Below are 576,716 nucleotides of genomic sequence, written 5' to 3' on the forward strand. Positions count from 1 at the left end.
CGGGGAGCAGCAATCCCACAGATAAACAGGCCCAGCTCTGGATGTTGCTCAGTAGACAGCAGTCACAGGCTGAGCTGGCCTCCACACTGGCCTCTTAATCTCACCGTTACCATTCCATACCCTTATTATACCCTTACTGCCTTTAGGGATTTCTAGCAAAGACCTCAGGCCCCACACAGATCTGCCAACAAGGGTTTTCGTGCTCACTTCAGCACCTTCACACTATATGTCCAAGAGGACTTCTACCTCAACTTGAGGAGGCTTGATGCACTTTGGAAAACATGTGGGGCGAAGAATAACAGAGAGACTTTCTGTGCCCAGTGCCCCCAGTGCGGGGTGAAGGCCTACGCAAAGCCCGGTGGGCTCTGGGGACCTGCTCTGGGGACACGCAGCCGCCCTCAGATCAGGATGCCCACAGCCCACAGGAATGTGCCCTGAGGGCACCCCAGATGCTCCACACCCACTCTGGTGCCACCATCTACCACATCTGCCCATGAGGTCCCACAGCCAGCACTAGGCCGAGAGCCTGAGGCCCTCAGGGTCTGGAGATGGCCTAGAATTGCCCTTGTGTAAAAGGACCGCACGAACGCGACACACCAAGCTCTTACCTGGTAAAACTAGATGAGGCAGCTCTTCAAGTCACCAGCTGTCAGGCTGCCTACACTTCCCTCAAGCAAATCTGCGATGAATTATCAGGATTTTAGGCCTCTGAGTAGCGATCTAGTACACACCCAGTTGGGAAACTGGAAGTAACCGGTGCTCTGTGAGATTCAGCTCTGTGTTTGGTCTTCCAGAACTCCACACGTAGCTGTGAGCAGCAGGGGAAGCAACAGGAAGGTAGTACAACTGCAGGTTTTTAATGAGGACGTGAGAAAATTGCCCCTGGAACAAGGTAGTGCTGCTGCTTTGTGCTCTTTGGACTTGCTTCAAAGCCACCACACTAGTTTGGGTTGAAAGCCAAACCCCTGCTATTCGCGGTCCCTGGAAAGATGAGCTGCCGAAACCTCCCAAATGAAATTGGGCAGCTTGTTAATGGCTCGTATTATCAACAAGCTACAGCAGAAAGGAAGACAGAAAAGCATCATTATCCAGGAGGAGCTGCCAGGGCACCCTACAAACCCAAGTGCTCTGCTAGAAAAAAGCTCAGAAAAACCTTTCTGAGTGCAAGCTCAGATATAGCATCTCCTATTACACTGCATCTAACCCTACTATTTTGTAACCGATACAAGAACCCCTTTTCCAATGCAATCATTAGAAATTTCTAACGACGATGCTCAGTAATTGGTGCTGGCTGGATGCCAAAGGCACCTGGCTGGGCACAGAGATGCCTACTGCAAAGCGAGACAGACCACATGCATCATTTTAACAGCAGATCGATCATCTGCTAGCTAGCTCCAATCCTTTTTCTCAGAAAAACAGAGATGTAACACAACCCAACCTTTTTTTTTTTTTTTTTTTTTTTTTTTCTTTCCAAAGAGGGGTCATTCCCCTAAGGAGCCTATTCACAGAAATCCCAATTACTCCCTCCATTTAGGAGAGTGCTGTAGTTGATCCCCCAGAAGGCAGAGCCCTGGGGAGCAGCAGGTTATGGCTGGCAGCAGGACCCCACGTCCAAGTATTGCCTGCAGCAACGTTTTTGTCTCACCACGGCCAATGCTCTCCTCCTTTGGGCAATGTCTCAGTTCTTCCTCCAGCATCACTGGGGTATTTCTGGCTATTCAGGGTCCAGAAAAGCTTTCTAAGGTCCCTGTGTTGTCAGGACTGCTCGTCCTGCTGCGGAGGACTTTTTGCCACAACCCACATGTGGCAATAAGTACCCAAAGGGAAAAGCACTCAAACAGACCGACAGCCTCAGCATGGCACTGCATTATTTCAGAGGGAAAAGCTGAAGTCACAGCTTATGCTCTTTATTAAGGGCTATCCTTCAAGCACTTCTTACCTTGGCTGGGAACACACTCCAAAATGCTTGTTTCTCCATGTCCTAAGGTCTGTTTTGTGGAATAGGACAGAAATATAGATAGAAATAGGAGAATATAGAATATGGACCAGGTAACATAGACAATGAATGAAAGTGGCTCTTGAAACCAGTGCCAGCAGCTGTTCTAAGGGGGGCCTGACTGCATTTTGTGCTGGCACCCAGCCCACACACCAGAGTGCTTTATCACGGGCAGAGGGCAAATCACAAGTGCAGCACCCCACTGGGACGCTGCCCTGCAAAGCACCTCAACACACAGAAACCCCTCTGCAGTCTGGAAATGCCCCAACCTCTCCAGTACTGCCTATGTTAGGGCAGCAACGAGCACAAGCGGCTCCCTACGACACCGTCCTTGGGTAAGCCGTCGTCTTCCAGCTCCGGCTCTGCCTCCCACAGCATCCCCGACTCACCGGGTCAGTGAAAGTTTCCTTCAAAGAAAGCACAAAGCACGCAGCTAAAAGATAGTCACTTACAGTTTATTTTTGCCTGAAATTATTTCACATCTCTTTGTACACAGCTACAGAACAGTAGTAGTAAACCATTGGTAAAAGCAACAGTGCTAAGGAAAATGTTGGCATAATTTTTCTTCCTTTTTATTTTTTTTTTCTTCTTTCTTCCCATACTGTATCTGCATACAGTTTGGGATTTGAAGGGGAAAAAAAACCTGGCACACTACATGAGTTAAGACTCAATTTCCATTTTATTTATTTAAAAAATGAAAAAAAGAAAAAAAGAAAAAAGAACATGATTTGGGTAGGGGTTGTCTACATAGCAACAAAGTTTAAAAACAAAAAACAAAAAAAAGCTTGGCTTCCATTGAATAAGATTAAATATATATATATTTATATATAAAAAATTACATTGGCTGTATGTGAAACCTTGAGGTGCTGAAGAATAAAATAAAGGTGTTAAAACAGAGGAAAAACTTGTTTTTGTTTTTTTCTTTTTAAATAAGCAGCTCTGTACAATGAAGGCTCATTATGAAAAAACAAAAGTCAACAGCATAGTTATAAAAGAAAACACAATTTAAAAAAAAAATCATCTTCTAAGCAATTGTGGAAGAAAATTTGAAAAAACGTAGCAGTCACATTTACAGACAGGTCAGAGCTATCAGATCAGCAGCGAGGCTATGTTTGCAGCCTCCCCAGAGGAACATGCAGAACAATGCGTGCACAGAACAGGTAGGGGGAGGGAGGGAAGGGCGGAGAAGAGGAAAAGGCAAAAAAAAAAAAAAGGCAAAAAAAAAAAGCGTACACACAAAATGGAGGGAGAGCTTTTTTTTTTCACTTTTTGAAATATCGGACGTAAACAGAAAACAACAGAGGCAATTTGTAAAATTGACAGAGTTTTGTTATTACCCCATCGGCAAAATAAGTGACAAATTTTCCCTATCACCCATGTTTAAATCTGATGTGGTTTAAAAGACTTAAAGAAAGTTTTCCAGACGTCGGAAGGAAATCTCATTTTTATTAATCCCTGCAACCCCTCCCCCAACAACCATACCTATGATAGATATTTTCCTTCCTATTTAATAACATGAGGCATTTTGAAATCAAAAAGACAAGCGATGAATGTGGTGACAGAGGGAGTATAATACAGTCTGCATTACTAAAAGGCAATTCTTCGAGGACATTTCCTTTAAAAAAAATAATAATAACAACAAGACAGCAAACTAGTTTATACAGTACTATACGCAAAAAAGGGTAAAAGAATTAACAATTCATAAATAAAAGACAGGTCCCAGACCTGTTATTTGTGAACAATTTTCTTAAATAGGTGCATTATGTAAATCTTATGTACAACAAAATTACTTTGCATAACAACTGAGAGGACACAGGGTGAGGGGGGATGAAAATCAGATTGCTTTTGGTTTTCTTCTCTTGAGATTTTTGTAAGTTTGATTTTCTGGAGCAAAACTGGTCAAAGAGGAGTTCGGACTGTGCCAGCCAAGGAAACCCAGGTAAATAATGACAAATGAATATTTTTTTTTCTCCACACGGCATAAAACACAAAGGCAAATAAAATCCACAAAGGTGTTTTTTTTCCTCTTTATATTCCTCTTGCTGCTACAAAGTCCTCTTTTTTCCTCTTTTTTTTTTTTTTTAAATTCTCTCCTTTTCAATTTAAATTATGTTGATTCCGAAATCACAAAGCTGCAAGAATTCGGCCAGGTCCAGGCCTTCCCTGTCCCCTGACACACACAATTCCTCCACCTCATACCACGACTCCTACCACCAAGTCCCAGCACTCACTGCTCTACAGATATTAGCCAAAAGTTATTTTTTTTCCGGTTTGTTTTTCTTTGTTTGTTTTAAAACTCTTTTCCTTCCTGTCAGAAGCAAAAGAGAGAGTTGGAGGCAGGGAGAGTTCACCACGCTTCGGTGTAGCGAACATCCACTTCTTTCAGGTTGGGCAGTTTAGCCTGCGTGGGGAAGGAGAAAAAAGAATTAATTGCGTGCTTTCAGGACTTAGGCTCTGTTACAACCGACAGCAACTGTGATCAGATCCCAGTCTTTATTTTTTCTACAAACGCTTATCGAAATGTGTTTGTCAACCTGCAGCCGTGACAGCAGCGGACTCAAACTGCAGCAGCCTCCACGCTATGGCATTGCCTGATTTCTCCCTCCATTTATTAAACAAGTTTAGGGAGTGCCAGCAACTTCTGGTGTCTTTGTGGTCTCAATTCCACAGCTCCAATGCATTTGGACTCATTGTTCCCAAATCACCCCGCGCGAGGCAGGTGGCAATCAACTTTTTGCTCTCTTCCTATTTGTCGGTCCCATTTCCACGCTCTCTGACCGTAATCGTACAGCTAATTCTCCAAACCCGAACACATTTAATTAGGCTAGGGCACAACTGAGAAGTTGAAAGTTTCTAGGAGTCGTTATTACCTCACTCCTTGATTTATGTGCGCGCATATTTTGATAAGAGCTAGTCATAATCCTACAGACACTGCCAGCAAATAATTTTTCAGTTAGGCAATAATGACTTCAGTAGTGGGTGTTTATTTATTGTCTGGTTCAGCCCGCCTGGTACATATGTGGGCGTCTGTGTGTGTGCGAGCGTGTTTGGTGGGGCGGGAGCAGGAGTGAGGAGGAAATGGCATCACTGCCTTGTGCCCCGAATGCTCCTGCAGACCAAGGGGAGAAGAAGGGGAGATTTGTATCAAAAATAAATTCTTTGAAGGCTGAGCTGTTCTCAACAGACCTATAACCACGCGCCCCAGGGTGAGAAACTACTCCCCTCCCTTTGAACGTACACGCTGCTCTAAAAAATGGCCACTACGATTCATCTCGATGAAAGAGGTGAGAAGGGAAAATGTGACGTGTGCCTGCTTTCTCAGCTTTTTTAATCCTGTGCAATCAACACGACTTCGCTTGTCGCCAGTTCTGCTGTCTGCCCTGGTAAGTCACTCCCTTGTGTTGCTGCTGAGGACTGTTCATGCAACACCAGAGCAGAGGGAACCGGTTTGGAAAATGTGAGCTTCAGCCTCAAGTTAGTGGCAAAAGGGCTCAGAAGCAGGCGTAGGACTGGAGGATCCTTTCAATAGACTCGATTTCAGAGCCCTGGGCCAAATGCAGCATTGACCTTGATTGTCTGTGAATGCTTGGGGCCTGATACAAGCTCCATTGTGTGAACCCATCTGCAAGCCAGCTGTTAATTCCAAGGACGACTTCTTTGCATATACAATTGTGACACAAGTTTTGAAAACTTGATCTTGAAAAATCTGTGCTAGCAGCATTGCAACTGAGTCCCTGGGGGAGCCCTGGCTCCACAGCCAGAACTGAAGATATACGTTTGCAGTGAATTTTGAAAGCAGAGCAGTTTCAGGACTTGCCACGAGTTTGAAACTCAACCCAAGGTTGTGACCTTTTTGAGTAAACCTGGCACAATCTAAGGTTTCAACACACGACAACATAACGTGGAGTTTCATCTTGAGCACTTAGGTTTATAAGGTAAGACTCTGGGGGGAGATGTGACTCACGCAACACCAGAGTGAAGAAAAAGTCCACGTGAAATCGCACAAGCCAACACATCTCAGTCGGTCTTTGTCTGAAACCACCTGGGGCCATTCCCCTCCCACAGCTCCGCTCTCATTCTTTACCATTTTGCTGAAGTGGCTATAAATTCACAGTACAAATGGCAACACCAGGCATCTTACATATCAAGCTCAAGGGAACTGGGCATTTGTGCAGGTGTTTCTGTTTAAAGCACAGTTCTAGTCCAAGAGGTGTCAAGATAAACTTGCACCTTCCTCAACGCCCTTAATTCTCCCTTTGCACTGTGAACCAAAGCTCTGTAATGCTGTTCATCCACATTACTTTTGGTCCTGCTAACAGTACAAGACATGGCTTTGGAGGTGTGCTCTAGATTTTCCCTGTTTGTGCGTCCTCACGGGTAGCAACCACTATGCTCCTGTTCATGAAACCTTCACTGCTGATAGCTCCGGCAAAAAAGGACTTGACTTCATTTCTGATTCCACCTCACACTCATCCACTCAACAGACTAAACACTTACTGAGTCCATCAAAGCCAACAACCTCAGAAAGCTGCTTCAGCCATTATCCTCCCAAAATAATCCACACCACTTCAGGTGACTGTCATGTTACCCACTCCACAGGGCCAGTACTCTCTGCACTGGGCACTACCATGCATTTGCTAAATCTGCAAACCCTCTTAGGCCAGCTAGTTTTATCATCTTTAGCAGGTGTAACTCAGAAGTACCTTGAGATCTTCGTAGGTATCTGCTGAAAGTTTGGTGCTGTTCATATTTAAACTACACAGGCTCTTCATGGCTAGAAGAGAAAACACACACACATATTTAGGATCATGCTGCATTTTCTTGAAACACCAGGCTTATAGTAGGCCAAAGCATAAACAAGACATGACTATGTGCAGCAGTCTCAGGAAAAAGCTGAATAGTGTAAAATATAGAGCTACAAATGCATAAACAGCTGTTTGGGCCCTCATCCAGGAAAAAGTCCCTATTTAGGAAGGGCCATTAAGCATATGCTTAAGTCCACTGACTTCAAAGGAGTTCAGGCAACTTCTCATAATCAGTTTCCTGCACATTATTCTGAGCAGTGCTTGTTCTCAGTGCTTTGCTTGTTGTATGCAGGGGGCACGCTGAACCAGCAGCCCTTCTCCCCCTGACCTATTTCCATTTTGGGCTCCGGCACTTAGCAGAATAGTTTCCTAAGAGGAGCTGTAACTACTGGTCTGTCTGGCATGTCTGTGTAAGATCAAGCCTGTTAAAGGAGTCCTTTAAACCCAACAGGCGAGGTTTATAATACACTGTTGGACGTAGGGAAGAGTCTCATTGTGGCACGTCACGCAGCGCTCAGTGCAGAGGGGAATCCTGAATGCTGCTTACATGGCCCTGCTCTGCCTTGCCCTACTTAGCTCTGATATTAAACCAGATGAGAACGGCCAGCGTTTAACCTCCCCAAAAAGAGGGAGCAAGACACGCCAGAAAATATGGAACCTGCTGCACACAGTTGCTTATCTCACTAAAAAGCTGCTATGTGGCTCTGCAATCTTCCCCTCCGTCACCACAAGCGCAGGCTCCTGCGCAGAGCAGGGAGTGTGAAAAAGGCTGGGAAGTCCCAGGGTGATGGGTCACGATGTGAGATTGAGACAAATGACACCAGTACGGTTAGAGGCAAGAGTGAGAGTACAGTCTGGGACAAAACATCAATAAAAAAAATGAACCCTTGAAGCATTACTGCAGGCTCAGGTGGCAGTCCTGCTTCCCCTGCCCGCAGCCAGACTCGAGCCAGACTCGAGCAGGCAAGGAGGAGGACGGTTTAAATCTCAGCACGACTATGGCCTGTCCTACGTCACTGTGGTGGCCAAGAACGAAATCTTCTGTGTGAATCACGTGAATTCCTCCAAACCCACACCGTTTCCCTCCGTAGCTCGAGTTGGTCACTTACAACTAAGCGCCAGCAGCCCGGCGTCCGTGACGGGCGTCTCGCACAGGTTGAGCACTTGCAGCATCGTGAGGTGTTCCGACAGAAGCCGCAGCCCCGCATCCCCGAACTGTGGGGGCAAGAAAAGCTGCGTTCAGGAAAGTGCACAAACAGCGCTGTGCAAACAGCGCACGTTTAGGACAGGGCTTGCAGGTTGTAAATCATTTTGTGGGTTTGAGTACAGGTCTCCTTACTCACTACCCAGTGCTTATCCACAGGCCACCAGTTAATGAGAAGAGCGCCTTTGAAGTCTGCACTGTGTTTGAGGGCTCCCACCCAGGCTATGCAAGATGGCTATGGCAGTCTCAGCCAGCTCCCAACCACATCACAAAAAGCACACAATGCAAGTGGTATTAATTAGCTATTTTGGTCGCAAGAACAATGTACTATTGATTGGTAATTGTTCTATTGACCCACTTCATTTCTGCTGTTTCTAAATTCTGGATTAATGGAAACCAGGATATCACAAAATAAAATGGAATCTAAACTTTTTTCTCTCTTTTTTTTTTTTAATCATACAAAAAGCAGTCTCTTTGTCTAGTGAAAATAAATTGATTTTGATCGAAAAGCATCCAAGTTTTCAGATCCAGAAGTTAACACTGTTAGGACAAACCCAGAGGAGATAGAATCTGCTTGCTAGTTTTCAGACTATCTTATATCTACTTCTTACTACCCAAACAAAAAGAGGAAAATTTCTGGGATACAAAAATAGTTGGGAAAAAAACAAGACAAGATATTTACATGACATTTTAGTGAAAAAAAGTCCTGCTTCTTGTGGTTGTGCTGGGAACTAACATATTTTTAGTGAGCGCTACGAATAGGTGCTAACAGAAAATAGGGAAAAAACTCTTCAGTGGAGAACCTCAGAGACCAAAAACAGCAGGAAAACGTAGAAGAAAAAATTTACTTTAAAAGCTCTTTCAATTAACTGCTGAATGATTTATTCAGTTAAGTTGGCGTCATTTTGCTTACAAAATAACTGCATTCTCATTATAGTTTCCTTATATGTATTCATTATTTTAGTTTATTTTGCTGCTGTTTTTAAAGAAATTCTGGTTGATGAGCACGCAGAGCAATTCACTACCTACATACGCTGCATAGACTGTGTGTTTTGCTTGACCAGTTAAGCAGCACAGTGTCTTTTTCTTTGTCCTAAATGGGTGAAAGCATAAGCTCTTCTCAGATGAACAGTGGCACATGTACTGTAAAGTACACAGCATCAACAATGCCTAACTGGAACTTCCAACCCAAGATAAATGCCATCCTTCTTAAAGTAAAATTAAAAAAGAAAATCAGTTCCCAAGATGAGCCAGACCATAGAAAGGCCCTGTAAAAATAGCATGCAGACAAGCTCATTCTATGCAAGCCTTTTCACACATTCTTCTCATGCTGACGTAACGTGAAATTTCAGAATTAGTCAGCATGGGTTCCTGCTCTGAGTTTCAGTCTGCAAAGCACTTACCTGAGTTGACCACAGGTTCAGCTGCTTGAGTGAAGGCAGTTTAATGAGGTGCTCGGCACAAGCACTTGTTACATTGGTAAAGGCCAGGCTGAGATTTTCCAAATTTCCAAAAGATCCCGAGCTTAGCAAGCGGGCCAGGTCTGCATCCTGAAAGCAAACACAAACCAGATTGATAAGCAAGATTATCAACTCCCCAGCCTGCAATCATCTGCAGTGGTGTCACTGATACTGCTAACCAGCAAGGGTTGCACAATTCTACCACTTGTTTACAGTAACAGAGAACCACACAGAGAAGTTTCTGTTTGCTGGCAAGCAGCTGAGCTCTTGTGGCAGCATTGCTTCACACACCCTGGGAAAAATGCATCCAGACAGTAGAACTCAAATTTTCTTTCCTTGTGTATCCTTATGAGGCACCAAGGCTTCAGTTTCAAAACTCATGGTGAAGATGGGCCGTTTAACTTAATGCAGATTTCACAGCAAATTCTAGATCCAAACGGTGCTCAGACCTGCTACCCGTTTCAGTGAATTTACTCTGGGTTTCCAATGCTCTTATCTGCAACAGTGACGGGTCTCTTTCAGACATCAGTGTGTAAGATCTAGAACTGCACATTGTCAAGTCTGCTTTTTTTAATGCAAAATCTGGTCCCTGAATCTATGTTCAGATTCAACTGTGCATTCCAAATCTGTGCACCAGTGTAGATCTGACGGCCTGCTGCTTGCACTGGGGTTGGAAACTGGCGTGCAGACCCAAGAGCAGAAATGTGCCCTTGCTTGAGTAAACTCCAGTCATGTTGACAGAGTGAGTGGAAGGGCTCCCCTCTTGACCGACCAAAATCACTGTGCTACGTGGTAAACATTTATCAAGTGTTTAAAGACTTAAAGTGTTCAATATGGAAAGACAAAGCTTGTTTTTCTATTAACGAGATTAACTTACTGTGGACTTGGATGGCAGTGTTAACCTTGTGGGACCACCTTTTCTTTGCTGTAAGAGAGAAGATACTTTGGTCAAAGAGGTTGCCATTCTACATTTCAGACCAACTGAAGTAGAGAGAGCTTTTCACCAGAACAAACCCTGCTCCAATTTCAAAGCTCCCAGCCAGCCCTTCCACCTCTTCCCTGCTTTTTCTGCATTGACTGATTATTTTCTGAGCGTGCTAGATGCAGGCCTGTTGCTACCCAGGGGACTGCCACTAACCACAGCTAGCAGTCTCCGTGCCATGGGTCAGCATTTTGTCTGACTCGACCGGCCTTTATTCCCTTACTTTCACTTTAAAGGAAGCAGCCTTAAAATGCTGGACTCTGAGAGCAAAGGGGGATGTGACTGTGCAGCTGATAAAATCATTTGCTTGACTTTAAAAAGGCATATTCTCTTCAGACAGAGAAAGGGGATTATAGAAGAGAAATGTAAATGTGAAAAGGGGAAGAGGAAGACTGTAGGTATGTCTGCAGAGGTGAAAAAGTGCTAATGAGAGCAGATTTATCTTCAATCTGTAGACCCTGTCAATAAAATCAGGAAAAATTCATTTTCTCATAGGCTCTAGCTCTGCAATTCAGACCTAAAGAACACCTCGGTGAAATGTGTATGTCAAAGCATTAAGAAACGCTGGCCAGTCCCAGAACCATTTGCTACTCATATGTCAAAAGGTGGCAGAATTTGACAAGCTGACTTACAAGATTTTAGGGCAGCAAGATTTCACCTTTATTCTTCCATGCAGGTTCTAAGCAGGTTATTGAATATCATTCAGAAACATAGTATGGGATTAGACACATCAGTAAATATCACGCAGCATATACATTCACAGCAAGATCCTTTAAATACTGCTCCCATCCTGTTGTTAGCCAGGAATTTCACACCCTGCTTGTCTTTCTTTTGTACCTCCATTTCTGGAGAGTACAGACCACAATGTGCTATGGCAATACCGCATGCAGGGTGACATACCAGCTCTTTTAACTCCCTCTGCCTGTCACACAGCTGTTCATACATTCTCTTTCCCACGTCTGTGCTTTCCAGGGTAGAGATGATCTGGAGCTGCGTGTCATTATTATCGATGATGTTGTATTCCAGCATCAAACACAAAATCTATCAGCAGAATGAAAGAAGAGTGGTCACTGCAGTCCTTAAATTCATTTTTTTTCCAAATATCCTAATTATCATGGGCATGCTAGTTTAAATCACTGGGTAAGTTTTTAGAGCATGCATTATATAGGCTAGATTAGAGGATCTTAGCAACATTTACTGACTTTCCAACACAAGAAACACATTTTTTATTGGTAAAGAATGAACTCTAATCTCTGAAAGTCACCCTATCTATCCTGTCTTCCATTAGCGCTCATTCCTTCTGACTGAGAGGTGCAATTACTTTGCATCAGTCCTGGAAGATGGCTTCATGCCACAGCCCTCATCAGAGCAGGTACAATCGATCCAGTATTTCCCAGGTACCGGCGGGACTGCAGAGTGGCAGGCTCGGGGTATTATGCATGAGCAGCAGAGCCAGCCAAGTGCTGCGTTTTCCATCCCTAAGTGCTGGGCTTTCTGTGCAAGCAGAATGCAAGTGAGGTGCACCCGGTCTATGAGGCAGATGGGGAAAGGTCTGAGGGGAAGCTGATGCTGGGAGATGGCTGCTGTGGCCAGGACACCCTCCAGCTCATGGGGAACACACCTGACTCGCCCCAGGAGCAAGGCAGACCCCGGGGAGACAACTCCAGTGGGACACAACCTGCCCCCTCCGTGCTGTCCTTCATTTTCAGCTACACATCATATCAATGAAATTATGGAGGGAATAAAAACTTTGCATTTTCATTTTATTTTATAATGAAAAAAATCACGTAACATTATATTGCAAAAATTGCAACTCCTTCCACCTTTTTTATCACCCTCTGTTTCTCTTTAAAATGTAAGATGGCATTTATCAAGAAACTTCTCTGAAGAAACCCAGAAAAATAATATTTGCTATTAATGCAAGAAAAATAACCTATACTAAGCACTAAAAAAATGCATTTTAATACAAGCAAATATTTTTTATAAATGCACTTTCACGGCACTGCTGATTTTGCAAGTGGCAAGGCAAGCATTAGGCATTGAGTCATGGAAAGGTCTCGTTGCCTTGCACCCTGACCCCTCGGTACAGCCTGTACATTCATTGCCATTTATTTCCCACCACAGTCTCTCCAACTGAATTACAGCAAACAATCTCTCGGTCCAAAAATTCTTGCAGCCACCTCTCATGTAATTCACACTCTCGTCTGCAGAGCAACAATATTTCATTCCAGTTAATCAAGGGGAACACAACTACCCGCTACTGGTGTTTGATACGACGCAGACCTGAACTCGGCTTCTCTGGTTCCACTAGATCTAATTCTGGGAAAGGCAGTGTGAAACTGAATCTGAGTGCTGCTCGTAAACCCGTACAACTATGTATGCTTAGGGCTTACCTCTACCATCGTCTGGTTACCCCTCAAAGCCAGTAGCATGCAAGGTCCTAATTTATTTTCAGCCAGTGAAAGCAGGAACTTCTTTGTTTTATAGCAGGATCCCATTAAAATATGAACCTATTTGAGAGACAGAAAGCTGAAATTAGAGATGTGAGCCTAAGAAAAACATGCATTTAGAAGAGAAAATGTTACGCAGTCAAATCTAAGTATTTGCAACAAACCTAAAGAAAAGGAGGCCTTCGTTACTATTATGGCTGCAGTCTCTTGGTGGTTTTATTGCTGATTGGAAGTGACTTTTTGAACAAGGTCAAAACGCATGTCTTTCACTTTGCCGTGAAAGGAAAGACGTGCTCCTCTTAAAACTCCCTTGAGTCCTCTAGCTGACAAAAGCGTCCTGCAGACGCTCTCCTAGCTCCAGAAAGCACTGGATGATATCACACAACGACACCTATGGCAGGAATGCAAAACTACTTGTACAAATCAAATACGAGAGTCTCCTCTCACAAAAAAGGTTGGCAATATCATTTCCCATTTAAATGCCCTAAATATTAACTGCAGAGAATTTCGGGTTCCTAGCTGAAAGTCTTATTTTATGGCCCAGGCTGATTCACCAGCTTGCTGGCAGAGCACTATGTGAGAATTTGTAGTTTTCAGGCACCTGCGCAGTCAGAAGTCCACCATGTAGACTCCAAACCAGTATCACCCTGCAATGAGCTTGTAAATGTGTTCCTTGGTCCATGGTATTTCCTGGGCTATGTTCAATAGTGCCAAAAATATCATACCCATTCCATGACGAGGTCAGTTCTATAGAGAACACGTGCTACCATGCAATTCTTTTTCCTTGTAGCTTTGCTGCCAGCAAGGCCTTTAGAACACAAAATCTTTGTTTCTTAAGTATCCACCTGCTCAGATGACCTTTAAAAAAGGTGAGTTTCAAGCCAAATGAGATTTTATTTCATACAGTTATCATCATTAAGCTTTTTTGGAGGTTTTCTTGAAAGATGGAAAATACTCATGCTAAAAGTAATGTAAGACCCATCTTGGAACAAGATGTTTTTCAAACTTTATGGTTAGTCGTTAGCAGCTCTTTAAGTATTTATGGACATCCCTGCAAAGGGCACAATAGTACTGCATATTCATGTATGTTAGCACTATGCTTTCTCATGCACACCATCTCCTGATGCTCATAAATATCATGGACCACAAAAGCTCTTGGGAGAAAGTATTTAGTTTTGTAGGCATTTTCTTTCCAAATACAAAAAGACACAAGACACATGAACCCTTTTGTGAACAGTCTTTGTCCATTCTATTTCACAGATATTGGATCAATCTCAATTTAAGTTAAGAGTACAGACAGACAGACATGTTCTACATGTCCCAAAATGTTCAGCATATGGGAGATGCATGAAGCGTATATCCCCCTGAAAGCCACTTCACTGTATGCCAACAACCGACATCAACAGATGTTTTTCCCCTAACTAAGGGAAGAAAGTAGAAAGTTCCATTTTATTTGATACATGGAGAATTAAGACACAGTGAGACCTATGTGACTTGATCCAGGTGGTACAGAAAAACAGTGCCAGCATCAGGGATTCAAATCTGTTATTTTCTTTCCAGTCCTCCTACGAGTTAAAAGCCAAAGTTCAAGAAAGGAAAGTTAACCAAATTCTGACTGCAAGCAATGGATTTGACACCGTAAAGATTTAGGTTTCCCAGTGAATACTTGTGGCTTACAGAACCATGAATTAGATATTTTTTTGAAGAAAAAAAAAAGAAAAAAAAAAAAACCACGTAAAGCTTCTTATCTCCAGCTACGCATTACCTACTTACTGAAGAGAAGTTACTAAACTCACATCATTGCAGACACGTACCATACTGGCAAACAGCTCTCCATCATCATCACACGCCACTCCTCCAGGGCTGTAGAGCTGGAACCAGCCGTCTTTGCCAGCCCGCACACTCAGCAAACATGAGTGGACCTGCCAAAAGAGAAGACATTGGGAAGGTTACAGTTTCTGCCAATAACCACCAGTGTCTCCCACGCTGGACGTACAGAGGTAACTGCAAAACTGGGGGCTGCTGGAAGTTTCATGGTTAATACCCCAATTTAGACGTCAGCAAGTCTTTACTCACAAAATCCATTTTTTGTGTTATAAAGGAGGGGGGAAATTATATCACCACTAACTGCATGTCATTTTTCATTCCCTGTACAGAAATCAAACACAAAATGGCTCTAATCTAGAACAGTTCTTTTCACTTGAGGAGGGAAAAAAAAAAAAGAAAGAAAACAACAACAAAAGAAGAAAAAGAAAAACTCAAATTTCAAAGCTTCTGCTGTTTTCCCCCTGTCCTCCCAGCATGTGTCTATACTTCTGACATGATCTGAATATGAAATGCAGAGGCTGATGGCTTGCTCATTCCGATCATGAAAAACTCTTAGTCTTGCTGTAACAAGACTTCACCAGAGTCTGGGTGAAAGAAGCCAACACAGAAAATGCAACAGGGACACATAAGGTAGAAGATGCACAGAAGAACTGGTACCACTGTAGAGATAACTATATCTAGTCCTACATCTTAACAGAGGAGTCATCATCAAGCTTTTTTTTTCCTCCTTTTTTTTTTTTCCTCCCTGAAGAGAGACAGACATTCTAATTTAATTTTTGAGGAGGTCAGAGGGAAAGAAAAGTCCATGCCCCCTTACTTGGGGACATAACGATAGTGACAGATGAAATCTTGGTGCCATTCTAAAAAATAAAGACTTTCTTATTCAGCAAGGGTGACTATTGCTTACAAAGGCTGAAACAATGAAAACCATGAGCTCCGGGCAATGATGACAACACTGGCTCCTCACCGACAGTTCGGGGGAGCTTTCTTCTCCTTATGCTGGCACAAAAATATGAATGTGGATGAGAGGTCCCCTCTGACTCAGCCAGAGCTGATTATGTTAAACACGTTACATGTGCAGCTATGAAGCAGTCAGCCACCGTGAGGCTATGCTACAGCTATGCACTCATTCCAGTAACGTACCTCCTACCCCCTTTCTCCTGCTAATTTATGAGAATTACGGTCATTTGCACACAATGTAACTGAAACACAGCTAAATAAACCCTGCTTTTTTGCAAACTGTATGGATCCATGGATTTTGCTTCCCTTTTTTTTCATATGGAACACAAAAAGCTGGGAGAGAATCAAGAAACTGGGGAAGTCTTGCTGGTTGCAGTTTACTGAAGAGCAAGGACATCAACTGAGCTCAGACAAGGAGGTCACAACACATAATGCAAGAAACCATTGATACTAAAACAGTATATCCTGAGTGGCTACTAATCCCTCAGAGACTCAAGAGCAGCAAAACTACACCATGTTTTGAAGCAAACTGCTTCAGGAAGGATCCTCTGAACAAGCATACTCGCAATCCCTCCAATTAATGCTCTGTGAAAATGGTCACTGAACTCACTTCTTGTCTTGGGTCTTCTGCAAATCTCTGAATCACGTATTTCAGCTCCCTAAAACAAAAAAAAAAAAAGAAAGAAAAAAAAAAGAAATTTAAAAGGACAAGAAAAAGCAGCTGCTGGTTGCAGTATTCACACAAGTGTCACAGTTCTCTTGGATTACACTTTAAACGATGTGCTCTAAAGAGAAACAAGTTGAACTGCTTCCACAGGAAGGAAATAGGAGGTCTAAAAGTGATTACCAAGGACACAGTCTATTCAAAACAGTCTAGAAAAGCTTTCAGAGATGTGCAGTGACAAACTGGTTTGTAAATTCTATCAGCATCCAGTGCCTTTGGTCCTTGGGCTCCTGCTGTCGCAGTAAATTACAAAGAAAACTACAACTTTATATTGCTAACAGAACATGCTCACAGCCCCATACAGATAAAAAACCTTAGAGACACAATATTGAATAATGCATCACTGCTGTTATTGACTAGTACAAGTACTTTAAGTAATCACTCCCCTTAACGAAACAAACAAGCTCCAACTTACTTTGTGAATTTCTCATGTGCAAGCGCCCTGAAATTCAAAACAGAATAGCATGAGGATTTGGGAGGAGGAAAGGGAAAAAAGAAAGAAAGAAAAAAAAAACACTTTTCATTTCTTTTCAGATAATAAGAGGATTTGCTAAGCAACTGCAGCACACAAGACAAAAAGAATAATCTTTCCAGAAAAGATCACGTAAAGTCTCCTTCGTTAATCTAGGGGGAAAAAAATGAAGAAAAAATAGCACTTGGATTGAATCTTGTGGTTCTTCCTGCATTCTGTCTTAAACAAGCATCCAAGGCTAATGTCAGTGGGAGCTTAGGGGTCAGACGAAACCAAGTGAAAGACTTACAATACAGCTATATAATTATGAACAGAATTTTGGCTACCTCCAACAGCCAGGTGAATTCTTTAATTGCAACGCAATCAAAGTATGCTCACAACTAATTAATATCATACATCAGTAAAGCAATTAATGGTCATTCTGTGAAGTGCCTTGCATCACGGTACGGCTTACACCTCCCCCAGGACTCGAGTTTGACTTAGGTAAATGATGCCTCTGTTGCCTATTTCCAAGCTCTTGCTGTAGCCCAGGTAACCTGGCACAGAGGATTAGACCTCCCTGATTCAAGACACCAGGTCATTAGGGGATGTGATAAGCTAGCAAATTGTACAATTATAGGTTGTAATGTTTGTCCGTGGAGGTCTGCATTTTATAAACACTACTGCTCATTAATAGGTTTCCGAGGGAGCCTGGCTGATCCGTAGGGTAGCTTCTTCATTTAATGCAAAATACAAACGATACGAGTCTCTGTGACGCCAGTGAAGCATCCTCCTCCACTAAATCTCTCACTTTACTCTCCTCCTCACCAGCTTCCCTTCCTTTCTCGTCTGCCTGTCTCTAGTTAACCACTTTTCTCTTTAAGATCATCTTAGAGAAGTGGGGAAGGAAGATGAAGGTGAGGAAGACTTTGGGTGCCTCTATCTGCAAAAATCAACTCTGAATCCCACCTCAGTAACTGGGGGCACAAAGCCCCTGTTGCAGTCAGGTTTTACCTGACGTTGTTTCACCATAAAACAACATTAACAAGAATTACCCAGTAAATACTAAGACAGGGCAAACTTACTCCTTGGGAAACGGGATAGGCTGAAGCAAGCTGGCCAGGGCTGGTCTCCAGTCATCATAGTCTGACCTGAAAGAGGAACATTTTTATTACCAGGATAGCATGCATGGAATATGGTTTGTCAACAGCTAGTTTGAGGAGTCAAAAGCTTTTTACTGCAGGCATCAACAACTCTTTTGCTTTATTGAGATACTCCAAAGAGCTACGGTGACATTTCCCGTTCCATTTTCAGCACATTCTCCACAGGGACACAATAAATCTGGTATTTACAATGAGAGGCCTTCTTTATGTCAACTTAAAGACATTTGCTGTTTATGAAACCTGTTGACATTTAATCACTAAGTAATACTTTCATCTAGGTTGGTACAGCAATTACCAGGCCATTGCTATTTACAGCTCTATTCTGCATTTAATTGGAATTTATTTTCCTTTGCTAGAAGGCATCGGTCTAGTTGTAGGAAGAAAGGTAAGCCCCCATTTTTGACCCACACATAACAAATACAATTCCAACGGCTGATTTAGAAAATAATTGTGTGGCATTCATCTGACACTTTTTTTTTGTACACCTTACTTAACTTTTCCAAAGATTGCCGTGCACATTCGCAATTCATTCGAAAATCCCCAAATTAAGAGTGAAAGAGGACAGATGAGGATACGACTGCAGAGAGCTCAGCGTACCCTGTAAGAGGTGGCTCCTCTCAGTTGTGTTTGCTGCCAGCTGATGCCCTGTTCTATTCTCTGCTGTCAATATACGGCGCTGCCCTCCTAGGAGGAGCCACCAGAAGGGGATGTTCACATGAACTAGGGTAAAGAGAACATCCTTTCGCAGCTTTGCAGCCTGCACGGGTCGGCGCAAAGCACCCTGGCAGTGTGTTGTCTCGATCTGCCTGCATGTCGTGGCTGCTCCAGCGCCTGCAGCGCGGCCAGCACGGCTCCTCACGTAGGAACAGCACCTCCCATGCAGCCACCCGTCTCCTTCAAGTGAGCTCGGACAGCCAGCAATCAGTTACCACTAATTAATTGCAGTAACAACACACTGCACAGCAGGCACGACCACCGTAGGTTGAACGAAGCAAAGAACAGAGAGGAGAAGTGAATCTGGCGAGTCAGCACCAGAACCGGGAACGGAACCCAGCAAGATGGTGCAAAACACTTTGGGGTGTCTGTACAAGACAACGTAGAAGATCCCACAGTCTCCTTTTACCACTGTTACCCTTTGGATTTCAGTTTCAAAAGCTGGATTATTGGCTGCAGCTTACTGCAAACTTGGCACACAAGTCCGATGTTTCGTTAGGAAGGAACGAAGCGTAATGTTCCCAAACGGACAGCACCACTGATAGCATTAGAAACAGGCAACATATGCACAGGAACTGTTCCAAAATGATGCATTTTTTGCAAAGACAAGGTTCTAAATGGATGCATTTCCAGAAGTCTCACCCACTTTTTGAACCACATAAGAGAGTGCTTTCCATAAACTAAGAGAGGTTAATACCCACGATGTGGGACAGTTCACCAAGGCATGCTCATGGACACAACGAAACTAGGTGTGCCTGAGCAGGGTACTCTTAAGAAGCAACGTAAAAAAATTTTAATTGAAAGAATAATTATCATTTAACAATCCGTCAGAGAAGCAATCATCACTTGCCGAAAAGCGGTATGACTCCAGATTAAAAAAACATGTAATATCTCAATAACCAATATAACTCGATATAACGTCTCAAAGTAACCAACCCACAAGAACTAGGATCTCGCAGTAGCTTAGGATATTAAAAAGCAGATGAATGCTGTACAAAAACCCGTGGGATGGGTCAGTACTGTGCAGAAGTCCCAAGTTCAATACACTTTTATTTCCCATGCCATATGCAACTACGTGCCTTTCGGTAGGTACTTCGGCAAACAGCCCTGCCCTTTTCACAGGTGTGTTACCAGACAATCCTAGCATGTACTTTCCCAGCTGTTTCCTTCCTGAAACTCCTCTGCCAACAGGCCAAGAACCACAACACCGTGTTGAGTTCAGGGAGACGTCTCTTCCCCTACCCGTGCTGGTTAAATAACCACAAATGAGCTTAGTCAGGTACGAGGTTGGAGCTAAAAGGCAGGCAGGCCGGCAATGGGGGATGCACTGACCAGGCAAAAACCTCAGCGTTGGTTCTCCCCAGAACACTGAGCAAATAACATTTGAGAGTCTTGGCTATGTCCCCTGATGATTACATCTTGTTGGTTTTCCTCTCCTTTTCTTTAGCATTTGAGGCACAAAGCATATCACATGTCAAACTACAGTTACCCAGAAAAGAAACTTCATGCCCATGCCATTCACTTTAAAAGCCATTGAGCCTAATTTTTGCCTCCATCAAAAATTGTGTTCTGTTTGGTAAGTGCAAGAACATAGTCCGTAGTTCGTGCAAGTGGCCTCTGGGTGCAGCTCAACACTGTGTTCACGCACAGACCTCAGCGCCTGCCTCCATGTCCTCAAAGAGCCGAGGAGCCAAATGAGCACAATCTTTGTTATTATTATTATTATGCACATACTTTGGAAATTCCTCCTAAACCAGCGACTGATTTTACTCTAAAAATGACAGTTTTTTGTTGCTCGATGCAGCGGAAATAACTTCAAGAGCAGAATTTAGAGCAGAGAGACCCAAATGTCAAAAGGCTGAGTGGGAAAACTGAAAGGTGCTCAAGGTATTTCACATCACGTGAGATAAAGCAGCCACAAATCCTCCCTAGCAGAGCCTTAAAAGCTGAAACCCGCTTCGAGGCTTAGTTCCCGTGACATCTCACGTTAAGTGTTACACCACCAAAATTCCTCCTTGAGCAATCTGGAGAGTTGTGATTAGTAATAATGTGAACCAATCAATTTTTCATGGCTGCTCTTCAAAGGAAATTGCAATGGGAACTAAAAAAAAGCTGCTTTGTAATAGCCCAACACCAAGCAAAACACTGCAGAGAGAATTGGACTGATGAAAGCTGGGGGTTATGTGCTGCATCCATTTGTGGAGCAAGGTCTGCGAGAGGGCAGTGAAAACACGCCATCGCCTCCTTTCCTGGGAGAAGAAAGGAAGAAAACTGTCTCCTATGAAATATATAGAGCTCGGTCACATGAGTGGGACCTGAACATAAGATCTATGCAACCTGTAATCCCTTCAATCTGCGCTAGGAAACATGAAACAAACATAGCCCAAGAATAAAACTAAACTACTTATTAAAAGCCTACGGTGTTTCTCCTCCTCCCACCTCTTCCCTTTTCAAAAACACTTTCTTTCTGTCTGCACTCATCTCATCTCCGCTCTTCTTTCATTTCAGACGGCTGCCTTTTTTTTTTTTTTTTCGCTCCGTTCGGAGCTCGTGCACAAGCTGGGAGCGTTTGAAGCAGGCAGAGAGAGGCAGAGGGATCAGCTCTGGCTGCAGGTAACGACCTGCACCAGGAGCCCGACGGAGCGGCCGTGCTCGTCGTGGCCACCACCTCAGCCGGCCGCAGTATTGCAAAAATAATCCCCCCGCCGCAGCGGATTTGCCTTTGGGCCACGGTTGCCATTGGCCCGTCCACATAATACATTTTCCTTCCCAAGGATCACCTTTCACCAAAATGAAAACCTGCCCATATGTCATGTGCGGCACAAACAATCCAAAACATATTAGCAGCCCAGGGCAACCCTGATAAACACGACACAAGAGAATCCACTGGGGATATGCAGAGCATGCCCCTGACCTATTGGGGAATGCAGAGAAGGCAGGGGAAGCTCCGGCAGACGCTGGCGTTTGGAAAGCTGTTGGTCTTATCGCCGAGAGACCACGAGCCCCAAAACCTCTTTGTTTTTAGAGCATAATAAAGACGTGGTGAGCAACCGCTCAGAAATAGCTCATTTCTCCAGACCAAGCAGCTTGACAAGATCAAACATCTTTTAGGCAACTCCGCCAGATAATACAAAGACGACCAAGTCCCCCGACTTGGGGTTTTGAAAGAAGCAAATTTAGCACCACCGATTCCCTGATGCATGGCAACATTAACATGCAAGTAAGGAGCTCGACAGTGCTGAGCAGCTCACAGATCCTCTAAGTCAATCTGATGAACAGAAAGATTTCAATTAATGTAGTGCATTTTCTACGCACCAATTTCAGCCTTGTCGCATTCAGGAGGCGCTGGCTGGCATGAATAGCCCTAACAGAGTCCAGGATGCATTAGGGAATATTGACACAGAAGTTTGATCCACTTCTGAGCACAGGACAAAAATACCATGTTCTGCTAGAGACTCTCTCTCCTCTCAAATCTGCCCAGACATCTTAAAATGGTCATCTGCCAACATCTTAAAATCTATGACTTTATGTTTTCCTTTCGTATGCAATAGTTGTGTTTTGTTGCTCAACTACATTAGAAAAAGGGTCAGAGATATTCTTGGTGCTTTGGAAATGGCCACACAGCTGAATTTTCTATCCTGCACATTTAGCCTTCTGTGCAAAGAGGGAGATCTTACAGTGATCATTAAATAACCGCTGCTACGTTTTAATCAATATTAGAAGCTTTTTATTCACAAGTATGTATTGTGTAGGAGTTAGGTGAACAATAAAATGTCCTCTGCTGAAGATAACTGTTAAGAACTCTTATTTGTTAGACTTTCAATAATTAAAATCTGCCTAAATAAATTACTCCCCGCTGCCCTAAGTTAATTATGTAAAAAAGATATCATTGTTGGTGACTCTTGTTTTGATGATGATATTGAGTCAGACACCTAAAAGAACAATTAAATTCAATGCTAAGCAACTTACTTATGTTTGGCTTACCACTGATATTAATAAGAACATTATTTTAGTGACTGCATGCTGAGAGCTCAGCTCCTGGATAGCTGTTGTTTTTATAATGAATGTTTTCTTCCTATTGGCATGAACTCCAATTCTGTTTATTCACGTTCTCCATTTTTCAAAGTACAGTAACAGTATTTAGAGCATCAGAAAGACTGTTCAAGAAGAGCTTAAGCATGCTAACAGTCAGCATCACAACAGGATTCTCTGGCATTTTTGTCAGTAACTACTGGCCCTTCTACAGTGCTTTTCCAACACTGGTTGTTTATTAAAACATCCTTCAACATCTTTACCTACATTTACAAGTAAGGGAAATGAGGCACAAAAAGAAGCAGCTCATCTTAAGATCTCCCAGTATGCCAGTGGCAGAATCAGGAGCAGAACTAGTTTCTGCAGCAATGCTTTTGGGAGCCAAAAAATAAAAAATAAAAAACCAGGGAGTGAACACGAAAAGAAGTGAACCCAATTCACTGGAGCTACAACAATATATACCAGCTATGGCTCTGCCTTAGAAACTGCCCTATATTTTCATAGGTTGTGATTTCTAAAGTTGGGTGTGGACTTTGGCAAAGCAATCCAAGGGAAGTTGCACCAATTGTGTAGTATCACTGCTCCTGCACTATACGAGTCTTGTGGGCTTTGCCCTTCAGAATTACCGGTGTGCAATCTGAAAAAGGGCACAAAGCTGCTCTACCCTACAACCTGTGCAATGGCAGTAAGAGATTACCATTTTCACTGTTGCTGTTGAAGAACTTGATTAAAAATTAAAAAAAGAAAGCACACATCAAAAAAAGTGATTTTAAGGTATGGAGTGAACTAAGAAATAATTTCTTTGTGCAAGAAATAATACGGGAATGGAGACCTGGCATATCAAATTTTAAAGTTTAGGGAGACCGCGAGGAAGAACATGCCCGTTTGTGAATTTGTTTATAAGTGTGTGTCAGCTGCATGATGAAACCAAAACCGTCAATGCTTAATGAGTCAGCACCCAAGCCAGCATCGGGACTGAGCGAGTTCATAGTGTTTATGGAAAACATCTAGAGTCAAGGGGACAGGGATAAATACACCACATGTTTAATGCAGCACCTGGGTGCATGAAGACTTAGAAGCCATCAGATGAAGCAAGGCCAGATACTGTGCTATTCTAATGCAAACATTTTTTTAAGGGGAGAGGAGGCTAGGCAAGGGGAAAAAAATCATCCTTCAGCAACTTCCCACTCAAGAATGTAATAGGAACAGTATCTTGGATTCATTTATCCTGCCTCCAATTCTGGGTGTGTGCTTACGAATGCATTTGCAAGACAGCACAGGAGTGAGTGAAGGCATTATGTTGAAATTGGCATAATATATTCTGAAAACACTGAAAACGCGGGGAAAAACTTTCACAAAATCCTCCATCATGGCACTTCAAGCAGTTCCTAGAGAGTGAATACCCATGCTGGCATTTGACTTCAGTGTAGCCAAATGCTCACAGTTTACAGAGGAGGCCAAATTTAACCCACTATCATGTAATCTTAAAAAAATCAACTATCACTTCATTAAGCCTTACATTGTTTAATAGTCATTAAAGTTTGCCCACAGACATATGCAACCCAGTAACAGAGCTGGCTGTCAAAGCCCACAAAACTGTTTTGGGTTGGTTTACTACACTTCATCAACACATGGTTTTATTACAAGCTTCTATCCTGCAGTCTACCTTTTGTGTTACTCCTTCACTTCATTTATTTATCCAGGAGACAAAGAAGCTTTCCCTAAAGAATTTCTTATTCTACATTCCTCTTCAAGATATTCAGAGGATCTGCCTCCCAGGAAACCACAGAGCCATCATATACTAAAGGTTATCTGAGCACTGGTTCATTAATACAGGTTTGCTGTATGAAAGCAATCAGTCAACAAGCAGAGGATCCATTGTAACAGAAGTAAATCTGAGCAAGTCCTAAAACTTCTACATAGACGCGCAGGGAGAACACCTAAGCGAAAGCCACTGGCCTCATCTACCTCCTTCTGAAGCCAGGGGAGCAGTGTTGCCTACCACTGCACCAGCAATGGACCTGTCTTTTCTAGCTTTGTCTCAGGCAATCCCCAGAGCCCTGCAGGAGACAAATAGATCCTTTTTTTTTTTTTTTTCAGTGGCTAAGAACAAAAGAGAAACCACTGGCAACAATATCCTGTCTTCTGTAATATGCCTGAGGCTCACTGTACAAATCAGCTTTCCCTTTTCATCTTCTAATGCTATTTTTAGTACATATTGGCAGTGCCAGATGTCTCTTTCAGACGCTGGCCTCCAGTGTTGGGGATGGATTTATAACCGTGTGCTTGCTGGTCACAGATGTTGACAACACCAGGCCCGTGGGAAAAGCCCCCCCACTGTTAGGATGACATTGTTCAAAGACCTTCTTTAACACAGTTACTCACAGCATCTTGAGTATTTCGACATAGCAGCCGAGGATCCTGTCTGCCTGGGCGCTGAGCTCAATGCTCATGGTGCTGCAGGTGGGACTGACCATCAAGCAGTCGATCAGGTTGGGCTCGCTGTCGTTGCCCACGTTGGCTGTCATCTTCTGGTTAGCCGTGTTGTTGCGCTCCACTTCCACGTGGATCTCGTTCGAAGTGACGATGACTGGCTTGAGCCGCGATTCAGTCAAGGTGGCCTCTTGAGAGACCAGGTCAGGGCTCGTGTGAAGAAGGCGGAGGGGGAGATTAGGCTTTCGGTCGCACTGCTGCTGGCAGCCATTCCGAATTTCCTTCAGGCTCGGCGAATTGTCTCGGCTGAATTTTAAAAATAAACAAACAATTTCAATAACCAGACATAACAGCAGAAAGCAGGAGGGAGAGGGCAACACTGAGAAACCAACATCTTTTGCAATTTCCCACTGCGTTTCACCCCAGCCCACCGGATTGCTTTCTCCCGGGTAATCAGATTATTGAAATCAATTAAAAATATTAAAAGGCTCCGATAGGACTGTTTTGCAGCCCCTACTCTGCAAACATTTCAGCTTTTCATTAGTCTAATTGACATGCCAGTTTAGTACAAAGGTGAACTTTCCCATCCAAGTTGTGCAAAGCTGTAACAGGATCCATGTCCAAGTATGTATCTGGCTACAGTACATGCCCAGACATTTGTCTGCAGCCCTTGCGTCTGGAATTTCTGTTGGACACTAAGCAGCCCCTGTCCGTGCTCTACCATGAGGAAAGTCAGATAGCCATAAACAAACAGGAAACATAGCAGAGGGGAACCCTCGGTGTCTACTGGAAACTGGCTCGTGTGTCAGGAACTGCAGCATCTATTTTGTGGTAAGTCGGGAATCAGATTTTCCACGATAATGGAGACAGCATCATGAAACCAGCTCCGGTTCGAAGCTATAGATACCCTGGGATTTCCACACAACCCCCTTCTGCAGGATCTTACCCTTCCCTTTGCTTTAGGTGTAACACCCACTTCATGTGCCAGAAAGGGAGTAAAACTGAGGCTGCTCTGGGTAGTGCTCAAATCCCAGAGACTGTTGTGGAGCACTCTCATCTTCTGCTATTCGAAACAGCAAAACTCTCATCTTCTGCTATTCTAAAGGCCAATTCCAGCTGCTGCCTGCCTCAGAGGAACATCTCAATGGTGGCCAATGTCAGCACGCAGCTGGCTGCTGCGCTGCATCCCCGAAGTTACTGCAGTTCACAGCACTTGAGTTCTGGAAGCGCTGAGCTCCCCAGCTCCTGTCACACCAGCACTGCTCTCTGGTGCAAGCACAGGAGCCAAAGCTGCGCAGTGATGACATGGCAGCCTCACTGCCACGTAGCATGCCACAGTGAGTACAAGTGAATGGAGATTCGGTATCTTCTTGTCTTCAGACTTTCAAACATGCAAAGCATAACAAATACAGTCACATACCTACAAAAACACGCATGTGACCATACAGAACACCTACATGTAACACAAGCAATGGGTGGAGCAAGAATGAAGGCACGCTCTTGCATACCCACACCCATGCTCATGCCGATCTTGTTTACAGCCTGAATGAAAACTCTTTGACGCCACAAGTTTGGGAGTAACATGTGGTGAACTGAGAATTCATACTGACCTGTTGATAAATTCCTCATAACATGAATAAATGGCTGCTAAGCAGACAGCCACGAGATTTGGCAGGACCCTGGGATGGGGACATTGTCCAGTCGGACCATGCATGCTGAAAAACAAAAGCCAAGACAACGTCACTGCAATGAAAACTTCTGTGGGCAAAAACAGACAGAACAGGGTGCCAGAACTGGATAGACAGCCTCGGGGAATCTTCAGACAGGCCATAACAGAGCGTTTTAACCCTGCAAATCCCCACCAAATAGTCCTACTTCAGAAGAAGGCTGAGCTGTGTCCTCGGTTTACTTGATGTAGTACCCCTGAAAGCTCACACGTGATCATTGCGGGGTCTAAAGTTGATGGGAATCTCTCTGTAAAGGCTCTGAGTCTCAGCGTATAAAAGGAATATCCATTCACCTCCAGTGTTAAAGGCAGAAAACCCTAGCCATACTTAAGAATAAGCTAAAAAAAACCCTTCAGCAACATCTCCTCATGGGCACCTCTCACTTATTTGCTGTTTGCCAGTACCAAAGAGCACCAGCTACTGTAACAGCTAACTACAGAGGTTAGCAGGGCTGGGAGAAGTAATGTAAGGGTGTGTGCACACAGGACTGGAAAACACACTGTAAAATTGCATGTGACTAACCTGTGAATAAACTTCTTCACCACCTCCATTCCAGCATTCAGCTCATTCAAAGCCAGAATGTACTCCTGAGTAAACAGACGCAACCGAGGGCATTTCCCAAAATCCTGTCCAAAAAGGAGAGACTCAGTGAAGACGGTGAAATATGCCTGCAATGTACATTGAAACTGTGGGTTTTCAAAAGAAATCAATTCAAACACAGCTGAATTCACTCTCTTGTTATGCTGACAGCTTCAGGAGCACAATACCACTGCATGCTGAAGTAATGTGCTACTCACTACTAATGGCATGCTTTACAATCTCCTCTTTCCCCCCAGACCCATTCCAAAACAAAAGGCATGTTCAACGTTCATACGTGCAGTTATTTTTCTTTCATACGTTTAATTTTGTACCTTTATTTTGAAATGCATTTTTTATTGTTGTTCATTTTTGCTTCCACTCGTAACTACACTTAGAAGAGTAACTCAAACATGAACTTACACTTCAATATTTCACATGGTACCTATTCTGCTTTTAGAGAAAATCTTTTTTGACACATGACCATTAAATGATCAGTTATAAAACCACAGGTCAGTTCTTTCTCTGTTGTGCTCCAGGTACAATATGAATTTGACTGGTGAGCTCGACAGTTGCTTCCAGTCAGGAAGGCACTTGCTCACTGAAATCCAGCATCTCCTCGCCTTACCTGCTATTTTGAGATGTGGAAGGAATACAATCTGCTATCTGGTGAATGTTATTCCGCAGCACATTCCTGCTAACTTACACAGGTGTAACCTTATTATGCAGGTGTTACAGAGCTACAAAACTAAATTTCCAAGTGGTGAACAAGGCCCGCTGAGTACAGCAAGCCCTCCCCGTTATCCCTCAAGCAGCTGTCTGGGGAAGAGGAGTCATCCTGAAGAAATAAATGGCAACCGAAATCTTAAAGAAATGCTGCAAGTGGTAACAAACCAGGGGACTATGAAAGGGAAGACACATTCCCAAAGTGCTGAATCCTTCCTTGCTTATTTTGGTTTCAGGCACTTCTATAGCACAACCTATATTAACATCTCATTGGCTGTAAAACTAGGGAAGATCACCAAAAATATGAATATAGCCCTAGACAGAACAATGTTCCCTTCAAGTCTAGTGTCATTCCTTGCCAGTATGACCCAAGAAAAAGACTGTCAGCAATTCCATTACAATTCACATCACCGAACATCTAACAGTTCCTTCCAGCAGGTGCAAATACACTTGGTCCAACAGCATGAGACCGCACATGCTTCATATATCTTCTGGTGCCCCTTAACTTCATGGGAACTCCTTGCAAAACAGCTTGTGCAGTTACAATTCATTATTTTTTTCAACCTGTGTAAGTGTCCTAACCAAAATTAGAACAAAAGCCCAACATAAAGAGCACGTCACTGCTGACAGCTTTAAAATAAAATACCTCCAAAAATAATCTGATGACCTGTCACCATAACACGTACAAAACAAGGCACACTATCAGTATTGTTTACTCCTAAAGAATAAAGCAATAGTGCTTGGACTCAAACATTTGGGCTGAGCCCACAACCAGCTGCGATCAAAAGGCAGGGAGAGGCTGCCGAGTGCTCCCAGCACACTCAGCACGTGATAATCTCCAGTCCTGCACGTACTCGGTGCTATCAGCAACACAACGGGCTATCCTCGATCATTTGAAACTTCAGAATAGATAAATGAAGCACTCTTTCTCCGTTTGGTAAGTGGGAAACTGTGGAACAGAACTTGCCATGAACTTATCAAAGACCACAGAGGAAATTAGTGGCAAAGGTTGGAACAGACAGCTAGGTTTCCTGCTCTAAGCACACTAAATTGCACGTGGCCTCCTAAGGTTATGAAGTTTACTGCCAACGGCACTGTCCCCCTGAAGGATTACTTTATTTACATGCACACACACACATTTTCTAAAAGACTATTCAGTACAGAAATCCCCGTGGAGCAGTAAAGTGCCCAAATCCACTCCAATTAATATATGACACCGTAAATTCTCTGACTACACACTGCGGTACAGACATGTTGATTTTCAATCTGCAAATGTTAAGTACAGTAAATATACCCAATTCTCTGAAGCTAACCAAATACAAGCATTACACTATGCATTTAGATTTTACTTGAGACCCCTCAAGAGCTCTGGATTCTTTAAGAAAAAAATCACCCTGAACTCCAAGAATAACATTTACAGAATATTTCATTGAACACTACAGAATATTCAAAAATGTTTACATGTCTGGAGAGCACGGGCACGGAGCCAGGAATACGACCTTTTCGCCATCTTAGGCTTTCCAGCTAGTTCTGTAAACTCGAGGAGTTAAATAATAATAACGTTATAAAAATAAGAAATAAGAACTGTTTTCTACTGGATTCATGCTGTACACAGGAGGACAGTGGATGGTAAAATTATACCAGTTAGTGAAAAGAAGCTGCTTGTGTAGCTATAGAGGGATGAGACTCATCCTTGAGATCACAGTTAAGTTAACTGCCTTAAATATTTTATTTATTTGTTACTCTTTGCCACAGCTTTGTGATGTAAAGTTTGTTTCACTCACCATGTTGTGTTTGAGAATCCTCTGTACCACTGGCGTGAACACTTCTATCACAACCATCGACCGCGGGCGCTCTCGGCAGTGCTGTAAGGAGCAACAAGTCACTTTGTGAGCGGCAGGATTATCAAAATGGGTCTCCCCTGGATTCAAACCTTGTGCACAATTACCCCTAGCTTAATAAAATCCAAGGGCTAATTAATCTTTCCTGGGAATTGGATACTTGTAACACTGTTCTCTCCTACAGATTTGCTGGTATCTAATAAAAAATTACAACGGGAGCTCATGAACTGTGCAAATTGCTTTCCCTACCGCTTATTCTTCACGAAACTCACTGGAATTTAATAGCTTTTGGGATATATCCCAATATATCAGTCAGAGTAATTCAAGTAGGAAAGGACTTTTGGAGCTCATCTGGCCCAACCCCTGCTCAAGGCAGGGCCAGTTGTGAAGACACTTTAGCCTACTCACTAGCCTTGCCCACTCAAGTTCTGAGTATTGCTGAGGAGGGAGAGTTCATAACCTATAAAAACAACTTCCCTTGCTGCAACTATACACAGCCCATCCCACACCTTTAGAGATAAGTAAGTAGCTATCTCTGATAGAGACCAAAAGCATAAAAAAATATAAGTGCCCATATAGCTTGGAGGATGAGAGACTGGTGGGGTAACACGGAGTCTTGGAGGTATTGGAGTCTGAGACTAGGAATGGCCCTAAGGCTGGCTTATCAAAGTGAAACAAAGTCAGAGTTTTTTCTTGAAACTTGACGATTTCTGCAGGAGTAACTGCTGACAAGTAACTCTGGGTGGGAATTTTAAGCAACATCCAGATTGTTTTACAAGTGTACATCCAGTCTCCAGTAAGCAGATTAAAGCAGACTTGAAACTGAAATGCAAAGAGACCTAGAGAAAAAGTAGTATTTTCAAATCCAGAAGTTTTTCCTCCAAACCGCACAGAAAAGATGCAAAATGCAGCAGAAGCCTGGATTTTCCAGGAAAGAGGATGGGTCCACATGATCTTTCCACTACCATTACCCCACGACATAAAACCATTACGGCTGAGTTATGCATCGCATTACCAACACATCTGAACCCAGTGACTCCAACGATTTTTGCATTAGCTAAATAGAACATACAGTAGGGCATCTCATGTACCCAGACTGGGGTGGGGTAGCCTGAAGATCTTAACTCTCATGGATTATCAATACTGTGCAGTCTGGTGTGTGAAGAGTATGTATCTATTCATCATAATGGTGCTGTCAACTATTCCATTATCACCGGTTGTTGACCAAAAGATGAAATCAATTTGGGCATGAGGCAAGGAGTTAAAGAAAAAAGCAACAATCCCCTCAAAGAACTACCCTCATATACAACTATTAGATTTCAGAAAGCTGCTCTAGTACCTTGCAGAAGAATTCACAGAGGTCAGGAGGAGGATGGTTGTTTTCCAGCAAAGGTGCAATTGCCTTTAAAAAAATTAAAGAGAGAGAAAAAAAATCATTAGAAGGCTGCAACTGGAGTAAGAGTTCTGCAGGGGAACATTTTTCTTGCAAAAAGAAAGGTCACTTTCCTTTTAAAAAAGGACAAAAGTATCAGTATAGAAATTAGAGGTGGGATGTGTGTTTTACACATAAGCTTAAGCACACCCTTGCTGTGAATCCTCTGGAAAGTTTTGCTTTTAACTACATCAGTGTAAATTCATAAAACACAGCAAAGGAGTAACATTTTTATACTGGTTTCAATGAAAACAGGAGCTGCAAATCAGTTATTTAGTATGTAATATAGCAAGGACAAATCTGCTTCACTGTTTCGGTAATAACATCTCTCTAAAAGAAAAAAAAAAAAACACCAGACAAATACATGTCTTATATAAAAGAGTTCAAGCTCACATACAGCTGATAATTCATGAAAAGAAATACAGCACTGTTCCTACCTGGAAGGCCTCTATTTATCAAAATCAAGAATATAACTTTTTGCAAGTTGAGATCAACAATTCCTTCCTTGCTGCTACGCCAGCTGATGTGGTTATGCTCAGTAAATACATTAGAGGTCATACCTGCCGCTGAGAGTGTAATGAACTTATGTTGTTGTTACTTCCTTTGTAATTTAGGAAATGGTACTAGAACAATGTATTCTCTCTACGTGATGGTGCCTTCGGGCTTTTCCAATCTCGAGCTGAAGGGATTCCCAGTACCCATTTAAAAGTAAGGCTGTAAGCAGCGGCTAGGACATTTTGTATTAAGCAACCGAACACCAGATATTTTATCTGGATGGCATCTGGAGCTTTACTAAGGCAGCCTCTTCTGATTTTTGCTCTCCCTCTCATCTCCTTAACGCCTTTAGCCACAGCGAGTCTGCTCAAAATGAGCTTGTTTCACAACAGCTGCTTTCACACGCGAGCAGGTTAAGGTTAATGTGAACTTTAACAACGAAACCCAGCATATCTGCAAAGATCTGTTTGGGTTACAGGTAACACTTGTGAAGTTTCTGTTCATTCTTGTATGCCATCCTTCTGCAACTATTCACTCTGCCTCTGGCGGTGGCCCAGAGGGGATGGAGAAGGCAACACGATTTTGGTAGGCCTAGAGGGTCCTCGCTGCCCACCCACCACCCGAGCTAAACATCTCCCTGGAATCCACCTTTCGAAGTGTCAGCCACGGCACCAGCCAAACCACAGCAGGCAGGCGTTGCAAAATCACCACGTGCTGATACCTGTCCGGCCACTGCCGTCACTGCAGCAGAGATGGGGCTTGGCTGGCTGTCAGCCTAGGAAAAATGGGCTTTTTTGTTCAGCCTCGTTCCTGCTGAATGCAGGGAATAACCGCAGCAGTCACTGTCAAGAGGGTCGCAGCTCCGCCTGTACGGTCTGTATGGAGAAGAGGCAGCACAAAGAAGCCTGTGTTTGCCTTCTGTGAAACCTGCTGCCGCGCATCACCCAGTGACGGGCGACTGATCCCCTACCAGGAAGGGACGAGTCGTAATATTGATCTGTTCCAGCAACATCTAGATAGGAAAGGCGGTTTGGTCTGCACAGCAAATCACTGTGTGCTTCTGCAACATGACACAAGTGCACAGCAACAGCAGTACCTCCTAATAGCACAGGTTGGCTGTATAATGGCAGTGAGCTCTAACAGACCGAAACCTCCGACTCCTTAACGGCTGGGGCACAACCTGCAGAAGCGCAGGACTGACCCAAAGCAGCCTTCACTCAGGATCACTGAATAATTTAGGCTGAAGGGACCTTTGGAGGCCACCTGGTCCAACCTTCCTGCTCACAGCAGGGCTACCTGACATCTTTTATTAAAAAATCCTTCCCCAAAACAACCAGTTTTCACTGGAAGCCTGAACTTTCCTTGGCACTGGAGGAAAATGAAAGCTACAGCAGATCTCAAAGAAAAGTAAATGCCATTTCAGAAACTTATCTCCAGCTAAAATGGTATCTTAAGCAGCAGCTACACACAATTCACACCTACTGGCAGCTACACGCTGCCTTGTTTTGCAGAAGGATTCACAGGGACGTGATACGATCAGGTGGTGGTGAAGTTCTAGGTCTGACTGCTGGGAAAATCTCCTGGAAATTGCCAGCGACTGAAATTAAATTACAGTGATGGGGTAGCAATTTCCACCTCTCTGATAAATTGTTGAGATTTTGTGTTTTCGTGCACAAGGAAGAAGGTAGCTATTTGACATACTTATTTCTATGTCTAAATAAATGCAACCTGCGGAAGAGAAACAAGTTGAGGGGCGTATTTCTACAAACCAAGTAAGCAGGGGGTTAAACTGCAGTGACACATACACATATCCGTACTTACAAAAACAATCACTTGCTCACATACCATCAGAGATGGAGACATTCTGTATATGGCAGCATTAGCCCCTCAGGAAACTACTAAGCCTAAGGGTTTTATAGGGCACATCTGGAAATGATGTTTTTTGACTATTTAAAGTACATATATAACATTGCACTGTGTAGCCCAGTAAGGAGGCCATTTTGGAAGCAGATTAACCCTACATATGCTGTATAACTTGAAGAGGAAAATATCATTATTCATCTGTGAAGCAAGAAAAGAGGAACACTAAACCATGCAAAAGCCTATAGGCCAAATTGGTTTGATCCAGTTCAAATTCATCAGCACTGATACAAGTGTTTTCATATCTGCCCAACTTCAGTAGGGCAGAGGCTTAAGCACTGAGAGAAGTGTTACTGAACCATACGGATTTGTTCCCGGATTTTGACAGAAAGTTACTCACCACAATAATGCTCTCATGGTCTTGAGTGGTTAAGTTGTTGTTCTGCAAGAGTCAAACAGAAGAAATGAATGAGCAAACAGTTCTGAGCTGGCACAGCAGCATACACTGTACTCTCAGCTACCATCAGACACTCACAGAAAGCCTCAAGACTGCCTTTATTTATTTTTAGAATAAAATTAATCAAATTAAAATCATTCTCTTAAAGAAGGTCTTACACAATCTGCTATGAGGGGTTGTGGAAGCTTCCATTTCTTCCTCAGCACCTTCAGGTTCAAGTCACCCCAGCCATGAAAGCTAAGCACACAAACACCAGGATGCCAAAGCAGGATTCAATTAACTGGAAAACTAAAGCTAGTGATAGAGTTCTTAAACTTGTTTTCTGTAGCCAGGCTGGATGTTTCTAAGAAAATTAATAAAAGAATTGTTGCATTGTTGTATACCATTTTTGGTAGTAAAACAGCTGCTGCAGTTTTCCTTAAGTTCCTTCTTCTAAAATGGAATCAGTAAAAGCCTACTGGAAGTCACTGGTTTTCAACAGCAAAGTGCTTTTGGCTTTCTCAGCAGCATGATCCATTCAGAGGTTACAGAGCCTGCTGCAAGACAAACAGCTGGCAACTTCTTTGGTTATCCCAAATCTTTGCACTTCAGAACCTGGACATCAAAAACCTGCTTGGCATTAAATTTCCTGTCCACAAAAAGTTAACTATTTGAAATAGATGTAAAAAAGGATAGATATCTCTGAAGAAGGAGACTATTTTTCTTTGCCAGAACTGGCAATAATAAAAAGCTGCGCTATGAATTTATTGGTAGATACATTTGCTGGCCTTGTGGAAGGATGATCAGTCTTGCAAACAAAGCCAGTGGAACAGAAGTCAAGGGAAGTTTTACTACTGACTCGAAATAAGACTTGAGTCAGACCCATAACAAATTTACCATGAATAACCGAACAAAACCCCATAGCCTCAAGAGAAATGTTTTTTTGTTTTGTTTCCAGACATCTACCTAACATGGGTCAAATTCTTCTTTTCCCTAAAAAGTACAAATTCCACTCAAGTCAGCAGAAGTCATGAGCAGATTTAAAGAAAAAATTTTGAAAGCCTAAGTTGAAATAAAACCCACCCACAAACTTTTAACTGTTTGTCTCTCATCAAAAGGTGACAGTGTCTTGCATGAGCACGGCTGAGATCATACCTCTGAGAGCAGTTTTGAGACAATCTCCAGTGGGGCTTGGTGAATGGAATCGTCCTGAAGCGGAGACGTCAGCGCCATGTCCACCAGCGTCCTGATCTCCTTCAACACCACCTCCCAGCGGCTGGGGTTACTGAGCACCTTCTTGTACTTGTAAATCTTTTTCTGCAAGGAAAATGGAAGGGTCACGTTGACAGCACCGTATGCCCCTTGAAAAACTGACTTAGACACGTGCCTCCGACAGGCAATCAGCAAGTGGGTTGCTTTGTACTTTGGGTCTTGCCTTTTCTGTTTGCTAAAAAGCTGTACTTAACACATTGCAATGGAAAATAAAACCTCGTATGTGTAAATCAACTATTTCCGCGAATGCAGTGAAAAAACATAGTTCCTTTTTATCTTGAAAAGAAGTTTTTTTAACTCCAGAGCACCTTTCTTTCCATCACCTCCTCCTGCAAACACCTTCCTCCTCAGGCAAATAACAGATACTCGCTATTGCACTGTTTCCAGAGCCGTAGGACTTTTTAAAGAGAGTTAGTCACAGGGGTTGGAGGGATCAAAACATCATTCCGCAGATGTTGCACTCCCCAGTGCCGATTGGTGAACTCACGTTCAGAATGAATTACAATTAACAGTAAAAAAAATCCAACTGATCCACAGGCAGTTTGGGCTTTTCCCCCCCCGTTCTTGAAGGATGCTGAGAAGTTGTCGTGACTCCCCAGCTGTGACAGAAACACGCCTGCTGAGTCTCTAGATCTCCCTCGCAGCAGTGTTTCAGTGCTCGGCTGAGCACTGCTCGCTGCCCAACGCCACCGCCCTCACCCCTGCTGCTTCCCCCACCGGCGCTGCCCGCAGCAGCTGGGGAGCAGAAGGCACCTCTTACCTCCTCGGCAGCCACGTCGCCGAACGGCTGGCACACAGGCTGCTCGCCAGTATAAATAGCAGTCCCTAGAGGAAAGCCACCCCCCCCTAAATTCCCAGAGGTGGCCTGTTGAAACTCTAGAAGTCCAAGGAAGCGACGAGGGGAGTTACAGCACCAACACGAAGTGCTGAGAGCGGCTTGCCAAAGCCACGTCCTCCAGGCACCACGCCGGGAGGGAGCTGCAGGGTTTTGGCTAGCTGATGGGTCCCTTCACTCATCTCTGCCTGCCCAACTCGCCCCCTGATGAACGGGGTGACAAGAAGTCTGGGTACCTCTCAGGTTTATTGAACAACACCAGCCGGGCACTAAAACACGGCTGCTTTGCACTAAATATGGATTTGCATTTCCAGAGAAATCCCAGAAACCGCCTATTTCATGCAGCTTGCAGATTCAGCTGCACCGTCTGAGCTTAATGCCATGAGTGCAATAAAGGCAGGGGACTTTGCAAAGGGTTACTCTGCTTTGTTTTGGTGTGGGTTTTTTTGCTTTGTTTAATTCTGTTTTGGAGCTTTGCTGCTCCACGCGCTTCCCCTTTCACTCGCGCAGGGCAGCTGCCACCAGGCAGGCAGGCTCACTGCTTCCCCTGCAGATCTCATGCTCAACAAAAAACACAGTCACCTCCGTACCCTATCTGAAATATTGAGAACAATACAGAAAACACAGATTCTGGATGCTCTGGGTTTTTCTGTGCTGCTGGGGAGGGAGACGAGGGTAGCACTGGGCTGACATGTAAAGGGCAGGGCGGGCACAGTGGTGATTTTAAGCTACCAGCACTACTTCCATTACCATCGCAGATTTCTTGGAGCCTTGAATCACGGAGAAGCTTGATTCACAGAGAGTTTAACTTTTGTCTGTTTGCACAGTGCATCTTTTTAGGGTCTTTTTCTTAGACCGACTCCGGCACGAAGCAAAGTCCATGTTTCAAAGCCAAGCAGCCTGCTCTGTCACCTGAAGCAGCTCCTCTCTGAGTAAGGACATTAAACAACAACGCCAGCTCCATAGATCTGTTTTCCATGCGGAAATGTCCTCCTTGGTCCCGTACTAGGAAAAAATCAAGCTCAAAGCAGAATTCAAAGCTAGACGAGAAGTGGGGCAGGGGGGCAGTGGTTACTGTGCATCACCTGCTGTGTGCTGCCCCGCTCCCAGGTGTGACGGCGTGGTTGGAGACAGCAGCTCCTTCAGCCAAAGGGACGGCTGCTGAAAGCAAGCTGCCGGCCCCACAGCAGGACCTGAGCACAAATCTCTTCCCTCCGCTGCCAAATCCCCCCTTGCATGGGGGTGGGAGGAGCGAGGGAGGCCTCCTTTCCCTTTTAGAGGCGACCATGAAAAATTAAAGCTCTGTTGATGCTGACGCACGTAAGAGGAAAGCCAGAAGGAGCTGTGCTGCGCCAGGGAGACCTCCAAAAGCTCAGAGCAGCAGACAGCAGCTCAAAGGCAGCACCCAGGGAAGCCACCTTTGCACGCACTGTGCCTATTGCTGCCAAAAAAAGGCAGACTTAGCAGTCCCTGCTTCCACCTTTCAGCACAACGGGGTGTGCTGTGCTGGTGCACCGAGCTGCAGCCTTCCAGGGACGTCGCCCAAGTTTGGAGTGATGGTGGGAAAGCCGCTGGAAATAAATAAATAAGTTGGGACGCCGTCCCCAGGAGGGCTGAACTCTGCTGTCCTGAACCTTTGCCCATGGTTACTGTGCTGTTTTCCTCGGCAGAACGTTTTTCACTGTTGAGCGCCTTGCTGAAAGCCTCAATTAAAGCCTGAACCCTATCAGTCGGATACAGAAGCAATTTGCTTTGTATCAGCAAGCCCTTGGCCAGCACCGAGCCATCTGCTCCATTCTACCTGCGCCGGCTCCGGAGCGAGCAGAAACGATCCCTTAGGAGCCTAAAACAAAGCTGCCCGGTGAAGACCCACAGTGGAGAATGGGCTCATGGACACGTGCAAGGAGCTTGTTCCCCCGAAAACGGGTGTAAAAGATGCTTTCAGTTGTGTACAAGAAAAATGCTGGGCTGGGAATCCAGCCTTGTGCAGATTTCGCTAACAGCAGCGGCTCCCGAGACCATTCCTGCGAGTGACAATACCACGTGCCAGCGTGGAGTTTGACCCTTCTGGTTACTGACCAGCCAGAACCACACAGCTAACGTCATCCCAGAAATCTCGCTATGCTGACTCTTAAAACAAAACCAGCTGAGTTTAATAAGTACCGAGAAGCATCAAGGGGAATAAGCGACACCAACAGGGCATCCTTCGTTCTCAAGTCACTCTCATTAATTAAGTCTTGCAGAAACCCAAAGATCTAAGTCTTGGTCCTCTTTCAGGGGAGGAGGAATTAAAGCCTACGTGAGAAAAATTACTTTTCCAGGGTTATTAAGCAAGCATGTGACAAAAATCTGTAGGCAGTGGCTTTTGCCATCAGTGTTCAGAAGCTTGTGAACATTGCTGTGAACAGAAAGTTCAGACGGGTCTATGGTAGAGGAAACTTTCAGCTTTTTTTAAATGACATCTCTGTGTGTTACTCTATCCCATAATGGCTTCATCTGGTAGCTCTTGGCTCATTCAGCACCTCTCTGGACAAGAATGGAAATACTGATAGAGCTGACATCTAAAAAAATGGTCTCTAATGCACAGAAATGGAAGGCATGGCACGACTGCCTTTCTTGACCCTAACAAGACCTTGCCTGTAAAGAACATCTTAGAGCAGCCTGTGCGCTTGATCCAAAATAGGCGAGATGAAGTTGGCCTTCTCCTTCACCAAATTTCACCCCTGCTTTGCCATCAGTGGCCAGCAAACATTCTGTATTCTTGAGAACCAGTCTTCCCCTCAGCTACTACTGCCATCGTAACACTAAAATAAATCGCCAGCCCGAACCCAGAGCAGCCAGTTAAATTCTGTGCTCTTTGGTCCTTTTCCTCCCAATATCGTTTCTTTTGTGGCCAAGCTCAAGCTACTGCAGGAACATGCATGACTTGGAGGGCTGCGTGTGCCAGCGGCTGTTTATTCCTCGCCGAGCACCGAGGGCAGCTCCAGCAGAAGGGCAAGGTCGCCCTCCTGCCCAGCGGTCCTCCCCAGCTCAGCGAGGGGATGCCCGAGCCAAGCTGGTGCTACGGTTTGGTTTTGATGGAGCTTCAGTAAAATGGAGGTAGCTCTTGCTAGACGTAAGTAGACAAAGGAAAAAAGCACAGAGCAGCCACTGGAACTGTTTTCCCCACCGTTGCAGAACTTTCTGTTAAAATGCTACGTACCAAGAAACAGGAAAGTTGCTTGCAATGTCCAGTACACGTCTGGCATGTCCTACACAAGTCAGGAGCTGTACCATGTATTCTTGAGCACCACCTGCTGGCATCTCGTCTATTCAATCACTGCCTTCGTGACAACAAAGATGGCATCCCCAGGACTCAGCTAGGTCCCTGTTCTAACACAGGCAGTGCTCAAGGTATTCTGAAAAACAGGTGAGAATAACTTGCTGCTAACAGATAGCTTCCCTGTTAGCCAGGGATAGGCTTGCATCACCAGGTGGATCCACTGAAAGCCTTTCAGCGTTTACCAATATAAAGATAAAAAGCAACTTGACTAAGTCTACAAGTGCCATTCCAGGCAAAGGGCTGGGGCCAGAACCGGTGTATATAAATGCTGGCAAAGCGGGGACGTGGGACTGCTCATGCCGCAGCAAACTCCTCCTGACCTTCAGAAGGTTTTGCTAGGAAAATTCCTGATCCTCCCTTGGTGAAGGTCTACGTAAAACTTCATTTCCTGACAATTCGTATTAAAAAATTCCAAAGAAATCGACGATATTTACGGCACTGAGACCAGCACCCATGAGCGTAGGCCCTGACTAAATACACCAAGTGACAGTCCCTGCCCCTAGCAGCTCACGGTCTCGATGACTGCAGGCAGGAAGGAGAAGCAGAGCAAGAAAGCTGAGGTGATTTCCTTGAGGTACATGGCAGGTCAGGACCAGAGCAAGACTGAGGCCCCCTGACTCTCAGGCCTCGGCCCAGTTGCTAGCTGAGGGCACATCTAAATAAACGCACCGCCAACGTGCACAGGGCAAGCAGGCCGAATGCTGACACCCCATCGCTGTGCTTCCCACTCATCTGCCCGCAAGCCTTTTTTCGGCCTACATTCATTAACCTTTCTGTTTTCCACTGGTGTCTAGCACCTCGCTCCAGGTCTCGGTTAATCCAAGCAAGAACCTTGGCCGCCCAAGCCGGCGCTATGTCGAAGCCGCCGGAGTTCAGCGGGTTCAGGAGCAGTGACGTGGGTTGAGCTGTTACTAATACACAGGCTGGAACAACTGAACAGGCACTTCCCACGGGCACAAAGCTTGTCCTTTGCTCAGATACCACTGGGACAACACCGCTGCAGGACTGAAAGAATGCTGAAATAAACAAAACTTGAAAGGGACGCGCCATGGGTTGCATTTCTGCTTAGGCCAAGAGAGGTGCAATGTGGCCAGGAGACCTGGGGGCTCACAGGGCAGCCCCTCACTCTCAACACTGGGCACCTGTGACAGTAACGCACTGGAGAACTTGCTCCCAAAGCATGCTGTATTTATATTACATGTACATCCCCTCCTTTGCCCACAGCTGTCCCCTGGCTGGCTGTCCTTCTGGGTTTGTGCTCTACGGTGTGTTCTAGACCACTGCAAAGCCACCCTTCAGCAAAGGTGGGTGAAAGGATGAGAAGGAAAGGATATTCTATGCAAGGGAAGAGAAAAAATGAAATGAAATAAAATAAAATAACATAACATAACATAAAATAACATACAATAACATAACATAAAAACACCATGCAAGCAGGTCTTAAATTTATAGACTCCACTGAAGACAAACCTGCATGCAAATATAGTGTATGTGCCTCCAAAAATCGAAGGCAACTCAAAAATTGTGGCCTCCTTCTATCCCCCAGGTGGGGAAGGAAGGGGTTCTCTGGTGGACTCACCGCCAAGCAGAGAGACCAGGCTTTGCTTTTGCCCATCTCTCGCCTTTTTCTCCAGTCCCTGCCCTTCGGTCACCAAGATCCAGGAGCGCAGCTGGCGGATCCAAACCCAGATCTCCCTTAGCTGTGCGTTCGAGATGCCGTTTCCCAGCTAGAAAACGCAAAAGGCCAACTGCAGCTCCAGCTGCACTGAGCATGGGCTAATGCGGTTACTCTCGTAATCAGACCTGTCCACAGGGGAGACGTTTTTTGGCAGGGCTGACTCCGATGCATTCCCCGAAACCCTCCATCCCTGCTTCCATTTCCTTTTGGCAAACGCTCCCATTCTTCAGGCCCCGGTTCCAGCATCAGCTTTACACTTCAGGTTGGCAAAACATCAGCTCTCATCCTGCACACAGCAACTGCTGTTCCGTATTTTCCATATCAGAGCCAAGCTGGGGTTTGTTTTTAATGTTGCTTTGGCTATGCGGAATTTCACTATGACTGCAGATACGCTTCGAGCAGAAGCACAAGCCACACCTCGCTTGTGAAAAACATTGGTAGAGCCACAGCTGCGGTCTTGGGTTGCAAATCCCATGCAACGTCTCCCCAGAAGAAGAAATGTTTTAAAACACATTGACCATGTGGGGTTTGGGGTGGTGTTTCTTTTGGTTTTAAGCTTAAGTCGCACAACACCTTTTTCTCCTGATGCTGGGCAGGAGGAAAATCTTTGTTGCAGTTGATAACCACAGGTACTGGAAAGCTCTGCCCTAGGTGCATGCTGGTGGGGTTACAAACCCCTCTGGGGCTGTCTCAAACCATTCTGCAGAATGAGTAAGAAAACCTCCACGGAGAGGTTGCCGGAGTCGCAGAATCAGGGCAGGAGCCAGACACCCTGCTTCATTTACAGCACTCTGACAGCCTCTGAGTCACCGTCAGAGAAGGTTTCAGACATGCTCAGGCACAACTCTCTCCTCCTGCAGGGCCTCGCCGCTGCCTGCTGCAGCACTTTTGGCCCTTTTTGCCAGCGCAGCAACTGCTTAGCACGGACACTGCCTGGGCATCGGCACCTCTGGGCGCTGCTGCCACGACCCACGGTTTCCAGAGGGGGTGCAAGCCTGACATGCATGAGCTGGAGTCAGCAAAATCACGTTCCATTAAAAAAATAATAATAAAATAACAGACTACTGGATGAAAAGCAGGAATATGTGTGCACCATTCAGTTCCACACTCTCCAAAACCTTCAGTGGACTAACCGCATTGCAGTGCGTGGGAAAAAAACAGCATTAAACTCCAGCAGGAACTGTATGACTGTGGAGTTCAGCATTGAATCAGAGAAAGCAGAAGCCACAAAGCACCGTGACATGAACTGGTATGTAGGTGCAGTCCTGGCTGCGTACAGACCTAGCATTACTGGCTGCATTACAGGATGCACCTGACACCAAGGTGAAGTGCTCCGGGTTTCCCGTACCTACATATCTGTGCGCTTTATAACCCACACATGACGGCTGCGGCTGTGGAGCCCGGTCCTTGACATCCACCGGCTCTCAGGCTGCAGCGGGAATAAATGACTTTGCCACTGCAGAGACGAGATAGTGCGTAGGGGGAAAAAAAAAAAAAAGAAAAAGAAAAAAAAAGAACACGCACAATCTTATCGTCACTGCACTTTGACCAGGTCTGCCAGAGGAAAAGCCGTGCACAAGGCCACCGTGGAGAACAGGCAGGCAGCATACCTGCTGTGCAGAAAGCCACCCCACCGACAGTACTGATCCCACTCAGGCACGAGAGCTGTTCATCACCAGGAAAAGGGGACGCTGCCTCATCTGCAAGGCTGCAGAACATATGCCAGTCCTTTCAGGCACGAAGGGACTCTGATGGGAAGGACTTGCCACCCGAGAAACCGCCTCGAATTAGGATTAAGCAGCTGGCTAATGGTAGGAGCTGTTAACAAAAGATAACCTCTGAAAGAGAATCCGGTCCAATTCTGTTTTCTGGGAAACGCCAGTCAGCTTAGGTAGCACCGAGTGGCGTACAGAGCAATTATTTCTTCCCAGATATGCAAACCAGATTAAAAAGCCACGTCATCCCTTTTCCTTAGTACTCTGCTGCTAGCAGTGGGCACCCTCGCCTTCTCCTGCCCTCCTCCCCGCTCGCCAGCCAGCAAAACCTTCTAAATGGACGTTTACCCACCTGCTTCACTCTCTCCTCCTTGGCAAATGCATTATTTTGCTGAGTTTCCAGCACTTCAGAGCCATAAATGGCTTTGAGATTGACTTCTCTCTCATGTGCACCTGCATCATCAATGTCGTCAGCAAGAGAGATGTGCAGGGCTCGAGGAGCGTGTTTGTGTCAGAGAGCTGCTGCAGAGCCGTGGGGAGAGCACAGGCACTGGGTACTGATGTGAGGCTTGCAAGCGTCTTAAAAGGGACTTTGGGAAAGCAGGGTGTTTCTGCCTGCAGATCGCAGGGCTTTGGAGCTCTGAATTTCCCAGTTTCTCACAGGGAGATACCAGATTTTAGAGCGGCATCTGCATCTCAGACAGTGCCATCGCTCTGTTCCACATTTTTACGTCCCATCTCACTGCACCCAGTCAGCACAGAACGCCAAAGCCACTGCAGCTTTTTAGCCCACCGAAACACCACCAGATCTCTGCGATTTGCTCGTCTTCTTTCCCCCTCGTACAAACGCTGCACGACGTGCAAATCCAACCGAGACCCGCAGCGTTCAGCTCTCTGACCCCACGGCCGACATCCTCGCAGAGCATCCCGCATTGCTGGGGTGACACTAACACCGCCGTGCTCTGGGGACAGGCTGATGCAAGCAAGGCGCTGACAATCGCCCCGCTGCCCTCGGTGCATCTTGCCTCTGGCCTCACAGCCCGAGGGAGCGTTCCCATCTCAAATCCTACAGCAAAGAGCGGTGAGGCAGTGGCTTCTGAATGAAGACAGGGGAACAAAAGGAGTACTTTTACTAGCATTGTTTTCTGCTGCTTTTTTTTTTCTAATTTTGAAACAATCGCTATTTCTGGGGGGGAAAAAATAAGGAAGTGTGACAGACATGCTGGGCATGTGACTCGTAGCAGATGATACAGGCTGTGACACTTGCAACTTTCAGAGTTTTTTGTGGATATTAGCAGCAATTTTATAATCCTCTAACAACGAATTACGCATACTCTGATGCTCTGGACGCACAGTAATTATACTGGAATAAATAAACAAGAAAAAAAAAACACATGCAAGGCAGGAAAGAGAAATCTAAAACAACACCTCCATCTCCTTTGCTCCTTCAGGCTCCTGTAAGTCTTCTCCAGACACCCATGAAGTAATTGGCAAGAGTCCTCATAACATCAATAATGCAGAACTGGGTCCCAGCACAGCAGCTTAACAAGGCACTTAGTACGTGCCAACTCCCCGAGTTAGGCTTTCACACCCAATGCGTCGTGCAAGAAGGATAATTACACTCCTGGGAAAGACTACCAGCGCTGTGCTCATACGAGATCTCCGAAACACCACATTTCTACCTCGCCTCTGCACCTTACCGAGAGATCAATTTTGGTGCAGCCCTGTATTAGAGCAGCTACAGAGGAGAAGTTGTAATTTGGTGAACCTAGTGGTCACCGTGACCTGGAAGTCTTGAATTGCAAAAGATTAGTCATATGGTCGGCCCTGGAATAATGCTGAAGAGCAATTTGTCAGGACGAAAAATGAGGATTCCTCTTGGCCAGTGGTGCAGCATTCCTGAGAAGCAACATACTCCAGCAATTGTAGTTACTCCTCCTCGGAGCCGAGACCTAGGCACACAATAACACCCTGACCTGTTTATTCAGCTGTTTTTGACACCCCTCTATCTTCAGACCTAATATTAGTTTGAATAGGATAGCATCCAAGTCTAGCAGGGAAAATTTAGAGCTGGTCCTGACTTAGCTAAGGCAAGAAAATAACTATCTAGTTTCTACTCAGATTTCACCACTGGCCGATTAATTGGCCGGAGTCCCGCCGCCCTAAAAAAGCCTCTTTTGGCAATGCAGGAGGCAGCTGGGGGTACACAAGCGGGTGCGTAGGGCTGGGCGAGGGCAGAGCAGCAGCTCGGATCCAGGCTGGCATCTCAGCACGGTGCCGAGAGCCTCTTTTGGCCGGACAAAGTGCGGTGCCGCCGTGTTCAAAATGCTCAAAACGATAAACTGCTCTACCTTCTTAAAACACTTGTAATGATTTATAATGAGAAGAAACGTCTAGATCCAATTCTGTCAGCATCCTGTCTGGTTTTCACCCATCCGTTTTCCCTTCCCCGAGCGAGAGCCGTGCCTTTCTGCTGCTGACAGCACGGTTACCTCCCGCAGACTGTGGTCCCAGAAACAAGAGGCAAGGCCAAGATTTTTTCGAGTGACGCCTGATAACACATGGCCTGAGGCTGATCGAACGTGCATGGGAAAACGAGGGGGCCAACGGACTTCATGTGCTCGTGGAAACGTCCTAAGCCAAAAGTAGTGGGGGAGGATAGTTAACAGCAAAAAATCAACGTGATTTAACTAAAAAGCTGCATGGATGATGAGATTTCCATGGGTAGCTCCTGACTTGGCAGCGAGGTTCTTCAGCCCACAGACCAACCATTCCCCAAAGGGCGAGGGGACGGCACCGGAGAGTCCCATGCAAGGCAGCAGGCTGCACCTCACCTCGCTTTTCCATGGGAAGTGTAAGGCAACAGCCAAGCACTTGTGGCCTGCCTTTTGTTTGTCAGGAGCTTGTTCCTTTAAAGCTCATGAGTAGTCAAAGCCCACAATGCTTTTAAAGCCCCGAGGCTTTGAAAGGCAAACCTTAATTCCACAGCTTAGGTTCCCATCAATGTATGATTGACTCATACACAGACACAAAAGGGGAAAAAAAAAAGCAGTCATCAGCCTAATTGTATATGAACTATTTGTTGCTTCACCTCAAAATAACAGAAAATGTGAAGTTCTGTGTTCTGCTAAAATACTTGGGGTTTTTAGCTAAAGAAAGCAAAGAAATAGCCAAGACAATTACAGTTGTGTGCGCGCTCCCTAACCACCAAAGAGAGGGTCTGAAGTCCAGCAGACACCACCCCAAAGAGCTGCTGAGTGTGTCGGTGAATAATATTTTCGCTATGAAGCACAGCACAGGGCTCCTGAGTTGTCACAGGGTACCAAAGCTTCCTCTCTCAGATCGTAAATCAGGTGATTAAACACAAATGACAGACGTGGGCATTTTCAGCCATAACTGATGTGATTTTTTTCCCGATCTCATAGTTTTAAGGCATGATTTACCGACATTTAAGGCTCTAAATTTTAATGCCATCATTTAGATTCTATATAAGCCCCACTCCTGTATCAGCACTATTTTTAATCATTACCATGGTGACAAAACCGTAAAGGTGCTTTTACACAAGGAAAGCTTCGCCACACTTTTGAGAACAGTTTCCCTTAACTTAATTTTGTGTAGTTCTATAGCACAGAAAAATACCCCCCTCTGAACTTTCCCTGTTAGATACAGGTACAGACACACACAGCTGGGCAAATCATCTACTGTATAAAAATATTCTGTGTTAATGGACAGGGAATTCATAACCTGGACACGGTACAAACCAGAGAGGGCCTCATTATTCAGGTCAAGTGTGACTTTACATGACAAGCAATCCCTTTGCAATTAACAGGGCCGCTTGTGCATTGAAGTAACTATTTCCCGAAGACACAGATCAAGCAATCCCTAAGGGAACCAGAGAAATATTAATTCAAAATTAAAGTTATTGAACGAGGGCCAACAATTCTTGTTTTAGCATTCACTGCAAAATGTTTGCAAATCCCAAATGACAGCATTGTTCCAGTTCCCAATTCATGGGAATCAAAACACGGAGTCTGTGTAGAAAATGAATGTGAAAACAAGGGTAATGTGTTTGTTGATGGCGAGTGCATACACGCACGGGGCTGCACAAGCAAGGGCACAAGCAGGCGGTGGAGGGAGGTGGCTGTTCCCCTCCGCTCAGCACTTGGGAGACCACACATGAGCTCTGTGGTCAGTCTGCGGCCTCTCAGCTGGGCTGTCCACGCTCTGAGCAACCTCATTCAACTCCAAAGTACACCCTGCGATGAGTGGGAAGGAAGGGGATGTGGGTGGTGAGAGGACCAGACGATGTTCAGTGGTCCCTTCCAAGCTGAACTACTCTACAATTAACATGTTTTCCCTGTCCCTGTTAGCAGATGGGTAAAATCCCTGATCAGGCAGCATTACTCATGAGAGGACAACCAAAAAGTGGTTAATAGCATCAGTAGGAAAGACAAGATATAGGCAAGCCTTTCGAGAAGATCCAGGTCATGGGCACACAAAGCTCCCAGCCTGAGTCATACTTCACGCTTTACTGCAGCCCTAGGTCTATTCTCTCTGCCCTGGGTCGATTCAGGACATTCCCCCAAAGCCTTCAGCTGCCATGTTTCATTGCTGCATCATTCAGCTAACCAGAAAACGCAAGCAATCCACATCTCATAATGCAGGCGGTGTTCAGAGTTTACTATCAAGCACGCTAAAAAAGCCCTGTGTAACCTTTAGGTTACAGGCAAAAGGTTTGCGTTTCCCCCAGCAAATGCCAACCTCTACTTGTAGGGCCCATCACCGGAGAAGACCCCAGGACCCCCTGGGAAGACCTCAAGGAGGTTGAATTCCAAAGCAGGGTGGTACTAACCTAGTCAAGTGGTCTTTCCATGACCCACACTTAGAGCACGTGCTGTAGTAGGGCTCAACGTTGGCTAAAGGGGATGGTACCTCTGCGTGCCACGTGTCATACAAGCACACAGAAACAGGCCTTACCCCAAAGACAGAGACAGATAAAAGGGCAACGAAGCAGACGGATACTGTCAGGGGTACGTAGATGGGTATTTGCATGTGTCCCAAAATTACAAGGTCCAGTACCCATCAAAGCCAAGCTTAGCTGTAGTTATCCCCTACAGAAACGGCTGGTTATCACCGTATCTAGCCTAGATCCAGAACGGGCAATGAACTGCACGTGTTATCATCTTTTGTGTGTCCACAGAAAGTGTTGTTATCTTTATTGATACGCTGCTACGACTTATCAGCTCCCAAGTACCAAAGATTATGTATCATGGTTTCAAACCAACCTCCCTGGTTGAAAGGAATGCTTCTTACCCGATGGATTAATGATTTGTTTATGTACGAGGATTTGGACGGTTGTTAACATGTTCTGTTTATTCTCTGAACAACGACAGTTTGGCTTAGCCATAACCCAAAGGAAATCGGGATTTCTAAAAATAGGCTGAGGTGGCCAATAATCTTTTAGGAGTTGCTGATAGCCAGATTAAACAAGAAATTACGCATAACCCTTAGTGGGAGGGTTTCAAATGGAAAACCCCAAGAGAAAATGAGTACATAAGGAACAGACTGCCCCAACATCCAGACTGCCTTCAATAAGCACAGTATTCAAGGAGAAAGTCACACCTAAAAAGCTGTGTAAGCATCTTGACAGCTAGTTAGCTGGATGACACATAAAACCTCTTGGAACTGGATCTAAAACATGGATAATTACATGTTGGGTTTTCTCTCAGTTCTGTTTATCTGTAGCATCTCTTTTATTATTCTCTGGGCTGCAGAAAGAAATTATTTTTGATTTTTATTTCAATGTTTGTCTCTTGGAACAAAAATTATTTCCAGGGTGCTGGCTGGCAAATTGAATTCCCACAGCGTGTTAATCCTTAAAACTGCGCCACATAAAAGCTCTCACAGACCTCAGCACCTTCGTACAAGGCCAAAGGATACCCGGTAAGCGCCCAAACCGAAGGAGCTTCCCCAGATGTTTAACAATACAACAATTCACTAGAGCCAGCCATTTTCCTGGTAGCTCAGACAACAGGCAGGCCACAACCGAGTCCAACAGCTTGAAGCATACGAAAAGGAGGCAGAAAGGTATAAACAGAGCCCAGATCTGCTCCACAGCTGTACTGCACGTATTCCTGTTTTAAGATCAAGGAGGCTGAGGCTAATCCCCACTGCTGGGAATCAGTTTGCTGGCTCTCAGTTTGCCGGCTATCAGTTTGCCATCTGCAAAAAGGGGCTGGGGAAGCGAAGTTCTCCTGCTCCATCCACATGCAGAGCCTCGTATGGGGAGGCTCTGGGTTCAGCTGGACCCCCCAGACACTTCCACCCCAGGAATACAAACAACAGCAAGCTCGTCTCCGTGGAGTAGCTGTTCTCCCCCGAGTAACTACTTCAGCTATCTGCACCACTTTGCATCTGTGCTCCGCATCCCCGCAGAAATGTTTTGACCTATTATTTGCAAGACCACTGGACAAATATATCATTCATCAGCACAACCACCCAATTATAATACAGCTGCGGCGATCGCGCTGCCAGCTGGTGCTTTGTGTAAATGACCCATTCCAGAAGAATAGACTTCGTGGGGTTTTGTGGGTTCCCTCACTAACTGCTTAATCATCAAACCATGCAAATTTCGGAGCAAGATGAACATCGGCACCTGGCTGTTAAAGTCACAGGCTGCAGTGCTAGGGAAGTGGTAAAAGCTTCAGCAGGGTACACCGTGCTCCTCCGGTCTCTAGAGATATACTGCTTGTCCTGCCTCTTAGTTCTGGTGTGGTTTCACTCAAACCTGCCAAATATCCTCCAAAGCAAAGAGCAGAAAGTTACCAGGTGTTCTTCCTCTCTGCTAAGCAATAAAACCCATCAAAACTACCTCCGTGTTAGCAAAGAGGAATTTGTTAGTGTAAAGTACCTGGGCAGTGACTAAACCCTGCCACTGTTCTTATGGGAAAAAGCTACTTGCTATTCTTGGTAAAGGGAAGGCCTTTCGAATCAAGATAATGTTTCACTTGTTTTTCAAAAGTCAACTTAATGGGGGTGGGGAGGGAAGCAAGGAAGCAAAAAATAAAATCCACTTTGCAACAAGTTAAATTACTCAGAGTTTCCCAAAATGAGAGGCTTGGTCAGAAGCGTTGGAAAGTTTAAGAAATACTCCTTTAAAAACAACTCCCACAGAGCAAAGCTCCCTCTCCATGACCGAAAGGCATGTGAGCAAGCCAGGTCATTCTGCCCAGGCTTTTTCTTCATCGTTAAATTGATGGGGTGGGAGGGGGTGGGACCAGGTTGCATCTTTATACTCTCTTCACATTTTTCAGAGCTGCATCTCCAGCCCCGATCTTGGCCTCACTGCAGGAGGGAAGTGGGCACATGCCACCAGCACGGTGTTGCCTCAAACATCCTGCCCGGGGACTAGGTTCTGCCTTTCTCTGATCGTCCTCGCCTGCCAGCGCAGGAGGGAATTAACAGCCAGACGGAGATAGTGTCTCTGCATGCTTTAAGCTTCAATGCCTCTTTGTTATCCTCAGGAGTTGCGAAGAAATCAAGGCCAGCTAGGCATTGTGTTAATGAGACTGTCAAGAGGCCAAAATAAAGTGCCACACCAGGGCCCTGCCTTCTGCTATCAGCACCGCTGTCCCACGCTGATTTGGGCAGCCGGGGGAACAGGCTGGAGAATATGCCAGTGGTCTGGAAAAGGAGATGTCGACACTTGGCTCCTACTGATAAGAACCTGGACCCACTCGGCACACAATGCTGCCAGCCGCTGGTGGCTATACAAAGCCCACAAACCCTGCGGTTTTGTCACACAACTATTTTCCAACAGCAGTGCTATCAGAAACACCTACGGCCAAACCAGTTTGGTGGGAGGGACTTGCTTATATTTTCACATGCGGTTGCTGTCAGCAGGCTGAAATCTTGATAAGCTACGCAGCCAACCTGGCTGGCTTTACTGAAACCCTGCCGAAGAGAAATCCCGAGCTGCAAAGCCGCCGTTTTGTTTCACACCACCAGGCAGAGGACAACCGCACTCAGCATCTGGCCCAAACTTATTTCCAACTGCATCTCGGATCCATACGGATTCCATCCAAAGGTCAGCAGCTACAGTTTGTGATGAGGAATGTTCTGCTTTGGAGACACAATGTTGTCACTGTGATCCGCTTCCCCTGCCCAGAGCAAGCGGTCCACTGTTCCCACTGAATGCGAGAAGGGGCTCGAAATCTTTGAAATGGACACTGCCTTTAAATCCAAATCATTCAAAGCATGGACACAGACTGATGCTACTTACAGTAAGTGACTCTGAAAGACACTCTTTCTCCATAGTTTCACCAAAAAAAAAGAAAAAAAGAAAAAGAAAAGCAACCCAAGTATCCCAAGAGCCCAGAACATGTGATTGGGCTGCAGTCATTCCATAATGTACTGCACTTCATGGTACAAACCCCCAAACCATCCAATCTCTGTACTGCTTCTATATGAATTCACTTGCTATCTATCTGCTTTTTTTGAAATCATCAGATGTTAATAACAATAGGCTACGTAACAAGTGAATGAGTCCAGTCCACTTCATTCACTATATGAACATGTTGGAACCGCACAAACGTTCTGATTTAGAGTTTGTGGAAGCAAAGAGCCATTCGGGGCTCTCACAACGGAGGAACAGGGAATGTTAAAAAGTAGTGTAAGAGACATACAAGGAAACTGTAAAGTGCAGGACTTACCTTCCACTGCAAAGAATGGAACCACTGATCCCTCAGGTAACTGTTTGCAGCCTGTAATAAAAAAAGTTGCAAATAGAATCATTAGTTTCTATCAGTGTTTCAGACCAGTGAGCCAAAACTAAGCAAGTCACCCATGTGTGCCCTAAAAGCGGCAAGGCTGCACTCGCTGTATTCTTCGAACTTTATGACCTTGGCTAACTTCAACCCCAGCCTCACCAGAGTGAGGGCAACTCTTCGCTCAGAGCTACAATTTGACATTACAACCGATTTATTTTCATGGGAAGCAATGACACAGAGACCTTGCTGCAGATGTAAAATACTGAACCAAAAACCTACAAAACATGAACCTCCTAGGAAATGGTGTCCAGCCCAAAGACTGTGAAAAATCCTCACTGACTTCAATCAGGGTTTGATCAGATCTTTGATGGCTGTAGGACATTTGCTTTTCCCATTAATCGCAGCAAGCAGGGCAAGAAGATGGGCTGACATTTCACTCAGAGGGGTGGTTTTTTTCCATGCGCCAGCCTCCCTTGTCCTGTTCCTCAGCTGGCCACAAGGCAATTCAAATAACGCCGCGGCTCCGTCAGCGATATTAAAACAGAAGGAAAAGCACAGCACAGACGTGCACATACATGCACGGACCGCAGCAACTGCATAAATGTTGCAATAACTGCTCCCAGGGATCTCCCCTTTTTGTCCGTATTAAGCAGAGCTGCCAGAAATTCTCAGTGTGGAGCCAGGTTCGTAGCCAATGAAGGAATAGTTCAGCGCTCCCAAAGGTCAAAAGGCTCGGTATCAAAAAATATAAAAGCATCCACAGTGACGTAAATACGCATGCCTTAACAAGGTGACATAAGTTTGAAATATTTGAGTGGGTAGAGATGCCCTTTGGCTTTTCCAGCTCTATCTCGTCCCTGCCAGTTTTACTCACGATGCAAAATGTTTTACACAATCAGTGAAAATTATAGGATAGCCCATCTAGCCACATTAAAAAACGGTGAGGTTTCTTCACTAGAGAAAAAACCACTCGTTTCCTGCAAATTAAAGCATCCCTTCAACAATTTTTACTCTCCAACACCTTTTTAGATAAGTATGCACTGAATTTCACTTCCTGGCAAAGTTCACTGATAACGTCAAGAATACTCGAAGTAAAAATATTGCATGCAGTCCAAAACTGTGTTTAATCTCAGGGTCAGATACTCATCTCACAGAGAAACAAATTTGGACTGATTTCTCTGAACTAAATGGAGTAAATGCTCTTTTGCATATGTATTACGTGTTATTTGGTTTTATACAGAGATGAGAATCAACTGCTCCTCCAGCAGATCTCTAGGCAGTAAAGCAGAATAAATCTATCACAAAAAGTCTTGACTGACCACAACGTTTATCAGAAACAAACTTTCCATCTCAAAAAGTACGCTGACTTATCAGAATACGAATTTGCTACAAACTGAAATAAAAAACATTATTTCCTTCCTTTTTTATGCAATGGAAAATTTTAAAAACATTTAACACTTAGAGTGGGGTTCTTTGGGATATTTTGGTTTGCCAATATTTAACAACTTTCTTTCTGCTATTTACCTAGTATTTTGTATACACATGTATGTTAAAATATGTAAGGCAGACCTTTTACCTATGTATGCTAAAGAACTGAATTTCATTTAATATTGTTTATACTGTATTTTAATATAATACGAAGGTCAAAAAGAAGTTGACACAATAGGACATGAAGAACATTTTTGCCATAATTAAAAAGGCAGAAAGTAAATATGCTTAGGTACTTTCTTTCTCCACCTCTCTCTCTTCCTGCTCCCCCTCCCTTCCCCTCCCTTCCTCTCTCACTCAAAAACATTTCATGGAGGGGAACAAAAACTCTAGCAGTGCTTTTTGGATAAATATTCCTGTAGAAGTGAGTGCTCACGATGACTCTAGCTGGAGTTTCATATCTTGTTACTCATGGGAAAAACCTCTGCCAGTGCACAGGGAAAAGACCAGAAGCAGAAGTGGCTGCTGCTGAAGGACAAGACTGTCAGTAGGAACAATCGTCAGTGCCAGTAAAACTCAAAAACTGCAGCAGCTGATATTTGGAGTACTCTATCAGGAACTTCAAGTCCATTAACAACTTTGTCAGAAGAATATATGGAGATATTTTTAAACACAGTAACCAAAGTGGGGCCATAAGCCCACAAGCCTGAACATCCAGTCACTTGCCTTTTAAGAAGGGCTGAAAATATTTGTAGGCTTGAGCCCATATATTATGCAACAGCACCATTAACAAGTTACACATCCATTACTTTCTTAGAAAAAAAAAATCATATGCAGATTGAGCATACAGGAGCTATGCTAACCTACTACGACGCTGATATTTAAGTTGATAAAACCCAAAATATTCTAGGGATATGAAGTACTTCTCTCAAACATGCAAAACACCAACCTGACTTAATCTCTGGTCTGATCATAACGTGGCTTGAGCCAACATCCACATGAGGCTAAAGAAAGAGCAAGCACTACAGCACTACGTGGGAACTGCTGAGAACCATTAGTAACTGTCCTGTTTTTGTGATGTCAGCAACTACAGGTTGTAAGAACTCCACAAATAAATAGCAAATACTACATATAGATAGATTTTGCAGCCAACTGGAGCCTTACATAAATTGGATGACAGAAACTATTAATGAGGACAACAGCGTCAGGCAGAGGTAGAGACATCAGGGGACTGCAAATACTGGAGGAGAAAACAAAGAAAGAATGATATAAAAGGCAAAAACAAACCAGCAAAGACTTGTTTCACTTGAAAGCAGTGACCTACAAAAAGCATTTAAGAAGTAAAATCAGCAAAGTGAGGCCGCTGCAAGCACAGGACCAAGCACTGTCTATGCACAGACAGCTGGCTACTGGAAAGGAGAAGGAATCAAGAAAACTTGCACCTGGATCTAGGTTGTGAGCTTGAATGCTCTAAAGCTAGAACCTGTCTGAGCTCAAGCTTTCTTTCAAGATCACTTCCAAGGAAAACGAAGACAAAGAAGACCAAGTGAACGCAAAACTGGGAAAACAAACCTTCAGGGAATCCCCACGCTTCTATTAGCGATCAGGAGCCAGCGGTAAGAAGAACGTAGAAAGCCAGCGGTCATTTCAGCAGCTCCCCACACAGTGTTCAGCGCAGATAGGCTGGGCTCGCGTAACCGGGGCACGGTTATCTCAGGGGAGCTGCCTGCCAGCGGCTCTCCCCCTGGCCGGCAGCAGAGGCTAATCCTGCCAGCGCACCCTTCCGCCCGCTAACCCCGGCCAGCTGCAAAACCACAGCCGTCTGCAGGAAGCACCGGCCCTTGGCAGAGGCCAAGAAGCATCCCGCGTTCCTCCCTCTCATCATCCAGGCTTGCACTGAGAAAGGCAGCCCTCAGAAGCATTTCTTTCTTATGGGAAGAAGGGGGGAGTTTTGCAGCTGGGGTGACAGACGCCCAGCCGCCTGCCTCCATGGCCGCCCCGATGTACTCAGGGCACTGCACGTTTCTGAGGTTTGGGGCAACCAGCACCGAAGTTACACTTTGTAACCGTGGAGGGAACTGCAATCCACTGACAGGAGCTGCCCACACATTTATGGTCTGGTCTGATGTGTGCTCCTGGAGGCCAGCACCTCCACACCACCACCTGCCTCTGCGTACTGCAGCTGAGGGCTTAGCCAGTACAACAAAGAGGAGAGAAAGAGACACAAAAGACCTTCAGAGTGTTTTTTTTTCCCATTTAATTAAGTTTTTCTTACTCTCAGCCTTGCCCGCAGAGCACACCGGGTTCTCCGCCACCACCTCCGACAGCTCCAAAGCCCTGCAAGTGCTCCGCCTGCCGCTGCCCCCGGCAGTCAGCGATGAAGCTAGGAAATGTCCGACGTGCTTCACCCCCATCTATCTGCATAACCACCACTTCGGGCCCCTGGGGGTTCGCCGTGTTCAGCCCCAGCTGTGCTACAAATTCTGCTCCCAGGCAGAAGGGCTTTAGCAGGTATGGCACAAGGTTTGGGGCTTTTTGCGCAATCAGGGCCTCCCGTTGTTTTCACAACGCAGGAGAAAAGCACTTTAGAGAACAGGGAAGTGTGGCAGTAACAGCTGTAGAAGACGCAGGAAGATTAGAACTTGTTGTAGCTTATTTCTTTGTTACTCCAATGAGCAGGAAGAATAGCTACTTGAAGAATGCCTGCTGTAGGTGGTACTTCTGTGCGGTTCTGGGTTTGGTTTGGTTTTGCTTTTAAAGATGCCTTGACCCTGGTACTGTGTTCTGAGGGACCTTATATCCGAATCTGGGGATGCAAATATTCCCTCAGAAAGGAAAAGCCAACCAGGGTCATCTACAGTACCAACTTTACTCACAGGATTCATTTCGACAGTTTCAAAAGGACTGCTCACAGGAGGAAAATTGTACAAGAGATTAAATGCCTGCATATACACAGCTTCGGTCAACGTCAGTGTAAAGTAATGTACAAATACACAGCAAGGGAATTATTTTTTTCTGCACCCAAACTACTTCATTTCTTAGCCAAGAGTAGGAAGACGGTTTGTCATTAAAAAACAGTGAATTTCTAAAAACTAGTGGTTTTTTTTTCTAGGAAAAATAGGAAATCCAACACTTGTTGCATGCCAGTATCACAGCTAACATAAATATTCACGGCTCCACTGATACCAACATGCCTACAGCAACCAGCAACTACAGAAAATTTGTCATTTTCATCACACCATGCGTGCCATGCCACCGAGTTTCTCTAACAGTAAGCTAGCAGCTCAGCATCCCTCGTTACTGCCATGTACGTCACTCAGAAGAATACAAGAACAGGCTTGTCCACGTGGAAAAAATTCCCAGATTTCTCCTTACACCAGCATCTTTCACACATGGGATTCTGCCATCTGAAAAGATGTTGCAATAAGTGGGATTTAAAGATCCAGATTCTGCTTTTAACTCTTCCTGGGTTTACTACGTGTTTCTCTCTCTTTCCCTTGCTTGCTCTCTGGTCAGCAGAAAGTGGTTTTGTTTTGCTTTCCTCCAGCTGATACCCATTACGGGGGCTCCTTCCCAGATTTGCTGCTTGTGAAATTACACTCTGATTTTTCCCAATTACCTTCGATAGGTTATTCCAGCTATTTTACTATGAGTAGCAGAACGCCCTTGAACAACATGCACGCAGCACCCTAAACGCACATCGTGCTTTACAAACTCAAAGCAGGAAGACAACAGCACAAAGAGGCCGGTCTATTACTGATACTGAGGAGCTCACACTTCTTCAAAGGCTAAATTTAGTTTATATTTCCCTGGCCTATAGAGCTCGTGTCCAGCGAAACAGCTCCAGCAACACCCCCTCTTGCACCTGCTAGCCTAACTGCAGGAAAGGAAGAAGAAAAAATCCACAAGAGCTGAGTGCTTCGCATCGGAAGGACCAGGGACTGGATCAGCTGGCGAGAGGCAGGAGAACATCGCGCTGCATCGCACACGGAGATGGCTTCTCCATGCGATCCCAGCCCAGATGAAGCCCTTTGCTGCCTGAGAACCAAATAATCCTCCTCTGAAACCCAGGTAGCTGCATCCTGTTATCATGATCGGATTTCCTAAGAGGAGCTGCATCACCTCCGGCACTTTGTCAGTTCTCATGTGTTAAAATAGGCTGGGATGGGTCAGTGCTGCTATGGGAGGACATTAGGATGATGTAAGGAAAGGTAATGGCACTCTTCCTTCTCTGACTCATCCCTGTGCAGTAACAAGCCAGAAATAGACCTTGGTCACAGCAGACGGGGGGGATGAGAGCTTGAACATGGACTTGAACTCTCTCGTGGCATTTATCACGCGTGGCACAGACAAACACACGGAGGATGTCTTAACACGACGCTCCGACATCCCCTTACGGGACTGCTGGGAGCAAATTTCCATTCTAAGGGAAATTCCCGTTGTCCAAAGTTTTCTTCTGCTTCAAATCAGTGAAAAAGAAATGAAATTTTAAACTTCTCTGCAAAATGAAAGATCTGGAAAACCTGTAATTCATTAACCACTACAATGCTTCATTTTATGTCAAACCATGTCAATAGTATCCCATGGTTTTAAAGAATTCAGAAAAATAGCACATACAAAAACAAATAAAACTGAAAGTAATCAGAAATATAAATTGGGGGGAAAGTCAAAAGAGTTCATTTGAACATTTTCTTGTATTTAAAACTCATTTAGATCGACTCTTTGGGGGTGGGGGAGGAGAACAAAACCACAAACAGATTTCACCACAAGTGCACTTCAGAAGAAACATTATTGGGAACGTGTTTTGGACTAGTTTTACTTGTTCCGCTATCACACGCTTCCTGATAGCAGAGTCTGACATTACACCAGAGCGTGCTGCTGCTTAGACTAGCACGGCAGAATGATTTTATAGAAGATTTGAAGTCCCGATTTCTCATGAATATATTGAAGTCTCTTGGAAATCTGAAAATAACTGAAGCATGCAAGGGCTAATTTCTCAGCATCTCAGTTTCCCAGTACCTCGGTGAATAAATCTTTTGGATACTTAAGAGTATTTGTCACATATAACAGAGAATTTCTGCTGAACGCAGTTACTAGGTAAATCCATTTCTTGCATCTTGATTTCTTAAGTATACTTAACTTTCGGTAAACTTTTGGATCTGTGAATACACATTACAGCCGTATATGGGGAATCTATTTTTATACTTCCTCTGATCTGGCCACATTTGATGAATCCAGACACTACTAGGGACTAAATCATACTAAAAACATTTTCAATGTTTGTATTTTCAATTATGTTGAAATATCCATAGAGTTATACTGTAATGCGATCCAGTCTGCACAGACGGTCAACAGTAAACAGAAGAACAGCTCATTCCGTTTATCAGTTCCTAGGAGGTTACACAAAGACACCAAGCTTTTAGAAGAAAATACCAAAACATCCACACTAAGATGCTAATTTCTTACAAATGTAATTATTTGTGGGTTTTGTCTGTTTGTTTTAAAGAAACACGTGGCAGGCTGCTCCAGATTCAGCTGTGCATGCCCTACCAAATTCCCTTTAAACTCAGCAGGGAGCTGTGGGTTCAAGTTATCTTCTTTCCTATGAAGGAGGCCAGTAGAGGCAGCCACCAGAAGCTACGGCACAAAGACTTAAAAACCGAATTTTGAAAGTCAGATGCAACTATTCTAGCTGTTGAAACAGACAGAAACATAATCGCTAGCACCGCTAAGCAAATTTATGGAAAAGCAGAGTCAAAATTATCTCAAGAAAAAATCACAATCATCCACCTTGACAAATGAGTTTCTCTCTAATTAATTCAATTAATGGATTAGGCAAGGAAGATTTCATCAATAATGAAGACCCTAATCTAGCTGTTGGGAAACCGTGGTTTGTCTGCCTGCCTTCCCTGGTGTCACGCACTGGAGAGGCTTTTCAAACCACAGAATCAGGACTCTGGTGGACTTGCAGCAGCCTGTCTGACATTCAGACTCCCTATGCTCCCTGGAAACGCCTAAAATCAGTAAGACATTTTGAGCCACAGAAATGTGCTAGGCGCCAAGCACAGGCATGTGCATATGCATTGTGTGCAACAGGCCACGCATCTGTGCTCCAAGGACATGTGAAAAAATGCACAACTGCTACCTATGCACCAGCAGAGCCCATGTCCATGAGGTTACATGTCCTCAGGTCGTCCCAAACTTACTTGAGCTGCACTGGGGGAATGGCTGCAGCCTCCATCTGCAGGGCTGCAAAACGCCAGATTACATCAGTGAGGTAAATGAAAAAGAGCTCCAGAAATATACTCCACAAAGGATGTGGCCATGAATATTTCCACATACACCTCTACCCATTCCTGAGTGACGGTGTATTTGCTATGTTGAAAATCACCAAAACCTCATGATATTTTTATGACATTCCAAAGCTGTTCCAAACCCCAAGCACAGGAACCACGTGAAGGGCTGAAGTCAGGTTCTGTGCTCTCTGAGCCACTGGTAAACAGCTCTGCACACAAATGGGCCCATCAGCCTGTCTGAAATGAAGGCAAAGGAGAGCTGGAGTAATAATAGCACGACGCAGTCTTCCTCGTATTGGTTTCCCAACTCAGAGACAATTTTGTTTCATGCTCCTACAGACATCTGTGCTATGCAGAACACAGGTCAGCTCAGCACCTAGCCCCAGGCTGCTAAATGATGCCACTCGGGTTATTTCCTCATTAACTGCAGATCCAGCCAGTTCAGAAGAGCTTTGTCGAAGCCCTCCCTGGATACAGATGGTGCCATGTGCTCTGTGGCCCTATAGGGCCTCCTGCCACCCATTCACCGATGAAACATAATGAAATGCTGGCCTATGTACCATGGTTCTCGCAGACAAACCATCCAGTAGACATGGTCATCACAGTCATTGACTATGCTATCACGTATCATTCATTGCATTCCCATTTTTTTAACCCATTGAACTATATTTCCTGCAAAAGTGGTACAGTGAAAGTGTCCACACCCAAACACCCAAGATCCATTACGATCAATCTTTTGAAGTTGTTCAGAGCTTTCCAAGAAAAATATCCTATGCAACTTTTCATGAGTTACCACAGTTTAAACTGATCTTTCCTTCACAGTTTCTGCAGGAATCGCTCACCCAGTCTGTTCACAATCCCAGTTATGCAAAGTGCATATACACAACCATAACTGTATTCAACTGACAAAAAAACAAATTCCCAAAGGATAACAGCTATCAGTTTGTCTTTGTGACAATGCTGAGAACCCTATATGAGCTAAGCTGGAGTCAATTTAGTCTTTTTCAAGTTACGAATGGGGGCAATCAGCTTGGTTTTCAGTTATTTTTCTTTTCCTACTCCAAACTAGCTTCAGAGGTCAGGGCTGTGGAGTGTACTTCTGTCACTAATGACCTACAAAGTCCCACAAAGCCTCACAAGTGGATGAAAAAATCTGGAATAGTGTAAACGCAGCATCTTCTGTTGGAAAACAGCACTTAGAGAACTACCAGATGTAGACAACCATACAAATATACACCCTCAATTGAAACCTTTCAGTGAAGGCCAGATATCTTTTAAAAAATACCTGTTAGTTCCAGTGCCAGCTATGGTTTTCCTGTACAAATTGGAGGATGATCTTTTTGATTTGTTTCACTCAGGAATAAATGTATAAATAGACTTGTTCCAGGCCCAAATTAATGCGCCTTTCCACAGAGCACTATTTTGATGCATAAAACCATCAAGAGGATTAAATCATTGTGCCCCACAGTTCTCATTCTGACTGTCAAGTAACCTGGAGAGTTTCAGAGGTATCACTCTGAGCAAATTTGCTGGCAGGTAGATAACTTGACAGCACTATGTTCTCTGCCTTTTCTGAGTCCAGCTAATTAGGACTAGATTTCCTGAACAGAAAATAAAAATTCAAGGAGATTCATAGTTAGAAAATGAGATTTGTAGTTCTGTGTTTACTGTACCTGCAGTAAGACAGTACCCCCCGGGATTGTGAGCTGTAAACAGTACTTAGGGGCGTTCTCCCAGGACAGCAGTTGAACATCTTCAATAGCACTGTAGGAAATGGAGTTTTCCATGTACCCAGTTGGCTGCAGAAAAACAAGAGAGAGGAAAAAAATGTTTACTTAGTCATCAGAAGTTTCACAATTTCAAAGTAAGAACAGCACTATCAAAATTACTCTTGATGTTGAAAGTATCTGCAATATATCTAATTGTAGAACAAAATACCCACACTAGCAATTCAGCAGCGAGATCAGTCCAGCCACTGTCATCCAACTTGTTTGTGTGTTAAGAACACCCACATAAAAACAAACCCAGGCCAGACACAGGTGCATGAAACACCAAAATGCCAAACTGAATTTGTTTTGGATCCAAAATCAATGAAACCTAATTTCAAGTTGAGCTGAGCTATGAAGGTGCCCTGGCCATACGCTTGCAATCAATGTGAAAAGAAGCGTCTCAATCCTACAGACAGAACAGAAGTATACTGTATTTAGGTGGCTTTATTCCGCATTCTTCTTCATCTCTCTGGCTGCCCTCACCTCTTAAACTCATAAGCAGAAGCAGAGCAACCGGACCTACTCATCGCAGCCCATACACAAGTACCAGTCTCCTGCAGAGACTGCTGATGGCCAGTTTCAAGCGAAAGTTACAATTAAAACATAAATAACTAACTGCGCATTGCAATTACATGTACAACGTAAATTGATAGTAGCAAAGAAACCAAGCTAAACACGAAACTCCTCATTAGCATCCCCGTAACTCGCAGGCATTACAGAAGTACAATTATATCTGAAGTGGAGATAAGCTGAAATAACACATATACACGAGCAAACATAAAATTATGTCCTAAACATGAATAAATACACAGATACAGGTGTGTACCTATTGAGAATGCATATATACACTATACTTTATGCAAGCCTTCATGTATTTGAAGTAGCTGCAGTATTTAACAGATGTCACTTATTTTGCTGTGCTATCGTGTAAGCCAACCGATTGGTATTGCTGTGGCAGAGTAACTGTTTTTCTCTACAAACGCTGATTAATCCCACCACGTGGATAAGCCCTCGCGTTGGCCACATCTTGAGAGAATGGAGCTCGTTACGCTTGTGAATAATTTTCTTACCATTACTGGTTTGCATCTAACTGAAACTTCTCAAACTTACTCCCACTGTGCTCAGTACATAAGTTATTTTTAGTTGCCAGTCTTGAAATAAAGAAAGCAAGGGAGGAACCACATCTACTTCGGGGCAAACAGGGCCACCTCCGAACATCACAACATGGGATTCCTGGGGGCGAGTGTGAAATAAGCAAATGGCATTTGGAAGGTCTCTGCTTTTTATTGGTACGGCTTTCTTCCATAAGTTAAGTGGGTGGTGCATCTGGAAGTCCTACCTTTACGTTACACACTTCATGTGTGTCCCTAAGGGCGTAAGGAGCATCGGCCTAAACGCAACGGGGCCCTGTCATGCGGCCTTGATGCTTCAAAGAGCTGGTCGCCTTTTCAGCCAGAATATTCAGCAAGCCTACGAACTACAGAAAGGTTTATTTTACACGAGGCCTCACTGAAAACAAATTTCAGTGTCTCCTTAACGAAACCCTTGTTATGCAGGAAGCATGATAAACTTCTGCTTATTCATTTACCCACAATATTGTTCTACACTAGTGACTGGAATCCCAGTGGCTTAATGCTGATACTGTACGTCACGCGTTGCCTACTGGAGAGTAATTATCTTGTTCTCACAGGAAGCTGAAGGCCCAGGATCCTTCAGTAATAAGCATTACAACACTCAGGGAAAAATATGAAAACAGCCAGCATAAAATCTAGTATGCTCAGGAGGCACAGTTATCAAAAACATGCTCTGAAAGACTGGAGAGGGGAGAAATCCAGGACTAGTAAATGCAAATATAAAATTAAGTGAATCAAAGCAATTTAAATGTCTCTCTCAGGAAGGTGCTGACTGCCCTTAATACCCTCCATTAACTTCAAAGAGGACGTGAAGAACTCTCACAGGACCTGTTCCCAAGAGAAGCCTCCTCTACACCTTAAAGTGTCCATTCAAACAACAGCGAAGACAACCGATCCCGTTCAACTGCAGCTCTTACAAATGACTTCATCCCACACATAAATCCTGCATAAACTTTTCTTTAAGGAGAAGGGAGTAACACTGAGCTCTGCAGTCTGCAAAGGATGAGAAGACTGCCTAACCTATAAGGTGAATTACAGAGGTGGCTAATTCCTCCAGATGAAAGCGTTAGGCCACTGGGGTGGTTTACACAGCACTCTGTACGATCCCACCTCCAAACTTTCTACCCAGCCACACCTCACACAAAGCCTCACTACAATTGTTGCCCATCCTATTCAAAAACCCAACAGCCCAAACCTCCTTTAATCCCCGTAAGCACTGCCATATGCATTGTTTCTGTTTACCTTTCAAACACCACGCTCTAGAAAGTGAGGTATTTTCAGAGCTGGTGTTTTTGGAGTTAAAACACGCTATAGACAGTTTCACCTCTGTTTTGCAACAGAAAGTCTAGAGCTAACGATTTGTTACTGCACAGAGCTCCTGAAACGGTGCTTGCAGATGCTGTTGAACACAGAGGATCACTCTCCCACATTAGGGCCGTGCAGAAATGCCCTAAAAGAGAAACCGAAATAGGACAGGAGGCCTCCCAGCGCTGCCAGGGGCTCGGCTGAGATGCTCGATGCAGAGACCAGTGCAGCAGCTCCATGGAGGCCAGCCCCAATGTCAGTGTCCTTTCCCTAATCCCTGGGCACACACAGATGCAGGACAGTGGTGTTCCCTCATTGTGTTTTCACAAGACCAAGCACGGTTCAGCCGTTTATCAGGAAATGTCCCGAGGTAAAACCACAGCCTGAGTCACTGGTTCCTCTTAAAACACAGGCGATTTTGACATTCAGGTATGTGAATGTCAATCACCGTGAATCATTGTGGTTGATAAATAAGCACTGCAAGCCTCGAAGCCTCTCATTTTCCAGCAGGTCTTGCTTGCACAACCCCCCAGAAGCTGCATCCTCACCCACGGCTCGCTCCATGGGGAATTCAACTCATACATGCAAGACCAGAAATGCGTATTCACGCATTTGAGAATACCTAAAAAAGAAGTGAGACCGACCCTCGGTGGATCACCATGAAGCATCTGGCATCCATCCTGGTTTTATGCAACATCCTCACCTCCACACGCCTGCTTTGCCTCTGCCCGTACAAATACTTGTTTGGCTGTGGTGTCAGGCCGATCAGGGCACTGATCCTGCTTTTGCCAAAATACCTTTTATCTGGTTCAGTCCCATTTGTAACATGAAACAGAAACTGGCATGTTAACATAACGTAGGGGGCAGCACATCATGGGGCAGGGAGCGAGCAGTGAGGACCAGAGTATTGCAGTCTAATTATTGGCATGAGACATTTCACAGTCCAAAACCACAGCATCTTTGAGGAGTAATATATCACACTCAGTTGAAAACGCCTTTAGTCAAGAAAATAATAATTCTTAATATTATAGCTGTCATTTTTGAAGGGAGATTTATATTTCTTGGCAAAGCCTGAAATCTATCACATGAGGCAAGATAATGCACTCTTCTCATTCACTCTACAAAATTAATCCTGACTTAGGAAACTTTGGCCTGAGAATCTACGTGTGTCGGTTTACAGATTTACAGTCACAGCTTTAACTTCTGGCTAACTATTTGCTGTTGAAAATGCTCTGGAAAACTGTAAGAGACTCATAAATGAAAAAGAAATGTATTACAACAAACAAAAACCCTAAGTCAAGGAAACATTTTCTCTTCACATTAGCCTTTAGCCTGCTAACGAAATATGCAACTTTTCCGTTGGGAAATCAGGTATGTTTTAAACTCAGTGAGAACTTTGCCTTTTTTTCAGTTCCGCAAAGATTTATTAATCATACAGCTTTGAAACAACTTGGGTCCAGAATAGCCACACACCAAAACCTACTATAAATCAAATCGTGGGGGAATCCAGCACTCCCAAAACTGGAAGAACATTTAGGCTCGTGTAAGGCTAGTTTTCTCTTAGCATTTCTGGGAAAAGTCAGCAGCAGAAGACTGCTCAATAATGCAAAAATCTGCCCACTTGTTTCCATGGGAAATTCTAAAAGGGAAAGAATAAACATGACGTCCATTGTTAATATGAGGCTTGTAGGCACTTACTCATATAATAACGTACTAAACCTTCAGCTGCATATTTTCCAAAGAAAGCATCTAGAAAAGATGAATTCTACAAATATAGATGGTTATTTGCATTAAAACATATTTGGACTGACAACTCCCACCGACATAACAACAATAAAGAATGATTTTCCCAATTAAATACTCTAGCTGGTGGGAGGAAATGGGGCTGTTCCAGCCCCTTGCTCTTCCACTCTCAGGTGCTTATTTCTCTCTTGGCTGCTTTTAGGAAGAAGCATGTTGCTGTGTCCCAGGACAATGAGCACACTGTACTGCATGTAAGTTTGCCATACCCAAACAAGACTAGGTCTTGAACAACATGTAGGAAGAGTTGATTGCTCTCAAAACTTTGATGGGGGTGGAGACTCTTCACTCTGCACAGTGAAGGGTAATGGACTCTGAAACTGCTGAAAACAATGGATGACTTGAAATAAATCTCTGTTAAGAGACATCCACGGCTCCAGAGAACACCCCTGCAAATGTAGCTATTTCAGATAAGAGCAATTAACATCTTTGTTCATTAACTATATAACCTATCCGAAGACATTCATCAAGTTAAGCAATTAGTAGTACTACGCCACAATATGCAGCACAGTACGATTTGTCTCACTCTTGATTTGGAAGAATTTACTGCCATGTACACTTGTCAGAATGACTTGCAAGAACTAAAAGTCACTGTTAACCTCGTGAAGATGAATGTAATAGGAAAACAGAAAGGCTACCAGCGGTGAGACACCCAGCTCTGTCCCAAAGCTGCACAAAGGAATTTTGGAGCTTCCTTGGAACAACTTTCTTACCTACCATACTTCCCTGCCCCCTGGCCTGCCTCCATCATCACCATTCCCCTTCTAGCCTCACTGACAAGCTGGAGGTTTCATGTGTTACACCATAAAAAGAGATCTCGCTTGTTCCACGCATCGGGAGTAGGAACGCACTGGGGACAAGGGTGGCCAATCCAGGGGCGCCTGTGGAAGCCTCTCCTTGGGGTGAATCTCCATTCTTTCTGCTTGGAGTCCCTTTTTTCCCTACCTGTCTAAAAGTGCAGTAGGGATGCTTGTTGGGGTTTTGGATGGTTGGTTTTGGAGCTTTTTCATACATGGAAACCCATGTGAACACAGTCGTCCAAACCCTCAGGGCACAGTGGTCCAAATCCTCTACCCATCTATGTCAGCTGAAGCCAAGGGTACACTAGCACAAAATTAATTACAGGAGGAAGAGGAAGGGTTCTTCCTACCACGTTTATTTTTGTGTGGGTGACTGTGTGTATAAACACCCATGCGTGTATGTGTGTGTGTAAATGTACACACATACACCTGTCTTTTGTATAGCTACAGAGATAATAAAACACAGTAAAAACACATCCTATCTGTGTTTCTCTGGACAAAAACACAGCAGGAATTGTCATATATCCACTGCAAACTAGCTCAATGTTAGTGATAACATTTAACTGAGAGAGGCCACATCCTCAACTGAGCCGATCACCCAAAAGACTTTAGTGGAACTTCACAGATTTATACCAGCTGGGAAGCTGAGTCACAAATTCAACAGAAATTCAACCAAATCAAGCTTTGCAGCTATTTTTTTGCAGCTTCTTTCCTCTAAATATTTAAGACAACCGGGACCGAAGGCTGTTGCATTAATTAACCTTACAAAACTTATAAAAATGTAAGAGCTGCCAGGAAGAAACAGATTATCCCAGGCTGTGCAGAAAAAAAAATAAATAAATTCCAATCTGCAGTGGGTCTGCAGTCTCCATCCTATGGAGCTACAGAAAATGGACAGGACAGAACTGCTCATTTTAGAGCTGAGAAGAAAAAATAAAAATGGTGTTGTCCATGCTAAGAAATATGATCAAGAAAATCACAGAAATCAGAGCAGCTGGCAAAGGGAAGAACTTCAAATTAATTCAGATCTGAAGCAAGTTTAAAGTACAGAACAGAAGTTCATCATTAAGAAGGGAAAATAAGGTCATATTATGGGATATGTACCATGACAGGTGAGTCAAACAAGCAGGAAAAAAGCATTAATTATGTTAACTGAAATGCATATGGAGTTTTTTTAATGAGAAGATTCTTCTCTTTTACTGTCAAAACCAGCTGAAGAACCACTTTTAAGTGCTCAGTTTATTTTACCAACAGAACTATTTGAATTTCTGGGAGGCAAATAAGACGTGTATCTTGAAGACTTTCTGAAGACACCCATCATCACGATGGCCCTAGCCAAGAGTCCATAACAAAAATCAACCGTTTGTCTTTGTGGCAAGCTTAGCATGGCAAAGGGAACACCACCGACACTTCTAGTAATACTGAATGCTTCTTATTTTCGGTGCTGGAGTCTGAAAATCTCTCAGTGTCCTGCTAAGAGGGATGAGAGCCTGCTGTAAGCTGTAGCTGACCCATTGTGGGGCTGGAGGCTGACTGCAGCTTGTCACCGGGATGGCCAGATCCTGGCACGGCTGCCCCAGGCCTGTGAGCAGGAGCCGTGTTTGATGCAACCTCCCAGGCTCAGCAGGACTTTGACAGTCATGAGCTGGACTCGCTGGCCACGTGGAGCACCTCTGTTCTTCAGGCATGTGCTGCAGCCTCCAAAGCCCCGCTGGTTTCAGTGGGGGCAGAGCAGTTTGCAGCTCAGAGAAGGCTCAGAGAGGGCACAGTGACAAAAAGGGATTGCTCATCACCTAGGAATGTATTCCTATATTGCACAGGCTGCCTGGACTGCATTTCTGAAATGCTTTGCAGTTACATAGTATCCCCAATCAAAGGAAAGCAAAGCACTAATAACTGCAAATATTAGCCTCGCAGTGAACTTAGGAAAATTGAGAAGAGGAATCATTATCCCCCGCTTACCAACGTGGAAGAAAATCTCCGCTAAGGTTGCAGCTGCACCATGTTCTCGATCATGCCCTAGGTGACATGAGAACTCTGCAATGTGGGAAAAGAGCTCAGACTTCCTGAGTCCGACCATGTGAACTGGCTCCGAAGGCATCCTCCTCCTTCTCCTCCTCCAAAATTGCACAACCGACCCGTGAGAAGCGCCATTCTTTAACAGGATCACATTTGCTAACCCTCAGCATTAATCACAGCTATTTCACCCTCCCGAGGAGGAAACGCTCAGCAATTTTGACAGGATGGATGGGTTCTTTTTCTACCTTCCTTGAAATTGCTTCAGGGAGGAGGGGACAGGACCAGCCACCACGCGGCAGGGACGTACCTTTCCAGAGTTGCATGGACTTATTGCAGAAGACTGTACGCACACGTTCTTCTGCAGAACAAATGTTAGAGAAATATGGGAAAATCCCTGATTTTTGCCCAGAACACGAAGCATCTAGTGACTGCTAAGCAGATCTTTGCTAAGTCACCATAGCAACTATGATGTGACAGAAAACAAAACTGCATCCACAAACTGCTCTCAAGTCAAGGCTGCTCTCTGTTCTCAGTTCTCTTTCAAGAAGTCAGCCTTGTCACACGCTATGAAACGTTTCAAACGCTGACAAACCAGAGAGAGGAAAAGCACTGGGTGTAAGGACTTCAGGCCAAGCCAGCCATGATCAGTGCTAAACAAAAACGCCACCTTTTGATGATTGTTTCAACCAGAGACAACCCTGAGAGCTGGAAATGAAAGTTCATCAGCTGATTTCAAACACAAAGTTGGTCCCTGGGAAAAAAATCAGTCTGTTAGGTAACTGGAAACGTGGCCATACTGACCTGTACTATGAACAGAAAATCTCTGCTCAGTTGTGTTTTTCAGAACTGGCCTCACCGTTCAGAAATCACCGGTCTAGGTAACGGCAGTCGCACGTTTCTGTTGCATATTGTGCTTGCACACACAGTGGTTTTTGCTTTTGGTTTGCAGATCTCCAAGGGCCTGTTGTTCATTATCTCTACTAGGTCAACAAAAGGTGAAGAAGGAAACCACATCTGCTATCAGCAGGGTCACGTCCGCTGCGCAAGGATCTGCACCTCCCATGGAAAATTTTAGCTGAAAACTGGAAAAGCCTCAGGCAGCTGCAAGGGAAGCAAGGCACTCGTCTGTATTGCCTGCAAGTACAAGGTCCAACCTGGAAGGTGTTCCCAGTCTGAAACGCTCAACTGGTGGAGAAGGTGAGTTACCAGGATCCCACACCCCATCAGAAATGGGGAATTTGACTCCTGGGCTCTGCCGTCCTGACAGCTCTCACCACCATCCTAGTGCACATCCTAGCTCATTTATTACTAAATTTTTTTACAAGATCTAGAAATTAAACCCTTGCAAAACTAAACATAGCATAAATGTGCCATATATTAAGTTCTTGCTCACTTCAACAAGCATTCACCAACACCACTTACCACATCCATGCCTTTCACCTGCAGCCACATGAAAGCGTTAAGACACCAGAGTTGAAAGATTTCCAGTAGCATTTTCCATTTCTTTTTAACACACCTTTAACCCCACAGCTCCCGGGACACCACATCCAACCTCAACCTGATGGACAAGGGTAAGACAGGGATTGCAGTAACCCAGCTGCGCTTCTGAATTCCCGACAGGGGATGCCCAGTACAGAGGAAGGATGAGCAGACCTAGGGTTCCCAGCAAAATAACAGCACAGCTGCCTGCTCTGTGTTAGATAAGAGAAAGCACACATAATGGAGAGATACAAATATTCTGTTATGGCTGGTCTCACTAAACCCTCTGCTGCTAGGGGGAAAAAAGTGAGGACCTCCTGAGGACAAGCAATGGCCACTTGAAATCACCTTCTCCTCCCCTTGCTCCAGGAGGTAAGAAAACACGGCAAAACTTCCAGCACTTTGCTTCGCATCTCATCATTAACAGTAACTCAGACACCTCTGCGTAATTTTAAGCGATACCCAGCTGTCGTGTCTGCAGCAGTGATTTTGGGTCTCTCCCAGAATGACACCCAGGCATGAAGGGAAAGCAAAGCACCGTCTCCGCTCCTCTGCATGAAGCCTCTTGCAAAGCTGTGCCCCACCCGCAGCCTCCTCCACCTTCATCTTCCTCATTGTTTAACGACCGGCCCGGCTGTTTGCTCTGCAAGGGAGTGCTGCTGTTCAAACAGAGGGTGACTGAAGTATGTGCGGCACCTCCGTGGAAGGGAGATGGCGAGGGAACGGAGAGGGAGAGGGCGACTGCAGGGAAATATCAGAGCAAATATTTGAGGAAAGTGTCGGTTGGCTGGTAAACATGCAATGGAGAGAACCTAAATCACCTCCCTGAGCTCCTTTGCAATGCAAAAGGCTACGCTGAAGTATTTAAAGTGACGCTTTCTCTTTAGTTTAAAAATAACTAAATAAATTAAATATTTAGCTAAAATCCTAAAGATGTTGTGCTCACGAAGGATGGAGCAGTATGAAACCGGCGTACCCAACTGGCAAATGTTTTGTTTCAATACAATATTTACTAGCCTAGCACATTGTTTCTCAAGATAATTAAGGAAGAGAGCCTAAAGTGAAGCATGAGTACCTGTTATCAGCATCTCAGCAGACAGACTTTGAGCGGAAAAACTAAGAGCAACACTACCATCACGCTCTGTGAAACGGCAAACCCGCTCATCCGGGCCGCTCGTTACAGGCAGGAGAATTCCAAGGAACTGCAATAGTCCCCCAAGGGATCGTGATGAGCACGGCTCCAAAGAGACACATTTCCAGAGAAGCCTTGTTTATTAGAAACTAATTCATCATGCGCTGTTCTCTCCTATGCTGTTTTTTGGATGACTAAACTGCCTTAGTCCTCCAATAGCATTTTCTGCCCAAATTAAACGGTTCAGCCCTCAACAAGACGCACTCACGTATTTCCTCTGCATCCCTTTATAAGGGACTCAGATGTGGGCAATGGAACAGGACCTTGTCCTCCCTGCCCCTGCTTCAGGAGCCCAGGGGCTCCCCACCTCACCAGCCATGCAGATGCATCCCTGGGTGATGGAGTTTTGGAAGCTCCTTGCCCAGCCACCAGCTACCGATGCACATCTGAAGGCGAGAAGCAACACAAGAGTTTTCTGGGCTGCAGGACAAATCAGACAACTTTCTGGTTTTCCTCTCTGTATTTACGTGGCCTTGCTTATATCCTCAGCCTATAATGATTACCACAATGCCACTTCTTAAAAGGGAAATTATGTGGCACCCTACCTATCAGCACGGAGATGGCTTATACAACACCACTCCGGAGTGTTACGTGATCACTGAAAAAAACACCCTCCCAGCAAAACAGCTTGGGGTACTAGACTAGGCTGATTTCCCCCCTTCCCATTTCACATCAAAATTTGCTTTAAAATAATTCCAACCTTTGAAACAAGCTAGATCGCCAGGTTGTGTTGGCCTAATGGCTGCAGATTTCCCACCCTTGGCAATTAATTTTTGGTTTTCAAGTTCAAATACACTGTCAAGTCAGCCTTCCTGTACCCAGTTCTGCAGCAACATCCTTGCCCTCTGTCAAGATTACTTTATTCATTTATTTGCTGTCTCTAAAGGAAATAGCTCATTTTTATAAAGCCTTAAATATTGCGACCACAACTTTGTAGATTGAGTTTTCCACCCAGGGAGGATCAGGCAAGAGAAGCATGCCATTGCCGAGCTTTGACCTCAGCAACCAAACAGTTGTTATTATTAGTCCAAGAAACTTCAACCAAGGAAATCTGAATGGCCCTCAGTGAACCGTCTGCCCAAAGTTAAACGAGCTGCAGATTTTCCAGCAGAAAGCCAACGCTACCAAAGTACTTGAACGTGTGTTGGTGAATCTGAATCCAAACCACCGCGGACTTGCAGCCACCGCTGAGTATTACGACTTGGGCTCCAACCCTTGATGACAGTATGACTCGCTGCTTCTCTCTGGCATTTTGGTTTCAGCGGAACACAACAGCTTCCAAATTAGAGGTGCGTTTGAACTCTGTACCTGAACACACATCAAGGCTGTTGACCACTTCTGCTTGCATCAGCTTTACCCAAGGCAGGAATGGAAAAAAGGATAACCATTCCTGCCCTCCCCTCTGTAATTAAAATCCACAAATACGCTGTGTCACTGGATGGCATCGCCGCTGCACAGCCACGGGCATAACGGCGACGGAGGAGAAGTCCTGCTGCCGGGAACCCCCGCCGGGTCCTCCCCGGCTCAGAGCAGCCCTGGGTCACACACTTTGCTGCCTCTGCAAGTAGAAGACCGAGGACACAACAGACCTGCCCTAAAACTAGCCACCAGTATAGGTTTGTTTCTCAGTTTTCATTTTCTTAACATTTTATTTGATAAACTCAACTGTAACTAAACATGGCTGAACAAAACCCTTTGTGAACTTAGTGTTGATATCGGCTTTCTTCCCTCTAATTGCTTTGGCTACCTGGTACTACAGCATTAACACAATGTCACGGCACTATTTTGTTTGCAACTATGGAGAAAAATCTGGCTTATCAGAAAAAACACCAGAGCAGAACTAGTGGGAAGGGCTGACCACTGAAACTGCATTAGCTTCATTTTCCTACCTACACCTTCCCGGGTAACATTTACAGAAGAATGCTTAATATAGAGATTGTTTATCAATTGTTTCCTCAGAGATAAAGGAACAGGTTAAATATAAAGCATCTTAAAATAAGGTACAGCACCAATGTTACCCTTTGAAAAAGGCCCAAGTGACCAGCAAGCTCCAACTAGAGGTTATCAAGGCATTTTAGGAAGTAGTACTACTGGAAAGAAAACATAAAGCTTGCGTAATAAAGTAACCTCTCCCTTTTTCTCTGGCCTTCATCCTGCTGAGAAAGACCTTTTTTCTTTTTGTTTCTGAAAAATGTACGATTTTTAAAATATATAACTTTGAATTCCAAAACTAACTCTTTCTTGTTTCCCTGGAAAAAAAAAACAACAGACCAACTCTTCCTGGAAATGAATAAAGCAGACACCAAAATCAAATTCAACATTTGGAATATGAATGCTGCAGCACACTATTTCCAAATACTCCAACATTTTGCAAGATTTTGTATCACTGAACCCAAATCAAAAACTCAGAGAACAACCGGGGAACGTGCCTCTCTGGTGCAGAGTTAAGTTCAGAACCTGAACTGCAAATTCTGCTCGTTGCACAGCAAAAAGTTCAGACTCTCCTCCGGGGTACCGATATAAAGTTTCAGTGCGACCCATATCCCAACACCTCTGCAGCCAGTCCTGAAAGCTCCTGCCAATACCTCTCTCAAAGCGCAGATCAAAGGCTTTACTGTACGTCCAGAGTCACTCCCGTGATGCAAGGATTAGGCATGAAGAAAGAGAGCGTCATATTTTCAAAGGCGCAACTGCCTAGAAGTGTATCTCGTGCATATCAGAGCACGAGGAGCACAGCCACAAAAGCCAGTGCCAGACACGCCACACCTCTAAAATTCTTGTCCTGTCTCCCATTTTCTTTTTTATCTCATCTCTCTGAACACGCTGCCTCTACATGCCCAGTTACGAGGAAGACATACCTAGTCATCACCCCCTCGGTTCTTTTATTTGCATTAGTCTTTTCATCAATATTTTCAGTTCCTTTCCAGCATATCATTCATTCGGGAGGTTATTACGGGGAGCTGAAAACACAATGTTCCAGCCCGCTGCTGTGACCTCTGCAGGAGCCAGCGATGCAGCAGTAATGCCTCAGTGGCAGCAGCTGTACTGTAGATGTCACTGAATTCTAACAGCACTCCTTGAAACGCGGCCTGCCCGGGTAATCCTGGCAGTAATCTAGCATTAGATTAAATGCATTGTTGTCAGATGAGAAGTATTACGGGCCTCTAAATATACAGCTGGATATGCACACGATATTAAATAGCATTGCACATAGAGCACTGTCTTCAGGATGAATAGGAGCCCCGGTGTTTTCAACAACAAAGGCTGCATCGTGAAGCACCAAATTGGTTATTTCGGTGGCCACGCTAGGCTTCACTGATGTCAGCGAAGTCAGACTTAACTCTGCCCTTCAACAGCCCGAGCAAGTTATTAAGAAAATTGTGGGTGCACCTCCTTTAGAAGGCCAGGTCCTGCAGAATCGTTTTGAGTCAAGCAACCAGTGGTTGCAACAGCCTTCGTCATACGAGTACAGAACTGAGATTCGGCCCCTGCACTTGTCATCTGGTCCCTCACACTTTCTGGAGCAGAATGAAGAGCTAGTGAGTTGTGAATTATGAGTCAATGCAAAACTCACTGGATGAGGTTTGAAGACCTCAGACTAGACAATCACAACGTTTCTTCTCAGGCGTTAAAAACCGTGGTCTTTGACTAAATGCGGTATCCGTTCTGTTCTAGAAGGCAAAAAAATCACACTAGGACAAAAGAGGATGGCAGCTGTACCATCCTTCGTAAAAGCTAAGAGCTGCAGGCTCTCACCACCACCACGACAAATACGCAGAGATACTGACAAGGCACGGTATGGGAACCGTCCGTCTGCCCTACAAGGCACAGAAGTGATAACAGCCATGTCAGTCCACTAAAGTGTTGGATGAGAAGAGCTCAAGATGACACTTCTGCCGCCAAAAACCTGCGTTTAAGGCACACACACAAAAAAGAATCAAATCACACATTTCCCCATTTGCTGGAGGATGAACCTTGACTTGGTTGGGGCCCCTTAACAGCACTGAAACCTGTTTGGAATATTCTGATCCAGTTCACGTTTGCTGAGGGTCTAGGAAATAAATAAATAAATAAATAAAGCCCACAATGATTGAAGCTTTTGGGAATTTATTTTTCCGTGACACTCTGCATCACACAACTGCTCACTGCAGCACCTCATTAGGAGGCCTCGGAGATGACAATCCTGCAGCAATCTCTGATGCCTTATCAGACTTTTCCCAGGCAGGGATGACTCCAGCTGCTCCCCAAGTCAGACACAGAAGATCAGCAGTTTCCAAGCCATTAGTCGAGGTTCTGCCTCCTTCCTCAAGATCTTAGTCGTCTCCTGAACCATTTTAATCAATTTATGACTCTGCTTAATATGCACTGACATCATTTGGGGACAGAAATCCGCAGCCCAGTCGCCAACACATCTTTAAGATGGCACAGACTGAACCAGGCCGGGGAAGGAGATCTCTCTGGTGGTGCCGTATGTGACTAATCTGAGGCTGACACTGTTGCCTTGAGCTGTTACCAGGCCTAATGCTCTCTACAAAGCAAAGCATCAAACGTGTGAGTTCAGACTACAGACGGGATTCAAGAGGCTAAAAGACGTCCCCCTGAGTTATGTAAATACAGAAGTAGAGTGATGCCAGTAGGGCCGCATGCAACTGTATTATGGAAAACAAGCACACAATCTGCATCCTCCTTTTCTCCTGAATGGCCCCAAAACGCTCTAGGGATGTCGTTTAAACTGTACGTGAAACCTGAGAGTTCAGTGCGATGAACTGAGTCCTCACTTCCACAACTCCCATAAGCGATCCAATCAAGCCCAGGAAAATCCAGCCTACAGTGAATCAGACGCCGAGACCTGAAATCAGGTGCCCCGGTTTCTGTACAATGTTCCAGTCCCTGTGTCTCACCCCGCTGCCCAGGAACCAAGCCCAGCCAGATGACTGCCCAAAAAAAAGGACTTTCCGGTGGGAAAAGCCCTTCTGACCGAACTGGCTCAGCTGGCCAGGCTTGCGCACACCCTGCTGACAGACGGTGCTACCCAAGCGCAGATCCTGCTGTGCTCACGCTTTGAGCCTCACAGGAAAAATTTGACAGATCGCAGGAGCTCTGAGTTTTCAGATCAAGGGGCTTCTAGCGAAATTTAAATGGGGTTTTGCAGAATGAGCAAACAGCAGCAGCAGCAGCCAGCCACACAGTGCAAACAGGCATCCCACCTTCTCCCTAGTACCCAGACACACTGCAAAGCCTTACACAAAACTTCAACCCCATGCCTTATGAAACTCCTAAAATTCACTGTGAAATGTTACAGATTTTTCTTTTTTTTTAAATATTAATTAGTGCTGTCTAATGCACTGGAGACTCAAAGCTAATAGTAATCACAGCTGAGGACTTGCACTCGCTTGGCTGCTCTCACCGAGGTTCTGCAGTTCACAAAACACAAAACCTCGCCAAGTCAACCTGTCAGTTTTTACAAGTTTCTTCTTTCACTATATTTATGTAAAAAGATATTGAGAGATGAGTCCGGCACCACCCAACAGAAATGGTAAAGCAGAGACCAAAAAAAAAAAAAAAAAAAAAAAAAACCACCCAAACAAACAAACAAACAAAAAAAAGCAAATTAAAAAATCTCTGCTGGTTTTTTTTTTTTTTTCCTAGCAACATACATTGCCAGCAAACAGAAGAGTAAATTTAAAAATCCAATGGGACCGATCAGAAATTACACCTTCTCAGACGCTGGCAGGAATTCATCAGAAAGTTGCAACAATCTCTCTTCTATCAGAAGAAGGTAATCTAGGACAACTTTCTACTGCCGCTGTTCAAATACAAGCCTTAAATTCCTGAACAGGGCAAGAACACTAAAAAACTGAAATCACTGATCTGGCAAACGTAACAGCAGGTCTTTTGTGCTCTCATTCAACAGCGCTGCACCCGAGTTCCTCACTCGTATCTGCAGAAACTGAAAAATCACTGCACGGTGTAGAGGAGCAGCCCTGAAAATAGCCCCCTGCTTATTGCTTGAATCCTCTTCTCTCAAAAGCGTGTTTGTATTATGTTAAATAACGAATTCTGTGTCTGCAGAATCAGGCTCCCTGTTCAATTAGGAGCTAATTATTTCAATACTGCAAAGCAGAAAACCGAGTCGCCTTTCCAGCTCTACTCAACTTCTTTATAAATTATTCTCAAAGAGCAAATGAGATTTCTCATTCCAGTTGTACTCCAACACGACCAAAACTTACTCCTTCCAGCTCAGAGCCTTTAACACTCTTTCATTTTAGGCACCATTAGGAATAAAAGGACGCCACTACTTCATCCGGCAGTCAAGCAAGCTTTTGAAGCTGCATGTCCACAATGTCAGAAGACAAGTAAGAGCAGAACTTAATTTGTGCAGCCGAGCAACTCCTTAAAATCAGCAGGGAGAACTTCAGCAACACCCAGGCGGGATCTCAGTTCTCTGAATTACATTCCAGAAAATAATCCTGCTTCTAACCAGAACGTGCCTGTTCACAGGGGCGAGAGCCTGAGACAGCGACCTTAAACACACAAGAGGGGACTTTAACAGCCACTCTCCACATGCTTAAAAAGAATAGGAAAAGAAGTGCCGCGTGCTTTTCAGATTTCACTGTACTTTTTTGGACGGTCTTTCTGAACGCTCGCTTCTTAGGCTCGGGTTTGCTGTGCTTGGCAGTGTCTTTTGTGTCTTTTGCAACACTGCACACACACAAATGTCCTGTGGTTTCATGCTTTGCTTCCCATTTAAAACTAACACTTTAACAGTAGCTTTATTTTTGTTAAATAAAAGATTTTTTTTTCCTGAATTCTGACATCTATTTCTCTAACTTCTTAAAACTGACACCCATCATCTTTAGAAGTAGCGTTTTGTCTTTGCCACTTTGATTCACCAACCCTCACTTGTGCTCTTCCTCATCTTTCTGTGCTGTGCTCACCAGAAGCAGCGAGAGCAGGATTTCACTTTGGGCCAGTCAGCTTTGGTGCCAGATATATTTTGTTTTGGAGACCCCAAACTGCAAAGAAACGAACTTAAATAAAGAATACGTGAACACACGGAGACACCACTGCAAAACGTTTATGCTTTTGCCCAGTACTTCGTGTAACTGCAATCCATCCTCCCCATGCAGGCAATGTGGGGAGGATGGAATTTCCCAACCAGGGCTACTCCAGCAAATGCAACGAATGTACTGCAGCACTACTGCAATCTCACAAACACCTATCTGATGCCGGGGAGAGGAAGACTTTTGAAACCACCATACCTGAAAAATCAGCAGCTCTCTAACTGCACACCAATGCAGAGGAGCTGATCAGCTGCTACACCGGACCAGCATGGTTCTGCCTTTTTGGCAGCTTTGCCCCAGCTTCCAGCAAGCTGTCCTGCTGATTTTAACAGGTTGCTTTGACCTTTGAGGCTCTGGACGGTTTCTAGGTTGCGTACGCCTTCCGTCAGGCCGTGCCGTAGCCTACACCACTGGCTACCCGCAGGCTTTCTTGCTTAGCTCATTTGGAAATGTTTCCGACGCAGAATCTGCCCTCTCTCTTCAGAGAGTTTCTTTTATTCTTGGCCAAAGGAAACCAAGTACGTCAAATACAAAAAATAAAAGCAGACGACCCAAACCCATTTGCTGTCACCCAGAGACACCTGCTCTGCTGTTGTTTTGTATCAAACATTGAAAAGAGCACAGCCGCCAACTTGAAGAATTGGTGAAAACAAAAACATTTCACCCATCAGATGCTCTATCACAAAGTAGCACGCAACAGCTGAGTTTAGTTTGTTTTCTAAAGCGGCCCTATTAACTCGGTAGAAGTAAGGCCAGCACCACTCCTACGCGGTGCGGCACGGGGTTACGCCACCCGTCATTTTTAGAAAGCAGCCAGCCAGCCTGCAAGCTCGCCAAGCTAACAGGCACAGCTAACCTGAGCGTCTTCACTAAATCTGCCCCGGCACGCAGCAAGAGCACGGAGGACGTTTCACTGTGTGCTGGAGGAATAAGGGGGAAAACACATCCCCTGGGACAGGGGCACCAAGCTCCTGTTGCAAACGCAGCAGCACGGCTTTGCAAAGCGACAGCTGGCTACCAGCGAGCAGAAGGAAAGCCGCGTTGCTCAGCCTCAGACTCTCCGTGTCCATCCCACTTCGTTTCTTTGTGCTAAAGTCCCGGAACACGGCAAATACAAAGCCACCACATATTAGCCTTTGTAGGAAAGAGACTGGTAAGAGCTACTCTCCAGCACAACTGCAGTTGGCATGGGCTGTCGGTTACTAGCAAAGGCATTACGAAGGCCAAAAAAAATTGGGTCAGGAGTGTTAAAGCTCCTCTGACCTTGCCTGCTGCCCCCAGCGAGCAAGGGACGGGATACGCTGCGGTGGGAGACCTCACTGTTGATATCCAGTTCCGCAGATAAACAAAGATTTGCTCCTAGAAGCAGATAAACAAACTAAACCAGACACATTTCAGAGCAACGTGCAAACGGTGCTGATCCCCACCCAAAAGTCCCCTTTTGATTTCAATTTCAGAGAAAGATCAGCTTACACACTGCAAAATTGTGTTGCAGCTAAAAACCACTCTCCACTTAGACAAGCAAAGCCTTGCCTCACCATATGTGGGATTATCTACCTACGTCACATAGCTGTAGGTCAGAGAAGCCACTATTTCGCCAGCCACTTTCTGAAAAAAGGTGTAAGAAAGAAGCTGCTGCTGCAGAAACTGAAATGCAACGTGACTGCCTTTGCTCCCTCAACTATCCTGCTGCCAACTCGAGATGGAAATGTTACAGGCAGCCGAGGAAGCAAATTCCTACAGAAAATATACAAATAATTTACATATAGCCATAACTTCCAGAACCTTACACTTTTTTTTTTTCTTTTTTGAGAAACTTAGAAAGGAATTGCATACAGCATTCAGTCAGTTAGGAGAAGAAACGTGAGACAAATCTTCTTGAAAAATTTGGGCATGCAGCTATGCTGCATGCGGTGTTTGAGTACTAAGTAATCCCTAACTGTGGCCACCTGCGCAAAGAGCAAGTGCCACTTCGCGTGCAGGGCCACGGGAGACCTCGCTCCCCCTCGAGGCTCAGTCCCCATCAGGCTGGAGAGTCGCTTGCTGCTCTACGCCCCAGGTTCCCCATCTTCAAATAGGAAGGAATTTTCTTTGTGAGGCACTTTGAGATCCACAGATGAAAGGCATGACAGCAGAACTAGGTCAGACAATTATGATGTGTACAATTATCTCTGCAATTTACATGGCTGGAAAGTGTAATTAAAAATCTAGCTTGCTTTTCTCAAAGATTCTGTTCAAAATCAGGCAGCGTGGTTTTGATTCCAAAACGTAAGATGTACATTTACACTTTGATTCACAGTCACACAACAACGTTTAAAGTAAATGCTGCAGTTTAGAAGAAAGCAGAGAACAAATCTAGGGATTAGCTAGCAGTTGCGTCATTTCCTATGACCTATCTATTACTTTACCAAAACCCTTTAAAGAAAAAAAAAAAAAAAAAAAACAACCAACACCGACACAAACTTCCTGTACTCTAACCACTGAATGAGCAAGCACGGTTACACTTCAAGAGATCCTCTAAGTAGCTGTACTATTGCACAAGCCGCTGCATACAACACCTAAAAACCAAGTCCCAAGCTGCCGGTTTCTTTCAGCGTTGCCTCACCATAAATCTAAAAATACGGCTGCACGTACCAGGCGGGCTGCTCCGAACGGTTTCCCTTGAAAAACGTAAGCAAGCCTGCTGGCTTTGCAGTGGAATGCAGTGATAATGCAGAATGCACATTTCTGCCTTTCTCTTCTCATGGAACTGAATCCCACGTTTTTTCCCCCCCCCCCCCCCCCCCCCCCGATTTCAATTACCAGTCGACACAGCGCAAAAACTGCCACCCCGTTTGGCAGCAGCTGGCACCCTTTCAAAGAGCATCAGTGGAGAAGCTCAGAAACGAGCGGCACGGGACCGCTTCGAGGTGGTCCTGCCACTGCGGGGAAACTCAGCTTTCCACCCCTCTGCCCTCGCTGAGCGCAGATGACATCAGTCTGCGAGGCTGGCCGTGCAGCTCCTTCCCCAGCCCTAATTTCAGCCTTAGGAACATACCAGCCACTCGTAACCAAAATTATCGGGCTCCATCTCCAACACGGCAGCCAACACTGCCTTTGAAGTGGAAACTGAAGCCCAGGGCTCTTTCGCTGTGTAAGTATAGTGCAGATAAACACAGGCAACCTCGGCTCCTGGAAGAGGGGAAAGGAGCGAGGGAAGCAATACGCGGCTGACATCTGAGTCGTCTCGGCACTTGGTCTCTCCTCCTCGCATACCTTCGCGCAGGACGGATCTGGAGGAGTGCTGGTATGTTTGCAAAGGGCTCTGGTTGCTCACTGGAGGTATGACGGATGGAGACTGGCAGCTTCTTCTCAGGAAGTGACCAAGAAATGCAGATGCCATCAGAGCAAATGTCGCTTTGCCTGCGCTGCTGTGGATGGGGTCCCTTCTGGCTGCTCCTAATCCCCTGCTCCCCAAATTGCAGAAGGACAAAACACAACGAATGGCACAAAGACTGATGTCACTATCCTCTTTTTTTTTTTTCAATCTTATCTTAGCAGTCGCAGCATGGTACAAAGCATGTTTCTAGACAACAGGAAAAAAAAGAAATAAGTAAATCTCATTGAATTCTCCCAGAAGTTATTCATTTCAGTGGGCTGAACTTACCAGAAAAAGAAAAAAAAATTAAAAAAACCACTTGTAACATTCACCCAGACCTCTTTTTCTTGTCTGTTCTATAGGCAAAAGCTAATGCAGGGACATTTTACAGGCTAGTTATATGCTGAAAATGTGGGAAAGTGGACACAGATAACTGCCCAATCTGCACTGCTACCAGGGTTAATGCTGGTCTGGACGATCTCCAACTGCATCAACATGATACACTCAAAATGTTAAGGCTACGCAAAAGTCGTTGTTGGAGCCCTCAATGCTAAGGGTTTTTTTCTCCTCTATCTCAACTATGTCAGCTGTTACTGGAATTTATCGGTTAAATGGCTGCAGAAGACCATTTAAGTAAAAAGGAGCAACATACCCACAAGGGAATTTATTTTATGATTTGCAACGAGGTGCAAATCCTGGCAACCACTTTAAACAATCAGAGCAAACCTAATTTCCTTTCACTGCAAGGACAGAGAGTATATAAATTCATAAACGGAAAAAGGTCTGTCTTCTGATCTACATGAACTTTCCTGGTAGCAACTGATGAGTTACGCTACAATCCCTGCCTTTTTGACAGGGGAACTAAGGCACAGAACTGCAACCTCTGTTCTTACACAGCAAACCACGAGAAAGGCTTAAAGGATGCTTTACCCATAGGTGCCCAAGATGCTGCAATTTCTGCCACTGAGCTTTATATAAATGGGCTTTTATAACATATAAATGGCCCTACACTGTTACGTGCAGGTAACCGAACCACATCCACTGACTACTGTTCCACAAGAAGTTATACGGCTCTGTAAGACTCTGTCTCCTCTTTTGTCCTCCCTATCTGAACTCCACTAGACTCTAACTAACATTAAACCAAAATGAAGTTGACAGAACAAGGCTTTCCTCAAAGGCCTGGCACAGAAGAAAGGAAAAATAACCTGTTAGAGATGCACAAATATCCACCGACTGCACAAACTATCACTGCAATCCTCTTCGTGCATTTGGCTTCCATCAGAGAACAGAATAGGGCAAATAGAAAAGCAGGCTCTCTAGAAGGCTGAGCACTCTCCCAATACTGTTTATGGAGCGCCTCTTGTTTAAATGTTTATTTGCATTGATAAATTTAGATGGGTTTTAAACGCAAATGCTCCCTTACTCATGTTGATCTTTCATGGAGACCACTGGTTACATCTGTTAGTGTTTAGACAAGAAACAACAACAAAAAATTTGCAGCTCTTGCAAACATGGGTAACCAACACATTATCATGTGTGTGACTGTGGTGAACTGATGCATTCCTTGCGGAGGAGATGAAAAGGCAGCAGGCAGCAACCCGAAAGCGCCACGCGAGACCAGCTGCTCCAACGTCACCGCGTCTCCGCTGTCTCAGGGGAGCTCGGCAGCTTCCCTGTGTGGCACGGCCCAGTCAGCAGGCAATAAAGGTGATCCTCTGCTTCGTACGCAGCCCAGAAAGCGCTCTCTGAACATCTCCTTCTGACTCAGGGCAGGCACAGGGACATTGGTCTCCTGGCACTTACGCCAGTGGCTGGCTGGCCAAGGCGGAGGCACGGCATCAGCAGGCCTTATCGGGGAAGTTTGCAGGAACACTGCTGTCACACCCTGGCGAGTTACTCAGAAAGCTACCCAAAGCCATAAACATTGATTTTAATTCAAGGAAAAGGATGGATCAGAAAGGACTTCTTGTGCTGAAGGAAATCATCACAGCAGTGCCTACAGCCAGGACTCCAGCCTCTGCTGGAGCTTTACTCCTGTACCAAAAAGACCAGTCTGAAAAGCAAAACTGGGAAGGACCAGCACCCACCAAGCCCAGAGGTGCAGTGAGGAACCAAACACAATCATCTCCATGCACATCTGAGCTGGTGGATTCAATGGTGTAACCCACAAGGATGGGGCACAGCCCCACCATCCCACTGAGGCCTACAAAGACCAGCCACCAGCAAACTGTCCCAGACGTGCCTCTGAGGAAAGAGAGAACTAAATGATTTTAAAAAGAGAAAAATAAGGAAAGAATAAATGAGGACAGAAGCCTGTCATCCTCCACCCATTGTTAAGAAGCCGAGGCAGAGGACGGCCTGCGAACAGGCCCGAAGGCAGACATCCCGAGATGGTTGCTGAGGAACACAGGCATCATTCATAAACACGGCTGTTCCAATAAAGGGCCTCAAAAGTGTGGCCACTGTATATTTACACAGTTGCTTTATCTACTGTAGTTAACACGGCATGTTTGCCTCGGTTTTTAAAAGGACAAAGTACCCGTAGGTAGGAGCACTACAGTGAAGATTAAATAAATAAATAGAAACCCCAAGCAAAGCTCACGAAGAACAGGTCTTCCCCACCTAATGGAGGAAAACAGACCTGCAGAACAAGCGGAGCTGGGGTCCGCAGGTCTAACCATGTGCCAGATCCCACCCATCCGTCCTGAGAAATGACCCCGCTTCCTGCAAAGGTTCGGGCCCGAAACACCAGCGATACACATTTATGTCTAGCTCAACATTTTTGGGATGCTTCTATCATGAACCGCTGCCGTCCTAAGAGTTCAACGTCAAGAGGGGAGAAATTATCTGAAGGTCAGCACCGCCCGTAAGTAAACAACGGAAGAGAGACCCGCACCGGGAGGCACAGACACGTATGAGGGTTCCCGCTTGCACGCAGCTGCTGCCTCTAACAAAAATCGATTGCTGCTTGATGGGAAATGGCTGTGTCGCTGGTCTGAGGGCTAGTCGGTAAATGCACAGCATGGGTGTTGCTTCCTGCTCAACTCGTCGTAAAAGTTGTTGATTGGAGATTATTTTTGTTGTTGTCCTTGCTGTCAACCTCTAGCAAAATGTTAACTAAGTTTTCTGTGCGAAAGATAAAAGGGTTCAAATTCCATATGTTAAAAATCCCAGTAGGAACTGCAAGGCATGGACAAAGAACAATCGAATGAGCAACAAGTGTGACGGAGAGAGAGATTACACAACTCAGGACATCAGCTTTCTAGGCCTGCAGTTAACCAAAACCTCATCACAACTCTTAGAATTAACTTCAGTAAGAGAAACTATCATTAACCTGTTAAAAAAGAAAAAGAAGACGATGAAGGAAAAAAAATGGAAGTAGAGTGTGTGTGCATATGAAGAAGAAACTAGAAAACAGGGTAAACAGCCAGCTACTTTGTTCATTCAGTCTTCTAAAACAAAGATGAAAAACTCAAACAGAAAGCTGAAAGACTCATTTGTATTTCGTGCACAGAGCTGTGTTCCACTCTCTGATCTATCAAATACTTAAGATATGACCAAGTTTCTTACAATCAAACATTTCTGGAATTTCCCATTAATTCTCGGTGACATCTGTGCTCATTTCAACCTAAAGAACTAGCCATGTAGGAACCAGATGCCTGCAGTCCCCATCACAATGAATTTAGCAGCAGATACACGGCTCATCTGAAAAAGGCTCATGAGTTATCTTAACCCAGTCACCCAAAACTGGAGGCACCCAACCAACCAGCCACTTCCAGAGCTTATCTTTCCACATATCAGTTTCCCCTCAATTAGGCCAGCCTATTAAAACTAAACTGTGAAAGGAGCTATTCATTAAAGTTTTGTCACATCCTTGGATGAAAATGCCCAAAGCAGATGTGAGGAGTTACAAGAGTTGCACTCACAACCCAACGCGAATATAAACAATCAGGGTACATTTGCACATAGCCGGGGAGATTCCCCCTCCTACCTCCCTTCATGCTCCGCCGCTCCCTTTACAGAGGACGGCAGCTGTTAGCAAAACAATGAAGGAAACTAGAGTACAAGAATATTTACACCAAGAACGCAAGATTAGATCTCAGCAAGCAACTTTCCCTCTTACTTATACAGGCCAAGTATTCATGCATATATACACACACATGCTCAAAGGATTCTGAAGGAAGAGAGGATCTTCAGCGTAATTTCCATCCTTACAGTCATAAAAGCACAGATCACTCTCAGTCAAGTATTATTAGAAATGACTAGATGTTCAAGTTCTGCTTGTAATAACTATTTATACACCAAACAGTAAAATGATGATAGGCTCCACCCCACTCCCGTACCAGTAGCACGTGATAATGGAGGCCACACACCCCGTGTGAGCAAAATACTGAGTAATTCTTCCTAAAGTTATTTCTAATGCACTTTGTCCAGAGTTAACGTTCTGACCCTGATAAGTCAGAGGAAACGGTATAAACATTTGTTGGAATCACGAGTGTACTTTAATAAGTATATTTTACCTTAGGATGTATTGTACCACCATACTTGCTCGAAAACATGCCTAAAACACTAACATGCTCCTAAAACACTAACCCTTTAAGTGGAAAAAATTACAGTCACCAAATCTCCTGACAGACTCGAGCAAATGATGTTTTCAGCAATCACAGAGTATTTTCTGCTCACTCTCTTCCACGTTCCCCTTGCTTGCTACCTCGCAGGTAGTTGGGCTCTGAACTCACAGCGTGTACAAGATGGCAAACTGCTCCAAAGGGCTGACAGTCCTGGCAAAAGCTCCTTTTTTCCTCCTCCAGCTCCAGCGACTTACTCACCCCACACTGCCACTCTTGGTAAATGCTCTCCATTAAACACAGCTGTCTGAACAAAGACCACACGTCAAGGAGCTGGCAGACCTAATAACACACTATAGAAGAAATACAGTGATGATCAAGAAAAACAAGATAGGTCCCCGCAATACGTCCAAGGGCGTTCTGTAGGGAACAGACAAGGCGTTCAGTCATTGAGTAGCTCCTACCACAAAGGCACAGAACGCTGCCTCTCCCTCCAAATTCTCCAAGATGATTTTTTTTTCCTTTCCATGGGTAACCCACATGCAAAGTCATCATTAAAGAGAGTTTCTTTTGAAACAGAAGCTGCTCTTGGAAGGAAGTGTCAGCCAGATAATGAGAATAGCTGTACTTGGTGCATATAGCACAACCAGAGGCTTTCTCACCTTGGGTGCACATCCAACCTTTCCCATTCCTTCCCCTGAGAAGTAGGGTGGTTCACATTTGTGTTGGGCTGGAGTAGAACACTGTCCATATGCTAAAAGAGAAGTTCCATCCCTGAAAAAGGCATGGTTCACTGTCCATAAACAACCTCCATGAGAATCAGAGCCCTCCCTACACATGGGCAGACACGCTGCAGTGGCCAAATTCATCTCCCCTGCCATGAACTCATTAATGGCATGTGACATAAAGAAAACGGAGCAGGAGAAATTAACTTCATAGGAAGTGATGCAGAGTGATATTTTGAATGTAACTGATGGAGGAGTTTAATAGTCCCGGTACATGAGTTTGCTGGCAGATCAATTGCGCAGCTTGTGACCTTCATCAGCCCAGACTTTTATCAAAATCCATTTTATGAGAATGTCAGAATGCCATACCACATTGCAGCATTCACATCATTTCTCTTTGCTTCTGTCTCAAAAAAAAAAAATAGAAAACTTCATACAGTGCTGAAAAGACTCAATGGAGTTGGACTCGATCTTCGTGAGTCCCTTCCAACTCGGGATATTTTGTAATTCCAAGACTGTGAATACTTCTACAGTCCAGCAGATACTCAAATATGAAAAACTAATTTTCTGCTTATATTCCAATGGAAAGGTTCCTCAGAGTTCCCAAGAGATGAATCAGACATACGCAGCAGTATATCAAAGAAGCCTGAGAAGTTTGTTCACTTGCTTAGATAGGGTCAAAGGCACAATGAAACATTCCCTGCCTGAGCCTCTCTCTACTAGTGTGCTTAGGCCACGGGTGGTCCTTCAGAAGCTGATTTGTCTATCTGCAGCAATTAACAGCTCTAGTCTGCATCTTCGGTTTTCCGCTCATCAGAGAGCCCTACCCAGTGAGGCAGCTGTTCCTGGCAGCAGATACTGGCACTGAAAGCAAAAATACAGATGCCAATTTCTCAGCTCAGTGAAAGACTGTATGAGTAAAGCCAAATAAACTGAGCTGTCTCTCTCTGAACGTTCCAGTGTGAGGTCTCTTCCCACCACGGGTCTATTGCCACCAAGCAAACCTTAGCAAAGTACTTGTAGAAAATAAGTAAAGTCATTTTGTCACGGACCAAACTTACAATATTGTCTCATGACAGACAGTGGACAAGGGACTGAGATCTACCAATATTCCCTTTTTATGAGGGCCAACAAAGGACACTTTGTGGTTGCGGCCTACTACAGGCTGCCTGATCAAGGGGAGCCTGCTGGCGAGGCCTTCTTGCTTCACCTGCAAGCTGAAATCCCTGATGGGGGACTTCAACCACATAGATGTCTGCTGGGAAAGCTGCATGCAAGGAACATGCAAAACAAGGAGGTGATCTGAGACAGCCTGCATGGCTTCACCAACGGCAAATCATGCCTGAGCAGCCTGGTGGCCCTGATCAGAGGACTGGAGCACCTCTCCTAAGAAGAAAGGCTGAGAGAGCTAGGGATCTTCAGCCTGGAGAAGAGAAGGCTCTGGGGAGACCTTACAGTAGCCTTCCAGTACCTTAAGGGGGCTCACAAAACAGATGGAGAACAACTTTTTACAGAGGCAGGTAGTGATAGGACAAGGGGGAACAGTTTTAAACTAAAAGAGGGGAGATTTAGGTTACATATAAGAGTATAAGTACTTCTCATATCCTTATTTCTTATTTAATAATATATTAAATTCAGAGAGTGATCTAGAGGGTGGTACCCTGGCCTAAGGCAGGGGGGTTGGAGCTAGATGACCTTTAAGATCCCTTCCAATCCAAACCGTTCTATGATTCCATATGACTTGCAGTAATTGATACTGATTGATGAAGTTAGTTTGGGTCCCCAGCTCAAAACATCTGCAGATCCTATCTACCTAGCACAGAACAACGATTTGGGGAAACATGGCCAGAAGAAAAGTCTTCCTTCCCAACTTGTGCTTACTGGCCAACCATTTACCTACTTATGGTAAAAACTCCCTAACCCTTGTGCAGTACATGACCCTAGGCTTAGAAAGGTAATACAGTATCTGTGTTGGCAAGTCAATGAGCTCGAACATCATCGTGTTTGTGTTAGACTTGCATATTAGTGAAACTTTGCTGGTCCCAGTCTAAGTACTCTCAGTGGAATTCGCGATGACGAGCAATTGGTTACCAAATGATGCACGGGGGAAAGCAATACCTCTTGATAAAGTAGTATCTCCTGGTTCTGTAATGGTTACTGCCACTCTAGAAACTGGAAGCACACTCCTCTTTTGAAGAAGAAATAGACCGGGTTAGCAGTGTCCATCAATATACTTGTTAAGGGAATTTGAGATTTTAATACTAAAATTTTAGCTTTTTTAATGACAGGCTAGTACAATATGTCAGCTCTCAGGCATTACATAGGGTATTTTAGGATAAATCTATGACTGGTGCTGTGATTCATAACTACAGATGCAGGCAGAATCTGATTTTCTCCTCTGCAGTCCTCAGTTCTTGGCCTGATATGAGCTCAGCTTTAGCAGGCAAGACTTTCCCTAGGATACAAGGTCACTGACCCACCTTTACATTTTACTTTCATAACTCAAGACCTGGCAAAATTCCAACTCAGAAAGCCGAACTAACATCAACAAGTTAATCTTCTATAATTGCAGTGTTGCCTCCAAAATTAGTATATTACCTGATGAAGGAATAAAAAAAAAAAACTTCTCACACGCACACAGATTGTACCACGCCTTTCCCAGCAGCAGGGTTTGGGGAGGAGATGTCCATTTTAATGTACTTGGAATTTCAGCATGCAATTGAAGAGGCATGCCTTTCTGCAGCAGACTGGTAGGTGGCTTGCCAGTTCCACATCCCTCCTTGCCATGTGTGTCTCAATGGCAAATGGCTGAAGCAAGAGAGCAGTGAGCAGAAATTCCCCACTTCAGTTTTCAGTCACCCCTGCTTAGATGATTTTTTTTTTTTTTAATTGGGAGAATTCAAGTTTTCGTTCCCAAAATCCCCAATAATAAAACTGTAGTTATCACAGAACACTAGTTAATCTATAATCTTTACAGGAACAGCGTGGCAAGAATGTACACCTATACTGAAGTTCCTAAGGTTGAATTTGTCCAAACACAGCCAGAATGGGATGACTGCAAGGGTAATCAAAGCCCTGTCCCTGCTGAAAGGCTTAGGGCTGGAATTCACTGGGCTGATTAAATTGGTTTTATTTTGAAAGAGAGTTCGGTGCTTGGAAAACGAACATGATAGAGCTGCTTCTCCAGATTACATGAGCCAGCACAACATTAAAATAAAGCCCTGGCTCAGAAGCCAACCTTGAAGTTCTTTATTTAACCTACAATCAGTGAAGATGGGCTATTTCTCCCAGGCAGAGTCGTGACCTAACGCCTTCCCTCCTCCCCCATCCCATTTCTGCTTTACCACTGCCCCCTCAGCCGGGCTAGTTCAATCCGTTGCAAGCCTGGAAAGTAGATGGGATTAGGGAACTGAGCCAGGCCAAAAATAATCCCCCTCCTTTTTTCTCAGCTCTGATGAATTTCTTCATCTTGCTCACCAGGCTGCCTGTAAACAGCTGGACCACCCAAGCAAAGGATAGCGTGGGGGCGGGAATGACCGGACAGGAGGACCAAAGAGCTCAAGCCGGCGCTCACAGGGACAACACGTTAGCTTTTGCCGGTGCAGTGCTGGAACAGCTCTGCACCAGCTCAAAAGCACCCTGCTCCTACCACACTGCCCTCCTCTAGGGAGGACGAGACCCTCCCGGACTCACACATGTCCTCTTCTAAAAGCTTATTCCGCTTTACTTTTAAACTCAATCTCACTTCTTTGCACACACTGACACTAGAGAAGATTTGTTTCTATTTATAGTCCAGTATTCTTTTTACCAAGCACGTTATTTTCAAGCATTTGATTTGGCTTCACAAGACATGCTCAGCTGGTTAGCCAAGAAAGAGCAGAAGGGCTGTGACCTGCATCCTCCATCCCTGCACTGCGTTGAGAATGGCCAGGGGTATTTTCCCCCAAGCAGATTCAGAGAAGAACGTATTGCCAAATACATACGCACTGGATTTCTCTAGGTACAAGCCCAGCTATGCAAAACTGCTGAGCAGCTACCAGCTCCCAGTGGCAGCATTACAGACACTGGTTCCCACTAATGGCTCAGCTACCCTGAACAGACACAAATTAAAACAAGCACTTTGTGGCAACGTTTGTTACAAACAACTTCATATCTTACAGCTTCCATCGAAAGCTGGTTGAAAGTTAACTAAGGATTTCACCACTTACTCGAACTGACCAATCCGACACAATAAGGTCAATGAATAATTTCAGCTGCGCTTTCACACTATCCAAAATATGGAATAATTCCCCAATTCTGCAGACTCCCTCTCCTCCTTCCATTTTGTCTCTTTTAAAGAAGGCCAACTGAAAAACAGAGAAGAAATGCAAAGGCACCATGCCCAGCTGTGCGCAGAGGCCCGGGCAGGAAGCAGTGTCAGGGCACCCTGCGCCACTTCGTGCCTGCAGCCTGCTGCTGCTCGCAGCCCTGACGAGCTCTGCTTAGGTAAATGATGAAAAGCAAGTCAAAGCCAAGACCAGAGCCTTGAGTCTGTACAAAACGATCTTTGTGAGGAGGCTGTGGAAGCCACGTGGAAAAGCAGTTGTTTTCCTCCATGGCCAGGCCCGGTTGTGGAAGAATTTCAAGCAGTCACAATCTGTTTCTGAATTTTATCCTTTCTAAGCCCAACAAAAGCCGAGTACACAGGACCTGTGCTACTCCAGTGATAAAGACAAGTACAAACTCTGCCCAAGTATCTCTGGGTTAGTCAACACAGCTGAAACCCCGAGCAGCACGGTGAGGGGCAAGGTCCCGTTTCATGGCTGCCGGAGCAGGTACTTGCGAAAACAAAAACTACGGAGGAACCTCAGCCTGTACCTGTCCAAGACAGACCTGCCCTGGCTCCCTGCAGCCAGGTACCTGCGTATATTACTCGCTGGTATTTCGTGAGGACTGCTCAAACACAGTTTCAAGCGTAGCAAAGGAAACCGCTCTCCTCACGCTGCCGATGCTTATCTCTGTCCAAACCAAAAACACAACGTTAAATATAACTGTTGTTCAAAGGCCCATTTTAGCATCCAACAATCGGAACAGTTTTAAAACACTTGTCTTACATCAAACTATTTTAGCCAAGAGCAGCTCTCAAACTTTAGCAGCACGAATTACAGTTTCGTGAATAGCTGAGAGTTCTTGCAGATGCACATACATGCCTCTCTGTTCACAGCTAGATGGCCAAGTTTAAAAAGTGCAAAAAGAAGAGCACATCCAGCAATTGTTTCCATTCAGAATGCCTTTTGTGATCCAAAAGGGGGAGGGAGGATGGAAGAGATGGGGTTTCCAAATAAGGATGCTGATCTGGAGGCCAAATTTCAGAAACACTGAGCAATCTGTAGTGTTCCTCACCAGCACCTCCAACGGGCTCCGCGCTACTGAAAAAAAAAAAAGGACATTTGTACAAAACTAACTTCAGATTTTGGCAAAGATTAACTAGCTTTAGGGACACTCAAACCATGACCTAGGACACTTTATCTGCCATCCTATATTAGCATATTGAGACACGTTTGGTTTCAAAAGTCACTGCACTTGTGTATTTGTATAGAAGCCTTTGCATTATTAAGCAGAGAACCCTGAATGCATACACGCAACTGTTGCCTGCTGACCTACAATGAACTTGTAGACATGTTGATTTTATCTGTTTAACAGATTAGGTTTGCACTGACAGATGGACAATGCTACTGTTAAATTAATTAAAAATGAATACCATTAATGCTGGATGAGCATGAAACAAATTACCTTTGAGGTAAAACACTTCCAAATAGGGGGAAAGGGAAAGCAGTTAATAAGGGCAGACAATAATAGCTCCTTGTTCACCTTTAAAGATACTTATTTGTAAGTTCTACCTTTTTCCTTCTGTTTTTCCTGTTGGTTCTTTACTTTTACTAGTAAATCAATTTATTTACTTACAGTAATTTTATGTAAGTTTATTTATCGATAATCAATACATTTACTAATGCTTTTACTAGCCTATACTCCTGTATTATCAATTTTATTTGGGTTAGCTAAATGCTAGCTAACTTACATTTATAGAATGTAATGGCAAGCCAAATCATTTTGAATGTACCTTTCATTGAATCTAATCTACTGGTCAAGATTTAGAGAACTATTAAAAATACAACCAATCACTCCATTTTCTACCATTAGCTTTCTGTTAGCCAAAAAAAATTAAATTACTATCTCTTTCGTTTTTTCCTAACTGGCATTCTTACAAAGCCCATAGATCACTTAAATTCTCATTCCCATTCTCCCTACATTTGAGGCAGAAGATTTAGGCTTCTGGGTAACATGCAGCTGGTAAATTTTTCTGACATCACTACCCACACAATTTTGTGAGCGTGCCCACTGAACCATTGTTTGCAAGCAAGCCTTCAAAATTACTAACCAGGGTATAAATTCTGAAGTGCCAGGAAGTCAAACTGAGCTACTCATTTCTTACTATCCACAATTCAATTAGTTGCAAATACCACACCAGCAGCAAACAGCAGTTCAATTTCTGCTGGCATATAACTCTACAAACTCGTTATAGTGTTCGGATTTTTAAAAAGTAACCTCTCCACTGCATAAGTCAGGTATTAATATTTTATCCAACAAAAAAGCTGGGAGGTGGAGGGAATGAAAAGATTAAGAGTATTTTACGATCTGTTATTTTAAATCTCAACTGTAAGATCAATTGCTGCTGCATTTATCAGTTTTGAATTTTTACATCCAACAACAAAAGATTAAATATGTAGTGACAGAAGAAAACTGTATCTCCACAAAGATAACGAAACACTAGAAACCTCATCCGCACCCCAAGCCTACAATGTAAAGAAACTAAAGAACAAAACTTTCCAGAGGCCATGGAGGAAAAAAAAAAAAAAAAAGGATCATTAGAGAAAACCTAAACAAATCTACTCCAAGAAACAAGGACCCAAGTTATTAAAAAGGCCCCACATGGATATTCTTACTGACTTCAGTGGCAGCACTTACATGCATAAACTTTGGCCGAACGTATAAAGGGCCGTCAGAGGGCAGATGCATTTTACTGTTTATGATGATCAAGATAAACTGGCAATGGATTCAGAGTTCTGTGTATTTTGGCTCCAGCTGTAAAATTAGCTGGAATATAAGGTTTCGGGTTCAAGGTGGTAAAAGACCTTATAGCCCACAAGCTGCAAGAGGAGGTAGTGGGGAGGCAGAGAATAGCAAGCAGAATGTGGGTAACAGCATGAAGCGTAGCAGTTTGGACAGCTCAAACTTTCTCTATTGGGATGTTCATTGAAATCTAAAGGCACACTCAATTTCCACAGCAGCACAAGTGATAGACTGCCAGGCTCTGGCATCACCTGAATAGCTACAACACAACCAGCTCTTAATAGGTCCACGTATGATACTGGTATTCTGGGTTTCTGCTCAAAATGGCTCAAATTTAGCACACGAGGCAGCACAGCATTTAATTAAATGCATTTAAATTACTGACAGGGCTTTTTTTTAATTGCAATTCAAGTAATTATTTTGCCTGGAGTTTGCATAAAATCCTTCTTTTACTTCTCTGCTGGGAGGGCAGGGGAGGTGGAGGAAAGGTGAGATCTCTCATCTTGCCTCTTTCTGGAATACTTCTTTTCCAGGCTGCCGTTTTTCATTCAATTTGTTTGACTTGCAGTGCCACTTCCCCACTTTGTGGGCACAGCCCCTGAGCTCTTGGCCCAAGTGTTGGCCCATGCAGCCCAAGGCAAAATGTTGGAACTCTCTCCATGGGACAGGCTCTGCTGGCACCAGCGGGCTGGGAAGGCACCTAAAGCACTTGTCACGTAGGCTCTTCCTCTGTCCCCTGCAGCTGCCGAGCTACTTATGAACTTCGTTGTGACACACTTTGAAAACGTAAGAGAGAAACCATTAAACAACCACTTTGAACGTGAAAAAGCCATCCGGCATTGCTGCTGAACACAGCTTAGTAACAAAGCCCGCTTGCAGCCCGGTTGTCACAACAGGATTTAGACTAGCAACTGGGTTTCAAAGGTGAACTTGAACAGCAGATATGAGCAGGTGAAAGGCGTCACAGTGATGTCACCACCCTATTTCACCACACACCGGGCCCAACGAAATAACAATGCGGCTCACGTCCTTCAGTCACGGCTGGACCAAGTCTTGCATCCAAGGATACGTTGTTCTTTGGCCTCTGATCTAAGTCCTCCGATGAGAATATCGATAGTTGCTGTGAAACCACGGTTATCTGGCATTTTGTTTGAATTTTTAGACAGCACAAATACCTGGGGACAGGTGCACAAAGAGTCAGAGCTGGTGTGACTGCGGCGCCTAGTTTCCAGCTCTAACCAAAAGGTGCCTGTGTGCAGAAAAGGCATTCCTGGAGAGAACAAACCCTGCATCAGGTGTGACCTGACGCGCACAGACACAAAACCACAATGATATCCCAACTGCGAAATCAGTTAATTCACTTGCACCCGTGATGCTTTAACATCTTCTGGGTAGTTACAAGAAGAAAGCTTAAAAAAAAAAAAGAAAAAAAAATCCCAAACATGTAATTCAGTCTTAAATATAACACCAACTTCCCTGGATCCTGAGACACACTAGAAGCCAGACAGGCAGTATCAATGCCAGTAGAGATCAATACTCCCACAAAATAGTGTTATGCTGTGCCTAGAAAGCAGAGGGAGCAGTAATAGATATCTAACACAAAAACACCCAACCCTTCAAGAATAGCTGTGCGAGTAGTAGCAATGATTGTACCATACGTACAAGTAATTACTGTCAGGACTCCATCTGGATCCGAAGTTTGGCGACTGTTTTACTAGCAGAAGAATCCCCAAGTTAAAACTGAATTTTGAGCTATGAGCCAGCGCCTCCCTGAAATTCTCTTTTCTCCTTCCTGTACAGCCACAGCACCGACCTAAGGATGTTTTTTTGGTTCCACATTCTCATACAGCAGGAGAATTCTGATTCACCCAAGAAATTTTAATTCAGAGGTACAAGCAGTATTATTTTTAGCACAAACAATGCCACTTTTCAGTTCTGAACTGTTCTATAGCAGCCTTTTTTTATTCACAATAAATATAAGAAGATAAAAATAAAAGCAAATAAACATGAGATCTAGGCTTTGCTCTCTCAGACCCTGACAAAAAAAAAGCAGAAGCAAGCCCCACACAGCTTTAAAGCCAGGGCTTTCAGGTGAAAACATGGAGATTCAGGTTCAAGCTTTGTTCTGTCCAATTTCCTGTCTTTTATAAAGGCCTTATTAGTGCACAAATGAGATCATGCAGGAGGAGCTAATTAACTGTCCTTTCCCACTGCCGCTCACCCTGCAGTCACTTACCTATGTAGAAATGTCCTCAGAACAGAGGATCAAACCCAGGCTCCTTCAATCAGCAAATTACCCTGCCCAAACTATAGCCTCTTCTTTTAGAGGGCATTCTTTCCCACTACCAACTGCTAGTACTGCTCCTCATTAGTCACTGGCTGAAGGGGAACATAAGAAAGCCCTACCCAACTGAAGTAAAAAAAAAAAAAAAAAAAAAAAAAAAAAAAAAAAAAAGTGGCAATAGAAATCAAGGTCCAAAAAATAAGTTTTCAGGTCCGAATAGACTTCTATCCCACTCCAGTTGTAAGGTGCTTATTCCACCTTTGGCAGCAAAACCATCATCAAGGCCAGCATTACAATTCCCCTGCCATAACCTGGAAATTGTGCGGCATGGAGGCAAAGGAGCAGTCCAAACCTAATGGAAGGATTTAAAAAGCAAAAGAAAATTTATCATTTTTCTTTGATACTTCTACTCCCAGCGTGGAGCTTGTCATTTGGAGTGGCAGGTTTCAAGCAAATATAGCAAGGTTGACCAAGAGAAGCTGTTTCTAATACAAATTATTATTAATTGCTGCTTTTTTTTTTTCTTTTTTAATTGCCTTTTCCTCCCTGAAATTAGCTTGGGAACAGCTGACTACATTATTACATTTAGGCTAGGACTCTGCTTCTGAAGGCAGGAACACGCCACGGTCTGTAAAGCAAACAGAAACGAAGCTACAGTTCCACCTGCGCCGACTTTGTCATACTCGTGAGCTCAAGACGTAACTCAAGTTTCGTCTTAAGCCCGTACCGCTGGTAACTCATCAACCACTTCCTGCTGAGCCAGCCTCTCTGCTCGGCCAGCTCCCGGCCCGGCTCCCGATGTTTCACGCTGCAGTCACTCCTTGCTCCGCTCCAGCACTACGGCAGCAGCACCGACGTGACGACCGCACCGACGACAAGCCCAAAAAGGCACCGGATGATTAATGCTTTCATAACCTCTTGTGCAAAGAGCTGACGGCGTTTTACGAGGAAAAACTCAGGTAGAAAGAGAAAATAAATGCGTTTCTGAAGACTGCTCATGGGGTCAGCTACGAAGCAAAAATTTCTCATTTATCAGTCAGCAAAAGAGAAACTTGTTATCATCCGACATCTGAAGGTTACTCATGTCGCCGGAGATCTACTGCAAGTGACCAAAAGTAAACACTCAAAGGTTTCATGCTCAAGCAGAACCGATAACTGATTAACTTGAAATTGATTAATTAGAAAGGTGAACAGAGCTCTGCCTATTTTTGAGGAACTGTGATTAATTCTTCTCATGTACTGAGGGTTTGATACAAAATTATTTTTCTTCATGCATCTCAACAATTCTTTCTTTACCCCTCCGGCACTGTTCTTCATTGAAATCATACCCAATTTCTGCTTCATCTAAAATTAAATCAAACAGGAAATAATGTACATGTGTGTCCGTTATAGACCCTTCAGCGCCTGAGGAGTACGAGCTGGAGTTAAACGCAGTCAGCAAGGCTGGAGCTTGTCGGGACCAGATTCCCTCCGCCTGAGCATTGCTCGGACAAAAGGTTTGGTTAGGAGGAGACCACCCTGCCCGGGGAGCTCCAGCTCCATGAAGTCAGGATTTGGATGGTGGAGGGACAAATCCGGGACTGCAGGGGCAGGGGGGCCAGGGCAATGCTGTTTGTTTGGTTTTCAGCCACCTGCCAAGTTACCGTGCAGGTCAATACCTATGAATCACATTCTGAGACGTCACACAAAACCTGCTCAGAAATCAATACCACACAGGGATACGGTACCCCTGAGAAGGATTTAGCAGTCTTGTGTTTACTCCTCATCCGAAAAAGTTGCTCTGTTTTTATTCAAAGGTTGGTTTACTAACTATAACCGTGTCCTGCAGCGGTGAAAGACGGTGTGGCTTTTCCAGTAAAAATAGGGATAACTGGGACTATCTTCTGTTCTCATCAGAGAATTATCCTAGAAGTTGAAACGCTTGCTTATTTATTTGGCACGAACAGCCTTATCCAAGGACACATATTCTTCTACAAGGAAACAACCAACCTCAAAACACGACTGGAAAAATGCAATGTCAACACCATATTGTTTCCTGGACTGTTCTATATTAGGTAATACACTATTTTCATCTAGGATACACCTAAATTGTGTAATTACCACAGTACCTCGCCTAAAAACGGGAAGACGCCCACCCAAGGTCTATTGCTGTTCCAAGATGAAGGAAAGAAAAGGGCAAGCGTATTTGGCCAACACTGCTACCATCTTCATGGCTTTTTCATGACATAAATATAGCACAGAAGCAAACGGCAAGCACTCAGACTAGAGCCTGGAAGTGAACGTGAAAGAAAAGCTATATTTGATGGCATCAAAAAAGCATACCGTGGAGGAGAACGGAGATGAAAATAAAAGGGAAATACTACACGAGGCCATTGGATCAGACGGATCCATCACACAGGGCTAGGAAAAAAATGCTCCATGTGACCCGCTGCCTACACTGACCAAGAGATCACTGATTACTCTGACCACAAAGCTTCTGACAGAGGCCACCCTTGTGCTCTGCATCTGCACAGCCAAGAGTGCACAAGAGAACTACTCCAAGACGGGGCTCACCGACACACCATGGCGTAGGGAACACAAACACGACCCGATGAAACATTCCCACTGACAGTTCTGCACTGAAAACAAGTAGCCCTATCTCAGAAGCGTATGAAAATCTCAAGGGCTTCAGAGACAACTAAATGAGTTATTTCTAGCATGCAGGTCTGCCTCACATTAATCTGTTGTTGCATTAGTTGAACAACAAAAGCACTCCAGAGCTGCCAAATCTGAAAAACACACGCTACGGAAAGCCAAAGTCTTAGCAGAATGATTTTGTGGGAGGCCGAGGGATTATGAAACAATTCCAGTTTTGAGATCTTCCCAACAGCCCCAAAACCATTTAACAAACAAGTTAGATTTTTAACTTGTCTGCAAAAGGAGATTGCCCACCGTACAGAACGTACCTAAATGCATTATGTATGTAGAGTGTCTATGTAAACAGAAGCGTGTCATTTACAAGCAGCTAAAAAGAGGTTTTTATTTTAAAAAGTCCTGTCTCCCTGTCATTGCAACTTGCGCGCTAGAAATCCCATCTGCATGGCTTCCATGGTAACTCTGCAGCACTGCTCATTTTTACATATAATGATCCAGTCACAAAAAGAGCAGCCACTCAAAGCTTAGTCTAAGGCCAGTCTCAAAAGCTATGGGGTGGATTAAAAAAAAAAAAAGCTAAAACCCAGAACGAGACAACTTAATATTGGTCTTTATATTGTTCAGCATTATCGGTTAGAACTGTAATGCTCCTTCAAAACAAAACAACAGCAAACAAGCTCACGGAGTTAATTATCTCTTCTCTTCTGCCTGTCAATACAGACCAATACAGCATGCTGCTAAGGTCCTCGGTCACCTGCCACACGTGGAGGACAGCAGCAGCAGGATGGCTGTACCATGCAACGCGCAGGACTTCATCCTTTCGCCCCTCCAGTCCGAATCCTCCTGTACCGAAGGCTCTTAGTTTCGGGTCGTGCAATAGGCATTTCAGGACAGGCAGCACCTGGCTGAACCCAGCGCAACTTCCACGATACTTCGTTTACGGCTTGCAGAAAGGTGAAATGGCCTTGGGCACAGGTAAACTACAAAAGGAGTTACGCTTCTGCTGCTGTTTATGTCTCCCCATTTGAAATACATAATTGTTTTAAATGGCCTCTTGGTTGCACGCTGGGTTCAAACTCTGGTCATTATACTCAGGTAATGAATCAAATTCCCAAACCACGTTGTTCTTGGCATGTGTTTCTGCATAATTATTTCTTTTGTAAAGAGTACGCTACCCCACGGAGCCCTTCTGGCTGTAACATAAATGTTGCTTGCCTCTTTTTTCCAAACAAGGGTTTTGTCTTTGACAGTTTTCAACGCAGGTCATCCACCAGGATCACCTCAATTAAGAAGCGTGCTTTAAAAGAAAGGTCAGGCGAATTTATTGAGAGCAGTCCATCATTCACTGACACCAACAGCACTATTCGCTATACTAAATCACTTCTCAGCTTTTTGACTGAAGTTTAGTGTAGAACTGGATTTATAATTCTTCCATTAAAAAATAAGGCCAAGACTCGTACAACACTGCTCCAAAGTAGCCCTGGGAACATGGAATAATTTCTGCTCCTCAGCAGCTAGCCTTCACGTGTTTACTTGAGAGAAATTCTATAGCATGTCTTAGGTATTTTTTATTTGAACTCAGAAAAGCAACTCTCAAAAAGGAGTCCGACCAATAGTACGGGGAGAAACACCTGGCAGAGTACTAATGTCATGGCTTAGTGTCCCTGTTAACATTCCTCAGATCTGCCCAGGAGAAAAATCACCACGCAGCAGCAGTCACTGAAAGACACTGCTTTTGGTGGCATCTCTATAACCCAAAATAAAAGTGGGACAAGCACTCCCAAACAATACTGTCGGTAACAGTTGGAAAGCTGTTGAGTACTGAAAGCTTCTGGTCACTACCAAAGCTGGTTGGACTCAAAGTGGAACAGAGTTCAAAAGTTCTGCTAATTACTAATTTCCTGATTTCTCCAAGTGTTCACACAGTTTCGAACTGCCTCTTTAAATACGTAGCTAGAAAGGTAGTCTCAGTGTAACCAGAGTCCCCGGAGAGTATCAATGCTCTATAAAGGCCTGATTTGAGTCCCTGCTAAACGGCTGCCCTTTGGACACTAAACAATTAAACCTGTGGAGTAGGAATTACTCTCAGCAGCCACTGAAGTCAGCTGACAGTAACAGCATTTTCGCACACTAGTTTAATTAGACACCTAGCTTTAAACTGTTCAAGTAAGCTGAACTCTATCCCAAGTCTTTCATCTTGTACCAGCAGTCTGGCTGAAGTCCACAGCCCAAGGAAAGAATGACGGGAAGAAGAGAAGACCAAATATTCTTCTCGCAGAGATATCAAGAAGGCACTCAGCGATTTACATTTACGCTGTAAACTGTTTCCTTGCATTGCCCTGCAGTATCCACTACCAAGGCACTGACGGCAGTAAATCTTGATTTCCATAGACTTTCCTTACTTTTTTATTACACTGGCAATCACGACTTGAAAAAAGAAACATGTAGAAGAGTTCTATCAGAACAGATAAGCAGAAGTCATTAACCGCTCAAAAAACATTGCCCTTAATGAGAGACCTGCTTAGGACAAAATAAGCCAGTCTTCAATGGGTAGTTGGGCAATAGGCAGAAGTTTCCAAAGCCTGAACCAAGAGGGCTGCAAGGAAGTTTGATTTCTAGCCTGACAATGCTAGAAAACATTGGGTAATGGAGAAAAGCAATCAACTCTGCTGCAGGCTTCTAAACCCATGATTAGCAGCGCTAGCATTGAACGTAAACCGAAGCCACATGCGCAGGACCTGCAGGTCTGTACAACAGCCAGAAAGGAGAGAGGGAGGGAGGGAAGCGGCGGCGATCACATTTCAGCCCTTAAGCATCTCATCTCTTTGACCCTCTGTGTCTGATTCCAAGCTCAAATACAGTTCTGACGTCCAAGGTGTCACCCTATCTCCAATTAATCAAAGGAGAGTCCTGTTTAAGTAGCCCCTTCGCAGGAATCCCATGGCCTGGCTTGGAATTTGATCTGTCATAGCTGTCAACAGATCCACGTCTTGCTTCTCTCTTGCTTTTGTTTTTCTCAAAGGCAGCTCAGTAAGCCTGGAATGAAACATGCACGGACAAAGCAGAGGGATACAGGGGCCTTTCTGCAGAAGCTAAGCAGCATTTTTTTGCTGCGACTAGCTCACACAGGTGTTGCAGCCAGGACTGCTAAAGGTACGTTAAATGCTCTGAAGTTACCACTTAACAACACATGACTCTCAAAAATTGAAGGAACTCAAAGCTTAATTAAACCTGACAGTCAAAATAAATACCTACCAGGCTCTACTTCAAGAAGCCTGGTGTTTTCTGATCTTGGATTTTTTAATTGTTTACCAGTCCATCAACAAAGCTTCCCGCAGTGCCCCCATGAGCATAAAGGATCTGATCTTTAAACAAACTGCCTGGAGAGACCGGCCTGATAAGCAGTGAAGAAATAATTATGCCATTCAGAAATCAATTTAGTCTCGGGAAGAAATGTATTGCAGCAATTATCTTAAACATGGGGTGAAGTCCATGCAAAATCACTGAGCCAGACTTGAACACAGCACTGTTTCAGTGAAGTATCAGAAAGCTGACAGTATTGTCATCTCTGCACAAGAGAAGAGTGAGACTGACGCATCTTTTTCAGTGATTTTTCATCAAAACATGCCTAACTGTGTAGACTGAGATCTCATGCTCCCAGATAGCTGTAGCTTTCAAAAAACACCTTTAGGAAATCGATGCCCAGCCTTCTCAACGCACACCTAACCTTTGTCCTGTCATTCACTGCCGTGCATCTTAGATAAACACCATTTCTTTCCTCGCAGGGTACGCCCATCACATGCACGCTGCTAAAACAAAACCTTCACAGCCTGAAGTTATGAGAAACGATCTGAATTTTTTTCTGTACCAGAAAAGCAAGAACTCCCCCACTTTTCCCCAAATAATCTTCTACCCAAAATATCTCAGACTGATCTAAAAATGAACATTGTGCAAATCACCACAGCGCTTTGTGGTCTCATCCTGCAAAACACAGAGGGCTTCTCGTAAGGGCCGGGCACCCTCAACTCCCACCCACTCGCAAAGGAATTTGAGAGACTTAAATTCTGCAGTTTAAACCAAGAACAGGTCTGGCTAGGAATTAACCCTATAGGAAGCAAAATAATAAGAATTCCTCAGATCGGCCACATCCTTGAGGCAACTATGCGGCTGCACAAGCCAAGCAGGTGCACAGGAGGGGGAATGCAGGGCAGCCCCAGGCTGACAGCCCTGCTGCTCCCAGCATGGACGGAGGCAGCTTAACCACAACTGCACCCTCAGGAGCTTCGACCAGTCTCCAGACCAGACACCGTGTGGCAAAAACCCAGCAGGAACCCCAGGTGTGAAAGGTTTTCCTTTGTCTGTTGCCTCAGAATTATCACAACAGGGCAAAAGAGGGAGGAGAAGGATAAAAAGGAAGGTGGCATCAAGCCTAGAAACAATGTGTTTGGGCCTGGTTCTGATCAGCTAGTGGAATGAGTAAATGAGACAAAATGCAGTCCTCTATCTCCTCACTGTAGCCCCAGTGTCAATTTGCAGAAGTCCTCCTAATTAGGTCCTCCTAATGAAGGTCCTGAGCACCGCCAGGCCTCCAGCTGAGGCGAGAGGCAAAGCAAAATGGAGCTGCCTGCCATCTTGGCCCAAGGAGCGCCCAGGGCCGTGGCGAAGAGCCGGCTGCGACTAAGATCTGCGTTAGCCTCTCGCTTCGAATCCACTTCCTGGCTCTCTTGACCAATAAACCTTTCACCTTGCACGTCTCCCACAAGAGTTCACGAAGCAGACAGCTGAGGCCTACGAAACGAGAACTGGCCGCCAGGACTAACCCACTTCCCCCGGCCCAGCATCTCCCGCTTGCAAAACGCGCTTGCCAAACCCGCCTTCGGCCTGTCACCGCTCTTGTTTTTTTTTCGAGCTGTCCGCTCAGACCATAATCCCACACTTCTACACCGTGTTTTTGACTCGGTTTGAAAATTTCAGTTCTCTCTTGCAGTGCCGTGTTTTTGTTTGTAATGTTTGCGTTCATGACCCTATGGAAACGCTTTCTGTTTTGCGAAACACAAAGGAGAAGACTGACTGAAGAACTTTGAACTGGCTTTTACCTGAGAAAAAAGCTTAACAGCTCCTCCAACCTCACTTTCCTCTATTTGTTTTGGGGGTGGGTTATTCTTTATTGTTGTTGTTGTTTTATTGGTTTTTTTTTGGTTTTGTTTTGCTTTCCTTTTTCCAACATTAGCTATTATTAAGTGATTATACGTGGAGAAATTGCCTACGTTTTACAGGTGGTGAAACCAAGATACTGAAAATTTCTGTGAAGCCATTTTTATAGCCAAGAACATTGAACTTTGCAGCTGCCAGGCTGCTCTGCTGCTCCGTCTCCCATTTTTCTCACCTTTCTCATCTTGAGGAGGCTCAGTGCACATCCAAGGGAGGCCCTGAAGCCAAAAATACCTCTCCTACTGTATCTGTCACGATGCAACTGTGAGCCCCTAGCACAGCTCTCCGTGTGTCCCACAAGGAAGCCCTCGCCTGGCAGCACCTCCCCATCCTGCTCCCTCAAAGAATTGCTGGTCCAGTAGCATCAACCTACCAGGAACTACAGAGTTAAATTCAGTTAAAACAGGCCATTCCCCTCTACAAAGCTGATTAATGCGCTGAAAACCCAAAGCCAAGACACTAGGAACGGGAAGTGGAATTACCGAACGTGCGTCACTGAGTTTAGGTTCCCGTTTTCTCCTGTTGTTGAATTACTGCGGCTTGCATGCTTTCAGGGCAAAAACTTGAGCTACAGCATGAAAGACCCTCTCCAAATCCACTGAGCTGAAGAACTGCCATCATTTTTGGTGGGATTTCACTAATCGGTTGGTTCCATGAAAAGAAAAAAAGGTTGCTGTGGCCAGTAAAGAGCAACACTCTGCAGCATTTTAATAAGTTAAGCCATTATAACTTGCTCAGCAGAAACGTCAAGAGGTTTTGTTTGCTTAAAAGGAAACAGTTAAAGTAGCTGTTACAGTATTTGCAGTGACTCTTTCCCCAGACTCAGAGCTATTAATGACTGTAATTCTGACTAGAGTGTGATTTAGCAATAGTCACGTTGACCCCGTACAGCGTATCATGGGACCATACAGCTTCAAAGCACTCAGCAAATATTAACCTGGTTATTCCCGAGGATGCAGAATTTTTATTTCTGTTTTTCAGGTGAGGAAACAGAGACGGAAAGGAAAAGGGTAACACACCAAAGCATCAAAAGACAGAAAGCCAGACCTAGTTCTGGGAAATGCTAAAGCCCTAGCTGATGCAGTATACGTTCGGTAATAAAAATGTCCTGTTTTGATTGCAGCACAACGACTTGCTTAAATCAGTCTTGATATTTCAGTGCTACTCACATTGTATATGGCTTGTGCAAACCAGTACTAAAGGTCAGTGTATTTAGCAGCTACATAAAGTTAACATTGTTTATTGAATGCTACTGGCCTAATGGAATAAAAAAGAAAAAACACACACACACACACACACACACACAACACAAATAAAGACACAAGGATTTGCTCAGGATGACCACAAGTACAGCAAAACCCTGTTCAGGGTGAGAGAGAATGAATGCCCTCGATTCTTTAAATAATACAGTGCCACCGGGTGCCTGCAATTCTGGTCACAGCAAGTTTCCCACATGCAGGAAAATTCTTCCCGAGGAAAAAATGGCTTCATTTTCAGAAGGTCCCAGTCTCAATGTTTATCATTCCTCTGCTGCTGTTTGAAAGACCCAGACAAACAGAGCAAAAAATCTGACTCACTGAAACGGAGAAAACGTCACGACTGACATGATGTTTATCCTGCGAGTTCGAGCAACTTCTCCAACTAGACAAAGAACTGCTCCAACCACTTGCATCCCTTGTAGTGGTTGCTCCTAGCTGGGTAATTTCAGGTACATGCCACACTGGCTTTCTTACTCTCCCTTCAACATGGGGAAGGTATATTATTAATTTCCCCTTAGCTGTTACCAGGGGTGGTTCAATTCATTCCCTGAGGGATATAAATGCAGACTTACCAGTACAACTCTTCAGGAAACAGTCAATGACAATGCTAATGAAATGTAAGCGACGCTTGTCTGGTACCACATGGAAATTAGTACTAACATATTCGTCGAGCAAGCTGAAAACCTGCTTTCTGCAATTTATCTCTGACCTCTAAGGACAAAGGAACAATGAACAAGCAGCAACAAGAAAGCTATACGACTTAGCAACTGACAAGGGAGGTGTTCTAGCAGTCTTCAGGATCGGAGACAGGGATGCTGACTGATGCTGACCTATTTTCCTGGCCTTTATTACACGTTATTACATACTTAGTGGGAAAACAAGTAAGGCACAAACATAGGATCACAGAACACCTTCATCGCAGTAGAAGAAAAGTCACCCACAACTAAGAAATATGCTATTATTAGATTTTTTTGGTTAATGAAACTAAAAAGAGAAAAGGCTGAATGACACACTCCAGTTAAACACTAACCCTTATTTTCCAGTAGCATGTAGTTAAACACTTTACTTCGTGTTTGTACAAGGATTTGAAGATATAAACCTGTCACCAAGTATTAGAAACATCATTTCTCAAAAAAACTTCAGGACTGGTGGGGAAGGTTTGGAACAATTCAGAAAAATTCCTTGAGCATTTCCAGACGGGAATATCGTTTTAAGAACAGCTCATCAGGTTTTTTTTCCTTTTAAATCTTTGTACAACTAAAACATAACTTGACTTGAAAAATCTTCATCACCAAAGGTGTCTGTAATAAAGACAACTGGCTTGCTGTGTTAAAAAAGAGGGTTTTATCTTTTTTTTTTTTTTTCCAATATTCACTCAGGTTGTTTAACTTGGACTCCAGTAGTTCTTCTTCCACATCTTGCTTTGCCACTGATTTTGGATTTGGTTTCGGACACAAACACGTGGTTTAACTTCCCCATCAAAGATCCACCAGCAACGCTGCCCAATCATAATGTGTTGTTGGATGGTTTTTGTTTTGTTGGGTTTTTTTTTGAGACAAATAGAATATTTTTGAAGCACTACACCATTGATTTGCACCATCTCATTTGAGGCATTTTGTTGGAGGATCGAATTTTGAAGGAAAATAGACTCTAACAGGTACGGAAAGAGCAGAGCACTTTCAGAGGCAGTTCCCTGGCAGGATCAGACCCACGCAGTGCTTCTCACCTCCAGCACCTCCAGTCAGCAGAGGTGAAGCCGAGCCCCACGTACCACACTAGCAAAGGCTCTCCAGGTCATTAAGAGAAGTTAACCATGCTGTGATTTATCAGATCCACTGGGGTAGCAGTCTGCAGTGGGTATCTTAACAACTGGCAGAACTCATCTGACAATCTTAATGAGTACTAATAAACGTTCCTTTGTTCGCCACCACACCACCAAGCAGTTTGTCACTTGACATGTACCATATGCAAAACTTTGATGATATTTCAGCAGTATTCTTCCTTGAAAATTATACTTCCCAACAGAAAACCGAAGCACTCCCCAATAATTATAACTGTTAGAAATCATGTCCTTTAGTATATACACTGCTTAGACACTAAGTAAAAGTCTTCTTCAGAACTGAAGTCTCAAGATTTAATCCAAAGGCCAGCGTAGCCAATTCAAACCTCCCCCAATTTAATTAGGCTTTGCATCAGACTTCTACACTGCAATTGTGCATGGCTGTAGCTCAGGACGAAGGCATAAGGATCCCGTAAGCATTTACCATCACAAATAGCTCTGTCATGATGAAAAGAGTGTTTGCCAAATCACTTCCTAGTGCACATCTATACCTGGCTTGAAAGCTTCTTGGCTCCAATTCTGCACATTGCAGAGCTCTCAATTTCCAATAGGATTTCAGAGTATGCAGTATTTTGCATTACCAAGACCTGTGTGTCCTAGCTGTTGATTCCTCTGGATCTTAAACTCATTTTTAGAATGCTTGATACCTGCACTTTCCTTCCCACTTGGGACTGCTGGAAAGCACAGTCTGAAATTAGCACACATCTACAGCAAGCTGATTTTCTAAACACATATCCCAAATAAAAATAAAAACAAAAACAAAATATAAACATTAAAACTCCAATAAAATGAAACCGTTTTCTCATCATTTCAGAAGAGTCTTTTGTCTCCCCTATAAACTCATCGCCTTCATATTTTCAGTTTATATTTCTATAATTCAAAACATGTTGCTTTTGTTTGGCAGGCTTTACAAATGCAATTTGGTACACCATCAGTCACATACACAGACTGGGGCTTCCTAGCGGGTTGCTGTTCTTACTTGTATTACTTAAATTACTTTCTATTTGACCTGAACATCATGCAAAATGATATTAAAACAATATTGCTTTAGTAAAACTGTAAGTGAAACCCTCCAAAACGCCTGCGTTGTTTGTTTTTTCTTTTGTTGTTGTTGTTTTTGGTTTGTTTTTTTGTGTGTGTGTGTGTGTGTACTACGAGTCATTCATATGGTTGTAGCACAGCTTTTTAAACATCCAAGCACATTCTCGTTACGTTCTGCAGACGAACTGGCCACGTTAAAATGGACTGACTTGGGAAAACTGCTGCTAGAGCATAACGAGGCTTTCTGTTGCTACCTTCACAACCAGCAAGATGTTCACTTGTTTATGTTGAATCAAAGCAAGCAAACTGCTTACAGTCACTGCAAAACTCTCAACGAAGTGAATTAGATTAGCATGCATTTGGGTTGACGGGTTAGGACAAACATCTCCAGCTTCTCGAAAAAAAATCAGAGAGAGGAAAAAAAAAAAAGTTTTCATTTCCCTTTTGGTTTCTCTTTTGCATTCAAAGCCTAGAGCAGCCTCCTCGTTATCCCGTCCGTGACCCCCACGCTGCGTGGCGGTGGCTCTGCAGGCAGAGGCAGGCTAAGCAGGGTATCAGTGTTGCAGTTTACTATCACCGAGATGACTGCATGTGTAAGAAGCGCATTCTTCCCATCACTGCGCTTACTCCATAAGGAAACCAGCGAGGGCACCAGGCCAAAGTCTGGTAGTTAAGCAGACACACTATCAGGTTTCCCACATTCAAAAATCTCGCTGCCAGGGAAGCATGAAAACTGCTTCCTACAGCCTGGGTGGCAGAAGGAAAATTAAGCAAAACCTAGGCAAGACCATTATTCTGCTGATCTGCACGGGGCTTTTAAGATTTTTATCTGGCTGAAGCCCAGCTCTCAAAACACAGGAGCTTCCTCTTATCACCCAGCAGCTCTTTCATTTTCAGTCTCAGTTCTTTTATCATTGTCCCTTGACAGAGCTTTATCTCCAACCGCCCCTTTTTCCAAGCCCCCAAGATCTCCTAAGCAGTTTTTATCTGTCTGCAAACACACACATGAAGGGTGCACCCGCTGCAGCCTCTCTCCCTGCATCTCTGCTAAGCTGGCTCCAGCGAGAAGCTCCAAGCAAGGAAGGAAAACTCCCCGTGACCCTGGCACACAGCTCGTGCTCTGGCAGACTGCTCCCCAGCTCCCAGCCTCCAGGGCAGAGCACGAAACCCACCTTCACGTTCTTCCTGGCGGGACAAAGGCGGGGACCCAAGCTCACACATCCCTTCCGCAGGGTCAGTGATGCAGCTCTCAGAGCTTAGGTTGAGGGTGCTACAAGAAGTTAACAGCAGCAAAAGACTGGACTGAGTCAGGAACCAGTTTCCTGGTCCCGAGCCAGCGAGCCCGCCTGGTCAGCCCTTCCAGAAAGGTCACTCTACAAAACAACCAGGTCCAGCCCTGTGTGGGGAGCCAATAAACAGAGTACAGAGGCTCTGACATGGAGTTCAGATGAGGTCCGCACTCGGGGGAAATACTCGTTGCACAGTGCACAAACAAGGGAAACTCAGGGTGAGCGGCCAGTCCAGGCCTGATGTTCCAGAGAGAAAGCAAAACAGCCCTCAACATCCAAGGGATGAGCACCAAACATGGCATCGCGCAGGAAACATAAAGCCGTGTGTATACAAAAGCTCTGCTGAGTGATGAAAGACATGCTAGGGCTGAAATCGGTCTTTTTTAGGGCATTTCTCTGCAAAAGATCTCATTTACTGCTGTCCCTGGTATTCACTGTTGCATAATAAGTTCTTAATTGCATGTCCAATTACTGCCACAGAGCCAGCGAAAGCGGCAGTGAACATTTACCTCGGGTTAGAGGGTTCACCAGGAAAACCATGGATCAGCCCTGTGCACATGGCTGTTCTGGCTACTCCTGAAAGGTAAATTGTGTGCTCTCAGGCCCCAAGGCAGAATCTGTTACTTACCCATGTCATGTTTGTACAGAATCCAGCCAGAAAGACACATACTGGCTTGAAGACCAGAGGGAACAAAACTGATTAATAAAAACAAAGGAAGTAATCACCCTGGTCCAGATACTGTGCAATACAATCAGGCAAGTACACATTCCCAACTGTATTTCTATCAGATACAGTCATTGCTACTCCCTTGTTAAAAAGAGTTTTTTTTTCTTGAGTAGTCACATATCCATACACAACGGCAGCGGGAAGGCCAAGAACGTGAATTCTGTACCCACACCATCAGCTCTGACCCCCTAATGTTTTGGGGCAGGCTCGGTCTGATAAGAGCGATGATTAAAGTATTTGCGATGATTTAAACATGTTTGGTGGTCAACCCGTGTGAGGCTGATCGCTCGGCCCAGGTAAGATTTTCTAAAGCATCGTGCCCAGGACAAACCAGAGAGTGGGAAAGAACAGAGGCCAGCACAGAGCGTGCTGGAAACTCTCGTTCCCCACCGCAAGCCAGCAGTGTCTGCATTGCCTCCGGACTTCTGCAACCCCCTGTGACCGCTGCCTGTGCTAAGGAGGATCAGCCACAACAGGAGACCTGGTAGATCACACGCATCTGAGGACCCAGTGCCAAGCCTACTAAGTCAAAGGAAAGCTTCACGTCAGTTTCAGTGGAAGTTGAGTTGAGCAAAGGGCTGGACAACAGATATGGTTTAATTTAACTTACCTGAACCTGGCCGACCAGAAGACAAAAGCTAAGAATTAAAACGGCGAGTCTCAAACCTGCCCATGTTCCGCAACAAACGGGTCAGTTACTTTTAATCTCCTTGCGCCCAGCAACTGCACTGCTGTGAAGGGTAACGTTACTCTCCCGATACTTTTTTTCCACGTAAGCTGCCCTGCTGTCACTAGAACCTTAAACAACACGAGGTGGCCCGCTCAGTCATGCTTTATTTGCGGGACAGGCCAACTCCAGTGGGGTGCTTAAATGCAATGGAGACACATGCTTGCATAAGGGAAGATAGATGAGGATTAGTTTATCCTAAAGCTTACTTCTGCTGATTTGGGGGTTGCTGTTTCTTTTCCTATTGATAACTTCTAAGACATCTGGGCAGAAACATTCGCAAAAGAGCACTACAAAATATTTCCTCTGGTTGCTATCTAAGTGTTGACACGATGCACGCCTCCAAAGAAACTCTTTTCCAGCGTGGCCGTAGCGCGCATCCTGGCCCAACAATAGGAATCACGATGGAGGATCGCAGTGCTGGCAAACATCACGGCTGTTTTAAGAGGCACCGCGTCCCAAGTAACGCAGTTGCTTCAGCTGCACGGATGTCGCACAAGCCGTCTGTTTAAATATTGCAAAGTGGTAATCTCCTGCTTTTGCTACTTTGAAACTGAGGAGGCAAAGGAAAATATTTGAGTGTGCAGTCCTGAGGTCAGAGCTAAAGTTTGATTTGGGTTGGTTTGGATTAAGGAGAAACGTCCAAGAACAACTCACTGATTTACTTTATTTCAGGACTTGGCACACAGCTTGGACCACGTTCAAAATGCAACGACACTGCGCCAGAAAATGCTACAGAAAGAGCAGAGATAGGAGACATCTGGACTGTGTTAGGAACTTAGAGCCATAAAGTCCTTTAAAAATATTCTGTTCATGTTGGGACTTCTCTTGTTTTTGTTTCGAACAATCCAAATGTTAAAACTGTGCTTCAAATTAAAAGTTAAAAAATAAAACCAACAACACCCCCATATTCCCCCTCCCCCAAGACGGGTGACCTAGGCCAATTACAAAAGTAAAAACAAGGTTTTAATGATCTCAAATAAAATCCTACAGTGAAAGTGGGAATTTCCAATAATATTGCACCAATGCAAGCTTCTTGAGGAAGGAGGTCAGCAAACGTGTCCTACAAAACATGGCCTCCTACCATTTAATACTACATTTAGCATTACCCAGAGGTGTAACCTATCCAGCATATACTGAAAATAGTGGCACTACCTGAAAGGCTTCCTGCTGTCTAAGATGTCATGGCCTGAGTTCTAGGATATAAGTGAAAAAATGCCTTTTAAAATGGTCATTTTATTGTTTCCAGCTTAACTCTATGTGTTCGGCAGCAGATCACTTTGCAGCTCCTTACATACAGTGCAGCCGCTGTGTTTAGGGAAGGCCCTTACAAAAATCAACAAAGGAGAAGCATTTGGGAAAAGATGTTGCAAATTCTTGGTATTTAACACAGAACGAGAAGAAATGCAGGACAAACTATCCAAAGAGAGCTCCATCAGAAAAACAAACTCATCTCAAACCCCCCCGATGGATGTTGCCTAAATCATTAATCCCCAGAACAAACGCACGCAGGGAGAAGGCACTGCCTGTCCCATGGGAGGTCCCGCGCCAGTGGCAGAGCTGGAGGAGCAGGGGGGCTCCTGGCTCCGCCGCCACTGCAGAGATGCTATCCCTGTGGAAATGGCTGGATTTTGTCTTTTTACCTGCCTCGGGTCACTCAGCTGTTCTGGCTTCCCGCACCGCTGCTCCCAGGGGTACCTGCAGGCCAGCGAAGCGCCGAGATGCAGAGCGCCGAGATGCTCGCCAGGCCCCACATGGGCAATGCACACGCCTGTGCTAAGCACACATCTGGCTAGCAGGAGAGGAATTCTGCGTGGAAATTGTGCTTCCCAAAGCTCATCGCATGTGAGAAAGAATTTGTCTTACCTTAAAGTATCTATCTTTCATTAAAAGGCAGCTCTGCCCCAACCTGCCCTGCAATTCAAGCCCAATCAGGATGCTGCAGAGCAAATAACAAGCGAACGCAGAACATCAGAAGTCTGCACAGCCATATTTAGCGCTATGACCAAAGTCAAGGCTCAAAAAAAAATTCAAACAGGTTTGAGTGTAAAGTCCTTAATCTCCCACAGTGAAAGCTGCTAAGGGTGGTTTCATTTAAACAAGGTGCTACCTTCCACTTGCTGGGGATACGCATTTTTTTAGGCAGCCGGTATTTCACTTGCTCCATACTCTTGATTATTTATACCAATTAATAGGACAGAGTATCCCATTCTTCCAAGTACATGCCTTGGCACAGCAAGGACTGTTCTGCCTTCAGCAACATGCATCATTTCCGGCAGCCCAGCTCCAGGAATAGAAAACCAAGGGAAGCAAGGCAGCCAGATAAACAAATAGGTCGGATACCTGAAAACCCTGGAGATACTGTAGCTATTGTCATTTACACCTCACCTCCTCTGAGGCATTCAGGCAATATTCAAAGTAGATTAAAATAAAAGATTCCAGGGGCTTCTTGGAAGTAAGAATAATGCACAGAATTATGCTCACGAGCAAGCAATCCGGTGACTAAATCCTGCAAAGGCCATTTGTGCCTGCACCGAGCACCGCCCCGCTTGCAGCCTGCACTCCACTTGTTCAAAGCTCGATGACACACCTCACTGAAGATCTTTAGTCGTGTTGCCCAAAAATTCCTTAGTATTTTTTATTTTATAGGTCTGATGCCTCTTCTCCCATCTGCAGCAATTTGCAACTGCAACATTTAAGTGTGACTTCTTCCAAGTCTGTATCACAGCATTTCACATAAAATTGTCGTCTCTCATTCAAAATATTTTATTTCAAAAGACAAAGAGTAACAGGAGTACAGAAATGACCAGAAATTACCTGCTAGAGACTGCCTGTTAGAGGAACATCTCTGCAAGCAATTTACCCCAGCTGTGACTGTCCTGCAAACAAATCTGGTCAAGGAAGTTCTTCCAACCTAACGGAGCTGGGCCAAACAGAAAACCAGCCCCCCAGTCCAACAACAAGCAAGCCCTCCTCACTGCAGATAATATTCCTTTCTGAGTTATCATGGGAAAGTGGAAAAGCCAAATCGAAGAGGACCGACGCAGGCCTGAGCTATAAAATCCAGATTTCACTTCCTATCATTCCCTTCCCCCCGGAGCTCAGGGGTGTTTAGATTCTGGGCTGTGGTTTAAGTCCATCTGTGTTCTTCAAGTATAAACATCTTCATTGAAACCAGACTCATCCTGCACAGCCATTCATTTAGTGAGCTCATCTGTGAGAGACACGGACTGGCACATTTCTATGACAACGAAAAAAAAAAAAAAAAGTAGCAGCTCGGCACAAATTAAACAGCTTTTTAAAGCCTCCCCATTGTTCTTGAGGCTGCTTTCTCCTCCTCTAGCATCTATAGTCATTTCAGATGTAGTGCCCAGAACATCAGCTCTCCATGAAACGGCCCTCTATCCATAGGGAAAGAGGCTTTTTGTTTGTTTTTAAAAGCTTTGGATTAACTCTTGATAAGAAATAGCAGAAGTTCTGTTTTCTTGCCACCAAGAACAAGACAAACCCCAAAACAAACGTCTCCTTTCAAAAACCATCACTCTTTCATTTGCTGGATCTCAATCAGGCTTTATCGGGGCACAGGGAGGTTACTTCAGCATAGCCAGTTGTGCTCAGTGGTTTCTCTTCCCATCCAGTAAGACCAGATAAAAATCACCAGGTTAAAAATACGAGCATCTTCCCTTCGGAAGGATTTCATACCATGATATACACAAATATAGACAACTATGCCTCTTTGTGCAGCCAAGATGTAGGCTTCAGCTCAGACAACCGGTACGCTTTCTAAAAGCACTGCCTATTTGCAAGTTCACACACTGAAGCAATTCAGCAGCAGATAAATAAAGCAGCTCTTTCTCTGACATACATTGCCAGTCAATGCCGAATTCACATTGTACTTATGTTTGTTATTGCATCCTCTCAAATCAGGGCCCGCCAGCTTACACAATTCCCTAATTATAAGTAGTTAAGATTGTTTTTACTAGTAGGGTACAGATGCCAAATCACTCTTAGTGATTCCCAACAAAAGAGAAAGATGCTATGAGTAAAAACAATGGAATGGACTCCCAGGATCGAGACGTGCCAAGTCACAAATCATGCCAGAAAAATATCTTTATTTTTTTCAAATCCCATTCTCTCCACCTTCTTTTTTTCAGATTTAGTTTTAACCTAGGCTTTGCTGAAATTGGTAACTGGTTGGGTCAGCTGCTAAGCCTCTTTGTGTTCACCACGTGCCATATGACCGCAGAACTAATAAATCACAGGAATAAAGAGTTTTTTTTAAACTCGCAGAAACCTCAAGCACAACTTCGTCTACTATGGTCAGCTTTTTCTCTTGGCATCATTAAAGGTTTCCCAGTCAAACAGAGACTGTACCCATCAACTCAATGACTTTCATCTTGACAGTGTTTTGACTTGATCTTTTACTCACAAGTCATTTTGTTTCATTTGCTTCAGACATTTCTCCACACACGACTCAGAGCAGTGATACACCGCCAGGCAAAGCACTGAAATGTTCCCAAAGGCACAGATGAGGGAAAACTCGGTTATTAGTGGATTTAAAAGGTACGTCTCATTACTTAACCAGCTTGCCACAGACAACATAGCTAGAGCGTTATGGCTGTTCATGGTAAATGCGATGTTGAGTCAGGCACACGAAATCACTGAGACCTCCAGGTGGAATTGGGTGCTAGCAAGCCACAAGGTGCTCGAGTCCAGCCCTAAGGTCTCAGTGGTCCTCCCAGCGCTCTCAAAACACGGAGCTGCTGAAAAGGGCATCTCAGCTAGGCCAGCTCTTCTTGGTCACGGACCAGATCAACAGCCGAAAGATGCAATCAGCTTCAGAATGATACATTCAGAAATTCAATCAAGATATGGGGAACGCGATCTTTGACTCATTTTCTAACCCCCCCCCCCCCCAAAAAAAAAAAAGTGCAAGTTTTTTGACAAGCAGCTATTACAGTGTTAAACTGTGTGTTCCTGTGCACTGTTTCCCATGTCATAAAACTCAGGGATTAAAAACTCAGGCTGAAGCAGCGTCTTAGGAAGCCACATGATAAACTACAGCAAATGCCATGGGACTCATTATGTGCTAGCTCTACCTGGAACGGGCAACACAGTCAGAAACACGGGCACTTCGGGAACACCAGAGTTAGGGTACCTCTGATCCTGAGGTCTGAGATACCACCCAAGGTAAGGATGTTTCCCTAAGTGCAGCACATCCCCTTCTCCAGCGTGACTCGGCAAGCGCTGGGCTTCACTGTTTGTTTTCTGCTGCCTACACAACGCGTTGGATCTGCCTGCTAGGAACACGTTACTATCTGCAGGAGCGTGTTTCCCAGACATACATATGCTGCCACCCGCTCCGGAACAGGCGAAGACCACACAGTATCATGTTGCATTTCCAGCTCTCTGCAGGGGTATCCTATGCCACGCAGTCTCTCATGAATACAGAGATATGCCACTTCTTCTGAGACCAACGCAATCATCGCAGATGGTTATCAGTTATAAACAGGAAGCATCCATCCTTCTGCAGCTCGTCACTGAAGCAACCAGCAGCAAACAGTCCCCTCCTTGTCTCCACTGCTCACTTCTGTGCACTCAGAAACACATGTCTTTACACTGCTGCCTCCACCCCTGCAGCTGACAGGGCAGCAAGAAAAAATTGAGGCTGCACGGTAACAGGTTTGGCATAGGACAACATGCCAGGCAATCTATGGAAGCTCTTTTTACAAAGGTTAAGACTTACACAAAGCCAGGGAGCTCCTGCTTTTACCTATAGGGATGAGACTTCCAGCTCCCTGACGAGAAAATGAGGTGATGTGACATGAAGCAGCTCGTGAAGCTCTTCAATTAGTGCATTATGCACAATGGAGACTTCCAGGGAATTATCTGCAACCACAGCATTGCCTCATTCCCACCGCCGTGGCCCTGAGCGTGACTCACTTCCATTCCCATCCTCCTGCTGCAGGCAGAGAGCTAAGGACTGCTCCCGGCCTTCGTTAGTCAGGCAAGGTCTGGAATCAAATGCTGGAGCTACCTGCACAAAACTTGAATAAAGTAGGGTTACTTTACTTTCCGCAACTGTTTGAGCATCGTTATCTTCAGTTCTCCACTCTTCACGATGATTAGGGCTTATGCTGGAGGAGATAACATTTCCATCCCACCTTCGTCAGGGAGCAAGTAAAGAGAGTGCCGTCCTCCACACGGGAGTACGGCAGAGAGAATAACAAACAGTGCCAAGATAACCTGTGACTCCTGAGCTGCAGGAGGCCTGCAAGCAGCACGTCCCCAGCACTGAGCTACGTTTGCAAGCAGCAGCAAAGCTGTCCTGGCCCAGCACTGCCACAGATCCTAAGCTGAGGGATGAAACAGGCCAGCAAGGAAGAAGAGGACTTCAGGAGCTCGTCCCGGGACCCAGATGCGTGGCCAAGCTCAGCACCACCCTGCAGCAAGACCCCAGGGCACCGCTGCCATTTCCAAACAAGCCCTTTCTAGAAAGTCATGGGGAAGTAGAAGGGGGAGGAAGAGGTTTGAGATATGCGATATGCATCTTAGTGTTCTCAGTCATATGAGAGGGCAGGAAGATCGGCTGCTTATGCCATGGGGCCCTCCTGCGCTGCCAAACTCTTCCTTGCCATTTTAAGCCAGTTTAGAACAGATTTCACCCTTACTGAACTGCTCTGAAAGGCACAGGGGTGTGAATGAGGCTGTTCTCACACACTTAGGGGTACTGTAATTTCCATCTAGAAGTATCTTTGCCAGAAGAGGAACAACCCCTGTGTTACAATGCCATTCAAACTTGAGAAAGCCTTTGGTGAATACAGCTTGCAGTCTGTGCATGCTTCATGTGATCTGCAAACTAGGAACACTGGAATTTTAGGCCAGGAGGGTGTCATTGACTAATGGGGATTCTCCTTTCCCTCTGGAGTATAGGTTTATAGAGGAAAAAGATCGTGTTCTCCAGGCAAGTTTATACAAAATGATTCATCTCTGGCCAGCTGCAGTCAAGACATCTGCTTGCTTTCACTTCGCTACAGGGAGATTCTCCCCCCACACCTCCAAAGGAGGCCAAGGCATAAAAAGAAGACTTCAGCGATTTACGAAACGAGACTGAAGAGGGCAGGTAAGTGACAGAGAGGCCCCGGGTGCCCCTCTGCCCCACTGACAGCACTCCTGTGGAACAAGGCGCTGATATAGGGCCGCTCGACCAGCGGCCTGCCCGCTTCCACACCAAGCCTGCGCCCTGCGGCCTGCACCCAGGCCTGCCCAAACGCACGAAGGTGTTCCTTTGTTCTGAGAATCCCTCGTACATTCCGCATGGGGTCACGCAAACGGTCCTCCCATGGTCAAATAAAGTTTGTGAACCCAGGCCTTTATAGCTTTTCCATACTAATCTGCACTCTGGGCATATATCCAACGAAGGCCTCATGTATAGATCACTGGGTTACTAGCTGGCTTGCGTGCTCAGGGGGGAGGGGAAATAACAAGCTCATGACTGCATAATTTAACGCTGCCTGTGCTTTCACTTTTACATGCACAAGTCTTTCTGAATCTAGTCTTACCATAAATAAAGAGTAATAACATTTGCTGAAGAGAAGCTCGGGCCCCTACGTGCTGGAACACACAGGAGCTAACGCCGAATGCATTTACATTAACGCTAACTCCGGCGCAAGGAAGACAAGGTCTTTTCACAAGCGTGCTACAAAAACAGGAAGCAAAGGGGAAAACTCTGCAGTGTTTGGAAACAGCAGAACACTGTTTGTACAGGCTTTTCTTACAAATGAAAAAAAAAAAAAAAACAAATCTGGTAACGTGAAATCTGAGCACAGCAAGAGCCTCAGATCAGACGCAAGGGTCTCAAGACAGCCGCTCTCAGAAGATCTACAGGTACAGACTGTACAGGCGGGGAGATGCACAGGGTACTTTATTTTTCCCATTTCTGCTAAGAAAGTCTGACAAGTAGAGAGACACAACCTCCCAAACGCTTGACGTTAAAGCTAGATAATGTAACACAACATTGCATCTTTATCTCGGTTAGAGCGGGTGTGATAAGCGAGCAGGCACTAGGAAACGCGCACTCCACCACACTTAAACGCTCCCATTATTTTCTGAACTGCATTAAAAAGGGAAGACGAGTGGCAGGGGCCTCGCCTGCCCCGGGAGGCTGCCCCTGCAGCGTAGGAAGCAGCTACACCGTGGACTTCACCCCGGCACGATGAGTCAACAAGGTCCAGTGGCAGCCGGCACCAACGCGGCGACTTCCCCCTGCAGCTGCAGGGCACGGAGCCCATCCCCACTTGAAGCTGCTCCACTGAACGTCCTGCATCGACCCAGCCTTGCTTCCCCTGCTCCCTTCAGGCCGCTCAGTGGCACCGGTAAATGCACGCAGCCTGCACAACATATGGGTGATGCGTAAGGGCTGTAAGTCCTGCCCCAGGTTTAACAAACCCAGAAGAAACACCTCGTGTTCAGACCGACAGAGGATGTGTCCTGGACTCGGGTGAGCACCAAGCAGAGCTCGGTACTTTCTCATGTCTTCCATCTCCACGAGGGAGCAGCTTCATACACGGTCAACTCCCACGGCAGATTTGATTTCACCAGATTTAAAGTACATTAGTCAATCCGAGTCACCGGGGACATTTGAAATAACTTGCAATAAATCAGACAAGATTAATTTCAAGGGAGGCAGTGACGTAGCACTGCAAGAAGCATGGAGTTAGTGTTAGAAGAGAAGCCATGAGGAATATTTCTCAATGCCAATGTGCACGGAGGCATTGCAGTCTTCAGGCATATGCCGGGTTCCAAAGGCAGAGCGGTTGCCCAGAAGGGGTATGTCAATATTTAATACCAAAGTGCATGTCTGGTCCTGCTCGTTTCATTTCATTTCAAGCTTTTCCAGCTTTGTTTCCTGATTCATTCACAGCAATCACAAAAGATGAATTATCTAACCTTAGAAAATGTGTTTTCAGGCAGACGAGACATGCTGACTGTGTCCGTACTTTCACCTTCGGTAACAAAGTTCTGTGCCAGAAGAACTTTTATGTTTTCTTCAACGTCCACATTACTTGGTTACAAAGTAGATGTGATTTTTGGTGCCAGGACTCCGCTGGAGCCACTTGCTCTTGAGGAGAGCAGAAAGAGCCTCTTCTGCACCCCTGGATGTCAGGCTACTCTTTAGTTAAGGATTTGAAAATTTTCCTCAAAAGCTATTGTAATAGCAGTGACTAAAAAATGATGGATCTGAAAGAACCGCAAAGAGTTGAAAGAAAAACTAAACAAAGTAATGACTAATAATTGGCACTTCTGTAACATCTTTCACCAATGCTCCTCAATTCCATACACCAGGAAAGAAAACTGTGTTTCGTAACAGACCGGGCTGGGAATACTACTTTGAGCCCTTACTACACAGTTGGAGTTGCTATTCCTTTTGGAAGAGATATGTGAAGAAACATCAGTCCTCCCGCACTGAATGAGTAAGCTGGAGCTCCCTTTCCAACCCTGTAATCATGCCACCACAACCTCCTTACTACAGGTAGCAGTTTACACCAGTTGCAGGGGTTTTCCTCTGGGTTAAAAAATGACAGAATGATGTCTGTAACACGAAGGCTTTTTTCTCTTTCCCCAGACGTACAAATGACCCTCCCTGTTCTGTGTTACTCTCAGATAAGGCACACAATTGTTTCACTGGGCTTGATGCATCTTCCACACGGAAGCACCAGGCAGCCCGTGTCCCAGCTGCGGCCACTTGGCTACCGAGCAGCACGGCAAGGACATGGGTGGGCCTCGCTCAGTAAAGTCCGTCCGAGCAGATGGAAACCTCCTACGCTGCAGAAGCAAATGCTGCTGCTCCTGAAAGAACCGCTGCGCCTCGCACAGCTTCAGTGCTCCCACCTCTCCCACCAAGGCAGGAAGGAGCTGTGCAGGTGACAGACCCGTAGCCCCAGCCGGGCACCCTGGAGCCAGAGCATCCTCTGAGCTGCGTGCTCACAGCTCTCCGGTGCCCAGTGCCCGGTCTGGCATCGTAACAAGCAGCGCAGAGGAACCTCTCCTCATCCAGCTGTCTCTTCAAGCCACCAGCAACAACTCTATACTCAGATCCCCGACCAGAATAACCCCACAGCTACAGCAGAAAAACCTACAGCGTTGCACCAGTGTACACCATCGGGGCCTGGTGCATTGTGTAAGTGCCCATGTAACTTTCTACTTTCAGTTTCCTACCTTCTTGTAGTTTACATTGTAGCAGAGAGAAACATGATGTTTTGAGATGCCGCTGCAGTCATGTTCTTCTGAAGTGGCTCCCAAATGTAAGTGCTCAACCTCAGAATGTTTGACTATCAACCGCACGGCGTGGAAGGGAGGGAGAACTGCTGATATTTTTCCAAAAACAGATCGCGTCACCGTGATTCTACAGTTAACTTCACAAGACCACTCCCGTGCTGAAAGTTTCAGTTCAGTCAAGGTTTCCCTGACTTACTCTTTACTTCTGAAATCAACCATAACTGCCCCTAAAGCAAGAGCAAAGCTGGAGCTGCCAGCAGAGACCACCGGGAGAACACGCAAACATGCACAGAGCAGAAAGCAGGAGACCTGAACCGGCTGCGCCTGGCTCCCAGCAGACACTCGCTTTGCAGGAAAGCTGCAAGGTAGTAAGGGGAGAGACACTGGGCCGCATCCTGCTGTCACTCTCCCACACCTCCCCTGGTTTTTAATGGCATTTACAACCATTAAGCAAATGAGCAGCTATCAACGTCAGAAGAGACAGTGTGTCCTGGTGGCCAGAGACACGTCACTCGGCTCCAGCCCTACCCGATTTATGAGCACTACGGCAAGGTGCCTGAGTCAACGCGACCAGGAGATGCGCCCGATTGCTGCTGTCCGACTGGAGACGCCCTGGGGAACCACGGGCACACTCCTCGCGAGGAGCCGCAGGTTGAGGAGCTGCAGGTTGAGCATGAACCGCGAGGGCAGGCATGTCGGACAGCGCGATCTGTGCTCCTCTATCTCTCCGATTTCCCCACGCATGAAGACACAGACCAGAAAGCCCTCTGAGACAGCTGAACCACAGCAAAGGCAAAATCCAAAGACTTGCAGAATGAAACAATTACACCACATCCCAAAATCGTATTTTCTGATTGTCTTAAAGGCCAAAAATAACCCTTCTTTTTTGTTGTTGCTGTTGTTCACAGAAGGTCAAACAGACATTCATATTTTTGGAAGAAAACATATACACCCTTAGTATTTTCATTAAAAATTTGGATTCCACTGGGCAAGTTCCAGAAGTGTTTTTGGTTTTGTGTTGTTTTTTTTAAAGCGGTTTCTATTTTACTATTAATAATGTCCATGCCTGAAAACGGATAGCGAAGTCATTCTAGTTTTATTTTAGCTGCTTGCGCAGATAAAGCAAAAACACAGCCTGCCCACAGTACGCACTAACTGTATCACAATTGCAAACAAAATCCCCCATGGTACAAGAGAACCTCATCGCAACAGGAACCAGGCTGGTAAGAGACACCTGCCAATCTCCAAAGTTGTATTCGAAGAGTCAAAAGAGACACAGATTAGGAGGAAAGGAGCATTGCCATCTAGAAGAGCAGTATCACAACCTCAGGGCTGAGAAAATTCCACTCTGTGTCATTTGAAAGGTACTGTTGGGAACACACCATGGGCATCTTCAGGAAATTTAGAAAAAAAAAAAAAAACAGTTTTATTTTAAAAATCATCAAAAATGTCTACCTGCACATGCATTTCCCTAATCTATATGCTCTATTAGATGTTAATTATCTATAGACAAATAAGGAACACTATTACTTTTTTGTTTACAAACTACTTGCCTTATATTTGGGTTGATATCACCAGAAATCTGATCCAGAAAATATGCATACATGTTTGTAGACATGCACTCTTCAAAAAATAAGTGTAACTGATTTATAAGAGAAAAAGAACTATTTCTTGTTATCCCTTGCAGACACAGTTTCTCTTCATGCCCAAGAAAAATATATACAACTATGTATTCTCAAAAAAATTCTCAAATCCTGCTTCACCTCAGCTTTCTTCAGGCAACGCTTACTGCGCCACATGTGATATACTTGTAAACAAAATCTTTCAAAACCTAAAGCCATTTCTGTGTGATTTAAAACCTGAATTTAGAATTTTTCAAAAGGAGAAAAAGATTTTATTTTATTCAGCACTTCCTTAAGCACTGGAAATCCAAGAAGCAAAAGCCCGTTAGTGATAACTTCAAGCATCCAACATCCCTATTCCCAGTACCATGAAAAGAGCTCAGCAGCCAGGCATATGAGAAGCGTTGGATACATTTTTTATTTGTCTTTTTTAAGCCCTGGTTATTACTCTTCTCCTCAATGAGAGTGAAAGCAATTTTTCCGTGTTAAATTTTTCATGCAATGAGAAAATCACGCAATCTCTCCGTTACAGGAACAAGAACTTTAGGGACACTGCAGCATACGCTGCGAAGTGCAAAAGCCCTTTCCGCAGAACTAAGCAATAACTCTGAGCAGGCAACAGAAAAGAAAAAAAAAAAAAAAGACCCTCCAAGGGCCCATACGAGGCTCATCCCACTGACATCCCCACTTTGTGCTGCCTCCGAAGTGAAAATGGCCAGAGAAGCGAGCATCAAGCCAGCAGCACCCTCCTAGGCCTGCGAGGAGCCGGGCAGTCACCCACACGCAAGCTTCAGCCAGGACCGGGCACCACTGCTGCCCAAGCGGGGAATCGAGATTGACTTTTTGTCGGGGGGCCTGCTGCTTAAATGGCGAAACAAACCTGACTGCCAGTAATTACATCTGCCGATCCACCACGACCCTGCTGGCTAATTAAATGTTAACCCGCTGCAGCGAAGTGCATGCTCGCCCCCAGCTCTGCAGGGCACGAAGGCCCAGAAGCAGCAGGTGGCCCGTCCCAGCCTAAAGCGCTGCTGTCCTCCAGGGCTATCAGACTGTGGAGAGCAGCCCTCGGCTGCAATTTCGTTGTCCTCAGCCACAGTTTTCGCGGTAGAAGAGAGTCGTGTCAGAATAACTTCCCACCAGGACGCTGCTGTCCGCACGTTGGCATCCAACGGGTGAAATACAACCGCTTCCATACCAGTTGTCTGTCTCATGGGGGGATTTCCAGCAAGGCTCTCCTTGAAAAAGCACTGATCGCCCAAGCGCAGGCTGCTCGACATCCATGGATCCTTCAGCCAAGGAGAAGAACGGGGTCTGCATTTCGCAGCAAGCTGTGTGAGCCTGGGGGGCGAGTAGGCCGCGGCCCCCTGCCTGAGCACCCCGGGGAGCTGCAGCAAGCCCCCAGCTCCCTGCGCGTAACATCCCTTACCAGCAACGAGTGGTAATCCCCCTCCTCAGATTACCCCGCCGAAGTCAACAGAGCGAGACCAAGAATGTACGTGACCGAGCGTACTTCCAGTTCGCGTTTTAGTCACCGCGACTTGACGGGCTTCTTAGGCTCAATTAGTAACAGGCACACATCTAGCAGGCACACTTAAATCCAGAAAAACAGATGCCTTTTTTCCCCCATGTTCTTCCCAAAAAGGGAAAAAGACTGAAAATTACGTAGAAATACACTGAAATCTCACATTAAATTGGAAGGAAATGGTGTTTGCCATGAGCTCATACCGTAGACCCTGCAGTCTGCCACCTGGCACCTCACCTGCTCCTGCATTCCCCACTCTGCTGGCCCTGCCCCGTCTGTCATGGGACAGCCCAAGAGGGGAAGTCAAGAAATGACTGTAAGCACTGAAACGCCAGTACTGATAACTTTGAGAGTCCACAGACCCTGACAGAGGACCCCCTCCTCCCGAACCTGGTCAGTATTTTTAAATTCTCCTGATTTTCAAGCCTGGGAAGTGAAGGCCTTTTAGTTCAGCATCTGGTTCTGACTTCATGTTTTTCTCTGCAACCACAAGAGCTAAACTTCACTCACCACTGACGTGCTCGGTTATAATGTATGCTTTTCAATTGTCTTTTCCCTTTCCTGGTATTGCCCCTGCATTCTTAAATATTGTGCAAAACAGGAAAATTTTACGCAATGATTTAATAATACATTGTTTTTGGCAGCAATTCCAGCCTACCATGTTTCCCTCTCTCTTCTTCCTCAACAGTTTGGTGGAACTATGCACTGAAACAGATCAGTTCCCCAACCCAGTATAAAGAAGACAACAAATCTGCAAAAAAATCAAAATCTGCAAAAAATTCAAGGGCTCCCCCATCCAGTTGACACAGCGTTTCTCAACATGATCCTGAGGAAAGGTTATGTTACTGAGGGCACATCCACGCACGATGCGCTGTGGGGATTATACATGCTAAGGTATCGATCATCTTCTGACATGCAGTTGTTTACGGAATTAAGCACTACATATCTGTAAACATTTGCAGACACAGAACAAAACTGAATCAACTAGCTGTGCTCCAAACACTAATAAACAAGCCACAATCTACCCATGCAACCCACAATCTAATTACTTCTAAAGACTCCAAAATGCTTGAACTACTTGAGGTAGATCTCTTCTTTCATAAATCCTATGTGGGGAGTGGAGCAAACCCTATTAATCCAGTTGTGCTTACTAATGCAGAAGACACAAGGAAATGAGAGAAGCCATTTCATTGTATCATGTTAAAACTCGCCTGTTATTTAGGAACTTCAAATGTATAAACAAATTATCCGCAATAAATTAAACAGCTCCAAGAATCACTCCTCCCTACGTGTTAAGCCTACCATTTTTTTTTTTTCCCCTCCAAAAACGTTCTTCGACGTACACAGTTCTACCAATGATCTGGGTGGGACCAAGGCTTCAGCCTCTGTCTTCCAACTCCTGGTAACAACGCAAACCTGAGCCTGCAAACTGGAACGTCGATGCGGATCGGAGGCAGTTTAGCCTTCCACCTCTGGCAAACCACACATCCCTATCGTGGTTCGTACATCCTTTCCTAGGAGAATCCCCAGGCTTCGACAACCCAGCAGACTCGCTCTGTCGCTACCTATGATGCTCCACTACAAAACAAACACAGATGATCTCACAGCTCCACCAAGGCCCAACCCTGTGAGGGATGCTGAGCTCCTCCGGTCCCTGCTGGTGCAGGAGGAAGTCCCCATCAGGTACCAGAGGCGATTCCCCCAGGGCACTATTACCACCGTGTAGTGGCAAGCACCGCATCATTAGTCCCCAGCCAAAAAGAAAAGTGTGGCAGAAGTATTTCTGAGTGTCCTTTTTGTTTATGCTCCTAAACATGTAAAATTTACTGGCTGGGTGTTAACACTAATAGCCTTAAGAGCTCTTGCTCTATCGATGAATATAGCTTCTGTTTTCATATTTTATGTAAGCTCTGTGACATATAAACACGTACCTTAACACTACTGACTTAGAAATATGCTTTTTAACCACTGTAGGAACTATATACTCAAAAGTACATTTGATAGGCATTAAACAACTTCAAAGAAATACCATTTTAGGTTTTCTTATGCCTAGCTACAGGCTAAGACAGCAATAAAGCAAGTTTCTTACAATGGAGTATTATTCCATTAAATCACCAAGTCTTCAAGAAAAATCTGGGTTTTGGTAGTGCAGACACATGCCTGCCTTTACCACGGAAACAGATTCTCAATTTCAGCAGCACAGATAACATGCAGCAATTTGCCCTCAATTTGCAGCAAATTCTAAATTACCATGGGTTGTATGCAAACGGCAGGATTCGATGCCTTTTCTGGCATGCCTGAAGAAAATACCTGATGGATAGCAACAAGGTAAACCTGAACAGGGAAAAGCACATACACCCAAACCTGTACCACTTCCTGTCAAATGAAAACAATCATTTGTAGTACAAAACAATGAGAAGTATTATCTTAAAATAGTAAGTTAGCATTCCGCTGTTACAATGGATCGAAAAAAGTATCTTAAATTGCTTTGTTATTTATGCATTCGTATTTATTTACATGGATAACGATGGTAGGCCCATCAAGCTAGCTTCAACTCACATTTGTGAAGTCCCATCAAAAGCACAAGGCTTGAAGTCAGCACTTGGTGGACTGAACAGACTGTTTACTCTTTTTTTTTGTTACTATTCTAGCTAATTCATTATCATTCTATTTTGAATCTGGATAACGCAACAATATTCCTTTTCCAGGAAAGCTTTTTTTAAAAAAAAAAATCTCCTTATAAGATTGTTTTGAAACTTCAGAGTTCTGCATAATACTTCCCACTTGAGCTAATTGTTTTTCAAGGGAAATTTAATTTTTAAAAATGTGTTTTTCCAACTAATGGGAACCTGCGCTAAAGTAAACAATGAGTCTGGCTTGATCGGAATTTTTGCTCTATCTTTACAACAAGAAGGAAGGAAAGACATGTAAGAGCACGCTGAAACACATGCAAGTAGCAAAATTGTTGAATTTTAAAAAACAATCAGAAGACAATTTTCTACTCCACTTCTCCTATTTGAAACAGATCAGCCTGCCCTGCCTCATTTAATATTGATTGTGTCTCTAGAAGAAGACGTAACTGCAGTACCCTTACCCACTTACATTCTTGTGTCAAGTACATTTCTCATTAGCTACCTTGTCAATACTCTGCTGTCCTCATGCATCATCTTTGCACACAAGAAAAGTCTAAAGGCACTCAAATCTTTTCAAGATTGTCACCAGCTTGAACACAACACCGCATTACATTCAATGTACCTGTCAAGGGGAAACCAAGAAATGTGGAATGGGCCTGAAAAGCCAAAGTTTCCACCTCCTTGAGGGATATTAATGAGTAACATCATGGTTTCAATTATGTCTTATCTTCCCAGACAGGAATTAGAGAGGTCATCCCTAGCCAGTGAAAATGAATCGCTTATTTATTCCTTCCTTGTCCGCTGCTGATACATACGTATCATAAATCTTTCTACTAACCTAGTACCTTAAAACCCATCATCCTAAACATCAGCTCCCAGCTGGGGCAAGAGAAAGAATGGAAGAGAGAAGCAGCGCAGAGACATGAAATGGGCAAGACAGAAAGATATCAGAAGTTCAGTTTCGCCTGCCACCTTTAAACTACTGAAAATTAAATTTTAACATTTCTGCTGAAGATAGCCATGCCTTATTCTTCACAAAAAAAAAAAAGGAAAAATATCAAAAAAGAAATATTAAATTGGATTTTATTACTTTGTTTTTATTATCACTGCCCTTCAAGCTGTGCAAGGACAGATCTTAGTTAAAAAAAAAATTAGCAAGGGCAATACATTTGGGTTTGGTAAGTGTTTATAAAATAAACATTATTCTTCCCATGGGGAAGAAAGTCAGATTCATCCCCAAGCAAGCTGTTTTCTGGCAAACAAAGTTTGTAAGCATCAAAATTTCCTACTGGGACTTTGGCATTTAAATTTAAATAAAAAAATGCAGATCTGCATTTACTTGCACTAAAAATTACCCTTAACCAGCAATAGAATGAAAGCCTGGTCAAGATGCAAGTCTACTGGTAAAACTGTAATGGTGAAACTGTAGTATTTTTAAGTAACCAGTTCTTTGAGAAATAAGAAACATGAAGGAAATAATGGAAACAAGATGTAAATCAGATAAAGACCCAACACCTACAGTATGGGACTCCACAAGCTAATATGCTCCCATTTGTCAGCTAAGCACACATACCAATTTGGAACACAACTGTTACTATTCTTTTTTGATGAGCTTGGGCTTGTTTTAATTGAAAGTCGCTTGTGATCATGGAAGAAAAAGCGTTTTGTAAAGATTTTTTTTCCTCCCTAAAGTTTGCTAAAATATGATGGCCTGAGCACTTGTTCCATTGTGCTCTTGCGTGGTGGTGCTTCCGCTATGGAAAGCTCTTTTGTCAGGTACAAAACACGTACCTACCTAATCGAACACGGAAAGTAGTTACATCTTGCAAAAAAACTGTAGGTAGGGTCTCATTATTCACATTTCTATGTGGGCACGTACCGTGTCTACCAGTGGAAAACACTGCAGAGGAATAATCCATACACAAAGTAATGCTAGCTCCTACCTCGCAGCCCAGGCATGGACATGTAGGAGCTTGCATGGAGAAGACTTCAAGTCAAATGCACGTTTCAAGTCATGTTAAAAAGGAGAGAAAATGCCTAGAATCACCAGATCACCTATCCCCTGCACTCGCAGAGATAGTTTCCCAGATCTGGATTTAGCTGTCATTACAACTTTTGCTTTCAAATGCAAAACAAAGTGATGTTATTTTCCTGCTCAATTTTATTCAAGTTATATAGAATGCAGTAAAACTCGTCACGCCAGAGGATTTGCGAAGAGATGATGTGAAGATTAATTAGCAGCCGCTCATAAAGCACCCTGACTGTGGAAAGCCCTACGTGTAAAAATGACCTTGTTATCAAAGTTGCTGAGTGCGCCCAGTGCTCACTGTCAATGGAAGGTAGGGATATTTTCCTACAGCCCTTGAAAGCCAAATGAGTTGCATTTAAATATCTGCCTTTGGCTTTGGGAGGTTTTGGCACTCTGCCTGTCCCCCACTTCCTTAGAGCGGACCACATATTTTGCTTAAGTCACATCTTTTCACCTTCCGAAAAAAAAGAGGAAGATCTAGGTATCGTGGAGCCAAAAGATACCTGCTACGCACACCCGCGCATACGTTCAGGCAACAAGTGAACACAGATCATACCCTAGTTCCCTAATTACTGCCTGGAAACCAAAGACAGTGTGCCACATAATAAAGCATAACAAAGCACGGGTACTTCTGCGAACAACGCTATCTATGTGGTGAGTTAGCGCTGGAAAAAAAAATTGATAAGGCGCAAGACCAAGCACGAAGAGCCCTGCTCAACAAAATGGAGCCTGCACTGGTGCACACGGTGTTTTGGTATCTACTTATGTGCCTAAAACAATTAGGAATGACATCGCTTTAATTAAAAGCACCACCCTATGGGACTTGAGAAATGTTTTCAGGGGCGATTTCTCAGGTGACAGCTCTGCCAGAGAGCAGAGTTTGGCGTCTTCTGCACGAATACAACTTCATGCCTAAGTATTGCCACACTGCAGAGATTAATGTCTGAAGTACAATCACGCCTCACTCTGCCGGTATCCTTCTCTGCTCAGAAATCATCAGCCATGAATACTGCCGGGAAAACGCCTCATCCCCACCAATATTCAACTTCCCCTCCGCGCCGACGGCACCTCGATAAAACGAAGTGCTGCGAGACCGACCAGCGCTCGTGTCTTTGCAGGGCTTCCTCCTGCCTTTGCACAGCAGTTCCAGCAAGGAAGGGAAAATGTTCCCGCGGAAACATCCTCGGCAGCCCCCCGGGGGGAAGCGGGACGCGGGGATGTCGTTGTGGCACTGAAGGAGCTGCGTGAGGACGGGCGGCTGGCCTACCTGCCGGATGAAGGGGCTGCTGCTGATGGCCTGCATGGGCACCCCATGGCACGGTGCGGTGTCGGGAGACACGGACACGGCATGGTGTGGGGTCAGGGGACACGGACATGGCATGGTGTGGTGTCAGGGGACACGGCCACGGCACCCCATGACATGATGCTGGGGTACACAGCCACTGGGCATGATGAAACCCAGCTCTGCGTGCCGGCCGAGACCCGTTCAGCCACCCCATTAACCGAAAACCCCACAAAACCCGACCCGCGCTCCGGTGCCACGCGTGCCCTACATGACGGCATGTCACTGCACGACAAGCTAAACGAGGGGGGGTAAAGGAGCAGCCGTGCGATGCCCTGTAGCAAGGCCGGAATGAAACCATTGAGAAAAACGAGGCATTTACCCGTAAATCCCCAAAGGGCCGACGGAAGCCCGGTTACAGGAACCAGCGTGCGGTGCTCTCCGTGCGCTGCCAGGGCACGGAGCCGGGGCGCAGCCGGTCCCAGCTGCACAACCCAGACCCAAACCCGCACGTTCTCACCCCAAAGCCCTATCCCCCCCCCCCCCACACACCCCCGCGGTACTCACCGTGGCCGAGGCGACGCCGGTGTCCGCCAGGGTCAAGTGGTGCGGCTCCCAGCGGCGCAGGAACTTGGAGGTGAGGATCTTGCTGAGAAACGTCCGGGGGTGCCGGATGGCGCACACCTGGATGTCCCCCTCCTGCAGCAGCTTGTACCTCATGCCGTTGCAGTGCAGCGGGGGCCGGCGGCAGGGAGCTGCGCCCATTTTGGGGCCCCCCTCGGGCCCGGGTACGTCGGGGGGAGGCGGCCCCTTGCCCTCCTCCGCTGCTGCTGCTGCTGCCCGCGGTCGCCGCTGCCCCCGCCGGGGCCGCCGCTGCGATCCATGGGCAGCTCGGGGTGGCGGCGCCCGGCCCCGCGGAGGCGGGGGGGGGGGCGGGTTTGAATAAGAGAGATCCGAGGAGGCGGCGAGGTCAGGAAATTAAAAAAAAATGGGGAAAAAAAAAAGGGGGAAAAGGGGGAAAAAAGGGGGGAAAAGGGAAAAAATGTAAGGAAAAAAAAGGAAAAAATTGGAAAAAAAAATGGGAAAAAAGGGACGGAAGGGGGAAAAAAGGGGGGAAAAAAGGATGGGGAAAAGGGGGGGGGAAGGAAAAATGGGGGAAAGGGAAAAAAGAGGGGGGAAAAAGGAGGAAAAAAAAAAAAGAGGAAAAAAAAATCGCCGTGGGGGAAGGGATCCGCACACACCGCGGGGGTTAAGGGGAGAAGGGCAGCGGCCGAGCCCCGGCCTCAGAGTCGGCGGTCCGCCCCCCGGCGGGTCCCCCGGCGGCTCGCACGGCGCCACATCCACGCTGCCGGCCGGGCGGGCGCGGGGCGGGGGCGGCGGTGGTCCCGGCGGGGGCTGCTGCTGCTGCTGCTGGTAGTGCCGCTGCTGCTCGTAGTGCTGCTGCTGCTGCTGCTGCTGCTGGTGGCGGCGGCGGCGGTGCTGGTGCTGGCGGCGGGGGCTGCGGGGCGTCCGGCCGCGGCTCCTTCCTTCCCCCCGGGGCGGGCGCGCGCGTGCATGTAGGTGGGTGCGTGGGTGCCCGCGCGTGGCCGGGCGGTGCGGGGCGGGCGGGCGGGTTTGTGCGCGGGGAGGTCTCTGTGTGTGTGTGTGTGTGAGAGGGGTGTGAGATATGTGTGTGTGTGTGTGTGGCTGTGTGTGTGTGCGCGCTGTCCCCCGCGCGCGCCGCCGCCGCGGGAGGAGGAGGAGGAGGCGGCGAGAGGCTGCCGGCAGCGCTCGCTCCGCTCGCCGGAGCGGCTCCGGGCTCAGCCCATTGGCTGCGGGGGGGTCACGTGCGGCCCGCGCTGACGTCAATGGCCGCGGAGCCGCCGAGGGCAGCGGCGGCGGCAGCAGCGGCGGTGGCCGCGCGAGGTGCGCGGGAAGAGGCGCGCGCTGCTGCCCCCCCCCCCCCCTTTCTCCTCAGAGGGGCCGCGCCGTGACCGGGACGAGAACAGGGACTCGAGGGGACGGGGACGAAGAGGAGGAGGAGGAGGAAGAGGCCGGGGGGAGCCGCCCGGGAAGGGCGGAGGTGCGCGGCCACACACCTGCGCGCCTCACCGCGGCCGCCCGCCCTCCGCCATGAGGGGAAGCCCCGCGCGGCGCGGGCTGTGAGGAGCGCGTCGGGGAATAAATGGATTTTTTTTTTTTCCTCTCTTTCTCGTGGTAGACCTCGTTTTCTCGCAGCCCCCGCGCTGGCAGCAGCCCACGGACGGGGCCGTGGCCCTCAGACGGGTCCGGTGGCTTCGCTCTGGTGCGGTCACCTCAGAAAAGGGGCGGGAGAGCCCCGCGCCCGCCGCTCCCCTGAGGCACCTCGGCGGGGCCGTGGTCAGCGGGAGGCTGTGTCCTCCGGTAACCCGGCATCACAACGGCGGTATTCCCCCAAAAATAAATAAATGGGGAAAAAAATAACTCCCTTCCAGGACTTTTAGACCGCTTAGCAGCTTGGTGATGCTGCGTGCAACATGGATGCCGTAGCAAGAGACATCATATCATTTATGCTCAGTTTTTTTCTCATCATTTTAAAAGCCAAGTTGCTCATAGAACTCGGATCTTGTTTGCAGTTTCCCGATTGGAACCGACATGTTAGGACCAATAAAAAAAAAAATTACTTTTTATGTAATTAATACACACATTATTAAACAGTGCAACACACCACATCGGGTATTGCCAGGGTCACGAATTCAGGAGGAATTTACAGGGCTGTTTTACGCGATGCTAGCAAAACATTTGGAGAAAGTATAAACCTTCATGCTGAGGAGTTTAAACTCATCCCTAATTGAGGGAGGTTGGGAAAGGGAAGGTGTGCTGTGTGACGAGCAGATGGTTACACGGCGTGTACCTGCCGCTGGGTTTCTGGCAGCATCTCCCAGTGCAGTTCTCAAAGGAGAGGTCACGATGCCAAGCGAGGTGCCAGCAGCGGAGCCAGGAGCCCGCCCAAGAGAAAACTCTTTCATCTGAAACTCACGTTCGCACTGGGAGTCACACAAATCGTTGGAGAGGCGAGCTGCAACTAGAAGGGTTTGGAAGCTTTTTTGCCATAAAGCCTTTTGTACTGGCTGCTGTCAAAGACAACACCTGACTGGACGGACAGCAATTCCTGCAAGCATCGCACGTGTTGTTATAAAGCTATTGTATTGAAATAGGCTGGCATTTGACAGCAGAACTGCTGGTTAAACACTTTCAGGAGGGAAGGGGTTTGTAACCTATCAATTACTCGCAAACTCTAGGGATACTTTTGTTGAACGTTAGCATCAAAATTATTTATAAAAAGCTAGGAAGTCGAATGAGTACTCTTAAGTACCAGTTTATAGAATGATGCACAGAATTACACAATTTGGCTAAGGTTAGAAGAAAGGCACTCATTTAATGACATGAACGATACAACCAACAGGAAGACAAAAATCTCTTTTATAGAGATTCAATTTGTCAGTATCTAAGAGCCCTGGTAATTACATCCTGAACTTAAACAAACCGCCTGGTTATTATGCACCAAACACTACGAGCAGTTCCCACAGAGCTCCATATTCCATATACCGTGGGGGGTGAACGACGCGCACTTTTACAACGAAATTAAATCAGATCTACTCATACGTGTAAATACGTGTGAATCTGCAATAATAATAATAATCTGAATTTTGAAAGGACAGCTTTGCTTAGTTGTAAGCTTTTTACAGCAGGCACTGTCTGTTTCTTGGAGTTCCTTGAATGCCCAGTACAAGGGAGACCTCTTCTTTTTTGACCCGAGGCACTGTTCTGGTACAAACAATAACAGTGTCAACAGCAGGACTATTCGCACACACTCACCTGCACCAACACTTCGATCAGCCAGAACTGCAACTGATGTGGCTATTTTGGTGAAAGTTCGTGCAAACTAGCCACCTGCTCAAACCACTGCTTTAAATCTACCATAGTTGTCGTCTCTGACAGCTGTGTGCCAACGGGAAGACGGTATGTAAAGAGTCTGGTGTTTTTAAGTGAATTTCCTGGCAAATTAGAGCAGATGTTTTCAACTCGTGTTCCACAGAAGCTAACAAATAAAGCAAGGGTGGTCGATAGCAGCCAGCCTGGAAGGATCCAAGCCCCCACTGGGTATCCGCAGTTCAAAAGTGTTGAAATCCACTGGGATATTGCAAAAGCACGGCACCACCGCTAGCAAGTCAAGGACAGAGTTCCGAATCCTCAGCAGTGCTACGCGTTTGCAGCTCACACTGAATCCACGCTCTCAGGCTGCAGGTGTTCTCTCTGGAGGAAACTCAGCGCAGAGCGATAAGATCAAGGTATGAAATCTCACGTTGCCTGCCAGAATGGGGCAACCAAAAACCCTGTCTGGACAAGTGAAATCCAAACACGCTGCTCGCTGCGCAGCTTGCTGAAACGCACGTTAGCCATCCAACCTGCAGCAAAGGGTTGGGATGTGACCCAAGGCTGAACACGTTAAAACTAACATCGCTTCTCATTTCCCTTATAAACTGTATCAAGCTGAAGCTGGATGGATTGTGTTCCCAGCTTTGTGCCTTTCCAAACTCCCTCTTCTGGCTCTGTGCAGCCCCATAGACATCTCAGGTATACATGCACAGCAGTATTGCACAGTGAATTTTGGGGTTTACTGTATTTTTTTCTCCTCTCCAAACAGTCCATGTTTTATGAGCAAATCCAGTCAGAAGTTTACTCTGAAAGTGGGACATCATTCATGTAATAAATACTGAGCTCGTCATTCATAATAGCGTATCGGTGGAAATGTACCTCTACAGGTGTTTATGGGCATGCTATCAGTTTTGAATAATTCAAAAGTTTGTGAGTTTTTCTTCGAAATACTTCATCTCGGCACTAATCAGTCTCACTAGCTGTCATGCAGTTTAAGGCAGACTTCTGGGTAAGCAACAGAGGAATAGAATTGGACATTTTTTTTTCCATTCTCAAAGCTAATTCAGTTGTGATCTGTATTATTCAGAATTCATCTGCTCAGCTGTACGCTTGTATAACCAGGAAGGCCCATTTGCAAGTTTCAGTTGTGTGTCCAGTCTTAAAAAAAGTAACTTTTCATGCATTTCCAGTATTTGGTCTCTTGCCTGTCTACGCTCCAGCCCATCAGATGTTCTGCTGAGGTCATGTGTGGGTGCCGAAACAGAAGCACGGGCCTGCCTTACCTTCTTAAGCTTGGTAATGCCCGTTCATACCCATGTGCTAGAACAAAAACAACGTGACGTTCTGAAGGGAAAGACGACAGGCAATTTGTGAGTACTGCTCAGTGCCAATAAGGCAGGTTGTGTAGCAGTGGGGGGCTTGGAAAACCCACGAGAAAACCACTTGAGGTGCCAAAACATAGGCAGGGAAAAAACAATTGCCCAAAGGGACCTTCTGTGAGAGTAAATCCATGCAGTGGCATTGTATGACAAGCTAAACGAGGGGAGTAAAGGAGCAACTGTGGCAAGGGCCAGATATAAATACTGAGATGCCTTAGCAGGGGATGCACTTAAGAGGGGAGAGAGCACTCTCCCCAGAGAGGATTAGCTGGATTTGTAGTACGCTTTCAAAGGGAAAACAAGAAAAAGGAATAAAATAAGCCTGTACTCCACCTTTGCATTATTCCTAATTTATTTCACAGATTATGGTATTAACAGATGTTTTGGCAAGCTCCTTCCCTAGTCCAACCAAAGAGGGAAGAAAAAAAAATCTGCTTTTATTGTCTCACTGAATTTTTTTGTTAGAGGCTGGAAGGGCCTGCCACATTCATAATTTCTGTTAAAACCAAAAAACACACACAATACAACAATCAAAAAAAAAAAAGTTGCTATTGTCTGCTCAACACGTTCCTGAGAGTTGTCTGTAAGAGATGTAAGAGAGTTTTTCCAAGCAGAGAAGCAAGCACCAGGAATTCCCAACTTGTGTTCAGTGTCCATTTAGACTCTTACTCAGCAGCTGTCCCTCTTGCATTTGAACCCTTGATGCATATTAGAGATAATGGAGCTTTCTTCCCTTAGTCACAGAGGTGCTGTGTGGATTATGGAATTCTTTAGTCAATGCTTGCAAATTGCCACTGTTGACTCAGAGCAAATTCCTGCTATCAGACTCACTAGTCAGCTCATTTTCATAACAATGCTGTATTGTTAAAAAATACTTTAAAACCATTCTTCAGTGAAACTGGGGAATACAACAAATTCAAGCAAACACACAAAACATAAAAGAGATGCTGTATCAATACCGCTAAAAGTCCTGCAGTTGAAGTTTAAGTTAATCACCACAGTGGCATTAGGAAGATACAGTGAGTCATAAAACTTTGAGAAACTGAATTGTTTCCCAAAAGCATTGATGGACGTTTAAAACCTAACTAGATAAAGATTAAAGAAACCCACCCTGCAAGGAGCAGTTCCGCAGTTGCCCCTAAGGGAAGGATGGGCTTGATTTGGATGCCATTGACCACAGACGCATAAAATTAAGATTGCATTTGCAAGCATCTCTTTCTTTTTGCCAAATCTCTCACCACCCACTTCTTCTGAGCCTAACCTTAACTTTGGGGGACACTTCTACAGACGAAATCATAAGAGGAAAGTCAGACTCCGGGAATGTGACATCTCTGATGTTCAGATTTTGACTCCTCTTGGGTTCACTCAGTCGCTGTGTCCTTGTTTTCCCAGCTGATGGACATCACACGATGGGGCTAACCGCATGCCGCACAGGCTGATGACAAACATGTCTTTGATTCCTCACTGACACGATGCACACTTTTGAGTGCATGATGCAGAAATCGTACTTTTTTTCTGCCTGTCATCATCAGATGCTCCGGTATAAGGGTATGTAGGATGAAGCTGGTGGTATCAATTGCTAGAAGGAGCCTGCCATCTGCTGATCTGAACGACAATCCAGTCTAGCTTTTACCTGATCTGGTATTAGTAGGACGGAGCTCTGTACAAAGCAGGTAAAAATGTCTGAACAGAACCAGCATTAACAGACTTGCTGTGGTAAAGGAATTTATTTAAATGGAAAGAGGAAGTCTCAAGTCTACAACCTCATGTCTAAGTCTGAAGCAGACAAACAGAAACAAAGAGGCAACTAAAATAAACAGACGAGTAGATAGGAAGGAAATCAGCAGAAGGTACAAAAAGAGGAGGAAGAGCCTGAAATTTCTTCTCTGCTCTGCTGCACCCGGTCAGAAAATGAGCCAAGCTATCAGCCCTTGTTCCCCTGCATTCACCCTTCTAAGAGACAGCAGCCTTAGGTGGTAAATTTCTTCCTTATGAGCTCCTACCTTCCTCCAGGGCCACCCACATGGCCAGGCACAAAAAAGCCCAGGAAAAACTAAAGCTCCCAACAAAATTCACCAGGCTGCTGCCTCTTTTTCCTTGAAGATGCACGTAAAAAACTTTCATTCAGCATGACCATGGAGAAGTCACCATTTCTATTAAACTGTCTGCTTTACTGTTACCTGATCTTCCCAACCCCAGTTAATTCTATTTCATCAATAGTTTACATCCTACAGCCACACCAAGCTGAGTGCTTGTCAGTCCAGAGTGCACTATTAGGTCTCAACCCTCATAAAACATCACGGTAATAAAAATAAGCATTAAAAGTCAAAGGGAAATGGGATATGATGCAGAGCTGTGAGCTTGTTACAGTAAGGTGAAGTTTCCCCAAAACAGAGGAAGAACAACTAAGAAAGAAAAAGGTAGTCTACAGATTAGGGAAGTGTATCTTCAGTCACTGAACCAACACACTGGGGAAGTGAAATTAGAAGTGGATGAAACACTGAAAGATTTGGATGTTTTCAAAAGCCCACTGAAAATAAAAAAAAAGAAAAGAAAAAGAAAAAAAAAAAAGAAAAGAAAAAGCAGAATGGGAAAGCGTCAAAAGTATTACCAGGATTAATATCCACAGATTCTCTGGTGAAGAGGTGTCATAAGAGGAAGAATGAGAAGATAAAAGAGCATCCGTAATTGTTATTTTTAATAATAAATTCCTGTGTTATGATTGTTTCAACACGACGTTGCACAAAAGGCAGCTGAAGCTCTCCCACTTGTCCTCAGTCCTTTCCTAACATCCCATGCCATGTGCAGGGTTCAGCAGCAAAGAATAAACTCCCATCCAACGACAGTGCACATCATCCAGTGCTTGTGGCTTTGTAAATATATCTAAAGCAGTCCTTGGCCTAAGAAGTCTGAGAAAACAAATACAAAGGACGGAGAGAAGCATCAATTTAACACACTGCTGTTTTTCACAATTTACAGATTCCCAGGTACAACTAAAGAAATCAGCTGTTTGGGTATGCTTTGGTAATTATGCACCTTTTAATTCTTACCAGCAGAGCATAGCTGGTTTCTTGGAAGTCTAATATCCTTGGCGTCTTTGCAGTCTAAGGGGAAAATAAGAGAATCTCAGTGATTTGCCTAGGACAGTCCCCAGCTGACATGCAACAGAGCAGAGCAAGATGATGACAAATCCAGAGAATTATATGAAAAGAACAGATGGTCAGCAATAGTAGATTTCACCCACACGAACAGACTGTACTATACACCTAGAAGAAATGCAACAGACATCATGACCAGAAAAAAAAAAAAGAGCTTAAAAAAAAGAAAAAATAAGCATATAGTTTGGTAGTGCCCAAGGCTGTATTGACCACAGAAAAGCAGGGTTTCTGAGCAACCACACTATTGCAAAAGCGTGTTTTCTATGATATACCAACTCGGTTTCCAATGTATAAGGCCGTTTTTTCGTGATACAGAAAAGATAGGCTACAAGGAACACGTGTTGATTAAGATTTTCATTGATGCTGTGGAAAGCTGTAAGACACAGATGCAGAACGAGACGCTAGGAAAGGATCCCCTGTCTGGCACCAGCTCCTGAAGCCGTCAGGAGGACGTTGCGAGCACTCTGGCTGGGACAGCTGTTGGTGGAAAACAACCCGTGGATCGGTTAATTTAACTCCATCAGCAAATTGCACCAGTGCAGGTATCAATTTATATCAATTATCACAGCCGCGCAGCGGATGGGAGGATCGGGAGGAGCCGCAGGAGTCAGGCCGTGTAAGGTGTGCAGCACCGAGCCGGGCTGGCTGTCAGCAGCACGAGCGGTACGAAGGCACCGTGGGCATCAGGTCGTGCTTGTGAGTACGGCCAGCCTGGGTTTGGCCTCGTCCATTCTGCTGCCAGGAGCAAAGATCAGAGCGGTTCTAAGCACTACCCAATTTCTGACAGCGAAACAAGAAATAAAGAAAATGTTGGGTGAAGTCAGCAGGGCTGGTGCTCTCTGCAGAAAGCTGCAAGCAGGGATCACGGGGCTGGCCTAGCGCTGAATGGTTTAGAGGCATCCTACTGTCTCACTGAGAGCTCGGTGTGAGCGTACAGAGGCAGGTGAATCCCGTGGCTGGAGGATATCTGGGGAGATCCCAGTTAGCTTAGCAACATTTCTGAATGAAAAACTGCATGTGGGCCAGGAAAGAAAGAAGTCCAGCTAGAGGGTTACTCCAGGCAGCTGTTTCAGTTAACTTCTCCCGTTAAATGGTGGGGTTAACCGAGTCCCAGCCGTTAACGAACCTTGGTGTTTCCTAATGCCCTGCACTCTGGGGGCAGCGGGCATTCAGGAGCACGGCTATTTAATGCATTTGGAGCCCTGTAGCTGGGTTCTGGGAATAATTCTTCCCGTCATTGTGCACAGGGACTACAGCAACCATTTCCTAAAGCACAAAGGATGCAAGCAGCTGGGAAGGGAGCCATTTTAAGGTCAAAGAACTAGCTTTCTGCTAATGGATCTGAGCACCTGTAAATGAATATCCAAAGGAGAGTTATGGAAATCATGGCAGGCTGATTGTTTCCTTTCATAGGTTTTTTTTTAGAAAGAAAAAAGGAAGACAGAGGCTGCCCAGAGCAATCAGAGGAGGGAATTTAGGGATGCAGTTCCTGGAATCATTCATTGCCTGGGAAGAGGGGAGGATTTCAGGAAAGGCTGCTGCCCTGTTTTCACACCGACTTAGATTACGAAACTGTGTGGGTTCACACTTGCTATGCAGCTGTAGTTGCCTGTCTTAGGCTAAGCCAATTAGTCCAAAAGAGCGAATAAAGAGAGATCACCTTTAATATGCGGTGCTGCCACTGCTTCCAAAATACTTTCCTGTGGGCACTGAAGCGATGTTTTCATTCATCCACCAGTAAAAACGCAGCCTTAACCCATCTGCCTGTGCCTCTGTGTATATATCTGGGTAATTTAATAAGTGCTGCTGGGTGTTGATTTACGTCATTGTATCTCTATATAAGCATGTCTCTGTGAGCATGCTGTTGGTTGTCTGTGAGCGCTCATTGTTCCTGGGGTGTGTGTGTATGTCTGTGTGCCTCTCTCTGTGCCTGAATGTGGTTTTGTTTAAAATTTTTCCCGAGAAAAAACAAGGAGTCAGACGTTTCGTGAGGTTGTTAGTGAAAACCGAGGAAAGGAAGGAGGAGACTGGAAGGGATAATTTACTGAGAAAAAGGGGTAGATTTGGATACAGTTAATCATCTGCCTCAGCGTTCACCAGAGAAGATGGGGGAGTTCATTCCAGACATTAAAACGTCTCAGGGGAGGATCGTATAGATCATGCTAGAAGAGAGATAGAAACAGTAAATTACCTAAAGGCTGACAAAGCAATGGAGCCAGATGTCATCTGATCCCAAAGCAAGAATAAAAGCAGGGAGAGAGAGAAGCTTCCCAAGGTATGCCCAGGATTCCCTTGGAAATTGGGGGTAGAGATTGGGAAAACTACTTCTAACCCCCATCGGCGAGGCAGATCTCTGGAATACTGGATTAATTTTGAACCCATAACCTGGTTCCAGCTGTAATTCCGGCTCATAGGGGAAAGGCATTATTCTGAGTCAGAATGCAGAACAAAAGAACATTAAAATCGAAGTAAGTGCAGTTTCCCAACGTGCCAGCATCCCTTGAAAAATAAGCCTCAATAATGGCCCAGGAACACTTTCATAACATAAGTCTCCTTGAACCGACGGCAAAAGGGCTCCTACAGATTTTCCAGCCCCGGCGCCCAGATCGCGTTGCACATACAGCTTGTTTTCCTGCACTTAAACAATCGCAGGCCTGACTCACCGCCCCTTTGCTGCGGTGCTGGGCCAGCTCGGCTGCAGCGTAAACAACCCACCTCGGTGGCACCTCACCAGAGTAAACACGGGGGAGCAGCCGCCGCTGAGCCCTGCACGGTGACGTTCTCTGCTTCAGAGCAGAGAAAGGGGATTCCTATTTCAGAAGGTGCTACACATCGTGAGACCACAGGAAACGTAAGGATTTTCTGGACATTCACTGGATGTGTCCTCATATACCAGAAAAAAACAGGGATTTTTGGCAGTGGTGCTCTAAGGACAGCGATCCTGCTCACACCCAACCTGTACCGGCCCCTGTTAACCAGATATTGTGAACACAGAAGCGTTTGCAAAGTGCTGGGTATGTTACCCATGTCCTCCGTGACACTTTGGCTGTGATTCAGTGCAGCACCTGGGAGGTACCAGGGACGTTTTCTATAAATCCTCTGCAGAGGGACCGACTTGCCTGCTCGGTACAACTCTTCCCCGCCGTGCTATTAGACACGAAGAACATCAGCTCTGGCTGTTACATGCATTTCCTAGAAGAGGTAAAAGAAACAGAGGAAATTAGGTCTAATATCCCCGCATACAATTCTTCAGATGAAAGTTGCCTAACAAAAATATTTCCTGCAATAAAATACTACCCTCCTTTGTACAGAGCAAAGAATGGCTCGGATTTTTGAGGCAGCTGGATACTTGCTAGCTTCCCTATAAAAATTTACACTGAACTCATAAACATTTGACGATCCTGTCCACACTTGTCCTTTTCAAGAAGTTTTCCCCACGGTCCCAGATAGGTTTTCCCTAATTAACACCCTCAAAGCCATTTCTCATTACAGCACACCGTCAGCAGCACCCCTACGTGCTTCTCCAGCCTGCTGTCCGTCCTGGTGTCGGTGCTGACCCCGCAGGACGACCACCAGCGGGACCAGGAGCGGCCACGGGACCCATCTGCCATAAAATCCAGCTGGCCATTCCCCGGCGCTCGGTGCGTTACGATGGGATGTGTCAGCCAGGGCTATTGTTTTTAACAGGAAGCGAGTTCGGCCGCCTCTGTAATTTAGATTGCGGGCAATAAGCAGGGGTGTGGTGTGCAAAGCAAACAGCACAGGATTAGCAGCTCTTTTCGCCAGGGCTGCGGCCCACTGGATCTTGTCCCCTGGTGGAGAGGGCTTCTCCTGGGGACCGCAGGCAGGAGCTGCCACCCGAGCGGCCTCCGGGTTTCCAAGTGGATGGCAAAGATAACAGCACAGACCCACTCTCTGACAGACCTTTAGAGGCTGCTCATCTTGAAATGAGATTACGAGAGAAAATTAAGAACAGTCTTCTCCTTTCAATAGGTCTTTAAAAACAATAACCAGGCTTTACTGTAAATTCATTTATTTACCCTCAGCATGCCAATTCCCAAGCTGATATCTCCTCTGTGTACCGGGGATATATATAGCTCGAAATGTGGCAAGAACACAGAAAGATTTTATTTATTTTGCGTAAGGACAGCGACGTGGGGATTTTTTTTTCCCAGGAAGAAGTCACATCAGAGAGTTTGTTAAAGAAATACTAAGAGGTAAATAAAATCCAAATTATATTTAGTTCATAGGAGGTGACAAACACTAGTCAGGTTGACTATTGCCTGGCTGGCATTCAGTCAGAAACCACTGTCAAACAGAGTACAAAAATACAGGAAGCAGAAGAGACAGCGTGTATTCAAGTTGGGCCTTGGCCTTGCTGAAGTGGGCACCATTTAGCTGTTTATTACCAGCATTTTTCCAAACTGGCTCTGAATGCAAGCGGAGGTACCCACAGTCAAACCCTGGCCTGCGTGCTGTTGACGTCGCCTGAACCACCCGATCTGGATCTCCAGAACAGCCCCACCAACCCCTCATTTTGGATGTTTCACACTACGCAGAGGGCCATTAGCAGCAAACACAAAAACCACGTCCCACCCTGCAGGACCACCACCTCCGGGGCTCCGCACGCGTCCTGTGCCGCGCTGCAGCCAGGCACAGACATCATGCCCCACTGCAGCAGTTACGCACAGGGCAGGTGGATGGAGCATGGGCTGACAGAGGAAAGGTGAAGGTGAGTTTCTTTGTAAAAACAAAGCCTGAGATGAAGCCGGCCTGGACATCAACACAGTGCTGTGTGTTAGCCCGGGAGCAGCCTCAAGCAGAGGATGAGGTCACCACAAGCATTCAGATCCCTGCATCCAGACCTTCTGGGAGACGTCGCATGCAGGGCTGAGCTTCGTGCTGCTGCCCTAGATCTATCCAGCAAGCAAACCCATTTTAATTCACTCCTAAGGCAGAAACGCCTCCTCTCACCACTCTCTGCCAGCCCTCCTCGCAGCGCCCTGCTGGGTCATCCCTCCCCACGGGGCAAGTTGGTGCTGCGTGGGGAGCATCGGTCTTTCCTGGCACAGCAGCTCATCATCACCCCACCGGACTGCAAGGAGAATTGGCTGCTAGGGAAGGAGCAAGTGTGTGGGGGGAGATTTTTTAACCTCTTCTTGCCTTGTTCTGTGTAAGAAAGCCCCCCAAACTCTCACTTAGGCAGCCAGTAAAATTGCCTCCTTTGTTCAGCAGGAGAGCAGAAAGGACATCTAACCAGAATGACCGGAACATAACTTCAGCAGTTATTAACATTTGTAAGCATCTGCAGCCACTCCTGTGCTGTCCATCAAATGAACATATAATTACCAAGTGATTCCCCTACTTCTTGGTTGTTGGGTTATTAAAGTGAAAGCAAAAAATTATACTGCTCACCTGAGATAAAAGAGCCCGTGGAAAGCAGCCTGCCTTACATTAGACTTTGCTATGCTAACAGTGCTGTCTGCAGTCAGAGTTCCTTCTCTAAGCACTTGAGCACTGTAAAGTGCTTGAGGAGACACCACCTTCGCCTAGAGAGAGATTTGGGGCGAGATTTTGGAAGAAAGGTTTGCATACAAGTACCGTGATCACTGCTGGAATGCCAGTTTCCTGCTAGACACACACACCAGTTTGTGATCAGGGCCTCTTTTACAAAAGAAGAGTGACCTGCAAAGCCCCAGCCTTTCACGTCGCAAAGTGGCGGGGCGATGCAACCTACATAACGAAGGTGAGTCATCGGGAAAGAAGGATCGAGCTCCAGGGATCTCCTCCTCAGCACAGACCTGCAAACACACCAGAATAATTTGCATTCCACAGCTTGCTTTGCAGAATCCACAGATAAAAATCAGGCTTGGCATGGCTGGGATAACTGAGCAGCATTTAGCAGCAGAACAATGGGCCAGCTGGGGAAGCGGGTACTCAGCCAAATACAAGCGGGCAAGTCACTTTGGGCAAGACGGTTACTTGGGGATTGCACTCACCTCGGCGCAGGCAAGGTAAACTACAGTTTGACTGCACAGTATGTCAACACACGCAAACAAAGGCGGTGTCAACAGTCCATTTGCTCCCAGAGCCGTGGCTGGGTTTGCCCCACGGTCCAGCACGTGGCCGGGCTGGCTGCAGGACAGCAGCTGTCCCCAGCAGCCGGGAGCTGGCACGGCCGCATCCTGCCCCTGCCCGGGCTCTGGGGCTTCAGCAGCATCGCACAGCCCGGCCGCCTCGCCCCCTGCAAAGGGGCGGAAGGGGAGCGGACCCCAGCAACTTCACGCCAAGCTGACGGCTCCGATGAGACTTCCCTGTCCCTGCAGCCATCGGACACATGACAGGGTGTGCTCATACTGAAAGAGCACCAGAGGAAGTGGGATTTGGCTCCGTGTGCAAGCAGCGGGGAGCCGGATGAGCTTGGTCTGAAGCACACGACCAAGGCCATGCGTGTTTGCAACACCGCGGCCACCCTCCCCAGGAACCTCTGGCCCTGGCTGCCTCAGCTCTGGCGTGCGGGCTGGGGTCGGGCCAGGACCACCTGCTGACACCAGAAAGGATGGTGCATGGGGCTGCCCCGCGCTGCCCACCCCCTGCTTTGGGTCTGAGACCACCTCCGCCTGTGACAGCGGCCACACGGGGAGTTGTTCCCCACCCAGCAGCTGCTGTGGGTTCCCCTGCAGCTGGGGTGAGGCTGGCTCCTTTCTGAACAGAGCCACGATGCTGATGTGGCACAACAGCCCTGCTGCTGCGGGGCAGGGATGGCTGAGGGTCAGCGTGAGAGCTGCAAGGCTTGGGAGCCAGATGGGCTCCTCGGTGGTCCCCCTGTGGATTGGCACATGGGGACCTTGGGGCACTCCGAGCCCCACGACACAACCCAACAACAAAAATGGCATTCAGGCACGACTTATCTCACATGGTAAGAGGAAGTTTACATACGGTTTGCATAATACTTTGGGTGCGAAGTCTCAGAGGAGTTTCTGGCGTCACCAACTAGCCTTGTGAAAGCAAACTGAAGTGTGAGAATCTGCTGAAGAGGCTCCTCAAAATTTGTGAGGGAAGGGACGCAGCCTTCCTCTAACAGAAGCACGGGGGAATACAGCTGAGGCTCCTCTCCCTGGGGAGCGTTGCACAACATTTCTGCTGAGGAGTTCAGGAGGATTAAGATGACTGGAAAAGCAAAGAGAACGAGCAGGGAGCACTAAGGTGCTGGAGCAGTTTCATCTTGTTCACGCTTCCTCCTTCCAGCAGCATCACTGTGCACTGAAGCATTAAAGGCGAGATTTCTTTGCATCTTGTTGGGCCCTGTGGCAAAGGGAGATATCTGTCTGCCCCGGCAGCTAGGGGCGAGTTTCTGAGCAGGAGTAGTGCAGGAAATTATGCTTACCTCGCTGAAGAAGAAATCAGGTTCTCAGTCAGCTGGCAGCAAGCTTTTCTGTACGCGAGAAGCTCTAAACAGAGTCTTTCCAGTCACGAGGGCATCAGCTGCCTGCGTGGGCAGCCTTTCCTCCCTTCCCCTGCTCTCCACCCCACGGTGGTGGCTCCGCTCCCCAGGTAACTTCTGGAGGCCCCGCACGCTGCTAAGGAGGGCTGAGGCTCTCGGCCCTGACGGGTTAGCGCCCTGGGCCAGCAGTCTGTGATATGGCAGCTCGGTTTTCTCCCGTCTAGAAGCAGGGAACAGGACAGACGCATCCTCCAAGGCATGAGCTGACTTTGAAGTCAAGAGGACAGGTGATAATCTTCAGTGACTTCCTGGCACCTCGAAGGATCTGTCCCTCTCTAGCCCGCAAGTCATTCGGTGACAAGAGCAAGGAGCGGAGCTCAGGCCACCAGCGACATTTGTCTGGCATGGAGGAGATTGAAACTACCACCGTTTCTAGTTTCTAGCCATTCTCTGTTTGTAGGAAAATAAATGGTAGTAAAGGTTTGAGGCCTATAGTATAAATAGAAACAGATCGTATTTATGGGAAAGGATATAATATTTTTAGGTAATATTTGTGATTTTGGTGACATTCGTGATTTATTACGACTGCAGTGCAGGAACACTAAATCTGCTTTGTGCTTTGGACAAATCACTTAATCATTCTGATTCATGGCATCCAAGCGCTAATGAGAAGAGTCTCTTACGCTAAACTTATCGCACATGCGAGCTTTGTTTTGCCAGCCAGGACTGTGCCAGGAAAAAGCAAATACCAAAAGATTATAGGCAACGGTAGCGGGTGTAGCAATGAGGATGATCTTGATAATTACGTACCTCCAAGAGAGAGGAGAAACTTGTTTTGACTTGCAAATGGAATAAACCTGTCATAGCTGTGATAGGAGTCACCCAGGCTGGCAAGAAGCAGGTTCTTTTTTTCAGGTCTCCTTAATAAACGGGTACGGTGGGGGAGTGGTGGAAGAGTCTGTGAGAAATTCTGCTGATAAGGCACTTCCCTGGTCCTTCAAACGTTCAGACATCCCGATCTGCTCTGCTTTAATTGAGTGCCATTCCAGGCCCACACAACACTCCCTTGGCTATCAGTCCGCTACATTGGCGGGGGGCTCTGCAAGTCAGACCAGGAACTTTGCAAACACAAAACGTGACTGTAGCTCCACATATTTGCTGCACTGGGGACTTTGCAATCTTACTGCTACGTATAGACATCAAACCCAAGAGCAACACCTGCATCATCACAAGTTGGAAACAGAATGTGGTTTAGCCAAAGAAATTTTACAGAAGATTCCTTCCTTCCAGATTTCTCTAGAAAACAGCGCACAATATAGATGCCACGGCTATGATGATGGCTGCTCCCTCTATTAGACTACATTATTCTGCTGTTCCCCAACTCCGGTAATTGTTGAATTCAATCACAGAGATAGAAAGGACATTGCTCTATTTACTTAATCACAAGTCCAAAGCGTATCCACAGAACTGAGCGTCCCACAGAAGTCCTGCAGGAAGATGTTCTCTGGGCACACTGCGAATAGTGGATGAAGTGGAAATGGCAAAAACGTCTAGCTCAAGTCACTTCTACAGGTAGGAACGCATTCAGAAGAATACTGTACCTTCCTTTTCAAACTCAAAAGATTGATTGCCTACTCAAAAGCAGGCAGCAGCTGTGTTATGCCTAACATATTCCCAGCAGCAAGTAAGGCAAGGAAAAGTTAATCTTTCAGACCCTTATAACAATACGTTTGTACAACAAAGCACATCCAAAGAGTGTCTGTCATCTCAAAGGAAGGTCTGGTGCCATTGTAATTACAGCAGCTCCAACGAACAGGTTAGGCTACGGAAAAAAAGAGCCCAGAAAGTTGGAGTGGGCAGTTAATAGTAGGTAGAGAAGTCGAATAATGTCCTGCCATGTCAATCACCAGCCCAATATCTGCAGGGTGCAAAGCGCCATCCAGCACGGAAACAAGAGTTGGGAAACGCTGGGAACAAATTGAGTGGTGGTGTGCTTGGTTCTGACACTACGTCTCTGAATGGAGACAAATTGAATGTGCCTGTGTTTAAAGCCACTCGTCTGACTTACGAAAAGTATTGCGATGTTATTTCTGTGCGGGGTGGTAATGAGTACAGCACAGCTCTCTGCACGGGGATTGTTTAACCTTAGCCAACGTCCCATACCTGAAGGGTTCATTTCAGAATGTTCTTCGGCCCTTTCCTCGTGTCATTTCTTACCATGTAGGTTACACAATTATTCAGCTGCAAACCAGCTTTGTTTCCATTTTAGCTTGCACAACCTTCTTGCTCTCTTTAAACAAGAACAAGGTAGTGGCTTTTCTTTTTTTTTTTTCTCCCAACTTTCATTGAAATATTAATAATAAGCTGGAAAATTCCAGGGAGCAGTTATAAAAATGAGAAGGCTGGATTAGCGTACATCAAAGGGAAGCAGGATTTGCTAACTCTTTTGGTTTACATGTGTGTGATTCACAAACCGCTTTATGAAAATGGAAGAATGATTTAGGAATCACTCAGGTCCTGACAAAAAATAAACTAATAGTAACAACCTCATTTCCATGAAAATGGGCTGGTCTCCAAAGCATCTGCCGAGACCAGACAGCACTGTGCTTGCAGCTTTTGTTTGCTCTTCAAAGCAGGTAGAGCCAGGAATGTTCCCATGCCTCGTGGCAAGCTCTAAGATGTGGTATGAGACTTTCAGAAGAGGGGATTTCGCATTTCTGCCTGAATATTTCACACTGCAACAGCAAGGAGAGCAGCACGGGCGTAGCTGAAATGAGGAGACAGACTGAGAGGCAGCAGATGGATTCTGCAGCATTATTGTGCGAGGTGGGGAACTGAGGGCAAGTAAAATCACTGGGAAAGAAGTTAAGATATAACTGCAAACGAGCAAGACTTGCCTGAAGGATCACCTGACGTCCAAGCCCTTTGCAGAGGTGCCTCAGGCCCGAGAGCATCGCCCTTGGCTCCCCGGGCAGCTGATGGACACAGGCAGGCCCACAGACAGGAGGACAGGCGAGAGCGGCCTTCTGCTCCATGCAGGTGGGAGCAGCACGATGCATCTCCTCTTGGATCAGGCGGCTTTTAGCATTTCAAAGCCTGTCTTTTCTTTGTGACTCCTACCCCAACCGAAATAGTCAAGCGGGCGTACAGAGAATCAGCAAAACCCCTCCTGCCCAGGCACCCTGAAAGGGATCCTTACTGCCTGCCCTGCCAGCAAATCACGCTGTGTGTCCCTTAAGGGCTTTCCTACTCCCGGGGCAGGATTAGGGAAGGCGAGAGCAGCGCGGGCTGTGGGAAATGTCAGGGCCCCGCTGCCGGGGAGCTGAGCCCTGAGCTCGGCCGCGTCCCTGGGCGCAGGTAGGAAGGGAGCCAAGCGCTGCCACCTGCGGCGAGCTGCCGCTTTCCCGGGTGGCAAAGTTCAAACGCGCGGGGACAGAGCCCCACGGGACACGGAGCGCCCACGGGCACCGCTGTGAGCGAGGGGCACGCGCCCAGCCCCTCTCCCATCAAAGCAAGCGAGCCAAAAAGCAGCCTGAGATCGCAGCCGCCCGACGTGCTGCTCACGGCAGAGGCAGCAGGGTGGGGTAGAGTGCTGCGAGGAGGGGAGGCCGCTTTCCTCTCCGAGACAGAAAACATCAAAGATGCCCTGAAAAATTAAAAGCTTCTGGACAGACGCTCTCAGTGTGTTTAAAAAAGCACAGCGGATCAGTTTCAGAGCTCTCTTTCTAAAGGTCTTTCCTGAACACAAAGGGGAAAACACGCATTATATGCAATGGAAAAACACTGCATGCCTGGCATTTAATATTTTTCACCTGTGACCCAGGACTGATGTCTTTTTAACTCCCTGATTTAATCCAACAACAAGTCTCAGGAAGAAAAAACCTTTCAGAGTTTGGAAAGGAGTTGGAAAAAACTAAAGTCACGCTCAACACTTCCCCTTCCCTGGAGAGATAGGAGTACTGCTTGCCCTTTCCTGACGATAAGCATATCCTGGTGGTTAAAAATACATTTGCTCTTACCGTAAATTCTCCATTAGCCAACTCCTTCAGCCCAGCCCACGGTGTTGGGGTTCACGATTCCTCTGAGACCACGTGTGACAGAGCCAGGCCCGTGCAAGTCCAAATACGCTGGAGAAAAAGCAAAAACAACCAGTCGGATCCTGCGGCCATTGGCTTCACCTGGAGCAGCAGTCACAAATCTGCTGAGTGGCAACAACAACGTTCAGCTGAGTTACCTGCTCCTTTCCCAAGTCCCTGGGGACTCCCCCTTAGTTTTGACTCTGACTCTCCAGCAGCTTGCAGGCAGGAGGTAAAGGCCTATTGAGTTCTGAGCAGCAATTCGTTCTTCAGTTAATTCCACGGTTTCCAGGGGTCGTTGTGCCAAAGCACAGAGAGTAGTGACAGCAGGACTCGCTGCTCCTTTTGGGACGCCGGGGGCCAGCCGCTGGTTACCTGCTCTGCAGAACGCCGTGGCAGCTTCCCCTCCTGCCACACTGCCTTCCTTCTCTTCACCTGGAAACGGGACCTGGGGGAGCCTGCTCAGACCCCTGGGCTCTGCAGAGGCCACGGGTGGCACCTCCCGGCAAGGAGGAACCTCCTGGGAAGAGCCTGGCTCTGCAGGGCTGGGGATGCTCCCCCAGCAGCATTACAGCTCCTAGCCCTTGCTAGGGAGAGAGCCGGTGGGACGCTGCTCGGGGCAGTAGAAGTCCCTTTGTGCCGCTGCTCTTGGCCAGCAGCGGGTGACCGTGCTTGCCTGGGGCACAGATATCGCGGGGGGCCCGGGTCTGGCTGCGGTGCGCAGCCTTGGCACACATCCTGCCAGGAAAGGGGGCCCAGGGAGGCCTCGCTCCCCAGCACTGAGCGCCTCGGCTGAACAGCCTGTTAGATAAACTGCGTCTGGATTTGTTTTGTGCCACTTCAGAAAAACAAAAAATAAAATGAGGGGGATAAAGAGGAAGAAATGGAAATTTCAAGTTATACCTCCGCAGTGCACAAAAGGTAAGGGAAGCCAAGCAGCAGCCCTCCTCCTGCCGTTAGGATTCCAGGCCATGGAATAAAGATAAATCCAAGTTCACCCTCGTCTCTTTGTTTCCAAGAAGCAGTAAGACAGAGGAGATATGGCAGAGCCCATCTACGCAGCCATAACCATGGGAACACCAGCAACAAAGGTAAATCAACATTAGATTCCCTATCATCAGCCCGTGTTTACACTGGAGGCCTCAGGCTCTCTGCACCAAACTGGCTGGCGGTTCAGGACCTGTGCTTCGCTTTGGGCTGGCTTTTGCACTAAACAGCAAAAGGTTTTTACTGAGCAAACACCCACCTCTCCCCTCCTATTCCTCACTGTCTTTTTTAGTGCTCACAGCACCCATTTTTGCACTGTTTCAGAGCCATGGAACTGCCATCCCACCCTGCTCCCCCAGCCAAAGCCAGCCCCAAACCTTGGCTTTTCTTCGCATCCCTCTGGCCATGCCTCGATGTCTTTTTATTGAAAAAACGGTATATGGAGCTTGGTGAAATCACGGCTTTTCCTGAAGACCAGAGGTATTGGAGTAGGGCTCCCTCCTCTCAAACAGCCAAAAGCCCTTGCTCTGGCTCTGCTCTCGCAGCAGAGGCAGCACAAGCAGAGGCAGTGGCAGACAAACCCTCGAAGGGACAAGCACAGCACGAAGGAAGCGCCCTGCAGCTGCCTGGCATCGTACAGAGCCCAGATCTCCGAACTCAGGAGGTTACGTACGCACAACGTGGCATACGAGGGTCGCCAAGTATCTGGCAGCCCTGGAATGAGCTCCATGTACCTGCCCCTGGGAGCAGTTGTGCTTCAGCTCCTTTGCTCCTGTTTTTAAAGGTCACGTGAAAGCAGCAGCACTTGGGAGGACTAACGAAGGTGACTGCAGAGGAGAAGGGAGACCTTCAAACAACTGTCCGAGCTTTTACAGGTGAGCAGAAACTTCTTCTCACTTGCATTTCCCCTGGCGTGGCCATCACCGAGACCCAGGGCTGTGGGCATTTATTGCCTGGACAGAGCCCAGAGGGACGGCTCCCGCCCCCCTCGATTTCCTTAGCCTTTCCTCCTCCATTGATTTCCTTTGGGTTTTCCCCTTTGATTAAACTTCTGGCATGTAGGTACGTTTAATAATAAGACAGATAACTCAGGGGAGATATTTATAAAACCCGCTGCACTTTTTTTCATTCTTCAAAAGACCTTGAGAAAAAAAATCCTGAACTACGTTTTTCCTTTCTTTTAAAAATAGAAACAACAAAAAAATGATATGAAGCAGTTAACAAGTTTTCAAACCATCAATGTTTTATTTGGTTAGTTTATTAAACACCTTTAAGACAATTAATTTTGGTCTGTACCCTTCTATAAAATAATTCAAGTTCTGAACAAACCTCCAATACATAAAGCGAAGTTACTTTACCATACGCAAATTTCAGATCAAAATACAACACTCTGTTTTCTTACATTTATAAAACCCGGTCAAATACAAACAACATTAAAAAAGATAAAACACTTTCACTGATCCTTGGTACAATATTACAGCACAATTTGCACAGTGGCAACTAAGTCCCCAAAGCACAATTCAAATACTTTAAAAAGGGAACCTCCCTTTAGTCACCCAACGTTATACTGAACACATAAACAAAGCAAGTGCTACTTAATCCAGGAAAATTCTCACGTCCCTTTTTGTATCATGTGCGAGCCACAAAGCAATTCTGCAAGAAAGGTTACCGGTAAGGAACCCAACAGTTTCTCTGCTTTGCTGTTACAGTTTTACGTGCGACTACTCCATGAAAATAAATGGATGGAGGTGGACCAGACTCTGCACTGGGCAACTTATGGCAACTAAAGTAAACCAAGAAACAAGTATTTTTCTAATAACAGATCATAAAGCTCTTAAAAATAAAATCAATACCGAATTATCTGTGGGTACAGTTTGAGTAACTGCCTTTTTCTTCACTTTCAAGACATCTAACATAGACAGAGTGTTTTCAATTGTTGAGAGTTTGTTCCATTGCAAAACCCAGTGTTTCAACAACAGGTCAAAGTGCCATTAAAATTGCAAGTTTTTCTTCAGTTCTGAGGATACGGGTAGCGTGCAACGTTCATTTGTTACTAGGCCTAAAAGCTTGCACTTAACGCTAACCTATGAACGACGTGGGATTTCTTATCAAACTGAAACAACAGCAAAAAATAAATTGCATACATAAAAGGATAAAACTGAAGCATTGGTTGACAAACATTCCTTGGAAGTTTCTACTCAGCAAGCCTTACGATAACACCTTGAGAACAGAGAGTAAAATCAGAGCAATAATGGAAGGGTCTGACGTATCCAACTTGGGTTATACTTTGCATAGGCAGTCAAGGCAATTGCACAAACGCTGTAGTGCAACTCAGAGGGTAGTTTTGCCCACAGTTCTGTAAGCCCCTTCTTTGTCCCCCGCCCTCCCCCCGCCTTAAAACACTAATTTTACTTACAATTCAATAGAAAGCTCTATTAATTTAGTTTCAGTTAACGTGAAAATGTGTACACAATTAAACGGAAAGAACAGAATAATGGATCTAGCTTCTCTCTCCTCCCTCCCCCAAACTCGCAACATATCCAGTAGGATACCGTACACGTTCTGAAGTTTTTCCTATCCATTACCATATTATCCCAACAAATGAAGGAGAATTGCATACTGCATAAATAGCACATATTTAATAATGACTGTGTAAACAATATAGGATGGAAAAAAATGAAAAAAACTAGTGAGGTACAGCAAGAACTTTATTTGCTAACTTAGTCTTTTAAGTGCAATTGAAACACTGTGTACTGCCCTTCTCAAAAAAGTCTCTCCATAACTAAGCTACGCTACGAAGATTATTCCCTTAAAGCTACATACCCATGTTGTAACTCATCGTATTGACTTAATGCAAATATTTGTGGGGGAAAATTAATTTACAGGGTTAATTAAATCTTTGTAGTATTCAAAAGGAATGATAGTAAAGGTATCTGCCATGGAAAATGTGGTAATATATGTTTTAAAAATATTTCCAATAATTTAAACACAAAACAGTAAGTATATTTTGAAAAATGCATAGAAACCCTGTCAATATAAAAATCCCCACTAAAATTACACAACTAAGCAATTTTAATCTAAATATTTTATGTGCTTTTCCTATAAAGGCCACTTTGACATACAAATACAAAAAAATTTACATTTCTCCCCAAAATAAATAATTTGCTTCTCAATTAAAAATACTGAATATGGAAGCATAACAAACTTCTTGCAGGCCAACTGCTCATCTGCGTTGGCTACTTCTGAAGAAGAAAATCTCCAAATATTGTCAATTACCAAAAGAAATAAAAAAAAAAAAAACACCTTCAGACTTTGTTCTGCCTAATGCTATGAAAAGCCTGGCGTTAGGGATGGAGAAGTCTGAACCCCTTACACTGTATGTGCCAGGGAGGGGATAGACACAGACATCTGAAGAGAAATTTGCCATTTCTCTCCTGTGCATACACTGAAATCTTTTGAAATCAGGGAAATAAATAAAGGTTAACCTGAATTAAAAGAAAGACAAACTAGGACGTGGAGTTAGGAAGGAGAAGCAGTATGAGGTACACCGTGGGTTAATTACATGACAAATATAAGTAAACTACTCAGAAGAAGGCATTATAATGTGAGAAGACATGATAAACGGGTAGAGAAGAGCAACTCACAGGACGTAGACCTGGGGGGAAAGAGTGTACTGATGTTAATGGTATCTAGTAGGGGCACGAAGAGGAACACAAGGAACAAACTTCACTGGAAAAATGACGCAACGGGAGAACAAAGAATCTTTAACAACTGTCCTGACCACATGGGCATTTATCCCTGAATTGCAATGGAAGCAGCAAAATCAAACACGTGTACACACGCACAAGCAGTGGAAATGAAAACTTAGACTGGATTTGAGACATCACAGTTACGCATCGCTGTAAGCACCAGACCCACAACTGATCATGGGGACATAAGCAAGACCTAGACCTACCTGGAGGGGCACAGCCCGCCCCAAGTGCCTAAAGCACTCTAGAGCAAAGAGATGCAAACGCTGTGAAGTGGCCCCTGACTTACCCCAGTGGGTAAACAGCACTGGTGGATTTACAAGACAAGCTCCAACCAGCAACAACATGGCACTGACAGGAAGGATACACTTTGACACCACTTGGTTCAGACACAAAACACCTAACAATCTGGACAGAGGAGGCAGGGGAAGAAGGAGGAAAACCAGTGAACACGAGCTAGATACAAGATTCCTGGGCAGCCATTTAGTACAAGTTCTCCTAACCTTGGACCAAGGACTGGATTAGGAAGGACACAAGAGCTGTGTATCTTCAGTAGCATAAGGAATCCAGCTCTGGAGCTCTATATTGCATAGTTTGATTGAAGACAGAGTGCTCGCATCTTATTTTTCACTCTTTAAGAAAAGACTTTACACAGTTAGGACAGAGCGTTCCAAGGCCTGGCCCTCAGTGAAAAAAAAAAGGCAAAAACTCCATTCCCACACAGAACAGAAAGACACACAGAAAACGTATGCATATACAAAGCCTGAAACAGTAAGCACATCTGTAATGCAGAAGTCGAAGCATGACAGCTGGATGATGGGAGTAAACCGAGCTGTCAAGCTGCATAGCAGTGATGGTAAACATGACCAGGTGAGTGTTTCTACCGTATCACACTGACGTATTTGTGTAGAAAAGGCGACAATATATTCTGACATTATCCTGACGATCACCAGTACCTTAGATTTGACAGAAGGCTGAACCTTCCTTCTTGAGAGCAGTAACAATATGCTCAGGAAAGGCATGACATCCCAACACCCTCCTACTGCTTGGCTCATGGAATACTGGTATCATGACTTTGTTAATCAAGGCAGCTGTTATTTTGTTTTCTTATGCTAAAATAGAAGATTATACTAAGTATGTTAGCCATCATTCACATACGGATTTTAATTCTTTAGTCCAACCCTGCAGGATTCATGGTACTCAATAAACAAGGTTTACAGAGAGAAACTCTGAAGGTAGAGCATCTAATTTGAATAAATTTTACTTAAATTTTGCCTTCAAAAGAAAAATCTCAAATTGTCAGGCTCCAACTTCAGATTACTAAACATTAAGTAAGCAAACTGGGAGGCAACTATACATTTCTGTTTACTACAGAAAAACAAAAAGGAGGGTGGAAAACCAGGCAGCCAGGAGCTCCCCAGGTCGTTAGGCCTACACTTGTTCCACCCTGCAGAAGTGGTTCCGGAGCCTCCAACACTTTCAGATTTAAGTACACTAGCCCAACGCATTGGATGTAAGTACAGTAAAACACCACACTGGGTCTCAGGTAACAGTCGGCCCACAAACATTATGGGCAGCAGGGACATCTCATCCCTGCTGCTGGGGAGCAGCCGCAAGGCTCAGGCTGCGTGCAGGCCGCGTTCAGGCCTGGTGATGATGTTCCTCGTCAGCCTTTCCTAAAATAAGGGGACTGGGGGTGTGTAGGCTCAGTAGGGCTCCCTGTGGTCTCTTGTTTTCTGGCTGTTTCCCTGTGGGCTGCAGGGAACGCAGCAGCTCCTCATGAAGGCTGCCGGCCTGTGGCTCCTGGACAAGGACAGCCTGGGCGAGCTGGGGTGGCCTGGAGCGCAGCGCCCGACATGAGGCTGTCTCTCGACTTTTCAGGAGTTAAAAGGCTTTTAGATTAACAACTGAGAAGCGTTACACCCACAGGACTGTGAAGCCTGTGAAAAGGCAAGGAACTTCACATCTGAAGATGGGCCAGGTTCACAGAGATTCCCCCCAATTCTTCCTGCTGCTTCTGACAGGGCAGACGCGCAATTTTCTGACCTCCACAGAACCAAAATCTTTCAGCAACATGAAGGTATCAAATCACGAAGCTGAGCTGATGATAAGGATTAAACAAAAATACAGACACCACAACGAGGGCAACAACAAGGTTCCTACCCAGGACTAAAATGCGGCTCTTTCCTCCACGGCTCGCATCTACAAGAGCCTCCTCCTCAGACCGCCAGGCTGGGGCCACTCGATGGCTACCCCACGGCAGCATTCGGTGGCTCTTCTCCTACCTCCTGACCCTGGTTGAGCCCTCCTGAGTGACAAAGACCTCGCCAGCCATTTGCTTGCCACAAATGAGGGTTGAGCACATGAAATTTGAGGCAAAAATCCTAACTCAGGCCCGGCCCAACAACATCCAGATGCTCCAACAGCCGCGTAGGTCAGCATGTCCCAAACTGGGAACAACACAGCCAGGTCCTGGGATCTAGCCCAAGAAGATTAATATTTACTGAATAGCCACCATGATGCCAATAGAAGGCTCTGGAATTAGTAGCTAATTGGTACGGCCTGCAGGGACATGAATAGCTCCTTGTTTTATCCCTACTATTTGTGCGTGGCCAGTACAATATTTGCTACATTCAATTCAAAGTTAGTATGAGCTGCTACTTAAAATTTTAGAGGAAGGTTTCCCTGTGAAGCATTTCTTTTTTGTTGTTGTTGCCTTTACAAAGGCAGAAAAAAGGCAGCATTTTTCCCCATTACATTTTTTTTTATTATTATTATTATTAAGGCCATTAGGAAGCTGTCTACGAAAAGGGATTTTTTTTTTTGAAGGACTGAATACTCAAAACAAAAACCAGAACAACCACGAGCCGATTATCAGCTCACATTGATACTTTAAGAAGTCAAGCACAGTGTAAGGAATTCAAAAATATGTCAAAATAGCACCTTTAGAATCAGAAAAAAGCATTTTTATTTTTTTAATTCTTTAAACTGATCAAAAACCTGCATACTTGAAGGTCCTAAAGAAAGGGACAAAAATACAATCTCAGGTGCAGAAAACGTGTGTTTATTTGGACACTTTTTCTCATTTATTTGGACAGTAAATAGGGAATTGCATGTAAGAAAGTCCAAATTTGACCTTACAGATAAATCAGTGAATCTCTCTAGTGAGAAAATGGATCAAGTTCACAGGCAAAACAGTGCGGAGTAGAAGCAGAGAAAAAAAACATCTGATCTGTCTTTAAAAAGTAGATCTCTACATTTTAGATTTTTTCCTATTTAAAAATCACCAGGACAGTCTTTCAATTGCTTGCTCATTTACAAGTATAACAGTTACTTTCAAGTAATATAATTTTTTATTTACTTTTACAGCAGCTGCAGGTCAACCTTGGTCTTTTTGTACAAAAACATGCATTTAAAATGAAATTAAAGTAAACTGTCCTTGGACAATGGCATCATTCTGCCCTGCTTCTTGTCTGGTTTTATTTTTTATTGAAGGACAAAATGTAATTTAAAAAAAAAAAAATCTGACAAAGTGCAAAAAAAAGAAATGAGGTAGCTGGGAATAGGGGCTTCCCCCCATGGACCAAAAGGCAGACTTTGAGCCACAAATAACAACGTACACGGGAGCGTGCTACACGTGTTCTACGTAGAGGATTGTTTACAGCTGCTCAGGTGATCTTTAACCTGCAGACACTACGGTTTTACAAGCTTGATGAAAAGTCATTTCATCATCTATTAAGCACTCTCCCCACATACACTGAGTGGCGTTGAAGGATGCTAAGACGTACAAGAGGCCAGTGCACAGGAAGATCAAGTTCAAGTTTGCATGGACTTCCTCCAACCTACAGCAGCAAAAGCACTGGATTCAGAAGTAAATTTGGGGCAAGAGTGAAACCTAAGTCCTGCTGGTAAGAGCAAATGACAAAAAAAACTGAGGCCAGAAAGCAGTATTATGCAGCAAGGTATGCCCAGCATCTTTTAGTTCGACAGGGTTTTGGGTGGGCAAATTCTCAGCCTTGAGACCTTTCTGGTTCGAGCCTTCACCTGAAGATAGGCAACATCCCAGCCACGCTTCCACACCCCAAAGGCAGCAAGGGGCAGCAATTACACCAGCTCTGTGACAAAAACAGCCTCTTGCCCCATGGGATGCATACAGCAAGGCCATGCACAGTAAAAGGAGAATCTTGCCACTGTACAGATAATTTTCCTCCCCACTTACACTGTGATATTAAAGACACCTCCTAGAAGTCCACCAGAACACAGCTTGTTGTTTAAATAAGTTAAATTAAGGTACTGACATATTACCATGAATTACAAAATATAGTCTCAGACCCCTAAATACAAAAAGCAATTACAAGAAGTAAATCATTAGGTTTGGGAAGTTAGTAAGGACAAAAAAAAGAGCCTAAAATTGACTTAGCAGCTGTTTCCCCAAGTAAACAAAAGCTAGAACAGCCTCAGTCGCTGCAGGCAATCCAGAAGAGTCCTTTGGACTAGTTTAAGACCAGTTCTGAAAGATTTTGAGAAAGTATTTCTTAAGAGGCTGCCCCTTGGTTTCCTATCAGCACAAAACTTTAACAAGATCTTCAGCTGCTCTGTTCAACATGACCACCTTGCCAGATACCCCCAGTGTACTATTTCACTTATTCCAATAATTAAATACACTTTGCTTTTTCTGAAATAATGAAAAACATGACAAGGATGGTAATGCTTTCCTACTATCACCTGTAAATTCACAGAACAGATGCTGCCTAGCTGAAGCTTTAGCACGTGAGATCATTAAGTTGAGAAATTCAAGAACAGCCAGTGATGTCTTTTTAGCTAATTTCCTATCACATAAAGAAATTTATACTTTCCAAAATGGCTCTTGCTCTTTATCAAGCGCAGTATTGTTCCACGGTTGTTTTTTTCCTATTCTGAAATCCATGCAGGTGACAGCAGACTTTAGAAAGACAGAAATTATACTTGTAAAAGCAGCCCCCTGTACAACCTGCTTAAAGGATATCCTTCAGGCTCTGACTGGGTTTAAAAGTACAAATGACAGAAACTTGCCCTTGACAAAACCAGAGGATGTCTTCGCATTGACTGAAAAAGGAAGGAGGAAAGGCAAAGAAAAATCAAGGGCATTAGATGGTGATTCAGAAGCACCTAGCATTAAAAAATTACATGTTCAGGTTTTAATCAATAAAATAATAGATGTTACTTACATTGGGGATGCTTCTTTCTATCCTATTATTGTAATCAAATCCATCAGCTTTTACAAGGGCTCAGTACTGTCTCATTTCATTATGAAAATTCAAGGGCATAGGTAGGCAATGGCATTGAGCATGTTCATTTACTGATGTGCTCTGGCAGGTGTGTATCATTTACACAAAACCCTGCAGAAATACTGGGCGACAAGCTTTAACCTTTTACATTGAAAAGTTCCAGTCTTACAGCTCATTTTTCAAGACACTCAATAGATTATTTCAACTAACCTTCAAGTATTATTCCTAAACAAATCTGACTCTGTGTTATGATTATTTTTGTAACTCATAAGCAGCTACCCTGAACAAGCTATTTTAAAAAACATCTTTCCAGATTTTGTATTACCAACAAGCTTACAACATAATCACCTGTTGGTAGCAATTTCTAGTTTAATGTTCCTATTACCGTTAATACATTTTAGCAAGTGTTGATCTAATTAGGCACTTAGAATGGTTTTAATGTATTCTTTCAGATTACTTGTTAATCAAGAATTGAGACAACTGATTACCAGAGTACAGCAACGCTTAAGATTACCAAGAGTCACACAGGCCACAGCTGATCAAAGATATTACTTTAAAGCCTCATTGCAATCCTTCCTATGGTAATAAATTTCTTGGGAGGAAAAAAAAAAAAAGGGCAACAGAAAATGGCAAATGTCTAAAGGCTACAGTACTAGTGACCGCAATGCAGGCCTTAACTCATTCCTCAGCAGTAAGAGAAAATACTCCGAGTTAACACGGAATCAGTAGCCTCTACCTGAAAAAACGAGCATGTACATATTTAACACAGCACCTGAAAAAGTTGTTTAATTACTCCAAAGAGTTAGGAGCACACAACCCCCAAAACCTTGATGCTTACGTTAGGGGCAGAAAGGATCCATACTCTACAGCAAATAAAACCTTGGGAAGTATCACTGAGTGGCACAAAAACATACCTTAATTAAAACCTTCAGATTTTAAATTGCCTGTGTCCCCATTTATATTCACATTTTCTGGGACACAACTTTCCTTCTGCAGATAAGATTAATTCAAACAAATCGTACTTTATCTAAATACGTATAATTTTATATATTAAAACCTATTGTCAGCTGCCATTCATTATATACTTGCATGGCACTAGTGCTCTAATAAAGAGCAGAGTGTCCATATGCATCACACGGAGTGATGGCACAAGGCAGCTGTGAAGAGTAACACAAATCTGCAGAACAGTATTACACAAAAATTAAAGATTTACAGTGTTTTAAGTAACATTCATTAAAAAAAAAAAGAATCACTACTCTTTTTTTGAACACAGTGAATTTTAAGCATCTCTGTATTTTAACAGAAGAGTTGAATTATTGTTACATACAGAGGAAACCAAAAGTTTGGCACTTGGAACAACTTCTGTTTGTTATTGCATACTGCACTTTGCATGGCAAATGCACATTACCAAAAACCAAGCAGGCTGTACAGACACTGTATTTATCGAGCTGACCAGAGAAACTGCAGTCAAAGCAGGGAAAACATTCCCTAAACCCCTCAATTTTTACACTTTAGCATTTACCAAGTCATGCAGGCACAAGAAATACTGGAGGGAAAAAAAAAAAAAAAAAAAGAAATTAAGCTGCCTGATGCTTTCTGGAAGGAGAGTTGATAAAAAACAAAGCCAGGCACTTTGGTAGCTTTAATGAAAACACGTATTTTTCAAACATATTTTGAGCAAGAATTCTGAATCAGAAGGCAGACTGCGACTTGCAAGTCTTGTGCTGTCAAAATCAAAAGGGCTGCGACCTGCCCACAGTTATTAGTGAGCTGGCTTGTAAAATTGCCTTTCTTTTCAGATTCACTACTGTCCTTTTGTTTAATTACGTATTAATTTGGGTTCAATTCACAGATGAGGTACCTCAAAGCTACCGAAAATCAAGTGACCAGGAACAGCTGAGTCGATACAGCATTTTCAAAAATCTAAAACTCTAGGAATAGCTGACAAACTACTTAAAGACAGACAGACCGACCTTGCTGTAGTACAACAGAAGACTCTTCAGGACATCCCTTCCTCAGGTTAGAAAGGGAAGGAGAATTTGGAATCCAGTGCTGACTATTTAGGATCACGAGTGGCTCGACAGAGGCCAGGTGATGAAGACAAAGCACGCCTGTCGCATGCCTCCCTCACCTCTGCAGGGCTCGTAGGCTGAAGCCTCGTGTTTATAGTGTTCTCTCTTTTTTCCACTTGGGCAGTCCAACCGTTGTGCTTTACCCTTAGGTCAGCAGTTCTAGAGCCCTTCCAAAACCAATCTGTCGTACGTGGAGAAAAGGAGGAAAAAAACTTCTAGGGGGAAATTGTGGTGGGAGCTGGAGTGATGGGAAGAAAAACCACTGCTATTCCCATCTTCTACAACCTCCACCCCCATAATTGGGGATTTTCTGATTACAAGTCCTTGTGTTTGTCCAATTCTGCAGCAGGGGAGAGGAAAGGACACAGAGCCAGGACCAAGCCACTCACACCTGCACCGTGACCCAGTCCTTGTCTGGGCCCTCCTCCAGACGTGGCAACCTGAAAGCAGCACCCCAAGGACACAGCCCCGCTGCGAGGTGTGCTGGGCACCATGTCAGTGGCACCCTTCTGCCTTACTGACATTGGCCTCGAGAAACTGGGAAAAAGGGTGCCTACAAACCTGATCCCCAGAAACCAGCCAGCAGCACAGGCTGCTGGTTAAGAAAAACATTCAAGAAGTAATCTGTGAAGGAACTGGCTGGATTTAAGAGTGCTGATTCGCGAGCTGGAAGGAATTAAGTTGGAGCGGCTAGCAAGGCTACCATGCCAAGCAAGGGCTACTCAACCAAGTTTCTAAACTGCCAAAACATCTGAAAACCCCTGGATTGCAAACTGAGAAAGTTCAGGAGTTGCTTCACGCATGGATCAGCCATCACACGTGGGGTACGCAGCTGCCAGGAAAGCAGGGATAGCTGGGCAGCAGTGTCAAACCCAGTCCAACACCCTGCACGCTTGGGAGGCTGGTCAACTCCCGCTGCTCGGCACCTCTGGAATCAAATCCTCTACCAAAGCAAACCACCTTCCACCTCGCACCGAGACCAGCTACCCACCTCAGCCACCACCACCTGTGCAACAGAGCTCTCCTGGGGAAAAGGAGAGCCTGAGCTTTGAAGCCCAGCTCCAAAGCAGGCAGGGATCTCACATCCCAAAAGAGGCATTCATCACCGAGCTCGCAGATCAGAGCTGGACAGACCCTGAAAGCCGAAGGGGTCTTGCCAAAGGGGCAGCTTCCCCTTGCTGCCCTACTGCTTCACCCCACCCTCCTCCGCGCCAAGCCCCGTGCGCCCACCAGCTCTCAGCTCACCAATGCAACACAAATCTTGTTCACCCTGCTTGAAGCAAAGCCAAGGAAGCCAGACTGGAGATCAGGGGAGTGCCCAAATCTTTGACTTGTACCTGCACATGAAGCTCAAGGTGACAGCATCTCTAGAGGCTTGGTCCCTGACCTCCAACCTCGGAGAAAGCAATGTGCTAAGAAATTAAGTTTGTAACTGTTTCAGGTGAGGAGACTTGAGCTTCTTGGTCAAATCTAGCTGAGTAACGGAGTGCATTTGTAACACATTCTGGTTACCAGCAGAATTGCTTGCTTTATTTACACTTAAAAAAGAAAAAAAAAGGAAAGAATACCTACTGTAATCCTACTGTAAGTGTAAACATTTTGTTCATAACTTTGACTGCAAAACACTGCTAATGTATATATGATTTGGATTTATTATGTGCATTTATTACTTAGGTTTTCTGGACACTAAATGCCCACATGTGTACTAGGGAGCTAGGGACTCAAGAGATAGCAGCCTGCACTAGTCTAAATAACATTTTTGAGAGTTTTCTAAGCCACTTAGAAAAAGTGAGTTCAAAAGTGAAACAGATGCTTAGAAACATTCAATCTCATCACTTTTGGATATAGGATCTCGGCACTTTGTCTAAGGAAAAAGTAACGTAAAATTTTTTGAAAGGGAAGTTTTACAGATAAGCTAACAGCACTTGATTTATTTCACAAGACAGCTGACGATGGAAATAGTGGTTCACATTTCTGTAGTAAAGCATTTATATAAATTTAAAATCTAAAGACATATATATATACACACACCAAGTTTACTGCAATGCATAAATATATAAACGTTTTAATACGCCAACTAATATAGGTCAGAAAACTGATGTATGTCATTCAAGTTTTGCAGCACTTCAGCATTGTAAAAAATAAAAAAAAAATAAATAATTGTCAAGGGATTGACTGCTGCCCTCTCTTGTTGATTTATTTTCACCCCTTCTCTCAGAATCGGAGTAATTCCAGCTACACATCAGCACTGTGGAAGGACTGAGCAGGAGTAAGTTTCAGAATGTCTCTTCGAGGAACATTTAGTTAAATATAACTATTGTACTAGTCTGGGGTTGTTCTTCAGCAGACCTAAGATGGTTCAATACAAATGACACAGGTTTACACTAACATAACTGAGGGCAGAGATTGGCTTGTCTGAGGTCCACAAAATTGCAGAGCGGAAAGTATTTTACGTAGTTATAATACTGGTTATACAAAAACTCTTTTTCTGAAGGGCAGGAAGCCTCATTTCTATTTCCACCTCTCTCGCTTTATTCCTTTTAAATAAATATAGATTACATCCCACCCATCACAAACAACAGTGACTTTAAAAAGTGAGGTAAAGTGTTCTACCAGCCGATTTTTACTACGAACAAAAGTCAGTTAAATATCACTACCGATGTGAACAAGACCTACTAGAAGTAAAATGCAAGATACCAAGTTCTTCACTATAACCACACCATAAAACCCAGCTTTCAAAGTCAAACAGCAGGAAACGAGACTCTGTACCCTAGCATGGAAATTATTAGTAAACCAACTTTTGATCCCAATTCAAAATAGCTGTACTGATTTTCCTTAACTGATAGTCAAAAAAAAAATCCTCTTTTCTGTGAAACAAATATATCCTTGTCACATTTTACCTTTGTTCCAATAGAGATAAAATGCATCTTTCTATAATCCTCAATCTTAAAAAAACATTCTCCTAGTTTTCATGTGATCTGAAGTAAAAAGGAACATAACCTATTTTCTTTAATTTCTCAAGTTTTGTTGTCTTTTACCGAGAGCAGCAATTGTCATGAACCGTTCCAAACGCCACTTCCCTTTACTTCAAGAAAACAGCCTCTAAAATCCATGCAGGAACACATGCCGCCCATCTGTACACCAGTTCACCAGGCTATTCAAATGACAGCATAGAAAAAACAGTTCACTTCTCTGTAGTATACTGTATCCGTTTTAGATTAGTCCATTTTAAATATATTAAAAATATTTTAGGAATGAAAACATTGCAAATGAATGAAAAACGTATGTACACACCTCCACCATTTTTAGGCACAGACCTTAACTTTTGAGGAAGGACTAGAAGTAAAAGGTGCAACAACCAACGTCTCCGGCGGCGTTACAGTCAAACAACAGTCTTTGCAGTATACCAGGGAGGTTGGTTTTCATATAGCTTCTGCGTATTATAGCTATCCAGTCCGAGATAGCACATTTATTCTTATCAGTTCCCCTCAGGGGAAACGCACCTTAGATCTTTTTTGCTTTTCAATAACCTTTGCCAAAGGAATACCAATTCCCACCAGTTCCAGACACAGCAAACCTCCTTCAATAACACGCTTTAAAGTCCAAACGGTTACGACTGAAGGTGTTTCCTTGATTCCCGTTTTTTCCCCCCTCTTCTTTTTAATGTATACGTAAGTTATTTGTCCCCGAAACAAGAACTGAGACTCAAGCTTTTTAAGCATTTAAAACAAAAACAGTTACCATACCAAAGCACAGCATACAGTGTAAGTTTCAGTTGTAATTTCTCAGCTTTTCCTTTATATAGAGCTATATTATGGTGGACTGCGCAGAATTCTTCCAGTCTCCTCCACTGCCAGCATACAGATCACGGAGAAGGTACACGAATGCGGAATAATCCCTGCTGAAGCTGCAGTCGGAAGAGCTTGCAGTTTGCAATCCGCAAAGCTGCACAGCCAGTACGGCGAAGGTCCGATGGAAATAGTGGCTTAGTGCGCTGCCAGGTTCCCGTGCTTCTCTTAAATTCTCTAACATAGTCATAATTTGTACCTAGACCCACACACACAAAAATAAAATGCTTAAAACATACAGTACCCACCAGCACACTTCACCTCTAAGGCAAACACACGAACAAGAGCATGCACAGGACTGCAAATCAGGTTCTGGATCCACGATTCAAATTATTCTCGAAAGGAAAGGGTGACATTTCTTATCTAATTAAACCCACCACACCAGGAATTTTGCTGTTTCATGGTTCTGTAGAAAGCCCTGTTTTACACACAGGCATGAAAACATGTAGTCTTCCAAATGTCTTTCACAGTACGTGGCCAGATACTGAAAGCTGTGAGGAGTACCGAATATGCTCATTAGCACACCCGTATATCTATCACCTCGTGTAGCCACTATCCCATGCAGGTGAACCACAGGATGAGGTCCCAAAACACAAAACCACCTGCCTACCGCCGCAAAGATAGGATAAACAGCCCCAGGCACTAACATTTTTGCTTCTAGTTAGATGAATGAAGTAACATACTCTTGGTCTTGGTCTCTTCTGATCTTCAGAGAGATAATCAACCAAATTATAATGCCTATTTGTTTTTGAGGAGGTCCAATGTACAAAACAAACCTGTACAATTCTGTACAACTAGCAGAACTCCCCTGAAGACAACGATAACTTAACAGGATGTAATCTAAAATTACAGAGGTGAACTCCTAGGTTTTCATTCTAAAAAAATTCAGTCTCATTAGTGCCAAGTATTTAAAAGACTGGAAGAAGACAAGCAACAGAAGGTATTAGTTCTAGTTCTGACCTGTATCAAGATCTCCAATCACGTAAATGCTGGCTCCAATGGGCACAGCTCCATACACGAAAGAAGAACTAGTTGGGATACATAGGTTCTGGTCATTTAGATAAATCCACCTGTAAGAAAACAAAAATAAAAAACCGGTACGTGATTTTTATCCAGCACAAAAAAATCCAGGTTCATTTTCCAACCGTCATCTTTGAATCAAAAGCAGAGTGTATAAGTTAATTATTTTTATGTAAAAATTTATGTATAATTGTCTAGTTCAAGACAGTCCTGGTTCTTCCTAGCTAGGAAAACCAATTGGTACTACTATTTAGGAAATTTTGGATACTTTATCTTGAATTTACTTTATTTCAGAATTGCTTCACTCATCTGTGTAATCTAATCCGAAATAAATTCTTCTTGCAGTCGCCCAGCGTGAAAGAAAAGCAGGTATGTAAGCCTTTTTTTCCCCCACCAACAGCTACAACAGTCAATTTTCCCTACAAAGAAAATTCTAGCCAATTTTGTCTTCAAATCAGAAAAGTCATAAAAATGTGTAAATCTTTACAGTCCATAGCAGGGGAAATACCATGTTGCTACAGCTAGTCCTCGTTATGAAGCAATGCCTTCCCCCATACAATTCCCTAACTCCTTTAATTGCACTTTACCGGAGACACGAAATTCCCTGCCCAGGAGGAAGAACGCAGCACTTGGCTCAATGCTTAATTTTAAACAAGGCATAAGAGATTGGAACTCAAAATGGTAAGGGATTTGGGGAAAGAAACGCCCATTCCTTGGAAGTGAAAGAGAACTTCCCAATCATGTATCAGGCGCTTTTCAGGCACTTCCCAGCTCGTTCTGCAATCCTACAGCTCCCCTGCGTTCACATTAAGAACATCCCATTTCAACACCACATCAGCCTGATCTTCCTGCCACGTGAAAAGCAGGTTTCCATGTCGAAGCCTTTGGAAGCCAAGTAAGTACGTACCCCGTCACCCCTGAGAGACGCTGGTTTATAAAGGTGTCCCGTTTATCTGGAGTTGTCAGCACCCTCTCCATGGTTTTGAAATCAGTTTCTACAAATGCAGCTGCACTTTTGCAGATGCTGTCATAGTTACAATTGATAGATCCTGAAGACATACTAATCAATGTTATTTTAGGTGACTGCTCCCGGATCTTTTATTAAGTAATTTACAGAAAACAGGAAAGTTTAAAAAGCCTTTGACAACAGCACCATCCATTTGCAATGCCACACCTGGTTAATTTGAAGGAAAAGTCAGGAAATACTCTCACGGATATTGCTGGCCTTGGAAAATTCTGTCTCATCCTAACTCATGATTCAGAAGCAAGCCTCTTTCCTGGCACTGAAAGAGAAGCTGCTACACATTAATTGTCTTGGAGAGATCAATTTTTAAAGGCCAAATTAAAGGATGAGCTGCCCATTATTATTATTTTTTTTTTGTCTATGCTATACACTGAACACTACAATGCTGCAGAAAGCAATGGAAAGGTTTGTAGCTGTCACAGAGGAAAACAAATGAACAATGAAGAGAGGAAATCTTTTGCAGTGATTCAAGAACTCTGTTACACAGCAAAACACTTTTTAGCATATTTCATTAGCTTTCTTTCCTTACTACGGGAAGAGGACACGTTCAATATTTTTATTTTTAGTAGCAAGGTACCTAGAATTAAGAAAACTGAATTAAGTGGTAGAGAAATGGAAGAGGAAGATTATTTTTTTTAGTGGCAAATAGAATACTACGTCAAGGAAGGAAAAGTACAACACTAGATGGGTTAGGCTAGCTACTGATCAAGTTCGGAAATCACGTGAACATCGGGGATTTGGCTGCACTAGATAATCAAAGCTTTGGAGTTTAAGTGAAAAAAAGTGAGGGACCCAATCGTTTTACTACTGCACATCAAGGGAAGAAAATATTAAAGTATGTGCAGTTGCTTGTGAAAATTCCTTCTCAACCTTTCTCAACGCACTTTAAAAACAGCCCCAACTTTTCAGGAACGCTTACAGCAGTTTTAGCAGTTAAAACTAGGAAGGAACAAAGACAGGAAGGGCAAGGGGTCACGTTTCATCAGAACTTGACTAAGCTCCAGCTCCATGTGGGCTGTGCCTACTGTTGGAACAGTATGGAAAAAACACCATACAAGAAATTCACAGTCTTCAGGAATTTGAAAACACTCCTCGGAACACAGCTCTTACGTACTTCTCCAGGACGGCGCTGCTCAAACGGAATCCGAGAGCGGCAGAGGCGCGTAACCACGGGCAAAAACAATTACTGTGAAACTGAAATATGCTTCCACAGAAATTAAAAAAAAAAAGGGGGGGTGAGGGGGAAGGAATCCTGATTTCTTTCAGTCTTAAAGCGATACAAACAAAAAAATTAATTTAACTGCTGTATGTACTAAGCGGGATGGTAACTTTTATTTCCAAATGAGAAGTAAATAGAGGCACAATACAGACCCAGTGTATTCGCACACGTCACCTTAAGCTCGTAGCAGCTGTGAAAGGAAGCCTACAAATGAATGAAAACCTCTTCTGTGCTCTGCTTATCTGACAGCACTATCGGTCAGACAGTTTTCTCATTACATTTGCATAAGCATTTCCTTCTAATGAGATTCCTGCATACCATATGGACGAACCTCCCTAATAGTACAAGTTTGTTTGGTTTACTATTTACATACCACTGAAAGCATTTTCTTATTTCTATGATGTTCCAGAAGCAAAAGGAATGTGGTTTTTTAACCAACTACTGCTATAGAACAAGCATCTCACTTTTATTCCCCCAGATATCTGCAAATTTTGATCATTCTTTTGAACTAGGAGCTAGTAAGAATTAAAAATAATAACAACTTAAAAACAAAACAAAAACAAAGAACACTAAACAATCCCACTGACAGAGAACCAGTGGCTATACTCAAGGACAGGGCTCTACCAGCACCTCTGACATACATGGTGCACATCTCTCACATTTTTTAAAATCAATTCTTATCCTGAGCAGTACTTTTAAAACAAGGATGCAATGTACACAGAACTCAGTCCATAGCCCTTAAAAAAAAAAAGTCTACATCCTCAAAAAACTCTGCAGCCCAATTGTATATATTTCCCATCCACAGTTTACTTAAATTCACTCATGGACATCTTAAAAACAGGCTGACAAAACATTTATTAACTGAAAATCTTCAATTACAGAAGTACTTCAAATATAATAAGAATTACTTACTACATTACCCAGTCCTCATTTCATGTGTATGCTAGTATTCCATCTCACTTCATTTATTTTATTACTTGTTTATGCAGTATAGTTTAACAGGATTCTTAATGTTGGTGGGTTTTTTTTGGTTTTGGCTCATGTGAAGATCTCAGCATATTTCAGTCTTTAGAGAAGTATGTGTCACGGGGAAGAATAACAATTCTGAAAGACTGCGCACGATGAATTATTTTGGACTAAGTTACTGTCCAAGTAAGCAATATCAAACAAGTTAGGCTTCAGTCCTTTAAACCGATTCAAAACAGATTTATTCCAGTTTATATACTGATATAAGTGCAAATGCTTACCTAAAACCCGTAACTCAGTTCCTCATGGACTCAGGATGCCTAAGATAACGCTATATCCTTTCCTCTCAGGTAACGAGGGCTGTGTCACACATATGAAAAACTGATGCAAATCACGCACGTGTGCACTGCTGCACATAACCGAACCAGCAATATCTGATGGCTGAACGCAGTACAAAAAGCTCTTTCCAGTCAAAAAGAAAGCAAACATGACAGAGTTCTGAAGTTACTTAAACACAGCTGGAAAAGCCTGTAGTTCGTTAGGAAGTATGCAACACCAATATGCAGCCATTCAAAAAGCCGCTATGAATTTTGTTTTGAGAGCTTGCTGGATATACACTGTTAGAATTCATACGCTGTGCTTCTGGCCCTCTGTTACTAAATAAGCTTCCAAACACAATCCTCCTTTCCACAGGTATTCTCTTTTACCTCAGCTCTTTCAGACTTGTGTCAATCGTATATGCACACAGTCTGTGGTGGTATTTCAGGTTTAAATCAGACAGCTCCAGTATTATTTTTTATTAACTAGAAAAGGGACACACTATTTGGAGTTTCAAGGTGCTTACTTCCTTCATCCTGACTTCTTGAAGCTGCTGATTTGAAGGAGCCTAATTACTATTATTTGTTTCAGAAACTATCACGGAAGAAATAAATGCACTTTTCAATAATAAATTAACCATCTTGTAAGAACTACGTAACATTAAGATGAAGAATCAGTCTTTGCATGCATAACATTAACTATGCACTACGGAACTGGGACGCAGACATTGCCCACCTTTGGTAAAATTTATAGCGTCACTTATGCTTTATTTGGAGTAAGGATGCACAGCAGAGAACATGATAACCAGTGCAAGTGGAGCTGCTTAACTGATCAAACACACACCCCAGTATTTAGCATATGGTTTTCACAGATTTAAGAGAAGCACATAATTTAAGCTTTCATGCTTCACTCCAAATAAAGTGATTTAAATTTGTTTTCTGCTCTTACTGAATCAGCTGAGGAAACACCCTCATGTTTTCCAGAGAGTCAACTTGCCTTCATTTGGTATTCATTTCATATTTGCAAAACACTATTATAATGAAATTATTATAATATTCCAGATTCAATCTTACTTCAAAGGGCAGTGCCAGACAATAGTGTATTTTGTCTTGGTATTTGGCAGGCAGAACAATTTGCTAACTTCACTTTGAAGCACAGTCCCTTTACGACTATTTTCTCTCTTCCCCAGGCAAGCACAGCTCAGGCTTCTCAGGCACTGCCATGGCTTCGACGAGTGGCACTCATCCTGCACAGCACTCCAACAGTGTCTGAAACGGGTAAGCGCTAGTCCCCCGCTAGCTAATGCTATAAAACAGCGTGGTAACACAGCACCCTCTCCTGGTTAAGCACCATCACTTCTCACTCCGGGGGATGAAAACAGGGGCTCTTCCAAAACCAGAGGGCAGAGGCAGAGAGCTGTGGAGCAGCACAGGGTGCTGGCACCCAGCTGGTAACCAGTCTGGTCTCCCAGGCAGTGCCTGGAGCCCATGAGCAAATTTACACCAGGTTGAACTTTTAAGATCGAATTGTGTGTGCTGGCAAGGCAGAAGGACGTAGCAAAGCAGCCCTCAACATGTGCCTGTGTGAGCAGCTCAGCAGTCACGTTACCTGCTGCTACCTCACCTCCCTCTGTGCCAGCACAGCCCTCGCGGCACTCACACAACAGATGAGGTCCTAGATCAAGAGCTGAAGTGACTGGATTTGTATTATAGCGCTACATGAATCCTGTAACACCTCTGGGATGCCACACCAAGCAAACCCAGAGAAACGCACGCATTAGAAATGCTGCCTTGCAGACACCTGCACTGCAGACAGCAGGTGGCACCACCAACTCACCTGCACTGGGCCAGAAACCGCAAACTTTGTTTCAGACTACACATTACGTGAGCTTAGACTGCACCAACCAGCACTGGTAAGAAATTATGAACTATATATCACCTTCTGAACTATATACCACCTCTTATTAGCTTTTAGCATTTCCCCACACCCCCAAGGGAACAGAAAACACTAGGGAGCATCAGCAGCATTAACTTCTCTTATCTGTCTGCTTCCTATAACCACCCTGAACAGCATTTCTTCTCCAGCTTCTTTTGGTTATAGCTAGTTTGTACATCACTTAAAATAACACAAAAGACCCTTTCAAACAAAAATTGAAGCCTCTTTACATCCACACCCTAGAATAAAATTATATAATAAACTTCCAACTACCGTTTCATTTTTGTGTGCTTTTATACAGGTGACAGTCATAAAAAAAAAGTCTTTATCTTGTAATACAGACTTGGTAACCTCCATAGTCAACATCTTTGAGATATCTGACAGTAAAATCTTGCTGCAATTAAGCGGACTAAAAAAGCAGAAGTTGTCCAATTTACTGTTACGTGCAAGAAGAAAACACCGCAAGTACCAAAGCTTGTCAATTATGACTGGAACAAATGCATACAGCTGTAATTAGTTACCTTTTAAACTCGTCATGATAAAATTCAGATTTGCATGTCACCATCTCGCTGGCTTGACTGTCATCACGACTCCTGACCCCGCCAAATACATAAAGCTCGGAGGCAACTCCGCAGGCCACTGCCCCAAATCTGAAAATCCAAATAAGAGAGAGGAGGAAAAAAAAAAACATAACCAAAAGATATATCAAAACCATTTCATCCATCTGAATTTCCTAATTTTTTACATATTATTTTTAGCTGTATATATTTTTTTCAAAATATTATATATTTGACAAAGTTAGATGAGTCATGAATATGTAAAATTATAAGCACCTACTTCAGACCATGTAAATGAACAAAACAGCAAGTACAATTCTGAAGCTCCAACTGAACTACAATTTCTACTTTTTGTTTTGCATCAGGATAGTGTTGCTTGTAACATGAGAAGCATGTTCCTACAGAATCCATATTTATTGCTTGGATACTTATCTTTACTCAGCCACATCTTGGCATTACAATTACAGGCCACCATGATCAGAAAGCCACAGTGAAATTCACAGGGCTTTCTAACAGCGATATTTAGGGATTTGTCAGAGGAGAAAAGGCAGCTACTTTCTAATCAGAGCATCAGCACTTCATGTTAAAAAGGCTGTACATGATATCAAGCATGAACTGATACAACAGATATCAAGCATGAACTGATACAACACTGATGACATGAACTGTCAACTCTTCCTTTATTTAAGTGAATAACCAAATGCTTTTGTAACTGTTTTAGAGGTTTCTGACTGAATATACTCTTGCAATCTAGTTCTCCCTCTCCTCCTGCCCTCCGTTTTCACCCACCTTCTCTCTTTCAGAGGACAGATTGCTGTCCACTGCTGAGTCCTAGGGTCATAACACTCAACAGATTCAAAGAGCTTTCCATAGGAGCCTCCACCCATTGCATAGATTTTCTTCTTCATAGCTGCATAGCAGCCAATCTTGAAGATAAAAAAGAAAAAAGTACACCTAAGATTACATGCAAACACAATATCAAGCAGTCAAAGCTACCTACATACACATGCACACACATATATATTTGGGTTACCTGTACTGCGTGTCAAACAATGCTGTACATTAAAGTTTTCAGCCACAAATTTTATATATAAAGAAGGTGCTCGTTTCATTTTGAGAATTATTTGTTATATTTTCTACTTGAAACAAAGGGTTAAAATACATAGGTTGGTTTTAACCGTTTAACAGCAAGTAATGTGACAGTGTACAATGTAGTTCTTACCTTTCTAACCATAGTCAAGTCTGGCTGCTTGGTCCACGTACGGCTATAAATATCGTAGCTCTCCATAGAGATTAGCTCCCTTTCACCATCCTCACCTCCCAGGATATACAGAATTCCATCAATCTCTACCACACCAAAATTATGTCGTGCCTAAGGAATATCAATAAAGTCAACATGGGGTTTTTCATTTATTTATTAAAAAGGTAAGGCTCAGTCTCACAACGAACATAATTAAACTCTCCAATTAAACAACACATAGGGTATTCAAACAGCAGCAAAAGCAGAAGGGACCCTGCAGAAATCTAACAACAGAGCTTGGCCATGTTTCAGTTTGCATAGCAGTGGCCTCCAAGATGAAGCTGCTGCTTTCAAGTCTCTACAGTAGCAAAATCTGGACCCATAATCTGTGAAAAGGCAGCCCTTCTGTTTTGTAAACAGCACAGCTGCCTTCGCAGTCTTACTCACAGTAAACAAGAAACATAATGCATCACAATTACAAATGTGGATTTCCTTTGAGCACAACTACGGCCCTTGCCAGTAAGAGACTTTAATAAGGAAAATCCTGTGGCAAACAACAATTTCTTAATAAACAACCTATGCTGATTCAAGAAGATAAAATACACAGGCACATTAAGAATAACACATACAAATAATAAACTGTTCCTTTTTGATGGGATGCAAACGTGAAGAAGGAAATATTAACTCAAAACTTAAATATGACTGTGCAAGCCAACTTCTGTATGTTGGCCCGTCTCCTGTCTCTTCTGCACAGTCCAATCCCTTTATCCATGTAAGAGTTCTCTTGCATACAAGTAAGGGAAACTTATGCATATTTTTAGAAGGTCAGTCTACACAGAGCATTAAGCATACTGCTTCAGTGTGGAATTCCTGAGGTTCAGCTTTACACCTAGCTCTTCACCAGGTTTTCCAGACCCTGCAGTCATTATCGAACCAGAAGAAACCACAAGATATAAGTGGAAAGCAATCTTTAGCATGGTTTTGTATGCATAAAATGCAAACGACAGGAGACTCAGAATAAAATTTTGCAAAGCAACAGAACATTTTGCCAAAGTAAAAATAAAATAAAATAAATTCCAACAGTTAAGTAAGGAGCTTGCCTCATTCATCGGTGGCAAGGAACTCCATGAATTGGTATCTGGATCGTATTTCTCTCCAGAGCTTAGCGTTCCTTTGTTTTCATCTTGACCACCAAGCACAAATAAAAATCCTTCTGTAAAACAAAAATACAATGTGATCTTAAAACAGGATTCACACCTGTACACTGAGCAAGACAACATGACTGGTGAGCTGTCTCCTAGACTTTGCTAAGAGGTTCAGACCAGTCACAAGTCAAACTCTGGGCCGGAGAAAGTAAAAACACATATTTATACCTGTACTTAAGTCTACTGCTGCAGCTACTCTTCAAAATATTCAGTGATGCAACAACTAGAATTTACTTAAAACTTGAAATACTCCTGGAGAGACAGATGAGTAGGTTCCCACAAAATAGTGTGGGAATGGTCATTTTAAGACACTCAGACAACAGGAAGTTTCACAGAATAAAGTGATGTTTTGGCCAGACAAAGGGGAAGCATGAAATAAACCCAGTGCAACCAACCTTAAAAGAAAAAAAAATATTATGAACTGTATCTCATATTCTGAGGCACTAGTAAGTTTTCATAATATTGGCTTTACAAACACAAAGTTCCTCTTTACCTGCTGACAATACTCCATGATTGATCCTTGGAATACTCATAGGAGCAAGTTCAATCCAGAGCTGCCTATTGGGGTCATAAAGAGGACACATGCACCGCATCACTGAGGTTGGTTTCCGTGACCTGAACACAAGGTGAGGAACAAAAACAAAACCGAGACATAGTTTTACAAGTACACTGTTAACCACTTATGTCTGAAGCTTTTCTATTCACAGCAATGTACATTCATAAACCGTGACATTTACCTGATAAGGAGAAAATTCCCAAACCAAATGTAAGTTTATTTTTGTACAAACTGATGACATAAAAAGCAGGGGCACCTCATTCATGTTGTATCTGCCCATATTATTTTTATGAGGAACTTCGAACAAACTGAGAAGAACCGATGGAGATTTTCAGTAATGTCTCAGAAAAGTGAGAGTGCAACTTGATATGCAAAATGTTAAATATCTGAGTATTTTATTTCACTTCTATAAAGAGCAAACTTTTAGAGTGCTAAACTTAAACCGGACAAAACCATCTCCTCCACTGCATGGGTAACTCAAGCAAAGGAAGGGATTGTGTGGAACACAAATTTACATCTGGCATCTCAGATGCACTGATAATGTTCTTTGGAACCACAGCTACTATAAGCAAAACAGTTAAAGCACACATTCATTATTATTCAGCTTTACTATAGATGCTTTTCACATCATTAGAAAAGTGTTTCTCCAATGCTCTGTGCTCTTTTTGAGTAGCATCTATTCAGTTAAAAAAACAGCCAACATTTACTGAACAAACAACATGACCTACTCTAAGCCTACCACATGCAGAATTTAAGAAAATTATCACAAAATAACTATTTATTGCTGAGCCATTCACAAAGGTATTTTAGGTGTGGCTGACCAACTCAAAACCAAGCTCAAATGAAATACTAATAAGCACATTAGGCGAACACGCTGTGTTCTCAGACACACTGTGGATGCTGGATGGTTGGATTTGGCCGTTTGTGACAACCTGCAATGCCACTTGGTACTTACACTCTCTCCTCTCCACCAACAGTCACGATACACTCTGAGTAGCCCCGGGGCTTGAAGGAGGCCAGCATCGCCTCTCCCTGCTGCGGTGGCGTGAGCGGAATATTGTTGCATTCTTTGACAATCTCCCGTACCAGCGGTTCGCTCATCATCTGCTCCCGTAAGTATGCTGCATCCAGGCCTGACACCCACACTGCTGACATGACATCCTTCATGTGAACCTACGGAAAGAGGCAAATGCAACAACATTCCCCAGACTTTACAGAATAGCACCAAGGCACCCGTACACACAGGTACTTCTGTATCTATCAAAAGCTTTAAAGAGTATTTTTGATATTTGGAAGTAGTAGCAAAATCTACAGCAATGAAATTAAAAAACCTTTGAAGTTTTACTACAAATGGGCCATTTGCTCTCCCTCTCTCTGAGATCAAGATTATGTCATTAAATGCCAAAGGTGTATTTTTTTTCTTCTTTCAGCCTTTTACTACAACCATGCTGTCTGCATTTCTGGCAAAATTCAGCTCTACAAAAACTACTTTAGCCCTGAAAGAAGTATACCCAGAAAACAAGGCTTAGGAGGAGCAGCTGAGAAAGCCAGGACTGTTTAGGATTGAGAAGAAGAGGCTGAGGAGAGACCTCATTGCTCTCTACAGCTACCTGAAAGGAGGCTGCAGTGAGAAGGGTGTCAGTCTCTTTTCTCAGGTGACAAGCGATAGGACCCAAGCCAACATTCTCAAGTTGTGCTGGGGAGCTTTAGATTGGACATTAGGAAGAATAATTTCCACATGGCTAGGGTGGTTAAGCATTGGAACAGGCTGCCCAGGGAAGTGGCAGTGTCACCATCACTGAGTCACCATCACTGGAGGTATTTAAGAGATGTGGATGTGGCGCTTCGGGACATGGTTTAGTGAAGGACTTGGCAGTGCTAGGTTAATGGTTGGACTTGATGATCTTATGGGTCTTTTCCAACCTAAATGGTTCTATTTTAAGCTCCCACCAATCAGAGTAAGCACAGTGATTTGAATCACATTCAAAAAATAAACCTTTTGATATTCTGACCTTTCTTGATTCTGAATCATGAGAAATCCACCTAATAACCGCTTCAAAGACGTATCTTTCGTTTCCAACATTGAGCTTTTCCATCGACAGTACTTCTTTCAGTTTTTGAGGAGTCAGTTCCAAGAATTCCTCCGTGCTGCTGACATCTCGAAAATGAGTTTCCAGATACTCTGAGGCAAGGTAGTGAACATGATGCAAACAATAGTGCAGTGCAAAGTCCCGAATACCAATACAGTTCTCAGCAGCTATGCAACCTTCTAAAAACTCACAGCAGAGAGTTTTTAAGTCTGTAAGCAACAGGAGATCAGCTGCCTGTACCACATCTTGGATTGTTTCTTCATTTAGCCTGATCTGCAAGAATTAATTTAGAAGTTATCGCTACTATCACTCATTTGCTTCATGACATGTCCACATTCATTACACTCATTCTCAGGGGCTGGAAAATGGGAGTATTAAAGGGTATAAAAATTATGAGAAATCACTACGACTACTGCATGTTTATAAACCAACAAAAAAGCGGGAATGCATTAGCTTGACTGAAGGTGTCAAGCAAAAGTTTGCGCCTGAGGGAACTATGAAATTGCTAATCTAATCTGAGAACCTAAAATGAATTTTGTTGCAATAAACGAGTAACTTTTATAAATGCATGTCCAGAAAAAAAAAAATCCAACCCATATCTGCCTTTTCGTTTTTGATGAAACTTAAAACCAGTTCAGCAATCACTGTCTGGTTCTGAAAAAAACGGACACACCAACTTTAATTCCTGCTAAGGTGACTGGAACAAAGATCTGGAGGGGTACACAGCCAGCAAGAGGCCAGAGAACTGGACATGAGGATGCCTGCAGTACTGTAATACACAAGGTCAGTGATGGGGCCTGAACCTCCATTGCTATCAATCCAGTTTTCTTTTACAGTAGTAAAAGGCTGCGTGCTTTAAAGCTGGTTACTGAAGAAAGCCACCATTTTAATACCAGCACTTAACATTAAACTGAATCTTTTAGTCCTTCCCCCCGTAGGACAAGAGAGGACTGCAGAGCTCAGTCTCTATTTCACATGCAGAGCCCACGTGTGGGCTTCTTCTGCCTTGCAGAAGTTGTTTCAGTACTAAACTTTATAGTGAGATTCCTGATTGCTATTCTGACAGATAAGCCTATTTTAAATCTTAGGTTATTTTGCCAAACAATTCAATTTCCATCTAGCACATTTTAGTATCGTACCTGGCCGCTGAAGATGTAATCTAGTATCTCTTTCATGATATCAACAGATATCCCTTCAAGTTCAATCTTATACGTTGAGCCATCGTCCTTAGGAGGATTGTAATTCAACTTTGTTCTAAGAGGAGAGGAGAAAATGAATCAATAAATAAAAAGCACTCATGACCTGGGCATAGCATCCATTTCTACAGAAATCGACAGTAAACAAGCTATAGATCACTTCAGATAAAACAGAAATGTTAAAACCTTACAATATAATTTGAAAATTGCCTGTCTTGAATTAGCATGAAAAGGCTATATGCACGGTTTCTAATATTGTTCATCACATTTCCAAACAGAACAAATATGTTAGCCTTGCAAACTATTCATGCATCAGAGAGCCAAAGTAATTTTCCCATGGCTCATTCATTGCAAGCATTCATAAACATCACTTAAAACTTCAAAAAGAATGGCAGTTCTGCTGAGAGATGAAACAAGAATTTGCTTTGGTAAAGGTTGAAAAAAAAAAACTTGAACAAAAAACAAACAAGCAAACAACCGTTGGAATGAGCATATGTGATCAGAATATACACTGGCAGCACAAATATTTTGACTGCATTACCATTTTGTGTAGTTTATGATGTTATCAGCCTAATGCTATGCCTGGCTCTAACTAAACTGTGTGCTCACAGTTCTAGGAAGCAGACCGTGTTCTGCTCTGCCGGGCTTTAAATATTCATCTACACCAGTGGACACTGTACTCAGGAGCAAGTTCTTTAAAAATACCAGGAACAGTTTGATGTGCTTTTGAACAGAATGGAGGAGAAGTGGGGCAGGAAGGAGGAGGAAATAACAATAACGCAGCCAAGTTTGCTTTCCATCAGCTGTAAGTACAAGCACTTTTTCCAGGAAAGACAGCTAGGAGTTCAAAAGGGAACCTGTCCAGTAAACACAGTCCCAAGAGCTGAAAGATCATTTTGAACTTTATTTCCACACTTTAGGCAACCAAGAATACATTATAAAGACCAGAAAAGTTGTTTCGCTGTCTGTATATACACCCATACATTTACATAACCCCTTTAAAGGTATTGCTGTTTTCCTTTGAATATATTCTTACATACAGTAAGTCTCTTAATGTGAAAAGCTGTGGCTTTGCTAAGGTGAAAACATCTTAATTTGTCACCATCCTCCACTATCCACACTCATACTACATAAATACATAAATAGGACTTCGCTAAGGGCCAGATTCTGCTTCACTTACTCACACTCAGAATACATTAGTTCCTCACAAGATACAACTCACATCAAATAAAATCCTAGTCTATAAGGAGCTATTTTTAAGTGTGAATAAGGGCGGTAATTTTAGCCCTTGAGTTAATCATATTTGTGGTCTTGTTCTCACAGAGCTCCCTGAACTGCGGGCAGAACTCCGTCACGAGTCACGCTGCTCCGCTTCACGCGGTCGGCTGCAAGAGGGCTGAAGCTGAGCCGCTCCGTTCCGCGTTTGTACAGCGCCTAGCACAAGTTACAATACAAATAACAGGACAACAACATAAGCTGGATTAGTAAATTGCTTATTTCCTAACACTTGGAACGAGATGAGGAAAACCAAACACGTCCTGTGAAGCCCCACGTGACTTCCGATACGGCATGTGGTGCGAAAGCAGGCGCTGATTTGCGGGCTGCCAGCTGAAGTCCGGCAAAGCAAACACCGGGCTCGAGCACCGCTGTACAGCCCGCGTCCCCAGCCGCCCCCTCCCTGCCCACGTGGAATCGGCTTTTGTCATCCCTCGAGCTCCAGCCGAATGAAAGAGCACACGGACACGCACAAACATCTGTTTGCAACTCCAACACAGACGCACGGTGTCCTCACACAGATTTTTCAAGTCTAGCCAAAGTACCTCGATTTTACCTACGTCGATTACACTTGAGCTGGGGGTTTCTGGTTTTACAACAAGAAACTGGCATGCTCCGGTACACTGCAGCATCCACACAGAACCTGGGCCAGCCACACATCGTGGGTTTTGAACCTAGCGCAAGGCGTATAATAAACACGTTGCATGCCAGGGCTAATGGGGAGATTAGGGAAAGGACTGGTGCTATTTATCACTAACTTTCATCTCTGCATCGCCTGCACACACCCAAGCTCAATCACCTCATTGCACGGACTTTACACGGACGCCTCCTAGTAACAAGAGAGTGTTGCTCAGAGTTTTTGGGTCTTATCAGGCTAGATGTTCTAATTACTGTGTACCTTTCAGGCCACAGCTGTTATTAACCTGAGAAGAAACAAACCAATCACTGACGCTTGCCCAGAACAAACTCAAGGCAGAAAAACTAAACTTGTGAGCACATCGACTGATTCCAAAGTTACAGGTACTTGTATGTAGGCAAATATTCACCGTATGCAAATGCATCCCACTCACTTTCGGGTAAGCTTTGTTCCTATCACGTGTCCTGAGAAGCAGTAGTTATCTGTCTGTCTCATAACCTTCATTTCCTAGCTAACAAACTGCTGGGTTATCTATTTTGGTGCAAAGATGTCTGAGCTGTGACATAAGAACCAAACCCAAAGAGCAGCTGGAGGTGCTCCTTGTTGCTTGTATCGGTACTGCGAGACAGCTGCTGATGGGGAGAAAAAGATTAAAATAAAAAACGAAAGGATGGATTGTAACTAGACTTGGGCTGGAAAAGGTTAAGATGGAAAAGAGTCTAGTGTGGAAGTGTGGTAAGAAAGCTGAAGGAGGAGAAAGAAGGAGGGGGTATATAAGAGGTAGGAATGGAGACAGACGTGCCTCCTCTTGCATCACTCAGCATCGGCTGTCACCTGCACCCACTTCCACACCTCACCAGCGAAATGAAGTGTGGGTATCCTTGTCACAGCGTATGCAACCGCCGGAACGAGAAACTTTCCAAACATGTTTGTTCCCAGTTCAGGTGCAGAGGGGACAGCAGGTTGTGAAACACTTAACCCCGGTTCTCTATCAAATTTCACTCCAGAAGAAAAGTTCCAAACCACGCTCAAACAGAGGTTTCCAGTCTGTCGGTACATCAGGCAGGGGGACATTGTCCTTCCCTGTTGTGCTCTCTTCCACAGTGATTCATTCAGCCTGTGATTTGTGCAGCTGAAACCTGGAAATGGTATTCAGCAAATGAAGGTGCAGAGATGGGTCCGGCCAGATGTGGCTGCTTCTAATACATGTGTGAGAGCTTCCTACCAAGGACAGCATTTCTAATTACTCTACAAGCATTCTAATTTGCCAAACCGCAGCAGAAAAGACTGCCTCAGTCTTCCTCAACTCAGATGAAAGACCAGAACATCAAGGTTTAGACGGAAATAAAAGCCCACAGCCAAGCAGAAAACCCATTATGCAGGAGCAGAGCACACCTGAGATGCATACCGAGCTGGGGGAAAACAAGGCAAGGCAACTTCTCCATCCTATTTTCTTAAGTAATCTCATTTTGAGCAGCTTGATTCCACGCATGTTTTAAAACCATGTGTGCCCTGTCCCCTCCTCCCTTTTTTTATTTAAAAAAAAAAAAAAAAAAAGAGCATCATCATTGTAAGTTGAAATTGCTTCTGGTAACATAAATCAGACGTTCTATAAATCCACAACATCCACCCCAAGCTCTTGTACCTGTCAGGAGAACTGCTTGGCATGTACCATACCTTGAGCAGGTGCCACCCAAACAACTGGTTTTATGCTGTGTTTTGATGTTGTGTGTCTGCCTTAGACAAATTTAGAATCTGTTCTTCCACCTCACTTAAGGAATACAATCCTAATGAGTCATCTCAAATGTCACTGCATAACGCAGAATAAGGAAAAAAATTCCAATACCTCTTCTGTATACGTAAGCAACAACATAAGCAAGGTAAATCATTAAAATGAAAACAAGGTCTGAAGAACAAGTTTTGGTATTGCTAGGAATTACCACTCACATCTAAGAGCATCAAACAGATTTAAAACATTAAAATTAAAACCAGGTAAATTGAAAACTGTCCACAGTTCTCAGTAAAATTAAGACAGATCTTCCAACATAACTCTCATAAAAACAAACACACAAACACAAAGGAAACCACAGCCATACTTTGAACCTTACAGCCAAGTCTCTATAACAGCACTGCTCTGGGACACTTGAGATAAATGAGAAGAACATTCAGGCGGGGACCATGTGTCTGAAGACTTGTTTTTCTGACCTTTTACCAATGACCTGAGGGGGTGGAGGGAGATAGCAATACTTACAAAAAGTAATAATAAAAATAAACCAACAAACAACATGAAAAACAAAACAAAGAATTCAGCCACCACCAACAGAGCTTGCTCTCTGGAGTCCGCCACAATTCTGTCGGAATATTTTTATCTTTAAAACCTCTGCCTTATCTGTGAACTGTTACGAAAAGATAACAGATATATTTCTACAACCGTGACAAATTATAGAGAGACCAGCTGTATTCTTGGAAGACTTTCATGCTTTGCATGCGGGTATACTGGTACCTAAACAAAACAAAACGCTTCTGTAGACTGCACCCTCCAAAGAGTATGCTCTAGATCACATTCACCTCAAGTAGGTTAAAGATATTTACAGTGAAGAACAATTGGAAAATTTGGGAAACAAAGCCAGTTGCTTTGCTTTCGATGCTTTACAATGGGAAAAGACCAGAGGTTAAAACAAAACCTTTGCCTGCTTTGACATCATTGCACTGCTAACAATGCAGTTCCATTGACCTGCTTACAAAGCTATCAGAAACAAAATTTCAGGAGGCAAGAGGGAAATGCTCTTCTTTTTGAAAGCAGCTCTTTCCAAATTCATGATTCTGCTCCAGATTAGCCATAAGGACTAGTCTACACTACATAAGCTCTGCCAATATTTTTATACTAATGTATTTTGGTATTAAATTAGCAAAACTATCATTCTAAACCAAAGGATAATAAAATCAGTTTTTGCTGACGTATCCTTTATCTGCAGCAGTGTTTTGACCTTCTCAAGATGGCATTTTAAAACAAAGCTATATTTCTAACAACAGTTTCTGGCAAAGACACGCACCCAACTTAGAACACGCTCACAGCTATGACTCAGTCCCAAGTCAGAGCAGGATCACTACGAGACACCAGAGAACACCAAAAATGTCAAGCAAGTACTTTAAGGTTTTGCAACAGTAAGGAGAAAAATTTTAAATTCTGGTTTCAATGCAAACATAAGGTCAATTTAGCCTCCTCCTGATCCAGGTTTCCTTACGCGGGTTGAGTCTTCAGACTACAAGCTTAGCACGTTAAATCTGAGTCCTACCTAAACTTCACCAATACAGCGGCCAATTCTTTTTAATTTCTCTGCCTTTATATCTGCAACATTTTCCTCCCATCAAGGCTGATTTTTCTGCATGAAAAAAAAAAAAATAGTAATAATTACGCTATTAAATAGGTCAGACAAAAACATGATGCAGCAGTTCACTCCACCCACCGCCATCCTCCAATACGGCATTTTACAACCAAATCAGAAGGTTCTCTTTGAGGTTGCACCCTGGCCTTTAGCAGTGCACATAAAAGACTGTCTTCACCACACCCTGTAGAGAGTGCCAGCTCTCAGACTGTTTTGGCTGTGCCTGCTGTATGTCTCTCTTTTTAAGATTATCTGTAACTGCAACTTCTGGTCTCAAGGCGAAGTAGTCCACCCAACAGCTCAGCATAAAAATCTGCAGTAAGTTGCTTCTTAAGTTGCTTCCCTTGGTTCAAGGGTAACGACAGCTAGAAATCACTTAAACTTTTTATAGATGGAAAGATTAGGTCAAAAATTTAAAGCTTTTTTAATTTTTAATGGGGGGAGGAAAAAGAATAAAGCAATTCCTTCGACAGCAGCACAGGAGATGTGTTCAAGGCTCATGGGCTTCCCTCAATGAAGAGCTTGTTTACTCTAAAACGTGAAGTTATTCCGACTACACTGAGCTCATCCAGCGCTCGGCTGTAATCTCCGTTGGAAATCTACCCTCAACCAGCCTTTCTTGCCTAAACACGCGAGTTAGGCCTAAGTAGACAGAACACACACTTGACTAACAGTCTCCAAGAAGGGCCTCTTGGAGCTTCTCAGCCACAAGAAGTAAGGGACACTTTGTTTGTTGGGTTTTCTAGTCAACACTTTGTGTTTGGGACACAAACAAACCAGCTGAGCTCACAAACAAGTCAAGAACAAGCAATGTGGAAGAGCTGGCTGCGGGCACCGAGGCCTTGCGCCATGTAGGCGGCACGAGGCAGCGCTAGGCCTCGGTGGCACATGTAGCCAGGGGTGCTCCCCAGCCCTCACCTTGCCCATCGTGCACCTTCCTGTTGCAGGAATACCTTTAACAATGTGGGATTTCTGTGCCAAGGGGTTTAGGAAGGTCATTTGTTTGCTGTTAAGAGGTGGGAAAAGATATTTAGCCCCCATTCCTCAACCCGGCAGCAGGCTAGCTCAATGGAGTACTCATCAAGGCTCTTCCTCGGTTAATGACATCAGTTTCATATTTATGCCATTTTTGTGCTCCACACAGTGCTCGAGCTCACTCACTAAATAGGTGATTCATGAGATTCCATTCCACATCAGCTGAAACTAAGAGCTAGCTCCCTGCTAAACAGCAGTGGTATATCTACTAGGCCGCAGCTTGGAGCTAGGACCGACTTCCTTGGAAGAGCAAAGGAAGACATTTCTGGAATATTGTTTTAAACCTAGAACTGAACTGTACCTTACTTGAAAATGTTTTCTTTCAAATTAGCACTGCTTTTAAGCTTGTTAAAAACGCCATTTTTTTTTTGAGAAGGAACAAGTACAATACCTTACCCACACCATTAAAATTATCATTAAATATGTAAGAAACGTACAACCATGTAGTATGTCTCTAATAAACTAAACACTCCTGTGACTTACTGCAATCTTATTTGCAATACACCAATGAACCTGCTGAGAAAACTTAATTTATTCAGGTGTTTATACCTCACTTATCCCGAGAGCACATGGGAGAAAAAAGCAGCATCAGAGTCTAAGAAAGATTTTCGCAACTGCCAGTAAGTACAAAGGAGAATGGACAAAGTTAGAAGCGCACAAGTAATATTGTAGGACAGCCAGAAGCTGCAACGAGCACTGTCCATCTCTGTGAATCCACCTGAGGAAAGCACCAGCACTCCAAACATGCCAGAAGCTGGAAAACTAAGGCCTGCAAGTCTGTAATGAAAAGCAACAACACAGCCAAGAGGAAAAAGGAAACAGAAGCGTGGATTTCACCAGCACAAGAAGGAAGAGCCAGGAGTCTACAATTCAAAGGACTAGATGCGTCCATGAACACTAACAATGCTTGTAGCAGACAGCTTAAAGTCACCCAGGAGATGTAAAACCAACATGCCTGAGGACATAAACCAGCCACTAACTACGTGGTATTAAGAAGTTATTTCCTTGATAGGCAACAGGTAGTTTCAGAGCTGTCCATAACAGCTATTTTTTGTTTGCTTGTTTTCTTGGAAATATTAAGCAGTGGCAAAGATGTAACAGGGGAAGCTAAACAGGGGAGACTCTAGCATGGCAGTGCATAGGTGGCACTACGCTCAGTAGCAGGACTGAGAGGGAAATCTTTGTACTATACGTGAAATAAAAGGTCTAGACAGAGCAAAGAAACAAACTCCTTAAGACCATCAGTTACTTTCCACATTTGTCAGTCCACACAAGGAAAACGTTCCTTCTGTAGTTGTAGCTGAGACCAATGCAAACGGAACACAAAGGAAGATGTGTCCACACTCAGCTCCAGATTTTCCTTCCAGCACATGAGCAGAACAGCCCTGTCCCAACCACAGAATATGATTTAAAAGACACCAGAAAAATGGTTAATAAAAAAGCCCTTTTAACAACAAAATTGTCTTGCTTGGCAGAAGTTAACATGGGTGCAAAAGCAACCTGCCCCACCTCCTTCAAATCGCCCCTCAAACTGTGCACATACAGGAACCGCGCGTCTCCAAACACGAAGACCAAGAAGCGTCATCTCAAGGCTCCTTTGTAAACAGCGTGCTCCGATTTCCTGTTCTCCCTCTGCCTGACGTGCAGCAGCAGCCCAGCTGTATTGTCTGCCTGTTTTCAGCTAGTAAGAGCCTTACTGCTTCCTCCCTCTAGGCCATCTTTAGGGGCTTGTTGGAGCAGGAAGGTAATTAACAACTCCCCACTCAAACCTGGCATAGCACTTCTCAAAATCCTTTTCACAGCATAATCTCCTCACATACCTTTATCACTGTTGCCCCCAACTACCTGTCCAAACAAAATGCACATTTTGGCACTTCTGAGCTTTGCCAGACAGGAAGTTTCTGGACATGGTTGCGATTCTGATTTATTGCTTCTCAGAGTCTTGGAGACTTACAACTCAGGTACCGCTAAAGCATCACAGGGGATGTTTTAGTGTCACTGGGAAAGAAGTGTTGCCTGATCTGAAAAACAGCTTTAAAAGTTTGGGAGGAAAACCTGGCACCATTTCTTCCTACCTTCCTGTAAGAGTTCAAACTGTCAGGGCAGCCTCTAAAGTCCCCAGGAAAGCGACAGAAACCAACCTCTTGTAAGAACGCCTATGGCATGGCTTCACGCCGCTGCCTGTAGCACCAGACTGACAGAAGGGTCAGGCGGATACCTGAAAACTTGGAACAAGCACAGAGCAATTCAGCTGAACCAGCACTTGAGAGAAGGGGCTCCTGGTCACCAAAGTACTTCCCAGCCTCAGCAGTCATTTGCATTAGCCCCAAACTGAAAGAGTTTTAAAGCACTACGAAAGGTCCCCAAGAATGTCCATTAAAACCAAACAGGCAGCAGGAAATGCGCAGCAGGAGCAACTGGCACACGTCAGCCTCCACCTCGCACGGTTCTGCGACGCCGGTACCAAAAGCTGCCACCTCAGCCTCTCCTGCGCAGGCACGCCTGTGCACGAAGCACCCTGAGCAGGCTGCCTGCCCGCAGACTTCGCTACTCCCAGTAGGAGCAGCGCAGGCGCTGGGTGACGGAGGACAGGTCGCGGCACTTCTCCGCTGAAAGCTGTCTCAGCGCTGGCAGGTTACGGCTTGGGGTCGGAGAAGGGTCTCGCAAGGCCTGCTTCAGCAGGTTGAACGGCGCAGGTAAGAAGATGGAAACGCTGTCATGTTATTTCTGGTCAGTATCAATCCACAGCAAGCATTTATAAGCAAATGGAAAGTAATGTGTACTCGATCTTACATTTTTTATTTTGGTTTGGCTATGCGATGCTCGTCTGGAAAAAGATGAAAATATAGTTACTGCTCCATTATTAAGTCAGAAAAGCCTCGAGGAACAGTACAGCGGACGTGCACCCATCTGCAATCTGTTCACGCAGATGTGTGAAAACCAAAGACGAAACTTGCTGAGGTAACTACAACGACAAAAAAACAATTTTAAATACAGCGCTTAATTGAGACGGCAGAACCACCGCCGCGTGACAGCGCAAAGCCTACCCAGGAACTCGGGTCCCGATACCCTCTGCTAACGCAGTTCTCACTGCGCCCCGATGCACGGGCAAGCAGACGGCAAGCCAGCAACATACCGAGAGCTGCAAGTTTCAGCCGGCCACGAACTGCTCATGCCAGACAGTGACAGAGCTGCTTGGATGAGAACATCTGCTGCTACCGCTGGGGATACCAGGAATACTTGGACCTAACCTATCCTATAAAAGGTTTGTGGATATATGCTACAACTTATGCCACTGGTGTGAGCATAGTTTATTCTGTCAAAAGCACTCTTATGCCAGTGTAATTTACACTAGGGTCACAAACTAAACAAATTAAACCGAAGTAGAGTGTCTTGCGCAATACAGCTGTAGCTATGTTACAGCTCCTGCCAGGACAAAAACTGTTAAAAAAAAAAAAAACAATGAAGTGCAGAGTTGTTGCTGGGTAGTTACAGCAGAGAAAATCAAGAGCTAACCTGGCTCGAATTTAACTTCTCTGGGATGCAGAGCAGTATCTCCGAGCCAAACCACGCTTTGTCCTATGGCAGTCTCTTCATTAGGAATCCTCATTTTCTCAGGCTCAGGAACATACCACAAGATGTTAGAGATACGCAGGAAGACTTTTCTTTTTTTTTTTTCCTCTCGTTATTTTCTTTAATAAATGCCAGGATTTGCTCCAGGAGCACACTAAAGGATGAAAGAAACCTGCACATATAAGGCAATTCTGTAGGAATTCATACAACCACCCAGGACCTCGCTGCCCCTAACAGAACTACAAGCGACTTGGCATTAAGCAGCTGAGGCAAGACCTTAAGCTACCACAAGAATTAGAAGCCTTACTGGTCCCAGACACTGAAAACTCATTGAGTCTGGCACTTTATCCCTGCACTCACAAAAGCTAGGGCATGGACGAGAAGGACAGCACTGGTAAAACATCTGTGCATCTTTCTTCCTCTTCCCACTGCAGCTGCCGCCGTTGACCGCACGGACAGCCCAGTTGCCAAATAACTGGAGGGACGCCACACCACTGCAATTTACAAGTGCCCTACTCGTAACGCTCAGCCAAACAACCTCCATGCAAAGCCCAAGCCAGGCAATGCTCCTCTCTCCGCGGCTACACAAATCCTTCAGCATACTCAGGCTCCGCTCACACCCAGCCACCCCCTCACAATGTCCATGCCTACTTATTTTCCTGCTCACGCCCTAAACGAAGCGTTCATGCAAACCATACACAACTTCTGAACCTGCCCACCAACTTGCCCACAGCCACAACACATAATGACATAGCCAGATACAGAAAATGCAACGCCAACCAATAATTACAGTGCTTCGCTGCTAAGTTCGACATATCCACTCATTTTTCTTCCAAATTTTACTTCTGAAATTAGTTACTGGATTTTCTGAGCTTTATATTGGAATTTCTCAAATGAAAGCAACTCAAATCAATCGACATTTGGAGACTTTAACAGGCTCTGGTACCAGAGCATGCTTTGGAATCATCTAACCTTAAAATACCATGGCATAAAATTCCTGAGGCTCTTTATATAGAAACATAAATCAATCATTTTATTAAAAAAAAAAAAAAAACACACTTAAAATATATGGGACTTGCAGAAACTAGGTACCGTAAAGATGCATTTTATCTCTAGAGCCACTGAAACGTTAATTTTAGCTGGAACCACAATGCTCCAACACTGGCAACCTACCCGACCGATTCTAGCCAATGTGAAGACCAGCTGGAACATGAAAGAGATGCTGAAGTGATGAAAAGAGAGGCAGCACAGGTGGAAATTAGGCTCTGCAAAGGTAGGTAAGACAAACACGTTTCTTTATGTGCTGCAGAAGAATTAGGCACAAGTATTTTTGGTTCTTTGTATCTTGCAAGCCCAAGGACGAGAGATGAGTAAGCTTAAAAAAAAATAAAAACCACCACGAAATCATATATTAATGCATGTAACCTACTTTCACACATAGTTAATGAGTTCCTTCATGAGATTTGAATCTGAACAATTTTGAGTTATAAAAAAAAAAAAAAAAAGCCGCAACTCTAATGACTACAAGTTTTGTTGTCGTTAATGCAGTTAGGACTGAGTCTCTGACTCCTCACACACACCTAACTCGTGTTTCCCAGCACGTTTTTCAGAGACAAACAACAAAATGCAATACATGAAGACGAAAATCTGTGAAAAGGTACTTTCCTGCAGAATGGTATCTTTTACCTATGCAGTCTTTTTTGCAGTAAAAAATTTGCATGTTTCATGTATATCTGTACTGCTGTTACAGTAGAACAATTTTTCCAAGACCGTGGCCTCTTTCCATCTAAAGCAAGCCTCCCAAGCCTTAATTTTGGATGTGGCATTGGGTCATCTCAAATGTGATGAACAACAGCCTAAAAAAGATTCAGGCATTTGATGAGTATTGAGTCAACTGCTCATGCTTATGTCATGCCTTTGATTTGCCTCTCAACACAGCCTTCCACAATTGCTTCTCGAGAGCAGCGCTGGAAAAAACCAATTATGAGTATGCAAACTCCTTGGTGTGTTTCTTGGAAATCTTCCTTCTCTGTGAATTTGATGCTGTTTTATTTCTGAGCCCTGCCAGCTCGTTGCTATAGGTGGGAAGCGCTGTTCCTTCAGCTCTGTCCAGGCTCAACATCCTTTATAAAAGTTAACCACCAACTTTACCTTCCATTTATTTGCAGTTTATACCTGAGGACACTGAGGCCCTTTTATAACGGCCATCACATTGCCTAAAAGCATACAAAAGCACGAAATCTGAGGGGGGGAAGCTGCACAGCCTCCCCGGCCCCAGCCCGCCCAGCACCCGCAGGTTCTGGCAGGACTTGGCAGCAGGCTGCAGCTGGCAGGAACGTCCTCTCACCGGGGAGAGCCTCCTGAAGGCTTGCGATAACCCAGCTTTTATGGAGTACCGGAAGACCCGCACCTATTTCGGGTGATATTAAACACCTCTGCTGCCTGCAGACGGCAGGACGCACAGAGGAGCCCCGCAGTTCCCCCTGTTCCACCTCCTCTCGAGCCCGGCTGCTTTTTGGGGCGTTTTTCGCTGGTTCAGCGCCCTGCCCGGGGCCCCCATGGCTGCTGGGGCCGCCCTGCCCGGCCTGGCAGCGCCGTGCCGAGCCGAGCCGAGCCGTGCCGTACCTGATGTAGGGGCTGGCGGCCGCCAGGATGTTCTTCTGCACCGGGATCTCCTCGCCCTCCAGCACCAGGTGCGCGTCGCAGAAGCGGCTCTCCTCGCGGAACGAGCTGAGGGCCCGCAGTAACCGAGCAGGGTGCTGGGGATCCGACACGGCGCTCGGCCCCGACATGGTGCCGGGTCGGGTCGAGCCGTGCCGAGCCGAGCCGGACCGGGCCGTGCCGCCACCCTCAGCGCCCGGGCACCATGGCGGCCCGCCCGCCCTGACATCATCTCCCCGCGCCGCCCTGACGGGGCGGGAGCTGCCGCGGCCCGGCCCCGGCCCTCAGCGCCTCCCGGGTGCCCCCTCAGCACCTCAGGGGGGGTCCGTTCCCCTGAGCCCACCGTCATTTCTTTAAAAATCATTCTCTCGGAGTTCAAACGTGATTAAAAGCACTAAAAAAAAATCACTTTTTTTTTTTTTTTCTTTTCACGAGCTGGAGGTGATAATGAGGCGTATTAGCATAAGAAAAAGTAAGAAAATGAGAATTAATTGAGGTGAGATTCGTTTACAGAGTGCCACTCGAGCTGCAGCTGGCAACGTGCCCTTTTCGGGCAAAGATTTTCGTCAGAAGGATTCTTCACGAGGTTTTAGGCCGTGTATTTAACGGGCTTAATTGCACATTAGGAGATAACTTGATTCTGTCTGCTGCTTTTTTTTTTCTTTCTTTAACAGCATCCAAAACTTAAGTAGTGAAACTCGATTTGCACCGAGCGAACGTGCTGTAAAAGCTGTGATGTTCTGGATCAGTCGGTGCTGCCAGGTGGGGGCAAACAGAAGTTCGCCGTGGCCCCCCCCCCTGCTCCGATGGGTAAATAAAATTCGGGTTTCTCAGGCTGTGAAGCACCCCACTGCAGTCACTCCTGGGGCTCCGCTTTTGGGGAGAAATGCGTTTTCTGAGGGCCTGCCCTGGTACAGCTGGGGTGGGCTGCATGCTTTTTACTACTTGCATTACTTTGAGGCAGTTTCTTTGACGTCAAGCATGGTATTTAAAAATACACGTTTTTGAAGTGGGGACAACTGAACGTTTTATTTTATAGTTCATTCTAAATCAGCTCGATACCATCTCCAAGTCATTTCTACGCCGGAAAAATTAGAGTAAAGGTATCTGGAAGTGTCCCCGTAGGAAAGAGAAATGAATGGCTCTACAAAGGCACCATTGTCCTCTCAGAGCTAGACACAACGCTATTTTGTTCTCCAGATGGAGATTTCAGCCAGGACATCTGCACATGTAGACCCTGGGAAGTCAAAACTCTGCACCAAGCGCTTCCTTGTGAAGACTGCGAACCTTTGAGCCAGCGTTTGCCGTTCAGCCCTTGCCGGAGTGCTTTCTGACTGGAGAGGGGTCCCGGAGAAGAGTACCATGCTCGTGCTTTGTTGGGCAGCTTTCAACAGGAATTTTAGAAGCAGCAGAGAATGCGTTTCACATCCTGTGTGATGGCATTAAAAAATCTGTGAGAAACGCCAGCACCTTTGCATCACTTAGTTTTTAATACTACATACCTATCTTAAAATATTAGAAGGCCACTTCTTCTGGCTTGGGTATAATTATCCAGACTGTCAAATGTCCTTATTCTGAGTAAGTACAGCGGAATGCAGAAACGTGGAAGCGATGCAGAGGAAGGCACATTCCCGGATCTCTTGGAGAGTATTGAAAGCAGAGAGCACTGCATCCTGTGCTGCTGGTGAAAGATGTGTTTTGCTTGTTGTTATTAATACTTTGGTAATTGCATACCCAAGGGAGCAGTGGTTTAAATTATTGTGAAAGCTGCCATTGAGTGGCCTGGTTATTTAAAAAGAAAAACACTGGTTTGTCTCTGTGCCTCCTGCACAGACTATTATGTAGGAAAACATAGTTGTATTTCTGGTTTTTAACTTGTCCTAGTAAACAGTGCTTCTGCTTCCTCCTGCTGTGTATGTGGGGCAATGGGCAAGGTGTAACAGATAATGTCCACTTCCAGAGAACAAATTAATTATTATGTTTTGTTATTTGTTCCATTTAATGAAGCTCACTGATTAAAAAACAAAACAAAAAAACACAACAACAACACCAAACCACTCCTACCAACTAGAGGGCCATTTGTAACATCTTTCAAGTAACTATGTGTGTATACTGATAACCTGATTCTTTCGCTCAACTGTTTTTTTCCTTTAATAGAGTGATCTATCCTTACTATTTTTATATGCAATCACTGAGTGTAGGTTCTTTTTATGCCATTACACTAACTCCACTATTTTTACTGGGCTGATTTTTGACTTAATTGGTACAAAAGAAGAATCGAACCTTTTTGTTCCTCAAGATTTCATTCACAGTAAAGGATGTCAGGGGAGCAAACCAAATGACAGACTTATTACCATGTGCCACGTTACCACAACAAAAAAACCACAAGCCTTGCAGCCGCTTGGCAAAGCACGTATGCATTCCCCCTTGCTATTGTCAGCCTAGAAATGATACTGTATATTACTGTACTCATGCTAAATGTTTCATTACTATTCCAACTCCTAAAAACAGTCTCAAAGAAATTTGTGATTAGCTATATGGTCTGATCCATATTGTCTGGATCCATATGTAGGAGGATCTGGATCAAACACTGAGACCGGCAAATCCAAATTTACATCACTTTTTTTGTTTTCAGGTTGACTACAAACTTGACATTAATCAAATCCTGTGTAATGTTGACCAAGTGAGTATGGCACACTGTTTAAAAAATCATATCCAAGACAAGTTTGTACAGTTTATTTTCTGCCGTATTTCTACATGAATATAAATAACACATTTGCTTTCTTACACTAAAGATAACCCATCTGCTTTGGTTTTATGATGGATATCCCCTATCATATCTTCTCGGCTAGTATGAATTAGCTCCCCAGAAATCAAGTAACTCCTGTATTCAGGAGAACTCATGATCATCTGAAAGCTTAACTCTATGAATTCTCAGATGAAATTCTGGAGACAGACAAAGGAGGTCTCTAATAATGGTTAGACTTTTTTTTATGGCCACCTTATAATTCCAGAAATATTTGTGGAGGCTAGTGAAGTACGAACATATGCAGAATAAAAGAAACAGCATCACAGCTGACAACCCTTAAGTGGTATTTTCCCAACATCCAAAGTCAGTTTGCCATTTCAATACTGCTTCTGTGTTACTTACAAAAATGGAATTCAATTTCTTATTTAGATTATAAAATTCTCTTAAACAGTAGTGGCAATATGCCTTGAAAACACTGAAGGTGACTGTTTTTGCAGACGCATCTCACTGAGGTGTTTATTTCCATTTTCTGGAATTTGTAAACCTTTGAATACCCCAAAGTGCTTACGTACACTCTAGATCTGACCACAGTGACGTTTTTCACATTAAAATTAGGTTGTATATTCTATATGTACTATAAAGACATTGGCAAAGGGAGTTGGTACAGAGCAAGCAAGAACTGCGGGTGATGTTAGTTCAATTGCTGCTCTGCTGTAAATATCTTACATAATCACGAACAAGTCACCAAAGCCCAGGTGCTCATGTGATGGGGAGATAGAAAATAACACTGATTTCATTCTGCTTCCTACCTGTAAAACACAGTGAGTAGCAGGGACACTGAGAATAGGTACACAAAAGAAAGAGATACCCAAGTAGTTTGGTGACACATACAGACCACATGCACAGCTAAAACAGATGGATGTATACCTAGTTTTCTCCATCAGTAAAGGTACACTTTTAATCAGTAAATACACTTTTACCTAAACAAATTAGTGAGTATGTATATCTGAGTTCTGCCAGAAATACACTGCTCACATTCATACACATACTATTAGTAACAGATTAATAGCAATATTAATAAATATTACATTTCTGTTTATCTTTTAGACAATGTAATCATCGAATTACATGAAATGTCATGTCGGATATTCTCAAGGAAACACGATTTGAATACAAACTGCTTATAACATTGAATAACACTGAAGTATAAATGAATGCTACATAAAATATTCAAGTTACTTGGTTTCGTCATCATAAAAAGGAAAAATACACCAAGGAATTATTAGCAAAGCAGTTTTTTTTTTCAGTTCTAAATTAGAAAGTTGTAGCACCTGAATGTAATACTTAACTTTGGTTACAGTGGAGTTTAAGAAATCAAGCACCAAGAAAATGCATTGCCATGAATTAATGTAATAGTATCACAGCAGATAGTTTAATGTGAGGTTTTCTAGCAGAAGACAACTTTCGTCATGAGCTACAGTCTTGAAACTATCCATGAAAATTTCATGAGCTGTAGACATACGTTAGTTATTCCCTATATCACATTAAAAATACTGTACTTCATTTGCTCAGAAAGCTGTATTCTACTTAAATAAAACTACCTTTTTCTCCTATTCCTTTCCCCACAACATTAGCACTTTTTAAAGACTGATCATTCTTCTTTTGGACTAGTTATATGCCAGTTGTGCATATCATTATTTCTAATAAAAATCATTGCTATCTCTTAAAAGGGATTATATATAGTTATTTAAGAGATCGTATATAATCACTTCTTGCCATAATATGGTTGCTCCTGAACGAATGTGGGATATTATTCCACATTCAGTAGAAGGTTGTCTCAGGCTGTGTAATAGGATAAAGAACATTTTACTCAGTCTCAGTCTTCAAAACTTTCTCTGGTATAAACATTCCATGCAGGTCCAGATGCATTTCTACGTTTACTCTGGCTCGGCCCAGTTCTTTGAATGTTTTAGCATCCAAGATGAGTAGGAAGGGTGCCTCCTTTGGATCAGATGTCACAACACAGGTCAAAACAACACCTGTGACATACAAACGGAGAATTAGAAGCACATACTAATTACACCAAGCAGAAAAGATAACACTGTCAGGAAATTAGTGTTGTTTCCTAAGAATCTGAGAACACAAACTGAAGGTGCTTACGACATGAAGAAGTCTGACTGAGAGAGCTAAAGGACTAATGAATGGTTCTCTTCTGTGCTTTTTCCTGCTCTGCCTGCAGTTCATTATGACGCAAACAAACACTGAATTATGTCCTTGACAATCTTGTTGGGCAGCTGAGCAGTGAAACTTGGGACACATCCTTTCAGCTATTTATCATTTGCCTTTGCACGGAATCGCCTCAGAACACAACTGGATCGAGACTACAGGGATACTTGCAGTGCCACTTCGTGTTCTCATCTTGTAACAATGACTTCCCACTGCTTCAGCTTCTCCTAATGATAAATCCAGTTCCAGCTGGCTTTCTGGACAGTCCTAAGCATTAAATTCATTGTTTATGGGCAGACTGGGACTTTATGCAAGCTGATTTTGCACTATTGCTTGTTTTTAATTTTCTTTTGTCTGCAGGAGCAAAATGGGTGGTACCAATTTTAATCTATCTGTGGAAGCATCAGCCTAGCTTTCTTGTTATGACTGACAACAATGAAACTTTTAAGATTTAATACAAAACTCATGTAAATCTAACTTTCAGAATGTTGTTACAATTTTACCATCATCCTCTTCTCTTGCATCAGGGCTGGGAACAAAAATGGGCTCAGATGGCCAGCAGTGGTCAGCTCTCCAGTGGAGCATTTCCTTTGTTTGGACATTCAGTTTTGCAATCTGAATCGTTGTGGACAGAAAAGAAAAATGTCAGTGACCCAGACAATGGTTTATTCCAAAGGTACGTCGTGAACAGACTGCGGGCATGGAGAAGCAACGCTAAGAGTTAAGGAGCAACGAGGCATGTGGCATCACAAAAAGGGAACGCTTGGAAAATGTTAAACTTTGGAGTCGCGTTTAGTGGCTGCATAAGCATAAAATGATCTTTTAATTTCACAAAGACTATTTTACTTCAGCTGTGTCAAGAGACACAGATACCATTTCATTAGATTACAATTGCATATGGGCTTTAAGTGTTTTACAAACACAAATAGGTCATAAGATCTATTTACCCTGCATCATGGGTAAATAATACTCTCACTATACAGAGGAAGAGTACATGGCACCGAACATGCAAATGACTTGCCCCAAATTACTGCAGTTCTGTTGTAAAGCAGGAAACAGGATTTAAACCTTCCAATTTCTAATCCTGTGTATTATTTTCCTTTTGTTGTGATATTTATCAATATTAAATAAATAATATTTATAAATATTTATCAATATTTATCAAGACCTTCTATTGTTAACTAGGGTATATATGCCAGAACAAAGGCTACTAGAAGTGATGTAAAGGTTAAACCAATGGGCAAGAATGCCACACAGATACTGGTACTAACTGAAGGAACAGCGTGCAGATTTTATCTCATTAATGGGTCGTGTGCCTGACGAAACCAGCTTCCAGCGGGGACACGTGACATTCTCACCTCAGTTCTATTAAGGGCTTTTCTCTACCCATCCAGATACAGTTTTCTTCTTTTCCCTTTTGATGTTTAGTCAGAAAAATAACTTCACACAAAAATGAAATATTCAGGCACTGGAGGAAGAATCTTCTATCCAAGGTGACAGCAGTTTTGCTTACAGACTTTACAGAAGGATCATACGTGGTTGTTGCTGTGACTGCATTCATTAAAGACTAACTGATGTGAAAAAAAATCTTCTAACAGCACTTTATATTGCTGTTTATATTTGACAAGCAGGGATTATCTGCACTGGAAATCACAAACTTGCATATTTGCTTGAGCTACTGTCAGATGTGCTGCAATAAATTTTCTTGCATCATGCAGAAATCCAGCTTTATTTTGTAATCAGTTGTGATAATTATATAGAAGAACCCACAGCAATCTCAATTTGCTCTCAGAACAGTAATTATAAAGAGTGAGTTTGACTGTACAATACTCTTGCCTTCAGCTAGTAGTACTTTGCATCTTAATCTATTTGTTTTCTAGGCTGTCTCCTGAAAGGCTGGTATCGTGTACACAAAGAATGCATTTACTATCCTCTAACACTCAACTAGTTCTCTAGCAAAAGGTAAAGCTTTCTGAAATATTTGATATTGTTACAACAAGTTCTTTTTTTTTTTTTTTTTTAGGTTTCCTAAGGGGAAAAAATATTTATTACAGATGTGTGTCTGCCTAGTACTCTTCTTCCTTTCTCTTACTCTCTTTGTAGCTTTTGGTACGTTACAGAAGTTCAACCTAATTTAGCAGAAAAGTGAGGGTCTCAGTAACTGTAGTGTTCAGAAGACTCGGTGGCAATAAAAAGCTGGATGAGGAAGCCTGAGTTTATTAATACGTCATAAGGGGAATGGTACTACATGAGCTTACCCGTAGGAGAATTTAGGCATTCCATATTTTCCAACTGTGAATGACTCACCATTGGGAAAAGTTTTGACAGAAACCAATTCACTGTTGAATGCAATCTCAAGTCATACCCATAAGAAAGTGTTTGCTCTTTATTATTCCCACAGTTTGGCTCAGGGAGGCTGTTTTAATCATACAAGTACGCTAATGATGTCCAACTTTTCATCTCCCTGCTCTCAAGTGTTGAAGTTTACAAACATAGTACACAACTGCAGTGTTGTCACTTAGAAGCTTTAACTTGATGTTGAAAAAAGGTTTTGCTGTCTGGAAAACCAAGGTTTAACAGTTTCAGCCCTGGCCTCAGAACCACACACTTTCAATTTGCATGCATGAAAGCAGATGAGGCTATATTTTGGGCCAGACTAATAAACCATGGTTTACTAATAACTGCTTAAATTTGATTTGTGTTACATAAATACATTTCCTGACTTTGTACATGTTAATGATACCTTTGTAGGAACTGGACTCCACTGGACTTCTGTTGCATAGACGTATTTGTATTTTTTGCCATTATATCCATAGTTGATGTGAGGCAGTTCTATCCCTAGGTATAACAAAGGCCAAGACTTAGGAACAAAAGAAGAAATATAGTTCAAACGTACATTTACATGTGCCAATTTTCAGGAAATATTACCTTATGAAAAATTTTGACAGTATTTAAAACTGGTATTGCATATATTTTGTATGTCTGAACTTCTAAAAAGCCAGGGTTGTTGGTTCAAGAATGACAATTTTTCATTCTTAGGGATTCATTGTATTGGAAATTATGAGTGTTGTTTCTTTTTTTTTTTTTTTCGTAAATACATCAATCAGATGTGAACATCTGAGACATAATTAGAGGCTACCATTCAAAGAAATGACTTTCACTTTAAGTAAATATATACTTTTTGTATATTCCTGTTAACACACATACACACGCTCAAGTTTAAAAATCCACTTTCAAAGGTAAACTTCATAAAATACATAACTGAAGTTACTGCTTATAACAGACCAATTTTACTCCTCATAACAGGTAGATTTGTAAGCCATATTAGTAACTGTAAGATCAGACTTGGGACCCTCGAACAACTGTTAGGCATTATTAGAAGGAGCTGTTAGGCACTATTAGAATGCACCTATGTGTAAGTGTGTAAGAGAAAGTATTTGTATAATGGATATGCCTCACCTTCACATAATATTTCAGGTTGGCAATATATGCTGCCATCTTTCTCTTTTACAGCAGTTGCGGAAGTTGGAAGTGTGACTAAATTAGAACCTACTTCTGCATCCTGAAAGAGACATATGCTGAAAACGTAATGTGTTTCTATGAATATGCTTCTAATTTAGACCTTTCATCAGGTTTGATATTAATATAGACAATTAGGGGGTTAAACAAATATTACAGCTTCAATAACCTCCTTCATAATGGCATTTATCCTGTAACATTAGATTCTGACCTTTTCATTAAAAATCTTAATATATCATCATGTAACCATTTTGAATTACACTGAGCATTTAGAAAGGTTTAGATACACATGGTTATGTTCCAGAAACACAATAAATAGATTACGTAGATTGCGAATTTGGTAGGAATTCCCACTAAAAGTCACCAAAGGTTAGTTTTTTTTGCATCTGCTATTAATCGAGTGCAAAAATAAGCGTGATCCATTCTTGTTTTTAACACTATTGCTGAATTCTTAAGATTGCAGGGTAGGTAGGATAGTTGGCACGATCCAGCACATCCTTTGCTATTGCTACATAACTGTTTTTGAGACATGAAATAAAGCAAGATTCTAGGATGTAAAAGCAAAAGTATTATCCATTCTAAATGTATCAAGCAGAAACTTGCCCAAGTTGCTGGGCAGTATAAAATCTTCCCTGCAAGCAATGATGTAAAATTATGTTTTAAATTAAATTGAAAGATAAGATCATTCTTCTTTCTGGTAAACTCAAACTTAAATTAAATCTTCTAATTTTAATAAAACTATTGCAACAGTGGAGAATGTGAATATATTGTATATAGGCTTCCAGTAAAGTGGAAGAAACAGATTGTGCAAAACCTCATGCATGCCTTTCTAACCAACAGCCAGGTTGATATATCTGCTCATATTTGATAGCATGTTACAAATAGTTGCACAGGTAAGGAAATTATATATGCTCAAAAGCCCTTTTCTCCATAAAGAAAGGCATCAGAACCTAGATCCACGTAACTGTATGTCCAACTGCTCCTTGCCATTTCTCACAGTACATACGCAAAACAAAACTCCTGCACACTTTGTGAATATGTTATTTTTAAAGAATCAGAATTTTGCACAAAAGGGCTGGCAACTAATAATTCACCCATTTTTCTAGTTGATAAATTTTAAATTACTGATCAAAGAGCAAGTTAAAAAACCATTTTCTTCCTACCTTGTCATACTGCAGAGGAACAACAAATCGCTTGCAGGTTGGTCTGGAGGTAAGCTTGTTGTTCTCTTCAAAGTCTTTAGTCAGTTTTTTTAAGTAAAACATGTCATATAAGCTATTGTCTGTGTAGGCAATAACATCAAAAATAACGTGGCCATCCTCTTCATAAGCATTTACATGGTGATAAAGCACCAGAGCATCCGTATAAAACTTGGTGGATACATCTTTTTTAGTCTTCCTGTCTACAAAGTGAAACCATGTCTGAAAGGCAGCAAACATTATTTAAAACCATTAATGAATGATCAACAAACAGTTATTTAGGAAATTGTTTTTCAGCAAGTAACCATGTACATTCTAAAGCACCTTCTGTCTCTACTGAAGCATGTTAAGAATTCGAGATTTGCTGCCAGAAGGCAAGAACTTCCAACCTAAAGACCAAAAAAAAGTAGGAGTAAAATGAGTGCACAAGTGCTCTAAACTCATTTCACTGTTGCAAATTACTGTTTGGACCAGGCTGAGGATAGAAGTTTTCCAGTGAACCTGGAAAATCCCCTGGCCCATTTTTCATTTAAATTACTTTGTCTTAGTCCGGAGTTTGTACTATTCTTTGCTGGTGCACTCGACCCCAGCATGCTCCACTTGTTCATGGACACAAAATGTGGAAATAAGATCTTCAGAAAACACTTTTTTTCCCCCTCAGTTGCCACAATGAATTCAGGTTTCTCCACCAATCTGGCTCTCCTATGTGATGCAATGGATCTAGAGCAGGCTTCATCCACACTATACAGTGTTCTGCTTGGAGCAGGAGCAATTCTGTGTTTGGGATGCTAGTGCAGTTTTGATTTTCTCTCCTGGCACACATTATTTCTAACAATGCCCAACTATCCTCTTTCTCAAGCACTTCAGCATCAGTATTTATTTGTGAAACTTTGGAGATGGGAGAAAATATTAAAAAATGCAACTTCTAATAAAAAATATGAAACATGAAAGTCAGTTGTTGAAGAAAAAAGGGTTATTACTTAAATCAATGAACCAGATGAAAGACAGAACAGTGTGGAAGAGATTACTGGCTGACTCCATTGCTCAGCATTAGAAAAAATACCTTATCGTCCTTATGGAAGGCAAGGCAGGAAGCCCAGTTCACACCTCGGATGTAAGCAGTTGCCATTTTGACTATATCCAGTTTGAATGGCTGCTCTACGAACACAATATAGTTCTCTGTGATTCCAAAGCTATGGTAGTAGCTTGGTTGAAGCAGCGAGCGAGAAGGGATGGAGCATACCACTTCCAGGTGTTTAAAACAAGATTTCTTCTTTTCTGTTTCTGAACATAAATGATAAAAAATAAGATTACATTTACAATAAATTCTAATTCAATCTTGTGCTTGGATTTTTCCCACATAAGGAGTAGATAAGAATAGGTTCCTCTCAGTTTTATTTGCATTTTCATGTTTAGAAAATGGCTTGTTTCCTTCTGCAGAATTAACATAGAAGGTTGCATTTGAGTGAAGCAGCACAGTAGTACCACGATGCCAGATCCATTCAGACAGAGACCTTTTGTCTCAGTATTTGACTCCACTGATAAACATTTTCAGAAGTTCCAGAAGGATAAAGCTGTTCAATTAAATCAGCAACTTTACATGGGGTTTCAAATGCCCCCATGGTTTTGAACTTACTTTTACGGAGATGTTCCTGTTCGATCTATAGTGACTTTGTTTGAGCCACAGCTAGGAATAACAAACATCTTTCAACTACAGAAAGTCTCTTGGTTGTGCACACATGAGGACAGACATCACATTAGCAGCTGGTTTTAAACCAAGCATTGTCTTGAAGGAAAAAGAGCAAGTGATTTGCTCTGTGAACAAAGGATGATATTTCAGCAAACCCTACTGTAGGCCAGGTTAGAGAGGAAATAACTCCATATTAGGTACTATTTGGTATTATGCTTCCCTATAATCACTGTATAAGTATTTTAAGAGCATTTTCATTTATCAAGAAAATTGAATTTTACTACTTCAAACTGTAGAACACTGCCTGACACACAAATTTTTTTCTGTTCACACCCCCTCTACACATCACAACACAAGGTATGGAAATTCTTGTAGAAGAATTAGTTCACTCTAGTGAATATCTAGTGATAATCAAAGTAGAATTCTCCTAAAAGCAAACTCTAAAAGCAAAGATCTTCACACTGAAACATCCTGTTTATATAGTATTCAAGATGAACCTTTGTAATAGCATATACTCAGACAGGCTAAGCAGTTAACACTAAGTTCACACTACATTAAAATTAAGAAAATAAGCATTGTATGTTTGTGGAAGAGCTGTACCATCTCCCTTTGACCTCAGAAGAAAAGAAACTGCTAACAAGTTTCTAAAAAATACTGACAAAAGCCAGATCTTACCTGGCACAGAGGAAGGAATCTTAAATAAAACGTATTTTGTTTTCCCTTTATCAACAATTGAAGTACCCATGTTGAGAATATTTCCAGCACTGTCATAGTGTGGATGAGAAGTTGCCACATTTACAGCTACGTATTTGTTGTAGTCAACCTGGCAAATGATACAACAGGAGATTTTAGAACTGCATAGGAATATTTAAATTAATCATAGCTAACACCCCAAATCCACCAGCCTTTCAACACTGATTAAAGCCTTCTACTGATGCCACCCAAATGCCTTGAAATTTCAACACTTCAGTCAAATGACTTATGCAAGTACTCAAATGATTTCCTAATTCAAGGCTAAAACAAGGTACAAAATCTGAATTGCATTCATCTCTTCCTTGCAGCCACATAAGACAACAGGAGGATTGGCTAAAGAAGCTACTCCACAGATGCCCATTTCATCCTGAAAGCAGTTTATTTAATAGCACTACGAATCTAGCAGTTTTCTGGAGAAAAAGATTTCTATTCAATTTAAAGCTTGGGAATTGTACTTAAACTGTAATGCATGATAGGAAAACTCAATGCATATTTCAATATGTCAAGATTTGCTTTTCATAATATCTTGCATAAGGTATTTGAAAAGTAATCATATATAAATGACCTACTGAATTGTTAATTATGTAAATCACTTGATAACTACAGATACATAATAATGGCAATCATCCAAAATAATCACATCATAAGCACGATATGTGGTATTTTGCCTGCAATTCCATACAATTGTGAAACTGCACAAAGCCCAGCTTTTCCCTAAACTGCCTGTGATTTATTTTTGAGCTCCTGAGTTCTTAAATGAACTGGTATCTTCATTGTTTCACTTTACCAGGATTTCAAAAAAAGTATTCTGTGCTAGTAAGGAAATAGTAGAAAGAGAAAAGTATCTTTCCAGCTTTGTGTACTGATTCCTATAAATCAGCCTGAAACTGTATTCATTAGAAGGAACCAGAATGACACACAGCCATTTAATACCTTCTCTAGAGTCTCCAGAGTCTGTGGATTAATTTTTCTGATGAAGTTAGTCTCACTGGTAGCATAATAATCATCCCCAGATTTCATAATGTTGATCAGGCAGTTGTCTGTGAACTCGGGAATGGTGTGAGACAAGTATGAGAATGCCCTGCAGAGAGGAAAGTTTCATATTGGTTCATTAGATAAGCTGCAGCTGCAGTTGATTTTACCCCATACGAAGCAGAAGTCACCCTGCGCAGTGTGGGCTGTGCACAGTAGCAGGGTAATGGAGCTGGGTCTGTCTCTCCCCTGCTGTGTCCTCTTCTGGCAGCTTTTCCACTGCCTTAGTGGACAGCGTGAAAGGCAGAGGAGATGAAGTTCTTCAACACCCTTAGCCTGGGGGAGGATTAAGGACATGTATGTATGAAACTGTTTTTCCATGCACAAATGGACGTTCAGGTCCAGTCCTGCCAACAGCTGTGAGATAGCCACTGTTGTATCAGGATGGGCTAATTACAAGCTCTCCTGTGCATACCTCATGAGAATTTGGCCTAACAGTTTCTACCTAAAAGTTATTAGGTTTTTCAGGGTGTGCCCTCATAAAATAAATTGATTTATATACTCATTGATGGTGTATTTTTGTTTTCAGTATTATTCCTTATCACAATTATGATTTTAAAGCAGATCTGATTTCACATCTTCTGTGACAGTTCTTACTAGTGTAGGATTTTATCATACTCATTTGAAACCAAGACAAAGTTGCTCCTATCCCTTATAGACTTAAAATGCCAGTGTTATCCTATTACTGCGGAAAAAAGAAAAAAAGCATCTTTTATCAGAGCAACAACTCACAACGTATCAAAGTTATAGTTATTTTGCAATAACTATCCATGTTTATGGTCTTACCAAGCATGTAATTTGAGGTCATTAGATGTAGTTCAGCCAGGAATAAAAGATGGATGAACTACTTGCATTTGCCAGGGAACATACAAAGGCAATTTTACAGGCTCGTAAATAGCCTGTCATCCTTTCTAACACTATGAAAGTAGCTACTGCAATGACCCCAAGCGGCTGTGATTTTGAACATAAGGTTAGCTCAGGTCTTTGGGTGCAGTACTTCAAAGCACTGCCTGTGACTCAAGAAACAATTGAAAATTTTCTTCACTTTCTTTTAGGGGGGAGGGGGCATAGAAATGGCCTTTAATACAGCAGGGTTTTATTTATTTATTTATTTCAGTCATGGATGATTTTCATCTTTTTACAGAATAAATTTTGAATTAATACTTTCCCCATCTCTTCATCTTTTCCTTTTCTTGCTGCTTCTCCCCTTACAGAATATCAATTTAATAAAATTTCATGAAACACCTGGAAAATACTTGTTTTTTCAAAACTACAATGAAATCTACTTGCACTAGTGAATAAAACAGACAATATTACTGATGAAGTGGATTGAGAATATTTGCCTTAAATTAACCCATAGAGTGTATGTTACTGGATGTATCTCCTGGCCTTGTCAGTAGTTGGTAATTGTAAATTTACAAAACAGATTTCATGTTTGTATATATGCGTCAAGGGTAAACAGAAAGACATCTGTGCTGGAGAGAGAGGTAGATAGCAGAATCTTGTTGGAAAAAGCATTGCTTACTTGGCAAATATGTTTTTGCATGGATCTGGATAAGCCATAGTTCCAAACTCAGACACCACGATTCGGTTTGCTTCTATATTGCAGTTGTATGAGTCACTTCGGAGATACTTACTTCTGTAGTAGACTTCACCTGACAAAGGTCAGACAGGTTTCAATCACATTTCATACTGAGCTCTTTTGAAAATTACCACAGACAAAGCCAGAGAAAGAACCTGTCAAGCAAATATCCTTTAGCAAAGCAAAGCTTGCTGTGGCCGACTCACCAGCCACATAACACCTACGTGTACTATTTTTTTGCAGGGTTATAGCCAGACACCTGGAACATTTTAATGCTAATCAAACTTAAAAGAGAATTAGCAATGTAAAACACCAAGATTTGGCTTGTTGAGCTTTTTGTAAACTGACATGCAATAACTTACCATTTTTAAATGTAAAGCTATGCAGCAGAGCCAAGCCATCAAACCAGTGGTTATATTTAGTGTCCCCTACTGTGTGCATCCCTGGGCCATTTCGGAGAAGTATCCCTTGCAACCAAGTGGGCAACTGACCTGCAAACAAAAAATGACATTTCAGTATTCATTCATTTAGGGAAGGGGCATGCTACAGGACAATCTTCCTAAGGGCATAGGCTTCATATAGGCAGATGGACTATAGGTGTAAGTCCAGATTTGGAACAGCATATAATTACGTTTGAGTTTTGGCTAACTAAAATATGACCTGATCAAAAATGTGGCACTAGTAATATTCTGCATAAATATCAATATATGAGATTACCACATGTACAAGAGATTGCTGGAATGTAATTTGCTAAAAAAACAGGAAGTAAATAAAGTTGGACCTTTCTTCCTTGCACTCAGATATTAAAGTGATGTGTTTAAGCCCTTTTATTCATGCCAGGAAAAGCTAGAGCTTATCAGAAATAAACATATTTTATAGGATATATGACTTGTACTGCCCTTCAGTATAACTATTTAAGCTTTAGGCTAAATGAATTCCAGTAAAAAGTTCTTTAATTAAATTACACAGCATATTGTAGTGTCATTTTGGGAGTGCTTTTGTGACACTAGTCATAATGTTGGTGTTTTGAACACCAGTAGAACCAGTAGAAATATTATACTGAAAATGTGTAAGTACTATTAAGGTTTGAATACAAAATGTTCCTCATCAAATCCATGCAAGAAATACATTAGCTATCATTTGACATAGAGAATAACAACAATTAAAGAATGTCTTCAGGGTTAAAGAGCTGAGCAGAAGCATATCAGATATGAAATTAAAACCTTCACTTGCTTCTTTGTGTGTATGCCTCCTGAGGGAATATTTATGATCACATACTACTTTTCCATACAATTTCTGCACTGAACATTGTCTCTACATAAAAAAGCTGCTCAGAAATTTAATTCTCCTTACGGTTCGGTTTGTGAGCCCATGTCAAGTATGTCTTTAATAATTCTACCTTTAATAATTTTACCTTTGCAACAGATAGAAATGTCCTCCCATGAAAATATTCAATTTTGTCAAAGTTGATGCAGTTGTGGAGAAGTAGCAATGGTTTTGTTGTAAGGCTTTCTGAGATCCTAAAGGGACTTTGACCACTTTCCAAGAGAACAAATCCTGAATTTTGACCATTGTAGGTAAGGGAGGCAAGGATGTTTGCCATTTCTTCAAATAAATGACATTAAGCATAAACCATCCAAATGCAAGGAAGGATATACGGTAAAACCCAGCTTTGCATAAATATATTCTCAGTCAGGATAGCTGACTAATATTGTGTGCCACAATACTCACACAACTTCATTACAGTTACAGATCTAGAATACATTAGGAAGAGAAAAAAATGTTGACACAACGGATTTGCATTTTATTATTATTATTGCATTTTGCAAGAGTTTCGAAAACCAAACATTGGGTAAATGTTTGTGACTAGCACATGAAAAGACTCCTTTGGAGGAAATAGATTTAGAAAGAAACTAAATATTCAAGGTAGATACCTATTTTTTGCTTGGCTGATTACTAAACATTAATTACTAAACAAGTTTAGTCTATTGTTATGCCTCAAATACAAGTGTTTCTCTTGTTGTCACTTCCCTTTCTACAGTTTTCTGTCATTTGCAAACAGAAGGTTGTAGATTCTATATTTTCTCCAGAACTATTGGCAACTGCAGTATGGTGAGTGTAGTCTTTTGTGCTCCTACCCTCTTACCAATGTCATTTAAGACTGTAAATCTATACAGTAAGCATGAACTGCTGGTCATGCACCAGCAAACCTTTTGGTAACATTGAGTTGAGGCTAACTGCATGTGTTTTGCTGCAACCAGTCTTCCCTTCCCTCCAGCAAAAATATGATACTTCTGCTGCATTTCAGGTCTTGTGGGATCATTCCTGTTTTGGGGCACATCATTCAAGAAAAGCAGATACTTCTGTAATTCACTGAAGCTCTTGCAGCGCCTACGGCTAAAAAATTTGTTTAGTTATTATTACTCTCTATCAGAATAAAGATGCCCAAGAAGTTCCAGGACAAGCCAACAAAATAATTTCCCTTCAATAGGTAATCAGGGAAAAAAGTGATCTTCTGTTTAAAGCACTACAGAACTGATGCAGTTTCTGAAACCCTTGGCATAATTCAGTGTATTTTCTGGCATAATTCCAGTGCAAAAAGCAGGGAGCAAATTGGCATCTAGTGAGTTTTTCAGATCAAAATTAATCTTAGTGGGACTTAAGTATCACACTGGGTACCAATCAGCATCCTAAAGTGCCTAAGTAGCTTTAAAAATGTGTCCCTTGTATCTTTTTTGCCTCATGTTTTACCTAAAGCAGCAATAATGATACTTTTTTGTACTATGTGAGGACATGAAAGTAACACAGTAAAATCTCCAAATATTTGGAAGATTATTAAGCATCAGAGCAATCAAGCCTTGTGTGATCACATGGCTATACAGTCTTTAGGACAGTAAGAGTTAATTATTTCTGACGTCAGTAATATGGGGTCATATTTACAATGTACATATTGAGTAACAAGGAGCCAAAACACCGGCAGAGCTCAGGGCTAGCTAAATATTTAGAGGTCTGGGTTCTCTTTAATTTTCATTAGTGGTAAATACTGAATCATCATTACCAATGAAATGATATTTTGTATACTTAATTTTATTTACTGAACTATTCAGTCTTTGTTTAAATAAACCATTCCATAATGCAGATCAGGTATGGTCAATAGTTTTGTTTGCAAACAACTTCAAATGTTTTCAATAGAAAGATTTTATCTTGAGTGACAAAAATTAGAAAGGCATAAAATCACCTCAAATTAAAACAATGCTCTTTGACTGGAAACAAAATCTTTTTCAATTCAGCCATCAAACTGAACAACAGCAACATCATGCAAGTTGTAATTGCCTGCTTTTATATAGCGTACCTGGGAATTAACTTTAAAATTGGCATTAGATGCCTGCTATTTCTTAGACTATATACTACAAAAGACACAGCATACATTTACTGAATTGGCGTTCTCAGCAACAAACATCTCCTATAGCTGTAGGAAAAAACTCTTTGCCTTCCTCTTCTGTAAGGTAAAACAAGGAGTAAAAATGTTAAGTTGATCAAGCATTCATCCCTAGAAAGCCACTTTAAGCTATCTTGCTGGAGGACAGTGCATTTTTTACTGGAATGCCTTCTGAACCGTCTTTTTAACAGCACAGAGTGGCATCTGTTACTGCAGCTTATCTATTTAGAATTACTATTGCTAAAGTGTCCCAGTTTTAGTGAACCTCTCCAGAATGCAAGGAAGAGTGTGCTCGGCTGAAAGAACAGCGAGAGAGTAGCGAAGAATTATGGCGAAGAGAAAATGAAAGTCTAAACAGAGCCATGGGGGAGGGGGTGTCACCAGATTAAATCCTGATTCTTGTCCCTCACTGCCGACTTCAGTGAACCCTGTTCAAACAGACTTTCTGGCAAAATACACAGAAATACCCATAAAGGAAGAAAAATCCCCCAGTCAGGGGCACAAATAAGATCTGAGTTCAGTCCTTTAAACAAAGTTCACTGACATTTCTCCCTTTCTTGGTTTCCTTCTTCCACGCCGTTTCGGGTGAACAAGTGTTTCAATGTTTACACATTTGAAAACACCAAAATAACCACATGTATTAGAAGAGATTTGCATTCACTTACCTTGCACCTCAGCTTTTATGGGCTCTGGATGTTCTTCTTTGTTTTTATTAAATATCGTTTCCATCTCTCATGTAATCAAACGGTTTCTGTGTCCTCTACCCAGCTGTTCCTGCAGGCGTAGCAGTCCCCTCCTGTCTGGGCTAAGAAAAGCTCTTTCCTGTTACATAGAAGGATAAGGTCAAAGTGTAACTCGAGCTAGTGGCTAGTGGCTTATAGATCGACAATTTATAATAGTTGATCTTTAATCCTTAACACATACACTATAATACTTGCACATTCCCAACTCTTTCACTAATTCAACGGAAGAAAAATGTAACTTGCCTTTTTGCTCTCTGTGAACCTACCTCAGGCAGCCAGGCACACCCAAGGAGTCGTGTAAAATGAATCTGAAGCATCACCTTCAGCATTGCAGAGAAAATTTTAGATACTTTGTAGGGGTGTTTGCCCCAGTTGGCAGGAGCAGAGACGAGAATAGAAGAAATGTCAACCCACCATTCTGAGTATGGCTTTTTGGAACTGACAAACGTGGGGGGTCATCATTTTCTTTCCATGCTGGAAACTTTAAACTGGGCTATTCCATTAATTAACAAAATACCATCACTGAATGGCCATGTGTTTTTTTCATTATATAAAAGCTAGTCCAGAGTGAACTGAGTGGCACACCTTTGAATTAAACATCTTTTCACAAATAAATATTGTAACATATTGTCCCATATGTGACCTGATTCCACCTAGTTATTGGATCCTTGGAGTCTCTGTGAAAGTATGGCAGGAATAATTAAAAAAAAGGAGGATTTTTAACTTCATTCATTTGTTTCAAGATAAGGTACTTAACTGAGTTCAATGTTGCTAATTTTAAAATCCTCTAGGAAAAGAATTATTTCAATATAAAGCATGTGATTGCAGAGCAAGTCACAGGTTCCATTGAACATGAAGGATAAAAAGATTCTTTGCACAATCATATATTATGCAATTTCATATGGGGTTACCCTAAAATCCGATTTTTTCTGCTAAATCACTGTTGTTCCCAAAATGTTTTAACATCCATTCTTAGGTCTCACTGATCATTTATAAATATCCATATTCATTTTATTGAAAACACAGTTTGTGCTGTGGTGACTGCTCTGACTTACTTGTTGCACACATACATTGCTCCTCTCATCCTTACCTTTCGTCTCTTTGATGGCTTATCGTGGAAAATCATCAAGACAGCATGCCTTTGTCTCCATTTGGAAAGCACTGACTGGTGACTACAAAAATAAGAAGCCAGATAAAAAAGAAAATAGGAGGGTCGGATTTGTTGGAGTCAGTAGTATTAATAAAGAAACTGCATGTTTGAAACAGGAGGCTGCAGGAGAAGTGTCAAAGTCCTCACATGTAGGCACATGCTGACATACATACATAAACATATATATATATACACACATGCATTTATGTGCTTTTATATAGAGAAGTAGACTTACTTGTATATGTAAAGCCAACTAAGGGATTTTTTCAGCAATACTGGAGAGTGAAGAGGATCTGGCAAGAAAGCAAAGCTCATTCTACTTCTCCTAAGCCACAGGGACATTTTGTCTGTCCCTGATGTTCTGCTCTGGTTTAGTATGTTCTCTTCAGCACATTTTCCATTTACACGGCTGCAGCTCTTAATGCTCTGGATTTAATTGTTTGATCTGTGCCTCACAGAAACAGAAGTCGTGTGAGTGGTCTGATCTGTAGCAGTGCTATTTACGTACAGCAAGCAAGCAATAAAAGGATTACTGCAAACCATTTTTGCCCTTCTTTACCCTAACTGTTTATGTAGTTTAAGATTCAGCCTACATAAGATAACTGGAAACCTCGTTAAAAGCTACTTTAAGGGAAGAACAAGGGAGGTATTGAACACCTTTTGAAATCATCCCGAGTGTGTTTAGTTAGCTAATTTCAGGTGTCTGCTTGTAAGTTTTGTCTGACATTTTGTACAACTTAATAGAGAGGCCTTGCAAAGTTCTTTTTTCCTGCTTGTCTGTGAAAAATACTTATTTATCAGAGAACACATACTATTTTTTTTTGTCTCCGTCATGCTAATAACAGATGACCAGTTCAGTAAGATATGGAGAAATTAATTTTCTTGCTAACTGTGCAATTTTCCCCTTTTTACCTTGAAATGGATTAATATCAAAGTATTTATTTAAAATTATAATGTGTAATTGTCAGAGGAAGTAGATGTGGATTGGGTGACTCTTCTAATTTTATTATTTCACAAAGTCTCTTTCTCCTTTGTAGGAACATGTTTGATGGGAGAGCATAGAGAAGGTTACAAAATTCCATGTTCTAGAGAACACGGAGAGAAACCTTTTCTACTCCTCCTTATTATTCTCATTTATTTTGATATTCCATGAGAAAGAAGAAATTCAGTTTTACCAGCAGAACCTTCCCTAAGAGCTGAAGTTCTTTGTCAGCACAAAACTGTGTATCTTTATGATGAATCTGAGGCTCTTCCCTATTCATGTTTTCACGTCTGCTTTTTGGCTTTGGCTCCAACTTCCTATACAGAACAAAATAAAGAAGAGGTTTGAAAAGGGAGCTGCTGCCTTTACCAGGCCTACAGGAAATACAAACCTTTCTGGATTTAGGAGAGACTACCAGACTCTCTCTGATCTTGGGTTTACCAGACACATTATAACTCATACATATAATGTTTACCAGAACATTATAAATTCAGGGAGACCGTGCTGTCTGTATGAAGAACAGTTTTCTGTAGCGTTAGATTTTTCCATTTTATTGAAGCCATTTAAATTGAATAGTTTGCAATGAAGGAAAGAAGTGAGAACAGAGTTGTTCACAACTTAGAAGGAAAAGATCTTAGCTGTAATATAAAATCATGAATGTAGTCAAAAGGCATCTATCAGTCTTGCTGCAAGAAGTCACAGTAGAACAGGATCCACAGTGCCTCACCACCATCCAACACCGGGTGTTCAATGGAAACAAAGTTTTCCACAGCAGAATAGCATTATAAGTCTTACTGCTTTCTTGTAAATTTGCAACCGTGCTTACTTTCTGTGTGTATAAATAGTTAAGCATTTTGTACAGCTCAAACTGCTAGTTAATTAAGCTTCTGGTATAACAGTAATGTAATGGCCAGGTGTCTACCTTTGTACTTTTGGGTTCCTTACACAAGAAGTAGATCATTGCCTCGTAAATCAGAGAGACACCAATATTATTCCTTATCTCCATACTGAAATAGAAGTACTTACTTAATTTACTTTTATCTCAACCTTTCCATTATAAAATTCAGGTTATAATTAAAAGCCATTAACAGAGGTCAAATTACCTGAATATGTCTTTGGGCGGCACTAAGAACTTCCAGCTATCAAATGTTATCCATTATTACCGAATAAAGATTTCAACAGTAAAACTGATATGAACTTAGAGTTGTTCTTGCTGAACTCATACTGACTGCTATCTCACTGTACCAGGAGATGTAAGCTCCAACAGTTATCTTTATTAAATACTGTCTTATTGACATGATCTCATTTCAAAAGAAATATGGAAAATTCCTCAGCACCACTGAGGAATAATTCTCTTGCACTGTCGAAGTACAATTACAAAAACAAACCATCATATATAGTTTGTTGACATTTAAATAACAATAGTTTCCATATGTTACTATGAACAGGTTTTGTTTGGATCAAACCTGCTTTGATCAAACACTGTTTTGATCAGTATCATTTGGTTCAAAGTAATTATTTATGTGGTTTTGGTGAATTTTTTGGGGGGTGAGATTTCAATAAATAACCCTAACTTGATTAACATTCTTATGTGGCACATGTTTCCTCTTCTTGTCCGTAGTCACACTTCTGCTGTGGGCAGCAATAAAGGACAGGAGCTAGCTGGGAGAGGGGGTGGTGTTTGGGCATCAGCTCTCTGGCAAGGGAGGAAAGCCAAGCTACACGCCCAAAGGCAGATGCTTCTAAAGGGACACTTCCTAGGCAAGACCCTCAGTGACTTATCCGGACATCAACTGTGCCAGAAGGTAACCAGACACATCCCATAAACAGAAATTACGTCCAACCCAGCAACTCCTGAATGCAGTCCTGCTAATCCGTATCCTGACCCTATCATTCCAGGTACGGATTTCTACATTAATCATTGCTCCCCATAAAGATAAGAATTGTTTTCTCTGTTTTTCTAAACGAGATAACATCACAATTGCAGCTTGGCAGGACTCACTGGTAAGTTCACTGTGTTGCCACACGGACAATTAGGCATTAGAACAGCAACAAAACCAAACCCTTTGGATTCAGCAAACAACTGGGTCTCACTAAAAGGACAAGCAGCCCAGGAGAGCAGCAAGGAAGGAAGCCTGACTGTGACCCCCCTTCTTAAACCAATTGACAGATGGCAATCTGTCCTGTCAGACCTAAAGCAATCTTTAGAGACGGAAGATGTATGTGTTCCTAGGGGCTTTTCCCCATCCCTTTCCAGGCAGTCTGCTCTGTACTCAGGACTTCCTATCTGGGTAATAATGAAACAGATCTTCTCAAGAAGCAGTTCTGCACACAGTGGGTATGCATGTGACACATCGAAAAGGGAACTCACAGCCTTGGCTCAAGTTAGTGATACCTGAAAATCATCTTTCTTCTACCTCAAAGCTAGAGCAATGTAAAACAAATTTCCATGTATATGATTGTGCACTTCACAGAACAGAGATATAGTTCTATTCCTGATAAAATCTATACATTACATTCAGTAATATTCAGGAATGTGAAGATGTAAATATCCTATAGAGAGTAAATTTACTTGCTCTTCCTCAAGGCAAATGAACAAGAGCCAAAATGAACAGGGGTGTGATTTATTCCTTCCTATTGGCAACTCTTCAATTCTTTAACTCTTTAAGTCTAATACTTTCTGGCCTGTGGAAGAGGATTGTCAAGCTATTCTGCTGTGCTGCCACGGCCGTTTGAAGCACATAATGCTGAGAGGCTGCACTAGGGTACCCATCGGGGCCACCATGAAGTCAGTGGGGGCACCACGCCTTTCCTCCTTGTCTGCACACCAAGCTTTCCAATAGCCCAGTGAAACTCTGGAACTGATTTTCCTCCGGTGTGGGAGACCAAAGTTCAGAAACAAGAAAAGTCTTATGAAAGAGCCACATCCTCCTAATAGCAGCAACTGGTCATGGAGAAATTTGCAGTTGGATTCAGGGTGTCCTGAGCTATAGAACTTGTTTATGCTGAATAAGATTTTTTTTTTCTTTTTTTCCCCCCAGATATGCCGCTCAGTGATAGGTGTCTAGTTTGGGGTGTGAAAAGCTGATCTGCAAAGGTGTCAAGGCAAGCCTACCACACATACATACGTTAGATAAGCACTGTGTGTGCTCATCATCCTGATCTGTAAGAATTTAGGCATATAAAGCTAAGCATTCCAAATGGCATATCATTGAAACACATAAGCTTAGATTTAAAAAAAAAAAAAAAAGTGATTATGAGTACTTTGAGATTTGGCTACCAAATCTGAGACAGTTTTAAGGGGTTCAATTCTTAGGAGTAGTGAAGACCACCTAGAAGATTTCCTTACAGAATCTCAGTGCAAGCCACTTTTATATTAACATCTTTTTTTGTGTGTGTGTGTGCATCATTAATAAAATATGCTTCAGTTTTCTTTCACCTCAACAGCTTCTATTTCCAACAACAACAACAAATTAATAAACCTTGAAGCGTCCTTTGAAAACTAGGAATAAATCATTCATCGTTGCCTTTTGTGATGTTTTATATAGCACAGTGCTTTGCCAAAGAAACTTTCTCTTTATGGCCACCATCTGGTGTAACTCATAAGGGCAAGTTAGGACTCTGAGAGATCTGCAGGGCCCCCTGTAACATTTCTGGGAAAAACGAAAGAATTATTCCAACAGGCACAACAGAGTTCACAAACAAAGGACTTATTCATAGCTTTATCACAGCTTGGAGTGAGGGTGTGAAAATATTGAGAAACCTTTGTCACTAATTTCTAGTCAAAGCTTGCAAAGCACAATTGCTTTGCAAAGCACAATTGCCTTGCAAGCCCTATTTCTGCTGGTGAATATGTTTTAGTTTAAGTCGCTGGTACATAACACGTGCTTTAAGGGTGGTTGCTACAACAGCCGTTCGGGCAGCCAGCTATAGCTGAACAGAAATGAACTAGTCTTGGATATATGTGAGGGGCTCAAAGTTGGTTAAAAAAAAAACAACACTTAAAGTAACTTCTTAAACTAATTAAACTCTTTAAATTCTTAAATTTAATAGCCACTTACACAAAGGCAAGCAGGAAAAAATAATAATAATAAATAAACCATTATCCTGTGAAGCTCCCATGTGGACTTCTGGCATAAGAAAACTAATTAAAAATGTGCTTCTGTTGAAGAAGAATGCAAAAAAAAAAACAAGTTTCCTACAAAATGGTGAATTCAAGCAGCACTATTTGAAATCGAGCCATTTTTCAGTTATGAGTGAAAAGGGCTTTCAGGAATTTTCTCTCTTCCTGAGGACCCTGGTTGCTAATTTTGATGGTTTTAAAGCAGTATTTTATTTTCTGTAAATGCTTTTCTTTTCCTTGTGGTAAGCAGAATAAACTGACAGCCTGCTTTAGTGACACTAAAAGGTATGAAGTCAACAAACTGAAAGAGGAAAACTATCTTTCTTTCATTCCCCATCTGCTGCAGGCAGTTGAAGAGTTACATGGAGCAACTGTAGATTAGGAAAAAAAAAATCACAGTGCTGTAGAAATTGCTAACTGTAGGGTCACTTGGACAGCTTGGCTTCATTTGTAGACATTTCCAAACATTAGTTGTCCTTCTGGGGGCATGTTTCAAAATCCATCAAGGCCAGAGACAAGACTTCCATTAACTTCAATGGCTTTGGAGCAGATCCACAGAGGACAGCCTGTGGCACCTCCAGCCCTGGCATTTTTAGCAGTATGTTCATGTATTCAGATTTTCAGTTGCAGAGAGAGAACTGGACAATGCTACAGAATCAATCCATCACTCCAGCCAATGGCACTTACTGGAAATACTCAATATCACTGAGTCAGACACCTTTATGTACAGCCTCCTTCTTCATACCTATATTTTCAGAAACAGGCTGTGTTTCTCATACATAAGAAGCCAAAATGGAAGGGCTTTCTGCCAGCTTCTCCAAAGCCAGGCAAGTCAGCATGGCCCAAGAAGAAGCAAGCAATCTGAAGGGAACATCACGAAAATACGCAGTGGTAAACTCTGACCAGCAGCTGTCCTCAGCTCTGACTTTTGCAAGAGTGTGGGAGGTCCCAAACTGACACCTACGAGGTTTTGTATGCAGCCCAAGAGGGATTGCTAACCTGTGGGCAAAATCCACAACAGGTTATCAACTGTTTCAGCAGAACCAGCTGATAACCATAGTTCCAGGGTCTCTTCCAGGAAAGGGAGGGGTGCCTGGGCACTGCCTGGGCCAGATCCATCAGATAATCAGAGTACGGACTGGCCATCCTCAGAGGTGGCAAACCCAGGCTGAATGTTTTTATCTCAGCTGCTGCATCAGCCCTCTCTATTAATCAGACAGAAATTCCTGCGGGATCTGGTCCAAGGGTTCCATAGCTGAGATAAGTCTATTATCAAGTTCAGTGGGAGGGGGGACATCTAGCATAGTTACTGTCCTTCCATCACAGGGCATTTTCTTCCCCTTTCCTCTACTCCTCTGCAATTGTCCTACCCATTAAATAATTACCCATGAATTTTCTCTTGAACACATGATCATAATTCTGCTTTATCAAGCTGAGCAAGGTGACTGACTATGAAGTGGAGGTAAGAAAGGCTCGGGACTGAAGACAATTCTTAAATGTTTACTGGATAAAGTGCACATACTTTACTCTGTAAGAAAGCTTCAGATAGTCAGAGCTGGACTGGCATACTCTGAGATAAGTGCATTACCTTCAGGTCAATAGTGCAATGCCGGTGGCATTTCTGCAGTGGGGGAATTCAAGCGAGGATCACTGCTTCCTGCATCTCTGTGATGCAGCTCCTGGCTCACTGAGCCACATCCAAACATAAATGCATGTTCTTTTGGTGTCAAGTTGTGGTGATATAAATTAATAATAGTTGCATCAAATTCAGTGGAGGTAATGCCGAGGACATGAGGATCACAAAGCTACAGATCCTTATTTGTACTGTTTCTGCTAATCCAGTGGCCTTGTAAGCCTGGCAGGTACCTTTTGTAAGGAAGTTCAGAAGTACTTAGGGTTTTCAGCTCCAAAATGCTGCTGGACTGGCTTCACAAAGTCCATCAGCAGCCTTTGCAATGTCCACGTATGGCTCCCAACTAGTTCTGATGATGAAGGCAGTACTTCCACCATTTCCAAATCACTGTATTGACTTCTAGCCTTGTCTTCTACCTCCGAGCAGGTATAAGTGAAGTAGCTCTGTAGAGTTAAGCAGCTTAGCTTTTAAGGGAAGATGGGAGCATTTCACATGGGGTGTGTAATTCTAAACAGACACAACACTTCAAAATACATCCTCCTTGGAACAGATGAGATTAATCTCAGAATGTGTAAACAGGTGGCCAGGATGAATGATACAATAATTACAGGAATCACATTAGCATCCAAAAGAAGCACCTCAAATAATCACACTGAAACAATAATAATTATTAAAAGCAAAGTAATCCAAAACAATTAAATGTATCTAGAGGAACACCGTGTGTTTTCCCATTTCATGATTCCTTGTGTTTCTTATTTCCCTCATCCTTCTCTCATTCTTACTGTTGTATCTCGTTGTTGTGAAGACATCCAGCTTTAATGCTCACACAATGACACCTTTGATGGAGGAGCTTTATCTCACTTTTGCATATGTCCAGTAACAGCATACATCAACCTTATCTTCTCTGCTCACGAGGAAAGCAATCCTGTAATGGCTTCTCTTCAACCTGACTTCATGTGGAATGACACCTTTACACAATAGGCCTCACAATGGCCATTGCAGTGACTTAGTATCAACACCGGTTGTGTGTATCCTCAGACGCAATCGCCATTATATATTAGAAGCAATCTGTTCCACGTCCTATTGCTGCTGTTGTTGCAAACAGTAAAGAGGAAGGAGGAATACTGATGACATGACAAGGATGACAACTCAAGCTTTTGAAGAAGGCAGCAAAAAGAGTGGTGATGTGATAAGCAACACCAGTGCTACATGGGGCACCGAGCTGAAAATGTGGCTTGGGATCACAGTTCTAATTTTTCTTGCTGTATGTTTGGCTGTGGAGGAGACAACAGTTGAGGAAGGAATCCCTTGCTCAAAGTATCAGCTAGCTTTCAACCACTCATGCTATGAATTTGTTAGACTCCAGCGATCCTTCAGAAGTGCCCAGAGATGGTGCGAGAGAGGAGGGGGGCACCTTGTCTTTATTGAAAACGAGAAAACTCAAGAGTTCTTGCAGAAGCATATTGCCGAGGATCAGGAATGGTGGATAGGACTGATCTCAAACTCCTTGCTGAATGAAACTACTGACGGTAGGTGCTTTTGAAATCGTCTTCTTTAAAACTGTACCAGCCCATGATGCTTACTTACCATGACAGCAAATGCAGTCAATCCCTCTATAGACACCTGCTGAAAGAACAATGTCTTTTGTAGCTGTAACTTCAGTTTTCTGTTAAAATGTTCTAGCTGTGTGCTTCACTTCTCAGTTGCATGTTGTCACCTTTTCCGTGGGATCTTGTGCTTGTGCAAACACATGGTGAATTAGATCAGCTGGCTAACCCAGTTAAAAAGATGTGCTGGGTTGGTTCTCCAGTGGACAAGCAAGCTGAGCTAATTCATCATGCCAGGAGATGCTGCTAGATCTGATGCAAGGGAATGGTGGAATTTGGAGGCTGGGAGCACGGGGGAAGCAGTGGTGTCTTTTTTAGTGGCTATATCAGATTATATGTTATATATTATATATTGAAGATCTCTATTCAGACAAAACCGTCTTTGCTTGAGTAGGAGCAGGGATACAGTCTCGCTCTGCAGGCTCTGACTCCTTAGTTGTGTTACTGTGGAAAATAAACACTCGGGAAATGATTACTTTGTTCACAGGGTCAATGATTTGGCTGGACACCTCAAATATAAGCTACAGTAACTGGTACAAGGATCAGCCATCTTCTTTCTCATCCACATGTGGGTACATCCTAAAGAATGCCAAGTATCAGTGGAGTGTGACTGAAAACTGCAGCCAGGAATTTGACTTCATTTGTGAGTTTGGTAAGATACACAACAGCTGGATCTAAGACATGAGCATACTGTATTCACAACTGTGCATAAGTTGTCTTGTTTCTTTCAAAGTGGCTGTGCAATAACCTAAAGCTTATTAAAAATGAACAAGCAAAAAAACAGTAAACCCCATCAGGGGCTCTTCTTCCACTTTGTTGATGATCTGATCCAAAGCAAGGAAGAACCCTAAAATCACTGGGAGCTGTAGGTGCTCAGCAACTAGCCTGTGAATTCCAGGTTTCCAACAGAGGACTAATAAAATAGAAACAGATCTGAGAGTGAATTGAAATGTGGAGTTGTCCATGTCTACTGTATACAAAAACTACTTTAAAGACGGTTTGAGCAGTGCATAACAGCATGTTTGCAAATATGAACTGCCACACCACCACAGTACCTGAGCGAGGTGGAACCAGTATGACTGCCCTGTATCTAAACTCGTAATCATAAATATGGGCCAAGGCAAGACCATCAAAGTAATTTGTCACGGAAGCAAAAATACAGCTGGGCTTCCAGAGATAACTTTTCTAGCAGCCTGGAGCAAGCAAAAGTGAGAACAAGTTTTTCTTGTTCAGACCCTCCTATCAGGTGCAGTTTGAGGGTTTCCCCAGGACAAGGAAACAGACAGGAGCTTGTCCCTCCTGGTGGCATTTTAGTGTTCAGATAGAAAAAAGTACAGACATTGTGTCCCTGGAGCTGCGGCTTGGAACAGTCCTGGAAAGGAATGCTGGCAGTATGATCCCATTCGACACACAGATATGAGGGGAATTTGTGTTCCTCGCACTTTGCACGTAAACCAGGCATTTAAAACTGGAACTAAGGTCACAAGCACCTGAAGGCAGGTGTGGCTGTAGACTCACTAAAATAAACAGTCTTCAAATGCAGTATGCAAATCCAGGTTATCCCAAGCCATAGCAGTGCTGCTGCCCTGGTCCAGTACGGTACTACCTCTGACATGATTAACAAATCATTCCACAATCAGCAAAACTAATAACGACTTGATTCCTGTCCTGATCTCCTGTTCCACATCCCGTCCTTATCCTCCTCCTCAGCTCTCCCAGTTCACTCCCAGCACTTTCTGCCTCTCCAGATGCTTTTCCCTCCATCCCTGCAGTTCTGCAGCAGCTTCAGAGCTCCGGCTGTACCTGCTGGCAGCTGAATCCCATCATGGAAAAGATAAATGCTGGGTTATGATCTCCGCTCCTAGTAGAGGCACTGATACAGCTCTTTCTCTTCCACCTACTATTGATTTTCATGAAATTTTAGGGTGTTTCGAGGTTTATGTCCATACATCAAATTTGGCTGAAGATGACGAACCTTAAAAATGATTGGGGGAGAGGAAACTGGCAGACAGCATGATGCCTTAAGCTTATTTTCCATGCTAAATCAGACTAACATTATTTTTCCATTACAACATGGTAGACAACTGTCTGTTTGTAAGGAAGCTACCATCTGTTACCATAGGATCTGACTTAAAGCCCATTACATTCAAAGAGAGTCTGCATTGTTGAACAACGATGCCAACCCACCATTACCCAGGAAACTGCGAACAGATTAAAGCAATTACAGCCTTGGTTTCCTTATCTACAGCCCATATCCATTAATACACATGCATATTTCAATAATAGACTCCCCTTTTACTAGCTTTGCATGCAAGGAATTTGATCTAATATCCGAAAGAAACAGGGACTTTCTTTTCATTAATTCCTCTGGGTGCTGAATGTTTGGAGGTTCGCACAGCCTGACAGTGCCTTGGTGTGTTTCTGTAAAATGGGCACAGCGGTGTTTGACTCCCTCACATTCAGTTACTGCAAGGCTTGGTTCACAGTAACATCGAGTTCAAAACCTCACCTGCTTTGAACGTACAGGTAGCTCCGAATGGGATCACTAGTTGAACTGAACCTCTCTGATTCCTGATAACCTCGTTTACTTGATCACCTGAGATGTTTATGTGTGCAAAAACTATTAAGCAGACAGACAGCATTCTGCCTTCATTTGCTCTTTGCCTCTGTCCTAGAATCGTGTTTCTCAACTCAAGTGAAAACTTTCCTTAGTTCAGTTCACTGTTCTTACTACTTCTATCCAAGCATTTGGTGCTCCGTACGTTAGGAATTTGATGTAGCAAAAATATACAGATTGAACAGGGACTGTCCATAAGAACACAAACCCAGTTCTGGACAGTTTTACATGTAAAAGTTGCTGAGACAGCAAATACTACAGGAACGCTTTATGTAAAGTAAAGAACAAATAAATGCATGAGATAATAGCCTGTATTACAATATAACAGTAAGTTATTTTTCAAGCTTATTTAGAGAGCTCTAACCTATAAACTGATCATGTTGCTATAGCTACAGCCAGGCTTAGATTTAGCTTTAAATAACAATAGCACACAATTACTGCAGTGTGCACACGTTGGCTCTGTTAATCAACGTGCTTAAGGGGAATGATCAAAACAGCAGTTGGAGGACAATGTATTTAAAGCTGAGACAGCTGAAACAGGAACATTCTTTTGCAACACTCCCATATGAGAACAGTCTTTTGCATACCCTTCTTCAGGGTATTACGTATCCTGATTACTACAGGATACCAAGAATTCTGAAAGATAATTAACTGTCCCAGATTAATCAAGGAATAAGGTATATGTTTTTAGAGATATGACCTTACTCATTTTAACAGCCCTGCTAAATGAAGTCAGTCGAATATTGCACAGGAACAAAGGTGCCTCTGTAGCAGAAATGGGATCAGGTCCTGTACTTAATACGCAAGATCTTCTCCAGCGCAATTATCTGAGTATCATGCAAATCACACACTGCCACAAGGGTTTCTGAAGTAAGAAGTAACTTTAAACCTTCCAGTACTACAGGTCAAACAAATGATAAGTGTTTCCCACAAAAGTATGTTTATTTTTTTATTTAAAATGTTTTCTTTTATTAAAAGTGTTCTCAGATTTTTGCTTAAGATGGTAAAGAGCATAAATCTATTTTTTCGGATTTCCAAAATGGAAAAATATTTGATGCTTTGTTCATTTTTCCATTTTCAGTATTGTTTAGCTTAAAAGGAAGAAAAATAAAACAAAAATAATAATAACAAAAAAGAAGGATATGGAGAACTGTAGCAGGACTTTTCAGAAATTCAAAAAGTTAATTCTGATTTTTTCCCCCTAATAGAATCTGGCCAGAGCATTGCTTGTGATAATTACAATGCCACTGTACAGTGTGGGTCAGGAGAAGTTATCCAAATTGAAGAGACCTTCTATGGAAGAAAGACCCCTCACTACTGTGTATTGGAAACCCCTCTCCAGTATGATACAGATGAAGACTGTAGCTGGATCAGTGTCAAAGACGAAGTAGCAGGTACTATCTTATGGCATTGTTTGTCATACAATACATTCCTGGTCCCTAAAGTATTTCATCTTGTATTTCAGTAGCTTTAGTGAATGGAAAAGTATATTATTCCTAAAATGAAGGGGATCACAAAGAACTTCTGAGATGGAGGAGGGTCCCACAGGAGGCTAAATGGGAAGGAGGGAACAGTGCTAAGAAATACCAGGCAATAAGAAACACACTGAAGTCAAAGTGCTGTAGGAGTTTGTCTAGAAATCAGTGACGAAGCATTGCTCCCCTCACTGGTGTTCTTGTTTCAGTAACCATCTCTCACCTGAGCTGTTATGACAGTCAAAGACAAAAAACACTAATTCATGTAAAACTTCTTTCCAGCACAGTGTCATGGTCTTCAGGCCTGCCAGGTGGCAGCAGATGGTGCTTTCTTTGGAGACCCTTGCCCAGCTTCAGGAAGCTATTTGTCTGTTCAATACCACTGCAAGGAAGGTAAGTGGGAGAGGGCTGTCAACACCAAAAGCCTGTTCTGCACTTTGCTGCAACATTGTGAGCATAAGATTTATCTTGACAATCCCTGTTCCATCCTCAAAGAAGAATCTGGAAGAGTGGTGACCACTCGAAGTATTGAAGGCACAAAAATGTAGCTTTCCTCTCTTAACTGACAGCTCCAGAGGGTTTTTGATAGGACACAAAGCCAGGAAATTCAGACACATAAAACAAGCAAATAAAATTATGTTCTAACATGAATCTTGACCAGTAGATACGGAGAAGAATCAGCTCCCAGTCATGCCACTAATGCACTCAAATTGGCAGCAGTATCAACTCTGCTTTGGAGAAGGCCTGTTCTCAACAATACATGAAAAACAATTGAGTTATGTAAGAGTCGCAGACAAACAATGGCACTGAATGCTGTCATTATGTTTTACAGGTCTGCAGCTGGTTGTAACAGATACATGCTTTATCTTTGAAAACATCACAGTCTCTTTGAACTGGCTGCTCTCCCCATACTCTGGCAACCTTTCCTGTATCATCAGCACTGGAGATGGCCACACGGTTGATCCTTACTACCCTCTAACGTAAGATGAGTCCTTTACACATCATCAGACAAAGAGCAAATTTCACTGCTTGCATTTCATTGAATGCTTCAAGATGAGATGTCAAAAATTAATCAGACTGATAACAGACCATACATACAAGATACTTGGATTCTGCAGAAACCTGTTTTGAAATAAATACAAAATGTTATGTCAAGCTGCCAACCACAATCTTTCTTCTGCTTATCGTGACAAGTGATTCCTATTTCTTACTAATGGAATTGAATACAGATCCCTAGCACACAAAATTACTGAAAAAAAATGTCAGTAATTGCCAAAGAAATAGGCAAGTGTTATTTTTTAAAAGTATTTTTAAAGAGTATTTTTGATAACATTTAAAAAGAATACAGTGGAATTCTGGAATTTTTCTTTTAATTGCATAAAAAATGTCTTTGAAAGATCAAACACTTTTCTGCTGGATTTAAAAGCCAGATTTTGTATTGTCCTAGTGCTAGGCACGACATAATATGAATCTAGAAATTTATTTCTCTTCTAATGGAATCCCAACTAGAAAAATAAGAGTAGAAAGAATGAAAACCAAAAAGTCATAATATACTAGAAATAGAAAACATTCCTTCAGAGCTACAGACACAAGCTTGTAGCTGCAAAGAATATTAACAAAATCTGTAATAGGGAGCCTTTAAGTGAAATATGATTGCTAGCTGTAAGCTGAGACTTGCTGGTTTTATGGGAGGCCCTTTTACTTCATGGCCAGCAGTCATGCTTATGCGTTTTCTGCATTCAGTTTGATACCCACTCTTGCAGGGGCTGCTTTTTCTGTTCCTGTCTTGTCAATGCCATGTTTCTGAAATCCAGTTAGAAAGAAACATTTTACTTCATTAAAACAGAGAATGAAAAATATGCATTGTCAAGGATGACATCTGGATCTATTTTTTTGTTAATTATTATTCTTATTTTTTTGCATTTACTAGGTGTCACCATGATAGTTCAGAGAGAATAGTGTCAGGAGTAATACCTCTTTCCTGCCTTCCATGGTGCATGTCATTCAAGAAGGATATCCTTAGGTTCTTTTTACCATCTCCTGATGCTTGTTAGCAGTAATAGCAGCTGCTGCAGACTTCTTCGTATCCATTCATCTCCTGTTACTACCACTGCTGGAGCTGTACCAGACCTAGGAAGTGAAGAGACATTTTTCCAGCATGGCAGTCGCACATACATAGAGCAAAATAAAATAGCAAGGTTTGAGATCTGACAAAACGCTGAGTAGCCTCAGCTTCCACTGATGTATCCAAAAGAAGATAAATCAGGAATGAAATAAAGAATAGAGAAATCGAGGGCACTGCTACATGCTCTAGTGTGAATAGTCATGTTCATTTCCAGTCTCCTGAGCCAGGTCAGAAATTTGGGAACTGTGACCACCGTTAGCATGTAAGGCTCAAGACTTTCCAGGACAGTTTTCCACAAGCAGCTGTTCTCCTTCTGTTCTAGACTGGCCAGCAATGTCACATACAGATATTCATCTCCTGGGGAGTTCACAGTTTTTGTGGAGTGCACCACCAGCGAGTGGCATGTGACAGCACAGAGGCGGGTGACTGTTCAAGACAAGATGGACGAACTAAGCCTTACCGGGTGCTACAGCCAGTACGAATCTGGGAACAGCTCTCACTGCCGAACACTCTACGGGGAGGTGTTATGGATCCAAGTTGAACTCAACGGAGGTGAGCTTCATTACTCTGCATGCTTTAAATTGTAGGCTAAATATGATCCTACCCATAGGACAGAAGCAGGATTTTCATTACACAAAACAATCCTTTTTAGTGAATGATTTCCGTCTAATCATTGCATTTCTGCAACTGAATGCTCTCGGCTCCCTTGGAGGGGTTCTTTCTCAGAGGTATTTTGAACATGAGCATAAACCTTTTTTCCCCTCTTCACAAATCTGACAAAGCATGACCACAACTTCAGTCATGTGAATCCACATGAAGCCAGTAGTAGTATTTCTGTATTTGAAGTTAGGAACGCACAGAAATGCCTCTCTAGCAGAGGGTAAGAGGATTCCCCACTGAGCAGGTCATATTTGCTACTGTGTATTTTGTGCTCACTTCAAGCTCCTGGGATCCACATGCTTAAAAACTGAAATTCAGTAGCATGTGTTTGAACTCTCTTGACCGCCTTAGCACTCTCAGCAGAAAAGAGTCAGATTTCCATAGGGAGCCAAATGGGCACGAAGGCACCAAAAGTGACTTTATTCAAACTAACTGCATTGCTGCAGTACCCTTATGGCTCCTTTGTAAACACCTAACTGCTGCACAAAGCAGCTAGAAGTGGATTGCCTATTACGTAGGCCGTGAGAAATTTTGACCTGTCTTTTTGCAGGTAACGGAGTGACCTACACTGTACTGGCAGACAACGTGACACTCGCTGAATCCAGTGCAAAGGAAGGAATTCTCCCTCACAATCTGACACTTGACAGTGCTGCTCAAGAGCTGCTGGGTCCTGGGATGCATCGGCTGGAAATCCGAGCATCCAGCAACACCACTGCATCAGTGATCTCTGGGAGCATTGCCGTTCACTTAATCGAGCCAGTCTCTGGTCTTCAGGCTGTGTTAGCTTCTCACACTCTGCACCTGGGGGAGAATCTGGAGATAAACGTCTCTGTTCCTCATGGTGCCCCAGATAAGCTGAAGTTTGAGGTGGTTGGATCTAATGAAACTCACTCTCACGAGGAAGACAGCCCTGCAGGGGAACCTCGAACATACCTCATTCCCATGCACTCTGAAGGTACAGCATGTTGACATCTCTGTTTCTAAGACACTCACAACTGAGTGGGGGAGTTCACATAAACAGGCACAGCACCCTGGGCTAGGGGACAATAACTTACAGCTGAATTTGATAACTTTTCAAAGCAGTTAAACCTGTCCTGCAGAAGTGTATGAACAGCACTGGCATTTAAGTGAGCTAAAAAAACGGAACTGGCAAATGGGTGTCCATAAGGAGACGGAAAGCAAGGTTTCACATGAATTTTGCAATTAAAAAGACGTAGCGAACCAGTCATTTTTTCATGACTGTACCTGATTCAGGTATAAATGAAGACATTTTCCTGACTCACAGAGCATTTTCCTCCAGTTCGTCCATACGTGTAACTTTTTCAACTTTATACTCCTTTTCACACTAAGGTAATAAAAAACCTGAGAAGTTCTCAGTATGGTTGAGAAAGAAAAAAGGGAGCTCCATCCTCATCTGCACATCAGTCTCCAACACGTAGTTTTTGTTGGACTTATGAATAAGCTTTTTAGCATTTTTTTCTTTTCATTATGAAGAATTCAAAGCCTTTAAAATATGGGATTGGGGAGACTGTCCTTAAGAGTTAATTCAGTGGCAGAAGATAAAAATGTTTTCTCCTCTAACGAACTATTCAAATCCCATGCCAAAGCTGGAACACCAGAAGCTAATTATGATTTCACTTTATGTTTTAAGAATATTCAATATTAGAAGTTTTAATGGGCCTCCCTATACGCATTTGAATGTCCCTTCCCTTCAAGCAAAACAAGACAGCTGCTCTCTCAAGATGTCTAAACTCATTTGGACTCCAATACTAGCACATCTCTAGATTTCTTTGTTGTATTATCAAAGCCAGCTGACAAAGAACAGCATTGCAAGTGCTAGGACAAGGGCAGCTGAGTTGTTAAAACCTGAGATAAAGAGGAAGACCATTCCCTGAAGAGCCTTCCGGCAGTGGCAAACTCATAAAAACAAACAAACAAAACCAACCAAGAGAAAAGAATAGGATTTTCTCGATGTATTGGATTTTATGTCACAAACATGGACTGGTCTGCTGCTATTCTAAATTGGTCTTTTGTCTTCTCTAGGTACTTTCCTAGTGAAAGTGGTGGCCATGAATGCCTTCTCAAACATGAGTCTGGATATTGGGTTCATCAATGTGCTGGCAAACACTTCTCATAAAGAAGGTAATTGCATTTATCTGACAGTGCTGGTTTTTACCATATAAATGTCTTTTTGCAATCAGAGCATTTTATGGCGTGTTTATGGTTTGCATCTAGTAATTGCTTTCTTTCCAGCAATAGTGCTGAAATCTTTTGTGGAGGCTTCTTCACGATGAAGGCAGATTCTCTGGCTTTGAAGTGGTCATAAATTAGCATCGCTCTCTCTATATTACATATTTACATACATTTGCTATTTGTCCTCAAAATTAAGTAGTGAAGTTTGTGTCCTGGGATGTAGCTCTAAAACCAGGAAATATCTGCATCACAGCAATCATATAAATTGCTGCCAGTAAACACTTCTAGATGGCACATGCATACATTTACAAAAGCAGATTTTACCAGGAATAAACTGACTTTAGTATTCAGACCTTTCCAGTACTTTCCCTCATTTTTTCTCTGTGCATCAATTGAACTTCTTAACCTCTGTGAACTGATTTTGATTTACACCATTATGATTGAAGAATTACAGTGATCTTATTTATAGTATTTATAGTGACAGTTTGTTACAGTTTTACCTCCTGAAAATACGCTGTTTATCACAATTCAGGAGTCCAAGTCTTATAGCCCTATCTTTCAGAGTGCTTGTAGTCAAATATTTAAGGTAAATTCACTGAGGACTGTCTGAAAGCTTTATAGGTAGCAATAAAATATTGGTTTTTTGTTTGTTTTTGTTTTGTTTTGTTCTGTATTGAACAGATTCTGCTAAGGAAAAAGGCAGCTCCAAAACAAATACCCAAAAGACAAAAGTAAGTACTATTGAAAGATCTTTCTTTAAAATAGAAATGCTTAGAAATTCCTCTTGCTAGTAAAAGTGCTGCAGAAGATATTAAAAACAGGCATTAGCAACATATTAGATTATGGACTAGATTTTCTGTGCCCCAACTAGTTTAACACAGAATCTACACCGAACATCTCCAAGACAAATGTGTCCACAGGCATTCAACCTACAGTTTGTAAAAGCCTGCAAAGAACAATTCCAATATTAGAGAAAATGAACTTTTCACCGTGATCCAGTTTTGGAAGTTGAAATGTGATTAGATGAATTTTTAAATTATCTATGTGACTAATGCAAACTTTTCTTTGAAGGGCTATCTTGCAAGCAGAGTTTAATATATTTTTATATTATTTCCAAGTGTTTTCTCCTTCTGTATTGGAATGTTTAAGTCACTTTCTGAAAAAGAAATTTCCAGCTCATGGCAAGCTGAGAAACTAATGATACACTAATTGCTAGCAGCTGCACAAAGTTAAATCGAGAATTGCTAGATATAATATTTTGTTATCATCTCAAAGGTCTAGTTTTTAACTATAACTCTAGCAGACAGATGTCTGCTATGGGAGACACGCTGCTTCACAAGAAGGCATCATGCTTTACAGATTGGCTGTAAAAATATATTGCGTCAGAGGAATATTAAACTAATTCAAAAGTTTATCACAGTTTGTTGCACAAGAAGACAAATTCAGCTTTCTTCTTCTCTTTATCTACAGCTGTAATGTATCCAATTCTGATAGAAAAGAGAGGTAGTAGAAAATGTACTTGAAGACAAATGATTGTCCAAGACTTAAAAGTCTTGGTCCAAAAGAGGAAAAGTAATGGGAATTTCCTAAGTACCTGGACTAATTTTAAAAATAGGAGCTGGGCTCCTAAACAGGTGTGAGTTTGGGAATATCTTGCCACACATAATTTCTCTGTGTGATCTGTTTCTATTCCCATAGCTTCTACTCCCACACAAACACTAGTTAGAGAAAGATCATTTAAACTACAGATCTGCATCTGGGGTCTAACCTTACACACCTTTTTCATTTCTATATGAAACAAGATATGTATGTGTTTATACATGCTACTCTCCTAACTGGTACCATTTCCTTATTATTTAGGATTACAAAAGAAAAAACAAAATATATATTAAACCAAGTCGCCACGTGGATCCTTTCACAACCGTTACTCTTGGCTGGCCAGATAACAGCGCTAATTCTAGTTTCCTCTGGTCCTGCGGTATGTGCATTTCCTGAAGGTTTTCCACCAACTTCTATTTCATGAGTATTAAACTCATCGTCATGTTAGACCAAGCTGTGAAAATCTGACTAGGGGATGGTTTAGTCTCTGCCTGGTTTTACAAAAGTTTGCCACTCGCTGTATATGAAGAACATCCCTCTGCCTTATTCTGGTTTTAACACCCACCTAATCATGGTCTATAATAATGCGTAGCACACAGCTCTGTCTTTTCCCAAAGGCGGCTCCTAGGTTTCAGTTTTTCAAGATCTGTCTATCCTAAGCCTTCACCCCCCCTAGTGAAGACCTAATTGCAAGTGACTTACACAGTTAAGCATTTGAAAGGTATGTGTCTCAATAAAACTGCAATAATTAGCATCAAACGTAATGCAAGAACATTTATGGCTGAAAACAGAACTGAGATTCAGAACATCTGTGTTCTGTCCTCGTATTTATCCCTGACCTCATATATTATTTTGAAGAAATCAGTTTGAACTCTGGTTACTCACTCCGTAAATTGGGTTAAGGAAACTCGTTTACTGTATAAAGCTCTTTGGAGCTGCTGTCGGGCAAGTCCTTTATGAGGGACATGGGATGTTACGATTATTCTAATAATAAAGGAAATGTTCGTGCAGGATCTTGCTGGCCTGAGTGGAATGAATGCGTGCAGCACCAGATAATCTTAACCAACCAACGAGAGGTGCAAATCCCACCTTCCTGCCTTCCTCCTCCAAAGTCAGCGGTGACTGTGAAGGTTACAGTCCAAAACCATGGGAATGAAGAGAAACAGGATGAGCAATGTCTCTATGTGACTGCAAAACAAGAACTACAGCTAGAAATCAGGTCTGTTTTCAAACCTTAGTGTTCACTATTTAATATTACTACTACACAAATCTAGGGCAAGGCCACAATTATCATTAATAATAATAGTAGTAATAATTTACTAATTGTTGTAAATCCAATTATTTATTACCATCAAAGGAATTAAAGACAATGGGTCTTGCTGCATTTTCCAGTTCACATTTCTGAACATAATCCTTTTATAAATTGCGTAATATTCTTCCCAAACCTCTTAGGCATTTTGACTCTCACTACCTCCTTTCAGTGCTGGAGATTTCCATATGCAAACCTCATTGAAATGACAGGAGTAAAAGTTGTAAGATATGTCTGAAATTCCTGCTAGGCACCCAGATACACATTACTGCTTTAAAAATCTGGTCTTCAGGAAGCTGGAACATCACTGGCATTTCGATGGTCTGTTAATATAATAATTTCAGGAGATTAAGTAGGCTTCACTTGAGAGCCTGAATGAGTTTTTGAACATAAAATAGCGTCTGGATTCTGCGCCTTAGTCATTGTTGAAAATGGAGATGAAGGTTCCTAAACCCCTTGCTTTAAAATGAAGTATTTCACTATTTGTGAGTCACGTCACCTGGACATATATCACAGGACTTTTGCAGATTTTCATTAAACAAGATTAAAACAACATCAAGGACTATGACATCTCATACAGTTACTGCCTGTAACTACTGCCTTACTTCCTTATAGGTGTGAGGCAAACTGCAAGCCAGTGAACGCTAGCGAGGAAGTTGTTTTGAGTGTCTCTGGACAGAAGGACTCCCAGGCCATATACTATAACTGGTATTTAGATAACACATTCCAAAACAAGGTGAGAGCATCAGATTTATCAGAAATACTGCACACACAAAAAATAAACGTCTATTGTGAGGGAAAGCCATGTGGTCTCAGAGGGGGCACATGGGGGGCTTTGGAAACAGATTGAGGTACGGGGGAGCTACGTTTGAGAGTGGTTATAATGGAGGGCACCAAATTGCCACCCTGCTCCTGATAAATTGCAACAGAAATCACAGCAAAGAGCGTCCACTGTCAAGTTTTCTTTTCTGTCTGATTTTCAGTCTGCGCCCCTCCCTCCAGCCTGTAGCCTGACTGGTTTCCGGCAGAACTCTTTGAATTTGCTTCAAAGCAACGCATCCATGTTGATAATGAACAGCTCCTTCTTGCAGACACACGGAGAAGCTTTTCAGATTAAAGTAACAGGTAGGGGCAAGCAGGGTTTTTTAGACTCCTTTGAGATAGCCTCTGCCATCCTGACATCATACTGACGTTACACGCACAGAGCCTCGCTGACAAGCAAGAAGTTAAATTATTCCACAAGTTGAGAGCTGTTACTTTACACATGTGTTCTCTAAAATAATTAAGAACTATCTTTGTTCTGGGCTGTTGCACAACAGGACAAATTCAGTTATCTTACTGCAAGTTGTTAATGACTTTGTTAAGGCTCATCTGGCAATGATGTTATATTAAATACTTGATTAAATATTCCAGCTTTGCTTTACAATGCAAACACTACCATGTTTTTAATACTTCTTTTCCTCTTACGGCTTATTCAGTAGTGGGATTTCCCTTCTGATTAGGTACATAGCGATGCTTCTGGTGCCTGAACAAACCACATCATTGCTAGAATAGGTAAGAGTAATGTCTGCAGCTCGCTGCTGCCATGGCATGATTATCGCTGACGTTCTGCTCCCTCCACTCCCAGCAGTGACTCAGCGTGGCTACGGGGAGGACACCTACCTCGTGAGCACAGTGCCTCCGCCCCAGGTCCCCAGCTGCGCTGTGTCTCCCAGGGAGGGATCCGTGCTCACCACTTTCACAGTCTCCTGCAGCACTCCATGCTCAGTGGATTCATGCCAATCCAGGCAGCTCACATACTGCTTCTACCTGAACTCCAGTAAGTCCCGAGATGGATGGTTTGGCTGCTTCCCCATGTTTCTGGCAAGCACTGTTACTGACACTACCAAGAGCAAAGCCACAGCCTGCTTCTGCTCCTCGGAGAGTCTAAACATGAGTCAATCAGGCCTGCACAGAGCAAGCCTACAGCTCTCTGTTCTCAGAGAACAGGAGGTGTCTGTGTGAAATCTGGTAGGTAATCCCATCTTTCCTATTTCAGATTCTCTCTTGCACTGTGGCCCAGATCCTGAGCTCTTCCCAGTTTATCTTCCACTTGGAGAAGAGGAAAATAATTTCATTTTACACGTGACAATTACCATTAGCAACAACTTTGGTGATACAGTTCAAACTAACGCTTCAGTGAAGGTACGCAATACAAACACTTTATTCAAGTTCTCTCAAGTTGATATTTAATCTGTGATTCACTTTTGGAACTTCTTCCCATTTTGTACTTATTACATGCCTGTGACTGTGCAATACTCATTTCTGTATCTAACAGAGACTAATCTCTGTGGACTCAAGATAGTCAGAAGATACTTCTGTTTTTTTTCTAAGACAGAATTTTAAAAGATGACCTATTTGGACATTGGGCAGCAGAGGTTGTATTTAGTGAGTCTGGAGTTACTCTCTGTAGGGCCCTGAAAACTCCTGCTTTTGTGCCAGTAGAGATCCTTATCAGGCCACTAAAACTCCATGTATTTCTCCATGCCTCACACTCAGCAGAGCTTCTTGTCACTGTGGTTTTTTTGTGCAATACACAGGGTAAGGCTTTGGGTTGAATTAGAGTCTGTTTCTTCTTCTTCACAAATTTCTCAGCCAACTGGGTGGAATCAGACATCTTAAAAAGAGAGTAGTTTTTCATAGATTGAGATGGAATTGGGTTCTTTTCTTATATTTGGGCATTTCTAAAGATGGCCCATAGGATCTTAGAATGCAAACATCATTCTAAAGGGTGGTAACAGCAGCATGAGTCTGTTCCAGCTGTACAAGTCAATGACTCCAGTATGTAGTCAGCAGACCCAAGAGGACAGCAGAACTGCCTGGAGAATGTAATTGAAAATAAAACATGAAAAAATGGTAGCAGAGTTTTCTGTCCACTCTAGCTAGGCTGCCAATGAGATGACTGTGGGAACTGTTCAAAGATAACTGTAACAGTGTTAGCAAAGTTAAGAGCATTTCTGATTCCTTTATCAGGTTGGACACACAGATATGATCGACGGGAACCTGACCCTACAGGCCATTGTATCTGAGAAGGCAAACAGCATCCTAAAAGATGGGAACAACAGCATGAGTCTCTTCCAGCTGTTTAAGTCAGTAACCTCAGTCCTTAATCACGAGACCCAAGAGGAAAATTTTAACATATCTTTACAGACGGACACACGAAAAGAGGTCAGCCAGACACTTGTTTTCTTGCAGTACAATGCGATATAACTGACTCTTTGTATTCTTTGGCAGCTCTTAAGTAGTAAGAAGCTCATATATCACCTCCTCAATCAATGGAGATTTCAAGTTTCTGGTATCCACCTCTGTGTTTGGCACAGGTTTCAGCTATTTTTTACTACTTGCCCATGAAAAATAATAATAATAATAAAAATATATATATATATCATCCATCAGTAAAATAATTCATTCTCAACTGTTAATGCAATAATTTAAACTTATTTGGATGGTCTTTTTAAGCTTAGAGGTAGCCTGATTTTGCACAAAATTTAAATGTTAATAAAATTGCCTCTCCTGCAGGAGAAATATCCTATCGAAATTTCCCTAAAAGTACTAGATGGCAGGTAATTTTAGTTTGTTTCTTTCGGCTACAAGCTTGTTTCAATTTTAAGCTGATATTTGTACAGTGCTTTGCATGCCTCAGATGTAAAGATCTAGAGAAATGTCATATAATCCTTCAATTGTGATTCATTATTTGACTAACGTCAATTATACATGGCTCTGCTTTCTCTGGAAGTGGCATTTACATAATAATTCACAGACATTAGTACAAAGTCTAAGAAGTAACTCCCCTTGCTATTAATGGATGTTAAGTGTATAAATTCTCTGTGTTGGGAGGTAACAAAACTCATGTAATTACACACTTAGTAAGGCAAGTGGCATCTTGTCAGGAGACCTAATATCAGTTCAAATGATCCTTGTTGTGGAGCCTTATTCTACCACAGAGTTTGCAGCAAGCCTCGCTGTCAATATAAAGCACTACTTGCTTAGTCTTCATTAGCATCTTATTCCTTTGCCTAATTATCCCTTTCCATCCCAAGCTGCGAGGGCTGATGCTGACAACTCTCTCTGCTGTTAACGTAACATCAGTGCAGACTGCTCTTCAGATGTCAGAAGTGTTGAAAGAAATCACTCACAGGAGTGAGGAGCTGTCTGCCTCTGCGCAGGTAAGATGCATCTCGCTTTCTGTCTCCTTACACCAACAGTATAGACACTGTTGCACCCCACTAACCTTGGAAGAGTTTCAGTGCCTTACAGGTACCTGTTCTTTGCTCTTTTTTTTTTTGACTGTACTAGGATGTGTGCCTTGACCAGAAGGGAATACATTTTGCTGTTTTGAGTAAACAAATGTGGACCCACAGGGGTCGTCTCAGCAGTCACTACAATCCAGGGGATAAGTGGCTGGCAGTTACATTCTGTGATACATCTTTAAGATGAAAACCTTAACTTTTAGCAAAAGACAGGCTAGGATGTATATTTTATCTTGTAAAGCACTCTTAGAATCTTGAAGAAGAAGAACCCAGGAAGGTTTTCCTAGAATTACCCAGATCCATTGGTCCCTGATCCATGCACTGTCACAAAATGTACATAAACAAGCTGCCAGTGAGGCAGGAACAAGGCAGTACCTAAAGGAATCAGGCACAAATGTTCAGATTGCCCTTGCAGAAGTATTTACTGAATCTTATCTGGCAATATGACACCGTTAGTAGACAATGCTATTTATGTGTAAGGAGTGAGCACATGGGAGGACAGAACAAACCATCACTGGGGACGTTTCACAAATACACCAGCAATAAGAAGAGCTGTCCCGATTTCTGACTTATTGTACAGTTGCAGCCAGACAATGGCTTGGGAGCATGTCAGCAGTATGTGGTTACCTTTGGTGAGACAAGAGCATAGCTCAGTTTCAGCACTCACTCCACGCGAGGCTGCTAAGCACTTGCAGACTGTGGGAATGGACACGTCCAAGCTTGCAATGACTGTGTTTGGCTCCGTCACCCTGGGCTAAGTGCTGGCCAGTGCTTTCACAACCAATCGTCAGTCAGGGGCTGTGTTTTGGCACAAAATAAATACTGTAAGACTCATTCTTTGGCATTTAGCACAGCACAAGGCCAAAGGTGTCACTTGCTGGTAATCCAATAGGTTTTATGGAAACCAAGATTGAAATGTACGTGCACTTGACAATAGAGTTGGGTCTCTGGAGTCACCACATAAAAGTACAACCTGATTTACTACGTTATTGTGCATCTAAACTCTTCCTTGTCGCTGTGTTTGACAGACATATTTTCTTCAGATATTATCCATCTTTTCTACGGATTGAATCCATGGAAGCATGCTACATTTTTCACGTTAGCTGTGTTACGTGTTAGTATGCCATCTAGTACATCATCATTATTGGTGTTTCAGGTATTACCCCAGCACAAATTATTACAGTAAAAGAGGTACAGCCACAAACAGTCCCATGGGATTACTTACACTGCAATACTCAGTAAAAGCCTCAATGACACGTCACTTCTGTCACTTGTAGTACCAAAACACTGAAACTTCTCCCTTTATTTCCCCTGCAGGTGGAAGCTAGCAACACACTAAAAGATGTAAGTGCTTCCTTGCTCACTGTAAACACAAAGGACAGCAGAGATGATCAGAAGCTAAAGGATGCAGCCAACTACCTATTTAACGCAGTGAGCAATGTCCTGCAAGCTTCCGTACAAACCAGAGCTGTGAACACTTCAGTGCCAGAGGCAGAACAGGTAATTTTGGTTTGGTCCAGTTTGTAGGGTCCTGTGGCAGAATATTTAACTTGCTTTAGAAGGTTTTTAAGAGTTTTGCTGCTTCATATTTTTAAATTGGCATTGGGTAGGGTTTATTATGACGACAGGGTGGACTTGAATATCAAAGTAAACTTCTCCCCAGTTGGGCCTGTTAGAACAGTCTGCTAATGGGAATGATAGGAGCCTCTTAAGATTTGTTGCATTTAAAGCTGAACAGGACAGAGTGCTGGAGAACACTGGATCAGTGTAAGACCTCTAACGGAGGACAAGCAGACTGACTGCAGTAAGATTTTTTTTTTCTAGATCCGATTCTTTTCCCTCCTTTTGCCCCACAATTCAAGGAAGCCTCAGCTAGTCGATATTTGTGATTGGTTCCACTACTTCAGAGCTGGAATCGGCTCTGGTTGCTGCTTACACTTCTTCAGAAAGCCCACTCTGATTTTCTATTCAGAATTATGCAATGTGTTTGTTTTGTCCTAGCCCTTCCTATTTATATGTAAACTGCCACAGTTGCCTTTGTGTGCTTCCTGGGCTGAATATACTTTGCTTTCATCTCTGCAAGAGAGTAGGGCATGATATAAATCTAACATGAGCGAAAAGGTTATGAACTGTTCAAACTCCCCCAGCATAACACCCTAATAACACATAACGAATAGGTAATTAGGTCTTATTTTTCAAGTGACTAAACATTAAAATGTGCAGTGAAAGAGCATTAATGTACACAAGTGCACAAACATCTTGCATGAAATTGATGTAATTTTTGTAGTCCTTCAAACTTCGATTTGTAGAAATTCTAAATATTAGAATTCCATTTACTGTAAGATATTTGTTTGCTGTATGCAATGTTCTCATGAGAATTACAGAAGTTGAATTGCTGACAAGAATAATTTTCTCTGAGATTAAGAAGCTCATCACCAAGTTTGCCAGCTTTATAAGACACAGTAAAACCGGTATTTCCTCATAAAAAGAAGTAAGGGCAAATAACGTCCAAGTTGCTGATTCTGAGCAGCTGTGTTACAAGTCCCCTCCTCTAATCCTTTTCCAGAGTTCAGTGTCACACCAGCTCCTGAATACAGTTGAAAATCTACAGAGTGCCCTTCTGTTTGGGAAGGAACCGGATGATGAACCCATGGTCTTTACCACTCATTCTGCCACCATGTATATAAACAGGTAACTGTAACAACACCCCCTAAATCCTGACAGTTACCCAAATTTTCCCCAAATATCCATTACATTATCCTTCAGTGAAACCACGCAACAAAATATTGTAGCATAATGACAGCTTCAACAGTGTGATGAGGCTGCCATTACTGACTATAGGAAGAACAGCTTGGACCCCAATTAACTTCAGTAAAGCCATCTTAGAAATTCTCATGCTGTGGCTTCTTTGACCAAGGGACAATTTACTGCTACTTCCTGGACCAGGCAGTAGCTGCTTACCTTTGAAAGTCTGTGGAAATCTCAGTCAGTCAAGTTCTTTTCTTCTTTTCCATGTTGCCAATAATGACACGTTATACAGAACTGTAACCAGTCTGGCAGGAACAAATACAATCATGAGGAGCCTGATAAGCATTCTCCATTGCCTATAATTATCCCCAAATTGTTCCTTGAGAGCCCATTTTTCATCCACATTTAACTGCGTAAAAATCAAGAGCATGTTCACACAAAGACCAGGTGTATCTTTTGCATAAGTACACCTAAGTAGGTACACCTCCACATCCAGATATGCCAATTCCACCCCTTTTTTGGGTGATATATAGTAGTGTTACGTGGAGTACAACATCAGGTAAAATGCACTAAGTAGTTACTGGCAGAGTTAGAAATAGTTTCCCACGTACGTTATACTAATGAAGCGAGAAAATTTTTTTCTAGATTTGAAATCCATACATGATTCTTTTCTTTTCTTTTTTTTTTTTTTTTTTTTTTTTTCCAATCTGTTCTGCTTGTGTTCAACCCTAACTGGACTGGACAGATTACAGACAGAAAGCCTGGATGGTACAGCCATTAATATCTCCAATTCCAGCTCTGCCAGCTTTGTTCTTCCAACAGCTTCCTCTCTCAGTGTTTCAGGAATTGATGATGATACAGTGGATATAAGGGCAAGTAAACAGCTTTTATCTGACTCAATCTGATCTACAACTTACTTTCTTGGTCTAGTGGTTTTAGACTCCTTTTACAGTGAGCATACAAGCACACAAATCATCCCTCCAGTCATTACAAGAACATTATTTGAAATATTTTTCTTGTCAAAGAAACCTTCTCTTATCTTAATTGCATGAAGTTGGTTGAGCAAGCTGAGGAGGACTGAAAGCTTAAACTCCCCATCCCATTATCCCCTCACGTACACTCCTGATTCCTACCTGGATGCTTAGAGAAGGTGATAGAATCAATACTACATACTTATTTGCTCTCTTTGTTTACAACCAGCGCTCTGAGGAGGACGCAACAGCTCAGAGTCAATATCACCATTAAAACCAACAGGCAGCTGTCCTCTTTCATCCCAGGTAGAAACAAACAAGTCTGAGGCACTCAGACCCTGCAGGAGACATGAGGTCTGTGCATGTCCTGATGATAGCACATCCCTGATCTGAATTAGGAGACTTTGTTTTTTTCCCTCAGAACAAGAGATTGCATACTATTGTGATGTTTTTCTAATAGATTTTCTAAAGGCCTCTCAGGTTGATTTGACGCTCTGAGGACACTCCTACAATACCTGTAAAACATACACTTTTTTCATTCTGTCTTTTCCAGCTCTGTTTAAACACGTCCAGAACCCCCTTATATCAGTGGAATACTGAAAGTGTCTTACCTGAGCATTAGGAGAGGCTCCTGAATCCTCTCATTGAAATGATGACTCTGACACACTCTTTTATGCATTGCTGTCACAGGAGAAATAGATTTTTGTTCCTAATGCCAAGAGGAGTGCCGCAGCTTTGACAGAGTTACTTGCAAAGAGGCTATGCAATTGCATTTTGATATCTGGTATCTAAAAGACAAAATGGTTACAATGAATGGAAACCCATAAACAGTGTTGTACACATCACCTTTCAGAATCCGAATCACTTTCAAGGTTTGCGTTTGGCCTATCACAGAGCTAAGGCAGGTATTTAAATCTGGATGCAGGCTTCTTATGAGTACTGTTTGGGTCTGAGTTCAAGCCATATCTTTTCAGCAATTTAGACATATTAATATAATATATTAATATTATATTAATATTATAAATATATAATGGATATATAAATATAATGAAATCTTACCAATAGCTCAAAGCTGATTCTTAATGTCTTGCTAATAGATGGTGAGCTTTGCCGTGAATCCCTTTCTCTCCAGCGACACCAGCTTTGACATCAGTGGAACAGTGGGAGGTTTAAGCCTTACTGGTCTGGATGGCTTGATCATACCAGTCAGCAATCTCAAAGAAAACATTGAGGTAAACCCACTATTTTCTATCCCTATCCCTTTTTTCCTTTTTTCTGTTTACAGTCATTTGTGCTACCATCCTCTGTAAGGTGACTACAAACTGTGGTACTGTGTTCACTACAACATATCATGGGATCATGGGTGCCTGCATTTATGATGGAGGGATTTCTTTGATTTTAAGAATAAAATAACAAAAAGGGTCAGGAAAAATTACTCCAGACTACAGTCATCCCAAAACACAATGTCATGGATGTCAACATCCAACAAGGCAGTACACACATATTACTCCTGTTTGGGCTTCCTAGCCCATGTATAAACTTACATTTAAATAGTTCATATATGCACTTCATGCAGCCGGTATTTCAGTTATAACCTCAGCTATTACTTACAAAATGCACCAAGGATCACAGACCTTGTGACGAACCTATGTGGATTTGAAAGGGATTTTTCAGAGGTTAGCTGACAGTATCAAGACAATCACTTTGAAGACAGTATTTTTGTTGGCCATACTTTCCTCATATTATTAAAAAAGATTTTCTAGTGTGTGGCTGTATTGTGCTTATAGATAAAAATAGAAGCAACATGCTTTTCTGTATTTGAAGCTATGTCTTTCTGTTTAAAACCAGATAATGTTACCAAGGCATTCTGCAACTCAGGAAAATAGGATTCTATTGAATCTGGGCAATTTTAGCACTTTCCAAGTCAACGTCACCTCAGAAAACACATCTACAGTGATTTACCTGGAATGTGAACAAGACGTTCCACTAATACTCTACTTAGGGTATGGTTATCGCCCTAATGAAACTAACTATGACCTGAAAAATCATCTGTTCTGTAACAAAACTACTGGAGGTAAGACAACTTGCTAGTGACCCATAGCTTGGGCATTTTGGGCTTGTGGAACCAAAAGACAGAGCTCTGTGCGTGGTCACTACCCACGGCAATTAAGGGCACCCAACATGGACGACGTGGAGGGCTCATCCACAGCTTTACAGGGTCAGCACATCTATATACTTGCAGAACGAGCCCTGACCATAAGTTCAGAAATCTATCCTGAAAGAAAGGTCTCAAAGGAGTTCCAATCTGTCATGCTACCGGAGCAAAGAGTGGGATGCTTTGAACAGTGAGCTGCTAGCGATTATTTGATACCTGTTTCTTTCATTTTGTTCTGTTTGTTTATTATACGCAACACAGCTGTATTCCGAATTAACATTGAAACTAAAATATTTATGTTCAAGGTGAGACAAACACCTGGGTTCTTAGCCCAGCAGAACTCATTTTTGGAGAGGGAACTTACTACTTCACGGTTTTACAAGATATGGGACTAGATTCCACAGCCCATGACAGGCTAACTATAGCTGTCACTTGCTTCGCATCCCGCTGTGTATTTTGGGATGAGCAGCAGGGGAACTGGAACAGCCATGGATGTCAGGTAAGTAGAGAGAAACATAGCAATGTTTATATTATTTACTTCAAAGCCAGCCCTTATAACCCTCATCTTGTAGTAAAATGATGGCATTGATCTCACACCATAAAATAACATCATTCTGAGATGTTTTAATAAAATCGAGAAGTGAAGGTTAGTCCAGGATGGCTAAATTTCAAATGACATTTCCATTAAACTTCTTGGGATATGCTTATAGATAAGGAGAAACCAAACTATTCTGACAAGTCTGTATCATATTGTGAATGCCTATTTCTGGCTAGACATTGGAATTAATATTCCTGATTGGAATGGGAACAATTCATTCCTGTATTGCAGTTCTCCATACTAATGTACCCATCCCAGCACTGTCTTTTTATTTGCTTGGTAAGTTTTCTTATACTTTGAAGCCAAATGTTTTATCCAGAAATTTTTCTGGTTTTCAGGTAGGACCAAAAACAAGTCCTAGGAACACGCAGTGCCTCTGCAACCATCTGACCTTCTTTGGGAGCTCCTTCTTTGTCATACCCAATGCCATTGATGTTAGCAAAACTGCACAACTATTTGGTACATTTGTGGACAACCCTGTGGTGGTGACCACTGTAGGATGTATCTTTCTGATATATGTGCTTGTAGTTGTTTGGGCTCGAAGGAAAGACATCCAGGATGATGCCAAAGTAAGTCTTCAGCTACTAACGACTGAAAGTATTTAGGCCGATTCCCTCTTTGCCCAGCCTATTTTAACAAAAGTCTTCAACCAACCCTACTCCCTTCCCTTTGCATAGCTCACAAGATGACCAGTTCCTATCCCCAGCTTTAATGCATCCATACTTACCAAACTGCTAACACACCGCTGGTATTGTGTCACTCTGCAGGTGAAAATCACAGTACTGGAAGACAATGACCCCTTTGCTCAGTATCGTTATCTTGTGACAGTTTTCACAGGACACCGCCGTGGGGCAGCCACAACCTCCCAGGTACCAATGGCACTGTGCAGGGAGAGCTCATGCACTCACTTAGAGAACTGGAGACATAAAGGAGCACCCAAATGCAATTTCTAAGCCAGAAAGTCCTTAGAAAGCAGGGGGAGTATTTCAGAGGAATAATCATATACAGGATTCTGAGATGTGCAAGTCTTCATTTTGCCATCTTACTCTCCAGGTGACTCTCACCCTCTATGGACTCGAAGGAGAGAGTGAGCCACACCATCTAACTGATCCTGATACGCCAGTCTTTGAACGTGGGGGAGTGGATGTTTTCCTGCTCTGTACCCTTTTCCCTCTTGGGGAATTGCAGAGTATTCGACTGTGGCATGATAATTCAGGGGACAATCCATCCTGGTAAGCGTATGCAGGGAAATAATAAAGATTCAAAAATATTTTTACAATGACAATAGTTTTCCTTTCCTAGCACTTACAAATTACCCATTCTACAGTTCTAGAAAGGAAGTTTCTCTTTTTTTTTTTTTTTCAGAATGAACAGATCAATTCATAATCTAAACTGCAGGTCCATGAGTGCTTCCCATATTCTGCATCAGTATATACCCCTACTACAACCCAATTCTGTGCTAGAGCAAGACTTTCATCAAACACTGTAGAAGCTATTAAACAAAATCGAGGCACTATGATCAGATGGGAGCTGTAACATGCTCTGGATTAGGTCACCAACCTGAGTACTCAGAGGAACATTTTTCTGGGGCACTATGCTGTGTGCTCTGTGCCTTACAGCTTACACACAGCCTAAAAAGTCAAAGGCCAGAGGTTGTCCTCCATGGTCCTGTTGAGTCCTGAATTTCAGAGCACTCAGTTACACGTGAATGTGACCTGCATGTTCTCCCTACAGGTATGTGAATCGAGTAGTGGTCCAGGACCTTGCATGGGACCAGAAATGGTACTTCCTCTGTAACTCCTGGCTAGCCATTGATATCGGAGAATGCGTCCTAGATAAAGTGTTCCCAGTAGCTACAGAACAGGACATGAAGCAGTTCAGGTAACGTCTGCTTTATGGCCTTTTTGCTCTTAATAGCAATCAGTCTAGAAAAGCAAGTATGCAAAGATAATTCCCTAGACAAAAATGAAAACAGGGAGGTCTTTCAAAAGGCTCCCAAAGGGCTCTGAACAAGGAGAAAAGGAAGGATGGTTAACACAGTCTGACTGTTACTCTAGCAGTTATACCACACTGGAAATGTTGGCGTTAAAGAAGGATAGCTGGACAGACATACGGAAACCCAACCATCTTAAGTGTAATTTGCCTAGAAATGTATATAGGTACTTCATGACTAGCTTCACCACCATGGTGTGGCCAGGAGGAAAGGCCATAAAGCAGCCACGTAAATCAAGCCATGGTATTTGATAATTTCTCATAGTTAGTATTTCTTCTGACAGTGCCAACAGGCGTGAACAGGTCAGGACCCTGAACTACAGCTTTATTCTTCCCTCTCCTTTCTAAGCACTCTTGATTTCCCCTTCCTCTTCCCAGCAATCTGTTTTTCATGAAGACCTCCAAGGGTTTCCAGGATGGGCACATCTGGTACTCAGTTTTCAGCCGCTCCCCGCGAAGCTCCTTCACACGAGCCCAGCGCGTGTCGTGCTGCTTCTCGCTGCTGCTCTGCACCATGCTGACCAGCATCATGTTCTGGGGGGTGCCAAAGGATCCAGCCGAGCAGAAAATGGATCTGGGTAACAACCATTGTCATTGCTTGGGCAGGAAAATACAGAGACGGCAAAATCTAGAAGCAGGACAGTTGAACAAACAGGCTTTTTCACAAGATACAGACCTGATGGTTCCTGAGGTTATTTTTTACTCTTTCTCTCTGTTTGATCTTGACAGGGAAGATTGAGTTCACATGGCAGGAGGTGATGATTGGCTTTGAGAGCTCCCTCCTCATGTTCCCCATCAACCTGCTCATTGTGCAGATCTTCAGGAACGTACGATCCCGGCCAGCCACGCAGGGCAGAGAGAAGAAGCCGGGAAAGAATGGCCGGGTGTCTCCGAGCCTACCTCCCACCCCACAGGTCACCCAGGCCGTCTCGCTGACTCCAGAGGCTGTGACGAAGGTAAGTCCCTGGGGCTGCTCCCCAGTGAGTCCTGCACTGCCCTCTGCTGCCATGCACTACTCGACATCTCCAGCTGAACAGCAGAAATCTTCCGTCAAATGACTTTTAAATTGTCTGAAGCGACAAGCCAAACAAGCTTTGGTGCAAAGCACTCGATTACGCATCTACACAGCCATGGATGAGCACAGGAGGCATCCACCTTCAGAGTGTATTCCACGTGTAGGGAATCCTCATCTTCAGCAAGATCTGCCTCTGTACATCCCAGACTCTAGCACAATTAAGATGTGTGTTCAAAATCACTGTGTTCAGGGGTTAACAGCAAACATCAAGCAAGGCAGTGAAGATAAAGCATATCATGCACCCAGTCTTCCTCCACTTAGATCCTCAGGCGGGTAAGCTGCATTTCTGAGTCCTGAAAACCGTCTTGCTGAGCTTGTTGAAATCTGCCTGCCACTTCCAGCCCTGTAGGATGTGTTGTCCTTATCCATTCTGTGGATTTTAGCAATTGATGCAGCTCCCAGCCAGTGGTGCCTTCTGAAAACATCAGCTTAAGTCACTGCAGCCCGAGTCACTGCTGTGTTGCTGCTGTCTTTTGTAGGACATTAGAAGAATTGCCAACTCACTCTTTAAAGCCCTGAAGACTCCATCACTCACCTCAGTATCAGATCTCGGAAAATCAACTAACATCAACACGCTTTTGGCATTGGTTGAGGACATCATCTGCCACCAGAACAGAGCTGGGCAAGAGTTTTACGATGAGAGCAAAAAGAAGGATGACCCTATAATTGTGACACTAGGTGCTACGGATATACCAGGTAAACAACACAGGGTGACACACCTACTGAAACCTTTTAGTGAAATTGATGGTGACACTGGATGTGAGGACCCAAGCTTTTATATTCTGACTCAAAGGCAATTACAGAATCACAGCATAGCTGAGGCTGGAAGGGACCTCTACAGGTCGTCTAGTCCACCACGCTGCTCAGAGCAGGGCTGGCTGGAGCAGGTTGCCCAAGACCATGTCCAGCTGGATGTCAAGTATCTCCAAGGGTGGAAACTCCACAACTCCTCTGAGCAACCTGTCCCAGTGTTCAACCACCTGTGCAATAAAAAAGCTTTTCTTAGGTTCAGATGGAATCTCCTGTGTTTTAATTTGTGCCCATTGTCTCGTCCTTTCACTGTGCACCATTTACCACCCAGCTGAGTGAAGACACTGAAATCTCTTTCTTTTGCTGTAAATGAAATGTTAGCTATCAGCCTGGTTTCAGAGTTGGATCAGTATCTAGTAGCATCAAGACTCACAAATATGAGTTGTTTCGCAGTCATTTTGTCCTGCCTGTTTTTTCTATTATTGGCCTTGTGCTGTTGCTCCTTTCAGTCTGACTCTTAACTTAGGCATTGATTTATTTTCAGTTAAACAGTAATATAAATTATATGTGAACAATATAATAAATAATATATGAACAGTGAACAATCCCACTGATTTCATGAAGACATACATTTGGCTTTCCCAATGAGTATTTGAAGCTACAAAATGCAAAGGTAAATTACGAACAAATTAACACTTGATCTTATCCGACTTTGCTACTGAGGTTTTAGGACTTCTGTCTTACGAAGTTACCTACTGGCAACTGTTCCAGTCCATTCCAGCAGAAGAGTGCTAAGGCTCTAGTAATAAAGCTGCATTACATGTCCTTTTAAATGTCGCTTTGTCACATTCATAATCTTGGGCCCTAATTTTTAAACCCTTTGTACTGAACAGTATTTTAATCTAGGGATAGCCATGCTGATTTTCTCTCTCTTTTTTTTTTTTTAATTCTTTATTTGTAGAAAAAGCAAGAAGCCCAACTCCAGAGAAGGGAATGTGCGAACGACTGAAATACAATGATTACAACCGTTGCTTGTACATGCAACTCCAGCATGTAGAGCTGGAGTTGGAATTACTGGGGCCCCACAAATTTCAGATGCCTCAGAGTTATACACAAGCTGTTCGTCAGGTTCAGCACATGAAGAACCTCCTGGAGAACCAGATTTGCCCATCAGCGTCCGTCAGTGAGAGGTAACTCTTCCTGTTTTCAGTATAAGTAAATTCAGGTCATGAATTCAAAACTGTCCAGGATGACGGAGACGAAAATAAGTTTTGCGTAATATGCGCTAGATAAGTGTTATAACAGCTGTAGAAACATGTCATACTATTATACTACTGTAGGAGCAACAAAGAAATCTCAATGCATTGAACTGCACATAAAAGAAATAATGACAGATCATTACTCTCTGTCAATTTTGCCTCCAAAACTGAATGTTACAGCACAGTGCCACATGATTGTACAGCACTGAATGTAATCACTGAGCTCCAAAGTCTCATCAGTCTCTAAAAATGCATGAAGAAAAATGAATAAGTGGACAAAAATATTTCAGGAAAATCTGATAATTACGTTGGAAGTATTGAAAAGAATACCACTAATTATCTTTCTGACCTTTCTGGTGATCTCACAAGAGATGTATCCAGCAGCTAAAAAGCACTCGTGTGTTTATTTTTTTCATCAACATTTCTACTGGAGGTTCAATAATGCATAAACTGAGGAGCAAATAAGCCCATCATATTTGTTTTGATTTCAGCTGGTGGCAGCACATTTTCTTGTATTTTTGCTTGCTGTATTTTTTGCTATCCATGTATCTATATAACTGCATTAGTTAAAAAAAAAAAAAAAAAGAGTATTTTGGTAGAGATTTTAAATCATAAGATGTTGCCAAACCCCACTGAACCTAAAGACTGTGATTTTGGCTTCTATTCCAGTGCTGAATGATTTTTTCTCTTCTGCTTGACTCTAAAGGTGGTCTCTTACTCCAAGCTTCTCCGGTGGTGGAAAGAAAAGTTCCTCTTCCAAAGGGCTGCCCTGGTGGTTTGTGTTCATTGCCTGGTTCCTTGTGGCAGCCACTAGTGGCGTATCTGGGTTCTTCACCATGCTCTATGGGCTGCATTATGGGAAGGAGAACTCCATCAAGTGGCTGATCTCCATGGCTATCTCCTTCTTTGAAAGTCTTTTCATCACACAGCCTTTAAAGGTGAGATCCTGAGAAATGCAGCCACCGGCCAACATGAACTCATTCTGCCATCATTCCAGGAAAAGAGGAAAATGTGTTTTAAAGAACCACAGGATCTAACATGTAAAAATTAAAGTTTTTCCCTTTAAAACTAGAGCTAACACATAGACCACAGATTTCTGTTGTCATTTGTTGGCACTAACTCCATCAGTTTCATCTCCCGTCTTTTGTCAGAATTTAATAGGTGATAAGGTTTCTGACCAAAGAAGATGTACCACACGGCAAAAACAGTTTAGTTAGGCAGTCTCTAGGGCTTGTGCACTATTCTCATGTTTATGAGCATCAGCTGTAAGACTTCCACAAAGCCAAAGCACAGTTATTCTCCTGCAGTACCTGGATCCAAATTCTGAGCTTTTTTATATGAAATGGGCATGTAGTGAATCTGTAGCTGATTCTTGCAGGTGCTGGGATTTGCTGCCTTTTTTGCTCTGGTTCTGAAGAAGGTGGAACATGAGGATGAAGAAAACATGGCCATTGATGGGCCTTTGTCTGCATCAGGTACCTGTCTGTAAAGTAAAAAATTATTTCAAAAAGCGAAGTGCTCTCCAAGACTTTTGAATGCTTTCTGCATCAATACGTGACTCACAGTGAGGACTTTGCAGGTTATTTTTATATACCTGAATCTCAGCTGACAAGGTTAGCAGAAAGCACTAGAATGCAAAGGTGCTGTGCCGACGTGCCCAGCCATTAGCGTTCCTAAGATCAAGCTAGAAGTGGGGACAAAGCTTAGTAACTGATCTTGTGTCAGTCCCAGAAAACACAAAGACTGCTACATGATAGACAGATAAATTTTGCAGAACACCTGATGAAAGAGTCCACAAGGTCAAAACATAAAAGTCCTATGATATGAAAGTCCTCAGTTTACATCGTTTTCCACATCCACCATGTGTCCCTATTACCAAAGAGTGGCTTCTGCAATCACAATCCTGCCCAAAAAAAGCCGACAGCAGCAGACAGGAGTCCTAGGGCACAGCAAAGAATACTGTTCAACAGCTTCTTCCCTCACCTGGTCAAGCTCTGAGCACATCACCCTTTAAACAGAAATATTTCCTTTTAATGTCCAAAGAAGTGAAAAGCAGGATACAGATAAATCTGTTGACTGATTCCAGGTTTTACTGCTCTCACCCACAGGTGATTCAAATCCTCTCTTGGGAGCCCGACGAGACAGCAGAAGCAATATTTATCGGCCACCTCCTGTAGCTGATGTTGAGAAAATGAAAATCAGCCGCATGAAGGAGCAGAAAGCATTTGCCCTCATCAGAGAAATCCTGGGTATTTCCCATATGAAGCTTACCTCATTTTATTCAGTAGCACTTTTACATCAGTGACAATATTGTTCTCTGGGGTGAAGACATTTTGTTGTGTCTTTAGCCTTTCAGCAGCCACTACAGTGTACAGACCAGCTGCTCAGGGGCAGCTGGAGATGAAAGCGTGGCTAAGGCTGGATTTTATGCTAAAGACACACATTACAGATACAAGAGGCTAAACAAAAGTTAGGAAGGGTGGAAGTAGGTCAACAGTTACATGCAGCTGGAATCAAAAGAGCAAATGGGGGCCATCTTTGCCGGCCACTTTTCTAAGAGGTGTATCTACAGATAGCATTATGTTTTATTGCCTCTGAAAACAATGGCAAATAATACCTCAATGCCACTTGGAATGAAGTTAAAACTACTCATTCCCTTAACAGCTGTCATCACTATGTATGTTCGGCCAGCCTTCCCACTTATTTTCTTGACCACTACTCAGATTCCTGCTTGTATTCCAAATGTGATGTGCTTAAACCACAGCACTTTGACTTAGCTTGTGTAAATTCATTAGCACTGGTCAGTCAGATTCTCGCAAAGCATCGCCTTAACCTAATAAGTGATGGCAGCACTAATCAGTCCTGCTGTCTATTTTGAACAGCAGTGTTCATTCTGAGCTCACCTGCTGTCTCTTGGTTTTTTTTTCCAGCCTATGTGGGGTTTTTATGGATGCTATTGCTGGTTGCCTATGGGCAGAGAGATCCCAACTCCTACTACCTAAACAAGCACATCGAGAGCAGCTTTACAGATGGATTCCATGATGTCTACAGTTACCTGGATTTTTTCACGTGGGCAAAAACCACCTTACTCAAAAATCTTTATGGATCATATACAGGTGCAGAGACTGCTTTGATACCACCTTGTTTCACTTCAGTTTGACAGATGCTGAAACATTATTTTTATACATATCCCCAGCTTGTACACGCATATTTGACTGGAGGAGGAGACTATGAGTGCATAAAACTAGGATTCATAATCTGAATACTAGTGGATAACAAAAGCCCCACAGCCTGACCCCAAGTTCCATGTGGCCTGACATTTTCATTATCTTTAATATAACCCACAAGTTTTGCACTGCAATTTTCCATTTTTCATGTTTTACATCGCTCATTTCATACTCAGACATATGCCTCACAGTTTTGCGCAAGCTTCTTCCCATAATTGAAAAACCACAACAGAACGACAGATAGATGGCACTATAAAGCTTTTCCTCGGGAGAGCTGTGCCTGCATCATGGCTCAGGTCAATGGGAGGGATAATTTCGCGCTATCACCGTGTTTCTATCTAGCCTTATCTAGCAACAGATGAGAGCCGTGTTCCAGCTCCCATTTCAGAGTAACTGTGAAAATACATCGGCAGAGCTGTTGCCTGGGCAGGACAGGCAATAGCCAACTGTGGCCAAGGAGCAGTGCACACAGCTCCTTTGCTGCATGCCTCCAGGCAGGCTGCTGTTCTGCAGGCCTCTCTTTCCTTTTCTATAAAATATAGACAGATAATAATACTAAACACCATTATCCGTGGATGTTATCTAAGAATTGACTTAAAATCAACACAAGGACTTAATTTTCAGGACTGTTTCGCTTACAGAGTTCTTTAAAAAGGAATCTGTAGCAAAATATTAATGTATCAGTGACTCATAAATGAAATGAAGCAATATTATCAGTGGTTCTGTCATATTGCCAGCGCTGCTCTTTTCCCTCTCCCGATCAGGATTCATCACAGACGGCAACTCCAAGCTGGTGGGTAGTGCTCGAATTCGCCAAGTAAGAGTGAAAGGAGACACCTGCCCTGTTTCTCCCAGACTGCAGCGTGTGGTTCGGGAATGCCACGCTCCGTACTCCCTACAAACAGAAGACACATCGGACTACGGGGAGCACTGGAACACTTCGGTCTTCGCTAACTCCTCTGACGTGAGCTCAGCATGGCAGTACCAGAGTCAGTCCGAGCTGAGAGGGCAGCCCGTCTGGGGCAAACTTGCCGTCTACAGGGGAGGGGGATACGTGATTCACCTGGGAACTGATCCTAACAATGCCTCCAGGTACCACTTGGTAAATTATTAGCGAATCCTCTGTTTAGGATTCATCTCAGATTCCATCCTGAAGTTCGCTAGCATGGATTAAGCTGAATATTGTAGGTTTGACTGTGCTGCCTCCAGTGTAATTTATACTTTTATCATATTTCTCCATGTTAGGTAACAACCAGGATCACAAATTATAATCTGCTTTTCCTAATTTACACGCATAGATCCCAGATTTACATAGCTGCAGAAATACATAATGTTGAAAAACTAGAAAAACAATCCTATCAGTGTAGTGCTAATCCATCATTGCATCTAGGCTGGCCTTTAACTTCTTAAATACTGCATTTTCTAAGGGTGTGTCACAGATGGTGAGAAAATAATTTAGCCTAAATCTTTTTATGTTAATGTTCTGTTATCTCATTATAAGCCTCCACTTGTTTTCCTATCACAGTAAGATCTGTGAAGCTTCTTCATCTCTCTGGTGTTTACACTCTCCTGATCCTTACAGACAACTGAGTTTTTACCTAGAGGGAGGAGAATTAGTGCAATGTGTGTGAATATGAATAGCAACAGGGAATACTTTTAAAAGTGAAATAATAGGAAATGAGGCCTTGAAATCCGGGCCTCGGCAGAATTTGGCAGACAAGAGACATGAGATAAATAAGCAGGAAGTTGTATCCCGCAGGGGTGGCGTTCCAAACCTCTTATCTCTTACAAGTTATCAGAGATAGCTGTGTTTGCACAGGAACTCCTGTGAGGTAAGAGACCTGATGCATCTTAGGTTTAGCACTGGCCAGAGTCTGGTACCTGATTCTCCAGAGGAGCCAAAAAGAAATTTACCACCTAGAGTAAACATCCCCTATCTCCATACCTAATGGGACAGATTTCCTCCCAAACCTCTTAGCTCTGGTTTGCTCTTTCTCATGAAAATGTCACACTTCTGTTCTCCATGTGATACTACCTCTCTCCTGTGTGAGTTAGATCACTGTCTATATTTTTTTTTGGCAGAATTCTCCAGTACCTTTTCAACAACGTCTGGCTGGACACCTTCACAAGAGCAGTGTTTGTTGAATTTACGGTCTACAATGCCAATGTGAACCTGTTCTGCATTATAAGCCTGATGTTTGAAACCAATGCTTTAGGTGAGAACCTTTTAAGTCACCTAGTTCTGAAGACAGCAAGCAATATATCTACAGAGTGCATATTTACGTACTGACAGTGTTTACCCAGTTCTTGATTCAGTAAACAGGTTTTAATAGATCTCCTCATAGCAAAATCAATGCAAAGAATTACAAACCATTTAGGAATAAATGTAGGTGTAGTACATGCTGAGCACCACAGTAATACAGACCATAATGGCATACATCATGTTTGCTCATGCTTGTTCATCTGCTGATGAAGAAAACACAGTGCTGACACTTAGTCTAGAATTACACAACAGGAACAAGAAAAAATATGTTTCCAAATCATTTAAGTTGATCAATACACTATCAAGACAAAAAGTGCAAATAACAAAATCTGTCTTTTCTGTTGTAGAAGACATAAAATATGGCCATGTAATCATATAATACTTAATCTGGATATAACAGTGAAACTAGATTCTGGTTTGAGTATCATACAAAAATATTTGATCTGAGCAGTAGCCTCCCTCAGGTTTCTCCCAGTACTGGAAAATGTCCAAGTCAAACCACAAAACTGAGTTCATTTTCTTTTTAGAGTAAGATTCAGCTTTATATCTCCAGGCCCTCCTGTTACATCTTTGCATTTGTAGTCTAATCCAAACCACATATAGTCAAGTCTAAATCTCAGTTTGATGGCTGGATTCAGACTCACATTGACATGAATGTGAGTACGGGGGTCTTATTAGTGAACTTAATTGTTTGAATGAAAACAGAAAGCTGTAATTACTATAGCACTGAGGTGAGCATTGTTATTTTTTAGGGGCCTTCTTCACAAGTGCAGAGCTGCAAAGTGTCCGTCTCTACCCATACACCAACAGCCTCCACATCTTTGTTGTTGCAGCAGAAGTAATTTATTTCCTCTTTATTGTGTACTACATGGTAGTACAGGTGAGATGCAACGGAAAATTCTCTTGACAGCATCACCTGGCTTTGATTTCATTTGCAAAGACTTTAGGACTATACTTGATTTCAGTAGTGCTGCTGTTGGCTTGCACCAAAGGATGATTGAATCGGATACTCTATTAAATAATAGGAAGGTGACATTTTATTTGGCTGGAATGCTTCTTTTGAGAAGACAGTGTGAAATTAGTGCAAGATGTAGTTTCACTGATGTGCACTAGCCTGCTTTATTGTGGAGGGCATAGCCCTAACCTTTAGAGGTGTATTGTATGATATGGAGTCAGACTCAAACTGTCGAATTCCTGTTTCCATAGGGAAAACTAATGAAGACTCTGAAATGGAGATATTTCCACAGCAAGTGGAATCTCCTGGAGATTGCCATTATATTGATTAGCTGGAGTGCCCTGACAGTGTTCGTGAAGCGCACGATCCTTGGGACTCGAGACATCAGCTACTACCAGGAACACAAAGAGGAGTAAGTACTAATGCTAGCAACTACTACGCTAGCTCCTAGCTCCCTAGCTGCAGCGCCCTCTTCTGAATCAAAAGCCCTTCTGCTACAGGACATCCAGCCAGCTAGTGCAAATCTGCCTCGTTATCTTCTGTAAAGAAACATTGGGCAGAGGACAATAATGGCTTATTTTATACAGAATGGAAAATAATAATATTTGCTAAAAACTGGCCTAGCTTAGCACTAGTAAGCCCATCCCCTTCAATATTCACATGCATGAAAGAACCTGTCATCCTTTCTGAGTCAGAATTTGATAGCAAGGTTGTACCAGCTACCTTTAACCTATTACTTCCTAAAAATGAGCCGTTTGTGGGTTACAGCCTGGAGCCTTTATCAGTTTTAGCTAATACTCTTAAAAATATATATATAAAAAAAATTGTAAAAATTCTGTCCTATGCAACTGAGCTTTTTGTGTGCACGCAGCAGGAAGCTCAGACAGGAACTCAAGCAAAAACTCAGCTTAACTCTCCACTGAAAATTAGTTCAGAGTGAGTGGCTTTTCCAGATTTTATGTATTCAAAGGCTCCTATGTGCGTGGTCTAACACATTTTTTCTTTGTTTATAACAGCTGCGTAAGCTTTAATGAAACAGCAAGAGCTGATGCAGTTCTTGGCTACCTGATTGCTTTCCTAGTGCTCCTCTCCACAGTGAAACTGTGGCATCTGCTGCGGCTCAACCCTAAACTAAACATGATCACTTCGACTCTAAGGAGGGCTTGGGGGGACATCTCTGGATTCATCACTGTTATCGCAATCATGTTCCTCGCCTATTCCATCGCTGTGAGTGTGACTGTGGGTTCTGTTGTCTGCAGTCTGCATCTAGGTATTGCCAGGTTAAATCAATTATTTCTGAATGGTGACAGTGACGTGGCTTTGAAACGTAAAACTGAATAAAGCTGCATATCTAAATCTTCGGTTAGAAGCCTGGAGCCTAATTCTTTGTATAAGTGAAAGAAGTGACAATATCCACCTGCCTGTTTCTTTGCAAAATGAATTTTAGTACAAAAATGGAACACTGGGACAAAAAAAAAAAAAAAGATTCTCTGTGTGCAACAGGAGTAACAGAGCAAAGTACAGGAAAAATCATTTTCTGGATAAAGCTCAAATTGGGGAGGGTACACAGAGTACCCTTTGCTGTTTGTCTGCTTTTTAGGTGGGAAATAATTATTTTTCTGAATATTTTCCTCTATTTGAGGAATAATAATTACTATGCAAACAAAATGTTCTTTTAATTCTAATGAGATCAGAGAATTATTGGACTGCAACTATGTATGTACATTTACTGTTTTATTTGAAATGTTTTGTGTAAAATTTCTGGCAGAGGGCTATGGGAAATTTGGCATACCTCAATTGCCAAACCACTGAAAAGCTTAAGTGAAAATCATCTGGACCCAAGGAAAAACGTAACGTGAAAGGCAGTCCTGTGACAAACAGGACCTGAGGCAGCTTCATCCTGCCCGATTTCTCACCATCGTAGCATTCATTAGCTGATCTTGCAGCATGTACTCTGATTATGATGTAAGATGTGCCTTGTTTCCTCTGCAGACAAACCTGATATTTGGCTGGAAGCTCTACTCTTACAAAACTCTCTTTGATTCAGCAGAGACCATGGTCAGTCTTCAGCTGGGAATCTTCAACTACGAGGAGGTACCCCCTCTGATTTTGAGAAGTTTATCGCTGTGCAATTAGCATCTCAGCTATCAAATGTGCTTTGAACCAGCAAACAGAAGGACTTTCAGTTAGTGCTAGACATGTATCTAATTTTGCAAGAGCCACAGCCTCCTAAAGCAGCCACATTTACTCATTAAATTAAGAAAAAGAGTGAAATATATCTTACATCCCATTCTGAACGTCAGTAGATTCATAATGAACATTTCATTGAGCAAGCTGCTTACATTTTAACTAGGTATGTTACTTATTGACTACAGGAAAACTTTTGAGATAATTTTCTTAGAAAGCTACAGAAAGAAATGTCAGCAATGCCCTTGCATTTGTTCTGAACACGTACCCATCATCTTCTCAAGAAAGGCAATGCCTACCATAAGCGAACTTTGTTACATTTATTTTTATTATTCTTGACTTTTTCATTAAGTTCTTTCAAATCTTACAGTATCCTCTGAATGACTCTGTGGGTTAAGCTCAGACATCTGACTGTGAGGTCCATAGTGGATGTTTTTAGACCATGAATCCAACAGGGTATGGGTAGCTTTGAAGATCAGTAACTGGGCATAACATTTTCAGCTCTACATCCCACTCAAGTTGTTAATCACAAAAAACATATTCCTATGTTATAGCTTACACCAAAATGAGGTTTTTAAATTTCTATACAACCCTTATTTGATATGTGTCCACGACAGTCTGACTGGGCTTCTGTGTAAAGACACTGCTAAATAAAAACACACAGAGAAACACACATATTTTACCTACGCTTTGCTAGCTAGGTCATGATGGAGCTTCAGCTGTTAGTTATTTGGATAAACAATCTCCACACTTATCAAGTTTCAAATCCCATGGAACTTTCATACCGTTACATTCAAATGCAAACTTAAAAAAAAAAAAAATGACTTCCCATATTCACATATCATGTATATAAAATATTCCATTATCTTTGTACTATATTGTATCAAATTCAAGTGACTAAAGGAGAAAATGTATTTTTATATATATAATGTATATATAACATAATTTATTAGCCAGAAGGATTTTCGGAGACCAACTGCTGTGTTAACTGCCTATATGTATTCTCTTTTTAAAAACCAAAATGTGATGTCTTACCTTATTAATACTACAGATCTTGGACTACAATCCAATTTTAGGCTCCTTCTTAATTGGATCCTGCATCATTTTCATGACGTTTGTGGTGCTGAATCTCTTCATTTCAGTGATTCTGGTTGCTTTCAGTGAGGAGCAGAAGCACTACCAGGTGTGTTCATCTAAGCTCTTCTGCTGTTCTTTAACATTTATCGTGTAGTGCTTACTCACAATTTAGGTATTCCACCACCTGATGATACCCATGTAAACTCAGTCCTACTTTTAAGAAGTCAACATTTACTCATAAAGCACACTTCAGATTTTCCAGAATTACACCATCCATTCCTGTTCAGGCGAGTCTCTGTTCCGATTTAGTATAAGATCTGTAGCCTTCTGTTCACATACTAAACCCAGTAAGAAGGTTTTAGACTTCTGCCCCAGCTCCACTGAAATCAGTACCAAAACTCTACCGACTTGATGAGTACTTTACAGAGCCTTTTGACAATGCCACTGAGTGCCTGATCTTTTCAAGCTGTTGGTAGCATGGTGTGAAATTCAGGCGAGCACTACAGTACTGTCCAAAATTCCTCTGTATTTTATATAAATTCAGTGGAGAAGAAAAAAATGTTGTTAACAGAAAACAAGATATATTTGGTCTTTCTCATTTACTTCGTCTAGAAATAGTGGGTGGCCAGATGTGTATACCAGTAGCTGCATGGTAGCCGGCTAGTGAAATCCAGGCTCCAGAAAGCAGAATCTCCATCGTCTTTGACAGAGCCAAAGTTTCTTCTGTAATGTAGAAACCCTCAGGCTACCTGGGACTTTTGTCTTTGATAAATATGTTTGCATGATGTTTTGCTTCAGCAGTTATTTGTGCTCTGTTTAAAGTGAAAATTGAGTTATTTGGCATCAAGTAGTGTTCCTCTTAAAGTTTTCTCTAGCTTCAGCAGAGGCTGTATTTGATTCTAGTCTGTCCAGCCTAGTAACTTATTTCTTGTCATTATTTCAGGCTTCAGAAGAGGAGGAGATTGTGGATCTAATGGTAATGAAACTTTTCAGTTTCTTCGGGATTAAATGCAAGAAGGAAGAAAAGCCTGCCAGTAACGATCAACTGAAGTAATCTGTCAACAATTCACAGATAACCATAATGAACAGCTTCTTTGTTTGTGGGCAAGCTGTTTTACTTTTTAACTATCAGCTGCAGCGGCTAGACTTAGGTCATCGTGCTTCTGACTGAAACACCATAGCCTCCAACACAAACTGTTGTTGATTGCTGTTGTAACAAAGGGTTAGATTAAGAAGTTGTATGAAACGTAAGATAAAGTATCCTACGCGTACTTACAGTAGGCCTGACACCTGTATTTAATAAACACCGAGTGTTTGTTGCACTGCTGGCTCAAACCACTTGCTTTTTGTCAAGCACGCAGCCCTGGCAGATGGCGGCCAGGTCACCCCCTGCCTCCCCAGAGAAGGAGCAGCCACCGGGGCTTTACTGCACGTCCCTGGGGCTTCCCTGCCTTCATCCCTCCAGCCACACGCGGCTGAGAGCCCGAGGCAGCCCCGTTCTCCACGCCGGACCAACTCCGTGCCTTGACCACGGCCGCCGCGCCGTGAAGAAATGGCGGCCCCGCCCGCCGCCGTGAGGCACCGCCCCGGCGCAGGGCGCCCGGCAAAGATGGCGTGGCTGGCAGTGCGGCGGCTCGGGCCGGCCCTGGCGCCCCGCTGCCCTCGCCTCACGCTGCGGCCGCCCGCGGCGCGGAGCCTGGCCACCAGCTCGCTGGCGCTGTCCGGTGAGTTGCGGGTAGGGGGCTGGTGGTAGAGGTCGCTGGGCTGGGTGAGCGGCTCCGGGGGTTTTAGGGCGGCCCGGTGCCTGTCGTCCCTTCCCCCGGGGCTCGGGAGCGGGGGCGCCGCCGGCGTGGGGCAGCCCTCGGGTCCCGGTGCGGGCGGGATGTGCGGAGGGCTGTTCGCTCGCTGCACCTGCTTGCAGCGAGGGATGAGGGCTGGGGTGACATGTCTGCCCCGGGCACGGCGTGGGGTTTGAATGGCAGCCTGCTTCTGGGGCTGCTGGTGTGCCAGGGGGCCGCTGCGGCCCCGCAAGATGGCTGGAGCCCACGGGGTGCAGCCGCTGCTGTGCCATGGTTCTGTCAGCGCAGGTTTCTGGTGCTGCTCCAGTTCCTTGCTCCACAAAGAGTTGGGGGGCAGCCGCTGCCCTGCCTTGGTTCTCGCAGCACAGGTTTCTGGTGCTGCTCCAGTTCCTCGCCCCACAAGGAGCTGGTTCGCTGCCCTTAGCTGGCAGGGAGCTGGGCGAGCTCCTCGCCACGCTGCTTCAGTGGCCTCGTCCCCTCCTGGCCCCAGCTGGAGGCTTTGCAGAGCGGGCAGCGGGCCTGGCGAAGGCACGGGTCGCTCCTTGATGCGTTACGCTGGAGCAGCTTGTCCGAGCATCCAAACAGCGCCAGCAGCAAAAGGAAAAAGGGGCAAAGAAAGCATGGGTAGGGAGGGCAGGCCGGCAGCAGCCCTGCGGTTAGACCAGTGCAGGCCGTCAGGAAACTTGAGCCAAATTTCAGGGCCCGGGGCCTGTGCATGCTGAAGAAGGTCGGATTGGCCTCACTGGTGCCTGGGCAGTGCGGCTATGGGAGCGTTACGGTGGGCTTCTGCCCTGCTGCCTGGTGCCCTTTTGCCCGTGGATTTACCTCGTTGCCCCGGGCGGTATCTGCTGCTGTCGAAACTGCCTCTGAATGGAAGTTAGCCACAGCAGTCTGAACACAGACCGTGGTACTCTAGGCAACGGAAATGAAGAACAAGTAGGAGAACAGGAGAATATGCTGTGGAAGCAATGGCTGCCACTAAGAATGGGCCGTAATTTCTCTTCTATATAGCCTTATAACCTAGCTGTTTAACTACTGTCTGCTCTAAGTGAAATAAATAGCATTTATTAGTCATTATTTGCAAACTAGATGGGACAAGAGCTAAGCTTTTTTCACTATTCCAGCTGTTTAATATACCCATTGCCTTCTGTAGATATAACCTGAAGAAATAACATAAATTATGCTTTTGTTTTAGGCAGAGAGGAAAAATTTTGTATGCCTGTTTGTGGAGGTGTGAGTTTTCCTTCACTCTTCAGGTATATATTTATGAAATATTTAATAGAGGCAGGATAAACTAAATGAAGGTCTGAACTTAGAATATGCTAGTTAAGCTGAAACTAAAGTCATGTTGAAATGAATGAAGCTAGAGTAAATTTAGCTCCTCTTCTGAAAAAGAATACTCACAGAAGAGATTTGGTGTGCTTTTGACATCTCATGTCCGTTATTTTGATTTATTTGATGTGCTGATGGCATAAGCTCAAAGTTCAGTTTTTGAGATTACTTATTAACTCTTTCTGATTTGACCTGGACTTTACTTACAGTGGGTTTTGCTACATGATTAGAATTTTTAATTTTTCACTTTTTTTTTTTTTAAATGTCCTATGAGAAGCGTATGTGCTCTTCCAGCTGTTGAGAACACTTTACTGCTTTGTTTCAAATTGATCATGGGTGTCTTTTTTTTTTTTTTTTTTTTTAAATCTTGCCTTGTACACTAATCTTATACAATATTTTTGTCCTACATAAACAGATACTGGCTGGTTCCTTCATGACACACATAACATTCATGTTCAGCTTGGGCTTGATGTTCTGGGTTGTTCTCTGTTCTCATGGTTCATTGCTCATTTCCAATGAAATTCCTATTACCCATGGGTTTAATGTATTGACCTAAATTGATTTGAAAGACATTTAGTTTCTCTTGTTCATTAGAACATGTCCTGAGAGATTTATGCAGATACCAATAATGCTAGCTGAAATTGTAGCTTTTTTTTTTAAAAGTGGTATTGCATGGAAAAACCCTTATCTTTGCTTATCTTTTTACTCAGAGTTTTTTATGCTGTACTTACAAAAAAGCACGTTGTGCTACCAACATAAATATGAACGCATATCAAACTTGAGCCATCTTAAAAGACAAACCATTTTTTCACTACAACTGAAACAGCTTGAAACATTACTGACTTAGTTTAAGGATTTTAGCAGATCTAAAGAAAACTGCTTTCCTTCATGCACAGGCTTAGAAAAGAAACGAGGCTTTGTAGAAGCTGAATTTCTTTAGGGGTTACAAGGAGGTCAGCCTAGAAGAAAGGCCCAAGAAGAGAATTTTGGACTCAGAGGGAAGGTCCAGCTGCACCGCTCAGGCACTAATCTCACAGGAAGCTCTGTTTAAGAAGTTATCTTCTTCAACTTCTGGAACATCCCCTGTGCGATTGGACAGGTGCTATAAGTGAACGTTAAAGAGAAAGGAAAGAAAAAATATCTGGGGAAAATCTAGACATGAGGAAAAGGATGAAGCAGGATGAAAGCACTCTCAGAATAAGAAGAAATATTAGGAAGAAAAATATCTGTTTCAATTACTACTTTTGAAGATTTTCCATATGTCTTTATATAAAGAACTGGCTCTAGCAAAAGTTAATATGAGCAGCCCTGAATCTAACAGATCTAAAATATATCCAGAATTATAGGATTGCTGTGAAGAGATCTAACAGGGTCTTAAATGTGCATATTTAAAATTATTTAGAAAAACTACTGTGTTGTTCTAATAGTATTAACAGCAAATTCTTTTAAGTAACAGTTATCTGTTTGAATGGTCTTACTAATTTGACCTATACTAATTGTGCTTAATTTAATGTTGGCACTGATCTGTGTAAAATAGGAGAAATAGACTGTATAGGAAATGTCGGGGGATGGAACGGAATCAGCCACTTAAACTTTGCAAGGTTAAAATGTAAAGGTTAAACTTAAAGGTTGCAACTTCATTTCAGCTGGTGGCTCTACTTAAGTGCATTGAATGAGGTGCTGTAATGCTGACACTGTTTCAAACTAACACGTCTTTCACACTGGCCTTCTCAGGAATAATAAAGGTGTTGGCAGAAATAAGCACTAAATATGCTTGAAAAGACCCTAAGCTATCATAGAAAAGCGTAAGTGTGAGCAAAGTACACGTATATGCTTTGGATTTATATTTTACATTTGAACTAAACTATTCCTTTTATTCCTGTAGTTCATCATTCTCTAGATGATTGCAAAGGAACTAGTAATACTTTCAGGCATAATCCTCCCCAGTGAGCTTTACTGTGTCACTATGCATGTCATGAGCAGAATAAAATGCTTCCGTAAATTTTAGTTGCTGCTTTGAATATTTTCTGGGAGGTGGTGTGTTGGGAGGGGAACAAAACGTTGGGGGGGAAATAAAACAAAAGGATTAATACCTTTAGTGTATTGTATTTAAGCAAGCAGCATGCCACTTATTTCTGAAATATCAAGTTTGTTTCATTTTAGCCCGCAAATTCACAGACAAGCATGAATGGATATCAGTTGAAAATGGCATTGGAACAGTAGGAATCAGCAATTTTGCACAGGTATCGATAACCCCCCTTTCTTTTCCTACCCAAGTGTGTAATATTTACTTACACATACCTGCTCTTGCCCTTGCTCTTTGGATAGTTACTGTTTTTTTTTATTGGTGTAATTGCATATGCTGTATCCACAGAACGAGATTTTTGGACTCGGAGTTATCACATTATTTGAAAAGTGAATGCTGTTTCAGCATTCTGATAAATTCTTAATCACTTTAGATCAAGCTTATAGAGAGCTGAATGTGATGAGAAAGTTACTGGTTCAGCTGAATTTAAAAGCTCTTTTATTACTTCAGGTCTTACAGGCCTTAGGAGTAAGTGACTCTGTTAAGAGGCTACCATGCACTTTTTAGGTCAAATTCCACTTGAACGTGAATGTGGTGCAGTTCTTTTGGCTAAAGAACAATTGTGAATAGAAGTATAACACGGCATATATTTCTCATTTTATAATAGTGGGGGGGATCCCTTTGGATTTTTTTTGTTTTGTTTTGCTTTGGTGCATGTACTTGATTTGGAGTAGTCACAGGGAAATTCAGGACAGAGATTTACTATATGTGAAACTTCAAAAAATCTAGCGTGAGAAGCTATCAATGAAGTGCAATTAGTGTTTTTTAGGATAAACAGCATTTCCGGTCATGTTTTGTGCAAATAACGCCACTGCTCTATAAGGTCCCTAGGCTTTTGTGAGACAGGGTACATTGCTCACTGCAGAGGTACAAGCCTGTTCCGGTTGAGCTGATTCTTATGGTGATAAGGCTCCTTATTCACTTGGTAAGGACAAACTGTATGCTTCCAGCTGTCTAGTTGTCCCTGTTCCTGGGGAGAAATCACTGCTTTTGCTTTCAAATTACACTAAAAGAAAATTCTTTGTGCCTTCTGCCAAAAGCCTAATTCCCTAAAATCACTGGCAACTTTGTCCTTTAAAACCGTTGTTGCGCTAGCTGGCGTTGAGAAGATAAGCAGATGTTCTCTCTCGTTCTGCATGATGAAATCTGTATATAAGCCTTGTAACTCAGCCTGAGGGTTGTTAACACCGTAATAGATAATTAATTAGGCATTTGGGTCACCTAACATTTTTTCAGGTGAAATGTTTGAAAAGACAGAGTGATAAATACACAATACTTAAATGATATCTGTGTTTAGAGAGGGAGATGACCTGTCTACATTGGTTCTCGAGTTATTGTATCAGATCTCTCCTACCTATACTTTCCTTAGTGTGTGCCTTGATGCATTTGTTTTTCTTTTAAGGAGGCACTAGGAGACGTTGTTTACTGTAGTCTTCCTGAAATTGGGACAAAATTGAGTAAACATGGTAAGTTTCAGCTCTAGTTTCTAATGATACTCATTCTACTCATCCTACTCTCCCTTTCTTAAGTCAAATTTTATCAAGTAATCTTTACGTTCATTAATACCGTTACACATCTTCTGGATGCAAAATAAATTCAGATATTTGTATGACTAGACACAACAGTTTTCAAATACTCATTGGCATACCACCCATGATAGCAGAAAGTATTTATTTTTAAAACTGTGAAGACCTTTACTTAAAAATCAACTATTTTAGATATATTTTTGTAATAATTCTGTCTATACTCTGCTTTTAAAACACAGGCTTTGATTTGGACTTGCTTGTGTGTAGGCTGGCTTATCTGTGATTTTGCAGTTACACGTTTCATGAGTTACTTGTTGTGAAACACTCAGATTTAATTGGTAGCAAGCTCTAATTTTTCTGTGCATATACACAATAATTTATGCGTATCGGTTGTGTCATTAGCAACTTACAAATTGTTACATTCTTAATCATTCAGTTTTTGCAGTTTTCAGTGTTAAAGAGTGTTTTCTTCCAGTGTTAAGAGTGAACATTAACAGGTAGAAAGGAAAAGCCTATCCCTGCAGTGCACAGAGCACTGCCTTGCTAGTGTATAAAAAGATTGCTGTGAGCTGCAGACACTGTTGAAGAAAAGTGTAAATTTACCGAGGTAAAGTAGCAGGCCTTTCTTTTGCCATCCTTCTTGTGTAACAGGTCTGTGTCAAGCTGTTCAGGCCAAATCTGTTACATCACATTGAATAGTGAATGTTTGACAGAAGTTCTTTCTGTTTAGGGTTTTAATTAACAAACTTGTAGTTTTGATTTATCTGAAGGAATTTCATTTCCATTTACTTCTCTTTTCTGCCCGTTCTGGCGTTACTCTAACTCCGAGTTTTCCCAGAACATGCTGTTCTCTGAGTTCCTGTGCTGATGCCTATCTGCTTTTCGGACAGCTCCATGTTCCTCCGGCCTCAGCCTTGTTTGTTTATGGTTTAGAGCTACTCTGGCTAAGGTTGCTCCAGGCACTGTTTTCATATGAAACAGGAAAAAAAGGAAGAGCAGCTGGGTGCTTCCAGTGTGGCACTTCGGAATACTAATGAGTGTTTTCCAGTGAGTGCAAGTGTACCATTTGATGGGGTTTTTGAAGAACAAGGGAGGCTCCTGAAATTGTGGCTATTTTGTAACCAAACTATGCATAAAAAGGTCTAAATTGTAAATAGGTGGTTTATTTAGACGTCTTGCTGCAATAGTTGGATGTAGTTCCTTCTAACTCCGTGTCGTATCATGTTGTAGGGCTTTAGCCAAAGGATTAGCCAAATGTAAGAAATTTCCATTCCTTTTATAACAGCCAGCTAGCCAGTATTATGCAAGTCCCCCACAATAACTGAGGAGTATAAACGTCAAATTTAGTACTGCCGATCATTTCATAAAGTTGGTAACTTCAACCTCTTTGATAGTTTTCCTTGCTCAACATAAAGGCCTTTTACTGATAGGCCATCACTAGAATGACTGAAACTAAATTGCTTTGTGTATTCCCCTTAAAAGCATCAAGTCGTGTTCTGTGTTTCAGATGAGTTTGGAGCTCTGGAAAGTGTGAAAGCTGCTAGTGAACTCTACTCACCTCTCACAGGAGAAGTGACTGACATTAATGCTGCCCTTGCCGATAATCCAGGGCTCGTCAATAAATCTTGTTATCAAGATGGTAAGATGTCATGGTTTTTATCTTTCAATACCACCTGGATCCTGGCAGTCTTGCTTGCTAACACAAATAGGTCTGTGATTCCTAGTTCTGCCAGTTTAATGGTATGGAGGCTGAAAATGGAATATATTGAATGTAGTTCAAGCACAATAAAATTTATAGCATAAAAAATACTACTGTGGTCTTGTCTTGTTGATAATTTATTTTCAAGTTGTTCTTTTCAGGCATAGACTGGTTTCATTTAAATCTCTTTCCCTTGATTGCATTTCTCTTTTTTTGATCCTGTAACAAGTCGTGATCCTGGGCGGTCAGGGTCTTTTACTCTTCCTGTACAGCCTCTCTTTAACACCAGTGTCAGAGACAGCACCAAATTAGATAACCCATTTGACTTAAAAGGCCACTTCAGGCTGTTTGTTTTTAAAAGTATTGAAACACTGTTTTGCTGCACAGGAAGTCCTGTTGATTCTGTTACAGAGCTTGTAGGAGTATCTTTCTAAGGAAGTAACGTGAATGAATCTTTGGTTATAGGATATTAGCAACTGTTTTTTCTTTTAAATCTCCTAACTACAGGTTGGCTTATCAAGATGACTGTGGAAAACCCTGCTGAACTTGATGAACTGATGAATGAAGATGCCTATGAGAAATACATAAAATCCATCGAGGACTGAGCTGGAATAATCAAATAAACCCATATAAAATATTTCAACGTAGTTTGTCATCAATTAATGAAGTAGAGAATATCCAGTTTTGGCAGCCTGAAAAATATCACTGATGTTCACATATGCAGACCATAAATAATTGCAGTGATAAAATGTTTAACATATGCATACCTGCAAGGGATTTTTATTCTAGATTGTCTGATTTATGTAACTTCAGGATGTAAAAAAACCAACAAAAGTGCCTCTCTAACCTCCTAGTATTTTGTACTAATTATAGCTGCAGAGATGATACCAAAAGAAAAGCTATATCAACTACCTCTTTGCATGATTTTTGTTTACTTCTTTGAGTAGTGAAATAAAGAAGGAAAACATGAAGGATTAATAAATTCTGTAATCAACTAGTTCTGCCTTTCCAAAGGTATAGTCCTTGTTTTCTGTTTCACTGTGCTTTCTTACAATGCAGAACTCATGCACTGACCATTTATCAAGGTTCTTGAGTGGATTGTTTTGTTTTTTTTTGTCTGGACTAAGTAAACACTACATATGTCACAAGCAATTAAGGAATTCTACATCTTGTGCCTAGCAATTGTGGTGATTTCACAAGAATAAATACTTTTTGAAAATGTGTGATAGTAATAGTAATAGTTTGACATACACTGTAGTAATGTGCGTCGTGAGGATCAAGTAGGCATGCTGCTGTAATGAGGACATAAAAGGAATGAGACTCAAACTTTCCTTTTGCAAACCAGTAAATTAAATCAGCTGATTCCATTAGACTTAATATTCAATGAATACACAAATGTGCACTCAAAGTGATGTGACATCTAAAGGTAAGTTTGAGTTATACGGACCTGTATTTTAGGAAAATATAATAGTACAGCAGAGGTTTGGACTACAGCTTTTTCCTACAATTTAAAAATGGTTATTAGAAGCTAAGCACAAAATGGGAGAGAAAACCAAGTACCTCTCAGTCAATCTAACAGGAAGCAGGTAGATGTTTCATCCATATAAGGTGACAAAGGTAGAATTCCTATTCCTTTGGAAGTTACTTTCAAAAGCACAGCCCTTCTAAACAACTGAAACACACAGTAAGTTACACAAAAATCTCTTTGTCAAAATTCCTAGTGCATAAAGTTGTAGGGCTTTTTTTTAAGATGTAAAAAGATTTAAAAACTTATCCCTTATTCACAGTATCATGCAGTATTCAGGGCAGTCACACAGTCAGGGCCATAGGGCTAAGAGCTTGACCCTTGCCTGTGTTAGACTCCCTGATGTCAGGTTAGGGCTGCAGCCTCCCTGTATGGTTTCTGGAGGGAAAGCTTATTTCAAATTAGAGCACAGGCAAACAGGTAGGAATGCATGAAACTTCCAATTTGGTAACGTTTCTTCTCCCAGCTCTTCTAAAAAGATGAGCAATGATACCTAGGCATTTTCCTGTGTGGTTTAATACTCAGTGTTTAGGTGTTTAGGTATTCTGCAGCTATTTAGGCTAAGGGATATCCACTGAAGCAAATTATTTTGTATCTTTCTATAATCCATTCAACTACCTGAATTATAGTGCCAAAGTGATGTGTTGTCTCTTGTTTGACGCATACTACCCAAGCAGTGCTCCCAGTTTTCAAATAATCCTACAACCTCACTACATTCATCATCAGGAGGAACTTTCAGCCAGACCAGCGTGCCTGGGTTGGAGCCAGACTGCAACGCCATAAATGCAAGTTTGCCAACGTCAACCTGTAATGAATGCCTTTCATCAAAATAAAATGAAAGAGTGAATGTGTTTTAGTTGTGAACTATGACACAATTCTAAATGCTGTATAAACTGGGGAAAAAATAAACATGATTACCAGTGCGTTCCTATAGAAAATGAATAAAGGGATGACTTTTTTTTTTTTTTTTTACAAAATAACCACTTTATCTGTGACCTCTTAAATCTTGATCCTGAGCTTGAGGACTTAACGCTAATAACTACTGGAAACTAAACATTATAGACTCAGTAGACAGATTACTTTTAGTGGAAATCATAATTTCCATACTTCTTCCCCAATCAATAATCTTGTCTCTGTATAACATAGAGGTTAATAATATTAACAACTTTCCCTTACCAATGCTTCATTTCTGTTTCACAGACACCAACCTCTTTATCTTCAGATTATCTAACTGAATAATACAAACTTTTATTCAATCCATATTTAGTTTTGAAGATTTTTATCAAAAGTAGTCCTAAAAAGATTGCTTACCTAAAATTTCGCCTTTCTGAAACTGCAAATTGCTGCCTTTCCCAATGAATCATGACCTATCATGAATGTAAATGAAAATCATGTAATTGTTATTCTGATCAGAGGGGAAAAGTGAATCAATGGTATCAAGCTAAAAGAACAAAACCACATTAATCATAACACTTGGTGTTTTGAAGTGGTGCCATCCCACTACTGCTATGGCTGTGTAGGTTGTACATCATGAGTTCAGGCAACATTACACAGATGTATCAAACTACCATTGTACACAGCTAGTGAGCCATCAGCTAATTTTAGTAATAAAGATGTTGCATCAAACAGGTTAGTATCATATCTAGCATAGTAAATATTGGAAATTTGTTTGTATGAAAATATTATTCTAATTCGTCAGCAGACTGTGGTGAACATAAAATAAGGACAATGTCAACTTCACTGTCATTAAATCAACAGTAAGACAATTACCTAACCAGCTCTGATGATTAGATTAGGAGTGTGGCAGATCTGTTTCTAATTCTCCCCTGAACTGGTGTCTCCAGAGAGTTGACGTCCTGTGGATCAGGTACCTCTTTGCTTTTTCTTTGTACCGGCAGATTGGGAATTTGTGTTCTGCAGTAATGGCTCCCATCACAGAATTTTAATATGCCAAGTGGACATTTAAATGACATAACATCTATCATCTTCTTGTCACACTGGTCATATGAATAAACAGAGCTGCACCAATAAATCAATCCAAAATGACAGTTCTTCAACAGAGAGTGTGAGGTTTTTCTGTTGTGGTGCTGGGAGACATCACACAGCAAGAGACAACGGAAGTTTCACCACATGCACGACTTATTTTGGAGAAGGAAAAACTAAGAATAGTGCCTAATTCACTAATAACACAAGTTCACTAGTGGGCAGAATGTTCCAGGCTGTCAAAGGATGAGGTACAGATTTAAATCATTTCAAGTTAAAAAAGAAATAATTGTACAATTTCACCACACGGTGGCACTCAAAATGTTAGAGATGGTACAGTGGAAAGGTAAGGACATGGAAGTGAGGTCAGCCTGTTTTTCTAGCTCAGCTGCTTGTCTGAGAGACACAGCAGTGACTCAGCTTTAGTGCCATTTAATTCCCTAGGTCAATTTCATGATCGGAAAAAATACTAAGAATATCGAAAATCTTCATAAACCACTCCTCACAGAACTGTATGTAACAAGAATTCACTTGAACCCCATTATATTGTATCCCTCATCTTACCACCTTTCTTCTCCCACAGTTCCTCGTTCCTGCAGCATCTTGTCAGGCTGTCAAGATGAGGCATTTGGCCAGGGAGAAGGCTATATGTGCAGTTTAAAATTTTACAGAGTTCTAAGTATGATGCCATCCACTAAGTCATTGGGAGCCTTTCAAATAACCTAGCAGAGTCTGACTGGTAGCTTTGGCAAAGAAAAACGTTCTTCCATCAATGCCACAGGCAAAACTGCTTTTAACATTAATGAAGCTGTATCAGTCTTAGAGAGAATGCAAACTTCACCTACATAATACATAATACATGCCCCTTCTACGGAGAAGAGACATTGTTTTATGTGGTGAAAAGAAACTGGGCTGATGGAAAACTGAACACCTTCGGGAAAGCCATTCCAGGGGAATTTGACCTTATGGATGTAAGGCAACATGGAAAGAATATTGAGCAGGCAGTGCCAATCAGCGTAAATTACTAGCAAGATATGCTCTAGTTGGCATGAGCCAAACTGTGAGAGCAGCCTAGGAGCATCCTCAGTGTAATTCTTTGCTTTCCCCTGACTGTATGAGACACAGTCCTAGAGAGACAGCCCTTGGCAGAGGAATTTAATCTGTGGTATCTGTATTGGATAGTTACCCTTACAATATTGATACCCCTCTCTTCCTGACAAGGCATAATTCAGACACATCAGACCTGATCTATTTTAATGCAGTACAAGTGTCGTACATCCTCTGCTATTAGGCTGTTTTATTTGTCATTTGTTTATACTGTTTAATTATTTATGCTATTGAATGTGTTTTGCTCAGAGATGTATTTTAGTGGAGGTGCAGTACTTCTACCTTTCTCTGACCATGAAAGTCAATCCACGAGATAGGAGGATGAGTCTGCATGAGTACTTCTGTTCTTCAGCCATCACCCCCTCCCTTCTTCATTGCAGGGGTCTGGATCAAGAGAAAATGACAGAGAATTAAGTATTGTTTGCAGCTCCTGCCTGTTCTGACCTCCCCCAGTTGTGCCACAGCTGGTAAGTAAAGTCAGCTCAGCTACAACCGAAACATTTTTGTCAGCTTTCTGTTAGTCTGAGAGGCATTTCCTCAATCAGTTTGCCTGGTAAACACGTTAGCCAACAAAGAAGACTTTCCCCTATGTCTAAAGAGGTAACATGCACATCCCTGTGCCTATGTGACCTAAGGTAGTATTTCTGATAGAGAATCTAACAGTCTTGAAAAGGGGCAGCCTTTAGAGCTAGCATAGCCAGCCCCTTCGTCCTTTCTACCTATACCTGTACACATGGAGAGCTGCAAGGAAGAACAGGCAGTCATTCTGAGGTCAGAAAAAGCAAATTTGGATGAGTCCTTGAGATTCATTTAGCTAATACCTGGATAGTCTCAATTCTGCATCACCACTGAAGGAAAAAGTATGTGCCCATTAAAGAAACAGCTCTATTACAGCTAGTGCTCAGCATATGTGGGGCTTAGAAACCTTCCTCCTAGACCAAGCGGTCCTTCAGCAGTGGAAAATCTAAACCGTTATTAAAAAAAAAAAATATCACAATTGTATTCATGTATCTCACACCTTCCCTCTATGAGAGCCACTCTCTCACCACCTGAAATACTGCTGTTTCTGCACCACTTACTACCTAGCACAGGCTTTTGGCAGCTGAATGCCAAATTGCACAGACTGGTCCAATTGTTGCTGGTGACCATAGCAATGCAAAACTGGGAAGGATTAAAGCCACAGGCAACTGAAGTACAGGCATCCCTGTCTGAACTACAGACTGCTACACTGGCTATCTTTGAAACTGCGCCGAGATACAAGACTGTAAAGATAGCTACCTATACTTATGCCAACTGATAATCCCATCTTATCTTCCTGAGAGCTGATTGCACTTCAGGAGACCAGACTTCCAACCCAACTCAGCATACAACAGCTTCCAGAGAGAATATTCTCAACAGAGACTGCTTGAAGACATGCAGGCTTGAAAACCTCCCTGAAAGCTGAATATTTGTCTTTGGATGTGCAGGCACATCACCCAAAGCATTCCTACGTGCCCTACGGATGAATCAGAACATAGTTGTTTGTTGGTTAAAAAAAAAGATGTTTATATATGCTTGCAATTTGTATCATTAATCTTTAATGACAGCAAGAAGCTACAGGTTTATAAATATATATTTTTTTTATAATTGTGACAACCAGTGACTAGATGCAGTTTTGGTGGAAAACAATCTGAAATACTGTAAGGCTAGGTAAGTTACAAGGCATTACTAGAAAAAGTTGATTTTGAACTTTTGGTGATATCACAGTATTGTTACAAATATTAGAAACAAACATTACTTAGTGAAATACAAACATTGCAGAAGAAACTGCAACCAATAGTAACTTACTCGTAAAGTTTACAGTTAAGAAACAAATTTTTTTTTTTCCATCAAAGTCAAGGTAAATCGAAGAAACAACAATAAAAGCTTGCACGTAAGGAGCCTGCTCTTGAACAGACAGCATCTCCATTACCAAGAGAAACAATTTACCACTGTGCGGGAGGAGTTAGGTTTGTTTAAACCTCTTCAAGAACCTTAATTTTTTTGTCACACATTTTTTTGTTAGCTTTCCTGCACTGCAACGTGGATTCCAGTCCTAATCAACTTTAAAAACATATATATATATTAGCTTTCTGAGTTTAAAAGTATAATACAATTTGGTTTATTTCTAAGATACAGGAATACAAAATTTTAAAACTCACAACACTAACACAGTGTTTTCTCCTGGAAGGTGACTAGAGAAAAGTACGACGCACGAGACTTGCATAATTGTATGAAATATTGTCTTGCTACTGTTACTCGGAGTATGCTTATGATTTAGTGAAGTCAGATTGCACAAAAAAAGAGCCTAAAAATACAACACCATTTAAGACATAGTTTCCTTAATGACACTTTAACAGAATATCCTACACACAACACAACGATACAGCAACCATAGCAATCAAGTCAATCGCTAAAAAACCAGGTGCACCATAATATTGCATAGAAGGAAATCCCTGGTATAAATACACTTGCACTGGAGACTAGGACTTTTTTCCTGCCTTACTAAATCAACGGACCTAAGTTTTTAAAAAGCACATCTGACATTTGACATTTTTCTTGGCTATATTCTTTGGAATTACTAGTGCATATGTTATTTCAAGCACAGTTTTATTCTGCATGCTATTGTTTAATTTTAAAAAAAAAGAAACAAACTGAAAGGAAAGCTGTTTGCCTACCTCCCCCTAAAAATGAAATGTAAAATGTAAAATAATTGTCTAATGTTGCGTAACAATACAATCAGACCTTTCTCAAAAACAGAAAGCTCAAACAAAACTCAGAATAGCTGAATGAAGAGAATATCCATGCAAGATAGGAAACTCCTGGGTTAAAAAACCTCTCTGTAAAATAACTTAAAAGCAATATTCAAAAGGTGGATAAAGAAAGAGTCGAACCTCAGGAACAACCAATATTAATTCCCTTTGATTGTGGAAGACCTACATTCAAGTCCTTACACTGATTAAAGAAGTACTCTTACCACCTAACTATTTTAGGACAATTCTCTCATATAAGCTAAAGCTCAGAAATCCTTCCTATTGAAACACAAACGTTTCCCTGAACGTGCTCCATTTTGAAAAATGTCACCATCTTTCATTAAAAAATCCTGATCCGCTCTACATAAGGCTATATTTTTTTTTTACTTTACAGCAAAATTGACTACATTTACTTCCTATATTAAAGTATATATGCTCTTAAAATGTTAATTTTGGTGCTCACAAAGTTTTTAATTTCAGTAGGTAATCCTTCCATATATTCAGAACACGTACACATGAAATGCATACAGGAAACAGAATTACAGATGACTTGCCAAAAGGCCATGCAGTATATAATTGGAAGGTAGATGTCATTTTCTTTAGATATTCTCTATAGTGAACACTTTAATCCCATGATACAAACTGTGCCGAGAGATCCAGTCCAACTATAAGTTTTAGCTATATGCATTATGCAGCATCAGGTAAATAACAGTAAAAGCTGTAAAGACCATCATGTCTACACAAATAAATTTAATAAAAAACTAGAATTTCTGGTTTCAGGTAGAATATATATTTAGAATATCTGTGTAAGTGGTGAATATATACAATAAATATATTTTGTTATATTAACTATAGTCACAGTTTTTTTACCTAGCTAAATAATTTCAGAGGTGTACCAGGAAGACGCGGTTCTGACAGTAACTTCTTTCACTGTAGTATGGGAAAATATGATCAAATTCTTCTGGCTGCTACAGGTGCAGGATTTCTGGCACAGCTGAAAAGAGTGTCAGGAATTAGAACTGATTATTAGATTTTTAGTATAAATTTCATTTTAATGAGAACGCCATAGCTGGACTTTTGGTGGGAGCGTGAAGGAACAAATTAGATTTCTTCCTAGGAAATGTTGAAAGGCACATAAAGATTTCAATATATAGTTAATAATATGTTAAAAAGCAGATTCTGAGTATTTCTGTCGGTTACTTTATGTTTAAAATACAGAATTAGCAGATGTTTGCCTGTTGGCGCTACTGAAAAACATTTCACGTATCTGTAGAGATCACGCATATGCATGAACAGACAGCTGTTTGTTCAAGTGATGCACCTTCCCCTCACATACACTGCAATAACAAACCGTGTGCACTTGCTCTGCTATTTAATACGATACTGAGGCACACACACGCACAACAAAAAGTTATTTGCAAATGGTAAAAGGAGAATATAATTAGCCTGAAGTAATGTACATTTACTGAAAATGAGTATAACGTTTCAATTATTTTTTACGCTAATGAATAGTAATGCGGTTAGCTAGCTGAAATTCAGTTTACAGTCACTTAATTGTTTTGATCCCTGCAAGGGCTTCTGTTGATTAGGGTAGATTTCACAAATATTGCCATAAGAGGCATGGAACCACATGCAAAAACTCTATCAGTTTAAATGTGCAACAGCAAACGTGAATGTGTATCAGACACACAGTACGATTTGACTTACTGTAGGAAGTATCACTATTGCACATAAAATAAGATGGCACGTTTCATAAAGCTACGACTTTGCACAATAAATGACAGACAGGTTTTTACACCTCCAAAGACATAATGAATGTGATTATCAATAATTCACTTAAAAGTGAAGTACGCTACCTAAGGATTATTGCCTTGCCTACACCCTCTAGCATCACTTGGAAAGGAAGGTGGCATGGGCTTTATCCATGCAAATAAAAACAACTGAGCTGTCATTTTTTCCAGAAAAAATGATTGGCTTGAAGAATTTCTATCCTGAAACATAACTCAAATATTTTACTTTGCCTTCTAAAGTTAACTTTGTGGAACTATGTTCTTTAGAAATGTGTTTAAAAAAAAAAAAGTTGTCTTGCTCCTCTTTCCGTTAAAATGACTGATGCCCTGCCAACGTGAGAAGTACCCTGTTCAGCACAGGCTTTTCCCCTCAAAGTTATCATTTATGTAGATTGTAAGTTCTATTTGGGATTTTTATTTTATTTCACGTCCATTTATCACAATGCTTCTAGCAAACCCCACCTAAATAGCATCAGGCTGAAAACTAAAGGACTGGAAACCATACATGGATGCTGCCAGTGGAAAAAGTACTCGCAGTCAGTGCACCTAGACATGTTTTTGGAAATCTTGAGCAGAAATTAATGTGATAGAAGTGAAACTGTGTAACCAAAGCAGTGCAGCTTCAGCATATATCACTGATAGGTTTCTGTTAGAACACCTCACACTTCTTCCAAAGATGTCATCAGTAGCATCCTCCACTCAAAGCTGGCCAGGCCAACCTCACCTTTCGAGGCTTTAAATGGAGGTGTTTTTAAGTGCTTCCAGAAGACTAGGTCTTCTACTGGAGTTGAAGGTGTATCACTGATAATCCGTGATCAAGCTCAAGCCCATAAAGTTACCCACGAAACTGAGTGTTGAACTAAACATCGGCTTAATTGCTCGAAAGCTCAGGAGTCAGCTTTCCAAAACATTCTTCTGGTGTGCTACATCCTCAGAAGGTTTAATATTCAGATGTATAGTGGACAAAGGGGTTAAACGTTCATGAACAAATTATAGCATTGGTTAACCTAAAGCGCACAGAAACTACTTTTTTTCCCTCATATGACATCATTAAGATGCTTCAGAAAAACTGTTGCTGCTTTAGTATATGGGTAAGAAAGGCCAAGCAAAAAAATGTTTTGGAAAGCTCTAACACATAAATAAGATGTTTGGCTGCATTTCCACCATATTTCAAAGTGCTTTCAAATGGAGACAAGTTCGCTTCCTTCTCTCCAGTATTAAGGCTCTCACAACAAACTAGGTTTAACTAGAAGACACTTGGGCTTTCTTTATCAAACATACTACTTAATATGCACTAATCATGAACAGTTTAAGACCCAAGTTCTGCAATTCTATCTTTATAGATGCATGCTAGTGATACATAGGGTTACTTCAATACAAGATCAAGGCCTTAATATTCTAAAATGTGAAATACTCAGTAGGTGCTGACAGCATATTTCTTTTATATTCTATTTCTATGAAGATCACATTGATCAGAAAACTTGTTGGGGAACTAAAACCAAGCTACCAGTACTACAGGAAGGCTACAGTTGATATGATTTCTATTAAACCAGAAAAAGCGGTATAGAGAAATTAAATGAAATGCTCTTTTCCCATCAACTTGCCAGACCATTTTTTCCAGAATTCACAGGTTTAATTATTCTGACTCAATCAGACCCTCAGGAGACAAAAGTGCCCTCAATTCCCACTGAAGTTGAAAGGTTCCATGAGAACCTGGCATTAATCAAGCTGTTTGGGATATTTAACCCTCACGAGGAGCACAAAGAATACAGTTAGAATTACACTTCATTCCTAAACAATCTACAAAAGGTCCAAAATGTTGAACGCCTGATCCTACAGCCCTTCATAATAGGAAGATGACACCAGCATTTGTTCTGCCACTCTCAGAAGTCATCTTTGTAGACGTCCCTCACCTGCAAACACAAACGTGCCTAAATCCCGGAAAGCCAGCACCCAGATTTGGCACCAGCACAACCTGTATTCAGCCAAACTCCTGAAAAAGCAAGTTTAAAAAGGAAAATGCTGTTCTCTGCTAGTAACATCCAAAATAGATCTTTGAGGGCAGAAGTCAACATACTCTGCAATTTCAATGTTTTTTATTGGTACATCTCTACTTCTATGCAAAAATATTACTTTTCCTCAATCTGACTGAGTACATATAGCTAGCCTTGTGAAATCTGCCACTTTCTGGAATTATTCTAAAAATCTGGAATGTTTTGTTTTGCAAAAGGCAAGCTCCTGCCCTTATACCTTAGCATAACAACTTCAATTAGACTGTTAACAGAAATAAAACTGGAAATGTTGCTTGGGATGCAAACCAAATTTATGGATTCAATTCCTGCCACCTCTAATTCTTTGGTGCAACTTCAGGACTATCCTGCCAACCTGACCACGAGCAGCTTTCTGGGAACAATCCTACTGAAACAAGCATGACAGATCTTTACAATGTATCACGTGGATTTTAAAACAAAACTGCTTGCTTTATAAAACCTGTTAGTAGGCTGTATTACCATTAATACGTGACACTATTTTTCTTAGCATTTTTCTAAATATGCTTGAATATATGAAACAGGGTTCAAAATTTTAAAACTTTTATAATCTTTGCTACAAACCCATCAGCCATTTTTACAGCATGAGAAATACAGCCATACCTGGGGGTATCTGTTTTGGGGTTCAACACCACCATCTGTCCCCTGCAATTAACACGAGTGACCGCGTCTGCGTGGACGCTGGGGTCTGTGGGGCTCTGGGAAGGGACCCAGCACCTCAACGGAGCCAGGCTCGGCGAGGTGGGCTGCGGAAAGAGGATGGGTGCCCAGGGCAGTGCTGCCTGTGTTTCCAGAACCCAGTGCTGTGGGCACAGCACCCGGGAAGACCTGTTTGCACCAGTGGATCCTGATTTTCACTGATAAGTCCTGCAAATATTGACAGCCTCCCTCCCCTCATTCCAGACCCTCACCGTGCAGCAGCTTTGGTCACGAGCTCGAGGCGGAAAACACCGCGGTGTGCCGGCCACCCTGCTGCCGTGGGGCTTAACACCTCGCACCCAGCCTTCGTCCTGACTGGAGCCTGAACGCTTATCCCTACGCGGCGTTAACAAGATAGAAAAGATAAATAATTTATCTGTAAACGGAATTCAAAAAAATATCTTCTGGCGGCTTACGAAGAAGCTTCTGGAAAGGTGGGCTGGGTGGGGCTGCGGTTGGGACGGCGGGAAGGGTGAGGTGAGGCGAGGCGAGGCTGGAGGGTGCTGGGGCGGCTCTGTGAGGCGAGGCGAGGCCGGAGGGTGCCATGGCCGTCCCGTGAGGCGAGCTGCAGCCGGAGGCCGCTGGGGCCGTCCCGTGAGGTGAAACAGGCTGCAGCCGCCGCCCCGCGAGGCGAGGCCGGAGGGTGCCGGGTCCCCCTCAGATGAAGTGGATCCAGGCGGTGCTGTCGGGGTCCTGCGGCGGGCAGACGGCGGCCGGGGACGGCGGCCGGCCCCGCAGGCGGTAGTTGGCGCCGCCGTTGTTGTCCCAGTACTCGGCGCCGGCCACGCGGTAGCGGACGGCGAACTCCAGCGTGGCGTCGGCGGCGACGGCGGCGCCGAGGGGCAGGTGGAAGGCGAAGCGGTCGGTGCTGCCGCCGGGGGGGCCGGAGGGCTGGTAGGCGGCGGGCACCTCGGCGCAGCTGGCCCAGCGGTTGAGCGTGTAGCGCACCGACACGGCCTTCTCGTAGGCCAGGTTGAGGACGCGCACGGCGCCGCGCAGCCCCGCCGGCTCCGCCCGCACCCACTCCAGCCTCACCTTGTGCTGCCGAACCCGCTCCGCGAAGCCGGGGCTGGCGCCGGGCTGCGGGGGGAAGAGCGGCTCCAGGAGCGGCGGCGGCGGCCCGAAGAGCACCGGCTCCAGCTCGCCCAGCGCCGGAGGCTTCCTGGTCTTGAGGAGGTCGGCGGGGCGCGGAGGCGGCGGCACCCGCGGCAGGTCGGCCTGGCAGAAGTGGCGCACGGAGGTGAGCTCCAGGCCGAGCGAGTCGGCGAAGCGAACCGTCTTGCGGCGCGCCGGGCTCTGCTGCAGCGCCGGCCGCAGGCTGCGGTCGCCGGGCGTGGGCAGCGACTTGGCCCGGCGGCGCTGCGTGGGGCTGGGCGGCACGGCGGGCACCGACGGCTCCCGGCCCCGGGGCGCCGCCGGGGGCTTCTCGGCCGCCGCTTCCCTCACCACGGGCGGCGGCGGCGGAGGAGGAGGAGGAGGAGGAGGAGGATCGCCGTCGGGGCTGCAGCCGCCCTTGCACTGCTCGGCCAGGCTGCCATAGAGGCAGGCGCTGCAGCTGAAGTTGCGCGGCAGGTAGAGCCGGGGCGGCGGGGCGGGCACGGCGCTGTGCAGGGAGCCGGCTTTATCCATCGGGGCGGATGGCGAGGGGGGCTAGCGCCCTGCTCGCCGCCTCAGCCCGGCGGCCTCCCCGCTGCGGCCGGCCCCGGGGCCCGCCGGTGGGTGCGGGATGCGCCGCCGCTCGTCATCCTCCTGCCCCCATCGCCTGCTCGGAGCGCAGCCCCGGCTGCTGCCACGGCTCTGCGGCTGCCCTCGCTCTCCTCCTCCTCTTCGTCCTCTTCTTCCTCCTCCTCCTCTTCTTCCTCCTCCTCCTCTTCTTCCTCCTCTTCTTCTTCCTCCTCCTCTTCTTCCTCCTCCTCCTCCTCCTCCGCCTCCGCGCTGCGTTCTGGGTCTTTCCCGGAGGATCTCACCCAGCAGGAGGAGGCGGGCAGGATTCCCCGCTTACGGTTCATTGCGGCGCTCTTCCCCGTCCGACCCGTTACAGAAATAGCTGCTGAAAGGAAGAGGCAAAAGGCTCTGGCAGATTAGAAGGGGGCGATAAGAAACGGCTGGCTCGCGAGCTGGAGCCCGCAGTGTACATTTAAAGGAAGAAATCCAGCTAATCCGCTATAATGCGATTAGGGTGCATCTGCCGAATAAAATACACCTGCCAGAGCCCGGCTACAGATTGCCATCTGTAGGAAGAACAGCTCCGGTCTAGACACGGAGGGCTGATGAAGAAAACACAAACAGCGTTTGTTCTTTTCAGAAGGTTATTTAATAATTGCCAGGCAATATTCAAATGAATTAGAAGTAATGAAAACCAGAGCTGGTGCGGGCAGTTCAAGGAGCTAACAGACTAGTTTAGCAAGCCGCTTCATTCCAGTCTTTCCGTAATCTGGTGCTCATTTTTAATTAGTAAATTGCATTAAAAGCAATGATCCTGCCAAAGGCTGAGCCTGAACTGTGTTGACATCTGATTCTCATTTAACTTCTGAGCAGGAGCTTTTACACCTTCGTCATTTTATTTGCAGCACTCGGTGTTCCTTTGCAAGTCTAGGCAGTGGAAATACGGCTGATGGGATTACCAATGGGACAAGTGAGCCTGGTAAGGACCAAGAGTTTAAAAAAAGCCACCAGGACACAGGGAAAAGCTTCCTGTTGTCTTATATTAAAGCTATTGGCTTTAATTCCTTTCTTAGTAAGTAAGAAAATAATTCCTATGTTATTTCCACTGAGTCCCAAATCTTTTTAATGGCACATGGTTCATAAGGAGGGAATGAAAAAAATATGCCCAGCAGTGTTGAATTTGACAATGCTATACTTCCCAGTGATTTGTGGTGGCATTCTCTTAAATTCATAGGATGATCACAACTTTTGAAAAGTCAAATAGTAGTAACATAAAGAATTACATCTGAATTCACTAGCACAGGATCTTATCACTGTCTTACATGTACTTTAACTCACACTACAGGAAGGATTCATTAAGCAGCTTTTCCATGCTTCCCTTACAAAAATGAGCATTTCAAGAAAACGCGAACTCATGCTTGGTTTTCATCTGCTCATATTAATTTAGGGGAGAAAAAGAACTGACCCAAATAGTGTTGAAACAGGCTTTAAGGCTGCATCCTTTAAAATGCTTTTAGTAATTTATCTGTCGCAATGAAAACACTTGATTCTTTTTTTTTTTTTGCTAATGTTAACTTCACTTTTAAACCACTGGACAGTGAGAAATTTGTTACATTAATGTGTAAAGTCTTTGTGTTTTTAAGCTATTGTGAAACTATCAGAACTAATAAGCTAAAGTGGCTTAAACCTGATTTCGTATAGGAAGGCTTTTCAGTCAGTTTTGGACACGTCTGTGGTATATACTGGCAACAAGACTGGGGTAAGTTGGTTTCTGCTGTATTTTACACAATAGGGATGCCTTAGCAGCGTTCAGCTTCCCCTCTTCTGGTAACTTTAGTTGCCTAACTTCTTCTTATCATAAACTTGTGTAATACTCCTGTTTTTTTGGCTTTTTCAAGCCTCTTGTTGCAGCCCACAATCTTGGTAATATTTCGTGGAAAAAAAAAAAACAAAAACACAACAACCAACTCCTTTCTTCACTGGTGATTGTAAGCTGTGTAGCTCATGTGAGTGAGTTAAAAATGTAGATTCCCCAAAGTTAGTAAACCAAAGACTGGCATAAAAAGTGAGAAAATCCTGTGATAAGAAAACAAAAATATAACATAGCTTTGGACTAGCGAGTTCAAAGCAGCATGAGATGCAGATGGACAGCCACATAAACTGATTCATGTAATGAGAATACTTCAGAAATTTCAGTTCATCGTTTTTTTTTTCTGTCTCTTTCTTTTTTTGCAAAAGAAGGAGTAGAGGGAGACTTCGTATAAATGAATGCCCACTGTAAAAAAAATCACAGAATATCCTTGTGGAGTAGAGTTAAAGAAAGCCTTTTACAGGGAATGGGAATTAAATGGTAACTAAATCATCAAGACATCAGTTTACCGGTTAATCCTGGAGGCGCTCAGATTTTCACCTGTGATTTCCCCCAGTGACCTCAAGCTCTGGCACACACAGGCACCTCAGCCTTGTCTCTCTTGAGCACTGTCACCATGTAAACTCACCAGGAATACCAGGATCCACAGCAGAAGTATTTCTCACTGTAATTTTCTTGATCTAAACATTCTGCTCATGTTGTTCTGAATGTACCATAGGGGTTGCGCTGCTGCTTTTTTTATGCTTTTGCTCATTTCCAAACAGTGAGGCTGTGGGGACACGTACCGCATCTTTCACTTCTGAAGGTGTCTTTATTACTAGGCTGGCCTTGCTCTTCCTATGAATTTAAGAAAGATGTGGTAAATTAAACAGTTTGAGGCACTGAAATTTAACAAACATACACAGAAATTCCCTCAAATAGCCCGTAGCCTTGTGCTGTGATGTGGAAAGTGTGGCAAGAGTTTGTAATGGGAAGCGTCAGACACCTTCACTTCTAACAGGAAATTCTTTCAGCTTTGCCTGCTGTAAATAATTGTACACAACAAATGCTAACATTCTTAGAAGTGAGCAAGCACTACCACATATGCAAAAACTATGGCTTAATATATGCAGTGGTAGGCACCCGTACACCACCTCCTCTCTATCTCTATTTAGTTCACAGAATTACGAACATGTAAGTTTTAAAGTTTGTTGTTTTACATTGCTAGCTACATGAAGGACATTATCCAAGGCTCTTTTCTAAATATTAACGTCAGCAGCAATTTGATAATGAAATAATTAGTTCTGACATAGCTAGCCCTTCTAAAGCAATACCCTCTACCTTTTCACTGGAAAACAGTATTTTTATGACAAGACAATTTTGAAGGTTCCAGCAGGACTAGATCAGTTGTCATGTAAATCGTTGAGCTCTGCAGTGTTGCTCTATTATAGCATAAGAAGAGAAAAGGTCTTACATTAAAACTAGTCTCCATTGACTTAGGAAATGACAATCAGGCATTGTTTTTATTCCTACAGCCTCCTCTCCTTTGGCAGATTTAAATAGCACAACCGTAGAATAAAATTTTGTCGTAATAACATTGTCCTACTAACTTTTTGTAGACCAATCACTGCATCTTCCAGCTGGCATCAAAAATTTTAAAGACAGCCTCTTGTTCTGCCTATGTAGCACTGAGTGACCCTGACATTTCCACAGTGCCAAACTGCATTTAAAATCAGTCTGATGCCTGAGAATTTCCAGCTAACCAAACAGAACCTGGTCCTCTCTTTTAATACAATTTAAACAATGTGGAGAGCAAAACTGATTCAAATCACTGAAGGCAATGAACTGGGAGCTTTCTTCTGTTGCATTTATTTATTGTCTTGACTCCAGGTAATCTAGGAGAAAGCGGATGCTGGTGCTGGGGAGCATTAAGCAGAACTACGATGGAACCATTAACAGGGGAGGAGTGTCTGAGTGCTGGGGCTTATCCAAAGTGGCCACTGTCACATGTCTGCTCCAACTTTCCAGAACAGGTTTATTTTTAGTAATGAGAATTGTAGGGAGATAAAATGGATGTAAAGGCGAAGTGCATTACAATTACATCAGCTTTTGAGATGAAGTTGTGACTCAGTACGTGAATTCAAAAGGTCAGCTTCTACTCTCATTTACATCTGTGCAGCTCTTCTGATGCTGATGAACTACGTAGGTGTTACACTAGAATATCACCAAAGATTTTAATAATTTTATGTGACTACATGAATCTGGCTCCGATATTTACATTGACAGTTTATAAGCCTTGAATGATCCATTTGTTCTGCATGCATATATTTAAAAAAAAGACCCCCCTACACCATTTCATGTTAGTGAATAACTCAGACCTCTAATTTTCCCTGGGAAAATATCTTAGTCAAATCTCAGAGAAATGTCAGATTAGAACTGGGTAATACACCTGAGCGAGGCATAAAATATTGAAGTATCCTGTCAAAGAACAATTTGAATGATATTGATCTTTAATAGCAAATATTAGCTTCTCCTAACCAGGATGTGCAGTCTTTAACTGTGAGGATGGGAGCTGTGTGATTCACGGCGTTGTATCCAGGATGTTTGGTCTCAGAGATCAGTGAATGTTTTCCACAGGACTGCATGTTCTGACCAACAGAGCTGTGGCACTTTGAAGGGTAACTTTGTGGCTGGTTTGTGGGTTGCTTTTTTTGCTTTTTACTTTAAATATCAAGATGCAAAGAAACCTATAGTAATAACAAGAAGATAGAATACTAAGAGTTTACCTCAGTTCACGACCTTGTGAATCTGCCTTCTGTACGTCTTGAAGCTCACACACAATTTTATTAGTTAAGCATTAACCACCTCTGTTGACTTAAGTGACTGGCTTAAGACTTCAGGAAAGTGCGTAAGCTATAAAAAGCCCCAAATTAAGACTGCAATGGAAAAAGCAAAGAAAAAAAAAAAAGAACCTGTCATTTTTCGGAGAAGATGATAAAGAGCATTCCACTTAAAGTATTTTTTCTCATACAAATAGTTCTGCTCTTTTTAAACAGATTGCTTGTTTTCAACAAGGATGAGTAACAGCAGTGCTAGGACTCTTTTGGTCCTAAAACTTTTAATGTAGAATTTCATGAAAAGATCTGAATAAATGCACTTTGGGATGTCCCCAAATCCCATTTTCTGCTAAAAGTGTTGGCAACTGTCTTAATGCCGTCCTATAAAATAAACACAGGACTGTTTCTAGTAACTGCAAATGGTCTCAGTAGTGCTTGCTAATGATTTTAGGAATTAAAACATGCACCTCACATCCTTGATTTTAATTTTTATATTTTTCAAATTTAAAGGTCTTTTGGTCAGGCATTCATTGTAAGTGATTAATTGTAATAGATTATTTAGATTCATGGTATTGTAAGATCAGTTTGTCTCCTCATTTTGTATTTGTTTCTTCATCACTTTTTCTTTCATTTCCTCTATTTGGCCATTTCACATCCATTTTCCTCCTGCACACAACTCTTGCCCTATTCACGTTTTTAGACTTTATATAGACTCCCTCCTTCCTCAGTGTGCATTCAGCACTTTGCTTTGGTTTTTCCCCCTTTCAAGCTGCCTGGTTCCGTCGTTTCTCCCATTTGCGGTTCTTGGCTGCCCGTCCAAGCCCTCTGAAGGGCTTCAGAGCCCATTCCCACTTGGCATCTCCAGCCACCTCAGCCTCAGGTACGAACACCCACATCCACCTACAGGTGTGTATTTCCCATCCACACCCGCCCCCAGCACCCACGGGAGAAGCCCAGCTCGGAAGGGAGGCCCGGAGCGGAGGGGCAGCCGCCGTCCCCGCCTCGTTTCCTCACAGACAGATCCCCCCGGGGCCCTCCCCTCAGGGCCCCGGCGCCATTTTCCCGCCCGGGGCGTTGCCGTGGCGACGTCCCCTCAGGCGGCGATGGCGGGGCCGGGGCCGGGGCCGGGCGGGACGCGGGGCGCGGCGGGCGGCTGTGGCGGCGGGGGGCGGCGGGCGGTGCGGGCCCTGCTGCGCCTCAGCGACCGCGGCGCCGCCCCGGAGAGCCGGGCCCCGGGCTGCGGCTGGGAGGAGGCCGTGAGTTTTACGGCAGAGTGAATCTTTGACGTTATTTTATAGGGGGTTGGGGCTTATTATGCTCGTTTTTACACGCAGAGTGAAGAAAAAAAAGGCATCTGCTTCTCGGAGATGCTGAAGGAGTGACCAGTGCTGACCTGTGACACATAAATGCGTCAGCGGTTACACTTGTCTCTTCTCTCTGATGGTTAAACTGAAAGTCTGTGCGGAAGGATTATGATAACTCTCAGTTCCTTCTTTCAGTTCAGGAGTTCTTTTCATTTTTTTTTTTTCAGTTCAGGTGTATGCAACACAACAGACTAGGCCTGCTTAGGAATTAAGCTCCTTGTTTTGTACTCAGAAATGCTGTGTTCGTTTACATCAGCCAAGGATATTCCTCCTACATTTTCCTTACAATGCTCTAGCTTGTCTTAGATTTAACATGTTTCTCTATTACCAGGTGCAAGGCTGGGGTACCACCGATCCACTTGCTTGCTTTCAGCTGCAAAAACAAATCAAGAAATCAAAGGCAAGTGAAACTTCCAACAGTTGCCTGCTTTGCTTAGACATATTGCAAGCTACTGACAAATGTTCAGGCCAAGAAGTCAAGACTACAAGAAATCAATCAAGATCAGAAAGCAAGTTAAACATAGAGGCTGATACTGCTTCAGAAGAGATTTCAATCCATTCTAGTAAGTCTAACTGTTCTACAACATATGGCAGTAAAACAGAAATACATAACAAAAAGGTACGCTCTTTCAGAACGTGCCAGGGTGAAAAGAAGAACCTGCCAATAAAAGAATACTGTATGTGGAACCTAGAAGATGTGAAAAATCCAGATGCTGTAAAGCATAAAGCGATAAAACCCCAGGCACTTGATGTGCTTGATCCAAATGGCTGTGAATCTTTGACTTCAAAATCTTCACAAGTACTTCCACCTGTGAAACATGCCACTCCCAAGGATACTTCAGACCCTTCCTGGAAGAACAAGCAAGCCATTATCCTTCCGAACACACTCAATGATACTTCAGTTGAGATTGCTTCCTGCAGTCATGACGCTAAAGGAACAGAGCAAAAGGGTAAAAAAGGAACTGACACCATGAATGATAAAATGAAGGAAAAAGGAGAAATTCATGAACTGTCAGCATTTTTCTCAAGTCATTCAGAGGTCTCCCTCCTGCAGGAAGATCCTGAACAGTTATCCTGGGACTGTGCTCTTACATCTGACAGAAGTATTGCAACCATTCCTAATCCTGTTGCTTCCAAAAAGAACATTCATCACGCCTGTACGCAGGTTCCACACACAAAAGGAATACAATACACAAAACATGACATCCGAGGCTCTTTAACCTACAATGCCAGGAACAGGTATGCTGAGGTCAAGGAAGGAAACAAATCAAAAATGCAGGCGGTTCCCCTGCTTTCTGGACTATTACCTTCCCTAAAGGCCAGTCACACTGCAAGAGCTGAACTGCCACCTAGACTGAACTAACACTTCTGTATTGTAATCTCACGCTTTTTTTTTTTTCCTTGTTAACTTATGGGGAAGAAAAAATAAAATTTCCTTGTGAGCCGCTGGGATATTTGTAGTTTTTTAAAATGCTATTAATAGCATAAGCTGATGAATGCCAATTACTTTCACATAGGTTTAGTTTCTTCCCGACCACAAGATAGATCCATTAGTCTTAACAGCTTATTCTGGGGATGAAGTGCAGCCTCTTCATTTAGATTCACTCTGAATGACTACTGTAGCCTACTGTGATAATTATGTATTTGATACTGCTGATCACTGAAACAATGTCTAACTATAAGAACATTCTACTCTGCAAGGCCTTGAATAATACCCTTAAAACAGTGCTAAATCCTACTGAGCTTCACAGACAAACATTTGCGTACATTCCTTGCTAATTTGGCACCTGGAAGAAACAGAAATGATCTGGAAAGCAGACAGTGGTGAGACTGACAGTCATTTACAATGTTTGGTCTTGTTTAAAGTAGATTTATTTTTTAATCCTGTTTTCTTTGCTTGTTTCTGTTTAATAGATGTGTATTTTTGTATTCTTGTTTCGTCTCATCATACTAAGTAGGGCTTCCAGATCAAGTTCTGTTTTGTTTTTGTGTTAAACAAAAAGCAAATTAAAAATCAGCAGTCTTTCCGTAGAGACATCAGTAACTGCAATTCAATTGTAGCAGCTTTTTCCCCACAAAGAGCATGTTCCTTCCCATTCAGGACAGATTCACTGCAACTTACCCTTCCCCTCTTCTGATGCTTTGATTAAGATTTGGAGTAGGGAAAGATAATATCAGTGCAAGACCCCCAATAGGATATAGTTTAAAACAGAGCTTTAGATTGAGGAATTCCGTACCTTTTCAGATTTATATCTTTACTAATTAAGCACATGCATAAATGTAAAGTTTTTAGCAGTTTTCTGGCCTCAACTTGTTAATTGTGTTCAAGTATCTGAACATCACAGCTAGAGAATAATCACCTTCCAGACGTGTAGTTTCAGAGGAAGAAAAGAAAAAAAGATGACAAATATTCTGTGTACCTAAATAAACTATTGTGTGTTTATTCTTTTAAAAAAGAGAAGGATGATGTGGTTTTCTCTCTTCCCCCAGTACTGAAGTGACATGACCTCCAGAGAAGAACACAGGAGTTAAGCGCTAGTTAAGTAACAATTCCAAGCTGTTCGCTTTGTCTCATAACATTATTCTTCTGGGAATTGCTTAGGGAAATCTAGAAACCTTTCAGAACAGTAATTTGTATAGCAGGTGCGTAACAATTCTTTAAGCATGTACAGCGGCGTATCAGCTCGAGGTGCAGAGCCCTTGCACTGGAGGTTAGAACAGGGCCACCATTTGGGGGGCAGTAAACCTGATTTTTCAAGCTACAGCACCTCTGTGTGGGAGGGGAGTGCCACCTACTGAATGGCTAACAAAATAAGCACTTCTACCAGAAATAGCACAAAGTTGCTCTCAAGGTGTCTTCTGCATTCCTTCGCTCTTCTTGAAGAAGAAAAGATAAGTATTTCAATCTGAAATGGCAGTATTTTTTTGTACCTGTTTGCTATTTTGTTGTGAATCAAGAGGGAAAATTCTAAAGGTGTTGCTTTGGACAAACATATAATGTGATTATTGTTCAAAAAGTGAACAAGACATCACTCTGTTCAAATCTTGACAATGCAGTGGTACAGTTTCTCAGCATTCTTGTCAATGATCTATTTCAACTGTTTTTGCCCTACAAATAGCTACAAAAATTTACTATCTCCCCACTACAGTATTTCCCTCAAAAGTTTTAGCGTAGTTACATTTATAGCAGTCATGTAATAGATCTTTGATAAGTATGCACAACGATACATCAGCTTAAGATATGGAAAATGAGACATCAGGAGAAATTCACTCTACACACATTCATACAGGACAGTAAGTATCAATGCTTTGTATTACCTCTACTTAATAAATTACTTAGATTTCATAAAGTGCCTATATCATACATTATTTTATGTTGCTTTTATGTTGCAAAGTCAATTTATACATACCTTAGGGAAGAATGTATCAATAACTTTTTGTTTCAATGTGATGCTTTTGTGATATTAAAGAAACAGAGCAGTCAGTGATTTTAAAATAGGGAAATAGGGTAAGTGGGAATATTAATTTCCATTCATATTTTGATGCAGAAGAATTATCCTTATAGCTGCTACTAAGATCTATATGCATCTTTCATCTCTTTCAAAACTCTAGGTAACTGAAAATCTCCACCAATGATTTTTTGCAGTCAAGATCTTAGTTGTTAATTTCCAGGAAACATACTTTTTTTGTAGTAGTAGTAGTAACTTTTGTCTTACCTGTTATTCAATCATAGTGCTACAATTACTCATTCTGACAGAACAGAGACATCCTCTAACAAACCATATTCTTCACTTCTTTGCCCCCTTCCCTCTCACTTCTCTTTTGGCAGTGTCTTTTCCAGTCCTGTGCTTCATATTTAAATATAAAATACAAGCTCTCCACTGGAAGGATCCTTCACAAACAGTTCCAAGATAAGTAACTTGAGTCCGCTTGTTTCAAGTCCTCTGTTTTTCACTACATAGAAAATTCAAATGTATATGCATCTATGAAATTAATAACATTAATAACGGTGAGGAAGGGAAAGAGTCTCTCCCACTCAGAGAACAGAAAATATTGCTGCTTCAGCAAGCAAACTGCAAAATGAACTGCATTATCAGTTAACAGTGAGTAAAGCCAAACGTTCATTATAGTGCTCACAAGTTGCAGCCACTGCAGACAGCTAACCCATTCTTTATAGAAAAATAAGTTCAAAGTTGAACCTAAAAATTATATTTCCACTAGTAACTAATACAGAACTTCTGTACTTTGTTTCACAGGTAAAAGGCTCGGGCAGAGATGCTCCTTTCATTGCCATCAGGTACAAAACAAGTCCCCACTCCCCCAAATACCAGTAAGCAAAATTGTTACTTACAATATGGTTGTAGTAGCTCATGGAGACTTGGCCCAGTCAACCAAGTTTACAGGAGATTCAATTAAAAACTAATTGCAATTTAATCGCCAGCAAATCTCCTGCAAGAAATGATATTTCCAGGAGGGGAACATTTCTAGCCTACCATAGCAAACCTTTCCATTGTGCTCCCTTAACAAATGGCTTTAAAGAAGAAAGGGATACTGGCCAATTTTGTTCTGCTCACACTTCTCAGGACAAACAGAAGGATTTGCCAAGAAAGGGGTGTAACAAAAGTCACCCAGCAAGGCTGCTAAGTAAAAAATTGGAACAGAAAGATACAAATTCACAACACTTAAGTCATGATAAACACAATTAAGTTATGTGACCTTGAAGACACTGGGTTCTTCTACCCCAGGAAACAGCAGCCTCTTGTTTACATGCAGATTCTCTCAAGAATAAAACCATTCCTGCTCAGGGAAAGGAAATAAACTTAAGTGCTAGATCAACTGGGAGTGTTTCCTGCATTCAAGGTGCCAAAACAAAACAAGCGAAAGGGAATTGGTAACAACTGTAAAAATACAATGAGAGAACACCTGAAAGCTAAATCAATGCTTCTGTATTTTTGTCTTAGGTCCAGACTTCCAACGGACTGACTCCAGAGAACACTTTGTCAAATCCTGGAGCCAGAAAGAAAATCTGCCTCTCTTAAATTCAATTGTTTTGACAGAATGCAATCAATCAGCTTGCCAACAAGCAATTTCTTTAAGTGAAGGAAATTCAGAATCTAAACACAAACTGATCCGGGGATGCTTTTACTGCCAACAGAAATAACAGTAAGTTCTCAGCAACACCAAACAAGAAAGTAGTTCAAAAACACGTGGGGCTGATCTCTGAACAGCTATCGGCTTCTTCTCTATCTGTTCTTAATCAAGAGTCAGAATTTGTCCTGCCTTTTAGACTGCCTAGCCATCTTTGCAAGTTTCTGAGGACAGTCTGTTCAAAGTAGCTGACTTTTGTCCACAGGCGAAATCTGCTCTATCTGAATAACAAGCCTGAAATAACTCAACCCAAACTAAGCAGAATGTAATTCCTACAGCAGGAATAGCCTGTTATTCCTGCAAGGGTAGTCAGTTCCAAATACATTGACCCTTTCAAAGATAACTTTAAATGCTCTGAACGGGAATTTACTTTCTAGATACTTACCACATACTGCCCCCTGGAAATACCTTCTATATTTTGCTACCACTGGTGCTGAATGCTGCCTCACACACTTACCTCAGTGTCTGATGGCACTGAAAACAGCAGCCTGGTACACCACAGAGAGCGTTTCAGTCGTGACTATAGCTGCTGGAGTAGCACAGATGAACTTTCAGTCACAGAGCATCTGGTCGTTCACCTACTCTGAATTAATATGGAAGTCTGAATTAATATGGAAGTTGACAAAATACACAAGTAAAAATTAAAACATTTTATATTCTCCAACAGAGAATGGTGGGATCATTATTATTAAGCATGGGGACTATACAGAAGGGGACAAGTATCATCTATGCTAGCATAATAGTATTAATTTTTAATAGTATTTTTAATACTATTTTCTCAATTACGTACAACGTATTGCAAAATAATATGGGCTATTAGAGAAGATTGTGATTTTCTAGCAGGGTACTTTGAAAGCTATTAGTCACAAAGCCGTTAATTTCTGCTTAGGACTCGAGAGATCTTGAAAATTACAGGAGTAGAGAGTGAAGAACTCGAAGTAATCCTTCTGTCCTGACAGTCTGCTGTAGAAGAAAGGCACATCAGTGAGCTGCAACTAAAAGTATTCCATTGTGCATGCAAGATAATTTAAATTTTGCATTCATTGCTGAGAAGTTTGAGGTGGAGCACCACTACTGCTGCCAGCCTGGATGCTGCTGGTCAAAAGAACCCAGCCCCAGCTACAGACATCCAAGTCAGCGCAGAAGTCTATGCACAGGCTCAGTTAAAGAAGAGAACCTCTCTAATGGGTGTTCCAGGTTCATAAAATGCAGCACCTTGTTATTCTGATTACATTTGTGTTTTAAGTTTAACCTTCCTAGGATTCATTGGTAAGTAGGAGTACATAACAAAACTCAACTTTTTTGCAGCCTTTGGAGATCAAGGACTGACACTGTAAGATCGCTGTAAGTTACAAAACCTTTATCAAACCAAAAGATAACCAGCTTTCAAAAGGTAAGATGTTAAGGAGGAATGGGTGGTACTTCCTGACAGGCACTGTATGCCCTGCCCAGGCCTCTAGAGGAGATCACAGCCATTAAAACAGAAGGCAAAAATTGGTTGAAGTTAACTTTATTCCAAAATATGTATAATTTACAGGACTAAATAAGTGCTTCATTTGTGAACAAAATGTTTCAATACTTGTGAATAACTTACTAGTAGATTTGTGTAACACTTCAGTTTCCAACATCGGGAAATATGAAACAGTATTTTGGCACAGGATTTCCTCTGCATGCATTAATATACTTAAATGTTTCACAATTGTTAGGACAACATTCCTTCTTTGGGATTGTCACTTGTAAAACAGGTATAAGAAACGAAAACTTGCTTTTCTCTGCTCGTTGCAAGTTTATTGGCTTACATAGCAAGAATCATACATGAACATCCTTTGAAAACTAAATTTGTCCACTAGATCAAAATCCCACCAGTGATGAGAAAACACATTTTAAGGTCATTTTCCAGACGTATTAACTCACACATGCTTTGGGAAAGGCTCACCCGTGAGACGTATTACTCATCCATTCCAAATAGTTACAAGTTTAAATTAGATCATAATCAGTTCTTGAGATCTGTAAGCTGGAAATAAAGGCTATCTTTCATATCTAGCTTTACTTTATCATAGATGCACTTGCAAATATCTGTAAAATAGAATATTATCAGTCTAGCTCTGCATGCGAGTGCTTGAAGCATGCATGTAAAGCATTACTTATTGTAAAATGGATGCTGCACGGTCTACATCATCACAAGCCATCTATTATATTCCATCGCTAGTTATGTTGAAGATACTCCTGAAAAGCCAGTATATGAAAAAGAATCAGAAGTAAAGGACTTCTGTTGTTCAACTAGAGATCAGCAGCTCCTTCGGGAATTGCCACTGTTTCAGGCTGTCCGATTACATTTTCGGTGAAGCAGAATAGTCGCACACGAGACAAACATAACATCACCCTGACTGCAAGGCAATGCAGAGTTGAACGACGTAGTTCCTTGATGCTCTTCATTGCATAGCAATGGCAATTTAAACAAGAAAATGCAATCATGCTCGAAGCCGCAAATCCTTCTAGCACTCATTTTGATTCGCATCAACCGTAAAAACAAACAAAAAAGACAGTAACAAAAGGAACAGAAGATGCAGGTTTGCACCATGCATTGAAGCAGCTTGCTACCACTGAGCAACCCTATCCTCATAGTGTTCATACAAAATCATTAAGGGAGGTCTGTTTACAGTAGATCTATTCTATTAGGAACTCAAGTATAGCAGCACCTTAAAACAAACATGAATGAAAATGCTTACAAGGCCCACAGCATTAAAAACATTTTGGTGTGAATGTATTTGGAAGAGTAAGTTGTACATTAAGGTCATGTTTAAAAAAAAAACCACAAAACATTTCAAAAATAGCTTAAAGGAAGCTACACAACCTACACGATAAAGGCAAGTAAGTTTGGTTCACCTATGAATTGTCATTTCAGTAACAGATACTATTTTGCAAGTTGAGCACCTTATGTTGATTCACTGTGTATTTTATTAGTCTTACTTATCCCATATTTGAAAAGTTATTTAAAAACAAACAAAAAAACTCAAGATCTCTAAGATCACAATCCTGTCAACGCTTACATCTCTTTTCCAAGCCTCACAAAGATCAATTTACATCTAACCATGTGAGTGTGTTACCAGGATAAAGATTTAAAACAGTGGAAGGCCGTCACCTTTCTTTGTTCCATTGCCTCTACACTCTCAGGGTACATATGGCTAACAGGGAAATTTAGCCTTTTGTTTTCAACAGAAAACATGACTGAGAGCGTGCCTTGGAATAAAATTTTGAAAGGAGTATTAATTACACACGTAAGTTACAGGTGCTGAAATGGTTAACAAGACAAGGTCTCCAAAGGCTGTCTTTACAGCTTTTTAAGTTAAACAGCTGCATGTATTATTATTATTATATTTTAAGATTTCATGTCATTTGGAAGTGAGAAGTTTCTAGACACAAACAGCTTTGCATAGCTAAGAACACGTGTCGTTAATAAACTGACTTTAAACTAGCAATGTCTTTTAAGCTGACAGGAAGAGCTAGGGGAAGGATTCGCTCCCTGCTCAAAGCAGAAGCAAGTATTTACAAGAGTATTAGGGGAAATAGACATAAACCTAACTCCTAAAGTAGAAGAAACTTATCTATTCTCATACAAGCTTTTAGCATCAAGTGACAAACAAACAAATATGGAAGGCTACAAGACAGGACTTATTTTTTGGCTGCTTTGTGCTTCTCACAGAATGCATGTCCCAAATTTGCTTATGTTTCATTTCTGATTTTTCATATGCCTTGAAAGTGGAATGTATTTAACTTTTATAAGTCAGTGTTCTCTCAGAAGCGGAAAGTTTCAAGCAGAACCACTCAATTTTGCCTACACGTGTACACAATTGTATTATTCTTAAACAGCACAAAACTAAGTTCTGCTAAAATGTATCTGTGACTTATGAATATCTTCAGCTATCTGAAAAAGTGTAAGACACTGATACGTTTATTTTGAAATTGCTTGGAACAAGTTGGATCCATTAGACAGCACAGCTAGCGAATACACCTTTCCTGACCAATTCTTAACAGATTGCTGTAGTCTCAGTGAGGCTGAAATTATAGTAAACTGAATGCAAGATTAAAGTTTTTTTCTGACAACCTGATGATCCAGAAGTCCCGTGAAGTCTTTGGAAACAGTATTACCACTAGTAATTTGTCAGGCTCTACCGGCATTTTCACTTGTTTTCTGGAGCACCAACTATCCTTCCCAGAGACAAAAGACTGAACTTGCTGAAGCAGCAGTTGATACACAACGGTAAATCTCAGGCTAACTTTCTCCTTAAGCACTAAAGAAAAGCTCAAGCCAAACTACCAAACTACTGACTAATTCCGTTTTAGAGTAGTATTACACAGACATCCAGATTGAGATCCAGTAATTGCAGCATAACGTAATTAAGCAGGAAATGCAAAGAATAAGCACAAGTAATATTAGTATCACTTCCAGATAAAAATTTGTGCTAAGAGGCTGTGGAGAATCTGATGTTACTTTTTGTATAGCGGTTCAAGTGGCAGTAGAGGATACAAAAGAGAATTAGCAAAATAGTAAGTCGCTACTGATCAATACTTACAATAGAGACAGTGCCTCGAAAATCAAATCAGAGACAAACTGCAGAAAAAGGGAGATAAGTATCATTTCAGTACTACCAAGAAATAGTTCTGATTGAAATTTATTTTGAAAACAATGGCCAAAATAGAAAATTAACCATTTAAAAGCATCTGTTTAATTTTTAAGAGTAAGTAGTATTGATCAACAATTTTTCAGATCAGGTTTCAATAGGTATCCTGTGGGATTCAGGAACTATGAACAGTCTGTTTTAGTCTTTACATTTACACAGAAATAATTAACGTATCCAAAATAAGGGACATATGCCACCAGTGTAGGATCCAAACTTGTTTCTTTTACGGGGAACCAAACTTCTGAAAAAAATACATTAATTTAGGGAAGCAGCTCACTGACAAAAGACAATGTGGGTACATTTAATGATTTTTTAATACTTTCAATAAGTAACTTCATGTTGTAGTATTGTGTTCATCTAATTAAAGTTCAAACTTTTAAACTGATGAGGAAAGGAAATGGTATTTGCATGTTCTAACAAAACACAAACTTATAAATAATTTTAATTACAAAACACAATAAATGAGTAACAGTCATACTGTAAGACTGTCCACAAAAAACCCCCCCCCCCCCCCCCCCCCCACACCCCCTTTATTTTCTGAGAATCACTGATGTTGAAAGGTTTGGCTTACACCTTAACAACATGGTGATTCTCATTTGGATTTGTAAATTAGCTTCAAAGTCCTTGAAATGCCAGCTGGTCTCTCAGAAGGCTGGAACTCAAAGCCTTCCGTAATTCTGTTCCTCATCACTGGAGTCCTCCTCTTGCAGAAACAGACCAGCTTTCTATATTCAGAGGTAACAGTTTCTCACTTCTGCCTTCTACAGCTGGGGAAAATAGTTTTCCCCAACTCTCAATTCCCTTTATCTCAGTAATCTAGGAATCAGATTTATAGCAGCTCATGTCAGTCTGGACAACTCGCACACTGACAATGGAGAAGCCTCCGCATGCAGAAGCGCTCTCTGCTATTCCAGCCAGGGGGAAGAACGGAAAAGGAAAAACACTTCTGAAGCCCAAAGACGTAACGTGACTAGACAAACACTGCAATGCAATAAATTAACTCAGTTTTGTCATTTACCTTATTTCTCAATTTCAAAGTAGGTATGTAAACACAAATCAGTCATACCTTATAAAATAAAGAATTAAAAGCTATGTCTTCCTTTTCCAGTATATCCCACCCTCAAGATTAGAACTGTAGACCTCCTGAAAACTGGTGGGACTTTCCCCAAAGCAAAATTCTTGTACTTTCCCTTGGAAGTACAGTATTTATTTATGCAGTTTCTTCAGCTAGTGCCTGGAAGTGTCTGAACACCCACCTAGAAATGCTGAAAAACTAAAAAGGCAATGCATCCGTGGTTTCAGGCCTTTTTTTTTTTCCTCCTCTCTCCCCAGGAGGAAAATGGAAGTTTCAAGGTTGAAGAGATGATCTCCAGCATCAGTTGAGATACATTAGTGTGTTGACTTAACTATGGCAATTTAAAGAGTAGTGGGAAGAGAGAATAAAATGGGAAGGTATTGCTCATTTTCAACAAAACAAGCTAGCTGCACTGGATGAGTAACCAAACTCCCACATCCTTGAGCTGAGGATTTGGAGCTGCACACAAAGTGTAGTGAGCCTTCAAAAACTAAGGCTTGGACGAACATCTACTGGTGGGCTGCCTAGTAAATACACAGCCAGTAACTCTCCTCTCATAATAGAGGAGTAAAATCTATTACAGGCCCAGGAATTTGACACAAAAATGTTTTGCTTTTCATTAAGGTTAACAGAAACTAAAACCTGCCCAGGACAAAACCAGAGGCCTACATTTTGCAGGTATTTTAAGGAGACAAAAATCAGTTAAGGCCGAATTCCAGCATACATTCACAACTGGCTTACATTTTTCATGTAAATGCATCTACTGCAAGAATGGTACCAGGGGTAGAATAAACATAAAATCGAGGGGTCACATGTTTCTCCTTGACAAATCAGTCTGAGTTTTTGGTTACACTCAGCAAACCCTCCAAAAGCTGCAGGCACCACCAGCTGCAGATCCATGTGCAAAAGCAAAACACACCTCCTCTTCCCAAAGGGTTTTGGTGAGCTGATCTTGCAGCTCGGTTGTATACAGCTCAGTCTGCTTTGTTTCTGGAAGCAGAAGTCCAAATTCCAAAACCAGGAGAGTAGGTGCAGGAGTATCTTAGAGAATTTAATTTCTCACCTTTAATGGTTTTTGTTAAGGTAGTGGAAATATAAACCATTATAACATTTCCCATCTCGTATCTTGGTAGAGGCTAGGGGAACTTCAGCAAAAACAAATTATTCCAGTTTTTGAGGCACAAGCATTATAACATTTGCATCTAACACTCAGAAATAATTTAAGCAGATCTCTCCTGAAGACTCTAAAATTATTTTAAGTCCCGTTTATTACACTAGCTAAAAGGACAACATATTTTTCTCTGTAATTATGTATTCTAAGTTATTTTCCTACCATTCAAATGGCATCAGTGCCACCTGGGGAAAAAAACCTACGGCTCTCTACATTTTTTCTTTTAAAAAACTTCAATGTTCAATAATTCAAGAGTCTATGTGTATCTAAGCCTGTCAGACAGGCGTTTGGAAAACTTATACAGGAGAAAGAACTGTGAAGGCATGAAGTAAAAGACGACAATACAGCTTATTATGTTCATGCCAGATTTAAAATACAAGCTACTAAAAAAAAGTAAACAGAAGTAGCTTACACTAAGAGAATCCTCCCCCGTAAGTTCAGGGAAGCATCTGAATTGGACAGGTCAGGTTTTGGTCCAGCACAACGGAACCCTATATATAAGCCAGAAATAGATATATATGGGACACCTTGGAAAGTTCTTCCGTTTTAACGAAGCAGTATCGACTTTGTAAAGAAGTCTGAGCAAAAAACATAGGCACCACAAACTTTTGTTTAAGGTTCAAACTTACATTAATGTTATGCCCTCCCCCACCCCTCTTTATGCACACATAGTGTATGTTGAAGTTACATACTCAGTAAAGTACCTTCATGATGAAAAGTCTCTTAGGCCATCTGCACGCAGTAACTACATTCAACAATGCAAAATGGGTGACTTGGTCAATCTCTCTCTCTCCCACCCCAATAATTTAATTTCAAACCACACAAAACAGTTTTGTGACACAGTACTCAATGGCTGGGCTTGTCAGAGCTCTGAAACAAGGAGCACAGCTCTTCACAGGTCTGTGTTTCTACCGAACTGAACTGGGACTCCATTGTATTCCAGGCTAAGTCAGCCAGAAGAAAGTCATCCATTGCTGTCTGTGTCTCGTTGCTGGTAAGGAATAAATTCCCCAGATTCTCAAAGCAGCTGTCCATAGTCTGTGTTTCAGCACTACTGAGCTGGACTTTGCTTTCTATGCTCTGATTAGGTATGTTTTTAGAGGCAGGATATACTTCTGTCTGGGTTTCTGTATCCGATGAGTCAGTACTCATGGAGAAACTAGACTGCTTCAGAATGCTTCCTAAAGGCAGGTGGGTATTACTGTCCAAGAAGAAATTCAAGTCTGTCTGTGTCTGCGTATCAAACATCTCCAAACCTAAGAAGTTAGAATTTCCTCTGCAGCTATACGATTGAGTGGCACTATCTGAAAATAAGAAATCAGTCTGAGTTTCAATGTCCAGCGACTCCAAAACTGGCTCAGAGTTTAGGGTACCAAGCTCGCTCTCTTCAGTCTGAGTTTGGATATTGGATGCTGAAAAGAACTCTTCAATGTCAAAGTCTATTCCTGTGCTCTGTGATGGACCAGATGGCAGATGTGTGTCAGCATTAGAGCTAGTCTCGGACAAAAGGCCACGATTATCCAGGGTCTGGCCAGACATGTTTCCTGAAAAGATATTTTCCAGATCACTTAGCAAGTCCATTGTCTGCGTTTGATTATCCATCGTATTTTGAGGTGGAAGTATATTAGTCTGGGTATTAAAGCCGATAAGGGATTCAGACTTCACTGTATCTTGATTGAGGCTCTTACAATTACTCCTCTGCAGCAAGGCTTGATCTATATTTGCAGCCATTAAGTTGTTTTCTGGAAGCTCAATCTGAGTAGAAACATTATATGATGGATGAACATTGTCAAAGATGTCACCGCACATTACAGCCTGGTCCATTTGCACCCTTCCATCAACGGAGTCCTGTGTTCTACTGGTTTGAGTCTCTCTAGAAATGCCACTTGTAGGGAAACAAGCCTGACTGAAATCATCAGTCTGAGCAGCTATGGATGAAGTCAGTTTGGAAGCAGGCAGCAGCGTCTGCGTTTGTACACTGATGGGTAGTGAAACCTGTGAACTAAATGACAGATCTGTCTGAGAGCAAGAAGACACAGAAGAATCAGGAGTCCAGGCTGCAGCCGGCACAAAGTTCTGTGAAATATAAGATAAGTCAGTCTGTACATTTATTGAAGAAATGTTACTCTTATGACAAACATTCCCTGGTTCTTGACCTGGGCTATTTGGTGCAACCTTGTCCAAGTCAACTTGCACACCAGTACTTACTGGTTCGTTATCACCAGAATTTGTTACTTTTGAGACAGGCATAGTGTCTTTAAATACAAGCGTTTCTGCCTCCAGTGCTGGAATCAGAATCCCTACAGACTGAGGCAATAAATGAACGGTACTTAAAACTGAACCTTGATTATCAACAGCCACTACAACAGGTTTGACAGAAGAATCTGTTGCAGACACATACACAGGCAAGTGAGTGAGCTGCATCACTGGAAGTTTAACCAAAGCCACCTTGGGCTTTGGCAAAAGCATCTTCGGTGTACATTTTGGCTGTACTTGCTTCGTGAAGTTAGAATTGCAGGAACCTTCAAAAGAGGCCACTAGTTTCACTTCAGATGACTCCAATTCCTGAGTGCCAGGATTACTATTATGTGTATCGATGAGTGCTTTATTTGCTTTCTCTGCCAACTGCTGATTATGTACGGAGGTTTCCATTTTCCTTTTCTTACTAGGAGGATCCCTGTGAATATGAGATCAATAATTTATATTCTCTTCAAGCATAAAACATCTGCCTTCCATGTTTTGAGTCACTGCATTGAAAACAAACTCAAGTCCCAGAGGAGGCTGGAGATGACAGGACAACCAATCCTGATCAACATACCAAAAAATCTCCATGCACTTCAGTTTTGTAAAATTTCATTCCTTACTCTCCCATTTATAAAAAAAAGAAATTACATTTTTTATGAAGACCTATGTTCTAAATGGAGGTTGAGGTTTAGAAGCTTTTTTTCCCCTTTGTATGTTAAGCACTCTGATTTGAAGATGTTTACTCTGTTATTTTGATGTGAACTCAGACTGAGTATCGATGAAACAGAGTTTATAAAATTAGCACACAGGTAAAGGTCTCTCATGGAAACAGGATACAATTAGCACTCCTTCACAGAAAATTTTGCAGCAGTTCAGTCTCCAAGGAAGACAGGCTAGGCCTCAGGAAACAGATTGTCCTTTATGAAATATATATACACACCTGAAGACAACTATGAATCAAAAATGTATATATAGTTGTGTTTTTTTTTTTTTTTTTTTTTTAAGAGAAGAATCCACTAAAACTTACGAAGGTGACTAGACTACTCAGGAAAAACTCAACTGCATTGCACACCAGTTACCAGCTGTAAACATTTCCAAATCATCTCTACTTTCACAGAACTGTAAAAGCACTTCCAACAAGTGTTAGCAGTAACTCACTGTTTTATATACAAGGAAAACTGAAAATTGATCTTATTGATTAGACAACCATCACTGCCTGAAACAAAACAGAAACTGCTAAAAGCAACAAAACAAAGGAACTGCTGGAGAGTTAAAACAATGTGAGCCGATCTCAAAAGTAATCAACAGAAAGGAGACAAAAAGCCAGTACGTGGGACACCGAGGACTCGGAGATGAACACAAATAGCATTATTTTAATTGATTCTCTTTTACCTGTGCTCCGCAGGAATTTCGTGGCCAGTTCTGTAAATATGAGACAATAATGCTGGCCTGCTGGCATACGGGCACCCGCAAGTACACCGGAAAGTCTTGCCACAGTCCTCTATGTGCCGTTTCAAATACCATTCTGTACCATAGGAGTTACTACATTTATCACATTTGTGCTTCTTTTCAGCGTGCATCTTCATAAAGTGCTACAATACACAATGAAAAGTAAACATTAGCCTTCAGCTAAGTTAAAGATGATTTAGAGGAAACATTAATATTTACATTTTTTCTTTATTTGTTAAATAGTACTGAAGAGTAGAATTAGAATCTTTTGAAGTCTCATTAGGAAGAGTTACAAGCTTAAAGAATTCAATGGAAACCATTAAAGTTTGTAAATCTGCTTGTACTATGTGCATCTTACAATATATACTACCTTCGAGTTAAGAAAACTTGAGATTGAATAGAGAAGTTTCATTGCCCAAGCTGGAGTACAGGCGACTAGTGGAATGTAACAATTAACAAGTTTTTATTTGCATGTATTTTGTGTATACACAAAATTCATACTATTTTCAGCTCTCTAAGCTGTGAGAATGATCTCCTGGGAGGTGCCTGATCATATTAGCTCTTTATCAGCAGCTTTCACCACTTCAAAATGCAGATAAAAATGTATGCGCCCTAATGCCATAGGAATTTTCTTATTGACATTAATGAACTAAAGATGAATCTTGCCAACGAGTGTAGCAAGTACATGTTGCAACATGGAGACACTCCTGAGGATCTACAACTGAGCAAAGAGTTTCCAGTCAAACAAGTCAACTTCAGAGCAAACATCAGAACTTTTCATTTATGGCACCAAGTGCTAGATATCCATCTCCTAGGAGCCAGGCTACCACAGGTGACCAGAGAAGAGTGGGTTTTTAATCACTCACAATGAAACAAGTCACGTAGAACTCTATCCATGTAGAGTTTCTGCATACACTTATATATACTGGGTGGCTTTGCTCATATCCAAATGCAAAAGTGTACACTCTCTGGAGACGAGATGGTCAGTATCGAATCGATATAAGAATAATACTTTAGGAAAAAGGATTACCTGTTTCACAAGAGAAAATTGGGAAAATGGTCTGTTTGGTCCTCTAGGGCAGCCTTCGATAGGACAGCAGTAGAATTTCTGTGGAGTTTTCAACCCCTTCCTTATTGGTGCATTAAATTTTCCATCCTGAAAAAGAATAAATTGGGAAATTGACAACAATTCCACAGGTCTGCACATTAAAGGCACCATTCAGAATATACATCAACTTTGGCTCAATTAGTTTATGCAGCGGAAAGATATAATAGAATTTTCCCCGTGTGAATGCTACCTTGCAAATTTATCAGAAATACATCAGAATTACCAAATGAAATCACAACAAGCTCTACAGAGCACTGGCACCGTACTATTCTACCAAGATATTTGCTTGAGGTTGCAAGTTATACCCATCTTTTGTGTTATTTGAGCCAAAAAGCTTTCCCTACATGCACTACACTACACTGCCAATTCAATGTGGTTTTATTTGTTAGTAGCAGAGTCTACTTGAAGCTCTGTTAAAATAAGTCATATATTGTATAACACAATTTTCTGACACTAGAATTTTGCTGGCACTGTTTATAGAGTTGACCTGCAATAAAATGAAGAATACAAGTACAGACTGTCACTTAATTCAGATCATAAACCAAAACTCACTTATTCTATGAAACTAACAACTGGTATGCTAACCCTGAACCCCCAAATATGAGGCGACTGATATACCTGTGCATTCCAAAAATATATATAATTTACCTCACTGACTTTATTGTATGCATACAACAGAAGAACATAACTGACTCAAAAAGGACCTCAGAAATACATATAAAAAAGACACACTGATGGGATCATCTGGATTGCTCAACAACAAAGAACCATTCCTATTGAGGACACAGCCATGGAAACCAGACAAGACACATCCCTCTAGACATAACCTAACTGAAGGGGTCTCAGTGGAAGCATCAAACAAGTGTCCTAGCAAAAAAAAAAAAAAAAAAAAAGCAAACTGTTAGCAAAAAACTGGTGCTCAGAGTAGCTGAGTCTCCTTCCATCGTGAGGCTGAGTAGAGGCCGACCAAGTCCCCAGAGCCAGTTAAAGCAAGCCAGCAGGCCATGATGCATCTCCAAGATCATTACTCAGGTGCGAGTTATTGGAGCATGCCCTAATTGAGCTCTGTGTCTGCTTTTCCTCAGCGCGATAACAATCGGAGTACGCACGGGAAGTGTTGAAACGTTGGTTTTGTACCACCGACTCCCTAGCTACGTTCTCTGGGCAGATCTCCAGCTGCTCCTGCTTACACAGGTTAGACCATCCGCAAGGAATCCGCAACATGCAGCAGTACGATCAGGTGAAGTAAACACGGAGTACTCACAACAGCTGCCAGAGCAGAGGGGCTCACTGTTTAACCCGCTCTCCTTACTCAGCTACAGCCATAACCCAACAGCTCTGGGTTCTGAGCTACTGGAACCTTGTTTTTTGAAGAAAACCTCTTTTACTTCAGCTGCACTTCAGGAATACCACAAAGCAGATTAGTGGGACACTTCAAAGATGCTTTTTTAACTCTAACCTCTCTCCTCTCAATCTAAGATACTCTATGTAAAATATACCTGAAATATCACTTACATTTCCACATGCTCAACGCTGCTACTTGCTGACACCGCCACAAGTTCATTTGGATTAATGATGTCTTGTACTCAAAAAGGGAAAGTTTAGAGTCTCTTGATCAAAAATGGTCAGCTGCCAGTTCACATACACGCAAAAACCCACCACCAGGCTAACTCTCTAAAAATGGAGTTTCTATGCGATGTTTTAACATTTTAAGCACCTTTCTGTACGCACAGCAGCTTTTCCCATGGACAAGCCATTCATAAACAGGCAGGTTTTTATCTCTGCAGAAAAACTTCTGTGAAATTTAGTTGTTCCAGCCCCACTGCGTGCAATTACACTTGTTGACCCCAAATTTACCCAGAAGCAATTTTACCAGATGCGACGAACCCAAGTATGCAGGAGGAATAAAAGGTTTACCTTTAATTCAAAACTACATTTGGTCTCTCCCACTGCAGATGAAATCACCGAGCTTAGTAAGCAGCAATTTGAGTTGCTTAGAAGCGTGTTATATTTCATGTTACAATCTAATAAATAACAAGGTAATATGTTCAGGCACTTAAGAGGTAAACCAGTGTCAGATTTTTAAAAACTACCCAAGTACTAACACAGAGAATAAAGCCAAGTGTTTAAAAGCTATGTATACACAAGCGATGTATTTCTTCAGTAAAGAGAAGGGCATTTAGCCTTACTATAAAAACCTAGCGTGGTAGTGTAATATCTGCATTTGGGTAACTGACCCAAAGCGCGAGCTGCCCTTTCCTGTCCACCACTGGCTACAGTCTCCTTGCTATCACTGCAATCCACTGAACCCTCTCCTTTACATCAATTCCTCTAGCTGCATTTTTAAAACACACAGAAGTCTTCCCCTTCTCTCCCTACAATAATATAGACAAATGACAGAAGTATTCAAAAACTTTTCAAGCCTAATATATTAAATGCCAGTTTCTAGCCATTGTCCTCATTTGTTCATTGGTCTAGTTAAGCTAAGGAGCCAGAAAACAAGCAGCTAGAAATCAACACTTCATCATATCTTCTTTGTTAGGCCAAACAAGACAAGTTCTTCTAATTTCCCTTTGTCAGACACCCTTGCCATTCATCATCCTTAGCTGCCCTTTTCTACTCCTCTTTGGGGTTTATTTTAGCTTATTTGAATCAGATTTCTGCCCGGCAGCAGAGACGGAAGATATCATTCTGAAATATTTCAGGCTCATCCTTCTCACAGCAGCACTACCCTAAAGGCTCCTATGCCTGCGACCAGGTAATTTGTGTGAGTGTTTCCCACCTGAGTTACTTCTGTTACAAACCAGGACCGGTCAATTCTGTTACCAGTTCACAGGACTATGACTTTGTATCACCACACAAGACCCTGTTTTTACAGGATCATCTCACTTTCTTATGCAAATACAGCCTTCTGCAGTTACAATACCTCATCGCTTTTGTTATTATAAGATCTTATCGATACTAACTGTATTAATGACAATTAACCATGTCAACCTCCCTTCTCTTCAGCACTATGACATCCTCTTCTTCCCCAGCACTTCTTTACTAGCTCATTTGCTAAGCCCTATTTTCACTAATACCTCGTGTATCACTAACAAATACAAGCTACTAAGTTCTTTTAGTCTTGGCAATCAGGTCTTTCCTAAACTGTACTTGGTGTCTGCTGCATATGCTCGGAGCACAAGCTCAAAACGTAAAGGATGTCTGCTGAACCTGAACAACCGCTTTAAGCTTCCTTTGTGCCTCTGCTCGTAGATACATGCAAGATACAATGAATAAATAAGACAGAAGTTGTTAGTGAATATCACATTTCTACTCTTTTTTTTTCCCCCACTACTTTCAAGTGGAAACTGAAATAGTAAAATTGACAGCAAACATTAACGAGGAAATCTAGCGTGAATATGGAAATAGAGCGACTGCAGAGAGGAGACTGCAAGAATCCTTGAGACTATTTCCTTTTGTTCATCATGAGCTGAAACACATTGTTGTCGCTAATTCGCCATTTTACTAAACAAATGTTTGTTGTTTACAGGCTGTAGCTGCATTTTCAGAAAGCAGCTGGGAATGCTACTCCTGAAGTTGTCCGGGAACAGCATTCATCCTCACACATCCCGCATTGTCATTTGGAGAAAAATAAGGGCATCGTTACGAAATGCCCACACTCAAAAACACGCAGGCTCAGCTGGGCCCCCCCCCCGCCCTCCTCCCCCCAGCCATACTACATGTTCTCAGCAGTACAACAGCAACGAGGGCGTTCCTCCCAAATGGCATCCACGGGGTTTTGTTGCTGTTATTCAGACATGAAAAAAATAAATTAATTAACATCAGCCCAACTGTAACACTCGGTGTTCGGATTATGGTGTTGCTGTTATTCAGGCATTACAAAAATAAGTCATAGAATCACTAAGGTTGGAAAAGCCCTCCAAGATCATCTGCTCCAGCCATCATCCTACTGTCAATGTCACCCACAAAACTGTGTCCCAAAGCACCACGTCCGGCCTTTCTTTTCCTTGAACACCCCCAGGGACGGGGACGCCACCGCTTTCAGCCCAATTCGAACACTCAGCGTTTGGATTGTGATGTTGTCGTTCCTGAGGCATTAAAAATTAAATAAAAATGAAATCAGCCCAACTCTTACACTCAGCACTTGGATTGTGATGCTGCCGTTATTGAGGCATTAAAAAAATAAATACAATCAGCTTAACCGTAACCCTCAGCGTTTGGATGGTGACGCTGACTGACCCGGGTGGGAGACGCGGTATGTGGCAGATCACAGGTGGGACCCTGCCTTGCTGCAGAAAGGCACTGAGAAAGTGAAATATAAGCATGAGCGCCCAAGAACTTCACGTTACCGCAGCCGTGCCCAACGCCGGCACAGCAGCGGTTATTCAGCGGCGCCCTCCACACCACCGCTCACACACGCGCTCACCCAGAGCCCTGCACACGCTTTTTCCACGAGGGGGGGGATTTAAAGGAGGGGGGGGCGGCGGCAGGACCCGGGGCCTCCCTTCCCCTTCCCCTCCCTCCCGTCAGCGCAGGGCCGCGCGCCGCCAGGCCGGGCCGAGCCCCCCCGCCGTGAGGAGCCCGCGGCCCCGCTCCCTGCTTCCCCCCCGTCCCTCGGGCGGGCGGTACCTGCAGGCGGTGCGCCTTGCTGAGGTGCATGCTGAGCGCCGGGCTGTTGGGCAGCACCTTGCCGCAGCCGGGCACGGTGCACAGGATGTTGGTGCGCACCTGGCACAGCTCCGTCACCGACGGCCGCACCAGCTCCGGGGCGGGAGCCGCCTCCCCGCCGCCGGCCGGCGGCAGCGGCTGCCCCGGCCCCGCGCCCCGCCGCGCAGCCGCCATCTTGGCGTCAGGTGCTCGGCCAGCGCTTCCGCCGCGCGGCGCCGCCCCGCCCCGACGTCACTGCCCCCCCCCTCACCGGTGTGACGTCACGCCCGCTGTCGTTACGTCACGCCCCGCTGCCGTTACGTCACGCCCCGCAGGGGGAGTCGCAAAGGTCCCGTCCTTGACACCCGTTTGCGGCTGAAAGGGAAAACGGTACCCGGCTGTTCGTGTGCTAGCTGGCAGTCCCCCCGCGACGCTGTTTCTCTGCTCTGCCGGCCTCTTCGTTGCAGAGAAAGTTCCTGTAATTAATAAATAATTGGCTGCTTGCCTGGAAGGTCGGTGTAACAGCCCTGGCGACAGGAACGTTGTCTGAAAATGAGAGACCAACTTTTACATTGTCCCAAAAAGCAGCGCAGGTTGGCTTTTCCAGAAGCAAACTGCAGGCGAGGTACTTAAAGTGCTTTAGAGAACCGTGAAACCTTGTGGTAAATCGTTATCTCAGGCTTTAATTTATTTGGGAGAGGGCATGGCAGGAGGAACACTGCACAGCCTGAAATACACAGCAGAAGCTTAATAGGTCCGACTCCTGGAATGGAGTTCGAGGAGGTAAGCGTGAGACACTGAGAGCCAACGCTTAATGGATGAAGGCTTCTGTGTCACACAAAACCTGGACTTGTTTCAGACACCTAATGCTGCACTAAATATTTGGTCAAGATGACATTGAAATCACAGGTGGAAGTGCTAAAAAAAATCTGTCACTAGTGGATAGCCCTAACTTCTTACACACTATATAGAGATGGCAAAATCAGAAATCTGGTATCTGCTATGTCATGTTTCAGTAAGCCATGCCAAACAAACTTCTAGGAGAGGACTTAGTTTACACATTTATTTACAGTTTGAAATGAAAAAAACATTTCCATGCAACCTTTGAAAACAGTTACGCTCTGCCATGAAGGTTTTTTGAGAGACTGTCTCTTCATATCAACATATCTGAAGTGAATTGGAAATCCATGTACACAAAGGACCCGCACAACAAGCTTCCAGGTAACAGAATTAAGAAACAAATATACATTCACTGTAACTGAATCTTCAGACCAAAGCTTTATCTTATATTAGAAATAATACAGCAAGTTACATAAAAATATCTATATGTAACAAATTACTGTTTACCAGAGCTAAAGAACTCCACTGTAAAGCCATTGGTTGCATCACTGAATGTTGCCATCTCCGTTCTGCAATCCTTACATGCTCAAAAAAGTGGCAGCGTGCAAAGATTGCAGAAGGATCAAGTCTTCAATGAAAAACACACTCCAAAACACAGAATATCTCAAAAGAAAATTATTGCCAATTTCACTGTATTCCTCTAAGATAATACTTCATAAGATTAATACCAATAGCTATAATTTTTTAAATTAAGTATTTATTGTTGGCTATTGCCCTTGGTGAGTAAAAACACTGAATTTGAATTAAAATACAGTAAAGCTGGATGGAAACTTCTTACTGACTTCTTCATTCCCAGAGTCTCTTCTAGCCCACGCCCTGCAATCATCTTTAAACAAAATTTTCATTTACCAAGACAAAAACATGCCTGGCCAGAAGCAGACTGGTAGTTCCACTTATTCGAATGGGATTATTCACGTATTTAAAATGGTGCACGTGTTCTGTTTCATCGCTGCACTGCAGCAGAAATAAGAAGGCCACCTACACTACCGTAGCCATCTATACCCGTAACAGTAAACTGAACAGCTACACACGTCTTACTATATCTGTATTAGGCTTTAGCTTCTAATAGCAAATACAGGTAAGAGCACTCATCACATTTAAATTTAAAATAATCATGATTTAAACTTCACAAATACCGGCTTTTTATTTTTTAAGGGCTAGCCTGAAGCCAGAAACAAAAAGCTTTTAAGAGAATATCAAAGAATAAGTTAGGATTTTAAAATCTTAAAGTTTATTATTATTTAGATTAATATCAGTAACAAACAAATTGTGTATTTCGATATGAAAAAAATTCTGTTTAAATTAAGGGCGTACAAAGCTTCCTGGAAGGACACCCTTCCTCTCTCTAATTTTAAAATAATTCCTAGCTTTTTGTGGTATGCACGTGAGTAGTGGCGAAAGAGGGGCATCAGCCATACCTGTAGAGAGAAACAGATAATTATAGCTTGACTCAGCCAATATTTACCTTTCATAATTGTCACATAATTGAAAACACAGCTTGAGTATCTACATGCAAACTGTTAAGAATAAATAGGTATGTGTTTAGATGTGAAGTTTTATAGTGGTAACATTTTTATTGTACCAAATTTCTATGCATTTCTAAACCATGCAGACTCTCTTATACAAGGTGCAAGAAGCAAGTAAAATGATTAAAATATTTCCGTGGATTTTTCCTGCATTTTACAGAGTTGGAACACTTACCTGCTGGCACCAAGGATTTCAGTGATTCTAAAAGATCTGGGCTAGAAAACTTGACCAGACATCTGAATGGCTCTCTTTTCTCCAAAACATCCATTTTAGGATCACTTTTAAACATTGTCTCAAGCTGTTAACACAAAATTTCCAGGCAGTATAAGAAATGCATGCATTTTATGCACTTATTATCCAAACAGTGTAATATTTGGGGAATCATAGAATCATTTATATTGGACAAGAAATTGCATTGTCTGTATGACATGACACAGAGGCAAAAACTGTACAGCTGTATACCAAATAGCTTGTACATCACCGTGAGTAGTTACAGCTGTAAGTAACATTTCAACTCAGTTACAATAGACGTATTTAATTTTTATCTTCAAACTTTTTGAGTCAAGTACAAAAGTGATTAGTAGCCAACGAGGTCACAAAGACGTTCTGCAAGTTTCAGCATACTAAGTGTTTATGAAACTACTGTTATCTCTGAGATTACCAAATGAGTTTGAACAGGTTAACAACGAGGTAGAAGAATCACTTTTTTTTTTTTAATTATTTCTTAATGGTAACATGATTCTAGTTGGAGAAATATTTTGTTAATAAAATCAGAGGGTGCCACCCTGTGGCAAACAGTTCTCTGGTGGAAGTGACAGCCAGTTCAATAACACAGCAAGTCATTAAGAATCTCTCAGAGTTTCCAATGTATCTGTTTATCAGATAAAATCAGCATTATCCCTGAAGTTAAATGATGGTGTAATATGTAATGTGAGCTTTAAATGTACTTCGAGTAACCATCATTTCTCATGCCTCAAAACATAGCAGGTTTAAGTCTAGTTTTATTTCAAAACCAAGTCAAAATGCATAATTAACAAGGTTGAAAGACTGAAACATGATCTAGTGTTCTGACCAAGTCTCAGTGCAAATCTGTTTCCAATGCTAGTTTTAACTGACTTATTTTAAAATGTCTTCCTTGAAGTTTGAATAAATACCGTATTTATTATTTGCAGCTTAATGTAGCTATAACTATATTAAAATTACAGAAAAATAAAGCAAAATTTATTGACTTCACTACCTTATATTGTGCAAATTCGAGTTTGGGTTGGGGACCATCACCAAAAACTTCCCGATTCACTCTCTGTATTCTTTCTTTCTCACTTTTGTCTTCTTGAATTATCCTTACATCCACTGCAAGGGAAAAAGCAGGGAAGCAAAGAGGAAAAAAATATAATCAGAAACACAAACCAAAAAAAGACAACCATTCCAGCTGATATAAATATTACTTTTCAGATCAGGTGAATGCTCAAACAAAAAATTGGAAATAATTTTAAAGAATTCATCAGTATCTGTTTCATAAGGTAGTTGTTTGCATCACGTTTTCTTTCTTGGTGAGGAATGAGAATACACAAGCTAATAGGAAAGGAGATACTGCTGATTGCATATTCTTGCTTTCATAAACATGTGTCCAATGACAGTCACGGGGGAAATATTTACCTCTCCTAGTGATACCCATATTATCCAGGGATGGATAATATGTCAATGTAACACAAGCACATTCCCTATTATGAATCTCATTTCATAAGCCAGATATTTTAAAGTACAAACCTTACAAGTAATGACATTCAAACTTCTATTTGATTTCAAATACACATACCATTTTCCGTGGCTACATTCTTTTCTTGTTTTGGATAGTGGGTCTGGAAGTTCTGGGGAAAAATGAAAAAGGAAAAAAATAAATAATTTAGTTCACTTCTGCTTTTAGAGGCCTTAGCTGAAAAGATCTTTCCAGATTTCTTTTCATTTCTTGTTCTGAAAGTGAGTATTCCAATTTTTGACTACAAGAGTAAAAAGCCTAGCTTTTTTTGAGTAAACAACCCCCATCCTACGATATTTGTGAACATTTCCCTAATTACAAGCCTTACATGGGTGAGCAGAGTAAGCGTCCATTCTAACAGCTTCCAAATCATTACTCTAAGAAGCCTAATGAAACAATGCTAAAAAGTCCTAGGATTGAATTGGTCAGGCACATAGACTAAGTTTAACCATCAGGAATAATAAAGAGTAAGTGGGATACCAAGTAATTACATCACCACTGTAATGTTACCTTAATGAAAAGCTGTCCACCTCAGTAGTTCAATATTATTGTAACTTGATGATCTCTTGGAAGAGGTGAATTTTTCCCCTGCTAGGGGGTGAGAACTAGGCCTGAAACAAAAAGCAAGACTCATCTTAGGATGTACTTGTGAAGCGGCTCACCTGGCTATATCTCTTAAACACGATATCTTTAAGGGAGTTTAAACAATGACTTCGAAGCTCCATTTCACGGATGTCATGGTAATTGGAAGCAACAACCAGTGCCTTTAAATAAAAATTGAAATTGTTTTAACATCAGCTTTAACCATCACTGTGTTTATAGTATAGAAAAAGATAGTATTTCTAGACATTTTGAGATGTTTTTGTTTCAATGGGAGCAACTGCTCTTTAGCTAGCAGGACTCATGTCTGAAAGATGTTGCATAGATGCTTACAAAGGTTAGGCTAATCTACAAAGCATTCAGGAAATTAACCAAATAATCAGCCTCATCAGATAAAAATACATAAATAAAGCAGATTAATAAAATAATGAAATCACTACTATGGGCATCTGCTAAACAGATAAAGAAGAATACAAACACTGATCATCACGATTTTATGGAAAAAGTTAGTAACATCGCCTGATGAGCTCATGCATTTAATTCTTGACATTGTTTAACTTCAAGAACTGTTAACTATGTTGATTTAACTTCAACTTCTGTAAGATAATTTAACTGAATATTGCCTAACATTTGATTAAAATAGAATAATTTAAGATCAGCAAAAATCACAAACTGAGTTTATTCATGATGCACATTCTAAAGGTCACATAGATAGAGTCGTGTCCCCCCACCCTATTTTTTTTAATTCAAGACCGAACGGGGAAAAAAATCTCATGCAAATTAAAAGATTTCATTAAGTGACCAATCTTTATCCTTCCTTTTAGAAGCTAACAGAATTATAGACCCACAAGACTGCAGTGGAGTCAGGGTCTACACAGTTTTGTTCTCTACCTGACATAGCAGAGGTAAGTTGCTCTTAAGCACAGAGACAGAAATGAAGACGTAGGGAGTCTGTGAATGGTATACAACGTAGCTGGTTTTGTACTGGTTTGGTTTTGTATATGGTGTTCCCCAGGCAATTCTAATCCAGATTGCATTATCCTCATATTCGCGAAAGCTGATGGTGACCTGAATAGAAAAAGTTTTGCTTGAAATGCAAAATGCACATTCAGGTGTCCAGAAAAATTAAATCATTAAGTCTGCAATCACAAGACCCAACACAACATACTATACCACTGCTTGAATAAGAAACAAATCCCACTAGTGTGGTAAGGACTGTATTTAAATCAAATTTCCACAGGAAAATGATAATCTCACAAAAAGAAAAAAAGTCACCTTTCAAACTGTAGTATGACTTATTTTCCGCCTTCAGAAGAAAATGTATATCAATGGGAACTGAAATAACTTATTACAAAAATCCCGATTCTCTCGTTTGGGAAAAGAGCAACACAACAAAAACGTGTCTATTTAAATGGAGGACAAGTAGCAGTATTTCAAATGTCTGATATTTGAGAAACTAAACTTTTGATCAGCTTAGCTATTTTAGACCTGAACATATTATTTACCACTGTTCAAGAATGCACAGTCAAATTTTGCAGAGTATTCCTTTTCCTGTTCTTGTAGAACTGCACCTCAGTTACTGTTACTTTCAGCTGCTTTCTACGTTGACTCAGTCTGGGAGACAACAGTGGGAACGCTTCCTTTACAAAAAAAAATTGCTTTGACAGAGGCACACAGTCAAGCTCTTTGTACAAGCAGGTTGGAAACTGAACATGTGGACCAGTATCACCTCTCAAAGTTTTTTGTAAAGTAGGCTTTTTTTCCCCCCTTTCTTTAAATGAAGATACTGCAAATCTTATTTGAGCTTTATGAACTAAATATGATTATTTGTTAGTCTGAGTTGTATTTGTTGCCCTCTACTGTTTGCCAGTGGGAATACTGTGTGTCAAGAAGTGATTAATTATTCAGAGGCATTCTTCTGCTCCCTGGCTTTAACAAAGCAATTAAGCTAAAGGAAAGTCTTCTACAAATTGCTCAGTAAAAACAGTAAGATTATAGCACCTCCTTTCAAGATTTTTCTTATCATGCTCATTTTTGTAGTCTCGAAACTGCTTCTTGCTATTGACGGAGATCTTTCAGCCATTGTAATATAAAATGTCACAGCTAAGTTCTCACGACCATCACAAAATGTCACTTTAAAATCAGAAACTATTTTTGATGCCATATTTTAAGGCAAACTCATATTTTATTTCACTCCAGCATAACTGTAAATTTAATAAAACAAATATGCAATAAGTTTTTCCTATTTCTCATGCACTTCTTATCATTCTTACTATTCCCAAATGAATAATTCCGTTTCATTTTGATGCAGATTGTAAGAAAAAAAAAGTATCTCACTAATCTTATGGAAACAATCCACTAACACCCAACCTGTGCAACAAATTTAGAATGGATTTTTTTCTTACATTTTTCAAAGCTGACTGAAGTCGTCTTTTAAACTTTTTTTTGAAATTTGTAAAGTCAAACAAGTCTGTTTCTTCCCCTGTTAAACAAGAAAATAAATTCTGTTTATAAAAAAAAAGATATCACAGAATTCTGTTTATAAGAACTAGTTAAGAGATATTTTCACAGTTTTGCTGAAACAATATTAAGGAGAAAAATGCTGATGTTGCACAGCCTTTTTAGAAGATCTGTGTATTAAATGAGCCTCATTGTTGATATATATGTAGAGTTATATATGTTACTATTTGATTAGTAATTACTTTCCAATAATTGCTAGAAAGATTAAAATTAAAAGTATTTGAAAAATATTAAAGATAAATCCGTAACAGACTATATCTGTATTTAAAAGATATGGTATGAGGCAGCACTGCAGTAAGCTGCTAAGGACAGTAATAGCAAGGAAAGGTACTTACCTGTTTTTTTCATCTGGTAAACACTCCACACTCTTTTGTTGGGATAGATGTTGTTGTCTAGGAAAAACAGCAATTGCTCAATAACATCATCTATCATCAAAAAGTAATTAAAAGAACAAATCATTTTCTGCTTTTATGACCAGGTCATTACTTCTGATAAGTCAATATAATTTATTCAGCATTCTTAACTACCATCAATAGCAAACCTAAAAGCCAAATACTTTTTTAATTAAAAGAGATAGGAAGATCTCTTGTAATTTAGTTAAGCAACTAATAAAGGATATTTAATGTTTTAAAGAAGCACTTGACCTAAAACAACCAAATATCAGTCTAAACTAAAACTGAGAAGTGCAGAGTGTTATATAAGCCAATGATTCTTCTACTCAAGATAGAAATTAGTATTGGAGTGAAGTTTTCACACGGAGTATTTGCTGACAGTTTTTGGCCATGTCATGCCCTATTGGAGCAAAATGTTACTTATTTTAGGGTTCAGCGCAAACTGGAGAAGTCTCTACGTTTATAGTTGTGTTCTGGGTGTGACTTACTGCAGTTGACATCTATTTAGAATTTAGGAGAAACAAACATGCTTTTGTTGATTTAGAACTTTGGAAATTAAAAAAAAAAGGTCAGATTCAATAGGATTAATCTAAAACGTCATCTTTTTCCAACAAATGCATCCATGCCTTATTAAGGCACTTGCCATGTAATTAAAGGAGTTAGCAAGTTATTCAATAAAAGGAAAAAGGAAGTTATTTTCATTCATTTTTACTTACAAATTATGTCCAGAATGGCTGCTTGCTTTACGTCTGCAGAATTTTCCTGGAATGAAAAATGACAGAGCATGGTGCCTGACCTGCATTTCCAGAATGCTCTATTGCGCTATTTGACGTGAAAAATCTCAGGACAGGTAGTTTAAATCACATTGCACTCAGGTCCACAGCATCCACGCTCTCCTCTAAGACACCAAAGGTGGTCCCAATACATACAATACGGTTTTGAGATATCACTAATGAAAGCTATTTTGGCAGGGTTAAGTGTTTCTTCTGCAGCAATAGCAAGAACATCATCCTTCTAGTCTGATGTACAAGCAATTAGAAAGTAAAATTAAGGGGTATTAATGACGGTATGCAAAGTTGACAAGTATTTCACTGTTGGGAATTTTAACATGCTTAGTTCTTCATTTAACGTTTACAGCATAAAAAGATATAAGAAACTATGACGCTACTTGTTATAGACAAGTATTTCAAAAACATACAGTTTTAAAATTCTGATCCTAAGAATAACTTAGTAATTAATTTAATCCTTTTGTGGCAAATAATCTCAGTATGAAATTCAAAGAGAACTACACAAAAGCTACAGAATTTAAGATGTATCAATATTAACTGTATCTGTCACATCTGGGTTATGATACTATATATAGTCCTGTTACACCAGAGTCAGAGTACAGAAGTAGCAGATCAGAAAACTTTTCTGCTTGCAGTGCGCAGAATGGAAGTAGTGCTAGACAAGGAAATTTTTCAAAAAATTGAACTTATGAAAATCCTCCCCAAAAAACAAGCAAGTGACATTAAAATGGGAGTGAAAACAAAACAAAAACAAACAACAAACAAAACCACAAGAAACCCCACAAATCTGTCTACGTAATTCACAAGGAGAAGCATGGAAATTTAGAACACTCAAGTGTCAGCCCAGTTATATATAGCCCCAGAGAGCTCTAGACAGAACCATTGAATATATAAAACTGCGGAAATCCTCAAAATTTTATATTTATATGAGCTAATGGCGAGTATATGCTTACACAGCAACATAAGAATGTGATTATAGCATGTTTGATCATTCCTACAGCACTAAAGATGCTATACAGGAGGCTCCAGCAGACAGAAACTAGTGCTGTTACTACCTGTATTAAAGAGATTTTCATTAGCATTATATATAGAGTAGACATCTCAATTAACGCCTTCATTTTATAGTTTAGAAACATCCTCATTTTTTAATGAGCTGACACCCTGATCTTTAACTACCTCGTGCACCTCAGGGCTCCAAACACGTACTTTCATGTTCAGTGAGGGCCAACCCTGCACTCCTACCAACCGTGCAAAACTAAGGCTGTTACTAGCTTGGCTTGACATTTCCCAGCCTACAACCTATTACTTAATGCTAGGTTATGGCCAAATAAAATCCATTTTAACCACTGGCGTTCCAACACGTGCCCTGCCGGTCGCTGACGGGCAGCCCCGAGGAGCAGGATTACCTCACAGAGCTGCACAACCTCCTGAGAAATGCTGTCTTTGGTCTGACGGAAGTTTATAGCGCCCAGCTGGGTCTCGGACAGAAAGCCCCATTTCCGCAGCACGCCCATGATTTCATCGCGGGGGATTTTCAGCACGGTCCTGCGGATGTACTCGGCGACGACCTCATCCATGACGAAAAACACCTGAAAATTTGAAAGATTAAAGGAAATATTAAATATTTCACCCGTGAGGGGGGCGGGGAGGGGGGTTGCTGAGGGCTCTGAGCAGCGCCGGCCGGCCCTGCTCCTGTCAGGGCAGAGGGCAGGGGGCAGAAGCCCGGCGCCACGGCTCACCCGCTGCGCCTCAGGCAGCGGGCGCAAGGGGGGCGCGCAATGCCGCCCACCGCAGCACCACTGGCGGCGGCGGCGGCGGCAGCCGCAGCAGCAGCAGCAGCACTAGTAGCGCGCCCGCCTCGCGCCCCGCCAACCGCCGCCCGCCTTTCGAAGCGCCCAATCAGACGCCGCGCCGCGCTCGGGAGGGCCAATAGCAGGAAGCCCCGCTCCGCGCGGCCCCTTCCCGCCGGGAGCACTGAGGCGGCTTCCGGCCGGGACCGAGGCGGGGGCGGCGCTGTGGGGCGGTGTTGGGGGGCTCGGCCCTGGGGAGCGGAGTAAGTGCGGGGGTGGCTCTGAGGGGAGAGGCTCTGAGGGGAGGCTCCTTTATAGGAGAGAGGGGCCTGTGGGGAAGTGTCTTTGCGCAGCTCGGCCTGAGGAGCCCTGTCCTGGTCCTGGCCTGTGCTGGGGCCGGCCTCTGGGTGCCCCTGCTCGCCTCACGCCCTCAGTCCCGGCTCGAGGAGGGCTCCCGGTAGCCCCGTTGTTCTGTCAGGGAACAAGGGACTGCCCGTTACAGCTCCCTGAGCTTTTCCTCCCGTGCCCCCGCAGTATTTTAAGGACTCCTGGGAATGTTGAGAGCTACGGGCTGAAAGCAGTGTGGGGTGTCTCTGGGCCTCTTCTGCGTAAGCCCTGGTAATTAGGGGCAGCAGCGCCTTTCTCCTTATGGCGGAGGTGTGTAACGCTAGCAGCGTTTGCCTTCTGCCAACTGCTGTGCAGCTTCCTTGAGCAGCTCCTGGTGCTCAAGGGATGAGGCGTTGCGCTCTGATGGGAGCGTGGTCCTCTTCACATGTTTCTCTCACAAGTGGGAAAATGCTTGTACAGTAGGCAAGGAAATTCTGCTAGCTATTAAATTTTGGTCATCTTACCTGCCTGATTGGGAAGAGAATGAAATAGCAATGAAGTGAAGCCTGGTCTGGTGGAGGCAACTGAAGTACAAGAGCAGCTTGCACAAAACAGGAATTTGTCAACAGCGCCTCATCTTTTGGCATACTTTAATTTTATACTCCCTGGGTCTTGTCATTCTTGTCCGAATAGTCTTATTTTCCTTCTGAGATCTAATGTAATAGGTCTGTTAATAGCACAATCTTGCAATCCAGTTTACCTAAACGCCTGAAAACTATGGATGAATGCTCTTCTTGTAAGAAAATATGCATTTGCACAGTTGGAGCTGTAGTACCAAGATAGTGCTGCAATTAGTCTGCCAAGGAACGTGATCTGTAACTCTCTACTTGGTCTCTTTTTATAAGGACTCTTGAATTTGGATAGGGAGAACGTGGGGTTTATGTATACAGGACAGCCAAGCTGATCGCGATCAGTAGCTTTTGAGTATCTAAGAATAAAATGTGATCCTTCATAGTGGGAAGGCAGCAGGAATAGGAGATCACATCAATAATCTCTGGTGATGTAGTGATGTATAGTACAGTGTAACTTACTGCATATTGTAATAAAAATATACCATTAGTTGTCCCTTTGCTACAGTGATGTTTGTTGTATGAATAAATCCTTAGGTAATCGATAAGAGATGAAAGTGCCCTACTGTGCTTTAGTTGATCTATTATTTTAGTCAGAAATGAAACCGTGGAAATTACTTGGTATTCAAATTGGCGTTCAGCTTGCTTCATTCATTAGGACTAATGCCTTCTTTACTTGCTTTGGTAAGTGTGAAATTGGGTACGATCTCACTTTAACAGGCATTTACTGCTAAGAGTAACAGGTGAGCATTTATCCTAATGGGAAGGCTGTTTAATTGTGGGCAGAAGGCGGTCAAGAAAAAGTTAAAATGAATTTCAATCTTATTTGTCAGACTATTTTCTTATTCTTTAGACTCAGAGAAAGTAAATAGAATCTGTAAAGAAAATTGTAATGTGGCATCATTCCCCCACACACCTTTTTTGTGTTTCCTTGCTGCTTACAAGTCTTCAGAAATATGTATGTAAATTATTAACCCCCCTCCATTCTAATATGTGATATTGGAAGACCAGTGTGTGGTTTTGAGGACTGAAGTTTAAGAGATTGTGACTACTTCTTATAAGATTTAGCCAAAAGTTATTTATTAAAGTGAAGGTGTTTATTCACCATGTAATTTATTGGAAATGTTGGCGAGCTAAGGGTCATTCTCAGCGTGCCTACTGGCAACGTAAGAGTAGCAGCATAGAATGACACTAGAATACCCTGATCTAGAAGATGTTAACTGTTACTGAAAGCTGAAGACAGGGTCTAAGGATCAGAGTTCCCCCAGGTTTTTGAATTCCTGTTAATCAACTGTGATTTCTCACTTCATTGAATCTTCTGAGTACTCTGAGCTATCATCAGAAACATTCATAAGTTAATGTCTATGACTGATAATACTAGGAATGCAGAAATTGTGATCAAATGATCCAGTAAAACGGGACAATGTTGTGTAACTGAGAACTTGGGACCAAAATGTGAGGGCTTACTCAACTTGGACGGTGAAATAAAGTGCAAAATGAATGTTACCCATGGGATACAGTGGTTTTCTGGGAGTCTGTAGGTCTGCTTGCCTTTCCCTCCTCTGTCAGTATATTCTTGGTCACACTGCTGCCCTGTGGGTGTTATTTGAGTGTGTGCAGCAAATGTAAGTGTTTTGTGGTGCTGTAGAAAGCTCAGTGCTTCGGGTTAAGGATCGTAGTGAGTAATGATGAGGATGCAGTTAGCTGTAGTTTTCATCTTCAGTGTTGACAAACAAGGATTTGCGTTTTACTCTAAATAGCCTTTTTTTGTGATCGCTATGTGAATTTCTGCTTCTTTTTTTCTTTACTGTTGTCTTTGGAAACTTGGAAAAAATAAATAAATGACTTACATGTGCAACTTTTTAAATGGAAAAAATTGCAAAATTTGGTTTAAAAAAATAGCCTTTTAACACATTCTAATGAAATATGGAAAAAATCTGAGGAAAACGTTTACCTAAACTGAAACTTCAATAGTTTTCTCCTAAACATGGAAATATTAAGCATTAAGGTAATCAGTGAGCTTAAAAAGGCAACCTCATCTACTTTTGCTTCTGCTTCAGGGAACTGATTGGTTCTTCATTATGGGAGATTCTGGGAAAAGGAGAAAGAAACTGTAATCTTTTCTTCCCTTGATTCCTGATGTGCTAGTCTTACGCTTCATTTGGGAAAGAAGAGGGAATGTACAAAGCCCCTTCCTTCTCCCCATGTCTAGGTATTTCCTGTAAGGAGGTCAGGAGGAGAAGCTAGCGACTGGAGAGCAACAAGCACTTCATCCTAGATCTTGTTGTCTTAACAGGCATGTGAGTGAAGTGCATGCAGTGTTCTTGGCCTCTTCTTTTGGGACAGCCTTTTGGTTCCCGACTACTGGCTAGGTATCTGCAATTCCATAATACTTGCACATTCCTTCTGTGCATTAAAAATCAATATTTGACATATTGAACAAGCGTGTAGATAGGTTTTAAGATTAGGGATGGGTGTCAATTCTCAATAATTTATATGGTGGTTCCTGTTAGGAAGTCTTTAGTGATTTGATATACATAGTACTCAAGATGGCTTGGGTGAGGATTATCTTCCAGGTGTTATTTTTCTAAGCAAAATGTGTCATCACTGGAAATTAAGTATCGTTGTCAGAGATGCTAAGGCTTTTGATTCTTTAAAAATCTGTTTTATATTGGAAACCATAAAGCTAGAACATCCTTTATTTTCCTCGCTTTAAGATGAACGGCACTTTTAATTCTTTTTTTCCCTGAAGGATAGTGTAGATTTAGAAACTGGTTGAGGAAGTTGACAAAAGCAATCATCTTTATCCATCTCTTCCACCTTCGGAGGCTAATAGTTTATAGAAATTTGCAGTTAGTTCTTAGTTCTTACAACAGTTCAACCAAATCATTTAGCTAAATTTATACTGTAATTTTTAACAGGGAAGGACAAACTGCAGAATTCAGAATCTCATATAAGACACATTGAAGGGCAGAACACTTTTTTGCGACCCAATGAAATATGTCCACGTGTTTGTGTAGAAGGTTCATCTAAATACTTCTCTCCAAATATTTGCTTCAGATATTAATGTTTGCTTAGCATTCTACAGTCCATTTTCCTCTTAAAATAATTGCTGTATTTTCCTAATATTTTTCCTCTACTTTACTGCTGATATTTCTTCTACAGCAATTTCATGTTTATGCTGACATTCTTTATCCAGCATTTCGGTTAATAGTTTCCTCAGAGTGATTTATATGGCTTTTTCCCAATCTTTCTGCTTACTTTTTTAGTACTTTTTCATACTTAGTGTCCTTACGAGCTATCACCTATATAAAATTCTGTCCATATGGACTTAAATTTTAGTAAGATGGCAACTTGCTATCTTCATTTTATGTTACAGCATTATTAAAAAGCAACTAAGGAAACCAACAGCTCATACTCTCCTTTATCATACATATTTTTGTTACCCTTGAAACTCTTTTTCTCTTTTAGTCATTCCCCTCTGGCAAAAACATTTTAGCCTTATGTGATCATTTGTAGATTGCTGGCTCACCTGACACTCCTAAACATAAATATAATATTTAGCACTGATAACACTGTTCAGTCGTGAACTTCAAAAGTACTTGAAGGCTCCAGGTAAGCCTTCCATGACCTCTGTAAGATGTCTTATTTTAATCCCTGGTAGCCTACATGAACTGCATGCTGTATCTGGTAACAACTGGAAAGATCTTAATATTTGAGTATAATATGAAAAATAAAGTAAGGGGCAGTGACCTATGTGCGAACTGGTGTGGCTTCTTGGTCTTGTGACCTGTAAGAGGTGCCATTGGGGATTCATTTGGGTCAAGTGTCATTAGAAGGCTTTTAACTGATGAAATACAGCTATGATAATTGTTACCCGTTTGTGGCATTGATAGCTTTTCTGAGAAAACTTTGTGCACATGGCAGTGATTTCTAATCTTAGTTTAGAAAGAATGATTTTCCTTGAAATGCTCCCGTTGACTTTCTGGCATGTGGTGATGTGCATGTTGCCTGTTTCTCTAGAGCGTTACCCTTGCTTTCTTCTTCCGAGACAGCCAGCTCAGATGACAGTTTTAGGAAGAGCGGTCAGAGGCTGAATGATAAAGAGGTCTAATAATCAGCCGGGTTCGTACGTGTTAAAGTAATGTGCAGTCATCGAGCAGGTCACCCTCTCAAGGGAATGCTAACTTTGGTGCTATCAAAAATTCTACTGATAAATTTAAAGCATATTGACTTTGTGTGGTGTGCAATCAAAAGCTGGTGGCAATAACACAGCAGGGTTCTTAATCACTTCGCTGTTACAGTCATGCTCCTGCTGTCATATTTCTAAAGGCTCATTTGTTAATTTATTGAATTGAATGCTTAAGCAACTCGCGTGGTATCCAGCTTCTGTGCTAGGAGTGCGCGTAGTGTAATGTTAGACTTCCCGATAGCATGGGGGAGAGTCTTGAAATAAATGACTGGAAGTCTGTGTGACATGATGCCGAATGTATTCTCGTGGGTCTCCAGAGGCTTGTAAACTTGTTTGGATTTTTAAAATTTTGTTTGCTTGTGGGAATATAATTCTTGTTAAGCAGAACGCATGATGGGAAATACTGAGTAAATTAGTGTAGATAGCTCCTCAAGCCAAATATATTACTTGAGTATTCTAGGAATAGAAGAGTAGATCATAGCTGCCAGCACTGCAGCTGAGCATTGGAAGTTTGCAATTGTAAAATCTGACCTCTGACTACTCATGTTTAGATTGTTTAGTTGGAATGTTAAAACAGCAATGACTGCTTTAGTACAAGGTGTAGCGGTATTTGCCTGATGCTTGCAGCTAGCAAGCTGCTCTCTTTGGGAGGAGGGGGGATGAAAAAAAACACTAAATAAACAAGCCAAAAGAGATCTATTTAACTCAGTGGCAGTATGGTTAATACAAGGAGAATTTTGTCAAGATGTCTACTTGTCCTAGTACAAACTGGACGTTTTACTTCCCTCCCTGGTACAGTGATCTTCTGCAACAAAGTTGTCATATTATTTCAGTCATTGTTATATCACATTATCATCCCTTGCAACAAAAGATCTTGAAAATTACTTCTGGGAATATATATATTTTAAAATGGAATAGATATAATTTTAAAATAATATTTTTAAAAATAATATATATATTAAAAAAAAAATCTCAAATTTGCTCCTGCCTCGTAGAGCCCTGCAGAAGAGGACCTGGGGGTCCTGGCTGACATGAAGTTAAACATGATTTAGCAGTGCACCCTTGCGGCAATAAAAGCTAACAGCATATTGGGCTGCATTAGAAGCGTAACTAGCAGATCAAGGGAGGTTACTATTCCCCTCTTCTTGGCGTTCTTGAGGCCACATCTGAAATACTGCGTTCAGCTTCTTTGATCACAAAGAATATAAACTGTCAGTTAAACTTTAATATTTGGGCTCTGCAGATAAACAAAAGGCATGTGCTGGTTTTACTTACCTGTGTAATATGAACTTTGCATGTTAAGCAGCATTTTTTATTTTTTTGTATAATAATATGTGACAATTTCTTCAGTGGTCAACTTGAACTCTTATTTATGCTTTTTTATACTTATACATATTTTAATATCGTTTAATCTTCTCAGATTCTTGGCCTTGAACTACTAACATCATTGCTACCTAAGATGCATCCAGACCTGTCTCCTCATCTGCACACCGAAGAATGTAACCTAATTATCAGTCTGCTCAAGAAATGTCACAAGGAGGTAAGGAGTTCTGAGCAGAGAAAAGAGTGGGTGGGATGGGAAACGAGTGTCAGATAAATTAATGAGAGTATTGTATGATCATAGAGAGAAAAACCTCCTTTAGGCAGATCAGCCAGGAAATGTAACTAGTATACTTTCACTGGAGAGGTATCTGACAACTGCATGTAAAACTTTGCCTGTGATGTCACTAGGAAATAAAATAAAATTTTCTGTGCTAGTGCTTGACAACTATGGACCTATCTAAAAAATTTAAATAATTTCTGTGCCTTTTAGTACTCTGTGCATGCGTGTTTCTCTCTCAAAAAAGGCAACTTCAAATGCTGTCTTTTTGTATGCTTGCAGCATTTCTGTATTCCAGCTGTCCGCAGGCCAGATGCGTTAGTCTATTTATAAGCAGATGTGTTGACGGGGATCAGGGCGTGCAGCATGCCTTACGTTCAGTGCTTGGAAAGCTAAATGTGAATGGATATTTTACTTCTTAGTAGGCACCTACTAGGATGTAAAGTAGCAAATTGTCTTGAGGCAACTACAGCTCCTTCATTGGTTCAAGACGGAAACTTCCTCTCCCACATTTAGCAGCCTTTTTAAAAATTTGATCAGTAGTAAACTTCAGATGTAGAAGAGTCAGCCCCTGCAATGAAAGCTATCTGCAGCATTGTGCATTATTATTTATAATACCCAGTTCTCCGAGTTACTCTAAATACATGTTCTGTGCAGATATATTTATGTATTAGTGCATGAAAAGTTAGTTTAATTTTATTTTCCATGTGGACAAAAGTATATTTAAATGTTGGATATGAATACAATATACAATGGCTTACAAGATCACATGTAATCTACAGTATTTTCACCTCCATCTTCAGATATGTTTATAATTTTTCATAATGTGGTTATCTGTTTTGATCAGAACTCCAAATTTATCTTTCCAAAAGTCATCACAGAAAGAAAAACAAGACTGACAATACATGAAATGAGTGAAGAAGTTTGGGTGAAAGAGGGATAACAACATTTTTGAAGATCTGATTTTAAAGTAGCTAAACTAACGTATAAAAAACTTTAGTAGTACCTATTTTTTTTTATGATTTCTACATGACGACAATACAGAGAACAGTTTTAGTTGCAAAATCCAGTTTTAATGAGTATACTGTACTGGGTTTGTTCAGCAATTTCACTTTGTTGATCTTTGTTACTGCAATGTTTTGAAATGTAAGCAACCTTGAATCTGCTAATGACATCTCATACACAGCATTTCTTACACAATTGTCTTTCTGTTCCTATGCTCTACGTAGATATTTTAAACCTAAGATACAGAGTTCTTGGGTAGAACATCTCCAAACTTTAAAATCAAAAGGTATATTAATTGTAAGGTTTGTTTTTCTTGAGTTCTATGGTTTTAGTCTTCCTGAAAATGTTGCTTTAGGCAACTTGAGAGATTGTAGTGAATTTCTTTTTATTAATCTTTTCTTAGTTGAATTTTTTTAAACAACATTAATGTTGTACAGGTGCTTAGTAGCTAGAATTAAGCTTGAAGACTCTTTGTACATTAACTACTATGGTATCAAAAGGATTGCCAAATCTAGTGACTGCCACTGTCAGTTAAGAGGACAATAAAACTCTGATAGGCAATATATATTTAAAATGTTGTCTTGAATTTTCATAATTGTGAAAACACAGCCAATCAGGAAAGAAACTACACTCAGATTTGTCCTGCTTGTTGGTACATACGTAGTTGGGCTTCCTGTGTATTGACCTGAATCTACAAATACTCATTTACTATTTGAAAGTAATGGCTGACTATTTTTTTTAAATGAATGTTAATATACATGTATTTTTAATGTAGCTTATTAGACTACCTTGAGTTTAATAGAGAGCTGGAACTGAAAGTGATTCAAAGGATTCTGTGGCCAGTTTGACTTAGGAAGGTATTAGGAACAGCAATAATACAGTCATGCACGATTATATTCTCTTGTTTTGGTTTGAAGCTCATCTTTTTACATGAAGACGAATTGCTTTTGTCAGTCTTGTTTTTGCCTATGAGAACATATTTGTGCTGGTGCTCTCAGAACAGAAAGAGTGAAGATGGCTTCTTTCACAACCATTTAAAAGGAAGCAATAAGTTTTTGTTTAAAATTGAAAGGAAATGTACTGAAATAGTGTTTTGAAATGGAAGTCACTGAAATCTGAAGAGTGTGATCTTAATTATAGTTATCAGTGACTACCTGCTGTTTTGTCAAAATGCTGAAATGGCCTTCAGCATTCATTATATATGAAGATCCTTCATATATAATTTAAATTAATGTTCCTGAGGGGTGAAAAGCCTTATCTTGAATTGTATGTCCAGTATTTGCATTTTCACAAAAGTCAGTTTGATTTATTTTATTCCTAATCTAGGACCTGCCCATTATATCAAGTCTTAGATCTAGTGGGGAGAGGTTAATGGCATTCCTATTCGATGTCATTATTTTGATTATTTTTTTTAACAGCTCTGCTCTTATGCCAAGTGCGTGCCTTAAAAAGACTTATTTTTATAGATGGCAGGTGAAAGAAATGCATATTGTCTTGCACTCGTATCACTGTAATGGGAGTAATAACTATTTTTGGAAAAACAATTTTCCCCCCCTCATAATCTGAGCCAAAAAGAGTTGACAGTTTAGGAGTCTGCCTAAATAAATGTAGATTCAACTCACTGTATGCACTAGTAAGAGTGGAGTTAGCTTGAAATGTGGAGTGCTCATCTTGAAAATGGACATACTAGTGTGAGAATAGAATAAAATATTAAATCTGCATTGGCTAAAATATAAATGTTTTAAAAGCAAGATCAGCTTGAAGTAAAGTGACCATTTATCACATGCAACTGCTTCAGTGTCATCTGATGCCCTTTATAAAGCAGAGAGGTATAAACAAGCTAATTATAGCACTGCCATAGTTAAGTGTCTGTCATAAACTTTATTAACCCACTCCTAAATTCAGTCATGTTCTATTGGCAGACATCTGTCTTTGCCCACTATTTGAACTCTTAATAGTGTTCAGCGTGTTTCTATAAATCCATCTAGCCTCTCATCAGCTACAGAAACGTGCATCAGTTTCCCTAATGAAAACTAGGTAACACTTAAGTATGCTCAAGGCGTATAGATGAGCTGTGTCATAAAGATGATAAATGTATCCTTTTCAGCTTTGATATTTGGAGAAACATTAACCATCCTGTTTTTATACTGGTTTTAATGTTTCAGTCACTTAAGTCTAGTGGCTGCATCTTTTGGACCCACAACACATTCTTCACATAGCAGGGATAACGAAGCACCGAGTTCTTTGCCTCCAGGATGCCTGGAAATCTTCCTATGTCTTTATAAATCACAAATGAGTTCAGAACGCCAAGTTTTTGTATGTTAACGAAGCCAGTGCTAATTGTAAGACTGATTCCTAGATCAATAAAATGTATGCTCTACATTTAGACTTAATGGCTCCAGTGTAGGTATCATATTTCAGTCTGATAATACAACATGGTGAGTACCTTAAACTTTCAGCAAGATAGGGATGCTTCAAATGATGTTTAGAAGTACCTAACATCTAGCTACTCAGTAAAAAAGTTACAAAGCATCATTTTTCAGGAAAAGAGAAGTGGAAAAGACAGCCAGGATATATTGCAAAATCCAAGTGACTTTTAAGAAGCTTAGTGCTTCAGAGGAAGAAACCTTTGAATTGTATTTTTTTTTCTTCTCCCTAACTTATTAGCACAACATTTTGAAATTTTTTGGCCATTGCAATGATATTGACCGTGAGATGCGGAAGTGCCTAAAGAAAGAGGTAAGAAATAAACAAGTTAATAAAAATTAAATATTTAATACAAGAAATTCTAAAGTCCGTGCAATAGAAATTATTGTGTTTTACTAAGTAGTACAAAGCAATAAATAGGCCTTGATTCGATATGTAAGCACATTCTGGAGTGAGCTCTTGAAACCTCAATTATACTTTTACCTGACAAATTTACCTAAAAAAAAATTGCATGAACAAGGCCCAAAATGATGTTGAGATCAACGGAACATGCATCTCTGCCTTTGCTTGCTACTTTTGGCAAGATTTGACACAGGAAGTAACAACTGGGATCACAGAGGATGCTGTTACAGTCAGTATTTCCCTGTGAAGATGTAAATATATGTGCTGATGAGATTTCCTTACAGGTTTTACTATTTCAGTGTTTTTCTTGTCAGATTAAAAATCTTGAAATAGTTGCAGACTACAGCTCAGAATGATTGCTTCTTGCACAAAACTTTGTGCAATAATCACTTCTTGTATTTCCTGAAACCGGGTGGAAGTGTCAGATACATCATTAACACGTAGTGCAGCTTGGGTGGGTCTCAGATGCATCATTACATGTTGTGCGGTTTGGGTGGGTATCTGGCTTTAACAAATGGCATGGACTATTTTGGGAGATACAAAAATAACCAAATACTCAATTTTAACCAAGCAAATACTGCAAATAGAAACTGACACTTCACAGGTTCCTTCTAGCCAGAGCAGTTTGGGCCCCTCTCTTGCTGCTCCTCCCTCGATTGGTCTGTGGGAATTAATTTCATCTATACTTGTGTCAAATTCCATTTTTCACCCTGTAAAAACTGTAGCACAGATTTGGAAAACAAGGTTTCTTTCCTTGTGACCTTATGTTTTTTCCTTCCATTGAAGCCGTTATATTAAAAAGACTTCTTGAAGGCTATGTTTGTCTGCCTTCTTAAAATACACATTAGTATGGTATTACTATAAAGAACCTGAAAGGTTGTTCACAAGCATAGAATAGGTACAATTGAAATTTCTGAAGATCCATTGTTCTCATTCTACTTTAAAAAAAAAAAGGGGTTAGTGAAAAAATAGGTTAAAAAAATAGTCTGACAACAAATTCTTTTTTCAGAATGCAGACACACTTGCATTAGTTCATATCTTTTAAAAGCAAAAGAGCCTGACCAGTGCTTTAGAACAGCACCAATGCAACTTTTTTCCTAGTTCATATGAGAAGTGTAGCTGTCATACTTAAGATGGATATGTAATTAACTTCCTCCGTAAGATTAACTGATAAGATTAACTGAATCTTCTTTATTAGAATGTTCTAATACTATTTAGCTTAATAAACTCAAACTTAGAAACAAGTATTTTAATCAAATAAATGTTAATTTTGAAGCAAAAATGAACGAATATAGAGATATCAACATGAACTGCATTTCTAATATATCAAATATACTGTTTCTGTTCCTGAGTAATAAGTCTACATTTTTAAATTTGACTTATCTGTTTAATGATAATAGCTGATCTATTATTTACCTTATCTTTCTTCCAGTATGAAGCAAACAGGGTCAAGAACCAGGAGACGCGACGGAGAATAATTAATGCTAATAAAAACTCTGAGAAGTGAGCTGTACTGTAGCTGGACAGCTGCATCTTGATAGTGACACTCGCATAAAAGTTGACAGAATATTTCTTTCAGATCACCACTGTTGAACCTATTGTTTGTGACATGATGGAAAAATAAATGTACTTAAAACATACTTATTCCTACAAAGTCAAACTGAATGTGGAAAAAAAATGAAAATAATAAATGATCACCCATAAGTTAATTTTTGACCTTGAAAAGAAAATTATTGTGGCAATTCTTTGTTCTGGCATAGTTTTGTTATGACTGTTAAGTAACGATGAATCAGTGTGTGTAGAGTATTATGCATTCAGAGCTGCTATATTCCCAGCCTTGTGTTGAGTTGCATTTATTCCTTCATGTTTAGCAGTTCCTTTCATATTTTTCCTGCAGAACACTGAATGACTTTTCATTCGCTCCTTGTAATGTTGTGATAACGCTGCTTAAATGAATTATTAAAAATACATTTTAAAGCGACATGGCTTAAAATTGGAAGTGGCCTATCAAGCAGTAATTGGAGTTCTGGTATTTTTATTGGAACCAAAATCATGAAGTGACCATCTTCTGTTGAGAACATTAAGAAGTCTTTAGAAACTCAGAATGGACATTTTTCAGGGGTTTACAGAGCATCGCCTTGATTTTATGCTGAGCGTAATCAGTTTATGCTGAGTAATGTTGAAGAGGAGCACTGCCAAAAATACAAGCTACATTGTTCTTCCACATACGCTGGTTCTTAGGGGGAAGTTAAGTTATGTGCAGTGTGCTGTAGGTGATCCTGCTTGGCAGGAGGGTTGGACTAGGTGATCTTCAGATGCCCCTTCCAACCTCAGCCATTGCAGTGATGGAGCTGCTTTTCTGTGTGTCTACTTATTTTTAAATGACTCTTCTGTTTTGCCTAGCAAAAAAAAAAAAGCTATTAAAAATCAGTTTTATTGAGCTAAATATAAGTGTCTTGAACGCTTTTGAAGAAAGAGTGCCTATTCTCCAATGAATTCTACAGTTTGTTATAAGAACCATTGTTGATGCACAAAGTTATTCATGCATCTATTTTTTTTTGGAACAAAGCTATATTTTGTGTTCTATTTTGAAAGATTACTTAGAAGGATTTTACTTATTTTTCAATACCTGGATGGATCTGGTTAAATTGGTAAAAACTTGACCACAAGTGTGTCCTTGTAGAAGGTGAGAGAGAGAGAGAATTCCAAGAAAAACTGAAACAACTACTGCTGCGTGTTTTGATGTGCTCTCTGTGTTGTTAGAATAAGTAAATGATGCATTATGTGAATTAAACACTCGAGTGGTTGGAAGTGGTGCAGTCTTTTTGTTGGTGTTTTAAGAATACTCTTGAAGACTTTATGGTGAAGCTCCCAAACTGGGAACACTGAATCTTTGATCCTTCTTCCATTTGTGATGACAAAAATCTGCTTCAGGCAAGCTATTAAATAGGATTTGGTGTTGCCTGTAATCTATAAATAAATAGAGAATTGTCCTAAAGATTAGGTTGAGAAGCTGGTATCTGAGTGCAAAAGCACTGAAGCTTTCTTTTTTCTTCTTTCATCAGCTTCTGTGAGTCCAGATCTTCCACTAAATAGCAATAAAATAATAATCTAAACCACATAACATAGCTCATTAGTCACAATCATATTTCCAAAGATTAGTGTGCTTAACAAATGAAAGCCCAAGTTTCTTGCACAATTATATTGATGCTTTAAACTATGCTTAACAATAAATATATTTTACAGATAAGCTTTGTGTAATGAAAGTACGATCACATTCATCTTTCTGGTTTTCTTTGCTAATTCTGTATGAATAGTGTGATTTGAGACCATCCCACACTCCTGTGGTTTTCTACCTTTTTTTTTTTTTGAGGGGGTTTATATTGCAAAGTTGAACATGAGGCTGAGAAGTACTAGTGTAATAATATTTACAATTTATCTGCTGGGGAAAGAGGGTAAGGGTTAAATGGTAAATATGGTAGTTTTTGTTTGCTTCCTGAAGTGAACTGAGTAGTGATTAGGGGACATGTTGGGTGAAATAAACCTTATTTATAAGGACTTTGAAGCCAACTTGTTGTGATGTCTGTTATGCCATAGAGATGTTTTCTCCCCGTTGTTCTTTCTGAAAGAGTAACTTTGAGAAGAAAAGAAATTTGATGGGGCTTTCTGTTGCATCATGTGAGAAGTTCTTGGGCGTTTCATGTAGGAAAATGAAGAAGGGGGAATAAAAGCAGAGGGCAAACAGCAGCTACGATACAGACCTGGCCAGAGCAGTGAGGTTTTCAGATCCAAGAGCCAACACAAGTCTGCAGAATTCAAGGATGGGAGGAGTACAGAGCAAGAGAGTGATAGCACTGCCCAGTAAAATCCTTTCAGCTCTACCAGAGACACCGGGTAACTGTGCTACCAGCGGTAAAAATCTGCTGCTCTATTGCTCACGTTTGTTTCCAACTCCTCCAGAAAAGAACCTAGTGTGAAGCCATAAAAGAGGACATTAGCAGCAGGGTGGTAAAGAAGTTCTTAGAGTATGCTATTTCACTGGTGTATCTCTTCCTCAAGCTGGGTGGACTTTGTCTTGCCGGGAAATCAAATGCTGACATCTTTTCCTTTTCTTTCAGTAGAAGGAAAGTCTGCTGACCAGCACCGGCACAATGCACATACAGCAGGGCTAGTTCCTGCTCTGGCGTTAAACTCTGCCTGCAAAGAGCACTGTACTGGTGATCAATTCTATGGGGAATAGTTTAAAACATTAGTTGTCTGTCAGGGGAAATTAACGAGAGTTATATTCCAGTGAGTGCTCAGCGGCCAGCTTGCTGTAAATTAACTTAGGGCACCATCTGCAGCGAGTGCCCTGGTGCAGCAAAGCTTGCTTTGCCCCACAAACAATACCAGAGCATAAGCAGCACCTACTGCATGTGTGTCCGTGAGCTCCATGCTGATACGGAGATAAGAATTCGGTACATCCCTGTTTATCCAATTTAACTTTGATCTGTGCTTTCCTGTAGTTAATTCAGTAATTAAGTTGGTAAGCTGTAATATTGGCTTTCATGTATGTGATTATTTATACTGTTTTACACCTCATCCCATGTATGACCTCCATCCTTTTTGGCTAGTTTTTTGGACTTTTAGATGTTTGAATTGAAGGGCCAAAATGTGCCGTGTCTGCATGGTTCTTGTATAAAGGACAGGATATACAAATATCCTGTATATACAACAGGATTTGAACCTGGTTTTACTGTTAAGCTGCAGCATTATCTGAGTATTAATATATTATGACCATAGTGTTTGTCTTTTCCCTTTTTCAGTCTGGTTGGTAACACCCTCAGGTAATTATGGCAGAGCCATTTGTTGCAGATAAAGCCTATCTGTAGTTTCTAGATGTTGCAGGAGAACCTAGGTTGAGTTGAGCTGACCATTTTTACAGTTTGGGTGAGGACTGTAGTCCTGCGAGTGTTCTGGCCCTTGTCATTTTCTCAACTGATACGCTGGCTATTCAAGCAGTTAGGGTAATTGCTCACAAACAGTGATAAGTCGATAGTGAATTTTATAGCTAGGCATAACTTCCTGAAAATGAGGGTGCACTCAGAATCCTGTAAGAAATGTAGTCTTGATACACACCGCACAGGAATGATTAATATGAGTAACTATAAAGCTGAAGTATGCAGTTGAAAAGTTGGAATTACGCATATTCTGAATCATTGTAAAGAGTATTTCTAATGTTATTTATACACTTTGCTAAAGCTTTACACATGAATAGTGACTTAAACAGTCAGGGGGTTCTTAGTGCTGGCACTGCCCATGTTTTAAAGGAATGCATGACATCTAAGGTAAAATCTCTCTGATATAAATGAAAGCACGGTATGGAATACCTAAAATGATGTAAACAACGTGAAAAGTATTTCAGAATCTGACAATTTAATTGAAAATTAATTATTAACACTTGTGCTTAAGCAAAGGGATTCTCTGCTTGGACAAAGTAATGGATTTTAGGACTGTAGATTTACGTTACACATTCAGTGTTATTAACATTCACTGGAGTGAAATATCATGGCAAATCTTAATTGTCCCATGACAACTTTGGCTTATTTTATAGAAACTTGCACTTGTAATTCACTAATGTGAATTCTACTTTGCCTAATACAAGTAGGAGGAAACGTCTTCTTTGCTGGAGGTGTTTGTGTCACTCAGGATAAAGAGGCGTTTGGTCTAATGGCGCTCCGTGGTAGCCATGCTTGCTAAGCAGCAGAGCCTGCTTGTGGAAAGTAAGGTCTACTAAGAAAAACTTTCAAGCGATTACTAAAATCACATTATTTTTAGCCTAAAAATGGTTCTTGGGAACTGTCATGCTTTATTCTTTTGGTCTGTTGGTGACATTTCAGAGGCTGGGGACTTCGATATGGAGCAGTTATGTCAGCCAATGGGACCTGTTTGTGTTTTTTTGTTTTGTTTTGTTTTTTCCAAACAAAAGGTAAGCATGCAGAAAGATCTTTTGGGGGATTCGTTATCTGTAAAAGATCTCACCGATGGCTTTACAAAACTTATCCCCAGAGCAGTACTCAGCCATCTAGAATCTGATGATTTGTTTTGGCTTGGGAAAAATTGTCAAATGTCTTAAAGAATAGAGATGCGTGTGACTAAGTTATGTTACGGGAACCTAGATAAACCATCCAGTCCTTACATTAAGGTTTGCTGACCACGGGGTCACCCAAGTACTCAGAGGATGGTATCGGGGACATCACTGTTGATGCCAAGTTTTCTTGCACAATCCCACCTTATTATCACCCACTTTTTTTTTTTTTTTTTTTTTTTTTTTTAATTATGCTGCTCCCAGAACAGCACGGTTGAAATAAGCAGATCTGGTTGGTCTTTGTTGTCCTCGGTGTTTCACAGGGCCGTGGCACAGCCCTGGGAACCACACCAATCATGTAAATAATCCTCGCCGGTTGGTTTGGTAGCTTTAGAAGACTACACCTCGCTCCCTCCCAACCCCCAGATTTGTAGTTAGCACTATAACAGGTATTTTGGAAAGAGCACCGAGGTGTCTGGTGCAGGTGCTCCTCTTCTCCAAAGTTCAGCTAGATGCTTGAACTGGCTGACACACCCGGCTCCAAAAGCAGCCAGGATTGTAAGGTCGTTCTCAAAGACAGCTGGCAGTGTTGCAGTTTATTTTATTGGTGATTCATTTTGGATAGCATTGTGGCCTAGCTGTTTGTCACTTGCTTTGTGTGCTGCAATACTACAAAGTTTCATCGAATAGCACTGGAGACTTTAAGTGTGATTCATGAAGTAATCCGATGGAGCTGTCTGTGGGAATTGAAAATTCTACCTTTTAATTCTTTCATTTTTCTGCAGCTTTCACAGCTAAATATCCGTGTAGGCTATTTTTCTGTATTTTGGTTTGCTTCATATTCTCACATTGCTAGTAATGAACATTTATAGTACTTCAGGTGTAAGAGGTGTTAGGCAGCTGTGGTTCCAAGCAGCCCATGTGATCACATTCAATCAGTGTTAAATGCGTGCTACTGAATAGTTGTCTTTGGGATGCTGATGGTCCCAATTTAATTTAAACTACACCCCATTAGTGCTTCCAAAAAACCTCAGCGGAAAACAAATCAAAAATCAAATACCCAGATAAGGAATTCCAAATGGAATCACAGATTTTCTGTAATTGGTCCACAGTGTCTTCATTTAGGTGAGTATACAAGTGTGTGGTATGCAACAGCAAACGGTCCTGAACCTGGCTGCTGTTCACTCTCACACAGCTAGCAGAAAGCGCCCTTGGAGAACGGGTTTTCAGATCCAAGACATTTTCGTGATAAGGGGGTTCCTATATTTTAACTTTGCCCTTACCGTGATGCTGCTGTGTTGCTGTGGGTTCTGTTTTGCAGGGTGGCCAACAACAGAAAGAAACCTCAAACTCTCCTCTGGAGCTTCTTGGTATTCAAAATGGAAACTCTTCAATCATCTCCTAGCTCTACCAAGAGCAAAGCATTCTTCCTTGAATTTTTCAGTGCTGGGCTTGTATTCAAGGGTTTCTGTGCTTGGGGCTGTGTTCAAGGTGAGGGCGAAAATGATGTAGTTGAGCTAAATCTCGTTGGGAAGTTGCGTATTATTGCAGGAAGTCATGCCTCAAGTGGAAACACTTACATGGCCAGTACTCACTGGAGGTGTTCTAATGCTGCGTCTGCTTTTTAGATCTTACCACATCTTAAAAGATACTGCATACAGGAGTTGTGCATTGCACGTTATACTGGGAAACAAGAGAGGCCGTACCTACAAGTGAAGTGAGAATTCTGACTTTAAGCAGAACAGCAGACAGGGAGCCTCGGCTATGAAAAAATCTCAGTTGTCGTGGGTTGAGTATCTGGGGAAGAACTTGACAGGGTCTTTATGGGGACTTTTATTTATGGCTTGGTGGGGCTGGCATTGGTTGTGGCTGTAGATCAACAGGGGGCAGTTTTAGCATATTGCTGTGCTCTTCAGCTGAAGTTTCCTTAAGCCCTAACACCAAAAATGGTGCTTAGTGATGTAAGTCGTGCCTGGCAAGCGTAGGTCATATAAACCTTGGTCCCTGCTGTGTCCTTTCCTTGGTTGTTGTGTTGCCGTCTGTTTGTAGCCAAGAGGGTTCCAGAGACTGCACAGCAGTTCTTGTTTTATGTGAGTTATTAGGAAGGGAGAAGAGGAAAAATTAAAGGCAGCAGTGTAGGTTTGTTGAAATTAGTAGTAGTGGTCCAAAGCTACATTTGAAGATGGGTTGTGCGTGTAAGCATATTTAAGGATATGTGTATGTATAAATATATAAAAACAAATACAACAGTGAAAGAAAGGAAATGGCAAATTTAACCATTTCGGTATTTTTCCTTAAACAACAATAACAATTTATTATAAAAAATACCAGCATTTCGACTTGATCAGGAATGACAAGTAATGCAACTTATTTTTGATGTTGCCATAAACTCTTGTAAGTAATTATAGCTCACTGTCCAAAGTTAAATCACGTTATCATCATCTTCTTTTCAGCTTCCTATCAAAGTGGTGGTGAATAAATGCTTCTACATAGCCCCTTGGGGTCTGTGGTATATTACAGAGAGACAGCATCTAGCAGATACAGATAAAAATAGCCTGGGGAAACCTCAAGTCTATCAAGACTCCTAGATTTTAGCGAGTGATGGATCTAAAACAAAGACATGGACTTAAACATCTGTGAACTGAAGTTCAGATTCAGATCTGTTTTTATTCTACAGCTTCCCCTTATCTCTGTAAGCAGAACCAAAACCGTGGTTTCAAGTCTTTCTCCTCCTGAAGATGAGATTTATGGGCTTGAAATGGAACCCAAATTTGGTGTTTTACGCATTTGCTAGTCTTATTTTTTTAATATATTTTTTTAATGGAACAAAATATGAAAGCTACCTTAGCAGCTGGCTATTTAGTGTTTTACCATAGCTAACTCAGGATTCTCAATTTAAATGTACAATTGGTCCTTAGGAAGGGGAAGAACACAAGGTGCTGCCCTGGGACAGTTGGCAGGTGGCAGGTTCATGTAGCATTTTCCTGAAAACTGACACTCCTTGATCTTGACTTGAAGCCTCGTACTGGAATGATAACAAATTATTCCTGTTGGGCAGAGACTGCTTACAGCACAGGACAGCAGTTACAAAGAAAGGGCGTGAAGGAATCAGATCAGATACACTAGAGATTGTCTGTTATAAGCAAGTATGTAGATGGAATTCGAAATTGCAGCTGATTTTCTGCAGAAATTGTATTCTATTACATTATTTTCACAGCAACGTTCGAGAGTTCTTTCCATTAGATAACTTTTGAAATTGTTTTTAAAAAGTGTTCTTTTGTTCTTTTTGGTTTACAAATAGACAGTGGAGCCTGGCTAGTAGTTTTAGTTTGCATGGTTGTGGGGAATTGTTTAATTCTCCATTCTGAGTCCTCTTTCCCTAGGTCAGCAGCCAGCAGTGAGGAACATTAAGTAAAAATAAAACTCCTATTTTTAGTTCAGCTACATAATGTCCTATTTATATTGCTGAAATTTCAGCTAGTACCTGGCCCCTTTCAGTTCAATGAAACATCTCTCCTCCATTAGTCCTCATCGCTCTTTTTCTCATACCTGCCCCACTTGATTCTTTTGCAGCTATTTTTATCGATTTGGTGATGTTTTTCCGGCAGGGCTCTGTGCTGACAGCTATCAATTCAAGAGATTCAGCTCCAAGGAAGGGCAAGTAGCAGCTAGCAGGCAATACGCAAAATTTGGCATAATTGATCCTCAAAATTTAACACGGTGGAATTTTATTTTGGAAAAAAAAAAAAAAAGCTGCAATCATAATGATGTATCAGTCTCTGCAACATCCAGATAAATTTCTCCTTCTGGTTTCAATCCCTCATGACTACTGAAAACAAGGTCCTTTAACTTCATTTTCCTCAGGATGATGCATGACAGTCATTTTCTTCTTTCCCCATTTGTTTTGTATAACTCTTACACAGCTCACCGTATTAACAAGAGACCAGCGAGAAGAAGAGGAAGAGGAACGTTCACACAAACATCTCATGATTAGCCAGTAAACTGGCTACTATTTGGAAGAGAAATTGATAAAAATGTGTTAAAAACCTCGGAGTCTAGCACAAGGCTGGTGTTTTGGCAGGTAAAAGATGGCCCTCAGCACACGACCTGAGAAAAAATGCATTTGCAAAAGCAGTTGTTGCCCTGACCGTGATCTTGGAGATAAGGCAGCCACTGTAACAACAAGAATAGCTCCAAAATACGTTTGTCAGCTTGAGGAGTTACAAGGAAATGTTGATGTGCCACTGGGCATTGTTCCGCTGCCATCAGAGTGGGCTGCAAAATGGCAATATCACTCGGGTTAAGCCAAGACTAATGCAGAAAAACTCCTAGTTAGACCCTGCAATTCACCAGAGACAAGGCACCAAAAATAACTTTTAAAAAACATTTTATTTATTTCCTCCATCTGATGTATCTTGCTTGGAAGAAAGGAAATGACTTGTAAACCTACTGCTTTTCAACCGGGTTGAGTCATGCTGGAGACTGACGAGGAGCTGGACGGGGGCGGCGGAGGAGGGAATGCAATTCTGGTAATGTGAAGACCTTGTCATTGTGTGGCAAAGTTTGAGTTTTAAGAGCCATCATTATGCTTGAGAGAAATCTTTGCACAACGTGTGTGAGACGTGATGCCAGATGTACTGTGCTGGAAGAGAGGGAGCAAGTAGTTTGCCAGGCACGGCTGGTTTATTGTAACGGGTAGCGAAGCCTGATGGCCAAAACGGCTGTTCTTGGGGAAAATGGGGCGCTGCTTTCAAATGACAAAAACCAATGCAAACCCGCAACTTAAAAAGTGAGCAACAAACCCTGTAACCCATGCTGCTTCACAAAATTCGGCATTAGAGGTACAGAACACTTTTTATAAGTAGGTTCCATTTATAAATAGCTCCATATTGCCATGAAATTTCAGGTATCTTCAGAACAACAAAAAAGCTACTGTTTGTGAGTTCCCCATTTCATTTCCTTATTTGAATACAGATCCAAAGAGAATTTCTCCTTCTCAGAGAGCTCAATAGTTTTTTTTGTTTGTTTGTTTTTTTCCTTCTTTAATATGCATGTTTTTATATCAGAAGCAATGACAAATGAAAAATAACAGGTACAAATACAGGAAAAAGTACATACTGCTGCTCTGTCTCAAAACCTCCATCAGTAGTTGGGTAAAAGACTCCTTTTGGAGAGAAGGACGGTGGTTGGGAGGAGGTTAGGTGGGATAAATGTGTAATTCTGTTGTCAGATTCGGTATTGCAGACCTGAGGTGGAGACTGTGCTGAGTTTATGGTGGCTTCCTGGGTGAAGAAATCCCCATTTTTAACCTTCTTTACCTTTAACGAGTTCTGATAACTTCATGTCTTGTAGCAAACATCCGAGTTATTCATTAAATGACTAATATTCTTGCACTTTATACAGTCATAAATAATGCGTGTTAGATGTGACCGTTCCTGGCAGAGCTCCAAACTCTGTTTCTGCAAATAAACATTTGTTTGCCTTCTACTTAATAACAATTGAGGGAACGAAGATACTGCTGTAGTATTTTTGCAAATAGTTGGAGTGTTTACTCCAACATTTTCCCAAATTGTTATTTTTTAGTGACAAGCACCCGCCTCCTTCCTGATTTCCCATCCTCCCCTCACCTTTCACTTTGAGCAGAATCCTTTCCAAAGCATTCGGTTGGATCTGACCCAAGTACAAATATGTTAAATTACGCCATTGTTCTGTTTTTCCTGAAGTTTTTTTTTTTCCTTTGTCTAATGCAAACCCATTTGATGCTGTCTTCTTGGCTTTGTGGTACTCAGTGTGTAAATGTACCGTAGCCTTTCAATAATTTCTGCATGTTTAATTTCAGTATCTCTTTTCATAAACTTTGCAAACAGTTCCAAATGGGTGAATTTTGGAGACATGGTGCATTACTTGTGTCTGGCACCGTAAAAGCCAACTTAGTCTAGCTACATCTGCATTTGCGATTAAACATCTGCATTTAGAGGCTGGTTTAAGACAGGAGAAGAGTGATGAGGTAATACCCTTCATTCATGTCAGAGAAGGACGCTGTGGAGCCAGTGGTGGCTTCAAACTTTTATTTGAACTGTATGAAAAGCAGGTATTGTTCTAGAGCACAAAATGTGACAATAAAATAGGAATACATGGCTTGCTTTTGCACGCATGCGTTCTGCCTGCTGTGAATGAGAGGTCATGGCTGACAATGAAGCCAGTGTGTAAAAACAGTTTGTGCCCCTGTGTCCTTGATCTAAGGTACTTAGTGCACTGAGCACGGTTAAAGTATTTGTCCATCAGCAGAATATTTACAAAAATGGTGAATAGTTGCTTATGGTGGTGCTCAAGCTTGTCTGTTTCTTGGACGCTACCAGAGTAGACTGGTTTTGTGCACATCTGTTGGATTGTATTAACCAGCCCATCAGATTAAACTCTGGGTGAAGTTCTACCAGGAAGGTACTAACGAACCTGGTGGTGACGCAGAACCCAGTAATTTTTGGAGGTGGTCAGTCCCTGCTTTGATCTGCCACTTTTCCTTCAAAGGCTCTCAAAGAGTGACCCATCAAAGCAATCTGACAAAGGGCAGCAGCAGCAGCAAATTGACAGTCTGGAAGAAGATGGGCAGGGAAACAATTGCTGAAATACTGACCCGTGTTGGTCTATGTATAGAAAATAGAGCTAGAGACGTTAATTCAGAAAAAAAGTAAATCATGATGGAGTGCTGAGACAAATCTGGTTTTCCTGAGTAGACTTGGGTTCTGGAAATCGGAATGATTGTTGTAATTGGCAAGAACAATTGTGCAATTGCATTTTGCGAACTAGCTGAGAAAACATCATTTCATGGAAGGCAGAGCAAGATATGAGTTTACATGTTTCAGAAAGCCATTCCTGGCACCGCTGAACATCATTGTACCTGTGTATAAACAGTAAAGCATGAGGACCAGAAGAAAGGCATGCATGGACCTCGGAGCATGTACAGAATCTGTTTTTCTTCAAAGCACTGGGCATCCTAAGGTCATTAAAATGCCATAAAATCTTCGTTTTTGAACACCATTTTGGACCTCCTGTGTAACAAGAGGCAAAACCAGAGGTGAACAGGCAGGACTTAGAAAAGACAGCCCCCAAATCTCCGTGTGGTGGTCTAAACACTGAGTTCTTCTCTGGCATGCTGCTGCCCTTTCACTTGAAATGGGGCATGAAATAGGTGACTGGCCTGGGCTTCCTGAGCTCTCTACTGACCAGGACGCTTTTTAAGTCTTGGTTTTGATCATTCGGCATTCTCTAACCAGTTTTCCTATCTCTAAACCCTCTTAGGGAGAAAAAAAAATGTCTAATCCATATTGTGGATTTCTGCTTCTGCATGAAGAGCTTGTTGCTCTCGAGGAGTAAACTTGAAGGAGAAGGCAACACAGATGTGTTTGTCCCTCTTGTCCCAAATGCCTAGTCATTAAAATGCACCAGCCCTAGCAAGCTCTATGTGAATTTTTGTAATATTTTGGGACAATATTTCCTACGTGATTGAAGTGCAGCATGGGCTGATAGGATCAAAAAACACTGCTCCAGAAAAACTTCTAGTTGGTTAAGCAGGCTTTTTCCCTCAAGAGTAGTTCTGAACCTGGTCTTTCTTTGGACCCTTCGTTTGCCACTAATTCATGTTTTGCATTTGTGTCAGTAGGATTTATCTGCTCTGATGGTGGATGTCCCAAGCTCTGCAGGTTTTTGCTTCAGTTGGATAAGTAGAGAAGAGCGATAAAATTAACAAGTGTATGCCTCCTTTACTTCAGCTGTGGCAAAATCCAATTGCTCCATCAATTTGAGTGACAGCTTTGGACAAGAAATTATCATGTTTATTTTCCTCCCAGTAACCTTGCTCATTGTTAAAGGACAGGTGAGTAGATACAGTTTCTCTGCTGCTAGTGTTCATGACAGCATAGAAAATCAGCTTTAAGTAGGTGTGTTTTAGAAATGTATGTTTTTCAGTCCTTGTCAGGGATTGGAATTTGTTGGCTGTTATGGTTTTAGTTGCTAGTTAACATATTTTGGGATTTTTTTATTCCTGGGACCTGTGTCACAGATGCCTGTGGCTCATCGAGTGCTCTGTGTATGTTTTCCATGGTAAAGATTAATACGAGCGTTAGACCTGTACACAAACTCCTATTTGTCATCCTTTTGGTTTGAAGTGAGAACTGACCATTGAATCCGAAAGTTGCCATCCTGTTTGAAAGCAGTTAAACTGGATTTATACAATTTATTTTACAGAGAAATAAAATTAAAGCAGATGAAGATCCTCTTCACTACTGCTGTCAAATTCTCTGTTAATGGTGGCACACTAAGAAGAGGATGAACGTTTTATTTGTTGTTTCTTTACTGCTAACATGAAGCTGTTACTCTTGATGAGGATTTAAAGCAGTGACTTTCCTAGGAAATTATTCATGACTTGATATTTACTACCTTGAGTGCCTAATTTGTATGCGTTCTCATGAATTTTATCCTTTTCTAAACTCTTAGATGTGTCCTTTTCCCCTTTTCCTGTATCTCCATTACTGTATATAAACATAAACAAACACAAATTAAGATATTAATTAGGTTTTGGTAACAGTATTTGCAATTGGAACCCTCTGTTGCCTGACGGTTTGAGCAGTAAATGCCACGTAATGGTGTTACAACTAAGACTTTCCACACTAGTGTGATCTGTTTTGATTTTCAGGGAGATTTAACATCTTTGAGGTCTTCCTTGCTGCTTTTCCCTCTGACATTTTCCTTAATTTCTGGACAAAGGGGCCCTTTTTGGACAATCAGCCCAAGTTCCGTGAAGGAGTTTCTGCATTCCCCTCCAAGTGCTCTCATCTCACGGCCTTATTAACCTTTAAGACAGAACTTTTCTCGTGCAATGGTGCATAACCGCAGAGGCCAACCCTTATAACCTCTCTGTTCATATTAGGTAAGAAACTTTAACAAGTGTTACGTCTTCTGTGCCTTGGCTCTTTGTCTCAGTGCTGTTCTCCCTCCCAGCGTACCGCAGCTTGTAGCAGTGCTGAGCCATGCTGGTACGGTCAGCGAAACTCCTGTGGCTGCAGCAGGAGCCGTGCACGTGGCCGTGCTCACCTCTGTCCCCGTCCCACCTGCTGCTTCCAGACATGTGGGGTCCTGAGCGGGGTAAGCGGATTTCCTTGGGTGGTTGTGCCCGGTGTGTGATTTTTCCCTACTTCTGCTTGAGCTGGTGGTGATTCCAGAGGCAACAAAGCATCTCATTGACAGTCATCCTGGAAGAATTGTGTTGTTTTCTTTATTAAACTGAGTTTATAAGACAGAGACCGGGGTGGGCTTAGTTCAAGTACGTTAGAACAGCCTGCAGGGTTTTCGGTGCTATACCAGCAATCTCCTGTGTACCAATGGCAGCATCCCTACTGCAGTGTAAATCGCTGGGTAGCTCAGCATACCTTTTATTTAGCCGAATATAAATAAACAGCAGGATACTTGAAAGAAATAACACTCCAGAGAAAACACAATCCTCGTGCAATTAGAGCATTTCTATTTAGATAATTGCTCACTGAAATTATAAGCTTGGATCTAATCCTCAAAGGATACAGAAAATTGGCAGTTCCAGGATGATCTGCTTCTTTCACTCTTTTTTCCCTTCCTAATACATAAGCATCTTTGTTTGTCAAACCCTAAATGCTGTTTGGTTGGGGTTTTTTTTTGGCCTTTTTTTTCTGCTATGGTGATACCGAAAATGATGGAATAGCAAAGGATGCCCTGGAGATAATCTCATTTTTGAGGGAATCTGTGGAGAAGAGTGATAACAAGCCTGGTAATATACTGCTGCTTGAAAGAAAAACATGACCTCATGCAGTTACAGAGGGGCTTGCCCTAATTATGAGTGCAGACAGGGTGCTCACCAGGGTGTTGGTGAGACAGGCAGCGATCCCTGCAAACGAGTATTTACCTCAGAGAGACCGTTCTCTCTTACCCTCTTTCTGAGGGAGCCATGGTCACTGTGAATATATATATATTTTATATTTCTAAGAACTGTACCGTGGTGCTTAGACAAGGAGGTAAAAATAAAGTTCTGTTCCTGACTCTTACTGACTTTGGATGTGAGTTTAGGAAGGTGGACTCCATTTCTTTGCATCTTTTTCCATCTCTTCATAGTGGGTATTACCAGCCATGGGTAGACTGCTTTGAGTTACTTTACGTATTTTTTTTTTCCTTTTCTTCTCTGTTTGTAGATAGATATCTATTTTTAATCCTTAAAATTTGTGTTAAACTGAGATTCTCTAAAGCCAGAAAATTGGAAATACAAAGATGCTTCCTTGTTAGACAACTCATGAGAGGGCTCTGAAAAACCAGTGTTTGACCCAGAAGGAGAGAGTTTTCAAATACTGGTACGTAAAAAAATAAAATAAAATCCCCTATAATCCATGTTACGGCTTTGTTCAGTTGTGTTTTCTTAAGTGTTTCCTCAATTCTCTGTTTGCAACTCGTTTTATGAGACATTTTTGCACTTGCAGTTTTACAGAAACACTTCCTGCCTTGAACACCTGCCAGAGAGTAGATTTGTACGGATGGAACTAGAATAAAGAATTTAGAACACTTTTCAGTTCGTAAGATTAAAATCAGAAGTTTTGAAAATAACATTTCAACACAGATAAATTATAGAAAAATGATCAAATTTGTTGACAAAGCAAAACGTAAGCCAGTAAAGCAGTATAGGAATTACCCTTACTAGTATTGAAAACTAGCACTGCATTTATATGAGAAAACTCCAGATCAGAAAAGTCAAATGTTGTCTTGTGTATGACTGAGAAATGCTTACTGGCTAGAGTAATAAAATAAGCCTTGAAGTTTTTGCATGTGCAGTTTCTTTCTGCATATTCCAGAGCTCAGATTTTTTTCACAAATCTAGGGAAAAATGGGTGTGTAACCATACACAGTTTCTGTGCACTAGGCCTCTTCCCCAGCTCTTTAACATTTTAGGGAAGGGAAAGGGAGTGGGTGTGAAAGTATGGGGGCAGTTGGAGAAGCCACCCTGTAAATGGTATGGGATCGTGTCATTCTGCTTCATAAAGGACATCCTCAAACTGTTGTGCACTCCTTAATCCTACTTCTGCATAACGCATATTCATCCAATCTGTTCTTGGTTCTCCACGTGATGCCCACCACCGAACAGCACAGAGAGGCTCGCTGAATTTCTCTCCTTTTCGGGACCACTGTGAATGAGATCCTCGGGGCCTTGCCCTGCTCTTTTGTCCAAACCCGGAAGTTCTGGGGGCAGGAGAACGAGGTGAAACTCCTTATTTTCCTTCCACCCTAGAGTGTGATGGCACGTATCAGTTCCAGTCTAGCATAAAGTAAAGCGCACAGCTTTTGCCTCGAAGGACTGTTTTTATTGATTTGGGTTTGGTAAAATATAGAAACAGTCTGCTCAGTATTCTCCCCGTTCGTGGTCTCTTTGACACTCCCAAACGGGCGCAGAGAAAACCCGCAACAATTGAAGATTATTCTGAGCTGAGGAAATGCTTGTTGACAAATTTCCTTGATTTTAATTTTCAGTCATGCTGTTAGATCAAGGCACAGCAGACTTAATGGCTGATGAAGTCATCCACATTTTCCTTTGTTGTTTGTGGTCTGCTGAATGTTTGCTTGTATTACTGCAGGACGCGAGTTTATGAAGTTAATGTGTTGTTATCAAAGCCGTTTACTGGGGCCATTATACACCTCTTTTTTTCTCCTTTTTAGCAGTCAGCCATCTGCAAGAGCTATTCATTGTAGCCAAATGATTGTGATAGCGTTCAGTTGGGGCATAAACAACAGCAGAGCTGCTTTCATTAGCAAAGGGCACGCAGAATCAATGGCTGGGGCCGATTCCTTCATTCTTAAACTTGTATCAGTGCAATTCATGTTTAAGTGGTTAAAGCGGTTAACTTCTGATTTACGTGAGCTCAAGTGAAAGCAGATACAGGTCCGTGGACTGGCACTAATCATGTTGATGGGAAACCATTTACATTACTGCCAAGCCTTTTTAAAAATTTATTATCATTACAGTGGCAGTGAACAAAAGCCAGAGTAAATCATAAATTTCACTATCTGTAATAAGTGAGAAACTGAGGAATCTTCTAGTGGCAGCCCCAAATTAATTCTCAACAGTCATTTATCTTCATTGTTTTCTACAGAGATTGGCTGAATGTTTTTAGTACACATAGCTTTATAAGAGCACTGATTGTAAAATATTGTTACTTTTCTTGGTGTTAAAACATTCTTCGCTGGTTGTATAGTATTTGTCCCAGAGAGAAAAACAGCAGAAGGGGCTCCCATGTAGTTTTCATTCCTGTAGCTTTTCAAAGACCATTAAAAAAAAATAAATCTCATGAATCTGAATTTAGGCGGCTAGATTGCTGCATTTCTGTGGGGAGTGTATCGCAGATGAAGCAGGCTTTCTCAGGGGGGATTATACCTCATTACTTGGGCGAGGTAATTGGTAGTGCAAACCCCACGGAAGCATCAGCTTCGTCTGCAGACACAAGATACCTGAGCTGTCCGGAATAACCTCATTTTCTGGTCTTAAAAAAAGAGACACTTGTGCATTTAAACGTGAGTTTAACTGGGGTGTGTCTGTGTGCTGCTGAAGGAAACGATTCCACATTTTGCCCTACTGAATGCTGGCAGGACTCACACCTCCTGTGCCACCTCGTGCTACCTGCCCGCGTGCCGTGGGGCTCTCAGCAATGAGGAGCACGTGCAGGGAGCGTGGCACGAAAAAAGCTGGCCTTGGACGGGTCTGCACGGGGCAGCTTTAGGGAATGGATTAAATTCATCCTCAGAAAACTTCCCCAGAATGCATTAAAACTTTAGTTAGTTTTTCTGACTAAAGAACAATGTCGCTTGGTGAGCTTGGTATCTGCAGTGGGCAGGAGGAAATTGAAGAGCTCTGAAGGTTTTCGTCTGAGCTTGTTGCCATTGTGTTGCAGAAATGCAGTTGCCATAGCTAAGGTGTAATTAGCTTTTAAGGTAATATTATAGTGCTTTTGAATGAGTTTCCCTAAAATAAGCAGCAGCTCTACCTTTTTGTTTTGTTTTGTTTCCTCAAATAAGACAGTGCATTCAAAAAAAAATGCTCTCACGTACACTAGCATGCGTGCGCTCTCACACTGGATTTTTTTTTTTTTTTTTTAACCAAGCAAACAATGAAACATAAATGCAGGACAAATATTGTAATTGTGATATGCATGAGCAATAAGTGTAATTTTGAACATGACAATATTATCTGTTGTGCTCCAAAGCAGAAAAACCACATCTTTCCTGCACTGACAGAAGCAATAGTAAAAGTTAAAACATCATTTCTCAGGTTCTATAAACCAAACTGACTGATGTGCTGTCTGCTGAAATATACATTGCCTCAAAATTGATGCTGCTGTTATTTTTTATATGTCTAAACTTTTAGTGATTTGTCTTCCTTAAAGACAGAGAGAAGAGGTGGGGGGAAGAGATTCCCAGCATCTGCCCATAATGACGAATTCTTTTTATTCTGTATTTCAAATCTTTCTTGATCAAAACCATGCCATTCTCTGAATTGCGTCTCAAGAAGGAAAAATAGTTTTCAGCCTCGAAGGCAAGAATTAAACAGCTTGCCCTAGAGGGCTTTAAAACTAAAAGCAAGGGTGAACATGCTTGTAATTATTCATTCTGGTGTTTTAGGGTTGGAAAATGTAAAGTAAAACAATCTGAATTGTCTTTCTAAATTGTTGCACAGTGAAAGATTTTCTTGTCGTGAGAAGGAAAAGGATAGGAGATCATGAACCTAACAGAGAGGAAGACCCGGGATGGTTTAAAACTGTCTTGCAATATAGTTAGTTTACTCTTTTCTGGGCCATTACTTGTGTGTTTTATCCATTGGAGAGGAAGCATAATATTTCTCAAGTGAGATAAATTAGCCCTTCTCCTCTCTGCCATTTATATGTTGAAGCTCTGAAGCCATGGCTTCCTGCTGGCTTTACTCCAGCATACAGCAAGACCCCAGCTGGAGAGGGCCTTCCTCTGCTTTTCCCCTTCCCCAGTTTTTGCCTTGTTCAATAAAAAGTCATTATTTGTCTGCTTAGCATCCTGTGATGCCTAAGGGGGTCAGTTAAGTGCTGCTCCTTGCATGAGGGAGAGGAGGAGTGGGTCGGAGGGGGAAGGGCAGGGGACACATTTCCAACTTTCATTAGCCTAAATTTTTCTGAGTACGCTAATCTGGTCTGTTTGGCTGAAGAGGTTTTGGTGCCATTGGAAGCGAGCAGCTGGGAGCTGCAGTGAAGGGGCAGCAACCTGCACAGCTGAGGTGTCGACCAGTGTCTGGGAGAAAGCCTTCCATCAGCACAGCTATTTGCAAGGTGGGTGTTTATCCACACCCCCAGGTCCTTCTCTCTGCAGAGCTGAGCTAATAATCTAATAAAACAGATGCCTGCGTACAAAGCCTTAGATATGTGTTGCTGAAAGCTTTACATGTTTATATTTTATCATCTCGTATTATTTGTTATTCTTTTCTATTTGGCAGATAAAGGATCTTAGATTATTGGAATAGAAAGCACAAGGAAGGGTTAATATGTCAGGAAAGCATACTGGCTCTTGAATGTACTGTCAGTTAAAGGATTAGCAAAGATCTTATCTCATAGTTGCAAGACAAATTTGATAATACACCGCTCTTTATTTTCTTTTTTCCCATCGGTTAAATGACTGATTTCTTCAGGAATTAATAGATACATTTTCCTTCTCTTCCCATTTCATGATCAAGGCCACTGAGGATCCACAGGAAGATGAACAGAGAAGAGCTGGTGGCAGAGGCCGTGTGCGGTGGTATTGCCAGTCTAGTGTCCTTAGTTCTTAATTAAGTAGTGATTGAGGATGCATGGCATTGTCTTAACAAGGAGGATGGATTCAAATTAAAACAAACCATCAGCTCTAAATTCTTTTTCTCCAGTTCTCCCTCTCTCATTTTTGGAGGAAACCTGGGTAAGGATGAGTGCTGAATCCCTCTGCAGTGCCGAGCCGTTCAGCCAGGAGCTGGGTGAAGGTGCCATCTGCCTCCGCTCTGGCATGGGTGATGCTGGACATCCCTGGCTGCCCCGTGCCACTTCGATGCAGAGCAAACCTGTTCATTTTCAAAGGTTGGGAACAATGTCCTTAAACAGCAATACATGGAGTGTGTTCCTTTATGGGGCACGGGCTGTGGGAGTATGATTTGTACTTACACCTTGAGTTCTCCATCCTGTTAGAAGGCAAGGCAGTAGCCCAATCTGTTATGAAAGTTCTTATTACAAAACTGTCATTGCAAGAGATGAGTACACATAGAAAAGAAAACACACTTAGGGCAGGTAAAAAATTTGCCAAGGAGATTTTCTTAGATCTTCACCTTCATCATCCTCTTTGTTGTCATTGTTTTCTTCAGGATTTTCTTTTTCCGAAAAGTTTGTAAAATGACGAGAGCACAGCACTTGGAAAATAAAACTTGGATAAATGATCATCTAATGCAGCAGAAACTGACATTAAAATATTACAGAAACAAGTATTATTTGCTAAAGCAAGAGTCTTCGGGGCAGATCATAGCAACTGAAGTTGGTTATTTAGCCTTTTGGAGAACTGGTGATACTTTGTGATGGAAGATCAGAAGCATTATTGAAATATGATAAAAATCAGCTGCACATTCTGAAATTAGCAACGTTATTTCTTCTGGCTGTTTCGTTTTTCCTAGGGTTCAGTACCTTCTACAGGGTAGTGCACACTGGAGGACCTTTGAAATGAAAACATCCTAGATTCGATATTTGTGTCATGCCCACAGGAGAAAAAATATTTCGGTATAAGTATATAATAAGCAAGATTCTCCACAAATGTAAATTACTGCAGCTCTGTTTATTTTAGTAGATCATGCTATATAACGTGCAATTTAGGGATCTGGTTCGGAATAACGTTCTTTACAATATTTAATGCCATGTATATTTCCGTCAATCTTTCTTGCAGCTTAACTAAAAAACTAGCAAATATCTGTGTTAAAAAAAAATCCCACCAGAAGGATTTTGTTTGAGCAGTTTGTGAGAGGAGGAATAACCAAGTATTGTATTTAAGCTTCTGCATTGTACTTGCAGTGAAAATAACAGAAGTCTTAGCCTGGATCATGTAGCAGTTTTAAAATAGAGAGACCTAGTTTGAGAAATTGATGTGATCTCAGCCTCCTGCTGGGTTCACTCACACCTGTAGCAGCGTATTGAGCGTTGATATGCTTGGGTACATCAGTGCTCTTGGGCAGATGATACAGACTGGTAAAAATCTGGTACCGTTTCTCACAGATCAGTAAGAAGTTGGGTGAGCAATTTTTACAGGATGTACTTTTGCCTTTAATTGTATAAAAATGTTGAGAATACTGTAGTTGCTCTCATGGAAACTGTCTGCTGTGGTGTCATTCTCATCTACCCCACCTCTCAAATTCTGAAGAAAAAGTAAGTAAATCTGTCAACTGAGCTCCATTTGTGATCTCATAAGTGCTGTAAACAGCTCAGATTCTTCTCAGTGTACGTGTCTGAATATTTGTGCCTCCCAGTAGATCCAGTGATGGGCAACTGGCTGTGCCATGAGGCTTCGGGTTCGGTCTAAGTGCTGCCGAAAAGACCACGAGATCTGAATACAGGAAACTTCAGGGCATGTCAGAAAGGGAAAGAAGAAAGGTTATAGTACGTGAGGACTAAGGAGGCTTAAAAAAAAAAAAAAAAAAAAGCTGAGTTTTTTCTTGTGGTTATAGGATTTGTTACAGTGATTCTTGCACATGAATGCATGCATTCACGGCCGCCTTTGGATGTACATAAGCAGTACACATACTTTTCCGTTCTGCGTTATGCCTCCTCCTCCTCCTCAGCGGTAGTGAAAACTGTTCCTGCAGATGCTGGCAACAACCGTGTGTGGAGACTGAAGCAAGGAAGCCAGGGCTTTGAGTAATAAATGCACGCTTATCCGGTAGCGTGTGTGTTTTCCGAGGTACTTAGAGTTCAAAAAGAGTAAGTTATTTTGGGAGTTTTCAGCATTGCTTCGTGGTTAATTCCTTTTCTGTATCAGCAAGAACTCATGTCTAGCTCTTGCTCCACATGTACCTGAGTGAGGGGGATAGTAACATAAGCTCCGTTAAGAAAGGTGGTGTCATAGGGAAGATCTGCTCGGTTAAATATTCCGCAGCCTGTTCTGCAGTGCTCAGTAGATGCATGAGTCTGAGTTCGTGTCTGCCCCATGAAAAAGCTGAAGCTTTGGTTGCTGCTTTCCAGTTTACTGTAGGGTTGTATGTCAGCTGAGTTGAATGTTGAGTGTGGTATCCCTTCCGTAGATCTTTTATGCACATTTTAGGCTGGATATTAGGAGCAATGTCGTTACTGAAAGGGCTGTGGGGTGTTGGGACAGGCTGCCCAGGGAGGTGGCTGAGTCACTGTCCCCGGAGGGCTTCAGGAAACGTGGAGACGTAGAACCTGCAGCACGGCGTAGTGATGGACTTGTCAGTACTAGGCTGAAGGTTGGACTAGATGATCTTAGAGGTCTTTTCCAACCTGAATGATTCTAGAAAATGTTGAAAAAAATATTGCCAAACTTGCTAGAAGAGTCGCAATTTCAAGACTGACATTTGTGAATGAACTTCCTGTACATTAAATGGCCAGCAGCTTGGTATGTTGTTCTTTTATGTTTTTTTTTTTTCCAGTGGCTTGGTACAACATTCAGACTCAGCCACGTAGACAAGCTGACGAATTCCTTCAGAGGCTTTCTGCTCTAACATATTTGTCTTGTAATCATTTTTTTCAAAATGGTCTGAGAAATGTGTGAGTGCTATTCGCCTTCTACAGGTAATAAGCTGAAACAAGCAAGGTTAGTGACAGTTGGTACTAACGCTGGTTGCCTACATAGGGACATCGGGGCCTAAGTTACAGCTTTCAGCCACCAAATGGTACGTGTTATGATCAGGGAACAGCTTCCACGGCAGGTAGGCAGCATGCAGAACCGCCGTACCCAAGGACCTCCAGTCAGAAGCTCTGAAACTGCGGAACAGTCTGATTCAAAAGATTTTCCAGCTGTGAGGAAGTAAAGCAGAGATGGGGACGAAATCACTTTCCTAGATGCGATGTTCAGGTGTCCTAACACGAGGCTGTCCTCTTTTCACTTGCCTTTCTCTTCGCACTGCCACCCCTTTTGTTTCAGATGTGCCTGTGGACTTCAGCAATGCCGTGAGAGGAACCAGCCTTTTTCTCCAAACGGACCAAGCCCAGCGTGTAGCCGTCCTGAGCAGCAGGGAGGATGGAAAAGAACAGTGTGGACTTCCACCACCTAGGGCCATATTATACTGCATACTCTATAGGATGTTTCCACAAGTGCCAGTTCTGCTGGCACCTTGCATTAGCACTTCCAAGTTCTTTGCTTTCCCTCCCCCCTGCAAAGTCTTATCCTGCCAAATTGTGTTTTAGTTCTCTTCCCTATTTATCTCCTGTTCTCCCCCATCTAGACAGACTACTGGCACGAACGTTTCGAGTCTGGCAGAGACATTATCACCCGAAAACAGAGTTGCAGTGCTGTGCCCTACCTTGGTAGGGCTGCAAAGCCAGGAGGATTTCTGTAGCAGAGCTGTAGCTTGCTGAGCTGCTGCCGTGCAATACCCGAGCATGTTTTTGTGAGAGGCTTTGTTGGGTTTCCTGTGTAATGATTTGTTGACTTACAGCATAAAGCAAATAATCAGGCTGAGTACCGCTCCTAAATGGAACCAGAGTAACCTTGTGTAACCTCTTATTACTTTCTGTGATAAAACCTCTGTAATAGACAGGCTTGCTCCGTGAGCTCATACCTCGTTCTAGCGGCTGGCCCTGCAACAAGAACATTTAACTGCTTAAGCAAAGCTGCTCTTAGCTCAGAGTGCGGAAGACATGTTTGTTTTTTAGTCTCAAGATGTGCAAAATCCGGTCTTCGCTGCTGAGCCCGTGTGGTTATATGTTGTACGTAGTCTCATACATAAAACATGCTACCGTGTTGACTCTGCATATGCCTATAAAACAAGACTGCTTAGTGGGAGCTTGGGCTATATTTATAGCCCGCTATTTTCTTCAGTGCATAAGAATAACCAGGCATCCTGTCTTTTTATTTTTTAGCAGCAAGTTCTCCACCTATTCAGAGATTTTACTGTGTCATTTATATCAACGTTTTAACTGTAGGAACAAACGCTGTGTGTATCTGGCCACTGGTCTAAGAGCTGTACTGCGGCCTTACTCAGTGACACGGAGGAGATATTTTTTTTGTACAAGTACCCTTTGGCAATTCCTGCTGACAGAGGTAACAACAGGAAATGATGATATTTTAATGGAGGTCAATATTTCAAAAATATCAAGTATATTGTAGTGAAATTTTGCAGTTGTCCACAGAGCATCCCAAAGGCATATTTAGGGTGCATTAAACCCCAAATATTTTGTGTTTGTTTTAAAACTCTTATGAAAGATAGAGCACAGTAGAAGGGAAACTTGTCCATGATGTGTGGTTTCGTTTGCCGTGCACGCAGCAGACAGTCTGTAGCTTGTATTTCCCTTTTCCGGAGCAGATTGCCTCGACTTGCGCGCTTGCAAAATGTGCAAGTACAGTTGAGCATCTGTAGTCCTTAGGTTTTAATCTGTGGATGTTCCTGTTCGTGTGTGTAAGCTGGGAGCTGCAAAGTAAAGCTCAGAGATCCGTGTGCCCAGCTGTGCAGACACGTAATGCAGTTTTGGTGGTCTGAACACCCGTGGTATCTCTTAAAGGTAACAGAAAGAGGGATGACTTGACATTGTTGAAACGCGTTACTGGAAGGGGAGAAATGTTGAAGGCTGTTAATAGCTTTACTTTCCTTCCCCCATGTGAATTATGTATGTTGTAATAAAAGACCAAGTGTATGTTGGGAAGAATGAGTAATTGAATGAACTGTCATATCTCCTTCCCACTCACCAGCTTGTGGGATCCAGCTCAGGACCGTTAGCGGTGATCTCAGCTGCGGGGCAGTAGATGTGAAGTTCACAGCTCATCTAGCGCACTCACGGTTAAAAATGTTTGCTCCTTGCTTCAAAGGCATCGCTGTGAGCTCTCACACGAGGATTCCAGTAGACCTCATAAAAAGTCACAGTCTGTGAATTGCAAACACAAAAGGGAAAAGACTCGGTAAATAAAACTGCACTTGAGTCTTGCAAGTAGTTCTGGAGATATTCAGCCTTTGATTTATGCAGTTGGTATTTTCAGGTGTATTCCTCTCAAGTGTAACTTCCATCATAGGTCATACTAAAAGAGCTGGGTTCTTCAGTACAAGAGTTAAAATAGCTCAATCAGCAAGGAAGCAAAGTTTTCAGGTTTGCAATGACAGGCTGGATGGAGTAAGTAATTTCTTCTAAAAGTAACTTTCCCTGGGTGTGATGTATTTTAAAGCGTGTTTGGTAATGAATGCTATAGTTAAATTGAGACTTGCATGGTAAGCCTGTTTTATAAACTCATTTCTATTCAGCAGACATTTTTTATCTTCCTAGGAGATGATTTCGTATGACTTTAGATTTTGAGCAAGACTGCAAAATCTTTCCTCTATTCTGTCCAAGCTTCTTATCTACATTCAGCCCAAATAATATTTTCTGAGTGTTTTTCATATTCATCAGGGTCACGAGCCAAACCACATTACTGATCTCTTTGGACATTTTGTTCCCCAAAGTTTCACCCCCTTTCATTCTTGTGGCCTCCCTCCTTGTCCCTGCTTTCGTTGCTGTTTCCCAGGGAGGCCTCTCTCTGCCTTGGATACATTTCTCCAGACTGGGAACTGGTTTTGCTCTCCTGCAAAAGAAAAAACATAGAGAGCTTAGAAATTCCACAGCAGTATTAAAAATAAAGCCAAGGTCTAGAAAGCCTTCAGTGATGCAACTGATGTCGTTTGATTTTCTGAGGTTTCCTGAAAAAGACAGGAAAATCAGGACTTGGCATGCCTATAATAAGATGTTTTAGGAAACCTCTGCTTCCCTGTATGCTTTTTTCCTTAAGGTTAGAGAGATATCCAGTATTCTTGAGAAATGCCAAAGTGTGATTCAACCAAAAAAAATTGCATCGTATTTTAAATTCATAATCCCTGGTAATAGAAGTTGCACTCGTTTAGAAATCATGGAATCACCATTTAATAAGGAAAATTCATGTAGCTTTTGTATATCTCAAATGAGCACATAGTTCTTAGGTAAGTAGAAAACATTACATTAAACTTATGTGTACATATGTTGAAAACCAAGAAGAAAACTAACAATCTTTCATAAACAGAAGTTTGATTAATTTAATACTAATGTTTCCTAATCTCCTGCTCTTCTGAGAATCACTTTTAACAGGATATTGATTCTGTTTACAAAAAAAGAACCAGTTTATTAATATAAAATTGGAATTGTGCCCAGATGGAAATATGTACTGCCTTGCAGCTATCTGTCTTATATTGGAGCTGAACGCTGAGGTTCACCCACCATCCACAAGCAGTATCTGACTTTACAGTAAAGGACTTTGGGGACTTTTTTCATTTTTTTTTTTTCTTATGTATCCTTGGTAGATTTTCCATAGAGATTACATGACTGGTATCTGCTGAAGGTGTTGTCCAGTGCAAGTTAAAGGGTCTAGGTTTTCAGCAGGAGATCCCGAGCTCTAATCCTGACACTTCTAATGTGGAAATCAGCCTAAGCTTTATCATGGGTCTCAGTCCAGATAGAGGTATGCCTCTAGGAGGGATTTGTAGACACCATTCGTACAATATACATTATTTATTTGCAAATGTAATTGTTCAGTGACTAATTTCTCAGTCACTTTATTTTGCATTTTATTAAATTTCTAGCTCCACGCTTATCTCATGTGTGGCTGAATGGTTAGTCTGTGTGATTTTTTTTTTTTCAGAGGAAACTTCATACCTCAGAAAAATATAGTCATGCAAATGTAGAGTGGTATGTTTGTATGGAACAAAAATACAGCTCCATTCCCCTCTGGTACCTGAGCTTTTTTTAAAAATATATATTTTTATTGTTTCTCTTTTGCCTTAATCAGTTGACCACTTTTGGAGCTTAGCACAGGAATTTGGTTGGAAGAGGAATCTGGTAGTGAAGTAAGGTGCTGCATTGATCCAATCTGGTTTTTCAGTGACAATACCTAAATATCTTTGCAGTTTGAGGCTAGAACCAGTTCAGATGTCACACTGCAGGTTTTGCTGGAGCAGAGAATTGAACCTGCATTTTGTACAGCAGGCATACCACCACCTTAACACGCTTCCTTGTTTTCTGTCTGTAAGCTGGCTTTCAAATACAATGGTACTGATGCGTTTAGAAATGCACGTATGCCCACAAGAAAAATAAATACTAGATTGTAACTAACACATATTGTAAACAAGGGAGAAGAAATTGCACCTGCTGGGATGTGGCTGAGTTCAGCTCTATTGGCTGGAGTTTAATTTGGGGAAAAATTTCTCATAAATATGATTAAAGAATATAATAGAGCATCTAATATTTGTCTGGTAAATGACTGGTTGTGTATGAAAACCTCTCAGTCTTGCACCCTCACAGATCATTTAAACTCCATCATTCCTTGGGGTTTTAAAATTGCTTTGAGTATTTTTAAAAGGGGCTGTTGGGTGGAGGTGAGTGGGCAGCGCTCCTCTTGAGCTGCAATAGCCTCTGGTTTAAAATCCCTAATTCATCACTCTTCCTGTTGGAAACTTGAAGACCTGAGTCTGTGAGCTAAATCCACACAGGGAATTTAGGTCCTACATTGGCCCGCGTTGCAATGCCTGAGCCTTGAGGTTAAGCGATCCACAGCAAGTTCGGTGCTGAGGTATCTGCACAGGTTAGATGTCTGAGCAGGGGATCTGTAACCAAGCAGGAAAACTCAATAAAATTGCGAAAAGCTCACTGGAGAACAGTAGGTAGTATCTCTTCATTATCATAGCTTTTTTTTTTTATTATTTTTTTTTATTTTTTTCCCCAGATTATGGAATGTGGAAGCTGTAGCTGTGGTACCCTGACCTGCTTGGTGGATGAATCTACCTCCTGCAACATCCAAAGGTACAGCCCAGACAGCGAACAGCACGCTTACCAGTGACAAAAGGCTTTCTCTGAACCTCCTATTAAAAAGGTTTGGCTCTGCGAAGAGCCGTTAGATGGTCAGTAGGCCAGGGAGAGAGGAAGCCTGTGGCTGTGGCTGAGGGATTGGGGCATTTGCCTGGGAGAGCGGGAGCGAGCTTCCAGCTCTGCCCCAGCAGCGTGGCTTTGTGCATCGGCACAGCTGGAAAACAAGCTGCTGGGCGCATTGCGCAGGCGAGTCCTGGGCAGTGTGGTGACTGACTAGAGGTGGATTTGGGCAAAAGCGAGGCACAGAACTGAGCAGCAGCAGATGCAACCTAATCTTTATTTCTTGGCTGGCGCTGCTGCTCAGCGGTCTCCTGGATGACTCAGTTACCCGGTGAAATCAGCCTTCTGAATCCGAAGGAAAAAAGCTGCTTTTATGACACGGGGAGGCTCTTCCCTGGTAATCTGTTCACAAGATAGAACATTAACCTGCTGCAAATCATCCTCCTATAATATAAATGTCATCTTCCTTAATGTTCAAAGTGCGGATTTTACACAGTGAAAACTGGGAATTCTCGCCGAATAGAAATGTTCTTATTTTAGAGCATTGAGTTGCAGGTTGAGAGCCTCACTGAAAGCATGTGGGGTTTGCTTTTTGTACTTCGTTGGTTGTATTTCCTTTCATAGCAGTTGAAGATGACCTATTTTTGTAGTGTATCAGGTCAGATTTGAATCTAAAAAATGTCCCACTCTTCTTGGCAAATGAAAGAGACCTTCCTCCTGTTTTAAAAAGGTAGCTATTTCTATGCATATAACCCGCGGTCTGCTGCTGTCATTAAAAACAGAAACAATCTGCGATGTTATGTCTTATAGATCATATGCAGGTAGAACATAGGCAAAACTAATCCAAGCCTCCTCACCTCTAATATCTCAGTCCAGCTCTGTTTTGTAAAGTGATTTGAGGACTTACTTTCAAAAAAAGGTTCTTAATTTCATGTTTTTAAACATGTAGATGTTACACATGAGAAAAACACGACTGTCTGGTAGCTGTGTCACTGTACACATGCTCAAAATGCGGCCTCAGCTCAGAGGAGTGGGCAGTTTTGGTTTTTAAAAGATTGGCACAATTCTAAATCAACAGAGTTTGCCTGAACACAGAGAAAAATTGCCAGTGAAGACACAGAAGATGAGTTCTCCAAAGCAGTTGTGTGAGTTTGGTACCTAATTTCCATTAATGCAAATTTTGAATAAATCGCATGAGGAGAGACCCTGTTTCCTTTGACTTGGAAGGAGCCCCTCGATGCCATCGTAACGGTAGTCTTAAAAACATGTGAAACGGTGGCCTCAAGAAATCTGAGGGTTTTGATGGTGCAGAAATAGGCCCTGTTGGTTTGCAAATCATAAAATAATTTAGGCTGCAGTGGCCTGCCAAGCTTTCATTTAACACAGATTAAAAATAAAATTTCAAATTACTGTGTACATGTATAAAGTATCTGTCATCATAGTGATGTATGAATGTTACTTAAGCTTAGATTTAAGAACAAGCAGCACCTTTTCTGGAACCAGGGCCCATGTTCACAGCAGCCTATTGTTAATTAGTCTTAAAAACACCAACGGCTCTTACTGTGTGGTATAAAGGTACTGTGAGCTACACGTTATAGTGTCAGGTAGTTATTGCATTTATACCCCAAGTAGAGAACTCCTGTCAGCAGAAAGAGGAGCTGTTAGAAAATCAAAATGTCTCTGTACTTGGTGTCATGGGTTGTTATCTTCTAAAGATAATAATGTAAGTACATTATCAACATTTTTCACTCCAGTAGATTTTATTTCGTTTCTGCTATGATTGCAGTTTTGTGGGACTGCATTTCAACTTCATCCTTACACTTTTTATTCCCCTGACCCCTTTATCTTCATTAACATAGTTTTCAGTTTTAAGTATTAGCAATTTCTTGTGGTTGTAATTAATCCTGACTGTGCTGACTTTCTTTTCCTTACTGCACTTTTTGCTTACACACAGACTTCTGCCTACCTAGCCATATCTAGCCTTAGCAAAACGTTTTGGTGCCTCCGCTACCAAGTTCACTCTCACCTTGAATGCTTTGCCCTTTGCAGAGTTGTGCTGGGAACAGGTTTCTGCTGTGTCACCCACTGCCTGTTCAGCGCACGGGCTTCCTGACAAGCTCTTCCTTGTTTCCTTGGGGGCTTTTCATTATGACTATGCAAAAGAGCTGCTGGCATCACTGCTACTGTGTATTAATTTGTTCTTTCGTTAAGAATATGAATCAAAAAAATATATATTTTCATTTCAGTCCCTTTACAGTGGAAATCCTTGGTGCTTGTGGCTTGTCTTTTTCAGTGTTTTAAATATCTTTTTTTTTCTTTTAACTTGTGTAGCTCCTGTTAGAGAAGGTGTGCTTTCCAACAAGAGCCCCTCCTCTGTGGCCTAGAGCATGTCTTGCAGCCTGCCTGCAGCATGGCCACTGGGCAGTGGCCGTTGGAATCCTTTCTGGTCTTAAAGGGATTTGCATAGTGCATGAAAATTAAATGCAGTCTATTGCTGAATGTTTTTGCACTTTTTTTAGTAATTACATATTATTATAGTCCTATTTAAATACAACCTGACTAAAGCTTTTATTAGTACTTTACTACTTAATTAACAACTATTGCTGAAAACAGTCCGTGTACTAAGATTTATTCCCACTTAAGCATCCATCCTGATGAAATCTGTCTCCCCATTTGAAGGAATATTTGACATTCTGTGGGATGTTTTCTCTTGGCTGTTTCTTGAAAGTGAGCCACTTATTTAGTGCCGAGTATCTGAAATTATTTAAAACACTCCGTGCGTATGCTTTCTGCATAAAAATTGCGGAGACATATAAATAAAATTCTCAACAATAATTCACATCCTTATCTGGGTGAAGAGCCTGTATACAACGTTTCCAAGTTGTAAAGTGTTCAGACTCTTCTGCTGCTAAATCAGCAATTGCATCTGTCTTGTGGTGCCACTTCTTGTGCCGTTTCGTTGGGTCTCTTACTTCCCCACCTTACTTGCAAAGAGTGTAACGTGGTATAACCTGTACGTGTTATTTCCCACACCGAGGAGTGTACACAAAGAAGGAGTTTGGATATAGAACTGCAGGAACAGGCAAATCATGGTCTGTTTGTAACTGGTAAATTTTTTAAGACTTTTTTTTTTGGTGGAGGAGTGCTGGGTGTATGGAGCAGTGCTCTGGAGCTTGGTAGGATTCCTAGGAATTAGTACTGGGGTGATGTTGGAAGATTTCTTAGAGCTTTCAGCATACAGGAAAGATGTGTCATGATTTCCTTCCATAAACTGCAAGCATAATACTGCAAGCTGACGATCTTTTACATTCCTCTTCCCTTATGAATTTCAGATGGAGGAATTTACCATCATACCCAGGAAATTCGCTTTAAGAACTGGAGTTCTGCAGAACCTGATTCTGTTTTCACACTTGTGTAAGCCAAGTGGGAGCCAAGACAGGATCACTCACAGTAACCGATGTTGGTTTCCCATCAGAGTTATTCTTTGGTCTTACTTCTGTATTGCCAGCCCAGGCCTGTATTTCCATGAGGTGCTGGTGGAAGGGCATGCAGTGTTTGAGGAGATAACCACCTTGGTGCTGTGCGCCTCGGAGGGAGGCTGCCGTCTTTCAAGTGTCCTAGGATTTTATCCACTGGCTGAGCTCACGGTCAGCTCAAATGTATCTTCGGTGCAGATTTGGCTGCCTCATCTAAAGCTTCTGCTACGGGTGCTACTGCCTGGAGGAGGAACAGGGCTGAGGGTTGGGGTAAAAATCCTTTCAGCCCCTCCAGCAGGGTTTGGCAGGGCTCCTCTCCTAATGCCGCAGGCGATGGTTGTCTCTAAACTTTGGGCTTAGGCTTTACAAGGGCTGATAGATGGGAGAAAAATTCTGTCATAGATCTGACTGGGGAAGCCAACTGTGAGTATTTCTACCTGGCCACACATCAGATGGCCGTACAAACTAGTTTCACGGTTTCAGCCTTAATCCAGGGCAGGACAAACAGTAACACTAAGTGGGTGTTACCAGCCCTGAGTTGAATTCCTGCAGAAGATGGCTCAGGCTGTGGGGTTCAGTGGGGCAACCTGTGAAGAAATTACTAATTTGTGTCGGCGTTTGTAGGATTGAGCAGCGTGAGGCACGGCCCAGGTAGCTGTTCTCAGCCTTTAGCTGGAAGCCATATCTCTGCATTAATGGGGTAGCTGGAAGGATAATTACCCTTACCTAACACTGTGAAGGCAATAACTAGAGGCTTTTTTTCCCCCCCCTTCCCTACCCTCCTCCACAGGTGTCCACTGTGGTTTATGCACCTGCGAAGAGTGAGTAAGAAAGTCGGTATAAAATGCTGCCATTCTGGTTTGGCAGTGTTTAACAACCTTGTAAATGAGTGTTGAGATTTTCAGGTGGAGGATCAGGTCCTCTTTCAAGTCTTTTTTAATTTTTTTTAATCCTCAATCTTTTTGTCCTTTTTTTTTTTTTTTTTTTTTTTTAATCCTGAATAGAAAATCAAGGGTGATCTTGCAAAGTGATGCTTCAGTGGGCAATTTCTGAAGAGGGATTAATTTAAAAATGATTTAGGAAATCTCATGATTTCATCAAGCACTCCACCAGAATACTGTGAAGCAAAGCAGCATGCACAGATATTCCTTTGGGAATATGACAGATCAGTTGAACTGTGTTTTTGGTAGGAAAATGGACTCCTTTTTCTGTCTGTGCAAGTATTTAGTGTTATAGATTGTAATGCCCTCATGAAACCCTTCTGAACGCAGCCTTGGAGAGATGTCAGTGGGAGTTTTGTCAGAGGAAGGATTGTAGGGCTGGACTGATGCATGTTCATGAACCTCTTTTCTATCAGTTTGCTGATTACTATTTTCTTAAGCACTTCTCCTTCATTAACATTTGAGAGCCTCTGTAAGTCGGAGGAATACTGAGATGGTTTCCTGTACTAGTGGAGAGTAAAATCCATTATTGTTTTTTTTCTTTTTGTAAGGTGTTTTCATTCTGCTCGTAAGAAAAGCGTTGTCTGGAGCGAGGGTTAAATGCATTCTTGACACTTGATTCCCTGCCCTGGCTGCTGACTCACCAGTCGGTTGGCACAGGGCCACCGAGGTTGTGGCGGGCGTTCGCCGAGCACTCGGATCACGCATGGAGTGCTGTCGGATCTTATCGTACCTAATTGACATGGCTAGGAAAAGCTTTAGCCCTTCAGATCAGCTGTATCGCAGCCTATTTCCTCCTGGTTCGCTTTTTAGCCTTTCAGTGGATGGTAGCATAAGTGGCTTTATTTTAGGAAATTTTACGTAGCGAGGACCTGTGTCTGTGTTCTAGCTGCTGACAGCCACGTCTGGAAGATGAATCTTACCAGTGTGTTTGGAGGTATTTCTTTCCAATAGGCATCACATTGGCATACAGGAAAATATGTCTATCTTTTATCCTGTTACATGTAAGTACATGAAAAAGAAAAGGTCCTGTTTTTCCGGTCTCGCTAATCCAGGCACAGCGCGGTGCTGGAGACAGCATGGATGTTATGATCATGTCGTCCATTGCTGTTTTTGGATGAGCCTGGCCACTGGCATAAGAAACTTAGAGGTTGCTTTATAGTTAGAAACTTACAATTCTCTGGATGTCATGCCAGGAGCAGCCCTGCGCAGAGGTCTTTGTGGCAGGAAACCCCACAGAGGGCTGGACCACTGATATTATTAAGGCTTGTTTTAAGAAATAAAGGGAGGATTAGGGTCGAGCAATTGCTGACTCCATACCCCACACGGCAAGCAGTGGGCATGCCGCTGCCTATCAGCAAAGCCGTGCTCGTTTGACCCCTACCCCTGGAACAGCAGGGAGTCCCTTGGCAGCACGGCTGGCTGCAGGTTCGAGTGGTTGCTCATTATAAGCCTAATGGCAAAAAGTGGCCTTGGAGGGAATTGTGTGCCGGAGTCTGAGTCCCTGACATACTGCTCACTGCAGCTGCATACAAAATAAACAAATGAGAGGCTAAGATAATGCAGATCTTGAATAATTGGGCACGGGAAGAGTTTTATGTGAAAGCCTTTATCCGTTTAAAGAACCTCTTGTACAAAATGAATGCCCTATAGCCTGGTAGGTTGCACAGGTAATCACTAACCAAAAGGCTGGCAGGACAGCAGTACAAAAATGCAGATCTTTTTGGAGTGATAGAAATTGTAGCACTTATTTACAGACGTATCAGAAACACATTTCTGGATTACTGTACATAGCTTACTTCTAGATAATAGTAATTAACTTAATCCTAACAAGTCCAGATTGCTACTTACTGTTTAAATCATTTTTCATTATAGAACCTCTAATGTCACATGCAGCTTTTTATCTAATGCCTTAGGAGGGAGTGGTAGTTCAATAGCCTCTGTTTCAAACACGACCCATAATTGCAAAGAGCATTTTCATTTTTATAGTTGTGCACCAACATATTTCTATGACCGATGAATGACATGAGTTATATAGCCATCCAGAATTCAAATTAATAAACATGACTGAAAAGTCGAAGGAGGTTAAAACATAGTAGAGTACCTCTTCCTACTAACAAGAATCAGTGATAAAATTGCAAATGTTTAACTTCATTAAAAATTTCTTAGCCAGTGGTGTTAAATTTTGACGAAAAGCTGTGGAGCTCTGCCTCATGTGTCACATTATTTTTCAAAGAAGATGACTACCAGATATTCCCAGCACTGTTATGGTGAAGGAGTTGGCAGTAGTGTCTGTCAGCCACTAGGCTTGGGCTAGAAGTAACTGAAGTCGGAAGGAGGATCTCCATTGGTGTTGGTGGATTTTGACTTAGATTACTGATTTGTTCCGGTGCCAGGAAGTGATCAAGGAAAAGCAATATTGTTAAGCTGAGGAGTTTTCAAGTTCTGCATTACCGTCTTCTGCTGTGTCTGGTTTGTGTACTGTGGGGAAGGCGTTGTTGGGGCCACAGGTTTCCAGTGGGGTCCCAACACGCCGTTTTTGCTAGGAATGGGAAATGAGGTCAATGAGGTCACACAGACAGTGCTGTGTCTGTCACTGCAGCCACATGGCCTCTCCTTGTGGAAGGAGGACGTTTGCTTATTACATGGAAATTCACTGAAGGATAGGTGAAAATGTAATTGCTAGAATTGCTCCTGACTCATTAAGTAGCATTACTATTTTTGCACCAAGTTGGATGAGGATGGCATTCTGTGAATTGTGTCATGTTAAAATCTGTTGTGGAGCTCACAGTAATTAACCCCCCTCCCCAAACAATTAGGGTCACTTTCCAATACCATATAGCTGGAGATTATATATGTGTTTAGATATTCCTGTGGAACCAGCCTGCAGCAGGAACCTAGTTCTTATAACTGTAGAGGCTTTGCATAAAGTCTCCGTTGCTTCTTGTGCATTTCTGGTCCTTGCTTCATGCTCTGTGTTAAGTCTTTTATTCCCTACTAAACAATAAATGTTTCCTTTTTCTGAAATGAAAATTCCTTTCTTTCTCCCATAGCACTTCTTGACAGTTCCAGGTGAAAATTACCATGTCAGGCCAAATGGACTTAATAATTGGTATCCAGCAAAGCTCTGAAGGACTCTATTTTTACTGTATGTCTGTAATGAGCAAATTTTGTAAAACTGAGGAGAGTATAAATTAAGGCAAAGTGTTACTAGCACAATTTAAATAGTTTGAATTCTAGCGCAGGTTGTTACTCTGGTTTTCTTAGTAATTTGAAACTCTCCATGCTATGACAGTAGGTTGTTTTTGTGGAAAAGTCAGACAGAAGAGTCATAAACAGATGCATCACATGTTATTAAATTGTACGATCTTCTGGTCTTCTTACAGGAAAAACAGGGCACCAGGGAGAGGTGAATTTCACCCTTTGACTTTCTCCTCCCCGGCCAAAGGTCCTTCAAGATCAGCCTTGATTTGCTTTCAGTGCCCCCCACCTTTAAAATGGCATTCTCCTGCTTTTCTCATGTGCTTGCACTTGCTGATTCAAAGCCTCTCCTTGTCCTTTCCATATGCAATATTGTTCCTGTCTGTTAATCAGAACCCAAAATGAGAAATGGCGTGTTGTAGTTTATGTAGTGTTTTGGCCTGTTCGAGTACTTTCGAGATCTTAAAGCAAGTAGGATGGCTGCCTGCCTGTTCTTTCCTATGTGCAATTCATAAACTAGTCTGTTGTCTAATTAGTTTTGCAGTCCTCTCTAAATACACTGACTTACTGGGTTCTTCTGTTGGTACATGAATTTACAACCACAAGGACCAACACTTACCTTGCTAATTAAAAACTAAATTTGTAATATTTAAGTGGATTTTTAATATTAAAGATTTTTTACTTTCCATTAAAATGATCTATTTAAAAACAAAATGTTGGCGTTCTATGTTAAGATCAAGCCTTACCAATAAAATGTTTAGATGAGGAAGGTGTCATAACTCCTTCAGCATGTGCACATCACTTACAGTCGAGTGTAAACTCGAATTAATTCATGACAAGAGTCATTATAATAAATAATTGGATTTGTTGATGGTGAAGCAAGACTAAATTGCCTAACCCTCTGCTCTAAATAGCTGACCACAGTTTTTACTAACAGTGTCTGTCATGGTAGAGCTAACCAATGTAATTGTTAGAACATGGTTGTTTTCCTTTGAGTCAAGTGTATGTCATTGTTTCAGCTCTTGCTGTATAGGCGGTTTGGATAACGCTGTCTCCCTGTAAAAATACCCTTCCTTTTCTGCCCCAGGACAAGTTTCTTAGCTGCTCTTTCAGTCATGGGCAGTACATGATTGGAAACAGCACTCAGGGATGCTTAAAGCCACACAAAGGGGGTTCTGGCTGAATTCAGACCTCCTCGGCAGACAGCACTTCAAATGCAAATTCACTCCTGTGGGGCCGAAACTCTGGATGCAGTAGGTGGTTCTGAGCAGATATGCTCTAGGTGACATGTACATGTCAATAGTGGAACTGATAGTGGTGTAGAAGCTGTCCTAGAAATACAGTTATAAGACAGTCCTCGGTGGTTTTCTTGGGTTTGATCATGAAATGGTAAGATTGATCATGATGAATGGTTTCTGGGAATTCTTATTGAAGCGTTTCATACTGCCTTCTTTTTTTGCCATAAAAATAGTTTTAAATTTAATTTCTCTTTTAAAAAGCTCGTTGTATGCTTACTTTCTTGAAAAGGCAAGAGCCTGTGAATAGTTTTATCATATATAATGCAATATAATATGTAATGTTTGAGTCTGTGGCTACTACTTATCACATTCAATCCGATTACATAAAGCTGGAAATCACTGCAGTGGAATGAAGTTTCAATGTTTTTATTCAAAGCAGCTTCTCACAATGTATAAATACTGCATATTAACACACATGAAAAATACAACTTCTAAGGCACCCAGAAATGTGTCCATACACTAGTTACAGGACCATCAACAAATAAATTGTGTACAATTTGATCTAGACAGTCAATATTTGATATATCAGAAGATACAAGTCCCTCAGTACTGTACCAGTTTCAGAAAATATTTACAACACTGTGATATAGGGGTGCCTGTACCCTTATAATATTATAATATGTACTCATCATTACAAATATTAGAAACTGTTTTAGTCTGTTCCATGGCGTTCTGACAAAATAACTTAAGGGCCTAATTTGCAAAGTTCTACAATTAATTACTTGTGCAAGTTCTGAAAATAAATTTACATTGACATAATTTGTGAATTTTTGGTTCTTTGCTTCATCTCAGAGGTTTGGTAATAAGCCTTACCAATAGACATGCCATCCTAGCTGAACGTCACTCCTTTCCCAATAGGTCAGTGGATACATCTTTTCCCCTTACACTCGACGTAGATGAGAATACAGTGTTCGTAGCAGAAAGAGACTATTTGATCTTCAGTACAAATGTCAAAGTAGTTCACTGGCTAAGGAACTAATGCTTTGTTAGAATAATGCAATTCTTTGGTCCTTTGTTTTCATGGAAGGCATAATATTTTTATTCACTAAAAATTCAAATCCCGTCCGTGAGTAAGCAAGCTAGTGAATGACTTTCAGTGTAGTATTTAAAGTAGCAGTAAAGAGATTTAATATGGCTTAAAACATACGGTTAATTGGGCAGACACAGATAACACATCTAGGATAGCGAGTACCCAAATGTACTATGATTAAGATTGTCTATAAGTCTCTTATGTAAACTTCTTTAGTGTCTCCTAACGAGTGGTGGCTTTAGCCAGATTTGACTTTTATAGACCCAGCCACACAAAGCCTGAGATTAAACTACTGTGGTTGGGAGCACAAATGCACAGTTTATATATAACAAAGCCCACGCTGTCTAGTCTAACTATGTTGTTCAAATAAACAACCCGTATTATCCTTTTCACAAGAAAAACTTAAGGCCCTGTACTCTGATTTGCTAACTTTCTTACAGCAATTATTTGGGGAAGTCCTTAGTACTACATAAGAATTATGTAGCTTTAAAGATTTCTTGTACCTAATGGTAAGGCTTATTCACAAATGCAATACATTTATAAATTACATTTAAAACTGTAAATGCTGGCAAAATAATTAAAAAAAATAATAACAAAACAAAACAAACCTCAAACAAAACGGTCTGTTTATCCCTAACATTAAAAGAGCATTATATTCTAATGAAAAAACTATTGGCACAAAACCATTATATTATAGATTAAAAGAACAGTTAATAGTAGTGAAAAAGATTGCCTAAAACGCATACCCTAACCTACCACAGAAATATAAAAGTTTATATTCTGAAAATATATACTGTATTAAAGTTTGTAAGCTTATTCATTTAAACAGAAATGTACTGAAATAGTAAACTAAGCAACACTTATCTACAGCAAAAATATACATGCAGGACAACACAAAATAAATTGCTTACCTTTAATATCTACAAATGCAAAACTGTAGATTTTTAAAGATTGTACAAAACAATTTACACAAGAATAAAATAACATACTTAACAACAAATTGCATTTATAATCTTAAATACTGTGAATATTAGTAAAGGTACCCAGACTAATATGTACAGTACATTGAAATATCTGAATACCTAGTAAGGACAGGAACACAAGAGAAAATTGACTCTGATCTTTAAATACTGGAAAAGAAGCTTTTGACATTATTATTCTTTTCTTGAAGGGAAAATAGATTCCATGAAAACTAGACTGTAACTGTATAGATATGAATAATTAAAAGTGTTAACTATGGTTAACGCTTGCTTTAATGGAAAAATAATTATAGAAAATGTATTTCAACCATTCCTTTGTCATAAAAAATGCTAAGATACAGACATTTGAAAAATCAGATGAAATGATGCGCTTTAAAGGTCTAACGACTTATGATTCTTCTTTGAAAATCTCACATAGAAAGCATACCTTCACATTGCTGAGCAATTTTCCCATATTTATCTACAAAAACCAAGCATAGTATTGAAATAAACTTCCTAACATCTTATTAACAATGACTAGGAGATATGGCTCTCTGGACAGGAAGAAAGGAAATAAAGGAAATTGAGGAATCATGGTATTTTCATTGCTTTTTTTTTTTTTTTTTAATGTTTTTAACTTCTGAAGTCATATGCTGGAGGCCTGATTGTGCAAACCCTTGTGCAGGTGAGTGGTTTTCCCTTGCGTAACCCCTCTGCTCCGACCGGGAGCGCTGTCCTGGTGCCTCAGCGCTGCCGCGGCTCCGGGGCATTGCTGGCAGCTCGTGGAAATAAGTGAGTATTGGTATAAAACGGGTGGGCTATCTGTCACCTCAGATGGTGCTTGGGAGAGCATTGTGTCAGACACTTCTAAAGGAGTTACCTGTTTTGATAGGATTTCTTGGAAATATTTAAACAGGCTGGTTAGAAGGCAGGTTTTGTCTTTTAATGAAGAAGTTCCATGAGAACTCCTGCCTTCGGGGTAATGATTTCCTTAAAATTCAGCGGTACAATTAGGCCATAGAAACAGCGCTTCTAATTATTTGTGGAACAAGAAATGTTATAAAGATGTGTTGAGGCTCCTGCTTCTTGTAATCACCTGTTAGCTAACTTTACAAAGGCTTTGTTGAAACTCTTCGTGGAAAGACCGGGAGGGACTAGACCTAACAGCCTCGTTTGCAGAGCGGAAACCATAAGCGACACACTGAGCTCAAGGAGGGAGAGCAAGTGCAGAAATTACAAAGCAAAAAAAATGTGCAAAGCTTCTGCTTCAAGAGGCTTTAATTTGGGCGTGCTAAAATGGCAGCTGAAGTCATGGAGCATGCTCGGGTTAGTTCTTTGTTAATTGCCTTGCTGGCAAGGAAGAAAGGAGAGGGATCCAGTGTTCCCAAGTCAGTCAGTGCCGCTGAGAAGTCCTAGGATCACTTTCTAAAAAAGCAGATTGGGTTTCTGTTGTTCATCGCAGACTGCTTTTATGGATAGTCATGAGTTGCTGTAGCCAGGTGGTGGGGTGGCCAGATGTGGAGAGCCAGGAGAAGCCAAACGAAGCCTCTCCCTCCTCTTAGCTCGATACCTAGCACCGTGTATATACACTGCTGGCCCACACCCAAAGGCCTCCAGAGCAGGAATTGTCTCACACCTGAGGAGTCAGGCAACTAGACTAAGGCTCATAAGGATTGGTTTTCAGACTTCAGACCAAAAAGGGATGCCTAAACCTGAAGAACAGTACGACGCCAAGTGATGGCACCGCTCACCCTGTTACTGACATCCGGCTAACAGGAATATAGTAAACGTAAATGAAGCATCTTGTTGGCAAGCCCTTCAGTGCTCCTCGAGAAGGCAGAAAGTGAAGAGAGACTTGGGGGGGACTCACTATTTCAGAATCCACTTTTTTTTTTTTTTTCTCTTAACCCTGGCAAATGAATCAGTTCCATGATTTTTGTACAATTTTACACATACAGGAGCACGCCCGTGGCCGTTTCTTGCAGTGCCCACAGCATGCTGTGTGTTTTCCATATACTCTTTTTTTCTACATATTTTTCTACATATTTTGCTGCTAAAAATGTGTTTGCATTCTCATGTGATACCATTAATTCGGTCAAGGGAAGTATGAAAATAAGATCCGTGATCAATAAACAGCTGAATATGAACACAAAATAAATAAATTAAATAAATTTAACAAAGAAAAAAAAATCCTAGTAGTTTTTTGTAAACCTAACTTTACATATTATACATATAAATTACCAGATTTTTCCATTACACTGTTAGAACTTAGAAAAAAAAATAATTAAAACATTTCAAAAGTGTGGTGTTTGGGTCTACAAAATATTACGCTGACCCGGTTCCTAGATTGAGCCCTCTGTGTCAGCCCAGATGTGTCGCGACAGCAAGGATAAGTTAAGGACAGACAAAATACCTCCTCACCAATGGTGTGCCCTATTGGGCCTTGGGGGTGCTTCTCAGCACATGGAATGTATACTTCTGTCGGGATGAGCGTGTGAAAGATGCAGCCCTCTGTAGAAATTATGTGCACTGAACAAGCCTGCCTACGTCTCGGTTACACGAAATCAAACCAGCTACAAGCAGCCGTGTAGCTCACAAGGAAATCGACACAACCATATGCGGTAGGGTACACTGTCACAAATTCCTCAATGATGCATTGCCTCTGCTTTTCAAACACAGGTAATGTTTGACTCTGGTCACAACTGGAGCATTTTCTGTTGAAGTCAGGCCAAGACATCAGACTTCATAAATTTTGTCTTGCAAGTAGCTGAATAATGAATCCAGTCCTTTGGAAGAACTCCACAGCTGTTTTAGCATCTGACACTCTTTCTCGTTCACATCTTCAAGGCCGGATTTCAGGAAGCTCCGCACGAGACACTTGGACTCTTCCAATACCTAAAGCCAAAACATCGCTCAGTATTTTATTCTAAATCTGACAAACTTTTTATGGATAATGGTGTGAACAGCATTTTATACTACAGACACTGTTTTCCAATCTAAATAACCCCTTTGGGCACAGAAATCAGAACTGATTTACAGCTATAACCCCACTGGCTGATGGAGGTTTGTGCATTAGTGCCAACATTTTTAAGGAATGAGGGATTCTGAAGGGCCTGGGTTTATTGAAGGTCCGCTATGCAGTATTACTGGAAGGAGAAGAACTCCCTCCTGTTGAAAATGTGATCCCTTGAAATGAAAATGTTTTCTGTAAAGTAGTCTTTAAGGCTATGGAGGATGGAAAGCCAAATGTGGATGTCCGCCTTTAACAGTTGTTCTCCATGCATCATTTCCGTACCAGAACAGAAATGAGGAGGAATGGGCTTTTACTGCAAATACCTTTAGAGTTTATTTTCTTAAATGCTTGTAAGAGTGAAATATTTAATAACAGAAGGGCATTTAGTGAAAAAAGCACCCCTGACTGTGTTCTGGAGGTAGATTTGCTTAGCATAATGCAATCAGTCACAAGAAATCACTGGAGTTTTTCCATCGGAAAGCCCAGTCTCAGGTCCTTCATAGTTGCTGCAGGTTCCTGAAGGCACGAACAACTCTAGTTTCTCCCAGAACCATTTTTGGACCCAATGAGATTGCCTCCTATAAATTTATTTTCTAATATATAATGCAAATATGTATCTCACAAGGAGCCCAACAAGCCAAACAAAACTATAATAATTCATAAACTGCTGAATTTTGGGGACAGAAGATTTAATTTAAAACTAATGGTTACTAAGCCCTAATGGTTAAAGGAGAGGCAGCCTTGATGACACCTACAAATTAAGCCCAGTTCCTATCTGTTTTAGGTTTCAACAATGTTATTCCAGAATAATATTTCTGTAACTCAAGTAAATGGCATTGACTGTAAATAGCGGGGCCTGCACATTTTTTTTCTCTGTTTGTGAACAAGTATCCACAGCGACTTGGGACGAGCTCCTCACATGCACGGTTTTTGTGACTTCAGCCTGGTTGGCACTGAGGATCTCAGGGAGTAAACCTGGTCTTGGAGAGTTTTAACTCTCGTCCTAGTCCACAAGTTAGCACTGCTCTTTCCAACAGGTCTCAGGAGAAGATTTCCTTGGCAGCCAATAGCCGTGAAAGAAAGAAAAATTCTCAGTAAGGCCCAGAGGTTTTCCCAACTCATAATGCACGTTATATCAGCGTGATCAAATAAGCTTATGCTACATTTCCAGAGTTTCATTCTGAATGTCTTCGGTGAGATCTAATCTACACTTCATTTAATTAAAAATCTCCCGTGTCTCTACCTTCTCTTTTACAACAGATCTTTTAAATGAAACTAAGGGATGCCAAGAGAGTTTCAGGCATAGGAAGTATAAAAAGAAATGGTAGCAATTTGCACTTCAGTTAGTGCAGTTTTACTGCAGCCTGTATCATGTTCTTCACTGCATTTTTTTTAAAACAAGGATGTGCCTGGAATGGGAGCATAGATGCCTGAAGGGGAGAACCTTAGAAAGTAAAAATAGGAAAGGATTTTCTTTCAACTTCTATATACACAACAGGGCAGTCATAATACTGCGGCCAGAGTGCATGCAAATCCCCTGTGTCTCGTTGCAGTGGATGTTAGCTGGCACTACCCCTCCCTTCGGGTGCTCGCGTAGGACATTGTGCGGAGTCAGGAACTAGGCAGGTGCACAAGAGAAGGCAGTCAGCTGAAACATAGTGGGCCAGGACAGTGTGAAAGGCAAACAGGTTTTCTTCCTGGTCCTGCAGAGATTTCCCAGTATAGTTGCATTGTTTCAGACTCTCTTCATGAAAGAAACCTGTGCTGAAATTCCCTTTCAAAATCTGTGGCAGGGCGGCTCCGCACATTGAATAAATGTGGAGATGGGGAAGTGAAAACCCTCCCTGCACCTGAAAAATTGGAATCTCCACGAGACTGCTGATCCCAATCCTGATTTTCTGTTGCTAGCCCTCTTCCACAGTTATGGCTGAGGACCTGCTTTCTGACATGATGAGCCTCGGAAGCACACCTTACCTCTGCAAAGCGTAACTTAGTCACAAAGCAGTTGGACTCCTTACCACTGCACTGCAGGAGGCCATTTCCTTCACCCGCAGCATCACTTCTTGGCTAAACGTTGTTGGCCAGAACACTTGGGACACTAGTCCTCTGCTGCAGGCTTCCTGCGCTGTCAGCTTTCTCCCACAGAACAACATTTCGTTTGCCTGTGAAACCAAAAGATTACTTGAGATCTTGGGTCAAAATTCCTTTTTCCTTAATTTTCCATGATTCCTTTTTGCTTTAAATTTTTCTTCCACACCTGCCTGCTATTTTGCAAGATTAAATTTACAAACGGTTTGCTGTATCTTTCCATACTGCAAAATACTTCAAAAGGAGTTTTGGTAGCTATTTAAGGACTGTGCAGGTGGCCAGAGCACAGCATGGGTTTCGCGTAAGTGAAATGTGCTGGCATGAACGATGAATCCGTATTGCTGATTTTACGAGAGTAACTGTCGGTGATACAGCGTTACTGTGCCGAGTCATGGAACAGAGCATGAAATACTTTGTGGGGCAAATTCTGCATTGTTATTCTGGTAAAAACTAAGCAGCCTTACTGGAATTACTAGGGATCTACTTTAGAGAAGCAGATAACAGAATCCAGCTCTGTTACTGTGCAGTGCTAACGCAACACAAAGTATTCTGCAGCATCATTCTGCTAATGCATTTCTTCCCTTTTCTACCATAATCTTGACAATTTTTGCTTTTTCAAACTGTGTTCAGTCTTTCTTGCATACAGCATGTGCAATTTATTGAATTCAGAGATCATTTTGTGAAAAGAAATTGGTAGGCATTAGATGAACTTTGCATGGATTACATTTCCATCTACGACAATTCAGAGAAACAGTTGTTTTCTGTTTTAATTTTTAAAGAGAGAAAGAACAGCATGAATTTAACAAAGGTTCTTCAGCAGTTTTAGGTGGAAAACCTTACCAGTGCAACACCCAGAATTTGTGGGAATGTGTAAGATGAGCAGCCAGCTGGAGTGAGTCGGATTGTTGCATATGGTGTCTGAAACCATGCCTTCTCACTTGCCCAAACGATATCACATAGTGGCAAAATAGAAGCTCCTAACCCAAGAGCAGGGCCGTTGATAGCAACCACAATTGGCTTCTTAAACTGAATAAAAGCTTTAACAAAATCCCTAAAATAAAAAAATAAAAGAAAGATCTTGAATACAAAAGTAACACTTAGATGAATTCCTGAGCTTAAAAGCATTTAATCTGAAAACAAGTCAGAACCACAGATGAACACAATAAATGCCATGGCCCATTTTTATGAGGTCAGAATTGCAAGATATTTTCTACTTTACACACACAAAATGACTCTCATACTTAGCTATTTAATCATTTGGAGTACCTGGCATATTAAATACTTTTGCATATGTTGTGTATGAACTGGCTAATTGGAATGCACTGACTGCTCTGCTTTGGCAGAATGGTGTGGTTAGGGTCAGTGTTACTTGTAGACCAGTAACTCATGAGTTTGTATGTAGTGCTTCTCCGTTTGTTCCAGAATGGCTGGTATGGACTCTGATGGTCTGGTTTGGCCAACTTGATGAACATATTATAGCATGAAGGACAAGAAGCTCGTAGGAGTATTGTTGAGTATTTATGTTTTCAAGAAGTTCTTTAAAAAATCTTATCTCAAAGGTTACTGCAAGTCCTGTCAGTGGATTGGGAGACAGTGAATGCTCATGGCACACCCGCTGAAAGAACAAGACCCCCAGAGGGGATTCAGAGAGAAAGAGAAATGTTTGAGCAGGAAAGAATTTCATGAGAGGTCTGTTGGGTCTTCATTGCAATTGACTTGGGCAGAGGCATAACGAAGTAGATACCCTTGCCCACTTACAACTGAAAATGTGAAGCAATTGGAAATAACAGGGAAGTAAATGCGATCCAATTCATCTGGATGAATGAATTCGAACATATTAAATTCCGTGTACTGAGGAGATACTTTAAATAAGTCACCTACCAGGAACTGTGGAAAGACATCTGTTGAGTGGAACAGCCTATGCACCAATTAGGAAAAAAACGAGTGTAACTGAGGGCAAATTCTGGGCTCCAGCAGCTCAGCACACAGCAGGTATATGAAGGCAAACAAGATGCTCAGTTATTTTAGAAGAGAGACATATATAAATCAAGCTCAGAACAAAATAGGTTATTCTGTTCCAGCCTTGGGTATTTATTAGATCCAGAGTGCATCATTGCCGACTGATTTGAGGAAAGAATGTGATTTTTTGTCAAAGGTGCCCTTCAATGAGTTGCAGATCTCTCCCTGAGGTCATGAGGACCGAGACTCGTGCTTCTGGGAACAGGAGGTGTGCCTTGCATGTCAGAGTGCTGATTTGGCAAAAACGATAAGTATTTTATTGGACCGAAGTGCAAGGACTTTAGCTATATTTTAAATAGAAACAAAGAGTCTGATGTCTCTTAAGCATTAAGTGTTCAATGACCGAGTTCTGTTTTTCAAGCCATCTAGTAAGGATTTGATTTTTGACTTTGAGACTATAGTCATGGGAATAAAAGAGAAGATCAGAGAAAAGACAAAGTGGCTGAAATAAGGAACACCGTATGTATGTGTTCAAAACAATCTCTAGAGGACGGCAGGGTTATGGAGAGTTGAGGTTCATTTTTGTTTGCAGAAGCAATGCTGTTCCCTTGTCTTGTTATTTCTTGTTTATGGGCTTGAGTAGTGACTGCGGATCACTGCACCTGATTAATTCCAGAGTTTTGAGATCCGTAGTAATGTCATCAACTCGGCTAGTAGGACTACGCATGGGAAAGAGGGGTGTAACAAAAGATAGGCAAAAAGAACAAGCAATACGGCTAAGTGATGGCAGCAGATCTGAGGACCACGTGGAGGCAGAAGAAGATTTGTGGAGAAAAGCAGAAAGCAAAAGGGACCTGGAAGTGACTGTGGAAGAGAGATTAGTGGTGTGGAGAGGAAACGGGGAGATGATGGGCAGGAGGAACAAAGCAGAACACATTAATGAAGGGGAAGGGATGAAGGAAATGTGAAATCTTCATATGAGTGAGCAAGGAAGGAAGGCTTGGAGGTGGACTGAAAGTGGAGCAGATCATTGGGAAGACACTGAGCCTCTGTCACGAGGGGAGGATGGGGAACGGAGTATGGCACAACGGATGGCTATGGAACATACCATCTATAGGATGGAGTGGAAAGCTAAAATATTGGGAGCTTACAAGGGGAACAAATGCCTGTATTTGGTCTGCAGAAGCTGCACTCCACTTATCGGTGTTCCCTGCTTAGGACATCACTTGTTTCAGTGAGTTCTCTGTCCTCAGAACCTGGCACGTTCCCGTGCCTCCAAACCAGAAGTTCACGTGTAGCTGCTGGGATAGAAGATCCTTGTTTCAATTCAAGGAAGTCTTTGAAAAGGACTGAAAGTTGTAATTGTTGCTTGACAGCAGAACCTGAAGCTTGAAGGTAGGAAAGTGTCATGTACAGAAGGCTTTGTTTTCGCTAGAGGAGGTCTGGAAAGCTGACCGTCGGACACACTTTGGGATGCCTCTGTGTTGTTGCAGTGCTGCAGTCAGGGCTCATAAACATGTCCAAGTCTGTAAAGAAGCTCAGCAAGTAAGGTCGTCCGTCCTTTCTTCTGGCCATACCCAGAATTTTACATATCGGGTCCTGTCCTGGTACCTGTCTGGTGGTGCGACAAGGCAGGCTGGCGCTGGGAATGCTTCCCACGAGTCTTTTGTGTGCAGGACACTGCAGGCCATGCATGTGTAGCTGCTGTGCAGTCATCTGTCTGCCTTCTCCCTGCTGCAGGAGTGCAATGCCAGGCACGTGTCTGGATGGTGGCTGGAGAGAAGCGGCAGCACCACGCATCTGTGAGCTGCAAGCCCCAAAGGCAGCGGGTGAGGATGGGGGCCAAAGGAATACATCGTTCGTGTGAGATGAGATTTGGTGGGTATTTAAACTTTAGTTTTGACTTGTGGTCAGTATACGGGATCCGCAGTTTAGAAAGGGAAAACACATGGTAATGAAGACTTTAATTTCATGTTTGTAGAAGCATGCTACTCTAACTTGATGTAGAGCAGTGAAGGCAGAGATGCGTTAATGTGTTTGAGGACATCCTAGCCACTGAAAAAGGGAAGCCTGCATTTTCACTACTCTTATTATGGTGTATTTTCCATGAGTTGAGTCCTTTGTTCACAGAAAGCACAGACGGTGCTAAATGGAAAACGTAGTGTATTGTTTCCAGAAGTACAATAAAAATCTATTTCCAGTGGGCCTGAAGCCGACATTCTTGACGAGAAGTACATTGTACGAGCACTTCAGGAGCGTTCGGTGAGCCCAAGGACAGGAAAACAGTCTTGCAGTCTGACTTACTGTCATTTAAATGTTGAACTGGTAAGTATACCTGTGTATTAAATGTGTGTAGGTAATTGTGTACATATATAACAATACCTTTCTACACAATATTTGCACAAATAGTATTAAATTTATATCTTTTCAGGGAGTGCGAGTGTGCCTGTGTTTTCAAACAAGAATACTGATTTTCTTCCCTCCCATTTTCTTTTCTTTTTTTTTTGGTTCTGCATTTTTAAAAATGCCTCGTATTTAAGAAATACTTAAGATGTATCCTTCAAAGGGATTTTTTTTTAATATCACTAAGTGATATTCAAGCATAGCTAAAGTGTTAAAAACAGGTCATGATTTATTATGTTTAAGAAGTACATTTTAATTCTTTCAAAATATTTTGAGAATTTCAAAAGTATTAAAGTGAGAATCAAAACTGATCTGCATTACTTGTAACCAAGATAATTGGTGGTTAACACATCACGTAACAACTGTACCTACTCTCGTATTTTATAAATACATCCAAAATACATGTCCATTGTAAGACAAATTCTTTAATATTCCTTCATAGATTTGTTAGAATTTGCTGCTTAAAATTTTAAAGCTCTCAGAAGAATCGTATTTGTAGGAAGTAAAAAATTAAGAGACCAAACCCTCTGCTGGTACAGACTGGTGAAATACCACTGACTTCAGTGGGGCGATGTTGATTTATACTGGAAGATCTGCCAAATAAGAATAAAGTATACCTTGTGGATAATGGAAAGATTTGGTGATGTATTGTGCAGATTGATTTGTAGACTGCATGTCATAAACCCTGGATTTCTATTAAGGTAACATGATATATATATATAAGGAAAGTCACATTTTAGTTATGAAAATAAAACTACATTTGCATATATATTAAGTAATTTAAATTTAAGAAAGAGTGGAGACCCTTCTAATAAGGTTCTGAAATACAGTGGAAAACTGCTGTTTCAACAGAATATGACTAAACCATGGATTCCCATTTGTACTGAAATTCATTAAAATGATGAACATTAAAACAAGTAAAATATCTGCCTTTCAGGAACCACTTTAGAAAACGAAGCAATAGCGAATTTGGAAAAACAACAACAAAGTTGTATTTGAATTTGGAGGATTAATTTGAAGTATTAAATACAGAGAAGTGGAATAAAATAAATCCCTGTGGATAGTTAGCACTGGAATAATTGTGCTTTCTTTTGTAATGAGGAAAGGTCCAAGGTTCTTACTAAACAAATTTGTAGGACTATAATTAGAAGGCAATCAACACTTAAATATACAACATTTTTGGACCTGATAAATATCTTTATAATCACACACTGCATTTCATAATTTAGAGATCATAGGTAAGCTTGGGTCACCTTATAGCTTCTGCAATCCTAGTGCTTTCCTTTCTTCTGTCATTGGATAACCTGCCAATTAAATATGAGTAATCTAGGCCACTACAGAATACACTTCCCACTGCGCTGAGAAGTAAGAGTTTACTGTCATCAGCTGATGCATTGCACAATGCTCTCCGAACTTCCTTCATGATCTGTGGATAAAGAAAAGTAAACAATTCGACATGCATGCCGTTGCAATATCATTTCCCTACTTTTACAAACCTTATTGATTTTGAGAGACTTAAATTTTGGGCACTATTAATACTTACATCAATGATATATATTTATATAATTTTAATAGAATGATAACACTGAGAGTTCGCAAAGTATTTTGTCTTTGGAAGTGCTTTGTAGATACTTATTAATTCAAAGAGGTTTTAGAGCTTGGCTGTTCTTTGCTTGTTCTATGGGAAATTCTAGCTAGTTTATGCTATTTGCTTACAATTTAATAATTTCAAATACCGCTTTTTTGTTTTCAAAATTCAGTGTACATCACTGTAACACAACAATAGCCTTTAAACCTCAACAGGTTGTAAATAAAATCTGTGAACCCCATCTTTCAGTTCTTCAACTGCTTTGGTTTGTATGGCTTGAACCAGAGCGAGGTAGCACAAGAGGACATCGTATACAACATCATGACAAATATATTATTCATTTTTCTGTGGTCAGTGTATTGTTACAGCCTACAAAAGTTAGAACAAAAATGCCACTAGAGAGAAAGACATTTTTACACTCTGATGTAGGACTGGATCAAGCTATTAATCGCACCATAAATCAAACTAATCAAAATCTGTATGGGATTGAGCTGCTGCTATTGTAAGAAAATAGCCTTTCATCTGAGTACAATTGTTTTCTTAATGATTTTTAAAAGGAAATGTTATTTCATGAACTTCTGATGAGTAACTTGTCACAGTTCAGCACAGTTCGTAAGCTGTAATCGATTTAAGCAATTTGAGCTTCCCCTCTTCTCGTCAGTGCTTTGCTCTTTGCTTCGGTAGGGCCCTGATTTCACCTAGCGTGGCACTGCCTGGGCTTGAACATCCTCGTGTGTCCAAGCACCTCCTATGCACAGGGCCCTGCTCAGCCAATTTTTTCTCATTTGCTCTCAGAGTAAATTTAAGTAAAAGACAGCACAAGGTGGTTGGGACATCAAATTTGGTTTCCCCGAGAGAAAACCAAGATTTTTAGCTCGTGATTATTTCTGTTCACTACCTTCTTTTCCCCCCCCAAAAAAATCTTTAGATCTCCAAAGTGTTTTATTTAAGAAACACAGAAGTTTTATTTTTACTCTTTTAAATAGGTAGGCTTCTATTAGAAATGTTGTGGCTTCTGCGAACAAGTTTGAACTTGTATGTTCATGCCATGGAGTGCGGTGCTACCTGTCTGCTTTCCATACGTTTGCATAAAAACACCCTGTTGTTACTGGCTGCTGAGGCTGGGACGTCAGAAAGCAGGTGGTGAATTCTAGGTGCTTTACTACACGTGCTTTACTTTTACACGTGCACTTCGGAGCTGCTGCACTACCGAGTATGTGGCGGTGGGTGGAAGTGAAGCAATTAAAAGCAACAGAATGTGGATGTGCATTAGAAACTCTTGTGCAGGTACAAAAATGGCATTAGGAATATTGCAAGTACTGGCTCTTCTAAGAATCTCAGAGGCTGTTTAGCCCTCGGCTGGTAAAAATATAGCAAAACTGCACATTTTGTAAAGGGCAAACAAAGGCAAAAAAACCCAACAAATCTCTGTCCAAAGTTGAAAAAGAAACTTTAGAAGGTGGTAGATATTAGAAATAAAAAATACATATTTTGATTTTCTTAGTTCCACGTGAGTGCAAGATTGCCCGTTCCCAGAATCTGCTCTTTCTTAGGGAAGGCGTATAAATAATATCACAGACTAACACTCAAACATTTTTATGTACACTGAGGAGCTCTGCCACGAAGTGGTACTCTGTTCACTGAGTTCCCCTTCTGTTCCCCTTCCTCCAGTGACATTTGCTTATGTGCCACCTCTTTGATGTTACCGCTGCTATCCTTCAAACACATCCCTACCACTACAACCCTGGCTCCTTTTTATCTTACCCCTTAGCGATTTGGATTGCTAAAGCCATCTTAGAGTTGGTACACCAAAATTTGGAGCAGAGATTATACTACCTTTAGGAAGAACCAATATTCTCCTGTCACTGTTTTTTCAGTGTTTTGGAGAGAGGGATATTGAAGGTCCATTTGTAGGAATTGATTTCTGGCATATGGTTGAAAATGGGGAGGCTCTGACAATATTCTGGAGAGTATTTTTGAGCAGGAGTGGAAATTTATTTCCACCGCTTCCCTAATTTCTAGCAAAAGAAAACAGCATGACAAAATGGAAAAACGTAATGTAGAAGTGTTTTCGATCTCCAAAAGATTTTTGTGTTTGTTTGTTTGTTTTGTTTTTGGAAATATCTGTAAGTTCGATGTTAATGCCATTATTAAAAGGTGCTCAGAGCTCGCTGGAATATACTGAATCCAGTGAAGTCAGTTGTCACTCCCCTGTTCTGTGACACGACTCCTTGGCTGTGCCGCCCCAAATTCACCTGGTTACCTTGTCGCCTTGTCCCTCAGCCTATCTGCATCCAGCCTGCTGTGCTCTGTTGCTTCTGAATGCCTTGGCACCGTGGCTTTCAGCACTGATTATTTAGGTATGGATATTTCCCTGTAGATGATTATATGATTACAGCAAAGCTACTAATAATAAAATACGATAAAAGAGATGGTTTGTATTTAGGGTTAGAGAACTGTGTATTAAACTGCACTACTCTAAATATAATTTTGGTTCAGAACGTGCTCTCTGTGTTTAAGTATGAATTTCTATTTAATGCAGCAATGAATTCAGTCTCTTCAGAGAGATGCTATGTGTCTTAGTTCCATTTCTTTATCAGATTCTAAGCTCTTCTCTCTTCCATGGTACTTAAACCTTCCTTCATTTTGGTATAACTGTGGCATTTGTCCAATTAAATTTTTTTCTTTCTGTAATGGACCAGACCTAATGCCACTATTTGCAGGGCTCCACAGCAGTATTCTCCAGTTCCAAGCTTTTTTTTTTTTTAATTAGTTTTTTTTTAATGTCCTTTTAGGCAATTATCACTTGTGGGGGCAGCATTTTTATTTGCATTTATTTGACTAACATTTCTGAATAAGCTTTATACAAAACAGTATGGCCCAGTCCTTCAGCTTCTGAAAATCTATCAGCTTATAAATTCAGACCAACCCTAATGCTTCACTTACTGATTTATTGAAACCCAAATATATAATAAAATTATCACTTTCTCAAAAGTTGCTCATTTTTTTTAATCCTGTCAAGAAAACAAGTTGGTTAGTCCTTTAATAGGACACCTTGTATTGCAAAACAAACATAAAATGTTTAAAGGTTTCATTAAACTTCTAAAAGTTTATTTTAATGCCTTTCACAGGACAGAGGAAGTTTTAAAAGGCATTTGGTGCCCTTTGCTTTCAATATTGCTTACATTCTGGGGAAATCGGGAAGCTGGGAATTTATCGCCTTAATTATACAAAGTGTCTTCAACAGAAGTCTCTTGTTTATATAAATAGAAATACTAGATTAAAAGGTTAATTTCTCTGAATCTCTGAGGATTCGTTATTGATATCCTTACAGGTAAATATTCTGTAAATATTACAGTAAAACAAAATTTTAAAGCCATTCAGTTGTTCTTGGAGCCTCTTCCTCAATTGTGCCTTTTTACACAAACGCACTTTTTGTTACTCACTGGCTCTTTATGCAAACAGATTCTGAGTCCTTTCTGTTTGACAAACAGAGGAGTTATGAACCTGTACGGCTGGCTTCAGGCATAAGTGTGGCCAAAGAAATAATTTGTCTTTGTATGAGAGCAAAAATACAGAAAACGGTAAAATTGTATCTGCTCCCCCACCGTTTTTATTTTAAAAAGTCAGAAAAAGTTGTAAGTAAGGCAAAGTGAAGGCAAGGCAGTGCTCTAAAATGCTCCTGGTAGAACTTTAAACCCTTCGGTTCTCATGGCTAGAAATTTGAAACCTGCCATTTTGTAGGTGAACTGTAATTGAGGTAGTTATATCCATCTTCAGTGCACACATTAGCTGTTTGGGGTACCTTTTGTGTTTAATTCAGTGGAATATTAATTCCTATCTGTATTAATAATATGCCGTAAAAACAGTGGAAGGGTCCATTTAATTGAAACAGAACTTGGATCCTTGCATTGTGCTTAGATAAAACAGCAGCAGCATCAAAATTGGAGAATGAACTTCAGAAGCAGCAAAAGGCCTGTGAGAGACAATGCCCTAATGGAAGCAGTAATGATGAAATATTTTTGCATATCTGCTTTAGAAATTAATTTTAAAAGTGGCAAGCCTGAGCCACTGCAAAAACAAACCAAAACCAAACCAAACCAAACCAATCAAAAAACCAAGCTATGCCATTTCATGACACTGGCTTGAAAGTTTTATAAGGTCTTGTAAAATGTAAGGAAGGATTTCTATAGTCCCTGTACATTTTGTAGAAAAATCTCAATTACTGTAGCGGCACTGAGCCAACTTCGGGAGGCACAAATGCTGCTGGAAGAGCCTCGACACATTTTGTGCTAAACCACAGGTGTGATGTGGTTACCAAAATGTAGGATGAAGATTCAGGTAGACTTTTCTAAGCCTTTTATTTTATTTTTTTTTTCCTTGTAGAAGTAAGTTTCCTGGCCACAAGTGCAGTATCATGTCAGTGATAAGGAGGCAAAGTTTTGTTTTGAGTCAGCTTTGACATGCAGAACACTGTGCCGTAATTCTAAAGTTCTTCGTTATTTTAATTAAAGTGAAATTAAAGCAGAAATAGCAGAGGGCAACGAATGAACTAAACGATTGGATTCCATCTGAAGATTAAGGTAAAACCCAAAGGGAAGCAGTGGAGCAGGGGTGTTTACAGGTGAGAGTGATTTTTTATGAGATTAATTTTATAATGATTGTGGGCAATGCACACCTTTCCCTTTTTTTATTTATTTTTTCCTAACGTGGATGGCTGAGAATAACCAGACCGCTATTTTGACCACGCTGAGTAAACCTGCTCTCTGCAAGTTAATCATTTTCTATTTGGCAAACATAATTTACTGAATGTTTAATCGAGCTTGAAGTTAGCGTTTCTTTTGGCAAAACGAAACACACCCTCTTACATCTTGTAGGAGTTTGGGTTTTGTGCCTTTCTATTCAGTGGTGCTGTAAGGGGCCAAAATAAAATTGTTGGACCTTCCCTGAACTACTCCGTCAGTTTACCTTAGCTATGGCCATGGGTGACAAACTGTAGGGACAGCACATTCAACATACCCCTTTCAGTTTCTTAAATTTTTGCTGAATTTACCAACATGGGAGGTGCTGGATTTTGTGGCGAGTGCCCAAGGGCTGCAGCCTGGAGCGAGGCCAAAGAAGCAGTTTCGTGGTTGCCAGCAAGCAGCCTTCAGAGGCTAACAGCTTTCAATTGCTCTCAGCCTGGATGAGTTTTAAACAGACAAGTGCAGAGAGCTCATTACCTTGATTAATTCCTGGCTATCCAGATTCTGGTCAGTAAAGTAGTTCTTTGAAATGTATTTCCGAGTTGTCAAATGAGCTCCCATAAAGGTTCTAGAAATAGTCAATGCTGGTGATGCAAGGAGAGGACTATTACGTGCTCATCATTTATTCTTAGGCAGAGGTGGGCTCCGGGCATATTGAAAGTTTTCAAAGAACGAAACAGATTGGTTTGGCAGACCTGAAGAGCTTGAATTAATTCATGGGGCAGTGCATTTGAACGCTGCTGATGTGGAACAGCACAGCCAGTAGTGTAAAGATATGTCTGTTCAGCCTGAACATGCTAAGTCCTTGATTTCCTACCTTTTTTCAGGCCCTTGAGCTCTTCATTTAAATTACCTGCAGTGTCAATTAGTGGCAATTAATACATGGATGGAATGATGGATTTGATGCAATCATCTAGCGTGTTTTTAGGGACTAGTATTAAAAGCAGGTGTTTGGTGTTCTAAGATAATTACTGAGATAGTCCTTTTAAATATTAAATAGATTAAAAACTAGGAGCGATAAAGGTATGTACCGACAGTTTTAACTATTTAGTATAATTCTAGGTATTAATGTCCATGTGTATGTGTGCATTTGGGAAGGTGGAGTCAAATTCAGGGCCCACAGCTTCTCAGCCCTTCCTGTGACCACGTAGTACAAGCTACAAGTCTGACCGTAAGTGTATAATGTTTTGGAACAAGGGAATTCATTAGTATCATGTATATATTGAACATCTTTATGCAATTCAGCTGAGACTAGAACCCTTAATTGGCAAAGATTTCATAACTAAAGATTTCATAAAGTGATTCAGAAAACAAGCAATTAGGGATTGAGGTATAGTTTTACTGTTACTGTTTCAGGATATAGCCTCAAATACCTCCATATGCAACAACTGGAGCACTGTTTAAATTAATATAACGAAAGAGACCAGATTTCTACTAAGGACGGTAAATATCAATTACTTCAGCATGTGAACAACAGCTTCATACAGCTCCATGCTGGAAGTACAGACTGTCATTCCTTTCCTTCCTTCCAGTTTTCAGTTTCAGACATGCCAATTCAAAATCAATTTCCATTGCATTTTTTTCGATAGAAATCCCAACCATGGAAAAATTAAATATATCTGAACTCCATAATTTCTTTTTTAAGATAATAAATTAGCATGAAAATACATAGAATACAGCTCAAGTGCAGTATTTCCAAGATAACCCACACATCAGCATGGTTTCTTTGGCTTTTAGGGCTACATGCTTACCTCTGGGGTCAGTGCATTGTTATCTGAAGTCTGACTCGAGAGCAAAATATGTGTGAAACCATCTTCTTTCCGGACTACAATGTCCCTGAACCGGCAGTTACTTTCATTTTGACGCACGCTGTATCTCAGTCTCTTATCGAAGACATAATCTTTTTCCCCATCTAGTTTCCTTTTCACAGTGCTGTGTAGATTCAAGCTGCCATTGGCCAGAGAAGAACCTTTCAGATGGAAATAATCAGAGCATAATTATGTCTATACTTTCAAAGAAATGGAGTCATACTTTTTATTAGTTTAAACATAATGCAATATTTACAATAGCCTCTACATGATAAGTTCGATAAATCAGAAATATGCCTGTCTAGTCAAATATGGCCTCAAGCCATTCCTATTATTCTTTATAGCCTGTATATTCCAACATGCAGTTCCTTTTTGTTCTCTGATCAGACAACCACTGGGTCAAATGACTTGTAGCATGTGGGACTGGTACTCTTAATGGGATTCAGCTCTGCTTTGAAGATGAAAGCAGTTGTATCATGGTCTGTCCTATCACTTTGGGGTGATCCCTGAATTCATTAGGAAATTCGAATTCAGCTTTGGACAAACTTGACAAGGCAGGTTTCATCCAAATTCCATCTTTCAAAGTTACATTTTCTTTCTTTTATGACGACCAAAAAGAAAAGTGATTATGAAATGATAATTTTAACACAGGTTGTCTCTCGTTGCACATCTCTATGTGACGGCAAGTTAGGGGAGTTCTTACTGAGCTGATAGATACCACAACTGGATTTCCCTTCCCTCTACCCATATGGTTAGCATTAGAAGTAGCAGTTAGCCATCACTGCTCTGATCCCAAGCTTCTCCTCATTACATTTTGCAGTCACAATAATAAGCTGACTTCTGACAGATACGATGTTGATATTGGACCTCGTACATTGAAAGGATTAATGCCGATGCCATTTTGGAGGGTATCCAGCATTAGGAAAAAAAACACAGAACTATGAAAATAAAGATAAAAGTTCCTTCTGAAACATAAATGAGAGTAATAACAGTTTATTCTGTAAAAGCAGGTTATTTTGACATACAGTTTGTATGACCTGTATGTTATTATTTTGCTCATCTTTGCAGTTCCGTTGTGATAGGCAATGCGTCGGAAAATCTTGACAAGATTTCTATGCAAGACTCCTTTTCTAATTATAGAAGCTTCACACAATTGCCATTAAAAGTAAAGCAGGGGCAGGTTATTGATGAACAGGGAGGAACAGGGATTAAAGCCACTCTGTTCATTGAAATAGTTTCCAAATGTTTTTGTTTGTTTGTTTAAATAGACGTAAAGTTACGATACTCCCTCTTAGAGAAAGGCTAAGATGCAAACCTTGCCAATGCAAATTCATTCCAGCATCTGGGATGAAACAGCTGAAAATTTTTAAAGGGGAGATGACATGAATAGAACATAATTTAAATTTTATGGCTTAAATGACCACTCTCCAATTAAAAATGCTCTGTTGGAGTGGAATTGAATGGTAAATTCATAACAGATCACTCTCTAAAGCAAAGCCAGTTACCTTCCATTTATGTCAGCTATGTTTCAACTTGATGTTTGTGTAGCTAACTGAATGGTCTGGTAGCTCACAATTGGCAATGGCCTGTGGAATTGTTCAGTAGGTGAAATACCCTGCAGTACACCCTGCAGTTATGATATGTGATGTTAAAAATATGTAGAGCGCTTCAGAGTACTTAACTGGTACCTCCCTTGGCTTCTTCATAGAATGGGTGTGCATGGTGTACACACACATCTACATACAGAAATGTATGTTTGTTAAAAAGTCTGCTATTTCTGTCGGTCATAAAACTCTTTTCATAGTTAAACTAAGAGATCCCATCCAAAACATTGTCCTTATTGTAATAAAGAGAGGATTTAACTGGTGCAAATGAATGTCTGTGACAAATTAGGTTAAATCATCAATTTGAAAAAAAAAAAAGTATTTGAAGCCAGCCGAATTTGAAATTTTCAAGAATTGAAATAATTAGTATAATATAGCGAAACAAATTAACTATTTGATTTGGGTAGACATGCAGATATTATATTTTTATCTACTCAGTCCTTACTATATTGCTTGACCCAGCAACAAACTACTAGGATATGAAGAGGTAAAACTCCCAGAAAAGTATAAAGAACTTATAAAACCAGAGGCATGAATGAACATTAAGTGGAATATGTGTCCAACTAACTGTACTGATAATCTACCTAGCGTAGAAGATTAAGCTACATCTATTTTAAATACAGACACTAAGAGAATGGTAGAAGATTAATTCACACAGATAATCCAGATCAGCTAAAAGCCTCACAGAAATAATTTATTTCAAGTTTTTTGTCACATTCTTCTTTGTTCGAGTAATGTAGTTGGTCTGTAAATTAAACATATGATGTAAGAAATTATAGATCTTATCTGTATTCTAACTGCCTGCACGCCAGCTGACAAAAACTTAACCTCGGCAGAGAAATATCTAAATTAAATTTGAGAGAAACGTAAATGGAAAAGCGCAATTTCCAAGAATGGATGATTAACAGAACAAGATGCAGTGAGTAAATTGTTGTCTCAGTGTATACAGTGCATCCTTGTAATCTTGTTTAATCTGATAAACCGGAGAAAATGATCAGCAAAATCCAAAGACAACACTCCTGAGAGATCAGGCCGATTTAGCTGCAGAGATGTGATGGAGCTACTGAAGGCTTGCTCTGGAGCCACTAAAGCATCCAGATTGTCTTTGCACGAGCTTTAATAGTTAGCACCTGCTTAAGGCACACAAGGGTAACAGTACCTCAGCATGTCAGAATGAAAAATGGCTGTGTCAGGAAAAAAGAGGCCTTCACAAAGCAATCTGTAATGCATGTGAAATAAATTACGGACATCACGAATTAAGTGAGGAGGCTTTAGGTACTTCTAAACGTGGTTTACCGGCTTAGCAGTGAGTATATGATGCTCAGTCCAAGTACAAATTGGAAGCAGAAAATAATTCTTCCTGTACGGGGAGAGTAATGTAATCATTAACTTTTTTGTGAAGGTACCTAAACACATACTGGTATTTAGAAGTTTCAGTACTTCTTAAGGGAACTTAAGACATTTCCACACCACTGGTGCATGCAGTACTCCTCCGAAAATGGCAATAATGAATGCTACTTAAGGAGGAAACCCAAGTTGTCCACTTTCTGCAGTCCTTTGCCCTAATATCATCCCTCATATTGGACAGGAATATGAGAAGACTGATCCTTCCCATTTTCTTCAGTATTTCCTCGTGGACCTTTCCATGGATTTCTCTAATCCCTTTTTGAGCCTGTTGATGCTGTCTGTCTCTGCAGCCTCCTGTGGTATGAGTTCGAGAAGTTTAGTAACCACTACACAGAGGAGAATTTCCTTTCATCTGCGCTTTTATCTGACGTTCCACCAGTTTCGGTGAGGGGTCCCTAGTTCGGCTATTGAGGGATTTAACGCACAACAGTTCCACATTTATTTTACCAGAGGCCTTGGTGATGTTATAAACTTTGATCACATCCCCTCTCAGCCTCCCTCTCTCCAAAAGGAAAACTCTTTTAGTCTTGTAATCCACATCATCGTCTGAGCTGCCAGTCCCTGTACCTTGTACTGCGCTACCACCAAAGGGGAGGACATGTCACGATGTTCCCGTTGCTGCCGTTGGAACGGGAAGGTGCCTAAAGACTCCAGATCGCTCTGGGGTTCTGTTATACTGGGCACTGCAGGAAACAGATCAGAATGTAGTCTAAAAAAAATGAGGCAGACAAAGAGTAGGAGATGAGAGAGCAGATCCACCCCTCCAGGCTTTCGAGGGCTCGGATCTCCCCATCCCCTTCCCCTGCTCTGCTGCTTCCACTCCAAGAGACAACAGACACCTCAACCCCCCCTTACTTTCTGATCCTTTTTTTCTCATTTTCATCACAGCTCCCCACTCGGTGTGAGGGAGCAGTCTCTGTGCCACCACTTGGTGCCGGCACTAGGGTACCAGCCGGCAGCCACACCATGAGCAACTGCTCTAGCTGGAAAAAACCTTCCTGCAAAACCTTCCTTAATTTTCCAACAGATCGGGTTCATCTTGTAGGCTCAAGAGTACCGAAAGGGGAGGGGATGGGGATAACGACCAGGATGTCGTGGGAAGAAGGGCTGGGCTGCTGCTTTTGTTAGCAGCACGCATTTATGCTGACCGAAAAGGAGCTATGGGTTTCATTTTTCTAGGTGAAATCAACCACATTCCCTTATTCTGCCTGGTAAAACAGCTTGGCATTCCTCTCAGTCTTTCCAACAGCCTTTCTCTGTCTCCTTTCTGTCTTTCTTGTGGGCAATGGTTAATACTGTACATACTTAAAGGCAGTGCTCTGGTGATAATTTACTAATAATTTCAGACTTCTTCAGCTAAGGGAGCATCTGTAAGATATCTAAAAGCAATGGGCTTTTATGCAAACTGAGAAAGCAAGCATATTTGGTTGTCTCTTACTGCCAGTATTTCTCCAGAATAAATAAAACAGAGCAAGCTAAAAAAACAAGAGGAAACAGTGACTAAGTTCATAGAGAAAATTTAAATTAAGGGCACCATGAGACTACAAAGATTTTCGTAATGGAGAAAAACAGTGGTTAGTGATACATGACAAGCAAAAATTCTTCAGCAGATGGCACAGAAATAGAGCGATGTAGGAAAGGAGAGAGGAAATTAAAAGGGGCTGTTTTTTGATGCTGTCAGGAGACCTGACAAAACAATCACTCCCAATTACAATGTATGGAGAGAAACAGCGAGGTGATAACAGGAGACAACAAATGTCACCAGAAGGAATGCTATTGTTAGCTCCTCAGAGCATCGGTGGATGTTCTCCTGCAGAGGTTTTCAACATGTTCCCATTTGCAGACCCTTAAATAACTGTCAGTAAAGATGACTGCCCTCCTTCTGAAGGGAAGTGCAGGTGTCAGGAGAGGTTTTATACACGAGGTCTGTCCCAGCTCCCGCACGTTGGAGTTCTTGGCCTCCACTTGGACGCGAATAATTTCGTGCAAACATCTGTAGACGTACACACACCTTTCTGGGGTAAATTGCCTGTTCGTGAGGGTTTTATCTATGGTTTGAGCAGGAAACAATTATCCCCAAGAGGATGTACAAAACCAAACACAAATTGGTGGAAGTCTGTCCAAGCCACCAAAAACTAGTTTTCAAATAGTTATTTGTTTCAACAGAACTGACAGCGTGAAGGGCATACCACAGGCAAAGAGACCAGATATTTTTTGATTAGCTGTAGTATGTGGAGTAGTTATATTGCTTGGCTCCATACACTGGGAGTCAAACATCAGTATAATGCACAGGAATACTGGTTCTGGCTGATGGTTTTTGGAGTCTTTCACTTGTACTCTTCGTCTCTAGACCAACTGAACTTAACATTTCTAAATACACTTTCTGTGCGCTCGTACACTTAGCTGCGAAATGAGGCTGCCATTTGTTTGGGCTTCATACAGGCAAGCTCAAAACTGACACAGATGTCTGCTTTGTAGGATCCTGCACGGGGCTGCCCGAGAGCCGCAGAGTCCGGGAGCCAAACCCAGGTCCTCCGGGCTCCGGCTTTGTTCTACATATAGCGCCTGGGAGCCCTGCGAGCGCTGGTGGGGCACGCCGGGCTTTCAGCCTCCAGACTCGGTGGCAGACAGCCTGAAACCTCTGGCATAGCTGGCTGCCTCCAAGCTAAACGTGGGAGTCCTGCCAAGCAGACTGCCACAGAGCTCCAGGTCTCGGGGGACGGAGCCTTGGGACCTTGGCTCAGATCTGGAGAAAGTTTTGAAACCCAAGATGTTTGGAACAGACCTTCTGTTATTCAATAAGTTGGCATTTTTTGTCTGAAACTTTCTTCATTTGTGATTTGTAAAATTTCAGAGCAGTTTTAGTGTGACATCTACCCTGATTAAAACGGTGCCGTGGCTCTAACTGACATATGGCAGGGGCATGCTGGCATCCTGTGCACCACTTCCCTGCGAGAATGAGTGCCGAGGAGTTCATAAATTGTTGGAACTGGTGAGGAGTAGTGCGAGGCTCTCTGATCTGACATTAAAATGATGCAAATTCTTATAGCAGGAAACATGCCTTCTCAAGCTCTAGGAAAAAGAGCTAGTGATTTTATTTTGACCACTTGCTCTTGGTAGTCTCATCTACCCTCTTTGTAGCTTTCTCTCTCCACTGTGCATGTGCTGAGTATCACAGAGCAAGACGGGAAGCATTAGCTACTAGGCCAGGAGCCCTCTGTACATGGCCAAACACTGGGCTGCTTTGGCACAGAAGTTTTCTAGTGAGCACTCTTAAAGGGATTGTTTGGACAGGGCTGGTGGATACCATTCACTGGGTTCTGTGGGGACAAATGGCAGGCTCATTTGACCTTACAGTCCTTTGTAGCCCTTTGGTTCTTCATTAAAAAAAACCCCTCTGCATTATGGGAATTAATGCACTGTAAAGATGCATTTTATATCAGAACTTCCACAATGCATAACATAAAACAAATGCATTAAAAAATCATTAGAACCAATAAGAAAGCAAAGAAAATCACTTTATATGCACCTGTAGTTAGATATGCAAGTCTTTTTAGGGAAGCACCTAACTTTTTAAGTAGACTCATGTGAGCTCAAATCGATCAAAACCCAGAATCCTGAGCTCTCAGTTGTGTCATTGACATCATCTGGGCCGCTCACGCATTTAAAGCTGGCCATGCATTTTGCTAGCGTGCTTTTAAGAAGATACTTGATGCCTGAATTGCAGCAGTTGAAAGATGCAAGTATGAAGACTATGCAAAGACAGCTCTACTTCCCAAATCCAGTAGCATTTTCTAGGTTGCCAGTAGGGCAGAAAATGGAAAGCTGAGTGATATAATTTATGTTGACTTTTGAAAAGTTTTTGGCAGGGCGATTCACAAGAAGCTGTTAAGGAAATGAGTGCTATCATGGGCTACGGAAAGTGGCTAATAGAAATAAATAATTGGAACAAATGGTTACTTTTCATCATGTCAAATGTTTAGGAGTTGGCTGCCCCAAGGACCTGCAGAAGGATTAGTTTACTTCTTGTATGTATTAATGAAGTGGGAAGAGAAATATGAGAGGAAAATTTGAAGAGAATACCAAATAAGTAGAGTAAAATCGAGGAAAGATTTTGAAGAGCTTCACTGAGTCATAACAAAAAGGTGAATTGGCAACAGTAAAGCAGATTAAATGCATAATGAAAGGAATCATACATATAGCTGTGTTCTAAATTAACTGCAACCAGCAAGAAAAATAATGAAGAGCAACTGTGTATCACTCAATGAAAAGCTTTATGCAGTGTGTAACAGTGGAAAAAATCATACGCAAAAGACTGTGTTGCCACTATATCAGTAAGCAGGAGGAAATAATTTGGAAAGGCTCCGGCTGTTTTTAAAAGGTATTAAAAAAACAACACCAAAACCAACACACACCAAAAGTAAAGGTCAAAAAACCCAAACCCCCAAACATAACAAAACAAAACAAAAAATACAACCAAACAATCAAGAACTTGATCAAATTAAATATGGATGCGAGGAACTTTCTGCCACAAAGCATCATCAAGGCTGTAAGTTTGGTGGGATGAAAAAAGATTGTACATATATAGGTAATGAGAAGCCACACAATTGCATTAAACTGCACAATATTTTACAGATAACATAAATTTATGTTCTCTGAGAACCTATTCTTTGAGAACTAAGCCAGTCAGTAACTAGAGGGATTAGGAAGAATTTTTTCCTGTAGGCAAATTGCCTTATTCACTTCAAGGCTGTTTGTACCTTCCAGTAATATCAGTAATGTGTCTTGCAAGTTCTGGTGTTCCTAGTCACTGCCAAACACGAGGCTCTGGAAGGTCTGAGTATTCCTCCGCACTGACTACATTAATCCTTAAGAACCTGAACGTTACCCAGACATACTTACCAGGCTACTGATAGTATAGAAAAACAAAGTTTCAGCAATATACATACCTCGGTTGTCATTCCTACTACATGCCTTGTCAGCATTGCCCCATAAGGGCTTCCTACTGGCAAGACCTGCAACAAAGCCCACACTGCTTTGTGCCACTCCGTGGGAAATGGAAGAAGCCAACTGACAAAAAGATGACATATTGTATTGGGAAAGGGGCGTGAAACTTGGTTATGTGCTTCTCACCACACCCCTTGTGTAGCCTGACAACGATTTTTCCATGAGTGGACTCTTTGCTTGCAGTTTCTGCAGTTACCCCCCCTCAAAAGACGGTAGTTGTTTAAATCACATACCAATTCCGTTCACAACAGGTGAGTCGTTACTGACTTCCAGCACGCTGGGCAAATTTTGTTCTCCTTCATGCTCAGTTATATCCATGTTTTGCTGTTGTGAGCCATTCCCAAAATGTCTAGAATCTTTTTCATGACTGCCATCTCCATTCTGCAAACCATTATGTGGCTTTTTCAGTGGCATGATCTGTAAACCGCTGGGAGTAGTTCGGTAAGTTACAGTTTTAGCAGCCCTGTCATTAGCAGCTGCTGGCTTTGCTGCGTATCCTCTTTTCTGTTTTTGAAGAGAGGGATTAATTCTCTTCCTTTTGTGTGCTGACCCTTTAGCCTTCCCAGATTCAGAAGGTCTATGTGATATTTTCTCAACAGATGACCCTCGGCTTTCCCGTAAAAATTTTGGAGTGCTGGCCTGTTTCCCATGTCTTGATCGCTTTTCTCTAGTAACATGTAGTCCATTGAACTCGTCAATAAATTCCTCACAATGTAGGAGATGATGTTCGGGTTCCCAGGTGTCTTCGTTGCTTCCGTAGCCTTTCCATCTGATGAGATATTCCCATTTGCCCTTCTTGTTCTTCCTTTTGTCTACAATCCTCTCCACCTAAAAAAAAAAAAAATAATCAAAAAAGTATCATATTAGAAAGAAAAGCATTTTGGTCATGAGAAATGTGTTCTTCATTTGCAGCTAGGAAGGCCTCCTTGACATTGTAAAGCAGCTTTAGTATTCATGAGATTCAGCTCCTACAACACGGTGCCTAAAATATGAAATGACTCCGACACTGAAAGCCTACCCAGGCTAGCCAAAAGGCAGCAACCTATTTTCCTGATTAAAGCTTATCTTAATTTCGTAGGATGCAGTCCAACACTATATTCCCGTTGGATCCTATATAGACCACGCTGCGTGCTGATGAGGACCTAATTGCTGTGTATATAGCCGCTCGACATAACGGTTAGGGATCGGAGTTACATGTTTCTGTTCGACAAAGAATTCCCAGGAACGGACCTGGCAACACATGAGAGGAATGCAGTAGCCCCGGCGGTATTTTGACAGCAAGGCCATTTTCCCTTCTAAAAATATTAAGAAGAGACATAAAACGCCTGATCAAACCTGAGCTGGGAACCTGCAAGAGCCAAAATGTGAAAAAACAAGAGAGGCCCTGAAGATCAGTACTGAAGGCATGATTTCTTTAAAAATCTGTTTGTAAAATGAGCCTGCTACTGCTACATTCCTCAGCTACCTCTTGTCTGAAAGAGCTGGATAAAGCATCTTTTGCTATACTGTCAGCTCCCGAGCGTTCTCCTGAATTCACGCACGGATTAGGTACCTGTAAATGCCTTCTTTGTGTCTTGAAGCTATCCTGAACAGAGAACCATTAGAACAAAGTACATTGTTTTTACACCAAAAAATGATTGCCATTACTGCCATCTGAGCGTGAATTAACAGTACCATGCTGCTGTGGACAGCAGACCGTGCAACTAGGGAAGTCTTTGTGCTATCCCAGCACTGGCAAGGTCTCAGCTAGAGGGAGAGTGCATATGAGAACCCAAGCACAATTAGTGATCTATGTTGGCTCGTGAGTGAAACTCAAAGAGAATTGTTTGTTTTTGAGAAGAGGGGAAACGTAACAACAATCCTAAGTGAGTTAGAGATAGATGTGCAAAGGTAGAAGTAAACGATTCTGTGTGGATTGGACAGCAAGGCACAGGTTTAAATGGCATCAGGTGATATGTAGACAACTCATTAGGAAAATCTTTGTGACGGTAAGAATAATTAAGCACTAGATAGATAACTTTAGGAAGGTAGAGAGGGTTTTAGAAGAAACAACTTTTGTCAGACCAACATCTGCCATGAGTAGAAACTGTTGGAAAATGGAGTATGGTTAGAAAACCTTTTGTGGTCTCTCCCAAGTTTTATTTTCTGATTTTTTTTTTTTTTTTAACTTCTTGAAAGTGTGGCTTATGAGGAATAAAGATGCGACTAGTGAAAAAAACACATTATTGTTAAACAAAAGCACCGTTATTAATTTAGAATAAATAAATAGATAGCTAATGTAAGTTTTCACTGCTCATCAGATAAAAAATGTCTCATGTAAAGAACAACAGTGGAATCTGTATGGAGAATTTAACCTTGGAGAAGGGCAATCACAGCGGTGTAAGTAATTGTTCTTTTTAGGTCCCCTGTTAGAGCAAACCAATGGATTAATTCTGTCTGTTCACTGGCTGGAACTGTACATTCATAGAAATCTTGGTGGGTTCCCCAAAGGCGTCTGAATGTAATTAGCAACTAAACATTATACTTCCATCTCAATTCATTTACCTGGGAACTGTGCTAAGATATCTGCGTCTGAGTCATAGTGGCCAGCTTCCCTCCATCTCCAGGAGGAGATGCATCTCAGCTGCAGCATCCCAAACAGCTCATCCCTGTGCTCTGTCTTATCAAATATCTGCATAGAACCACTGTAGAAGCAAAGCAAGGAATCATCTGTACTCTGAATTTAGCACAGTCCCCTTCAGGATTGCTCAGTGTGGCAAAACAATTAACTGGAGCTCAGTCTAGGAAGTTTGAGATCATTTGTCTGAAAAGAGGAAAAGTACTCACAGAAAAATGAACTGTCTTTTTGTGTCCTCATTTTGGGACGAGTGGCTTTCAATTGTCGAACTAATAGACTTACTCTGATCTTGTGGACTTCACAGGGAGCAGCTGTCCAAATTATCCCTGGCTTTGAAATACTTCTCATCTTCCTGTCTGGGACCAGCCGGTAAGACTACATCAACCTGTGGAACTCCGTAGTGGCCTGTGGTTGTCTGCGGATTTGTTACTTTAATTACTGCAGCTCAATATACCAAGGAGCAAAACATATATATATAAATATATCCTGGGGAAAAAATTAAATTGCTGCTAAACTCAGTAGACCACAGCTATCATTAGTGCAGAGAATTTGGTTTAGCACTCTTCTGCTTGTACAAGCTACACAATGCATGCGCTTCCCCCTTATTTAATTGAGGATTTCAGGCTTGGAACACAAGCTCTGTGTCAGGTTGATGCTACCTCGGAGTATCTTAGGTATTTCTTTTGATGGATTGCACCAGTCGTGTTGCCCTACTTGCTCACTGAAGGAAGAGCCTCAGAACGGATGGACAAATAACTTGCCATTTTCAGAATCATGTACAAAAACATCTCTTCAACCTCACCTTTTTTCACTCATACACATATGTTTAAATTTATCTATACTCTTTACCCATTTTCACATTGTTGCTCTACTACAAGGAGGGAAAGTAAAGGGAAGAAGTTCCTTGGAAATTGTATTTATTTTTTTATTGTGGAAAACACAAAATTATTTTGGTGATGAGACATTATGCATTTCAATTAAGAGGATAAAAGGAAAAAAAACACGAGTAGTCTTTGTTCCTGGAAACAAAATACTGGCAACGGAGAATGTGATTAACCAGTTCAAAACAACACATCATGAGGGGACAATAGAAGTATTTATGAAATTGGGTCAAATTTAATAAACGGTTTCAGAAAAGATATTCAGAAAGCAAATATATTTGGGAGAGACTAAGCATTTCATTACAGCATTTTCAGAACAAAGCTATCAGTGTTTCACTTCAAATTTAACTAAACAAAACTAAGATGAAAAGGTTAAAGAGGAACTAAGTAACCCGAAGACAAAATGTTTTGTTTCTGATCAACCCCATTTTCAGTTTATTGTTTTGCTGGGGAGAAAATGAAAAAAAAATGTGGGTTGATCCAAACTTATTTGTTGTCATTGAGTTTTTTTGGTTCAGCCATCAAAACCACTGGCTTGACTAATGATGCATAAAAAGTCTGAGTAGATATTTACCTCGTCCTCATTACTGTCTCATTGTTCATTACTGAGTGCATTTGTGGGTAGCATCAAACATGCTTGACCTCTAAACATGGTCTCTTTTCTCTCTCGCGGCTTTAAGTTCTCCATTGATTTATCCCCTTCAGAGTGCCACTGTGTTTTTTCCCTGCATATAGTGAAGTGCTTTAGCGTGAGCATAAATATCAGTTTGTTACCCACACCTGGTACAGTCTGTCCCATTTTCCTTCTATTCACAGTCCATGGTAATAATGAACAGCCTTTCTGCATTTACTTCAGGTTACACAAATTCATATGAGTTTTCTTAATGAGAAGTAATTCTGTGACAGCTAGTGATTAATAGAAATAATACTTTCATTCGTTTCCTAGAATAAACAATACATGGTCTTGGGAATATGCAGAAAATACCTACAGCTTCCGTGTCTGATTTTCCATTTCCCCTCTGTTCTGTCTTTAATGACAACTGAATAAAATCTTCCTAAAAGTGACTTTGGTAGTTACAGTTTGCCAAATCCTCGAATTCACTATATTTTGTTTGGAAAGTGAGGAAAGTCTAATAAAACTAAAATGACTGCAGACAAAGTGTAATGGAGGGGTATCACAGTTAGGAGAGTGCTAGAATTGACATATCCCATTACTTGCCTGGACTCTGTCTCTCTCTCCATCTCTACTAATTCTGGGTGATTTGGGGAGCTGATATGTCACTATATAAATACGTTTAAAGAAAACAAAATAAGACGATAGCATCTGTGCAAGTGCACTTGCAACATACTCTTTAGCTTCCAAGCAGTCTTAAACCTAACAGTATGCACAACTGCAGAAACTAGAATGAAAGTCATAAATGAAATCTTTTTGTTTAAAAATTGTACATTCTAAACTTACTGTGAAATTAAAAAAAAAATCCCAGACAAGTATGGTACAAGTATGTAGAGCTTCATAAACTCAGTGATATGATCTGGTGATCAAGTGCACAGTTTCCTTCTTCACAAAAGATTCAGGGTCAAAATCACCCATTTAACCACAGTGTTATTGCCGACTTATCAAAAAAAATCTAAGCCAAGTTAAAAAAGGGGCAATTACCGTTCAATTATTTCTATAGATACAATTGCAAAATCAGAGCACTGTATACTCATCTCACAGTTCACAGCAGCTCTACAGAACATACAAAAAATCTTTACGCTCCCAGAAAATCACCTTCTGGGAGATCAGTCAACTTGCAGAAAGGTTTGGAAGACTGCGTATCTGCTCAGTGATTTCCAAAATACAAGTCATGGCTTCTTTATCCATGCATATCTATGTAAACAATTTAAACTGTAATCTGTGATGCTCAGATGGTCTCTTTGAGCATATAGCACAGAGCAGCAGACTGATTTCATGACACACTAGAAAAACTGCTTTTCATTACTCTAAATTACAGCCCTTGTACTGCTTTATATATATATATTTTTTTTCTATGGAGATCTTTGTCCCGTGTTGTGCTTCAGGCTGTTGGAAGGGATGTAGATGTGTTTTTGAAGAAGGTGCCAAGTAAAGAGAGGCAGTAAGACTTCTGAGAGAGATAAATGCCATCTGATTCAGCAAGTTTGTTTTCTGAAAATTCATTATTGCCCTAACTTCCTTCTTTTTGTAACCTCCTCTTGAAGAAATAATGTAATCGTTAGCTTTAATATCCTGCTTGCTTGGATTTGTGACTTGTGTTTCTCTTGTATTGTTATTTAATTTCTCAAAAAAACTACTAATCAGAGCATTTGTTCCAGATGTAAGAAAAATATGGGAGCGTATCTTCTGAAAGGGTCAGTATCCATGTTAGTAAAATAATGCTGGAATGGATGCTCAGTCTCTCCTCAGCATCTCATCCACAGTTTAAAAACAGAGTAGATCCAGTTAATGTGCCAGCTACAAATCCTCCCCGGTAGTAAATTTGTATAGTTACCTGGAAGGAAATTAAAATGAAAGGGCTAGATAGTCACAAAAATAAATGAGAAGACATTCCTGATCTGAATTATTCACAGGCAAAACCTCAACTGACATCTTCCCAGGAAGATGATGTCCTTCAAGAAGACACTGCTTTTTATTCTCTTCCCTTTTTCTCTTTGTAAGCATATGGATTTCTAATTTTTTAATCTCTTCTCAGGATCAGAAGAGGTGTTTAACTTGCTAGTGAAATTCTACAACTTTTGTATTTTCACTGGAAGAAAACCTGTGAGTCTCATACTAAACTCAAGCCACTGCTTTAGGTATACATGTCCTCCAACACACGGACGTGAAGGCAGACGAAGAAAATGCTGTTCAAACACCCGTTGCTCTTCTCTGGGTGTTGGATCTTCGTGTCCTGATGGACAGCAGCGCTGCGCAGGCTGCCTGCTCCGTGCGTCGGTGTGCCAGCTATCTGGGAGAGCAGAAGGACACCGCCAGCTGTGTTTTGCAGGGGTGAGGAGGCAATTCGAAATTACTGCTACAAGTGCTCTTTTCACATTCCTAAGACTTTTCTGGACCCAGCGTTTTGCCTGCCGAAGTACAGTCTGTTAACTATCTACCCTGGCATCCAGATATTTTAAAGAAACTGAAACAAGCCGAGCTCTATGCTGCCACGTGCAACGTGATTTCCGCTTTGTTTAAGGGGTCTTCTGGCAGAAGAAGCTCGCCTTTATTACCAGTTTAGATAAAACAAAGCCCTGGCTGATAGCCTGCAGAGAAGCAACCAGCCACAGCTTCCATGCAGGCCCGTATCTGTAGTGGCTTTACGCCGTTTTCTTGGAAGCCCCACCTTTCTCTGAAATGCAGTCTCATTCAAACTGAAACTCTGCTCTGGCCTCTCAGTTGTTCATTTCTGGAAACTGCCCTGGTGCCACATCTCCAGCTCCACACACGGTCTGTTTGCTCCTTTGATCTTATTTGTCCCTCTGGCTACCTCTGCTAACAGAACCCATTGCCGTGCCCTTCCCTGCTGTATTTTTGTTTGTTGCAGTTTCTCCTGGCTATAGTCTCATCCCTCCTGGTCTCTTGGAGCCATTCTCCCCCACCATGTAACTTTAAGGATATAATCTAAATCACTTTTTTTTTATTAGCATATTGAAGTGTATGTGCATAAACCGTACCTGTGGTGGATGTGCCAGAATCATTGTGGGTGTTTGAGCAGGTAGGAGCAATAATACACCCAAGGATCTTCCACTGGAAGAAGGGGATTTTTGTATGGACCTGTACTGTCTCTTGATAAAGGACTGGAAAAGGAAAATTAAAAAATGATGCAGGGACCAGGAAGGGACTTCCTGATCAGCATGTAGTCGCTGTCATTGCAGGCAATTGCATCATATAAACCGTTTCTTGTTGCACACGTTAATGATGCCAAACAAATTTCTGCCCTGGGCTTCTTATTGATAGGTTGCATAGCAAACAGACGGCAGTTCTGCAATGTAATCATTTTGTAAAAAATACTGAAAGTTTCCGCTTGGAAAACAAATCAGTTTTCTAAGGTGCAAGGGTGCCCTAAAAAAATAGAGAAGCTCTTTAGCAGTAGGCTAAGGTAATCTTGACCATGCTCCATACATGTAAGAGCGGTACTTCTTCCTCTGCAGTCCGGCTGTGCACCCGTGTCGCCAAAAGAACGGGTTGTACAAAGGGTGGCAGACCTCTTCAGGTCTGCCCTCAGGAAATGGTTTAAATCCCTTTTACTTAGAAACAGTAATCAACACATTCAATGTGGAAATCCAGACAGCATGGGGGTTTCTATTTGTTTTGAAGTGTAATGATGAATTTCATTCATCAAGTCATCATTTTCTTTTCTATAGTAAATTAGTTCACGATTGGTTTTCAGTGTTTGCATTTCTTAAGGAAAGGAAAACAAGAAGCAGGGCATACCAAATGTCCTTTACGTTAGAAATTAAAGTCAGTTCTTTCAGAATGAATCCCATAGTTCTATCTAGAACAGTTGATTTTGATAAAGAACACTTACTTTTATTTCAGTAGTAAAGTGCAGCTGGTGATTTTTACTATAATACTCAATTTGTTTTGCACATTATAGTGCACACTTTAAATTTGGAAATAACAGATATTTTCCTGGTGTGTAGACTAACAAAGGAAAAAATAGGTGTTCTTCCTATTTACTACCACAAGTGAGATAGATGTGGATGAAGTTCGCTTGAAGCAGAACTGTTCTTGTAAAGTCTATTGCTGTGGCAAGCACAGATGACTAAAAGATGAATGAGAAATCTAAATGCAAGGAGACAAAATATTTTGCGAAGCTCTACAAAGAGCTGGTTGTTTTGGACACACGTATGGCTCTCAGCTTTCTACACTGTGGACTACGTCCTGGGCTGTTTCTCTGCTGAATTCAGTGAGTTTTATACCACCTCAGAGTTTGTGTGCGGGGAAGGTGCGTATTTGTCAGAGAAGATGAGTTCAGAACAAGCAAAACCTAGTAAGGTCCTGATTCTGCCAATGCTTTCTTTAAGGGATATCAGCAGGATTATTCCCAATTTACTTAGGTGCACATAAAATCAAAGTAGGAATCCCTGGGACTTAAACCATGAGATTTTTTAAATTTTTATTTAAAAAGCAGTTTATAGGAACAGGGAGAGGACTTGAAGAGACTCTAAGCAAACCAGTGTTTATATGAACATATCATGGTTCTTTCAATAAAACTGGCTGGAATGTGTTAAAGATACTCACGTTTCTAAAGAGATAGAGAACTGTGTATGCAGTATTTAAAAAATAAAAATAAGGCTATCTTGACTATCACTAACACTAGTGCTTTTCACCAACACTAAATAAGTCCAGAAATTCAGGAATTGTTAATTTATGTAAAAGATGAACCTGAAATCATTAGATTGAATTAATGCTGTCTGTCTTCTTTTATGTTCATTTTCATTTCGTTCTCCCGTTACCTTGCTCAGTTCTAGCTTATTTTAGTGTTCTGTTGTATCGTTCACTCACTCTTTTTCTCCACCATATGGACTTCATTCAAATTCAACTCAAGGCCAGGACTTCAGTTCAGCACGTTTAAATGCATCCCAAAGCTTAGCCAGAAGTGAAGATCCCACAAAAAAAATAATACAAAGGTTCAGCTATAATACACTATAAATAAATATTTGAACTACTCTGCTGTACTACCACTCGGTGACTCATTGCTTTACAAATGCCACTGGTACGACTGTCATAAAATAAACCACATGTTCTTGTGTGGTAGGTAGAAAAATATTTTCTTATCCCTTTTACAGAAAAGCGGTAGACTTGAGCATGAAGAAGTGAAGCCTGGTTTTTGAGGAGCTGTTTGCCACTCGGTGGTTTCCATAGGTGCTGGGGACTCAGGATTTCACTGTGGGCATGAGCTTCCGCTGCTCAGAGAGGCTTTACCAACCTCATACAGTGTGATGCCTGGGAAGAACTGTCCAAGGGCAGCCAGTTGGCTTTGCAAAGGTTTTGTGCCGTGGGGACGATGGGTGACACCAAGAGGGTGCAGCCTACTGAGGGACACCAGGGCTCACAAGGTGACTGTGGCCAGCTACGTGTTCATTGTACACCACCCTCGCCTTGCTGAAGTACTGTAAGCATTGCAGAACTGAGCTCTACAGCGATCTTTGAAAGAGGACAATCTAACAGCTTTGCAGATATTTTTGAGGAACTTGCCCTTTATTGCAATATCTTGGGAAAAATTAAAGCTCTGTTTTGGAAAACATGTGAAACGGACAATCAGAGCAGGTGTCAGGTAGTTACTCCAATATAAGGGATATGGAACAGCAATTTTGGGGTATGGTGTGTAAAGGGACAGAATACATTTTCTAGCTGCTGTATACAAGGAGACGCAAGTATCTTTGAAATGATCGATACAGATTTGATGGGCAGCAACCCAAACAATCCCCAACCTATGGGCCTGACTGTGAGTAAGGATGGTATTCCCTCCATCGTGACTGAGACAGGAGGGAGAAGAAAATGAAGAACTCTGTCTGTGTTGTATTAACGGCTGGGCAGGGACGAGGAGATGTCAGAAAGATAAATCATACATCCGCTTCGTGCTTTCTATCCAAACCGGAATAGGAGGCAACTGGCTTGGAGCGTCCGTATAGCAAAGGCAGTGACAGTCACATTTGTGAGCAATACCACCCAGGGAGAGGCTTTGGAAGGAAAGGGCTAAAAATAGACAACTTTGTACAATATACTAGAAGGTTGAGGGGCGATCCTCTGAATGAAAAGCTGAAGTAGCAGTTTGTAAAGTAGTAGGATAATGAGAGAAGCAAAGTCACAAAACACAAAGGTGTTCAGAACTCAGTAGAATTCGTCATTTTCCTGGTTACACAAATGAAGGCGATGTGATGGCAGAGTACAGAAGTGAGCCAAAAAGAAAGGTAGAGCACAAGGAGGAATAAAGAAACATGCTTTAGGCGACTGTAATGCTATGTATCCAGGATACCAGTGCAACATCACGGAAGGATGGCACATACAGGTTCAAAAATTATCTGTGGAACAGTAATTATCAAAAGGAAGATTAATACACCACTGTCCCCTCAGAAATAGCATTCAGATGAGTAGGGTCAGCAGACCAAACTGTTACCTCAATGATTACATCGGTTTTCAGTGCAGATTGAATTTGTGTTCCAGATCTGGGTTGTGCCCAGCGTAAAACTGGCTTACTGCTGGTGCCTGGAAGGAACAAGCTCTCTTACGGACTGTAATATAGGCAGTTACGAAAGCTGTCAACATTCCTCACACTGACGCTTTTAAAAACATCTGAGAGCACCTAGTTATAAATCTGCATTTAAAAAGTGGGAACAGAGCTCTAAAAGTGGAGATGTAAAGGAATAAAAGGGTTTGAGCAACTGGACGGACTCTGTGCGGGGAGGACGCCAGCTCATAGCACGGATGAAAGGCACACGGGGATGAAACCCATCCCTGCGTGTACGAATGGGCCGAGGCTGTGCCAGGCCAGGCCGAGCACACCGTGCCCACAGCACGCTCAGGGCCGCGGGCCTCTGCGCATCGCCCCCGGCAGTGGTGAGTCCCCGGGGGCTGCTGTCAAAGCGACAACCCCAGGCTGCCTGTCCACTGTTCCTAAATCCTCCTGGAAGCCGACTTGCCTTGCCCTCGGTGAGTCCTGTCTCAGCCTTGGTAATTCACCCAAGCCACGGAGCCGTTAAGTGGTGAGACCCCCGTTACTCTTGGTGTTAGGCTTTCAGCCCCGCGTTAGCCGTACTTCCAGCCACAGGGGTTGTGGCAGACTGGAATCCTGCACTCCTTCCCGAGAGATCCCAAGCAGCAACACGGGGGTTTCTCTGGCAGAGGCACAGATCCTGCCATCCTGTTCAAAACGCCTGTCGGCTCACTGTAGGGTACTGCAGAGGCATGGGCCACCTCTCGGTGCTGACGGCTACCATCTCTTTCTGTTGGTAGGTCACGCGGATGTCTCAAGCTTCAGGGGGAGACTGGAACTCTGATGAAGCCGAGGAACCATTTAGAAACGTCTGCGCTTGAAGCAGTATCGAATATGTAAGTAGTGAATATATTAGTGGGGAAATTTTCCGTCCATTTGTTAGTCAGATTCCTAACTTGGTGGCTGTCGTAATGCCTCAGCTGCTCCTGGATGCACTTACAGCAATGGTGAGGCAAAGGGCTTTGTTCCCTGGGCCTCTGTAGAATGGGGCACTATATGTTTATAAATGTAGGGTTTTTAGATTTATTCCCTACATTCGTCTCACTGGGATTAGACTAGTATATGTTCTCTCTGTGGCACTATGCCAGTCACAGACTGAGGCTGTGAAGGTTGCAGCTGTCTGCTTATTATTAATTGAGAGTCAGCGCAGAGACCAACACACACGGGTTGGAGCTCCAGCGCCCATACTGTTTTCCACATAGTTTATGAATGGAAGTTTAAATTCACAATTTAGTATAAGAAACCTCTGGGTCACATTTAATACTAAGGTTCCACTTGCAAATGGTTTATGAAATTACAGAAAGGAGTTTTAACAAATGCCTAATAAGTTGTTAGAGACTCTCATGAATCTTGCACCTAATTAATCTTCTAATGAGTCTGTGATAGTCTTGTGGTATTCCCACAGTCAGCCCTAACACAAACTATACATATCGTCCAATACTGGAACAGGTGTCCGGAGAGGCTGTGGAATATTCATCCTTGGAGATACTCAGATCTTGCCTGAACAAGACCGTGAGTAACATAATTAAGTTGGTGCTGCTTGCAAGAAGGGGGTTGAATCAGATGGCCTCCAAAAGTCCCTTCCAACCTACGTTATTCCAAGAATCAGTGAAACATAGGTTTTGCCAAAAATATTTACTAATTTATTAATTCTTTTCTACTTGGAAAAGCGGCTGAATTTAGGAAATGGAGTTCTATTCAGTCTGTGGAAATGGGCACATAAACTGACTCAGTTACGCTGAGTTTAGATTTACCAGGCTGCTGGAAGGGAGTTTCCCATAAGCAGCTCTGAACTTCCGTCTTTGCTTGACCTGATATCATCAGGGATTGTTGACTCGCAGGTCATACAGCAAGAGCAGTCTGCTCTCTGAGATGTACTCGGGAGAGATGGGTTGGAGGACCAAGGTCAGCTTGATCACAAGGTTAAAAGTAACTTCTTAGTCATTAAATTGGCATTTTTTAATACCGAGATACCTTGTGAAGTAAATATCCCCATTTATGGTCACACCTGTGCATTTTCACTGTTTGTATGATCATTCACTATTTATGGTATGAGCAGGACAAGCAAATGTGTGGTAAATTGGGGGGTGAACGAACAACACGTGGCATGATAGGAGCTATAAACTTGCTCTTCATCCAATGTGAAGGAAATAAAGCCAGCCTGAATCCAAGAGGGAGAAGTTGCTTGCTGTACTTTATCACAAAGATAGGAGGAATCATGGTAATAAAAATATGCTTGTAATTCTCATCCTGGAGGTTTGTGCAGATACAGTAAGAGAACATAGCACAGAATGTTTAGGTGGGGCTCAAAAGCCTGGGCTTGTGTTTCAAGTCACCATCTCAACTGCTCACTTCATCTTTATATGCTTTATCTGAAATGATCACCTCCTCTGTAAAGTGATTTCAGGTCTGGTGTTGAAAATGGGAAAGGTGCACTGAAATAATTTTTATGTACAGCAGTCTGAAAAATGAAAATTTTGATGAAGCAAATCTGTTTAAAATGAGAAAATAGATTGTTTAACTTACATTGAATTTCTGCATTTAGTGTTTGTGCTATCTGCTGCTTGTACTTAGCAGTTTTGTAGTAGATTATCCAATGTAATGTCCCTAGCATACTTGGGGAGGGGTAAGAGACTCGTAAGATGAATACAGATTCTATTTTGCTGGGAAAAAGAATGTGCCTGGGTTAGATGGCTCTGGAATTACATAACAAATTTCTGATCATGCCAACCTGTCCTTGTCTCCAAGGAGCAGTTGTGTACAAAGGCATACATGAAAAAACAATGTAGAAATAAACAGAAACACAATGGAAGAGTGTTATATTCTTACTATTTCAACAAGAACACTGATAAACATTGGGGAAAGCATTACTTTTATTACGCTTGTCAGCTGTAGCCTAATAATAGAACAAAAACCTAATCTTTTTGGAGTATTTCATGGGTATTAACTAAACTTGAAATCTAGAACACAACTAAGCTTGTCCTCTAGATACGGAGGAAAAGTATTTTATGTAGATATTTTGAAGATTTCAAGATGGTATGCACATGACTAAAGTGTTTAGTTTGATTCCAAGGAAACAAGAAACTTTTGGTGGTCATGGAAAAAGGATTTAAACAAACTGACAGTTTCCAATAATTGAAGAATTTCCCTAGAGAGTAGTATGTTTTTGCCCAATTAGTACTCTGAAACATTATTTTTATAGTTACAAAGCATCACGCAAATCTATCCTACTAATCCATGGATACTAATGATCGTTACTATTATTTAATAGCATGACAGGTGGAGCCTGGAGCTACGAACACTTTAAATATGTATTATGCCATAAAGTTTTACTTGTTCTTAAAATTAAATGGTCAGAATATGTTGATCAGAAAATCTAGTATAGAGTGTCTGTCACATCAGTGCTAATGATTGCTGGTGTGCTCCAAAACCAATGATGTCAGTTTTGCAGTATAAAAATTCGGTGTTTTTCTGGAAAAGACCTTGCCCTTGGCTGCTGAATGTCACATGCAGTGTTCTGAATATGCACTGTGCAGTACAGGGCAAATCCAAAATGTGCATTACCGCATGCTACATTATCTTTACAATTTCTGCTTTGTTGACTCTGTTAATGTACACAATTACAGACAGTGCAAATTTTAAAAGGCAAGTTTACACCCGTGAATTACTTTTAAAGGGAATCTGAGATACTTTACAACACGTGTAAGGATATATGCTAGTTAGATGACAGCCACTGGGGAAAACTGAATGGAGCGTTCTTCGGTTTCCCTCTAAACTGCTGGAGTCTTCTGAAGGTGACAGTGAGGGAGAACAAAGCATATGAGTCACCTCTACATCTCCTACATTTTCTTGGAAATGCTTCTTACTCACATGAGCACTCTTAGGTGCTAAGTACCTTCCCTGGATGGACATATAATATAAAGTAATTTTTATTCAAGATAATCAAAATGTCGGAAAATCTCTTGACTTTCAACTGTTTGGTGATGTACTTTCTTAATTTTTAAATAACCTTCTTAATACCACATGTATTAATAATGGAGAGTCCTGTCCAATTTTCAACATAAGAATCTATTTGGCTTCAATTTCTTATAGTAGATTTTTGGAGAGCAAAGAGATTTTTCAGGCTCTCTTCTAACTCCGAGTTTGTATTTTAGCATCTAGGTTCTTTCCTGTCTAATGCCTATCTAGTTAGAGGATGTGTAGTCAGCAATATGAAATCAAACTATGCAGGTAGTTGTAGGCATTGCTCAATGAATGGCATCCTCTGATAATCTACATATGCTGCAGGCACAGTGAGAAAATTCGTAATTCTAAAGAATTAGATTCTGAAATTGTTTGTGACAGTATGAAGTAGTAAAATTGCTGCCACATGAGAGTGATATGCACTTTATAGTATATTCACACATGAGAATTTATTCATGACCAGTTGGTCACCATGCTTTCTTAAAACTCTAGGTTTTTAACCATTTTTTAAAATACAAAGCTAATAATATCCTGTTCATCAGATATTCTCATAATAATGGTGAAATACTCTGCATTTTGAGCTTGAGCTTTCCAACATTTTAAGCTTGCATTTCTACCATAAATTTACTGCACAGCATAAGCTAAAATTAAAAATAGAAGACTAATAAAATAAGAATGATCTTCCAGAATGAATGGCATATGATACCAACAATATTTTTCTCTGTCACCAGTGTTGCCTTTTTTGCTAAACAATTGGGCTGTGGCTATAAAACTTTTGGGGATGTAGTGTCTTGATAACATTTTGAAAAACGGTAGAGTACAGATCTAGAATACGTTTTATATGCCACGGCACAGAAGTACCACTGCTGCTGGAGTGACATTGTTCGTTTAAGAGGCACCCATGTTTCTCTTGTGTGATGGCCCAGACTTGATTATTTATCTGTCACGGCATTACTTACAGGCTCACAGATTGATAGATTTGAAGGCCAGAAGGGACGAGTCTATCCATCTAGCCTGTCTTGGGTAACACAGGAATGGTTTACATTCAGCAGTTCTGTACCGGGTCCCAAGTTTCGATGTAGTTAAGCCACATCTATTAGAAAACCATCACACCTTGATTTGAAGAGATTCACAGAAAGTGCGCCATTACTGTTAGGGAAACTTCCTAAGTGCCATAAATAAAATGCTATAACCTTAATGTTAAAAAGTGTATCTAATTTATGATTTATGTAGGGTAAACTTCCAGCCACTGGCACCTTTTATATCTCCGTTAGCTGATTTAATTCTCCAAACCTTAAATCCTGCAGAGTGGTTGGCAGCTAACTGCACAGGTGGTCTCCACATTTCTTTAGGTTTTGTAGAATTTTGGTGCTAAAATGGTGGCTGTGTCTAAAATTTGGAGCTGCTTCAGAAGCCATACTCTAAAACTTCATCACAAACGCTAGAGCTCATTAATGTGTTTGAAGTTCAAATTAACTTATTGCATATAATTTTGAGGGAAAACATTTTTATGAAGTGCAGGACTACAATAACTGCATTCAGAAGGCCAACACAAGACAACTTGTTTTCCTTGTGAAGCGTGTACCTCTTAAAGATAGGACAGCTGTGACTAAAGACAAAGGCAAAATTAAATAAAAGGAAGATATGCAGGGTGTTCAGTTCCATGCCCTAGTTTTATTCCTGCTATGCCAAAATTTTACTACTTATTGTCTTAAATCTGTACCCATGTGTTCAGTCATATGGCCAAAGAGAACAGCTTCCCCCTGTGCTATACTGGATTATTGCATACAACTATATAATTGCCCACATCTGTCTACAAACTGCTTTACATCTGCATAAATCTGTACCCTTTCTTGCTGAAACAGGACAGGAATATTCTCATCTGTTTGTGAAAAATTCAAATGCCAGATATTTATCTGAATTTATTTTGAGTCATAATAACAGGTAGTACAAACCTTACAAAGAAGTCATATCTAAAAGTTACACATGCTGTAAAAATGTAGTAATCTGCCTTTAAAAATGAAATTCTCAGTGTTTGATTTTTTAAAAGCACATGCTATGAATGCAAAAATACTAATTAAACCAATTAAAACACTTTAGGAGTACTCTGAAAGCAGGCACATAAAGTACTAATCAAATGTAAGGAAAGAGTTTAAATGCTTTGAATTTGCTGGTTTGTATATATATTTTTTTACCATAGATAAGTACATTAAAGCCTTTTTATCTTGAGAGTTGCAAGGATTAGTATCCTTTGTGTGTGCCTGAAAATAAGACAGGAGTTGGTTTTGCTGACCTGAGAAATCATTTACTAGGCATGATTCACCAAAAATTTGTTGTGGGAACTGAAGAAGTAACAGAATTTTCTTCTCAACCTCAAACTTATTTAATAGTTTGTTGAGGCTGTCGGGGTATGTAAAAGAACTGCTGTCACTTTAGAGCAGACAGAACCAAAAATTACACGATTTCCTCAAACGAAATTCATGATTAGTGAATCAATTTCCATTAAAATAACCCAGTTCTGCATTTCAGAGATCAGGGAACTCTATGGGGTAAATTCAGCCAGTAGTTTGCATTATTGGTACATGAGCTCAATGGGCCAGGGCAGCTGAGTAGGAAAGAGATTTTCTTTCCCTGATTAAGTACGGAAGCGACACTTCCCTGTCCTTCGAATCCTTTTGTTGCCTATATGAAAGCTGTACATATTGAGCTTAATTTTGAGGCCATGGACTCAGGTGTGGGCAACTTCCCTATGCGTGGAAGAGAGGCCATGGGGTGCCAGAGAGCCGGGGATGGGCAGCAGGGCTGGTGGATGACTTCCTAAAGACAAGGCCAGCAACATCCAGGGAAATTCCACGGAGCAAGATGAAGGAACGGGAGAAGATGGGATGGAAAATGGATGCGGCAGCGTTAAGCACAGAAGAAGTGCCTTGGGGCTTTCAGAGTAGAACAAGTGGTTTGGGGTTAGGAATGATCTTGAAATCACTGTACATACTGCCTAAATTATGTGTCCCTGCTGGTGAAGAAAGTGACTGCCTTAGCCATACGTCACATGGGAGATTTACTACTTTCTTAAGCTACAAACACAAAAAATAGAGCAGCACAGATCTATCATAAGGAAAGATACCACAGCAAGATGTGTGTTCTGGGATGTCATCATTTTGCTGAAAGAGCACCATCACCTCTTGCACTATAAGGATTATGGAGAGATGTGAATATTTTCATTTAAGGGCCAGGCCCTCAGGTATGTTTTGTTTCTAGACACCTGAAAACTTTTTCAAAATGTTTCATAAAAAAGAAAGGAAACATGGCTTTATCAAACAGCAGTATAGCAATATATTTTTAATATATCTGTAAATTACATGTTCCCCTAAGTAATGCTAGCACCTAGCATATCAGATCTTTCCCTAATTATCTGTGTCAAAAGCTGCAAATTATGTCTTAGTAGAAGTCACAAAGTATTACACCAGTGGTAGATTCTGCTGCGTTATTTAAACAGAGCTATCCTCATAGCTATGCACAACCAAATCTCTCCAGCACTGTAAAGAGCAAGGTAAACTTGGTCACTTAAAGTCCTGTTTTTTTAAATGACTTTTATAAAAATATGTAGCCCCAGGGCTTTTAATTTTCTTGATATATCTACCATACTTATCAGCTTTTGGTATTAAAGCATATTGGAATAATTTTGTAAAGGTTTTTTTTTTTTTTTTAGTTTTTGAATGTTACAAAGTAGACATTCCCCAAATATATAATTTACAATTCATGTTCATTAATGAGGCTGTCCTGTAGCCAGAAAACATGTGTGATAGTACTTTCCTTTTAAAACCATGCCAGTTCACCACCCTGAGTCATTTTTAGGTTTCTGTGATGAATGTTTTTTCTGCAGAGGAGGCCTCAGAGTCAGCTGGCTGGCTGGGTCTTTCCTCCCGTGAGTTTTCAGTCCTAACCACTATGGGAGTTGGGCATCAGCAATCCCTTCCAGAAGCAACCTTTAAATTTAGGACCAGGAGGGGAGAACCCTGCTCATTTTAAGACAGAGTCTGATCCAGATATCCATTTCTCTTGATGGGAGTGATTACATGATACGGCTGTCTGTGATGAAGAGTTGATAGCCATGACTGTAGAATTAATGATTTCTTTCCATCCTGTTTTCCTAAAAGTGAGATAAATGGTGCTGCAATGAATTTTGCCCTTTGAAGGTCAGTGTATATCCTGCACATGAAACAAATCCTTGCCGTTCATGTTTTAGAAGAACAACATTAACATTCATGAACATTTCAACTTCAGCCATGTGATGAGCTTGGTTAACAGAAGTGCCAGCTGCCTACCTTCTCGGGGTACGTATTTCATTTCACAGAGCAAGGCAGTTTGTTTCTACATGAGGTTTACCTTCTGTGAAAGTCTGCGAACAGGGTGACCTGGGGCAGTGGAAGCCATTTGCAGTACAATGTCATTTAAGGTCTGCTCAGAGAAGTCTGATCACCTTGATGCTGCAAACAGCTGCGAAATAAAGCAGGTGACCTCTTACACCAGGGTCACTGATGTTGCTGAGATTGGTGCAGCATGGGGCTGGCGCAGTTTTTCAGAGCTCCACAGTGTACTTGGTTCAAAGGTCGGGCTGAGAGCACTGCTTTGCAGGACTGAGAACTCCAGAGAAGCTCTCGGTCCTATATAGGATTTATTAAGCTCATTAAAATAACACCCAGTCCTAAATGAGCCGCAGCTTTGCTTAGCCTCTGTTGTGGCTCTTGCAGCTCACAGAGTGTGATTGCCTCGCACAATAGCAGCGAGAAGCCACAGATCGAAAGCAGCTGCCTCCATGTTTGAAAAGGGGAACGTTCCCCTCACAGCTCGCAGTTTCTGTCCCAGACGTGCTGCAGCTACTGGTTTACCCCAGTCAGAGACGTCTCTGTTTGAGTCAGAGCTTCGTGAAACCTTCTCAGAAATGGAGCTGAAGACCAGTCACTTCAAGAGAAAAAAACCCAACACACAACAAAATGACTGTAGAATGCTCTTGGTTCATCCTGTCTCACTCAGAGGCACTGTATCTGTTACTGCAAAGCCGTATTACGCTCCTCTATAATCAGAGGGCGAATGGAAAGGGAGGCCTTGCTCTCAGTCCTCCTGCGAGATCTGAGGCCGCTTATGCAGCTCCTCGGCTAGCCCCGAGGCTTACTTCCAAATCTTGAATAAGTGATACATCAAATATTAAATATCCAGTAGGCAATCCCCAGATATCCCCTCGCTGCCTGTACGTGTATGTATTTAAATACACATCCAAACCAGACCTTGGTGATTTTCAGTCCTAGACAACGTACTCAGTGCCCAACTCTGCACGTGGAAAGAGCAGCTGCTGTGAGCCCGCGACTCACCAGCAGTGCTTGTGATCTTTGGGTGGCCATAGGAGCAACAGCAGCTGGACGTGAAGTGAGAAAGGTGTTTAGGAAAGTTCTGTTAGAGCTGTTCTGAGCTGCAGTAAAACCCAGAATTTATTTGGGAATCTAGAACTTCTGCAGAAGTTAGGTTCAGCTAGAAATTATATCAAGCACTTAAGGTATTCCGTCTTGGCTTGGGATGAAACAGCTTTTAAGAGCGTTCTCCTTGGTTTGTGTACTGTACTTTGGACACATACCTGGAGATGGACTATAGAAAATCAATGCGTGTATACACTAAGAGCAATGGAGATTGTATATCCAAAGTAAAAGGGACACATTTACACATTTTAATTTGTCATTAAACAAGACTCCTTTTCCTTCATACTAAGTAGGCTACAAGAAGAGCAGTTAATAGCACAGGAGAAAAATTGCATCATTCATGGTAAAAATGGAAGGTCCAGTTCACGTTAAAAAAAGACCTGCCTTTGTCTTCTAAACACAGCAGGTTGTCAGCGGTATTTGATATGAGTAAATGAAGCACAAAAAATAACAGCAGCACAGTTGCAGAACAATTCAAATCACAGCTCACAGCAGCTTGTCAATAAGTGGTAACCATGCACACACTTCAATATCTGATACCACTTCTAAGAGTGAGAAATGTGCTACCCCTGGCACTCACTGGAAACACTCTAAGTAATGTCACGTCAAAGAGCCAAAGCGTAGGACGGTCAAACAATGCAGGAAAAAGATCCAGCATCCTTTGTGTAGACTGATGGCAAAGCGAGGGGATATGTTATTCAGTTGGGAGAAACAGGAGTCTTCCATCACGGCAATGCTCCCGTCCCTGGCAGTGTCCAAGTCCAGGCTGGATGGGGCTGTGGGCAGCCTGGGCTGCTGGGAGGGGTCCGTCAGCTCCCCCGAAAGAGCAAACGTCCCGCTAGCGTGTACACAGTGGCACAACAGCTTCTAAAATAATAAAAACCTGCTGCCAAAGAGGTGAAGCTGATACCTGTTGCTTCTTTCAGTTTCCTGTTAATTTCGTCATTGTTTCCATAGTATGGTGTGTTTTGCCAACCATACATTGTGTATTACTATGCATTATTATTATTTATCTGTAGCATATAGCAGTATTAGGTAAGTAATAGTTGCTGTTTGGGTAAAACACTGTCATGCTCCCTGTCATCTCTACTAATCATCTTTTTGCTGACTATAACAGTATATCAGTTCCGATATTTCCGCACAGAAGTAAATTACAAGCCAGTGGTAACACTGAACTACACAAGACTGGAAGTTGCTTTTCAACTTTTCACATTTTGGGATTACGAACAACTTGAGCTTGTGCACCCAGCCTCTGTTACGGTCCAGCCTGCAGTTACTGCAGCAAAATAGTGTCATTGCATTATCAGTCATAACCACTAAGACTTATTCCTTCATGAACTTCCAGCTTATTTCCCCTGCAGACACGTGGAAACATTTTAGTACATAAATGTAGCTTACCCTACAATTCCATGTACTTATTGTGTGATCCAAAACTTCTCCACCTCCTTTCCTATATGGATTTTAATACCTGAATCGTGTTCCTATTTAATTTAAAGCCATGCTGTTATGCCCTACTGTTAGTGAACCTAGAAGGTTGTTACTTCCTCTGCTTATTTAGAGGCAAATTCAACCACTTCTCATCCAAAGGCAGCTTTCTTATGGTCTATCCTCCTAAATTCATGCGTTCATTGCTGCATTGGACTCAACTACTCCTTCCTTACGTTAATCAGCAAAAAAAACTTTGTGAGCAACATCTTTGCATTCTGAGTCTCAAAATCCACTTCTGAGCCCAGTAAGCATTACTGTGCATTTTGTTTCTCTAAGAGTTGTATTTAGCAGGAATTCCCCAGTACCTCTCCTCTGAGATTTCCTGTGCTAAACCACATGATAACCTATTGCAAAAAGAATTCTGAAAAACAAATTAATCAGGTGTATTAATGTGATAACGTGATTTTATATTTTGCAATAGTCCCTTCTCCAAAAAAGGGAAATGATTTAACAGTTAAAAACAAATATTAGAGAAAATATCAACTATGTAACATTTCAGTTGAAGTTCATTAGCATAATCATGCAAATGTTACAAAGAAGTCTCAAAAAACTGTATAATGTCATATTGTTTTGTAATTCCCCTCTTATTACTAAGAGCAGTAAGATATATAAGCAAGGCTCTCTCCTTTGTAGTTAGCCTGACATCTGAGAACAGTTTAAAATGCCACTTCTCACTGCAGGGAGTGCTAAGTGATGTCAAGAAGAAGTTAATATTTGTATATATGAAAGAATATAACAAGTTGAGCTCATCAGTTAAAGATTAGACTGTTCATATCTAAGCATATTAGTAATCACCATTTCTGGGAAAAAAAACACACACACAAAACAAAGAAAAAAAAATACACCACATAGCAACTTTGTGTGTTTGTTAGATGTGAGTGGCTTTTTAATATATATTCAGGCGAGTCCTTAAAGATTGATGAGCATTAACAATCCTGTACAGCACGGAGGAAGCCTATGAAGATTATTGAAAAATGTACATAGAGAAAAGTTGTGAATAAACCCTTGTGGATGCTGAGCTGCTTTTCTTATAAAAGTGAAAGCTATTTTTATTCATAAGAAACATTTAATTACATTAATACGACTTTCTAATAATACTGACTTAAGAAATTGCCTGATTCTATGCATTTACTCAAGTGTTTTTTAGTATATCCTTATCCCTTTACCCCAGTTCTTACACACAGCCATGGCAGTGAGCCAACACTTCGTTTTTATTCTGCGTGTTTGTTTTGATGTTACTTCATCACCTCCTCCATCCGCCTAGTCTTCTGTTTGCTCCTTCCACCTGTTGTATCTTGTTGGGAGCCTGGACTGAGAGGTTTCTAAAACAGAAAGTGACCTTTTCTGCATCAGGGAGTGACCCACTATTCTGATTGTCCTTTAGTTTGTAAGGACACTAATTAGCAATGATTAGCAATTAGAATACCAGAACACAACTTGTAAGGCAAGTATGTTTGTGATCTCTACAGACCACATCAACATCTTAATCAATACCCATGTTTGTTTAATGACTGTGGTATGTACGAACCTAAGAAGTACCACACAAGGTCAGACTAAAGGTCCACTAGCTCCACGCTGTGTATGTTCTGATAGAAATTAATACTGGATGCTTAGGAAAATAGAATCTATAGAGTAAATGCTGCCCTTGCTCTTCCCTCCTGGCTTCTTCTAATTAGCAGTTTAAGGATTTCTTTGTACTGAAAGGTATAAAGGGATCTATCCTCCAAGAAGCTGCATTACCATTCTTCGAAACCGGTTATAGTTTTGACTTCTACAACACCCTGTGACAGAGAGTTCCATGATTTAACTACTGTGAAGAAGTAGTTCTTTGTCTCAGCCCTCTGCCTGATCGTTTCATTTGCTGCATGCCTTTTCTTGCGCAATGAGAAATAGCATTCATCACTGGATTAACTAATCATCCTCCATTTGTCTTTTCCACAGTCCTCCACAATTCATATCTTCCACAATCTCTTCTTCTGCCAGCCAGAAAGTTGCCAGAAGGTGTCTTTTCACTGACAGCCACTGCGCCTCGCAATGCCCCAGTTGCCCTTCTGCCTTCCTTTCTGAAGCGGGTGCAGCTCTGCAGATGTGAAAGCACAACGGTATTCCCCAGTGACACGAAGACGACCATCTTCTGTTTCATTCTCAATGGCGTTTATAATAACATGCAGAATTCTGCTTGCCTGAGGTTTACCTCCGATAAGCAGCACTCTGGCCCCATGCTCTGGGCAACCCTTTCAGAGCTGGAACACATTTTCCGGTTTAGTTTCACCTTAAGGGAGCATGGTCAGTGCCCTGCAAGGCTGTTCTGTGATGCAGACGCAGGTGTGATGTCATGGAAAGACTCACTTCAAAAGCAGGCACCTGATCCAAATTAAAATACTAATGTAGACACACCCAAAGCCTTTCCACAACAATTCCAAGATATCTCCTGAATAGTAACGGCTTCTTCAGGGCTCATTGTTATGCAGGTATAGTCAGGATTAGTTTTCCTTTGATGATTAGCTTGCATTTATAAACACTGAATTTCAGCTGCTGCCATCCAGCTCTTCACTGCCAACCTTTCTTTTGACAGTGCTAATAATAATTTATAGATTATCAGCAACAAATGTGGTTACTTCAAATAGCAGAGGAGTCTGTTGTACAACACAGGTCCTGGTACTGGTATTTGGAAACTCTATCATGACCGCCCTTCACTGCTTCCTCTCCGCGATCTAGGCTGCCCAAGAGATGACCAACCCTTTGGGACCACAGCTTTGTTTCATTAGCTCCTGGGGGTTCTTACCAAAAGGGTTTTAAAAAAAACATTTACAGTGGCCATAGCCATTCCTATCCACTTGTTCGTCGACTCCAGGAGTTCTGTGAGATGTGACCTACCTCTCAAAATTTGTGGTAACTCTTCTCCAAAACAAGGCATGTTCACATGTATCTGCTGATTCTATCTCTTTCTCCAGGTGCTACTACTTTGAATACAATGGAGCTCAGACTTGGGGTCTGTAGTCCCTTGTACCCCTTCTTAATCCATCAGGTGCTGAGCACCTGTCAGTGGCTACATGTTTATATGATGGTTTCAAATAAAAACCACAAATCTAAATTAACGCAGTGAAGCGCCTTATGGAAGAGAATATCCTCATTGTCCTTCTTTTGCCCTTCTGAAGGAATGGGCAGTGACTTTTGTGGGTGGCCCTTGAGAAATCTAGCAAAGCCCGAGTGGGACAACTGCCGTTTTTTAAAGAAAAGTGTATGATAGATGTTTTCAATACTGGTTTTGTTTTAGTGCTGTGCTGTAGTCTACTGATCATGTTGCTACCATTAGGAGTCATCTTTCTTTGGTAAGCCAGAAGAATATTTTTTTTTCCTACACAGATCCATCATATCAAATTATTGTGCAAGTTTTTAGAAACATAACAGATTTCCAACAATATTTTACATTATGACTGATAATGAGACAGTATTGAAATCTACATGTTCTCTATGTAATAGAAGAAAATAGACTGAAGTGTGTTTCCTTTCAGCTCTGCTGAAACAAAGAGTGTGATGCCATTATTCAATGGGCCAAAAGGACAATTTTCATTTTGTCAAGACCAGAATATTTTCATTTGCATAAACATGAAGTGAGACGGCTTCTATATACCCCACTATTGGTTGCCCTACACTGCAAATATTTTATGTTAAATTGTTTGATGTATTCTGTCCTAATAATTTAGGCATCAGAAACAATTAAATAGTTAATAAATATCTTTTTTGCCAATGTCAAAATGCCAGCGTCACAAAACATGTTGCAGAAGTTTTCTGAAAAATATATGGGTAAGGAGGAACAACAAAAAGGGACTGCAGTGATGAAAACGTACAGAGCCAAGAAACTGTAATACTGCTAAAAGTCAAATGAATGGACAAAGAAATGCTATTTACAGCATAGCTGGCCATGACAATTACTCCATTGATTAAAAAAAAAAAAGCCAATTTATTTCAATATTAGATCACATTTAAATTTTGCCATTATTTAAACTAGTCTCTCTCTAAATATTTTAACTTTCAGAAACAATAACTAAACAATGAGTTTACTGCCAGCTTTTAATTTTGAACCAAAGACCAAAGCCAAAGTAAAACACTGTATTTGTCATTCAGAAAGCATTACAAACATTTATCTTTAATTGTTTTAATCTTCTGTTAGCTATAAACCCTGAAATTGGTCAACGAAGGGAAGCACGTTTAGTGCCATGGCTTTGCTTAGGGGGAAAGTCTTCGCATGTTTAAGCCTTCGAGGGTGATACAGAGCATATTTTCAGTAGTCTTTCCAAACAGGAGCATTCTTGTAACATGTATCTTGAGATAAACTACACTTGATCCAGATAAAGCGCTTTGTAACGATCAGGATTGTAAGAAAATTGGAACATGCATAAGAAATCGATTGGTGTTCGGTATCCCAAAATACGCCCAGCAGTTTCCAGTGTAATAAGGAAGTTGGAGTAGTAGTAACAGTGACGTTGTAGGTAAACAAGACAGTCATTATGGGCAGTGTAATGTTCCATATGCAGCTCGATGCTGGAATTTCTTACCAAGATAATGAATATTGCTGGAGTTATCCAGTTATGCTTTTGAAACTCACTCAGCATCATTTATTTAGAGAAATGCAAGACCCCTGCAGAAGGCACCTCAGGTTAACTGTTTTTTGTTGGCACTATACCTCCATTTAATATATCGTCCAGTTTAGGATTAAAGAATACTGTCTGCACTGCAAATTGCACCTATTTTGGACGGTCCTGTAAACTTCCATCAGGCAGTAAGATTTCTACCTGCTGTGAACAATGCTGCTCACAGGTTACCTTATTTGGGCTACAGTTGGCTTCAAAAAAATTGACTTTCTTAACAATTCAATGACAACATGTAGGTAAATAGCTGAGTCTTCAAAATACTTGTTAGTAAACCTTTTCCACTTAAAAAAACACAAGACAAATAAAAGAAAGAAAGGTGTTAATTACAGATGACCAGATGCTCAGCTGGTGGGAACAAACCCAGCATTACCAAAGCCAGCATTGCATCCATGGCCTCTCATTCTACAGCAGGAGCAGATGCTTAACTCTATTCTACATCCCCCAGATCCTACCTCAAGCCACTGCCTTCTACTTGTAAAATGTCTTGTTTCTTCAGCATGGGACTGTTATGTCAATAAAGAGGTTGATTTAAATTGGGAAATGATAGTGTTTACTTAAATACACTGTTTTTTTTTGCAAGTCACCTCTGCTTTAGAACGTACATGCATGAAACACTTTAACATAGATTTCTGCTTTCCAGTAGAATTCTGTAAGCAGGTTTGTGTCTCTTCTAGAAATGACTCAATTGAAAGAGGTGCAAGATGGAAACAATAGTGCTTAAAAACCTACATTCGTAAACCTCACTTTTGTAAAACAAAGATTATTTTTTACGGTCCGCATCTGCAAACCAAACCCAGCATCCAAAAGTTGAGTTCTCTGATATGCATGTCTCCACATGTAATAACAACTCAGCAGGCCAGACCGTGCCATTACTATCTTCAAGCGTTGACTTTGCTGGTACCTGAGTGCAGGTATAAGTGAGAGATGTTGCAACTCACCTGGAAATAAATTATCTTTCTGGTGGATCACATAAGCTGAAGTAAACGGCGGCTCATTCTTACACAGCTAAGATTTAACTGAAACCTGTCACTGAGGTGGACAAGCCTCCTTTCAATGGGCATTGTATCATTTCAGTAAGAAGATAGCATTTTTTAAAACGTCACTTTCCCAAACAGAGCAACACTTTAATGCAAAAATTGCTCAGTTTAAAGAGTGACTTTATTACTGTGATCCAGAAATATATGCATGTGACAGTCCCCTTCAGAGACTGAGCTATAATCTTTAGATCACTTACCTACAGTGGTGTAATATAATCTGACACCATGTTAAAAGAAGACTTCAGATTTTGACATCGTTGTCACTGTCTAATTGTGTTTATTATATATAAAACCCAAAAATATTAAATAAAGAAGAGCATCAAAGTCAGCTTCATGAGCATCTCTATGATACTGATAATTGATTCATATATTCATCAATAAAATAAAATTTTATTGCACTAAGCAGGATGCTCTGTGTTAGGAAAAATAAAGTTAGGTACACTGTTCATCTGATTTTTTTTTCCTTTCAAGCCATCTTACACACTTTTAATAGCAGAACCTTTGTGAAAGAACTATTTTTATTAAGATAATGCGGGAACTAAATTCAAGATGGAGAATACAAAATATTACTTCAAGTCACTGACAACAACTTAAATGTGAATCAACAAATTTGGTATTTAAGAGTAAATACATTACCCTTTCTGTTGGTTACCAAAATTGAAAAGGATTTCCTATCAACACATCCAACGATGTATTTAAATCATAAAGCAAAATAGGGCTGTCTTCCTAAAGGCCACTATGAATAAATACCCTTTTGTGAGTCCTTTATTTTTAGTTTGCTATTTCTAAGGAATATGCAGCATAGCTCTTTAATATTTAACAGGTCATCTCTTACAAGAGAGAAAAAAGAAAAAAAAAAGAAAAAAAAAGGAAAGGAATATTCCATGACTCTCTTACCTGCCCAGAAAAGCTTGAAGTCATAAGAATATGGAATTCAAGCAATTCAAAACTAGTATTTTATATAGCCTGGAAATTACACTGAAGTACACATACATTCGTTACTGTTAAAGAAAAATAAATATATATTTACTTAAAAATAAAAACATTGAAACTAACACCTACCTTCTAACATTTAATGGAAGTAACTCTCTTTTGATGTAAAATGTCTTGGTTCTAGTACACAAATCTAGAACTGACTACCAGTAAACAGAACTCCCAATGGGTGTTCTTTAGCTCCTGGAATAAATAGGCAACTGTATTATGGTTCTAAAAGAAATTTTATCAGAAGTATTTCAGGTGATCAGAAGTTATTTTTAATTAGAGAAAGGCACCCAGTTAAACAAACACAGGTTGTTTTGTTCGTGGTCTTTTTACATATAAATATTACACAATATTTGCATTAATATACAGATACTCAGTGAATTTATCTTTAATTTGGAAAGGTTAAAAAGTTTTTTAAAAGATCATAGCAGTAAAAAAAAAATAAATGGATGAACTGTCAGGATTAATACGCACATCTATTTCCAAAACTTAAAATTTTATACTCAAGTTCCTTGAGTGCTACCAACATACAAGAAGTTAGCAGAAGTAATACAAAGTGTACTTTTAAAATGTGCTTTATCATGACTCCTAAATCAAGATTGGCTGTAACAAACATAATTTTGCAGCCAGTATTAAAGACTCTCAGTTGCAGAGGTATTTATTATTGTTGACTTGTTTGCTGAGGTTCAGTAAGCATCCTTGAAGGACTCAGATATTACTAATGGAGTCAAAAGGGAATCAGAAGTGTAGTACACCTGTGGGATGTTACCATAAGCCCAATGTCACTCATTTATACCAACGGCCCCAATGTATTTCAAGCTGAAGTCCTGAAGCTGTTCAGGGGTCATCTACATAACATTTTATTTGTGCAGGAGGACAGAAAAGAGTGGTATATCCAAGCAAGAAAGGTGTCAGCTCTGAAGGCACTTCATCTCATCTGCTAACTGGTACAGAACATCCCAGTTTTAAGAGGTTCTTTCTAATGCGTGCCTCTGATGAGGTTGGTTGTTGGGGACAGGGAGGTACAAGGAGGCCATGCCAAGTCATTTTTTAAATGAAACCACCATCTACAAACTTGCAACTTATTACACATACAAACTCTTCCAGCTTTCTTGACATTTCCTATGACCTCAGTCATGGAGAACTTCACAGCAGAGATGTGAAGTGTAGCTGGGTTGATAACCTAAGACTTGCACATACTTTTTCCCCAATGTGTCCGACATGTAGATGAAGATTTTACAGCAGGACCAGCTGAGAAGGACCAGCTTGTATTTCAGACACCTCAAACAAGAAATGCATAGCCATGCTTCCACTTACCTGTTCTGTTGGATACAGTACATACATATGACACACAGATAAGCAAAAGTAGTTCACATGAAGGAACAAAGAAAGGAAGTGATTCAGAGGCTTCAAACCACAACACTAACAATTCACATTCATCCATGTGAATGCCTGCAGAGTACCGGGCATAACACTGCCTGCAACCTGGGCTAGGAGCCTGCCCTTTCGCAGAACACCTCCACACCAGGTTACTGCTTGAGCAACACCACCCGTATGCCAAGCAGCAGTACTCAACGCACAGCCCACATCCAACTGCCAAATGCCATCACCTTATAATAAGACAAAGATCATTAAAAAAAAAAAAAAGGAGATGTAGATTTTTAAAATAATGAGTAGGAGCTAAAACAGCGTGGCTACCATTAACCCAAGAGGTATTAGTTTTATTTCTTTTCAGAACTAACCAAAACATCTCGTGAAAACTTAGACAAGACCAGACAAAGATCCTCTACACATCCCAGCAGTTACTAATACAAAATTGTATCACTAAGTTTTTCTGGTCAAAGTTGTTCTACACAGAACTCCCACTGGCTACACTGGAGTCCGGACAGAAATACAGTTGACATGCAATAGCCTTAAAATTACAAAGTAACATGACAGAGATCGCAAAATGGTGGGGAAAAGGTCAATGGTACTATTCAAATCATCATGTGCTTCTGATCATTTAACACCACTTAGGAGAGCATAAGTGCTTTCCACTTCAAAGGTCTGTGTCCCACTCAGTAAAATAAAGTCCTAACAGAGCAGTGTCATCCCGTAACTATGACCTTTGTCAGGGACTTTGAAAGACCGCGACGAAGTACAACACATCTACATGAAACCTGCCGGATCCTCCAGTTCTTGCTCTAAGAATCTACACCAGATCACTAACCAGACTCAAAGTCCGACCACGTCCGCCGCAGCGGTTACTGCACGCCCAAGCACACGCCGATGCCTGGGCAGCGCCTGAGCACCAGCTGGAAGCTGATCGGCTCCCAGACCTCGAACCATGCACTCTGGACACCCAGGGCACGAGTGGCCGTGTCACCAGGAATTGTGGAGCCTCGCGGGGTGCTCTAGACCAAGATCTGGCGTGGGACGTCCAGTCCTTTCTGCTCTTCTTGGATGGCAGAGCTCCACGCCGATTCCATTTGCTGGAGCTGGGTATTTAAAACACCTGGGGTATCCGCTCCCTCTCATTTTTTAATCCCTGCTTCCTCCCTTCTTCTCCGGCACGCTCAGGGCGGCCAGACTCGTCCTCGGAGTCCGGGCGCTACAACTGGGTGCCCGAGGCCAAAATCCGGCCGGGGCCAGCCTCCTTTCCCCCTCCTGCCCCCGACCTGGGCTGCGGCGGGCCGGGGGCACCCCACCTCGCCCCCCGGCCGGAGCGGGGCCGCGCCGAACTTGGCGGGGCCGGGGCCGCCCCGCAGAGCTCCGCGAAGCCCCGCACGGCCCCGTACAGCCCCGTACAGCCCCGCGCCCCCGGCCGCCGCCCCCCGGGGGCGAGGTGAGGCGACCTGGCGTCGGCTCCTGCACTTTGCACGGCGGGCGCGGAGCCGCCTCCATCCCTGCGCCTCCCGGCAGCGCCAGGGCGCATTTTTTCGCACTAATCTGCACATTCAGCACGTCCAGAGCGCCTGCGACTTTACCTGGACTTTCTCCACTCTCCGGGCTCATCGCACTGCGATCACCTCCCCATCCTACCGCTAACTCTCGCTCTCCTTCACTCCTTCCTCCTTCCCTCTCGCAAGGCCTGCTAAGACCGAGCCCGATGGAAAGTAGAGAGAGAGAAAGAGAAAGAGAGAGGCAGAAGGAAGGGAGGGCAGCCGCTCCATCCCTCCCTCCCCCCCCCCCCGGCACACACGCCAGCCCTTTTCCCCCCACCCCAGCCCTTCCCTCGGCGATTTCCTCCGCTCTTCGGGAACTAAGGGGGCTCCCAAACGCTGCCCTCCGCGGCGCCCCCCCGCCGCCCGCCCGCCCCGCGGCCCCCCGCTACCTCGTAGAGGTCCCCCGAAGCCATGCTGGGGTGCGGGACCGGGCTCCTCCGCGCCGTCTCCCCTTCTCTCCACCTCTCCCGCTCCCCCTTCTCTCTGTTGAGTAAACTGTGTTTTGCAGAATGACAGGCTTCGGGGCTGGCTGTGCGCAGAATCAGAGGCGAGGAGAGGCAGAGAGGCAGGCGGCGGGGCTGGCGTAACCACCACAGCAGCAGCAGCGGCAGCGGCAGCGGCAGCTCGGGCGCACAGCGCCCAGAGCCGCGTCTCCCCCGCGGCGGGGCCGGCACCCACCTCCTCGCACCCCCCTCCCCGGCCTCGCCCGACGCCCCCCTTGCCCGCCCGGGGGGGCCCCGGCACGGCTCCCCCCTTACCCCCCGCCAGGGAAAGTCCCGGGGCCGTTCGGAGGGCGGCCTCCTCTTTTGCTTTCCTTCCCCCCCCCCCCAACCTCCTTCACCCCCCGCCCCTTTTCTCCTTCTTTCCGAGCCGGGAGCGCTTCAAACTCTTTCCGCGGCCAAAATAAATAAATAAATAAATTAATAAAAAAATAAAAATGGAGGGGGGGGGGGGTGGTGGTGGTGGTGGGGAACCAGAGGCGGCGCGGCGGGCCGGGCCCACGCCGCCCGCCCAAGGTCACGGCGCGGTGTGCGGGGAGCCTCGGGCAGCCCCGGCCGCCACCTTCCCGCCCCCTCGGCGCCTCATGGCCGCCCCACCCACCCCACGGCCGTCGGCGAGGAAAATGGAGGTGGCGGGGTTCCTTCCGACAGTCCCCCTCGCCCCCCGAGGAAGGTTGCAGCCCCGGGGAGGACGGCGGGGTTCTGGCCCCATTTTGCACCCGCCCTGAACCAGGCCATGAGGAGCCTTCTCCCCGCGCCCTTTCAGCCATTTTGCAAATTAGCTGGCCCTCTCCAGGAAATGGAAGCCGCCGACCTCCCGCCACTTGGTCTTCGTGCAGGAGCATGCGGCGGCCAGCCCTCCGATGCAGCATGGAGCTGGCGGCCGCCTCCACCTCAGAACCTTCTGGGCCTTCTCCTCAGAGGTGTCCTCCTCAAGTGCTGCCACCGTGGGGCTGCCCACATGGAGATGCCATGGCCTCCTCCTGGCCCAGCGTGGTAGCCTCCATGAGGCACATCTCTTGCATGAAGGCGCTCCATGAAGGAAGGGGCTCCGTTTCTCTGGAGGTTTCTCAAGTAGCAAGGCGTTTTCCTGCAGTTTCGTGGCTATATGTTGTGAGAGATTTGTTTCACCAGGTAAAGCGTGAGTGTCCTCTCAATATTAGGTTTCTTGATATGAAGGAGTGAAGTTGGGCTTTGCTCTGGTCAGCTCTTCGCGTTTTAGCTTCACAATGATCCTGCTGTAGTAGTTTTTACTGGCTTTTAGACTCCATGTTTTCACCTTAATAACTAATGTGTAACTAGTAGTCATTGCTCCAGAGTTTGGGAGCGATGCTGACCGCTGTGCTTGGTTGTGGCTTTTGTTCATCTTCATATTATTGGCATTTCTCATGTTTTGCATTCAGTCCTTCTTGTAACATTGCACTCCACGTTAATGTGAGACTTGGCACCATCCACACTATTTGAGTAGCAGATTGGAGTCAGTTATTGAGGATAATATAGTAAGTTTGAGTGTGGTTAATATATGTTGCTGGTATGGAGCACTGAATTATTTGTGAAATTTCATTTATGACCCCTCAATTCCAGCAAGTTCCAAGTGGGGTAGAGCCAAAGACTCTTCCAACTGAGAGGAGTCTTACTTGAAATATTGATATTGGTTGGATATTTTTAACGTTGTCACCCTTTGTCATGAAAGTAGGAAATAACGCATGCACATATAGGTTTTGATTGACCCAATCTCCTGAACTGTGAATATTACCTCTGGTGATTATGAACTTGCTAGCTAACCAGTTTAGTATTGACTTACAGCTCAATAAAAACTATCTTATAGTAGTTTGGAGCTTAAAGACATTTATGGTTCATGTGGTCTACAGGATGGTGCAATAATGTTGAATTCGTAAGGACAAGCAACTCTGCTTATGTAAAACGTACCTGTTATCTTAACTAAAGTAGCTGGAGGATTTTTCTCTGCTTGCCAATTTGCCGTCAATATTTGGATTTTTGAGACTTGATATTGAAGAGTAAAATGTTGAAAGGATTAAGAAATACTGTAAACTACCCATGCCTTTAGACATTTTAACAATTAGTGCAGCAAAAATTTCTTAATTCGTAATAAATGCATTACTTAAAAATTACACCCCATGGTTTCATCTTGAGAAATACATTATTGTGTCTTATAGTAAACTGAATTTTATTTTTACATTAGCAAATCACCTCTTCATGGTTCTCATTGAGCAAAATATTCCTTCAGTAAATAGATGAGTAGACATTTTAATATATTTCTCTTTAGAACCTGTTTTATTACACCTACTGTTTTGCTGCTTTCTTTAGCAGTAAACGAAATGGCAGTCAAGCCCCGTGAGTCATTTTTCAGATATGCTCTTTAATATCCCTTCTCTGAAATTGTTGCCTGTCCTTGTAGTATCAGCTCACTCCAAAGATGTCTTGAATGAATTAAAGGATGTCCCATCCCAAGCTGTAGAAGAATATACGTCTTCTCTTTCAAGACAGGTCTAATAATCAGACAGTTCTTTCTGGGCTTTGGTGCTCTTCTGCTCTCAGATGACTAAAATTAGAACAACCAACCTTGCATCATGTTGGAAGAAATATCCGTGAGCTGGTGGTCTATATTTTTGAAAAGTGTGTTTACATTGCACAGTGTTTAGATTATGTTAATGCTGTCAATAGTGTTGCTGTAAGATTTACAACCCAAACAAATATTAGTTTGGGAGTTTTGAAAAGATGAATGCTTTAGTAAATACTTTGAAGAGGGGAAACATCTTTTTCCTGATTACTCATTCCTTGTTTTAGAGTACACAGTCTCTTGGGATGCAGTGGTGTGTGAGTCAATAGTGAGGAGCAAAAAGAGGGCTTTTGCGATTGTCAAATACGGGAAAAGTTAATTGTGGTTTCAGTGTGTTTCCCTGCCGTTTAGCAGAAGATAAGGTTTTAAGTTTTTTAAAAAGTCCAACTGACCTTCATTTGTCCATCAGGTCTCTAATGTAACTAGTCAAGTCATGCAGTATATCTCTGAGTCTTCTGGAAAAAATAGAAATAATTAAATTTATTACCTATTTTTTGAAAAAAAATCTCTGGTGAGAGATTTTCTGGAAATAAATATTTACCAATTTTAATTGTCTTTAAAAGTCAATATCTTTAGTATAAAATGAAATTACAAAAATCTGGATTTTGCAACACAAATTACTAATTCTAAACTGAATGTTTTTGCTAAATATGTGATTATGCATTACTCTTATTGTTTTGCTGCCTTCTCCTATTTCCCATCCCAAGAGAGTAATGCAAGCAAGGGAGACATTCCAAGTGTGATACGTCACATTTGAACACTTCTTTGGGTTTGGTTGATGCTCTGGTTTCCACTACTTTAATTACAGGAATTATCTCTCAGATTGAATAAACTTAAAAACGAAACTATTATATTTCAGAAAGCTAAAATACTGTTATCATAGCTGTGCCATTGATTTGTTATTGATTGTTTAGTCAGTCTGTCCAGTACTATGCAAATGCTGTAGATATTGTGCAGTCACTGATGCACTTCCCCCTAGGAGCATACAGTCTAATAGTGCATTTTGGCAGCAAGCTCTAAGAAGAGTCACTGTAAAGGACTGCATTGTGTCTTCAAGAGTAAGCCAAATGATGGGAGACGATAATTTGGAAAACAAAGTAGTTGAGAGAAATCCTGTATTAGGTGGCAGGGAGGTATTAAAATTAAATGAGAGAAGGGTGAAAACAAGGTGTGAGTGAGAGGAAGGAGAGAAGGACAAGGAACCAAAGGTGAATGCAAGGAGAAAGCTGTGTGAAGCCTTGGCTGCACAAAAAAAAAAAGAATATTTTAGTACCAGCAACTGGATGTGAAGCAGGGAGTACAGTAACACAATATCTGTCTCCAACCAAAGAAAGAAGGATGACCAGAACACAAAAAAAAGTCAGTCAGGGTAAAAATGAAAGAAAGTTTTAGTGAGTTCATGAAGGAAGAGCTGGCAGGAAATGGTGAGTATCTACAGCAGGAAGAGGAGAGTCACTTATGACACCACTGTTGTGCCTGGGTGATAGGCAGCATGACGGACTTCCTAGGGTTTGGTGCATGACGGACTTCCTAGGGTTTGGTGCATGACGGACTTCCTAGGGTTTGGTGCTGTGATGCTGTGCAGCTCTTGGGGCCAAAAGAGCTAGAATACTCCAGGGAAGCTGTCAGGAAGATTATCAAAGATAAGTCATATAGGAATTGCCAAATACGATGAGGAAGTCTTTACCATAGAGATAATGCCTAAAAATCAGAGAATAGATGAACATGAAAGGAAACTAGGAAAGCACCAGTTTTTTTAATAATCGATTTATATATTTTGTGGCAAGAAGTAAAAAGCCCAAAATGTTTTGCACTGTGCCGTGCTGTCTTTGAAAGCAAACAAGTAGTTGTGATCATTTGATTCTGATGCTGAATTAATGTCTTCCTCCAAACTCTTCTTTGGATCTTATAACATGCAATTACCTATCATCAAGAGGAAGCATTTGAAACAGAATCTGAAATGACACAGTATAATGAAGCAAACAATAATGTATACAAAACACAGTGATGTTATTTGTTAGTGTACACCAAATGCCACAGAAGAGAACCTTTTGGGTGTTGAAAGGATGTTTTATAGCAGCTGTCCTGAAACCCATTTTTACTTCCCACAAACAGAACAGATTCTGTTTTCGTAAGTATGGCCAATGTAATTTTGCTTCATTCTGGGAAGGGGAAAAAATGAAACTTTGACCAACAGCGTGTGGAAAAATAGATGCCAACTAAGATGCATGGAAGAAGACATAAATATCTGTCATGGTTAATACTTCATATGGGAATCCATATGGTGCAGTTGTGTATATGTGTCATTATCTATCTGGACTTAGAATATAAGTAAGTCCCGTTGCTTAGTACATAGGTGCTTGTCAGTTAATTTCGATGGGAAATATTTCATATTAGGTATAGTGTGTGCTCTGGTTCTGCGAGCTGATTCCTGTGATTTATTGGTTTTAACAGATTTCCGTGCAAGTATGAGAATCAACTGATTGCAGCCAGCTTGACATCACGTGAGAAAAAGCAATGGAGAAAAACTGCTTTAAGAATGAAGGCATGGGATGGTGTGTCATAGGAGAAGGAACAGAGATAGTGTATATGAATGTCAGAAAAAAAGAAAGTATGGAAATTACCCTGCTAGAGGAGACTTCGCTGTCAAAACAGTGTTTCCCTAAACCAGTACAAGCAATGTTCTGTAACAGCAGTCATTGAAAAGAGCAAGAAGAAAACCTGGTAGTGAGTAAGACTTACCAGATAGAAGTGGCTCAGAATTGGCTTCTGGTGTGAGTCAGCAAAGGTATGTTTTCCGTGAATTATTGTCACAGCCACATAACAGCCATTATATAGGATGCTTTACCAGAACACATACTTGGTCTGGAACATAAATGGCTATGTAGGACCTCACTCAAAGAACATGGAAATGAACGGAAGTGTTCTTTTGACCTTTATGATTTTGAGTGCCTTCCACAGCTGTTCACCTCTCCTTTTCTGGTTCCTCTTGCCGTCCTGTTTTGTCATTTACAATTTCATTTTTTGAAACTGAACCATGTCTGACAACAAGACTGAAGCTAATCATTGTTGTGTCTTTTCTTATATTGAAAATTAAGATAGCTTTGTCTTTGGCTGAACACATTGGTTCTTTGCCAGTACCTCCCAAAGACACTAAAAATAACATCTTTCCATGTTCTGCTCCCTCTTGTTTGCAAATGCTGTTCTTCCACCTGACATGTGGTCATAGATAATAGAAAGGTACCCGAACGGTCCTTTTAAAACCAGAAGACCTGCTAACTTTGCCTAGTGATTAAAAAAAAAAAAAGGGATCTACATGTGGGAAAGTGTAGATCATGTAGAAATAAATTTCATATGGGAACTCTCTCTCAAAATTGGCAGCACAACAGTTTTCAACAGATTTAGGAAGTCATCATATACATTAAGTGGGAGCAAATGACAAGTGTTATTTTCTTATATTCCTGTATATCTTGAACATCAGGTAAGAATCCAGGGTAAGACACATTGGGTTTTGGTCTCGTTTTTATGTGGGTAGAAACAGAAGTGTGAAGTAGATAACTCAAGTGCTTTGTTCTGTTAAGCAAAAAATTGGAGTTGTGTGAATACCTAAGTATGTTAGAAGTTGTAATGCAACGTGGGACTTGAAACTTGGACAGTGCCAATTAAAGGAAGTTGGGTTAAGTTTTATCGGTGCTATCTGGACAAGCTGCATAAGAATCCTTATAAAGAAACCACTGAAAGAAATATACATATATATATATATATATATATATATAAAGAAAACACTGAAATAACTGAAAAATTCTCTTAAGAGGAAACACCTGACAAATTCAGTATTATTTACATATGAAGTATATATAATATTCGGTGATCATGGCATATTATTGCATATTAGTAAGCTAATTGATATATTTCCCTGAAATTTTGTGCTATTAAAATTGCACTGAGCTAGCAATACCTACTAATATGCAAATAATGCAGGGTTTTAAGGTGTACTTGTGTATATTTGTATGTTAAGCAATACTATGTTTTCTGTTTTTTTAATCGTGGACTCATTTTGGGTCTCTGTATTTGCCACTCACAAAACATCCTCTGTATAGCTAGGCTATTCATGAGGGCAGCACAATGAGAAGCAGTAACTCTGAATGGTTATAGTAATAACTCTGGAACCATGCAAGGACAGGTAACAATTCAGAAAACTAAAAGACTTCTTCCTTACTAATGAGGGGAAATATGGAGCCTGATCTATTTATGAAAAGGATTAATTACATAAAGTCAATACTTGTGAGGGTGGAGAACCTGAAGCTAGAAGTCCAAGTGCCTCCACGTCCATTTTTCTATGTTTATGTGCAAAAAACATAATACACCAAAGTGTTTCAAAAATACATACGTTTATTAGAGAATCACAGAATAATGGATATTGGAGAAAAACCTCCTTAGATCATCTACTCCATCTCAAAGCAGGATCAACCAGAATGCATTTGCTCAGAACCTTCTCCACTTGTGTTTTGAACATCTTCAAGGATGGAGATTCTTCAGCCTGTCTGAGCAACTTGTTCCAGTGTTCAACCACCCTCACAGTAAAAAAAAAAAAAAAAGGTTTTACATAAGATTAAATGGATATTTAAATTAGAATTCATAAAGCTATATTTAATCAGTTTATTTTATATGAGATTTTCAAAATACTTTCCAAAATAAGAAACATTAGTATCTTGAACATGATGGTCTAAAAAATGAAATGTAACAAGGTACGATGATTCTCCAGATCATAGCAAGCTGCATAGTCAGGGACAAAATCCCTGTCACAACTCTCAGGCTCTTGCTCCAGCAATTGATTAAATTATATGTGGCATTGTTTCTGATTACATTCTCTAAGCAGGGACTTCTTTCTGCAGTTACAGGATTCTTGGGACCTGGATATTATGTTGGATTTCATTCAATAAAATGCATATATGTTATATTTGAGTATCCTAACACAGCTTAAAATATTATCAAGTGCTAGTAAAGGATTAGCTACTCTTTGCCTGGAAATGTAAAACTTTTATATCTTGACAAAATGGGAAAAGCCTATTGTAGTCCAGGGAGAAGTAGGGTTAATTTTGTCTGATGGGCATTCAGAAATTCTTTCTAATGTTACTAGTGACATACTTTTTGAAAATGAATGTATTTACAAAAAAAATTGCTGAGGAGTATGAAAGTTAAAATGTAAAGGATTTATTTTTTTTTAAATTTTCCTAAGATGTTTTATGTTTCGAAATAATATATATTATGGTGGCTTATAGTACAATCAGCACTTTTAAAATATGTAAATATTTCATACGTGTCAATTATTTGTAATTATAGATACCTTTAAACACAAGCTAGTGGAACTCTCCATTTACATACAAGGGCTGTTGTTGGGTTTCATAATATCTCTAAGAAGAGAATTATACCCATTGCGAATGAATATACAACAGGCTACATTACAGTACGTACCTAACTATGCTAATCCTTAGGACTGCTTTTTAGGGTAAGGGCTATAAACCAGGCCTTATGGGACCCAGTATTTGCATTGCATTTATTTGCAGGAAAAGTACACTTCAAAAGCATACTTATGCATTTTTTGACAACATGCAAACCAGCAGTTTCTAGTTCCTAGACATTATTCTAATTTTTGTATACTTTCATTTTTATTTTAAGGCATTAAACATTCTTAACTGTAGAAATGTTAAGAATTTAACTTTATCAGTTGTAGCACCAGAGTAACTATTAAAAATCTGGACTCCTTTTACGGTACTGATTTACAAATAAGGAACCATTTACCTTCATTTTAGTGTCTCTACCAGGCTGCGTCAGTATAGATGAGCTGGCAGCCAGCCCACTCGTGGTAGGCATGGACTAGTCCACAGTCTCCATAACAGGGCTTTCTTAAACCATGATGGATGGACCTAAAGTGGGAGTTAAAAGAAGTAAATGAAAAAGCCTCGTTTTAATGCGAAAGACTGATTCACTTACCAGTGTGAATTCTTGAAAAGTCAGGGAAGGGTAAAACCTATGTAGAGAGGAGAATCAGGTCTGTACCTTTGCACTGAAACCCAGATTTCCTACCCAGTCTGGTTGGAACAAAGCAAGTTGGAGCGTATTAAAAGCCACAGCCTGAAAGCGGGCATTTCAGTGAATTTAAAGTAATGACTTCAGTGTAGCAACAGCAATTCACCTTCCCTGAAATTCTGGCCTGGAGTCTAACTGGAAGGAAATCATATCTCAGTAGGAACCAAAGAGGTGACTTGCTCCCAGCTCACCTCTCATCACTTAGTATTACTGTGTGTGATATTAGTTCTATAATAATGCATTAATTTTACTTCTTTCACCGTTCTCTTGGCAACATGTTACTTCTGGTTCAGAGTTTCCTGAAAGCAGAAGCTGTATTTTTGTTGCAGTTTGGCATTCTGGTCAGTTGTAGTTGTAATTCTCATTGACTTACATTACTTTGTGTTCCCTCTCTGGTTAAACGGACCAAAGCAAATAAGCCTATCTAAGCTTACTGTATGGAATTAACAGCTGAGTTTTGTCTGTCTGTCAGCTCATGCAGCATATTATTTGTAAGTATATTGTATAGATAATTTTTCATACAGGACCGTGCTGAATATTGATAATAGTATCATTGGATAACAAGCTTGTTTTGCTTTGTGTTACGATGGACAGCCTCTCAGTTACACTCGTTGGTGCACAAAACAGTCCATTCTCATTTAATTCTGGGTAATAACAGACAATTTTCTATTCTGATTTTAATGACAATGCAGTTTCAGAACGTGGCAGCTAAGAATCCCTTTGAAAAGGGCTCCCCGGTTCCAACCAGAAGGAGGGGGGTCTAGATGGACCTCCAGATGTTGTTTTCACGCTCTCATATTCTGTGAAACCAGAGGGAAAGATCTGAGATTTTCTGCTTGATCTCTCACTGAAGTTCTAAGGATTTTACTCCTTGAAATTGCAACTGTTAACATCATGTCAGTACATAGTTATACGAAATAAAAGTGTTCAAATTACCTTGTGTGGGTGGAGGTAATCTGTGCAGCCTTGAACTGCAAATAGTAATTAAAAAGGGTGGTAGCAGGATGTATCCTGGGCTAGAGCTCTTGCTCTCTGCGCTGCTGTGTGCTCTCTGCTCGCTGCGTTGTGTACCAGTGTAACTGTAGCTGGAGGAAGGCAGGAAGCAAGTAAACTGGTGAGAAAATCATGATTGCCCGTGGTTGTGATGTTGCTGTGTACCACTCAAATGTGATTTCCAGCTAGTAGACCATACATACATCTGGGTGTTTATAATTTCTGAGTGGCTAGAATCTGTTTTCTACATCTTCGTGTTCGTTCACATGCCTTTATATTTAGGTTTCAAGCTATTTCAAAGTCCATCTCTTGAACTTTTCTCGAATGCTAGCAATACAAGTCTGTCACAGGGCAGGGCAACCCAAAGACATGATCGCTTGATGGCTGCCTGATGATTCTTGTATGTGCTCGCCAGCTTTTGGCATTCGGAAAGTGGTAGGGCTGGCAAATGTGCTTGGACAGTCTTTGTGCCTTAGTGGTCTTGCTGCTGTGTGGTTAGCAGCAGCTGCAATTTGAAAATGAGTTTCTTGGAGGCTTTAGGACGTGGTAGGCCTGTTGCAAGGGGTAGGCTCCCTGGTTCCTGAAAGGAGCACAGCCGGTGCTTGAACTGGGAGCTGTCCTGACTGTCCCACGGAGTGTGTAGCAGACTGTGTGCTACCCTCCCGTGCATCTGCACAGGGATTGAGTTGTAGTCACAGTGTAAGAGGGAAGAGAATCCTCGTGGTAAGGTCTGCCTGCTCTCTTCCCAGCAGCTCTTGCTAGTTTTCCATGTTTCACCGGGTAGCTTGGGCTGCTTGGATGCCTGATGGAGAAGAAAGTTCGCGGGACTGATGATGCCAAAACAGTGTGATGTCCAACAGGTTGTAAATGCCAGGAGCCAGGACTGGTTCAGCCAATGCTATGGCAAAGGTGCTGCCTTGCTTCTGACTTGGGTCGCAGCTGTGCAGTGTCCAAAACAAGGCTGTTGCCTTTCCGTGCACGTACCAGCTGCCCCACGCCACCTCCCTTCCTTTCAGCAAGCATCATCCCCTTGTTGCCCCATCTGCAAACCCTGTGCTGACCCACCCATACGTCTCACCAGGGCCAGCAGTGCATCTGGGCGTGGTGCTGCCTGCTGTGATGTACTTGTAGGTCACGGTCGTGTTGGGCTGTGCTCTGCGCTTGACTCGTTCGTGTGATTGCTTCAGAGGTGGTGACAGGAGCAGAGGGAGAGCTGCCCTTGCCCCTTACTCACGCAGCCAGTCATGCTCAGTATTTGCCTCCTTGCCAACTCTACCCATGCAATCGCTTGAAAGACTGAAAAAGCAGTTAACGTGGAGGAAGGCTCATAAAAAAGCAGTCTGCTCCCTGTTAGAAAAGGAAGCTATGCCTGTGAAGTAAGTTTTGGAGTCTTGAGTTTCAGGTCTAAATGAACTGTTACCCATGTCATAAAAACCAGCCACTCTTTCTGGCAGTCTCAAAAGGCTAACAGTGGGTATAAAAAGGGAATTTCTGTGCCATCGTAAGTGGTGGTCTGCTTAGCCCAAAGGTTATGCTGTCTTCTCTTGAGAAATCTGTTATTATGTCTCGGTCCTTGTGGTTGTTAGCTGTCGCCTTTGTTGGACAGTAACATTCCTAACAGGGCAAACCTTGCCCTTCCTTTCACCAGCCCAACAAGACAGAAGGAACCGAGTCCATGAGCTGGCTGCTTTTAGCTGCATTGGTAGGTGGTACCCTCCAAAGCACCTTTTCTTCTTCTCATTTATAAAACATATTTCTACAAAACATAGTGAGGAATATTAATTAATGCATGTAGCTGGTATGTGCATTAATTTCAAATATAATAGACATATTGAGCTATCTCCCTTCAGGAAGTACAGATCAAAGTATTAATTTCTCTCAATAGCATTCATGAGTGAGCTCTGACATGGAGGGAATTTCATATATGGGCAGAGAACATTTTCCGTAGTAACACTGTTGTGTCCAGAAAGTTAGAAAAAGAAACTTTATTTCTTGTCAGAAGACAGAGACTACAGACATCAGAAGTTGTTACTATAACAAAAGGGAGCAGTAACAGATAAAACTTGGTTGAAATTTTAAACCCAGTAACTGAACAGCTACATTAGCAGCTGCTCCTTTGGCCTGTCATTGGTCTTGAAAGCCATGCACGACATGGCGGCCTTAAAGGCTCCTATAATATACTCCCAGCTCTCTTTTAAGTAGAAATTACTCTATATTCTTAAAAGGTAGTCCATCGCTTTAGAATTCAGATGACCCAAGGAGGGAAGAAAAGTGGGTATGTGTCAAAGGAGGGGTACCAACCTTACCCTTGGCCTAAGCTGGTCTGTGGAATGTAATGTTTACACAGGTTTCTTCCTGGGTAGAAGGTATTGCTGCTGACGTACTGTGGTGGCTTCAGAATGTATTTTATAAAGTTCGGCTGAGCCACAGCGGTGACACATTGTACTTGATAAAGCTAGATGTAAAGGATTAATTTTCTAGTTTGTGTCTTTCTTTCTGTGTGCCCATGATAGATGACATGACAAGAGAGTCCCAAATGCACTCTGAATACTAAATCATTCATAAATGCCGTTGATCAGTATTCACCTTTCAGGATGGCAAATGCACTGATTCCCTTGATCTCACTTCTTTTCTCCAGTGCTTCTCGGCAATGGACTTAGATGAGGAATGGTGGAGCAGTGCTGAGGCTCCTCTCCCCGCTCCAGGGCATCAGATGTATTCGCTGTGCGAGACAGAGATGTGGCGCCTCTCAGATCTATCATCTTGAAATTCCTTTACAGGGAAAAGTTCAGGGTAGAATTTATAATGAAATTTACTGAGTAGAATACAAACAAAAACCAAACCAAAAAACTGCACGCCAAAATCACCCAAAAACTAACACCCTGAGAAAAAAGAGAGAAAAGACGTAGAATTAAAATTCTTTCACTCAGCTCAATGCTAGTTTGTTCATCCAACACTTTGTGTTACTAACTTTTAGATGTTCACAGTTTCCTAGTTTCTAGACTCCTAACTAATCTCATCATTAAGGAGCTTTTTCTAGTATGTAAGCTAATGTTCCTTTTGTGTTTTTTGCATCAAAATCATGCTGACTCACCAAATGTAATTATATCCTGTTTTTTTTTTTTCTTTTCTTTCCCATTTCGGTGTTGTATTTTTCACATTTCTTTTCCCAGAAGTATGTTAATTGTATTCATGGAAGTCCGTGGATGATACAATTGTACCAATCTTTGTGTGGTATTGTAGCCTGTAACTTAACTTTCAGGACACCTCCACCCCCTTTGGATTTAGCTAAAAGCTTCTGGAAAATTGAGACTGATTTCAGTGGCTTTTGACTGGACACTTAAGAACACAGTGTAGCATAAGGATCTAAAAAAGACTTGTCTTGTTCAACATAGAAGGAGAAAAACTGAGAGATGAGGGAAGAAATGCAAGACATAAAAAAGAGCTTTTTAAGCTAAAGAGCAGTATTTGTTTATGGAAAAAAAAAAAAAGGGGGTCTAAAACTGGCCATTAATATATTCTGGCTGGAAATCAGAAGAAGGTTCATGAATTATCTGAGGTTCTGGAACAAGCTGTGAGTGAGGTAGGTAGGGGATTCAGAAAAAGAATGGCTGCTTTTAGGGTAGAGCTCAATACTTTGAAAAGGGTTATATAACACGGTGCCTACAGACTGCATCTGATGACTCAGGAGAACCCTTCCAGTCCCGTGTTCCTAAATTTTCCTGAGCAATTCAAGCAAAAAAAAAAAAAAAAAAAAAAAAAAAGAAATGTCACTTTTAAACAATTTGTAACTCAGCTCAGCCTGAGTACAAGTTAATGGCATAAAGAAAAGGCACTTTTTTTAGCTTAAGGGCATTCTGCCTTCTGTATTTTAAAGGCCTGTGGCAAACCATGGCAGCATGTCAAAATAGTCATAAGAATCTTTTGAAATATAAGGGTTTAGACATTATAAATATGGGAATCTGCTAATAGCAGTAATGGTTAGTGTCTTTTACAAAAGTTCTGGATTAGAAAAGATGACTTGAGGGACATGGAAAAACAAGTTCCGTTCTCATTGTGTGTTGAGGGAAACATTGGTATAAGGGAAAATGGGTTAAGGGAAAATGAATTGTGCTAACGTGAATTATTTGCGGCCCAGGACTGGTCTGTAGCAATTACATGTGCAGTACCCAAGCATTGTGGAGAGGCTTAACTGCACAAGGAGTTGTAAGAGATGTTCTTCTTCATTAATTTGTTGGTAAAAAGCTTCATACATTTTGCAGATAAATGGTGTTGTGTGTCCAGACCGTTGGTTCAGTAACTAAATTCTCCCTTTCCTCTATTGACACAAATACTTTTTTAGTGCTGTAAATGTAGAACTCCACAGTAAGGCTGTGAAAACCAGGAGAAGATACGTTAAGCCATGTTCTTGTTCGCAAGCTTTCCTTTCGGTATTTGAGATTTTCTTATGCAGCAGGCTCACTAGAAACTCTTGCTTTGGCCTAGATTAATCCCTACAAGCGGAATACAAATTACTTTGTACTCGTGGATTAAGAGTCGGTTAACGAGGACAGCTGCTATTACCTCGGCGGCGTGGCTGAATTTCCTATGAGCCAAAGGCCTCTCCGAGAGGGCACTCCTCACCTGCAATCCTGAGAGCAAAAGCTATCTGAGAAATGACTTGTCAGTGCATTTTCTTCCCGGTCTAATCGCGTTCCTCCTGAGTCAGCAAAACCCACCGTGGGACTTCAGCAGCTATTTCTGGGTCCCTGAAGGGAGGTGGGGATTGCAGGAAGCTTGCAGCGTTGCTCTGCTACTACTAGCAAATTTATCAGTGTCAGTGGTTTCCAGACTCTTAGTCTGAACATTAAAACTAGTAGTTGCAAGTAGGACGTTTTTCGTCAAAACTTTTTTTTTTTTTTTTTTTCTGGAAAGAAAATGGCTTTTCAATTAAATAGTACTTTTGGGAAGGGGGAGTAACAACTTTTGTTGGTACATTTTTTTCTTTTCTTAGAATATGAAAACATCCAAATGTTCTCAATTCTGATAATCCAAAACATGTTTTATACAGACCCCCCCCTCCCAATTTTAATAAAATGTTTTTGTCTCTGATTAAAACTTTCCATGAAAGAAAAAAATCTAGCTTCCCAGCTGCCTCTTCCCTGTACTGTTTGGCTTTCCACAGGTGGAGCTTGTCTGAGGGAGTTTTGAATCCCTTACAGCTGCCATAAGTAGGGTAAAATATATTTTTTTTTTATTGCAGTATTTGTTGAGTGTCTATCCTTGCTTGGTTTTAGCCAACATTTACAAAGACACATTAAAAAAAATGTTTCTGTTCTTGTGTAATGTAGTACTGGCATTTTCTATAGTGAAAAGGTTAGCGTTTTAATATGCTACATTTCTATGTAAAGAATATTCCAATTTTCAACTAAAATGTGCTAAAACAATGCTGGGTTGTCTTTTAACATCCATTACTAACTATCTGAATTCTCCAAGGTGCAGGAGGATACTTTATGCTGCTAATGACTGACTGACCTTTATATTAACACCACTTCGAAGACAGTTTAGTGGCTTACCTCTTTAGTGAAATTAATAAATTCAGGGGTTCCATTAATAAGTATTTTGATCCATAGTTCTGCTTTAAAACATAATTATATGTTACTCACAATGTTTGTTATACTACGCTGTGTTCTGTCTCTTCATTCAAAAGCTGGCCTGCGATGTAGTCGTATTTCCATTCTTTCTTTCATCCCTAAAGCCACATCTTGAAATCAGTGGGGCCACATCATGGAACAGAAAAGTATTTGGCACTGCATCGTCTGAGAGTCCTGTCTCTCCACACATTGTTCTTACTGTAACTGCAAAACCTATGTCCCATTACTTCTGTGGTGGAAATATCAAGTAGGATGTAGAACGTCGACTACAGTATTGGGGGAGAGCATCATGGCGAAGGTGGCCTCTTGAATAAATGCTGGGACCTGATGACCAGCGATTGGCATTGCTGGTCCAGCTTTCCAAATGGTGGTGAAATTCTGACACCAAGTACACGATAGACATTGGTTGCTTCCTGCTGTAAGACTTAACACTTTTCTTTCTAAAGCTGTGACATTTCTCTCACCTGTTCTTTTTTTAGAAGACTGGTGTTTGAGAATATGCTGAATACATTTCCCCTTTTTTCATGTTAGCAACTAAGTCTCTCACTGAGCTTTCAGGCAAGCAAGAAGGTAGTTAGGCATTTAAATGTTATCATCATTGTTATGTGAGAAGAACGGGGATAGAAAGTTTTAATTCATCTGCAACTACTTATCCAAAACACTTTGTCAAGTCTTTCCTGCAAAGAAACTGCAACAGTCATGAGTCAGCAGTGCGTCCTGAATGACTCAGCAGTTTATCTGATTATGGTATTGTAGCAAAACTGGTGCAGTTGGAAAGAAAAGGCAGCAGAAATGAAAGCGTGTGACTTCAGTATTAGCACAGGCAGGTTCTTGGTGCGGACAAAATGTCATCCGCAGGCTGTTACACCCTCTGCCTTCACAAAAGGCCGAGGGAGGTGGTTATGTGGAGGTTTCCTGCTCCGATCTCACCACTCTGCGTCTGTGATTACAGTCTGCCATGTTGCATCTCTGGTGATGTTTCCTGCAGCACTGATTTCTGCCAAAAAGCTCAACCTGGTTCATACACACAGATATCACCTTATATTTGTGAGCGTCACCACCTGTTTGTCTGCATGAGGCAGGGAGACTCGTGCACCCAAATGGATTTCATGCTTGTCAGTTTAGTCACTTGTGTATGTAGGTTCCAGCATGCCGAGCTTGAAGGGATTTGGCTACGAGATGTGCATATACTATGGTGTAGCTGCAAGTTGAAAACTAATTTCACTACTGGCATGTGTATTTTAAGCATCGGTTCCAAAAAAGGCGGAATTTCTTAGGTGTATCTTAGTATTTTCTATTTAGTGTTACTTCTCATTGCACAAGGCAAACCAATGATTGTGATCTATGGTGTCTCTCCTTCCTTTTGTATCTGCTGTGACTCTAACACTTGGTATCTAACATCACAAACACTTACTTTGTAAAGTATAACTATATTACAAGAAAGGCCAACTGCATTAAATTGTTATGGAACAGAGTTTTTGTTGAAGCCCATGCCTTTTCATTTTAAAGCTCACATGATGACATCAAAGATCAATAAATGGTTAACGTGTTATATTTCAGTGGTGAGGAAAGAGCAGATTAAGAACTGTTATAAAAAGCAATTGTACTTTTTCAGTGGTTACAGCTTTGCATTTTGACTTGGGGTATTACTTATGCAATTGCCATATTCCCATGACTTCGTCATAAACAAGTTGTGAAATTCAATAGTGTATCCTGGCCAGGTAAATAAATGGGGACAAAATATTATAATGGCTTTCACATTTCGTATCGTATGTGTTTTATCTCAGATAAATAGTCTCGATAAATGTTACAGTATATGTGTTCATGCCACAAATATTGTATTTGATTCCTAAGGGGTCATAAAGTGCCTTTTGCAGACCTTCAAGGAAATGTTAGTCTCTTCTATGGAAAATATATTTCAGTACTAAATTTACTTTAATCCATTTTGCCCTACTGAACCTGTCTTAAATTTTCTAAATTGTGTGGATACTAAAATTTATGTTTGGGGTTGATCTGACTTAGTTACAAAGAACTTAATTCCGCTGAAGGGAAGTAGCACAAGTGGGTTTCTCTGCATCCTGTTGCATTTTAAGATGTTCAATATTATATTAACATAAGAATAATATCAATACCTGTTATAAGCTGCATGAATTTTACAATTTTTAAGTTATAAAACAAAAGTAATTTACAATATTGTGTAAGAGTAAGTTTAAATTATGTTACAGAGGTCTCTCTATATTGAATGGATTTTTCATTGTTGTTTAACACAGTGATGCCTTAAGTTTAGCCTTAAGCGATGTGACTAATATAAACTAAAATGATGGTGCTAAAATAGAAGATAGAGGCAGCATCAGCTTTGATCATTTGAATATGAACTTATATAAAGTTTTGTGTTAATACAGTAAATGAGAATAATATTTAGCTAAAGTAGCTTTTCATCTTTTTTTTGACTCAAGTCACAACTTGGTGTATTAATCCTTAAATCAACTTGGGAAGTTACAGAAAAGTTGACAGTCTACCTTTGTAAAGTAATATACCGTAACTGGTACCTTTGAAATAAGTCTGTTTCATCTAAGACCAGAGTTTGGTAAATCTGAAAGGAGAGGAGCTGTTAATTCTAAGTAGAATACGGCACATGTTGATATAGCCAAATGTAGAGCTACATCTTGATGACAGTGTTAGTTTTGCATTTATTTTAGTATTTAGGATGATGCAGTCCCAGATGATTCCATTTATGTATAATGGGAAGTTCTTGTACGTTGCTGAGACAAGGCTCGTACATCATTTCTCTTAGTTGTTCCATACAGTTTAGTACAAGAATAACTAGTTAATGTTTGCAAGATGTCAGTAAATCTTAGAATCTAAGTTAATTAAGAATCATCGTATTTATTTGTTACATGTTACTGAGGATTACATGTGCATTATAGCTATGGTCTTTGAATTGTTTCTGACCATAATTTGTCTTTGAGCTAAAGAAAGTGGATGGCTAAAATGTCGGTTTAGTGAAGCTGGAGCTGAAGTCTTCAACTGGGCTCCATCCAGGATGCCAGGAAACTCCAAGGGAGTTTTCCTCAACTTGTAGGAGGTAGTAGTAAGTTATTTAATATTCAGGATCTGTTGATGGTGAAGAAGAACTTAAAGCATATAGTAATATTTGGCTTAATATTTGTGAGGAAAAGTGCGATGACAACCAGCCAGCGTGTCCGTGGCTGCTGCTTAGACCTGGTGTTAGCTCAGGGAGCCGCTGGGACCCGTCCACTTCCAGCAACATTTTTGAATGACTTCCTCGTCAAATGAAATAGGATGGAGCCAGATCCTTCATCTGAAATATGTCAGTATATTTTTCAAGAAGTAAATTTCAGTGACAGGAGAATTACACAGAAAAAAAGGCATGGGAATATACTTGGGCACATAAATGCAGTCACCTTCAAATTAAAATTCTTTTATCCGAAAACTGAAGTCTAAGCGAGTTAATTATCCTGTTAAGTCAGCTCAGGTATCCAACAGACTCTCAGAAAAATCTGTTGAGCATCAAAATTAAAACAGTAAAGAGGTACAGAAGTGAGCACTGACAACTGAACCTACCTTGATCCTTTTCCCCTTTTCCCCCAGGAGCTCTCAAAAGAAGGCTGACAAGGTAGCTGCCATCACTTTTGCTACTTAGCCAGAACGGCGATTTACCTGCGCGGCTCTTGCTAGATGTGATCAGTTCCAGCACGCAAGAGCAATTTGTTTAAAGCCTGTCAGAAGTTCACCACTTTATTAAGAGAGTGATCACTGTAACCTGCAGTAAGAGTAATTAAAGATTTAAGTGTTACAAACTTTTGTGTGTCTTACACACACGTTCTAGAAATAATTTATGTACACAAAACTGCCTCAGACTGACTCCCTCGAGGTCGGTGATGTATTTCCATTCCCATAGTGAGGTTAAGACTTCATAAGAGGGAGTGATAAAAATCAGAACTAAAATGTGAATTGTAGGGAGACTTGTGCCCTCTCCAGAGATAATGTAGTAATTGTTACCCTGTAAAAGGCAGGATAAAATGGAAAAACGTCCAACTACTTGTGCTATCAGTGTTTCAAAGCAGATCCTCAGAGACTGTTTTTCTAAAAAGTGGGAGTAATCTTTTTTTTCCCTATTTAAAATTACTTTAAAGATTTTTTTTTTCAGTTGTGAAGAATTAAGAGAGGCTCTGTTGTTTTTTCTTCAGCAAACAAACAAGTGTCTCACCGTAGTCTACACGCCTCTGCACGTGATGCTCCACCAAACATCATGTGTGTGTGTCCACATGGACACTGTGCTGGGGAAGAAGAGGTTGTACACAAAGCTGTTTTTGAAAAGGCATGAGCCATCTGCCTGGAGTCACAGACCTTTCATCACAGCAGTGATCCATCGAGTACGCTTTTCTGTTCTTAACAAGTCCTGAAAGTCAGGAAGCCAGTGACTCAAAATCTTCTGTATGGAATGCCCTGACTAAAGGATTTTATGAGGTGCATAATGTCTGTGCTTCCTACCTACCAGGTTGACTTTTGCAGCTCAAAGTCTGGCACGCCGACACATCAGCAGCTAAACATCTCTCAAGGGCTGAGACCAAGGGGTTTTCAAACTTCGCCCCACCTTTTTGTAGCTGAGATGTATAATGAACAGGGAGGCCAGGGAACACCGAGTTTTAGAAAGCAAGTTTTGCCTGTTCAGGTTAGTTAATTTGGTCATGTTTTCTTCATCTCTTTTAACAGAGAACATACAAGCTGTTGCCTTGAATTTTCTGACCTAATAGACAAGCAATTTGTTGGTCTTTCCAGTCGTTAATAGGGGGCTTTATGTGAGGTATCAATCACTGCTTTAGTGCTGTAAAGATTTGTCACGCGTCCTTAGAAAGATTTAGGAACTGTAATTTCTAAGTTGTTAATTGCTTTTTTCCAAGAACTGCATGCCTCTGGGCCTGCCTTTCTTTTTTTAGTATAGACAGTTCTGAGAGTTTTGAAGTTTTTCCTCGCATTAAATTTTGAAGAATTCTATCCTGAGTTGCTGGAAAGCAAATTGCTTACTTGTTGTTATAGCTAATAGTTTCAAACTGTGTGTATTGCATTTGAGAAAGACATGGATAGAGAAATTTCTGAAGTGTCATATCCCATTACAGTGTGAAATTCTATGGAAGTTAAAGCACATTGAAAAATTGCATTGTCTTCCCCAGCATTTAGTTTGAAGACAGACAGACCTCACAAAAATGTCAAAATTCAGTGAACTCCATATTAAATGTAATGAGCTTTTGGCTTTGGTACTGCCAGAATTGCTGGCAGATGGAAATGCTATTTAAAGCCTTCATAGGACCTTTCTACTATTTTCTGGCGCATTTTTTTTCAAGAATGGTTAATACACATGGACAGTTTGTTGTTAATTTAATGCTGTCATTTAGCTTAAATAGACATTCACAGTATTTAGCTCTTTAATGTACTTCAGACAATCAATCATAAACCTTTTCAGGCTCCTGTTTGCTAGGCTGAACCTAAGTTCATTCAGTTTTCTTGTGGAAGATAAGGCCTGCCTTTCCCATTCATCTTAGTAATGATTTTCTGTGCTTGATTCAGTTTGTGTTCATTTTTCTTGAATGGGGGCTGCCGAGGCTATGCATAATGCTGGGACAGGAGTGATTCCGGTATCTTGTGGAGTGACAGAATGAAAACGTTTCACCTGCTGTCTGCTGACCTTGAACCCCAGACTCACAGAATTGTTGAGACTGGAAGAGGCTTGGAGAAATCAGAGTCCAACCTCCCTGCTCGAAGCAGGGTCAGCATATCAGCCAACTGATGATCAGTCAGCTCAATATGTCAGCGTAATTCTTGGTAGTCATTGGGGAAAAAAAAAAAAACAACAAAAAACTGGATATTAAGAAAAAAAATAACAAAAACAGAAAGCATTATAATGTCACTGCATATGGTGCATTTGATCCATAAAACTGTTTATAAAGTTTGGTTCTGTGTGTTAAAGGAAATGCAGTAGAACTCCAGAAGCTGCAGAGGAAAATCATGGAAACGGAATTCCCTGCCTTCCCTGTCTTTTGTTGTAGGAGTCTGGACTGAAAACATAGTATTTAATGAATTTTTAAGTGCTGCATTTCTTTCTTTCTTTCTTTTTTTTTTTTTTTTTTGGGATTGAAGACTCATTGCAAAACTGACTTGCACATGATGGAAACCATTGGAATTATTTCCTCCCGAAGAGAATAAAAGCAATGCGCAAGTAGAGCCCGTGAGTTTACTGGCATTAATTATATGGTAGTGATATTTTGTGTGTGACAGAAGAATAAAGTCATGCTTTTATCAGTGGCATTTATATTAGCATTCTTTTCCACGGAAGATCCGTGGGTGACAAAATATTGATGTTTCTTAAGCTATTATTGTTTTATTATGGCATTGATGTTATTAATATACTGTTGTTATGCTAATGTATTGCTAGGGTTTCTGTCTCAGAGGTTCGTCCACAAAATATACACTGAATGTAGAGAATGTGCGAAGTACGGAATTGTTAGATTCACTGAGCTTCTGTATTACATATGTGAAAAGTTAATTTTACTATATATATTGATATATGTTTATACATATCCAAAAAACTCAGAAAAGAATTGTGCAGTACCTACTCAACCAGTGAACTCTTTGTGAAATGGAGAGCAGAATCCATACGGGATTTTTGAGTAGCAGAACTTCCAGTTCACCATTTCTTATTGCTTTGCAGTGATTATATTTATTTGAATATATGTTCAGCATCAAAAGCTTATCACTTTTGCTACAGGTCACTGCATTCCTGGGTTATTTTGCTGAAGGTAGCTGCCCTTCTGTGACGTCCACAAAGCAGATTACAAGTTAGCCCTATAAATTGGCCTTTAGCTAGCTGCTTTATTGTTAATATCAGTAATAAGGAATGAATATTAATTTTTCCTTCACTTCTTGAAGTAGTCAGTTCAGAATGGGAATCCTGCATTCCCTTGCTGCCTGCTGCAGTGTTTTCATAGCATCTTCCCACCTGCTGTTTGAGATGCATTGGATCAGTCCCCTGATGATGCTCCTACGCTGGGAAAGAGAAACCCATGAAGTTGCTTGAAGGAGGGACGGAGCTGATTAAATGACTGTAAACAACCTGATCAGAGAGGCTGAAAAATATTTTCCATACTCTCATCAAATATAAAGCCATTTGCAAGAAAGGTATCAAGCATAGAGGAAATACGACTTGACTCATCTGCTCCATTTTTTTCAAAAGGTCCGCAGTCCAACATAAGCGAGGTGAATTCTGATCAGCAGGTACACTTATCTAGGGTTTTGGAGAAGGGATTTGTCATGAAGTTGCCTGAAATGCAAAGCCATGGTGCTAGAATAATGCTGTAATGGAAGATCAAACTCATTCTTTCTGGTACATTAGCCTAATTTTTGTAATACCTTCCCATGTGCATATAAGATCCTTGATGCATGGAGCGATGCTGGCATAAGTTATTAGCTCTGTGCCCCAATTTGTTTGTTCATCCTGGATAGTCATAAAATATGTTTGTTTCAGGCTAAAGCTTCTGCTTTCTAATTAGATGATACTGAACTATTTTGTTTGCTTGCTTCTGTTGCTGTTGTTTATTTTTTATATAAGAATATTTGGGGGAAGAAGCTAAGTTTTTGGTCTTTTAAAATCATCTTTTCAAGAATAAGGGCTTGGAATCCATTGCAAATACTTAGCTGTTTACGTCAGCGTGTAATTGTTGACATTACTTGTTTGTGATAGCAAACCAGTTAGTAAAAGACTTGGAGCATAAGCTTTGTGATAGATATTTCCAAAGCTGTGGTGATCGGTATTTACTGTTAAGTCTGGCAATGTGTTATAAATTAATGATGACTCAATTTTTCCCTTTAAATTCATTCATCAGAATGTCCAAATTAGATTATACTGACTCCAGGCTTTTGCTTTAACAGACTGCAAACCCCTGTGGAAAAATGCTATGAAATTTAATAGGAACAAGAATAGTAAGATTCTACAAGAATTTAATAAAGTCCCATGGAAACTTTTAGAATTACCATAGAAATGAATAGTAAGTGATACCTTAGGTAGACTTTTGAAATAGCTCATAAAACTGTATGGCAGTGATATAACTTTCTAGAAAATTACGAAGATTATTTTGGGGGGAAAAATTCAAAGCATCAAAAGATTTTTTTAATTTCCAAAAGAATGTTTTCATGCAGGAGCGTTGGAGCCCAACCTGTCATTAAGATGTCAGATCTGTAATGGCAGAGCCCAGCTGAATACAGCCTCTTCTGGGCTGCATCGGTCACTTCTCCATTCCAAGCATTGCCATCGAGTTGAGGAGGGGTGCCACACCTCCCGGCCAGCTCGGGACGTTGAACCAACTTGTGGCTTCAGCTGAGCCCTCAGAAAAAAATTTTGATTCTTATCGCTTCTGGTTTGAGGTATTTCCCTATATGCAGGAAGGTCCCATCATGCAGCCTCCTTTACAGAGCTGTCCTTTCTGGTCCCTTCACTGGGACAACTAATGGAGAAATTCTTAAAGGAAGGTCAAGGCTTCAACAGGAGAAGGAAGGAGCTGTAAGAAAGTTACCCAGAAAGGTTCAGCTCCAACAAAAGATGGAAACGTGTTTGTGCCTTGCTTTGTGGGGCAGTTTGTAGTGCAGACTACCCCAGTAAAATGATGTTTAGTCATGATGACGGAGCTTCCCTCCCCGCAGCTGAAAGCTAGCACAATAAAGAATAACTTCGCTCTAGTTGAGCATATATTGTACATTGTGAAATGCTAAGCGCTGAAGATAAGGATAAGAAAACAAAACAAAAAACTTTCTATTTCCTAGTGGGTCTGAGATGAATCACATAGCTGGGTGTGGAACAGTCTGTGACCTTCCACCCAAGCACAGTTTCTGATGAACTGAGAAGCTTTGTGAGGTTGTTTCTCTAACTGAATTGCAGAGCTTGATCATCCAAAACACTTTCAAAACACGAAGAAACATTTTGAACTTGACTTCTAAAATATTGCTTTAGTTGTTTGGTGCAAATGATTGCTAATTTAATATGTTTTTTTGGTTTGAGGCATTTCTTTGCCATTACAGAAGTCATAAATGCTCTCATTTTTTTTTAGCCTGATTTCCTGAGTTTTGTATACAGACATTGCTCATGTGATTAGCTTGCAAGAGGGTTGTGCTGTGTTCTAGAATGGGCATTTTATTTCCCATTTTGTTCCATATCCCGGCTTCAAGGCTTCAAAAGGTGTTTGAACAACTGTTCTTGAACTTTTTTTTTTTTTTTTAATAACCCTAATCATCTTTTCCTGTCCCTTAGTCTGGTTTTAGGATTTTTCCACTCTTTCTTTGAAGGGTTTGAATTCTAAGGAGGTGTTAGCACATTTTAATTTGCCTGTTTTTTTTGTTTTTTTTTTTTTTTTATAGTGGAATATTTCAATAGGGCTGTGGTTTTTTAGTTTTCAAATAACAGCTATTCCATTGTTAATATTCAGAGAGGATGGTTTGACCTATAAGCTCAACTTTTGTGATCGTTTCTGGAAACTTGCGGGCCATCTGCTAGGTATTTTTAAAGAAAAATAAATGTCCATAAAACTTCAGGAGGCATCACAGATATGTGCAAATCCGTTCCTTGCCTTTTCCATCATAAAGAACAAATGATTCAATATTTTCTATTTCCTGACAGAGAAACTATACTACCAGCGAAGATTTAACTTAAAGCAAATTCAGCAAAATTTCATGAGATTCATTCTGAAAACAGGAGGTGTTTTGATAAAATCACTGTGTTGCCAACTGGAATGTGACTGAGTTCCTTTAAGAAAGGTCAGCCTTTGGTACAGCTGGTTTTAGAGGGTAACTCTTTGCAGACTCTGGCAGCAAGAAAAGCTACTCTCATCTGTTTTGTCTAATGCTTTTATACTTTGGAGGACGTTACACTGTAACCACGGTGTATGCAGTAACTGCTTTCCTCGGGATACTCCCAGTGTGCGAAGCACATTGCTCACAAATAAGGGTTTTCACATGCTGAGAAGAAATTGGCAAATAGTTTAAATACATAATAGGAGCTGTAATAAGGTTTCCATTAATACCCCAGTAGAAAAATGTTGCATTGGTCAAATATTTTGCTGTTAAAGAACGGGCTAACAACAAGGAATGTATTTCTGCTGGATATGGTATCTAACTGATTTAAAAAAAAAAAAAAGAAAAAAGGAGAAATGCCTGCTCAAGCCCAAGGATCGAGGATGGCATTTGCCACACTCTTGGTTTTGGCTTAATGTTTCCCATCTAAGTCAGTGGCAGAGTGCACACGGACTTCAGTGTAAGCAGAATGTGTCCAAACACGGAATTGATTAAAAAAAAAATACCAGGAAAATACATTATCTCCCTCAAAATATACAGCCAGCATAAAATTACTTCTAATATTAGACCAATTTTTCGAAGAAAATTATTCTGCTGAAGAAAAATCGTATCTAATTTAGATAATCAGTTATAAGAAGTGAAAATAAATTCACAGTATTGAAAACACTAACAGGTTAGCATAAGCAAAGCTCTCCAGACAAAAGCAGTGAAATAGACAAGTTCTCGCACATACTGAGAATAATATTATGGGCATTTCTAAAAACTTGGTAGAAATTAATATTTAATTATGCATGACCTGCTCTTTTATCTTGATTCTGCTGCAGTCCTGCTGCTCGGAACTAGAAAAGCAACCTCAGTGGAGGAAGTAAAGTGGGCTCTTTCATACTCGTTCTCCAGCGAAGCCCAAAGCCTTCACATAAATGCCATCAGCGTTTATAAAACATGTAAAAATGAGTCTCCTTGTTAACTGATATCTGGCACAATTCTTGGAATGGATGCTGACGTTCTGGTCTGTATGTTCCATTATACAAAGGGCATGGGGTTTGGCCACAGACTGCTAGCGGAGAAATCCTTTACTGTAGGAGGACTCCCTGCTGGGGCTTCAGAGCTGGACCTCAGCCCAGGATCTCTCTCCTTCCTAATATCTGCTCTGTCTTCTGCACCGAGTAGGGCTCTAGTGAAGGAGAGGCTCTGTTTCTGTCTGATAGATTTCTTACTGTGTTTGTAGGTCCCCAATATGGCTGCAAATCTATACAAAGGGGAAAAAAGGGTTCAGAGCACTGTGTCTTGTATGACCTTATTTCTCTGTCCAGAAGTGAGTATTAAATATCTTACTGAGGATTTTAATGCCAAGGTTAACATAATTTCTTCTTGAACTAGTTCGCTATGATGAAGTAGAATTGTTCAGGAGACAGATTGCTCTGAGAGCAGAAGATTATTAAGTGCAATTCACTCTGTTAAACTGAGCAATATGCATCGCTAAATTGAGCTTTTCTCAGTGCTGGGTGGTCATTCTTCTATTTGTATGGTAAAGCGAGGGGATTGGAACCAAATTCCCTACTTGGATATGATCATTATACCAATTCCCAACATCTGAGCTCCTAATTATGATTTACTAAGAATTTGGCATGAAGCCCAGATCCCTTCAGGATCCAGAATTCAGTGTCCCCAGTGGACTCGCGACGATTCCTGTGCCAGCCCGTGCAGCAGTGGTGGATCCCCAGGTGTCAGCCCCCAGGGTTATGGGACAGCAACGCTTCCTCGCATCGAGACCAGCCATCATATTTCCTACTATTTGCACTAGTGATGGAAATATTTGTGTAGATATTTCAGTTTAGCAGCTTTCAGGATAGATGAGAAAGGCTGCTGAATCATATTGCATTATTGGGTAATAACATTGACGTCTGGTCAACTTGTCATTCTTCTTCCCAATAAGCTGAAGCAATGTAGTATTATTTGGAGAGTTTTTCATACTGTAATTAACTGTAAACAACAAGGTAGAATGGTTTTCAAAATATTCCTCAGTAGGCTATCTCCAGCTCCTAGAACCAGAGTCATTGTCTCCATTTGTTATTAAATACTCAGTCATTTTATATATGTAAAAGCAGATTAAAAAAACTTTCCTTGACTGGTATAATGCTGGTCACCTAATTTTCTGGGGTTCATGTTGTGGACAACCACCATTAACATGAATCTTCCAGCCTGTGTTAAGCTCTGAGTTTCTCCAGTTCAATATGCTTTAAAATTTCTGACCGTGCTGTTAATGCATATTTGGACAGGGAGAGATGCAAAGCTTTCCTTATTAGAAAGAAATATAAGAATTCGTTTGGGCCTAGTGTAGACAGAAGGAGATGACTCCATTTGAAGGGGTGACTCCTTTGAAGTCCATTGCATCATTTATACCAGTAGAAAACATATCTTTTTGCAAGGCTCTTTGCTGTTGTAAATATTAACCTACAAGAATTTGGCAGCACAGTGAGACTGTTCTGCTGACTGAGGCAGGACTGCTGTCCTGCACCGAACATGTGGAGAATCATCATATATTTGAGGTATCTTTTTTTTTTTTTTTGCCTTCATTTAACTTCATAATCCTTTAAAATAATACAATAATTTTAGTTGCCAGAAAATGTTTGTATGGACCAAGCTTGTAAACATTTTTATTGCCTCCCTTCTTTTATGCTTATATATTATTTCTTTGGAAGACTGTCTGTTTGAAGACTGGGCCGTTCAGATTTATAAATTTATGGGATAACATCAGTATACACATGTACTAAAGACCTAGAAGCAGAGGAAATATCAGATTAAATATGAGAGTTATTTTCATTTCCTAATGCAGGGCCAGTTCTGCCCTTTATGCGAAATGCAGGTGACTTCTATGCAGCTGCAGAGGAATTTGACCTTCAAACAGTTTTTCAGCAATGAGTAGGCACCTTCTTTTGTTTTTAATTCAGTCATATAAAATTATCACCTTGATTACAAGGAGAATTGTAAGATCTTGGCCTTCTGCTTAAGTTTTCAGGACCCTCTTGTTGTTTAGTTTAGTGAGTGAAGATACTGTGTTTTCTTTTGTAGTGTAATATCCTCCATTTAATACCATTTCCATTCCTTCAAACAGTGCAATTCTTCAGCACAGGCAGAATTGGGGCTCACTCATCAGTAAATATGGATTTAATAAATACTTTACAGCTGCTTCATTTACGTATAGTTGTATACTTATTTCTTAAGGAGAAATTAGCTTCAAATTCCATCAATAGAAACTGTTTCAGTTGTAATCTGTAACTGACAGGTGTATGAAAAGCAACGTTTAACGCGATCATAAAAGTCCCAGGACTGAAATGTCATAAGTCAGGACCAAACAGTCTTGGGAAAGGTTAGTGGTGATGCCTACAAAAAAGATACCAAAAACGCACTATATTTTTTCTGTCAATAATTACTATCCTTTTGGTAAAAAATTTGTTTAATCAGACCTTTCTGTTTGCATTTGTGAAATTAAAACACGGTAAATGGACTGAATTTAAAAGTTTAGCTAAAAGGAATAGACCAAATTTTTGAAGCTTAGCAAGTGAAAAATAGAGAATGAGCTAGTGTTGTAGTGACACTACTAACAGTGACAGTTTGGGCATTGGCTGCTGAAGAAGTGATAATTTAATATTTTGATTTCTGCACAAGAAACTTAAGGAGTTTCATGCATTCTTGAGTGCAGGTTTCCGTATTCATTTTCAGGGCTGCCTCCTCTTTTACAAAGTGCTGTCCTCCTCTACGCAGTTCTGTTGTTTTCACAACCGTATTGCACAGCAGACAATTTCCTGTAAATTGACAAATAAGACAGGTCTTTGGTGTAATTTGGAAAGCAGCACTTACGTCTGAACTTCTCGCCTCTGTGAAGATGTGACTTTCTGTGGATCAAAATTGTTTGTGGATTTTTCCTTTATTTCGCAACAAAGTGATCAAGTAGGTTGTGTTAAAAACAAACAAAAAAAACCCACAAAAAACGGCAATGCTAGAGATTATTTCACATGTTCAATTGGATTTCTTAAAATATGTTGGTGGGCAAAGTCTGCATTTAGAGCTTTGAATGGGCAAAGAATAAGATCTTGTAGAATTATGATTGTTTCCTATACTTTTTTTTTTTTTTTTCTGAGCAGAGGTGAATCAGAGATGGTCCCACGTGAAATCAAACAACAAACGCACCTCCTTTTCTGACCAGGAGTGGAGACGTGGCTCCTGCCAGGTGGAGAGCCGTGCCCGTGGTAGGCTTTCCCCGTCTGCCGCGCGGGCTGGTGTGCTGGAGGAAGCCGGCAGAGCCAGCGGCGTGACCCAGCCTTCTATAATTAGATCCTGATGTAAACGACAGAGTTAAGCCGTAACTACTCAACTTTCATAAAACTGCTTTTGTCATTGCTTGGTGTGTGCTGCTCTACTGAGCAAGCAGGTATCGAAGCTGATGCTAAAAACACGATGTTATTTTTACAGTGACCTTTCTAAATAACCTTAAAGTGGTGTCATTTGGATCAAATCAGAGCTGTTGGTAGTTCATTAGGCTCATGTCACTGTGCACTTGCCTCCAAAACATTTAATCAAATATCCCCAGGAGTCATTTAATGCACTTAATCTGACATGAGACTGTCTTCTTTCCCATTTTAAATAAAATTATAATAAGTTTTGGCTTTGATACGAAAAAAAAGAAGGAAATGTTTAGCTATTTTGATTTTTTAGGGGTTGAAGGGACAAGGTCTGTCTATTAGAATGAAAAAATCACTGTTTAGTTGTCACTTAAACTTATCCCTTAAAATTTAATTATACCCGTGTTACTTATTCTGATGCTGTAATTATTTTCAAATCGTTTTTGTGGGAGGTGAGAAGCATCTAATAAAAACAGGTACTAGTTACAGAAATAACTCAAAACTAATAGTACTCTTAAAAAAATAACCCAGCTATCCTGTACTTGAAAGCAGTTTGATAATTAAACCGAACAATTTAAAAAGCAAAAGAAGCAAAGCAATTGGAAAGGAAGTAATTTCTATAACTAGCAAATATTTAAATAGAACAGGACTATTTCCTGCAGTGTAGGATTCTTTGCAGAGTGTTTCGAACAGTTGAACTCACAACAGGAAGTAATTTGCTGTTGAAAATAAGATCACATGAAACTCACTGCCTATAGTGATAAAAGGGAAGTACTTCACTTGGTAAAACTGCTAGCTAATGTGAAGGCATCAGAGCAGAGTAATGACGCTGCGTGTTCTAAATTAGTGTGGAATGTCAGAAGCTGGAGTAGAGAAAACATGACAATCACATGTAACAAGCATTAAATGAGCCCGGGTCCCACTGGACATCAGATTACATGACATAGCTGTTTGGAAACATCAACATCTTTTTCATAGGGGCCTGGAAGTGTGAATCCAATTAAAAAAAAAAAAAAAAAAAGTATGTTTTAGCTCACTGCACTGTCACACATACAGAAAAAATGATGGGAGTGAATAAAATTCTTTTTAAATTCCTGTGCAGACTGAGGTGCAAGTATGGACATGCAAGTAGAAAATTAAACACAATGAAAGCCAATTTACATTTTTCCTCTGAAGTGACGATAGGAAGGATGATGTTTGACAATGTCTGATTATCCACATAGAGAGAGTAAACCATGGCACTTGTCATTGTGAAGTATCGCCCTTTTGAATGGAAATGGGGCAATCTTTTTCGGAGGTTGATGAAAAAAGAATAAATTCTTAACATTAATCAATGCAAAAGGATTAAAATGTTTCTGGAGTTACACAAAGTCACTCCTGTCAGCTGCGTCAGCTACTACCTATGTCCAATTTACTAGTATCTTTGATAAGACCGAGTATTTTTTGGAGAAGTCTTTATGTTTAATTTCATGTCTATTCCACATTTTCTTACCGCGTTGTCACCCTTGAAGGACCTTTAACACCTTGAAGCCTGAAACTGCTGCTGGACCCACTGTCCTTATATTCTTAAAATACTCGAGGCAGGACCACCACACTTCCAAAGCAATCTCTTTTCTTATGGCCTAGAGCCAAAACTCGCAGGAATTGTTCAGTTGACTTTGGTAGCCCTTGCATCTGGGTTTTAGAAACGGTAGATCTGTTGAGAATATCTTTGTAAGGAATCATTCTTAGAAAATATTTACTTACTCATTCTTTCTCTGGTACAGTCAGGCAGTATTTGAATAGTAGTTTGGCCATTATTAGCAGGAATAAGAATAGGGTCATCTGCTCTAATATGCACTTAATTCACAAATGGGATAGTACGGCATATTCTTGACATATATCAGTGCTAATGTACTCTTTTGAATTTATAACAAAAGAAGTTTAGTTCTATGCTTCAGCGTTAAATTATTATTATAATCTGAATTTTAATTAAGTCTTTGCTATAGAAACATGTCATTTTAATGCTCTCAGTAATAAAATAATACATTATTTTAAGTAAGTAGCTGGAGAGATGTTATGGTAATAGTTGAGATCAAATGTGTTTGCACTCATTTTAGGGGTAGAACTGTTCTTATTTCTAGGTGTAACACAGTGGCATGATTGATCATTTTTTCTGTCTTATGCCGAAGTATGCACATATATAAGCAAAAATCTTCTGCAATTCTAAATTAGTAACAAGTGCTTTCTCAGTGGAAACGTTGTTGCTTGGTGTCATGTGTTTCATTTTGCCAGGAGTCACACAGTGCCTTCCTTCCTCTCACTGGGGTCGGTGGGACTTTGGTAGAGAAGTCAGCTGGAATTACTTGGCCCTTGATTAGCTGCTCCCTGTCTTTGCACAGGGTATTATGAGAGCAGGGAGATTCCTCTGCTTCCTTGGGATATTACAGTGCAGATGTCCCATATATCCACTGTAGTGCAGGATTGCACTGCTCAGGATTGTGGCTGCCCTGAAAGTTGAGCGGTCCGCACAAGAAAGTAGGTTGTGAACCAGACGTTAATAGTTTTGTGCAGTTTAAGGTTTGCTCTTTTAGTCGCTTTGTACCTGAATAACAAAGCAACAGGCCTGGATTCAGCTCAAAATATGCAGGTTATAGTTATTTAATTCCCTAAGTTTTTGTACAGGTGGGACTCTTGTTAAGTTGAAGGTTATTGGTAGAATGAAATTATTTGAAGTCTTATTTTTCACAACGCTTATTATTTTTGCAGTTTCTGCTCATAGTTTTTCAAATAACCTCCTTTAATCACAACATGCCACACTGCCAAAAGTTACTTACTTAGTAAGCATGTCATACCACAACATTTATGCATATTCGTGGAAAAACAGAAAACAAATATGGTATGAAAGTTGCTTCAGACCCAATGCAATCACATACTTGCTGGTAATTTACATGTGTATTACACAACTATTTATTCAGCCTTTAAAAGGGGAAAAAATCAGTTACCAAAGCAACTGCTATATTGTGTATTACTAATGCTATTTTTAAGATAAAGAACATTGGTAAGGCACACATATCGGTATCTCTTAGGAACAAGAACATGCTTCGCAAAGCGGAAAAACACCAGGACTATTGTAATCACCACATTTAAAAGGAAAAAAAAAAGAATTTCTGACCTGTTTGTGAAGTATTTCCTTATAATTGAGATTTATCACAGTTTTACAGCATTGCAAAATATTCAGACAAGATTTTTAGGTAATATTCAGGAAAAACCAAAGGGAAGTTGTAGTAAGCAACAGCAAAGGCTAAGTGAAATACTTTCTCATTCGGGATAAGTCAGGTAGATCAGGCAGTATTTGCAATCTACAGCATGCAGCTGAACAGGCAACATTTATGTAGTTACAGAAAAAGGCTCTATAAATACAAGCCATGGATAGTTTTCTTCCTTTCTCTTCTGCTCAGCCAGTAGAATAGTCCTCTGTCATTGCTCGAAGAGCTGAGAACATAATGTGCTCTGTACTTCTTGCCACAGAGCAAATGCTTGGGACAGAAGATGTTTGCGTATCACTGTTATGGGCCAAACAACTATGATTCTGTGTCATAGTGGAAAATAATAGCACATGACGTAAGCTTCAGTAAATCATTTTTGTCCTAAGTGCACTTAGAACTGAGTTACAGACTTTTAAAATGCCTGTTTCTGCTCGTTCTGGCATTCCAAGAGGGCACAGAAGAATACGGCCAGTTTACGAAGAGTTGGATTTTATAAATCATATTCCAGCCTTTTCTGATAACAGCATGCTCATGAGTAGACTGACATTTCCTTGATTCTATTTGCACTTCAGAATTGTTTACAAGATAATAGTTTCAAAAAAAATCCTGGTCCGTGGTGGCTCACTGTAGCCAGTGCATTGTAAGTGCCTAATGTTGATCGAAGTCCTTCAGATGGGATAAGTGATGCTATTTCTGAACACTATAGTGTGTTTCAAATGTTTTTTTTTTTTTTTTTTTGTAAACCTGTAGGGTTATGAATGTGAACATAGCTTTCTGGAAGTAGTAGACAAAGATCTGTTTCCAGAAACCATGGGAAACTTCTTATTTATTTATTTTTTTCAGAAATGCTTGCATTCTCACTTGTTCCCTGCAGAACCTTGTATCTGTGATGAGCCAAGGTAAAGCAATTGTCAGACTGAACCTAGCGGGGCTACTCTGGTGTTCTGCACAAAAATTAAGATGTTCTGGAACAAATATTGTGCTTATGGTGTTTAAAAAAATAATAATTAAAAAAAAAAAAAAGTTATGTATGACTTGCCCAAAGTCAGTCCTTCTTCCCAAAGTCAATCCTGCTCTAAGTGCTGATCACCTCCGTGAAAGACCAGTCCATTCAGGCTCTGGATTATTCACTTAAATAAAGTTACCTATGTGATTTTGTGGCTGAAGAGCAGAGATGGTAATGAGCACCCAAGAAATGTTACATTTATGCAATGTAGGAAAAAAAAAACACAAATCAACAAAAACAATCCACAAAGGATGTTTTCTGGATTTTATTTTAAAGGAGCATTTGCCCAGCTCTGGGTCAGACTTTCAGAGCTGCATAAATAAGACAAATTCCAGTGAAAGAAGTGTGGCCGAGTTTTTCTACAACTCGTTGTGAACTAATGTTTGCTTAGTGAAAAAAAAAAGATTTATGTGATATTACTAATCTGTCTTGTAACTTCTTCAGTCATTTATGTTGCTGGCTGAATAATGCTTCAAGTTTCCTGCTCTCCTATCTGATGAATAACAGCAACGTCTAAGTCCATTGTTAATCCAGTATTAGTCACTTCACCACTCAGGTGCAGTGTCAGTCTCTGTCACCTGGTTCCAGGTAATCATCTGGGTAAGAATTTTGGGAGAAGCACGAGCCGTGGGTCGGGGCATGCATTCTCTTTGTGGCTGAGCCCCGCAGAATACTTCAGGAGAACTTTTGTTTCTGCAATGAAGATTGAAGTAGATAAGACATCGAAGTCCATGCAGCAGTCTCCATTTTCTCTGTAAATTGTAGAAATCCTATTGGCATCTGGTGGAAAGTAGGTATGAAACATTTAAAGATACTTCATTGCATCTACTATGCCCTGGTGGAAATGGATGATTCATATTAAGAATCCAAGAGTATCGCTTTCAGCAAAGAGGTGGAGATGCGAGCAAAGGTGTGAGAAGAGATGCATCTATTTTAATTTGTCTTTACTCTTCAACTCTGCATACTAAGGGCTTTTCCTGGCTCCCTCTGCTGGCTATGAAGCTGGCTTAGCATTTTTTTTTTCCCCTACGATATTATTTTTGCTGATTAAAATAGCTATGGCAGCTTTGTATCTGTCTCGGCCTCCCACCCCCTACTATCCGGCTCTACGCATTCTTCTGTGCTTAAACACACGATTGTTTTTATGACTAATTCCTCTCCTTCCTTGTTAGATTACTGTGTAATTCATAGTTAAAAAGGAATCCATTCTTTTAAAAAGCAATTGGTTACTTCAAGAACATAAACAAAGGAGCAAAAAAAGAGAAAAAGTGTGGAGTTCCTGAAATATTAAGTAGTAATTTCCAGTACGAGCTGACTTTTTATCAACACTGAAGTTAAATAATGAAAGAAAATAATAACAAAAGAGTAGGAGCAGAAGTCCCAACTACGAAATGTTTGTATTATGCTTTATACAATGCCTCTTTCCTAGTCACCTTAGAGTTGAAATACTGCACCTGCTTTATAGTATTTAAGCAATATTAATACTTTGGCCTGACACAGAATTTCCATCTCTAGAATATTTAAGTACAAACTGATTAAATCTGTCAGTTCTCCAGTAGAGGAGGTAATAAAGATCATGCGAGATATATCCCAGAACATCCCCAGTCCACAACAGGGGACACTAATCTGTTAAGATTATGTAAAAAACAAGTCAAGCAAGCAAACAAAACAAAAGAAACAAAACAAAACAAAAAAACAAACCCACCAACTTTTGTTCAGATACTCGCTTTTAATTCTGCATTCCACCACCTGGATCTAGTTTTCTACTGCGTGTGCAGTTAAGCACAATTATTAGTATCTAGTTGGTCATTAGCAGACGCAGTCATGATATCTATGCATGATTTTGGTATTTGCACAAATATCCCATTTAAAGATCATCTGAACGTGTGGCAACGTTTTACCTTAAGCCACAGAAAAATGATGAGTGCTGCGGCCAGGCGTGTATTAGCTGACCAGGAACAGCAACTGCTTCTGTGCTCGCTGTTCTAAACCACTTTGGGGGTTTTGAAAATGCTGCCCTGCACCTGTGGGGCTCGCTGCATTGCCAGAGCTAACGGGTAAGCATGGTGATAGGCAGAAACTTCGGTCAATTCTATCTCGTATTACGGCAGCAGGAGGATTGCTGTGGGATCTTGAATGTTTTTATCCCCCCAGCTTCCTGCTGAGATGGTGTTATTGCTTGGGTTAAAAGCTAAGTGAATTTGTGTATGTACACACTCCAGTCAAATACACGATCGCTAATAATCTGCATAGCATGAATGGAAAAGCATTGCAGATGTGGTAACACAGACCTCCACTTAAACTAGTAATTCGCATTTGCTTTGAGGCGAGCTGCTACACTCTGGGTTGGAGATTGCACTTCCTTCTGAATTTTGTGCTGCCCTTCTCCTAAAACTCTTTTGGTTGTTTTTATTTAACAAATGAGTAGAAACTTAAACTTAATGCTTCTTGAAAATTTGCTATGAAAACTTTTCTATATATTAAAAACAAATTTTTTACCAAGTGAAAAAATTAAGTTTTTAGTGCAGTAAAATAACTCCAATCAAAATGATCAAAATGGTTAAACTTAAGAAAATAGCTTGAAAGTTTGCATTTTTTTGGGGACAAAAAAATCTTTATTTTGAGTGCTGGGAGATGAGAGAAAGAAGATAGCAATTCTGTCATGTTTTGACTAACTTCTCTTGGAAGAGTCCTTGATGTTCTGAGCTGTAAGTTCTCATGGTGTTATGAACTATGTAAACTGATATTTGTAGTTTTGGGTCAGTCATAAAACCTGAGATCCTGACCTTATCTTGCAGCTCTTGTTTAACATTTGATTCATTAAATCAATTAAGTTACAGAAGTGAGTTATTGTGGTACAAATAATCATCGCTTCGGAAGATGCCCACCACCCTACCTGGTTGCCTTTCCCTGTTTATTTCTGGCATTTGCTGCAATTATTTTTGCTAGAAGAGCTCCCATGTTTCCAGAGATGAGGGTAATAGGATCCTGGCTACTTAGGTAATTAAAAGCTGTAACTCGACAACAATTTACATACAGGCCAGTCACATCAGTCTATTCAGATAAAATATCACAAACGGTGTACTCTCCACACAATATCTTTCCTCAAAGATGAATAAAGACTTAATATGAAGGCTTGTCATATTTTGGAGTGTGTCCCGTAGGCTGTGCTTACAGATTTTCAAACCCTTATCATTACATTTTCTGTTAAAACTAAAGTAAGACACACAGACTGTTGGTTGGTGAAAGATTTCCATGTATTCCGTGAAATTTTTTGAACTTCTTATCACATGGAGAGTGTTTCTGATGGAAACGGGATGGCTGGGAGAGGTCAACGGTAGGAACGGGCCATCTCTTAGTAAGGTGATGTCGTGTGATTTCGCCTTGTAAATCGTTTTCATTCAGAAGAGGAATATTTTAAATGTTAGAATACAGTTCATCCAGTTGCTAGTTTTGTTTTTTTTTTCTGTTCATAGTTCGTGTGTTAGATAGAGCTGTCTTTTCACCAAGGTTTCTCACGTGCCAGATGCCCTCCATGTATTGCCCTGCTGTTTAATGTGAAGCAAATGGGGTAGCTTATCTAACGTGACAGGTACAGCCGTCTGCTGCCAAAGCTGTGACAGGACTGACCAGGTTTGTCTGGGTGAGTGGTCGTCTTGATGGTGCAACACGGCAGCAGTGGGTCCAGTGGATGAACTGGAACAGTACAAGGAGACGCATGGCCTCTGAAGTGGAAAATCTGAGGCAGACTAGATGCTAATGTGCTATATAAAGGCATCAGAAGCTGTCGAGTGAAATTAGGATGGAGGTTTTGGGGCTGTAGCGGAGGATGTTTGGAGTTCCTCTCTCTTACAAAGTCTGGTAAGACCCCATTTCATAGAATCATAGAATCATAGAATATCCTTTGGAAGGGACCCTTAAGGATCATCAAGTCCAACTCTTGATACTGCACAGGTCTACCCAAAAGTTCAGACCATGTGACTAAGTGCACAGTCCAATCTCTTCTTAAATTCAGATAGGCTCGGTGCAGTGACCACTTCCCTGGGGAGCCTGTTCCAGTGTGCAACCACCCTCTCTGTGAAGAACCTCCTCCTGATGTCGAGCCTAAATTTCCCCTGCCTCAGCTTAACCCCGTATTTGCAATAAAATAGGACGTAAGTCCATCACTGTGCAGTTAGGCAGATGGCTGTACATGTGAGACAGTGGAGGAGTCTCTCAGTGCTAAACCTAACAAGGCTTAGACTTCCCAACACCTTGGTGAGTAGAGCAATGTCAATGCACTGTAATTACACGCAGGAGTATCTGAGGGTCTGAGAAAGAGGTGCGATGTCTCTACTATTTCTGGCGCTGATTCTTGGTGTTTCTTCCATTTGCAGACCCTCTGTGCCATTTTCTGATGAGAAAACCCACCCCTGAGGGCACAATTGATATTAATGAGGTGTAAATGACAGATGAAGTGACAGGTGATAGTGTCATCAACAAAAGAAATAAAGAATACTATCATGAACAAGCACAAAACATTCACAGGACAGAAATGAACTGTAAATAGTATTGTTGGACAGGTTATACTTTTTTTTTTAAAGGTAATGCACTGGAAAAAAGATAATCAGAGCATGAAATATTAGCATGAAATGGCTCTGACTATTGTAGCTCTTAGCAAACATTTTTGTCAGGGCATATATTGTAGGGGATTGAGGAAGATGATTCATTTATTTGTTTAAGAGTGACAGTGAAAGAAGACATGCATGGCCATGGTAAGCTGGTATTTTACAATTTCTGTTTATGAAAGAAGAGGTTGTTGTTTATGGGTCACCACATAAATAAAGGAAGAGAAGGAAAAATGAGATTTAGCAAAGGTCATGAAAGCTTTAATCTGGAAGTGTATGACGTATGTCCTGATGTGTTAAATTCCCTTGAAGTCTGGCAGGATGTGAGGTTTTCACTATGTTTTTTTTTTTTTCTTGATACGCTGATGGACTGATTCATACCTGTCCAGCCACTCACAATCCATCTACTTTTTTAATCACTAAAACACATAAAAGCTGCCTTCCAATTTACCAGCACCTATACGAGCCCAGACTTGAAGAAAGGGCTGAGTTTAAGATGGTTTAAGATGATCAGCACACAGGTAATTCATTTCCACCCTCATTCTGGCCTAAATTTCCCACACATTTTGTAACGGTGGGTTTGGGTCTTTTTTTGTGGCTGATACCCCTCCAGGTTTCCCCAGGCTGCTGGCCTCAGCTCCGTTTGGCTGGAGATGCTGTTAACTCTTCCCTTTCCCCTTGCTGTGGCACGGTTGTCTGCAGAGCCCCCTTATTTTGGAGGCACAACTGCAAAAGGCTGACAGAAATTTGACTTGGCCTCGTGCTTCACTTGCTGTTCTGCATCACAAGCCTGAGCACCGCTCCTCTAGGGTGCTGTGGGGTAAGGCTTAGCTCAGCGTAATCTCTGCAAGAGCCTAATGGCTTTTTGGTGAAATCTAACCTGTGGCTGCTCATATGTGCCCCTTGCAGGCTTTCTGATCACTTTGATTGCTATTCTGTTTCTATCATCTTGACTTTGGAAGGAATTTTCCATAAGCTATGCGGTAAATTACTGGTCTTAGTTGTAGGTGATTTAACAGTGAACCTGGTATTAACAGGAGTCGTATCAACCTTACGATACATTCTTGTATCAATTGTACAATGTATGGAAATATCGCCCTGCTCTGCAGTCATGTCCTCTTAATTACTTTCTTAATTAGTAATGACCTTCTTCAGTGCCTCATTGATGCTTTTGTAATTGCTCCCTGTATTTGGATGCCTAATGTTCTTTATTCAATTCTTCAGCTGAAAATATGTCTGCGTGCTACAAGCTAAAATATGAGTTGTTTGGGGATTACCAAGCAACATCTGGTTAATATATATTTTTGTAGGGTGAGATACACAATAGTTTTCTGTAGCAAAAATAACTTATGAAACCCAAAATGGGAAAAACATGATACGCTTGCTATCATGTACGTTTATGACTCAGTAGGATTTATTAAGGCCTAGTGTAGTTTGGACCATTTGTAGCTCAACGGAATGAGAAAACCCCTGTTACTGGATTTAGCTGAGGAGCTGCAGCTCTTTTATTTCTCCAAGAACACCGTCAGCTGGATCCCACTCCCGCTCAGTCAGCTGGCTTGGATCAGCTGGATCAACTTCTCTTGGTGTAAGTAGGAGTTGGAGTGGGATGGAGTTGCATAAATTGCTACATGTGGCTGATACTGGAAGATAGAATTTGAATTCCCTTTGTATTTTTTCTTCTGAAAACCAAATAAAAAGATAAAAAAAAAATACTAGTGTCATTAGTTACAATTCTAATATTTTAGTGTCAGGAAAAATGCAGGCCATGTCTCATTAATTCTTGCTCTGATGCTTGTTCAGGATTCGTTGTTCTTATTTAACACTTGAAGTTATGATTGTATTACTGGCACTCACAAGTCACACCAAATGTCTATCTGATTGGACGACCAAAAACTTTTAGAGACTTGTTTCTGATGCGGATACTTAAATTAAAAATTCACAATGCACTTTCCTCAGATATTGTGCAACATTCCTTTAAAATTCAGCGTTCCAGTGAGCAATCTTCATTTGATACAATATTCATGGGAAGTAATCACAGAAGGTTGCAATGCAGTCGCAGCAGATTTGTTTGGAAGTTCAGTGGCATTTGGTTGGGAGTCTTTGCAGGGAGCTTGCTTCTCACTTGGTGATGCACGATGGTAAATCCCTCCGTCCTACTGCTGCTTGGCATGTTGGCCACTCCTGGGCTGCTTGTGCTGGTGTTGTGTTACTCAGTGTCCTGAAAATAAGTCCTTTAAAACGCGCTAGCTAAACTATTTTGTCTTTTCTTTTAGAAGGAGTGTGTAATGAAGCCTGTTTGCTCTGATTTGATAGTGGGATGTTTCACTGGGTAATCTGGTTCCTATGTCAGGCTACGCATCTGTTGCTCAGTGTGAATAGCAAAATTACGTGATTTAGCTGTCACCAGCTGATTTAATGTCAGTGGGTTTGGGGGTTAGTAATCAATTCAGATACAACTATTTAACTTGCATTCTCTGGGAGTCTCTTGCCACAATAGGAGGGAGCACAGCAAAACGCTCTGCTTTTCCAAAACATCCCTTGATCTTATGATTTGACAAAATTTGTTTTGAGAGAGTTTTGTTGCAAGCCTCCAGAAAGAAATTGGCAACTCATCCATAGTCCCCTTAGGGTGATATCTTCAGTGATTTATGTAGGAGTCTGTGGAGCTGAATATGTGGGGAGATTATTTTTGACATTCCTGGCTTGGAGAAATTATGCATTTTGTATGGCTGGATGCACTAGTTCTCAGGTGGCACTGATTTTTTCAAGGTAAAAAATAACGATAGCTAATACATGTTTTCACATTTAATTATTTTAATTGTATTTTAATTTAGTTTTCTAATCAGAAGTATCATTTTCTTGCTACTTGAATTTAAGTGATTGTGAGGAGTTTCAATCACAGATGTTTAAAGAACTAAGTAATGTTGAAATAAATGCATAAAGCTGAAATATTTATTCTGTTTTCCCTTCTGTTCTGTAGGAATTCAGCTCCTTCAAGTGCTGGAGTTGCAATGAGATTCTGCTGGGAGAGCCTGACAGGACATTCAGGTACAGACGTAATAAGTCTCTAGAAATCACAGTGTGATTGCCTACAACTTCCTAAAATGAGGCTGAACTCAGGGGCCTTTTTATCTCTAGATATGTTTTCCTCTCTAAAAATATGAATGGACTTACTTATTTGAAGGCAATATTTACCCGTATTCTGGCTCTATTTTTTTTTTAAATTAGTTCCTCTTCTATGCCCTGAAGTAAGAAGCATGAGATTCTCTCCCTGAGCATCACAGGTGACTGAGCTTTTCAAAGCACTCAGTATTTTTATTGGTATCACTGCCTGTGGTACACACACAGGCGTCCACAAACTCTTACCCCTCTGCCTGTTCTCTTTTGAATTTGTCTCGAATCATTTTTTAGTGACTTGCTAGCTACATCAGTCTTGTCCCTCATCCCTCAGAGACTGCTATGCCCTCATCAGGTTGATTTCCTGATCCCATTCAGTTAGTGGAATTTCCAGTAATTTCATGTAATTTTGGGTCCCAGTACTACGCTCCTTTCCTTCTGATGCTGTCATTTAACTTCCTTCTCACCCTGTCATCAGTAAGGTCTCATAGCTGAGTTACAGCCAACTCCATTTCCTGTCCTCAATGTGCTTTCAAGATAGCTCTTTGGTTTTCTTTGACACCCACCTTCTACTCCCACTCCTTCACTGTGGTTCCCTCATCATGGAAATGTCTGCTCGGATCGAATACACAAATGTGCTCCGGGAGCTCTGCTCTCACAGAGGAAAATAGTTGTCGGAGGGCTGCGAATAAAACAGGCTCTGAGCTGAATGGAGCGGCTGCTTTTAGGAGGAGAAGCATTGCAGTGCATTGCAGAGCAGCATGATTTGGATGAGGTATAAATGACTCATTTAAAGCCATTCCTTGTTTTTTTCTGTGAACCAAATGTGTTTCTAAGCTGAGAGAATGAATGTGACATAAACCTGGAAGGGAGACTCCAGATCATTGTGGCATTCCGTGGTTTCGTTAGTGTGGCAGACTGCGTGTAGTATGGTTTCTTGACAGTTAGGAATAGGTTTTGGTTTGCCTACACACTTGAAACCGAACCAAGAGACTTTCCTGTTTTCTTAACATATGATCAGCAAACATAACTCTTGTTACACTACATACGTAATTCCCATAATATTGTCAGTTGTGCCCTGATGTAACGTGTAAAGACACAGAGGATCATTTCTTCAGGAGATGTAAGCTGGTGAGGATGAGAGGTGTTCTGACAGCCAGGCACTCACACACCAGATCTTTCTTTCCCATCCTTGAAACAGAAAAAGCTGAGCCTGTACGAGTGTTCTGGATGGGTGATTGGTAGGTAGGCTCCAATACCACAGCCGATGCCATTCTCCAGCTTGAAACAGAGAAGGTATGTTGGAGGCAACAGAGACAAGCAAATGCTTCAGATGGAGTTGCATAATACCTATTATCGAAAAAATAATTGAGCGATAATGTAAGTCTGTAGCTCTTTCTCTTCAGTTGGGATAGTTTAAGCTTTCCAGTATCAACTTGTACTTATCAGATAGTAATGCATCAGCATTAGTGTACCTGTCAGAGAAGCGCAGGGTACAAGCAGCATTTGCTAGATGGACTGCAGCAGTTTATACAGATAATAAGATCTTTATTATAAGAGTGGTTACTAGAGATTCAGCCAAAGTTCTCCTAAGTGCTGCATAAATGACCAAGCTGAAGCAAAACAAATCATTTCACACGTGCCAGTGACCGAACTGAAAGGAGAAAGCGGGCTTTTTGGTTCGTGCCTGCCTCAGACCATGCTATCTTTGCATGTAAACAGTGGCAGCAGAGATAAATGCCAGAAAAATATGCGGTGTCCATCCTCACATCTTTAAAACTGTTTGCAAAATAGGTATTTTTGAGACACTAGTAAACATATACATGTTGTTCTTAAAAAAGAAACAGGTAGGGCTCATTTTGTTGGTAGATTATCCGAGGGGATTATTTCCCTGTGAGTATCCTGGTTGGCAGTGAGGGCTGCAGCAAAACCCTTGAGTATGTCAGGCTGTGTGCGTGCTGGCTGGAAGGCTTCTTTGGGATTTGTTGGCTTTATGTACCATGTTGGTTCATTTACCATGGCTGGTTTGATTATGTAGTGTCTGAAATAAACAAATATATCATACCACAGTGATTATTCACTGTTTTGTTTTTAGATTGGGGTCCCAGTATTCCCTTGCTTAGAAAGATCAAGAAAGCACGACGTGCACTTCTAACATCGTTTTCTAATTTTTAGAAAAGAGACTAATGACAGTGAGCGGTGTCTGATGATAATAGTAATACTAGTGTGTTGTTCAAGACAAGTTAAAACAGGGAAAGGCAAATGATAGCAGTGAGTCAGCCTTTCAGAGCAAATAACTAGCACAGACTTTTACTCTGGGTGACACTATCACAACGCACTCGACCAGAAAATCCGCTACCAGAGGCCTTTTCTGAAGATGTCACAGAGAGAAAAATGCTCAATGTAGCAGCCATATATATTGAGAATGATCAAGGGAAGATTTAGGAAAAACTAAAGAGCTGAAAATCTAATTTCAGATATGAGGAAAATGTTGGACCCATAAATAAATTATAGCCATGGAACATTTAGAACTGCAGAATTAATTATAGCCTTAATAGAAGGCTGAGAGCAAGAGCCTACTGTGAAGGCATTACCGGGCTGATTAAGGCCAGTCTTGGAAACAGAACACTCATGAATATCTGTTTTGAACGACACCTGAAAATGCTGGTGTAGAAACCCAGCATGGAGTTATGCAATCTCATACACAAAGGAGAGGTATGTGCCAGAGGCCAGGCAGACATCTGCCTTGCGACCGATACTTCCATTCTGCTTTGTGTGTTAAGATCAGTTATCACACCAGTGATAAGCACAACTGTCTTGAAATTCAGGCCTATTTTTATGGAAATGTTAAGTTCCGTTTTGTTTTTCTGGCATATTTTTGTAATTTTGCTGTCTCCTTTAGTCAGAATAGTTCTTCAGATTGGCCATTATGAAATTAGCGTGGATTTTTGGTATATATGAACAAACTGTGTTTGGAATATGCCACCAAGTAGTTGGATAAATAAAGAAAAAAATGATCTTTTTCAACCTGTCTGAAGAAAGCAGTCATAATTTTCTGAGTTATTTATTTTCTATGAGCAGGAGAATTATTAAAATATTTAGAAATTACACTGAGTTTTCTGAAGTAGATAACAGAGAACGTTTTTTCCAAATTGTGAATTCAATTATGGGCTGTAGTAAGAAGGGTGATGTTACCAATCTCATTGATAGGCAATTTGTCCAGGACGTAGTGTTCATAGATTTGCAGAGTGCGTCTTTCATCCTGCAAGTACAACATGTTCTTGTGTAATTTTACTCAGGTGATCAATTTAAATTAAAAGATTAGGAACAAGTAGACATCTGTGGACGGCAGTGGTGTGTCATACTCCCAGACCTCGCATCAAGGATGGGATGGTGGTAATGATGGTTAGTACGATTATGATTCAGCTCTGCCTGTTTATTTGTGATGAGGTTAAATGATTGCAGATTGGCTGCCGTCCAGTGAAATGGCTGAAGCGTGGATAGACGCGGGACACGCTCATCAGTAAATTTAAAAATAAATTTTGGATTTAGTTGAGCTTTTTGAAGATGGCATTGAGGCTGATGGCAGTTGCCCTCTTCAGATCTTCATAAACATCCTGTGTGTGGCTGAAGCCATTGTTGTGGAGCTATGACAAAGCTGAGATGTAGGAAACACTGTACATTTTGCCTCGGCAGATAACTGGAAATATGCCATGGTGCTTTCTCGTTTCTTTCACTTTGAGAGTTTAGACTTTCCATGTCAGGAATATTAGAATATTGTGCATGAGCGTAGGTGCTGTTGCTCACAGCAAAAGCTGAATATTGGTAGAAAACATTTCCATTTCTAACAACAGCAGAACGCTTATTTTGAGATACAGAGTTGCATATACTACCCTGCTCTGCAGGTTTCCATTTTCTCAGCTAACATCTGTAAATAACTTTCAGCTTGTCCCTATTGATTCCCCAGCTGCTCTATCTCCCTTGTCGCTAATGTCAGAGACAGATGAGTCTCGAGGGGAGTGCGAGAAGGCTGGAACAGGAGTGCTGCAAAGAGCCATGGAGCAGTCGGGATGCTCCAGTTGGTCACCAGCGTTCTTCTGGCACCGAGAGTCTGGAAATTCATTGAAGTCATACAGGTTTTCTGAAAACCCACCCTGAACATTTACACATGAACAGCAAAAAGCATGAGTTTACTTTGTATTTAATAGTGAATCATCTTCCTTTTCCTTCTTTTATTCTGTTTCCTCTCTGGGTTTTATCTTCCACTCACTGAATTCAATAGCAAAACTCAAATTAGCTTAAGTGGGACAAGATCAGTTCCTGTGCCAGGAGGAATTATTATAATACGGTGAAGATAATCTGGCATTTGATGTTTTATGTAATGATAGCGTGATATTTTCAGGATTATATTTACCTATGAGTTCTGAGTGAGGTTACGGAGCTACTGCCTGGTAATGTTTTCCCCTGTAGATATGAAATCATACACAGACTGTATTTTACAGGCTGGTGGTATCGGAGGGTCAGTAAGCATCAGAACCTATTCCGGTCTAAGCAGTGGACACTGCAATAGCTGATCATTAATTAAACATGACTGTCAGATTTGTCCTCAGCTATTTAGAAGACGGTAATTTCCTTGGAGTCTGGAGTACGAGACTGTGTGTTAAGGCTCGGGCTTCAGTACCACGGATGCCTTCTAGGTAGGAATGCAAATAATCTCTGAGAAAAAGGGAGCAGACACAGGGCTTTACCTCATTGATAGGAAGAGCATTTTTAGCTGTAGGACAGCTTAAAAAAAGAGCAAAACTGCTTGCCTGGAAAGGACAGCAAAACCAAGGGAGGGTTTGTGAATCAGAGATGAAAATAGATACAAGAGAGGAGAGTCAAGTGCTACAGAAAGGCCAAGGCAAAAAGCGATGCCAGAGCCCCCTTAGGCCAAGCAAAACTTAGATGTACCTACTGACGCCGGCAGGTCCAAAAGCATTACGTTCAGTGATGGTTGTTGCACAGCTGATGTATATATGCAGAGAAAATCTGACACATCCCAGCTGGGTCAGGCATACTGCACATTTGTACACGGCCTGTGCATCATATGTGCAGTGAAGCTGATGCAGTGCTCTATGCATATGTGATTCAGCGTTCTTGTGAGCTGGCCATTTTTGCAGGATATCCAGGCATCCAGCGTTTAGACAAATGTATTCAGTCACTGCTCAGAGCAGCACAGAGAGAGAGATTTCCTGCTATAAACCACGGAGTAGTATCCACACTGGGAGAGCTGGCAGGTCTGTTGAACATACCTGGATCCAATGCATTTGGGACCCAAACACAGCTGTGTGTGAGCTCAACGAGGAAGATACTACTCCCAAAGTTTTCAGCCTGCATAGAACAGGATTGTGTTCACAAAGCCTAGTCCTATTAGCTTGGAGAAAAAATATAAAATAATAATAAAAAAAAAAGACAACCCCGCAAAATTTTGGATGAAGGTCAGCTTGAGTAATGCTGCATTTATTCTTACAGATTCTTTTTACTCATTATATTCAGTTCCCTCCCTTCTCTCTCAAATTTGTCTGTTCATCACTTCCAGCCCACCTGCTCCAGCTTTGCTCTCTTATTCCTCTTTCTGGTTTTCCCTTCCTCTGTGCATACACAGCCTCCAGTTTCTCCTTTATACTCCTGTCCCATGAGGCAGCATTTGTGCAAGCCGTGTTCCTTACTTAACAGGATTTGTGTGTTGTTTTTATTTTATTTTTTCCTTACCACTATACTAGGAAGGTGAGTCCCAGGGCAATTAGGGATACACATGTCAACAACCGAGTCTCATGAAAACTGCAGAGCTGGAAGTTTGCTGCATCTGTGTTTTATTTTATTTGAAGTGGTTTAGTATCTTGTGTAAGTTCCTGTCAAAAGCCATGGTGCTCTTCGTGTTTCATGGACACCTGGAATTGTTTGAGAGACTCAGTTTTATGGTTAAAGTTCCTGGGTGAATAAATAATACGCAGCTTAAGGGGTGAAGCAACATGGATGTTAACCTAAAATAACAGCACAGGATCATTTTCATGGCCTTCACCAGTGTTCATGAGAGTCAATGGGAGGTTCTTCATTGGCTTCAGTGGGATTTTCATCAAGTCTGTTGGGAATACTGTACTAAACCTCACTCTAGACAGCAAGCTTTGTAATACACGGTACGTAAAATGAAGTAATAATTGTCTGGAAAAAAATAATGGACTGAAGCCAAACGCCAATACAAATCAGCTGTCATGGAAGGCTCAAAGGTTGTTCAGGTCCTCCGTAACCGTTCCGTGTGTGTGATAAGGGTATGCGAGAGTACATTTTACAGTGAGAAACTACCTGCTTAGCTGTGATGGGTGTATTTCGCGAGGTATTAGTGGGATTGCAGTAATTAGTGGGATTGCAGTATTTCCTCAAGAATGTCTGCATGTGATGAGATCTCCTAATGTGAGCCCTCACCACATACCTGCCAGGGAAGGTGTTTCAGGTGACATAGCACTGCCAGTGGCATTGAAAAGACACCCATACTTTCTACCTTCATTGTTCATGTTCGTTAATGGAGACAAACTCTCAAATCTGTCTGAGTCATTAACATTAGCAAAGTATTTGAAAATTGCTAAATGTCTTGAGATGTTTGTAGAAACAGAAGTAAATACTGCAAGCAAAATAATGGATATTAATAATTTCCTTGCTCATTCAAGATTAATGATGTCAGGGTTAATCACCACCCTATAAATACCCAAATAAATAAAATAGATTAGGCAAGTATTATCTGAGCATTTGCCTGGCTATCTGGCTTTCTCAGGATCATTAATTATTGACTCTTCAGAACTTGTTTCTAACTGACTTTAAATTTACAGCATAGAATACTTGCAAAGAATGTCTAGAATTTTTTTTAATCACTTACGAAGTTTCTTTCCACCAAATACATATGAATAATTACCCTTAGGTCTGGCATGCAAGAAATATGAACCAACAATCGAGAAGTTGTGATTAGATCAATTAGTTTAGAAGCACTGCCTGAAAATTATTTCCATATCTTTTATTGAGAAAAAGTAAGAGTTTAATGCAGAAACATAATCTGTTCTTTGACCTCCTCTATGAGTTGGAAAACAACATAGACAATGAATAAAACGTTTAGCCTGAAAAAAAAAAAAAAAAAGGGTTAATCACTTCTTTTAAAAAGGGAAAATAGCTAGTGGTAGCCATAATTCTGCTGAATATTTTGCATAAAATGTCCTTTTATACAAAGCTGAAAGACTTAACCTGGTACTCTGTCTTTAGAGTGCCTGCAGATGCATAACATGATGTTGTATTTAACAAAAATATTACAGGTATGATTAGTTATATCTGAATATACCTCATATCCTAGTCACTTTTGCCTTGACTGTAATGTTTAAATAGCTTTTGTTTTAGCTTAGAATCTGAGGATGCTTTTGAAAGGTGCAGACTGCTGCTATTGGACAACTTTTTGGTATATCAAAAAATGTGGCAAGAAGTTTAAAACGTTACACTCATTAACTGCTGACTCTAGGGCCTCGACCTACAAGGCATGCTAAAAATCCTCTTTAAGGGGTAAAAGTGTGCGCATGTATTTGTGTACACTTATGTATATAAGAGTCTATTGCTATTTTGCAGTTGAGAAAGCTGGACGACAGACAAAACTAAATTAATTTCCCACAGGCAGACAGTGAGTCAGTGACAGAACTGATAAAAGAAACCGCCGGTCCTGTTGAGATAGACTGAGCAAAAGCTGCGGCGTGGGACTTTCACAGACACAACACCAACCATAACACAGATGCAGATTACTTAAATGCTCTGCTCTGGTCACCCCTTCTCTAGATAATTTCAGCTGGGACTCGTTAATGGAGAAGCTCTCGCTGGCCAAATCTGATCACTGCTTCCAGCCGTCGGCCTGCGTGGCTGTTAGGAGTTGGTATCTGTAAGTCATCGAGCCACCTGCCTGCAGATAAGCTGGCCTCTGGTGGCTGGGTGTGTGAGTAACTGGGTGATGGGAGGAGATGGAGGAGGGAAGGAGCGTCAAGGACGTGCCTGTTGCTGTCTGAAGGAGGTTAGTGCCATGCGTAACATACTTCTAAGCTACTCTACGATTCCCTTAGTTCTTTTAATTATATAAAACTAAAGGTTACTGATCATTACTTACATTTATAATAGGGAAACTCAAAAGAGAAACAGTTGACTTCAAATGACACGCTAAAGCATCAGGTACAGGTTTGTAAATACAGCAGATCAGATTTTTGCAGTGATGAAAACCAATTCACCCAGCACATCTTTTTGTCTTCATTTCAGCGGGTCTTTAAAAAGTCAGTCATAAAGTACTAGAACGGTGAATTAAAATTGGAATTTTGTAGTATGAACTCAGTAACAATTACTACTACCACTGAATTAATTCATATAAATATTTTATTCAAAGAATTCTTTGCCTTCCTTTTAGCTCCAGGTAACTTCTGACACGAGGTGCTAAGTGGGAATAGCAGATCTTAATCAACAGATGCAAGTGTTTCTCGTGGCATAAAATTAAACTGATCAGAAAAAATGGTTGGTGGTAACTTGCAAAATTTTACTGTTCTGACAAGTGAACTGTGTTTAATAACGATCTAAAAAAGTTGAACAAATACCTCTTTTTTTCCACAAAAATACAAGTTTATTTGCCACTTTGTAGGACCAGGCTCTAACTTTATGGTCTGCCCTTGTATATTTGCTGCTCCAGGCACAGGATTTAATCCTGATTTCTTCTCTTCTCCTCAGGGGCTAGTAAAATGCTTCACCTCTTTTTTTTTTTTTTTTTGAACCGATGCATCTTCTGGGTAGCTAGCTTAGATAATAAGTAGAAATTTTGTTGTCTGAATTGTAGAATATATTGCAGCAGGCAGCTTTTTAGTGCATCCTTTCCTTTGGCATTGTGTGGCAGCCTTGAGAAAAGCAGTGTGGGTGCTCCTGCAGTAAGGTATGGGTCAAGGCAGCTCTGTGCGAAAGATCTATCAACTTAGCTCTCTATGGACTTCATCATTTGATTGATACTATGTACAATTAATTGTTAAAATATTTTCTTTCTCTCCAAAACCGAACATACTGCAAATTAATACATAGTTATGTAGTGGTAGGTTTGCTGCCTCCTTTCATATGTCAGCAGCCCGTGCTGCAAATTATGCTGTCACCCTCTCAGATGTCTTGTCATGCCTTTCACCCATCTCTTTTTGCTTTATCTGCTTGATAACATCTCACCTGTCTTAAGCACTCAGGCTGCAGCCTTTCCTGCCAGTTGTGCTTCTTCTAATTTCCCTGTGCGCATAACAAAGTTTTGAATCTCTTCTGTCCTTCAGCAGAGCTGATGTTTAATACATACTACATCTTTCCAAAAAAAAAAAAATCTATCCCTGATTGTCTTTCATATTTCTTCACCCATTTCTGTTGCTCTTGAATGTTTTCTTCTTGTGGTTTTATGACAACATGGTGTATTGATACTCTTGTCCTACATATATTAATCTGTCTGTTCTATTGCTTCTTTATTCCATTGGATTTTATCAAGAACTGCTCCATTATTCATTCATATTTTTCTCTGTTAAAATATAAATTCATTTTTAGAGAAATTTTCTCCTTTCTAGATGCCTGATACTATCCTGATGAAGTTCACCTTACTTGATGGAGAATTTTCACGTTCTGTGAATTTTCTTCAGCTTCTCTGAAGCTTCACGAAAAAAAATTCAATACACTTTGGTAAAAAGAAACTTTCTTTATGGAAAGCAATGTGCCCTATTCAGTAACATTATTTTATGGCATCTTGAGAGCAAACAATAGACAGTCCACATCTCTTTCCTTAGCTCAATCTTTGAGCTTCCTTTTACCTGCTGTATATGCAGGTATGTATATGCATGTTGGATGTATGACTCACAAATCTGTGCTTTTACATACTTATGTATTATATACACATACAAGTATAGGTGTATGTTGGACATATGTGCATGCATAACTATGGAAAATAACCATTTATGGTGAAAGTAGATTAAAAATAACTGATTTCTTGAAACAGATCACACTTAAAACCTTTGAGGATTTATTACTTGGGGGGAGCAGGTACCCTGAGTGTCATAGGATCATCATGGTGAAAGCTGTGAAGGCCTTCTTGCTTGTAAGCTCCAGAGAGTGGAGACATGGCTGGTTGGGAAAGTTGAGGATACTTCTTTGGCTTGCCTTTGATATCATGAACATATAGTAATCACACTTAAAAAACAGAGAAACAAATATTGTCAAATGTAAGGATACAGAGAAACACACCTTATTACTGGGTGTCTTTTTTTACATTTATTTTTATGCTTGATTATGTGACATGACTGGGAGAATGTGTGTAAAACAGTTCTGTAAACACACTGCTAGAAATACAGCCTCTCTAAATATAGGACAATGGACTCCTGAAAACCACTTTTCTATTTAAAAATAGCTCTAGAAATAGAGCTCTAAATTAATAAAAACCCTTATGAAAAGTCTCTTAGTTAGGCAAAAAGGGATAAAATAATTTAAAGGCAAGCACAGTGAAAATGGCAGTTTTAAAATTAATAGTTGTGTAGAAATGCTGGAGAATTTTAAGCAGCGTTTCTTATTGAAAACCTCTCTGAACTCTCAACTTCATACCTAAGATAATTGAAGGAAAATTAAATTTACCCTTAGGACTATTTGTAGGAAAGTCTTCTAATAACGTTTATATTTAGCAGATAATAGTACGTTTATGGTGGTCACAGCCTGCCTAATAGAGCTGTAATAGATACATTGTGTATTTAATCAATATCAATGAATAATAACTTCTCTTTATTAACTGTAATGGCACCATGGTTAATTTTAGCCTGCATTGGAGGGATATCTGTATTTCGTTAGACAAAGACTGTGTTTTTTTTTGAAATAACCCACTATAACTGTTTTTATCAAGGCTTTTTAGAGATTCGGTGACTGCTTGTTATACATCAACTGTCTAATCTTTTTTCATTTCCAGTATAATGCATATTTTCACCTGTTGATAGGTATTACAAGATGCTCAACTAGCATAAGTAAAAGTCAATGTGCACATAAATTCTACCAAATACCTCTGTGCTATTGGCATCACAAATTATAGCTGCTCTTAAACATTTGCAATATTTTCTCAGTTAGATCGTGCTATTGAATATGTTTTCCACTGAAAATTATGAGAAATACAGCATGTTATTACTGTGAAATATCTTAGATAATCAAATTACTGCATAGTCTCCTTGGTTCTTTTTGCTGACTGGCTGCTTCCTCGTTCTCCAAGACGAGCTTCAGTCATCTCCCGTTCTCGATGCTTTTTGTGGAGATGGTGAGTAGCTTCTTAACCTGTCGTTGTTCATTGGTGGTTTTTGGTCCCATGATTAATTGGGAAGCAAAATTCTGTGTCTGTTGATTTATAGCACAGTCTTTCTGGAGTCGTGAGGTGTCCAGAGAACACTCGCCTTCGAGATGCAATCTGTCGGCAGGTCCTGGGCTGCCAGAGAATATGAAGCTGCCGGAAGGCCACCAGTGGAGGTGGCACTGTCACCTCTGAGTCTCAGCAGATTCCTCACCGACAGTGTGAGAATCTAGACAGCCAAATTTATATTCACAGTTGCAAATTACTGCACTCCTATGATCTATCCCTTTGTCTCCAGCTTAGAAGAATGTACACGAATTATTACAGTTTACAAGAAGTTATGCTTAATTCAATGGAGGATAAAAGAGGTCTTTAAAACAAGCTGAGAAAGTCTTTGAGATGTTAGTTTCACAACCAGTTTAAGTGATACCGTTGCTGGCCTTCGAGGCTGGCCTCACCCAGTTTATGGAAGACACGCCTGTGATGTGCTACTTTTGTGCTGCTTCGATTCACGTTCAAGGCAGCCCTTTGTAGGAGTGAAATGGCAGTTATCTGACTCACCTCTCGAGCTGATACGATGTACCTTTCCTTGCCATCGCTGGTAGAAGTTACTACATCAATGGAAGGAGCAGTGTTATCTGGATGAAATGTGAATGTCACAAGAATGGGCTGTATCAGACCATCTTCTAGTTCTGTATTTTTAGTATTCAGACAACATCATCAGCCACCGAGGGAAGGCATCTTCCATAACAGAGCCATAGCAGTCAGAGCTGAAATGCTGACTTGTGCTAGGGATGTTCCAAGAATGTTTAAACTCTCATCTATGCTACGTTTGAACTTGGTTTTGCTTTTTGCTTCAAAGGCAAGTAAAAGTTGAAGGTTTTGATTATGATATTGCTAAAACTCCACATCATTTTCAGGGTTCATTTTATTCTGCAAATGACATAAAACTCATGGCTTCAGTAACTAATAATATTTCTCATATTAGATTATTAGAGAACCAGATAAGTCTGGTGTCATTTTATTTAGAACCCTTAGGAAATACTCTGCTAAAACACTTTCCATTGAGGACCGGAGATGGTGTAAGTCCATGTGCTATTAACCCGTTTGTGCTCAGCTCTGTACTGTACAGGAATGCAGCCTGAGATGAAGTAAGATTGAAGAGCTCTGGGTTTAATTCCTCGTATCTCACAGATTTCCCATGTGACCTTGAGCAAATCACTTACTCTTTTGATTCTGTCTGGAAACAGAGAGAGCAGGATTTTCCTGCCTCACAGGCATACTGTAAGCATGTCGTTTACTCAGACACTGTGGTGTGGGGGGGCCATGGGGATATGTAAAGCAGACAGATGTGTTACTGCTCCTTCTCAGGAGCAGATTCAGCAGAGAACAGCGTTCTCAGGCTTTCCACAGAGCTGTGTGAAGTTAACACATTTTCTGCCCTACCCCCCTTTCATAAAAAAATATTTAAAATTCTTCCACCACATTTTTTTAATCAACAATAGCTGCTCTAAATCTGTATCTCCATTGGTGTATTTGGAAAGCAGTTGCAGCATGAAGGATGAAGCTCTGTGAGGACGTAAGAGAACAAGATTCTCTTTAATTTGAATTCTGACAAACGTGTGCATGCCTCACTTTCTCCTTCACCTCACTCCCCATTGTCCCCCGTGGCCTCGTTCTAAAACTGAAATCTGTTGATGTTGATCTATTTGTTGAAACACTGATACACAGACACATTACGAGAGAAATCAGCAGTCGCAGGGCATCCAAACTGAACACAGCAGGGAGGATAATAACCAAAAATTAAGCCTATTGCCAAGGAAAATAATTCAACGATAGCTAACTTAGCAGTCAATTTTAACATAAAAGGGGATAATTTTACACAAAAAATGGGTGGCGTGCACTTTGTGCTGTGGGATATGTAACTAATGGTTTTACCCAAACATCTCACATGACAGTTCTGCCTCCCAACCAGGAGATTTCTCCCTCCAGTGCACTCTTAATTTTACAGAGCACTGGGTCGCTGCCTCTGTCTCCTTGGGCTGCCTTGCACCACTGCTTCCCGGGGGTATGCAGAGCACTGTAGCAGAAGGGTGGGTTTTGCAGCCTAGGCCACTTGACTTTAAGATCATTCTCAGTGAGAGTAAAACCAGAACAAAAAAGTGGAACTGTGATTTTCTTTAGGATTTAGATGGACATTGTCACTGCAAAAAGCATGCGAAGAAAAAGCATCCAAAAGCATTGCAAAACTTGCTAATACCAGTTTGAACTGTTGTTATTTATATATAAGGCTTTAAAAGTGTGTGTGATTTTCCCCTGTTCAGTCAGTGACTTATGAAGAACATGGCCTTACTTCCAGCTGAGGTTGTCCTTGTGGGTGTCCTTCCACAGGCCTGGTTCATATAGCATCTTAACATATATGGTGGGAATTTCTCATGTATGCATTTCATGGAGGGGGAAATAAAGCTTGGGGAGATTTAGTGACTGCTTCAAAACCCGCGTGAAGTCCGTGGAAAGACTACTTTGGATTTGAACCAGGTCCCAAGGGACTTGTCTGCTGCTGTTCGGGAAGTCTGATAAGGGAATTGACCTTATCTCACCCAGCAGCCTGCTCTTTGAATGAGAACATCCATGCCCTCTTTTTTAAGCAACTCTTTGAAGGCAAATTTGGCTATCGTGTAAATTAGGTGGGGTATTTCGGGTTCTTGAAAGGAGTTTTTTGAGCATCTGAAAAAGCTAGTGTGGTTTATGTAAAATTTGGGTGAATGGTGCTTAACGTGAGTTTTGGTAGCCTCCTTGTATGTGTTGCATTAGTATATATAGTGGGCCTTAGTTTTGCTTAGTTTGAGTAGAAAATAATAATGTCTATTTTCTGTGGTTTGGATTACCCACTCATCTTTTATGATGAAGGAGGTCTTGTGGGGAGATTTAGGATTATTGGGTAAACCAACTGATACAGCTGTAAAATTGGACAAGCCCTCAAAATGAGATTCCTAGCAACTAGAAACTAATAAGTACCATGAAAATCTTAGTTACTTTGTCTTTCTAAAAATTCCTGAGGCGAAGAAAATGTCTCTTATATCATGTAAATCAAACTTTTCTCACTTAGCCATAGCTCATTGCATCTCCTCTGTTAACGTGTTTATACTCATGCCCTGTCAAGGCTCTTTGTGCTGATCGCTGCACACGTGGGATTGTGTGGGGTAAGGTAGGATCAGAACGGTACGTTGGCCTGTGACATCTAAACACACCTGAGTCACGGAAACAAACCTAGATAGCAAGTAACAAACGTGAATAAAAGCAATTGTACTTCAAAAATATCTTTTAGGTATGGGATTAACTTAAATTTTATATTGCTTTTGCAGAAGAGATCATATTATCCACATATGCTCTGCTAAGCATTAAGTAACTTGTAGATAGCCGAGGAAATCTTTTAGAGAGGGTGGTAGTTTACTGGTTTGAGGGGTGCGACAGTGGTGTTTCCAACGGAGTTACTAGCGCTTTAGTCATGTGCAGGGCTGCTGTGACAGGTACACCAGAGGGGAAGTGGGAAAAGGTCCTTCTTCCCTTAGCAATTTTGTTTACTTCTTTATCAGAAGCAGTTGAATACTAGGTCGTCCAACCTGCAGCCTTTTAGGTTGTTTTCCTTTCACGTGACAGACCGTCTCTGGATAAAATGTCCCGTCAGTGCTTGCTGTTTATCCCCCTGGCTCTGACCTCCCCAGGTACAGAGATGTCCCCTTTGCTCTCTGACTGCAGGGGCACGTTACGCAGCCTTCACCCGCCCGGTGCCTTTACCTGGCCCTGCTGGTGTGGAGCAGGTGCAGCCGCGTGCAACCCAGCTGGGAGCTCCTGCAATGGAGCAGCACTGGCTGCTGGTTAAAGGTACCTAAAAGTTGTACGAAAGGGGCTCAGGAATATGGAGGCAACCACTCCAAAGAGCAATCTGAGCATCTGTGAAAAGCCTGCTGCACCTCTTTATACTGCTGTTACAACCCACTCGCCCTCCATGCTCACCGTGATGTTCACGTGCGTGCGGTGCTCCGTATCGAAATGGAAGACAAATATCTCCTTTCTCACAGGTACGAGACCTTTCTTTCAGAGGGCTTCATCTCTTCATACCTATCACTGATATTTAGTCATTGTGTTAAGTTTAGGCAGCATTCTCCCTCAGCTGTGCTTTTTTTCCTCTGATGTTATTAGTAATTAATATCTGTACATACATGAATCCTCTTTTAGCAGAGCAGAGCTACGCTGGTGAGCGCCAGACCTCCCAGACCCAAAGCACGTTGCCTGCATGCGACAGCAGTGAATACAGTGTCAAGAGTCGCAGATTTCATTTTGCTGAAGTAATGCTAACTTACATTATTTCGTGCGAGATTACAAAGATTGTGATATTTTATTACACTGTCAATCAGGCTGCAGCCCAGCTCTCGCCTGAGTGCAGAGCCCTCTCCCCCCTTCCTCCTCAAACAAAGCAAACAGAAAACCACACGCTTTTTGAAGGTGTTTATCATGAAAAGTATGGAGCATGGTGACACCTTCAAATGGAATAGAAAAAAACATGCCAAATCAGTTCCATTGTGAAGTAAAGAGAGCAGGTGGATTTCATGAATATATATGTGTATTTACTGGGCCTGGAAGATTTCTGTAAAAATGAGGATGAAGTAAATCAGTACAAAGTACGTGGCAATGGAATGAATTTCTTTAGAACAGAAGTTTTTTTTTTATTGGAGAAACATAATAATTATTTTCCGCCACCCATAGCTGCAGACAGAGTGCTCTGCTAATGAAAGATAGTGCAGATATTGGCTGCGAAAGAATACAGAAAAATTACAGGCCCTGACAAAAGGGTTTGTTTTTCATTTACTAACTTTTCTTCCCTGCATTTTCCCTCGAGTTACCTTGTTTTGTGTACAAGAGATTCGGGGGGCGGGGGAGGGTGGTGCATGGCATGCATGGGCAATTACTTTGCATACTCATTTCAATCATAATCCATTCAGAGTGATAAAACTGAAATCAAACGTAATTTATAATCTAGAACATTGCAGCTAGAGCTTTTTAAATATTACAGCTGCAATGTGATTTGATGAAATCCCTTACAATCATTCAGCTCTTTTAAAACCAAAACACATTTATCCATAAGTGACAATTACATCTTCATTTTTTCTTCTGAATATTCGGCGTGTTGTTGTGGTTTGGGGGATGATCTTATGTAAGTAAGGATTGCTGGTTGCACGTAACGCTGTTTATTTTCAGACCCCCGCCTCTCCTGAACCTGTTCCATGGGCTGCCATTTGCACAATACTGCTAATCAATACGAAATGATGCGCCACTGGTAGGTGGTTAAAAAGAAAAAAAAAAAACTTCGAGTGGGGCTTACCCAGTTGTAGTGGCTGTCTTGTTAACACCACCGTCATGTGTTCTGAAATGACACTGCACAGTAATTCCCCTATGTAAGTGCTATGATATGAGTGGCATTTAATTCCATGTTTAGAAAGCCCAAACCAGCATGAGATGATTGTACATCCTCTCTCCTAGCACACACAGGGAGAGGAGTTCCCCTAGACATGACATGGAGTGTAATTTCTTAGTTATTGATTTGTTTTATTTCCAAAAAGCCAATTGTGAGCGAATCCCAGTAGCCTGACGCCGAGTACATCTGTAGCACATTTCTGAGCAAGCTGCTGCCAAACCAGTTTCTGTTTTGTCCACAGAAGCTGATCTCTTCTGTGTGGTTAATTGCCATTATCTTTCCTTTATTTGTTACAATTAGAAATGCCTAGCTGTTTTTTCATCATTCTGTAAAACACTGCAGCATTATTTGCTTTGGCAGAGAACGCCTGGGGGTGTTGAGTCCAAAGTTGACACTCATTGGAAGGACTCTCCGATTTCTGCAGGCTTTGGATTGTGCTCGAGTGTCTTTCTTTGCCTGCTTTCCAGCACCAGCTGCAAGGCCTGTTTGCTTCTGGTTGCAGCTTCCTGCCTCTTGTTCTTCAAGCAGCCTCGTTTCAGGTCTGGTGTGCTTCTTAGAGTTGTGCGGAAATTGGAAATTCCCTCTTTGAGGTTTTAAATTTGATTTAGTTCTCTACTGAGACAAATGCTCTCTCCCTCCTCCCCCTTTGACTGTGAATTCTTCAGGAAGAGAAATGTTTTGCATTTTCTTTGGGGAAAAAAAGAAGGCTTGAACTTCTTCATGGAGTAAGTGATCACTTTCAGGGACATAGCAGAGGATCAGAGCTCCCCAGCTGGGCTTAAAAATCCAATATTGAGGCAATGAGGAAAGTCCAGTGGAGAAGGAAAGCCAAAACCACAAAGCTGGGACAATATGAAGCAGTAGGTGCTTTATACGAGGTAAAGGAGTGGCCTGAAGTGTATATTCTTGGATTTGCCATCCTCAAGAGGTTAAAAATGTTGAGTTGGATGTTCCAAAGCAATCATCTGTTTTGCTGAAAAGACCCCGAGTTCTTGTTCTTTTCTTTGAAGTTTCAAATTTCTGCTGCTCTTTCTAGCGTATCAGAGACATACCATTAATATTTGCAGATACTTTGAGAGGTGGTCCTGGGGTGCTGCAGCTGGTCTCGTCCTTCCCATCTGCTGATCTGAAAGCTGCTGCTTTCCAGTCCCGACCAAACCTGTTTCTTGCATCGCATGTGCAGCTATCCCCCAGCTCCGTCCTTCACCCTCAGCCCTGACTCTCCTTGGGTTTAGTCTCCAGACTGAGCAAGGCCAGCTGCAGGAAGGATCCTTTTGCTCCTGCCCTTTTCTGTCCCGTTCTTAAAAGAGAGCTTAGGAAAAAAGAGCTTTTGCCTACCGCTGGTGGCTGTTGACAGAGAGGAGCAGAGCTGATGAGCCCGTCCCAGGAGGTGTGGAGAAGTGGGGCAGGCAGACAGAAGGAAGGCTGAGGAAGAGTTGAATAGAGCTGCAGAGCAGCTAATGATATCAAGAGGGAACGGGAAAAATCTGATAACGTCTTTTGGATTTGAGGGCATGCTCACCAGCAGAACTCTGCTTACAGGGGTGAAAAGTAAGAGAGCCGGACAGGAGCAAGTCAAGGCAGGAGCCAGGATTTCTGTACTTAAAAGCCTGAGATGGGCCTGAGTAAATATTGCTGTGCTGGGCGAGGAAGAAGTGAAAAGGGGAAAAAATCCTGAAAAGTATGCAGAATTGTGTTACTGTATTCTAAACGCAATGCCGTTTAAAATGTAGTTGTTTCAAAATAACACTTTCAGATAAAATAACAATAGAATCAGTCTAACTTTTCAAGCTGCTTGGATTTTAATGGAAGTATATGTTCTGATTAGATTCCTCTGTCCAACTCTATATTTAATTAATTTGATAGTATTGACATTAATTTTCTTTCCTTCTTTTAATCGGTCAGCCTTATTGCTGTTTCCTGCTTCGTGTTTGTTGTTAGTAAATGCATGTTTTTGCAGAATGTGGCACAGCAGAAGACAGTAAGAAGGACTGAATGTGAAAGGAGACAGAAATAAACTTTACCTGGTAATGTGCCCCATGTTTTCTGGCTTCCCACATGGTGTGCTTACTTTCTGCTTTTATCATATTTTTATGTTCTTCATATTGTATGAAGTGGTTTACCTGAACCTAAAAATAGAGCTAGTAAAAGTATATTAACGTTTGAACTAGTTCAGTCTGAAGGTTCTCGTTTTAGCTGATGGCATCGCTGGTTTTCATTATAGTTGATTTTTTTTTTCCTTTGGTATGAAAGAAAGGCAAGAGAGTTGGGGTTAGACAATTTGGTAAAAAGCCTTAGTAATTCAAAAGCAGCAAGTCTCAGTGGTTGTGTGTAGTTGGTAGAACTACATCCCTGTAAGTCTCTGTAAAAGGAAGATGCTACTTCAAGTGACCAAGGTATTTTGTGTGAATGATCTGTAGAATTGTAATTGTTTGTGCAAATGTAATTTGACTGCTAGTGTGTAGAAAACATTAAAAATATACTATTTTTTGTGCTAATACACCAATTTAATGCATTTTAAAATGTGATTGCATATGGATGATACCTGGAGGATTGCATGCTCTGTGCTGAGTGTAATAGGTTAAGTGTTAAAACATAAATCCATCATGAAACACTTGTGAATGGGATGTTGGGAAGACTAAAGGAATCTGTACAAACCCCCTGCTTTCTTCTTTTGGGAGCTGTAGAGATACCTGTGTCTTTACTCTCTTGCTAGGGTAGTGTATCAGATTTTTTCTTTTTTTTCCTATGTTTCAAAATCAATATTGTGTCTGCAGTTTGTTTTCTTATCTGCTGCCTTCGTGGGACTAGACAACAAAATCAGTCATGAAAAATATTAACAATGGAGATTTTTTTAACAATATAGTTTTGGATGAGTATTCCAAAATAACATCATGTCCTTTTAATGACTGAGTTTCAAGGTGTGACCGTAGATCAAGAAAACCTAAAGCATTGACTTGCTCTATACCTGTTCTTAATATCGCAGTGACAAATCCCCACAAAAGGCCACTTGGAAGCATTTTATTTGTGTTTTGTGTTGCAATTATTCATTGCAGAGAAGCTCTAACTACCTCACCTGAGACCTCTTACCAGTAGCTGCTGTATAATCACTCAAAAAAAAGGCAACACAGAGAAGAATAAAGAATGTTATTTTCACTGTTTCACAAATGGATAGACAGACACAAAGAGACTGGGGGTTGTTCTGGATCATGCATATGTTGCAGAAATAAGTTGGACATTTTTAAAATAGTCTAAGATCTGAATGAATCCTGGTGCAGTTCCTCAAACCAACAGTCTTCTTTGGTCATTAGTAAAAAGAATAACAATGTTAATACTGAGTTTAAATCTTGGTATTATTTTCCCCAAAATATTAAGGAGGAGAAAATTCAGACAGAGTATGTGTATTAAGGCAGAAAGAATAGAAGTAGAATGCGTTAGGCAATTATAATCTTTGTCATAAAATGTGGAGGCTTAGCTTTTAGAAAACACTTCTCATTCATCACAGGTACTGAATTCTGCTCTATATATGCAGAATTTGTTTAGCAAGCAGTGAAAGTAAAGTTTTTTTTGTTTGTTTGTTTTTTAAATGTCTTCAAAAGCAACATTCCCTTGCTTTTCTATCAGTTCCTGTGCTGACATCAGCTGGGACCCAAGCCTTGGACGTGCACGGTGCACACCAAGCATGGTGCACTGGAAGAAGCGCCTGCAAGAGCAGGGTTTGCCACATAGAGAAGTGTTTTAGTTGTGTCAGCATAGGACTGAAACTAGGCCGATTATCTCTACGCACAGGCTCGTTTATTATCTTGGGCACAGCATCAAACTGATAAGGCTTTTGGACTTGAACTGGCATCTCCACAAGAGTGTTCAGCCGGGGTTGATGCTAGCAAGGGCATTCCCGCAGTGTGCTTCCCTGCACAGCAGACACATTTACCGTCTCTTCTCAGCCCATGCCTTAGGTAGGTGGCAGAGAGACTGGGATCTTCCGAGAGGCTGGCTCTAGTTTGGCAGTAAGCTTCTCATTCCCAGCTCCCAGTTTTGGAGAGGTGCTGAGTACTTACATCTTCAACTGGAGACAACAACGACGCAGGTACTCAGCGCACCTCAACGCAGGTTATTCATTTCATCATTTCTTGCCAATTTTCAGCATTCAGCTTCCCAGGACTGCCTTCCTAGCATGTCTAGACTTATTCACAATCCACGCCTTTGAAGATCATTAACACTACTGACTAGACGTGTGGGATTAGAGGTGGGTATTTAATGAGAGTGCTGTTGTTTCTCCATGCCTTTTGGGGGCTGGGATGAAACATGATTTAGAAGCTTGGATTTTGGAAGATGATATATGTAAAACCGGTCTCTCTGCATACACTGAGGGGTTGTTTGAAGAACAAGTGACTTCCATCTCTATACCTCAGTATATGACGGATCAAACAGAAAGTGCCACCTCACTTTAATGTTTTTTTAGCTGGAAAACAGCTGACTAAATGTATATAAACAAATACCTTGGGACACCTCACTATTTGTGTTTTTTTTTTTTTTTAGAACCAGTTTAAGTAAATCTACATTCAAACTCTTTCTATCTAGCAGTTTTCTCTCTGGTTTGGGATTAAGCCAGCTAAATTTGTGTTAAGATGTACTAAAATTGGATGAAGAATGCTAATTTTGGAATGATCTGGAGTTGATGCTTCAGATGTGGCTGACGCATGATTAGGATAATTTCTTAAAGGACAATGGGGTCTCGTGTATCCTATGTTTATGTGAGAGCACAAGGAGTAAGAATCCTTGTGGGAGTGAAGATGCAAGTTGGCTCTACCAGAAGACTTTCTTTAACATGTGTCATTCAGGAGAGAAGGTTGAAAACTTGCAGTCCTTTCAGCTTGAATCTGTATTACCTGGCTTTTCAAAGATAGAGATGTTTTTTGAAAAAGAGAGTTGTTAGTGGAAAATTTTCTTGAACGTTCTCTAGATCAATTTTCTTGAAACTTATTTTCAGAATATATCTCCTGTCTTACTTGTCATTGGAGGAGTCCATATTGGTGAAATACTACCTATGCTACTTCAGGCCAGGAAGACAGCTGGCAGCAGTCAGACAAATTTAAAGACTTTTTTTTTTTTTTCCTTCCCATAAATGTGACAGATTTTATGGCCTGTCCCTCACCATTTTAAAACACCTATTCTGGAGGTTCCAGACTGACTGCATTTGGGTCTCCTTTGAGCTTCTACACTGTGAATAAGATCTGGAGCAATCTATGATCAAATTTTAATGAGCAGTAGTCATACTATCCACAGGCATAGATCACACAGCCAATGTTAGTGGTTAGAACTACACACATCTAAAACAGATGCCTTTTTCATCATTGTCTCTGCGTTACTCTTCTCTGGGGATATAAAATAGCATTTAAGAATCCTCCCAAGGGTGCATTCGTGGAGCAGATAAGACAATTTCTTCAGCTAGATTGCAGCTGTAATTCTTTTCAATTGTAATTGCCGGCTGGAGAGGTGCCTGCAGGCCAGAGCAATGCTGTTCTTTACATTAGTTTCTTTGAAAAGAAGGGGAAATATAAACCTGGTGATTGTTTCGAAGATTTTTTTTCCAGGTGTTGTCAAGCGAACTCAAAATACCAAAGTATCTTAGTAAAATAGAAAATAAATAATAACAAAACCCCCATGGTTTCCTCCTTTGGCAGGCTCTAGGCTTACATACTTGGGTTGGGAAAGCTGTCCCACAGTTGGAAGCCTGTATTGCAGTCAACTGCCTCTCATCACAGGGTGTTCTAGGTGAGAAGACTGCAGTCTCTCTCCCTTAACTGCTCATTTATTTCTGTGTTGCTTTGTTTGTGGCAAAGAATGAAATGTTCTCTCTCCAAACATTCTGACATTTGGCAGGGATTGAGGAAGGAAGCGCTGTGCCAAAGCAAATCCCTGAGCAAAAGCTGCAGAGGACTTACTATTTTTACTTTTTTGTCCTGAGAAAATCTGTGAGATGATGGAGTCATGCTGCAACTGCTGTTCCAAAAGGTGGCCATTTGTGTAACGACAAATGGAATCAAATAAATTAATGTGGTGTAATTTAGCAATACTTGACTTAGCAAAACGGTGTTGTGCCAGATCTTCATTGCCGTAAGTTGACTTGATGCAGGTGCAAAGATGTGTGCCAGTCCTGAGGCAGAACTGAGACCAGTGGGAGTTGAGCAGAAAGCTTGCCAAGTATAATGTTTATTAATTTTGCACTTGCTAAGGGATAGCTCTGTAGCTTATTGCTGTGTCACACCGCTTTCAGGCAATCTATACTGGAAGATGATCAGTTGCAATGCGTAGGGCTTGGGCTGAAGAGCACTTTATGTTGTTGAACATCAGAAGGGGAAGGGCAGGACTGGCATGTAGCCATACAACAGCTGGGGAGGAGCACCTCCTGAACTGAGGGATTGAAAGTCCCCATGGCTTTTCATGTTGTAAATCAGTGTCCGGTCTCTGCACCGTGCTTGAGCAGTTCCCTAGATCACTGACGTGATTTGGGGTTAGATGTAGGACTCAATGGGTGAATTTAGGTTGGCTTTGTAAAGATCCGATCAAAACTGTCCACTCTAGTCTTGGAACATGAAAGGGTGTCAGACTCCTTCACAAGTCCAAAGAGAAGTCCAGAATTAGGCTACTTATTAAATGGCTCGTTTTCAAGAATACCAAGCATTTGTCTTTCCTGTTGCAGTCAGTAAGCACTTCTGGCAATCTGCCCAATTCAAATGTGGTTTTAGAAATATTTACACAGGTTTCTATTTTTAATAATCTTCATCTTTATTCTTGTAGCAGCTTTTATATTAACCGAAAAAAAAATATAGAAAAAGCTTTTGAGTTCAGTTAAAAACTGCTGATTTGACAAATCTGTTTTCTCCATAAAGCTGCATGATGGGAGTGTGGTTAAATCCAGTGGCCTTGTCCTGGCATAAGGAATAGTAGATTGCACATGGCATATCCATTTCACTGAAAGCCTTATGCAGCCAGCCTTGGGCTCATTACTCCAGAAATACATTTTCCCTGAAAAATGAGTCTATGTAAATTTTAGAACTCAAAAGTACAATTCAGCTCTGAAAACAGCCAGAGCGGTTTGAGAAATTCACATGAGTAGTTTGAGAAATGAGGTGAATCGTCGTTCCTCAGAGGTTTTTTTATACTAATAAATTGCTGTGGCGTTTTGTTTTTTCATGAAAATTATGAGTCATGTTGTTTCACATACAGGAAATTTAATCAACAAAGTTGGTGTAGTGGAGTGAGTGTACATTTAGCTTGCATGATTCTTGATTTTCCAGAATGGGGGTTTTTTATACCTGACAATACGGAATTGTTTGGTTGCCTGTTGACTGTAAGAGATGTTTGTTTATAAGACCCAAAACCAGTGGGCTGGTTTGCTGAGTTTAGTCTGGATTCTGAAAGACTCATGACTTAAAAAGACTGTTAGAGGAAGGCCTAAAGAATTAAGAAATATACAACAACAGAGAAAAACACTGCTTTTTCATCGTCTTCTTTCTCTCTTTCAAGTAATTTCACATAATTCAGAATTGGGTTGTCTTTCACCGTCTCTATCTTTAGCCAAGGCCCCCCGACAAATGATGCTGTTACTATACCCTATTAACTAGTGGTCAGTTGGCTCAGCAGATGTACGAATGATATTTTAAAAGATGATGAAAATGTATTGGGAACACATTCAGAGGAGTAGACCCAGTCTTCTGGTGTAGACAGTGGGACATGGGTTATCAGAATTCTCTTTAAATGACACAAAGTCAAGATCTTGGTCTCAATTATACCCATCTGCTGTTGTAAGAAAGTCAAAGTTCAAGACGAAGTAGCTCCTTCCTTAGTTTGCACTCTGCACGTATTGCAACACTGATAAGGAGGAAACAAAAAAGAATGAAGAATAAAAATATAAAGCCATGTAAAATAAATACAACTTAACATGAAATTTGTACACTCCAAATGCTCAAGGAAAAACATAGCTTTAGGCACCAGTCCCTATTCCTTTCATTGCTGGCTAAAGCAAATGGAATGGATGAATTCCATACTGCTCTTTAGAGAATGTTAAGATTTTTATGTCAGTTGAATGTGAGGGGAAAGCAAAAGAGTCTCTTACCCGTTTATACCAGCAGACAATGAAAAATGATTCTCTTTCAAATAGATAACAACCTTACCTTCATCCCAGCAATACCTAAAATGGTCTGGAATGGCTTTTCATTATCTAGCTTACACATCTGAAAAATGAAAGGCAAGAAGAATAGAAACAGGAAACCAGTTCCTTTTGATGGATGCAGTTTCACTTCTAACGGCGCTCTTGAAATGCACATTCTCAGACACGTTTGCCCAATAATTTTCAGAGCAAAGTCCTTGGGGGGATTTCCCAAATGACTGCTATATGCATTAAGAGGAACTAAGGCTTTTCTCCCTCTTTTCTTTCCAGAGGTATGTATTTGTGTGCAGAATGCTTGGCCCAGATCCTCAGATGCTAGATAGGCAAATACATACCATAGCTGAAATTTGCCCTGCAGTGATGCTCATCTCTGCACAAACTGCCAGCACAGCACCTTCTGTTGTGTAAGGCCAATTTTAGGTCCTTAATGTGGTTCTTCTGTAGTACATAAGAATTTATGTAGATCATTGCACTGGGGTAAATTTTCCTTATTTGCAACCACAAGAGATTCCAGTGCCATTCCCCGTGCAATTTCAAGCCATGCTTAAGAAATGCTGCATCACATACTCTTGGTTTCTGTAGTTCATGAAATAGTTGTCATCTTATCTCCACTTTGATTATTGCTGCCTTGAATTGAACGTATGGCTGTGGCTTGGCACTGCCCGTCTCCCAGGATTTAGTGACAGGCAGTCTGATGGAATGGAGATAGGAGGTTCTTGGGAGAGGCTTCCTTGTACAATACAGACTCCAAGCTTAGGGATTATTACTCTTAAATGGCTAGATAGCACTGTCGCTTCTCTGACACTGGTCAAAATTCTGTGTGCGTGGGGAAAAAGAAAAAAAAAATCAGAGGAATTTTTCAGTTTTGGGTGCATCCCAGTGACAGGCTTTGTCTATTGGATCAAGGAGGAGGATGGGAAAATAATGAGAAAAACCTTCTAATAAATTATGTAAATCCTTTGGTCTATAAGAATAGCAAATGTGGCTGGTTTGGATTGTTTTTCCCTGTACTTCTATTCATTGCAGAACTGGGAAGTGCAAAGGGCAGAGACCTTTCTGGACTGTGGCTGCAGATCATTTAGCACAAGTGGACCTTGGTCTTGTTTAGGAGCTGGGAGTTCCTTTGAGCACTAAAACTAAGAATTATTGTTAATTTTATTGACTTAAGACACAAGCCTTTAACATTTTCTCTGTTCTTCCATTCAAACTTAATTATTTAAATGCCTAACTTGTTTATAGCTTACAAAACCATTGTTTTGGGAACATTTTACTGAATAATAGGGCAAAATAGAGAAGAAGTTCATTTAAAAATGGAAAGATTTGGACTGCATCCAGCTTCTGAGCTTTGCTTGCTTGCTTAGAGAGAGGAACAGCAATAATATGCTTCAGGGTAAAATACTGTGACTTAACTGCATCTGTTGTGTGACTGATGATGCTATAAGGTTTGACAAACATTGGCTCATTGTCCTTTATTTCTCCTAATGTCTCATGTATTTTTTTTTTTAGTAATATTAATTGGTGATAATAACTGGAAGTTCATGGACAACTTTTTGTGAAGGTTGTAAAACGCCAGCGACGTATGTGCTTATCTTTAAGGAATGGTATGGAAATCCTAGAGTGATCTGAAATGGGGAGGAAAATGCTGATACCAGGAGTTTGGTCTTGATCTGTGAAAGAGATAAATAGTGACTTGGTATCCCTGTTACTGCAATAACATTTTACTAGACATTGCTATGGTAAATACTTATAAATGATTCATATGTAAAAACAAAAACTAAAGTGGAATATATTTGCACTACCCATTCATTCCCAAATTATTGTTGAGATGCATAAAGCTGTTGCAATTAGTATCACTTTTAATAGGTTTATTTAATCTTAATATTATATGTGGATCTGAGGCAGTACCATGAGGCATTTCATAGGCTTCCAAGATCTACTGCATTCCTTTACCAAGCTGTTTTCTGTGCCTGTTCCTTCTGCTTTGCTGCCTGTGTTTGATGTGAGTGATGCTATGAGAGAAAAGCATAAATGCATACCTTGAATACTGAGCTTAGTGTTATATTGGGTGTCCTAACAGACAGCAGGCTGTTAAAGAGAGGCTGGACTGGGTGTGCTGAAAAAGCAGAACAATGAGAAAAAAAAGCAGAACATTGCCTGAGACGGATATTTCAAGATATTTCAATGGAATCACCTGGACTGAAAATTACAGACTTGATCTGCCGAAGTAAAAGGATTCAAACACTTACAAATGCTGACTGTCTCCAGTGCTGTGGTTACACATGCCTGCCAAATGTTCCGGATAATATGAGTCTTTAAGCTTTCAGCAGCAGCTGGAACCTGCTAACACCTGGAGGATCCCTGTTGCATTTGGTGGATGCTGTTGCAGATAGCAAGAAAATCTCTTCAGTTCTCCCTGTTACGTTGCAGAGTGCTTTATTTTGCTGTCTTTCTGTGCTGGCAGAGAGAGACCATTAGACACAAATGACATATTTCATTTATCTCAGACAAGCCATTTACAAGCATGTCCAGTGTTTCCTATGACTCTGACCCTTCCCTACAAATAAGTAACACTGGAGTTCTGCCACTGGTTTCGATTTGAGGAGAATTAGGTTCCAGCAGAGGGTACAATCCATGGGACAGTAGTTAATACAGCAATTCCGATAGCAGTGTTCAGCTTCTATTAGTCTCCGTGGGTGCACCAAGTCTCTAGTGGTAGAAGGCTAGGGAGACCTGGCTTTGAAGTGTATCTGGAAAGTGACCATAAAAAAGATATATTCCTCAATTTCACCACTTGCAAAACTTCCATTGTTAGGCTCCAAAAGCACAGTTATTGCCAACATGACAGACATTAGGAGGCAAAACCATAGGTACACTGGATAGGAGAGGAACACAAAAGGCCCACAAAGAATACTGACCTTGTTTGCAAGTAATGAAAAATATTGGTGCCAAAAACAGCTGGAGCTAGAGTTATAGCTGGAAAAAAGAAGAAATAAAAAAAAAAAAAGCAAGGAATATGCTGACTCTTGTTTTACACTACTTAGCAAAGCTGGGGGTGATTTAAGATCACTTCCCAACACAATCCCGAAAATAAATGCTGTGGCCATGGGTGATAATATAAATTACACATCAGTGACAGTAAATTAAGACTTCTGCCCTGACTATATACCTGAAAAGCATGAGGATCAAAGAGTCAAGGCTCTACAATTCAGGAATAAATGAACACTACGAGGTTTCCACCTAAAGCAGGTGCAAAACCTGCCCTGTTACTGAAGGGCACTTACAGAACACTGCTTTGGGATCAGTGTAGCTGCAGACCTTTCTTTCAGCTGGTTGTTCAGCAGTCACTTAAATCTGGTCACAGTGGTTTTACCTAAAATGCCCTTGTTAAATACAGGTTTGATGTGAATATTCTTTCATTATTATTTTTTCCAGTCGGTACAAAGCAGATCTGTACAGACCATCGCTCCATCGCTCCAGTACAGAAGTGTCTTGTCACAGTAGTGAAGGACTGTCACATCTTGCACACCATGTTATTTTCATTGCCAGCATAGCGAGTAGAAAAGCGTCACAACTGAGTTTCCTCTTGGCAGGATTTATATTGCCTAATTTTAAATATCTACAGCGTAGATGTCAAAGTAAGAGCTCATTATCCAAAGTCGCCGTGCAATCAGGGGAGAGAAATGGGCACTTCTAAGGCTGAGCTAATCAATAATTCACCAAAGAAGGTGAGGGAAGCTACCTTTTGTCATTCGCAGAGTCTCAGGAATCAATATGTCGGATGTGAGAGAGTTTCCATTCTTCTTGTTATACTTCTCAGGTCTTTAATTCTCTTGTTAAGTAGTTGCAAGTGTTTCAATGTGGATATTAAAACCCCTCCCCAGATTTAATAACAATGGTATTTTTCTAGTATAAACAATAGAGTACTTTGTTTATGCTTTCATTGCATTTAAAACAGTTTCAAAGTATTGTATATACAACTATTATGGAGTGAGTTAGTAGTACTGCTTGTAAATATTTCTTAGAGCTGTTAAGCTGTTTTAGAGGCTTTGAGTAAATATATACCACTATCAAAACCGAGCAGCATGGTTAAACAGCAGTGTAAAAGAAGGCTTTTATAAATAAAGAAGCATCTGGCTCAAAATGGGAGGTGGAAAAGAGCCGTTTAAATATGAAAACAGACCATATATAAATATAAAACCATGAGGCAGACCTAAGAAGATTTTGAGGAACAACTAGCTGAAGGCATAAAACCATTGAAGAAAAATACCTTTTCCTCCAGAGAAGAGATTCTGCCAGAGAAGCTGCTTAGCCAATGGATGTGTAAAACGCACAAGCAAGAAAAATGACATGGCAGAGAAGCTGAGTGAATTATTTGCATTGGTGTTCATGCTAAAGGAAAAAATCACACATTCCTCTATGGTGCCAAGGCTGAAGACCTGTCTTGTGTTAAGGTCCTGGTAGGAGAGATTTTAGAAGAAACGGAAATGAAAAAATGAATACAACGAAGCTGGAATAATTTTTCTCAGTTTTTATTAGAAAGAGAGCTAATGTTGTCCTCTAGACATGTTGGCTGGGAATCTGTGCTGTGTAATGTATTCGTAACTGAACTACAGAAAGGACCAGGAGTGGTGAGTTGATCAGGATTTCTGGTGATGAATTATTTTTGAAGATGAATGTCAAAATCTAAGGTGAGAAAAGTGATTCTAGAATCATTTATGAACAGTTCTCTGAAAACGTCCCCTCAACACTTCGATCCAGTGGAGAGTGCTAATGGTACGTTGCGAACTATTAGGATGAAAATGGAAAACATAATAAAAAATTGCTGTAAGATGGTGCACTCAATGGTGCAGATACATTTTGAATATGTTGTGCAGTTCTATCCATCTACCCCTAAAATAACATGGAATTAGGAAAGGCAGAGAGGATATCAGCAGTGATCAAGCACGGATGGCCACAGAAGAGAGACCAATAGCCTGAGACTGCTCAGTGGGGAAAGAGGGTGCCCAGCAGTCATGGGACAGAGGTTTTGAACGGCAAGTTGAAGGTGGAAATACTGGTTTCAATTTCTCTGAACGCAGCACCTACAAGGCATGAGGTAGCACGTCTGAGCTGCAGCTTTAAAGCAAACAAAAGGAAGTACTCATTTTGCACAGCACACAATTAAGTCATGGGATCCATGCTACAGGATGTTTCGTATGCCAAAAGTATATATAGGCTTGAAAATGATTAGACAATTCGTGAAAGAAAGGTCCATTGAGGGCTACTAAACAGGAAGATGCTGATGTAAGCTCCAGTTCAGGAAGTCCCCAGGCTGCAGGTTGCCAGGAGTGGTGGAAGTTACGGGGGGACTGCTCGGGGTGTCTTTCTGCTCGCATCTGCTCCTGGTCACTGCCCCTGGGGAGCGGGGAGCGAGCAGTGGTTAGTTCGTGCTCTGGTCGTTGCATGCAGCTGCTGACATACCGTGTTTTGGAACCTCTATCTTAGGATATTAAAAGTGAAGGAAGAACTGTATTTAATTTTCTTCGCTCCTGCAGTTTGTCTGTTTCGTGCATTTCACTTGGTTTTGGTGGTGAAACTGGACCACTGGATGCATTTCCAGTTACAGCGTGCTCACTGTCTGGTTCTCCAGCGCTACCACCGTTACACCAAGCGGGGATGTCTGGTGCTCCTGGACAACGCTGCCAAATAAGAGAAAAGAAACTGTCAAAAAGATGTGGAAGAAAACAAAACAACGAGAGTATTTCTATTCACACTGCGTTCTGAATTGGTCTTCTACTGATGACTGTGTTTGAAATGCCAGTAGTTAATTTTGGTTCATTGTTAGTATTTTAACCCAATTCCCCAGGAATTCAGCACCTTCAGAGGAGTTTGCTGCCCATGTCCCTTTCTGGTAGGAGTTTTGAACTCTTCAGCCCTGGTTTCTCATAACAGGTGTGGTAGGTGTTCCTCCCATGTTGGGGACTGCTCCTTAAAGGTAGAATTAGAACAGGAAAGAGCAATTATAAACATTCTATTTTAGGGAAAATCAATCTAAATATGAGTTACCCAGAATAAAACAAGTCCTTTTTGGTGGTAACAGCCAAGTGGAATCTTTCTATCGGATGGAAATGTAACGTGAAATCACTCTTTGTTATATTTTGCTGCCACACTAACGGAATCCCCAAATTCACTCAGCCTATCTGCCAGCTGCCGTGTCCGGAGAGGAGCAATGCAGCCAAGGAAATCTAACCCCAGAAGAGAAATTCCAGACAGAATACAGTGACATTTAGATCCTCCAGAGTATATTACAGAGACCTTAAGGACTACTACAATTAGTAAGCACAATAGCAAAGATTTTTAGTAGCAATATAGTAAAGACAGACTGTTAAATGATGCAGGAATTTGACTATTCCTTGTTAAAAGACTTCACAGTTTCCTGTTGTTAGGTTGATATCTTGACAACATTTGATTTTCCTTAAGATGTTCACTTTAAACCAACATGTAGAAGGTCAGATGGCAAGGATTATACTTTACATGGTGACATATTGCCTTTAACGTTTGTAAGCCCTATAGCGTGCTGCTAAGGAATGATGTGGTCAGCTGAAAAGATCCCACCAGCTCAGCTTAGCCAGCAGATTGTTCTTTCCAGTAGACATTTCTATAATTAGATGTTTGAAAAAAGAAAGGATGTTATTTGTTAGTACCGTTTCAGTTCAAATGCGTACACCAATACTTCGAGCTGAGAAGTATATATTTGAAAGAAGTGGAACTGGAAACATGCTCACTCTAGGTGTATCTTTTTCCCATTTCACAAAAATGAATATGAAGCTCAAGTGAGTTTGAGGTTTTGGTAGCTTTCTTTTTTACCTTTTCAAATTGCTCCTTTTTTTTTTTAAACCTTTTTCCTGTGTTCAAATTAACAACATGTTAATGTTCATTTTGATAAATTGTCATCTTGTTTGTTCATCAGCCTAAGTTGTACCTCATAATTGCTAAAGCTCTATTGAAAAGCTAGTTAGATTTCCCCTTTCCATTGCTTCTACTAGACAGTTGTTTCAGAACTTCACTGATTTTTAGAAATGTCCTCCAGGTTTCCACAACATATTTGTTTAATGCTAGCATTGTCTTTTTCCTTAAGCAGTTCTTCTTCCTATTTCTCACATGTATATCTGGAACTGGTAACTGCATCTTCTCAGCCTTGGTTTTGCTTGGCCAAAGAAATTACACTCATTAAAAATACTTACAAAAATTTGTAAGGCAGATCATTTGACTTCCTGGACTTCTGAGCAATTTTCCTTTATACCAGTCCTTTTTTTCCCCTTTAAAACAGATAATGGAATTGTACCATTGTTTAGATAAAGGCTGTTCTGTACTGTGTATCTGCAGAGTTGCTGTTCATCTGACTTCCCTTTCACGTTTTTCTTCAGATAGCACTTCACTTAGGTTTACAGAAGGGGATTGAAGTGCCTTCTTTGCATTATTTTCAAAGATGTAGTTGTTTGAGTGCCCAGATCTGAGTTAACATGTTTCAGCCTTGTAGCAATTATGTAGTGACAATTAGCATTTCAGATATTTCTGTATATTTCATTGACAGCCTCTGAAGTTTCTATGGAAAATGATGAATCCGAGCCCATCAAAATGAGCTTGTAATTGCTTTTCTGTGATTTTTTTTTTCCAAAGAGAAAATATCAGAAAAAGCATGATGATGCATTATTCAACTGTACTTTTTCATAGTCTAAATATGCATTGATGTCTATCCTCTGAACTATGTTCTTGCCGTTGCACAGAGAACTGGTTTATCTCCAAAGATTGTCCTAGGATCCTCTTGGTCTGCACAGTCAAACACTTGCCCAGTAATCTGTGTATCAGTAGTAAAGTGATCCAGAGTCCTTTCTGCCACTTCTAGGTCATGCCCAGCTCTTGGATGCAGTGCCTCAGGTTGCTGTGAATCAGCCTTTTCCAGTGTAGGTAATCTGGCAGGGAGCACAAAATTGTGGGGTTTTGCTGCAGCCATGAAAACTTACAATACTTCTGTGGAAACCAGAGAATATATCAGTGTCAGGCTAGTCTGCAATAACCTTAGTCAGGTCTGGGCCCTATGCCAAAATTCATGTCATTTCATTGCTTTTTACTTGTAATGGATAATAGCGCTGCTGTGACCAATTCTTTTTTTTTTTTTTTTCCCCTATGTAGAGGCTGAAATTCTGCCACAGGACCAGAGACTCTTGAGGTTGCATGGAATTGAGTTACTGATTTCTTAACCTTACCATGAATTTCCTTTGCTTGTTAGTTAGTGTGAGACTAATAATAATTATTAATGAATTTATTTAATAGGCAATATAGATACTGTAGTATTGCTGAGCTGCACTCCACTGTTACTTAGACAAGCATATGCTATTTCTTTTTCAAGTGTTTTTATTTTACTTATCATGTACATCAAATTTAAGAAAAAAAAACATACTTGGGTAAATCATAGGTATTTAAACACAGGCATTTGGAGGTTTCTTAGACCAGGGCACAAATTTCTTAAAACTGAGATGGGAAGTCAATGAGAGTCTTTGCATCAATGAGGGCAAAGCCTGGCATAATTTCATCAGTTTTGGAGAGACCGGTTATACCCAAACACTAGAAACCAGAGGAGATTACGGTAAATACTAGTAAGAACAGTATATATTTTGGGTTCAGAAGATACATGAATGTTTTGTTACAGATATATTAAGGAAAATAATTACTGAATTTAAAAGAAAAAAAACGATTATCTTCTTTAGAATTTATTCAACCTTCTTCCAGAATTTTACCAAACATCTCTCCCAGTCGCATTTGCTGTAAGTTGTTTAAAACCCAACCAATCCATACAAAGGAGACAATTCCCCATTATGCTGTCAGCTTTTGTAGTGTTGTCTGTACAGTTGCCTCTAGTATGCTCTTGGTGTCCTGCCCATTAATTTCTAAGAGACTTCTTCCACGTGGGAGCTGGCTCTTTTATCTAAGCAATTTGCTTTTTTCTGCTGTTCACCTGCCCTTTGCCGTGCGCGTTTCTTTGGTAGCTGTGTCACACTGCAAGCCTTTCCTGCAGCAAGCCCTCACGCTCACTGCTCATGGAAGCTTTCTAGCCCCAAATTAGCAAAGTTTCCACGGCACAGCAGGCGTGCTGAGCAGGTGAGCACCGATATAGCCACAGCCGGGCTCCGCAGGTTTGTCTGCTCCCCTGGAGGCAGCAGCAGGGTGTCGGGCAGGGTTGTTCAAGGGCCGTAGGCTCACCCTGGGGTGGTGAAGCAGAGAGGGTGAAATGGTACGCGGGGCGTTGCTTCACACACCCGGAGAGTTACCGTTTGCGGGCAGTTTTAGGAAGTGTTATCTGCGGTGCTGGGACCACAACGTGCAAGTGGCAGATATCGTGTGAAGAAGCAGCCACACCAAAACTGCTGCTGCTGACCTTGGGCCTGGTGACTGGTGAGGCCATTGGTCTGGAGCCTCACTGCCTCCTGAGCCTGCGGGGAAGGGAAGGGACAGGCTGGGGAGGGATGGGAACAACACTGCCACCATCATTTCCTGGAGCAGGATGTTCCTCCCTGGGAAACACAGCGGGGAGCTGGGCCCCCAAATATAACACCTGTATTTGGATGTGTAGCCTTCTATTTTTTTTTCGCCCCTTCTTTTGCCCTTGGTTAAATTTCTGCCCGAATTCTTCAGCGGGCCTGCACATGGGACAGCTGCTCGGGCACCTGGATGGAGCAAGTGGTCGTGTGTGACAGGGGCGAGATGGAGGCTCCATGGCAGCTCCTCCGCTCCCTGCCTGGTGACAGGAGAAATAGATCCGCAGGTCCCCGTAGTCTGAAGCTGTGGTTTATTCAAGTAAATTACATTTTTTTTTGAGTTATTTATTATTATGCTTTTGCTCAGTTATCAAATTGGAAGCAAATGGTGGAAGAATTTGCTTTGCCTGTAAATGAGAAAGGCTGAAACTACTTCTCTTCACCGCGGCACTTTGCGTACCGTCTCCTTAAGCCCAAATGACTAATCTTTCCGTAATGAACTGGAGTATGTATTTTCACACGAGTAGTTTCAGTGACTTTAGTGAGATTTCATGCATTAATAGGCAAGCAAGATTTTACCTTTGAGAGCACCAAATCCTTTTGGAAAAATCCTATAATGCTTAAGTAGAAATGAAACCAAAGAATTTATAGATTAATGATTCAAGCCTACGGAACCTAAGGGATGGTTTTCATAGCTTCTTTTAAACATCTGGTAACGTTTTGCATTGCTGTTATGTTTACATGGGGTTAATATACTGAGTAGCAGTAATATGAATTGCAGGGAAGTGAGCAATGGAGTGCCAATGGCCACAAGTATAGGGGAAGAAGCAGCAGCAATCATCCTTATTAGCAGTCTGTAAGTAGTCGCTCTCAAACACTTTGTAACACTTTATTAATATTTTAAGGGACGTCTTAATAATTATTCCTTTTAGAAATTACTTAAAAATGTGCTCTAAATATAAAGTGTGATCACGTATCCTGGCCCACTTGAGTGCTGGAGGTAGAATTTTGTTCTGTGTGTTCTCGGGTTTGTCCAAGCATCAGTAAAATAGGTCCTCTTTCCTATCGTATCTGCCAAATGTAATCAACCTAAGCAAAAGAATGCAGTCTTTCTCCACTAATAAATATACTAGATATATTTGTATAACACTCTGCAATTATGACTTGGGCAAAGATCCTCTACCTTTGACTGGGAAGGAGGCAGGCTACCCATTTTGTGATCCTTACCTTACCCAGATAATATCAGATTCAATGAAAAGCTGTTAATTCACAAACATGGATCTTAGGTTAGACCTTTTAAGAGTCAAGTAGTCATTTATTAGGAAGAAACCAGGATTTGTCCCTCTGTGGTGACACAAATGCTGGATTTCAAAATGGGCAAATGCAAACCAGGAAAAGCAGATCATATTTGAGAGGATCGTGCTTATATAAACTTGTTTATTGGGGGAATTCACTTTCAGTGATTTATTATTCAGCTTGTGCAACATATAGCGCAGCAATACACAAGCCTGTTTGCGAAAGCTGAACAACTGCCGTTGGAAGAGTGGGGCCTTTTTTCCCTTTATGCTACAAGGATGAGCAGATGTTAAGCAACACTACGCTATTTTACGACTGAGCTTTATAAAGGCTAGCAATATGTATTGAAAAGTGTTGAGGTATGTTTTCTGTTAGAGACTGATAAAAAAAATTAATGACATCTGGAATTTTAAAGAAAAGTAAAAATTGCTTCATTTAAATCAGCTGTCATAAGGACAAAATTAACATGCAGAACGTGGATTCCTGAAAGGATGTACATGTGGTGTTGTGAATGGCTATCAATGTATGGGGAAAGGAGAACGTGAATTAAAACAATTGAGGAGGGAAACATTATGTAATCATTAGGAAGAAAGGATGAAGCTAACTGGTTTCCTGAAGTGAGCAATTCAGGCTACAATAATGAGAACTTTTTTTTTTAAGAGTGAAAATTCAAATAACTTACTTTTGATATCCTCTTCCTTGAGTAATAATTATGCATGATTTCTACAGAAATGCTCTACTAGTCAGTCTATGAATATAAGAAACTATATTACTAATTTTTTCACTCTTTGTAATGTTTCTAATCTTCATTAATGGCCTTCATTATTATTCAGTTATTCAGTTTTAGAAAAGCCTGCCAGTTATGCCAAATTATGTAGGGATGTATGAAATTCTATGGGTGTTTTTATGCCAGATGCTAGAATGATAAGTGAATATTTCTTCTTACAATATGAGAAAAGTGAATTGGTGCCGATATAGGACACTTTATGACCAGCCAGTAACGTCCCAGGTTGTACCTGCAAGCAAGAACATTTGAATCGCAGAATTAGAAAATACAGACTCAAAATGATAGAAAACATTATTCTTGGGTTTATCATTTTTTCCAACTGTTTGGTGTAGTGCCCAAGCAATCTGTGATAAGTTTTGTCATACAGACTAAATCAGTGGGCTTATTTTTTAAATCTCCTACCGCTTTCTAACCAACACAGTTGTCAGAATTCCTTCATGGCATTCATTTTCATTTTCCCCATTCACAAGCACAAACCCTGTCTGAATACTGGCGACCTGATTTAAATGGTTATCAGCATCGCTGTAGCACAGAGTCATTTTCTGTTGCTTTTTTTGCTCTCTGGTTAAGGATATGCTGTCCTTATTTACTTAATAAATGGGCAGTTAAGGATCTTCATTTTTTATGCTTGCTGCACATTCATGTTTTATTATTATTTTATTCTTTCTATTTATAGATTTTATATTAACATTTGATGAATTTTCCACATAAACGGCAATGCTTGATGTAATTCATATCACTCTTAATATGTACAATTTGCATATATTATCCCAAGCAATGACCTAGTAAATGAATTAAATAAGCCTTGGTAATAAGAATGACATAGCTGAGCCCATTTAGACAACAAAAGACAATGACTTACCAAAGCAGGGCAGAACTGAGAAAACACAGGCACCATCTCAGAATACGCTATATATTCTAATCCATCCCAGCCTCCGTTGCAAAGACACAAACACCTTCAAAGAATGAACTGGTGTCTGAACGAAATAGCTAAGGGTAATAGTTTTGGTTCTGCTGGTGAGCACAAACAAACATATTCTTGAGAAACAAATCCACCACTCAGTTATATGTGGTGTTTATTATTTTTGAACCTAAAATCATTAAATTAATTATATCACGTACATAAAAGCAACAGGGAAAGAATCGTAATTGCTGGCACTGTGCAAGCTGGGCTGCTGGCTCTTCTTTCTTGAGGAACCACCACAAAGCAACCACTTTAGAAAGAGAATGGCAAACATTCAAAGCGATGGAGCCGGAGTGTTAACCAGCTTCTAGGTAGGTTCCTGTATGTCTGCTTCACCTGATAACATTCCTGTTGCTGTCTATTATACGAGGTAACTGTTACCCAGCTAAGACGCATCTCCTGAAAGCTATAATCAAATCCATTTGGATTGCATAAATTCTGTAAGATTTGCTGAGACAGGATAATCATTAAAATTTATGCATTTCATGCAAGAAACTACCACCATATGACTGGAACATTCTCAAGGAAGTGTTTATTCCTTTGGTGATTATTCAGTGTTAATATTAATTTAACGTATTATTAAATCCCTCTGTCATAGTCATGCATTTAGTCTTTTTTTTTTTTCTCTTTGTGATTCATATTTAGGTTATTGGGCTTGATTCTTTTTTCTCACAGATTCTTACACTAGCTTCATAGGAGCTATTTGTAATTTACATTAATTTCATGCTATTGGAATTATTCTCAGTGATCTCATTGTGAGTTTTTTCCTGTCCTTTCAATTGTTCTCTGCTTTCCCATTGGCAATTCTGGAAATGCCAGGCTTTGCCTACACAATTAATTACTTCAAGCTAAACTTCTTTGCCTTGATGGGAAAGAAAGTTGAGTCTGTACAATGAAGCCATTATACCTGCAGTAAATTGAGAAAATGTTTTTATTCTTTTATCCCAGTGTAATTTTGTTTGGTGAAATAACTTCGGTGTGATCTTCTGTGGTCCATTTTTCCTATTAGGCCACCAAATCTTCTAACATTTCTCTGCACCTTCACAATTAGATAGGTGACTGGAAAGACACATTTATTCATTACAAATTATGTTTGATGGATGGGCCAATCTATTTCCCTTGGTGCTCCTGATAAAACTTAAACCAAAAATACAATCAAGATAAAATGAGTAATAACACGCTCAAGAATTTCAGGGAAACATCACAAACACCCTTTGAAAGCCAGCACCTTTTTTTACTAGCGCTCTATTCCATGTAAAGAGCCAGCTCTCTTTTGAATCCAGTTCTCCTCAACCGTCTAGATGAAGAGGCAGCCTACTCTGGAAAGGAACAATCCCAATCTATTTTATAGCAAAGGCAGAAGCTTTTCTGCAGCTGAAAACCCCATATGGAGAACACTCTACTGCCAAATTTCTATCTATTAAGTTGAACAGGATCCAGCATATGTGGCTCCCTTGATTACAGTGCTGACCGAAATGTGCAAAGAGAAATGTGTTCTTTTAAACAGACAGCTCCTAAGACAATTTGGGCTTCGAGGTTTATAAAATTCAAATTCCACCTGGATACATATAATCATCGAGGGACAAAACCCAGAGCTCTACCATTTTATGTTCCTGGTAAGATGCATTGCCTACCAGAGAATGAAGTAGCTGTTGCATTCTGCACTAGCCAATTTCTCTAGCTCATTTTAAAGGGTAATTTAAGCCTCTTTTTTGTCCTTCAGTATGCCTCTCTGATGACAAAACCAGTTTTCTAATTCCCAACTGCTGGTAAGGTCCGTCCACAGTTCGATCCAAGGGTAAAGCTATGTTAGACACTTGAAACCAGCCCACGCAGGTACTGGTGGCACAAACTGGCCCCATTACGGGCAGGTCGGTGCAGACCACAGAACCCAGCCAAGAAGCAGAGCTGGCAGTTGGGGGCAGCTGACTTAGACCTAAACTGCAGCTGTGTCTGTACTCAGGGTGTCGCTTGTAGCTGGGGCTGTGCAGTCTCCAGACCTGCTTCTGGCAGTGCTGCAGAGGCATATCAGACTGGGTCGTTGCTCTGAGCAGCCGTATTTGTTGGAAAAGCCCAGTTCTTTCAGGTTTTGTCACCTCTGATTCCTCCTTACAAGATCTCTGGGCTGATGAGGCAACTCAGGAGCAATGGCTTAGCTGGCATTTAATAGACAGAAGAAGTGTAACAGGTTGCAATAGCATCTTAACATGATAAGGGAGCCTACATGGCCAATTTGTGTCTGGTTTGAGGGGAGTCCTGCGTATTGGAGTCTGTATGTGTCAGCTCTGCCAGAGTCCACAGAGGAACCCAAGACAAATTCAAGCAACTCGGTAGCTACAGCAGAGCGCCTGGCACACCGTGCCTCTGCACCACCGTAATGTGTCTGTACATGTACGTTTTGTTGGTGTCAGTTCGCTGTTGTTCAGTTTAGGAGTTGGCCTTGCTCAGCTAACAAGCCCTGTCTGGGCAGTAGCAGCTTAAGGGGCTTAGATACGGGTTTGGGCCATGGAAGACATTGAGCCAGGTAGGTGCTGACTTCAAACCAGTGTGTGAGCCGAGGGAATAGGCTGCCTGTGAATTAGGGCACTTGTTAGAAGAGAATAGGAAAACTGTCCCGGTGTCCTGGCCAATATAGAGAGATGGGGTGACATTCTCACGTATTGCTACTCCATGTATAGTGTCAGGTTTATGGAAAGTCTTTCAGAGTCAGTGGGATGTAGGCATTTAACCTGCTTAAGTACTTTTGTAAATCCCTTTGGGCATCCACCTAAACTGCGAGGCAACAGAGAGCTTTACATTTTCAAAGGCAAAGTAAGGACGTTAAGCAATTAATCCTCACAATGGTCCTGTGAACTGTTGTCATCTAGGTGGAAGAGGAGACTGAAATGAAGAAACTAAGGTTATGGGGAGATGTACAGAAACATGGGATCTCTTGGTAATCAACCCTATAGTTATTTCCTTCCTCTTATTCTGTCTGACTGTTATTTGTAGATGATTAAAGTTAGATCCATAGACTTCCTGCATGAATAAAATCTCAACTCTGACTCACCTGCCATCCTATTAAGAAAATGTAATAGAAAATGAGAACATATCACATGTGTTTTCTCAGGTTTCAATTGTTTTCAGAGGCCCAGGCAGCATGGAAAAGTGGTTAGTAATGCACTGCTCAAAAACATTTACAAACCACCGGTCTTTGAAAGATTGCTTTTTGATTAAAAAAAAAAAAAAGGTATTTGCCTGTCTCCATTGACCAAATCTCTATAATAGGAATGAAAGTTGGAGGAAATAGGTACAAAGAGGAAAGCAGCAGTTGTGTGCCAGGATTTTTTAAGTGAAGTGGTTAGACAGTGCTGTTCTTTGGAAGGGCTGGAGATGGACAATAACCATGACTTTCTGGGTTCCCTGGGGAGGGGTTGCGTGGACACGTGGAAGTCCCATGCACTGAGATGAGGCCTCTCTGCAAATATTGCAAGCACAGATCAGTGAATAACTGCGGAGGTAAAGGCCAGCATCTTCCACAGTGGATGGTCTGCAGATGCCGTTAGTGAAGATGTCCAGTAGCATGGAGCAGTACTTATCGTCCTTGCTGTGCCAAGTCAGCAGGCTGTGCGTGATGGCTCTTGTCCGTGGTGGGATATGCCAAGCATCTGGCTCAGCCCTACAGAGTGTGAGGCTGGGGCACTGGTAAATCCCATGTGCCTCACAGGCAGACTTAGTCACTGCGGGCACCTACGTGGATCAAGACAGTGGGAGAAATCTACTGAAAGTTTTCATTTACCTCATGAAAAGAAAAAAAAAGTTGCAAAATGTCAATTGTAGATGCTATTGTAAATTCCAACAAGCAAACAGCACGTTATGTAGCAAATGCCGGGTCCAGAACCATGTTCAGTCTCTGTACAGTCCAATTTAAGGATAATCTTTGATCTTAACACAACTATACTAGTGCATTGCTAGCTTTTATCTTCAGAAAGATTAAGCCAAAGACCATTCAGCAGGAAAGAAATTCCATTTTTTTTCCATCCTAGGGATGTACTGTCCAGATACCTAACAAGTTGAAATAACCAAATAAAAGACTAGTTCTTAGAAAAAGGACACCTCTTCAGTGCGTGTGTCCTGTGTAGTCTTGAGCTGAATTTTAACAAATTAGTCAGAACTGCATGAATATTTCTTGAGCAGAAATCTGAGGAGCAGAGCTAGACAGAAATTAGGACAAGCATTTAATAATTTTCCTCTCTTCTTCATTAACATTTGATTCTTACAAGTACTTCATGACTAGTCTTCACTCAGAGTAAACTCACTGGCCAATTCTCAATGTCTTGGTTTAAGGGGCACGTGAGATCTTTTGGTATGAATTATTTATTTTTAATCATTTGTTTGCAAAGCCTTGATTTGTTATTTAATCGGGCACTATACATCTGTCTAGGAAAGTGAATTGCTGTCTTGGAGGACGACACTGAAGACAGCAGTGGCTCTATATCCAATAGCAGCAAAACCAGAATTGAGTCCCGGTCCGTTAGTCTAAGCACTGGACCATGCAGTGTTTCCAATCAGAAAGCTCAGACTTATTTTTTTGTTAATTATTCTTGGTTTATTGTATATGTGGTATCACTCAGGGTTCAAACCTGGTCTGTAAGATTCAAGAGGTTTACTTTCCAGCTTAGCCTGGAAAAGACCAGCAGTTGACTCTTGCTGCTCAATCAGCCTGGAAAGGCATTTCCCCAAGGATATTTGGATTCATTTCAAGTTCACAAAACTTGGATTTTGGATTGATTCCCCTACCTATTTTTGCCCAGTTCCTGTGTTTTCCCTTTTCGGAGTTGTATTTGCCCAGGAGAACCATAGAAAGTTGGCTTTTTCTGAGACATCTGTGCAACATTAGATAATATTGTCATCAAGACACTAGTATTATTGCATTGCATTTCATCACTCAGGCAGTGTCTGCTCAATGTTCATCCTGTGCTGTGTTGTCAGTTCGAGGCACATGACCTCACGCTTGCAAAATATGATCAGGAAATAGCTTTGTGGTTTTCTTGATATGGAAGTCCTTTTCGTAACGCCTGAAGTGCTCGGCAACTTGTAGTGGTGCATCCTAAAAATAATTGTGTAAAAAAGCAGAGGTGCAATGACAGCATGTTAGTTTCAATTCTTAATTTTTACTGGTGATACGCAAATAGCGACTTTGGTGAAATCCTGACTTCACTGAGTCAGTGGCAGAATTTCCACTGACTTTTCTGAGGCTGGGATATATTGGTCTAGCTTGACCCACCGAAATGACTGACAGAGCTAATATGGTACTGTTTCTCAAATGTTACTAATTTAAATATAAGTAAACTATGTCAAGACATGTAACATGCAAATATCTGTGATTGAGAAAGATCCCTTACTCCTAGTTGTGAGCCCAAATGATTCTAACACTGAAAGACACTGCAGCATTTACAAGCAGCGTAGCAGAACTTTGAGGAAGTCATTGCTGGTGTCTGAGAGCTCTAACATTTGCAAACATTAAATGAACACAAACATATATTTTTATGCTTGCTATTCCAGACCCATGAAACTTATCTGAAAGGTTACGAGACAAGGGACTGAAAATGAATCTATTACACAATTGCTGCAGGGAGTTGCTGAGCACAGTAATTAATTGCTGGTGTATTCATTTGCGGCAGGAGGAGCAGCAGAAGGAAAATATCTCATTGAATTTAGAATTGTATTTATTCATGTATGCACTGTGGTGTTACAGCACAATTATTATTTGACACATTGGAAGCAGACTTGTGCTCCGTTAGTTGCTTAAGCTATGTGCTATTATTGTGCGATCTGCTACAAAAATGCATAAAAACTTTGAGAGATGCATTCAGGATTATAATTGATGTCTCACAGATCTCAGCATGGCATTCTCAAAACCCAGCGAGAGAAATATGAAGCTCGGCTTGGCATCGTGTACGGTTAGCGCATGGCCCCCTAACATGCTGGTTTTTCCACAGGGGCAGCTGGGAGAAAATCTTGAGTTCGTAGGTCAGCAATCTCTGTTGCATAGCTCTGTTTTTTTATCCGAGTCTGGAAGGAGACGCGGGTGCAAGCCAGCCTGCGCTGCTTTCCAGTTTCCAGTGGTGTTGGCACCAGTCCACGGGCAGCCGCTCATCCAGCATTCCTGGCTGGAGGATCATTGCAGCAGCTATATAATGTGTCAGCCAAGAGGAAGCAAGAAGGAAAAGGAAAGTGGAGTTATGAAGTTAAAACCAAGAAAATAAAAATTCCAGGCAGCTGTAGAGGGGCAATGGCTGCTGGTAGGGGTAATGATTTATTTGGTGAATCCGTTGCAGTTTCTAATATAACCTCCCTAGTCTGACTCACAGCACTATCACTACAGGTGATGGTGAGCTTGGTCCTCTCCTCCTGCCCAAGGAGCGGTGCCCTGCCCCGGGGAGCCTCGTGGGCTCCAAGCGATAGAGCAGGAGTATTTTACACCAACAAGGGGAAGCGGGTTTGAAGTGGTTATTCTTGACAATTTTGTAAAGAAACCAAGAGCTTCCTCTAGGCCTTTGAAACAGCCTAAATGAACAAGAAGTTAACCTCTCCTTCCTATCAGGCTGATGAAAGAAACAAACACAAGCGATGACAGGACTATATTACTCTATTAATATGACAGATTCTAATTTGTGAGAATAAATGAACCACATTCAGGGCTTTATTACTTTCAGAAATTCTAAAATCAATGCAAGATATGCCATAAACATCATTCTTGGCAGGCACTCATTGAGGTAAACATATAACTCAAAGATAGCTTGAACTGAATTCTGACCAATTTAGCAAGTAATAAGCAAGGCAGTCTGTGATAAGAACATTAAAAAGAAGAGACACTAACAGAGTTAGGAACAGATGGTATCCATAAATAATGTTGAAATAATAATAATATTTTAAATTTATATATGATGCCTTTCAGTCTGGAAAATCCCACAATGCCTTACAAAACTGAATTTAAAACACAAACTTAAACTGGAATGCAGCATTTCTGGTGTGAAATATGACAGTTGTTTGAGAGCCCAAGCAATGGCAAGTCGTTTGGGACAGCAAGAGAATAAGAATTTGAGTTCATTGCCGTTGCAGTATGAGTTTGGGTTGAATTTTATTTCTTTCATCTCCTCTAATCTCCTTAATCTATCATCACCGATGGTGTCTGGATACACTGCCATTATACATCGCTGTTATTCGGAAAGACCAGTCTCCTTCCTGTTAATGATATCAGATGAGAGGTTGATTTTATTTATTAAAAACTAGAAATGATCAGCAATTTGGCTTTATCCTATGCAAAAAATGAGACACTCTCAGCACAAATACTTCCCGAGGCCAAGTACCAACAGCAGTTCTGTACATCCTTGCGCGGGGAATATTAGCTCCTGTGTCGGTCTAAATTCTGAAGCCTGCGTCTTTCACTGCAGAGCATAATTGCTCCTTCCGAGCACTTAGTAGCTCAGCCTAACTTGAGGCTGCCTTCTGATCTCAGATAAACCCAGGCAATCCTTCTGGCTTTAGTGGGATTATGCCAACATAAGTGAAACTAAAATTTCCCCCACGGTGCATGAGAGTTGATAGGTGCGTAAGGCACTGTGTGACATTTGAAAGCTGCAATGGAAAAGTGCTGGAGGATGATAGGGGAAAATCATACACTGTGTACACAGAGCAGTGGAAACTATTTAAAGCAGCTCCAGCCTCCTGCATTCTGCGTAGTCCCTTCCCAGGGAGAAAGATGTTACATGATAGCCTGGATATTTGAACAAATGGGCTCTGTATTATAGAAATAATAGAAAACATTGAATACTTCTGAGTGATGAATGACACAATCTATTCACAAGAATGCTGAAAACAAATCAGAAAGGGTTGATGGTTAAAATTAATTCATCTTTAATACTTTCCCATTCGATTCTATAGGAATCAGCCAACACGTTCCCATTCCAGGCTCACATTTTTGATAACGGCATCTCCAAGGACTTTTTATGTCAGATGAGCTTTACAGCAAGCTTATGGGGTAACTCCCCTGGAAGTCGCAGCTCCTGGTAGAAATACTCCAAGGTACTCAAATAGCTTAGAATATTGGAGCTTTTCTTGAGAATGGGGGTTTTCCTTGTAAAAACAGAAAAAGAGGTTGGTAACACGAATTTATCTGAAATTACCTTTTTAACCCTTCCAAAAAGCTATTCTAGCTTGTACTTATTAGACACTTGTAGCTTGGTCTGGATGTAAATATTTTCCATTCATAGGATTCCTGTACTGTCACTGCACTGAGCCTGTGAAGGGTTTCCGTGATGGCGTGGGACTCAGGTGTGAGCAGGTTTGCCCTGTGTGCACGGAGAATAACAACAGCCTGCCCTGGGTGGTAAAGCAAACCTGGCACCTGTGTGCTGCCACTTATTATTGTCAAAGCTACCGTTGGCAGCGCATTCGTTCTACGTTTTGAAGCAGACGATGATTTAGATGGCAAAATGAGCTAATCTGTTGCGCAGTGCTACTCACGGCTCGCTGGGTATCCCTTCCACTGGGAGGACGTTGGATGGTCAATGGATGGACTGGGTGTCGCTGTACTCTCAGCAGTATTTGTTAAACTATATAGGGTAAAATCTGCTATAAATTAGCAGAACTTCTGCTGCTTCCATTGGATCCAGGTTTGCTTCTACTATTTTTTGGATGGAAAGGAAGAGAGGGAGACAGAAATTACGTTGTCACATACACAGCAGACATTAGCATGGGGATAGCTTCATGTTACTGAACTGTTGTCTTGAACATCATAGCAAATAGAGTTTTGTCATGTAATATGTATCAGTTATGCATTGAAAAGTTCACTCTAAATCCAGCACGCATTTGCTTTGCAGGAAATACAAATCTGTGATTTAACCATGGCAATTTGTGCAGGAATACTTGGACTGTCAGCTTAGGTGACAAACTGTAACTCATGCTGGATTCTTATTTGTACCAGCAGGGTGCTCGTGTAAGGGCATGCATACCTACATGCGTGGGCTCATTAGTGGTATCAGAGACCATTGCAACATTTCAAAAGTTTTCTTAATTTTCGATCTGCTTTTGTGAAATAGTGGACAGTCTCATGTTCATTTCTGTTCATGTGCATCATGGGAATTTACAACACAATGCATTTGTTTCCTGATTTTATTTTTGCAGTGCCATATCTTCAATTCATCAGAATGCAGTTGTTAGTTCGAATGAAAAGTTAGTTAAAAGACCTACAGGTCCCCATGGGTCACAGTTGATGCTACATCAGGGCTTCTGTTCCATCGTTTCAGAGCCTTGAAGCTGGCGCCTGCAAGCTGTTACAGGCAGGAGCTCTCCGTGTAGGCTCGGCACAGTGACACGGGTGACCTCGGTCTGCCTTGTGGTGGGGACACGTCCCTAGCTGAGGAGCCTGCCACTGCAACTGACCTCTTATCAGCTGTCTGCGTGGAGGGGCTGAGTTTGGGCTGGGCACAAACATACAGCACCACACCCCACCACCCGCCGGCACCCCTTGGTGCTTTGCGACCAGCTCCCGGATCCATCCTTCTTGGGAAATGTGCTCCCAAAACCACCTTCGTGCCCTTCTGGGAGCTGCTTTGGCCCTATATGCTAGACTTCGCTGCCTACCCAGGCTCCCATGGGGATACTTCTTTCAAATGTTTTGTGTTTATTTTTGTTTTTTGTTTCTTTTGAGCTGAGACACAAGGAAGAGAAAATGCGTTTCAGTTATCCTTGCTGCAGCCTCTGCTCTTTATTTCTGTTAATACAGGACGTCACCTTTCAGGCCTGTCACCATGGTATGATCCTTAAATGCCAAATTCATGTGAAAACATAGAACCAAATAAGTGCATTTTAGTCCAGCTTATAAGAAAAGGGTCATTCCGCAGCCTGCTCTCTGAGCATTGTGTTACTTGTACTTTGTGCACAGCCTTATCTTTGCCATACAGACTCCCAGTTTGTAGGAGATATGTCCGCAGGTCTGTCTACACGTATGTACGTATTTCTATCTGGTTTAAAAGTTCAGTTCCAGCTGAAATTAAGAAAAAGGTCTGAGCATTAAACATAAACCACTACTAACAACCGCTTCGCATAAATTCCCTCTGGATGATTTCTTTTCTCTGTCTTCTGGAGGGTGACATTCATTCTCACGAGCTGTGGTAAGACCACAGTGAGCTGGCTGACCACAGTAACTGCTGCACGCTGTTCTGCTTGCTGCAGATTAAGAGCACCGAAGGTCTCTCTCCTCCTTTTTTTTTTTTTTTTTCCTCTTTTTCTCACTTGCAGAACAACTGAGAAAGGACAAGGCTGAGATACTTCCCCAGTGTCGCATTGTGCCTCCCCCTGCATGGTGCAGAAAGGAGTGGGGGAGAGAGGATGGGAAGAGCAGTTGGACTATCGTGACCCTGGTGTCACCCAACTGCTCACAAAACATGGGGTCGACAGAGACTGAGGCCTCAAAACACCGAGACTGGAGGAAGCAGGGCTGTAAACCTTTCCTGCACTAGCCTGCAGAATAGTTGCTGCTCCATATGACTTCTGTTTCTGTCTCCAAAAGTGCTTTTTTTGCAGTAGGAATAGCATTCTATAAATGTTCCGTATTTATTATTTTGCTGGAGTGAATTGGCTATGCTGAACTTAGATCAATAAAATGAGAAAAAGAAGAAAAAAACAGCCAAAGATAAAAGAAACGCAGAGAGCCGTGCATTCCAGAATAAACACAGCACTCCTTGCCGTGGTACAGGCACTGTTTGTGCCTGGCTTCTCAACAGGGGTTCTTGCACATCCAGTAACTTTGTTTGTATTTTGTAAATTAGCAGATGGTTCTTTGATACAAAGGAGAAAGTGTTCCCACATCAGATTGAGCCTCCTTCTCTGTCTTCTCCCCCCTCTGTTATTAAACAAATCATACGGGGAGAGACGACCACGATGACTAAATGCAAAGGGGAGAGGGAGCAAAGGAAAAAAATATGTGTAAGTTAACTGTGAAGTTTGATTTATGCTGGCTGCAATAAAGCACAAAAATGGAACTCAACAGAAGATACTCTTATTTCCAACATTTCTAAGCTATGCTCCTGGAGACAGGGTGCAGCCAGATAAGAATTTGCAATCCTTTTCACTGCCTCGATTATTAGAGGCCTTCCAGTGGAGGTTGCCTAAATCTCGTCAGTTGAGGGAATTACTCAGGTAAGTGTGTCACGGCTGATGTGCAGGAACGATTTTGTCCCTGTCGTGTCACCACGTCGGGGTGCAGCCTGTGTCCTGGTGGTACATCCAAGGCACGGTGCCTGTTTACCAGAACACTCGGGCTTGATCTTGGCTGGACCCTCAAGGCAGTGATTTGAGTAATGTAACAGCAATTAAATAAGGCTCTTACAGACTAGATCTGTCTAAAGCATATTCCACATTGAACCAAACAGCCTTTTTAATTGCTAGTCTGAAATTTCTTTGGAAATGTTATTGCTGCAATACTCAACTCTCCCCTCATTTACTTGAAACCTTGCCTACAGAGATATTGTGTTGATAACTATAATGTGTTTCTTTCTGCTTGTGTATTTAAAGTATATATGGACGAGAAATAGTGCCCTTTGGGGCAGGCCTTCTCTTTCTGATCTGTTTGTACAAGACCCATCATTGTTGGGTCCCAGTCCATGATAGAACCAAAGAAGTACAACAGTACTGTAGATAAAGAGCTACTCTATCAGAAGTTAAACTTCCGTTTAGTCACTATTCAGCACTTTCCCCTACAGCTCTTTGCACCAGAAGTCTTGCACGAAGAAGTTCCTTTGCTGTTCCTATGTCTTTGTGTCTGTCTGGTCCCATTGACCAAACTGCCAGTGGAAGATTTGTCATTGGCCCTAGTAAGAGTAACAGACCCAAGAGTGATGGGTCCTTGCTTGTTTTAGGATGAAAGATAAAATGCTTTCTTCTTAAGCTTTGCCTGAAATGTAGCATGTGTCCAAAGGTGGAACAAATTATGGCTACTTTACCCTCAAACACTGGGTAGCAGTTTAAGGGAAAATTTACCCAAGTACTTATGCAGAGACTGACAGTTTGTGATAAAACCAAGATGGATTTAATGCTAGCAACAAGTAATACTGTAAGCAGAGGAAAAAGAAATTAAGAGAAAAAGTTGCATTATATATAGGAAAAATATGTACCATGGAAAAATACATGTCCAACACTAAACATAGGCACAAGCCCAGTGCTTCTCATTTTACAATCACTGAGAGTGGCTCCATTGACTTCCAGGGTACTTGAATGGGATCCAGCTCCAAATTTGGCTTTCTTAGCCCATGATTACTCCTCTTGGAATTAATAGTATTTCTTGAATTAGGACAGAAAGACATTTTTGATACTACAACTCTTGCCCTCAGTACTTCATTACATTATATATACGATCCGAGAGAGAGCCCTTTCAAGGTGATGCCTATTAGTGGCGTACATACATTTACAGTGATGTTTTGTTCTGTTTTCTAACGATGGGAATCTTAGGACATACATAGAGAGAGAGTTAAACTATCTAGAGAAGTTGAAGGAGCCACCAGTCTACCTGCTAGATGTTCCCAGTATCATTAAGAGTGTGCATGGGTGGTAAATTGTCTGTTGGATTTATTTGATTTATTTGCTCGTTTTGATTGCTTGGTGGTTAATCTATGGGCACTCCTCATTTCTTCCTTCTTGTTTATCACCTGGGCGTAAATGGGTAGTTGCTTGTCATGGGGAACTTGGGTTTAAAAACTGAGAACAGCTCCCTGCACATTGCAGATCCATGTCCACCGGGCAGTGCTGGTAGCTGAGGCAGATTGCAATGATTATCTGATTTTCTTACAGCTCTTTTTTTTGATGAACATGTAAGACCTTTTCAACGAATACTTTGTATTCTGAGCTAAAACACGGTTTCTGACTGTTCTTTTGGCATACAACTGTGAAACTCATTTTCTGCGGCAGAAAAACTTGAACTGTGTAAAAACTTTGCATTTTTATGAATATTCATTTAATATTTATAATTATTTTGGTCTTGCTTATATACTACCCTTGTTTTCTAATATTCAAACCATCTTTTTGGTAAGTAATTTGAATGTTGGTACTGACAAGTGCTTTCTCTGATGATGCCTATCACACCCACGGCATATTGTTCTAAATAGCACAAGAAAATAGTAGTCTAGAACCGCAACGTGCTCAGCAAAATGGCTCTACTCCTGCTCGACAGGGCGAACGCCTGCATGCTTTTCAAAGCAACTAGTTTAGCACTCTTCATTTGCAAAGAGGGAAGGGAGAGGAGGGAGAAACGCTACTCTGAGAGCAGCTTGTCACATGCTGACCTACTTTTCCAACCAATCTGTGTGCAGCCGGAGCTGCTGTTGTGTTGACACTACATAGCCGAGCTAAAGCAAACCCAGCAGAATCCGTGGCCGTAGAGCTGGGCTCGGGAGAAGACAAAAGGCCTTCTGGGTTCCTTGCAAGTTGCAGGCACGCAGGCACTGCAGGGCTGGGAGGCAGCGAGCTGATTTTCAGATCTGTCTCGTGCCTGCTCTTCCCCGTCAGATGCAAAGGAGATTATGTTCCCGTAAGGAGGCCACTTGGTGCCTAATCTCCCAGGTACAGTCCTGTCTAAAGCAGATGTTGTTCGTCCGGGGAGGGTCTCCTTATCTGCGTGGGGGACACGGCCAAGGAGCTGAATTGGTGGCTCTTATCAGCATTTTCTCTCTCCTGACAGGAAAACCAGGATAACGAGGGAAGAGGGGTGTGCCTGTGAGAAAGGCAGGGATGCCCATTTGTCATGCCTGTCTTTGACTCCATTTTAGCCACTAGGGATTATTTGCAGATGATGCAAATTAGAGTAGCCATAGAGCTCCCCTAATCTCCTGCAGAGGGGACAAGTTGTACAGAGCCTGCAGACCAGGGAATGGAAACCTTTTAAATGTCCATACCTCTGTATCTGTGCTGTTTGGGTATTGTTGGATCCTAACGTTTAACTCATGATCTTATTTTTTTTTTTTTTTTTTACTTCTTCATTTTTTCTTTTTTTGACTTGCTATCATTAAGTTTTGAAGAACTTCGTTTCTTGATGTGCCACACATCTGTAACTCCTGCTGTATATACTGGGGAGAGGTACTGCTACCTCTTGAGAAATGCGAGCAAGTATGTTGTGTCACCACCACATCAGTTTTTATCATTTCAACCGATGTTTTCAGAGATTTGTAATTTTCAAAACAAATACTGCTCCTTTGCCCATAAAAGCCTCTTTTCCCCTAATGGAAACGATTCTGGTTTATTCTTAGCAGCTTGTTGCAGATATCTCCGTTAATGTGGCTTGTTACCAAAACATTTTTTTGTGACTAGTGGTACCTTAAAGCAAGAGCTCTGTTGATTCTGAGAGGGAGGAAGACCCTAAAACTTTGGTTTTGAAAACATGGTGCTTCCTTTTCGAGTTTACGCTGTTCCAGAGATTTCTTTTTACAAATTGTTGCTTTGTGTCTCCTCTAGAGAGGGTATTTGTAATAGGACGCAGGTAATATGCCTTGAGACCCATTTATTTATTTGGGTCCTACAGAAATACAGTGGGCCTCAGCTTAGCAGAACAAGTGAAATAGTGGAAATGAATGAAATCAGAGCCTCAAAAAATAATAAAAAAAATAAACAAGGTCTAGTAGAAACCGGTTACTAGTAGGTGAAACGTTACTGGGACTTACTGTACCCTATTGCTGGAATCCTTGGTGGACATTTTAGCACAGAGCGATGGCATGTGAACAGTAAGTACACCGACTGCTGTGCCCTGCCTCCCTCTGTGGCACCCTCATCCCACATCAGAACTGCCTTTTGGTGAGCTGGCTTTGTCTGCTTTCCAAGTGGATTAAAACAGACGCTTGTAGGGTGGACGAAGAGAGTCCTTGGATAAAGCGAGCACAGAACACTGAGTGCAGTTGTTATGCTGAACTTCCCCACAGAGATTTGGGCATTTTAAAAATCGCTCAGTAGAGTGGGTTCTGCTTCTTCCTAGGAACATGCTCGTGGGGGAACATCTGTCATCTGCCCTTCTGCTGAGCCCGTGTTTCTGGGATAGAGGTTTTCCTCTCCACTCCATTACCATTTCTCTGCAGCCATTGCCTATTGCTAAGTGTTTCTTGGCTACCTGAATTTGCCATCCCATAAGCCGTGCAGGACATGCAGGGCTGGAAGCTTCACAGGCTGTGTTCGGTGGTGTGCTGCTTGGTTTTGGGAGGCTGGGATTCAAGGGTTTGGGTCTGCATGAATCTCCTGCCTTGGGGCAGTGCTCAGCCTCGCTGCCTCACGCACATATGGTCCAAATCTTCCTACACCTGAACCATGAAAGCCAATGGAGAACTCATAGGTGGTGAGAACTGCTATTATTGTAGCACTCAAAACCTTAAAAACTTTTTAGTTAACAGTCTTAACTTTTTGTGAATTTGTGAAATTTTAGGTAGTTTTACAGTTCAGAGAGAATCACAGCAAAATAGATTGGTTCCCTACACCTGCCATTTCTTTCATCTTTGTCATTGCTTAATGTTTCTACTTAATTTACATTAATTTCATTTTAAGTGTCTGTTATTTAAGGATCTCTTGTTAACTACAGGTAGTGCTAGGAACCGTGCTAGGAACAATGAATTCTAGTCCCAGCTTTCATCCTTCCCCATTTGGCAGTGTCTGAGCCTGAAGAGCCAGGACCACATCCAGGCTCTCCACACTGAGACAAGATCTGGGAGTGCACGTCTCCCTTCCCTGCCGTGACGCCTGTGGAAACCCACAGCTGAAAAAGAGTTTCAGTCTAATCCAGCCAAATCCACCCGGTCCCTGTTCTGCATGATCTGACTACCAGGATCACTACACTGCTCTGCAGCGTGCAGATGTAGCCTGCGAAAAACCTTAGGTGAGATTCTTAATCCTCCTGCTTCAGTTTCCTGTGCTGTGCAAATAGTCAGACCCTCACTGACTAGCACACAGATCGATTCCTTACCATCGGGAAAGAGATTTGAAAACCTGAAGCAGTAACTTCACGATGATGTTTAATCAGTATTGTGTGTTTAATGTTAACGTTGCTGTTATGTGAAAGCTTGTTGACAAATTCAGGATACATTTTTAAATTTCTTTGGAAAAGTCTGTAAATATAAAGTCTTTTAAAGTAGTGTAACTATAAAGTCCTTGTCCAGCAGCATGCGGTTTATAATCCTGTAACAGCAGTGTTCCAGCCTGTGTTTTATGGATGTGGACTGGAGAGATGCGATGCGTTAATGGCTTCTCAATAAGCAAAGCTTATAGCCCTGTTCTTTCCCAACATCAGAGGTGTGACCTGATTGTGGTGGGTTTACTTCTGCTGAAAGCACAATCAATGCCTGGTATTTTCAATACCATGGAGATAAAAAAAGTGCATTACATTTTTCAGCAGGAATATCACTTCCAGCAGGAGTAGAACAAATAGACCTTTGCAGCTGTTTACATGAACAGACTTTCAAGTGTATCCTCCAGTTCCCTTGGCAGGTAATTTTTAAAACTTGTATCAATGGAAAACAAAACTGAGTTAGTCAAGTGCCTCTTCAGAGTCCTGAATGAAATGCGGGCTCCCATCCTGCTCGCTCAGGTGAGGTGCTGCCCCGTGAATCTGTGTGACTACCAGCCCGCTAACCTGTCCTGTTAGAAAGCAGAGCTGAGCTGCCTGACGCTGCCCATGGCTGCGGGCGCTGAGCACACCTAGGGTCTTCTCTTTGTAAGGGATATCTGTGCAGTGGGGACCTTGCTCCTGCTCAGAGCCCAGCATCAGGAGGATCCATCGTAAAGGGTCTGGGAAGCTTTTGGGATGCTGCATACATCCTACCTGTGCCCCCTGTACTGTGGGCACTATAAAAGCTGGGGCCAAATGCAGCCGTGTGCAGGCACAGCTAAAGCCACACTAGGACCATGCACGCTGCACCAAAAGGTATTAATTCCTTCAGCTGCTCCAGTAAATCTTTTTCCACCACAAGCATACACTGAGAGTTGCTCCTGCCCAAAAGAGACCTGTGGGACAGAATCAGTGTCAGAAAGGTTAAGTAACTCAGTCCATAATTGCAGAGACTTGTCCATAATTTCCAATTCTCTGTGCAGAAAAGGAAGGCTTTTCTTTCCATTAGACCACGCTGTTAAAGGCAGAGAGAACCTGGCCATAGTGTGCAAATCCTCTAAGTTTAATAGTTTCCTCATTTGACATAGATTTGCAGGCCAAGGTGATTAATGAGTCATAAATATAATGCTACAGTGATCCTTAAAATAAACAACATTCCTTGATTTGAAAATCCCAGGAGATGAGTTTTAATTTCTCTAACCAATCTAGGAATGTAAAAGATTTTCCTGCGGTGCCTTATTGATATAATTTGACCTTGCTGAGCAGTGGAGCTCCCCGATGGAGGTGTGGGGGGAAGGAGGGGGTGTGCGGGCACACATGCAAAGTGCTCTTACTATGCCTCTATTCAAATTCTCCTTCCATATTCTCGTAAGAACAAGCTCTCTGAGAACCAAAAATAGCACAGACGGAAAATATTCTCACAAGATGATTGTCACACAAATAAGAATAGTTTCTCTTTAACCCATTCTCTTATCAGCTCAGCTCCCTGCAGGCTTCTGATCCTCTGCTGGTGCTTTACTTCAGCCAGTGGCCAAGAACCTATTCATGAAAAGCAACAATTTAATGGTAATAAAATCTCTCTGTGGTTGACAGTGTGCCACTAAGCTGGATTAAATGAAGTGTGTTTACCTTGTTTTAACAGCATTAAAGTATTGCTTCAGTGATGGCAATTTGTAGTGTTTGTAACGGGCTGGTTTGGAGTTTTGGTGACTGTTTTTCCGGGTCCTTTCTAGCGCTGCCATTTCCATCTCCTAATGCTTTGTTGGTTTCAATAGGGTTGCACAAAATGCACGTCTGACCCAAATTCTTCCTGCCAATCACAATTTCCTCTATAGAAAGAGAAGGTGAATTAATGGCGAAGCCTTTATTTATTTTTATTACTGCAGCACCTGCAATCCTCGATTCTGGAAGAGGAGAAAAAGGCCTGGGAGGGGCTACAAGGAAACCAGGAACCAATACTGCTCCACGCACAAAGCAACCAAACCGTTGTGGTTTTTTTTTGTAGGTACCACAGCAGAGTATGGGCATGAAGAGGTTGAATGAGAAGTATGAAGCTGTGCATATTTCTAGGGAGCTCCTGCAAAGTGAGAGGAAGCTTCTTTGAAACTCTAGCAAGTGGGTGGCATGACCTAGCAGCACCCGTGCATCAAGGTGGATGCTGGCGATGCAGGCGATAAATCCAATGGTCTGCCAGAGAGGGAGTGTTAGAGAGTGGGGAGGTGGCAAAGGGATTCAGAGAGAGAGGGACAGAGGAGAGCTGATCCCATAAAATCCTATATTATCCAGATTGCTCTGGGGAAATGTACCCTATAGTTAACAGTGGTCTGCAAATGAGCTTCTCTGTCAACAGTTACCGTTGTACGATGGCATGTTAATTCCTGGACTTCTGTGATAGACAGTTACATATAAATAAAAGCTATTGCCCTGATCTTTTATTTGAATTTGTTTATAGACTATGGAGAAAAGCTGATGGTTGCATATTTACCACACAACAGATGTTCATAGTTCGCAGGCACATCATCTGCCCAATTGCCCATGGCTTTGTCTATTGCAATTATTTTTTCCCATATGTACACAGTGGGTCAGATTCCAGCTTGGAGACAAAGAGGGTTTTATTTTTCCTTCCTCTGGAGCTACTGAGGTCAGTTGGGCTTCTGACAAGGGCTGTCGCATCCCGAAGAAGAGCCCTGAAACCATGCCCATGGCAGTAACCTAGAAGGGAGTGATTGATGAGCTCCCGGTCGCACCTCTGCTATGGAGCCTTCTGTTTTGGGCATGATCCTCAGCTCACCCATGGTGCCTTACCCCAGAAAGGCTGATGCACCTGGGGTATTCCTGCAAGGACACCATGTACTGACTGTGAGAGAACTTGGAAAAACCTGTCCCATGATGTTTCCATGCTGGTTAAAGCAGGGGGAGTTTGTGGGCAGAGTCTGAGCACAGGAACAATGGAGTACTGAATGCTGCCCGGAGAAGCAGACATATTTTACTGCCATAAGTAGCTAAAGAATTACCGTCCTCCCTTCTTTTCAGTAGTAATAACCTGGGATGGTCTGGATTCTCTGTGCACAAGGGTTGCCAGTAAAATTCCAGGCCAAGAAGGAGTTGGGAGATGCACGTTCCTAAGGAGAGAGGCTGCTGCTGGTGACCTGCCTGGTGATGGCTTGGCTCTGCACAAGGATTCGTGCACGAGGATTTCCCCTGGATTTGGAAACAGGCCCTACGTTTTTAGCTCACACACCGAGCTAATGTGCTGCTTAGCTTCCCTTTGTGGTTTTGTGTCCTTGGCAGTAACCTGTACCGAGCAGTGCTTGCCTCTGCCGTTCTGGTGTGGGCAAGCAATCCCGGCCCAGCTACACAGCTTGTGCTCGAGCCCTGAATCAGAGCAGTGCAGTCCTGCAAGGAACCCGGTGCCATCTGACTGCAGCGCAGTGCTGGGAGACGTGGCGCAGGGCAGGGAGAACACAGCTCGCTCTGAACAGCCCGCTTTGACTTTGGGCAGCCTATCCACCAGGCACAGTATAGCCAGCTGGGGATGATCAGCCTTGCTGAGAGGTAAGCATAATGAGGTAGACACAGAGATATCCTGCAGGTATCCTTCTGCGGCTCGTAACTATTCTTAGAAAACTTTTCCTGATATACAGCTTATATATTGCGTTCTCTGAATTAAATCAGTTCTTCTGTTATCCATCACATATTCTTGTTTACTGTGTTGGAAGCTCCTATTATATTCCCCAGAGTCTTCCCCTTTCTAGACCAAACAAATAGAGAAGAAATTCAGCCTTTCCTTATGGAAGGATGTTTTCCTCTCAAATTTGTCTACATTTTTGGTAAAATACGGTGTTCTAAACCGCACCCTAAGAGGAGTTTCACTGATGCTTAATGAAAGGGAATGATTACTTCCTTAGTCTGGCATGCATCACTCTTATTAATACATCGTTGAATGAGCTTTACTTTTTTTCTTGCAGTGTATCATAGTGTTGAGTCATATTCCACCTGTGTCCTCCAAAACTCCCAGCACTCATTTTGCAGTAGTGTTATTTAACCAGTTATTTCTTAGTTTGTATTTGTTCATTTGATTTCTCCTTCCTTTACTCGGTACTTCACACTTGCCTTTATTGAATTTTTTGCTTGATCTAAGGATGTTTCTTCAATTCATCAAGGCTGTTCTGAATTCTGAAAGAATCTTTTAAAACACTTGCAGTCTTCCCTAGCACCCACAGCTTCTGCACTGTCCTTTCTATGAGCTGAGTCATTAACAAGAACACCGAATCGACCTGGTTTCGGGACAGATCCTTAGGGGGACCTTGCTTGACAGGTCCAGAGTTGCTCAATACCGGTGGGAGGAGAAATCGGTGTTTGAACATAAGCTTTGGTCTTAATTTGGAAATAGCAAAGCATTAGGGCAGTTCATGTATCCATTTTAAGTGAAGCTTCATGAAACATGGCGAACAAATATTACACATGTGCGTCGTCTGTGCAAGCTACCCCGTGACTTAGTGCTGGCCAGCATACAAATGCCACGCTCTGCCTTTGCACCGTGAATCCACACAGTACCCCAACGGAGTTATAAATATACATCCTCCTTCAGTTTGAGAAGTAAGAAGAGGATGCAGATGGGTGAGAACTGTTCCAGTGCAGCTCGCGCTCTCACCCGGCGCATAATGAGATCAGAATGCAGGCAGGAATGTGTGGAGGAGTGGAGCTGGCAAGGATTCACCAGCCTGAATTATTCTAAGCCTATTCCATCCCTAATCAAACCTTTTTCCTTTTTTTTCTTTTTCAGTGAAGGTGCTTTATGGAGATGCTTCTGTTTGAACATAAGAGTCAAGCTCTTTTTGCTACATGAGCAAATCCTACTTGACAGGATATTGCTCTTCCAATGAATTTTTGGTGTGCTGGGCTTCTTATCATAGCCTCCTTTACTATGGTTATTTTGGAGCACTTGGCATTTCCCTGCTATGTAGCCAATTTGCTGGATGCTGGCAAGTATGAAATTGGATCTTTAAAAGGATTCCAGATCATTTTTGATGCTAATATAAATCTTAAGAAAAGCCAGCAAAACAAAAACAGAAAAGAGGGTGTGCAGAGCAGCAGCACGTGAGTTACCCAGACTTGTTTACATCCTGATTTGCCAAAGATACAGCTTGACCCCAGCGTAACCTTGAAATCTCCACAGCAAGAGGAAATAGTATGTAAATTAGAGCAGCCCAAACAAAGCAGGGAGACAGGAGCTGGGTGTGCAGAGCAAGCTGGAGAGGCAAGCTTTGCAAACGCTTTGCCATCAAGAAGAAATAGGCACAAATTTCTTTTTATCTAGGATGTAACATCTGTGAAAAACAACGTCACTAACCAAAGATGGCACTGTTGGTTTTACACCACCACACCTCTTTCACATCGCATAGGCACAGCGTGCTTGCCCCTGCCAGCCTGTGAAACCACGCCGTAAGCGAGATCAGGTGAGAGGGCCCAGGGAAATGTCCTCCCGCCCAAGCGCTGCGGCTGTGAGATGGGCTTTAAGAGATGCCAGTGGTGTCTTGGGGCCCTGCCGCAGGAGCAGAGTAAGGCCTGCTGCTTCTGAAGTACCAAACAGCGGAGGGCAGGTGGTGGTGGTGGGCAAGGCCTGTGTCAGCCTGCTGCGGGAAGGGGAGAGGCCTACCGAGGGCCGCGGCTCAGCCGGGGGCACTACAGCGGGGCTGGGGTCAGGCAGATCACCGTTTCCTCTTCTGTACCGGGACTAATGGTGTGGCTCAGCACTAAGCCTGACTGGCAAAGAGACGTACGGGAAAAATAATGTCATTCTTCCAGGGAGTTAAGGGCTTTCTAACCCGTTCAGCTCGTTGTCTGGGCACCCCACGCAGCACCCCGAGCATGTCTAACCACAGCCGTGCCACGCACAGATGCAGCTTCCCCAGCCCCTCACCGTGCTAGGAGGATTTTATTCCTTGCCTCGTTATTTGGAATTGATTTCAAGAGAGGGAAGGTGGTTCCCAGGCTGACCCCTCTTTGCCCTCGGACCCACGAGGCTGTTAATCTCCGAATTCTCATCTGCAGGAGCGGGGAGCACAGCAGTGGCGAGCAGTATTTTCAGCCTGGCAGAGTACAATTATCGAGCCCACTGTAGGCGCTCGCAAAGCCCAGAAGAAGCACAGCTTGTAGCCAGAAGCATGTTCACAACCAGGGTAGTTTAGGAGGTAATACTGAGATATCACGGGGGGAAAAAAAGAGAGAACTTTATGCCCCAGCACTGTCAATATCCTTCCTGAAATCTCTGTTAAAAAGGTTCTCCACCATGAATTTCACTGAAGTGTCTGAGGAGAGCCTCACCTAGCACAAGCATCGTGTGATGCCAGGAGCAGCAGGCTCTCACCTGACAACACAACGTCAAATTTCTTGCACTTGGAGAAATGAGCGTTGTCCACGGAGCAGGGTTGAATCGGGCTGTTGTGCTCAGATGTTTTATTCCCTGAATCGTCGGGGGCTCACCAGGGGCCGTGCTCTTCAGGCCTTCCTCAAGACGATGTGAGTGGTCCACTTGGGGCCCAAGTGCTTTCCAGAAAGAACAGAAGTGCCAGAATTTGTTCAGGTTGTTGAGAAATAAGAAGTATGTTGTTCATAAAGATGTCTGTGAACATTTTGTAGCGTTTGCTTGCCTGTTCTCTCCCACTGGCTACACATGCATGCACTGCTCCTTGTCAGAATATAACCCCCCCCCCCCCGCTGAAGTATAAAATGACATTTAGGTAGATATATTCATTTAAGCAAAAATGTTTCCTATGTACAAAATATGTTTCCTATGTACACTAATTGGCATAAGAGTCTTACTTTAAATGCATACATTTCTAATCCTAGGAAAGTTGCTTAGCCAATAAAATGTTGTATGCTTGAACAGGAGAAGGTTGAAAGCAAATTAAAGCGTGGAAAGAAGAATGGATCTTCTAAAGTAAAGGCAGTGGGGGCAGCTGAGGAAATATTTGGGCAGCCTGAGTTGTCCTTTATTCCAGTCCACAGCAGGTCTATAAGTTTGGAGGGGTCTGTGCACAGGAAAAAATACTATTCAAGAGAAGTGTTGGTGGCCAAGCCTAGCTCTCACGTGCAGTGTTGCTCTGTAACAGCACGGAATGTGAAAGCAGCTGAGTGAAAAGAAAACTTCTCTCTCCAGTGGAGACCACAGGGTTCAGCTAAGTCTGAAAATCTGCCTTTTTAATTCATTGTCTCTTTAGATTTTGACTGTGTGGGAAATCTTCATTCCTACTTGCACAGAAATTTATGAAATAAATGGGAAATGTAGCTTCTTAATATTTAATTTGCTTGGTGATTAAAAGAAATTAGTTTCAGCCATTGAGCAGTTTAGCAGACCTCTATTAATTTTTATAAGGAAATATTTGCCTGACTTCTTTCAGAGAATTTATATGAAAAGAATAATTATTAAATCTTCTCCCATCTGTATCTTCTTAATAAAGACATATCTAATGTGGATAATCAGAAATTAAATCCTAATAGAGTGCTCATACGTTAAGTGTAACGTAGTCCATACGTCATAAATAACGTATAGGTTGTGAAGTTAAAATAGACAACGTCCAAAAGTGTTTCAGACGTAGAATTTATTTGCAGATATTCAAGACAACCAGGCAGAATCAGGTACTTAATTCAGGCTTCACTTCAGCATTTAGGAGTTCGAGCCATATAAAGTTTCAGTGTCTTTGAAAATCTGTGTCTTGCTTTTTGTAATCATTAGCGAAGAAAAGGACCTGTTGGAGTCTCGTGGTTTTGAGATAGTGCTAAGATAATTTACACAGTGGTAACCGGGTCACTGCCAAGCTAAAATGGAAAGACCTTTCTTTGGTATGTGTGTAATGGAAAGTGTGATATTTTCAAATGCAGAATGATCAATGAAACAATACCTAGCCAATGTTCTTCAGACACAGTAATGATGAAGTAGGCTTTCAGATTACTGATTTCAGGTTTGTATTAATCTTTTTCATCATAACTTTGTAAGTAAGGCTTTTGCTATTGCGTTTGCTTTAGTACACTGAACTGGTAGTCTGATTGCAATTTTTGAGAAGTAAGCGTCGTTCTATAGATACAGCTTTGGGATAAAATTATTTTAATTTTTGATGGTTTCATTGTTTGTGCCCACCACTAAATTATCTCCAAACATTGTGCTGTGGCTAACAGCTAACATGAGGCTCCCAGAGAAATATTCTCCTCTTAGGGAACATTTATTCATATGCGGTTTCATAAGACAGCACAAAAACTAGGTGAATGTAATTTGGAAAATGAAAGTGGGAGGAGAAAATGATTTGTGTCCCAGGCAGCAGTGAAAGGAGCAGTTTTGCGACACCACCTTCTTTGCCCTCCTGTGCCTGGTGCGATGCCCGGGTGAGAGGCCATAAAAAACTGTCAAAACTGTCATTTCCCACCAATAAATCTAGAAAGAGGCAAGTTTTGTCTGAATGCGGCGGGGTAAAAATAGGGCAAATAAAGACTGAGAGGCACAGGGTGTGTGAACACCACCAGGCTGGCTGGTGGCAGGGAACCGAGCTGTCTTTGAGCAAGGAGGTACAGGGTCTGCCCGGGCTGCTCTTCGACCAGCGCTGTGTGAGTGGGCTGTGCTAGCAGCACTGCAGCGTAGCTCTTCTTGCAGGTGAGTCCTACCTGATGGGAAGAAACCTGGGGAAGCCGAAAGTGCTCCCAGTTGCCTGCAGAACCTGCAATGCCCCTGGGCTGCAGCACAGGGCAGCTTGCTGCTGCCCTGGAATTGCTCTGCACAACTCTTGTAGTGCATGACTGTCTCCTCGCCAATGTTATTATTGATGTTTTATATCACATAAGATCCTAATTGTTTTCTGAGTCCCCCATTGATAAAGACTTTTAATCTTCCTTCATGTGCCTTGGTTTAGTGCTGTAGGTGCACCTACACTTCTGCCTTCCAGAGGAAACGGTGTACATGTGCCTGTCTTCATGCAGGGACAGCACAAGCAGGCAAACCCAGAAAGATTTTAATTGGGTTAAGGGTAAGTTTCAAAGAGGATATAAGCCTCTAAAATGTAGACATAACCAGAGCTTGCCATGGGGCATGTGTGTCCTTCTGCTGCTGTGGGGGGCAGCGCAGAGGCAGCCACTGGCTTCTGCCTCCAAGACCAAGCTGTGGGCCAGGCTCCAAATTCTGCTCTTTCAGGCTCTTTTTTTTTTTTTTTCTTCCTCCCTTGGAACAATAAGGTTTCACTTTTACTTTGGACTCCATCTCAGATTTATGTTGACCATTAGTCATACCCTGTACATGCATCTATAAATAAAAATCAGACTCAAACTGTGCCCCCGCCTGCCCGCCACTGTACTACTGGCTACAATAAAATGCTTCTCCAGCAAACTCTTGCCTCTTGCTAAACAGTCTGACTCATGTTTTCTGGTTAGGGAAAAGGGAGTGGCATCCTGCAAGGCCTGCAAACCCCAGAGCAGCGCCATGTACTGCAGCCAGTGTGCAGTATGGAAAGGAAAATACAGCCTTTGTTTGCTTAGCTTTATGGTTGAAATGTAATTAATGGCAAGTGGGTCAAAAGTATGGATTAAAAAATCATGGTGTAAGTTGAATTCGTATGTTAAAAGAGGAGTCCTAAATTTTTATTTTTATTTTTTTTTAAATCGGTGTAGGGCTATTAAAAAAGCCTTCTAGTCTGATTGTTGAAAAAAATGCAGACACATGGAAATATTCTTATAGTTTCCAGATTATTTTAATTCCAGGGTGTTTAAAATAGCTTTATTTTTTGTTGTTGTTTTGGGAGTTATTCCTGTTTAATAGTAATTTCCAAATTTTCTCATAAGCAGGATCAAAATATTAATTAAGATTCTTAAGTATCAATGATACTTGAGTAACAATCTCAGCAAAAAAAAAAACAAAAACAAAAACATAAAATTATATCAATATATTTTAAAAGTAATATAGGGACCTTTGTGAAAATCCCACCCCCCAAATTACATTAATGACAACTGTTATTTTTCTTTTTAGATGTTGTTTTCTTTCTTCGTTAGATTTTCAGTCAAGCCTTTTGCTACATGAAAAAGACGGCAGAAGTATGCAGGTCATACTCGGTGTATTAATATAAAAATTTGCTGTAATTGAAAAGAAGTGGAACCAACCTCTTGCACTCAGTTTGCCTAATATCATCCAGTGTAAGAAGTCAGAACATTTCTGAGAGAAGCATTAGCATCCACAGTGCTTACAGCAATCTTTATATACTTAGCAAGGAAAAACAACCCAAGGACAAACCAGAAAGCCAAGCCTCCAAGGTTACAAACTGGCCTTTACTCTGTCCAATGGCATTCCTTTTAGGTTTAACCGAGCCGTGAGATGTTAAAAAATCACTATTGCCCTTCTCTCTCAGGAGATCCTCAGGGAAATTCGGTCATTTGCTAAAATCACTGAACTCTGCGGATCCCAGCACACGCTGCCAGCAGCACAGGAGCAGACACTGAGAGAGCATTGTCCTGAGGATGCCTGCGTGGTTTGGGCAGAGCAAGGTGGGATCATCCTCACCATTGAGCATCCCACCCTTGTTTTACCCAAGATCTGTTTTTGCTGGTTCACAACCCCACTTTTGGAGCACTGTATGAACCCAGCACGTAGCGCTAAAAATGCAGCAAGATCTTTTGGAGGTAACAGCCTTCCCCTGTTGTGAGCTTATGTATATTTTGCCCCATTCTCCAGTGCTGAGAACCTGTTTTGGGTAGTGAGGAATCAGTCCTCCTGCTGGTATTCATTCACAGCAGAGACAGCATGTTAAAAGGTGTGCAGGACACAAATGTTTTCTTTAATCTGAGACTTTAAAAATCCTGTACCTAGAAGATGGCAAAAATCTACTCAGAAGACAGAGAAATTTCAGAATTATGGTAATTATGCAAGCAGTATTCATTTCTGTGCATGGAGATATTATGATCCTGGACTACACGGTCACATTTTGTCTCTGACAGCCTGCCTGCCACAATGCACAGGCTGGATGCACAAGGGAGACAAATTAAGATTGCATGTGCAGCTGTAAATGTGACATTTGGAACGTCTGAAATGGAACAGAAATAGCATTATTTCAATGTAGATTTTTGTGTGCATACAAATAAGCTTGTGGCTTATGTTCACCTCTCGCAGGTGCTGGGGCTTTGGTATTTGTTGTACTTATTGGCTCTGTACTTGTCACTTCTAGAAACTGGTGGAAGCACAGTGGTGGGAAGATGTTCTTCCTTAGGTTCTTGCACCTAGGTAAGGTGTTTTTCACTGCACCTTGAGTATGCTTTTCAAATTACTATTGATGTTAAAGGCACATTAACTCATCACAGGTCTGTTAAGACTATTGATAGTCTTCTGCTATAGTAAGATTTTTTCCCCTATTTTCTCTTCCCTGTCCTCATCTGTATTGGCCTGTCTGCTCTGTATCTCCTTTATGCAACGCTGAAAAACCTGAGAGGTTGCTAAATGAATACCAGATTTTATTTATATAGAAAAAATATTTTTGAGCCTTAACTAGCCAAACTACAAAAACAAAGTTTGCAAAGCCCATATTGTATGAGTTCACGTTGTATGGGCGTCTTGAAAGATGACCAGAATGACTTGGACGTAGCGGCGTCCAGCGCCTCCGTTTGGCTGTGCATGTCTGCGTTGCTGACTATCGCAAGCTTGCATGCAGAAACCATGCTTGGGCTCCCTTGTTGTGAAATCTTGGCTTGGAATGGTAAAATAACAAACAACTATTAGCCTGTTTGCTGAAAACAGAATGCAAAATTAGATTAGACGATAATGTCTCTTTGAAAGAACATATTTGTTAATTATTTCATAGGAAGTTTTTACAAAGAGATGTTGTGATAAGTAAAGTCAAAACCTCACCTTGCATAGAATCTGCTTAGGTAGCTGTACGTACTGGAAAAGTGGGTGGTGGGGCAGTTGCATAAATAGATAGGCTGCTGGGAATGGAAAATGACTTTTTTGGCTCTGCTACCTATGCTTGAATGAATGCTACGGACTTAACGGGAAGAGAGCGATAAGGAATGTAGCGGCTGCTGGGAACCGTGAGCTAAGAGCTGGTTTGCTTCAAGCCACTAACCCTCAGGGAAGACTTGGAAGGTCCCAGTGAGCTTGAAAGATAACAGCCTGCACTGGCACGGTGAAAGGAGAGCTGAAGGACACATGGAAATACCACCTTCCACAGTGTCACTGGAGCAGCCATAGTCGGACCCCCCAGGCCTTACTTTGACCTGCACTGCTAGCAGGGCTTTGCTCTAGAACAGCCCTCAGTCTGTGCATAGGCTGGAACCACTTTCTTCAAAATCTACTTCCCTTTTTGTATCACTTAATACAAATTCGATCAATACAGCACTTTATGAAATGTGTTATTAAGATGTGTACTGAGCTGATTGTTTTACTACTTTGTTTGCATTACAAATCTGCTTCTTGAATATCCAAAAAGATACTGAAGATATTTTGTGTCCTCTGTCATCATGACCATTGCTTAATTCCTTAATGAAGATGCAAACGGCTTAAAGGATTATGGAGAAAAGGAAAAGAAGTGTCTGACTATATGGTGTCATCTCCATGCAGGAAGTTTAAACCAGAGTGAAACTGTCTCTCACAGATATGACAAAAAGCAAAAGCATTTCACCACAAAGCGATGACTTTTTCTTGAAGAAGGTGCTCTTTATCCCAGAAACAACATAAGCATGACATGATGTGGCAGTTACCATAGCAACTAATTATTTTTTATTGAACAACAAGAATAAACACAATAGCTTCACAAAACCCAGCATATCTTGGCAAGCAAGTTAAAATATCCCAGGGCATCATCAACTTGTGCAGTCATCATTTTTAGTTTCTTTTTTTTTTTTCCTTTCAGAGTTTTTTATTTGTTTTAAAAATGAATGAATACATTTGATTACGAGTCAGAAAAGGTATTTTACTTTTTCATCTGCCTTATTCCTGTAACGAAACCTTCCTTGCGTTGTTGCACTACTGATGCACTGTGGTCATTTAAGTTACGGTAGGAAATGCCTGCCTTGGTTGTGCTCTTGGATTGATGAGCCAAAATTTCCAGTAGGTGCCCAAGTAACGAGTGAAAGGTTGACAATTTAGCTGACAGGAGAACATGTCGAGGAAAACGGAACAGATGGGGGTCTTGAAAATACCATTCCCTTGAAGTTTGTGGAATCAGTTGTTTCACAATAATAGCACAAAGCAGAATCTTGTTCTGTAATTACAAGGCTAAAGGAGAGATGGTTTTGATCCAGATATTATTGATTTAGTAACTGTGGTTAATAAAGTAATTCAGAAATTGTAGTGTGATTCAGGCCTGGCTGAAGGCAACTGCGCATTCTTTTATTTAGAGTCCCTTTTAATAAATTGGATTTAACTTTAATGAACATCACATTGAATACATGACTCATAGGTGATGTGTTGATGTTATCAGAGTTGGTGGGACTTTTGCAATGCTTGCACACTGTTGTCTGGATAGAAAAAGAAGAGAGGAGAAAGACCATGACACTCGTTACTTGTTCCTTTAACATCCAGAAATATGTGGGTTTGGATAGATTACTTCAGAAATACTGCTGTTTGTAGTAGCAAATCCCACAATGTTAGTGAAGATTCCCGTCCTGTGTTAGAGCTCATGTATGTAATTCGGTCTGTGTGATTCTCTGTGCTAAACTTACACTCTCACTTCTGTTATTGCAGACCATCTTGAAGGCAAGTATAATATTAGCCTCTGTAGCACTATTGCTGCTATACTTTCAGTTATGCGTGCAGGCTCATCTGAGGACAAATTAGATATACTGCCAAAGCCAAAACATTTCAGGAATTTTTCTGAAAAAAAATGGTCTCCATCTGATATATAGGAACGAATGAAGAAAATCTCCGTCTTGGTTCTGCTGTTTAGGGTGACCTTATAACTGAATATCACTGGTTTAGTTCCAGCTTCAGTTAGGGGAAAAAAAGAAAAAAAAAAAGAGATCCCTCAACCACATATTCAACCTCAAAGTCAATATTTTGGTTGGGTTCAGAGCCGGTTGCGTTAAACCAGTTAAGGTCAGATTTAGTCTGGAGAGGCTGCAAAATTACAGGATCAAATAACACATGATGTGCTGTGAAACTTAATTGCATTAGAGGTTGCATAAACAGAATTAATATTACTTAACATTGCCCTAACATCTGAAGTACTAAGAAATCTGAGTGAACGTGATTGAAAACCTCCCCGGATAGTAAAGTACAGTTGTGTGGTGGAGCTCGGAGGAGAGGAGGTGGTGCTCCTGTGTGGTAGGCTCTTTTGCTTCGAGTCACGGCTGAATCAACACACCAGCCCGGGGGTTAGGGGAAATGGCCACTGAAAGGAATGGGACAAATTAGCCATTGTCATGCTGTCACCGTTGGCTGTCCTCTCACTGAAACACAAAGGAGAGACAGATTTGTTTGCTGCTGCTGAAGATTCAGTGGTTCTGGTTGTCCGGTTGTGATTTAAGTGCCCCACAGTTGTGAATGAGACGAAGTAATTCTGCCAACCAAAAAATGCTCCTGAGAAGCTCTCAAACTATGCTAGTAAAAGGGCTGTAACTAACCTCCCACTAGCTTTGGTTAAGACCCCTATAACGTGTTTCTAATTTTGGTAGTTGCGATGAAAGTCCCAGTTTGCTTCTGCTGATGTGGGTACAGAGGCAAAAACTGCTGGCGAAGGGGAGAGACGGGATAGTTCATGGGGTGATATAAATTCTCATATCCCTTTAGGATGGAGCACTTCCCATTAGTTTTGTCAGTCACACGATTCTTCAGTTCTTAGTGAGTATTTGGAGGCGATGCTCAAGCTCTTTCTGGCAAAGTTGAAGAAACTCTGCGGATCATCTCTTTTTAAGAAAAGATCTGGCTGTGTGATCATCAGGAAGAAAGCAAGACTGAGAAGGAGTGCTAGCTGGAAAACTAAAATGTTGACACACTCCCAGCCAAAGAACTTTTAAGATTTATGTAAATAGTTGAATTTTGATTCATAAATGCTAGTAGCATTTTTGAATTATATCTTGATGAAACTCTGAATGCTAATATGGCAAAAATACTTGGTCCTGTTGATTTGATTTACTCTAACACAGCCCAGCGTGTTAAAAACTGTTTACAGAAAAATGCTTAATCCTTTTAAAAACCATAAATGGGATCATGGCCTGCGTAGAAATACTGGATTCATTCATGAAATGTAGAGCATCGGGCAAATTGACACAGAAGCTAGGAGATGTATAGTTCTGTGATGACAAACTATAAAGATAAACAAGCCTTTGTGGAACCTACTGTGAAAAGGAATCATTTATTAGAAAGATGCATGCTTTCTCAAGCTTTTCATTTTCTTCCTGGCACTCTGTACGAGGTACTCCAGACGCCGCTAACAGAGCAGTGCCTGGAGGATTCGCCAAGAGCTGAAATTACAGCATAATGGGCTGGGGACTGGGCAGAGAGGATCCCTGTAACTGCAAGCATACACACCAGCTGAAAATGTATTTCTAAATGTGGATTGTGGTTATAATAGCTCAAAAAGAAATTTATTTTTATCATTCAACTAAAACCATGCAGCCAGTAGATACAGATGAGCTCCAACAGTATAGTTTGCATTCCCCAGACTGAGCAGTAATGACTCATGAGAGTGATCCCTATTCATACGTGTAGGCAACACAAGTCGACTCCTGAGCGAGTACAGGTTGAGGGGCAGACTGTCATTGACTTCTTCACTTGCATAACCTGATTATATTGCATCTAGGAGCATGATGCTGACAGCATTTTGTTGTTGCCTTTGGAGTACAAGGACAATGGGCTGCAAATCAGAAGTTCAGGGCAATTCAGTTGTGTTATGTTTAAACATTATTTTGAAATGGAATATAACATAATATTATAGTGAAGTAGATTTGACTGTCCAGTCACCTTTATACCACGCTGGCAGTGATGGGGCCTTGGAGGAATAGCATATTATATTATGTTTATGCCCAGCTCAATATTCTTTTACAGTATCATAAGTTTAAAGGTGCTTTCTTGTAAATGAGAACCAGGAACTGTGATTTTTTTGCTGATGATTTCCTTTGTCTGGGATTTTCTACTGTGTTGAAGTGCTAAGAATACAATATCCAGTGCTGTATAATCATATAGACGATTTTCTTTCAGATCAGTACCTGGCTTGGTATTTACCAGGAGAAATACTTGGCTTTATCACACAGGCTTTTGCTAGAAGATTTAGTCCTGCAGCTCAGTGACGCGATCTTCATTTAACTTACTATTAGCATAAGAAAAAAATAAGGAGAAAATAGCGTCTGCCATTGCCTAGAGGACCAATATTTTATATTTTTTTCAGTATAGGTCTATAATATAGCTGGATTTTTCTGATGGTAAATATCAAGCCTTACAGAAAGAGTTATGGAGTTCTGGTCTGTAATGGTAAATGGTGTGCAGGGAGTTACAGCACTCCTACTATAAGGCCCCAAACGCCTTGACTTCATATTGCTCTTTTAACCAGAAATACATCTAAGTATGTTGCAACACAAAAGAAGGAAACTAGACTAGAATCATGTAAGTCATAAGTAAAATAATAATGCAGTACTTGTCCATGACATGTATTTCCTCCCGCCCGCCTCAAACTGGAAATCTTTATCACAAAGGTAACTTTCTCTCCCCTCCAAAGGATTTTAAATGGGAAGTAGCAATAAAGGACATAGCCAAACTGTGGCAAAAAACACAAATGTAAACTTGGGCTAGTGAAAGTTTGCTTCTACTTGAAAATTCTGCTGAGTGTTATAGCTTAGTCCCGCTATGTTTAAATCACACTGTGGATATATCTGTACTGCAGTGTAATGGCAAATACCCAAACTAACATTAAACTAGTTGCTCACATACCAACAGCAATCTAGCTGTGGAGACACTTGGCACCAGTATTAATTAGCTGACATCGAGCTCTGCGCTGCTTCAGGCAGAATGCTAGGGATGCACTGTGGATGCACTACCTGCCTCGTCTAAAGCTAATTCAGAAAACTGCATCATTGCAGGAGTAATGGCAGTTGTAGGCTGTATCTTTTGACAGCCATGTATTTTTTGAAGCAAAAGCCTCTTCTGAATAGGAGTAGAGGAAACAGTTGATTATCTGTGGAAGAGGCATTTGCTAGGAGGGAAGGAGCTCTTCATGCTCTCAGACTTAAAAGTATCTCCACCAAAGCCTTCAATTTTCTTTAGAGATCTATAAAGTAGCCCTCCTGGGCCCGTATGTGATGTGAAGCCATACATTGAGTTGTTTCTGATAAAGGCACTATGCCCTCCACAAAAAAGTTTGAACTGGCAGACAAATCTCATAGCATTAGCACTTGCTTTACTTTTCAAGAAAAAAAGCATCAGGCACTTAGACGCTGGTGTGTTCTAATCTGAATAAAGCAGCACAATGAATTGTCTTAGCAGCATGCTTGGAAGAACAGCATTTCCTCCTACCCACTGCCTCCCACTCTGAAGTTTGTAGGAGATCCTGTATATATTACAGCACATGTATAGTATGCACTGATTGTGCTGCGGGAACTTGCTCACAGGCAGCCAGAAGGGTTTCATTTCACAAGTACGCTTCTGTGGCAACACATGAGGACTGTAGTGAGGGGAAGAATTTCCCTTTTATCTGAACTTCAGCTGGAGTCAAAGCAGTGAAAGATGCTGAGCGGTCTTGTTTGAGCCTTGTAAAGCCGTTAGCCACATGCTTAGGAGGCACATTTGGGTTCAGCCCCACCGACATCAGTGGCACTGGTATGCCCATACTTTGCAGCAGCGAGGGCAGTGCACTCCCACATAGCTGCATGTGGCCTTTGGCATACTTGCTGTTGCAAAATGTCATTTAGGAAAACCTACTACAGATGGTTCATTTTTCACCCTACGAGTATGCAGAAATGAGGTTTTGTCTGCAGTGAGGACATGCAAAGCTGTGAGCAGTCTAACTCACGGAGCCACGGTCACACCTTTAGGTCTTGTCCGGCAGGGACGTCCTGCACTGCACCTTGTATTTTGTTGTATTTGCATGGCAAGACATCCTCTTGCCATAAGGCTCCTTAAGGACTAGCCCTAGCAGGCTACACCTGATTAATTTAAAAGTGATTATCATAATCTGTAGCGCTGTTCCTGGACTGCAGACATTGCAAGGACAAATGAGAGCTGATCTCAGCCTGTGAACTGTCGTTCACAGATAATGTAGTGTTAAACTGAATGTCGTTTATGGAGAAGTCTTCAGGAACAGCTTCTGAAATCACAGTGTTTGGAAGAGCAGCAGTCAGTCAAGAACAGGTATGTGATCCGTTGTGTATATCAGGTGCAAGACTGACATGTTAAGTATCCTCCTTAGTTTGCATTTGATACTGAGACCCAATTGCAGTAATTGGATGGCACCAGAACCTCTAGCCTTGTTCTCATAAGGCAGTTTCAGTAAGAGGCGGCTCCTCCTTCCTGAGTTGGAAATAACAAATCTGGCAGGTTAAGAGGCACATACCCTCCTACAGGTACTCTCTGGAACTGCCCCGTTCTCTGCAAAGCGCAGCAAGTGGCGGTGTGTCTGCAAGGCATGCCTGAGCCCCTAGCACCTCCTCAGTCTCCCACGAGCTGGGCAAGAACCAAGCAAGCATGTATGGACTTGGGTGTGCAAAGCATGGGGCCAGACGTAGAGGAGTTGCTGATAGAGTGTTTGTCCTACAAATTAGAGAAAACCCCGCAGCTGTTGCACATTTTTCAAAATAAGATTTATTTGCAAAACCCCACATGAATGTATAAAAACACATGATTTATTTCATAAGGATGCTTACGGTCATCTTGAAGTACTGGATATTTCCTGCACTAAAGGAGGTTATGAAAAGGAAAATTTAGTCCTGGTGCTCTTGAAGCATTTCTTAGCATCCACTATTTTAAGCATTACCGAGGGTCAGGAAAAGAGCTGAGGATCAGCCGTATGCTTAGAATTTTTTTGGCAGGATGGAGCTGACTGAACGCTTTAGCTAAGCAAAGAAGATAGAGGGTCAACATGAAAAACTGGAAATGGCGTATCTGGGCAGTCTTAATGAGACACACGCAGGTGTGGGTCAATTCTCATGACTACACATCAAGCTTAGAATCACACGAATCCAAACCCCAGTGTATATTGGCAGGGAGTGTGGAGATTTAGGTTAAGTTTAATTGCAGTTTAGCAACTTCTGGAACATGAAAGAATAAGGCAGCTATCCATGTTATTGTGTAAACCTTGAGTAGGTAAAGCAAATGAGAAAATACATTGTATTAGGGTTTTCATTTATATACAATATGAATACGTATGTGAGTGTTTGCTATTATGTGTATGTGTGCACACGTGAGGTTAAGTAGTTGTCCCTCTAGAATATCTACAGGAGTTACTTAATATGGTCATTTTCTTAGAACAGTTCTTTCCTTTCATTAATACATTTTTAATATCATACAGTACAACAATAATATGCAAAAAAAATCTTACAGCTTAAAAAATGCAAAGATCTGTATAAAATAACAGAAGATACAATGCTTCAGTCACTTTACTAGCACCTTTTTTTACACTTTCAAGAAAATAGGCAAATGACAGCAAGAACAGAAATATAAACTCTTGGAAGCTGCAAATATGGTTAAGACTACCCACAAATTCTTCGCATTTGAGTGCCCTGTGAAATGTGACAGGTTACTATATTTTTTGTCATCAGTGGATTTCGTAGACCATTTTAATGATGTGCAAACATTTTACAATTAAAAAGCAATTATCAGCCTGTTAAAAAAGTTGCACAATACTGCAGACTTTGTCCAACAGCTCAGTCACTTTGTAGACAAATATGTTGTAAATCATTAGCTATAGGTTCTAGAGAGATTCTGTTGGAGATGCCTACAAAGTAGTACTGAGAACAGTGAAATTCACCCCATTATTGACCGAGATCAAAAAACAAACAAACTCTTCAGTGGCTGAAAGGTACATCTGCTCTTTGAAAGGCATAGTTTAATGCTCCATAAATTCAAGGAGCATCACTCGTGCAATCTTTGGAATCAATATTTGAATAAGCAGTTGTCACATCTGCCAATGCTGCATTGAGTAATTGAAAGTCATTAGTTTTAAGGGGCTTCACTGGAAATGTAGAGTCAATATGCAGTGATATGTTTTCTTTAGTCACTAATGTGGCCAATAGTCAATCTTCTTGGCCGATAAGCACATCTGCAGCTTTATATAAGGTTATTTACTATTAACTTTAGTATACACAATATCACCTCTTACGGACAGTAGGTCCATATCCAAAGAACGATAATGTTAACAACACCAGAGAGAGAGACAGGTTCAGTGCATATATTTGTTACTTTTGCCAAGGATGAATTTTGCAGGGCACTACCAGATCTTCCCTGACAGACTGTCAGCAATAAAACAATTACTAGAAAGAGTAGCTCTTGTGTAATTCAAAAGGAAAATAACAGCAGATGAAAAAAGCAGCAGGAAAACTCGCGGTGAAAAATGCCTTGTGTTGTTGACACTGTTTCCTTCACGCTTCTGTGGAGATATGTTTAATTTGGGAACAGTGTTCCCCAAAATGGCTAAATCCTCCCTGCCCTCCATCTAGGTGCGATCCCACAGCGGCTCTGGCCAGGGGCAGGGCAGTTGGGCTCTGCCGTGGGCTTCAGGGAGGCTCCTGGGGCTGCAGAGCCCTGGGACCCTTCCCGGCTCAGCAGCTCCTTGTGGGGCTCTTGGTGGTTTGTCCCACCCAGCAGCCAGATGTGAAAATACCTCCAGTTGTTCTTGGCAGTTGGATGTGTCCCTTGGCTCAGGCTGTAAGTCTCTGTTTTGCTTCTGATTCCTCTTTTGCCTAGACTGCCCAGGCTTCTCTGGCCACCTTTGATCCCTTTTGCAAATGCTGCTTGTAGGACATGCACCCTGGCTTCCCGACCCTTCGCTTGGCTTCTCATCATGCTTTCTACTTCCCCTTCAGCTCAGGAGTTTTTAGTTTCTCAGCCCAAATTGGGATCGTGCTTTCCTGCTTAAACCCTTGTCTGAGCCAAACTCTTTTTTTTGTCTTTTCTGGTTTTGGGCAGAGATGCATCTCTTTGGGTATCGGCGCCTGCTTCCAAACCCCGCAGGGTCTGGCTGCCCGGGTCCTGCCTGACAGGCCCCACAATTCGGTGAGATCGGTGGTTTTACGTGTGGGGGCCGTGGGTGTCCCTGGAGATCACGTTGAGTTTGTTGTGGAAGTTGGGCATGTAAAATGGTAAGTCTGTACAGATGTGGTTGGTTGTAGGCTGTTCTTTTAAGTAGTCATCACATATGAAACGCTGCTTACGGGTTCCTAACACTGTTAGTGCTGCTGCCATCAGTGGTTATGAATGCATATGTCTCTTGTTAATAGGGGTCAGGTGTAGTTTCAAGTCTGTCACTAGCACTTCAGGGAAAATACTTCCATGTATCTTTTCAATCGAGAAATGTTCTTCCACATTACTTTGTGTTCTAAGACTTCATATAATATCCTATAGCTTCTTCGCTGTTGCATGCGTATACCCACATTTTCGGTCGATCATTTGACACCTTGAACAGGAAAAGCACACAAAAAAGCCTGGGATCAGTCAGTCTCAAACCGCATCCTCCACATGTCCTCCACTGAGCTTTTGAGCAGAGGATTTATCGCCCTGCAGAGTGAACGTCTCCTACTGTAATCATAAAACCTCGCCACTATTTCAAGTGATATGTAATAGATGTGTGGCAGCTGAGCTGGTGCAGCCCCTGGACCTCTGTTTACATCCGTGTCCCCGAGCACAATAACTGGAAGTGGAGAAGGAGCCGGCCCTCGGGGAGCTCCATCCGGTCGGGCTGCAATGGCTGCCACCAGATAACAAAAGCCCCTCAGCAGGGTGCTCTGGCCTCCACACACGCTCAGGACAGGGCTGTGTGCTTTGTGTGAAGCCTGCTGGCTGCTAACAAACTGTCCCGTCGGTTTTTATGCTCGGAGAAGATGGGTTTCGTACGGCTCTCAAGAGGCTGGCTGTGGAAACGTGTATTTTTAGCGCTGGAGGCCTCCACCTCAGGCATCGACCAAAATGGCAGCTGTCACAGGGGACTGCAGATGGAGCGGTGTTCAATACGTGCTGGAGCAGGAAGGCAGAGGCAAGCGGAATTGGTCACCTGCCGTGTATAATGCCAGATACATGAAAATAACCAGTGACTGTATGAAATGAGTCATCTATAGGCTGAAGGTTTGATATGCCAAATTTGAAAGGCATGAGCTGGAGGAAGAATGTGTTCCCTCCAGAAAAAAATTAAGGTATTTTACCCCGGCTCTTTGTCATTGTTGTTTTTGTTTTTTACTTGAATGAGAGACTGTTCTGACTCAGACTTTAATTTGAAAATCAGTTTCCAATATTCCCCTGGTGAATATAGCATAACGTATATAGATTCTTACTATGAAGAAGACTAGCATGTAACCCAAATCCTTGCAGTTAGACTTTACATCTTAATTTTATATGTTCAGTTTCCCAAGCAGGAATTTTTTAAATGAAATAACTTCATAGTCCAACTCAGTAATTCTGACTTTAAATATATCTAAAGAAATGCACAGAGTATGCTGAGTACAGTATTTCTGTGGAATGGCATTTGGACTTGGTTGAAGTTTAGTAACATGAAACAATACATTAGAGTTAAAACATCCTGGAAATAAAGAAGAATATAGTGCTTTGAAATTTAAATGTATTAAATGAAAATAAAATACCATTGGTAAGTTACATTCATGGATTATGTTTACTGCGCTTACCAATAAGAACTAGAATGATGCGGCCAACTTCAGAGGTGGGTCAAAAATGCATTTTACAGTTCTGGTAGATTAACTGTGGTGGTTTAAAAGACTGTCACTCCAGCTGTCTAACAAATCCCTCTTCAGGTATCCATGAATGAGCAGCGCATGTTTAAAGTAACACCCCGGGAAATAAGCTGCGGCATCTCAAGCATAACTTACATCCTATTTGGCTGACATTAACCTCTGGCATGAAGGATGAGGTAGAGACCTAGAAACAGGAGTGGTTTAGACTGCTGCTCCCAAATCTACTACGGCTCGACTCACAAAGCTCCTTCATCTTCTTCTGACCTCAGCAATGTATGTAGGCTCAGGTAGGATGAGGTCTTTAGTTGATCAGACTCAGATTGGAGAGATGTGATAGATATGTCAACAGACAAGAAACTGGGGGATGATATGTGCAGTAAACCTCAGAATCTAGCGATGTCACTGGACCTTTTTCAAATGACACTAGTGATTTTTTAACCTGATATTGTGAATATGTATTTTTATTCATGATAAAATGCTCCAGAAAGGAAGTAGAGCTTTGTGCAAAGCCAGCTGTTTATATTTGAAAGTGAGGTTGTAATTACCCATCCTTATTCATACTGTAAAAAGTGGTTAGCACTTTATCAAGACAAATATTTGAGCTTATCACCCTATGAAAATACTCCTTTTATCAGCATAAACTGGGTGGAAAATATCTTGCTAAGAAAAAAGAAAAATTCTTTCCAGGGATTGGTGATACTGTGAATTGTCGTGCTTGGGGTAATACTTCTGTGAACTGACAGATAAGCTTAGAAAACTCAAAGTTCAGAATAAATAAAAAATTGATGGTATTAATGTGAAAACCTCTTTTGAGTGTTGTTAGAACTAGGCCAGATTCTTATATCTTTGGCTTTGCAGTACTATCAGCTTCCACACTTCTGTCATAAGTGCTAAAATACTAATGTTTGTAGAAGTTCAATCCTTTAAAAAAAAATTTTAGCTTTTACTTCAGAAAACAGATATATGTCTGGATAAAGAAGCTTTAAATATGAGCAGTGTTTATACAAAAAATAATCAAGAAAGTATAATTGAGTATTTCCACTTGAAGAAGTATTCCCTCTTAAAGCAGAAACATGCCACAAAACCAGACGAGTCTTCTATCTCTTTGGTAGTTCACTAATTCGTATCAGAATCTTATCATCAGGAGAACAAGAGAGGCGAGGCCAAAGAGAGACACCGCAGACATTTCTAATTTCATCTCATGATTTTGGGGGTTTGGTTTGTGATTCTAATAGCACGTGGCAATGCTGTATTTACCTGACTGGTTATGTTGTCCTCCAAGTAATTACATACGTAAATTTTCTCAGGGGACCACATTAAATGTTGCACCACAGATTATTTCTACAATAGCCAGAATATCTCCTCATGCAGAAACTCTTTTCTTAGAATAATATCCCATTACTCTTTTTGCCCTAGACTGCTTTTGAAATAGTCAGGCGTTTCTGGTGCCTAAACATTTTTGTCACTGCTTGTTTTCTATGTGGTACAACACGTCTGGAACACGTTTATCTTCCGATAGTCCATTATCAATTTTAAATCTGAATGGCACGTGCACGGCAATTTATCCCTGCCTATGGAAATGGACTGCCAAGAAGGGTTATAAAGAATTGCACTGTCTTCCAGGGTAAAAAGCTGGTCTACTATTTAAGTGAAATTATTTGATTAGCTCAGGAAACTAATAGTTCATAAATAATTGAACTCTAAACTCAACCCTTCAATTGGATAAGATTCAGCATCATGAGAGATCTTATATGCTTTGGTTTTGTTGCTGAGGGCTCGGAAATATACTGTGCAGATATCAAAAAGCTGTCAAGCAAGATTTCTAACAGGCTGAGTGCACTGAGAAAAGAGTTAGTTAAAGTCTAAGCATGAGTGATAGTGTTTGCATAGTAAAGCAGCGATTATAGCACTGCTGGACTGTAAGGATATGACTAATGTTATACTGAGCTAGTAATGCTTATGAAGCTTGAAAAAATGTACAACACAAATTATTTTTCTCTCCTGAAAATGACACTTGAAATCTACTGAGACAAACTGAATTGGTTCCCACACGAAGCCCTGCAGGAAAAAAGTGTGTGCCAAAGACAGACAAGAGGGAAGTATAGTTGTTTGCAGACATATTGCTACCAGTCACGTTGGCTTTCAGGACATGCTGAAGCTGTGTGCACAGTCAGCTGCTGAAGGTCCTGCTTGTGAGGTCTTCAGGGCACCCATTTGGCATTTCTGAGCTGAATGAAGAGGTTTCTTAGCATTTGCTGTCTCTACTCAACCCCTGAACACAGCTGTGCTTATAAAATGGTGGCTAGCTGCTGCAAAACTATTGTGCCTAAATGAAAAAATCTGGACAATTTATGAGAGTAACTCGTAATGAAGATGAGTGAAACCTGAGGTTCTTGCACCGTTGTGTTATCTCTGAGCTGGGGCAGAGGCTGGGCAGTGTGCTCTTTGGGCTAGTCTTGGCACAGCTACCTGTCGAGGGAAAGGGATGTTTTGAGAAGAATATGAGTAGGTTATAATCTCAGTAGAAATTAGGCAGTAATTTTTAGGTGAGAATTAGGCATTGAAGGTGACTTCCCAGTGAGCCTTCTCTTGAGGAAAAGAGTTTTTCCTCTCTGTGTTATTTGTGATTGCTAAGAGTAGTGAAAAGTAAATTAAAAAAGAGAAGTTTTAAAATAATAACAATGCTTCAAAAAAACTACGTTTGCATTGCTTTCTTCATCAAGAAATTTGAGAAGGCAGGTGAAAAGTTAACTAAAAATACAAAATAAAGGGTCATTTATTGTCAGCTAATATTTTGGTATCTGATCATTTGCTGTGCAGTGTTACAGAAAAGTGCCTGGTTGCTTTACATTTCTTTCTCCACCTGTCCTGATTCTCAGGTGCTGTTTAGGTAATTGGAGTAATTACTGAGCACCTGCAATAAATACTCTTGTCATTGGGTAGGTATAGAGGAAGATGGGTGGTTTATGTGGCTGATATGCTGGAAAGGAGAAAGTAGGGAACTGGAAGCCTATACTGACAGCGGAACATGGCTTCTCAATGATGTATTTGAGGTAATGTTGTTTCCCTAAAGATGAAGACAAAAGAAATTTTTGGGAGGCTGGCCTGGGTCAAAATTCCTACCCCTGTGAGGAGAGGTGATGAGACCACCAACATCCCTCATCCCACACATTGAGGCAGCTCTGTTGAGAGCAAACTTGTAGGTCAGGAGCAGGCAGGGGGAAGCAGCGGTTTGTCCTGGTTGTTCGTGTTGCTTCAGCAGTGGGGGTGAGGAAGCCCCAGCTGCTGTGTGCTTGGGGCCCTTGCAGCCTATAAAGCAATTCACCTGTGCGCCAACTTGGTGCTGCAGAGTGCAAGGTTTATAGTGTGAACCCTCTTATGAATTCTCAAGTTTGCTTAGGCTGGAGAGTTGGGGAATGCTGATAATTAATATTAAGAGATTTTCTTTGGAATGGGAAGTTGGTTTACTACATGGTTGAGCTCTCCTGTGGACTGATGTAACTGTATTTTGGGGAAGAAGACTTAGGCATGTTGCCTGAAGACTACAGAACTACTGACTATGGTGCATGAAGAAGTCTTACTGACTTCAGACATATTTCTTTAATAAGTTGAATTATAGCATTACCCTGGGATCTAATCAAGCAGAAGCTCCTGTTGCACTTCTCCTGGATGGCATGCCAACTGTGAGATGAAAGGTAGGTTGTGTCCCAAAGATGCTTATAATCCAGGCACTGTTAGCAAGACTAGAGAAAATGCTGTATGCGAAGAGTTTATGGAATTGAATTGCCAGCTATCTGTGGGCTTTTATAGAAAACACCACCCAGGTGGTGTCATGTGGGAGAAGTTTTGAAATGTCTGCTGTATTGAGGCTTTTCTGCTGTCCCCAGTGGTGTCCCCAATTTCCTGATGTTGGGTGGCTAGAGTGAAAACCATGGCTTCGAATCTTACAGTGATAACCAGGAAAGAGAGCTTTTTCCCTCCTGAATTTTGGTTTTGAAATTAAACTGTATCTTAAGTGAAGAATACCTCTTCAGGATGTCACAATATCTGAGAGTCGTGATATCACAGATGAGTTGGGTACAGGTGTTCTTGGAATATTGCTGGTCCTAGATCCTTCATTTTATCATGGAGCTGTGGAGTCAGAGCAGAAACTCCCCAACCATCTGTATCAGAAAACTTATTTCAGATAGAATTGTAAGTACTCAGTAGGGGTCCAATTTTAGACAGCCCTAAAATGTGACCTTTAAAAGGTGCTATTTCACGCTCCTGCAGTAATTGTGCCTCTGGAATACTTCATTCCTGCATCTCTCAATCATCTGCACAGTCCTGCAATCTCTGATCATCTGATTTATTTTGGCGCGATTTGAAGTTTATGATGTTTGTGTGGTCTCTTGGTTTTCCAATTTCTTTGTTTTCTTGGTAAATGCCTGCAATGGGAAACCACTCCTGATTACCTTGGAATAATTTGCCATATTCTCATCACCTGGTTACCTGCCTTTGGGTAATACTTTTTTCTTGGCCCTTCTGAAAACAAAGATGCTATCAAGACAGAATTATTATTGAAGCTTCTTTCTATCACACTTTTTTCCCCTTTGTACTTGATTTACCTTTGTATTTTTCTTATAAAACTTGAGAAATCTCTTTGAAGGTATATTTTGGGATTGATTATATTTTTTTCTCCTTTTCTCCTTTCTGTTTCTTTAACTTAATTAAAATGCAAGATGGTGATAGCAAGTAAAAAGGAAAATCAATATCAAGATGAACTATTTTAAGCTCATTAGTAAACATTCAATTAGACATTTTGTATTATGGGTAAAGAATGAAAATATTTATTCAGAGCAAAGGTACTTCAATTAAAAGAAGCTTTTATTTTCATTTTTGAAAATCTCTGAAGAAATATGCACAGTTTTCACTTTTTTCCTCCTCCATGCCAAACGTATGTAATAAAATCTCTTCTGGAGTTCAAGCAATTCATTCCTACTGCCCCTAATTCACTCCCAAATAAAGCAGCATACAATAGAGTCTTTCCTCCACAGTACATTTACCCTGCCAAAAATAATGTCTACTTGCAAACATAAGTGTCTTTTAGAAGGATTATTTCTGAAGAAAAAATGAAATACCAGTGCCTATTTAAACACATTAATAGGAATGCAACTGATGCAATAAGAGTAAATTCTGTTTAAAAGTTTTTGGCCTGGAGCCTCACTTCCATCGGTTCTGCTCCTGGATTGTGCATGTAGAAACAGAGGAATGTAGCAATGCCTTACCCTCCAGACCCCAGCGTGAAGATAAGATCGTCACTGTGATGCCAGAGCCTTTGTGTGGCGTGGGAAGGCCAAAGCAGAAGATAAAGGGTGTTGAATATCCCGTGTCTGGTGCCTGGAACATCAAGCGGGATTTGGGATGTGGCTTTAAAGCGGTAATAGGGTGAGGGGAGCAGCTGCAGAGACCGAGCTGGTGCCCGCAGCACTGCTGAGCCTTCCCTTGGGTGCAGCCGTCTCCCTGTTACCTGCAGCCTTCCCTTGGCGGGAGGGAGGGAGGATGGCGAGACCTCTTCTGCCTTCTCTTGGAAGGAGAATTCTGTGGAGGACTAGAAGGGAGTAGTGAGAACCTGAGTGGTGAAAATAAGAGCTTTTTCTTCCCTGTATGTTGTTCTCTAAACCTTCACTAAACAAACCCTACTCAGAAGCTATATTAGGGAAAATGCAAGTTAGGTAATGCCTTGGAAGGCATTTGTAAGGAACTCTATTACGGGCTCTCTGTGGGTATCACAGCGGGCTCAGATGCTGTGCCTCCATGTGCTAACATACTGTCAGTGTCCGGAGAGGTATTTTTGCCCTGAATCAAGCTGCCAAGACTTCTGAATGAGAATACCCCTCCAAATGGTGCGGTGTTTTGTCGTTAATTCTGTACAGAAAATCAGCAGCGTCCTCGTACTGAGGTTCTTGTATCAAGAGCTTTTTGGTGAGAAGTGAGTGCCTGACCCAGGCACAAAATGCACAAATACTCATTTGCAGAAGTGTTGGACAAGCATAGTTGACAAGAAGCAGTTTTTCAGGAACAGATAGCAGCAACAGCAAAGAACGATCTGCTCGTACTGGTCCAAACTGCAGGACTGGAGCCTCTCTTACCCACCAAACAATCACTATAAATTAATACTACTACTGTGTAAGAAATTACTTTCAACCAAGCTATGGCATTTTAGAAAGGCCAAATTTGAATAACGTGCATAATGAGTTTGGCCAATTAATTAGCTAATATCAATATAAAGTGAGAATGCGATGGGCCTGTTTTCCATAGATACCAAGACCCTTTTATATCAGCTGTTTGGCAGGAAGGTATTGTTCAAAGTTGTTAAAAACCATTCCAAATGTGTCCCCATATTTTCATACAGCTGCTATTCATCAGCGAGAACTAAGCAGATACTGTAAAAATATCTGTGAATACTGATTCAGGTTTGCAAATTAATTGCTGAGCCATATTTATGCCTCTTTTGTATTCCCTTTCTGTGAGCACAACTGAAATACACAATCCAGATGCCCATGGAAAGCACTTGCAAGCTCAAGTGCTTGTGGGGAGGGAGTTGTAAATTTGTGCGCCCAAATATTGATGGGGAAGGGGTGCTACTGGTGTGCTTAAGTGTGTGCCTAGGTTTCCATCTCCTTGCAAATTTGGCCAAGTACAGTTTAAGGTTGTGCTTTCAAAAACCACATTTTTTTCTTTAAACTTACTCTCTGTGAATGCAGTATTTGCATTTGGAAATGGACTCTGAAGCTGGGCTAAGTATGTTACAGAGCTGTACAGTATAATAACATATTAGTCAATTGTTATGTTCATAGTTAATGAGGGTAATGTGAGGGATGTTTTTAAAAGTTCAAGGAATCTCAAAGAAACGCTTAGATTTATCAGTCTTTGGTTACTTCCAGTTGTGGAAATAAATGAATTGCATGGAGTGAGAGAAATACTGATTTATTTTTGGAGTTATAATGTGTCACAATTCAAGATCAGATTAGGGTCAATTTACACTAAGTCTTCTTTTGAAACTATTATATAACTGAGCCCGAGTAGGTCACTATGTCCTGCTCTGCATACAGAAAGCTCCCAGACTGTGTCTATAAATAAAGATCAAGCTAAACCAGACAAGCTGCTTGAGTCTAATATTGGGAAGATCATTTTGTGCTACCTTCTGCAAATAATTACGCTGGAGTCCAAGCGAGAAAGGAGCACGCTATCATCTGGTGTACGCCACGCATACAGAGTGAAAAAGATTATCTTTGTGCATCAATGGCAGCATTAATAAATAACCTTTCCTAGCTCTTGGTAAACTTCAGGACTAAAATATGAGCCGGAGGGGTGTGTGGCTTTTATTTGCCCATCCACTTACCTATCATATTTTGTGTTGTGGTGTAAGAAGACAAAATCGGATGGCACGGTGTGTTTGTGAGATGCTGTTGCCCTAGTTACAAGCCTCATATCAGGGTGAAGGTTGACAGTGTGGGCTCGTTCCTTAATCTCAGCTCAGGTTGCTCATAAGGGGAAAGGCTTTAATGTTAACTGAGCCTGTCTTTGGTTTGGGGAGTTGGGCCTTTAACAATGCACCGGGGAATATTTCTTCTTTGTGGCTGTCATAGCTTGTCTGGGGAACGGGGAAGGGAATTGTGTGGTGGGGGGGGGGCGAACCTCACTACGGTGAAGCTTATTAAATTATGGAGGAGGGGATTACTGGTGGGAGCAGGGCTGTGGGCTCCGGCAGCCGTTGGAGCAACCTTTTGTGTTGCAGGCTGGCAGAGGACAGTTTTTGTTACAGCCCCTTCTACACCGCCAGATAGGATTGCTGTGTGGCCAGGAAGGTTTCGCTTCAGCCAGGGTAACAGAAGAAGGTGCAGAGTTTGGCTGTAGGATAGCAGGTGTGTGCCAACATACCCTCCCTCCTTAACAGCCCCCTGTGCTGTTAAAAGATGAATTAAGGGTGCTGGTCCCACCCTCAGCTCAGCTGGGCAGGAATGGTTCAGGTTGAGGCTGTCATCCTGGGGAGGCACCTGCTCTGCTGGGATTAACTCTGTAACACCCTCCTTTTTTTGTTGTAAAGCTCCCTGAAAAACACAAAAATGCTGCTTGCATGCCACCTGAGATCTTTGGTGATCCAAGACAGCCAAATGTGGTGTTGGAGGGGATGGTATCAGGATTTAATTGAGAAAGGGAACGCGAGGCGAAATTTAAGGGACAAACAGCCTTACAAGGGAAAGGCACTGGAAGTGAGAGATCACTGCTCCCTGCTAGGCTGGTCTGTGCTGGTCTTTCCTGCATTACCCAGGACCTTTGTATTCTGGTAAGCAAAGGCATTAGTGCTCATGGAGCAATAACCCCGTCCTCCAGCTAAACATCTGGGAGATGCAGGTGGAGCGTGCGTTACCGAAAGGATCCGCTGTCATTCCTCAGCTTATGAAAGTGCCTTTTTAATTTGTTCTTGAGACATTAATTTTCCTTGCCCACTATTGCTTGTTTTCAGCCATCCATTATAAAGGGGGCAGTCCAGGATATTTGTGTGCTATCATGACAGATATTTCATACTTTTTAGTGTTCTGTAAAGATAGTGCCATGAACAAATCACCTGAAGATAAGACCCTCTGTGCTTGATAACAGTTAGCCGGAGACCTATAAATCATCAGTACAGTTGCTTTTCATATCTTCTTTTCCGTGTGCTGCGTCTAACTGTGGCTTGCTCTGTTTGCAGGGAGCAGGTTGCAGGCTGTGGGGTAAGAACACAAACCCACAGGCCACATGCCTCGTGCACCATGTTTACTTTCCTTCAGCTCTCTTCCTTGACCTATTCCTGGAGTTTACACATCAAGATAAGGTTTCTTCTAACTGCCAGTCAGGCGAGCTTAACCCCGAATCTAATAATTAACTTGTGTTGTGCTTCTTACATCAGCAACCACCACAATCAATAATGGGGCGAGAGCTGGAGTTTAGCTGGCTGCTTTGCAAATGATGCTCGAGGCGAAAAGGAGCGGAGTGGCTGTTGCACAGCTGTATTCTCTCCAGCTGCCCAGGCCCCGCTATGACAGCCTGCTTTTGTAGATTAAGGAGCTGATTTGCAGGGAGTATAAATCATTGTAGCTCTATTGACTTCAATAGGGGATCTTTCTCTTTCTTCCCCATATGTTCGTATGAGAGTTTGTACCCTTTCCCTTCTGTTCCTGCTCTTTCTCTTCAAGAGCCAGCAGTGTGGTCCCTTCTGTGCTGGAATTGTGAGCTGAAACGGGGCGAGCATGCAAAAACTTTGAAATCATCCCATTCACACGTACAAATTGCAGTAGCTACATACTAGATGTTATGCAGTTAATGAGGTGCGTGCATTCATAGCGACTGGGCACGTAACAGCACATACGTTTCTTAAGAAGTACTTCAAAAATCAATACTTAACACCTCCCTGGCAGAGAGAGAAGCAGCAGGGCCCGGGTTGGCAGAGCTGAAGGAGCTGAGCAGCCACAGTGGATATGGAGATGAGACTTGGTGCTCAGGAGCAGAAGGGATGCATTTGGCCCGGTGATGTACTTCGCATACTCCTAAATGCACTTTCCAGGCTTTTCCTATCAAGATGATTTATAATTGTTGCGGACAGTGTCTGGGCTAATCCCTGATGAGAACTCTCTTAAGCTCCTGACAAATTTGAATCTGTGTCCGTGTATCTCATCAGGAGTGTGGAGGCATCTCTCTGACATGCTGCCGAAATACAAGTGACAGTGATTGTGGGTGGCCAGAACTGAATCAATGTAAATACATAACATGCAGGACTTTCTTCTAGTACTATCAAAGAATGAAACATTTCCTTTTTAAATTATTAAAAGGAAGCATAATTATTGACTGATATCATCTTACCACTAAACATAGTTTTCTTACCTAAGTGGTGGTAATGGGGTAGACGAGAAAGGGATGCTACAGAGCCCAAAGTTGTCAAAATGTAGTACACTAAATGAGGCAGATAGGAACAGCAGAGCACCCTCTAAGACCACATTAAAACTTGGTGGTTGAGTAGCTCTAATAGTAGGAGAATATCTCTGTATTTTGACTGAGTACGGATCTTAGAAAATAGCTGGATAAAATACTGCTTACTGCAGAGATAATCTGTGGTTTTCCTCCAAAAGTACATGGTCACAACTCAACAATTATAAATACTCTCCCTGGACACACTTAAACAGTGAGAATCAAGCAGATGAAACTGCCCACTTCAAGCTTTAATGAATGTCTGAGCAATATTAAGCCACTAATTGACTTGTACTGTAGGTCAACGAAGAAGTGAGATCTGCAGTTAATGTCTGCTCAACTATATTTTGCTGAAAGCCTGCGTTAGGCCAAGATACTCAGTAGGGGCTGTGGTGGTGAGCAGCCGGTGAAAATCACAATTTTATACGTTTTAATATGACCACATTACTGTGGACACGCAAAAACATCTGGCAAATGGTGCAGGAGCAGTTATGTGGATGACAGCCCATTTACTATTCTGTACCTAATAAAACATTGAGAAAATATCTGTACAGGACAGTATGTTTCATGGTGAGACTCATTCGAAGTTTCAGGCAGAGCTGTGTTAAGACAATTTGGTCTCCTTTTCTGGTTGTAGCCTGTACTCCTTCTTCTGCTTTTTCACTATCCTGTTGAATTTCAAGCTCCTGTTACCGCCTCCTTCCCTTCCATCTTCTTTCTGGGCAGGAGAAATAGAGGGCATTAGCAAATTGCTTATATGTAATACTTGTTCAGTCCTGCACTTATCTATGGCTTAAATTATACTTCTGACACCTTGGCTTCAGGGAGTTAGAGTTACAAGAAGCTTTCCTTCTTTCTAATGCTGCACTGAGAACAGGCTTCTAGCTAGAGCAGAACGGGTGGTTTGCATTCAAGTACATATGAAAGATTGGTCACAGTTTTAATTGTAGTAATCCTGAGAAATATGTTGAAGAAGTTCTGGTTTCTTAAAGGTCATCAAGGAACAGAAGTTCTCACTCAGAAATGTTCTGATCTCCTCTGTGCAGTGGTAAATACGGGGTAATTCCAGTGGGTTCAGTGGTGGAAGATGGATTTATACTGGAGCATCTGCTACCAGATTCTGGCTCATCAAATACTTAAAACTCCTGTAATACTGGGACGTAGTCTGCCTAAACAAAGAGTCTTTGAAAGATCCACATCCGGAATGCACCTGCTTTTGCCAAGTTGGCTAAGTCTCTTTCCTAGGGATTTCATCCTGGCATTTCAGCTGATGGTTCGTCTCTATTTCACTTAGTTTTCTGCCTCGTGCATGAGAAGATGGGATTCAGTCCTTTCAGTTCACCTCCTTTTCTCATCTCTGAAACTGAGTTCCCAAACCAATTGTCCCCGTGTTCAGAGGATCGTGATGCTGTTTGTGTGTTGTCCCTGCCATCTGCGTATGCTGTGTGATATTTTTCTGGGCAGAAGGCTCTTTGCTGTTATACACGGAGCAGAAGGGTCGTGACTCCGGGAGGAAACATGTAGCTCACGCCTGATGAACGCCCTTACTGGTCACTGCTGAAGGCTCGTGGTAATAACTCTTAGACATTCTCGTGTAAACATAGCTTGGAATTAATAAGTGATTTAGTAAGCATGGTAATTGCGTATACAAGCAAATGAGTAGATGTATGTTTCTGACCAGATATCAAGTTGTGAATGCCCAGCGTATAAATTTTAAATATTTGCAACTAGCAGCTTCCAAGTAACTACAGATCAAGAACCATCTGTAGGAGGTATTTGGCAAATAAATTTAAATAATGAATACAGCTAAGATGATCATGATCTACTTGCAGACAACACTCACAGACAAGTGTAAGTATTATGAATTATTCAGCCAATTCTATTCAGAATTACAATCTTTTTTAGAACTATAATTAGTGAGCCAAAAGAGGAAGTATAAGGCACGCTAACAAAGGTCTATTCTGCGCTAGTTCTTCTGAAAGATTAAAATGAAACGCAGACAGTTTGGAAGCCACAGCCCTTGTTTTAGAATTGTCATCTGCTCTGTTTGCTGACAGTGACTTTTGGTGCTTGTTTACTGCAATTGACTTAGTTACAGCATAAGTTACACATGTTTATCTTCGCAGCGCGATGCTAAGCTGGCATCTGCCAAGTTTAAAAGTCATAATAGGTGCTATTAGTCATTGAGATGATCCGATGGAATAACGATTGCTGTGACAACAAAACTGCATTGTCTTTATTTAAATCATGAGAGTTTCTAAACAGAATTTTGGGTGGGCTCTATCTGCTCACAAGGGAGAGGATTTTAGTGTCTTAAAGGCTAGCAGGAGCAGAAACCAGGGAGAAATGTACAGCTGGTGGTCATGGAAACAGTTATCAGAATAATTTCAATTAATCCAGCAAAATATATTGTTTGCACTGAACAAAAGAAGGGACACAACAGAGTTTAAAGTATCTGCTGCTTGCATCAGAAACTTCATTTCTGGTGGGTTTCTGAAGCAGCCATTTCAAGCCATACCAAGCTGAAATTGCCTTGCAAGTCCTCAGCAATAATGATAGTTCATATTATTCTTTTTGCTTTTCAAAAGTGGCTTAAAATACAAATACTTGGGAGTTTGAGAGGCTTCTTAAATTTTAAGTGAAGGAAAAAGTGTATAGTTAAAAGCCCTTGTCAAGGCTTTAAGCTTTTAAGGCCCGAGGCATCTCCTAACGAAGCCAGTGACCAAACAACCTGGGAGCTTCGTGAGAAGATGGCCGGCTGCTGGTCCTGCCTTGCCTCTGGTGCATTGGACAACTGGGGGCAAGGAGGAAGGCACAGCAAGTGCACGTGAAACACAGTGTCTTTCCGCAGTCTCTGAAAGCCCGGGCAGCCACCCGTATCGTGGCTGGCTTTGCATAATGCCCGCCACGCACACGAGCTCAGCAATCCCATGGATGGTTACGCTTCCAGGGCTGCCTCCGCTCGGCTGCGAACCCGCGGACTCAGAAGGCTGCACAGTGTTTAGGAAGACCATCTTTTATTCATTGTCAGTGCTCGAAGAGTAAAATAGCGGGCCGTTGGAATGTGGGAGAGAAGCAGGCAACAGGGCTGGGAAAAGTCCTGCGCTAATGCCCCCGTGGCGACGCGGTGGGGAGCACCCAGCTATGTGGGGCTTGGTGCCTTGTACCTCTAAATGTTCCTTACCTGTGGGCTGCCTGGGCCAGCGGCAGAGCCCCTTTCAGTTGGAGGCAGCTGGCCACAGGAGATGTATGCTTGCTTAATGGGTAATAATGGTTTTATTTTTCAGGTCTATGTCGAGGGAATTGGTTGAAAAGGATTTAGTCAAGGTACCGACAATTACCTGTTGTATTTTTACTGCGTCTTCCCTTTAGAAGTTTTTTCTTCGTGTTCCCTTTTCTCCCATTCTGCTGTGCGCGTGCACCTGTAAATAGCTGAAGCCAAATGCTCTAAAAATGCCAGAAAGGAAATGCTGAAGTAAATGCACCAAAACGAAATAGCAAGGAAAAAATATATATATATATTAATGATGACAGAGCAATTCTTGAGAGGAACCAGACAGTTTAAAAAGTCTGAACTGAAGTGGACAGCACAACCCAGCCAGTGGCTGAGCAAAGCACGACAGGAAGGGAAACAAGCTCACGTGTGGCTGGTGTAGAAGGAGAAGTCATGAACATTTACCTTACAACATTGGTAGCTGATTTAATAATTCAGTACATGGATGTGCCCATCCAGTGCAATGGCAGGGTGTGTTTTTGTTTGTGGAAACTACGGGGACTCCCCTACTCCATCATCAAAGCATTGTTAAATCAGTCATGTGTAGTCTAGAACCAGGCATAATGGTTTGAAAAGATCTTAACAGCGTTTATCTGTTGTGTGGTCTTTGTGCATTTGTTCATTGGATGTGTAAAACATCAGCCAAAAATAATTTACAGCAATTACTTCCAGTGACAGGCCAATGTAAATCCTCGCAAGCAGAGGATGACTATGTGAAAATAATTATACATGAATATCCAGCTGAGATCTTTTGAGCCACTAGAAAAGGGTAGTTTGTAAGTGGTGGTGTAACTGAAGTGATTACACATGCACAATCATGTTAATGCTGTAGAAAAGTTTTAAGACATCCAACAGGGCTAAATTGCAGATGCGGAATTATACCCAGGAATGTTTTGTCCTGTAAAATTGCGAGTTCAAAATTTGGTCAGGCTTTAAAAATCTTTTTCAACAGAAAAATACTGCAACTGGTTCAAACACTTGGGCTTTAAAGACATGTGGGCCCTCTGAAAACTGTAATTCTGGCTCATAATATGAGTATCTTCAGGACAGTGCAGCACCGAACTAGCATTGTCATGTATAATTCAGCAATGTATGCAATGCGTATTTCAGCATAGTTAAAATTTCTAGTGCTGCTAAATAAAGATGTATTAAAAGATAATCTATGCGTGCAGACCAAGGAAGCGAGAGAAGGACTAAGAGTCTAAAGAGGCAGGGGTATCACGGTGCAAGAGGTAGGTCTGGAAATCTGTGACAGTGCAGTTGCAAGGAGATAAAAAACAAGTGAAGTGTAATGTCTCTAAATAATCATATCTATGATACGTATTGGTCACGGCTAGTCATCCCGTGCTGAATAATGACCTGCATCGTTACCCTGTTTTGGTAACCCGAAAGGTAGCTAGCTATGTTGGGATGTGTTTTAGAGCTCAAAGTTTGCACTGAGTGTACTGATTTTGTACTGTAGTCATGGGAACTCTCGGTCTTCAAGCACTATGTGTAATGAATAATATATTATGAGACTATTCACTAAGATTTCTTGTGTGCTATAATATTAACAATTTCCCACATGTGGGATTCATATTCATCCTTCTGTGTATTGAAGGATAGCATAAGTAGATGTCTATTGTGCAGCAAACACACTCTGATGTAGTACTTATTAAAATTATTTCCAGATCATGCAGACTGCAGGCATAAAATACCTCCTAATCTCGTAACATTATTAATGAAATAAAATAGTGTTGTGCATTACTCACAAGGAGAATTTAAAAACAAGCTCCACATTTAAGTGGCAGATTCCATAAAAGTCCGTATCCAGAGGCTGGCAGCAGTGTGGGCTAAGACTGGCCATGCTGTGTATTGTGCTCCGCTTGGTGGATGTGGTGCCATAAATTGTAGACAGGTCCTGAAGGATCATGAAGCACATTGCTAGGCAGCTGTGGTCTCCAGTTCTTGGGTACATTTTCAAGTCTTGGCATGCCGAAATATTAATTTCTGATTGAGATAATGTAGCACACAGCCCTTGAGTTTAATATGCAGAAGTAATTGTTTCTACAGGAGATGACTGAATCCCCGGCTAATGGATTGAGTGGGTGTGCGAGTGGGCCAGGTTGATTTGATACGTGGTTTGGTCTTGGGTGAGTGATGGGGTCTTGGCTGGTTAACTTCAAATACAGGCTCTCCTCATGCTGGTTCAGGGGTAGGGGCTGCTCTCTGCATGTTCACTTGTGCCCAAGGACAGAGCCGACACACAAGACTGATCCTCACAGGTCTGAGGATTGGTTGGCACAGTGGGTGGAGGAAGGTCGTAAGAGTTTATCCTGTCACAGTAGGGCAGTACCCACGCACTTCTCTCTGCTTAATACACTCGACCCCCTTTTACTTTAGCACCATGCTCTGGGGCCTTAGAGGAAGGCTTGCACTTGAACACTGACCTGGGCATGGTGTGCCAACACAGATCTCTTCCATCTGACACCTTTTAGTAGAATTGTGGAAAGTTACTGTGAATAAGCATAATGGAGAAAGATTTTTTTTTTTTTTGCAAGCATTATGTTGGGTTTCACCTCTTACAATTTAAGAGCCAGATTTTATGTCCTTTACATCTCTGTGGTTCAGGTAACAGCATATAGGCAGTCATTTCCTTTTCTGAAAAGTGCCCTGGACTTTTTACGAAAGTTTTTGGAACTCGATTGTTGGATGGGATACAGCTCTTGAATGAATAACAGATTATGCTGATGTCTTGATACCATTTTTGTGGTCCTGTAAATCACTGTGACTTTTATAATGCCCTCTAACTCAAATGTAAATTTGCTCCTGTAGATACTTTACCCTGACCACGTTTGCTGAAGCTGGCATTGCTTTCAATACTGATGTAGAGGAGTATATTACGCACAGCGTGCACGGCTGCATCATTCCCTGCTCTAAATGTATCCTACAGATAAAGGGTCCCATTAAGTTACTCTTGGCTCTGCTTCATACGGACATTATTCAAACACTTCATGAAGCTGGACTGCAGAAAAAGTGCCTAAACCTGGTACTCCTTTGGTACAGCAGCTTTCACAGAGGCAGGGCTTCCCTGTAGAGGCTCCCAGCAAAAGGCTGTGCAAGGATGCCTATGGAAAAATAGTAGGGTTTGGGGTTTTTTGGTATGATCGAATACAATTTATATAGGGCAGAGGCCATAAATAATCAAGAGATACATGCAGCACTACTTCCACAGCTTGTACTGGCGGAGATCTCTGGTGATGTTGATGCATATGTTCACAGGTCTTTCACTTAGAGTACTGCCAGTCGTACCTTGTTTGAGTCATGGTAGATGGAGACTTCCCGTTGTTGATGTGACAGTGGGGAACGTTTTTCCACAATTTTTTTTTGCATTCTTTGGAGATTAGCAATGCAATCACACCAAGAAGTAGGTTTTCAAATGGGCGTATCTGACAATCAGAAACAGATTGAATTTATAAGACACGTTTGTGTGCTCATATTTGTTTTTTGTGGACTGCAGATGTGCTCCCAATGTCAGTAGGTGTGTGTAGACGTTATCACCGACTTGTGAAAAACAAAGTCTGTTTGCCGGTAGATAGATAGCCTGGCAAATATTGCGGTGCTGATTCAAAATGAAGCTCTGAATGTGCAGTTACTGTCCCTTGCTTAAACATCTCTTTAGTAGGAGAGCAACGTCAGGCATTTTCTCATACTGTTGAGAAATCCTGCCATGGGGAAATCAGTCATAGTTCAGATGAGACCAATTACTTCATTGCAGAGATTAATTGCAAGTGCAGGAATGGCAGGGAATGGAGGCTAGGACGATGCTTTCTGCTTCAAGTTGCATGTGACTGACTGTAAGGCAAGGAGGAGGGTATGGCTGTTATGTGACTTTATTGCAGGATTTGAGTTGTTGCAATGTATGGTTTGGGAGCAAAAAGAAGAAAGGTGACTTTAAAGGCCTTTGGGATGCTGAGCACTTTATTGTTAGTGGATGTGAAGCGAGCTAATTTAGAGAGCAGCAGCGTTTTCATGCTTATTTCACAAACTCAAGGACGCAATGCACAGACATGGTCGTTCTGTTGTCTGCCATCTAATGGCCAGACAAAGCAAAAGTAACCTGGTTTCAGCCTGTGGTCTATGAATCACTGGGGATTCTGGAGCAAAATACAGATAAAAATAAACAAATGCAAGCTTCTGCTCAAAAGTTTAAATGTGTTACACTGGGGCATAGAATACCATTAAAAATCACTTGATGCCACAGTAGAAAATTGCTAAAAGCTAGTAAAGAATTCCATCTTTGCCTGGCAATATATTGTTTTTAAACGGTGCATGTCCTAAAGCAAATATCAATCTCTGTGTGAATGAAAGCTCATAATTTGAGACATTTTAGTTTTCCTTTTATTTTCTTTTTGAGCGGGTGAATAACTCTGTTCCTCTTTCTTTTCCCCGGTTTCCCCCTCCACTGATATGCATGCCCCCGTTCTTTTATTATAATGCACAATAGAGAAGATCTCTCACTGGTGGGGAATGTTAACACACACCTATGCCTTTCCCTCTCGGGCAGACCACAATGGCATCCGCAATAACTGACACCAGTTCCACCGCACGGAGAAAGTGCTTGAGGTAAATCTCTGCGAGAATAACAAAGCAGAGATGGGGAGATGTTCTGGTTTAATATCCGCTCCATCTTCCTTATCTATATTAGAAACGTCTGTCACTAAGGATGTCTGAGTAGAGCTGAAATTATGAAGCACCTTCCAGATTCCTTTATCTCCTGGAGCAACATTAATACTTATAACTAATAAAGGATACTGGGTGAAGGAAACTCCATTGTTTGCCTGTGCTGGTGCATTTGTTTAGGAAACATGCCTTTTAATTCCATAATGTTATTTGAAATGCCTTCATCTGCTCTGAGAAAATAGCCACTTTTGTTATTCTTTGTGAAACAGAAGCTGAAGATAGCAGGCTTGCTCACAAAAGCCCTGATTTGAGTATGCTAATGTTAATTTAAGCATTTAGTTGCCAAATTTTCTTGTGACGAATTTTTTTGTAGTGTGCACATGTAATATTTGTATATCCATTATTCCCCATGTTTCTCTGATTCACAGGCACTGAGTAAATATTGTCTTTGATTATGATCTACAGCAGAAGTCAAACAAGACACCATAAAATGGGACTCCTGTTCCTAGACAAAAATCTCCTTTTTCCTCTGCCTTTCCCTGGGAATCCAGGGGAACTTATTTCTACACCCAAAGGGCTTATGAACTTCCTTTTTTTTGGTTGATACTTCCAATCTAAATATTACAGATTATGGTAGTTTCTAATATGGCATCTGGTTTAAGTAATGCTGTGGGTGAATAAATTCCTCTCTCCTTGTAGCTCTGCTGTTTTGAATGCAAATGGTGCAAATAGATGTTACCTCCCTCGATAGGAAATGGTGAGCAATGGAACACTTAAAAATAAATTTCTGAGTAATAAAACTGTGCCAATAGGAAAAATTTCATGCCTTATCTCTTAGAACATCATCGGGGAGGGAAAGCGGATGGAAACCCTTAACTATTTTTGTGAAATGCTGAAAACAAGATCTGATAAATGTGTTTTCCGATGTTCTAACCTAAAGCAGAAGGTGAAATGCATTACTTTAAGTGAGGTACTGTGGGTGTGTGAAATTCATTAAAACCCAGTGAAACATCCCACTTTGCAAAAACAAACCTATCAGTTGGCTACCACCTACCTTAGTGGTAACTTCACTGAGGCAGCAAGGTAGGAAAAGTTGCAGGTAAGCCCTATAGCGATGGCTTAAAGTCTTTTCAATAGGCTGGTGGCTTCACGGCTGCTCTTCCTAAAAACAGGGACTTGTTTCATTCATTGCCTTTACGAGGAGCCTACAGCTAAGTAGCACTGTATTGTACTGGTGTACTCCTGTGCGCTAGCACAGACACCTCTGCAAGAATTAGGGGGGAGCTAAGTTTTTGTCACTAGCTTCTGTTTTGTGGTTTGATGAACCAAGAGTCTCACTTCTATTACTCAAATTCTTCCAAAGCGGGGCACACAAGGGGCAAGTAAAGCTTGTGCGAATGCAGAATATTTTAAGTCAGTGAAGTCATTCTGCTGAACCAGTGGTAGAAAGAAGAAAAGTGGTCCTGCAAGCTGTTAGTCCAAGGACTGTTTTGCCATGTGTGATGGCCAATGGCAAGTAGCACCCCAGAATCACGGATCACTTAGGCTGGAAAAGGCCTTCAAGATCACCAAGTCTAACCAACTGCCAGCCTGACCTTCTGAGCCCCACCACTAAACCGTGTCCCTCAGTGCCACATCCACACGTCTCTTAAACGCCTCCAGGGGTGGGGATCCCACCACCTCCCTGGGCAGCCTGTTCCAATGCCTCACCACCTCTCAGTGAAGAAATTCCTCCTAATGTCCGATCTCTAAACCTCCAGCGGTGCAGCTGTGTAGCTGTCTTACTCAGTTGCAACAAAACAGTGAAAATATGTCTAGATTTTTTTGATCCAACTGGCGTAGACTCAAGATGATGGTATCTTTGGTGTACCATTTTAACTGTTAGATTGAGAAATTTCACTCATGATGGTGTAGAGCCAGAGACACTAAAAAGGGAATCAGGTCAAAGGCAGGCTTAGGTATTTTTGGAAAAGAGGAAGAATAATCCTTACTACAGCATGGCCCAAAGCAATAAGCCCAGCTGTCCAAGGGAGGATGCATGCACTCACACCTTGTGTCCTCTTGTTATGTCTCAACTCTGAAGAACTTTGATTTAAATTGATATTGCCTTTAAAAATAAAGTGCACCCTGTTCTATGTAACTATTGAAAATTCCTCAGAAATAAACTGAGGGCTTTTGTTGTCATTTAGGGATAATTTGCAGAGATGACAAAAAAAAAAAAAGGGACCAAAAATAGTGTATTTGGACTAGCTGATTTTCTGCTTGGTTGCAACCTGGGGATTTAACGTTTTCCCTCTCAAGTTGTTTTCAAACTCAAGAAATGAGCTCTGATCTCCCTGTGGCTTTTCCTTTCCTGCTACTCCCTGTGTTTCTTACAGGGGTCTGTGTCTGGTCGCACTGTGCCCGCAAACGTGAATGTCCAGAATTCAGAGAGAGAAATCAGTGCTGTGATCTGAGCAGATACAGCAGAGGTACACAGTGTTATGCCTAAGTAACTTAGGACATTCTAGGCCTTCTCTTGAAGCATCAGTGTTCCTTTCCCCCATGGATGCTGTGAAGTCCCACAGTGAGCCTGGTTGTTATGATCTAATTTTTCCACAAACTGTGAGATTTAATTTGTGGAGGTGCCAGGCAAAGGGAGCACAAACCTGGAATTCTCCCGGCTCCTCTAATTTAGCTGACTGAGACTTGAAAAATCAATAGGGGAATTATCTTGCTGTCTCTAGGTAGTAACTTAATAACAAACATGATTAAAAGGGTGACACCAGTTTATTTAGGAAAACTGAGGCTTTTTCTGTGGGTCCACTCCAGCATTTGTGTCCTGTAGTGCTGAGACAGCGGAGCTGGGACTGGTTCCTCTGGTTGGGGAAACCCTCAGAAGTTGTGCTGTCACTGTTTAATTCAAAAACTAACTGAATAACTCTTCAAAATAATATTAATTCCTAATTGCTTTTTTAGATATGGTTGTGGTAGTTTATTAAGCTGACTCTTTCAGGTTTGCTGTCATTAATGCTTATGATCAGATAGGTTCTAAAGGGAATCCAGTGTAGTCCACAAACTGATGTAGTTAATAGTAGCTATGTATACAAGATTTATGTACATATATATGCACGTTATACATACTACTTCTGTAAACAAAATGCTAAGTTTTGTCCTTGTCTTCCATAAGTCTGAAGAATTTCTCACTGAAGTTACGTTGGCAAGTGCTATAAACATATTACAGAATACAGTATGAAAATTCATTTATTGGCAGTAAGACAATTTAATATTTAACATCTTAGCACTTCCTAGATAAACTGTGAACATCCTAATTGCTGTTAATGAATGCGGTATACTTCAGACCATTTTGACTTAATATTGAATACCACCTTCCTCACCATTACACTTCTAAAAATCTTGTCACGTAAATGCACTTAGCAGACAAAATACAAATACATAAATTCCAGCAAGTATGCATAAGTGACAAATTAGTAGTTCAGTATTTTACGAGTGCTTTATCACTTACATGGTTTGTGTATCCCTTTCATTGCATCCCATGGTTAAATTAATGTACAAACGTGAGACTACAGAGCTGCGTACATCTTGAGTTAAGCTGAAGTTAAAGCTGAAAAATACACAATTTGGTACTTCTAGGTGTATTGTGTAAAGTGAACAAAATGATAATTTTGTGTTTAAAAAAAAAAGTAACCACAGAAAGCCAGACTACCAAATGCATTGAATATACATGAAATGAACTATTTAAATTTATTAAATTGGCAGATGAGAAAAATTTATGAGTGAACAACTGTCTTGAATGAATCAGCTGGCATAAGTTGTCCCATGAGGGACATGCAAGATTATATGCTAAGGAAAACCCACGCTACTTTACTTTGAAAGTGGGAGGCTGACCCTACGAGAACTTCCTATTTTAGTTTATTTTGAGGATCCCAAATGCATGCTACTGACAATCTTTTCCTTGGCTAATTGTCTAACTTGCATGTTACAATTGAACCTGAAAGCTGCTTTTCAATGAACAACAGACATTCTTGACACCGTCAACACTCACTTGACAAAATGATCATCTATGAAATTAATCTCTTGATATATTTCTTACTTTTTGACCTACTCCCAGTCAACTGTTAACTAGTTAATTAGTAAAATCTTTGCTGGTTCACATAAATGACAATTTAAATGACATAGTTTGGCAGTTGTGGTGCTCAAAAACCTTAAAATATTTCCTTGTTTTTTGCCTTGACCATTCCATTCCTTCTCAATGACCCGCCTTTGCTCAGATCGATGTGCTCATAAAGGGTTTCCGACTAGGATCGTTGGGGCGTTCACTATTGTTATTTCCCTTTCCTGCTGAAAGACATGAATTAAAAGTTGACACGTGTTCAGTTTGCTTTTGCTAATAGAAAATAGGAACAAATTACCAAGAAATGAAATGGAGTGTTTCAATTTATGCTCTCTAGTCAAGATGTTGCCAAAATTGTATACTACTACAATGCTTTCTAGGAAACCTGATTAGAGACTGTGCTGGTAAGAGTATCTGGCAGAAGCACAGCTGAGCCCGTGTGTTTGCATAGCATTTGTTACTATCCACATCATTATAAATGGACCAAACTTTGCCCTCTTATCTGCATCTACGCCTCTCATAGGAACAGTGAAATAAACTAATTCGTGAACAGTATTTGACCCTTGGAGAACAACATGCATCTGCTTAAGGCCATTTTTCTGTAGAAAAACATTTTTCAGCAAAATGATTTAGCATGTGTTTAATTTTAATGATTTGGCTTAAGTGTCTTTTTGAGTGCTTTATCAAGCTACAGCAATCATCAGCTGCTTAATAAATATTGGATTAAAGTCTGTAAAGGGAACTAACATGTGTATCAGAAAAGGAAAAATGGAAGAGCATTGCCAGATACTAAGCTTTTCTCTTTGTAATGTACTACTGTGTGGTATGGGCTGACGTATATTTTTCACTGATGCTGGAAATTACAACACCAATACTATTTTTGACAAAAAAAAAAAAGTGGAACAGGCACTGTAATTCTGGCAGTTTGCTGGACCTAAACAGCAAAACCTCCACAGAATTTCATGCTGTTAAAGAAAGCTACAGAAACAAAGCTTTTTTCCCCAAACATGTTGCAAGCAGTTGAAATTCAGTAATGCTTTTGGGTATGTGCTGAAATTAAAAATCTGGTCTTTGAATTAGTAGCCATTTGACACTAGTAGCCTATAGTTAGGATAGTAGTAGAATAAAGGTTTACTAACATGTGGCAATAAATAAGTTGGATTTCTGAAATTGTCCCAACAAAAGCAGAGAAGATAATAAATAGAAGTGCTTTTTTAAGCATTGTCACATGTCAATATATGGGTTCGTTACAAAATAACTTAAAATGGTTATTTTCCAGTGCATGTTTCAAAAACACTCTAGCAGTGAAGATATTCTTGCACTGCACTGACTATAGCAGTGTCATCAATAGCTGCCCATTTGATTTCCTTGCCCTTAGAATTTTGAATAGACCTGCCCAGCTGGATTGCTGTGCTTAATTTCCGTCAACCTGGGCCTCTGTGCTTTTGGGTTGACTTCCTCTTAATACGCAGCAGGACTGAATCTTGCTCTCTAATGGGTGATCTTGATCTCCTGGGTGTTGAGTCTGTCTGCTAATCTTTGAGATCGCAAAGCTCAGACACCTTCAGCTACCAGGAGCAGGACCAACCCTCTCAGATTTTTCAGTGAAATACAGCCTTTCCAAGCTGTTCAGCAAAGTCAGAGCAAACACTCAGATTGGAAAAAACCACCAGGTTTTGATATCTCTCCTTTGTGTAAGTTTTGAGTGATACATAACATAACCCTAATAGCAAATTGCTGACTCCGTATCCACTGAGACATTCAGTGATTTATCAGTTTCATAACCTCAACCACAATTCATGTGATGTACTACAAAGATCCCTGAGCAGTATTCAACAGATTCATTTTTCCTTTCATCCTCATAGCTATCCCACATATTTTTCTTCTGTTATATCTAGAAAAAAATGGTCTTGTGATAAATTGAAGACAATCTGATACTTTAAAGTTTAAGTAATTACTTGATAAAATTTTCATTTAATCTGCATAGCCTGAGATGACTTGTAGTACAAATATGATTGGACAATATTTTGAGTGCAGGCTCAGCTCAGACTCCCCTTGCTTCCACAATTGTAGTGAATAATCACATGCAAAGTTGAGCTTGACTTTGGGATGACAGTGGATAAAGGCTTGTAGCCATGCTTACCTTGATTAAAAGCCTATAGTATAGCGTGGCCAGAACAGGGATCCTGTACCCGCTTCTGTCCCGACCTCCCAGAACCAAGAGGACAAAACAGCCGTGAGACTTAGTCACTACCATCCCGTGTCTTCAGAACAGAAAGGATTTTTAGGCAGCTAAACCTTAGGAAGGCCTTTTACCAGTGCATCTGTTTTAAAGGCATGCAACGATAGGTATCTGGTCTGCAGAGCTGCCATTTGAATGTGGACCTGCTTTGGGGGACATGAGCTTCAACCCACCCTTTGACTCATGTCAAGTACAGCTCACATGCTGTATCTATCTAAAGGCTTAGTTACCAAAAGTTTTGGTTTAATTATGGCACTGTTTACTGTTGCCAGCAAACTAGTAGTAGTTTTACATTAGAATGCTGGATCAACTTTGTCTGCTTGAACTTCTCAGTCCAGAAAATACATAATGAAACTGTTGCTTCAGTCCACAGAAATTGGAAGACAAAGATAGTTTCTTCTTTCACTTCTTTTCCCTTAGAAAATTAAAAAACAAAACAAACAAAAAAAAACCACCCAGGAGTTGAAGACAGGGCAGTATTTAGTCCCTTACTGACATGAACTATGTTATTTACATTTGTATTCTTTAGTTCACGTAACTGGTTACTCTGGGTCACAGGGACACATTTATATGCATACGTGCACACGATCTGTGACTTCCCATGAGGTGATTTCTCCTCCAACAGTGAGAAATTTAAGCAGAATGACTTAACTGCAAGAATAGCTCGAACATCCAATAGAAAGCTCTTTAAGTATTTTGCTTTATTTTGCTCTTCTGAACATCAAGACAAACATACAACATTTTGGTATTTGCATTATGATTTGCTCACACAAATTGGTAGAGCTACAACAGAATATTAAATTGGCAACGTTTTAGTCCTGACAGTTATGTTATGTGAAATTTGTAAGTGCTATGTTTAATATTAACTATCAATAAGTAATATTAGTTTAACAAGTAGAGCTACATCACTGTCTGAAAATATTGCCACGCTAGGCCTATTCGCATGGGTTCTGAATAACGATCAGGAGATACTCTTTATCTGCAAAAAGATATAAAAATATTTAGTTAAAATATTTTCTTATTTCCTGATAAATATCCCATATTAACCTATTCCTCTTCAACTTTGTGTATAAAATACATGAAAAGACATTCTTATATAAAAAAAGTAACTTTATTAAAAAAAGTTTTCAGATTAAAAAACTGTCATAAATGTTAACTATACCATTTAAAATTATTTTAGTAAGCAGAATATTTGCCTTCAAGAAGCTGTAAAGATATTTAAACAAGAGGAAAAAAGTCATAAGATAAGCACCTGGAAGCTAGCACTTGTTATAAGCTAGCACTTATTTTAATAAACTTTTGACATCTGCAGCCTCTTCTGAAGGTGCAGAGATCTTCTTTCAGTTCACTAGCTAGTTTATTCAAAATTGAGAACCCCATTTAGAGATGAAAAAACAGAAAAGATTTGAATAGACCTTTACTATGAATAAATTCTAAATGTGACAGTCTTTGCCTACTAGTTCTAAAAGCTTAAGGAAGCTTTAGAAGGAATTCAGTTGGATAGGTATTTAATATCTATTTTAATGAAACATTTCTTAAAGGTACCCAGGGAATTTGATAGGTTTATATCTGCTTTGGAAAGTTAAGAAGGCCACCTCTTGACTTGTTCTGTTGCCTCCAATCTTGAGTACTCTAAACCGTGTACATTAAAATGTTAACGTATCTGTTTCATGGTGAATATACAGTTTTTCATATACATATTTTTAAAATGCATTTTCTACAGTAGTCTTATTCATGAACAGTTAAAAGAAACTTACGAGGACTTCATGATTCTATCATTTTTAATAGAAATACTACCTGGAGCTACCATGATTTCATGTTTCTTTGATCTGATCCTGAGAAAGGTTAGATCGTTCTGAGGATCAATATCTCTCACTGTGCTCCTCGCTTTCATGGTGAGCTGACAAAGAAGACCTGCATACTGGACTGTTGTAGAGTTATCAAGAGTTGTCCTTATTGGAATTCCTGAAAACAAATAGTTTTCTAACTCAGTCATTCAGTTAATTTGCATATTCATATACCACGGATCATAACAGAAATAAAACATATTTTTTTTGGGGGGGGGGGGGGGGGGTTTGTTTGCAGCAGAAAGGAGTTACTGATTTCAGGTATCTACATGTCTTTTAAAGGACAATATTAATCAGCGACAATTAAGCATTGAGTTGCCTTATGAAACCTTTGAAAGAGCCTAATTGCCGTTTAAGGCTCTTAAATGTCTATCAGATTCTGTTCTTTAGTACTTAACCAGTTTTGGTGCTTCATCAGTTTAAAACTTGTCACTGGGATCGTATCTTGGCTGCAAGATTCTAAGCCATACTTTAGCTGCAGCACTTGGCACGTGCAGTGATAGAAGTTACATGTTCGCAGTGAAATACCAAGAGCAATCAAAGGGCAGAAGTGGCATGTTTGCATTTGTCAAGCAAAACCACTCTTAGAACAGTCCCTTACAATTACATGCAAAATATTGACAATTCAGAGTACAGTGTATTGATCCAGCTATTAAAAATGTGATTACCTAAGATTGTTGATGATTTAATGAATCATTATCAATTATTTGTCAAATCATGTTTTTTATGTTAATAGGCTGCCAGGTGAAACTAAACACAGGGGTCACAGTTATCTTGCAAGTATGAACCTATCTGGCTTTTAAAAGTTTGTTTCACCAATAAAAATAAATAAATTATTCAACCTACTAACAGAGACGATAGATTAGAAGCTGGCAAGGCAATTTTCTCTTTGCATACATTTGCAATGCGTCTTCCAGATGGACAGGATAGGAATACAAAAATAGATTAATATGAGTCAAGTTTGATTTATGAAAGAATTAGCATGCAAAGATCGTGAATGCCAGGTAAGAAATTAGAGGCAAATGAATAAAATAAATAAGAGGACCTCCTCAGATACTAGACTATTCCATGGTTTTCCTAGCACAGTATTATTTGAATCACTTGGAATCGGTGTTGTCATGAGAAATAATCGTGCGTTGGTATGATGTGTAGTGAAGTGTAAGAGGATGACCCAGTACATACTTTGTGTCTAATGTTTATTACAGAGATTGAAATTGAGATTTTAACAGAAACAAGCAGGTGTTCCCAAGTACTGCATTAGCATGAGAATATCTATATAGTGAGGGCATTAAATAGTAAGTCACTTAAAAGCAGCAATGAATGTGTCAAGTTTATATGACCTCGTATCTAAATGATCACTTCAACAAATATAGCACTTTTAATGGAAGTGGTAAATGTTAAGTGATCCTCCAAGGTCTAATAATAATAACCTGAAAATGAGTTGACAGTAGTGACATCCTTAGATTAAAGCTAGTCTGTGTTTACTTTAGGACAAATTCTCTTTGCCTCTGGCCCCAAAATTAGAAAAAGGCAAATAAATCCCTCATTAGAAATGCTGTAGTGTGTTCCTTCACAAATGTGAAGGATAGCAACAGTTTGAGATTTCCAAAATGAACAATGTATACGTGGCGTAGTGTTTCAATAAAAAACTCAACACTGAGCTTTGAAATAAATGGCAGGCTGTTTGCATCAGGAATCTTTCATATGCTGTTTCACCTGAATACTACTTCACCTAAGTATTACCTACACTACTAAAAAGTCTTAGTAAAAGATATTTATTTTAGTGAAGAACAATGTTTTATCTTGTAGGGAACCTGAACAATCTGAGAAACTTCATTGTTGTGCCATTGGTTAAAATAATTTTACTGTGATTCATGCAAGTTGTACACTTGTTTTAAACATTTCAGCAGTGAGAGAAATTAAACTTATTTTTGTATAGGAAGATTTGAAAGAATTAGATGGAACAGTGCCACATGGTCTGCAGGTTTGTGAGGATGAGAAAGTTTGAACAGCATGTGGAGGGACTTTATACCTTGTCTTGAATAGTCTAATGTACAAAAAAAAGCAGAACTGGAATGTGGAATGTTCTTCCTCTGTTGTAAATCGAAGCTGTGATGGAAGGAATGTGTAACAGCCTTTGAAGAAGCATGCTGTTGTCATGAGTGCCCTGCACGGCTCTATCTGAGCATCCCTCAGTAGTGCAGAGCTACCACAGGTAAAGATGAACTGCAGTAGTATGCCCAAGAGGGAAAACATATTTAACCAAGAAGGCAACTATTTCAAGAAATTCAATGTAAGAAAAGGGTTATTTTTCTAATAGGTTCTGTGGTTGGTTTTGCCTTCAGAAATGTATCAGCCTGCAAACTCAGCAAGGATCATCTGTGTTATCTAAGTGGTTGGTTTTGTTCACTTTGAGTCTGCAGCTACCTCTAAGTGCCCACTGGATCAAATCACTTTCTGTTTATTTATACAGAATACAGAAACAGCTGAAACAATACCTGTTCTGAAACCAGCCTGTTTCAGTTTAGTAAACAGCTGTATCTAGAAATGAGCACAAAGCAGCCTTTCCGTTACTGTTTGCCAGGCTTTGCACTTCTTGACCTTCATCTAAACTGCTGCTAGAGAAGTAGATTTTGGGGGACACTGTAGAAGTGAAGGAAGTGAACCAAATTTTAGGGAAGGTAATTGAGTGAGTTGTCTTATTTGTAAAGGAATGATTAAAACAAAGATTAACCTGAGAAGCTTAGCTTCTGGAAACTGATTTCTGTGATCGGTTTTGCTTTTGGCTTGCAGTTTTCTGTATCAAAGCCAAAGTTTGCCTGACATGAAACTCCCTACTACGACGACACACCATGACATGATTTAAAGAACTTCTGAACGTTTTGTAGGGCCAAGGAGCAGCTCCCAGCAGTGGAATACCAACTTTGTTTGGCAGACACCAAATTATGGACTGAGAAATGGCCGCAAAAGCAAGAAGCAAGAGCAGCATGTTCTCTCTTTCTGTGACCTACCAAGAGATGTTCAAGATCTGGTTCTGAAAAATAAAGTACACTTTAGTTAAACAGGGATAATTAATAATACAAAAGTGCTTAAATTAAATGAAGGTTATGCTTCTAGTCTTTCCATCAGAGGAGACTTATGTCTGAGGTCTTGACTTTTCTTTCCGTTAACTCAAATACAAACTTGTGTTGCACAGGGGGCTTCGAGGCATGGCCACGAACCAACTTTTCATGCCTTATGGTGAAACACATGTTCTTGAAACCAGCATTTTCACAAAACGTTGCAAGCAGACTGCTTCAACGCCTCACAACCTCTGCAGTGTTTTACTTTTTTACTTCAGAGGGCACTTCTCGCCACTACAGGGTTGCCTACTCGGAGAAAGGCGGTGGCGCTTTACCTTCCGTGTTGATGACCATGGTCGCGATGACCCCTTTGTGGGCTTGGATCCTCTTTAGGGTTTCGTCCACTTCAGCCTACGAGCAGAGAGCGCACCTCAGCCCTCCCGCGGCCCCCCGGCCCCTCGCCCACCTCCCCGCTCCCCTCCCGCCCCGTCCCCCTCAGGGCCGCGGGCGGCGCCATTACCATGGCCGGGCCGTTGCTAGGGAGCGGCGGAAGTGACGGCGGCGGCGGCCCGGGCCCGGGGACCGGCGAGGGCCCCGGGGGGGAGGTCCCGAGCCCCCGGGCCCGGCCCGCCTGAGGGGGCGGCCGGGAGCTGTGCTGGGGAGCTGGGGATGGCCCGTGCTTGGAGCAGCACAGGCAACGAACTTGGCTTGATCGTTGCACTGCTTGCCTTTTTGTTCTTTAAACGTTGAAGCTGGCACTAGCTAAATCCCAAAGATACCAGTTCGGTTGCTGTCACCACAAACAAGCGTTCCCCTCGTGTTGAGTGCTCCTTTATCTGCTCTCTGTGTCCCCCCAGGTGTTACCGCACCGTGTGGGCGCGCAGAGCGTGCTTGGCACCGCTGGAAGTTTCCCCGTCCCATCCTGCCGTGCCGCGACACCCGCACGAAGACAGGCACCGCGCTTTGTATGGCGTGTCGTGTGCTGCCGGGACTCGCTGCACCTTTCAGGTTGCTGTAGGTTACTTTTACGACACGGCTGTGTGCTGAATTACCCCTGTATTGCAATTCTCCCTTCCCAAAGCAGTTGGGGATCAGACTTCAGGTGTAACACCTCCGAAGCACCACTCCTGTTCCTTTCTGTGCCCCCAGTAACTAACGCCGATGTGTTCAAAAGACTCTACGTAGTGTCCCACAAGGGGAGTAATTTTCTTTATCTTCTGAGCTGAATATGAAGCTTCCAGAGTTGTTCTTACTGAAATGACTTTCTGCTGCTTTACCATAAAGAGTTAGCACATTTCCAAAAATTTGGTGTCACAGGGAGGCACCTTCTCCCCCCACACCTTTTTTTTTTTTTTTTTTCCATGTTAAATGGAGTGGTCTTAAGAACAAATTAACAAGCTAGTTATTCATCTGCAACTTTTTAAGGACTGGATAGCATTTGAAACTTGCAACAATATATCAGCACGTAATTTAATGCAGTTTATGGCCTTACGCTGGAAAGAAAATAACTTCAGGCTGTGGGATTGCTCTATCTGTTGCAACAACATTACTCTAGGAGTTTATTAAGTTTCAGACTGGCAGGGGCTTGCATAAATCATAAACGTTGTCGGTGTGCCTTCAGATAAGCATTAAACTGAATTTAGGATCTGATTTATGAAGGAGGGGGAAAATGATCGGAACCATCAGTGTGTTTGTTTCAGAAGCTACCACTGTGGGAGTTAACCCGATGTCCTGTGACATGCTGCACAAAGCAGTAAGAACACTGTGCCTGTGGTACTGCTCCATCTGAGTGACCCCGTATCAGCTATGTGCGTCGCGGCTCACCTGCGAGCAATGTAGCCAGCAGTGCAATTTGCCTCGATACACCTGTGCAGTTTTGCTACAGTAAGGACTATGGTGTTTTGCATTTTTGGAATTGAGATATCCTTACAGATACTTTTTCATTTTTTTTTTTTTAGACAATTGGAAGCACTGGTGCATGATTATTGAATCTGACTGGAACATCTGTTGGGCAATTTTGTTTTAGTACCGTCGATAGATGTTCTTAAATGAAAACTTATAGATTGTAAAATGTGAACCTGATCCTGCTGTCATTGTTAGTCACGGGACAGGTCCTTGCTATTATCAGTCCAGTTAAGGTCAGCTCACTGTAGGTTAGCATGCTGGAAGGGGTAGCGGTGATTTTATCCCCAGTAACCAGGCTGGCAGTTCCAGGAATACGGAAAAATGAAACGGAAAGGACGTTATTCCACTTACTCTGCTGCCCCATTGATATTGTTTAGTTTTTAAGGTTTCTTTCAAGAATGCTATTTTCCTTCAGGGATGCAAGATGCCTATTTGTCTTTTTAAAACCAATAAAAATACCAGCTCCACTTTGCAAAAAATACTGAACTGAAGCCAAAATGGCAGCTAGCGTGATACAGGATTACTCTGGGAAGCATTGTTTATGCTCAGCATTAAAGACTGAAATATGCAGACTCTTACGGACATTCAGATAGGGTTTGTCTCAGATTTAGACTTGTAACAATAAATGAAAGTATTTCCTTGATGACTTGAAATTTAACTGAGTATTCAGATTCCAAGCAACATTATTCTTTGGTACACAGTAGCAAATACAGTATTAAGAACAGGGTGTTACTGCTTGAGAATCAGGAGCTCTTCATAATCTGGGACCGAAATCTTGGAAATGCTTACCCATGTGAATAAGTTTTAAGTATTTGTTAGTAAAAGTAGCAAGTGAGTACCTTCTTAATTTCAGGTGCTTGGATTTACAGTGTGGTATTTGAACTCTTAAAATTTCTGCATTTTCAGTTATTTTTGAGTAAAATAATCAACTGGAAGATGGAAAATACTTAAAGCTATTCCCATTTTTTTTTTTCAGGCTGTTGCAGAAAATACAACTCTCCACATGGAAACTAGGAAGAGGACTTTGCTGGTAAGTGCAAGAGAATTTAATTCTTTTTTTGTTTCTTGGACTTGGACACCCAGAAAGAGGGGGAGAGGAGGTTAAGGTTGAAATCAGGATTGAATCAATTTATAATCTTACAGTAATCAGATAAGAAGGCAGAGTGATCTGGTAAAACAGGTGCTTAAACATAAAAGGAATATTCTGTACAAATTATCGGTACATACAGGTGGAGTCATTCAGAATTTTGTTTAAAAAAAGAAGTTCAGTCTTGTATGCCGCCGTATTTCCATTTTCAGGGTTATTGCTTAAATTGTTTGTAGTGCAACATTTATACTAAAACAAGTCCCATGGATAGAAGTACATCAGAATTAAAGAAAATCGCTTTTCTTGACTCGAAGTCATAAGCACTTCTTTCATCATTTTTGAAGGCTTAAGTACATCTTTCCTATCTCCCAGGGAACTGCTATTGAAAAGATCAACTCCTCTTTTCTCCAAAGCCCCTGTATGTACCAACGTTGTGCCTATGTGGCCCTTTGTTAAAGTACGCCCAGCTGACGAGATCCGGTGTGAGTCAGAG

At 41.7% G+C, this 576,716-nt stretch overlaps 12 protein-coding genes and 2 long non-coding RNA genes across 28 annotated transcripts; 6 read left to right on the top strand and 8 right to left on the bottom strand.

The window, feature by feature from the left end:
- Nucleotides 1–2,430: 2,430 nt before the first annotated feature.
- Nucleotides 2,431–131,195, bottom strand: CMIP (c-Maf inducing protein). The gene is given in 22 exon segments (XM_067004753.1): nt 2,431–4,397; nt 6,700–6,770; nt 7,911–8,016; nt 9,409–9,555; nt 10,343–10,390; nt 11,348–11,488; nt 12,841–12,957; nt 14,712–14,819; nt 16,295–16,343; nt 16,824–16,850; nt 17,945–18,010; nt 25,154–25,507; nt 26,812–26,916; nt 27,451–27,554; nt 30,015–30,095; nt 31,411–31,473; nt 34,259–34,300; nt 35,450–35,611; nt 51,828–51,878; nt 61,282–61,407; nt 130,879–131,136; nt 131,139–131,195. Coding segments are annotated over 22 exon segments (2,337 nt in total). The 3' UTR covers nt 2,431–4,343.
- A 19,623-nt stretch (nt 131,196–150,818) lies between these two features.
- Nucleotides 150,819–162,249, top strand: LOC106033284 (uncharacterized). Its single transcript, XR_010834674.1, has 3 exons — nt 150,819–151,488; nt 151,577–152,127; nt 162,121–162,249. It is a non-coding gene; the product is annotated as an uncharacterized lncRNA (long non-coding RNA).
- On the bottom strand, nt 152,470–192,212 carry GAN (gigaxonin). Its single transcript, XM_048075067.2, has 11 exons — nt 192,046–192,212; nt 179,458–179,572; nt 178,241–178,591; nt 177,184–177,401; nt 176,166–176,287; nt 175,568–175,680; nt 174,450–174,599; nt 174,017–174,153; nt 173,192–173,320; nt 167,149–167,258; nt 152,470–166,387 (listed from the first exon to the last, which is right to left on the bottom strand). Exons 1-11 carry the CDS (start codon nt 192,210–192,212, stop codon nt 166,206–166,208), a joined length of 1,794 nt encoding a protein of 597 aa, XP_047931024.1. The 3' UTR covers nt 152,470–166,205.
- A 200-nt stretch (nt 192,213–192,412) lies between these two features.
- LOC136791827 (uncharacterized) lies at nt 192,413–194,648 on the top strand. Of its 2 annotated transcripts, none has more exons than XR_010834676.1 (3): nt 192,413–192,553; nt 192,756–192,891; nt 193,121–194,648. It is a non-coding gene; the product is annotated as an uncharacterized lncRNA (long non-coding RNA). The 2 variants fall into 2 exon arrangements; XR_010834675.1 differs by having other exon boundaries at nt 192,441–192,577.
- A 153-nt stretch (nt 194,649–194,801) lies between these two features.
- BCO1 (beta-carotene oxygenase 1) lies at nt 194,802–259,094 on the bottom strand. Of its 2 annotated transcripts, XM_067004758.1 has the most exons (15): nt 257,991–259,094; nt 241,106–241,282; nt 239,737–239,828; nt 212,104–212,185; nt 210,936–211,092; nt 207,194–207,322; nt 206,775–206,904; nt 205,151–205,298; nt 204,140–204,287; nt 202,838–203,058; nt 201,739–201,996; nt 200,516–200,618; nt 199,800–199,894; nt 197,560–197,671; nt 194,802–196,869 (listed from the first exon to the last, which is right to left on the bottom strand). In XM_067004758.1, the coding sequence occupies exons 5-15, from the start codon at nt 210,997–210,999 to the stop codon at nt 196,697–196,699; spliced, it is 1,581 nt and encodes a 526-aa protein (XP_066860859.1). In that variant the 5' UTR covers nt 211,000–211,092; nt 212,104–212,185; nt 239,737–239,828; nt 241,106–241,282; nt 257,991–259,094; the 3' UTR covers nt 194,802–196,696. The 2 variants fall into 2 exon arrangements, with proteins under 2 accessions (XP_066860859.1, XP_066860860.1); XM_067004759.1 differs by lacking the exons at nt 212,104–212,185; nt 239,737–239,828; nt 241,106–241,282; nt 257,991–259,094 and adding an exon at nt 211,280–211,398.
- Nucleotides 220,457–259,203, top strand: LOC106033165 (polycystin-1-like protein 2). The gene is given in 42 exon segments (XM_067004766.1): nt 220,457–221,160; nt 224,334–224,519; nt 224,883–224,993; nt 225,433–225,580; nt 227,048–227,277; nt 227,936–228,340; nt 229,429–229,527; nt 230,260–230,309; nt 231,439–231,556; nt 232,189–232,396; nt 233,102–233,222; nt 233,470–233,611; nt 234,114–234,305; nt 234,525–234,670; nt 235,499–235,693; nt 236,566–236,691; nt 238,093–238,275; nt 239,342–239,466; nt 240,269–240,395; nt 241,592–241,726; nt 242,343–242,568; nt 242,955–243,148; nt 243,586–243,816; nt 244,015–244,116; nt 244,301–244,479; nt 244,982–245,128; nt 245,618–245,945; nt 245,947–246,195; nt 246,794–247,010; nt 248,026–248,254; nt 249,030–249,261; nt 249,702–249,798; nt 250,432–250,572; nt 251,254–251,439; nt 252,315–252,642; nt 253,633–253,766; nt 254,566–254,693; nt 255,020–255,180; nt 255,785–255,995; nt 256,761–256,862; nt 258,007–258,138; nt 258,976–259,203. Coding segments are annotated over 42 exon segments (7,413 nt in total). The 5' UTR covers nt 220,457–220,976.
- A 366-nt stretch (nt 259,204–259,569) lies between these two features.
- Nucleotides 259,570–267,111, top strand: GCSH (glycine cleavage system protein H). The gene is made up of 5 exons (XM_048075078.2): nt 259,570–259,756; nt 263,327–263,406; nt 264,652–264,715; nt 266,283–266,414; nt 266,982–267,111. The coding sequence occupies exons 1-5, from the start codon at nt 259,585–259,587 to the stop codon at nt 267,077–267,079; spliced, it is 546 nt and encodes a 181-aa protein (XP_047931035.1). The 5' UTR covers nt 259,570–259,584; the 3' UTR covers nt 267,080–267,111.
- Nucleotides 267,112–267,140: 29 nt separating this feature from the next.
- On the bottom strand, nt 267,141–280,310 carry LOC106033162 (protein phosphatase 1 regulatory subunit 3E-like). Of its 7 annotated transcripts, none has more exons than XR_010834673.1 (4): nt 278,814–280,310; nt 271,372–271,473; nt 269,311–269,366; nt 267,141–268,817 (listed from the first exon to the last, which is right to left on the bottom strand). XR_010834673.1 is itself a non-coding variant. In XM_048075073.2 (1 exon), the coding sequence occupies exon 1, from the start codon at nt 280,024–280,026 to the stop codon at nt 279,055–279,057; it is 972 nt and encodes a 323-aa protein (XP_047931030.1). In that variant the 5' UTR covers nt 280,027–280,310; the 3' UTR covers nt 272,650–279,054. The 7 variants fall into 7 exon arrangements, 1 of the variants encoding a protein (XP_047931030.1); XR_010834671.1 differs by having other exon boundaries at nt 278,610–280,310; XR_010834669.1 differs by having other exon boundaries at nt 274,731–280,310.
- A 594-nt stretch (nt 280,311–280,904) lies between these two features.
- C12H16orf46 (chromosome 12 C16orf46 homolog) lies at nt 280,905–287,564 on the top strand. Of its 2 annotated transcripts, XR_010834667.1 has the most exons (3): nt 280,905–281,041; nt 285,518–285,628; nt 286,444–286,657. XR_010834667.1 is itself a non-coding variant. In XM_067004760.1 (2 exons), exons 1-2 carry the CDS (start codon nt 285,852–285,854, stop codon nt 287,473–287,475), a joined length of 1,185 nt encoding a protein of 394 aa, XP_066860861.1. In that variant the 3' UTR covers nt 287,476–287,564. The 2 variants fall into 2 exon arrangements, 1 of the variants encoding a protein (XP_066860861.1); XM_067004760.1 differs by lacking the exons at nt 280,905–281,041; nt 285,518–285,628 and adding an exon at nt 285,852–286,004 and having other exon boundaries at nt 286,444–287,564.
- On the bottom strand, nt 283,758–307,863 carry ATMIN (ATM interactor). Of its 3 annotated transcripts, none has more exons than XM_067004749.1 (7): nt 307,622–307,863; nt 302,912–303,037; nt 301,825–302,024; nt 298,601–300,865; nt 295,835–295,872; nt 291,718–291,843; nt 283,758–284,847 (listed from the first exon to the last, which is right to left on the bottom strand). In XM_067004749.1, exons 1-4 carry the CDS (start codon nt 307,832–307,834, stop codon nt 299,035–299,037), a joined length of 2,370 nt encoding a protein of 789 aa, XP_066860850.1. In that variant the 5' UTR covers nt 307,835–307,863; the 3' UTR covers nt 283,758–284,847; nt 291,718–291,843; nt 295,835–295,872; nt 298,601–299,034. The 3 variants fall into 3 exon arrangements, with proteins under 3 accessions (XP_066860850.1, XP_066860851.1, XP_066860853.1); XM_067004750.1 differs by lacking the exon at nt 283,758–284,847 and having other exon boundaries at nt 286,955–291,843; nt 298,601–298,679; nt 298,893–300,865; XM_067004752.1 differs by lacking the exon at nt 283,758–284,847 and having other exon boundaries at nt 286,955–291,843; nt 298,893–300,865.
- An 825-nt stretch (nt 307,864–308,688) lies between these two features.
- CENPN (centromere protein N) lies at nt 308,689–318,008 on the bottom strand. 2 transcript variants are annotated; one of them, XM_048075070.2, is made up of 11 exons: nt 317,862–318,008; nt 317,529–317,711; nt 316,051–316,096; nt 315,278–315,367; nt 314,828–314,904; nt 313,314–313,490; nt 312,485–312,586; nt 311,883–311,934; nt 311,304–311,416; nt 310,241–310,364; nt 308,689–309,957 (listed from the first exon to the last, which is right to left on the bottom strand). In XM_048075070.2, exons 2-11 carry the CDS (start codon nt 317,697–317,699, stop codon nt 309,842–309,844), a joined length of 1,068 nt encoding a protein of 355 aa, XP_047931027.2. In that variant the 5' UTR covers nt 317,700–317,711; nt 317,862–318,008; the 3' UTR covers nt 308,689–309,841. The 2 variants fall into 2 exon arrangements, with proteins under 2 accessions (XP_047931027.2, XP_047931028.2); XM_048075071.2 differs by having other exon boundaries at nt 315,278–315,334; nt 317,862–318,006.
- Nucleotides 318,009–318,040: 32 nt separating this feature from the next.
- CMC2 (C-X9-C motif containing 2) lies at nt 318,041–419,698 on the top strand. 3 transcript variants are annotated; one of them, XM_067004763.1, is made up of 6 exons: nt 318,189–318,569; nt 324,481–324,600; nt 357,539–357,615; nt 405,667–405,762; nt 406,376–406,438; nt 417,790–419,698. In XM_067004763.1, exons 1-5 carry the CDS (start codon nt 318,561–318,563, stop codon nt 406,428–406,430), a joined length of 357 nt encoding a protein of 118 aa, XP_066860864.1. In that variant the 5' UTR covers nt 318,189–318,560; the 3' UTR covers nt 406,431–406,438; nt 417,790–419,698. The 3 variants fall into 3 exon arrangements, with proteins under 3 accessions (XP_013032150.1, XP_066860864.1, XP_066860865.1); XM_013176696.3 differs by lacking the exons at nt 318,189–318,569; nt 357,539–357,615; nt 405,667–405,762; nt 406,376–406,438; nt 417,790–419,698 and adding exons at nt 318,041–318,175; nt 328,333–328,404; nt 329,927–330,475; XM_067004764.1 differs by lacking the exons at nt 318,189–318,569; nt 357,539–357,615; nt 405,667–405,762; nt 406,376–406,438; nt 417,790–419,698 and adding exons at nt 328,333–328,404; nt 329,927–331,305.
- On the bottom strand, nt 366,948–426,181 carry CDYL2 (chromodomain Y like 2). Its single transcript, XM_048075069.2, has 7 exons — nt 425,835–426,181; nt 394,442–395,036; nt 386,134–386,351; nt 379,303–379,475; nt 374,528–374,738; nt 373,618–373,761; nt 366,948–371,481 (listed from the first exon to the last, which is right to left on the bottom strand). The coding sequence occupies exons 1-7, from the start codon at nt 425,856–425,858 to the stop codon at nt 371,323–371,325; spliced, it is 1,524 nt and encodes a 507-aa protein (XP_047931026.1). The 5' UTR covers nt 425,859–426,181; the 3' UTR covers nt 366,948–371,322.
- A 142,825-nt stretch (nt 426,182–569,006) lies between these two features.
- DYNLRB2 (dynein light chain roadblock-type 2) lies at nt 569,007–573,813 on the bottom strand. Its single transcript, XM_067004765.1, has 4 exons — nt 573,752–573,813; nt 573,567–573,642; nt 570,120–570,287; nt 569,007–569,301 (listed from the first exon to the last, which is right to left on the bottom strand). The coding sequence occupies exons 1-4, from the start codon at nt 573,752–573,754 to the stop codon at nt 569,258–569,260; spliced, it is 291 nt and encodes a 96-aa protein (XP_066860866.1). The 5' UTR covers nt 573,755–573,813; the 3' UTR covers nt 569,007–569,257.
- Nucleotides 573,814–576,716: the final 2,903 nt, after the last annotated feature.

This window comes from Anser cygnoides, chromosome 12 (genome assembly GCF_040182565.1).
Source record: "Anser cygnoides isolate HZ-2024a breed goose chromosome 12, Taihu_goose_T2T_genome, whole genome shotgun sequence".
In the NCBI taxonomy this organism is placed as follows: Eukaryota; Metazoa; Chordata; class Aves; order Anseriformes; family Anatidae; genus Anser; species Anser cygnoides.

Bases quoted from the DNA above. Each gene is read 5' to 3' on its own strand.
- CENPN (XM_048075070.2), bottom strand. From the start codon at position 317,699: ATGGATGAGGTCGTCGCCGAGTACATCCGCAGGACCGTGCTGAAAATC. The intron at 316,097-317,528 runs GTAATCCTGCTC...TTTTCATTCCAG, and splicing joins AGGTTGTGCAGCTCTGTGAG to GAAAATTCTGCAGACGTAAA. The intron at 311,417-311,882 runs GTATGTGTATTT...TTTCCCTTGCAG, and splicing joins GAATGTAGCCACGGAAAATG to TGGATGTAAGGATAATTCAA.
- GCSH (XM_048075078.2), top strand. From the start codon at position 259,585: ATGGCGGCCCCGCCCGCCGCCGTGAGGCACCGCCCCGGCGCAGGGCGC. The intron at 259,757-263,326 runs GTGAGTTGCGGG...GTTTCATTTTAG, and splicing joins CAGCTCGCTGGCGCTGTCCG to CCCGCAAATTCACAGACAAG. The intron at 266,415-266,981 runs GTAAGATGTCAT...TCCTAACTACAG, and splicing joins TAAATCTTGTTATCAAGATG to GTTGGCTTATCAAGATGACT.
- CMC2 (XM_067004763.1), top strand. The intron at 324,601-357,538 runs GTAAGGAGTTCT...TTTTTTCCCCAG, and splicing joins TCAAGAAATGTCACAAGGAG to ATTATGGAATGTGGAAGCTG. The intron at 405,763-406,375 runs GTAAGTAGTGAA...ATACTGGAACAG, and splicing joins CTTGAAGCAGTATCGAATAT to GTGTCCGGAGAGGCTGTGGA.
- LOC106033162 (XM_048075073.2), bottom strand. From the start codon at position 280,026: ATGGATAAAGCCGGCTCCCTGCACAGCGCCGTGCCCGCCCCGCCGCCC.
- C12H16orf46 (XM_067004760.1), top strand. From the start codon at position 285,852: ATGGCGGGGCCGGGGCCGGGGCCGGGCGGGACGCGGGGCGCGGCGGGC. The intron at 286,005-286,443 runs GTGAGTTTTACG...CTCTATTACCAG, and splicing joins GCTGCGGCTGGGAGGAGGCC to GTGCAAGGCTGGGGTACCAC.
- DYNLRB2 (XM_067004765.1), bottom strand. The intron at 570,288-573,566 runs GTAAAGCGCCAC...ATTTGTTTTCAG, and splicing joins CATGGTCATCAACACGGAAG to GAATTCCAATAAGGACAACT. The intron at 569,302-570,119 runs GTAGTATTTCTA...ATCTTTTTGCAG, and splicing joins TGAAATCATGGTAGCTCCAG to ATAAAGAGTATCTCCTGATC.
- CDYL2 (XM_048075069.2), bottom strand. From the start codon at position 425,858: ATGGCTTCGGGGGACCTCTACGAG. The intron at 374,739-379,302 runs GTGACCCAAGCT...TTTTTATTTTAG, and splicing joins AGGATTGCAGAAGCTATAAG to GGATTTTGTTAAAGCTTTTA. The intron at 371,482-373,617 runs GTAAGGAGTCCA...TTTTGGCTTTAG, and splicing joins TGGCCTCCTGCAGTGCAGTG to GTATTGGAAGAGTCCAAGTG.
- BCO1 (XM_067004758.1), bottom strand. From the start codon at position 210,999: ATGGAAACGATATTTAATAAAAACAAAGAAGAACATCCAGAGCCCATA. The intron at 206,905-207,193 runs GTAAGTTATTGC...GACCTTTGTCAG, and splicing joins TAGCTTTACATTTAAAAATG to GTGAAGTCTACTACAGAAGT. The intron at 203,059-204,139 runs GTAAGATCTGGC...ATTTATGTTCAG, and splicing joins GATTCCTTCCTCTGTGCCAG to AAACAGAAAAGAAGAAATCT.
- ATMIN (XM_067004749.1), bottom strand. From the start codon at position 307,834: ATGGCGGCTGCGCGGCGGGGCGCGGGGCCGGGGCAGCCGCTGCCGCCG. The intron at 303,038-307,621 runs GTACCGCCCGCC...ATTCTTTTTCAG, and splicing joins GCAAGGCGCACCGCCTGCAG to GATGGAAAATTTAATGCACC. The intron at 300,866-301,824 runs GTAAAAGAGAAT...TCATATTCACAG, and splicing joins GAAATTCCTGCGGAGCACAG to GGATCCTCCTAGTAAGAAAA.
- GAN (XM_048075067.2), bottom strand. From the start codon at position 192,212: ATGTCGGGGCCGAGCGCCGTGTCGGATCCCCAGCACCCTGCTCGGTTA. The intron at 178,592-179,457 runs GTACGATACTAA...TAATTCTTGCAG, and splicing joins ATTACATCTTCAGCGGCCAG to ATCAGGCTAAATGAAGAAAC. The intron at 167,259-173,191 runs GTAACTAATTAC...GTTTTCTTACAG, and splicing joins TATCATGACGAGTTTAAAAG to GTGGATTTATCTAAATGACC.